At 36.0% G+C, this 412,018-nt stretch overlaps 4 long non-coding RNA genes across 4 annotated transcripts; 2 read left to right on the top strand and 2 right to left on the bottom strand.

Moving 5' to 3' along the window:
• Positions 1-34,372: 34,372 nt before the first annotated feature.
• Positions 34,373-314,497, bottom strand: LOC140685735 (uncharacterized). The gene is made up of 5 exons (XR_012059096.1): positions 313,383-314,497; positions 245,130-245,201; positions 179,499-179,763; positions 37,551-37,664; positions 34,373-34,450 (listed from the first exon to the last, which is right to left on the bottom strand). It is a non-coding gene; the product is annotated as an uncharacterized lncRNA (long non-coding RNA).
• Positions 153,350-288,351, top strand: LOC140685734 (uncharacterized). The gene is made up of 5 exons (XR_012059094.1): positions 153,350-153,392; positions 155,877-156,144; positions 283,077-283,161; positions 283,602-283,667; positions 288,247-288,351. It is a non-coding gene; the product is annotated as an uncharacterized lncRNA (long non-coding RNA).
• Positions 314,498-322,211: 7,714 nt separating the features above from the next.
• Positions 322,212-323,604, top strand: LOC140685739 (uncharacterized). Its single transcript, XR_012059108.1, has 2 exons — positions 322,212-322,329; positions 323,445-323,604. It is a non-coding gene; the product is annotated as an uncharacterized lncRNA (long non-coding RNA).
• A 9,961-nt stretch (positions 323,605-333,565) lies between these two features.
• LOC140700045 (uncharacterized) lies at positions 333,566-365,255 on the bottom strand. Its single transcript, XR_012078264.1, has 3 exons — positions 365,215-365,255; positions 335,445-335,509; positions 333,566-333,786 (listed from the first exon to the last, which is right to left on the bottom strand). It is a non-coding gene; the product is annotated as an uncharacterized lncRNA (long non-coding RNA).
• Positions 365,256-412,018: the final 46,763 nt, after the last annotated feature.

Genomic DNA, 412,018 nt, shown 5'->3' with positions numbered 1-412,018 from the left:
AGCGTGGCTGGAGGCTTCAGGCTGTGAATTATCCTTTTATACATAAATGGCAGGGAAGCATTACTTATGTGCCACCTCTGTCTTTGTGAGGTATCTGCACCTCGTCTTTCAAATTTTTCTCCTAACAGTTTTCCTTTCATAGGGACAATACCAAGAATTGCAAGCACCCTGGCAGGCTAATAATATGGGGCCATTTAAACCAATTTTCTGTCCATCATTTATTTCATGGATTGAGAAGAACCAGATTCTGCTTTAATAAAAATCATACTAAATGCTATGTGGCATCCCGGAGATCTTGGAATAGTAAACAGGCATTAGTGGAAAAACTGGTGATTTGAATCAAGTCTGTGGTTTGGTTAATCGTGTTGTACCAATGTCCACCTCTCAGTATTGACAAATGTACTATGTTTCTGCCAACGTTGACATTAGGGGAAACTGGATGAGTCTGTAAAGGGATTCTCTGCACTCTCTTTGCAATTTTTCTACAAATCTAAAATTATCCCAAAATAAAACAAAATGTTTAAAAAATTTCAGCCTCCCAATTGTATGCCTTTATCTTCAAAATTAAGAAATTTATTATACGTTCTGAACACAACATAACATTTTAACATCCTTAGAATTTTATTTTATTTCACAATTTTTCTGTCACTCATTAGTAGAGAATATTCACCAATGACACGCATTAAATATAGGAGAACCTTACATGGATATTATAAAGTCTCATAGAAAATACCCATAAGGGTTTTCTTCTCACGCCTGGGTTATGTCAGCTAAACATCTGCAACATCTTTGTTTCTCTTACTCAGTTTTCTTTTGTGTGCTATTCTAACAGCTCAGAAAATACATTAAATAACTGAACACAGATAATAGATTAAAAGTTTAAGATACGGGTTACATATGGAGGAAATTTTAGACAATATGAAAAATGTGTGAAAACATGAGTTCCAGAGAAAGAGCACTAGTAAATGAGGTCCCTGGCTGACAACATTGCTGCTTTTAGGTGTGCGCTCCCAGCATCTGTAGACATCACTGGTGCACGCCGAGAGGTTAGGAAGTTGTGGGACTGTGTAAATTGGCATTCACAACTTTATTTTGTCCTCCTACGAAAAATGTGTTTCCTGCTTGACCCAAGACGATGATGATGAGACTTTAGATTTTAACTGAGTCAGATATTTATTTTGATGCAAGAGATTTTGAGGTCCTTACAGCCCACCCCCTAGGCAGTCTCTCACTCCGGACTGAGCCTCTGTGGAAAACACTGAGTGACGGGTGTAGAGAGACCAAGCACTGGATTTTGTCCCTGGGAGAGAAATCTCTTCCTACTTTGTAGACTGTGACAAGACACAAAAAGATGGGAAAACTCCGACCATCTTCAGACATAACTAGCTTTCATGCTGTCAATAGACAAGAGGAGAAGGGTATTCTGCCGCGTGGAGGTCTTGGACGCAGCCGCCATTGTGTTAGGAACTCAACCCAATGACAGCTACATGTGTCTAATCTTTACTTCCACGTATTCTATTTCATGACCAAGAATATAAACTGGAATGACTGAGAAGAGAAATTATGAAGTCTGTCATTAATCTTAGTTATTCTTCCATTGGGAGCAAAGATTTTGAGTCAAAAAGAGCTGGATTTTATCCTAGCTCTGCCATTTGCTTTATGACCTTGAGCAAGTTATCTACCCATCTGAGCTTCAGTTCCTTGCTTGTAAATTGGAGATGACAGGAATGTGTATTTCATAGGATTTTTTTTTTTTGTGTGGGGTAATGAGAGTAAAGTGCCAAGGCCAGTATGTGGCACATACAAACCCATGAGAGCCCATTACATGTTGTCCCCATGCGCTTGGAGCTCTCCACAGCACAGCTGAGAAACATGAACGGCTTCATATGGGCACAGACACATGCGTGTGCACTTACAGACCATGTTCCCAGACTTTGGCCACGTATGGAGTTCGCATGCCTTTTCTGACTTTCTCTGAGACCATATTCGTACTCCTCCTCCTCCCACCTCCTTCCTCCTCTCTTCGCCAATACCTTCCTTTTCTCCTTTTTCTTCCTTTCTCTTCCTTCTCCCTTCTCCTCCCCAACACTTTTCTTCTCTCCTCCTCCCCTCTCTCATCTTCTCTTCTTTCTCCCATTCCTCCTCCCGGGGTTTTCAGACCTCTTAACAACAGGTACGATGGAGAATGTGCACACACACACAAAGGCAACTCAGGTTAAAATCCAGTGCTTCACTGCATTGTAGAAAATTCCAGACCTGCTTTCATTGTAAAAGCTGCCTAATGCTACATTAGAAGCGACCTTAGTCCTGAAGCAGCCTGCTGCCTGGAAGTAACACAGAAGCAAACAGGGATATCCTTCCTCCAGCCAAAAGGGCCATTCAGAGGAGGAGGATGTCATGTCAACACTGCAGATGGAAGAACCCACACAGTTCCTTCTACGGCCACATGCTGGGCAGTTTTCAGAAACAGAATGGTAGCTGGTTACTTTGATCTGGTTTTTATTTTCCCACATAACTAAGGGTGCCCATCTCAATCTTAGGGGAATGAGGCAGGTTTTCTGAAATATTCTTATCCTCTGATTATTATGAAAGCTTCCATCATCCTCATTTCATTTTCTGGTTAATTTTGGTTACAAAACAGACACCTTTCCCTCCCAACCTCCAAAGCTAAACCATAAAGGAGATTACAGAGTTAGGACAAGGTCATGAGAGGAGAACATCCCATGTATAGAAGGGGAAAGGCGAAGGAGGGCGCCTTTGTGGGTTGACCAGTTGACCCGTATCTGAAGGCATCTTTAGGACTATGCAGCTTTAACTTCTGGAGCGCTTTTAAAACCCCAGATCTATTCTGAGCTCACAAAACTCTGACACTTATGTATCAGAAAAATTCTTAGTTCAGAAGAACTCGATTTATTCTCCAGTCTCTATAGCTGATTGCATTGTGAGCGCTGGCTGTACGTTGTTGCCCCAGTGGTGGGTGTGTGGGTGTCTCTTAGGTCTTCAGGAAGCACGCACTGCATGTTTGATAAGGGCTGAGTGATGGTGTATGCCTGCTTCTTGGTGCACGTGTCACATTTTAAAAAATTATCAAGTGTTAGATGTAATATTGCTCTTTAAGATCCTTACAGGTAATACAAATAGAGAAACTGAGACTATTCAGGTGAGTAAAAATATAGACAACATATACTTGTAAAATACTTGACTTAACATCCAAGAAAACATGTGTTTTCAATAAGTGGGTGAGTGCAGAGGGAAAAAGTGCATGTTTAGCTGAGGTAGAGACAAGAGAGTAACTTGTCAGGAAGGGGGCACTTCCAATGCTAGAAAGTCGAGATGTGGGGAAAGTCCTCTGAGAAGAGAGAGCGTAGTGGCATGGATGGTGACTTGAGGGGGAGGCTCAAGTAGAGTGGGTACTCTGTCTAGACTGAGGGGGCTGATGGAACTACCTCTTGTTTGCTGGTAACACTTGTCAGACCCTCTTTGATGAATATCGTTTGGAGCCTAGATCCCCTTTAGATGAAATTCTGTCGCCCAGCCACTGGGAGAGCTGATCCCAGGTAGCCTTCAGCTGCCAGTCCCTTCAGGGACTTCCTCAGCTGCACAGAGCCACCGTGCCTAAGGTCTTTTCCAGTGTGGCCGGCACCACACCTAGTGACTGATCAAGGATCAGGTTTACAAGTCCAGTCCCTTTGGCCTTACCTGGGGGAATTCTGATGGCTTATTTTAGCTCTGAAACCTGCTATGGGGTCAGCTAAAGCTGCTGTCAGGTCTCTATCAAAGCTCAATTTCCTCCTGCCCAGTCCTGCTTCCGTCCCTACCTTTCCACAGGTGCTGATCCTAAGAGCACTCTCTAATAACTGTTCTACACTCTGACTCCATCTCACAGTCTACTTCTTGGAGAACCCACCTGTGACACCCTTTCAGTCTTCTATGTTATTTAATCTTCCTAATAACTCCCTGAGGTTGGTATTACTAGCTCTATTACACAGGTGAGAGGTTAAGACTTAGGTTAAATAACTCACCAGAAGTCAAGTCAAACACGCTGGCATCCACATTTTGGTCTGTTTAGCTACAGTATCCATGCTCTTTTCAGTATATCATGCTGCCTGCTGAAAGGGTTAGCAGTAGCCACACAGCTTCAGTCATGCACAGTAGAGACTGGGTAATTACTTGTGTGCCCACATTCAGTCAGTAGCTATTTACTAAATACTCACCAGTGTACCAGAAATTTTACAGTTATAAAAGGAAGAAACGTGAAATGTGAAATAGATTTGCTATTTAAACAAAAGATTTGTAGACACTGGAAAGATTCTTGTGTCTGCTCTGTAATGCCACTATACACGTCTAAGGTCAGCTCTGACAGCATCTTTGAAGATCAGCCTTTATCAGTCATATTTTCTGTAGGAATTATAGTGGCATATGAAAGTGAAACAAAAAAAAAGTGTTGTTTTGAAAGACTCAGTAAAGACATGTACTAAAAAAATTGCTGCCACATTAGTTATAACCAAAACAACTGTAAAATATCGGAAGAGGTTTTATATATCTAGGAAAGATGTGTACTTATATTGCTTCTCAAATATATAAAAGTTTTCACTTTAAAGAGCACAAATGGAAATCTTAGATGCTGCATTTTGATTATGATTCATTCTGGAAAGAAAAAGAATGGTCTCATACCAAAAAAAAAAAAAAAAAATTGGCCCGACATCAAAAGATTGTCAAACAAGTATACATTTATATGTTTTGAGTTAGAACAAAATATTTGAGGCATGTATGCATCATTTTTTTGTGATTCCCTACTTTAACCAACTTTTTTCTGTTGGCCACAGTTGCTGTTAAACTGAGTTTCTCCACTATGTTTATTAAGAACTTATATCCCCCAAATAGTATTTCTCATAAAGAATATATTCAATAAAAGTTTGTTATATGAGTGAATCATCCAAAAATATATGAGATGAAAATGATTTTATGAAACATATCGTGTAGAGTATATGCAAGTACCACGTGTAGATTTCTGTACAATTTCTAGTTTGCTTCATTGGGGGAAATATTCACCCGTTCTTCTGGAAGAAAAGATCACATCCGATCTTTCTTTGTCAGTGGCCTACTGAATGAACTTTGCTTTTTCACTCTTATTGTGTTTTTTAGAGAACCATTTAAAACAGTTATACAGTAAGGCAACACATTTAGAAAAACAACAGCTCAAATAACAGCAGAAACCTCCAAGTTACGAGCTAATGTTGATCAGAACCAAAACCAAAACAAGCTCTTAATCTCACACAAAACTGCAGCTATTTACCTTTTCCTGTAAATATACTTACCCTTAACCTGTAATTAACCGCTGCTTCACCCCGTCTTTTCTGTGTGACTTGTTGACTCCCAGATCTCTGGACAGTAATGACCTTCCTTTTATTGCAGGCTCATCATACTTTGCCATGTATGTGATATCTACTTTAAGAATCGCTCCCTTTTTTAACATGCAACTATGTAAAGAGAGTGTGCTCTCCTGGCTTGCCCTGGGTTTGTATTGATTCTCCACACATAGTGGAGTGAGAAAGCAAACGTGATGCCACAGAACTGGGTTAGTCTTGGTGACCAAGTGGCTTGGGTTAAAGTCATTAGTTGGAATTCCTTGCTAAGTCTTTATGTTGTCTGACTGTAGGCACCACAGAGGGCTGAAGATACGTGATTTTGTGCAGTAGCGAGAGACCCCACGTGCCTATTGACGTTATTAGAGAGAAGATGATTTCCTTAAAGCGAATCAACAGTTTTTGAGTTAATATGTGTCAGGTGCTGTCTCAGATGCTAGAAGGTATATGGAGACATGGAGACATGTGATCAAAGGACTCATAATTTAGTTGAAGATACAGAGGAGGGGCCCTGGCATTCCAGGATTGGCTGGGGAAGGGGCTGGGGGCTGAGGAGAAAAAGTTGAAAAAGCTGAATGTAGGAAATGTAGAAGCTCTTCAGAAAATAAGTAATAAATATTTTTGGTAAAGGTTCTTATAGAGGAAAGTAGATAAGATGATGCACTAAAGGAGGTTTTGGTCAGCTTAGACAGTTGAGGTATAGAGAATATTGGTTTACAGATGAAGGAGCTTTAGCTTCAAAGCACACATCTGGTTTTTTCAAATTGTGTCCATAGAACATAAATTTAGAAAGTTTTGAAGAGACATACTATTGGAGAGAGAGAGAAAAAAAAACAGTTCCAGAGGTAATTTCATTTGGCAAATATTAAGTATGGTTTTTTCTTTAGGAATTATTAGTCTTTAATATATTAATATGTATTATAAATTTCCAAGAGAGTGAAAGATATAGTATATAATGTTTTATAAACCTATGGAAATGAAAAGTAAGGCTCAAAGAATCAATGTCTGGAAGGACAAATTGATGTGACCTGGTGACTGATTAAATACATGAAGAAAGAGTATAAACAAAAGTCAAAGATGTTGAAGATGAGAGATTGTAAAAAAATCTTTTTGCTATCTTAGTGCTGTCATTTGTCGAGCTGCTATTACATGACAGGTACTGAGAATAAGGGACTGGGACTCAGAAATTTAAGTAATTTGTCTAGGGTCATATGGCTAATAGGTGGTTGTCACAATCGTGCAATCACAGTGTACTGAAATGATTGATGGAGAGACACTAAAGACATAAGTGAAAGGATGTAAAGTTCCTTTAATCACAAAGGATGTAGAAACTTATGGTACCAATTACACAAAGCAGGAGGCAGCACACAGCACTCCCAGATGGAAGTACAGGTGCAGCCAGTGCACGCTACACAGTGTGAGCTTTTGTTTTTTAAATCTATATGACTGTCTGCGAGTCACTGGTAAAAAATAATGCCTCCAAATTCTCGAGTGCTTATTGTGGAACCAGGTGAATAAAAGGTCAGTTTCCCAGAAACAGCATCTCATAAAAGGCACAAGCTGTAGGCCTATCCAAGGTCCATTCTTTCTGTTTTTTGGTCAGAGCAATGAATGTATTTATTTGTTTTTCAAATTGAAGTGTAGTTGGCTTAAAATGTGTTAGTTTATGGTGTACGGTGTAGTGATTCAGTTATACATGTATATATATTCTTTTTCATATTCTTTTCATTTAGGCTATTACAAGATGCTGAATAGAGTTCCCTGCGCTATATACAGTAGGACCTTGTTGTTTATCTGCTTTGTATATAGTAGTTTGTATCTGCTAATCCCAAACTCTTAATTTATCCTTCCTCCCTTTTCCCCTTTGGTAAATAAGTTTGTTGTCTATGTCTGTGAGTCTGTTTCTATTTTGCAAATAAGATCATTTGTGTCATTTTTTTAGATTCCACATATAAGTGATATCATATGGTATTTGTCTTTGACTTACTTCACTTAGCATGATAATATCTAGGTGCATTTGTTTTGCTGCAAATGGCATTATTTCATTCTTTTTAATGACCAAGTAGTATTCCGTTGAATATTTGTATATATATAATCTCACAACTTCTCAACTTCTTTATCTAGTCATCTATCCATGGACACTTAGGTTGCTTCCATGTCTTGGCTATTGTAAATAGTGCTGCTAGGAACATTGAGGTGCATGTATGTTTTCGAGTTAAAAGTTTTTTTCCAGCTATATGTCCAGAAATGGGATTGCTAGATCATAGGGTAAGTCTATTTTTAGTTTTTAAAGGCATCTCTGTACTATTTTCCATAATACCTGCACCAAAGTACATTCCCACCAACAGTGTAGAAGGGTACCCTTTTCTCCACACCCTCTCTAGCATTTATCTTTTGTGCACTTTTTAATGATGGCCATTCTGACTGGTGTGAGGTGATAACCTCATTGTAGTTTTGATTTGCATTTCTCTGATAATTAGCAATAATAAGCATCTTTTTCTGTGCCTATTGGTCATCTGTATGTCTTCATTGGAGAAAACAAAAAAAGCAAACACCCCAGTCAAAAAATGGGCAGAAAACCTAAACAGACATTTCTCCACTGACATTCATCCTTATACATAGTAATTGGTAGAGCCAGGATTTAACTCCAGGTCTACTTTGTTTCAGAGCCCCAACTTTCCTCCTATACTTTGTTGATTTTGTGTACAGATAGAAGAATGGTGAAGCCATGAGAACACCGCTGCCTGCCTGTATTCCCAGTCCAGGTCTGCTGGAGAACTTGACTTCCTTTGCTCCATAGCTTGGGCATCAAACTTAACTTTGTTTAAGCCCCTGTGGCTTAACTTACTTTTTTTAGGTCCTCCATGCAAAAGGAAATTAGTACTACATGTTTTAAGGGATTCACTGGGTATCAGATCCCTGGTGGGTTGTTTAAAGCAGAGATTACTCTCTGGTTGTACATCTTTGTCTTATGCCCCTAGGGCTGTGGTGTTATGACATGTACAACCTATACTTGGCCAGAACAGACCCTTCCAAAGGAAGATCATCAAGATAAGTTTTGACAGTCACACTTCTGAGTCCTGACATGTGCTTCCCCATTTAACCTCACAGCAGTGGGATGAGGGATGATAGGATATATACTCTCAGCATCCTCCTTTTTAAAAAATCTAAGTAACAGAAAGAGTAAGTAATTTTCTTGAGGTGACATACTTGGTAAATGGTAGAACTCAAAACCAGGGGGTGAAGCTTTGGACTCTGTGTTTTGAACTCTTAGCTGAGGTCGTCATGGCCATGAGAGGCACCTGCGGTGCAGGTGGTCATGGCCATGGGAGGCATGTTGCGGGACTCGTGTCTGATTCAGCTCATTTGCCACTTTCTGTCACTGCTGCTCTTACTTTTTCTGCCTCTTGGAAATCTTATGAGGCTAATTCTGCTGTCACTCCCAGCTTCACCTTGAGTTCTTTTTCTTTTCTTTAATGACATTTAACCTTGATGTTCTTCATTTGATGGCAAAGCCTACCTTCAGGGCTCCTTGCTTTGATAAACACTGATGGGTGTGAGGCAGTGTCCTCCCTTGCGCATTGTGATGCGCTTACCTTTTTTCTTCCTTTTTTTAAACCATGCACACGTTATCACAAATTTTAAAAAACAAATGTTATCTTTCTTTCTGTTGCAAAACTTAGACATGTTTTATTGGGAGGTGGAAGGATTTGGTAGACATTCAAAATTGTCCAACATCCTCTCTCTCTTAATGACTTTTATCATGAATATTTTCCTAATTCTCTAAATTGCATCTTCTTTTTTCCTCACAAAACCAACCTCTGTTGATCTCCTGCTATATGTAGGTACCATGCTAGGAGCATAAAGATAAATAACAGAATGTCCTGATCTTCAAGTGCTCAGTGTCTCAGAGGACACAGGTACATAAACAACCGGGACAATGTGAAAAATGTAATGCTAAAAGAGTGTTAACAGTACCCAGGGAATAAGGAGGAGCTAGAGAAAGGACATAGTATTCGATCTGGGGCTTTGGGACTTGAGCAGGAATTCACTAGTTGGGAAAGAGATCAAAGGGCAAGCGAGGCAGAGTGAGCTGTGCAGGCAAAGGCATGGGGTCCTGATAGGTGCACTGGAGGAATAAATTGACCCCTGGTATGCATAAAGCACAGAATGTATGTAGAAGGATGCAAAGAAGTGATCATAGACCAGCCTTATATGCCGTCGGGCTTACGTCTCCAGGCAATGGGAAGCCCCCTTTGCCAGGTTCAGTCTTTGTCGGAACACCTTCCCCACTCCAAGATCTTCCCTTAGTCACCGCTCAGTAGTCACGCTGGGCGGGCTCAGCAGGGAAAGCAGCTTCTGATTTCAAGAAAAAATTAGTTCCCTCACCTTTCAGTATGAAAAAAGCTCCTGGCCTTTACGAAACAAACGGGAAGTGGTTGAAGTAACATTTGCCAGGCCAGACGGGTTTCTCCACCAATTACGCTGCGTGGTTTTCAGAATCGCATGCAATACTGGTTTCCTGAAGACGAGGGATTATTTACTAAAGCCTTTTTCTAAGTGAGCCTCTCTAGGTGACCCTTGGAAACAGGCCATTTCATGTGCATTTGAAACATTAGTATAATCCTTGCCCTTCCCCAAATTATGAAGTGTCTAGGGATAAAACCACTCCTCCTCGCAGCCTGGGTACATTTTCTGTAAGGCTGATCATTTTCTTTTCAAATTTGTGAGTAAATGTTTCTGTGATTTTTTTTTCTCGGAACTTTATCTTGATCGTGTCTTTATGAATCCATTTCATTGCCTGCCCTGCTCATATCCCTTTTTAGGAAAACTCACCATACCACAGCCCTGGGGAAGCAGCATGGCCCCACGACCTCCTCCAGCTTCCCAGTCACTGGACGAACATTTGACCCAAAAACAGCTAGTCCCTTTGCTCATTAGTGATAAAGCAAACATCTCTTTTTGAGTTTCTTAATTAAGAGAACTCATGTCTGTAGACAGTAATGTAGACATTGATTCTTCTATCCACTCTTATGTTGGAATCATCTTCCTTAAATTTCCTCCATCCTAACTCTTTTATTCAACTGAGAACACACACACGCACTGTTGTGTTTTCCTGATATCTATTCATTAATTTAACAGATAGTTATTTCATGTTTCCAGTGTGTATGAGCTTATTGTCACAAACTCTGATCCTCCATGGCATGGTGTGGAGAATTTCTAAACAATCTCTGTAAAATGTATATCCCTTTTTTTTTTCCCGGAGTGGTGGTACGAGAACAGATTTAATACTTCCCATATCAACTTATATTTACCATGTTATGAATATGATGACTCCCTATTGTCTGTCTTAAACCAGGCATGATTGTTAGCTTTGTATCAGGACCAAATAGATGGTGCAGTGGGCTTCCTGCCAGATGGGAGGGACCTCTGCAACACACTCATGCAGGTGCACTGTACAGTCACTGACTTTTTTAAAGGACAAAATAATAATGACTAAAGGCAGTTGAAATGAGCATGGCCTGGAGGTGTGCCTTAATTTATTTTTCTTACAACATATATATATTTGTGTAATTCTAAGGAATTAGGTGAACCATAAAGCTGTTAATGCCTTAAGGCCTTTTATATAAACAAGGAATCACACAGGGGGAAGTCACGTCACGCCTTTCCTTGGTGTGCAAATACACGGATCACCGCAGCCGAAGCGCTTGTACGGCAGTTCACACCAGTTGTGCCTATGGTGTAGTCTTGTTCATTCCTCAGTTAGGGGCAGCTAAAGCTTGCTCTCTGTATCACTGGAAGGAGAAGCATAGAATACCATATTATACATGAGCACTCTGTAGTTTTAATTTTGCTAAATGGAAGCAAAAGCTGGAATGTTCCATTGAGCAACACCTCAAAGTTAGTTGTATCTGTGTTTTTGTTTTTGTTTTTTCCTGAGGGTGCATTTGGGGCATTTTAACCCCAACTTTCCAAATCTTTATCTTTTTTTTGGATTTGTGAGTTCTTTTCCTGTACTTCAGAGATTTGCCTTGTGGGGACATGCCAGGCCCTCAAGGTTCCACTGGGCTACGGCGTGAAGCCAGCGGACACGTCTGGAAGCTACCCGTGCGAGCTTGCCCTGTAGACGGCACCAATCGCGTGAGACAGAATGCAAGACCACATAATAGAGGGGATTAGCTGAGGACAAAAATTTCTTAGCTTTATTTATAGTATCATTGTGGAAGGATGAAAAGCTCTAAGTCAGCCTTGCCTGGGTGTGGACTTGCAATAATCCACTCAAAACTTTGATTGTTCCCTTGACTTTGCCTTGTAAAAGCTTCTGTGGCTGCTGTGGATTATTACTTCATAATGCTTGGACAAACATCAATTAACATACATCACAGCGTTTCCTTTTGTGTCCCTCCATGAGTGGAGGAGACCCAAAGACACAACGGGCTTGGAAACACTCGCATAGAGATTACAGGAGGCCAGGCTGTGCAGAGGACACAGGTGTGCTGTTCAATATGTGTTGAAAATATTGCATTTCCTCTGGAGCTTGGAGTAATTATCAAACCAGATCTCTAAAGAACAGCTTATTGGAAACCTTAGCTATTATAAGGACTATTTTTTTAAACCTGGGAAATTAGTTGTTGAAAATCAGATGAAGCCAGTGAATCTGGCTGTTGAAATCGGAGACCACAGAAGTTATATTCGTTTTCATAGTCACTTGAGAACTTTTAAATTTCTTTTCAAAATTTCTCAGGGAGTTTAAGATGGGATTTCTTTCAAACAATATGAATACTAGAAATATACTTAACATAAATGTATGAAAATATTTATATATAAAATAGTCGATGTCCAAGAAAAATATTCCCATAGCAAGTTACATAATAGAGTTTTAAATATGTGCCATTTCTTGCTGTTGGGTTTATTCTTGTAGAGATTTTTTTCTACTCATGATGTCAATACTGTATGCAGCCGGAACAAATTAATGGACAAACTATTGTCTTTACTGTCACTGATAGAAAATTGACAGCAGATTTTTGTCCACTCTGACAGCCTTACAGTAATGTCAGCTCTGAATACCTCTCGATGTGTGTTTATCTGATCATAATGAGTGTATTTATGTGGAAAGCCCTCAGAACATAGTAATGTTGGTAGTAAACACTGTAAATGATTTAAAATGTACAATGGAATAAATCAATCATTTTAAGGATTATTTTACGTATTATTACATAAGACCGAGGCCTACTCTCTGGGGAATTACATTAATAAGCTTCAATAATCGTACTAGGCCAATTTGCTGTAATTCACAAACTGTGTGGTCAGAGTGGTATTAAAGCACACCCGTTTTCTTAGACTGTCTTATAATTCAAACTGAAGGATTCTCTTTTGCATGAATTTCTTTTGCAAATATTTGTCTTCGCAAAAATTACACTAATATTCTAGTGCTAAGGAGGTAAATAACTGGTTTCTGCTCAACAAGAAGTAAGAAAACGCTCCTTTTTTAATATGAGTAGAACTTTCTGAAACACAGCATCATTTATTTGGACTGTGAAGCTAGGTAAGTTGTCAGACAGTCCATCTAGCGCACAGGAAGATCTCTTGGTGCTCCGGAGGGACAGAGCTGTAAACAGAGCTACCTGTGGTTTACGTTACAATAAAGATGGATCTGACTGGAGGAGACACCTGAGTGTGAGGTGGGATGGCATTGCCTCAGCATCTCCACATTCAGCTGACGTTCTTCAGCCCCTGGAATGGGAAACGTTTACACTGTGCCCTTCCTCGATCCTCAGCTGGCCGCCTGAGATACACAATCCAGGCAAAGGCCTCACCTGGGGCTGCTTGTGCCCCTCTGTGCCCTTTCCGCAGTTAAACATCCTCAGACTGGAGTTCTGCTTCTCTGTTATATACAGAGCTGCAGCCACAGGCGATCTCTTCCCATATGATCCTTTAAGTCGTTTAGCTTCTATTATCAGTGTGGATGCGATCCTGTTTCGTACAATCATTGAATCATTTCCGTATTGAGTACAACTGACCTTTAAGACATATGCTTCCAAACAGGCAAGAAACTGTCTTCTGTTTTTGGTTCTGTTGACGGTGCAAAGCTGTTTTGCTTACTCATGTAATTCAGCTGGAAGACTGGAACTCTGTGCCTTTCTGGAGCTCCAGCACAGCCTGCAAAGGAAGGGAATTTGGCATGGTGGGAAAAACATGGGCTTTGAAGAAGGAGAGACCTGGCTTCTAATGTTGTCTCTGCTGTGTCTACCCTAAGGTTGACAAGAAGGATTGGTGACAATGCATGATGTGTCCAACACCTTTCTGGGTGTTTGGCGGGAGCCCAATCAGAGGTAGCTGTCATGGAAAGATCATCCCATTTCTCCCAGTTCAGCTCCCGTTTGCAGTGGTAATTCCATTTAACTAGAAGTAGTAAGTGGCTTGATCTTCTCCCACTTACCTTATTTGACTGTGGACGTAGAAGGAGCAGAGTGGGAAGGGGACCATAAGGATGAGGAAAAACATGGGAGACCAGTGAGTTGGTGGCCACTCGTAGCCATTTATTTATAAGAAAGACTCTTCTGAGAGCCCTTGTTCTAGAGAAGTGCATTTAATTTAGCCAAACAGGCAGCTGTGTTTCTTGCCCATGTGTTAGTCTATCACATGGACAAAGGGCCACTGAGTATTTAAGCTTGGGTGAAACTTTCTTATGCTACTTTGAGGAAGGAGTCATGACCTGGTTAAATTTAAAGTTTAATCTATTTTGATTAAAAAAATTTTATTAAGAATATATTAAGTTCCAAGGCCTTTTTCCATCAACTTGCTTTTTTGGATTGCCTATCACATGACTGTATCATTTTTAGATACTAAATGAAAAGCATGTGGAACAGAGCAGAGAAATGCACTTCTGTCCATGTTACCATGGGTAACGTTGTCCATTATGAAATATGGGTTTTCTTGAAGGAGAACACACTACTTTAATTATTACATTGCAGTTTGGAAACATGAATATTTATACAATTAGAAACTTGGAGGCATTGCACAAATTCTTTCTTATTGGATTCTGACAGGAATTTTTCCCCCCAATCTGTTTTATAAATGCAGACCAAAAGACAAAATACTGTGGCAGACTTCATTGGTTCTAGAAAAAATGCCACAAAATTGGTCACATGAAATTAAATTGTTTGTTAGCACTGATCCCCAAAGTTGCTTGGATTGGTTTTTATTTTCAATTGAGTGGTGCTAGGTGATTTTGTTATTCATAACTTTTGTTTTCTTCACTTCTGTGTGACGAAAATAAAATCTCACAAAGGATATATGTGGCTTATTGGAATACTTGAACAGTGCACATAAGATTGTAAGTCAGGCCTTATGATAATCCCCTTTTTATCTGATTTTTTTTCGTATTTTCCCCTTTGGGTTCTAATTTTTTTGGTGCAAAGATAGATCTTTTTATATATTTTCAAGAATTAATTTGACTCATATGAAAATGACACCTCTCCTCTTCAGCTAAGACACACATGCATATACATACATAAGCACACACAACTAAAATTCAAGACATAAATCATTGTTAGAATTTTAAGAACTTGAGATGTCTCTATCTTGTCTTCATAAAGAATTGTGACTCTGATAAGTATTTCATTTTTAAATTTCCTGGATAAAAGTAGATGAAAGTTTTGATTCTCTGCTCATTTGATATGTTGTTATTTATTGATGTTAAAATAAATTTACTTGAGTTCTTGTAAAATAAGTTGCTGAACTTTGTATACATCGTTGCACCATGCTTTAAGATTTACAATGAATCTTAAGCACTCCTTTGTACACTATGTGAATAAAGCCCCAAATCATGGGTTCTTAAGGATAGTTTGGGGTGGTGAATCCGTAATGGAAAATAATCATTCTGCTTGAAAATGTTACTCAGGTCTATCAGTGGCTACAAATACTTTCGTCAGGTAAGATGTTCTGAATTCTGCTCATCCTCATTCAATCTGAGCTTTTATGTAGTTGTTTTGTTACTTGCCAGTATCAACAAGGGGGAAAGAGCCTAGGGTTTGGGGAGAAAGTTCATGCAATAATCCGGTTATCATATGTGGTTCAGTGAAGACTGATGAGCCTATTATTATTTCGAGGATCTGTGAGAGATGTGAGATGCAACCTCATTCTCTCGGTCTTCCCTCATCTGCCTCCAGTCAGGACTGCAACTGCTGGAGAGCCTGAAATGATAAGAGAAGGAATTTAGAGTTAAGCCACAGGCAACAACATAATCTGGCATGAGTGCCCTTAAAAACTGTGTCTTGCTGGGTGTATATCCCCCATATTATGGAAAATACGTGTCATCTGCACCAAATAGTTTTGCTATTGACTTAAGACATTAAAGACATGAAAGACCCTTTTGAGACTTCCTGTCTTAAACAAATATTTGAAAAGATTTCAGAAATAATAGATTCAAGTAATTGCTGGAGAGAGTGAGCGTAGCTGCGTGGAAGAGTCTTCACCCAGCTTTTATAACCAGGGAAACTTTTTTACAAGGACTTTTAAGGAGAGCCATGAAAAAAGAGATGGAAGAGGTTTTGCACTGAGACGTGGGAGGCCACCTGAGACACGGGGCGCTGGGGTAGAATGTATGTGGGGGTGGAGGGGAGGAGTCCTTTCTTAGGCTGCACTTGAAGCCTTCCTCCCTTACCTACACTCCTGGGATGCAGAACAGCTGCTCACCATCCATACCATTCCATCACTGAATCTGCCAACCTTTTCTGGGGATGAAATAATCCTGATTCCTTTAGCCTTTCATCATGGTGTCTGTGTTTTTTGTCTCTTTAATCATTTTCACTGAGTTTTTCTCCAGCTCTCCTTGTTACAGTTATGACTGGAAACTCCAGAGGGGGACACCGCTACTGGGTATAAAGGCAACATGACTGAAGCCACCTTTAAAGCACCCTCCCTTGGCAGGGCTAAATTACTGTGCTGTCTTCCTGTTTCTTACATGATGTGATCGCAGAAACTGGGTTTAGCAGAGGCATTGCCTAAAGAAACGGGAGACACTGATTTTAACTGATTTATTTTTCTGGAAGTAGAAGTTTTAATAGTAGTTTGTATTTGTCTCTCTTTAACTGCCCTCTGAATTTTTCCTAGGCTGTCTTTTTTTTTTATTTGTCCAGTCTTTATGGACAAATGGTTGTATTCTACTCATTTTAATTGGAGTTAAGTACAACAGTGGCTTCTGTTGGTGATGACATTCATTTATTCATTCATTCACGTGCTCAAGAAATATTTTTGAACTCACAGCATGTGAAAAAGCCATATTCTAGGTAGCACAGTTTAAGTGATGAACAAAGAGAGACGCAGTCTCCACTATGACATTATGAATAAAGACATCAATAAATAATTGCACAAGGGGTTTTATGGTTAAAAATTGAAGTATGTGACGTAAAGGAAGGAGACAAGACTGTATGTGAGTAAAGAAACTTACTCGGGATGATAAGGTTTCCCTCAAGAACGGAAAGGCACTTGAACTGAAATTTGAAGGGCAAGTTAAGATGAATTAATTGCACAAAGGAGCAAGTGTGTCAAAAACCATATTCCGTGTCGAGGGAAGACCATGTTCAAAGTATGAAGTATCTATCATACGGTCAACAGAATCGAATTTCCTTAAACTTGTGTCTCCTCGAGCCCCTTTGCGTTTGAGCTGCCTGTTTCCTTCACCTTACTATGAGGAGTCCCTCACTTGAGACTTTATACTGCATGCTGATCCTGTTAAGGGATTTGGATCTTTCCTGATTAAATAACAACATTTTATATTGTGTTATACCATCTTTAATTTCAGGCCTCAGTAAATTGACTCGTAAGATGAAATGGAGAATTCAGGACACGCTTACATTAACAGGCAATCTGTCCAGCTCAGGTGAAGGCAAGTGTGGCTGAAACTTTAGCTCTGTATTGTCTGTCTGGTGTCTTTTAACGGATATTTCTGGGACCTTGACATACGTAGCTAATCAAAAGAATTACTTAAAAAAATTCATTGTAATTTTTCAGAGCTCCGCTTTGGTATTCTTGAGTCAGAAACAGCTTTTAGCTTTCACCTCCAATCATAGACATCATTTAACATCTCACTGAGTCCTGTCTGTCTGTGTAGACAGGGGTTGTCACAGAAGTACACTGCTCTTTTTCCTGCTTCTGTAGGACATATGCTGAGGTTTCCCCAATTCCCCAAATTTCAAGAAAATTTCATTGGCTAGGACAGCCTCCATATAAAATGGCGCTAACCCTTTATGTTTGGCTGGCCAGATTCCCTGCTTCCGGCCCTCCTGCATACCCTCGTGGGTATGTAGTTCTGCTTTGATTTCTGGTATCTGCCTGATTAATGAAGGCTCCCCAAGCTCCTAACCTTTCCTTGAATTTTATTGTCCCTAAAATTTGACATACTTACCCTGTTGGCTCTTGCTTAAATATCTTGATCTTGAGCCCTAATTCACCGTCCTTGCACAGCTATTCTTTAAGTACAGAGTGAATGTTGCAGTCTCATGTGCTTTGGAACTATGGTCATTGTGATGGATATCAAGTCACCTGTAGGGGAAAATGCATGAGACACAAGGCAAACAGAAGAGGGTCGGAGTGCCTTTGCACCTGCTGTTCATTTCAAGTGCCTGTAATTCAAAATAACCAATATACCAAAGAGGCCTATTCTGGACTGGCATATCCTGGTTCCCCTCAATATGTATCTCTGTATGTCCATGTAAATGTTTTAACACTTTGGATTAGAAACTTCTAGTAATATTTCCCTTTGAGAGAACTTTTGTACAGAGGTAAATCACTTTTAGAGGTGGTATTATTTTTATTATTATTATTGTTGTTGTTGTTGTTATTATTATTATTATTATATAATTTAGCAAACTGACCTTAAACTCTTTTGTGGCCCCAAATGTTTTATTTATGGATCCATCCCTTTACAACTGAACATTTATTAGCTGAGAACCTAGGGTGTGTCAGGCACTGTGCTATGAGTTTTGTGATGAAAGCAGCATGGTTCTTGTCTTTGAGGAGCTAACATCCCGTTGTAGGGTACAGTAAGAAAATGATGATACAATACCAGAAACGCTACAATAGTTGTAAACCAGGCACTGTGGGAGCTAACTTTAAGCACTTTCATTGAAATCATGGATCAGAAATGGCATCCTGGAAACAAGTTTCCTATGTTTGTCACATCATATATACAGTCCTAGGCATATTCCAATGTTAAAATCAAAACTTAATCACATAAGTTGACATAAAGTCCTCTTCTGTGTAACCACTAAAATAGAAGTTGCTAGTACATTTATGGCTCTTTTTAAAATCGTCAAACGGTTTTATTTAACCAAAAAATTATGGTTATATTTTTTCATCAGCTGCCAACAAAGACCTCTGTTTGTTTCATGTTTCCAAGGAAGTTCATCTTGTTACTAAGTCTGTTTTGAGGATAAATTATGTGAATGGAATTCATCAAGCCCTAATTTTGTCCCTTCTACGTTCTACTCAAGCAAAAGCAGGATTCTCCTCCCTGGTCATCTGTGAAATCTAGTGTCTTGTTAGCTTTCTAATCCTGTCTCATTAACTCCCCTGTTACACAAAAATTATGAGCAACTGTAAATTTAAGACCTAGATAAGAAGGGAATCACATATTTTGACATTTGATTAAATATAGTTAACATTTATTGTATGATATTTTATTCTTGTATCATTTCACGTGTTAAACTTCGAGCACTTTCAAACCTTAGCAATACAATAAAGTATCACGTAACTTTATATACATAGTAGCTACTCAAATATTATTAGATATAGGAATACAAAAATGCACGGATGCATTTCATTAAAAATATGTCCTCCTAGAAGGCTTTCTAAACAAATCTGACATCAAGATAACGTGAGATAATGATGGAGTACTGGAGGAGGAATTCCCATGAGGGCTCTGCATGTTTGAACTTATGTAATTCTCCTAACAATGAGGTGAGTACTAGTCTTGTAACTTTTCTCTTTGCAAGTTCTCTAAAATACATGCTTTTCACTCTATTTTTGACTCAACTTGAGTATCAAATATTGAGAAAAACTACCCAAAACTTGGGAAAAAAAGATAATGACATGATTTTCATTATTAAGCTATGGTATGGTCCTAACATACTCACCCAAAACTCATCTGTCTTAAGAATGTAACTTTCCTTGACTTGCTGTTTACTGGTATCCATGGGAACATTTTACAGTTTTGTAAGCATAAATATTAGCTTGTAGAAAACAAAGAAAGTGCACTTTTATTTTTTTCGGGTAGTAATGCAAACGGTTTCAGCCCAGTAAAGAAGATAACCCGAAGTTTACAATTTCTGACTCTTAAGGAAAGTCATTTGTTTTTATTTTTGATGTTGTAATTTAGCAATCTCATTCCAGATTTCTTTTTTCTTTTACTGACTCTACATACATTTGTTAGTATGCTTTAGTGTAACGCACCAACAGGACAGACTGGCTTTGCATCCTGTTGATTTCCTTACTAATAAGCTCAGTAAAACTTTGACAATGCATTTCTACGAGAATTGTGTTGTTTCAAGATTTTCAAAATGATATGTTTGACAACAGTCTTATGATCCCTTTCTTGAATTATTGTAATAGTTTACCAAAAGGTTTCCTTCCCCATCATCCCTGCTGAAACTGTCAATCTTGCATCCCACTTTTAAACGAACTTTACAGCAAAATAAAATCATCAGCCTGCAGAAATGAGCCTGAACTCAGTGTGGAACTCAGGGTCCTCTTTATTAGTTTCTTAAGGCTGTCATAGCAAACTGCCACAAACCAGGTGGATTAAAACAACAAGAACGTATTCTTTCACGGTTCTGGAAGAAAAAGTCCAAAATCAAGGTGTCAGGAAGGCCATGCTTCCCCTTTGGGTTTTAGTAGAGAATCCATTCTCTGTCTCTTCCAACTTCTGGTAACTGTTGGCATTTCTTGATTTCTTGTTGCTGTGAAATTCCAGTTTCCACATCGGTCTTCATAGGGCTTCCTCCTCACCTCTGTACCTGTTCCTCTGCATCAGATAGCTTTCTGCCTCATATAAAGACCCTTGTCATCAGGTATAAGCCTCATCCGGATAATCCAGGATGATCTCCTTATCTCAAGATCCTTAACTCAATTAAGTTTGCAAAGACCTTTTTATTTTCCACAAATAGGTTACATTCACAGGTTCTGGGGATTAAGGTATAGACGTATCTTTTTGGGGGGGGGCTACCATTCAACGCACTACACCATCTGTGTCCAGCCCCGGCTCAGCCATCTGTCCTTACCTCCCAGCGCTTCTCGTAGTATTTATTTATTTCTTGACCCTACCCTAGCCCTAGTCCATGAACTCTGCTCGTTGCAGACAACATTGTTTGTGTTGTTCATTTCCGTTCTCTGCCTAGCATGTGCTCCCTTTCCTTTTCGCACGTCTGGTGTGCAAGCTTCCTTCCAGCCAGCTCCCCACCCAGCCCCATCCCCGCCTGATTCTGGCACCTTCCCTCTGTGCTCACATTGTACCCTGAACATATTCCTATTGCTTACTGAATTTTAGTGTCTTTGTCTCTCTGTGTGTTTGTGTCTCCTATAGATTTTTTTTTGTAGAGGTATGGACTCTGTCATCTTTGACTCTCCACAATTTCACTTGGTGCCAATAAATAATAGTCACTCACTAAGCGTGGTATATGAGTCAGTGAGTCTCTAATTCAAGATCTATTTGCTCTTAAAATTTAGCTAACAACTTTCATTTTGTAGACAATCTCTGAAACCCTAGTCTATTCTGAACAATCTAGCGTTTGGATTATAGGTTATTTTGGGTTCTGGCAGTGCCTCATCTCCCTTGCCTGTGCTTGCTTGGTTCACCTAAATTATACACCTTGAAGGGACAGAATTCATATCTTTTGTGGTGTATGTGTTGGGAATAAGAAAATCTCTTGCTAAAGACTTGTTAATGTGATTCCTGGTGGAAATATCTAGGATATAAATATATCTTGGGAGGAAAATAGCCTGGCTTAAACTTATCTTTTACATTTTTTCCCCTGATAGGGAATCAGACTCTGCTTCTCAGCAATTTCTTAGTGTTTCATAACTGAGATGAATTATGTTCATATGGAATTTCCAATTTGGGGTTTTAAAAAAAATGTTAGCTTGCACGAAATCAGTTTATAGAATTACATCTTACTTCCCCACCTTACGTCTTAATCACAACCACAGTATAAATAATCCACTGCTTCAAAACCTCCATTCACTCTTACATTTTATTCTTATTGACCTTGGCTTATGAAATTTGGATGGAAGAAATCATTAAATAGGAAAGGAATATTTGAACTTTGATTCCGTGTTTCAAAGTCTTGACTGAGACCTCAGCCACATGGAAGCATGATGTTAGTATATGCCTATTTTGGGGAAAGCACTAGTTTAAAATACAAAGGAATTGTACTGTATGATAACTTATTCTAAGAAACTTTATTTTCTGTCCTTAAGTATCATCTCGTGAATATGTGGGCAATAGAAAATTTTTGTTTTCTGTAGCCTTATGAAATTTTAGCATCAAAATCATTTAAAAAAATTCACCTGGTCTCAGGTGTCATTAGAAACTACCTTTGTGCCAGATGAACTGAAAAATTTGGCCCCAGATACAGTGGGGAATTATGGCCAAGTTTAGGCCAACTTGGTTATTTCTTTATTTTCAGTGGAAAGAACATAAAATTCGATGGATTCTTGCTCTCTGACCTAAAACCAACTAAAATTCAACAATTTGGTTATTTAATTTTTTGAGGTTTTATACGTTTTTTTAGCTATAAAATGTGAACCCAGGTCAGGAGTCTTATACTGAGGCCTCAATTTTAGCAATGAAAATATTTATAAACTAAAAGAAAATATGAGAATTCTACAAAAACTTGGTGACTGACCAGAAAACTTTAAATCTTAAACAACCAACTCAGAACATTTGTGAGAAGTGAGCATTTCATGAAATTTGCTCTCATTTTTTCTCTTTTTCCCGTAGTTCTAGCTGTAGACTTCTGCACGGGGTCTTCTATGCTGTGCTGCATTTTCTTGACAGGTTCTGTAGAGGAACTTCTCTTAATATTTTCCTTTGCCTTCAATGTATGGCCCTTCAATTCCAATCGCTCATTTTATTTTTTCAAAGCTCTTCTTTCATGGAGAACTTACCAGAATTTCTTAGAGGACTGAGTCATAGGACACAGTGAATGAACCCAGTAACAGTGCACTCTGAAGTTCTCCTCCCCGTTAACTTGTGAACACTGTTGTGACCACTGTCATTGCACAAGGACACAGCTGAGTGATGTGCCCCCACTGAAGGATGAGTTTCTCGTGTTTCGTGGAGATATGTCCTGAGAGGTGAGGAGGTGGCCTCTGCCCCTCACCTTGTCTAGACATGGTCTGGAGGCTCACAGTCACTTCCAATGCGTCTTCTCTCTGTTCTTCCCAGAAGTGTGCTGAGCCCTTATCTAAATAAAACCACCCGAGGTCTGCCTGGGTGTATCCCCAAGGCCCCTAAAGATCCTTCACGTGTAGCTTTTCTTTCTTCCTTTTCCTTTCTTTTCTTCTGTTGTCTTCACCTTTCTTTTCTTCTCTCTTTACTCCTGTGAGTGAAAATTTCCATGCGCCAGAGCGACACTGTCCTCATCTTGAAGAGAGGATAGAGGGAGACGATGTCTGTCACTCTGTTATGAAACAATGCCCCGTTTTCTGATGAACTGGAGAAAAATATCATTTGAAGTATTTTCTATCTCCTATTTTCTGTTCCTTTAAGCCTTATCTCCCACTATGCTGTTTTATATACTTTATGGTCTAGTCAGATTAGACTCTTAGCTATTCATTCATTCTTTCATTGAAAAAATATTTGTGTTCTAGATTCCAAAGACGTATCAATAAACAAAACAGACACGATCTGTGCTCTCAGGGACCTTGTTTCTGACGTGGATATGGGCATCTCCAGGTTTGCACGTTTGCTCATCTCTGGCAGTGCCTTCTCACCTGTCTGCCCAATCTCAACTTTGTTCAGTATTCTTTCAACAAGTGCCTGTATTTCAAAGCTGAATTCAGACAGTCCTTAACCCATAAAGTGCCTTCAAAAGTAGACTTGCTGTTAACATTTGCAAGGCTTAGGACTGAAGTATGAATGAGAGTCACATACCATTTGTCTAAATATTTAAAAGATAAACCTAGCTAAAAACCCAGATAACGTCAAAACTGAAAAATGTGTAAGACTGTGGTGTTGCTAATATCCAAGATGACTAAATGTGCTATTATGCAGATCTGGGTATTCTCTATTGATCAACTGACATTGTTCGGGTAAGTGATGAAATATAAACATAATTAATAAATTATTACGTGTTTATTTCTTAAATTTTTCTTGCCTTCATGTCAACAAAATCAGTAATGCTAAAATAAGATTTTCTAACCCTCGTTGTGTTATATTGGCAGTGTTCCCCACTTAAAAGCACTTCTTGCGTCACCATAGTGTCTAGACTTCTGGATTTTTAACTTCTAATTTGGAGAATTCTATTGAGGCTATCATAGCTGGAACTGTCAATAAAATTCTTAAAGCAGTATTTGATTCTAAATGACCATAAATTTTACACATCACATTGTACCATTCTAATAAAGTGACTTATGATAAAATATCCTCCCAGAAAATAGTTCCAAAGTATTTTAACTTCCTTGAATAAAATGCTAGCAATAATCTATCTCTCTTATCATCTTTTGAAGCAATATCTAAATCCATATGGTAATATAAACAACCGGTATCACAGGTCAGGTATATTACTTCTAGACCTACATATACCAAAAGTTAAGAAAAATTTGAAGTGTTTGATATTGCAAACTGTTCCTCAGCTTCCATGTGCACTGGTGACAAATATGCTAGTTTACTGAAATAGGACTGTGTCCAGATGCCACACCTGGATCATCTGGAGAAGAAAATGGGTGCTCAGCAACAGCTGGGGATAGAGCCTGCATTTTGCAAGAATCTATTGCATCCATGCTGAGAAGAACAAGACAAGTGGATGCATTTGCATCTTCTCTCACCTGGTGGATTCTGCTGCCCAGGTCTTCCCCACGTAACGAAGCACTATACCTCTGAAGTCCACCGCAGCACACAGATGCACTTGTCTTTTGTCTTGGGGACAAACAGCAAGAGATTTGAAGAAATGATGATTTGAGCTGAAAGAGGTTTGACATAAGAGCCAACGTTAAAAAGTACAGGTTGGGCTGGACCTGCTCTGTCTGCTGGATCCCAGGTGACAGGGCATCGTGTATTCTTTTATAAATTTAGTTCGTATGTTTATAATGAGCAGGGCTCCCTGCAGGTAGGTGTTCTTCTTACCCACGTGTAATACTTTCTAGAAGAAAGTGTTCTTTGGATAGGAGTAGTGTATAATTCTAAAATCTCTAAACACTTTGCCTTTTCCCCCCAAGGCCTGGAAAAATGTGATGAAAGCAGTAACAGTTTGCCCACATGTCATAACTCCTCGTAGAGGAAACAAGTTCTTTATGACCAATGAATTAAGCCTCATTTGTTTTTGAACCATCACCTGTGTCTAGCACAACAGATTCAAGATGGTACGACTCAAATTTATTTCAAAAAATATTGAATAGCTAAACTAAATAAGTAAAAGAAAAATACAACTAACTGTAATTCATAATCCTTGTGATTTTGTTTTGGTTTTGGTTTTGGTTAGGAGTACACCTTACATACATGTGACAGGGTAATTAACAAAACCAGTACCAGACCGAGGTCTGAGGCTGGAGAACACAGAGAATGATAGCGGTGTCACAGACTGAACTGTGGACTGTTCATTGCAGTGTGAGTGCAGGAGGGGTTATAGAAAGAAGAGTGGGAATCCATATAGTTTAAGGTCAAGTTGACAAATATTCATGGAAAGAAAGGCTCAGAGGGAAATAAAAGATATAGGGTTAAAATGTAAGACAGATTGGGGTCAGTGAAAGACTTTTTTCCTGTGATTCAGGAGTTATAATGCTAACATTTGCCTTTGTGATGATGCTCAGTATGTATCTATAAGTGTTCACCATGTGTCAAGCATTCTATTGAATGCTCTATACATACCAGCTTACTTATGTCTTAGTACTACAGGAGATTGTTATTACCATGAGCCTCTTCTTTGAAATAATATAAATGAGGCTTTGAGATGGTTACTTGCCAACATTTCATTGCTGGTAAGTAACAGAATCAGGAAGTAAACCCAGGTGTGTCTGACTGCATAGCTTGCTCTTAATCACCAAGGGCTTTCGAAGCCAGGAGATTGGATTCCAGGCCCTTGGCAGAAGGGAAAGAGAAATAAGAGAAGAAATACCACAGGGAATGGGAGAAGGAAAGGAAGCTTTACTAATTAGTCCACTTAACTTCTTAGTGGAAGAAATCACACCTGAATAGATTTAAAAACAAGAGAGGCTTTTAATGGGAGGATAAGCTATGAAATAATTAGACAAGCAAGACTGAATAAAGGCCACGATCTCCCATAACATTGGGCATCAGGGCCCAGAGCATGAAGCTTCGTTCTCTGTGCCTTAGCCGGGCTTCTCTCCACGGGCTGAGTTCATTCTTCTCTCTCTCTATAGAGTGGTTTTATCCATGTGGCTGGAATTCAGGTAGCCAAAGTTCCCAGAATTGTATAGTTTGTGATTTTAGCCAACAAAGGCACAATGACAAGGCTTTCTGAGACTCAAGTCCAGAAATTCAGGGCAAGGCTCTAACTGGCTCAGCCAAGGTTAATTGCTCTATCAGTTGGGAAACTTTTTGCTGTATGACAGAGAAAACCTAAATAACCCCTTATTGTATATTTTTCTCACATAACAGGAAATCTGGAGGGAGAGGGCTCGAGGGCTGGTTCAGCCCTGGATGATGTCAAGGGCGGACTATCTGGGATTTCTTCCCGCATTCCTCTCACCACAGCACAGTGGCCGCTATTACTCCAGTCTTCACGTCCTTACGGGCACCTGAAGCGGGAGGAAGGGGGCGGGAAAGAAGACTCTCCGTGTGACAGTCCCTGTTTGCCAGGAGGGAAAGGACTGCGCTTCAGCTTTAGTGGGGCCTCAACAAATGCAATCTGGGGATCTTCTTTCAGAAAAACAGAACAATATTAAAAATATAAACTTAGGCACAAGATCTTGGTTGGGGTCATCAGGAGAATGGAGCCCTAAGCTGAAGTTTCATTAGCTTCCAAGTAAATCAAGTCTCTCCTGCATTTCATCTCTTGTCTCCAAGGCTGAACTGAGTCACGTGCTCACTCCTGGCTGTGAGGAAAGCGAGTATCTGGAACTTGCAGCAGCCGACTTTGGAGAGAGGTACCTAAGACTATGGAAGAAGGGGAGAGGAACGGCTGTTGAATGAGGACCAGCTGGTGTCCACAGATGTCTGTCATTGGAATATTTATGCACAGCCAGAGGGGTAGAATCATACTGTAAAGTGTGGCTGTTTTTTTCAGTAACTATGTGGATAGGTGTAGTGGGATGAATATATCCCCCAATTTGTCTACCTTGCGTCTCAGAATATAACCTTCTTTGGAAATAGGGCCTTTGCAGATGTCATTAGTTAAGGACCTTGGGATGAATTACAATGGATTTGGGGTGGGCCCCAAGTCTGATGACTGGTGTCCTTCTAGAAGAGGAGACAGACACACAGAGAAGAAGGCTGTGTGGCGATGGAGGCGGAGTCTGGAGTTACGTTGCCACAAGCCAAGGAGTGCTTGAATCACCAGAAGCTGAAAGAGGCCAGGGAGGATTATCCCCTAGAGCCTTCAGAGAGTACATGACCCTGCTGACACCTTGGCTTCTGACCTTTAGCTTCTAGAATTACGAGAGAACACATTTCTCTTGTATTAAGCCACACAGCTTGTGGTTATGGCAGGCTTGGGAAACTAATACAGTGGTACAGAGGGTGGTTATCATGAGAAGGGGATGTGGCACTGGTGTTGATTGTAGAATTGGTCAAAGGAGTTTCCGAGCAGGCAGTCGCAGATACAGGATGAGAGCCAGGTTGGAGTATTGTGTTGACAGCGGGGCATAGGAATCTCAGTGCTAGGAAGAGCTAGTGTGAAGTCCAGGCAAGAGAGTAGAGATAATGACACAGGGGGACAGACACTCTCTCTTCCATCCAGATGAGCTTGTCCTTAAGCATGTCTGCTTCTTGCTGACTGTGTCCATAAATGCTCTACGTCAGAAATGTCCCTGTCCCCTCAGTCTTGCCTGACTCACTCACTTGCCTCATTCACTGCCATCGGTGTGGAGTGCTGTGTGTGTGTGTGTGTAGAGTGATATGTGTACAGTTGTCCATATCCATATTTAGACATTAAGTGATAGAGCAGCATCTCTGTCTGTGGTTTTCTTCTCTGGTAGAATATTCTTGAAGTTTTTTAAGAAGTGCTTAAGTGAGGTTGATGGCATGTAATGTCTATCTTGTGGATTATGAGGATAAGAAAAATGACTGATATTAAATCCTTGTTAAGTCTTCTGTATTTAAGTACAATGATTTAAAAATCTGTGATTTGGGAATGATGAGGTATTCCACATTTATTTACTTTAGACATAAAGGAAATCTGCTCTTCTGAACTACCAAAATTTCTAATTTTCTGCTCTTTTGATATGAATATACCTTAAGTGTACTGTACACCTCCATGGATTCTTAGACATTCTGTCTCTTTTCCTGGATGACTCAAGGTCCAGGTTATGAACATCCATTATTGTTCTGTGCTATATTGTGATGTTCTGGGACCCCTTTCCTAAAAGCCCTGGACTATCACATCGTGAACTGTTGTTCTGTTCTCTTGCTGTGAGCTGGCCAGCTGTGCTTCTGGTAGCTGCCAGCACACTTTCCTCTACTAGAACGGTGTCTTTCTTGAACGTGCTGTTTCTAATCCATCGTGGCCTGGGAATCCAAACAACACAGCTTGTTAGACTTGATCGTAATGTAAGAGTAAATGCCCCCAGGCAAGCATCTGTGTCCCTCCAGTGAGTTTCTTTGGGAATCTCTTCTTCGAGTTAGGTGCTACAAGTTTTAGTGCATGGATGGCCAGAGTAATATTTTCTTTGCTTCTGAACACTTGAATAGATCCAGCTGGCTCGTGAGGTGCTTGACAGCATCCAGCAAATTCTCAGTAGGAATTGTTTTTTCCCCTTTATGTTGCTTTCCATGCCCTAAGTTATTTTTAAGTATTATATGTGTGTTTTTGTTTCATTTTAGGATATCAATGGGATAATGTTAGCTGTAGAAATAATTCCTTACTTTTAAAACCTCCATCTTGGGGAGTTATGTCGGCCAAACTTTGGAGAATGATAATGTGTGGTTTATTTTGGGCTAGTTAAGGGTCCATGTTGTTAATGACTGACACACAGCCACCATATGTGTCAAAGCCGGGGTTAACCAGAAAGGAAAAACTGTATGAGAATAACCTGACTTTGCCAAGAGGTAATATTTTAGACATGCAACCAGTCCTCCATAACCATGATTTCCACATCTGCAGAGCCAACCAAGAGAACCTGTGGACACAGAGGTGTGCTGTGCTGCACCGTTGCACATAAGGCACCTGAGCATCCACGGATTCCTTTACCCATGGAGGTCCGGAACCAACGCCCCACAGACACTGACGGGCAGCTGGACTGTAGGTGACAGTAGCAGGAGTCGCAGGAGAAGAGCCAGTGTTTCCTAGGATGTCATACTCTTCATGAGTCGTGTTGCCAGAGGTCTTTGAATCTTGAGATGACGTTTAAGTTAAAATGACAAGAGTAGGAATTTTGAGGTCAGACTCAATAGTGTTTGGATAACAGTCATTTGATTTAAGAAAAGAGAGTCTTTAAGTGGACCCCATTCCTCTTAGGACTTTTTCCAACCATCCTACGCTTCTCAGCAGCATTACACACAGACTCTTGCTGTGAGAGAGTAAATGGTGAGGGGCATAGAACACTTATAAAAGTGGCAAGAGCCAAGTGTAAATAGTCACAGCCTTTAAAAATAATGCAGGTTTCAGAAAACGAGTGCCTCTATAAATCACTGGAAAACTGGATGGTGATTCTAACTGCAGATGGACTTTTAAACAAGTGGGTGAGTTTGTTGCTGCTTCCCTACTCCCAATTGGATACTAAAAAAAAAAAAAAAAGCCTCTTTCTCAATTTCCTGTTCTCAGGCCTTATTAAAATCATTCTGCTGCCCTGACCCCCGCCTCTGTTTCTTTCTTCTTTTCACATCTGTGTTTGCGTGGGGAGGATGTTACCCACAGTTCCCGGCCGTGAAGAATGCATGAAAGTCATGAGGAAGAGAGATGGTGACCCTGCTTCAGCGTGTGCGAGATGAGTGATGTGGAGAGAGAGAGAGGGAGATGGGGAGAGGGGGAGAGGGGGCAAGCAGTGGTGCAGGGTTATGAGTTGTACAGTTATTTCTAGCTTTGAATTGTGTCCAAATCTCATACATTCACAGACAGCCTCGCCAAAGCCCACAGCTGTCATGCATTTTCAACAGATTCCACAGGGCCTAGATGAGGTTTGAAGGCATTCCTTTGCTCTTACACATTAGCTAAAAGGAATTACCGTAACATCTGATATTGTGGAAGTGGGATATCTGCCATCCTGACCTTGCCCAAAGCGGTCCGGAAATAGGGGTCCAAGAATGTATTATCTCATACGGCCTCTCAAGGTCACCAGGGGCCCCTCGGTGGCGTTCCAACAAAACCCCGGCACCCAACACCCTCTGCATTTGGAGAAACTGTGCTGCTTTGTAAGGACCCAGTGGGCAGACACGTGTTCCCATTGCTATTTGGATGTTTGTCATCGGAAAGGCATGTTCCACTGGAGACATTCCCAGCTGTCAGTAATGTGCTGATACACCGCAGCCAATCACTGGAGGACGAGCCAAATAAACAGGATGTTCACAGTGTGTGTGATTGCATGAGTGTGTAGCAAAACTTCTGCCCATTTCACAGCCTCATGATGGGATTGACATGCATTGCTTAATCTGCGTCTGTCTGTTTAGGGTAGAAACACATAAACACCATGGAAACAACGTGTTAGAAAGTCCTTTCTTTGGCTATATGGGCTGTTGATACGATGGGACGAAATCTGTATAAATTGGGAATGAGCGTAGCTTTAATGTCACGAGTTTCCTTGCTGGGAAGTGCCTTCAAGTCCTCCAAACAGAGAGGAAGTGATCAGATCATCAGTGGCTACTGTGAGCTGGCGAAGGCGGCTGGGTCTAGAGGGCTGTTTTTACATACCACTGGAGTCGCTGTCATTCTTTGTGTGAGACATTCATTAGTTGAGTTATTTATATCAATGTAAAGAAACAAGTCAAAGTTATGTCATTGCCCTTTTTTTGTTTGGAAATGCTGCTACTGCTAACTGTTGGTGTCTAAACATTTTCCTGAAGCAGCAATTTGGGGAGGAGGTGTGTGTCGGGGGGGTTCCTTCAACATTCACATGCAGGGTAGGTTCTTTGAAAAATAACGTTAAGTATCCTGTTAGGTGTCAGACTTCTTACTCCCCTGGGTATGCAAGTCTCTTTTGCCCAAGTTGGTACATTTATTCACGATAATGACGGTAGCTGAACATTTATTGCAGATTTCCTATTTGCCAATACTGGGCTAAGTCTTTAACATAAGTGAACTCTTTTAATTCTCACAAAATGCATATAATGTTGATATTATTATAATTCTTCTTCTAAAGATAAGGAAATTGGGGTTCATGGAAGCTAGTAGGCTTGCCTAAGCAGATAGGGCTAGTAAGAGAGCGAGCTTGACGCCAGGTCTCAGTATCCACTGAGCCCTGAATGTATCCACTCCTCTGTGTTACTGTCGTGTGTCTCTGCTCTGTGTAAAATCTGATTCGTTCCAGCCTCTGACGTTACGCTCCATCGAAACATGACTTCTTGTATCTTCTTGAACAAGCTTCCATCAAGTACCTAGATAATTGTGGTGTTTAGGGTCTATTCATTTAGAACACTTCACCAACCCAGCAGGTTGAAGATTGAGAACCACGCCATGAAGCCATTTTTTTTCAGTTTTGATGTTTTCGTTATGGTTGTTACACGTGCTTTTCAAACTTACTGCCCAAGATGCACTGATTTAAGCCAAAATCAAGTGTCAAGATTCCATCTTCTAAAAATGTTGACACTTTCAATAGTTTTTATGTGATAAACATAGTGGGGAAAAAAAAGAAAGAGTTCTAAATGCACAAAATATGTGGGCTGCTTTTGGTTTATGAAATTTTTAAAGACTTGTACTGTGATACCTGGCAGGAGGCAGTACTACATAGTGGTTAGGGCACAGGCTCTGGCGTTTCATTACTTCCTATCTCTGTGACCTTGGGGAATTTAATTGATGTCTCTGTGCCCATTTTTTCCCTCATCTGTGCAGTAGGGTGTAGAGAAATAATACCTGTCCCCTAGGATTGCTGTTGGGATGTAATGAGAGAATACCTGTAAAACGTGTGCCCTGTAACGGGTATTCAGTAGTATGCACTGAAGTGCCTTTTGGCACTTTCCATCACCGATCTCTGTATTATTTTTCTCCTAGGTCCTCACTGCAGTCAGACACACTGGATTATATTTGTTAAGTGTTGCCTCCCTAAACTAGAACATAAGCTCTGTGAAACCAGATATGTTTTGTTCTCTGCTGTATCCTTATTACCTAGAAGAGCAGCTGATAGCACGCAGGTCTTCACAAATATCTGTTAAATAAATGAATATTAGTTATTATAATTACTACTATTATCGTCTGTTTCCGACTCAGATACGGTGCTTTAAAAAAATCCTCAAAATACTGTTGAGGTCTGCAGAGTTACCAAGAGGCTTACGATTTATTTGATTTGTGAGCATAGAATGTAATAGCTTATAGAAACATCAGAGCATCTTGAGTTTAACCTCTTCAAATTATAAAATAAGAGAACTTAAAATACCTTGAGGCCAGCGATATTAAGTGATGTTCCCTCAGTCAGGAATTACCTGGTGGCGGATTAAGAACTGGCATCAAGGTCTTTGACACTGATTGCAACAGTCTTTCTTCTGTGTCCCACTGACTTCTAATTCGGGTACCAACATGGCTCCCGCCCCTCAGTGGACCAGTCCTCACCCGGTTCCTATTCATTGTTGTGTTTTACACCAGACTTCTCATCACTTCTGGTTGGCTGGCCATTGCTGTCTTGCAGGTCTGTTGCAGTGATGGAGTTTCTTATTTGGATGATAAAACGCACTTCTGTCACAAGTCATTTACAAGGTGCCGGGGAGAGCTGTGCCTGTCCAGGCCATTTAGTGAGAAGTTGTGCACCTTTCATCAGCTCTACTTGGAGCCCTTCCCGGGATTTTGAGATCTCCAGGATGTTTCATTTGGGGAGAATATCAGAATAAATAAAAGCTATAAAGGCTATTACACTTCTGACTCCAGAGCTGTCTAGGGGGAAAAGACAGTATGAATTCATCCAACCAACATTTATTAAGTGATTACAATATGGTGAGCAATGTGTATGCATGTAGATGGAGTTCACAAAAAATTTTAAGTTGCACCTTTTCCTGAAGTTTACGATCTGGCTGAAAAATAAATTATCCAAAATAAGTCCTGCAGTACATAACACAGTAGTTAGAAAATGAAAAGGGAAGATGAAAATAAAAATTTGAGGGAGCTTAGAGGAAGAATGAAAATCACTTTCAAGGGATGCATTGGGATGTTCATGTAAAAGGCAGTATCTTAGCGAAACTACCATGGATCAGTAGTCTTCAAATTCCCTGCATCTTAGGTGAAATATATTTTAAAGTTGATTACTTAGGGTCTGTTTTAGTTTGTGACATTTTACATTCTCATGTATGCCACATAGTAGACATATATATGCAACATAGTGCAACCACCATAGCTTATTTCTCAAATAGAGGCTTTTATTGGAGGTATGATTATGTATTTTTTTTGCATAGCCACGATTATAAACATTTACTTGAGTTTATAAATGATAGTATGCTCCTAAAAGAAAAAAAAATTGTATCTTCCACATACATGTGTCCAACATTTGGAATCTCTATATGTAGCTAAAAATTAAACAGATCCTTTTTGAACATTGCTGATTTGATTCACATAACTGATTATGGTTAAAACACAAAAGATTTGTAAACCAAAGTCCGTTATGATATAGTATGGAGTAGTAAAAAATCCAGGAGCTGAACCCATGACTTTTATACTGAAAGTCCCAGAAAACATTTGCTATTGCCTCCACAGACCTTTTCCCCCCTTGGGGGTGTATCTTTCTACTTAAAATAGTCTACTGCATTTATTTTAATAGTGGATCTCTTTCCTGATCCTTGCTTTCAAAAGTAAATATAATGCTGGTTAAATAAGTATGTTTAGTTTTGTTAAATATTTTACAGTGCATTCAGTACTACATGGTAACTAGAAAATTGAAAGTTCTTCTTTTATTGAGGTATAATTGATATATGACATTCTCTTAGTTTCAGGTATAAAACATAGTGATTCTATATCTGTATATATTGCAAACTGATCACCACACTACTCTTGAAAGTTTTGATTAATTTTAATAATTAAACCATATATCATATTTTCCACTTATCAATCCAAAAATTTAAAAAATAAATCCAGTTTATAGAGGAGAGACAGGAATGTGATTTGCATCAGTTTAGTGCAGTGATGGCTCTTCACTGCCATTCTTCCCCGCTGTTTTGACTTTGCCTTGTCCCAGCTCAGCGGAGGAGCTGTCTGCTGTGGGGCTCTGTGCCCTTAGCATCCATGCCGTTGGCCCGTTGGTTTCCTGATTGTGGGCTGCTCTAGCTACCCATTCTGGCTGCTGGCTCCTAAAGCTACAACTGCAGCTTTAGCCTTTTGTTTCTCACATACAACATGCTGATAGATGTGCTCACTGAACATTTTAACCAGCACACTTACTCTGGCTTTTTCTGAAGCTGATGAAATTACCAAAACAAATTTAGGCTCCTCTGAAGAACAAAGGGAAGGCCAAACCAGAAAGATGGATCATACAGAGCCGCTATGGAAGACGTCTCCGAGCTCTCACAGAGCACAGGAAGAGCGGTGCTCAGTGGCTTTGGGGGGCCACGCTCTCTCATGCTGAGAATTGAATGAAAGCAGCTTACTCAAAGTCTGTGTACTAAGTCTTACCATAATTAGTTTTTACACTTGCATTGGATCTTAGATCAGATTAGCCATTGCTATTTGTGCAGACAAGTTGATCAAATTTTTGGAAACATCTTGGGACAGGTTTGCTGAGGTCATGAAAATATAACTATAACTAGAAGAATGCTTTATTGCCAGGTATTTATCGAGCTGTTATTATGTGAAGGAGACTTGTTTAAAGTGTAAATATTTATGCAAGACATAGTCCTTGCCCGCGGGACCTTGTGCGCAGTTGCTGAAACTGGTGTGGGGCCTTCCGATGGCTGAAGGAAGTCCAGGGTGTCATCTAAGTTAAGAGAATTTTTCCAGTGGTTGATCGAATATTAGATCTGAAAGGGCTCATCTGCTCCTCCCGTCTTAGTCTATGACTATAACTGTACATGTGACTTGCCTAAGGTCACTCAGAAAATTAGCATAAACTCAGATATAAACATACTTCTCTTTCCTCTATGTCTGGTTGTTTTTTCATGGTATGACATATATATTTATACTGATCTAAGCAGATCACATGCAGTTGAATTTCACTTGTATTAGTTTAGTGCTTATTTTTGATTGTTTTAAGACTAATGTGCTTAATCTGGTTTTCTTTGTGTTGTGTATTTTAAGCTACAGGAGAGAGGGCAAGGGGAAAGCTTGTCTATTTTGCACTTTCATTTGTTCATTTTTTAATTGGTACTAATTTGAAACTTTTCATTATATAAGTAATACATGCTAATTGAATAAAAGTAGAAAACACAGATAATGAAAAAGAAAATTAAATTCAATTATAATACAATTCCCCAGAGAAAACCACTATTTTTACATATGTTCATTGCAATTTAAAAAATGGCATCACATTTAACCTACTGTTTTATACTTCATTTTTCCATGTAGCTATTCCATGGGCATTCTTCATGTGAGTGTGTTTAGAATATCACTTTTATTGGGGCTGCAAAATAGTTTCTTATTTATCTTATATTTTGGACATTTTTTTCACTGATTTTCATTTCGTTGATTTTTGAACACTTTGAGAACAAATTTTCTTTGTTGTAAATATTTCTGAAATAAAGATTCATATAATTACACATTTATATGTAGTGTTCCCTTTACATTTTCAGAAGTAGAGTTCCTGGATCAAAGGGTGTAGATATATGTAAGGCTTTTGATACACAGTGGGCCCATCACCAACACTTTTTATTCTAATTTCAAAAGCTGTAGTTTATACTCATTGCTGCAGGACTTTAAAATGTGGCAAAGGGTGAATAGGTCTATTGAAAAAAAAAACAACTCTCCAGCGAGACATGTAGGGTTACAGTGGCTTAGCGTCCACACAGCAGGAGTATCATTTTCTGAAATATATGAACTAGGTGGCATCCATCACTGATGGTAAGTGTTCCAGAGAGAGGAGTTCTCCTCATTTCTATCCTTCAAGTAGGAGGATGCTGATCCTAAATTTAACAGTGGCCTCTGTCACATTTGCATACATCCTTATGAGAGATCTCTGCTAAATCTGGGGTATAAACTGCATTATGCTTCTATAAGAACTTGGACATCTTTAGCTGTCAACTAGAGAGCAAATATTGTTACCACCTAGAGGACACTGTGAGTCTCTTACTTCTTGTTTGAGTTTGCTCTCTGTGTGTGATTACTCACTGATATGAAAGTAAGAGTGAGCTATTATTTTTTAACTTGATTTACTAGAAGTAGGGAGATGTGTATAATGAAAATACTAAATTCAGTGAGCTTTGTATGCATCTTTTAAAAGTTAGAATATACTTTCTAACATAAAAATATTTTCAAAGAGAAAAATACACACACACATTTATTTTTTGCAATGATGATCTTTCGCATGTTGGTGCCTTATGGAGTATGAACTCTTTGGTTTTCTCGGATGAGGATTAGTTGAGCTAGTTTCAAGCATGTTGTTTTGAGATAATGTTTTGAGATAATGGTGTTTTGTGATAATAGTTGTGGAGAGTCTCTAGCATGATGTTTAAGTGTTGGAATGAACTCCTACCCCTGTTTCTGAAACAGTTTAAACATTCGAGGGAAAATATTACTGCATTTGTTTTATGCCATCTGTGATTTGAATTGTTCACATCAGAAATTCTAAAATATTTCCAAAGGTAAGATTTTTCAAAACTAAGTATTTTGTTATCTAAGTAAATGTTTATATAATTTGAGATTATATTATAACTCAATTCATAACGTTTTCAGTAAATACACATGCAGTTATTTTGCCATCTTTACTGAATAGCTCAAGTGTATGTTAATTCATTCTTTGAAATGGACAACTGTCATTTTCAGCCTCTATTTTTTGTTTGCAGGTCATGCTTATTTTGATTAGTGGATTCTGGGATAGTTCTAGGAAAACTGTTGGAATTTTTATTAGTGCTTTTTTGGGAAAATGTGGATTTTGTACTTCATAACTACACTCATGTTATACTAGTAAATATTATTATATCAGATGAGCTTAGTCTACTTTATTTTTTACTGAAGTATAGTCAGTTACAATGTGTCCGTTTCTGGTGTACAGCATAATGTTTCAGGCATACATATACATACATATATTCATTTTCATAGTCTTTCTCACTATTGGTTACTACAAGATATTGAATATAGTTCCCTGTGTTATAGAGAAGAAATTTGGGTTTTTATAACCTATTTTATATATAGTAAATAGAGAAGAGGATATAGTAGGACTGAGTACTTTGACGGAATGGAAAAAAGTGAGGGAGATTTTTTAAAAAAGCCTAGAGCATAGATGATGTCTGGCTCAGGGCTGACTCGGGTGCTGACTGCTGGAGCGTTCTGGGGCTCTCTAGGAAGGATGAGAGCCTTGAGCACCTGCCTGGGTGGGTGTGGGTTCACGTGAAGAGCCATGTTCCACTTAACCTTGATGTTCTCTGTCAGTCCAAATGTTTGCTCTGGATAACACCTTTCCTCTGCTTCATCACTTCCTTGTTCTCCTTCAAATGACAGTTCAGGACAATTTCTCTAACATCCAGTGACCTCCAAACCACCAACGTAATTCTGGATCCTCTTGACTACTCACCTCTTTGGTCATCATTGCAGCTCTTATTTTTATAGGTAGAATGTGTGTCTGGGCTGCTTCCCTTATTAAACCATAATCATGCAGCTGGGGCCAAGTCTAATCTAGACTGTGTTCCTGGAAACAAAATAATACAAGATACATAATAAAATGAAATAAGATATGCAAACAAAAGTTAGATATCTGAGCATTTCTAAGTAAATATAGGGGAATTTTATTCCAATTTCTTAGCCATTAAAGTTGAAAATATTTCTCCTAATTGGATTAAAGGAAGGAAAAAAAAAGGAGATGAGTCTGAGCATTGAGCTAGTATTGAAGATTTGCTTCATGCTGGACATCATACAGAACTTTTTTTTTTTACGAATTACCTCATACAGGCCTCATCACTGCCCATGTGAGAGATGCCATTAAGTTCATTTTAGAGATGAAGACATCAAGAGATTTTTTTTTTTTTCTGACAAGGCTCAGAGAGACTTGGTCTAGGACACCTAATTAGTAAGTATAAGTACTGGAACAAGAACACAGAAATGTATGGCAGGAAACATTCATCCTGTCAGCCAGTTCTAACATCCTCATATCCATTTTCTCCTGGCCTGATTCTAATAATGTAAAGTAATGCTTTAAAACCTCTTTTCTCATTTTAAACTTTCCAAGCTCTGGCTGGTGCTGAAAGTTGCTATTTCAGTAATGGGTGCTATTGTGAGGGTTGAGGATTTTTGGATGGATACTCCCACAGTAGGTTCTTTACTCATCTGACCTATAAGTAGAGGACATTGCCTTCTCCATCTGCAAAGGGCTCTGGGGATCCATGTGTTCTTTCAGGTCATTATAGGGCTTCTCTGCTTCTCACAAAAATATCCGACTGAAGACTGTTGTGAAAATAAGAGGAGCCAAAGGTCTTTCTTCTCAGTGTTGGGTTGAAAATATCACCTTATTATCATTGCCAATATTATTATGATATTATATTGTCTTTGTACACATGCCAGCTAATATGTTACTTGGTTATTGTATCTTATGTGAGGTAGTAGTGACTATTATAAATTAGATTCTTTTTTTTTTCAAATGAAGTATGACTCAGGTAGCCAATTCTAGTCAAGTAATGCCTAAATTGTAATATTTTACAATATTAAACATAATTTCCTACATAATTTCCATGGTATAGAACGTAATATCAAATGTTTTTGAAATGCAACCCCATGGAGAAAAATATTGACAGTTGCAGAAAGATATCACCAGAAACTGGGCCACATTAACCAACACAATAATTTCCTTCCAAATGCAAACATCCTTAACGTAAAAGAAAGGTTTTCTTCATAATGTTATAAACGTGTTCTTCCCTGCAGCAGGACTGATAATTAATACCACATATTCATGGTGAGAAATATATGGGTTTGGTCATAAATGTTCTCATGCATTTTAAACGTCACTAAAATGAATGGCCTTTATTATTTCAGAATGATAACTTGTTCCCCGACACTGCTACTTTGCAGGGGATGAAGACTGCATTGGCACGTAATGAAATATTACAGGAACACGCCGTGAGCATTTGTAAGACACACCCTTCGCTCTGAATCAATGCTGTAAGAGCAGCACATAAGGACACAAGGAATATGTTTGAGGAAATCCAACCCCTGCCCTTGCTTTCACTTACACTCTCATAAATCAGTCTAGGTGAATATCTTAAGCTCAGTTAGGAAAAGATTTAGAGGAAGACAATGCTCCTCTTTCTTTGACTTGCAGGACCAAGTGCTCTATTCATGGTTACCCCTGCTTTCTAGACATAGCTTTTTTTGGTTTGCTTTTCAGAAAATCTCCAAAGGCTTGACTTCTGTGGGCAGTTTTGTTCCACATTAAGAGAGAAGGACTTATATGTTTTCTTGCTCTGTGACACATTAAAACCATGTGAAGCCGACACAATAGGTGTGGATAAGAGCAATTGGTTTGTGTGAAGGGAAGAATTACCAACTGAGTAGAAAATTAAGACTAGGACTTCTGATTTCAGTTCTCACATATGAAGAGCTTGGAAGTGGTCCCTCCCTCCTGTCTTTACAACAAATAAGCTACATGCACTTAAAATGGATGACTTTCCTTGGACCCATCAGAGAACAGAGGTTACAGGGCCAACTCCCACTTTAGATTTTGGTGAGATGGGCAAATCCAGAGTCACAGCTGAGATCTGCTTACCTGGGGCAGAAGGAGCTGGTGCCATCAGAGGGTCAGGACCCTTAAATGGTAATTTTGAGGAAATGCTGGGGGCTGAGTATGAACCAGGGGGAGAGTGAGAAACTTGTGAGGCTTACTCTTTGATGGGGCTCCAGTGAGCTTTAAGTTCCAGGAACCCAACCACTCTCAGAATGAAGATCCAAGAAGGATCGTCTTGTGACTTTGGTGTGGAAAGGGAAAGAGTAATCATCACGAAATATTCCCACAGAGTTGTTCATAACAAAGGCATACGCTTGAGGAGGTAAGACTGTACCAGAGCCTTATCCCAGTTGGGGGAGGGTATCTTTACTCCAGCTAGTTTTCTAGTCTCACCTAAGGGGAAGAAAGGTGTACCATGAAGAAGTACTTGTGAAGGTCACAGCCCAGGGACCCAGACATACTAAAAACTTGAGATTTAATCATCAGATTCCATAATGCTTCCCTCCTCCCGCACTTTATCACCACACCAGCCAGGCTCCAATGTAGTGATGGTGGATTATGATGGAAAGAGCTGTAAGATGCAGGCTGTCTCCTAAGAAGAGTGCTTAGGGAAGCCCAGAGTCAACAGGGATGATTAAAAACAAGGATACAAGAGAAAACTGAATACTCTGGCACCTACATTTATAGCAAATATTAGTATGATGTGTCTGGCTTTCAAAAAAAATCACAAAGCACGCCAAAAAGCAAGAAAAGCACAGTCCAAAGAGACAAGCAAGAATCAGAATCAGCTTTAGATATGGGACAGAAGTTGGAATTATCAGAATTTAATATAAGTACGATTAAGAACTTAAAGACTAAAGGGAAAAGAAGACAACGTGCAAGAATAGATGAGTAATGTAAGTGAAGAGATGGAAACTATAAGAAAGAGTCAAAAGGAGATGTTAAAAATCAAAGACAGAAAGGAAGAGTGTCTTTGATGCCCTCCTCGGTAGACTGGGCATGCCTGAGGAGAGAGCTAGTGAGAATGCAGATAGGTCAATAGAAACTTACCAAGTTAGAAGGGAAAGGGAAACCCAGTATCAACAAAAACAAAAAAGGGTAAAGGGAAAAAAAATTCCAGAACATCCAAGAATTGTGAGCCAGTTGCAAAAGATGTAACATATACATAATTAGAATACCAGATAGAGAAGAAGCAGAAGAAATAGATGAGGTAATAACGGCTAAGAACTTTCCAAAATTAATCACAGACACTAAACCACAGATCTAAGAAGCTCAGCCTAAGAAGATGAATTACTGTACAGTCCCTCCAAAAAATAGCCAAGAAACTATACCTAGGTATATCATAATCAAGCTGCAGAAAATCAAAAACACAGAGAAAGTTCTTGAAAGAATCCAGAGGAAAAAATACACCTTACTTATATATGAACAAAGATAAGAATTATAGTGATCTTCTAATGAGAAACCATGCAAATAAGAAAAGAGTGGAGGGAGGTGTTTAAAGTTTTGAAAGAAAAACATCAACATATAATTCTATACGCAGTAAAATTACTCTTCAAGAGTAAAGAAGAAAAGATTTTCTCAGACAAACAAGACTTGAGGGACTTTTTCACCAGCAGAACTACCCTGACAGAAATGTGAAGCGAAGTTCTTCAGTGAGAAGGGAAATGATGTAGGTCAGAAACTCAGACCTACGTGAAGAAAGGAAGTGTGTCAAAGAAGCAATAAATAACGCAAAATGAAGTCTTTTGCTTTTCTTGGTTTTAATTGCACTAAAAGATAATTGTTGGTTTAAAGCAGTAATAGTAACAAAGTATCGGGTTATTGTGGCATATGGATAAGTGAAATGAGTAAATAAGCGAGTAAGAGACGAGGAGGAGGCATTAGGAATAACTGCATTACATGAAGCAGCACAGAGTTATGTGAGGTGGACTTAGATTGGTTAAAAATGCATTTTTGAAATTTCATCAACTATTGAAACTATTTTTAAAAGAAGTATAACATGCTAAAAGAGGAGACGAAATGGAATCATGAAATGCTCACCTGAAACTGGAAAGGCAGAAAAAGATAGGAATAAGAAGAAACAGAACAAATGCAATAATTAGAACAGTTGAACATGGTAGATACTGATTCAACTGTATCAATAATCACTTTAAATGCTTATATACATCAATTAAAAGGACCACTTGTTGGAGTGAATTAAAAAATAAATACGGAATTGTATCAGTGAAATAATGGTAGCTGCTCTGACAGGGAGTCCTTACAATTTCAGTGGCTTAACACAATACGAGTTTTCTTCTCACTCACGTAGAAGTTGATCAGGTTCCTAGGCCAGGTTAGGGACCAAGGTCGTCTGCACAGGGTCAGGGACCGAGGTCTTTCTATTGCATGGCTTCTTCTTCCCTAGTGCTTCATAAATTTTGCATCCGGGTGGTACAAAAGGGAAGGCGAGAGCAAAGGGTAGGAATTTATAGATGTGTAATTCACAAATTTTTCTACAAAACAACTTTGAGAATGACAACTTACTTATAGGATATTTAAATATTTTAAAGAGAAAGTATAAACCACTAGGGCTTAGAGAAAGATATCCTGTGAACATCAATTTAGGACACTCTTACATAAATATAAAGTATAATCTCTAAAATGAAAATGTAGCCTTTTGGATAAATTTGCCAAGGAAAACTTGAGATTTCAAGAAATGTAGGGGAAAAAAAGCACTTGAATTGTGTTTAAAAAATTATTTGGACAATTTCTGGAAGCCAGTTTAAATACATTGTTTTGTAAAAATTTTCGGCACAGAAAGTTTATTTTAAATGTTAAAAAAGTGGACCAATCTGGTGAATGTCTAAACCTAACTTGATTTAAATGGAAAATGCTGCTCAAAAATACTTACCTCTCTTCTAAGTTTATGACCCCTTGTTTCCATTCGGTTACCACATATTTCCATGTGAATGGTCTAGCAGATAATTAAACTCATATGTCCAAAATTTAAAAACAAAATAAAACATAAGCATCTCCACAAAAATAACTTAACAATATTGTAAAGAGAATAAAAATAATTCAATCAATTCATTAGATGTCAGGAAAGGAGAAGAGAAAATACAAACAAAAATGACACAACACAAAATGGTAGAGAGGATCCAAGTGGATAAATCATCTCAATAGATGTAAACTGATTAAACATATGATCAATTAAACAGAGATTTTAATTTTAATCTTTGATTTATGTACTTCTTTGTAAGAAGTAGAGTAAAACAATGACATAGAAAGGCTGAAAGTAAACACATGGAAAAGTATATTAGGGAAATACTATATTAGTAGAACTGAGACCCAAAATACATTACTAAAGAGGATCATTTTTAATGAGGAAGCTGCTATTTCCCAAGACTATTTAGCAGTTTCAACTTGTGAGTAACTAACAACACATCCTCAAACACAGGGGCCAAAACTGAAATAACTTGAAGTTGAGATGAAATTAACAAATCCACATAGAAGATTTTAACACAACTCTGTGAAGTACTGGTGTCAAGCATAGAGTTTAATACATATACAGACATATTGAATAATAAAATTAAAACGGTCTAATGTGTATTTACAAAATCCCTCCCCCAACAACTACAGAGTAGAGAGATCACTTTTCAAGCACACACAAAGCTTACATACAGATTGACCCTACAAAGTCAATCACAACCAATGTCAGTGAATCAGTATGACATTGTCTGACCATAGCCAATAACATTATATAATGATATATTTTGAACATATGGGTATAACTTATATATTATGAATTTTAAAGCAATATTCTCTAACATATTTAATGGATTTAATAATGATGATGTTTAGATGATGATGAAGGTGGCAGCCAGTTTCAGTAGAGTGTTCAGTGGGTCATGTGCTGTGACATGTGCATGCTATAAACTTCATAACACCCTTGGGTGGGTTCTATGCTATTCTTACTTTGCTGATGAGGAAACGAAAGCACAGATCTAGTGAAGGATGGAGCTAAGATGGAAAGCCCAGACAACCTGACTTCCGTTACTATGCTTTTAACCATGACAATATGAAGAAATAAAAACGAATGGTAGAACAAAGCATCAGTGAAACACTACATGTTAAAACTTGTGGAAGGCAGTTAAATGGTTTGTAGGGAGTTTTATCTTAAATTCATGTAACAGCGTAGAAGACACGTGGAAAATTAACATTCTTTCCATGCATTCAGCACCAAAAGGTAGAAAGAGAAAAGCACAGTACACTCAGGAAACAAACTCAGGATATAAACTCAGGACATAAAGAAGCCAGAACAAAAATATGAATTAAATGTAAATCAAAGAAACAAAGCCCTAAAATCTGTTTCTTTAGAAAGAAATTCCTCTGACAAAACTGATTTTCAAAAAGGTGATATAAATATTATGAATAAAAAAAGGAAGATGAGTATATGCAGAATGGAAATATTAAAATATTAAAAATTTTATATAAATACTTGGGTGAACTGGCCAATTTTCCAGAACACTGTATATTACCAAAATTGACAGAAAAGAAATTTTAAAAAACAAATTAATCTAAAACCATTGTCACTTAACTGGCAGTCAAGAACCTACCCACAAAACCAGACACTTTTTTAGTACAGGTTTTACTAAATCTTCATAGGAGAGAGGACATCTATTTGGGGCACACTTTCAAAAACTGAGGAACAGGGAAGTTTTCCAACTCACGAAATTCAGACAGAGATGGAGAGGAAGGAGTGTAATACGGCCCAATCCTTTTATAAGCATAGATGCAAACACTAAATAAAACATTAACGCAAATTAACACATATCATGTATTTCTATAAAATGTACAACATTTAATTTTCAAAGCATGCAGATGATCACTTTATAATTGACACACAAATTGTTTTCAGTAACAAAGTTGCATAATGATGAAAACATTGCCAAATATCTGTTTTCAAACTTTTGTCTTGATAGCAGGAATTATTTTCCAAAACAATCATTTGCTCACTTCTTATTAAAAGTGCTTTTACACTGGGACATATTAAGGGTGTGTGTGTGTGTGTTTAAATACTGCTAAGCAGGCATTTTTAATTATAGAAAAGTTCAAAAATTTGGAACCTTTTTTTTTTTTTTAGTAAGAAGAAAACATGTAACTAATCTTCAGATTCTCCAACTTTTAAAAAACTTTACTGTGAGATGACCAGTCTCTTTATGATACTTAAGATTTTCATGTCAATCCCCATTTTAGTACAAACTTTGGTAAATATTTTTCTATTCAATATAATACCATCATGAAATTTACTATAATATAATCCCTAAGTCCCTCTGACTCAAAGGCTTAATGATGGAGCCAGTTTCAATCTGTATATTAAATATTAGTCAACTTAGTTGCTTTCCTATTTTTTAAATTAAAAATGAATATAAAAGGTCCATCTTGTGACCCTCTGGAATGCAAGCACTGTGAATTGGAAACTGCTGCTCTGATAAGGTAGGGGAGTCAGAAATCTTTTGCCATCAGGTCTGGGCCAGAGTGGCTAGCTGTCAAGTGAGGTTTTAGGATGACACCCAGAGATGGGAGTGAGATATTTTACCTCTGTTTTCAGGAAACAGTTGCAGCCAGAAAGGTCAGCGCTGCCACTGTCTATGCCAAGCAAGCAACACTGCTTCAGTGTTCTGGTCTAATGATAAATTCTTAAAATGTATTTTGAAGTATTAGATGTTGAGGCTTTTTGAACTTGAAATGTTTCTAGACACAGAAATGTATTATGTTAATTCCAGCTAATTTAAACACCAATGATATATTCATTATGGAAGATATAACATATAGCATTAATTATAGGGCCACATTCCAAATAGGGAGGCTGAAACACTCTTAAGGAAATTGCGTTATTCAAGACCCTGAGATCTAGCTCAGTGCTAGGGAACACCATGGACTTTATACACACTGATAGAAATTTCAACTGTCTTAACATCAAACTCCTCACAGGACTTTTTAAAAGAAACATCTTTTTCTGTTTTAACAGTGGAGCTAGACTCCCTGAAAGTGAGTTATACATTAGAATGTCAGTTACTTTTATTTGTATTCATTAGTGCTGGTATTGCAAACAGTCTGTCCAAGTGGAAGAAAAGAAGAGACTAAAGTCCTTCAGTAACCCCTCTCATTAATTCTTTGTGCAAACAAACTCTAGTTTGGTATAAAGCAAGATAACCTAATGGACGTTTTGTAGAGGATGTGCAGCCACTTTGTTTACCAGTTAAGTTTTATCAAATAAGACGGATCAAGAAAAGCCAAGAGAAGTTTGCAGTTCTATAAATCTCAAGCTATATCTTGAACATTCCTGAAACACCCAATCTCCAGACTTCGGCTTTGAATAGATTTATAAGAGTCAAAGGTCACAGTTCTTGCAAACAGAGGAAACGGTACATAGAGTTTTTGTTTATTTTCTGTCTCTTAAAAAAATCAAATATGGCCGTCAAGGCCATAAAACACTGACACTCAACTACTAGCAGTAGCAGAAGTGGGGCCTGTGGGTGTTTTTGTCTCCTTGGTTACCATGTGTAACAAAAACAGATGCAGAATAGCTTTCAGGTTTCCTCTGTCTGGCTTTAACCAAGGTTTTAATACATTTGTTTTAAATAACAGGAATTCCATGAAACATCTGCAAAGAGAAAGCAAATCAAGTCAGTTGCCCACGAACTTAGGAATATGAACAAGATGGCATGTGGTTTGTAGAGCAGGAAGATTTTTTTTGGCTTCGGGTTGAAGGACATCCGTTTTAGTTCTAAGGTTTCTATTTATTAGGTCTTGGAATTTCGTGGAGACTTTTATTCCTCATCTGTAACATAACTGAGATCCCCTTTGTCTCAGTGTTACTAAGGCGATTACGGGAAACTACTAACAGGGAAACTTTCGTTTCCGTTTTCTTTCTTTTTGTTTTTTAAAGTTAAAGAATAATACAGATTTAAGGTCTCACAATGGTATTTTGTAGCTATGAGTTCTTCCATTTCCAGAGTTGCCTCAGCTGGCTGCCTGCTCTGGGCTGGCTCATCTGCTGGCTGGGGGAGACGGGAAAACCTAGGACAGTGGCGTCAGGACGAGCTACTATTGTTCTATTAGCAATACTGATCAGAATTAATTTTCTATTATCTTCAAATTTCACTTTAGAGGACGCTATACCAGGGGCGGCTGTGTCTTTCTATGGCCTTGTTGACTGGATGTATTTACAGTGGTCCTTGCACCACTACAAAGCATTTAGCTTTTCAAATGAATCGAAAATAGGAAATGAAAATATCATCTCTGTTCCATACGCAAAACAAATATGAATCATTCAACCACTCTGAATCCTTAAAAGTACGTATTTTGCTTTTTAACTTTTAAATTCTAAGCCCGTAGGGCAAATATCCTCTCTAATTCTTTCTAGTAAATTATTGATCCACAAATGCTGCTTGTGCATAATAGTTACATACAGCTAAATTGTTCCCGTACAGTAATTGATTTTAAGCTCATATAGCTAAATTTTTTTTTTAAGTCTGGAGGTTAGTATTTGCCAAAGCCTCTGTCTAGAGTTAATACAACTTTTGGTAATGGGTGAGTCATTGAAATGTCCTGCTTTATCTTTAAATCATCTCCAGTTGTCTCTTCCTCTTTTTAAGCTTTGTATATAGAAAGCTTCTGTTATTGGCAGCCTTAATTAGGAAACTCTAAGTGCCTTTAGTCCATATCCTTTGAGTCCTAGTTGGTTGCTAAGCAGTCAACTAGGAAAGACTGGGCTCTGATTGCAGACTGTTCCAGACTGCAAAATCCTGTCCATCCCGTTCAGAGACATGAACAGCTTTAGGACAGAGGTCCTCGAGCAGATTTCTAAGACTGCAGCCAAATGCTTAAAACAGTGGGACCTAGAATGACTTTAATCTTCCTGAACTAGAAGTTTCCTAGGATTAGACAGGCTCTTAAGCTGGAATACATAGCACAAAGTCCATCAATGATTAATTTCTCAAAGATTATCTCCTATACTGTTTTAGTTAGACGTCTTTCCAGGCAATCACATCCTGATTATGGGCCACCTCATTTGATATTGTCTCTTGCCAACTATAACATCTTAAAATAGAGCAATGCCTCTTGATTTCTGTAGCTTGAGTAATAAAAATTAATGTGTTTATATAAAACAACGGATTTGGCGTTTAACGGAATTTAAATAACATAATGGCATCAATCATCACCATATCTTCTTAGAGACTTAAGAAAATGGATGTTAAGTTTGGGGAAAGTCCTGAGTTTCTCAGAATTAACAAGCTTTACAAGAATGAGGGACCAACAAACGTAAGGACTATTTTATTCATAAGAAAGTTGCTAGTTGTTGGAGGGATACCTGGATCCCCAGGGAAGTCTTCCTAAAACAAGGATTTGTTCCCCAAAGGCGAGAGGTAGTTCTGACTGGTGGGGATTAACTTCTGGATTCAGAGCACATGCCACAAAGCTAAGGGAATTCTGGTTTCTGACCGAGAGACCAGCCCTTTAAGTGGCCGACAACAATTTTTGTTTTACGTGCCAAAGAATACAGAGCTGAATAAGGAATGGCTCTTGCTCTAAATAGTTTTTAAACTGTGTGAAGGTAGCAAGCATTAATCTTTCCCTTGGAAATTCCTTCTGGATACTCAGTCATGGTAATGGTGGAATGTATGGGGCAATTTTTTTACCATCATTTGGGTAATTCTTGTTGTGGGAACAGTCAGCCATGTATTTGGTTAGCTTCCTAAAGTCAGCATACAAAAGGATATCCATTCAGGACATTAAGAAAATTTGTTCTTTCCTCTGACCCAAGTCATCTTTCTAGGTCCAGGGAATATTTCAGTTTTACTATGAATTCCTACTTACCCTTTCGACTCTGTACTCCAGAAGCTTTGAAACACCTTTGTTATAGCATAGGTTAGTATTATAATTATTTATGCATGCGATTTTTCTTTCATTAGCCTCTGAACTCTGCAGGCATTGAGACCATGTTTTATTTGTCTTTGTTTATTTTGATAAGTTTCATTATATTGTCAAATATACATACAGAGTTGAATATTTGTAATAAAAAAAGAAAATTTTACTTTCTTTCCATCCAAGAAAAATTTTTAAGAGGAAACTACAATTTGTTAATCCTTGTTCCTTCTTCAAATGTGTAGTTATTGGCAGTTCATTAGGTGAGGGGCATTATCTTAGTGGGCGCGGTGTCAGATACAACTTCTTTTGTAAGAGTGGGTAGTATTGAGATGTTATAATGTAAGCACGTGCTCTTCCAGACTTTCCTAAATCAGGTAACTTATTCTAGAATTCTTGGTTTGGATAATAAAAGATAAATGTGTACCTTTGTATAGCAGCATTTGTTACTGCAATTTTGATTTCCTGATGGTTTTAGTGAGCCTTCCATGCAGGATTATAATTACTGGATAGTAATGATATGATAGTAATCACTGCTTTATGTAGGTCATTTTATTGACTTTGAGGTAGATGCAGTTTTGATTCTAATTTTATGAGTGAGGAGACTGTGAGAGATTAACTCATCAGCTGGTAGTAGAGCTGGTGAGCAGTCTGGCTGGCTGTGAGCCTGGCCCACTCTTTGCAAACAACGAGCTGTGTCCCTCTGCTTCTCTTCACCACTCGCCCTTTGTGCTGCTCTCATTGCTCCCCGTGTCCCCCAGTCGATGGACTGCAAGTGTTATTCTGACTTGCTGCAGAGGGGAGTGAAGGTCGCAGACGATCCGGGTACATGTGGAGTGCACCAGAGGTTATCATCACAGACCGTGTTTATTGCGGCGCTCAGCCAGGGGTTTTTGGCAGTTTTCAGGACCGTGGAGGCCTCCTCTCAACACAGGAGCCAGTGTAAATACACAACAAAGGGACCACACCTGAGGAGGGCCTTCTGTCTATTTGAGTGACCTTGTTCATGGCTCTGGGCCACTGGAGATCCTTCTCATCAGTCACATATTCCATTTCCCTTTCTGAAACTTCCTGTAAGCCTGTTTGAAGTTTTTCCCTCCCAGTAGTTTATAGGGTGATTAAGATTTCAAGTTCTCCAAAGATGAAGCTGATAGGTACTTTTTAAATGACATTGTCATCATAATTATATTTGCCGTGCTGATCAGAATTTTCTTTAAAAGAATTAGTTACCACGGTAGTCCTCACCCTACCTGCCAGTTATCCGAGGACAAGATAAATTCATGCTCATGCTTTGACAGTCACAGTCTATGAGACAAGAAGTGGATCAGGAATTAGGTTCCTGCTACACGATGTAGTAGGGCTTGTCTAGTTCAGCTGGAACAAAGATCTTCCCCTCTTGTTTCCACCATTGCATATCAGTCAGTGTATCAGTCAGTAAACATTTTGGGGTGCCACCAAGTGCCCATGCCTTGATGAATACAAGAGATGAGTGACAAGATCCACATACAGAAGGAATTTATTAAGAAAGGAGTCCAACAAACTTTGGGTCATCAACAGCTTGGAGGCACATTTTTGCTTTTGTAAACTGAATATGAAAAGATGACAGGGAATGATAGGCAGCTGAAGCCTGTGATGAGTGGTGGTGTGGGAAAAATGGAAGCTTGGCACGCTTTTCCTTGGTGGGCCTACAAAATGCAGATAGGCCTCACAGAATTGCGAGACTCAAATCCGAAATTTGGTTTTCAGCGAACACATGGCAGGGCTTGAGGATCTGAGATAATTAACAGAAATTAATCTCAAACCTGCTGACAACAGTTTGCAAAGAGGCTGCTGACACGAGTTGCTGCTATGGAAGACAAAGCTGACTTGTAATAAAACTGAAGTGCCCCTTTAAAAAGTACCGGTTAGGTAGAGATGAAACCGTTTTGCATGCTTCCCTTTCTTACGTATTTAACTTGGAAATTTACCTACCTTATTGTGTAACTTGATTTTATTTTTGACACATGAGAAGATGGATCAACTTTTCTGTATTGCAGCATTTTGGGGGGTTAAATAACATTTTCAATATGCAATTTCAGTTTAGCTGATTTATAATTACAGTTTTATTATTTTATAACAATGTGTTACTCTTAATATAATGTGCTCCTGTATTAAAGGCTGATGCGGTGCACAAATGTTGTTAAGCATGTAAACTGATGGCATAATTTGCCCTTGACCTTGGATCTTGGGGCTGCTAGAACTCTGAGGAGAGAGAGGTGGGTTTTTTTTTTTTTTCCGGCCACTTGGGACACTACGAAAGGCATTAATTTTAAAACTAGACTGGAGTAATTACCGTTACATTTATGTTAGAGGTTAACATTTGTGTTATTTCCTCTTATTGCCTGGCTTTACAGAATGTTATGCCCCACTGCTTTTATTAAATCCAGGTAATAGAGGAAATAACAGTGTTATTAACCTCTAACACTGATGAAAAATTAGTCTTAAGTAAAACATGGTTTAAAATCACAGCAATTGTGCTAGTCGTCTAGCTGGTTCCCCAACGAAGCACAGTAAGGCTTTGTGTACTCACTGCGTCCATATTTATTATTATAAAAATAAAGACAGAGTATAATATGAAATAAATCTCGGGGGGAATGGGGATTAGATTTTAATGCATACTATACTCTTACTAATAAATGTTACAGGTTTGCATGACATTAAACAAATAAGTACTCATTTTAAAAAGCACCACTTTTCTCTGCTTGAAAAAGCAACTAGTTTTGATAACTACTTTCACAGAAAGCACTTAGAAATTTAATATATAATATCACTGACCCTATCAGAAGTCTCCAGTACAATGCTTCTAAACAAGTATTTTTAAGCTGTGTATTACTGTAGAAAAGTTCTCTTTTCCATGCATGTTTGCTTTAAAACATTAATTTTTAAAGTGATTCTTGATATTTGAGTAGAGGGATATTTTGCTTCCCTGGTTATACTATATATATACAGAACATGGTTTTGTGGGGATGTTTATTCTATTTGAGATCACAAAGTAACCGTCTCAAATAATTTTATTATTTTTAGACAAATGTGAAAGTGTAGACTTAATAAATAAGGCTAAGGCAAAAATTTATTACAGAAAGATGCTCTTTACAGAAGAATTTGATACCAAGGTCTATTGTTTAGTTATAAAGTATGATTTATATGTTTTGATTCATAAGTATTTTATTTAAATTTAATATTAAAGCAACACACCCACTCTGTCAAGTACAGCGTATTTGTATCTATCAAAGTAACTTTAAAGGTTTTTTTTTAATTGTTTGTTTGATTTTTTAAATACACCCTTCTGCCTAACTTTTATTAGTGAATTGTCAAATTATTTGAAGGTAAATTATCTCTTGCAAAAAAAAAGCATATCTTTTAACTGTAGGTATATAGTTTTCTAAACTACACAATGTAATTTTAAAATAATGAAGTATTAAGAGGTTTCTTTTTAATTTGTTATTTTAGTTTAAATGAAGAATGAACATGATTGATTAGGACAGGCATCATTATTGAGAGGGATCATTTTGTTTTACCTCTTTATTCGAAGGATTATGTGGGAAAACATTAATGTATTTGAGAGCCTTTTTGTGCAGTAAACGAATTCATATATAGATAAGTGTTTTGTAACTATGCAAATATGAAATATTAGATAATAATACTATTCTCATGACTTATAGTGGAAAAGATATATAAACCTCATAGTATTCATAGCATTTCTGTAATATGTATTTGTCTAAAAGAAAACAAAAAGAAAAGTAAGCACTGTACTTCTTAACCTTTAGGTAAATACACATTCCAGTGGCATGAACAGTCAGTCCTAGGTTAAGACTCAGTAACACATTTACCTTTTAAATTAACAACCACTTCAGTGGTTAAATGAGTATTCCTAAGCCAAAACATTGGAAGCTTAGTTAGTATCCAAAACAAGTCTGTCATTAATGAACTTATTTCCCAACAAAAGGAAAAGGAGGCATCAAATGTGAACAGTGGATGTGCTCAGTTCCCTTATTCTAAACACATTAGTACACCGTATTTTCCCACTTAGAGAAGCTTTTGTGTACTGAGCATGTGGCTGTTTAAATGCCCCAGCGGGGCTTCCAGAGGCTGTGAAAAAAGGAAAAATTATTTGGAACAATTTGCATTCGTTCAAGGGCAACGTTAAGCATTTTACAGCTGGTTTGTGGCTATTCTTGTGCTGTGTAAGCTGTCTTTCATGTCAAAAGTCCTTTCCTGCTTACAGATCATCAGGAAGCATTCTGCTGCATGCTGTTTGCCCAAGTTCCTCCAGGGCTCTGGGCCTTTGATCAGGGATACCATTTGCAATCTGGTTAAAAATAGGAGGCTGCTGAGATAAGCCTGGGTCCTGGCAGTGAGGAACGGCCCTTTCCTTTTTCTTTTTCAGCTTTGTTCTCTTGTTTTTTAATATGGGAACCGATGATCCCAGCGCAGAAGAATCGTGTTCAGGAACGAGGGCACGCTTAGAGGTGTCAGAACTTTAAAGGGGAAGAAAATTTATTAAAGAGGTCCACTTCATGAACCCAGGCTCACTATTTCAGTGTTTAATTTTAAGAGAAGTGAGTCTGTTATTTCTCGGGTTACAACACAGCAGTACTTGCTTCTCTTACACTGAAGGTACACGGCTTGTCGCACTACTCCAAGTGTGGTTTTGAATATCTTTGAATATCTTTTTCCCCCCATTTTTTAAATTGAAGTAAAGTTGATTTATAATGTGGTATTAGTTTCTGGTGTACAGCATAGTGATTCAGTTATATATTTATACACACACACAAACACATTCTTTTTCATACTCTTTCTCATTGCAGGTTACTATGAGCCATTGAATATAGTCCCATGTGCTGTACAGTAGGACCTTGCCATTTATCTATTCTGTACATAGTAGTTTGTATCTGCCAATTCCGACTCCCAGTTTATCCCTCCCTGCCCCCTTTCCCTTCTGGTAACCATAAGTTTGTTTTCTATGTCCATGAGTTTCTTAATGTTTTGTAAATAAATTTGTGTCTTTTTTTTTTTTTTTTAGATTCCACATATAAGTGATCTTTATAGTGGAAAAAATTATGAGCAGGATTGTTGTTAGCAAACCTAACATAAAAGAGCAATAATATAATTGAAATTACAGTTTGATAATGATCATTATAAGGATAAAGCCAGAATAAAAATGACTCATCTTTTTATTTTCTACATCACTTATCATTTGTCAGTTCTTTCTTAAGTTTGGCTACTTGTTGAAAACAAAAGCATGAGGATTTATTATACATAGTTTCTTGTTTAGTTTCTCTAGGAATTTCAGTTAACATTACTCTGTGAATTTAAGATGCAGGGAGACGGTGACTTGTTCATTATTGTTTGCTTAAGCAACAAATCAAATGTGCCACAAGCCATGAAATTAGACACTTCTTTGGAAATGAAATATAATCTAGATGGTGAAAATATAATAAGTTTGACTACTAGAATATCAATATGATACTCAGGGTGAAATATTTAGTATGAAATGAAATGTACTAGAAGAGGTCTTGGGAATTTAATGAATTTTTCTGCTAGCAGGCAAGACCATTTATTTGTTCATTTACCCAAACGGAGATCTGTGCAAAGCCAAATCCTGTAATGTAAAGCAGGATATGAGAGTGCCTCAAAGAGGCTAAAAAAGATGTTTGTTTTAATGCCATGTCCATTTTTGGCAGTTTTAGAGCCTGTGTACATTTTGACGGGACAAGGAGGAATTAATCAAAGGAAGAATTGTGAGAATAAGTTTGGAGAATGGGGGTGGGGAGGTGAGATTTGAGGTGGAGAAATCAGTTTATACGAATTTCAGGATCAAGGAGACTTTGGAGGCTGCATGTGACGCAGGTGTGCTTGGTTGGAGCACCATGTGACAGCATGAGGGGTGGGGGTGGTGGGAGCTGGGCTGGGAGGGGAGGTGGGGGTGGAGTTTGCAGAGCTAGTGGGGGCCAGATCCTGGAAGATTATATGTGCTGTATCCATTGAACTATATTTATTAATGTTTCTTCTTTAATCATACCGTAATAACATTTGCTGCTGGGTTTGCTGTATTCATTCATATTTTAAAAAATTCCTATTTGCCCAAAAGCTGAAAACTTTGTAAGTTGTGTTTGTATTTGAATATCACTACGTGTGAATAGCTTACATTCCAGCAGACACAATCTTGAGGTTTAATTAGACGAATTTTACAAACAGTTTTATATAAAACAAATGTTTCAATCCATGTCTTTAGAATGGAGACAGTCATCTCTGAAAGGGGCTCCTTCCTAAAAGTCCAACTCAGAGGTTTTTTGGTCTTGGCGGTGTGATTACCACTGTTTTGAGTATCTTGCCCTGCAAAATATACACCATCTCACTTTGCAGTGTCCTAAGATGGGCATTTTATACCTCTGTCTAGGACTGGTCATGGAGTTAGGTGTACCAGGAAAAAGGATCTAATTTCACTGAAAAGATGGAATATACATTTGCACTAATGTCTGGAAAATCAACTTGTGCCTAAATTTTAAAGGACTGTAGGACGAATCAGTGAAATTTTTGCAATACGCTTTTACTGTATATTCTGGTAAAGTCATTTGGCCCCTTAGCCTCAGAAGGTTAATTGGATCTCTTGTAATGAGTGACTACACCCAGTCACACATGGTTTGGAAATTTATTTATTAATTTAAAAATTGTTATTTTTCAGGCAATAACATTGAGGTGCTTTTATTGAGTGGGATTGTTCTAAATTTGTTAGTTTTATGGCTCCTGTGATGAACATTATTAAAAACGAGCACTAAGAGCCAACTTAAATAAAAAAAAAACCTATGTTGCTTAAATATGTTTTTCATCTCTATGTCTAGCAAATAGCTTTTATGTAAATTTGAACCTGCTTTGAGCTTTTGGGGACAAGTATAATAGCACTGAGTCAGGTATTTGCCATGTACCAGAGGTGGCTACTGAGTGGGAATTTTGTTAGTTAAAGGAGTTACTCTTAATAACAAAAAAGTTGTAAGACAAGCAGGAGGAGGGGTGGGGAAGGCAAGGTTTGAACCTACTGTTTCATTAAGCAAAGGAGAAAAATATTTTGCAAATACAGTTCTGTATCTCATTTGCCTCTCCTATTTCCTTTTTCGCTTTCCAGTTTTGCTTTCTTCTTTCTCTTGTTATCCTTTGCTGTAAAAATAAATGTATTGCTTATTTTAGCACTTGATAAATGTCACATATATGTAATTTTCTTTAATGGAATAGCTTATTAGTTTTTCTTACGGCTTATTTCTTTCATAGAGACCCATCACATAGATGCCAGGAATTTATAATACCTTAAGTGGTACCTTCCCGAGGAAAAGAGAGAAAGGTATTATCATTACTACAACACATCCACGTACCATTAAGAGTTTCTTTTAAGGGATTAAATCTGCAGAGGAAGAAAGAAAGGGATCCTAAAAGCGGCTGCTGTATCAAACCCCACAGTTGTAGAAGAACAATCTGCAAGGATGTCTTTTGCTTTAATCATTTTGTCTCTTAGCTCTTCTCTTCTTTTAAGGATGTTCTCAGATTTTAGTGTACATGTGTGCTCTGGGGAATGGAGAGCTGTGGAGAAACTCAAATACTTCTACATAATAGGTCTACATAATAGTTATGGGAGAGAGAGCACATTTAGAAGATGGGAAACTTTTATGCTGGAAAGACCAGGCCTTTCAGATGTTTGAGAGATTGTTATATGGGACCATTTATGAAGACCATCCCAGAGATCTAGACCATGAAGGCTTGAACCGTATCAAGGGTAGGAAAACTTTGTGTAGACTTCTAGATGTAGACCCTGTGAGACTTTAAGGGGAAGGGTTGAGGACTTAAAATATCAAAATTTACAAGTACATAGTTCCTGGGAATGACAAGACAGTTCTCTGAAGGAAAATTCCATGTGGCTTTCTCAGAGAGTCCAATTCCTTTAAAAACAAAAATATAGCAACCCCCCCCCCAAATCTCAGATGCAACTTGATATGGAAGAAAGAATAATATGTATGCAGAATTTTCTCAAGGGGGAAAATGGTACCTAGAAGCTCCTGTGTCGGAGCAATTTCCTTTGAAATAGCTATATCAGATGTACTAAGAAACGGAAACCCTTTGGTCCTGGTAAATTTAGGAGACTTTGCAGCTATACGTTACAAGATATTATTAGGCAGAGATATCCCATGAGTAAAACTGCTGTAAACATTCAACACATAAAATACCTGGACATTAAGTATCCACAGATATTGTAGAATTCATGTATGAGAGAAACCTCATAAATGTAGCAGCCTAAGGTTAAAGTCAGATATTGGAGATCATCTCAGTGACCCAGGGAAGAAGTCTACATCTGTGATAGATTGTACTAAGGGCCTTAAAATGCATGGATTCTTGTTGCTACTTAGAAATTTAGTTGGTTTATGACTCAGGGAAAGGCTCTGAGATGATGTTAATATATCTGAAGAGGGGATGTCTGTCAGGAGGGGATTGGTCAGTAAAGGACTGGTAGATATGGGGGCTGTGGTTTGGCCGTATCAATCAGAGAGAGCATAGAGCATGAGGGAAATTCTTCCACCTATGGAGCAGCATACTTCTGGAAAGAGATACTTGTTACCATTAACATGAAAATATATGACTGCCTCCGTTTTATCCAGTTCTAGGATCATCTTCAGATTATAATTTGACTTCTGTGCACTTGCTACTTAAAAAAGAAAAACTACAGAAGATTTGAGTATCCTGTCTTTTTGGCAGTTTTATTTTTTACTCTATGTTACTCCAGTAAAAAAAAAATATCGATTATATACAGTCTCTTGTGAATTATATTAGTCTGAGGTTTTAATGTGTAGTTCAGACAGCTTTTGTCACTGGTATGATCACTGCACACAACATTATGAACCAGACCCAGGATTTTGATGCTTACCCTCTGAAGCTTCATCTGGGGCTAAATGACTCATTTGTGCAAGCTGAAAAATGTTGCCCCTTCCTCTGAGTAGACATAGCTTTGCACCAGGGAAGCTGGCTTGGTGAGCAAAGGGTAGGTTGGATCTCACCTCTTATTTTCCTCTTGATTGGTGCCTTTGGTCAGTGACAAGCCTGTGCAACCACATCAGTGGCTCTGATAGCACCAAGTTCCTTAGCAGTTGGCAAGCCTGATGGCATGCTACCCAGTTTGTGTGTATTTTTTGGAAGCATATTGTATGTATCTTTCAGATTCATATTCAATGCACAAAAATGGCAAATTAGGGGTGGTTATTTTCATTTTGGAAGTTTATGTGTTAAATAGGGCATGAAAATTATTTGTTTAAATAATTTCTCCCATTATTTAATTTAGAAAAAAGTTGAAGAACACATCTAATAGTTGAAATATATTTTACTTTAAAAAGTTTTTGTTTGTTGAGTCTCACAAAAAGTCACATAGATGACCTGTCTTAGCCACACCCCTCTCCTATTATCAGAATAGCTACAATCTGCAACGTCTACTCTTTTTTTCCTTAGATTTAGAAAGTTTTGAACACACATACACACAAATATTTATGGCAGATTGTACTATTGTTCCTAATATTCCTTTTCTCCTTACCCCAAAGAAGATAACGCATTCTTTTCCCATTGACGTGCAGCATGGTCGTCTGATTTGCTCAAGCCAAGGGATATGCCAAATCTGAGAAGTTCTTTCACTTCTGCCCCTCCACCCCATTCCCCTCAAGAAAAGCAGGTATGAGATGGGTGCTGCTCCTCCAACCTGGATTCTGGATTGAGAAAACAAATGAAGCAGACTCCATCAGCTCACAGCCTGCACCAGAGCCACAGCCAGCCTACAGTCCTCATTTAACATGAGTGAGAAATAACTGCCAGAGTTAGCTCTGAGATTTGGGGCTTGCTTGTTGCCACAGCAAAAACTATCTAATACGTGTTTTAATATTACTATCATAACAAGTATTGCTGTAATGTTCCCAACCCTCATTGCTGCTTTACACTTTTACACCACTGGCGGTTGTAAACTGCTCTCAAATGGACGACCTCATCTGATACTCACAGCTGCAATTAACAGTAGGTGCCTTAAGTTGACACTAAGAGAAGATCACGAATTCTCTCAAGGTCAAGGTGCTGGTAAGTGGTAGGACAGGACCCTTAGTTCAAGTTGTCATTTTTCTGGACCTTAGTTGACTAATCTCCAATCCACTTTACTAGCTTTTTAAGGGTTGCACACATCCCCATTGTCCATCATGCCAGCCCATGGTGACTCTGTCTGTACAGGTACTTCATCCATCCAAATTCCCTAACTGGCATTTCAAAGACCTTCCACCAAGATCAAGGGAAAAATAAAAACCCTCATCATATCCTCCACACAATTCTGAGTTGTCTGTGTGCTGCAGGTCTCTCTAGCCTCAAATTCTTACTTCATCGCCACCTCGATTGCTCCCTGGCCTCCGGCCACACTGGCTTCTTTTCAGTGTCCCGGGAGAAGTCATGCTTTCTTCCACTGCAGGGTTTTGTGTATATTATTCTTTTCTGCTAAAATGCCCCTTCTCACCCTACATTCATCCCCACCATCTACCATCCCCTTCCCCTCAAAATCTAGGTCACTCCTATCCTTTCTTTAAATCTCTGCTCTGTAGTCAATGGCAAGACCTCTTCTGACTTTCCAGATCTCACATTGAAGCCTAGACCCTGAAAGGACATTTCCTTCTGCCTCGACTGGGATTGATGTGGTTCAGTTTGTATAACGTCTCTAAACTCCATTCTTTTCCCTTTGTTATTATTTTATGAGCGGTTATTTATTTTACTCACCCTAGTACTTAGCACACTCTCTGGTACCTAATAGGTACTCCACAAACATTTCGTAAATCACTGAACATTCAGACACGACCCTAAACCCTAACTCAGCAGCAATTGGTGCAACTGAGCCGACACCAATGGGATGGGATTGTCAGGTTTTGATAAGGGGAGGGACTGCTGTGGGGAGTTGGAGACGGTGATGACAAGGGAGTTTGGTGGGAAGCAGCCAAGGGGCTGTTGGTGGCCGCTGCAGCATGCCAGGTAATAATCAGAGAGCCACTAGGAGGCAGCCCCCCGGGTGTGTCTAGCGGAGGCTCACCCCACTGAGGACGCACACGCCAAGGACTCACTCACTTCTCTCCAGCCGCTCAAGTCTTCAAACTTTCTTTCCAGTTTTTACAAAGCTGATGTTTCTAGACTTGCTTGCCAGTGAAGCTTAGAGATTTCCACGTGTTTTCCTCACCCTTTCATTTTCCTGAGTTGTGTTTTTCTCTGTAGATTTATTCCTTTTTTTCTTTTGCTTGAAGGAACAGCAACTTTGAAGCAAAGTAGAACAGAGGATGAAGTATACCCTCTGAATCTATGACTGGCCCACGGTGGGCCTAGTTTTGGAGCCAGGTTTGGATGCCCTCCTGGTATCTCTGTTAGTCTTTGGGGGATTTTCTCTCTCTTTCATTGGGCTGCTTCCTAATCTTATTTCGTAAACAGCAATATAAAATTTCCACTTAAAAAGAAAAACAAAGAAATAAAAAACTTCTTCCAGGTTTTCTGATAAAGATAGGTGTGTGTGTGTGTGTGTGTGTGTGTGTGGTGGGGGGTGCAGAATTGGCCTTACACCTTTGAAAATAATATGTTGATTTATGATGATTAAAAGGGAGAAGTAGAATGGAAACAGGAAAAAATAACACTGGTTTGCCTACGAGAGACTCAGATTAGAGGTAAGGATTCATTTTAAGAATGATGAGGGAGGTGTGAGTATTGATCTGGGTAGGAGCTACTGACTGTGAGCAGGACATCCAAGGAGGCTAACCAGGGAAACAGCTCAATGGGCGATACTTGGAAAACTAAGACCCCATTACAAAGCTGGGGGACTGCATCAGAATGCACTTGAACCCCGGCATGCACACATTTAAATCTCCCAACCCAGTTCCTCCCTTTTGGTCAAAGTGCACCCAAGTCATCCCCAGTGGAGAGTTCACATTGCATGGTCCAGAGTCTTGGAAGGTCCTCACTTATCTAAAGGTCTCCTCTGTTTGGGGAGCTCAGGGGCTGGCTAAGAAGGCTTAACATTTTTCTACTAAAAATGACACACACCCACTTTCTCCCCTTCCATGGCATGTGCAAATCTAGTTAGCTGAATGTAGCTTAGAGACAGTCCTACACTGCCACGATGGGTACAGGCACACGCTTAGTCATACAAAATAGCACCGTTAGCAAGTGTGTGTGCTAGCACATGCCATTAATTAATCAAGTGAATTCCTGTTTGTTCTAAGTCTCCACTGAGACCCCAACAATATGTGATTCCGTGAAACATTCTGCCACAAACTTGGTTCTGTCCCTTGTCTGTCCTCCCTTTGCTTGGCCAACCCCAGTTTAGGATCTCCTGACAGAGGGCCAGCACTCACATTGCAAAGTTTTCATTTTTGACCTGATATCTTTGATTTGCTCTGCTACTGTTCCTCTTTGTCTGATCTTTTCATCATCCCTTTATTCTTGTCTCTTCTCCTTCATATCTTAGTACCAGGCTCCTCGCCCACACACATCTGATCTACCCATCCTCACTGTCGGTTTCCAGGTTGGCCTCAGCCAGAATGTGATGGTACTATACTTCTTTACAACATACTTTTCATTGTAACATAAAATGTTACAGCAATTCAATGATATATATTCTTCTTTATTTAAGAATACTTGTGACACTGTAATTTTTTTTTCACATGGGTAGGTCTGCCCTCCATGATGTCTCCTTATCATCTTGCTGGTGAGTAGAGACGCCTGTCATTGAGATCTTCCCCATGCCTAAAGACTACCAGAATCAGGGCTTTTACATATGGGAATAGTAATAAAACCCTTCTGTGTGGCAGCCTGGGCTTTGAATAGGGACAGGAGGTGTATCAGGCTACAAGCCTTGTATGATCTCCTTGAAAATATAGAAGAAAGATGAGTTAAATAGGGTTTTCAGCATCACAGATTCTGTGTGTCTCTGTAATGTCCTGGCCAGTTAGCTCTGCCTATCCCTTGTGCTATGTCATCCCCAATGGATTATTCTGATTTCCCCTGAAAGTGAGAAAAAACAATTTTCTCTATTACTGGCATTAAAGGGTGGGGAAGCATCTTTATTTCTCTATTTCTGGCAATAAAGGGTCAGAAAAACTGCTTTCCTCTTTGGTCCTAATCAAAGGAATGGGAAGATTATTAATTTTAATATGAAATTATTTAACCATATAAAATAATTTTATATGATCCAGCAATTCCACTCTTGGGTATATACCTAAAATAATTGAAAGTAGGGACTCAAAGAAATATTTTTACACCATTGTTCATAGCAGCATTATTCGCAATGGCCAAAAGGTAGAAATGACCCACATGTCTATTGACAGATGAATGGATAAACAAAATGTGATATGTGAATTCAATGGAATTATTTTTCAGCTTTGAAAAGGAAGGAAACTCAGACACTTGCTAAAATAAGGATGAATCTTGAGGACGTTATGCTAAGTGAAATAAGCCAGTCACAAAAGGAAAAATCCTGCATAAGCCCACTTATACGAGGAACCTAAAACAGTCACATTCACAGTGATAGGAAGTAGAATGGCTGTCGGGGAGGGAGGGAGGCAGGGAGGACGAGTTATTGTTTAATGGATACAGCCTTTCAGTTTTGCAAGAGGAGAAGAGCTCTGTACATGGATGGTGGTAATGGTAGGACAACAATATGAATATGTTTAATGACATCTAACCGTACACTGAAAAATGGTTAAGATGATAAATTTCACATCATGTGTATTTTACACCTATTAAAATTTTTTTAGACGTCACCTCTAACATGTGAAACCAATTATAGGTTACCTACTATGTGCCAGATGTTGAACTAGGCACTTTACATACATTTATTACTGATAAATATTATTATTCTCGTTTTACAAGTGAAGAAGCAGAAGTTCACAGGAGTTAAAATAATTTCATGAGATCATGCAATAAAGCAGCAGAAATGAAATCTGAATGCAGGCCCGTGTAGTCTTAACTACGCCACACGTACTTGTGCACACAGACACACACGCAACCCCGCACACACATAGGATTCTGTATTTTCATCTCAGTGTATAATGTGTATTATCCTTCAGCTTAATTAATTGTGTTAATTACTATAAATACAAATGTTGAGGCTAACCACTTAATGAATATGGCAGAGTTAAGCCACGTAATCACCGTATGGTGTGTGCCATGGACCATTTCTCATTGCTGAAGGCATCTGAGAGGCAGAAGTACTGGGCAAACACAGCTTTACTGGTTGCTGAGGTAGCAGGGAATGAGACTGATTGTTTAGGCTTCAGGCTTTGCAATTACAAGCTGGCATTTCAGTAACGACAATTTAAAATTTAAGTTCCAAAAAGGCTTAAGACCAGGTCCATCCTCTGACCTTTTTTTCTCCCACAGTTTTGAGATTACTTTTAACATGTATTTGGTGGTGCTGCTAGAAGATTTTTCTAAGCATTTTGATTTTTTGTGTCCAAATCTGATTGAACTTGTTATGTGTTCATTGTGTAACAAGAACAGTCTGTCTGGTGTAGGCAGGAATTGGGTCCCCAGTACACAAAACAGCCTTGGCCCTGCTGGAGCATGTATTTGTAGCAGGCACAGAGGCAGGGTAATTGGCTACCTCCTGGTTGTAAGTGCAGGTATGTTAACTGCAGGCTTGAGAGGAACCTCCATTTTGGGTTGCAGTTTATTATTAGGTGAGGAAATTACTGGACACCTCCAGCTGCCATTAATCAGACACAGAGTCAGACTGGAGCCAAATGAGAAGCCTGTGGGTGGATTCTGCCCGGTGCTGTGGAAATACAAGAAGACAGAGACAAATGTTTTCCAGCCTAGCAGCACTAAACTCTGCCCTTTCACAGTCCTTAACATGCTTGTTCAAATTGATTTAGTTCATTTCCCCCCTCAACCTCACCATCCATTTTCCTTGAAGACGGACAGTTTTATGTGTTGCTACCATGTTATTATGTGTTGCTACTCTGCCGGTAGCTATAGTGTTTCAGCAACATTTACTTCCAGACGAAAAGGATAAGTGAGGAGGGGAGTGGAGAGAGAGGGAGGTGAGGTTGCGTCATTTTAATTCCTTTTTTATGGGGTGCAGAACATGCCCATCATGGCACTGACATTCTCTCTCCTCTCCCCACCCCCTCTTTTCTTTATTCCTTTTCTCTGTCAATGATTTCCATGAAAAAGCCCTGAATAACATTTCCCACTTGAGAAACACATCTGTCAGGTGATGTCAACGCCTGGCTTCCTCTTCTTCCTGTTGGGTTCAAAACGTGGCCTTCTCTCATGGTCCTGGAATGCTGACATGGTCGAGTGGCCAGAGCCAAACACAGGTAGGGTCAAGCTGAAAAAATCGACGGGGGCCTTCTGTCCTCAGCTTAGCTTTGGAGGGAATGGGAAGAATCTAGGAAGCGATTTATTGTCTCTGCTGCTGTGTAAATTCAGAAGAGGGGGATGGCGGAGAGGAAAAAAAAAAAAAACGAGACTGCAAACAGCCCTCTGTCAGCTGCAGAGACGTCAGTCAAGACATTCCAAGTGCTGGTCCAGTTGGAGACACTTGCCTCAGGATAAGCAGGAATTCAGATCTGACCCTCACCCTCAACGTTTTTGGAAGTGGATGAAAGTGTCTTATCTGAGCATGTAAGAATATTTCTGGCACTGAAGGCCACAGACGAAAATTCAGAGTTAAAATAAATACTCGGAGAAGGAGAGGAAACAGTGAGGTTAAAGGTCTGATCAGATACGCGCCTCTGAGCTCTCTGACTTCACCACACGCTCGCTTTATTCCATCCGGTTTCCGTGTACTAACGTTCGCCGCAGCAAACAGAAAGACTCTCTTCACTCTTCCTGCTTTTGTGTGGACGGGGAGAAGACGACAAGTCCGGTGATTTAGGTGGACAAATACAAATAAAATAAGCAAAATAAAGTTAGATAAGCCAGTTTGAAGTGTGTAACCAGATATGAGTATTTTCCACTCTTTCCCGTGCACCAGTATTTAGTTATGTATAGTGCCTGGGTCTGTGGACCAGTCATGATTATTACTCAGTAACAGAAAAGGTTTAAAATCATATCCTTAGAATGAATTTGCCATTTTATGAAGAAATAGAATCTGGGGAAGGACACTTAGTGAGATAGCCATATGCTTACACACACACGCACACTTTTTGTTTTTAAAGAAGAAAATGGTATTACTCCAGCACAGATTAAGCTTAAGGATCGGGGTCTCAGTCATCTCATGACTTTCCAGGTGAGTCCTCTCTGGGCAACTGGAGGTCACAGCGAGGACACTCTGAGTGGGTGCTGAGATAGTGTGTGTGGTAATCCTTATGCCATCAGCATGTAGATGACAGTCCCTTGTTTCCCTGCCGTTCTCAGGGTTTGCATGGTTGACTGTTCCTAATCAGAGATCACCTTGGTGACACACCGAGTTCCTCTGAAGCTGGGCACCGGTAGGCCCCCAGGGAAATGAAGCACGTGGCTACTTCAGCCAGACAGTCAGTCTCTGTTTGATGACTGTGCAATGACTGAGAAAGCCTTCTGACTTCACTCCTGTGCTCCGGCATTGTCATGGCTTTGGTGCTTGGAGCATCGATTCGGCACTGCCTTGTGAGATCCAGGTGGGCAAATGAATTACCCAGACTCTCTTTCTGCAACAACTGAGCTCCCTTTGATGGGATGCCACGCAAATACCACTTGATAACTCAAACTTTCTCAGGAAGAAGATCCAGCAGATCACAAAACTACTGTCAGAAATCTTTTCTCCTGACAGTACCTTTTAAGTTATTTAAAATCTCTTTTTAAAGGGCATGAGAACATATGTGCCCAAACGACTTATTCATTGAAAAAGTTACCTTTATTGTTTTGGAGAATGTGCTGCAGAAAGTTTTCATAGTACTACCGGGAAGCAGGAGATTTTATGACCATTTGTTCAGAATCCAAAGTTGGGATGTACGTTGTAAAACATTAGGACTGTCTTTCTGGGAACCACAGAACAGATGTTTATAATCAAGAATGTTCCAGAAAATTGGAATAAGTGATTGCCACAGTAATGGCTTAAATAATTAATATTTTAGTAGCTGTTAGTCATATTTTATCTGTGTCAATCTTTTCCCTCACACAGGAAAATAAAAATGAATCAGTAAAAACATTTTTACTTGGATCATCCAAGGAACTCTCTCAGGAGACAGAGGAGAATCCAGACAAAGAACTGATAAAACTGGTTGTCTTAATCTGCCACTTCCCTCATTCTGCCAGAAAGTTAGCAATCCAATGTGAGCATGATCAGCAGTGTGTAAAAAACCTATAATTAAGGACTCGATGTTTTCTCTACTGGCTTTATCTTTTAAATAAGAACACCTCTTCAACTGTAAACAACAGCTCTTGGTGGCTGTTTTTATTTGAATAAAATTGTGTTTAAAATTGTTAAAAATTACAAGGTTCTGTCCACATTAAATCATAATTTGTGTGTGTGTGTGTAGCTTTGTTATAAAATATTCCTTCAGAAGATTGGAATCTATTAATCATGTTTGTGGGATGCTAGTAAGTGGCCTTATGCTACCAAAGAAGGATTTGTGTTTCACAGGGGCAGATGGAGAATAATTGAAAGAGAAAACTAAATTTTATTCTCAAGTATAAATTATCATAATACAATATGCCTATCTCTTATATTCTTTCCACCTTCTATTATTTGCTGACGGGGTCAGGCTTGCCTTTCCTTGTTCCCTGTTTTCCAGCAAGGCACTGTTAAATATGGAAGGGAAACCACTGCTTTGACCATAGGAGGATGGCCCTGGCCTTCGCTTCGGTTCAGTGAATTCGGAGAGCTGCGTGTTAAGGGTGATGGGCTGCACTTTGAAGCCCTAATGGGCAAGATTTTCTGCTGCAGAGCAGGAGGCTTCAACTTGGTCGTATGGTAGTACAGTGTGAGAACAAAGGAAAGAGGATCACAGTGAAGATGCCACTGAGAAAGACCATGCAATCACCTGGACAATCAATCCTTTTTAGTTAAATACTTGTGACTGCATTTTGTTTGGACTACAAGCCAAGGGAAGTGATTTTGGAAGACGCTTGGTACAGATTCTCATCAGGTATATCAAACAGCCTTACACAGCATGAACACACTGTAAGAGTACAGATTACTTTCCAGAATTCCAGAAAACACAACCCAGTAAGAAATCTTAAATCATTCTATTCCACATCCTTCAAAATTGAGAGCAGGCAAACACAAGAGCTGGCCATCATGAGTCCATCTCATTACTTTATTCAAACTATGGCTCATTTGACTCTGTATCTCAGTTTTTATTTTTAATGAGAGAGCTTACATGCTTGCCTTTCTGTTCAGTTTCCTTTTTCTTTTTTAACATTTTTTATTGATTTATAATCATTTTACAATGTTGTGTCAAATTCCAGTGTTCAGCACAATTTTTCAGTCGTTCATGGACATATACACACTCATTGTCACATTTTTTTCTCTGTGATTTATCATAACATTTTCTGTATATTTCCCTGTGCTATACAGTGTAATCTTGTTTATCTATTCTACAATTTTGAAATCCCAGTCTGTCCCTTCCCACCTTCTACCCCCCTGGTAACCACAAGTCTGTATTCTCTGTCCATGAGTCTATTTCTGTCCTGTATTTATGCTTTGTTTTTGTTTGTTTGTTTGTTTTTGTTTTTTAGATTCCACATATGAGCGATCTCATATGGTATTTTTCTTTCTCTTTCTGGCTTACTTCACTTAGAATGACATTCTCTAGGAGCATCCATGTTGCTGCAAATGGCATTATGTTGTCAGTTTTTATGGCTGAGTAGTATTCCATTGTATAAATATACCACTTCTTCTTTATCCAGTCACCTGTTGATGGACATTTAGGTTGTTTCCATGTTTTGGCTATTGTAAATAGTGCTGCTATGAACATTGGGGTGCAGGTGTCATCCTGAAGTAGATTTCCTTCTGGGTACAAGCCCAGGAGTGGGATTCCTGGGTCATATGGTAAGTCTATTCCTAGTCTTTTGAGGAATCGCCACACTGTTTTCCATAGTGGCTGCACCAAACTGCATTCCCACCAGCAGTGTAGGAGGGTTCCCCTTTCTCCACAGCCTCTCCAGCATTTGTCATTTTTGGATTTTTGAATGACGGCCATTCTGACTGGTGTGAGGTGATACCGCATTGTAGTTTTGATTTGCATTTCTCTGATAATTAGTGATATTGAACATTTTTTCAGGTGCTTTTTGATCATTTGTATGTCTTCCTTGGAGAGTTGCTTGTTTAGGTCTTCTGCCCATTTTTGGATTGGGCTGTTTATTTTTTTCTTATTGAGTCGTATGAGCTGCTTATATATTTTGGAGATCAAGCCTTTGTCAGTTTCACTTGCAAAAATTTTCTCCCATTCCGTAGGTTTTCTTCTTGTTTTATTTCTGGTTTCCTTTGCTCTGCAGAAGCTTGTAAGTTTCATTAGGTCCCATTTGTTTATTCTTGCTTTTATTTCTTCCAGGAGAAAATTTTTGAAATGTATGTCAGATAATGTTTTGCCTATGTTTTCCTCTAGGAAGTTTATTGTATCTTGTCTTATGTTTAAGTCTTTAATCCATTTTGAATTGATTTTTGTATATGGTGTAAGGGTGTGTTCTAGCTTCATTGTTTTACATGCTGCTGTCCAGTTTTCCCAACACCATTTGCTGAAGAGACTGTCTTTATTCCATTGTATATTCTTGCCTCCTTTGTCGAAGATTAGTTGACCAAAGGTTTGTGGGTTCATTTCTGGGCTCTCTATTCTGTTCCATTGGTCCATATGTCTGTTTTGGTACCAATACCATGCTGTCTTGATGACTGTAGCTCTATAGTATTGTCTGAAGTCTGGGAGAGTTATTCCTCCAGCCTCTTTCTTTCTCTTCAGTAATGCTTTAGCAATTCTAGGTCTTTGATGGTTCCATATAAATTTTATTATGATTTGTTCTAGTTCTGTGAAATATGTCCTGGGTAATTGGATAGGGATTGCATTAAATCTGTAGATTGCCTTGGGCAGTGTGACCATTTTAACAATATTGATTCTTCCAATCCAAGAGCATGGAATATCTTTCTATTTTTTAAAGTCTTCTTTAATTTCCTTCATCAATGGTTTATAGTTTTCTGTGTATAATTCTTTCACCTCAGTTTCCTTTTTTTATCATCTTTCTCCCCCTAATCATTATAGTGACTATAGGTGTAGCTCCTTTCCAAGCCTCTTGGAAGGCCTCTTGTATATTGCAGTAGGATTTCTGGAAAGGCTGAGTTAGAAAGGGGGAGTTCTTTCAAATATTCTTTGACTTTACATCTGGCTGGGATTTAAATCCTGAACTCTTTATCAATAATTTGGAATAATGTCTCCATTCTAGACTACACAATTCAAGAATGAAAACTTGAGAGTTTAATGACAGAACAGTTTAATATATATATATATTAAATAATATATATATATATAATTTGTATATAATGATATATATGCAGTTATATATAATTATATGTAAATTATATATACCTATTACATATTAATGTGTATGTATAATTTACTTACACATATGCACTCACATTCCCTTAGTGTGTAAATGTATAATAAAGGAAACAAAGTGAAACAGATTTCCCTTGTGCTTAAAAGTTACTGTGTCGGATTTAGTATAATTCAACAAATATTTAAAGAACAACAGTATATACTAGGTGTTAGCAACAAAGAGAAAATACGATATATAGATTTTTGTCCTTAAGGTTCTTATGGTATAATTTAGGAGACTGAAAAGTAAACAGAATTTTATTGTGTGACAAGGTTAATGGCAGAAGCGCTGGGACAGCATCGTGTCCAGGCTGCTGTGCATTGCAGGTGCACAGACTGTGCTAGAGGGTTGGAAAATGTATAGAGAATTGTCAGAAGAAAATATGACCTAGAAGATTGCATTTTGACGTGAGCTTCTCTTTGTGGATGATCATCAGATTAAATACAATAACCTTAAAATCCTTCGTTGTTTTTCTTAATTATGTTCCTGACTAGATATAATATTTTTCCTTTCCAATTCTGATGTTTTGTCATCATGTGATTAAAGAAATTTGATGGAGCTTCTGATTTTGTAAGGTATGCAAGGTTTAGAGAATAAACAACACTCCTTTTATGCTCATTCTTATTTTTTTTGTTGTTGTTGACTTTAGTGAATTTCATAGAACTTGGCCCCATATATTTTTGAGACAGTTTCAGAAATTCTGTGAATAATTTAATGAATTATTACCATGGTACTCAACTTTGATGGAATGATCATTACATAAATTAGTGATTTCAAAACTGCTGAGTTTTGGTTAGGTCTACATTATGACAGTGTGAATTATGATGTGTTTTATCTTTTAGTTATCAAAACCATACTGGATTAGCCTGCAGGAATTCTGGCCAATTTTCATGATAACTGGACATGGCCGTATAATGCGCCATTCAGCTGCACAGCTGTATCGTCTGTATGTTTTCTGAGGGACGTGGCTTTCCTTGTAGGTTCGCATCAAGAAAATCTCCCTCCGTGAGTTTGATTTATAGCTCAGAAACACATAAGCATGTGCATACTAATGTTTACCATTAAAGCCAAATTATATATTTTATTATAAACATTGCATATTTTCTTTCTAAAATTCACATGCCAGGTTTTAAAGAACTACACGATAGTTTTATGGAAGTTTTTTTTTTTTACATCGTTCTTGTAGTGGATCCCTCATTTAGAAAATTCCATTTTCTTCTGATCATAGTTCAAAGAAAAATGCTCCTTAGTGGGTATTTAAAATAGGTGTCGAATTTTTTCATTATAAAGAGGCTGGGTGGCACAGTGGCTAAGTGTGTGAGTACTGAAGTCACAGGCTATGCGTATTCCTTTCCTGTTTTCATAATTGCCTGATGCAATAACATGAACACATCTGATACATACAGACTATGTTTTCTTTCATCCCTATCTGTGGGTTGAGATAGAACAACAGCAGGATGTCGAAATTACTCTAGCATGAATCCAGTCCCCAGTGAAGTTACCATTCTGGTTTAACTTGGAAACAAAATACGTATATATTAATAAGGACAAAGGATTCATTTGAGTCTTGACTGTACTGAGGCCACCTGAGTTTGTGACAGTAGGTAAAGTGACTATGAAGCTGTATGGAAGCTGTTTGCTGACAGGATTGATTCCTAGAGCTAAGATAGGTGTGTTAAGTGGAGAAGGGGTCCATAAGCCTTACAAAAACAAAATAAAACAAAACAACCCACCTCTTAGCCACGAACAGCCCAGGATATTCTATGAAGTGGAAAAGCCCTGCATCGACATAGTTCCAACATGGAGAGTATCTGTTCCACACTCATTGAAATATAATTTCTTCATCAAGCTTCAGCAGTGTGTAGTTCTTATGGTTTCAGAAGGGAGGCAAAGGAATGTTTCCAGATGTTTGAAAAATATCATTTGAGGCAGAACGTTTAGCAATCGAGTTTCTACTTTAGTTATGCTTACCTTTGAGGAAGTTCAGAAATTTCAACTTAAATAGTGGATGTAAAGTCCATCTTAAAATTCAATTTCAGGTGAGTATTACCTTCTTTTTAATTTCTTCAAAATTTTAACGGACTGGTGACATAGAAATACTCTCCTAAACCAGCTGGTATATTTTAGAGACAGTGCTGGACGCAGAGCAAGACGTTTCCTAAATATTCTCAAATTCTTGCTTCTGTATTATCATTATTCTTGGGAATTGTCATTATTTATATTCATCAGAAATAATGAATGGAAATGAAGATGAAATTAACACGATATTTTTATTCCTTATCAGATTGTCAGGATAATTTTTTGACAGAAATTTATGTAAATTAAATATCAATTACATTTTCAAGATTTTATACAGATGTTTACTATGACATAATAATTTCTGTAAATGGGAACAAGTTAAGTTTCCTGGGGTAAATACCAAGTAAAGTTTATATTAAATGCTGCCAAACTATTTTATGCATTTAGCAATATTATAGACAGCTGAAACCCAAATTTTGGTGTGCTAAATATCGCCTAAAGTTTATGATATCATTAGAACATAATCTGTAAACTACATAACTAAATTTCACCAATATTTCAAAGTTTTCAGGTGGATTAATTTAATGAATTTATGATTGTTATATTTATCTAGTTCAATTTTTAAATGTGGATAATTTACTGAAATGTAACTAATAGTTTTCGGTAACCTCTAATTCAGACGTTTTGGTATATACTTTCTCTCCCAATTGAGGAAATGACAGATGATTACTCCTCATTTGTGCAGAAAAACCCAAGCTGGAAAATTAACAGCACAGCTGGAAAGGCTAAAGAAGTTAGCATTTAAAAATGCTTGGATAGGCTCAAAATCTATCCCTAGATGCCAGAAGTAGCTCTTTTTGATATAATCAACCCAATTATGAAATTCAGAACTATTTAAATAAATGCTGGTGAAATACGTTTGTCCACACTGCAACTTGCACAGACTTTTTTTTTCTCACGATTGTCTCTCACCAGTCATCATTTGCTTCTGACAAAGTGCGTTTCTTATACTCTCTTTAAAAAGACAAGTTGCTAATTGACTGGCAAGGTAGCTGGCCCGGGTTAGAGCTCTGTTATTGAATTCCTGTAGTGGGAGTGAAAACAAAAATACTGATGGATACCCATGTTATGCCTACAATTAACAGAGTAAACATCTTAATAGGCATAGAAGACACAAACAGATGTTCTAACTGCATGTCTGTGAGAAACTGATGTTTACTAGCTCCACTCTGGCTTGGCCTCTGAGACCTCAGGAAGTTTCCCTCCCAGTGGGGATTTCAGTGATTTATTGATTTCAGTACAATGAATATTTCAGAAACTAGTAGGATTTTTAAGAGGTTAAATACATCCTTACAAAGGTTAGCATTAATTCATGCTTGAAGGGAATGCTTACTCTGCTTTAACCAGGGTAAGGCCACATTCCTGCCTAAGTGGGAAGGCACATGGACCAGGTAACGAAAGGGGTTTCTTAACAGAAAATGTGGAAATAAAACATTAGCACATTACTTTTTTCCCTAAACTGAACCAAAATGAGGCAGCTATGAATAATGGCAAACTCCTGAAAATTCCTGGTTGAAGCACTGATGAGCCTTGGTCAAAACAATAAAGACAGAGGCTTGTATTTGAGACGCTCAGAGATGAACAACGTAATAAAGCTCAGAAACTTGAAAGATTTTCAAATTCTTAAGAAATGCTCAATCTACTACTCACCTTCTATATTGAATTTACAGATATCTCCTGATGTATTTATTTGGCCAGTGTTTACCAGGAAGAGTCTAAAAAGAAATTGATGGGTGCTTTGTACTGTCATGCTTTCTTTCTTCTTAGTCATGCTTATGGATATGGATAAACTGATATTGAGGTGGGAAGCCCCATGAAAAAGACAGCAGGACCCCTAGGCAGGGCCACTACTCTCCTACCAGCACCATTTGGTTCCCTAGCCCAGTGGCATTATCTTGCTTTTTAACTCTGAAACGGCTTACTTCTAGGAAAGCAGAACTTACACCTAAGAGTCTATTGGTTCCTTGAGCTAACTCCTGATTGGCCCATTCATAATGCCTCATTTGCATGGAGCTCACTCCTGACTGGCCCATTTCTATCACTCCTGATTTGTCCATTTCTACAAAGCTCGTTCCTAATTAGTCAACTTTGTTACACCTTATTTGCCTATGATGTTGCAAAGTATAGACTGGCAGCCTATAAAAGCCTGTGTAAACCTACAGACGGGGTCCAGAGCTTGGAGTATTAACTCCTCTGGGCCTGCTGGCGTAATAAACCTGAGTTCTCCAACTCTCCGAGTGTTGCTTGGTCTCTCGCCTGGATCCAGATTGCTGTCACAACTGAGGTGTAACACTGAGCTGAAACACTGAGCTATAACACACTTCCCTGCAACAATATGCTATATAACAATATGCAACAATATCCTTGGTATTAATAACAATACTCAATACTTATCCAGAATCATGCCAAGTACTGTGTAAATGCTCCAAACAAATTATCTCATTAAAAGGATGCCATTACATCAGGTGAATAAGTATGAAATCATTGACAGACTATTATTTTGTAATAAATGCAAACAGTATTTTATCCTAGCTTTTCTTTTAAGTTGTGTTCAATTATTGGTTGTTTGCCCTAAGACCTGATTAAAATTTTTCTTCTTTAGACTAAAAACAATAGGAGAATTTTGTAATGGAACATGCTTTTGCTTGAGATTTTATGGCTGTAGACCAGCTCTGGCCACAAGTATCTGCTGGGCATCTGAGTGTGGCTGGTCTGAACTGAAAGACCAAGAATGCATAAAAGAGGTTAAAGTATTACTTTAATGTTTTTATATTGACTACATGTGAAATGGTAGTATTTTGACTGACTGGCTTAAGTAAAATATATCATTAAAATTAATTTGACCTGCTTTTTTTTTTTAACTTTTAAAAATGTGGCTACTAGAGACTTTAATTTTAATTACCAGATTATTTACCTGTTGAGCCCTGTACAGTTTTGCCAGTCTTGGACTCAGAATGCATACCACCAAGTTCATTTCCTGTTCTACACTGATTTTTGCATGGTATTTGCTTGTTATTGGCAACCATAGAAAACCCATCTTCACAAAATATGACATCATCAAAAAATGGAAGGTGTTCTAACATTGAAAGTGTGAATGACCTTGATCTAGCAGTTCTCATGGTGTCTAATACATGTTTTACTATAAATTCCTCAAACGTTTAAAGTATCCAGTGTCACCTCTGAATGTTACTTGTGGTTTCCCGGTATGCTTGGGCACACAGTTTGGGAACCATGAATATAGTCCAGTCAGAAACATGACAATTTTTAGTTCTGTACATATCTCGGTAGAATTATAACTTCAACAGTGTTATCAGAAAACATAATCTAATTCATCCTTAAACTCATTCATCCATCCATTTACTTAGCCATTAATGTAGTCATTCAGATTTTATTTAAAATGTGTAAAACACTGAACACTGGGTGCTGGTGATACAGACGTGAGAACACAGACCTGGAGTCTGCATTCTAGTGAACAGCAACAAAGAAACAGATTATCGACTCCAAGTGAACCAATGCACAAGGTACTTGCAAATCGTAATGGGGGCTGTGGAAGAAGCGACACCATCGAGCACAGCTGGGGTAGGAGTGGGGGATGCTACTTTAGACAAGGTGGGCAGAGAAGACCTCTCCAAAGTGGCATCTGAACGGACACCTAATGCAGGGCATAGCCAACTTGGGGCAGAATCTGAAAAGAGCATTCCGGAAGAAGCAACAGCAAAGACTTTAAGAGTGGAAATAACTCGGTGTCGAATAGCAGAAAGGAGACACTGTAGGTAAGGGGAAGGGTGATGTGAAAAGCTGGAGGGGTTCGCAGGAGCCAGATGGTGTGCTACAGTCATTAGCTTCCATTTTTGTTTTCCAAAAGCCAGGCTTAAGGCACCTAGGAAAATGCTTTGCATGTAACAGGTGCCCAGTAATGTAGATAGGCAAATACTGGGTGCCTAAAATGGATACAGGGTCCAGCTTAAAATATAAGATTAAGAAACCTGGGAAACAAAGAACTTTATGTCACTGCTCAGGCCAAAAATATGCCTAAGTCAGGTGTTTTGGCTTGCCTACTGAAAAATCAGAATTCTTTTTCTAGTTTTAAACTTCTCCTGCTCTGAGACTGACCTTTTTTGGCTACCACAAATAACTTCCCTCTTTGACCTTCAATTTCTACTCCAGGCTTAAAGTTATCACTCTTGGCAATCCAAGCAGCATGCCCTTCTGGTTTCTAGTTTCTACTGGAATTAAAACTGTTTCCATTTTTATATCTGCTTCTTCCTACTCATAGCTTTCTCGGTTTCTTTTTGATCGATTTGAACTTCTACTCTTTCAGTAATAGAGTTGTTTTATTCCAGGAAAGATAAGTGATCAATTATTTATATTCTCATCTGACTTACGTATATGAGGTTGTGGGGTTTGAGTGTCTCCATCTGGGGACCAGCCAAGACTGAGATCCTGCTGTTTAGGGCATTACCGTGATTCAGTGGTGGCCTCCAGGTACACTCTCAGGCAGCTCATTCCGGAGCTCATGAAACAGAAAGACAGACAGACTAAAAGAAGGTGCTCGTATCCCAAAATGTATTAAAGAATTGCAAATATACAATGATAGTAAAGGACAGGGGACTGAATAAACTAACACACTTGGAATAAATAGGGAGCAAGTAAATGGAAGGCCCATCCAACCAAGTCCAGCTTAGTCATGGTCACGTGCTCTGGCCTTCCCCATTGATGGCGTGGTTACAGAAACCAGGTGTGGTAGCCATACTGCCCTTAAGGTGTTCATGCCCTGATTCCCAGATGCTGCCAGTATATTATCTGACATGGCAAAAGGGATTTTTCAGACATGATTGTGTTAAGGACCTTGAGGTGGGGAGATTATTCTCGATCATCTAGATGAATCTAATCTAATCACATGTGTACTTAAACATTGGGGAAGATTTTCTGGCTACAGCAGAGACAGAAGTGAGGATGAATGTAGGGTCATAAAGGTGTGATGTTCATTGCTGACTCTGAAGACAAAGGAAGGGACCACTGGCTAAAGAGTGACCTACAAAGGGCAAGGAAATTGACTCTCCTCTAGAGCCTTCAGAAAGGAACACAGCCCAGCTGATACCTTGATTTTTGCCCAGTGAAATTCATATCCCACCTCCAGCCTACAGTACTGTAAGAGAATTAATTGTGTTGGTTTAAGCCACTAAGTTTGTGGCAGTTTGTTATGGCAGCAAAAGGAAACTAATATAGGACGTAAAGCAAGGGGCTTTGGCAGGTGAAAGGTGCTATATATTTATTTTTTTTTCAGGTGCTTTTCCATTATAGGTTATTACAAGAAATTGAATACAGTTCTCTGGGCTATACAGAAGATCCTTGTTGTTTATCTATTTTAGATATAGTAGTATGTATCTGCTAATTCCAGACTCCTAATTTATCCCTCTCCCCCTCCCCCCCCCGGTAACCACAGGTTTCTATGTGTATGAGTCTGTTTCTGTTTTGTAAATAAATTCATTGGTATCTTTTTTTAAGACTCTGCCTATAAGTGGTATCTTTATATCTGTCTCTGACTTACTTCACTTAGTATGATAATCTCTAGGTCCATCCATGTTGCTGCAAATGGCATTTAATTCTTTTTTATGATTAAGTAATATTCCATTGTACATATACACCATATAAATAAACAGTGCTTATATCTTTTCAAATTAGAGTTTTTGTCTTTTCTGAATATATGTCCAGGAGTGGGATTGTTGGATCATATGGTAAGCTATTTGTAGTTTTTTGAGGAACTTCCATATTGTTTTCCATAGTGGCTGTACCAATTTACATTCTTACCAACAGCATAGGAGGGTTCCCTTTTCTCCACACCCTCTCCAGAATTTAGTATTTGTTTCATTGTTTTTATCTGCCTTAAACACCATATGGCCCATCAATTCAACCCATCTTTAATATGCTTTACTGATTGACTTACTTTCTGATATTTCTTATGAGTTTAATCCATTCCATTTTTTCCTGACTTTGCTATAGAATAGCAAAATTGAACACTCCCAAACAATGCAGAAACCACATGTTAAAAATCCCACAAAAGGCCATCCTCACAGGTACAGATAAGTTGAATGTGTTCAGCTGGATCCCTTCTGTTGAACATGTACAAGGATGCCGTGTTACCTTGATGAGCCTCACCTTTGCCTCACATCCCCAATGGATCTGAGGAGGATGTCTTGGGAGTTTTCCAGCACTTCAGGCTAGACAGACTCAAATTCAATGTGTAGGTTTTCCCAGTTGAGAATTTGTAAATTCTCTGTTTACAGTCTGAAAGTGAAATACACTATTTAGTTATGCCAATACATTGGTGAGGGCTTTGTGGGCAAGGGCAGACTGTATCTCTAAACCTTGGTTGTGCATATAGCGTTCAGAGAAAAGAAGTCAGTTTGCACACATGCAGGATCACACATTCTGATCATTTAAGAGAAGTAAAGCAGTTTAAAAACTACATTTGGCTTTTGTTTCAAGTTTCAAATATGAAAAAATAAACAACAGATCATTATGTTTTCAAAGTAGCAGCAGATCAAGGAGGCTATTGTCTGCTTAACTAGTTCAGAAAAATGTGGCTTTTGATAAACTTTTGAACTCAAAATTAGAGACCAGTCTACTTTGTTTTCACCAACACTGCTAATAACTGATTGGGTTTGTTTTCACCTTTCCTCACTTGAAAGTCTTTTATGGTGGTTGAAGATGCACTGAAAGATGAGGGTTTTCCCTGATATGGAAAACCAGTTTATGTTCTCTTGAATCAAAATATTTATGGTAAAACAGATGAAGTCAGGTTCCTTGTCTCAGGAATCCTTGGTTAGTAACAAGCACAGCCTGTTTCTAAAGGGTAAGACTCACTTGTGTTAGCTGAATTTAGTTCATTGATTCCATGTTTTCATTTAGAAGGTTTTTTCCCCTTAATTTGTATTTGAAGAATGAAAAGGCATTATTAATATTTAGTTGTCTTAACAAGGTTTCATATCCTAATACAGAAAATGACTTAGGATCTCTTCAATTACACTGGAACTATTAAACAAGCCAATTTTTAAAAAAGTTAGTCTCTACCTAGATATTTTCTTAAAGAATTGATCAGTGGCCACTACAGTAAAATTATTTGCTTCAGGCTGAAAAAATTCAGTTAAATGACTCAATTTCATAGAAAGAAAGCAGTTTTTAAGCAAATGTTATATACTAAACGAACTGGATAAGTACTAATTTGATTCATGTTTGCTATGATCAGCCAAGTGGCCACTATTTGCTATTCTGTTACAATGAGGGTTTAACCTTGCATTTTCTGTTCATGTTGTCACCAGGTTGTAATTTTCTTGGAGATCGATCCTCCAAGAATTACATAAAGAAAATTTTAGTAATTAGTCCATGACGGTGTTTTAAGTGTCTTATGGTCCATTAGTTACACTTTGATGTTCAGCACCTATTAAATAAGCCAAGGTTTAGGCAGCAAGGAAGAAAGCAATGCTTTCTTACTGCTACTAAGAATTACCAAAGATGACAAAAATTTGTAATAAGGTTATTTAGTTGTAACGTAAAATCTGAAAAGTATTTTAAAATGTCATTTAAACACTTTTTATTAAGAGATGATATGAGAAATAAGAAGGAACAGATTGAATCTGAACTCATCGTGAAATCAGTGATGCACCGTGCCTGTGTGCCCACCCCAACTCCAAATAAACAACACTTGTAACCGAATACACAACACTTGTAACCAAATACAGTACAAATATCTCACGTCACTAAGTTAGAGACTAGACAAAAAATTTTTGGAGTATGAGAGCCTAAGTATTAGGCTTCAAATTTAGAATTCCAAAATCTAGAATTTATAGTGAGCTCTTTATTTAAAAAATAGTCAGAAAACTTCATCTTGCCTAGAGCAACTGTAGCTCAAACTGGATTGAGCAGAACTACACATAAGGGGCTGAAGATTGGGCTGGTACCTTGGGAAGAGTGAGGAACATTGCCAGCAGTCCACATGGCTGCCTCCTCTCACTTTAATTTGGGAAGATGAGGGAGGTGGAATGGGAACAAGGGGAACCAAGTCATAGAGCTTCTGCACTCTACTGTCCCTTGCATCTGTCCCGTGCTTCTAGTCCATGTTGTCTGGACCAATGCAGTAGCATCTTAAATCATCTCACTTTTACTCTCCCCATAATACATACAACACCAAACTCTTTTTCTGAGTGAAGCCCTAAAGATTACTTTTCTCCTGTTCCAAAAATATTTTCAGTAACTCTTTACCTTGTACTGTATTGATTTAAATAATAAATTGGCTTCTGGCATTTAAGGCTTCTGTAATAAGACTCCCCCCCCCAAGTTCCAGTCATTATACCCTTGAAGTGTGCTCTCCAGTCTTAGGTACATGAAGGGAATGACTTGGCAGAAGAACTCTCAACTATCATGAATGCATTGGAATTACCACTGACGTAACACAAGTGTGGGTTACATGATGTTATTAATATGAATTCTATGCTGTGCTATCTCATTTTACCATTTGTGCTTGTCTCACACATATGAGGCAAGATCCTCTATTTTGACTGTATATCATCTTGTTAGCTTTATGGGAGGGCTCCCAGGAGATCCACTGTAATTACAGAGCAGATAATTCTGGACTCCTGTTTCTTCCTCATATATTGAGTGGTCCCACAATGTCTTTAAAATCCAAACATCTGAGAGTGTCTTTACTGTAGAGACAGCTAGAATTTCCCCTCTAGAGAGAAAAGAGGGGTGGCCAGTAGCAGACGTGCGGAAGTCTTACTTCTTCTGAAAGAGCACTGAGTGTCTAAACGGGATCTTATCTGGCTTGATAAACAAGCGGCTTTCAGAACGGAAACTCCTCATGTTCCAGTATTGACGCTTTATGCCATGTGTCTTTGAGCAACTTTTGAATCTCTGTTCCAATATTTAAAAAAGTAAAAACAAAACAAAACAAAAGATAAAAAAAGCAACTGGGATTAAAGAGGTATTTAAATAAAAATATTTGGATACTCAACTGAAAATAACTTTGTCAATAGTTTTTTTTTTTTGAGCACTAACATCAGTCAGATCCAGAAACTGAGAAGTAGCATGGGGCGCAGGAATTTGTAATTTTGGCATCTATAAAGACAGATGTTGATGATTGAGCCCTCCCTAAAAAAAAGTTCTATAAAAAGATACTTTATGTAGATTCACAAATGCCTTATAATCATTTAATTCTAGTTCAAGATTTTTCTAGTTTGGGGGAAGTGGCATGGAAAATTTAGTAACAACCATGACTTAAGAATGGAGTTTATAGACGTGGATGTTTCTGCTTTGAAAATACAAGTATTACTTCTCTCATTCTGAAAATAGGTTGAAAATAGCTTTTAAATGTTATTTATCTGCTAGGGGCTGCCTGATACATAATACTTTCAAGTAAATACTCATGCTTTTTATAAAGAGTAATGATAAAGATGAGCCTCTTTGTGGATGTTTCCATTAGGGGTTTAGACACATATGCTCTTTTTTTTTTTTTAAACTAGCTGATCTTCCAGCAGGAATGTATTATTTAACATCTACTAGTACATGGTATATACTAGTAGTATTTTGTACAAAAGCAGGTGCTGTGAAGGATACAGAGAGATTTAAACCTGAACAAATACAATCTAGTAAAAATGGCATCTAAGCCCCAGTTCTCCAGAAAATAGAGCCTGTGGTGAAGCTAATGTGCTAATGTTTCCTTGGAGGATTATAATGCCAAGGGAAGTGAGGAGGGAAAAATGGATGTGAGTCAGAGATGGAGGAAAAGTAAATACAAATGTCACATTATTATGTTGGCCAGAGCTCAACAAGAAAAGACCGCATAAACAGGGTGTCTCTGGAGAAGCAGTATGGCGTGTTGTGCGCTGAAATAGTGGCCGAGGAAGGTATAGCTGAGAGAATATGCTGCCTCCTCATCCTTCCCCTCTCTCCCTCTCTTTCTGTCCCTTTTGAATTCCCTGCACTTTCAGGTACTGCTCCCTGGCCCTTCTGTGCAGCCCCCCAGATCAGTCAGCGTCTCCATGAGTGCTGATGCGTGGGACTGAGGTGTCGGGGAGTGTTTGGCTCCAACTGTCCAGGTGCCAAGGAGACCGCACTGCTGGAAGATAAGGTGATGCTGGGGAGAGGAGTCCAGGCTTTCAACGTGAGGAAGCAGGACAAGCAGCAGAGGCAAGCTGGGGCAGATGACAACGGTCCCATCTGGGGAGGTGCATAAACTGGGCCTCCAGGAAATAGCATTTTCTACTGGATGATGGTTAAAAAAAGTGCTTTAGGTGTTCAGAGAATTGAGAGATCCCTGGCTCTTTTGAAATTGTTTTTGAACCTTTATTTTAAGCAAGAGGAGGAAGCAAACATTGAAAGTATGCCTGCACTGTGCCAAGAGTAATTTGTTTTAAAAGAAAGTGGGAATAAACACCGGATATACAAACTTTGTAGTGGAGAATACAGTATATTCAAAGAGAAACTAAAAAACTTGGAAAGGAAGAATGAAGGGTCACATGGACGTGATTCTAAAATGGATTTAATCGCGTTTTAATATAGGTCTATAAAAATGGTTAGCCAAATAAAATAATTTGTCTTACATTTCATAGTTCTGGTGTCAAGAAAAGATCCTCTTCTATTACTTTGACAATCACTCTTATGACACATAAGAGAAAAATACAAAGTGGACCAAAAATAAATTCCTCATTTCAAGTATGATGGTGAACAGAAATAGCTAGCCTTTTTAAGGTTTCTGATTTATTTATTTACTTCTCTACATCATGGAAAACACTTTGGTTACTTTTTTTTAAAATTGTAATTTCAAAGAACTATATAAGAGAGCATTTGTAGAAAAAGATCCAGAGACCCAGGCAATGTTACAAGTAAATAATTAATAAAAATGATCCTAAACTATAAAAGTAAGGAACATCATAGGTCCATCTTTTCGTTTTAGGCTCACCTTTGTCTTCCCAGAAAATTTTGCATTTTATCCTCTAAAATAGTGCTTCTTGGAGGGTAATGCTTTGTTTGATATTGAAATATGTAGCAAAATCTGTATAAAAAGCATTTCGAAGGGCTAAACAGGAAGTCATTCAATCTTTAAAGGAAACTTGTAAAACTAGTTGCTGGTGCCAAAAGGAGTAGAAAAGCTGTGATTTTTGTTGGTTCTCTCTAGCCGAGTGGCCTTCAGGCTGAGGCGGGGTCGCGTGAGTGCGGAGCATGGCGGCAGCCTGCCGGCGTCTGTCTTGGGTAATGGCATAATGCTCTCTCTGCAGTGAGTTTCCAGTGATAATAATTGATCTAATTAGCTGCGGTTTCTGCCTCTTGGGGAATTCTGCTTTTTTGGACTTCGTATAAATCCTCTATAGGGTCACCTTTACCAAACTGGTAACTCAAGGTCAGGGTTCTTAACTACTTTTCTGCCTCCCTAATATCCCCATGAGTGATACTCCCTGGGGTGAAGGGGTGGCCCACCTGGGCTCCTTGGAGCTGACCTTAGAGTCTTGGAAGCACGTGCCTTACTTGACAAAGTTGCCTTGAGATAGTGGTGCGTTCCTTCCAAGGGTTCCTTCAACCCTTCTAATTGAGCATATTTGTTCTAAAAATCAAAGAAACTCTTCAAGATTGTGCAGCATGATCTTGGCCAATTCTGAGCATGAGAAGGTGAAATCTCTCTGACCCTTTCGAATGCACAAAGAAGGTCTGTGTGGAACCTCCATATTACTGAAGTAGGTTGTTTGTTGAAGAGTCTTTCATAGGACTTGTCTGGTTGTGTAATGTGATATCAGCATCTCAGCCAATTATCTTGCTGGCTGTTAGGTTCGGGATGACTGTGCCCTTCTCGGTATGGCTGTAGTTTCAGATCCTCTGTCAGCGGTACTTACAAAACGTCAGTGTAGCAAGTCTTACCTCAGTTTGGATAAGCAAGATATTTTGTGACCTCTAAAAACTCATTAACATTACTAATACTTGTTCCTTTAGGACAAAAATTCTCGACGTTATTTACTTTCACTAGCCATATAATGCCCGCAAGTCTGGATGTCCAATAGCCAATTTGCTACTACAAACTTTTGTTGGACATCTTATTTGATTCCACATTAGGTCCAGGCATATAAAGATAACTAAGTGAAAATTTAAAATGAGGCAGAAAAATCTACAGGAAGCAGAAAGAACCAAGTAAGATAAAGTCTTTTACAGTAAAGGCAACAAATTCAAGTCCCATCACTAGACTTTGAAGGCATTATATATTTTAACACAATAGTATCTGCACCTGGGTTCCCTAGAAAACTATAATTGTTTTAGGTATATTCTGTTTAAGAAGGCAGGGAACACAGGTATGTACATCTGGGTAACCTACCCAGGTGTATACATAAGATCTATGTACTTTTTTTGCATGTAAATTATAATTCAATTAAAAGGAGGTATAAAAGTATATATTATATTCAGAGTCATTAGAAAAACGGAGGCTCCTTTGGATAATCCCCCACCTATTCACCCATTTATTCAGAATATTTGTTACCCAGCGGTTCTGTGTAGCTCAGGGTTTCTGTGTTCTAATGTATAGTTTGCATTTAGCACAGCATTGAATTCCTCTTTGTTTCTCTCACTATTACCTTTGGTGAATAATTTAGCTTGTTAAGCATGATCATTAAGTACCTGCTCATTTAACTCATATTTTTTCAAACCTGCACAATATGTTCTCATCTTATATTAGTATCAGATTCTTCAGTCCCACGTGAGAGATTAAATGCTATAATTATAAAAATAACTTCAAGTGTGTCATGCTTTGGGGATTTTCTAGAACACTAGACGAGGCCAGAGCAATTTTCACAGTGGCCACAGATTTAGAACAGATATTCTGGTGCCCTACAAGCCCTGGCAGCCCCCAGGACGCCACACTCCAGGGTTACAGATCCCAATTTTGAACATTATGAAACTTCCTCCTCAGTAACAGACAAACTGATTCTGTGGTTAGAGAGCCTGTGCTTAGAAATAAGGCAGGCTAAAAATGTGAATTTATGCAGTTTGGAGAAAGCATAGAGATAATGTCAACTTTAATTCCTGTTTTTTTCCAAACACAGAGAATAGGCCAAAGGTCATGAGGGGAAATTAAAGAAAAATAGAAAACAGATGTTAGGAAGCTCAGTATAAGACTGGAAACATGAGCAGCAATGAATAGTATTAAAGAAAAAACAGACCACTGCTTAAAAAAAAACAAAACAAAAAATACCCCCAGAAAGTGAAGATCTTATGAAAGTTCTATTTTCATACTGATATATTTAAAATAGTTTGACTTTTTAATATTTTACTAAAGTGATTTGATTTCATTTTTCCCTTCCTTACATTTAGAGAGATAATTTGGGAGCAAAAGACAATCTTAAAACCCACCCATTACAAACTCTATCTGAAAAGATGATGCCTGAAAAAGCCTCATCTTAGCAACCAAAATTGCAGACATCCCTCCCCTCCCCACCCCCAGTATCAAACTTTAACCAAAAAAAGCTTTTCTTTTCTTTCAATTGACAGTGGTTGTTACTTTTCAAAAGACATTTGTTCTCAAATTATCTTTCCATTAGGACACTTGAATAGTTTCCTTGACATTAATAAGAGCTATGTAGATACACTATGGTGAGAAATAGAGACTTAGGCAGAAATTCATTTTAGATTACAAAATACACAGAATGCCTCTAAAATGAATTGTTGACTTTTTTGTTATATAGAGAGGATATATATGTTTTGACATGTTTTGACTTTTATATATTATCTTCAGCTAAAATAAAGGAAGATTTGTGAGATCAACAAAAATATATAAATGGGTGTATGATGTCTTAAAATCTTATGAACAAACACATCATGAACTTCTAGAGTCTGTCCTGAAACTTCTTCCTTTGTTATCTTTTAGGAAGTCAGGTAAGAGTCATAAGAATGAAAAAGAGCTATTGTAAGATGATTTCCAAGCAATTTCCAGAATTTAAAAGCATGCAAAAAATGAAGAGAAATTATTCAAAATACATATTCCTCAGCTTATCTTTTCACCCAAAATCCCCACTGATGCTTTTCTTTTGTCTCTATGTGTTTGTTTTGTTTAGTATTAACCAATTGGCTTAAATGTTGACAAAGGGGATTTGGCATGGACCTGTAGTAGGTATGTCCTTAAGAGGATGTAATTAAGGATCGTTGCTCGATGCATTACATTAGAGATGTAATTATGAAGTCAGAAGACTCAGCGCAACAGCCAAGGCATGGATGCCGAAAGTGGACTTGGAAACCTAGAAAGGAAAATGAATTCCTTCGTAGGAGGGACTTCACAGTCATCCCGGTCATGTGTGCTAAGGGCAATGACAGCAGTGGACCAAGGAAGAGACTGGGAGCCACCATGTCCAGACTCATCAGCCTCAAGCACATCACCGTCCTTTGTCCTCTCTTGCTCTCATCCTACCCTGCCAAATGCAATCCATAGTGTATCATTTTTATGTGCATTCTCATTTTCTTATGAGTAGACACATTAACGTGATGGGTTTAACCATAGTTCATCTTATTTATGAGCCTCTGGTTAAATGTTAATAGCCTGAAGTCAAATATCAAACACAAGAATTTAGAGCTAAAAATCTTGCAAGCCCTACCTACTAACTATCCAACAGGATCATGATCCAGACCGCCCTGTTTCTTTAGCTGTTTTAATTTTATCAACAGCAAACCACTTACCATGCTTATTAAATGCTAGGCACTGTCTGAAGTGCTTTTGATATGTTAATTCATTTAATTCTAAAGACAACCACATGAGACAGCTATTATTATTATCATCTCCATGTTAAATCTGAGAAATTTTAGGCACAGAGAAGTTAAGTACTTTGCCCAAGGTCACACAGCTAGTGAGTGGCAGAACGGGGTATGACTCTGGAATCTATGCTCTTAACCACCGTACCACTGCCTGAGGCTTTTCACAGTTGCCAGATAAAACATTTTATGATCATCTTTTATTATTGGAAGGGGTCAAAATTATTGGATTGGAAGTGTGCTTGAGTTGTTCATGTTGTACAGATAGTGATGGGGAGTTTTCACCCAACTGCAAGTCTGTTTCATGTGTTGACTATACTGCTTGCCCCAGGCCACACATCACTAGACATACTACCTAATATTACCCTGTAAATTCATCATTGTTCTGTCTGTAGTGTGAGTAACTCATAGCCTCAACATTAGCAAGATAAACTGATTCTTAATAAAACAAGACAAGATTAAGTTTGAAGACTAATTAAAAAGAAGGAAGCTGATCTCATATCTATTAAATTTCTAGTTTGGTCTGTTTGGAAAACGTCCAAAATGTTAATATACGTGTTTCACTGAAGAGTAATGAAAATTCAGGACTAGTGGGACATTCGGTGAGAGTGAAAAGAAAGGAGACACAAAATATGAAATCAAGAAGACTTTACAGAAAAATTCCTTTTGCCTCACATTATACAGAGCCTTCATACATAGGAAAAGGTTAACCTGAGATCCATCTTGCCCTGCATATCAGTAATCTTTATTATTAAGACACAACAACTTTATTTCATAATCATTTTCTTCCGGCCAACCAGCTGTGGTTACTCAAGGCAGATTAACTAGAACCTGATGGATTTCAGCCCCTGTTCAGCAATGCCAGCCAAATACTGTAATTACACAGGATGCAGGCTGAGATAATGTCGACCTTGTACTTAGAGATAGACCCAGATAAGTGAACTGTCAGATTTGCAGGCCAGGCTTTTCAATCACTGGTGCTGTATCTGTGAAGAGAAAGGGACGGGAAAGGAAAAAGAAAAAAACCAAAAAACAAAACCCATCATCATTTTATCTGTCCGGAAAGAAGGTATCTAATAAAGACTAAGCCTTCAAGAGATAGGAGTAGGTTCACAGGTTTAGAACTTAGAGAGCAGGGTGGAGGATGTGCTTCCCTGAGGTGCACGGAATCTGTGTCCTTTTGAGCCCACATGTTCTGCTGATCAGGCGTGAGAGAAAGCCTTTCTATTTGGCAGTTTGCACAGCACACTGCTGATGTTATGAAATTTACATTAGGTTGAAAAAACAGTCCTTGTCATACTTTATCCTTTTGGAGGAAATGGATTTCCTTAATAAGAGCACTGCTTTATTTCCCTCATGAATTCTGATAGGGAACACATTCCTGAATGGCGTTCTACCAAAGAGAGGGGCTGCGAGGGAATGGCTTATTATTCTAAAAATTTTAATGGCCCAGAAGCAAAATATCTTTGGTCCTTATATTCCAGACATAAATGCTTAAATTCAAATAACAAGTGCCAAGGCCTCTGAGATATAACTGTTGGAAATCAACCAAAGATGAGGGATCCAGCGGGTATTTGTTAATGGTTAATGACTAATACCCTAAATCGTTTGGTTATTATTAACTAGTACAAAATGGCTCACATCTAGGTCCTTGTAACCATATTAAACTATGCAGAAGTTCCCTTACTTTAATAAACTTTAAGTTAAATGTGAAAATATTTCACAAATATCAAGCATTGTTTCCTTTTAGTTTAGTGCTCCCTGGAGCTCTGCACATTGAGATGTTTGAGCCTTTGCTGATGGATATTCTTTTCCAAGGGGTGTCTCTGTGCCCATCCACTTTCTCCTGGTGAACTCTGCCTCACTTTTCAAAGCTTGTATCAGGACTCCCCCACATCTTTGCCATTTTCATTACCATATTCCTTTTTCTTTCTTCCAGTAATTAATTTCTCCTTCATAGTGTAATATCCCTGCATCAGTTACCATGTGTATCACACTATTATTATTATTGTTATTATTATTATTTAATAGGCCATTTCTCCAGCTAGAAGTCTTTAAGGACAAAGAGGCTTATCTGTCTTTGACCTCTAGCACAAAAGCACCAGGAGCACGGTAGGCATTTAATAAATGTTTGTTGACTGGGTGCATGCGCAAACGGTAAAACAATTCATTCTAAGGAAAGAGGTTAGTCTCTAGCATAGCTGCTGATTTTTTATTCTTTCAAAATATCGAAGAAGCAAGACAACGTTTTCTGATATGCAAAGCCAATCATAGACTAAGAGGCACCTGAAAGATGGCCTCGCTCTTGAGTATATTACAGCTCTTTTTCGCTGTTTTTCAATCCCTCTTCATAGAGAGGAGGAAAATTCCTCTCAGCAATCCGAAGAATTTGTAGAAGAAGCACTTCTATCTTGTCTCCCACCCTTTCATCACTCCCTCCACTGACTGTGGAAAATGGGAGGAAACACATCAGTGTTAGCTTACTGTTTTCTGGGTCCTCATGATATTTCTCCTGCTCTGCTTTTCACACTCCGGCAGCACAGCAAGGGAAGTCTGCGTCTTGTTCTTTGGGAGGGTGAGTATTTTTAATGCAGGGGTATTTATTAGGCCTGCAGAAGAATGCGGCCTGCTGGTAACAAAGCTGTTCTTCTTTATTGGTAACAAAGGTGCTATTGGACCTCCATTTGTCTGACTCCTGTGTCCATGTTTCCTAAGTATCCAAACTCAGATAGATAGTTATTGCTTTCCCCCCCCAAGTCACCCCACTACAATGTCTCTAGTTTTGCATGACCGGAATACTGGGGAATTATGAAATTTCAGTGAACTCTTATTATAAATACACTGAACTTAATTGATATTTAATATTTTAAAACACAGAATTAAGACAGAGATAGCAAATAATCTTAGTTCCTAAAAAATTATTTCAGAATCATTCAAAACACGTCTCTTTTCACAGGATGACATTAGACTTATAGAGATCTTAACTCTCATCTACTGCAAGTATTGACGACAGCCCACCTTCTGGCTGATTAGGCCACTTGGTTTCAGCTTGAATCTAGTAATGGGAAACCCACTAACTCTTGGGACTTCCTGTTTGGTTGTTGAGTAACTCCAGGAATTAGTACTTTATTTTATTAAACAAGAATTCAATTCTTTGTGAATTTTTCAAGTTCTTCTCTCTGGTAGAATAAAAGCAAATTTATTTCTATTTTTTCTGTGATAACCCTTTAGATTTTTAATGTATTTCTGTGGAATCAAGGACCATATGTCTTTTATCTTTATACCCCCTTCTCTGCTTAATATTAACAAAACAAACATCTTTTGAGCACCAGGCACCATGCTGGGTGTTGGTCATAGAAAAATGAATAAGACATGGTTTCTTTCCTCATAAAGCAAACATGTACATGTAAAGAAGTGCTTCCAAACCATTGTGTAAATTGCTGCAGTGAAAACATGTACAAAACGCAAAGGAACTTAAGAAAGGGGATATGTAATCCCGCATAGAAGAAGCTGTGACATAGTCACGGGAGAAAGGATATGTGCATGAGTCTTAAAAGAGAAATTTTCCAAGTAGAAAAAGAAGGGAAGTATTTTCCAGTCAGTGATATCAGCATGTGCAAAGGCACAGAGGAAAGAAAGACTGTGGCTCATGCAGTGAACATAAGTGTTCAAGGAGGCTAAAGCATGGATGAGTATGTGGAGAGTGGTAGATGAATCCAGAAATGAAGGTGCTCAAAGTATGAGTGGCATCCTGTACCAGCAAGGTATGGATGTTGACCTACAGGTGAAGGAAAGCCATTGTAAGATTTTGACTAGAGAAGTGGCTATGTGAGATATTTTAGAAGAACCACATAAGCTTTTTTACAATGGAAATGGGACAAAATTAAAAGCAGGAGGGCTATTTAGAAGGGTTTATTTGTTTCCTCTTTTAATTTTGCAATGGTCCAGTTGACTGCTGAATAAGAGTCAGTGAAAATAGAGAAAAGAGGAAATGATAGATTTGGATATTTAGCCTGTAAAATATATAGGATTTTGTAGCACAGGATGAAGATGGGGTGAGGGAGGGAGGAGATTTAGAAAGTAAGTTAAACTATAAACAGATTTGGTTCCTCTGGGGTGTTCAAATGAAAAAAAAATCCAGAATATAGCAGACATTATAGCAATGAATCTTGAGAGTGTGTGCTGAGGCTGATAGTATCAAGAATTGGAATTCTTCAACAGATGAGTAGTGCTCGAACCATGGGAAAGTGCAGTGCAAGACAATGCTATGATCAAGACCCTGGGGAACATTAACACTTCAGGGACTTCCAGCAAAGCAGACTTAGAAGGATTGCTCAGAGAGGGACGAGGTAAACCAAGAGAAAATAGTTATACAGGAGCTAAGAGAGAGGAGAGTTTTCTGGAAATAGGGATAATTCATCATTGTCAGAGGCCAAAGAAAGGTCATGTTAAACAAGGACTGGTAAACTTCTGGTGGATTTCTTGATTAAGCTATTATTGATGACCCTTACTCCAGAGTGATTTGAGCATGTTGAGATGGTAAAAAAGCAGATGCTGTTTTCCAGATAGGAGCTAGGAATTGTGTAAATAGATATATAAAAAAATGTAAATATTTGAGCTTCTTAAAGCCCTCTGTTTGTTCATTTGGTTTATTATTTTGCCTTATCACCTTTAAACAAAAAGTTAGGCTCAACAGATTTTAATACCAGACTTCATATTAAGATGGGAATATTTAAATCATATACGTACAGTAGGATCTACTTTGTGGATCTGTTTTCAACATCTTCTTTTATTGATTCTATGCAACTAGCTGAGATTTGCCACTGTCCCCCTCAAAACAGAGTCAGTGTGGCCCGCCTTGCTCACTTCACATGGGAGGAAGTGTGAAGACCATGATCAGCTTCCATCCTGCCCTATGGTTTGCTGGAACAGCCATTACTAGCCTCCCCCTGAAAGGTCTCAAAAGGAGTCCCAAAATATCTTTCCTGACATAAAAATTGTAACATGAAGTATTAGAGTGAAAGTTTCCAGTTGCCTGTAAAATTCTTTATGGAAAAATACTGGTAGAAATTATAGGGAAAAAATATGATGCTATCTAAGAAGTTTAAAATCTCAGTCTAGTAAACAAATGCTACTTTAAAAGCAAGAAATCAAAAAGAATTTAAAAAATTAAGGAATATCTACTCTCTACTTTTTCAAATTATTTGAGTGGAAGATACTGTCCATGGCTTGATAATGGTAATAGAATTTCTGTGAATTAACTACATTTGAAATAAATACTGATATTTGTTCAAATGGCTAAGTAATGCTCAATTTTACATGCTTATTTGGGGCTTTGTCAGTTGGGGAAAGAAAGAACAAGTTAAATTGCCAGGAAATTAAGTTGGGTTAAAAGTACCATAATTTAATTATCTAATCATTGTGCAGACTGATAGTCAAGAAAATGGTGTGCCATGTAAGATGTTTTGCCGGCTATTCTACAACTCAATTACAGCCATCTTTAAGGACTAAGAGAGATTGGCCAGAGTTATATTTAATTTCACTGCAACTTTGACTTGTACTTATTTTCAGCCCGGTTTGGTAGGAATTGGCTGGAGCTATTTCAATGCAAGTGATCCTTATTTTTCTTTTTTGACCCTGTGATCTCTTCTTGAAAATAAATCTTTTCAATGACAGGCTTATTTAGAGTTGGTCTCAAATATTTTCCCCATTGCCTTGCTCGTCAGTTGGAAACCTGCCTGAATGACCCTGGGGAATAAAAAGATTCTGACTCTATGACAAGATCACTCCTTTTTGGGAAATGTATTCTGGTAACCATAGTTTTGATTCCCTATTAAGCAGTTGATTTTGCCATTAAGTTATTTATCTCTTATGAGTAAATACTATTTTATTTTATAGAAAATCCCCAAAGTAGGGTTTCAATAGGACAGCTGTATATTTCTGAATTATGGAAATGAAATTTGGGGGTAAGCACTTGAGGTAAGCAGTATGGCACTGTGTAGCATCAGACACCAAGACTCCTCTGGTCTTGCTGTTCCTTCACCCTCAGCATTCTACTTCATGCTTCTACCTCATGTCTCAAGAGAGCTATTTTTGTTGCTGCCATCTTGTCAGCATTCCAGCCAGCAAGAAGTAGGAAAGGCTGAAGAAAGGCAGGCCCTTTCCTGCTAAGGATGTTTCCAGGAAACTACACATGGTGTTTTCACATTTACATTCTATTGGGTGAAACTTAACCACAGAACCACATCTAGCTGCAATGGAGTCTGGGAAATGTAGTCTTTATTCGAGGTGACCACATACCCAGCAAACCCTGAGGGTTATATAACTAAGGGGAAAAGGGGAGACTGAATCCTGCAGAACAGCCGGTAGTCTCTGCCAACTTTCTTCTTCCTGCTCAGCTTGTCACATGATCCCCTCCATTAAACCTCCGTTTATGATTCTCTGACTTCACCAAGGATTTTTGGCTATTAGCCATCCCTTTCCTTCAGTTGTTAGAAAGATGACTGTTATGTTCTTGTCTATATATTTATATTTCTGTTCCTGATGTTTTTCTCATCTACTTAAGGACAAGGGTCTCATGTATCCCCAACCCAGTGCACGATTACACATCCTACCGGAATTCAATAAAATCATGACTGAAAGTAAGATGTACAGAAATTGGAGATAAAAATAAATTTAGGTGAAATTATTCTTGCCAGAATAAGGTGGATTTAGAAGTGTCATAAAATCTATCATGCCTTCCTGGGAAGCTGTTCTGCTCCACTGAACAAGTCTGCTGTGTGATGGCCTGTGGAGCTCTCTTCTGTCAGAGGCACTGAGGTTTCCCACTCATCAGTGAGATCAGAACAGGTCCTTTGCAGCCTGGAAGGTGAGACCTAAGGGACAATGCCCTTGGATATAAAAACCGGGAGAGTGCTGGGAAATATCTGTTCACCACAGCAGCTCTGGAACACTGCCTTTGTGACTGAATTCATTCTTTCAACGTACTGGGGAGAGATGTGAGAATGAGAATGAATGTGAATGAGTTGGTAAATCTGGCTTGTACATTTAATAGACAGATAAATGGAGGAAGCCTGCACCTAAAGATAATGACATTGCTAAACAGAAATCACTTTTCTGGTCTCGCCATTCTCTACTGTTAAGCTCTTAATATTTATAAAGAGCTCAAAACTCCTGGAAACCTACACTTTAAAACATTTCTTTGTACATATATTTTTAGAAATATTTATTGACTGATATTTCCTATATCAAGCTATGATTGTTTTATGTACAAGTTAAAAGCCCATGTTTGTGGTAAACATTTCAATAATGGCCATTAATTAGTGCTGCAGGATAAAATACAGGATGCCCATCTTAAATTTGAAATCAGATAAAAAATGAGTTTTTTTAGTATATGTATGTCCTATGCAATATTTGGGACCTAATTATGCTAAAACATTATTTTTCTGAAATTCAGATTTAACTGGGTTTCCTGAATTTTGGTTTGCTAAATCTGGCAGCTCTCCCCTTAATGACTCAGGTCTCTCTCTGTCCCTGCCACTCTTTCACATGGCATTGTTGGTCCTCTTTCAAAGGTGGAGACTATTTCTCCACTCTGTTGAACAGAAGTCAGCTTTGTGACTTGCTTTGATTAACAAAATGCGGCAGAAGAGACATTGTGCAAATTGTGGCAGCGAGGTCTAGGCTTCTTCCGTGGGAATAAGCAACTGTCGCAGGACCATTTATTGAATGCACAGCCTTTTCTCACCCATTTTATTTATTTATTTATTTATTTATTTATTTATTTAATCTTTTCTTATTGAGTTATAGTCATTTTACAATGTTGTGTCAAATTCCTGTGTAGAGCACAATTTTTCAGTTATATATGAACATACATATATTCATTGTCACATTTTTTTTTGCTGTGGGTTTTCTCACCCATTTTAAATTACTTCTCTGTCAAAAATCAAGTGTTTTATAAATGCCCTGGTCTGTTTCTGGATTTTGAGTTAAATTCCATCATTTCGGCAATACTATATTGTCTTCAATGCTACAGATTTATCGTAAGACTCAATATCTAATAGAGCCAATGCCTCCTCGAGTCCCAGACAAGAGGGGCTCTGCTCAGAGTCCCATGCTTTAAAAGACTTACTTATCACAAACTCAAACACAAATGAATTTTATTTTGTTTCATCTTGATGTCTGTAAAATTGTTTTTGAAGGTTGACTAATCACTTGAGCAAAAGAGAATTATGGGAGGGATTCATGAACCAAAACAAGCCCCCAAGGAAGATAAGGGCCAAAAGCTACGTGTGGGAAGGAAAAACTATGCTTTGCTCTGAAAACCACAGAACAAGTGTCTCTTTTTGTTTAAAGTTGAGTGCTCTAAATCACTCAAAATGTGTCCAAGTGGACTGGGTTCCCCAGTTATCCATAGTATTTCTTCCCTTTTGCTTGGGAAGTAGTTACGAGAAGCATTAAGAACTGCCTGGAGAGGTTCAAGTGGGACTTGAGAAAGGAACCTGTCCACTTCGTGGTACAGAGCAGAAACTCTGTGGTCAGTTCCCCAAAGTTTGACCTCTAGAATCTTGTTCTAAAAAGTGCCTATAATTTGTTTCTATCAGACATAGTAAGACACACAGACATGGAAATGATTGTCCTGAAGGAGTAAGTTCATATTCACAGATCCTTTGAAACAAGAGGCATGCCATCATACATGGGGCCACATGGGGAAGAACCTGGGTTGGTCAGGAGGCAGAGGAACAAGGGGAAGCATGGACAAAAGCTTCAAGTAAGGTTTTCATGGATGCAATGGGCAAGGCAGGGTAAGCAGGCCAAACAGGTTTAGGATTGGCTGGTGTGACTATTTCCACAGAGTGTGTGACTATTTCTGGGGTGTAGGGATCACCCCTAGTTGCCTGATACCGGGCCCTGAGGTGATTCTAGGGCAGAGGGATAGTGGCTCAACCTATGAGAGTTTGATAAAGGAGGTAGTAGGAGAGTATGGACTCTGGATTGGTCAGTTTGCACATGAAAACCACACCTTAGGGAAGTCATTTGTTATCTCTAGGAATTAGCTAATCCTGGGAGGGGCAGCCTCTCCAGTATCTGCAAGGACCCAAATTTCACAGCATCATTAATTATAGGAAATTAAATAGAAGCATGATTAATACAAGTCTCTATCCTATTTTTTTTCCTCTCAACAAAATCTTACTCTTACAGCTGGAAGTCATATCTTTCACATTTTTTATACCTATAATGAGCTTCAAAAGATTGTTTTTGGAGTTAGAAACTGAACAGATAATTGATTTTGTCTAGCCTGAGTTTAGCCCTTCACATGAGGCATGTCTCAACCTGACTGGGTGGAGAATTTTAAGAATGATTATAAATAAAAAATTCAATGGATAATTAAAAATGAAGTAACTTTAAGCCATGATTCCAATAACAACTAATGAAAAATTATTCATTGCATGTTTATGGCTTTATTTATTGCTACTAAAGTGCAAGCTACATGCACAAAGGCAGAACCCATGCAAAAAATTCACCTGCAAATTGAATATGATGCTGACTGCAAGTTTATTTCATCAGGTCTTTGGGGGGGGCGGTAATTGTGTTTGTTTGTTTGTTTGTTTATTTATTTATTAACAGAGATACTAGGGATTGAACCCAGGACTTTGTGCATGCTAGGCAAGCACTTTACCACTGAGCTATACCCTCCCCCAGTGCAAGTTTAATATGGTACAGATAATTTTGTGTTTGGTATGCTTATAATTCTACATGACTCTAGAGCACATATCATTGGAAAATCCTAAAGGTTAAGGTTATTCAACAGAAAAAATTGAGAGTCATGATCAGATTCAATTTTTAGGACTGTCTTGAGGAGTAGAAGCTGGAATCATCTGAAGGCTTGTTCATTCAAATATTTGGTCTCTGGTTAGGGAGGACTGGAAAACCAAGACGGGCAACCAGAGTGCCTATTAATTGGTCTCTCCATGTGGCGTGGCTTCAGAACAGCGTGGTAGCCTCAGCGTGCTTGCTGGCTCAGAACTCCAAGTGCATGAGTTCTATCGAGGTAGAAACTATGGCATATCTAGTCTAACTCTTTCATTCACAGATAAAAAAACAGATCTAGTGATCGTAAGCAAATCCACATCTGTTAAAGAAACAAGACGGTTTTCTTACTTTCGTAAGTGGATGGATAAATATACCAAGTAATCCAACTAGGCAAAACTGCAGATGCCAGGGCTGGACAGAAGGACACAGGAACTGGTGGTCATGTTCAGGCAAGGTTCCAATTAGAAGGGCTGAGGAACCTGCTGAACAAGGTGGGTCGGAATAGTTCTGAGCAGAGTCGGCCACTGGGAGGGACCTGAAAAGAAGGAAGCCTTAGTGTGCAGGTTTGCTTCTGCTCTGTAATTCCTGTATGAGCCGTGTCACCTATGACAGCCTACTAAACTTAAAATACTTTAGATATTATGGAAAAATGAGTCATGTGAGGCAAGGAAGCACCACCCATCCAGAAAGGGGAAGTTTAGCTAAACAGACCAGAATCAGTACCCTCTAAGATGAGCAAGCCTAGTTTTATTTCAGCGAGATGTTAGCCCTAAGATTTTCTGGAGTGAAAAGTATGGTCTCCAGTAGTGCACAGAGGATAAATCTGAAAAGTACTTAAATCAGAAAAACGCACAGTTATCACTCCGTGATACGTGCCCACAGGCAGCAGCCCCTAACTTTGGAGCTGAGTTTTTGGGTTAGATGCCATCTCTTGTGAGGAGCAAGCTCAAGTTAGATGATGCTGCAGAGATGAAAACAGAAGTCTCAACCAAAGAACAAGTACGATAACTGACTTTTTATGACCAAGGTGAGTTTGGCTAAAAAATAAATGACACTATAAAGGTAATTTAAATCATAAGAGATTTGTATGTCATGCTAAACAGTAAAATTTGTCTGTCTCATAAACCACCTCTTATTTAGCGATGTAAGACGACAACCATTTTATGATGCTCATGAATTGTGTGGGTCAGGAATGTGGAAGGCTTGACTGCTCCATACCGCCTGGGGCCTCAGCTGGGAAGACTCAAAGGCAAGGCTGCTTTGAAATGATGAAATCTGGAAAGTGATGATGGAGAAAGGGGGGGAAAGTTTTATCTCTTTAGCCAAGAACATGTTATAGAAGAAAAAGAAAAATGTGAGAACCCGGGAGATGATCTTCACCTCATTTTCATCACTTTCCTTCTGTGGCCGGGTTGTAATATGAATGTATGTAGAAACGGGATGACCTTTTCTGACCTAGCCTTGCAAGTAATGCAGCTTATCGTGGGTCTCATTCTGTTGGTTCCAAGTGAGTGTGAAGCCCACCCTTATTTAATGAAGCAGTTCATAGACCCCACTTTTTGATCAGAGTAAAGGTCACGTTATAAATGAGAATGGAAGACAGGATCAATTTTTGGAAAATCCGATCTGCCACACTATATAATTCCTAGCTTTCGATGAGATTCAGCTACTCTGGTTCCATAATTTAATATGATTCAGGAATAGCTGAAATGGAATCTTAGCATTTACCTTCCTCACCTACTTTCAACTTTCTTCTCTGTGGCCCTTCATTTCCATTTTCTGTGGCTGTAAGACTAACAACCAAGTGGAATGCCAACCTTCATACTTAGAGAGCTGTGTGTGTGTGTGTGTGTGTGTGTATTCTGCTTTCCAGAGCTGCAGAAGGAAATGTATTGTTATAACTTTGAAGACTTTCTGCTGGATGCCCAGATGCTTGGGAAATTGAAGCTGCATATAAAAAGGATATTGCTCATCAAATCAACATGCTGAATTTACTTTGACAGAGAGTTTGATACTTAAGAAATATTTTCTCCCTTTAATTGCAAGTAATAATTCTGGCTTAGATTTCAGTGAAAACAGGAATCATAATAAACCACTTAAAGAAATCATGTACTTTTATGCTTCAGAATATGAAAAATGATTTCAGGATATGTAAAGTGATTTATTCAACCAATGTTTGTTGCATACCATCTTACCTTCAGATGGTACACTGAGTATTGGGTCCACAATGGTAAATCACACCTAAAATGATGCCTTTATTTTTGGATATATATATATATATATAAATATTTATTGATGTGTAGTCAGTTTACAATGTTGTGTCAATTTCTAGTGTTCAGCACAATGCTTCAGTCATACATGAACATACATATATTTGTTTTTATATTCTTTTTATCGTAAGTTACTACAAGATATTGAATATATTTCCCTGTGCTATACAGTATAAATTTGTTGCTTATCTATTTTATATATATTATAAAATGATGCCTTTTTAATGGAGCTTCTACTCTACTTGGATAGAAGATCTGGGAACGGGTACTGAGTGTCATGATATAAGTAAACATGTAAGTGACAAACAGTTACAAGTTGTGATAAGTAATGGGAAAAAGAAAAGGATTAGGAGCCCCACAAGAGAGAATTAAAAGAAAACTTCATTTAGATTAGATGAATCAGGGAAGAAACTGACATTTATTGATTTCTAATGATGATAAATCATAACTAGTGTGGCAAATTGGGAGGAAAAGTTTTTTTGGTGGGGGGAAGAACTTTTTCAGAGGCTCTGAGTCAGACAATACTTTGCTAGATTTTATTTTCTTTCTTTTCTTTTCTTTTCTTTTCTTTTCTTTTCTTTTCTTTCATTTTATTTTATTTCAGGAACTGTAAAAGGAAAAAATATTGATGAGTTTTAAGCAGAGGAGTGACATCCTCACATTTGCATTTTAAAAAATCTCTGGCTGCTGCCATACAGAAATGGATCAGAGCAGAACAAGAATGGAATTGGTTCTTACTAATATGCTACTGAGAATGAAAAAAAGAAAAACAAAAAAACAGGAAAACAATTTACCAGGAAGAAGAGAAAAAGGATCACAAATTTCCTAATTGCTTAGAAATCACTCAACCCATCATCTCGTCTGAGAAGTATAAATGATAGTATGGGTTGATACACAATATCACAGCCAGAAAATCCCCCATGCTACCTCTTCTTGCATACTTCCTGAGTTCTTACCTCCTGCCTTTGCACATACTGTTAATTATAACTCTGAGGAAAGCCCTCCTCCCTTTAATTGTTGAAATCTTAGCCATCCTTCAAGCTCGAAATTAAATGCTTCCTCCTTCAGGAAGAGCTGATGCCCCTAGCCAGATATTTCCTCTTTCCTGACTCCAGCTCTCTTGGGTTTACTTTTAAATGCTTCTCATGTCATTTTTGTACTGTGTGCAGGCCTAACTTTACTTGTGTAGTGCACTATTCTGGGTTCAATTCACTGTTAGAGACCCCAGTGCCTACACAGCCTGAAGGAGAGGTGGTATTCAATAAACATTGGATAAATGAATTAACATACAACTGAAATTTACATCCTGAAACAATCATAAAAGTACATGATTTTCTATTTTTTTAAAAACTGGATTAGTATGACTTTTTTTTTAATAAGCCATCTCCTACAATCAACTTCCGAGCATGTGTCTTCAACAGTCTCTATAAATATTTATTAAATTACACTTAAATTTAAATGACATTTTCAATTTAAGAGTGATTAACTAGGATTTACTCAATAATAGACATTTTTTATTCCTGCTATTCTAACAGAAAATTTGTATTGATAAAACTACATTACTTACTCACAAAAATAAAATCAATCTTAAACATTATTTTCTATTCTTAGATATCACTTAGCTAAGTAAATTGGTGAAATTGGTACCCTTTTATGAGTTAAAGTTATCATTCTATCACTCTCTTAATGCCTTTAATTCTGTTTTTATTTTTCAAATCTCCAGTTCAACTGAATCATTAGGGGGATTACTTGCAGTCTAGAGTAATGGAAGTATTGTATAATAATACTTGGTGTTTAGAATTAAATCAATACATGTTTAAGATACTAAAAAATTAAACATGGAAAATCAAGTAGTACTTGTACAATAGAAACAAATATTGTATTTAAAACAGAATAACATGTTTAATTCAGGAAGATGTAAAATTCACCTGCTTATAAGCACTTTAGATGGGCCACGAGGAGCTACAACAAAGCGACACATCCATAAGAATCTTATTCATGTCTGTTCAGGGTTTGTTTAGTATAATCCAAGCACACCAGAGCCTCTCATAGACACTGCCTTGAAGTCTACTGTTGTAATTATTATGAGTGTATCTTATAGTATACTTCCAGTACTATTTTCTTCCAAATTTAATACACTTATAAAGAAAGGAAATAGTGCTCATGTATGTTCAGTAATAAGTAAGCAAACGAATGACAAGCTTATTCAGATCTCTTAAGAATTTCTTCCTTCTGCATAAATACTGTTTGTAATAGGTATCCAGATCATAATGTCTACTTAGAGCCATTTCCACAGTTCAACTTTGTGATTTTATAATGGCTTAAACATAGCAGTACTCAATATGATATAAAAAGAAGCAGCTATTCAGTGGAATAAGGGTTGTAAAAAACCAATAAGTCACAGTGATTCAGATCTCTTCCTGGTTCCTTCATTCCCAATTATGTAATCTTGAGCCATTTTTTCTTCTGTAATAAAGTAAGAACACAACATTGGAAAACCTGTTTTCTTCTTTTGTCAGTAATCATGTTGATGGATCAGTTAGCCTTGTTTTGTTCTCGCCTCTTTCCATAGATTGCTTCCAAGTATAAGAAATGACAGAAGGAACATTCTACTGGATCACTAGCAATGCCTCAAGACTTATGTCAGTGAACTTATTTGGTGATTTACTTTAAAATTATGGTTATTATTCACTTTTATTTTTATCTAGACTAGTTTCAGATTAGTGTATTTGGAGGAAGGATTAAGTAGTTTATCTGCTTGCACCAGAAGTACATAAAGAGGACTCTTGGATAATATCAGGTAATAGATAATTAGCTTGGCACCTGACCAGAAGGAGGTCCAGGCGTGAGTATTTTATTACTTACTAACACAAGTGAGCATTCAGCTATTGGGTCAACTCGAATACCTGAAAAACAGCTACTCTGGCACATTTACAACCTGGTGAACAAATTTATGCAATTTTACATCCCTCTGCTGATTTACCTGGAAAGCCCATTATGTAAGATAATGAATTTAACAGCTGAAAATCAGTAAAGGCTTTTGCATGCTGTCATTTTGTATTATAAGGAAAGATCTGGCATTTTCACACTTAGGCATGTCCATCCTCACGTGATCTTTCTTTTGGATTGAACTCTTCCCTTGATTAGTTTTTCCTTGGATATTGTATATATTTAACCAGAGAATTTTAAACCTGAGTCTAGTGTATGTATTAGCCAGGTATTTTTGAATTTTCAGGTTAAAACAGTAATACACATACATAAAGTATTTCTTCTTTCCTGTATGTGAACTTTAAAAGATAGATGAAACTCTAATCAGCACATTCCTTCACATGGGGTAGGACTGAAGTCAGAGGTGAGGGTGCAGATGGAGTGATTCAGAAAAGCAGCAAGTAGAGGATCTTTTCTTCTTTCAATATCTTGTACTTTTTCTGGGATGATGAACTGGGTGACTCATTTAGACATTCTAAGACTCACCAGTAAATCTAAACTAGCTATACAAACACACTTATTGAGAAGGAGATAATTGAAACACACTGTAGAAAAGGAAAGAAACTAAGAGAAATTAAGTAATAAAATTTCCAGAAGCAAATAACAGCATACATCCATAGCAACTGAAAACCCTCATGTACAAGATGACAATTAAGAGTAGGAACATGGAAAAAAATTGAAACAGGCACTTTAAAACCCCTTTGAAAAGACAGGAAAGAAAAGAAAAAGGTGAGGACAAAAGAAGTGAAACAAAAAAATTGAAATTTTAAGACAGGCTCAAGTTACTTTGTTAAAGAGTGGCTTTGTTTGTACCATCTGTTAGCGGGACTGTTAACTCTGTGATTTTTTAGCTACCTTGTTGATATACAAAAAATAAAATGAGATTTAAAATCACTTCGATATCTTTTATATTAAAATAATCCCTGAATGTCATTCTTAATTTCTGTAATTTTTAAACCATTATAAAATAAGCATTCAGAGTGAGGGGTCAAGGAGACAAACTGCTGGATTTGAATCTTGGCTTTAATATTTACCACATTTCAAAATACTTAAGCCTGTATGTCCTAGTTTTCTCATCTGAAAAATGAGGGAAAAAATGGGGTATAATAATATCATATATCTCTTAGAATTACTATGAGCTTTAAATGAGTTAATACATATTAAGCTCTTGGAAAGTAGTGCTTACAACACAGTAAGTTTTATCTTAGATGTATTATTTTGGGATGAAATCTTGTAAGACAGTGTATATTATTGTTCCCATCTTCAGACTCAAATGAATCATTTCAGTTATTTATAAGAAATCTCAAAGAAATTGCAAGCTGTAAGGTATTTCCTTGATTTTTGTCATGTTTCTATTTTGAACTGAGGGGAAGATCACTTAAAAAATTATTTAAACTATGGAGATGATAAGACAACCAATTTGAGGAGTTTTGTTCATAAGTAGAAATGAAGGATATGATTTGGTATGGTTAGCATAAAATTTTTTATCTGTTAGTTCTTTGAGCTCAATTTTCTTTGCTTTAAATTTCTTTGCCCAAGAGTGGGAAATGCTGGGGATGAGTTTGATTAGAAACTGAAATAAATCTGCTTAAAATCTAAAATTCATGCTGGTTATCACATTCCTTCTAAGTCTAACGTGGCTTGAGGAGTGATACTGGGTGATTAGGACCGCTGGTTTATGAAAGCAGCTGGTGTGGGTTTAACAGTTTAAAACTGCACTGAGAGCAGAAACCAACATCACATATGTTTTAGCTTAATCACATATGAATTAGCTTAATCTCTTGATATGAGTTGAATTTATTTGGAAAGAGTTAATCAGAAGTTAAATCCATCCATGTATGCAACAGTGATTGGCCATAGCAGTAACTGACAAAGAAAAGTACACTACTGAGAATGACTGTTATATGAAGTTTTTGTTTCTGTAATTCTCCATGTGACTAGCAACAAAAATGTTCTGCTTTTTTCCCACAGCAATAGTAAAAAAAGGCACAATTGTTAATATTACTATCTTTGCTACCATTATTCCACCCAACCAACAACTACAACAATAATAGTCTTGGTTGCCTAAGTGACAAGCCCATGCTAAGTGCATTGAAAATACAATTTCACACAATCTTTACAAGAAATTTCTGAGGTAGTCACTAATAAGCCCATTTTGGGTGTGATAAAATTAAAAATCAGAGCTGTTAAGTTATTAAACAAAGTCATCCAAATAGTAAGTAACAGAGTTGGGAGTTAAGTCCCATCTTGTATGACTGCCAAGCACATGCACTTTCTATTGTACCAAAGAGTCCCCAAGTTTTGCATTTCACAGGTCTTCAAAATATCATTATGGAGATTGATCAAGGTGGCAGAGTAAAAAGGATGTGGAACCCATCTCCCTCCATAAACACATCAAAACTACATCTACATGTGAAGAAATTCTCACAGAAAACTAACTGGAGACTGGCAAAAACCAAGGCTGTAAGAAAGATCCTCACAGAATCAGGTAGGAAAGGAAGAGAAGTGATCAGGTCTGGGCCCGTGCCCCTGGAGGAGACATCAGATGGAAAGGGAAGAAACATGGGTGGAGATTTGCCCTGGGGATTGAGCAATATGAGCCACATATTGGTTGCTCCAGTCCTGGGGTTGACACAGGAAAGACAAGCAGACAAGCCCCCTTGGCTGGTTGGAAGGCCACTGGGACTAACAGGAGGGCTGTGGGAAGCTTTGACTCCAGTTGTGAGGAGTGCTTTAGTGCTGGCTTGCTCCTGAGGCAGGGTAGAGAGGGTAGATTGCAAACTGCCCAATTTCCCGTGACCACTCCAGTGCATGCCCCAGCCTGAGATGAGTGAATGCTCCAGTCTTGCTTGTTTTACATTGCAGCTCTGCACTGCACACTGAAGTCTGCAACAACCAGGAAGAGAGCTTGCCATGGGGTGCCAAGGCAACTCAGACCTGGGTTGGCTTTTGAGCACGGCAGGGGTGATCACCGCTGGCTCTTACACAGGCAGCACATCAGGGGCAGTCCCAATCTGTGCAGCTGATTGGATTAAAAAACAAGATCCATCTATACGCTGCTTATATAACACTCACTTCAGAGCTAAAGACACATATAGACTGAAAGCAAGGGGATGGAAAAAGATAGTTCACACAAACAGAAATGACAAGAAAGTGGGGGAAAATATATCAGGCAAAATAGACTTTAAAACAAAGTCTATAACAAAAGGCAAAGGGCATTATATAATAATAAAAGGATCAATACAAGAAGAGGATATGTTAACATATATGCACCCAGTGCAAGCACACCTAAATATATAAAGCAAATAATAACAGAACGTAAAGGGAGAAATTGACAATAGCACAATAATAGTAGAAGGGCCTTTAACACCCCACTTACATCAATGGTCAGATCATCCAGTAAGGCTACAGTGGTCTTAAATGACACAATAAGACCAGCTGGACTTAATAGATGGCTACAGGACATTCCATTTCAAAATAGCAGAATACACATTCTTTTCAAGTGCATATGGAACATACTCCAGGAGAGATCCCATGCAAGGTCACAAAGCAACTCTCAACAAATTTAAGAGGATAGAAATTATATCAAGCATTTTTTCCAACCACAATGGTATGAAACTAGAAATTAATTACAGAAAGAAAAATGGGAAAAGCACAAACATATGGAAACTAAACAATATGATACTAAAAAACCAATGGATCAGTGAAGAAATCAAAGAGGAAATCAGAAAATGTCTTGAGACAAGTGAAAATGAAAACACACCTTTCCAAAATCTACAGAATTTAGCAAAAATAGTTCTAAGAGGTAAGTCTATAGCAATACAGGCCTTTTTCAAGAAACAGAAAAATCCTCAAATAAACAACCTGACTTACCATCTAAAGGAATTAGGAAAAGAAGACCTAACAAAACTCAAATTCAGAGGAAGTAAGGAAATAATAAAGATCAAGGAAAGAGACTGGGTCATGTCATCCCGTCTCTCCCCGTGGAAAGAGGATGCCATACTGACATCAGGGTATTACAGTTCATGTTGCAGTTACGTATCCTTTAAAACTAATTTTAAAGTTACCTGATGATGATATGAATTTCCAAGTAGGTGTGCCTAATATCAAAAGTCATAATAGTAACCAAGTCATGGGCTGTCGTGAGGACTGTGTGAGCTAATCTATATGATGTGCTAAGCGGTGTGTGCCATAGTAAGCACTCAACAAACAGTAACTGTCATTATCATCATTGTTGTTGTTTTGGGGAGACTGGTTGGTTCCTTTACTTTGAGTATGTTGGTATCTTTGACAGCTTTAAAAAAATACAATATATGCATTGGTATTCTGGCTTTTAAAAAAGCCTTAAAATAGCATTTAATTTTTGTAATAGTGTATAGGCTTATGTTCTACATAACTCATTAAGATCTACCAAGACCTGGGTGTCATCATCGCAGACATTTCAGCAACACTGGGGGAAGATATAACAAACTCATATGAATAATAAATGCTATATGAAAAGGACATAATTAAATCCTCTACTGTGGCCTAAGGATTGTGTGGTGTTCAGAAGAGATAAATCTCAACTGAGGTTGAAAAATTCATGAAGATCTTAGTCATGGTAGTGTTAGAACACAAGTTTTTCTTTAAAGAAAAGGGTTTGTCTAGTGGAGGAGGAAAAATATAGGCATAAATACCTACACAGAAATAAGTGTGGTATATACTTGTGAAATATCTGTAACACTAACTGGTAAATCATCATTGATTCTTATGCTTTTTTAATTCTTTGCTTATAACAGGCACTAGGCAAAACTTTTTCCCATGAATGAGAACGTAATTTCCAAACAAATCCCAGATCATTGTTTCTGTCGGAGTCAATATTACTTTCTAAGTAAATGCTGAAACTAATGGCTTTATAATGATATTTTTACAGACTTTACTTATTTAAATAATCTCATGGCTATTAAATTACTACATTGGCTCTGGCAGATGAAAGTATCTGTGTTTTGCTTTACTAATTTGTTTATTTCAAAGGTTGCCTCTTCAAAAAAGAACAATGACCTTAGGGTGGGCGATCATGTCATCCTATTCTAAATAGGTCTATGTTTCTCAGGTATAAACTGCAAGGGCAGGGTTATGGATTTAAATGCAGAAAAAGTCATAATTCATTCTGAAATATCTAGGCTAGCATCCATTTGGGAAAAATATACAGGAAAAAACACATGGAAACATTTACAAAAGAGAGGAGTGCTTATACACAGGGTAGTGTACATAGGTACAGACAGATTTGCACCTACCTTTCTTTCTCCCCCTCCAACCTCTCCTTCTTCTCTTTGCTCCCTCCTCCCTCTTGTCTTTCTTCTTTGTGTCTAATCTAAGTTACTGTGATCTGAACATTTACTAGTTTTATTGTTGTAGATGTTAATCCCATAAAACATCCCCTAGTTAGATCTGAGAAGTCCTTAGGCTGTGGCATTATCTATACTCAAAAACAGACTTCCAACCAGCTATGCTCCTGCCATCTTGCTTGACCATCCTTCTAGGTAGCTAACTAACTAGTCCCTCTTGTGAGTCTGGCATTTGACTGGAAAACCTATCTTCCATCACCAGAGTGACCACCATCTCAGTTTTAGAGAAAGAAACACTGCTATCCCCTGGGGTAGTCCCCTTTTATGTAATTTCCCACACATTCAGACCAAATCTAATTTTTACCAGGGTCTAAGGAAGGTTAAGGGATAAAGAAAAGAAGCTATATTAGGACAGTAACTAATAGCTACTGCCCAGGTCCAGAGTCATGTCTGCTACCAAACTGTCTTCAAGTGAGAGAGGCAGATCAGCTCTCATGTTTGGGACTATTTCAAGAAAACAGGTGGCAAACTATTGGCTCCAGCATAGCCCAGGCCAATCTCAACCCAGTTTCTCTTCTATGGTTTCTAGACTCATATATTTAAAGTTTTACTTAATACACATGTTTGTATATCACTGGATTCCATACAGAATTTGAGTCCACTTTAAGCAATGGGCAATCTAAATCTAAATCTGGGCAATTTAAAGCAAAACAAAAATCAGGCTGGAGAAAACAATGATAGAAATAAGAAATGAATGAGAGCAATGGGAAAAATAGTGCACAGATATACGTTATAACTTCCTAAGGTTGAGCCACAAATTTGGCCATGAGCTTTCTGTTGGGCAAAGAAAAGTAGAAACATGATTGTAAGCAATTGAGGTCTTAAAGAGTTTACTTACATTTACTTGTGTGGATATTCCTAAAGAGAACACTGCATAATAGAGGAGCACATATGGAATGCAGGAAAGTATGTCTTTATTAACATGCTTAAAATACAGTTACCATTTCCCATCTCCTCCTGCCTCAACACTCTAGTCCTAGACTCCATCATTTCATACCTGGATTACACAGATTGCCTTCTAATTAGTCTCTGTTTGCCTACTCTTATAACTCATTATTAAATGGCAGCTTTTTAATAGTGTCTTTTTCAAAACTTTAATTATACCTCATCAGTTCTGTGATGGGAAACCTTTCCGACGGCTTGCCATTGTGAGAAGAATGAAATTTAAACTCTACCTTGCCTCAAATACTCTATGTGATCTGGCCCCGCTTACCTCTGCAGCACCATCTCCAACCCATCCCCCTCACCCACTCTGTTATGGCTGCACTGGGCTTTACTCAGTGGCTGGAACATACTAAACTTGCTTCTCCTAAAACACTAAGTTCCTGTATTGACACAGCATGCCCCCAAACCAAGGACATATACATCAGATTTTTATTATGATAGCACCCACATCTGGGCACCCAAACCTTCCAATTATCTACTGCAGCATAATCAACCACCCCCAAATTAATAGTTTAAAACAATAATCTTTTATTTAGCTCAAGAATATGCAATATGAGCAGGTTTTAGCAAGGAAAGTTTGTCATTATTCTATGAAGTATAAGCAGAAAAAAGGTGTGACAAAATTCAACAATTTTACAGTGAAAAATGTTCTTCCAACAATGAAAGGAGTTAAAGGAGCTTCCTTAGCTTGATAAAGGGAATCTGTGAAAAACAAAAACAAAAACAAAAAAACAACATCTAATACACACAATGTTGAAATAGTGAAAACTTTTCTCCAAGGATCAGGAAGAGGTGAAGGATGCCCATTCTCACCATTCCCATTCAACACTGCAGTAAATGTTCTAGAAAGTACAGAATGGAAAAAAAAATAAAGAACAGACATAAAATAGGAAAAGATGAAGTAGAATTATGTTATTTGCAGATGACATGACTGCTTACATAGAAACCCCTATGGAATCTACAAAAAAAGTGCTAGAACTAATAAGTGAATATAGAAAGTTCACAGGATACACATTCTAACACAAAAATCAATGATATTTTATATATTTGCAATCAAAAATTAGAAAATGAAAGCTTAAAACTATCATTTTCTGTAGCATCAGAAATTATACAATGCTCAAGAATAAATTTAATGTAAAATGTTGTGGCAGACACAACCTAAGTTAAACCCAATGCACTGTGCCCTGTATTATCTCCTCCCTTTGAGTGTGAGCAGAAACTAAGACTAGCTTCTAACCAATATAAGATGGCAAAAGTGATGAGAAGCCTTTCTCTTAATTAGGTCACTCTGTCTTGCCAGCATATACTGGAAAGATTCTCCTACTGGTCTTGGAGAAGTTAACAGCTATGTCATGAACTGCCTATGGAGAGGCCACATGGAAGGCAGCTAGAAGCAGCTTCTAAGACCTGATCTAGAATAGCCAGAACAAGTCTGATAAAGGAGACACAAAGTAAGAGTACTCACCCTATTTTATTTCAAGACCTGCTGTATACCTGTGTTAATCAATAGAGTGTGGTACTGGCATTGATATGGAGTAGAGGCCAGAAATAAACTACCAGATAGGTGGTCATTTGACTTTTGGGAAAAGGTACCAGATAAATAATAAATAACTAATAAAAAAAAGAATAGGACTTTAAACAAATGTTGCCAGAACAACTGTATATCAATATGGGAAAACTGCTGTCTAACTTCTTACCCCCCAGTTTTTTGAGGTGGTTAATAAATCTAAACATAAAATTCACAACCATAGAGCTTATAGACAAAAATGTAGAAGAGTATCTTTGTGACCTTGGGAAAGGCAAATATTTCTTCAACAAACAAACAAAGAACAAAAACCTACTAACTTTAAGAAAAAGATAAATTTAAAAATTATGCTCAACAAAAACATTGCTAAGAAAATCAACAGACATGCCACACATGGGAAGAATATTAACAGCACACATATCTGAATAAGTATGTCCACAATATGTTAATTATACCTACAAATCAACAAATAAAATAAGCCAATTTAAAATAATAATTCGTATAGAAGATACAATATTCCATAGCATAATTTTTGATTTATTAATTCTTAAAATTACCCAGTGACAGATATTGAGAAAAATTTGAATTTTGTAGTAGGTTTTAGAAAACGAAACAGTAATTTTTTTCTTGCTGTTATACTTCTTTGGGGGCAGTAGTCATGTGTGTTGGGGAAGGCCCATAGGAGATGAGGGAGAAATATTTTCAGTAGAATATTGTAATGCCAATTAATACAATTATATAACTTTATTTTACTGTGTAAAGACTTTTTGAAATGGATAAATTATCGGTTATTATAACTGAATACAATTTATATTTTCCTATTATTTATAAAATTAGAATAAATCATCAAAATACAAGATCGTGTCACTACATGCCCTAAATCAAAAACCCAAAGAATACTCCTCTGTTCTTTTAAAGGTTTAGTTGGTAATGTAGAAAGAAGCAAGAATTCTGGAAGATGATTTTAAATTCTTTTGATGATCTCAATTAGATAACAAAAGCTATTATTAATAAATACCAATTTCATTCCACAGACATGTCTTAGGGCTTGGTGTGGACTTCATTTATTTCAGAAAATCAGAATTTGAAATGGATACCAAGTCAAGCAACCAGATTTGGGAAATCTTTAAGATTAAGATTAAAGTTAATTTGTCATGCATGTTTCAATGTTAGTCCTAAATGGAAGCCAGACAAAGGACCCCAGTCTTCTGGCACCTCTCTGCTTGTTTTCTATTTACTGTGTCACGGGGCTCTTGGTAGAAGGACCTGTGACTTAGGCTATACTGTGGAAGAACATTTGGCACCCAGTGTTTGGCATGGTGCTCCATTACTGATCATCCTCAGATGAGCTCTGAACAGACTCACTCGTTACTGCAGCCCCAACATACAACCTAGAGCCTGGCACATATTAAGCACTTAATAAATACTTGTGGGATGACTGGCTGAAAAAATGCATATTAATAAATAGTAATAAAAGGTAGTGACTTTGAAAAGAAATTACAATTATATTACTATTAAAAAACAGATTTATTTGAATATTAGTTATTGTTAATGATTTGAGAGCTTTATTGCAGCTCTGCTACTGGCTTGCAGTATTATCTCACATAAGACACCAAAATTCAGACAAGAAAAGGAGCTATAGGTTTTTAAAAAAAAAAAAAATCTTTATTTTTCCATGCAGTTCTAAAAGTTTACAACTCTTTTCCCTCATTTGGCCTCCTTTTGGGAATTTTAATATGTATTACTTTAAAGGCTTATTTACTATGTCTTTAGACAGGTAAGAACTAAGTTAATGATCTTGTCATTTTACACGTATCAAAACAGAGAAATTAAATGACTTCACCAGGTTAATTATGGTAAAAAGGAACAAGACCAGACTTCAGAATGGACATAAAATTCGACAAGCATCTGATGTCGTTCTGTGGTTTTTCTAGCTTTCTGCTGTTTCTTCAGGAAAGGAGCATTTTCATAATTTTTTACTTAATAAAGTAATACATGCTCAATTCAGAAAACATAGGGAAAAAACACAAGTAAAAATGTATTTATACTTCGACCATACACAAATAATTAGTCTTAAGGATTTTACTATATCTTTTCTTAGCCTCTTTTTATCTTTGCATTTATTTATAAAATATAGGTATTTGAACATGAAACTTACTAATTTTGTTTACTTGACAATATGTCAGCAATGTCTTCATGTCATTTGATACTTAAAGATTAGTAAATAATTCTGATTTTAAAATAATTCAATTAATAATATTTAATTTTAGTAAATTATAAAGAATGTAACAATTCACTTAAGTATACCCTCTACTCTTGAACATTTAGTTTGCCTTTATGTTTGCATCTTTATGAATTATTGTTGCATTCGGAAACCGATTTCCCTCACATAAGAGATTATGTTTAAAACCTTGATACTGATTTGTAGATGTACATATTGGGAGTGTATCAAAGTTCCCCTCTTCAGCTATTGCATTTTGCCAAAATCTGATATTTATTTTTGGAAGGCCAGATTTCTGAATGCTTATCTCAGCATCATTTATGGTTTATCTGAACTTGGACATAAGCAGTGATCTTACAGGTTACAACTATATCTTCATGTTCTTTTTTGAAAAAAAAAATTGAGGGGGAGGTAATTATTTATTTATTTGTTTGTTTATTTTTAATGGAGGTACTGGGGATTGAACCCAGGACCCTGTGCATGCTACACACGCACTCTACCACTGATCTATACCCTCCCCTTCTTTTTTCTTTCTTGCTTGGAAAATTATTTATTGAGAAACTGGGCTAGGCACTGCCAAACAGAGAAATAATCACAAATATAACTCTTGCCTTGGTCAATCAACCGTTGACTGGTTATTTCTATCCGTTTCAATGAACTGGAGAAAATTTTGCCTAACTTCCCAAAATATTTGGAATTTTTATTAAAATCATATTCCATTAAGATTTAATGTACAGTATGGTGACTAAAGTAAATAATGCTGTATTGTATATTTGGAAGTTGCTGAGAGTGGATCTTAAAAGTTCTCATTATAGGAAAAAATATTGTACCTGTGCATGGTGATGCATGTTACCTACACTTATTGTGGTGATCATTTCACAATATATACAAATATTGAAATTATTATGTTGTATACCTGAAACTAACATGATGTTACATGTCAATTATACCTCAATAAAATATATGTACATGTGTTATTCAATAACAGGAAATATCCCCATCTATTCCTGAGCCTATTTACAACCACATTAAATATCACCTATAAACATCTATCTACATCTTATCTATAAATATGGAATTTCTGAATATAGTCAAGTCATTCAAGTCCTTTAGTAAGATGTTACTCTTTCCTCCTTATAGGTTTTATAAATAGACTGCTAATAATTCTCAAGTATACTGTCAATTACTCAGTGCTCACTAGACGCCAAACACTGTGCTGAGCATTTTACATGAATGATCTTATCTACTCCTCACAAAAACCATATAAAGAGGGCACAATCATTACCCTAGATACAGAAATGGGAAAACTGAGGCTTGAAGTGGCTTTTATATCTTTCCAAGGGCAATACACCTAGTAAGTGGTGGAAAATTTTGAAACCAACATTTGGAAATTTTTCAGTAATTTCTTAAAATTAAGTTTAACATATGTGGAGAAATCTGCAAAATAATAAATGTACAGCTCAATGAATTTCTACAGACATACTCAGGTAATGTCCATCCGATAAAGAGAGAGAATATTGCTGGCACCCCAGATGCCTCTCCCAGGTCCCCTTCCAGTCGTGAAGTCCCACTATTGCCTGATTTTGAACATCATGTAACTGGAGTCAGAGAGCATGCATACTTGTGTGTCTGTCTTCTTTTGCTCAACATTATATTTCTGCTTTGTTGTCGGGTTCAGCGATAGTTCTTTCCATTATATGTATAAACCACAGTTTGTTTGTTCTACCGTAGGTGGCATTTGGGTTGTTTTCAGTTTGGGGCTACTACAAACAATGTTGTTCTAAACATGCTTTTATGTCTCTTGGTGTACAGATTTCTGTAAGCTCCATGTTTAGGAGTGGAGTTGCTGGGAATGTGTATGTTCACCTTCACACATATTCCAGATTTCCAAAGTGATTTTACCATTTTCCACATCTATCTGTAATTTATGAGTTCCTGTTGCTCTGAACTTTTTCTCCTTGTGTTTTTAAACTAACAATTGCTGGTAGAATAGAAAACTAATTTTTCCTGTATTTTTTCATTATATGTATGCTGTTATGTACCTTTTATAATAAAAAAATGCTCTACAGCCTTAGTTATATCTCCATTTTTAATTTTGTGTATTTACACATTTCTATTACTGGGGTTTGACACGTAGCAAAATACATTTGGGGATTATTTATCATTCTGCTGTTTTGCAGTTTAAAAAAATCAGTATTTTCTTCATTCATCTTTATTATGTTTTATTTTCCTAACTTCATTAGCAGAATGCTTACTTTATTTTTATTGTATGGTAGTAAGTTTTCTCTACTGATGGACTGAGTAAGTTGAAGAGAAATCTGCTGGAGAGATTTTGATTATAAAATATTTTTCAGTTAAAAAAAGAGAGAGATGAATAAGGGATTAATTATCCTTTTCCTTTCCCAGGACATGACCATGTCTCCATGTGTGGATGGTAAGTGTGATTTTAATCTCACAACCAGGAGGGGATTTAGCCACAGGGAAAATTGCCGAGTAGAAGATTAAAGATAACTTGCTCTCTTCTGACATCACAGAATCACTGCATTTCTTTCATATTTCCTCTTATTTAAGACCAAGTAAAAAGAAATGTAAAATGTTTTCCCTGATTTTCATACTGTTTTGAATTCTATTTTCTGTTACTGGTCAGAGCATCCTAACTGATTCTCTACTTACTCTCCCTTTATTTACTTTTGTTTTCCTTGAATTAACAGGGACTGTGGGGTAGGATGAAGTAGCCTACTACTGCTGTCATTTTCCTTTTTTTCTCAAACCAGCTTTTGATTTGTGTAATTCTGTAATTTATTCTTCAGCTTGAAGTTGTACGAGTTATAATTTAAGGTCATAAACTTACATTGTTCTCTATTATAGCTTTTTAAAAATATAATCTATGATCTTGTGCCCAGTTTATTAAAGTATAATTAAATACTTTAAATATTAGTATTAAAGTATTATTTTCATATTATGTGATGGCTCAATTATTTTTCTTTCAAATATTGTTAAAATGTACATTCTAATATAATATCATGTCTTAATGTTAGTTCTAATACTCACTCCTATTGCTACACCATAACTTCCCCTTTCTTGTGTACAGAAATACCTTGAAATACTCCTTTCTTGAGTAGTTTGTCTGGCTTTTCTTTTCCAGGACAAATATATGGATGATACCTTTTCAGTTCTTTTTACACATGAAGCAGAACTTCAGTGAATATAGAACATGTGGCTGAAAGTTTGTTCCCCTGATGCGTTTGTAGTTATGTTTGCCCATTTCTTACAGCGTCTAATTCAGTAGAGAAGAAGTCCTACTTCAGTTGAATTGTTCCTCATAGTAGGTTACATTTCTTTCCAGCCTCTGGTCTTCTTACTTTTTCCGTCGGGGTACAGCTACATGTTGGTATTTTACCCCTCGGATGTTACCTCTTTAAATCTTTAGATTCAACTCTGTTTTTTTCTATTCATGCTTCTTTTCAATATTTTCTTCTGTTTTCTTTTAAAGAATGATTTATCAAATATGGATTCCAGCATGCCCTCCAATTTAATATCTTCTCTGTTGTTTATTTCATTTCCTTTTTATTTCGTCTGCAATCTGGTTGAGAGCTTCAGAGTGGCTCACCAGGCCTAACTTAATTTTCTACATTAATGAGTTTTCTCTGTATTCTTACAACTAGTATTATATTAGTTTTACAAAATTTATAATTTATAGTACTTTTTTCCTTTTCTTTTTCAGCTCATTTTTATTTTTTCCTGTTTGCCAGACCTTCTTTTTCTTATTCCTTTGAATACACTAACCACACACTGAAAAGAAGCATTAATAGAAAGTAATTTTTGAACTAATCTACAGATTTAAAGACATTACATAAAAAGAGTAAGACACCAACGTCTGGATACGCCCTGGTGAAAAGAGAGAGAAGACAATCTCTTTTCTGTCCTTTGTTTTGGAGCTAAGTTACTTGACTTTTGTGGAAAGAAATTTGATAGATTGCATTATTGTGCTCAATCTTTCACCCTTTCCTGCATCATTCCTTTGCCATGGCCTCATCACCACAGATGGCATGGACTTCCTCCATTTCGTCTCTAGGCTTAGCTAGGTGACCTACTTTGGCCAATGGTGTATGAGTGAAAGTCATAGTGTGTATTTCAAGACAAGGCCTTGAAGACCTCACATGTTTCTGCTTTTCCTCTTCCAACTCTGTGAGTGCCATGAGAAGAATATACCAGTGATATTCCTGGATAGCCTGCTGGTTCCCTGAGGAGGATAAAAGGAAGATGTAGACAGAGGCACTCCAGCTAAATAATAGACATACAGTGACAAAAAGAGCTTCCCAGTTGAGCCCGGCCTAGGCCAGTCAGATTGCAGTGTATTTGCAGATGCATGGACAATAAGAATATATGTAAGAATATTGCTAAGTAGGAATAGCTAACCAATACAATCATTTTTTAAAATTTCCTCCAATGAATCATTTAAAAAGTAACACAAGTAACAAATGTTGGCAAGGATATGGAGAAAAGGGAACCCTCACATACTGTAGGTGGAATGTAAATTGGTAAAACCACTGTGGAAAATAGTATGGAGGTTTCTCAAAAAACGAAAAATAGCACTACCATGTGACCCAGAAATTCCATTCCTGGGTATATATCCAAAAAACCAAAAACACTAATTCAAGAAGATATATGAACCCCAATGTTCATAGCAGCATTATTTATAACAGTCAAGGTATGGAAGCAACCTAAGTGTCCATCAACAGATATGAGTAAAGAAGATGTGGTATACACACACACACACACACACACACAGGAATACTACTCAGCCATTAGAAAGAACGAAATGTTGCCATTTGCAACAACATGGATGGCTTGGAGGGTGCTACGCTAAGTGAAATAAGTCAGACAGAGAAAGACAAATACTGTATGATATTATTTATACATGGAATCTAAAGAATACAACAAAAACCCCACTAGTGAATATAACAATAAAGAAATAGACATACAGATATAGAGAACAAACTGGTGGTTACCAATGGAGAGAGGTAAGGGGGGAGGGACAAAAGAAGTGTAGGCAATTAAGAGGTACAAACTATTATCTATAAAATAAATAAGCTACAAGGATATATTATACAACTCAGGGAATATAGCCAGTATTTTATAACTATAAATGGAGTATAACCTTTAAAAATTGTGAATCACTATGTTGTACACTTGTAACTTACATTGTACATCAACTATACTTCAATAAAAAAAATCCAAAAAAGTAATTCTTTCTGTGCTTCTTGCTTAATATTTTCTTCAGTGATCTTACTTTTAAAATGTGTTCCTTATTGCCTTGAAATCCTTACTGAAAAGAAGATTAATAGGTTTTTCCTAAATTATCTCCCTTTTAATGTAGATGAGGGTTCCTTTCTTAGATCTCAAGTGAGATTAGATGCTTTTGCAGCAACCTGGCAACCTGGAGGGAATGCAGAGCAAGCCAAGACCCCAATCAGTAGAACTTCACCACTGCACAGTGTCTTCTGCTTATCTGGCAAAGTTGCTCTGCTAGTAAGCAGAACCAGAGTGATGATATCTTCTACAGCCTCCTCTTCGTGCTTTCAGGGAAGACACTCTTTGGGTTTTTGTCTTGTGCTTGGACTCTTCAAAAGTAGATGCCCTATTTCTAACTGGCCTCATTACTGGTTCTGTTAGCTGCTCTCACCCGAGGGAACAGCCCTCAGCACAGCTGCCAGTCATCTTACTTGCTCCATCTTCGTGGAAGGGACTGGCTAGCTGCTCACAGATCTCACTTTGTCTTCCCCTTGGACATCCAGCTACTCTATATTTCTTAGGTTCCTTTGCCTGTGGCCATGTGTTTGATTTCTTGGGGACAGAATGTGGATAGAAGTGATGTTGTCACTTCTAAGTCTGGCCTGTAAAAACTTTCCATTCACAATTCCTCATTTTCTTCCCCCTTCTAACTGCTGGATGCAGAGGATTCTAGTGGCCTAAATAAGTATAGAACCACAAAATGGAAGGAGTCTTGGTCCCTGTATGGCTCTGAGCAAAGCTGCCCACTGAGCTGAAACAACCAGTGTGACTGCATAGGAGCGAGAAATAAACTACTGGGCAGTCACTGAGATTGGGGAGCTCATCTGTAACAGCGTCAGGTCACTTACCTTAACTAACTCAGACATCAGTAGCTTGAAGTGGAGTGTTGGAATAATAAAAATTCTAAAATTTTTAGGATTGGATTAGCAGTCAGATTCCAAAAATAAAGATGTCACAAATAGGATCACTTGAGAATGCTCTTAGCCATGGGAAAACATGTGGTAAAACTGATATCTGTGGATAACTTAGAAGACAGACCACATGCCTGACAGATAGTTATAGTAATGCCTATCGTTGGCAGCCTCTGGTGATTTGTGATAAAGAAAAATTGGCTGGGTTTCAAAGAAAGATGAAAGAAAATGGAGATGGTTCAGTGGTCAAGGATTGCTTCTGACCCACTGTAGTAAGAAACAAACTTTGAAAATTATTGAAAGAGGTTCAGTAAGATTTTTCAGTTAAACAAAGTGACTATGTGTTCTGTAAAGACTGAATGAAGGGAGGGCCAGAGGTTTACTGGCTACAGCAAGAAGTATCACTTACCCTAACTAATATGCCCAGGGTCCATGAGGTCTTTGAACACAATCATGCTTGAATTTAACTGAGATGTTTCCATCATCTTGATGCTGCTGCATCAAGGTAGCTCCCGTTACTTCTGTGTAATGCTCCTCGCACTTACCCACACTCTGATGCCACAATGAGTTCACGTTCCAATGTCTCTGGATTAACAACTGTTAAAAGAATGTAGGGGAAACAGAATGGGGCAGAGGAAGAAGTACAACTGTGATGCACCCATACGGCAGGGTGGGCTGGAGTCAGACTTTCCATCCCAACAATCTCCCTTCTGGGGCCAAAATGGCTGGGCCTTTGTTCCCTGTTGGGCTGAAAATCATGCCTTTGTGTTTCTCCCTCACTCAGTCGTCCCAGTGGGACTTCTTAAGTGTTCTTGAACCTAGAATTCATAAAGTGTCCATGAGAATCCAAAGAAAACCATTCAACTACTAAGCAAAACAAACTTCTACCTGGTGAAAAGAATCGGTCAACAAAGAAAACACAACTGACATTTTTGGGGGAAAAATTGCAATACATATTGTCTAATTTCCTTGATTTCTAAAGAGCTCAAACAAATGTCACCATTGCAATCAAAATCAGATCATTTAAATGAACAATGAACTGGGGTATACGTTCAACAAACTAATAAAGGACCATGAAAAAAGAAGGTCCCTAAAAATGTTAATAAGAATTATTTTCATTGTTTTTACTTTTGTGTCCCACATTGTGCACCAAAGATTTAACTCTGCACCTCAGATTGCTTTCTTTAAAATGTTCTTGCTTCCTTAATTTTTTTGAGCTGCTACTTTCACATTTTTGTTGCTGATTACAAAACAACTGAAGGATAAGAAACACATGTTTTCTGTATAACTGTTTTTAATTAAACTTTCAGTAAAACAGAGATGATTGTAATTACTCTTTCATTATCTTAAGAATCTTCTCAAGCTTCCTCAGTTTCTCAGATCACTCCTGGGCAGCAAACGAACTAGAAAGAGGAAGATTTATTAGCTAGTGGCTGGCTGGCTGATTAGCAGCTTGCCCTCTATCTGGAGGGAACTGTTTAAAGAACAGACTCTAAGTCTTTTATTTACAAAGAAACTTCCCCAATCTATTTGGCATTGCCTTATCTTCATATTCCAGCTCTGAAATCTCCATCCATAGGGTAAGGAGTGTGCACTCGTAAAGACTCAGGGATGGCCTTCAGGGGATCCAGTACTCCACAATTTTATGAAAAACTTGGTGCTCTTTTTTCTGTTCATTTCTTTCCCTCAGGGGAAAGGAATCTAATGCTTTCATCAGTTTCTTAAAGTTGTCTTTAACACTCACCCCGCCGACTCCAAAATATATTTAAGAAGCAGAACTTTGGCTCCAGACTCTGTTAATATCTTATAGGCCTTCGGGTCTTACCTAGGAAAATAAAGTCTCCATAGTGGGAATTCGGAAAGTTTTGGAAGAGTTTTTTTTCCTCCTTAACAGTAATTGGTGGAGTGTTATAGGCAGTAACTGGATGGGGTCCTGGAATAGTATGGCCATCCTGCAGTGAGAGGGATCCTCTACATAAAAAAGAATTCTCGTATGATCTGACTGACACTCAAAAGTCCCACTGGACGTTACTGTAAGTGAACAACACACTGTAATGATCTGAATCTCCATGTGTGTTTTGCATATATACATGAAAGAATTTTGTTTTTATTATACATTGAATACATGATGCATGTAACTGCATTTGTTTGTTATTGCTGCATAACAAATTGCCATACACTTAAGCAGCTCCCATCACAGATATTTATTATCTCCCAGTTTTTGCTGGGTCATGGGTCAATAGTCTGGGCATGATTAGCAGAATCCCCTGCTCAGGCTCTCACAAGCCAGCAGTTAAGATGTCGGCCCATCTAAAAACTAGATCCTCTTTTCAGCTCACGTGGTTGGTGGCAGAATTCACACCCATGCAGCTGTAGAAGTCATAGCCACTGACTTCCTCAAGGTCAGCAATAGACAATATCTCTGCTGCTTTCCATCTTTAGTTTCTAGACCCACTGAGAGGGCTCTCCTGATGAGGCCAGGCCCATTCAGGATATTTCTCTTTTGATGCACTCAAAATTAACTGATTAGGGATCTTTATAAAATTCTCTTCATCTTGGCCACCTGGTCAAACATAATCAACAAGACTGATGTCTCATCACCTTTGTTGTGATCTGTTGTTTAGAAGCAGGAAAGTCATTCACAGGTTCCATCCACTTTCAGGGAAGGGGACTGCACAGGGACACAACTTGGGTGTGTCTGCCGCAGCTACCACTGGATAAATCAGAAAAAGACTGAATTCTCGTTTTGTTTGGAACTTCACTAGTTTGCCGTTTTGAAGACTGCTATCAGGAGCAACAGCGCCTCCCTCTAGCAGCCTGCACTTACAGATGCTCCAGTCACCATGAGTCCAGAGCCCACACAGCGACTGCTTCACTATGTCTTCCAGAGTACACAACTTTATATCAACTTTACACAAACCATTCTCTCTTATTTTCTTTATATGATGCTTAACTTAATGCATTGTATAGACTTAAAAAATTGTGTGTAAGTAGTTTGTGTTTGCCTCTGAAGTTAATGTTTGAACAATAAGGCAGCATTACAAAATATCTGTTTAGAAATGAAAGGATACATCTAGTCAGGTTGAAATGCACTGTGATGAAGAGTTATAGTTTAAATGTTTTCAAGTGAATGAACTGAGACTTTCAGCCACAACCCTAATCCATTAGCATATAATCATTTATCAGATTAATCCGAAGGCATGGAAGGTCTGCCCTCGAATGAATTACATAAAATAGCTAAACTGTGAAACTGAGAAGAGAAGAGAGTATGCACAACAAGGTGAGGATGGCAGGAGTGCATGTTGATTACCAGGCAGCCAGGGGCTTCTCTGCCAGGCAAGATAGAGGAGTCTGGGAAGTGGACCCCGAATGTGGGATTTATAGGCACATATGGATCCCTTGCAAAAGACAAAATAGTGGACTTTGTTTTTTTGGCTTAGGGTGACTCCAATAAAAACAAACGAAGTCTACAGCATGCAATGTTGTACTTACTGAATATTTTGATAACCAACTTTGAAACTAAACAGATTATTTGCAAACTGATGCTAATGGACTGGGATTATTAAAAGGCTATATTCCCCACCCCCCTGCCCAAGAATAAAGACTCTGTCTTCTTCTTCCTTTCTCTCTCTCTCGCACCCCCTTTTCCATCTTTGGAAAAAAAAAAATCAGCAGAGCGTAGCCAACATGTTGACATTCAGACCACATCAGGTACAGCATAGTACTTGCATAATAGGACTGTCAGTGATTTCTCCAGTGGGCAGACAGTAACTACGGGTGCCTCTCTGAAAGAAGTAGTTCCTAATTACTACATTGGTTTAGTGCTCATCTCTGTCTGCCCAAAGTTTCAGGGAGCCCAAGGGAGTGGCTCTCTTTTGCTCTGTTGAGAAAGCCATGTTTCTGGACCATTGTGCTGTCTGCCTCACTTGTTGACAACACTGGATTTCCGTGGGGACAATCTTGGTTTTTTTACGTAGAGAAAGGGGTACAGTACTTGAGGAAGCAGTGGGTTCCTTAACTTCAGTATTAAAGGAAGGGCTGGGAAAGTTTCAAGGGTAAGAGAGAACACTGGGAATTTTCTGTCACAAATTCTCATATTTAACTTGAATACAACCTGAGCAAGGGTGACAAGATGTACTAAGCTTTAGGAATAGCCATTCATATCTCATTTCTTAAGACTTGGGTAGCTTATCAAAAAGTAATTAATGTGGAGTACAGAGAATACCTGATGGGTACAGAGAATGACCTACTGGGTAGAGGATTTTGCCTTGGAAGAGCCTTCTTAATGGGATTTTACATGTTTAAAAGGCTAACAACTTTTTACAAAACCATTCTAGTCATTTTCCAAACATAAGCTTAGGTACTCAATGTGAAAATTTACATTTATAAATTCACATTTATAAATATAAATGCTGAATTTAGGAAGGAGAATTCAAAGCAGCTGCACTGAAAATAGTTATTTTTGTTTATATGCAATTTTTATACTGAGAAGATGCATTGTAGCTGGCATGAATGTCTTAGCCCCCAACTTCTTCTAACAGCCTTTCTGAATGATTTTCTTTTTTCTCTGCTCCTTATCTTCCTAAGATGGATAATTTGGAAGGTAAAAAAGAGATGCATATGTTGCAGGGTACTTTCTATTGTACACTATGTTGATGGGGGATTTGGCCTGGTTTATGATCATTGCATGTGGTACTGAGCTTGTTTGCAGTTCTGTGTACAATCAATTGACCTATTATATCTACTAAGCATCTTTGGCAATAAGATAAATGATAAAAGATAGTCTATGTGAAGATATATTCAAAGATTGGAAAACTGATTGTGTGAATTAAGTCAGCAACAGTACTGGCAGAAACCAATGGGAATTAAGACGTGTGTGTGTGTGTGTGTGTACACATCTCACTTTCAAAACGTAAGAACTTCCCAGAGGCCACACACTCTTTGAAGCTCCTCAGAATACGGAAACTGAAGCAACGTCAGCATGGTTACCCATGACCCTCATGTATAAAAGAGACTTGTAACAGCAAGCACCCAGTCTGGCCTGTGGAGTTCAGATCTAGGTTAACTCACCAAAAGCCCGTTCACCAAATGACCAGGCTCCAATTCACATCTACTTTCTTAAGTGATCTGGCCCCTCGTCGCCTCTCCGAGCCCACTGCTCTACTCCCTCTCTCCCAGTCTCCTCAGACTCCTGACACACACCAGGAATCTTCTGTCTTTAAATACACTGCACTTTTGTTTTCCTTGCTTGAAATGCTCTTCCTCAAGATAGCTTCATTTGTATCTCCCTCACCTGCTTCATCTCTTTCCTAAAATGTCATTTTCTCAGGGAGAACTTCTTTGATGATTTTGTTTACATTTGCCACCCCTGACCCTACACTCTCTATTTCCTTCTATGCTGAAATTTTTCTCCTGAGCATTGTTGTCATTGTATCTAATGCCAATATAACCTATCTATGTATTTAACATCTATGTCCATTTGTCTGTTTATATCTATCTACATTTATCTACCTAGTTTATTGTGTGACTTCCTCAGAAGATTGGAAGATCCTTGAGGAGGTAGTTATTTACTTGCTCATTTGTATATAACCGGAGCCTAGAATAGTCCCTGGATCATAGTAAAATATCCAATTACCCTTCATTAAAGAAAGAAACTGCTAAAACATCTACTGGTAGCCTTGTATTCACTGGTTTCTTTGCTCACCATTGCTTTCCATGGTATAGGATTCTCAACTTTCCTTTTTCTTTTTCTCTCTCTTTGTCTCCCCTTTCAGAACCAATTCCTTTATTTAAGCAAAGCAGTTTAGGAATCATTTTTTTTTTTTTTTGGCTTGAGGATTCCCTTGGATTCTTACACCCAACTCCAAGAACGTTTTTCAAGTTTTTCTTCAAAGCAAAGATTGTGGTCTCCCTAAGAAAGATAAACCTTCTTTACTTTCTTTCAGAGTATGAAATATTAAATATAATTATCTAGTTAAGTAAGCAGAACCAAGTCAAACAATAATGAGAAGTAAAAATTACATTAATTTCCAGATTCCAGATTAGAACTCTAAATAAATTTCCTTTTTCCAAAAAGTCTCTTTGTGTATGTAGAAAAGCATGAGATAACCTTTCACAGCATTGTATTTCCTGGGAATAGCATCTAAAATGAGATCATGTTGAATAATATTAGCCATGATACTTTAAAATAGAACACTAGTGGAAGATATTTCAGGAGAGTATTGAGACCCATTCATAGAGACTAGATTATGCAAAAATGTTATTAGAATGATTTGAGGGAAGATAGGTAGCACGTAAGTGGATTTAACAAATGGTATTAAATTGTGAGGTGTTATAAACATCACACATGTCAGAGACTCGAGGCAAATGGATTTTAGAGAACCAGAATACATACGGGAATTTAATAATTCAACATGGACAAAATGGAGTTAAAACCAGAGGGATGAAAGTCATACAAAAGGCATCCATTTGAAAGTTAGTTCATAGAATATATTAGTTCCAGGGGAGTTTTAAAAATGATAACATCATAGTGAACTAAAAATGAATCTTCAGTGAAAGTGCTTCTTTAAAGGCTAAAATGCAGAGAATGCCACAGTGATTGTCAATCTTTTCAATGGGAATTGGGTGAGAAGATCTTATTTTACTGAACATGTTTTTCATAATTAAAATTATGTTTCTAGACTGCTATAAATGTATTTTCAGAAAAGATAAAAGAATGATAATTATTCCAGTGGCCTCAATTCTGTTCTTTTATTAGAGTTCTTTCTAAATGTCCTAATAACAAATTGGATTCAATTTTGGATCAGGATAAATGGTGGGAAGAACTACAAATTTAGACAGAAAGTTAGGCCATCTGAATTATATAAATCAATATTTATACATTAATCTGAAAACAATGGCAGGAACAATGTGCTTAGGGTAAACTTTGTCACACAGTAATTCTGGGTAAGAAGAACCTCTTCTTTATAGAAACCAAAACCACAAGAATTGCCAGTTCCAAATTCTATTTCTTTTGTGGCTAATACTGATCGAAGAAGTACAAGGAATGTAGAAAATGCTATTTCCTGAAGAGGATTATTTCTTTTTTTTTTTTTAAAGAAATATTTATTTTTTATGTAGATACATGTCTGAAAGATCAGAATAAAGAGTTTTAAAAAATGGATTATTAATAGAAAATTTGACTTTTTGCCTCTGATTTCAAAAAGAAGATGCAGATGAATGACACCAAAATACAGTATTGTTAAATTTAAGGATGTATTCTGTGGACATCTTTTAAAAGATTGTTCTTTACATATCTTTTCATATGACTTTCTAAGTGTGATGTTTTTCACACCACAATACACATAGGCTTGAATTTGCCTTCCTTCATACTTAACTAGAAATTTTTGTGTTCAACTAGTTAATATAATAGCATTAAAGGACACTGTTCTTTCTTCACCCCATGTGTAGGATGAAGTTAATGAATATTTAATTCAGGGCAGCACTCAAGAGGTCTTAGGTTCATTTAGAAAAGCCAGCATCTCATAACTGTATTACTATCTGGCGAATGTGCCTTATCACACTGTGTCTGCGTTTTTGCTGTTCGTTTCCTTGTGATAAAATTCCTGGGCAGAGCAAGTCTTCGGAAGTAAGCCCATGGGGCTGCCTGGCAAGTTTATTTTGGGAAGGAAATAATTAATTTAGAACTATTACTGCAAGAGTCCTTATCGAGCTCATTTCCTCATCTAATGCTTCACAAGCTAATATTACATGTTTAGGAGCAACTTCAAAGGACCAGAACTGTGCTTTGTAGGTTTTATTAATGTGAAATTTCTCTGAGGGCACCAAGTGTTTGCCATTAACATGACTACAATCCACCGACTTGCAAACATAGGTCATAAAAGCTGTACCAAAGACCTGCGCTGCTGTAGCCCACGACACTATTAATGCGGTTCTGTTATTGTTAAATTACAAGGGCTGTGGCTGAGGGTGTAAGTATTGCGTCCACAGTCTTGGTTTTCCTGCACTCCTTCTTCTCCATTATGGTTCGGTGGATTAAAAATAGTGATTTAGCCCAAGAACAATATAGTCAAAACAATGTACTGAGAGCATCCAGTCCACACCCAGGTAATAATAGGGGAATTGTTTTGGGGGGATTTTTTTTTTTTGCATGACACATTGAAATGTAGGCTCTTATCTATACAGAGAAACACTGAATGTTCCACAGTAGAACAGCAGAAAAGAAGACATTTAGGAATGCCATATAAGACACTTGAAAGAAAAAAAGAGTGCTAGCTTCAAGGAGAGAGCCCTGATCCTTCCCAAAATCTCAATTAGAAACATGAGTGACTATATACATCTGTCAAATCAAGATATCTTACTGCCCATTTCAAGACATGGCAGTGTAACTGCCTTTTGACTGTAAATTGGAGACTATTTTCCTCTGTTATATATTTGACTAGACTCTCAGAGCAGACTAATCTCTTTGTCTGCCAATAGTAAACCCCATTTGGACAGAAGGAGATCATTTAATTAAATGTGATCTTTACTTGTCTGATATAATTACCTACTTGAACACAATTTCTTTTCCATTTTAAACTACTACCATTGTGTTCTCTTACAATCACCTCAGGAGGGTTTTTTGTGCTGCTTTGTTTTTTTCTCATGCACTGATTAAACGAGTTCAGAAAAGTCGGGGAAGAGAAGCGCCCGTTCTCCGGCCGGCGGGGCTGCGGGGACACTCCCGCTGCAAATGAGCTGCAGCTGCTTGTGCTCCACAGCTCCGTTCCAATGGCCAGAGTGAGAAAACCAAAACATCCCCTGGAATTTGGCTAGCGCTTTAGGAAAAATAGGATAAAAATACGGAAATTAGAGGAAAATCATTAGCAGTTGTTTGGTTATTTCTCTGTGTCAATAGACTTTTGTTTAATATTTTAGATATTTGAGCAGTACTGTAAGAGCCTTTGTTTAGTTTCCTTCACATTAAAAATAGCAAGTTGAGCAGCCAACTTTTCAAAGTGAGGTTATAAATTAGGAAGAAAAGAGAGAAGAAAATGATATGGAACCTCTAAGTTAAATAAACCCTCTTATCCAATTTAAAGTTCGTAAAGGGAAGAGATACATTATAAGGGGAACTTTTTTCTGTCTTACAGTTAGCTATCAAAATACCTCTATAATTATTATTTGTTTAGAACTCAAAACCTTATTAAAAGGGGCATATTTTTAGAGGGGACTCTTCCTTCCAATTAAAACAAAAATTGCCAAACCCTAAAAAAAGATCTGACAGGAAAGCAATTTTTTTTTTTACAAATTATTATTTTAAATTCCCATACAGTCCTTTGAAGAAGGTGCTTTGGGAGAGTTGTCCTGAAACTCATGTGCCACAGAACTCTAGTATTTTATGAACCAGGTCAGGTTATTTTACTGTAAAAATCAAGTAAAGGGCAATAGTTGAATAGGAAATATCAAAAATGAACTTATGTTTTTCAATTTTTCAATACCTTTTCTCATTTCCCTACACTCAAATCTAACACAGTATTTGATTTAGCACAGACATACATTTAGTTTATTTAAGTTTGATAATTATTTGGTTTAATAAGTTCATTTTTTACGGTGTTCTATAAAATGGCTCACAACAGCCAGGTGCTCTCTCACCTGAATGCAACTAGGAAATGAGTGCATATGCCCACGTCCCACCCAGGCTATTTCTTGGGCTCTATTGTGTTTTAATCTCATGAGGTTTGTAAAGAAATAATAGCCTTAAATCACTAACTCTCAAATCCTTTAGGGGCAAGCAGAGACCAGTTTGAAAAGAACCACCACCCAAGAGCTCCAGTTTGATCCTAAATGTCCCCAATTCTTTCCTTCTTGAGTTTCCTTTAAATCTTCGTATCATTACCACTCATGAGCTCATCTTTCCTATATTTTAAAAAATTAACTTATCTTAAAGATGTAGCTATTTTTCAGAAACGCTTTTCCTCCGATTTTCTTATTCCTCTTCTCTTCTTTTTCTCTGTTTTTATCCCTGATTTTTTCTCTTAGAGCTAGTAAAATGCTTATAACTCTTATCCTTTCTTGTCACAGAATGACAGATTTATCCCCATCTAGTGCTTTCAGGGGTTCTGGATACAGGAGAGTTGATACCCAATTTCTACCAAATATGGAAATAACTAATATATTTTTTTAGAGGTGGGTATGAAGGTCATTTGCTAGATTTGAAAATGCATTGTAGGACACATTAGGCTGCTATAAACATTGCCTTCTTTGTAGGGAAAAAATTAGCCAAATATTGCCAGTTTGAACAGACTCATTAATTATAAAATCACACCAGCATTTATCAGAGATGCTCTACTGATTCCCATGTTTTTCACTTCAACAAATTCAGAAAATACAAATATCTATTTTGAAACAAGTATAGTTAGAATCCTCCCCATCCTAGCTTCCTGAGAAAACCACACTAAGAATAACGTCATTTTCGGTGTTTAATTCCCTGACGTGCCGTTTCACAATTGCATGTGGTTTTCCTAAAACTTCAGTTGTTTTCCGTTATTACCCTAAATAGATGGAAACTCATAACATCACTTGCTGATTTTAGTTAAAGTTTAGTACTAAATGTACTTGAGAAAAAAAGTGTATGTATTTTACAATGAGATAACTGTGAAAGCTTTGGCCCCATAGACTGGCATGTCTGATAATGCCACATTTCAGCAACTTCATGAGCAAAATCCAATTTTCTCTCCTGTGGTTTTGATGATTCATAGGTCCCTTCCTGCCTCTGGATCAAGATCATATTTTATCAAGAATCTTGTAATACCTTCCCTTGTTCAGTAGTGAATTGCTTCCTGCGATGTTCTGTTTCTTGATAACACCTGTACCAAGCCATTGAAGCAGTTTACAGAGCAATACTTGAAAAAAGATTCTTGTCTCTTCACCTGAATGGAAGGAACATTTCACCTAAACTGGAAAAACATTGCTTATAAAGCCAAACTTACTCTTAACCTCATCTACATATAATTTTGGTTATATTACTAAAATTAGTTACTATAGTGAAAAAATTTCATGTGCATATCACACTGAAAATTGAACCCTTGGCTCAAGATATCTTATTTCTATGTCATTTATCACAGTAGTTTCATGAGACCATATATTTCCTAAACTTGGAGGAAAAATAGTTTAAAATATTTTTATTGGTATACAATGTTTGCAGTGCCAGATTATAATGAATAACTTCATCTTTGAGAATGGTCAAAAATAAACTGTGAAAGTATGCCAGATCTATCCATCCATTCATCTATCCATTCATCCGTCCTGCCCACCCATCATCCATCCTTTATTCTCATATTCTCTATGTGAAGATATTTGAGACTGAGGACTGGGGGAGAGCATATCACATTTTCTGCAGAGCTGAAGAAAAGGCATGGAGGTTGGCATTAGACTGCAAAATGGAAGTTGGAACATAATTCTACATTGAAGGATGTGGTCATTAAAACTCAGGAAAGGGGAAACAGAATAAAACACATCATTTGTTGAAAGAAAGTCCACTTAAAAACAAGAATTACTGCAATTGTACGTTCACAAACATATGTGAAATGCATCACAAATGTACTCAATAATTACTTTCCTCCAGAAATAGCTAGTATGCAACACAGAAGCCCTCTGACATCAGCCCTCTGCTTTTCTAATAGGAAATAAATCTTTGTAACTGCTGAGAGATAAAGGAGGAATTATCAGAAGAGACTAAATATCCAAATCAAGGTCCATAGGATAAAAAATACATTAAAAATAAGAAGCTTCTCTGGTAAAAATAAAGAAAACAGATGGAAAAAGCAATCCACATTTTAAAATGACAGTAAGTTGAGACTGATTCAAGAAAGAAAAATACAGAATTTGGACTTAGAACTGGGTAAGAAATCTCTTGCTTTGTCTATGTTTGTACACTCAGGTAAATTATTTAAATGTATTCTAATGTATACATATATTTAATTGTCAAGTGGACCTAAATGTTTTCTCATGATTAAATGAGATAATGAATGAAAAATAATTAGGGTTTTGTCTGAAAAGGCACTCGATAGATATTAAATTTCTTCTTCTTCTTCTTCCTAATTCCCTGGAGCTTGTTTATTATTGCTTTAAAAATTTCTAAAATTGATTGCTGATGTTCATTCTTTCTTTTTAATCATGAAGGATTTTATAACTATGGCTTTGTCTTTAAAATCATCTCACTTTTGTTATGTTTTAGCTTTGGCTTAGTTTTGGTTCTGTCCTTTATTGCATTGTGGCCAGAGGAGAAGGACTGTGCAAATTCCACTTTAGGTCATTTATCTGAGATTACTTTTCTGCCCTCCATGTGCATTTGCTATCTGTGCATACACTGTTCGTATTCACCAGATTCTTGGCACTCTCTTATCTAATGTTTATGTTATTGACATTTATGAGTGTCCCTTAAGTTACATAACATACAGTATTTTTCAGTTTTTCTGAGGCCTAAATTTGTCATAAACTTAATGTCGTAAAACTAGAGGATCAGGAAATGGTAACTGGGAAGTAAATAGACCTAGTTGTCCAACAGAGTAGCTTAACTTCAACAGAGGCGGGAGCTTTCTGAGGGCTGTCGGGTACACCACAGATCTCATTAGGTGCAAATAATTACAAAATATTCTCAGTTGTGCAATAGTATAGTTTGTAAAAGAGATTATATTCTATAGGGCTTTCCCCCCTCAAGTTCGTAGAGTAAGAACACACTTGAAATTGTGTATGTCGAATAAATCTTATCAATTTATTATAGTTTTCTGAGTTTATAGTTTTTATTTGCTCTACAAGGGATAAAGATGCTTCAGACCTTTCTCAGAAATAGTACTACTGTCAATTTTTCCTTATTTTCAAATTCTTTTTGTCTTATGGGTAAAGACTTGTATGGTCCATAAATGCACATGTACAACATTTTGTTATTTGACACATTGCTTCCAGAGTCACATTTTTTGGAGGATTTTAACTCTTTAAGAATGTAAAATAACTCTTTTATTCTAGATTTTGGAAGTTGGCCTTAATTTCTTCTTTATCTGATTTAATACTGCCTCTTGGTTTTCTTGTTTTTATTTTTTTAACTTCATAAATATACTAGTATCTTTTTCTTGGTAACGATTTGTATTATTTTCAAGATATAGTTATTTTAAATAACTGATTGTTGGATTATGTTTTAAAGGGAAATCTGAGTGTTCTTTTTTAATTTTAAATTAAAACATTTAAAATGAGCAATGCATTCAAATGACACAAAATCTAAAATGTACACAGTGGTATATAGTGAAGAGCCTTCCTCCTAATATTACCGTCTGGATCCAGTTTTCCCTTGTTAAGACATGGTTATCAGTTTCTCTTGTTATCAATTTCCCATGTATCTTTCAAGAGATAATTTATGACTCTGTAAGCCAGTGTACAGACATACATTATTTTGCACACATGAATACACATGCACAGGCACACACATTATTCCTGCGTCTGGCCTTTTTCTTCCCTTAAAATTAACTTTATAGATTATTCCACATCAGTACATAATGAGTCTCTTCATTCTTTCATGGCTGCTTAGAATTCCATTTTGTATGCAGGCACAATTTATTCACCATTCCATAGATGTACACTTAGGTTCTTTTCAGTGTTTTGATATTACAATTTTGCAGTGAATAACCTTCTATATACCCTTCTTTCCATGTTACTAATGTATCTATAAAATCCTATAGCTGAAATTGCAAAGTCAAGGGGCATTTATAATTTCTTTGTCAGAGAATGTATGTTATTTTTTTCCATTCTTGAGTCAGTAATACACCACAAATTACAGAATTCAAAGGAAACAATAGGGTAGGCAGAGAAATTGCTCCTCCTCTCCCTCCCCTAAAGATGTCCACATCTCAAGAACCTTTGAATATGTAACCTTACATGGATAAAAGAACTTTGCAGGTGTGACTAAAGTTGAGGACCTTGAGACGAGGAGATCATTCTGGATCATTTGGATGAGCTTGATTTAATCATACAAAATCCTTGAACTAGAGAGTGTTTTCTGGCTGCAGTTAGTGAGAGACTTGAAGATAGATGGACAGTCAGAGAGATGAGATGTTGCTGTCTTTGAAAGCAGAGAAAGGGGACCACAAGCCAAGGAATACACGTGGCCTTTAGAAGCTTGAAAAGACAAGAAAATGGATTTCCCCCTGGAGCCTGCTGAAAGGTAATCAGCCCTCCTGACACCTTGCTTTTAACTCAGTGAGAAGTGAGACCTTCTCAGACTTCTGACCTACAATATTGTACGATAATAAACCTGTGCTGTTTTGGTCCCCCACATTGGTGGCAATTTGTTAAAGCAGCATAGAAAATTAAGAAAGGTGGAAAAGAGGAGTACTTCACATACTCCCTCTCCTAAATAAACAACTCGTTCCTCTCACTAGATGGAACTTCATCTCACTGTATGGGGCCCCCTTACATGTTTTCTGAGACACTCTAGACATTCATAAGCCTTTACATACCATGTGTCATGGGTTCATTTGTAAGTGTGAAATTAGGATGCATCTTACAATCAAGTGAAATTGAGTTCTTCTCAAGAGGACTTACATTCGCTTCTGCCAGTCACCTGAGGTGTTATCAACCTGAGACTACTTCAAATTAAATTACCGAGGTTAAAACTCTTTGGTTTTTTTGAACAACATCAGTGATGTGAATTCAGTCCACAAAGCCTGCATGAGTACTGGCTTGTGGTTCGAATTCCAGTAGGAGATGATTTTTCCCTTTCCAGATCGTGTCAAATTTGAGACATGCTAGTTTTCCTGCTATTTCTCTGCCTACTGGGTTTACTTTTCATTTACCCACTAGTGAGGATGTAGCAGTTTGGCTATAGCTGTATGTGTGTGTCATCAATTAGATTCTCAGTCTTGGTTGTTTATTCTTTCTCCTTATATGAATTGCAAATTGCAATGGATAGTCTCTTAGATTTGATGAAATGTACTGTGTAAGAATTTCATTCAGTGGGAAGATCTGTGTTTTCTTCTGTGCTGTAGTCTTTGATGATCAAAAGGTTTGTCAAGTTGTTGGTTAAAAGAGAGATAGCAGGCATCATTGCAACCATTCATATTAGTCTTTATTTTCCACTATTTAATCTCAGATTTAGGCCATCACCAATATGAACCTCATCATTGACAATGAGGACTGTTGACTTCCATGTGCTTGAATGTTGGCACACATGAAAAGAGCAGGGGGCTTTGCCATGAAATCTAGACTTGTTGCTCCCTTCAGAAATATCCAGGACATTCCCTTCCCTCACTTCTCTTCCTACTTTGGATTCATTATTTACTACTGCTCTTGTATTTCTGTTTTGTGTTCAATTTCATTTTGGCAGAGCATCCCACTGATGCTTCTGGAGAGAGGAAGGTGAGATCTTTCAAAGATAGTTTATGGCTCAAAATGTTGTTATTCTAATCTTCCTCTATTTGATTGCCATTTTGAATCAAATAGATCCTACTATAGGAATCCAAGTTGGAAGTAAATTTCCTTCTGTATTTTGAAAGCACTGCCACATTATTGCTAGTTCCTGATTGTTAATGGTAGAGCGTGGGGGCCATTTGGATTCCTGATCCTTTAAATGCGACCTGCTTTTTTGTTTGCTAGGTTTTTCTTTTTTTCTTTTTTCTCTGGAAGCTATTAAGTTCTTGTCTGCATTTCTGTACAATTTTACAGTGATATGCTTTTCTGTGGTCTGCTCTCAAATGTTGGGTTGGGCATGAAGTGGGCCCTTCTGTTTTAGAAACTCATATCATTCTATATTGTGATATTATCTTAAATTATTTTATTAATGATTTTCTCCCTCACATCACGATGTTTTTCTATATTCCTTTCCTCTCTTTCAACCCCTATTATTCAGGTGTTGAACCTGATTATGAATAGGGGAGTAAAATTGATTGGAAACATTCGACAAGTGGATGAGATTGCCAGCTTCAAACTTCATTGCAGGGTGAGCCGAGAGATAATGACAGTTTGCATCTAACAATTCTTCGTTTTTATTAAGTACAAAGGTATTTGTGCTTAGAATCCTCCTTTCCAGATAATTTCTATTTTGCTTTTTCTGGACATTAAAACTTAGGATTTCTTTAGGGATGCAGAAAGAGTAACCGCCTAAAGTCATGGAGTAGGAGAAGCTATCCGGGGCTTTAGGGCTGTAACTAGTCCTCGAATGTCTTTAATGTCTTAAAATGTCTTTCTTCCAACTTTCATCTTATTTTAACACTACATCCTTCACTCCAATTCTAAACTTACCTGATTCTACTGCATGCTGAAGCTTTTCAGAGGTTTTCCTCTTTAAATTGGTTTGTTTCTGAGCTCTCTCCAGTTCTGGCTTTAGTTCTCTCTGTCTTGAATCTGTTATATAAAGTGCCATTCAGTCATCTAATTTCTTGATTTGGAAACGTTCTTGTTTACTCTTTTTTCTTCATTCTTTCCATCCTTGTGGATTTATTTCTTAAAAAGCAAATCACTTTAAAAAAGTTTTATTCTTAAGAAGAAAAGAAATTAAATCCTTATACTTAATTTTATGTCAACTTGAAATTTGCTTTTTCTTTCTTTTAATGAATGGAATTTTAACAATTTACTTTCACTGTAGTGTGGCAGGCTGATAATGACCCCCAAAGTTATGGCCACATCCTAATATACTAAACACTTAATTTTTGTTCAGCTTTCAATTGGCAATAATGTGCCTTTAAGTAATATTTTCATGAAGGATTGGTGGCTAATGTAATTTTAAGTGCTCACATATTTCATAATGTCTTTTTGTTTTGTTATGAAATACAATTAATCATTAATAAAAAGCTTGGATTAAGATACTTTTCCCCCAAATTCTCTAAAACATTAGTCTATTGCCTTTGGCATTCTATATAATAGATAAGAAGTATGATAGCCTACTAATTCTTATTTCTTTATTGATAGATTATAATTTTAATTCCCTGGATGCTTGAGAATTTTTTACTTAATCTTCAAAATCCAAACATTTTGCTTTTTCCTCTGTAGTTTGGAGGGACTTTTAAATTTTGTCCTCCACGTCATTGATTCATTCAAGTTTTTACAAAGCAAATTTAGACTCCAATATTCATTTTATTTGAATACTGCATTTTTCAGCTTTATTGAGATATGATTGATATATAGCATTGTATAAATATAGACATATATGCATATGTATAACATAAATATAAATCAACATACAACATGTTGATTTGATTCACATATATTTCAGAATGATTACTACCTTAGTATTAGCTAACACCTGCATCATATCACATAATTATCACTTATTTTTTATGGTGAGAACGCTTAGGATTTACTCTCTTGGCAACTTTCAAGTGTATAATACAGTATCATTAGCCACAGTCACTATGCTATTTATTAAATCCCCAGAACTTATTTATCTTAGAGCTGAAAGTTTGTAATCCTTAACTAGCATCTCCCCTTTCCCTCCATCTTTCAGCCCCTTTCTAATCTCTGTTTCTATGAGTTAGGTTTTTTAAAATTCCATATGTAAGTGATATTATACAGTAGCCATCTTTCTCTGTGACTTATTTCACTCAGTGTAATGCCCTCAAGATTTATCCTTGTTACAAAGGCAGGATTTCATTTTTAGGGCAGAGTAATATTCCATCTTCTTTGTCCAGTCATCTGTTGATAGACACTTAATCTTCACAGCCTGGCTGTAGTAAATAATGCTGCAGTAAACACAGAGGTGTGCACCTGTGTCTTCTTTCCATTCCTTTGGATGTCTACCCAGAAATGGGGTTGCTGGATCATATGGTAGTTCTATTTTTAATTTTTTTGAGGAACCTCCATATCGTTTTCTGTAGTAGCTACACAATTTACTTCCCACCAACACAAGAGTTCCCTTTTCTCCACACCCTTACCAACACTTGTTATTTCTTATCTTTTTGATGACAGTCGTCATCCTAACAGGTGTAAGGTAATAGCTCATTATGGTTTTGACTTGCATTTTCCTGATGATTATAGTGTATTAAGCACCTTTTCATGTACCTGTTGGCCAACTGTATATCTTCTTTGGAAAAATGTTTTTTCAATACCTCTGTCCATTTTTTAATTGAATTCTTCAGGGGTTTTTGTTTGTTTCTTTGTTTGTTTTGCTATTTAGTTGTACAAGATTTTAAATCTATTTTAGATACTAACTCCTCATCAAATATTTGACTTGCAGATGTTTTCTCCCATTCCATAAGTTATCTCTGCATTTTGTTGATGGGTTTCTTTGCTGTGCAGAAGCTTTTTCTAGTCCCATTTATTTATTTTTGCTTTTGTTCCCCTTGCTTTTAGTGTCATATCTAAAAAATTATTGCCAAGACCAAGGTCAAAGAGTACACTCCTTGTGTTTTATTCTAGGAGTTTTATGGCTTCAGGTCTTATGTTCAAGTCTTTACTGCAGTTTTAGTAGATTTTTGTGTACAGTGTAAGATAGATGTCTAGTTTCATTCTTCCACATATGGATATCCAGTTTTCCCAATACTACTTGTTGAAAAGACTATCCTTTCCCATTTTTAAGTATTGCATTTTTTGTTCCTTTGCAAACTCTTCTCACCTCATTCTCTTTAATTTCTCTTAATTTCTTTTCATTCTCTTCTCACAGTATTTTCATTTCAATCTGTGCTTTCTATAAGTTTCATATTTTTGTCACATAGCAGTTATATTCTCTTGTTTCCAATTAGGATTGAATAAAATAGTCCAAAATTTTCTACTGCTTTTGGTTCCTCCAGTTGGTAATTTTCAGAGTTTTGCTAATCTTTTTAATGTCTTCTTCCCCTTTTCCACTTTTGTCCATTTTCCTCATGTACATATTTTATTTTTATTCTTTCACAAATAATATACACCAGTCTTAATTTGTCATCAAAGAGTAAGCTCTGTTCTTGGCCCCGTTCACTTTCTTTAGAGTCCTGCTTGTGTTATCTTTTACAAAGCTCAAATGGATGATATGCTACAAGTTCAGTTACCCATACTTATTGCATAACAATGGTTGTCAGATAGATTGAGGCTTCTGGTACCCTCACTGCTGTACTTTCTAACTCTGCACAAAGTTAGTGTTAAAAAAGCACAGTCATGTTACCAAACTCTTCTTTAATCTGTTCCTCTGGATAGCTCTCTAATGACAAGATCTGCACATCAGTGTCAACGTGCCATGCTCCTCTAACCCTGCCCAACCTCTTACCCTGTTACTCTTCGGGTTTTCAGCCTCTGATGGAAGAGATGTAAAGGAGGAGATATTCAAGGTGGTACGGGGTAGCAGTACTCCAGCAATCTCAAGAAGCAAGACACATTCTTGCATTTTTTGCTTAGTCCAGCTATTGCATATCTGATTCAAAGGATGAAAGATTTTCTACCTACTTTCAGTCATACGGGCTGAGTGGGCCATATTATTATTTTTCAGTTGAGTTCTATCAAGCTTATGAGTAGAAATTCCTCTTATAATCTAGTAACTATTTGGTTGCTAGTCCTAGGATTTGATTAATTCCATTAACTTCATAGTATACAAAGATAATTTAGTGAGAAGTTGGGAGATGTTTTACCAGGACCTGGCAAACAAATTCTATAATAAATTGGTAATTAGGCACCTTACATATGTATAAGTTAATAAAATTGATTACTTTCCCCTTGATTCTGTCACCACTTCCTGCCGTAACAGGAGCATATCCCTCGTGTTAGTTGGCATATGAGATATACTGGTATAGCATTAAAGTGAACCCCAGTTAGAAGGCTTGACAATATTCCAGAAATAAATAATGACACACAACGTGGTCTCAGATGTTCTCAGCCACTTTGCCCCAGTGCTAGAGAAACACTGAACTATAGAAAAATAGACTCTGAGGCACAGCCTTGTTTTATCAATATATAAACTGAGGTTAAAAGAGTTTAAAATAAAGATGGAAACAAGGTCTTTTAGCTAGTTTGAGATGGAAGATCTCGAAGTTAGAGCTCTTCACTGTCCATCTAATAGTCATCTCACAGTGCCGTGATGTTCTTTGTAGGGTGGAAAGCAGAGGAGGGAAAGCTCTACATGATGTTTCTTTGTAATTGAAGCAGAGACTTCTTAGCCATTAACTAACCCAGCATGGAATTCTCTTTTCAAGTGAATTAGTGATGACTATAGGATGACAGTCCAGAGCTTGAGACCTCTTCACTAAAATCTAAGGGCTTTAAACTCTCTTCCAGTGAGGACCACTTTAAGACAATTCAGGGACACCAGGTGCAGGTCTAAGAGAAAAATTATGGGGACTGAGCTAATGGACTCCATGTAGAGAGAAATGTTGAAAAATTATCTCATATCTTCTTTTCCCTTTAAGCCTGCCATCCAATTGACACATTCAGAGCATTGCAAATGACATCCTGCTTTGCTCAAAACACCATGAGTCTTCCAGTCTGACTCCTGTTCCTAAATTCCCAGTTGAACTTCAATACAGTGTTTGTGAAAGAAAGTCAGGGCTAGTTTATCCTGATTCACCTTTGAATAAACTTGAAAATTGCCAAAGCAAACTTAACGATAATTTTACTATAGATCAGTCATGGAGATTTGCTAAGGGGAGAGGTCTAAAAATTAGATGTGTCCAGCTTGACTTGTGGACTGGTTTGTTTGGTCATTGTGATCATCTGCCCATCACTTTCATGATTTGGAGATAAGAACTGATTCCTTTCTCAGGGGAGGAAAACATAAAAAGGGAAGCAATTAGATTGTATGATTTAGGGAAAGGGCATAGAATAAGTAATTACCAGAAAATAGAATTGAAAGACAACAGTTTTAGCTTTTTTGTTTATTTACTGTAACTTTAAGGCCATTTGACTTGAAAGGAAAGATTTGCAGATTTGAATGACCAAAAAATAAATTTGGCAAATACAATATTTAACTGAAGTCATTTAACTCATTCTCTTTTCCTCCACATATTCCAAGGCATCCAATTTCTTAAGGCCTTGCTTATAAAGCCATTCAGCAGTCTATGGATTATAACAGGCCAACTCTTGATGGCAGAAATACGCATTCTTACATTCATTTTAACAAACATGTATCTTGATGGAGTATCTCATCTTAAGGGCCATGCACTTTTCTCGGCATACAAATTTGGCTAATATATAGCTTCTTCCTCAACAAATTTATAGTCCAGCTGAGAAGACAACAGATGAAAAGATAATTATGATACATACAGAACTCTATCAGTTATAACTTCAATTGTACGGCACAGAAATCGGTTTAAGTGAAAAAGGCATTTTTTGGCTTATGTAAATGAAATGTTTCAAGGTATGTCTCCTTTTCATTGTGACACAAGTGCATTCACATGAGGTCACCATCTTTTGGCCCCACGAAGTAGTCCTGGCTTTGCCAGGCTCACATCATTATCATAGCAAGTTCACAGGGAAATAGAGACTTTGCTTTCCCTGTAGCGCAAACAGGAATTGAATATCATCATCTTGAATTGTTCTGATTTGTTTTGCAAATGTCTCCCTTAACCTTGAGTTTCAACTGGTGTACCCAAGCACACCGGGTACTGTAGTAGTGCTGGTATTCCTTGAATGAGTTGTACATGTGCTGAGGTATCAAATATCTTCTGCCTTAGAGTGCAGTCTGGCAGGACCTGGGTAGCCAGGGACCTGGGCTAGTCATCTCTGCCTGTCAGTAGCTTCATTTTTTATCTTAATGTGGCATGCTAATATTATCATTTTTTTTTGTAGCCAGCCTGTGGGTAAAGATTGGAAAGTGGTGATTTAACCAATTTTCATCACTAGAGAGATACAGTGCTCTTTGCTTAGCTCTATCCTTGAAACTGGATGATGTCAATTTTATGTGAATTCTATAGATGGAGCGTGGGGAAAGGGGTGTGATTCCTCAAGCACACATTTGAGAGGTTGTTAGCAGAATTAGGGAGTATGAAACAACAAATGGCCACTCAATGCAGTGGTAGAGATCTGGCTCTAGTTTCACTGTCAAGAAATTGGAGCTTTCTTGTGTTCTAGAAATAAAATACCACAGAGCTTAAGTTTGAACTGTTTCTCCAGGTATACACTGGCAAAGTATTTGTAAAACCACTGCCTTTTTACATTGCACTAATGAAATTTTAAGATAGTTTTTAAGAAAATACTAGTTATTTAACGCCATTTGCAGCAACATGGATGCTCCTAGAGAATGTCATTCTAAGTGAAGTAAGCCAGAAAGAGAAAGAAAAATACCATATGAGATCGCTCATATGTGGAATCTAAAGACTCATGGACAGAGAATACAGACTTGTGGTTACCAGGGGGGTAGAGGGTGGGAAGGGATAGACTGGGATTTCAAAATTGTAGAATAGATAAACAAGATTACACTGTATAGCACAGGGAAATATACAGAAAATGTTATGATAAATCACAGAGAAAAAAATGTGACAATGAGTGTGTATATGTCCATGAATGACTGAAAAATTGTGCTGAACACTGGAATTTGACACAACATTGTAAAATGATTATAAATCAATAAAAAATGTTAAAAAAGAAAATACCAGTTATTAACTTACAAAAAAAATCATTTTGCATTAGTTGAAAAAAAAGTAAGCATAAGATAAAGAGACAGAAGACTTGAGGTGGAATTTTTCAATGAAAGGTCACCCCCTAGGTGCAGTCCTCTGCTCCATGGGTGTGATAAATACCTAGTGATTTCTGAATTGCCATCATTTATAGGCCTGGGACATGCTTTTAACTCTCTGGGGGACTGCTAAGAAATTGGTTCCTTAGGATTATTGCAAATAAGAAGATCTGATTAGTCAATTATCCCTTTGTCTGGAAGAGGCCATTAAATTTGATGAAGGAAGCTGTCAATGCACTAAAAGGTATGACTGAGTGAAAGGTGAGAACAAATGCTGCCAAGTATGGTAAACATAGGACACACCTGACAAGACCCAGGACAAGCTGAGCAAATGGCTCATAAAGCTGATTTAACAGAAGGGCAGTCAAATCCTTCCTTTCAAGTGATTCGACTTTTTACTAAGCATTTATATAGAGACAGGGTCTACAGAGGAAGGTGGACTACATGTTTTTACCAGATTTTGCAGACATCAGTCTTGTTTAATCATTCTTTATTGTAGCACTAAATCTATTAAATTCTTATAGTCTTTTTCCCTTTACATAAATATTTTTCTTACTAAAATCAGATATTCACTCTCTCTCAACCACAAGAATTGTTATTGACAGGTACTCTTCTATACCCCTTTTAAAAGTCATGCAGAATTGGGTCTGTGTTGTAGTGAAGGTTGGCATAAGGTAACGATTTAGAAGTAATTACAAAGAGAAGGTGGCCCAAGGAAGACCCAACAGCTTCCCCCTCTACTGAGAAATTGTATAGCTACTGCTTTGTTGTTATAGCTGATTTCATCCCACAACCACTACAGTAATAGTCCTCATTAATACAAAGGCCTCCAAAGGGTTTGGGATTTATTTTGCTTTTAAATAAGCACCCAGACATTTAGATGCTTATTCAAAGTTTGTCTAAACCTCATTAGTCTGGAAAAATGCTGAAATTCGTGAATATTTTGTAGCTTCTTACAAGGTTTGCAGCTTTGAATTGCTCTGGAAGACAGTGAAACCAAACTTCTTGGTAACTTTTCACAGTAGTCTGATACTTTCTCATCATACTGTCCAATGAGACATCTACATGCCCATTGTTTTTTTAAGGCTGTGGTCAAATGTTGAGTTATGCCTTGTGGCTTGGCTATCATTGCGACTGGGCAAGGGCAGCTCTCTAATTTATACTTAGTAATGTAATGCTAGCTGCTGAAACAAATAAAGCCCAGATTCTTTGTGGCTTAACATCATAGAAATTCATTTCTCACTCATATCAGGTCTAAGTGGCAGCATGGGATCTTCTCCCTTCAGCATGTAGGGACCAGGCTTAGGAAACAGTTGGTGTTCACAGTCACTCCCAGCCTCAAATCCTGCCTGCAGGAAGGAGAACAAAGAAGTGCAGAATCTCATGGCAGAATTTTTAAAAATATCACTTTGGACAATTTCCACTCACTAGAACTGAGTCTCAGGGTCCTACCCCAAAGTAAAAGGTGTAGGAATATGTAGTTTCTTACTGGATGCAGGCTTCTCAAACACAATTGCACACAAGGAGAGAAAAAAGCATAGATATTTGGTGGGCAGTTAGCAGTCTCTCCACAACCTCAGCAGGACACAACTCTGCAGTTACAGGTGCTTATGACATATGTGTCTGAATGGCAAACTGCCTTGGAAATAAATCTTCCCCACCTGTCCTTGGACCTTTAGTTTAGGCAGCCAGAAAAAGTTCCTTCCAGAATTTTTTTATGCCCAAAGTTTAGGTACAGTGAAAAGAAAATCTTCAAATTCCCAATTGCTTCATGGTCTTAGGAATCCATACCACCTCTGAGAACATTCTGTCTTTTGTATTGACCAACCTACATGGCGATGACCACAGTCCCAGTCCACGAGATGGTCCACCCATAGTTTGGGAGGCCTTTTTGACTTTTCAGTGACCTGAGGTCTCCATGAATTCTAGCTCTTGGCTGGCATGTGCTGAAGATTCATGTTACAGAAATTTCTCTTGGCAAGCAAAACTAACACTGTAAATTTTAAAAACTGAAAAGGTTCCTATGGAATGAGATTTGTGGGATGTGTGTGTGTGTGTGTGTGTGTGTGTGTGATGTGACTGTTTTCAAAGCTCACTCAGTAATAAAACTAATATTATTAATAGTAGTAGCATGATCACTTATCCAGAGCCCTGTTCAAAGTGCACTGGAGGTATTAAATAATTTAATCCTCACAACCATACTGTGAAGAACCATTATTATCTCCGTTTTACAGATGAGAACACTGAGGTGCAGGGATTTGCCCAGTGTCAGATCCAGGAAGTGGGAGAGCCAGCATTCTGAATCCAGGAATCCAGCTCCAGAGCCCCGGCTATTCACCACCACGCTGGGCTTCCTTTCCCTCGGTTCGTATATTAAGCTGGTTAGATCAAACTCATTGTTACAGTAAACATTTGTTTTCTGTTTTATGAGAAAAAAAATAAGTATGCTAAGCTGGGGCCAATGATTAATAGAAGGCACTGATATTTTATTCTGGGTCCATAATTATGGTTTAAAGGATTTGGTGGTAATCTGGGACTGGAAGTTGCTAATCAGATATTTGGCTGGAGATAGGCAAGATGAAGTCAATATACAGTTGGGAAAGGTCAGCTAAAATATATGTGCATATACAATATCAACAAAACAACCATGGGCAGGATGCTATAACTCCTTAGAGCTAAAGTAAGGCTATGAGTACATGATTCTTATCCCTGCAGCACCAGACTTTATACCCATCGGATCCCAGCCTACTCATCCCATCTCTGCCCCTTTGTCCACACCTTACCAAGGAATATCTTCCTTTTGGAATGCCTGCTTTCCAATCTAGCTCCTTCACAAGCACTCTAGTCCATTTAGGTGTCTCTTTCTGTTGAACATTTTTCTGATTTATTTAGAAACTATTGTTCAGATGTTAGCTCCTAAAAATTATAAATGTTCATGTCATTTCTCTCAAACTAGCTTCTAAATGCATGGAGGGTAGGAATACATCTTTTATTTCCTTTTTATCTTCCTACTTTGTGGAGTGGAATACTTCATTCTTGTTAATGAAAACTGTGATTAAGTCTGTTTACAGAGAATCGTGTAGGGTGAAAAATCTTACCTGGGTTTGAACCCCATAAAGATGTTAATTTACCTATTAGTGCTTTCTAAAATTCTTCCTGGATTATGGTTTCCCTTGATTCAGTATTATCAGTGCCTTTCTCAGATGCCTGAACCTAGAAAAGCACTCTTGTCAGACCAAAAAGTTTTCTAGTCAAAGTGCTGCACCGCTGTTTACTTTGTTGACTAAAGAATGTTCTGATTCAACCATGAGGGCATCTCTAATTGTCACAGCTGTTAGAAGCAGAATAAATAAGATCAAGATGCTTGGACCTTCTGCAGGATCTTGGAGAGGGCAGGGTACAGCAGAACAGTGCCCGAGTGACCACATGTGTACTGGGGTGCTTGGGCAGCCCCTTCCACATGGCAAGTGGTGTGACCAAGTAGTCGCTACCAGCTTTGTCCCCGCTGCCCCAAACTTGGCATGAGATTCAAACCCTTGTTTAAAATTATAATAGCTTATCTTATTTAAATTTATTTTTTATACTTCCATTTCAGAATGTTATTTGACATGGAAAAGAGCTATACCTATATACTGTTTTTAGTCAAGCAAACGAACAATAAAAGAAGGTACAACACCCTGGAAAACATCTGTGAGTATTTTTTTCCTGCTGGGTGGTTATAGGACACCAATCCAACGTACTTATTACAGTGATTATCTAGAGAATGTTCTGGAAATACCATGCTGATGGCATCAACTGCTCATCTATTCATTAGGGCTTATCGGATAACAATTATTCTGGGAAAGCTGGGGCCTTATTTGGGGGATTCATCACTGACACATTTACAGCATCATTGGTTATCCACATCCTGAACCGCTGTCCTTCATTTTTGATAGCATGGGGTTCTGAAACAGGACTACTCATTGATCTATGCCACAATTTCTTAAGAAAAGTTCATCTTCTTCCACAAGTTTTTTATTTTTGTATTCAGAGTTAAAGGGCTATAAATACCAATATTGTTTATTTTTAGAAATTATTTCTGTGAGTATTTTGCATGTATATTTCCAAAATTATCTGTAATTCTGTAAATCATAAAGTTAAGTCAAGAGCTACTTGGGCAACAAAGGTTCAACGTGCTTAGAGCTCTAAGGTCGTGTTTTTTCCCAAAGGTTGGGCTTTTCCCACACATTCATTCATTCAACAAATATTCATCAAGTTCCTACCATGTGCTAGGAACTGTTCTAGGCACATGCGGTACATCATTGGAAAAGCAGAGGCCTCAGTCCTTGTTGGGTTGATTTGGTAGCAAGGAGAGATTGGCCATAAACAACAAGCTTTATCAATTGTAAACTGTGTGGGCTTCTAGAGGGTGATCTATGCTATGGGAAAAAAATGAGTAGAGCAGGAAAGAGAATCAAGAGTTTATTGCTGGGTGAGCAGTGTTACAATTTTAATAGGGGAGAGTGTTCTACACAGAGGAAACAGCAATGCAAAGGTTTTAAGCAGGAGCTTGCCTGGCAAGTTCAAAGGGCAGCAAGAAGGCCCTTGTGACTGATGGGGCCCACTGAGGAGAGAGGAGGTTGGAGAGGTAAGTAACAGGGAGGGTTGTGAAGGAGAGGGCAGCTCAGGAAGGGCCTTGTCAAGCACTGTGAGGACCTACCTCCCTGGCTCTAAGTGACATGGGCAGCCAAGGAAGTTCTCATATTAGCTTCCCACGGCTGCCTCGTGCAGGTGTGTAAAGTATCACTTTGTTTTATGGATGAAGAAATGAGATGCTGAAAGTTAAGGTAACATGCAAAATAATCTGCCCTCAATAATTTAATTTCTTATAGAACTTAAATGACGACATTTGTAGAAGGCCACTTTTGGACAGACGTTGTTCTCTGAGCCTACCACTTTTAACTTCCTTTTTAAAAATTTCCTTTTAATACTTACAAATAATCAAATAAAATAGATAATATGCTTCCTATTCAAAAAGTGAAAAAAAATGGAGGCTTAGAAATTGTGTGATGTTTAGAAAGTTTCACAGCTAGTGAACATAGATTCAAGGTTAAGTCTCTGAATCCTAATACAAAGTGTTTCGTAAAATTATATTAAAAATAGTTTAAAACTTTTGACTAAGAATCATTTCAAACCCAGAAAATAAGGCAAAATATAAAAGCATCCACAGTCCTCTTTAAGATTCAAAGTATATTAACCATTTTCCCTGTTTGTTATAGATCACATTTTTTACACATTATTTTTTTAATTTAGAAAGTAAAATATTTACAATTTTTTCCCATTTGATAGAGGTAAAATGCTATGTTGTTATATTAATTGGAATGTCTTTGATTATTAGTGAAGTTAAAAATGTTTAGGTGTTTTTATTAACCACTCAGCCTATTTTGTTAATTGCCTGTTTATATTCTTAACCTATTTCTCTATTATCTGTTCCTACTCACTTGAAGAGCTCTTTATATACTCTAGTTAATTTTCATTTATCTGTTCTAGTCCTTGCAAATATTTTCATGCAGTCTGTGCCTGCTATTTTCACCATTTATTAGGAAATATACAAAAAGTTGAATAAAATGTACATGTATACTTCAGTCACTCTTCTGATCACAAAGGAATACTTCACTTTTTTCTTAATTAGAATATATTACCTTTAGGTGTCAGATAAATAGCATTTATTATACTAAGAAATTTTCTAAAAGTGGATGTTACATATTATCAAATATATTTCCTGCTTTTATTGAGGTGATTAATATATTGATATGGTGAATTATACTAATTGATTTTTTAATGTTCCAACAATTTAGCATTCCTGGGATAAACCCAAGTTGCTAATTATTGTTTTAATAAATTTTTCTACTATTTTTTTTTAATTTGTTTGTTCAGTATTTTGCATCAATGTTCCTGAATGAGATGGCTAGTAATTTTCTCCTAACTTCCTTTTCAGATTTGTTAAATAAAATAATTTGGGGAATATCCTTCTGTTTCTGTTCTCTGGAAGTATTTGTGTAATATTGGAATTAGCTGATCCTTGTATGTTTGGTAAAACTTGCTGTTGAACCCAGCTGGACCTGGAATTTAATTTATGGGAAGATTTGTGACTGTTATCCATTTAAAATGGACATTCTGGTTGTTTGTTTCTTCATGAGTCATTTTGGTAAGTTATATATATTTTTTAGGGTTTAGTTTATTTTGTTGAAATTTTCCACTTTTTTGAACATGAATTTATTCATAATATCATCTCATCTCTTTAATGTGTACATCAATAATAATGATATTCATTTTTACATTACTATTATTGTTTTGTGCCTTCTCTGTTTCACTTGATCAATTTTATCAGAAGTTTGTCAATTTTATAAGTTATTTTTAAAAATCAACTTTTGGCTTTGTTGACCCTTTCTAGAGCATGCTTATTTTCTATTTCATTAGCTTTTGCTTTTTACTTCTTTATTATTTTTCCTTCTTATTTATTTAGTTGCATTTGTTATACTGGCCTTTTCTACCTCACTGAGATGGATAATTATTGTAATAATTTTCATTCTATTGCTTTTTTTTTTTAAACATATAGTAAGCTATCAGTTTTTCTTTAAGTCCTGCTTTGGGTGCGTCCCTAAGTCTGGCTAGTATTTCAGTTCAAAATTTTTCTAATTTTAATACACATTTTAGGATGAGTTAAAAAAGAAATGCATTTCCTAATTTCCAACATTAGGAATATGTCTAGGTTTGTTTATTTGTTTTCATTGATTTCTAAATTCTAGTCATAGAAAATGGCTTGTGTAATTTAAATTCTTTGAAATTTGTTGAACTTACTTTTTAACTCAGGATGTGGTCAGTTTTTATAAGTGTGCATATTGCAAAAGAACATGTATTCTAAGGTTGTTGAATGGAATAGTCTATAAAAATCTACTAGATAAAATTTTTAAAAAAGCTATTTGATTTTTCTATAACATTTTTTCTTTTTATTATGTCCTTATAAAGAAAAGCTTGTTAAATCTCCTACTCTGACTTTTGATTTGTATTTTTATTCTTCTAGTTTTATCAATATTTGTTTTTATTACATACAGTAAAGTTCAAAATTTTCTAACCTCAAACAAATTTTTATAATCTCTTGGTGATCTGTAATAGACATCTTTTCTCACTTTGAAGTGACCCTGTTGAAATACAGTAATGATTTTTTGCTGTGACATCTCTTTTTTTCCCCCTAATATTGCTGTATAGTCTCATTTTTGAGGGGGGTTAATATTTACAAGGTGTATCTATTTCAAACTTTTAAATTTTTATTCTTTATGCATCTCTATTCTTAATATGCATCATTAATTAAAGGTGTTTATTTGAGTTTTGCATTTTAATTTATCTTGTCTTTGCCTTTTAATTATAGCATATGGCTCACTTATATTTAATATAATTACTGATATTATATTTTACCATCTTTTTTGTGCTACTTATACAACCTGTTGTAGATTGCTTTTTCTCATTTTTTTCTGCTTGCTTTTGTGATTGTGTTATTTCTTGTTATAGCATTTTTTCTATCCTCTAGTTGAAATTTATAACTTTTTATTCTTTAGTGGCTAGGCTACAAATACATGACACTTCATTTATCAAATACAAAATTATTGAATACATTTTTTTCTCAGGGAGAGTTGGGATTAAAACCCAAGCAGCCTCCAGAGTCTATTCTTTTACCAGCTATTTCCATTTACATGGCAGATTGAGAAACTAAGGTCACATGATATACCTGACCTTGAACTCTGCTTCTCTGATGCCCTAAGTCAGGTACATTCCTTAGTAAACTAGAGCTTACCCCAGAAGTCTCACAGACTCATGAGAATAAAATCCATTACTCTGGGTATCAAGAGGTTCAAAATCTCTTATTTGATTCATTATAGAATTACTTCAGAACCCCATATGTTGTTTTTGTTTGAGCAAAATCTGAAATGTATTAAAAAAAATACCTACTGCTGTGTTGCCTCTTTGCTTTTCTCTTTTTAAATGTCCTATTGAGAAGTGCTGCAGAAATTTTGCCCTGACATGCGGGGGCCCAACTATTTCCTGCCACACTCAGCTTGGGGGACATAGCCTCTGGGTTATACTCTTTTGAAATTGTCCTGCTGAAGTGCATGTTTTGATTTTAGGATTTTTCCAGATGCTTCATAAGCAGGTCCCATGTGTTAAAATCTGTTGAAATTCAGCCTGTTTCCGAATGTGAGGCATCTAAGTAGTTCACAAATTTAGGGGAGTTAATCTATTAGCTGCTGAGAGGATTGCTATTTAATTTTATTTCATTCTATTGTTTACATATTGTATGCTTACTCTATGCTTTATTTTTTATTTTGTCTAGGTTTTTAAAAAAGTCTATATTTAACATTTTGAGCAATTTGATCTTTATTTTAATTATATTCTCTAGCTACTTAAATTGAATACACATTATAAATATAAAACAAATTAAGATAAGCAAATGTATGATGTGTTCACTTCTGACTGGAGCTTAAACCTATGCTAAGATTTTCTGCTTATTTTTAAATCTCAGAATCAGCATCACATAATGTTAGAATGTTGGAAAGAAATTTAGATGCCATGTTCACAGACTTTCTCACTTTCTGTGAGGAAACTGAGACCAAGAATGTTTAACTGATGAGCAATGGCTGCATTAGTCCTAGAACCCAAATTTCCTCATTTCCGTTATCACTCCCAGAAACACATGTTATATGTCTTAAACATAATGGTTTCAAACATTAATGAAGTATGATTCTAAAATATTGTGATGTTCATATAAATCTAAAATTTTACTCTTTGCTTAGGTATCCAAAATGTAATCTTGTTGTCTTAAAGTTTTTTTACTACCTAAAGCATTTGCCTGTCACTTTGATAGGCACCAGGAATTTAATGGTGTTAAAAACAGATGTGATCTCAGCCTTCAAACAATAACAAATCATAGAAATAGATGTGAAATTGCAACTGATATAAACATTCATCCCCTCTCCCCAACTCATTCCAGTCACCTTTTACAGATCTTTCAAACCTCAGCCTGAATTTCCTTTCTTGAGAGACCTTTTCAGACTAGATCAGGCATCTAGTCACCCACCCTCCTGTTACTGTACATGTTTTCACTCACTCTTATGGGAAGCCATATATATTTGAGGTGTGTGAACTAGACCACGGAGGGCCTTATAGGCCATAATAAGGACTTGAGTTTTTATCCTTACATCATTGAAAGCCTTTCAAAGGTTTTAATAATACCTATGCTTTAAAATAAAATTGCTTAGCGGCATTCTTGTTACAGCAGTAAGTACAGTTAAAGGGAGTCCAGTTAGAAAGCTGCCACAGTAGTCCTATGGGAGATGATGGTAGTTTATTCTGAGGAATCTCCCTGAAGAATGAAATGGATGAATTTGAGAGATATTTAAGTGTTAAATTGAAAGAACATGGGTAGAGAAACATTGTGGGTGTGGTAAATGGCAAAACAGTGACAATACATGCAAGTCTTCCCAGTAAGAAGCGGAGCCTTTCTTCACTGTGTTGAATGTGGACTGGCCTTGTGACTGGCTTTGGTCCATGGGGCACGAGCAAATAGAGGCTTAAAAAGCATTTGTCTATTGGGGGTATCTCTCACTGGGCTTAAAACTGCACTATGTGAACAATCAGGCTGGTCCGTTGGAGGACAAGAGAACCTGTAGCACGAGGGTCCAGTTGATCTAGCTGTGGTGGGCATGCTGACACCTTGGCATAACTCTCACCTTGAAAGATCATTACTACTTATAGTAAGTGGCATGATAGTCTCTGTCCCAGTCAGAAGTTGAAGAAACCAAAGGCACGAGAAGTTCTTACATTGCTTTATGGTGTACACATTCTTTATGCACATATTTAGTTCCATTATAACAAAAATAGTTTAAATCAACATGGGGGGTGGAGTGTGAACTTAAATAACTTTTTCCTTTAAAAGTGCCCGTATATTACTCAGTTTTGACACACACTATACTGGTCCCATCCAAGTTCAATATTCTATGATTATGTGATTTCGTTGGCTGTGAGTTTTGGTCTTACAGGAACCATTTCAAATTACTTCAATAGATGTTGTATAATCCCACTCTGGTAGGAAAGAGTTAGGCCCTTTATACACCGGAGACTGAGTTTATTAAACTCATCCACACCCTGTGGTGTGTTTTTATGCACACTCCCTTTGTCTTCTGAAGGAAGTTTCTGCATGTGGGAGAAGGGTGTGAAGGAAAACAAAATCCTGGACCCTGTCTGTATGATGATTACAACTGAGACACAAAAACATCTGCTGGGTTAAAGGCACCAGCTGTTGGCCATGCAGAGCGATCACACGCAATGCCGCTGGTCAGGAAATTAAGAAAACCATGGTGTCAGTGGATCAAACTGTGAAGAATCTTAGAGAGACTAAATATTGCTATCCACACTGACATTTGGCCAACACAAAGGACTTAAATAAAATATACTTATTTCAAGGCTATTTCCTTCTCATTCCTTCTCTTTTTATCACTGATTTTAGTCAAATAATTTCCAGTCATTCTCAGAAGGGAATGAGCTTATTGCTATGTAAAAACCCTGATAGGGAAGGAGGTCCTTTGTATCTTTAATTCACCTGTGTTTTTTTTAATAATTTCTGAAGAAGTTTTGCTGATATTTCACATCAGAAAACACTTTTGAAACTGATTTAGCTTTTAACTAATGGCTATTGATCATCCCATCCTACTTTCTTTACATCTGTAGCCCTGATGAATGACAACACAAAGCCTAAATTTTAAAAAAAAAGTATGCACCTATTTATTTTTAGCAGTTATCGATAGTATTTTTGTAAAATCAGTGGGCTACATTGTATTGACAAAATACTTATGTTCCTGAAGGATTTTCCTGCAATATGCCATCATGGTAAATCACATTTGATTGCTAACTCAGTCTAAACAAGTCTTATAATTCCCTGAAACATGGAAGGCTTAAATTTTGTAAAGCAAAGGAATGATTCTGAATTTATTTTTTGATGAATTATTTGTATTTAAGTACAAATAGCTAGAGCAAACCATTATACTTGAGCAAATACGCTTAGCTGTAAGCTTCTTAGATGCTCTGGAAAAAGCAAAAATACAATACATTACAGAACTAATTTTCTAATTAATCAAAAGTACTGTTTTTATGTGTCTTAAGAATTTGCGTAGAAACACTACACTCTGATGCTAATGTTTCCATCCCTTTGGAGGAGCATCCGTTAGTCCCTTAGCCCAACTCTACTCCTCCCAGGGAAGTGAAAGGGTTTATTTGATTGTCAGGTATCTGTCACTGGTGCACTGTTTCTTGGTGGAATGGGGCTGATCTATTAGATTCTTGTGAGTGAGGGCCTGGTATCTTATTTCTCCTTTTCTCTCCACCCAGTCCAGAGAGAGGCAATGACCTGGATAAGTTTGTTTGCTCTGCAAATTTCAAAATCTCCCTTGGGTAACTTTTCCAAGACCAAAGCAGTCAGGTTGCCTCACCAAGTGACCTCCTCCAGCTTAACATGCATAAGATGAGAGTTTAGGCTTTCCTCAGCCAACTCCTTTGTCTTATTTCACCAAAGGCACAGAATCTTGGTGGATGAGAAGGATGCCCTCTGTCAGGCCACCATCCCCCTACCCCCCATCTTGGCATATTTGTTTCTTTCACTGGGAACTTTGTGTAACAGAAGACAAGGTATGTTATTTTCAGACAAAAACACATATGAAGAGACACAGGATAGGTGAGGCTTTGGGCCTTGGATTTTAGTAGGAGACTCTGAGCAAGTTAGTGTACCATGTGTACCGTGGCCTATTGTGGAGTGTGGCTGGGTTTTCAGGTGGCTTTAGGATTTAGGCATAAGCCTTGTGAGATTTTCCTCTGAAATATCACTGCAGCTTATGGTAAGTGATACTTTTTCACAGGCAAATTTTACCTCGATATCTATAGAGGTGGTGGCCTTAAGTGAAGGAGCAGGTGTCAGTAAAGGCACAAGACTCTGCAAACATAGGTGGGTTTTTAGATCAAGGCATGGGATATATAAAGAGAGATTTCATGTACAGAAATTAAGGGGCAGAGCCACTGCGGGCTGTGTTTGCCATGTTTTTCAATAATGTCTGTGGGACACTTTCAGTGCCAGCTCTAGGCAGGAGGCACTGTTTACTGTTGCTTTGACTTGCCTTTGGAGCCAAGAGAGGGAACAGGGAAAGAATAACCTGGGATTCAGGAGGCCTATATGGACCCAAGAATCACTTCCTATTCCAAGGTCCCATATTGCTCTGGATTTGTGACTTACATGAGCTCTAATCATGTCATGAGATTTTTCAAGACCCAAGTAATGACTTCTCTCAAATAAGGGTGATAGATTTTGTGACTAACTCGATAAAAGGAGTAAGAGCCTTTATCATAATTTCATGATTCAATCCATTTTAGAGCTTTCTAGCAGCAAAATCTTCACTGACCACTGGAGCTTCTGGAGGACATTCCATGGAGTAGGGCTTGCTTGCTTTTAGGGGACAGGCTTCATGAAGATAGAAGCAAGAGAGCCCTGATCACAAGTTTTATCTTTAGTATTAAACTTTCTTTCACCTAAAATGACCGATACTCTGTCAGTAATTACGTGAGAGCATTAACTGTTTTTAAACATTAAACATAAATCATCAGATTTGGGTAAGCAAGATGCAAAATAAGATTAACAGCTTATAGATTTCCCCTTTAAAAAATATTCTTTTGGCCCCTTTATTCAGAAAGAGACCGACTGTTACATTACTGTTTCCAGACACAACTTGAATCTTGATTTACCATTTAGAGGGAGGTGTGTGTTAACATTTGGAACTGAATTTCTTTCTTTTGTGATGTGACTGAATTTATCCCACATCTGCAAACAATAACTTAATTAAGTCCCCAAAGTGCCTTTGGGTGAAAGAGGATGAGGCTTAATGAATTTTGAGGCATTGCAGAATAACAAAAGAATTTTCAGGCATTGTTCCCCAGCTACCAGGAGGGCCTTTCAGTGTACTGTGCTTTGAGGGGCCCTAACAATAGTGGTCCTATTCCAGTCCGGAGTTTCCAGTCCTGAGTTTCTTCAGCAGGGACACCAGAGCCAAAAGGCACTAATGACCTCTGCCATCTGGCTTGTCAACAACCAGCTTCAGCGAAGTGTTAAGAAAGGCAGGCGTTATTTATGTATTTTGGCTCTATTATTCATTTTGATATGTTTCCCCAGTGTTCCCACTGATTAGTCATCTGATCAAGAGCCTGCCTCTGACTTCTTGAGCACGTCATTTCTGTGACAGTTTTAACTTAAGATCATTTTGTAGTTCATTTGAGTAGAAGATTCTTTTCATGGGGAACAAATGATGTCTTTTCTGATATTTGGTGAGTTACTTAGAAATGAGCTTCTTAAAACATTTCATAAAGTTCCGCTGTTAGGTTAATGTTTGGATTTAAGATTGGAAATATGTGGAATCATGGGGAGTATAAAATGCTAGAGTGGCTTATTTATTTCATACTTTCTAAATTGTACTCAAGTTTTGGTGTGATCAGGATTGATGGTCGCTTCCTTCTAGATATCTACAAGTAGGCTGAGAATGCATCCTTCTTTGGAAAATTACAGTCTCATTCTTAGGGCTGAAATGAATCTAACTGGAAGGAAGGCAGTTTTTCTTAACACTACTCAATTTTTAAGAAATAGACTGATTCCAAGACTATCTTGGGCTCCTCCTAGATTTTCTTTGCTGGGTCCTTCTTTACTAAATTGCCTTTAAATCTGGAGTTTTTCAAGGAGTAGATCATCATTTCACATTTCACTATGAAGAAACAGAAGGACAGAGAAGGTAAGCTAATTGCCCAAGGTCACACAGCTATTAAGTGGAAGAAATGAGATTTGAATTCAGGATTCATGAGGGTCCAGAGCCTTTGATGGCATAATTTCCCATACTAGATCTTTTTGAAAGATTCTTATTCAGCCAAGTCTGAGTGGGGCTGGGGAATCTGGTTTTTTTTTTTTTTTTTTTTTTAACAATCAGCCCGAATGAGATGATTTTCCTCATCAGGAAAGTTTGGGAAGCTTACTTCAGTGAATAAATGTATAATGTCCAACTTGGATATAGCAGAAAATTTTAACAATTTTGGTTTTGCTTAGAAATGAGGATACATCTATGCAAACTTAATGTATGTTCTATTCTCAGTTCCAGATTCTCACACAGCTCTCTTCCTTACGGGTAAATTGGGAAAAGTTGTTATTCGTAACTATTCAGAAAAATAACCTGAGACTAATAAAAATGGCCTAATAGAAATTAGGCAGTAGGTCTGAAAAAAACTGGCCATGGGCAGGTTTGTAAGAAATCACTGAAAAAGAAACCAGCCAAGTTACAAGGATAGACATTTTCCCTTTGTTTAGAAGCTTCTTTGACCTGCTGGGCTGAGCCAAGAACAGGAAATATGAGTCTCTGTTTTCTTCCAGGACTCTCTTTGGCCCACTGGATATACAGGAAGTGGTAAAAGGCTGTATGGTGGCTCTGTAGGAACTGAAAGTCCTTGGGCAAATCAGTCAGACCTGACTCTCCACATCAGCAAGCCAGGATAATAATACTGGCTAAACTTATTTGAATCCCATCTGGATTTACTTACTGGCAAGTGTAAAGTGTTTTCAAAATACCAAATATTAAACAGGGCATCCAAGCAGCTTCAATTTCAGTGGCCCCATCCTTTCCCTCCCTGCACTTCAGTGTACATTGCTCAGAGTGATGGGATGCAGTAAAACCCCAAATTACTGGTCTCCCAAGCCCTTTCCTGACACTGTCCCCACATGCTGTTCCTGTTGGCCAAGAACTGCCTCCAGGCCACCTACTCTATTAATTTCCAACAGCAACTTTGCCAATCCTAAAGAAAATTTTGTTTTTGGATTTATTGATATCAGAATAAAAATATGAATACTCTGGAAATACAAAAAAAAAGTAATTGCTACTGAAAATTTCTCACTTTCCCAGTACACAGTTTTGGGAACTATTCCCCAGCCTCCAAAGCCTCGGCCTGTCAGACCATGCTAATTAGCATGCTTGAGAAATACGTGTGCCTCTCCTGTTTTAATCTTGTAGGCATTACACATCAGGCAACTGATCTTAGATCCCTCTTTGCACTGGCTGCTAGAAGACTCAGAGCTGCATGGGTGGCTTACATAGGGACTTGATACACACTTATTTGGCACAAATATCTCAATCCCAGCTTCATCTGTTATTTCCTGCTTTGCTTTTCCTTTTTCTCATTCAATTAATATTAACACTGTGTTTTAATGTGTCTGCCAGTTGCCTTAAACACTTCCAGGAATAAAAAGCATGGTCGAAGAAGAACTTACTTTAAAAAATTGCTTGGCAAATCCTTACATCCATCTTCCAGGACTCTGGATGCATAAAAATATTTAAAGACTATCTCTAGTTTTGTTACTGTGGGTATTTTTTCACCGTATACCACAGAAATCCTTACTTGTCCACTCTTTCTGAATAGTGTATCTGAGAAAAGTAACTTCATGCATCTGTAATAAACATCCTCAGATTTGGTCTTCTTGGCACATCTAAAACCTTTTACGTGGACTTTTTCATGTTGATGGGCTCAAAATATACTTGATTTCTATTCTCTGGGAGCACTTCTCCAAAGCAGAAGAGCAAAGGTAAAGAAACACTGAATTTAAAAAAAACAAATGAATACAGGTTGAGGAAAATTCTACTTTATGAAGTTCCTCCGTCTCATTGCCTCATTTTCAGAGCCTATTCATGACTTGGAAAAATTCATAACCTGGCAAAATAAAAGCATTCATTCTCCTCCAGGCTGTAAGCCAAATCAAACCATTCTTTTTAATTACAGGTGAATAATAACACCCTTAAATTTCTTACAAATAACGTCAGCGTCCTTTTGCTTTTTGACTGATGGAAGGTGATGAATGAAGACCTTTTAATTCGGCACAGCTGGATGTCTTTTGTTGCACTTCCTCTCAAAGGTTGCTGTGCAGATCTGGCCTATTTTGTCAGATGTGCTAAAAACAACCTGCCTGACTGGAGGTGGAAACAGCCTTCAAACAGAAGACATTTGCGTGATTGAATACCCTGTCGGGACGGCAGCTGTGGCCAGCAAGGTACGAAGTGGAAGATATGCCATTTGTTTGAGCGCATGTGCTTGTGTGTGCAAGTGTGTTTCGATTTGATGGTTCTCCCAGGACTAGAGAAGGCCCCTCCAGTCAGCCTTTGGAACTGGTGTGAAAGTGACTTTAGAACTGCTGCCAATTTTGAGGCTGTCTGTAAAATAGAGGGCTTACTGCCTGGACCAAAAGCCTTTGTTCCTGTTTGAATTTCGGAATGCCCAGTAAACCTAGCCTTCCTTGAGCAATTCAGAAGGTGTGTGAGCTGTAGGACTTGGTGACATCTCGATAAGGAGTTGACTTGCTGCAAGTTGCAGTTTATCCAACTACTTCCAGGACTGAACTCAATGCATTTCCCTGGGAACATGGGGAAAGATGCAGTGGCCACCCTTCACTATTGCCCCTGCTCACTGCAGGTTTAATTGAAATGAGTGATCTGTGACAGAATGCATCTGGACCTTATCTCAGTAGCGCTGATCTGTGTCTCCAGGGACATGGGTTCAATTGCCTGTAGTAGATAGCTCAGCACAGACTGCAGTTTCCTAGGGATGTATCTTCATGCATAGGAGCCAAGTCACAGGGCTGACAAACCAGATTCCCAAGCTAGAACAAAGCCTTGGACTGGCTAAATTCTTTCTTTTATGATAGACTAGGTACAAGATGTTTCTCAACCACCTTATGAAATAGATACTATCTCCATTTTACAGAGAAGAAAAAAAAGATAATAAGAGGCTTGGAAGAGAGCTGGTAGGACAGTACTGTGAATTTGGGAAGTGACAGATCCAGAGATTCACATCCAGGTCTTATTTGAAATCCTGTGCTCTTTGCTAAAATTGAGTTCGTTATCATTTTATCAGTGTGTCTAATAAAACTGATAGGTATCAATTGAAAAAGGAAGTACACATTGTACTTTCAGAAATGTATAATAATTGTGTACAAAAGGGTTTAATTTATTAAGATTTACTTAATATGCAAGCATAATTTGCTAGATTTTTGTGTGTACCTTCCTCCTTTACTCCTCCTAAATGAAGATAACCTAACAATGATTACTCAGATGATATTTTCACACCAGGAGAGAGAGAGGAGAAAGAAGACAGTTGATAGACTATTGAGATTCCCTTGTATGGAACTCTGGTTTCTTTCTAGTTGTCTTTGAATTTCTCATGTGGAACCACACAACATAATCAAATCACTCAGCAAACTCAGTGATTGATCATCAGCTAATAAGTACCTTGTATGATCCTAGAAAGTTTAACACTTTAAGTGTGAATATAAATGGATAATTTATATTATATATATATATATATATATAAATGGATAATTCTTTGTATGGAGGGACTGTCCTGCACAGTGTAAGACTTTCAGCAGCATCCTTGGCCTCTGTCCACTAGTTGTCAGCAGCATTCCCCCCACAGTTGCGAAAATAAAAACTATCTCTAGGTATTGCTAAATGTCTCCTGGGAGGCAAAATTGCCCTTGGTGGAGTACTACTGCTTTAAAAGATGTATGATGATATAAAACCAAAATTAAATTAATTTTGGATATGTATCTGTATCTACCTATCACTATAGATATAGCTATATATAGATATAGCTCTGTTTGTATATACATCCAAAAACAGCACAGAGAATATGGGGTGGTAAACTGAATGACACTGTTACAAGGTTTCTATATACTTTATATGAAGTAGTTCAATATTGACTTTACATAGTTGTAATAACTTAAAGATAGATACTGTAATTCCTAGAGCAACCACTAAAAAATTGCAAGGAAATATACTGAAGAGCCAGGAAAGAAATAAAAATGGAATATTAAAACTGATTAACTCAAAAGAAGACAGGAAAGAAGAAATGGATAAGCAACAACAACAAAATCATATGAGAAAAGGCACAAAATGGCAGACCTAACCATATCAATAGTTGCATTAAAGGTAAATGGACTATGTTTTCCAATTAAAAGACAGTGTTGATTTGTATAAAGCAGCAAGATCCAACTAAATGCTGTCACTAAAAGATACATTTTAACTAAAAAAGCACAAAAAGCTTGAAAGTATAAAGGATGAAAAATTATGTATCATGCAAGTACTATTTAAAATACAGCTGAATTGCTCTATGATAGTCACAAGGGTGAATACATCAGGAGGAATTAATTTCAATGTGTATATGCTTAAAAACTGAGTTTTGACAAAAATAAAGCAGTAACTGATAGATAAAAAGAGAGAGAGAGGCAAAAACCACAACTGCATTTGGAAAATGTAACACATCTGTCCCAGTAATTATAATAATTAAGCAAAAATAATCACAGTTAAGAAAAGAGAAAATATAAATAATACTATTGAATTAGTCAGGGTTCTCCAGAAAAGCAGAACCAATAGGTTATTCATTACAGGAATTGGCTCATATCGTTACAGAGATCAGGAAGTCCCATGATCTGCTATCACAAGCCAGAGAACTAATAAAGCTGGTCATGTAATTTGCCCAAGTACAAAGGCCTGAGAATGGGTAAGAGGGAAGTTGGGGGTGATGGTGGCTGATGGTGTAAGTTCCTGCCTGAGACAGAAAGCCTGAAAACCAGGAGCCCAGATATTTGAGGGCAGGAGAGAAGGTTATCTCAGCTCAAACAGAGAGAACAAATTCACCTTTCCTCCACCTTTTTGTTCTATTCAGATTCCGAAAGGATTGGATGATGCCCATCTGTATTGGTGAGGATGATTTTCTTTACTCAGTCTGCTGATTCAGCGCTAACCTCTTCCTGAGACATCTTCACAGACACACCCAGAATTAATGTTTTACCAGGTACTTGGGCATTCCTTAGCCCAATCAAGTTAACATATAAAAGTAACCATGAATCATTTTACCTCATAGACATTTACAGAACATATAATACAAGTACAGAATCCACATTCTTTAAAAGTGCACCTGAACTATGAACCAGCACAGATCACACTGGATAATAAAATAAGTCTCAATGAAGTTCAAAGGACTAGGCAGCACTGGTAATTAATTATATTCTGTGACTATATGGAATTAAATTGGAAATCAGTAAGATTTCTAGAAAAGTTCCAATATTTGAAAATTAATCAACTTCTGAATAACACATAGATCATAGAAGAAATCATTAATTAGAAAATATTTTAAACCAAATGCTGATGAACATACAACTTATCAAAATTGGTGGCATGCAGCTAATACAGTACTCAGAGGGAAATTTATACCTTTAAATGCTTATATTAGAAAGAAAGAGAGGCTTAATATTAATGACCTAATTTTCCACCTTAAGAAGCCATTGCGAATATCTTAATATTATCATAAGACTATTTTAAGAATTTAGAAAAAGGTAAAATTAAATTCATAGTTGGAAGAAATAATAAGCAGAAATCAAAGAAATAGAAAAGAGACATAATCAAAAATTTTTGCAAAACTAGGAGTTGGGATTTTTTAAAAGATATAATAAACTCTAGCAACATTGATGAAGATAAAGGAGAGAGAAATCACAAACTTCTGGTATTAGGATTGAAAAATAGAATATTACTCCAGATATTACAGAAACCAAAATGGTTTCAGACCTTATGAAAAACTTCATGTGAATGAATTTAGCATTATAGGTGAAATTGACAAAGTCCTTAAAAACAGACAACTGACTGACACACAAGACACAGATCTGATTCCAGGTGAGACAGGAAATACAAATGCCTTACATTCATCAGAAAAATTGAATTATACATCAGAAACTCCCACATAAAGAAAATTTTAGGCCCAGATGGTTTTCATGGTGAGTTCTCTCAAATTTAAGGAAGACATAATACCAATCTCACCTAATTTTTTCCCCAAAAATCGATAAAGCACACTTCCATATTTGTTTTATGAGGGCAGCATAACTGTGATATCTAACAAAGACATTGCAGGGAAAGAAAATTGTAGACCAACCTCCTTCATAAAAATCCTTAACAAAATCATAATAAAAGCATAATACATAATGACCAATTAGTTGTTCATTCTAGACCATGTTACTTGATGGAATCCGATTAAATTATTGCTTAGTCTTTTACTGTTTCAAATTCCCCAGTATCTGGTGGGGCCTTGTGAAACTTTGTCTTGCCAGTAATTCACTGTGTTATTCTCAGAGAACATTATAAATTTGGTCCATGATGGAACATCTTCTTGTATGAGGTCAAACTCAAGGAAAATTAAAATGTTTACTAGCTTCATTTTTTTCTATTCAAAATGAATACACCTTTAAAAAAAATTCACTCCAAGAGAATGTCTAATCTTCCACCATGCAGACTGTCTACTTTATTCAATAGAAAAATTCCAGTTAGAAAACTGGCGAGGCTTTCAAGCATTATAAAGTATTTTCAGCATTTTATTTGAGAATGAAAACGTGAACACAACTTCCTACTATTCATCCCTCTTATTCCTAAAGTGCTGTTCAGATGATGAAACAAATTCTCCTATTTTCTCCTTGAAGCTTCGTCTTGAGGCAGGTCTTATTTTTGTCCACAGTGTATGGCTGAAGAAAGTGAAATTCAGACAGGGTAAAGGAGGTTCACAGAGAGTTACAAAGAAGGTAAATGACATATTTGCCAAAGACCTACTATGTATTCAGAACTGCACTAGTCCCTGTAGAAGCAGGTATCAGTGAGAGGCCATGGAATCATGCTGTATTTCCTCTAAACCTTTGAAATTATTTTTCTAAAACCTAGTGTCTGACTGAACCATCATTCCTTTTCTTGTTTATTGATTCTAAGATCACATGGATCCCCTCTCTGCCCAGGGGAGACTATTACTCTAATAGTAATGACTGTTACTTTATTGAATCAGCCAGAACAGATCCAGATTTACAGTAACATGATTGTCAACAACAAAAGGAAAAACATGATTGTCAGATTCAAGGAGAAAATACAGTTAGTAAAAAATAAACGTGGAGCATTTAAAATCTTATAGCTCAAAGAAATCCAACTTCAATAATGCCAAGAACAATTTTTGAAACATAGCAGATTGTCAATAAATATGATTAAATTAATGACTGAGAACAACACTGAGACAACTTTTTGCCTGTCCAATTATAGATAGATAATATAAAGATAGGTGATAAAGAAATACATGGATAGACAGGTAGAAATAAAGATAGACAGAAATAGGCAGTATGACCCAGTGCTCTTGAGGATATGTTGAAATTGGCATTCTTGTTTGCTGCCCTTGGCATTGTAAATTCAAATACTCTTTTTAGAATGAATAAAAAAAGTGATAATGATGCTTTATCATTTGTTTTAAACTAGTAAGTTTATTGTGGGCAATATATCCAAAAGTAAGCATCCAAAATCAGGGGGAATTATATCACCTCATACCTATCAGAATGGCTATCATCGAAAAGAACACAAATAACAAATGTTGGCAAGGATGTGGAAAAAAGGGAACCCTTGTACACTGATGGTAGGAATGTAAATTGGTGTAGCCACTATGGAAAACAGTATGGAGGTTTCTCAAAAACGAAAAATAGAACTACCAAATGACCCAGCAATGCCACTCCTGAGTATACAAAGAAAACCAAAAGCACTGATACATGCATCCCAATGTTCCTAGCAGCATTATTTACAACAGCTGAGATATGAAAGCAACCTAAGTGTCCATCAACAGATGAATGCAAAAAGATGTGGTGTACAGATACGATAGAATGCTTACCCAGCCATAAGAAAAAGAATGAAATTTTGCTATTTGCAACAACATGAATGGACTTGGAGGATATTATGCTAAGTAAAACAAATCAGACAGAGAAAGACAAATACTACATGATACCACTTATATGCAGAATCTAAAAAATACAACAAGCTAGTGAATATAACCAAACAGAAACAGATTCATAGATACAGAAAACAAACTAGTAATTACCAGTGGGGTGAGGTTAGCGGGGAGGGGCAAGATAGCGATATGGGAGTAAGAGGTACAAACTATTATGTATAAAATAAATAAACTACAAGGATATATTGTACAGCCAAGCCCCCAAAATAGCCAATATTTTATAATAACTATAAATGGAGTATAACCTTTAAAAATTGTTAATCACTATGTTGTACACCTGAAACTTATAAAATATTGTACATTAACTATACCTCAATAAAAAGTCAAACAAATAAACAGACAGAAAAACATACACAAGCTTGCTTGAGGAGTATTTATATAGAACACAAATATATTAGGCTTATTCTCAATTATTTCTGTCACCAATTGTTCAGTATCCCTCTCTCCAATTTCCTAATTGTTTACCAAACTACTAGCCAATGACTTATGACTTAGTTTGGAACTGCGCCTTAGGCCATTTCTCTTCTTCTAGGGAAAAAGGACAGTGAAATGTAGTGTTTCTTTTGGGGGAGATTTCTCCCCTCCACTGTTTTTTAGGGCCGCACTGAGTAGACTACAACACAGTAACAGTTCACTTATTGTTGGTATGAACAATCTGTAAAGCAGACTTGTATTCTTCCCTTCTCAGTCAACTTGTCTTAGGGAGTTTTCTGTGAGAACGTAGATATGGATTGATGGGGAGTATAGTGTGTGTCGGGGGGTGGCTAGTAGTACAGCAAGAATCTGCCTGCTGGTAGCATGAGCCACTTGTTATGCAATTTACAGTTGATTTCAGAAAAAAAGACAATGAAATGCAGTGTTTCCTTTGGGGGAGATTTCTCCCCTCCACTGTCCTTTAGGGCCACCCTGAGCAGACAGCATATATTTCTACTTTCACTTTTTAAGGAAATACTTCTATGTTTGTCTTAGTTTTCAGCTGAACAGATCAGTTATCACTCACTTCTAGATGTATGGCTCAGATTACACAATCCCTGGTATTACATTTTATGCTTCTTGTCTATACTAGGGCTGAACATCAGGCCAAATGATTTTTGCCAAGGGAGAATACTTATTAGTTGATGGATTGTATTTGACTGAATATCCTGGGCCTCCATGGTGATTATCTGACCCGGATTTGCTACAGAATACATAAGACATGTGGTCTACTGCAGATAATTCAAATTTTGTTGTGTCAGATGTATTATAAAGGCCAAGTGTGTGGACCCCTTGTACTCAAGCCTAGAGCCAGTAGCAAGTTTTTTCCTTTTCTGAGTCCACTCATATCAGTAAATCAGTAAACACAGTAAATGCAGATGTGATACATGTTACCTCCAAAATTCAAAGATGGAACCAGTTTTTACACCTCTTTATTAGTGGTGGCAAGCAAAAGAGAAGGCAATTTGTCCTTCATTTCTTTGTTTTTTTAAATTCAATTTTTTTTAAATTGAGATATAACTGACACACAACATATAACATTGCATTCGTTTAAAGTGCACATCATAATGACCTGATACATGTATAGACTGCAATATGATTACCACATCTATCACCACTCATAGTTATAATTTTCTCCTTGTGATGAGAACTTTTAAGACATACTCTTTTAGCAACTTGTACATATATAATACAGTGTTGTTAATTATAATCAATGCTGCACATTACATTCCCAGGACTTATTTATCTTATAACTAGAAGTTTGTACCTTTTGACCATTTTCATTTTGAAGTTGAAATCTTGACATTTCCCCCCAAACTTCACCGAGGTTTCTATATTTTCAAGTGTGTTATATGTTATCAAGCCCACATCTGCCTTACTAGTCTGGAAGGAAATCTGTTGCTTTTATTTTTAGTAAAATCTATGAGATGTCATCAGTGTAATAGAGCCATCCTGTAGGATGCTGAGATGGTAAGGTCATGGCTTTTAACTGTTTTGATAATCTTCCTGTGTGCCCTGGCTGGCTGGGACTGGAGCCAACTTCTCGAATTTTCCCAGATTCTGTTCCCTCCCTCCGCTTCTTCTTCCTCCCTCTCTTCCTCCATCCCAATTTATTATCAACTTTTGTTGTCAACAGATGGGGTTTATGACAAATTATGTTGAATTTGGAAGAAGGTGCTTAACTCAAAATGCCTCTTTATACTTTTATTCTAAATAGGTCCGATTCACATTACTTGGAGAAAGGACTGCCTCAGCTAGAGACTTTGAGGCTGCTGGCTCCACCTCCCCAGTTTCCATATGGTCAAAACTGGTTCTGAAGTATGGATATTGTGCTTCAGTCACTCAACAGTCATTTTCTTAGGGAGTTCAGAGAGTGTCAATGTCTGAGTCTTTAAAGATAATACATCAGTCACCACAAATTTTGGGCTTCAGGTAAATATTAGAGCACGCGGGAATTTCTGGAATCTCGAGTTCAAGCACAGATTTAGTTACACCTACTGGCATTCTTAGTGTGCTTTTGACTAAAGGGAATCCTCTTGAGTGGAGGGTAGGCTGGCCTAACACCAGACTCAAAGGCTTCAGAGTGGTAAGACTACAGGACTCTAATCAAGCAGGTTACCCACAGGACTATCCACTATCCACACGGCCAGACAGAACTAGATGCTCACCAGTGACACTGATCTATGGACCGGATTAGTCGAGCTATCACTCCACAGACAGAAGAAGACACACGAAAACAGAAGACCTTCTGTTCCCTGTTTTTATGAGATCCCTTAGGAACCCTTCCCTTTTTCGACCCCACACTAGAGACTGGAGTACACAAAACTGTTTTTAAAAGTGAGGTACTATTTTGAGATACCACTCATTTGTGAACAGAAGCTTCTCCCATCCTTCCCATCTCCTACAAGTGAGTCAATGAGGCTGCATGGGAGTGCAAGATGCAGATTAGATTACTTAAAGAGAAACAAGCTACATTTCCTTTGCAAATAAGAGCAATTATGTATTACATTTGTGAACCTAATATACAACTGTCTCTTCTAGGTTAATGATATGCTGCATTCCTTTAATTCAATAAGTTAAATTTAGTCTTCTCTGAGTCCCTCCCCCACATTCCTAATTCAAAACTCAATTTCCATAATTAAACGAGAATTTTGAACTGAAACTATTAAAGGCCCAGGAATAGGTGTGAGTCTGTAAAACCTGGACCCTCCCACCTTTTCCCTGATTCCTTATGCTACTGAGTGTGCTTTCTTTATTGCTTTTCGGTCATTCGTCACGCAGCCTGCTCTACTCAGACTCCTGTCTGCTCATTCATTCCCTTGCCTACAGGTGTGCTCACAGCTGCTTTCACTGCTTCTCTATAAGCCACAGTTCCTAATGTCCAATCTCTGCAGACACAGCTGCAAGCTCTTATTGCAGGAGCTTACACACAATCTTGTCTTTGGTCTCTGCCCCTGCCTTCCCCCACAGTCTACTCCTATGCCCTTCGGTTTTTGAATCTCTGCCTCACTCAGCTTTGACTTCCTTTCACGTAAGGCTGAGTGTGGTCATCTTCTAGTTACCAGCTTTGGTTTCTGTAACTCAGAAGTTGTTAACCATTGGCTTCAACAGTGCTATCCCAGTGTACTACCAGTTTTAGGGGATAGAGGAGGTTGAAAGAAAAGCTTGACTTCTCTATCAGTTAGGAATTAAGTTTGGCCTAAACAATTAGGGTTTATTGTTCTCAGCTAGAACAAGACTAGTATGGTAGCTACCTAATGCTTTTTGGGATCCAGGCTCTTTTTATTTCTCTGTCATCCAGGGGTTATGAATCTTGTTCCTGTGGTTGCAAGATGGCTGATGTGCCTCTAGCATCATGCCCACATGCCATGCAGAGATAGGTAAGAAGGTGTAGCTGCTTCAGTCACAGCAGTTGCACTGTGTGAGCATTTCTGTCAGGGCACTTTGAACAACGGTTGTTATGGCTAAAAGAATAGAAAAACCACCAATTCAAGTCTAACTTTAATTTTACAGAAAAAGAAACAAAGAGACCAAGTGTAAATTAAGAAAATTGGCCAAAGGCCCAAACGATCATTGGAAGTGAAGCCTTGCTTTTATGTATTTTTCTTAGTATTTCTACCAGTCATCTTCTAACTCATCCTCAACAGATTGTTAAAACGTTATCACTATGACTGCTGTTTAAAGAAATGGGCCTATTAAGGGGCTGGAAATAAAAATTCACTCCCCGAATTTTAGTCCAATTAATTGCCACCTAGAAAGTGTTTAGTTAAAAAAAAAAACTTTTCACAACAGGCTCATTTTTGCAGATTGAGGTTTTTGTTTATGCAAAAAGATTACTATGAAATAATATGTATCTACATTTTATCTATTTCTCCAAGAACCCTTGCACATTCAGATTAGGGTATGTGATTTACCTATATAACAATGCAAAATTAAATGACCAGACACTGTGGTAAGCACCTGTGCTTTCTGCTCGTGAGAAACTTCTTTTGTTCCTGAGAGGGTACAGCACCAAATACCTGATTATATAATCAGAAAACATTTTTCTGAATTTTCACTAATTTTCTTCAGGATTTTGGGCTAAAGTGGTGAAGATTTTGTTATGAGGCACTTATAATAATGATGGCACTGGTAGGGGTATTTTCCTCCAAGAATAAAATAATTGCATTCACTATTTTAAAACCTGCATTGGCCAAAATCATTTCTGCTTAAAACCACAAAGATAAAGCTAGGAAGTGTGACATTTTCAATGCCCCACCAAAATCAGCTATAAAATCTTGTTTTGAATTTGATATATCTTATTATGATGAAATTCTTAATGGTTTTAATTTAGTTGGCTTATGATTTTAATTATATATTCATTTTTATAACAGCTTGAAACTGTTTAGAATTTTGTCAGGATGGCAAACAAGAATATGTGTATCCTTTAATAACATTTGCTCTGGATTCTTTGTTTATTATTTTTAATAACTTCTTGAAAATCTTAATCAGAAAGGAGTTATAGAACAAAGAACTCCAGCCTTGACCATAACATGAGGAACCGATTTTAGCACTCTGCAAATATGCTGAAGGATGAGACCAGCAAAAACAGGGTGGTGCTTCAACAGACTCCCTTCTCTAAAAACAACAGCTGGATGTGCCTGTTGCCATTGGTGGGGGAGGTTAAGGACAGAAGAAACATTTTTTTTTTCAGTGTTGGAAAGTGTTCAGTGAAATCATGATGTCACCAGGATATGTTTTGTCTGTGAGTATGATTTGCATAAATTCCTTCCCATGGAACTATGTAAAATGCAAAGGAATGTTTTATGGTACATTTTTGTGTCTATGGTGCCAATACTTTTAACAGTCGATGAAGGAGATGTTATGTACGAAGAATTTCTTTCTTCTCATTAAAATTCTCTCAAAGTAAGAAGTAACAAGAAAGAAAAGAAATAGGGCTTGCAAATACTACAACTTCACATTGTACTCATAGAAACACTGGGATTCTTTTGCATTCCTGATCATTGACTAATATTTTAACTTTGTACTACATACTTTTGGGAAGAGGATTCTCATTTTCTTTCATGTTTAAGGCTCGAGATATCTACTCATTTTATTATTCTTCCTGTTATAATTACCTCAGGCATATCGTCAAGTTCTTGTCTTTGAAAGATTTTAATCATCAAGCAAAATGTATTTGGGACACATATTTAGAGATTTGATATCAAGTAAAGAAATGTCTTGCTATAGAGCAGAGATATTCAAGTATCAAATGAAATGTCTGGTCACCAACAGCCGTTGAGTTTTTAGCATTCCACACAAGAATTTTAATTGCAAAAACACCATTTGAAGGTTGTGTACATGCTTCAAGTTGGCTCTTCGAGCCCCATGTAAATCAGAGGATATAAATAAAATGATGGGGAGAGGGGAGGAGGTAGGCGAAATGGGGAAGTATTGATGTGCCTGATATATACATCTCTGACCCCCTCAATACTTTAACAAACTTAATATTGAAAAATTTTTTATATTTATTGATGACCTTAATTTCTGATAATATGACTATGAACCAATACTCCACTGAAAACAAATAAAAATGCTGGGTGAAATATTTTTTTAAAAAATTCTTAAAAGAATCAAATAACCAAAAAACATAAGAGTTCTCAGGACAACTTCTAACCAAAAGCAGGAACCTAGAGCAGTAAGACAGTGACTGAAGCTACTTTTATGCTGAAAGTCTTCGCTGAATGAGGTGAACTTGACCTTCCAGAACGTGGTCTGCACTGAGACATAACAGGCTGAATTCAAGGCTCAGGTTCCACCTAGAATGGGGAGTCAGAAACAGCCCTGCCTGGAAGTGGAAGCAGCCTAAAGCTGTATCTTCAGGATGAGTTAAGAGGAATTAAACTACCCCCTTTCCTCTTTACTCCCAGAAGAATGCAAAGAAATGTACCTCAACCCTGAGCCAAGCTAGAGGGAAAAACAACTTCCTGAGACATTGTAACTATATGTCAACTCTCTTGTGGATCTGTGGCATCAACTAATACTAGCTGTGTTATTATACACAGCTTAAACTGTGAATTTAATTTTAAATGATTTTAATCATTAAAATTTAAATGATTTTTAATCATAAAAATCATTAAAATGGTAGAATCCTTTGAGCCTTACTCTGCTTATATCTTCTGTCAGAATACAATCATAGTATTTCTCCTTTCCTTCACTATGCTTACTCATTTTTTGGTTTACAAAGAACCACTAGTCCTAAAAGAATAAGACTGACTAAGGGTCTCATTATTTTCTCCTTAAGGAAAATAGAGGGACAAGAACAGATATCGGGAGGCCTTGGAATTTATAATACAGAAATTCAACTGATCTATGAAATAGGAGCTGTTAGATTGAACCATATAAAATTGCCATTTTTCCAAGGTCAACAACTATTCAGTGAACATCAGCAATTTCATATGGTTAAGCCTAATGTATTAGTTGAGTAAGCTGCTGTGTCAAAGGGACTTTAAATACAGGGGACCAAACACTATCATTTAATTCTCTCACAAGTAAGTCCAGATGTGATCAGCCTGTGATTGGTGGACTCTCTCATTCCCAACATGTCTTTCAATTTTGCTCTGATTTTCCCCATTTCCTAGCCATCAAGCAGAGAGAAAGATGAGGCCCAGGGCAAGCACCTTTTTCCAAAGAGAGAAAACACAGAAGTCAAGCACATGTCATTTGCTTATATCTCAATGGCCTGAAATTAGGCAAATATGGCCACCCTTAATTTCAAAGTTCATGTTCTCAGTAATTCTCTCATCTTGCATTCTCCCTTCTCAAGGTTTCTGTTCTTATTAATTTTTTGTTTGGTTAGAATCCTTTGTTTAGTAATTGCCTCCAATAAAGCACATCTCTTTTATATTTTTGATCTCTGCATATCCCCACGTATCTTTTTTTTGACACTGATAAATGATCAATTCTCTTCTTAATTCCTCTGTAGCAGATAAGGAGTTCAATGTTAAATGTATTTGTTTTTCCTCGCAAATAACCACTTCTGTTTGGAAGCTTATTAAGATGTCTACTTGGAATTCAGGAATTTTATCAGGATATATGTAGTATTAGTGTGTGCCTTACCTAACGAGCCCTTCCTGGAACTCAGTGAGCTCTTCTGGTCTGAAAATTCAAGTCTTTTCTCTGCTTAGAAAAATTTTTAATGTTACTGGTTTAATGATATCCTTTCTGGCATCTGTTGCTTTTCCTCTCACCGGGACTCCTACTTTCCCATTTTCAGTTTCCTTGCAGGATGATGGGTCCTATAGCTGGGATCTCCTAGAAACCCCTGGGAAACTGCACAGCATTCAAGATGGTAATTAGATCAAGCTGTGTTAGACTGTGCAGGCTGTGCACATGCTTGACAAGCTGTTTCAAGCCAGAGTACCGAGTACTGTCCTGTAGCAATCATATCAAGCACTGTGTACCTCAAGATTAATGAGGTACACTAGACTCAGGTGAAGAGGTCTCCAGCAGGTTTCCAGACAAGGCTCCATCCTGGAGCACTCTCGGCTTTTGTGTATCAGGCCAAACTTAGAAGAGGACAGGTATGCTCTCAAACTTGATTGACTTGGATACTATTCATTGCAAATGTGTAGGTTTTACTAAGCCTTTGGGGGCCAGGAGATTTGCATCTTTCTCAGAGAACATGCTGTGTACTCTGACTCTTCTGATGTTCTTCTGAATCCCCAGATGGACACAACTTGTTTGATTTACCCAAGAGGTTTTGACTCTGTGCCTATCTTTCCGTCAATTATACCACTTGCAGATGTTTATCAATAGAGTAGTTATGCCTTCCTGAATCTGTCATCCTATTCTTACGTATCTTTTTATAATTTTGTCACATATGCCTATTTCTTCTTCCATATTATTAGATCTCTCACCCACATGGTCATTCAATTTTATTGTAATTGTTCCCTCTTTAATTCATCACCAATTTTCTTTAAATTTCAAAATCACGTTGTTTTCTAAGTGCCAGAAAAGTTGTAATGTGCATGTGTGCATCTGTGTGTGTATTCACGTGTCGTCATTAACTTTTCTTAAGTGTTTTGTGTTTTTGTTATTATTTTATGGGCCAATTGTCTTCTCCTTCCTCCAACAGTTCAACTGTTCCTCCAACAGTGTGAGCCACCTATGCTGAGCCTTGTGCTTGTTCTCCCTCTAGCTGGCTCCTGTGCCGTCCCCTTAGTTGCACCACAATTGTTCTTCACCTGCTCAGCAGGCACAGTGCAGGAACCATAAGTGGCAGCCATCTTGTGGATGGTGGTACATGTGGCCACCTCTTGCATTGGGAGCAGGTGATGCATTGGTCAGGAATCAATTAGTATCCCATTGATATCCCATCAATTAGACATCCCTTGAGGATGTCTCTATGTTTCTTGCTAATCACAGGTGCAAGTGCTAGCATTCTCCTTGTCTCAACCAACCTGCCCAGACTCCAAACGAAAGCGTATGCAGAGGCACATATAGTAAAACTCTCCTGTGGGAGAATACTATGGCCCCTCTCATGGGGCACAGATCTCCTCAGAACACTCTTTCTGGGATTCACTCTGTTCTCATGCTCACCCCAGGCCCTCTCTGACTGGTACAAGGTGGAGGAAGTAGTGAGTTTGAATCCTTTATTAAGATACACAGACATAGAGAACAAAATTTTGGTTACCAAGGGAGAATTGGGGTGGGAAGGGATAAATTGGGAGTTCAAGATTTGCAGATACTAACTACTATATATATAAAATAGATAAATAAGAAGTTTATACTGTATAGCACAGGGAACTATATTCAATGTCTTATAGTAATCTATAATGAAAAAGAATATGAAAAAGAATATATGTATGTATATGTATCACTGAAACATTATGCTGTACACCAGAAATTGACACAACATTATAAAGTGACTATACTTCAATTGAAAAAAAGATACCACAGATTCTAAGATTTGTTCATGCTCACCAGCAGTGCTGTGCTAAACCACACTGAAACCACCTTGAGGCAAAAAGAAAATTCAGTAAGTCTACTCATGCCTTTATTAAAAATTTTGATATTTTGTTCATCATGGATTTTTTGTATTACTTTTGATTTTTTAAAATGCTGAATTAAGGTACTACTTATCTTAGTTACTTAGTTTTGGGGTACAACTTAACTTTTATACCTGAGGTGAGGGCCTCACCCACCTCATGCTAGTCCCAGACCTGCTCCAGGTCCTGCCTGCTTCTCTGGAAACCCACCAAGTTCAGGAGAAGAGACAGTGTTTGCATTGGAGCAGGGAGAGAAATGCAGGGGTTTTCAAGCATCATTTTGGAAAATATTGAGAGGTTTATTAAAAAGTACATAAAGGAAAAAATGTACATAATTTTTCATTTCATTCTTAATGTTCTCATTCATGTTGTTTTCAAATTTATATAAAATCAATTTAAGATGAATCTTGTGTATGGAAAACAATTAAACCATATAGACAGATAAAAATAAAAACCTTAAATTCTAATTCTTTTCCCTCACCCAAGCTTCCTTCCTAAGAGGTAAACATTTAACAGTTTTATATATGATTGATTACTCTCTTCAGTTTTGGAAATTTTTATTTGTAATATTTCTTTTAAGGCCTCTCTCTCCCCTGTTTTTTTCTTTTCCCTCTTTTGGGAACTCTTAATTGTTAGGTTTCTGGTCTCCTGAATTGAATTCTCTTGTTTGCTTTTTCGCCTTGTCCTTTTGCTCTTTGTTGTAAGGGAATTCCTCAAATGTATCTTCCAGCCCTTGAGTTTACTTTTACATTCTGGCAATTTTAATTTTAATTTCCATTAAGTCTTTTTCCCTGCTCCTTTTTCATAGCAACCTACTCCTATTTTATGAATCAGTAATCAAAATAAAATGTGTTACAAATAATAGTATGAACTGATATGGTTTGGGATATAAGGTAGGGCTTTCTTGGGAAAAATGACATTTGAGTGGAAATTAATCAATGCTAAGGAACTAATTGTAGAAATGAAGAACTACCTATTTAAGGGGAGGTGAGAGCAAGAGCAGTCCAGAAATAGGAATGTAGATTGAAGATTTGTCCATTCAAAGGGTTCTTCAATAGGCAACATATTTACAGATATGGTTTCAACTGAGCACATAGCTTTGGGTAACCCATAGGTTTCAAGTATAGCACTGTCACCCTTAGTGTCTCAATATTATTTTAGTTGTAATTTTATATACCTCATTGGCACTAGAGTTATTTAAGGACATTTTCAAGTCTGCATGTGTTGGCCTTTTTTTGTTGTTGGTAATATCTTATGTATAACTTAAAAAATTTTCCTGTATTATTTGAAAATACATATATTTTCAGCATTTTGGAATTAATTGAGTTTTTCCTATGAGAAAATAACACCTGTGAATGTACCATGAGACCTCAGTAAGTAGTTAATTCAACTTAGGGTGCTCTAAGTCCTATGAAGATTTATACATAAAGTTGCACAAGGCAACCTTATTTAAAGTCCCCATTACGATATTCATAGGTTTGTTTTACTTCATTTCTTAACATTTCTTTCAATGTTAACATTTCAACATTTTTAAACTTCATTTTGATTTTGTATATCTCTATGACATATTATTCTGCTCATAAACTTTCATAGCTGTTATCTCTTCTTATCAGTATTAGATAACCTTCTTTTTCCTGTTATGTATATTTTTTACCTTGAAATCTCTTTTGGCTGAATTGATTTTATAACCTTTGCCTTTGCCTAATAAATCTCTCTCAGGCTCGTGCTTTTAACTATCCTGTATAACTTTTAAGAAATTTGGGCTATAAAAAAATTAAGATTAGATTTTTTTTCACATGACATGAGAAACTTTATTATTTTAAATCCAGATTAATACACAAAGTTAAATTTGAAATTATGTATCTTCTAAGACCACTTTTAAAAACTGTGCCTTTAATTTTGTATTTAGACTTACAATTGTTTAGATTACTTATATGATTAATTGTTTTAAATTATATTTTGTCATCCATATTCTTCAGTTCTTAATTTTTATTCTTCTCTAGCCCTTTATATTTTCGAAGACCACCTGTGTCATGTATTTCATGACTCTTTATGTGTATATTGATGCAGATACAAAGGACACGCTGGTTATTGTCTTTTTTTTCTCAAAACTATGTTGCTCCTTTTGTTTTCCAATATTTACTGTTTTACAGAAGATATCTGAGATAGCCCATTCTTTTTACTTTATAATTAATATACTAGTTCTTCCTGGATTTTTCCATACTTTTATGTGTAGTCATATAAAAATGTGTCTGAGTTATATCTGTTTATAAATTTTTTCCTGGAGTCCATGGTAAACTCCTTTGTGTGTGTGTGTGTGTGTGTGTGTGTGTGTGTGTGTGTGTGTGTGTGTGTGTATGTCAAGACATTAAGACTATATTCTTCTTTGACTTATAATCCCAGGAACAGTATAGTGAGCACCCATTTAACCATTAGAAAGCTCAGTTTCCTCCTCTCCAGATGAGACTAATATAAACTAACTCAGAGGATTATTTTAAGAATTAAATGAGACAATTCAGCTAAAGTATTTAAAAGAGTGCCTGGCACCAAGTAACAGCACATATTAAAAGAGAATATTCTTCAGTTCAGATAAGCTTACCTTAATTGTTTTTTATTCCTTCTGTTCAAGTTATTCTTGTTTTTCCACTCAGAAATGGCTAGAATTCTAAGTTTTCTCTCCATTCTTCAGTCCTTTAGGTCTATCATCTCTCCCAATTCTTTTTTTAATATCTTGTCTTAACATTCTGGTAAACCCCAATTTTGCCTTCATTAATTTGTGGGGAATTATGTTCCACAAGAAGACAGTTTGAGAAACAGAAGTCTAGAGCATGCTTGCTTTATTGAAGTGGAACATGCTTCCCTTTCTTCCGCCTGCCCTGGTTGTCTGATACGCTGGATTGAAAAATGTCTGAAAAACTATATTATGTAACATACTCAATTATCAATACCATTCTAAGTCCACTTGCCAAAAGTGTTTTAGCTGATGTTCTAAACTGGTCTGAAGGTGTCACTTTGCTTGGAGTCCACTCTGAGGACCTGATGTCTGTGCCGGGGAAGCTGTGTTCTCTCTCATTAAACCAAGTCACATCTTCTTTGCTGCTTTTGGAGGGCGGAACTGTGGGTGCACGAAGGTCTCTTGTGTTTGCTGGAGCCATTGATGCCTGGACACTATGCTATTTTCCAAGCAGAAGTAGGGAAAAATGTCTCTTTCTCCATAATTGTAAATTGTCATACCTGTTCCATACAAGCATCATTTAATCTCTAAATGTTTTACAAGAGTTTCTAAGAAACCATTATTCATGGTTATGTCTCTGCTTTTACACATAGTCTCTGCTTCAGCTAAGATTTCAATGTAAGTTCATGGGGCAGCAGCCAGGACTGTCTCAGAATTGGTCTCCACTGACAACTGAGAGATCAGCCATGCTGGCTCAAGAGCCTGATTTTCTCTTCTCACAAGAGGAGTTTTTCTCTGTAAAGATTCCTTGGTCACACATGCAGAAGGACTGCTGGTGGCTCAGGCGGGCCTATCTCCTTGATCCTGGGTGGAGCCTCCCCTGACTTGCTCCACAGCACACACTTCCCTGCTCCCACAAGCGTGTTACCGAGACTTCCTCCCACGTGGGAAACACTGATATGTTTCCACAGTAGATTAACACCACAATCTTGGATGTTTTTATACGGACAAGGAAGAACATTCAAAGATGTGAAGTGACTTTCCTAATGTGTTAGTCACGTAGTTCGTAGTAACACATCTGGGACCAGAAGTTAACTTTTTAAACTCTAGATCTCACTTACAAAAAAAATTACAAACCACTCTGCTTCTTTGCTTCTTTTCTCTCGGCTAATAGTCTACTTAATCCATGAATACCCATATCTCACCCAGACATGGCTCTAAAAACTAGAATATTATAACAAAAATGGTATCTTTTTCTGGACCTAATAAATAAAATCAACACATTCAGGGTTTAGACTTTAAAAACTAAATTAACCCTAGGAGAACTTCAAAATAGATGATAAACTACAATAACTTATTTCTAAAAAGTTGCTACAAGTGTTAACAACAAAACTCTGGTGACAAATGACTACTACCCTTATGAAGGGATGGTCTTAAGACTCAACAAAAATAAAAAGTTTCTTGACCCACTACAGCGCCATTTATTAACAGATTTCTCACAGCAATATTAAGGTTAGTTGTGGGTGCACTCAGTGAAGGAATTGCTTCTTTGGTTCAGTGTCATTTTTATGGTAAATGTCTCATGCTATTCATTCACTGAATATTTTAGACAGCATTTTACTATTCCATAATCCTTCTCCATTCAGTTGTGTTTTAAGATACTTAGAAGGCAGTGACAACACAAATCTCATTCCTGTCTTGCAGTGAATATCTTTTCCGTTCTTTCCTTTCTATGCACAAAATTTCTTATGTAAATACAAGTGAGAGGAAGTAGGTATACCAAAGGGGTCCAATTCTGCTAGTCTGGGGCCTTTTGCAAAGGAAGGTTGCTCTCTCTGAAAACAGAATGTCTGGAAGACAAGAAGCCTTAGGTCAGGCCAGCTGCTGGGCAGACACGCAGGGAACAGCCTGACAGTTTTCCATCTCCACTGGCAACCAGAAAAGGCATTTCTTACCCAACTGCCCTCCCTTTGTTATAGCACTGTAAATGGCAGTGCAACTCTGCTTCCAATAATGGCTGAGACTCAAAAAACATACTCATACTTCAAAACAGAAATTATGCACCTAGGAATCTATGTTGAAAAAATAAATTTAAAAATTAAAAAAAATAATAGTGATAGTCAAAGCTTTCAGATAAATGACCAATTTGGTTGAAATGGTAGTTTGTCAACATTAATATTTAAAGTTAACACAAATCCAAGTCCCTGGCTACTACATTTTTATGCCATAGATATCTCTATGTTTGGAAGTGTCAAAGATTTATCTAAGGTAAAGATTAAATACCAGACAGGGAATCTAAACCCCCAAACAGGGAACCCAATTTTAACGTTTATGCTACCAACCAGTTTTCTCTTGTTAACTTCAAATGTATTTTAAATGTTGGTGGGTGTGTTAGTTTTCTAGGTCTGCCATAGCAAAATACCACAACCCGAGTGACTTAAACAACAGATTTTAATTTTTTCATAGTTCTGGAGGCTGGAAGTCCAAGATCAAGGTACCAGTAGGTTTGGTTTCTGCTGAGGCCACTCTCCTTGGGTTGCAGATGGCCACCTTCTCACTGTGTCTCCACATGGTCCTTCCTCTGTACATGCACATCCTTGCTATTTCTCTCTCTTATAAGGACACCAGTCATATGGGTTTGGGATCCACCCTTATGATCTCATTTAACCCTAATTACCTCTATAAAGGCTCCATCTTCAAATGCAGACACTTTAGGGTTCAGGGCTTCAATATTACTAATTTGGGAAAGAAATGATTCAGTCCATAACAGTGGGCTATTTTTGCTCACTGGCCTATCAGAAGAGAGAAATTTCACATGAAGCCAAAATTTCTACAGAGGTTATTTTTGCTTGGAGATATTTTACTGAGTTCTTCTGTCAAATGAAAATGTGAAAGGATCTTGCCTACTGACTGAGAGATAGATGCACATGTGTTTTTCCCTCCCATTGTCCTCTTTCACATAATTAAACAGTGAAAGAGATTCAGTGACACTTGGAATTTCCATTTGTAAATTTTGTACTTGAAATAAACCTTTTATCATTGCCTTACCTCACAGACCATAATTTTGAATCTCATAGCTTTATTCCTGTTTTTAGGTTTTGTTGGTTTAAATATTAAATTTATATTTCACATTAAAAAAAATCTTTTCTGGTTGTGGTACCCAGTCTCCAAGACAGCCCCCAGTGATGTCTGCCTCCTTGTTCCATGCTTGCATATAATCCTCCATATTAAATCAGGTTTGCTGTTATGTGACCAGTAAATTGCAGTGAAATTGACAGTGTGTGACTTCTGAAATTTGATCATAAAAGTCACTGCAGCTTTTGCTTTGGCCTTTTGGATTGCCTGCTCTTGCAGAAGCTAGCCACCATGCCACTAGCCAAACATATTCAGACAGGTAACAGAGAGGTAATTTCTTTGTGGAGAAATGGGGTCCCTCGTCCAAAAACCAGTACCAACTATCAGCTGTGACAGTCAGACACCCTGGAAATGGAACTTCTGGCCTCAGACAAGTTTTGAGAAGACTGCTGCTCCAACTGACATCTGACCACTATTGATAGACCCCCAGGCAAATCTCCTCACCCAAGCTCTTTACAAATTCCTGACCCACAGAAGCTGTGAGAAGAACAGATGGTTGCTTGTGACACTAAATTTGGGGTAATTTTCTGTATAACATTAGATAAGTGAAACAGGTTGAGTGTTGTAAATATAATTCAACTTCACAATTTTTTAAAGTTATGATCATTACTTTATTATTTTAAAATTTATTAAATGTTATTTCTCTGTGTTTAGGGCACTGGCTTTATTATATCCTGAGTATTTTCCCCTGTATTTTACTTTTCAATATGTCTGAAAATATTCTTTTCTCCCCTTCCTTTTCCCCTCTTTTGTCCCTCTTTCTCTCCTTTCTTTTTCTTTGTTCTCCTTCTTTTCTTTACTAATTCTTTTCTTTGCCCTATAAGTATTGATTTAATACCTATAATGATTAAAAATTTATTGCAACTCCTCCCATCAAGAGGTAGAGTCTGTTTCCCCATATCCTTAAATCTGAGCTGGCATTAAGGCTTGCTTTGACAGACAGAATGTTGTGGAAATGATATGCCAGTTCTGAGTCTAGCCTCTGAGAAGTCTTGTAGCTTCTATTTTTGCTCTCTTTGAGGTCACCATGTGAGGAAGCCAAGGCTAGCCTATTGGAAGACAGAATTGGAAGATGAACCATACCTGTTCAGACCCCTAGACCAACCAGCCCCAGACAACCCACAGCTGACTGCAGCTTCACAAGTGACCTCATTAATTAGCCAGAAACGACTTAAAAAAGAACTTTCCAACTGAGCCCATGGAATCACGGGAAAATAGAATGGTTGATTGTTCAAAACCCACCATGTTTGGTGATGATGTGCTCTGTAGTAATAGAAAACGAATACAATACCCATGGCAGTCATTGCTAGTATTCAACCCCAACATCCACTCTTTCTTCTTCCTGGGTAAAAGAACTTCCTTTTTTTTTTTTTTTCTGGGCACTGATTGCCACCTATAATAGAAGGTCTTGCAAGAACTGCCAGGAGCCATATCATTAGGGGAAGTTGTAGGAAAGATTCAGTAAGTCGTGTTGGTTGCCTGGAAGCATTTAGCAAAGTGCTATGGAGAGAAAGGAATTCAAGTCAGAGTGGCCACTCAGGATGTGTGATTTTGCTGGGGGGAGGCAGTATCTGACTCTGATGTCTAAATTGCCCAAGTGTTCTGTAATTTGACATCTTGTTAGGTAAAAAAATCCAACTGTTTTTGCACCCCAAATTAAAGCTGCTATAAACAGTGAGTGAAAAACTGAAGAGGCTATAAGCAATCTACTGGCAGAGATGAAATTAACTGTATTGCCTTTCTATGCAAAACCATTATTTCGGAAAGCCTCAAATCATTAGCAGTTATGTGGAGCAGCTAGGAGAATGAGAGGACAGTCCATTAAGTGAAAGACAAGAGACTTTGCATTTAAATTTCATTTCTAGAAAGACACTTGGCTGTGGTTATTCAAACATGAAACTGACTTGAAGCCAATTAAAAAGAAGTATAACGAACTTTAGAGAGAATTACAGTGCTGAACAAAACCAAACCAAACAGAAACAACAAATAAGCCTAGAGCCTGGCTGAGAGTAGCTGGACACCAAACTTAGAGCTGCAGGAAGGAGGTTTAAAGAGATGAGCAGCCTCTAGACCCCCAGCTTCACCCAGTTCACACCTCAGTTGTGAACAAGCAAGAATCTTTCTTAGGGCAGAGCCATCAGTTTCACGGACAGCTGGTAAAAGAGTGTATTAGTTTTCAATGCTGTATAACAAACTGCTGCAAACTTATTGACTTAAAAGCAAAACACATGTATTACTCACAGTTCCTGTGAGTCAGGTGACCAGGTGTGACCTAGCTGGTCCTTGGCTCCAAGTGTCCGAACAGGTAGGCTGGATTGCATCCTCATCTGGAGACTTGGCGAGAATCTGCTTCTGAGCTCCTTCAGATTGTTGGCAGAATTCATTTCTCTGTGGCTGCAAGACTAATGGTTTCAGTTTATTGCTGAAGCCAGTCCTCAGCTCCTAGAGGCTGCTCATGGTTCCTCGACATGTAGGCTTCTCCAAGTGGCCATTCATTTTATGACACCTTGCAGTGGAGAGAGAGAGAATAGAGGGAACAAATCAGTCTGCTAGCAAGAAGGAGTCTTATAGAATGTAATGTAGTTATGGGAGTGACATCCCATCACATTTGTCGTGTTCTTTCGGTTCAAAGTAAGTTGCGGATCTGACCCACACTCAAGGGGTGAGGATCATACAAAGGTGTGACCACCAGGAAGTGGGATCATAAGGGCCACTTTAAAGCCTATTTGCTATAGAAAAACTTTCCAGAGGAAGTAACCAGGGCTTCTAGGTGGGCTAAAGAAGGAGTTTAACTCCACCTTTAGGGGCTGGAGTCTTTGCTTTACTGCCTAGCCAAACTTAATGATTGTTATGGATCAGAAACTATTGCATCTACTACTTTACTGTATTTAGAGAGTAACTTTACTAAGATTATTTTGTTCTTTCTCCAGTGTTTTGTAGTGGGTATACTGGAGGCAGATAACTTGCATTTTAGTTTATAAATCATCGAACCACAAGAAGCACATTAGGACTAGCAATCTCAGAACTGGAGTTAAATGTAGTCACTCGATAGAATTTAGGGTCATTTCTTGAGCATGGAGAGGGTGTGTTCCATGGAGGGGAAGAATATAAATGTCTGTTTGAGTAGCCAAAGAGGCAGATTTTGTCAAAGAATATTAGTTCTATGCCATCAGACCCACTCTCATCACTCTATCCTTTCAAATTTTAGCTAGGCCCATGGAAATTTGTTATGAAGATGGTGAGTAGTCAATACAAGACATTAACCAGGGTTTCTAGATATCCTGCAAACACAGAACTGTGTTGTACAACAAAAAGTTGTCCTGTAACACTCATGGATTTCTTTTTTTTTTAAACTGTCTCCATTTTTATTAAAAATTGTATTGAAGTACTTATTCAATAGTATATTGAGGAAAGAACAATACATTGAAGAAAATTGAAGTTTTAAAACTTTAAAGGTGTAAATATTGAGGAGAATAAATACAACTTTACTCCAGATCATGTAATTCTCTAAACACTCATGGCTTTCAAATGTCTTCCCCCTATATTATATGAAATACTGTTTAGTTATCTGAGTCTAATCTCTATATGTGTATATGAAAAACGTGTTTACAGTTATCTGAGTCTAATCTCTAATCCTAGCTAAAAATAATCTTGAATATTTTTACACATTTTTGATATACTTTGTGTTATCCAGAAAAGCAACTATGGTATAAATTGAGATAAGAAATGTATTTTGAATGCACATAGAATATACATAAAGTCTAAGTAGATGTATATGTATTATAGAGATTGAATCTGTAATTAAAGACTTTCCTGCCAAAAAAATCCCAAATCTCTAGTTACAAATGGCTTGACAGGTTAATTCTAATATACATTTACAGAAAAAATAATAATAACCTCATTCAAACTTGTTGACAAAAAAAGGCAAGGGGAGGATATTTCTAATTCATTTCATTAAGCCAATATAAACCCAATACAGAGCAGGCAAGGACATTACAAAAAGGGAAAAAAGCACATCCCAATATCCCCCATGGACCCATATAGAAAAAAAATTTAAATTACATACTAATAAATCAGGTCCAGTTATATTAAAAGAGCAGAAGTACATCATGATGTACTTCATTTTATCCAGTGACTTGCTGATAAATATTTAACAACTGGCTCTCCAAATTAAAAAGGCATATATGGATATTATATATACATAGGCACACACAAGTTCATTATAAATTTACTGATATAAAGGATATTTACTATAAGATCTATAAATCTTAATAAAATATAAATTATTTTTACTGTTAATTCCATATAGTTAATTAGTCTCATTGATTTTATTGACTTTTACTGAACTATATTTGTCGACAACCTATGGTTGCAACAGATGAATAAGTGCAGTTTCAATATAAATGTTGGTTGATATTTTGGTTTACGTTAATGAGTAAGACAAAAGTGAAATAACAAAAGTGTAGTAGGACTTCACCCATTCATCAATAATATGAGCACCATTTTTTGCTGAATCAACTAATGGTTTTCAAATACTGGAAGTTAGTTTAATCAGTTTTGTCTTACACACAATATAATGGCTAGACACACACACTTTTAAGTGAAATCAGCATTATTAGCTTTTTCTTCCTCACTTTTATAAGGATAGATAATCAATAAAACAATAAATCAAGCTTTGATTTGTAATATTTGCTTATTGTCATGGTGCAAATACTTCCAGCATGAGCGTTTAAGCTATCAATGTGACATCACTGAGCAGGAGTAGGGAGGCATACCACTACATAGTATTTCCATCGTACAGATAAAATAGATAAAAATCACCTCAAGAGCACAGGTGATAGTAAAATGTAATAATTAGGAAGTGATGAGTTTTGAGTATTTAGTTCTTTTGCTTTTAATACATTCTCTTCTTAAGTTTATATAATTTAGTATTTAAAAATGTCTGTATTTAAAACTAGCTAGAAGAATTCTTGAAAATTGAACTATTGACTCTTAGGGGTTGGTACAATCTTATTCCAGCACAATACTGGTTTTATCCTAGGAATGCAAGATTGATATAACATTTTAAAATGAGCACTATAATACACAACATCAACAGGATAACAAAGAAAAAAATCACGTAGTCTTTTCAATAAGTGAGTAAAAATATTTGATACAATTCAATAGTCATTGATAACAAAAACTCTCAGCTATCTATAACTTTCAAAAGTAGCCTCATCAATGTGATAAATGGTATCTGCAAAAACCTTACAGCTAACATCACAGTCAGTGATGAAAATGGTGGTGAGATACAGGTAAGGCATGGGTAAGTCTGCAATAGTACTAACTGACCAGGGCAATAGGACGCAAGAGCAGAACAATGAGTGAGGTGATGGCAGTTATACAGAAACTGAAGTTACAGCAACACTTTGGAAGCCTCAAGCTTCATAAAATTAACATTTATGTGAAAGGAATGGACTTACAAGTCCTATGAGGTAGCAACAGAGACTTTCTTACACAACAAGACGCTGCTTAAGAGCTAGAGGCTCAGATGAGAATCATCTCAGACCGTGCAGTCAAGTTCCTGTACCAACCAAGAATCAACAGGTTGGCATTCCAGATTCTGCAACCGCAGCTAGTCTGAGACAGTGCGGCTTTTCTTTTGAGTCTGGTAGAATTACTGCATTGTTGGGAAGGTAACTCCAGGAAATTATAAAAAGCAAAAGTTAGCAAGAAGAATTACAGTGATGCAAAAGAAACTTAAATCCAGAATATTAAGTTTATATCTTCTTTCTATGTAATAACATTTCTGTGTTTTTTCTTCTAATTATAATGTATAATGCATTTAAGAGAAATGGATAGGCTAGATTTAAAGTTTTAATTGGATGTTTTGAAGGATTTTATTAAGTAGTTTTGCAGATAATGAGGAAATTTGTTAAATACATGAATTTTTATTTGTTAATTTTATAAATATTGTGGCTACTTAGAGGAATGCTGTTTGTTTAATGTTAAGAAAATGTTAATGTTTAAATAACAAAATAAATATATTATGCATTAAATAGGAGAGGTGGTGATAAATTTCCATATCAGTGTGTGACAATCCATTCAGACATCGACAATTCCATCGAAAATATAGACAAATGTTTAAATTCAAGGATGTTCATCCAGAATTATTCATAATAGTAAATATTATCTAACGATCTAATCTAGGACCCTAGGTGAGCAGATTAGCACTTATAATCATTGGATACTAATAAAATAATTTGTGGAAATGCTATACAAAATATTCAATATAAAGAAATATGTGAAAAGAACAAAGGAGAAAATACCTGTATATAATATTTAAAATTCTATTATAGATAGATGTTCAAATAAAATTTTATTTCTTAGTTTAAAGGCCAGCCAGCAAGAAAATATGATTTTTTTTGGTAAGAATCTGTCAAGTCATAGAATAGAATAGACTATAAAGATCTAATAGCACAAAATTTTCCATTTGTAGTTTTTAAAAGCCTGTGTTCATAAAAGAAGTCTGGAAATAAGTGAGAAGTGCAAAATTCATTTATTAGGAATATTTTTTAACTTGGAAATACTTGTTTATGGTACAAACTCCCCCAAACAAAATTTTCTCATAATTATATGTTACATGTGTACACGAACCTATGTATGTACATCTCTTTCTGCCCTGGTCATAAAACTCCATACATGTTCTTTCTTACTCTTGTTTGGGGGGACTTTGGGGCCACGTAGGTAAGCTAGTGACACAACCAGAAGGAAGGAGATGGATGCTAGAGTCATCACATAAAGAATATGACCAAAGGCTTGAATTCGAGGTGACCTAAGTGAGACATGAAACTCTGTCATGTTAAACCACTGAGACCTGCGTTTATTTTGTTACCCTAACAAAGCCTGGCCTATCTTAATACAGTGTCCTGATATGGAAAATAGTCATTGAATTGTGCTAATGGAAGACAGTGGAAGATGAAAATGACTGAGTTGTTACGTGGTGGAATGAAGTGAGGATCTCAAACATGAAAGATAATTGCTTTGATTGATTTTAATAAATCATATTTTTCTTTTTAAATTGCAAAAGACAAATTCACACTGAAGAAAAAAGGCATTAACAAAAATACTTAAATCATATTTATTCTTTCAGTCCAAAATAATTACTGTTAATATTTTTCATATGAGATTCTATTATTATGTGCTTGCATATGTATGTATATGCACTTATATATGTACTATATATAGTATATACCCTAGTATATATACGTGTGCTGTAGAAACTCCCCCAAACAAGATTTTCTCATAATTATGTGCATATGTACATAAACCTATGTATGTACAGTATACATATATACTACAGTATATACTGTATACAGTACATATACATACATATGCAAGCACATAGTAATAGGTCATATGAAAAATATTAACAGTAGTTATTTTGGACTGAAAGAATAAATATGATTTAAATATTTTTGTTAATGCCTTTTTTCTTCAGTGTTCCTATCCTATTGGCCAGAATTGTCATATAGCCCCAATATACCTGGAAGGGAGGCTCGGAAATGTAGCCTTCCTGTGTTCCCTGAAGGAGAAATGGGATCAGTGCATGCTTAGTTAGCTTTTGTCAAAGCTCCCCCTTCAGATGACTAAATAACACTTTCACGCTCCCTCCCATACCTAGAACATATATTGACCCTTTTTAAGAGGGACAACTCAAAGTACTACCCAGTTATTAAATCCAATATAAAGTTTGCAATATTCAGGTGTATTAGTACCAATAAGGGGTATGCATATATTTCAAGAGAAAGATTTATTTTAAGGAATTGGCTCACATGATTGTGGGGTTTGGTTAGTTTGAAATTTGATGCGGAAGTCCAAAGGGCTGGAGACTCAGGGAAGAGTTCAGTTTGAGTCCAAAGACAGTCTGCTGACAGAATTCTTCCTTGCTCAGGGGAGGTCAATCTTTGTTCTAGTAAGACCTTCAACTAGTTGAATGAGGTTCACCCACATTATGAAGGGTAATCTGTTTAACTCAAAATCCACTGATTTAAAAGCTAATCTCATTTAAAAAACACCATTACAGGAACATTTAGAAAAATGTTTTTGATTGAATACCTGGGCACTATGGCCTAGTCAAATTGACACATGAAATTAAGTATCATCTCAAGTAATAAACCATTCTGTTACAGAGTTTGGAGATGGTACCTCTCAGTGTAGTCCCTAGAAGTTAAAAGACAAGTTATTTAGCTCATTTCTGTGCTTTTTTGTCTTCAAGCCTCTCTCTTTTGACTTAGGGACAGCTACTGTAGCCTATCTGGAAACAAAACAAATGAGGAGAGCATACCCTTAATCTCATCTTTTCCTAGGTTCTGTTTATTCAATTGAGAAGTTTTTTTTACTGGACCATTATTGCCAATAGCATCCAAAGAACCCACTTTCCACCCCTTCAGGTTTAGAAGCAGCTAGATTTCTTCAAACTTGCAATGTTCCAAGTTCTTTTCCCTGAGATAATCACTTACAAACTAGACAATTTTTTTCTAAACTCATCCTTTTCCTGTAATAACTTGTTAAACACAGCCAATAATAGTCAAAACACAATAACATGGTATTTTCCAGGCTTTCCCCCTAGAGCTTTTCACTCGGCAGGCACATGGTCTGCCTCTCAAGTTATTGCACGAGACAGCTTATCCAAATATTTTGTCACTGTGCAACATAGATTGTCAACTGCTAAGCCCCTCATATCAGTTCCTTTGCTAATTCTACCTGTGAGCGAAGTCAGTGCCCTGTATTTTAGGTTTGTTACATCACTGCTGTAATTCAGGTGTCAATTTTTGGAATAGACACGATAGAATAGGCCATGCTGCAATAACAAACAAATCCCCCAATCTCCGTAGCTTAATACAATAAAGGTTTATTTCTTGCTCATTTCACAGTTTGAAGTGGCTTGGGAGGTTCTTTTTGGCAGCCCTCCTCTAAGCAGTGACTCCAGGCTTCTTCTATCTTGAAGTGTTGCCATCTTAAACATACAGTTTTCAAGGTTGCCACAGAATGAGAAGACAGAGTGCAACAGAGAGAGAGAGAGAGAGAGAAAGTGAAAGGTAGAGGTAGAGACAAAACTAAACTAAGGGTGAATGTGTAGTAAGTGCCCAAATACTTTAAAGACAGTGATGGACACATCCCCACCAGACCAACAGTGGGGCAGTCTGGTTGTTTAGCTATCCATCTCCACCATGCCTGAATGACAGTAACTTAGAGAGCCTTGACCAAATTATACAAAGAGATTTTGGGGAAAAGAACACTGTGCTGAAGCAAAGTGGGAATATCATAGCAGGAGAATTCTTTAAAAAGATCTGAGGAGACTGGCATTTTACTTCCTCACTGGCAGAGTAAGGAGACAGGGGAGCTGTGGGATCAGCCTGCAGGTTTTCAGTCTAGCAGGTTTAGGATGCATACACTGTGCTGGGACCAGGTAGAGGCTGGAAGACAGGACTCATTTTGAAAGAGTGACGGTTGCCAAAGGAGTCAGGGAAAGGCAGAGTACTGAGGGCCCCATTAGAAGGGAACACGGAGAAGAATCAGTGAAAGTATCCCATGAGAGAGCGCCAAAGAGAATTATTCCTTAGAAGTTGTTTATTTGCTTTAGTTAGGAAAGTGCATATAAAAGTGAAAAACTTATTAACAAGTCTAATTAGGTATTTTAAAACTTCTGCTTGAAATGATGACAACTGTGTATTTCCCTGGATTATACATGATCTTCAGGCTGACAGAATTTCTGGAAACTTTGCTTTTGTCTGGACTGAGTTGATCCATAAACTCATTCAAATATTGCATTATGAATTCACAACATTTATAAGTATATGATATCTGATGGCCTTCGATATCAGACAGAAAAATCTATCCCCCAAACTATAAGGTGGTTTTCTTAGCACCAGGATTACATTTCTTATTGTTTCATGGCATTCTCACAATAACAACAAAAAAAGAACAGCCCTTGAGTACATTAATCAGCAAAATTATTAGTCTGAATCACTGCAATCTGTTCACCTTAAGGTTTCTTACAGAGTCTATGGAATCTATAAACTTGTTTTATATACTTTCTGCTCTTTTTCATTTGCCACCATCCTTCTTTTAAGATAAACACAACAACAATAAAGGCATATAAAATTTGTGATGGACAGGTATTTTAACACCAACAGAGTAAAGCAATGATCCTGAATTAAAAAAAAAAACAACCAAACATACTAGCTTTTCTTTTTTCCCCTTCCTTCCCTTGCTTTCTTCTGTTTTCTCCCTTTTCTTTTGTGTTCCCTTCTTTTTCTCTATCTTCCTTCTTCCTTTCCTTCCTTATCTTCGCCTCCTCTTGGCTTCCTTTCCCCCTCTTTACCTATTCTTTTCCTTTCTTCCTATTTTTTCTTAAATGAGAACCTCCCCACCCCAACACAGTGTCAGCTGTACTGCTGGTCCTGGCACAAGCACGTCTACTAGGGCAGTATTGCTTGGGGAGGAGCCAGTGTTCTTCATGAACTGGATCTGCTACAGGGTCCCAGATACTGCAGTCTGCGGGTCCCAGTTACTGGAGGCTGCAGCTCCCAGGGCACAGGACGTTCTGGAGCACACCAGCAGTTCCCTGAATGGCCTGAGCCTGGTGGTGACTTCACAGTTTCAGAAAGAAATTGGGAGGAACTGTGCTGTCAACAACAGGAAGTTGGTGAAAAATGAAAGATGCCCTTGGGGAGTGAAATGAAGAGCAGATGGCTTTAATTGTTAGCCTTGCTGTGACAACTGACAAGAGAAATTCTGCTCTCTTGACATTTAAAAGATACCAGAAATACCAGTGACCACATTCCATGGCTTCTTGAAGGTTTCCATGTCAGGGGGTTCAAACTCCTCTTTATTTTTATTACTGAACAGTCCATAAAAACTGCAGGTGATAAGATTCCTGATGGACTAGCCCTCTAATAGTTTGATAAGTCACTGAAATGCACACAGTCTAAGGAAGTGGAGAGCCATAGGTGGAGGGAGGCGCTCAGGCAGGGAAGTGCTGAGGGATTTACTTGCTGCTGCAAGGGAAAGTGAGCCCACAGCTCACGTGGAGAACAAGATCCATCTCTGTAAGCCCATGAGATTTTTTCTTCCTATGGCTCTTTGTAGAAATCTAGTTTAAATTTTTGTTTGTCATACTGTGGACCAGCCCTCCTTTAAAAAAAAAAAAAGGTAAAAAGATTTCTACAGAAGCTCTGAAGAAATGAAGTAAAAGAGAAATAGATGTTAACTCAGATTTACGCTGCCTTATTTGCACAACTTCCGTGTAAGACCTAGAAGGCTGAAGTATGGAAGACGGCAAGTATAGCCCTAGGTAGAAGGCATGTTCAGAAACAGAAAAATAAATACCCTTAATACTGAGAATTAGTGATTCTATTACAGCAATATAGGATTATTGGATTGAAGGGTCCCTATGCATTCTCAGGATTAATAAATCTCTTTCTTCCCTAGTGATATGAAAATAAAAATATTTAACCATTACTGAAATATTATTTTAAAGGCTATTAAAGTAAGACTTTTGTGTGAAAAATAAGTATTTAGTTTTCAGGCAGATACTATGGTGCCTCTATGACAACCACAATAACCTAATTTTCAAATTTTTTTCATTGGGATTTGGTGTATAAATCTCCCAGCAACCCCAGTCCTAGGTGGGATAATGCTATAGCATCTTTTCTACATTGGCTCCCAAAGGGTCCCAGCAGAATGCAGTTCCAGTTACCCACACTGACAAATGGCTTGAAAATGAATGCTTTATTGGCCTCCCTCTCTTCCCTGTCTCAATTCTCCATTCCCCTACTTGTGTTTACTGACTTTATAGCCCACTGGGACTGGAATCTTTGTCTTCGGCCTGATTCGGGAAGAACCCAAAATAAAACACCTTCCCTGACATACACACCCCTTCCGAGCAGTGTTTTTCACTGTCTTTCCACATACCCTGTGAGATCATCGTCATCACACTCTATTTTAATCATTTGTTGATTTGTTCTCATTTTTTTATACCACTTTTTGAAGTCAAGAACTGTGATTTACTCTCCATATTTGGACCCAAATATAGACAGTACTTACAAATGTTGCTGAATGAATGCAAAGTTCTTCCAACTGTGTTGTGGTTCTGATCTACTTAGTCACAAGTCTTTGCATTTCTTTCATATCTCCTGCCCAAACTATCCACTTCCTACACCATCACCCCCAGCTCAGGCTCTTATAATTTTCTACATAAATTATTGCAATTGTTTCCTACCTGTTCTCTTAGACTCCAATGTCAGGTCTCTCTATTTTACACCACACTTCAACCACAGGACATCAATCATCGTGAAAATGCTGGTGTCACCTTGTCTCTTCCTTCCATAAAATCACTAGTAGTTCTCACCAGCTTTTTATGATAGCCTAGCATTTTGCTAAGGTTCTCATTTATTGCGTTTTCTCTCTATCTAGATAAATCTTATCTGTTGGAGATGTAGTGTCATAGTGGTTAACAGCACTAGAGGCAGACTGCCTGTTCAAATCTTAGATCTAATGCTGTGTTGGAGGGAAGATGGCCCCTAAAGGACAGCAGGTCCTAATCAATGGAACCTGTGAATGTTACCTTATATCATAGACTTTTTACAGAACTGATTAAATTTAAAAATCTTGAGGTGAGGAAATTATATTGGATTATCTGGCTGGGTCTTAAATGCCATCACAAACATCCTCCTAAGAGATGCAGAGGGAGATTAGATACATACACACAGACTAGAAAGTATTGTGAAAATGGAACAATGAGAGATTTGAAGATGTTGGCCTTGAAGACTGCAGTGCAGTGTCCACAAGCCAAGGAATGTTAGGATCCACCAGAAACTGAAAGAGTCATGGAAGAGATTCTCTGGAAGAATCTCTGGAAGGAACACTGCCCTGCGAACACGTCAATTTCAGCCAAGTGGTACATAAGTCAGACTTCTAGAACTGTGAGAGAAGACATTTTTTTTGTTTTAAGCCACCGGATTTGTGATAATTTGTTACATCAGCTACAGGAAGCTAAAGCATATCCTTTACAAGGTATAATCTTGGGCAACATTCTTTAAACTCTCTAAGTCTCAGTTTCCTCATCTATAAAATAGTTTGTTACCTCTCAAGGTTATCCAAAGACTGAATGATTTAATGCTTTCAAAATCCTTAGTAGTGTAACTAGCACATCCTGAACATCAATAAACATTACTTTTTTTCCAGAGTACTTTTAGTGTTTGTCTATTCATTTGATTCTCTGGTTTTTTTTTACATTTTTTATTGATTCATAATCATTTTACAGTGCTGTGTCAAATTCCAGTGTTCAGCACAATTTTTCAGTCATTCATGGACATATACACACTCATTGTCACATTTTTTTCTCTGTGATTTATCATAACATTTTGTGTATATTTCCCTGTGCTATACAGTGTAATCTTGTTTATCTATTCTACAATTTTGAAACCCCAGTCTATCCCTTCCCACCCTCTACCCGCCCCCCACCCCGGTAACCACAAGTCTGTATTCCCTGTCCATGAGTCTATTTCTGTCCTGTATTTATGCTTTGTTTTTGTTTGTTTGTTTGTTTTTGTTTTTTAGATTCCACATATGAGCGATCTCATATGGTATTTTTTTTTCTCTTTCTGGCTTACTTCACTTAGAATGACATTCTCTAGGAGTATCCATGTTGCTGCAAATTGGAAACAACCTAAATGTCCATCAACAGGTGACTGGATAAAGAAGATGTGGTATATTTATACAATGGAATACTACTCAGCCATAAAAACCGACAACATAATGCCATTTGCAGCAACATTGATTCTCTGTTTTGAAGAAGATAAAGACCTCTACATATACTTTAACAATGTATAATATTTCTTAGTATTGTATTATTAAACTTTAATACTTATTGAACAGCACTTATTTTTAAGACTAATTTCCAAGGATACAATGTAGAGTAAAATATGGTGACTGAATTCAATGGCTGTAATACCACAACCATTTTAAGTGACTTAGGGTAAAAGAAAAAAAAAACTTTACAAACTAATTTATTCCAGATTTCAGAACTTACTTAACTAATACATGGGATGTGTCTGCATATATATATTTTTTCTTTTTTCTCTAAGTATCAGTGAATTGATCAAATTTGTACATTTGAAATATTTTCATCCTTGCCCAAAGCAAATCAAATATTCTATTTAGTCTTCTTTAATATGTGGAAATTCTACAGTATAGAGGTATAAGGAAGCTCAAGCACCTCTATCAATTATCCTGCAATTTCCTGTTTAGTTGCCTGTGTCTACCAATGAAGGTGAACTTCAGGACTTCACACTGCTCTGTGCCCAGGGCATGGTGTACTTGCCAAGGGCATTTAATATTTATGTAAGGACAATGCTCTTCAGTACCTCTGGCTGGTACCTCTGTATAACTTCTCAGACCCTGGCCAAAGATACCAGTGGAAGATGCAGCTGTCCCAAGTAGACTTTAATAAACTTCATGCTTTCCTATTGATTGCTTGGTGGGCCTTCTGATACTACACACAAATTTTGAGGAAAGAGAAGTTGAGGATCCTAGCTCTGACATAGAAACACTACACCCCAGCATTCCTTAAGTTTAATGTTGGTGACTATCAGGAAAGCAAATATTTCACGCAAGGGTAAGCCCTCTAATTGCGTTTGTGTTGAATGCCTGCCAGATCCACGTAGAGGGTTCTATAGGCATTTTTCGGATCTCACCCTCTCGTCTGAGTCCATTTCAAAAGTGCCTGGGGGTGGAAGAAAAGGGAAGGAAAGTCGAAAGCACAGGAAGACAGGCAAGGGGGTCAAGGGAATGGAGGCAAGAAAAGGAACAAGTGAAACCCTCTTGGGAAGGGAAGCTATGTTTCATTTTAGTTGCTTGGTTTGGAAGGAAGCCTGTAGAATATTGAATAACATAAGAAAACACACTGCAGATCTCTCTTCTCAGTTTCTCTGAATGTATGTAGAATTGCATTAGTAAAACCCAAAATGAAAACTCTTGTGAAATTGTATTAATACTATATTTAATTACTTATAATTAGTAAAGTAAAATTCATTTAAAAAGCCATATAATTTCACCTTTGGGAAATGAAGTACTAAGTTTCTTTTAATTTGTTAGCAAAGATTGATTTAAGTTAGTTGTTTGCTAGTAATTTTTCTTTCTTACTTTTTGCCAGTATATTAGAGAAGGAATTGTAAAAACACATTTTCATAAAAAGAAAAAAGTGCAACAATATTGTTCATGTGTCTTTTAAGTTTCCACTACTATAAGAGAATAACAACATAAAATAAGTACTAAGAAAATAATTTACCCCATGGACAGTTTTAAATGAGGTCTCCAAGTCTTGCTTGATTAATAATTGGATTATTTGAACTTGGACATGATTATTTGCTAAGCTTCATTTTCCAGAGCCCAAACTGAGAGTAAAAATTACACCAATTTTACAATTTTTTTGTGAGTATTAAGTGTACATAACTTAGAGGGCAAATACATAGTAACTACTCAACAAATATTAGCATCATCCATTATCTTTGAATGCTTTCACCCTAACTAGGGAAGCAAACAGCAAAAGTAAAGATAAACAGCAAATATTGTAGATTTAGTTATCCGTGTGAATTATTTGCATAGCTGATGGACAAGCAACAGATTTTTGAGATAAATGTTTCATTTATTAATTCAATATTATTGAATAACTATTATATGCTGAGCACTGTTCTAGGAGATCAAGTTCCAGTAGAGTTAACATTTCAGTGCTGGAACACAGACAATGACCCCGTAAAAAATGAACGAACAATGTAATAACAGATGGTTTGATAAATGCAAAGAAGACAAAAGTAGGGTAAGGGAACATTTGGGAGAGGTATGTTGTAGTATGGGATAGCCAGATTTAGTAGAGGAAAAAAAAATCCAAGACTCTGAGTTAAATTTGATTTTCAAATAAACACCAAATATTTTAAATTATAAGTATGGCATAATGTACTAAAAATTATTTGTTGTTTAATTGGAAATTCAAATTTAACCGGGCATCCTATATTTTTATCTGGCAACCCTACAGAGGAGTGAGGTCTGAAGATGAGACTGATTTTTATTTTTCTTCCAGCTTTATGGAAGTATATATGACAAATAAAATTGCAATATGTTTAAAAGCGTACAATGTGATGATTTGATATATGTATACTTTGTGAAATAAGTCCCACAATCAAGTTAATTAATGTATAATTAACTCCATCACCTCACATAGTTCTCTTTTTGGGGAGGGGTGGGGGGAAGACCACTTAAGATCTCCTCTCTGAGCAAATTTCAAATATACAATATAGTGTTATAAACTACAGTCACCATGCTATATATGTGCTCCTCAGAACTTATTCATCTCATAAGTGAAAATTTATAGATATTTTCACACAGATGTGCCTTTTGCCCAGTTTTCAGTGGAGGGGTGGAGGGGTGCACTTCAGCTGTCATGATTTTCCCTTGCTCACATCTAAAAACACTGGCGTTCTGCCATGGTCATGCAAATCCAGTCCTGTTTTTCACTATAGCTGAAGTGTAAAGAAGATTTCCGTATTGTCAGGCAATAAACACAGAGCTTATGTCTGCCTATACTGAAAAATACAACATGCTATTGAAGGAAAAATCTATTAAACACTTTTTGAAAGTTTAATATAAAGATTTCTATGAATATTTTCCTTTTTAGTCAGGAGTAATGTAGTTTTATGGTGGTGGCCTAAACTAGAAATCACCACTGGTCACAACTGACTGTTGAAGGTACAATCTTTGGTATGTTCATGTTTCTCTTGTTTAAGAATTAAAATAACCTGTAGTGAAATGTATATAACATCAGCTTTGATTGAGTCTGGAACTCTCCATCCTTATCCTATAATCAACTCAGTTCATTACTCCATTGAATGCTGAAGTCCACGTAAACCAAATGCCAGAGAAGCCCTGGACAGGCCTACTACAAAGACTTGGAAAAGGCTGGATTTGTGTGATCATGGACTGAAATCTATGCTTCCGAATACTGGTGGAAAAGCCAGCTGCAGAGGTCTGGCAGGCTGGGATCAAATTTATACCTGCACAGCTTGAGAGTTTGAGTGGTTTTGTTTTGTTTTGTTCTTCTCTTTTAGGTTTCCAAGAGAAGTACTACAATATGAATGTCTTTGACTTGAGGAAATGCAAGCTGTTTCCTGCTGAACCTCTTCTAGGATATGGGCAGTGGGGAGAGGGAAAGAGAAGAGAAAGAGAAGAAAGTGAGTAGACAGGAGGAAGGGATGAAGAGGAGAGAGAGGAAAAGGAATGAGACAAGAGAAATAAAAAGTGGAAGGAAGGAGGAAGGAAGACATAAAGGGGAACAATAGCAAATTACACATATCTGCTCATTAAAATATTGAAAATAAGACCATTAACATTGCATTCAAATTGGAATTTCCTCTCATAGTAGAGGACAGGAGGACAACAGAGAGCAAAATAAGAAACCAAAAGTGGTGTCTAGGGCCAGGTGAGGGGAATTTCCAGGCAAACTTTAAATCCCAGTTTATTTTGCTGAATATAATTAATTCCCCTTAGGAATTCAAATGTTTTATTTCTGCAGTAGCTTTTAGAAACTACTTCACCATGTTACAGTCTTTTTTTGTTTTACTTTATTTTTGAATGACAGCAAATTCTGATGGATTTCTTTTTGAAAAGAATATAAGTTCATTGCCAATGTCTCATATCTACCCCACTTACATTCACATGTTCACTTTTTTAAAAATTATGAATTCTTCCTGCCTGTAATAGTCTTCTAATTATTTTCAAATCTCATCTTTGTCATCATTCATTACTGCCATCAACCTTATCATCATCATTCAGTCTTATTCTCAAAATTCCACTGGATGCAAGACACTGTGACAGGAGATAAGCCGTGAAGCTCTTTGACTGAGTGGTGACCCTACCACCATTTCCTCTCTCAAGATGGACTTTTACATTATGTTTCTCAGGATGACTGCTCAAAGACTGAATTGGTCAAATTGGTCAGTTGTCATTACTGTTAACATACAGAAACTGTCTTTTTTTCTCACACTAGAACCTAGGTTGGTTTCAAAATTCCTTATAGTATCACAGCTTAGTGACAGGAAAGCTTGTTTTCCAGCAGCCTCTGGCCTTCACTTACTTCTTTCACTCCCACCAATTTATCTCTGCAGTTTTAGGGAATATTGCCAAGTCCTCTCTAGATGGGGGTAAGCACTGTAAATCCCTAATTCCCAAACTAATCTTATAGCAGGGGACATGTTCTGGGCAGCCTTCCCATTCTGCTAACACCACACGTATTTTTTTTTTCTTCCTGAAGTGTGTTCTATATCTTGCATGCTTACTTATCCAAAAGTTAATTATCAAATTTACTGCATATTTTAAAAAATTCAGAACACCTGAACCTGGGACAGCACACATTATTTTTATTATATGAACTGAGAAATCAGCCTGAATTTTTATTTAACCAGTAGAGTCTAAGTTTCTTTAAAACTGGAGATCATCTGAAAGAGTTGGGTTTAATGTGCTCAAAGACAAACGAGTCCCTCTAGATCGTTCAGAAAATGTTGTGGACATGTGCCAACCTTCAGTTATTCAGAAATAGATGATACAGGGTTTTGCTTTCTTAGAATTCTCTTTTATGTCTAGGTGTTTTATTTTTGACCACTTGCTGCTGGGTAGTCTACATTAGAAAAATGGAGGAAAAGAAGGAAATATTCAAATGCCAGCATGTCACCATACGATGCATCAGCCAGTATTGGTAGAACAAAAACAAATTTCCACATAATTTGAACAAGAAGTATAAATTAAAGTAACATAATAAAAAGTTTCAAAGGCTGTTGAATTTTGATGGACTCCGAAAAATTGCAGTCTTATCACTGTATGTACATATATTTCACTGTTTTTATGCAGAAATAATTTTCTTCTTCACCCTTTGGATATACCTTATTTAAAATCCTTTGTGCTATGACCATACTATACTATTAGCATGCTATTACTAGAACTATGAAGTACTGATCAAGTTAGTTAATTATATAAATATGTTGTTAAATATAACAATTATTGTCATAATGACTATTTTCTGGTATCATCCAACAAGAATTTTAGAATTTTTGTTACTACTAATAATGATGGTTTGGTTTATAATTTAGAAATTTTATTTTAAGTGATATCTGGGAGGTAACAAGGCATAACACAATAATTTGGAAATGACATGGTACTCTGAGAATTAAACTTTAAATAATGGATTAGAGCAGAGCTATGTAAAGTCATTTCTTTTTCAAAAAAGAAGAACAAGAAGAATGCTTTCTAGGACAGAGGGGCTAGAGAGTAAACTGCCATCTCTAAATAAATGGGATGTCAATCAGAATGGTTTTGGTCAGCCATAGAAGGCTTGGGGGAAAAAAAGCTGTAGAGCCATAGAGACAGAGATGGCCATGCTTATCGGAAAAAGAATAATGCATTGTGAGACCAGTTTGGGTATATTGGTCATGCTGTTGTAAGGGAGCCATCTAGCATTCATTACACAGGGATGACACTCGTTATACTATGGGATCAAGGAATCACCACCTCCATCTTGTTCTGCTGTTTCTGATCACACTGTGACCAAACAACTTTGGGAAAATGAGGAGAGAGCCTGTGGCTGGATGGTGATATTTCTCATCACATGATTGAATCAGTCTTCTGCTTTTATACATCATTCTGTTTGAAAATGTCTTTCCAGGACTAAACATTGTGCAGTGACATTGTGCAGTTGAAGCTTAGCCTGTGCCTGTTGTGATGCAAATGATGACACACATTTGCGGACTGACAGTTTGCTCACTATTGCAAAAACAAAAAAAATTTGGTCACAAGTGATAAACCTTTTGAATTCTAAGGTAGACACCTACTCGGAGGCCTTTTGCCTGGTTGACAATAACAATTCAAGTATCAAGCCAATTCGGAAAAATCCCTGTAGGTAGTATTTTTCTTTTCACTCCTCTCAATTTCTTTCTTTTTCTTTCTTCCCTTTGTCTCGTATCTACACAGTATTCCACAACAAATTACTTTGTTAATAGACACTGTTCCTTGCCCACCAAAATTTTAAGAAAATGTATATTCTATATGCAAAACATAATAAATACTGGGTAGTCCTTCATAAAGAAGCATACGACCTAGAGCAAGGATTTCATTCCTGGAAATAATAAATAAATACTATTTCTCACATTCATTCACATACATATATATGCATTTATTTGCACCTAGTGAATGAAAGTCTGTGATTATCATTTATAACATTAAGATATAAAAATGCCAATATCAGTAATATACAAATAGTTATAAGAAATTATTAAAAACAAAAGTAAACAACTCAATAAGATGAAATATTGAGTTTGAACAGGTAATTTCCTAAGCACGTAAATACAGCCACTAACGCTTTGAAAATTTTCTAATTCGACTAAAAATCAAATAAATGCAGTAAAATTAAACAACAAAATATCATATTTTCCCCATCAGATTAGAAGAAAAAAATTAATACCCAGTAACGGTAAAAGTATAGTGAAATTAGCATGTTTATGATTCAAATATCAAAATGAATAATGTAGTTCTATTCTACAGACATGCAAAAATACTGAATGAAATAAAAGTAGGTTAGAAAATAGCCTGTACAATATAGATGCTTTATCATCACGAAGTTTCTGTCAGGTTTGGTATCCGTCAATCTATATACCTATAACACATATAAGATATAGATAAATATGCCTAGATTGGATATCAAGAGAAGTCTAGACAGATGTTTTCTCAAATTTATTTGTTTTTTCCCTTGGTGACTGAATTTTAGGTATTTTTATTTTCTTTTTTTAACTTGTCTATATTATGTTATATTTCTATACTGAACCCTTATTTTTTAAACTGTGACTTGAAATATAAAACAAAGGTAAATATGCATCCAGATACATGGGAGGAAAGTGGGGAACATGTGCTTATTCCAAAAAGAAACTGGGTCTGTGTAAGAGACTCAAACAGATTAATCTCTAGTTTAAAGTAACAGAATATCCTCACTTTCTTCAAAGAATGGTGTTGTATTTGCTATTTATTAATGACATGTGAATGTTTTCTTTCATGATGTCCTGTCTCTGGGAGGTATTTTAAAATCATCCTCTTTAGAGACAGAAACTTGTTAAACTTGAGTCAGCAGAAATTATTTTAAAATGCTTATAAAAGTTTAACATCTATTTTAAATAAACAAAACTGCATATGTTGAGATTAGACAAAGTTTTATTAGAAAATAAAATTCTGAGATTATGGCAATTTTTCTGGAGAATTTGTTGAAAATAAAGGTAAATAAAATGTCCAATCATGAATTATGAATTGAATTCAATTTTGGTAGAATGAATCACTTGTCTACAGATAATTGAAGAGAGAATTAACATGACTCAAACCAACCTCACAGAATTAGTCCTACACTTCCTGCCCCAACAGGAATCAGTATTTTGTGTGTCAGGTTAACCCTGTACTGAAAGTTACACACATCTTTTATTCCTTTCCTTTCTCAGTTAGTAGACTTTAACTGTCCAAAATCTTGAGCCACTGGAAACATTTCCTATTGTCAGACTATCTGTTAAGCTTCCTGGTTGCATTATTTCATCCCCACATGCTCTGAGGACCTTCTCAGAGCCTGTTTTCCTCAGTCAGCACTCAAAATGAACAGGTGCTACCCTTTTGCATCCTCTATGGGGAGTGGGCTAGAAGGAGCCAACTAATTGAAAAGCTCTACTGAGAAATTCACCCGGCCAGCAGCTGTGTGTGTACAGCAACCCAATGTAACTTGCAGTCCTGTCAGCAGGGTCCAGAAGGGTGTGGCAAAGGCCCACTTTCCCAGATGGTCTGCATTCTATGATGACACCATAACTGCATGACGCCTCTGCTCTGAAGATGTGACATTTGGTCTCTAGATAAATATCATTCCCAGAACTTTGAGAAAACTAAACTACTTTTATTGCATGGAATGTTTTTCTTATCTGTAGTTAGGCAAGAACAAAAGAGGCTTGACCATACTTTTTTAAAGTAGCACTCACTTAAACATCACTGTCAGAATAAACTGTTTTTAAATTGTATAATATCAAATATTGCTTTTACTTGTGTAAGTGCCATGGGGGAGGTGGGAAGCAAGAAGGAAGCAGGGTAGGAAACAGAAAGATAAAGAGAAAAAAAAGTATATGCTGAATGTCAGACATGTTCCTTTCCCTGCCCCGCCACCCCAAATCTTTATCAATACCATCCTTAAAATTCATTAAGGATTCCAAGGTAGGACAGTGATGGCTGAGACATTGTTTTGGATTTCCATACTCCTGTATTCATGCTTGTTGGTCTTTCTCAGATTATTGACCATGGTTCCCCATCAGCAGGGGATGATGCTGTCCCAGGGATGTCTCTGATATTGGTCAGAATTCTCTCATTCATATCAGAACTGGGCAATCGCCATGTAGCTGTGGAATATAAAACTCCTCATCAAGTTTATGAAAGTGTTACATTCATGTTCCAGCCTACATGACACATTGTATAGTTTAAATTGCCTTGTCTTCAAACTTCTTTACTTATTCAATATATATTTTCTGAATTCCTACCAAGTGTCAGGTTGCTGTGTGGGGATATAATGATCATTCTTAGTAGGATTAGTCCTTGTTCTCTTTTCTAACTTACCATAAAATCTCTCTCTTTTCAAATTCTGTTGCATTCTGACCAGATTATTTAAATTATGTTTTTTGGTTGATTTATATAAAGTATGCAACTTGCTTGTTCCAAATCTAGTTTTAATATCACCATGATAATTAATATCTTATTAGACATATAGGAAGTATTTCAGAAAACTATATTAAATTGAGAAAAGTTCTTAATTAGGTACCTTCATTGAAAATAGGTTTGTATGAAAAGTCTAAACAAGAAAAAGAATTAAAAATTGCCATATCATATATATCTAGTATTAATCCAAAATCTATTTCAGCAATATTTTGGGTATTGTCTTAAAAAACTGAGTACATATAAAGACTTATGTCTGTGGAAGTCAGACAGAGAGAAATGTAAAACTTGCCTAACCATCTTTTTTTTTTAATTTGTGCCTTATTAAAAGAAATCAGACAAGGGCTTTCCTTAGGGAGTTATATCACCTATTCTCAGACTATGCCTATTTTTATAGTATCAACATTTAGATTAAAAAGTGAGAATTGCACAGGTCCCTTGATAACATTTGGGTAACTGGTACACTCCGATCATGGACTAGACTTTTTCTCTGTCCTTAGATAACAGGCCTCAGGCTGGAACTAACTTAAACATACCTTGGGCCTGGTAGAGACTGGAGGAAATTCCCATGAAAATATACCTTTAAAGTCATCCCTCTTGAACTTGCATGAGAAGGAAAAAGAGATTTTTTTAGTTAGAAAAAATAATGCATGCATTTATAATCTAGTTTCTTCATATATAGCCCTTCAGGCAATAGAGGAAAACTAAATTTCACTGGAGTCACTTTAATAAGGCTTCTTAGCTATATATTTTGTTTCTAAACTTTCTGTTCTTTGGAAAATATGCTTTAAAATTTCTATGCAATGGAAACTTAATCTTGATAGTACCCTTGCCAAATTTATGGGAAATAACATATACATAAAACTATTGATGCCAAATTATGCTGTATTACAGGAAAATATAGTATTGCAAGTATTGTCTGCTTGCTTATAGCAAAAATGGTCTACACTTGCAAGACTATATCTTATGCTGGGCATAAGATACGTAAGATATATATTGTCACTTGCTATTGCCTGGTATTTTGAATTTTAAGACAACTTCAAAGTCTCAAATGAAAGATTTTTTTTTCTAAACTGTGCACTACCCAGAATATGACAAGAATTTTTTTTTTGAAAATTGTTGGGTGTTACATGAGCTAATTTTTTTCTCTAACTCCTTTTTACACGGTCCATTAAAAGTGATTTTTCTTTATTATTTTCTAGGTAGATATTTGGGTAGAAAACCACTTGGTAGTAAAAATTGTCAAAAATTTAGCAGGAAGAAAAAAAATATAAGTGAAATAAAAAGAGAAGGCAGAGGCCTGTTTAATTTTCAAATTTAATAATACTCCGTGGATAACTGAGGGTTGGCAGATATAATGTTTCTCGTCTAGCCCTGCCATTTAGAGAGAAGTATTTCATATCTACATTGACAAAGTACAAATGCTGTCCAGGGATGCTGCATGGAATTCATCTCTTTCCAGGACTTCAAAAGTACATAAATCCATAGTGTTTTGAATGGTTATGCTTATAGTGAATTTTTCTTTCCCTTTTCTTTCTGGAGGAGAGTTAGTCAATCCTTTCTTCATCCTTTACCTCCACTCTTGTCTAGATAAGAGTCAAAACAGAAATATGCAGCTAAGTAATTATCTGTGATCTCAGATGTTTAAAATCAAAAGGATAAAACATAAAAAATTAGAAAAAGAAAAAAGTGAGAAGTAGAAACACTTCATGATGAATAATAAATAAATTTTTCCTCACTGGAGAGGCTTTAAATGAAACATTTCTACCTAACAATTGTTAAAAAAATCATATTTAATTCAGTAAATATTAAACTCATAACATTCATTTAACAAGTAATGTTATGTATCTAGCATCATGCAGACTGAGTCTGTATTGCCCTCACACTGAGTTTAAACAAAATAAGCATCTTAGCTGTACCTAAGTTTAAGGTTGTTTAAAGAAAAAAAAATCCATTTTGTATATTGCTTTGGACAGCTGCTATCTGTAATAAAGAGCTCAATAATGTTAGTTTAAATATCTTATAAAATCAATTGTCTTGACTGTTTCATGTCTGTAAAATAAAATTACACTTTCAAATAAGCCAGAAGTTTTGCCTATAATGATCAGACTGTACGTACTCTGTATATGAATACTTTTCTTTTTAGTGTTTATATTGCATTTTAATATCACTGAATAAAAAATAGAAAATAGTTTTTAATAAAATTATATACTTAAAAACATAAAAGAAATGAATTAGTGTTAAACTATAAGCATTATATTGCAATAATTAAATTGAGAAACATGCCCATCCTCAATATTAGAATTCAAATAAGGTATAATGAGTATTTAACTTTCCAACACATTCATTTTTTTTTATGTTAACAGTAATTGGATTTTGGTTGCTTCAATACAACAAAGACCTGATGATATTCCATAATTCAAATGGAAAAAGTTCATGGAAAATATTTTAAGATACAGTTATGTCTTTTTTTCTTATTTTGTTTAGAAGAAAAATACTTCGGTTCAAAATCTGATTGACAAGTTAGATGTCTTTGAATAACTAAATATCCTAATATCACTTTCTTAATCAGCAAAATGAGGAGTATTTAAGGTGAACCTTTATCTTCTTGGTTCTGCCCATTCAGAACTCTCACAGATGAAGTAACTGTTCCCCACAAAGAGGAATTAAACATGCTGTGGTCTCTTATTGGGTATTTCCTTGAATTATACCAGCTTTTAGCAAGGCCTTGTTATTTGCAGTTTACTCTGAAAACAGTTATCTGAGTTTTCTCTTCCATCTATCCTCATGTTTTGTATTTTGGATTTAGTTTTTCTTTCATCCAGTGTAGTATTTACTTATACTTTAAATTTGTATTATGCTTTTTTTAATAGTGGAATTACATAATTTCTTTTCTGAATAATATTAAAGAATAATTTTTGAACAATAATATTGGCATTGAGAGAAATCACTGGTGCCAGAATCTGATTGGCAATTGGAAAACTGTATCTTCCAGCGCTACAGGACACTCACTCCGCCTGGTGCATAGGCCCCTCCTAATGGTGCTGTGCTACAAGTGCTTTTCATGTAGTGTTTTGGGTGCCAAGGCAACTTCTCACACAACAGTCTGGGGAGCAGCAGGTACAGTGCAGCAGCAGGTACTGTGCAGGCTTTTAGTCATCCTGTGATTGATTGTAATACTTAGAAATCAGCATCCTAACATTTGGTGCACAGCAGTTTACTCAAAATCTATTAGATTAATTGTACAGCCATCAAAACCTGGAAAGCTATGTGTAAAAACATGATATGAATGTAAGCAGCATAAAGCTATACTGTTCTCAGTCTTAATGAGTTTATAGGGGTAGCTTTAGACATTTAACAGCTTAATAACTTTGAAGAGGATTTTTAATAGAATTGTCTATTATGCTAAAGTGGGTAGTGCTAAAATCTAAAGAGGGATTACATATGAATGTATATATACCATATAATGGTTAAAACTTTTAGAATTTAGAGTTGATATTAAAAAAAAGAGGGTTGCTAAGCTTCAGGGAGAAAGAAGATGTGAATAATTGTGAAATCTTACAGAAAATGTTAGAACAAAATCATGTTTACCTTACTTTGTATGCTATGCAAAAGTAAATGATGTGAGTGAATATTGGCTTGTAGACCATCTTTATTCTGATAAGACCATGCCAAAATGTTGTCTACAGTATTGTAACCTCATTTTTTTTAAGGCAGCAGCCAGTTGGTGGGACAGCTGAGAAAAACTCTGAATAATTAAAGCTATGTGAAGGTACTGAAATATTAGACAAATTTCAAACAAATTTCTTCAGGAAATCAAATATGAATGGTCAGGCTTCACAAAAACCAGATCCCATTTTCCAGCAAAGAAACCATGACTGAAAATAGCAACAACACTTGGTACACCCTGTACAATTAAACACATATGCAAACTAACAGTGAAACTGCTGGCAAAACATGTTTTGTGTCTATGTCTAAATCCATCTCGTTTCTGGAAGAATGACTAGGGGAAGAAATAACTGATAAACCAAATATCTAATATGTAAACATATGATTTAAAATGTTTCTGCGTGCTGATTTATCAGAAAGGGTAGCAAGGAGGGGAGGGAAAGGTTAAGCTTTCTTTGTTTATAGTGGATTTAATATTACACAGTAAGAGGAAACAAAGGATATTCTTGGAGCATTCTGTTAAAAAAAACTTTTCAATGAGAATTCCAGAGCAGCCATGATGTTAAACAGATGTATTATTCTTCGGACTTAAAGTAAGAAGGTACAACAATTATTGTACATATACACAGAATACTTTGTTTTCATATTTTCCCGGTAAGTATATAGACATTGTTTTCCCAGTAAAAATATAGAAATAAAAGCACTATGGTAACACTACGTTTGAGATGATTGAGGAGTCAGCAGTTAAACTTTAAATCTTGAGTTCTGACTAAATTATTCTATTTAATGATTTTTTTAAAATGTCATTTTCAGAAATGACAATTCCTAATAAATTTTTTCATGGGTCAGACTGAAAGCAAATTTTTGTTATGTCTACTTAATCTCCTTTCAAAATCCATTTATTTCTCATGGGGATGGATATCCTATAGGACTCTTTTGGTTTCAACATTATCTCTGAATTAGCTAATTCATACAGCAAATTATAGCACTATAATTTCAAAATAAAATGAATATAGGAGTTCAGATACCTCTTGCAGATTCTGATTTAAATTCTTCTGGATATATATAAATATATACACACAGAAATGGAACAGCTGGATCATATGGCAGCTCTATTTTTACTTTTCTGAGGAATCTCTATACTGTTTTTGATAGCAGTTTTATAACAGGCATGAAAATGCATACTAGCCTGATTTTCCCCAAGCTATTTGGTTTAAGGAATTGTCATGTTTGCCCATTCTTTGCTTTAAGATTTGTTAAGTATATTGAACAAGCATACAATAGTTTTGATTTAGTAACTAGGCAAATTCCTTATTCCTCGTGTTGCCAAATTCCACCCCTCCCCCCACCACTGGAGGTGGAATATTTATTTTTTTAATTAAAAATTGCATTGAGGTATAGTTGATTTCCAATACTATAGAAGTTTCAGGTATACAACAGAGCAATTCACAATTTTAAAGGTTATACTCCATTTATAGTTACTATAAAATGTTGGCTGTATTCCCTGTGCTGTACAATACAGCCTTGTAGCTTATTTATTGTATACATAGTAGTTTGTATCTCTTAATTCTCTACCCATATCCTATCCCTTCCCCTTCCTCTTCTCTTTTCCCATCTGTAACCACTAGTTTGTTCTCTGTATCTGAGAGTCTGTTTATTTTTTGTTATATTCGTTAGTTTGCTTTTTTTTAGATTTCACATATAAGTAATACCACACAATATTTCTTTCTCTAACTTATTTCACGAAGCATAATACCCTCCAAGTCCACCTATGTTGTTGCAAATGGCAAAATTTCATTCCTTTTTATGGCTGAGTAGTACATTGTATATCTATACCATGTCTTCTTTATCCACTCATCTGTTGATGAGCACTGAAGTTGCTTCCGTATCTTGGCTATTGTAAATAATGCTGCTGTGAACAGCGGAGTGCATGTATTTTTTCAAATTATTGTTTTTGTTTTCTTTGGGTATATACGCAGGAGTGAAATTGCTAGATCATATGGTATTTTTAGTTTTCATTTTTTTGAGGAAGCTGTACAATGTTTTCCACAGTGGCTGCATCAATTTACATTCCCACCAACAGTGTACATGGATTCTCTTTTCTCCACATCCTTGCCAGCATTTGATATTTGTAGTCTTTTTGATGATAGCCTTTCTGACAAGTGTGAGGTGATATCTCATGGTGGTTTTGATTTGCACTCTCTGACGATTAACGATGTTGAGCATCTTTTCATGTGTCTGTTGGCCATCTGTATGTCTTCTTTGGAAAAATGTCTATTCAGGTCTTCTGCCCATTATTTAACCAGGTTGTCTTTTTGATGTTCAGTTGTATGAGCTGTTTATATATTTTGGATATTAACCCCTTATTGGTCATATCATTTGCAAATATTTTCTCCCTTTCAGTAGGTTGTCTTTACATTTCGTTGATGGTTTTCTTTGCTGTATAAAACCGTTTAAGTTTAATTAGGTCCCACTTGCTTATTTTTTGCTTTTGTTTCCTTTGCCTTAAGAGACAGATTCAAAAATACACTGGCAGCAGTTTATGCCAAAGTGTGTTCTGCCTATGTTTTCTTCTAGTTTAATGGTTTCCTGCCTTACATTTAGGTCTTTAATCCATTTTGAGTTTATTTTTATATATGGTATTAGAAAATGTTCTAAGTGTATTTTTTACATGTGGCTGTCCAGTTTTCCCAGCACCAGTTGTTGAAGAGATAATTTTTTCTTCATTGATTTGTGGTTTATCACATAACTAATATGGATAAGTAAACACAAGACCCAAGATCTCCAGCCATTGTGGTCGCCCTTTTCATACTTTTCACATTGTGATCTGAGGTTCCATTCAGCAGATTTTGAGAATGTTCCCCCCACTGCCGTAATTTTTCTCTGGAAGTGTTACATGTTCTATAAATCCAACTTGTTCCTGACTCCAGCTATGTCAAAGCTCTGCTGAGGCCCTTTCTTCTACCTATGAGCAACTTCTCCAGGAAGCTTCAATTTTCCCATACCATTCCACTGTGAACATGGATACAGATAAATCCTTCAATTCCTCAAGGCAAAAAACGAAAAACAGCTTGAAGGTGAATTGCTGTCTTCGTTTCTACAGAAAGAAATAATACTTTTCCACGTTCTTAAAAAAATATCAAAGTTCCTCGCGGATCTTTCCTTCCCATAATAAACTTCTTACAATATACATAATGTATATAGTTACACAGTAATACTGGCATTTTATTATCAATTTTTCCACCACCAGATTATTGCTAAAATCTTTGGCCAGATATATTTAATAGAACCATCTTCATTTTGGTTGTGCCTAAACATTTTGTTTCTTTTATTTTCCTTATTCTCTGATATCAACCAGTTATTTTGTCTGAGGAATCCCATGCTGATTCATGTGGTGCTGGTCACTTTCTTATACGAAGACCAACAAATACTGTAAGAAATTCTCAGTCTCTCCATCAGCAGTTGCTCAAATTTCAGCCTTTATGATACAGAGGTGACATCGACTACACTTTAATTCCTGTTGCTATTCTGTGCCCACTGAAGGCAGCCTGCAAGTTGAACTGCTGCAGTGCCTCTCAGAATGTGTACTCTACAGTGGTGCCCAATTTAACTACACAGACCTGAATGTTTTCTCCATAACAGAAGTCAGGGAAAAGAAGGAAAAAAGAGAAAAGTATCAAATTCCTCAGCTTGTGATTTCAAAAAAGTTTCAACAAGTAAAGATCCTATTTAGAAAACCTTATTGTGTGATGACTTCTTGATCCACGTTATCCAATTTCACCCTAAACGTGTGTGGTCTGAGGCTTTGTTCTCTGCCATTTTATAGTCACTATACAGGACCTACAATAATATCTGTCAACAGCAGCCTTTAATACAGAGGTAGGCAGCTAATAACTTTTTATATTAATTAGAGGCAAAGTAATCTTTGCAAAATAATTTTTAAATTTCAGATTTTAGCTGTCATGTTGGGACAAAAAAGTCCTTGAACTAAATATGTAACACTGGAAACACTACAGCTTTTCTTCTCAATGGTAAAAATAATTGAATATCCAAGCAATTGCTCTAATAAAGTTAAAACTGGTTTCCATTTATTCATTCTTTAAATAAAAGTTTATTGAGTATGTTTTATACAATGTCCAGCTGGGTTTTGTGGATACAAGAACCAGAACCAAGTCTTTCTTTTCAGAGACCTAATAGTCTAGTGGGGGGAAAAGGCTTAAAAACCAATTGTTATTATTTATAAGTACTCTACTGGAGCAGTTATTCTTACACAGGGATGCACAACAAATACTTATAGGCATTTCTTTTATCATTGTTTTTCAAAACACATGCGCATGGCTATGCCTTTCAGGTGTATGAGTTTTAAAAAGCATTACTTTGATTCTGACTTGCGCGTTTATTGGAGTCATAGGAAGATGATGCTAGCATTCAGCAGAGGGAATGATGAACTCAGGCTGGGAGGCAACATTTGGTCTAGCATAACTTTAATCTGGGTCTTGAGGATTATGTGGGAGTTCAGTAGGTAGAGAAAATGGAAACGGTACTAGGGTCAGAGAAATAGCAAATAAAAAGGCATAGAAGCATACTTATAAACAGAAGGAAGACATAACATTTAAAGATAACATGGCATGGCAATGACTTCTGAAAACCTGTCACAAACAAAAGTCCTTTGGACCTATGTTGATCAATCACAAAATAAAGTGTCCTTAGAAGTAAACATGTCAATAAGAATTTGAATCAAAGTCAATGACTGCGTCTGTGTAAGAGCAAATTTCATTTTCTGGCAAGTAGGGAACCACGGCATATGGTTGTGGGAAAGGATGACAGTATGAGAACTGGTTCCACCCTTTGAAAAAATGTTGTTTCAAAACATTTGTCCTCTAGACAGTATCCTCCTAAATGCATGTCATAAATGAAATTCTGCCTTTTCTTGATTAACATTCTTTCTAGTTCTAAATAAATCAGAAACCAAGTAGGAATAGGCATGTGAGGTCAACAAGTTTATAAGATAATAGGTCTTTATATGTGCCACACATTGTGCTAAGCACTTGTAAAACACTGTTTAACCTCACCACTATAGGACTTATTAGCTCCATATTACTGGTGAGAAAGCTATGAATTTGATAGTTGAATAGCTTGCCTAAGATAACTTGGTATTTAAACCCAAACAGACTCTAAATTCTGGCTTCTAAAGACTCTGATCTACAGTCTTATTTTATGGCATACATACACTTTTCTAATACATACTCAACTTATAACAAGGATGGTGGAAAACACTCATTAATGCCACATAACAAAGTACAGTGTATTGTGTTGTAATACAAAAAGCTGTCAAGCAATAACATGTTCAAGCATACATTAGTTTTGTCACCTTGAGAGTATAAAGAATTGATAACTTAGATGACATTAGTCAAATTTTGAATGAATTTTCTTCAAATTGAACTTTAAGATAAAATATGCTGTATACCAGGAGGACATTTTTGAATGAAACTTAAGAGGACAGACCAGCATAGCTCTTAAGCATTCACTCTTCATTCCCCAGGTAGGGAAACAGGATTAATGTCCTTTCTCAAATTTTTACAAGATCAGACCATTTTCTTTCATGACCATGTAAATCTTCCTGTACTATGCAGGCTCAAACATCAGCTATATTACTCTCTCATCCTTCTGGGATCTATGATTTCCTGACCCCTTCTCAGTCCTTCCCATTTACTGAAGGATTTGACATTATTTTCCTCTTCACCCCAAATTTTGTACATTGTCAAGGTGGCTTCAACCATTTATTGAATCAATCAATATTCTAACTTTTCATTTATGTGTCTCCTCTACTGTAATCTTGAAACCTGGACTCACAGGTCCAAATTCTCAATCTCAGCACTTCAACTTTCCAATCTTATCACTTCATTGAGAATGGAGTGACCACGTCGTCACTAGCCAACAGGTATTACTCTGTTCTCCTTAATTGGTTTGTTTGGCAACATCCTCATCTTCTGAAATGCTCTTTTCTATAAGCTTATATGAAACCACACTGTCCTTGCTTTTTTCCCCTTTAATCTTTCTGACTGATCCTTTTAAAATCCCTTTCATGAGCTCCTTGTCCTCTCCATTCTTTCAATGCCAGTGCTTTTCAGATTTTCATCCACAACCTCTTCCTAATGCAAATACATTTTATGCTTTTAAGCCCACTTTCTACCTGGATGACTCCAGCTTAGATTCATCTCCTGGACACTTTGGAGATGCATATATCCAGTCACCCACTAAACATTTTATTTTGGAGAAGTATTTTCAGGCAGAGAGAATCTGTGCAGAGGACAGAAGCAATAGTGGATTTAGAGAATCTGAGAATGTTTCATTTTGAGTAAACAGGAGAATGGCAAATGAGACTGGAAAGAAATGATAGCTATTATTCATGGAGATCTTTATAAAACATACTAAGAAGTGCGGATTTTATTTCAAGAGAAATATAGAGCTATTTAAATTTTCTAATCATGGGAATGACACTGTGATTGGAAAGATTTTTCTGAAAATAGGACAGAAAATTAATGATTAAAGAAAGCAGTGGAAAGTAACTAGTTGGGAAACTTTTATAGTAACCCAAGTGAGAATTGTGGGAGACTGAAGTAAAATAAAGTAAATGGAGATAAATGTTTAGTAAATGTTTACTAAAATTAATAATCTTTTGTTCAGTAAGTATTAGTATTTCCATTGATATGGAATGAACTCCTTTTATATTGAAATAAATTTAGTAGAATGCCTGAAAATCATTTCTGGGACTATGACCAGGGAAATATTTTAGGTCAATATATACAGTTGAAATTTATCAGTTATAAAGTGAAATGTGTCAAATTTATTACCTCTGGAAGCTTTACTTGATCCCAATAAAATTGACTGATAAATGAAGACATTTGAAAAACAAACAAGTAAAATAAAAGGAGCAAGACCAACAACAAAAACATGGATTATCTGTCAGTGCATTACCAAAAAAAAAAAAAGATCTTTTTCTATTGACTAAATTAACTGAAGTTGAGTTTAAATTTGCTGGTCTTATTTTTCAAATGAGTTTATGTGATATTTTTAATTATCTCAGTGTTAATTAAAATAATTTTTCCCCAGGAAACTTTTTCATTTACTTAACAAGATATGAAAAAATTATCAATAAACTTTGCTGTATTATTTTAATTTTGTACACACATTCCTATATGTTCTACTAGGTAAAATGTGTGGTTCAGAGGACTTTCAAGGCCATTTATACTATTTTTTAATTTTCAGTTTTACATTAAAAATATTTTTTTAGGGTGATCTGGCAGAAAAAATTTTGACATATTATGCTATTACCATTTTCTAGATTGAGATATTCTGAAGGTAATAAAACTTTGTATTAAATAACACTGTCATATAAATGTTCTTATTATTTTCTGAAACACTGTATATCATGAACAGGGAGAATATTTTCTCAGAATACAATGGTGAAAATCAGACTTTGGTTAAGTGATATACAGAGCTTTCAGGATGCTTATTCTACTGTACTGGTAGATCACAACCATGTGTAGTACACTGGTACAAAGTACCACAACCTGAGCAGCTTAAACCAGCACAGATGCATTCTCCTACAGGTCTGGAGGTCAGAAATCCTAAGTGGATTTCACTGGGCTGAAATCAAGGTATCAACAGTACCACGTTCCCTCCAGAGTCTCTGGGAGAAAACCTGTTTGCTTGCCTTTGCCAGCTTCCCCAGGACTCTGCATGTCTTGGATTATGGCCTCTTCTTTGTTCTTCAAAGCCAATGGCCTAGATTCTTCTCTTTCTGGCTCTGCTGACCTTGGTTTTCATCACAGAGCCTTCTATCTTCTGTCTATAGTCAAATCACCATTTAGCTCCATCTCATAAGGATAATTCTAAGGATTCTTTTTCAGATAATTCAAGATTTCAAGATTCTTAATTATACCTACACATCTCATTAGTCATGTGAGCTAATATTCACAGTTTCCAGAGATTAAGACCTGATTAACTTTGGGGCCATTATTAAACTTACACATATAATAATACTGCAATGACAGAATTAATTTTTTTCCTTGAGCATTTTATTTTCACCTTTCTCAGTGTTGGAAGCAGATGAGTTTTGTTTCATTTTATATCATTTTGGTATGATTATACCACCCAGATCCATTGTATTTTTGGTGCTGGGGCCTTGGATAAAGGAACAAGGCAGTAAAGTGCATGAGAAAAATGGTTCTCCAACAAGATTCTTTTCTATGTTGTTATCTTCACTTCTGTAACTTCCCACTAATGATATGTAAAATATAGTGAATTTGTTTTTCTTAGCTAGCAGATGAAGTAGAAAGATGGCAGCCCTGGTAACTGGAATTCATGTGCCCTAATGGGAAACAAAGAGGACTCTCTTCTCCCTTTTCCTAAGAGTACATGCTCTCCTCTCCTTTCTGGCTTTAATTAAGAGAACAGAATCATGTAAGACTCACAGAATCAATATTTATGGTGGAGGTGCCTGGAGGAAGGATGCTCTGATCATCCTATTATATGTGCTGATATTTTCTGATCTTTAAAAAAACCTAAGGCACATCGCTCAGATGGCATATTTTTAACCCTGGTGGCCTAAACCACAAATTCCAAATACTTAGTTACATTCCGCCTAGAGTATCCTTCCAAGTGTTCCAGAACTCATGGTGGTTTTTATTTCCTATCCTAAGCGGCTTGGTTGTTGTGCTATTGTTATTTAACATTCCTGAGAGCAGACAGATGTGCAATTTGAAAGAGGACTATGTATTTTCTATTGAATAAGCTAATAGTCTAAAATCTGGTTGCCATATTCCATTTCTAAAGTTGAATAAAAGAAATGCATGAAAGGAAACATAATAAAAGGAAACAGTGAAAGAAAATACATGACAAGGCATCTGTCCTGGTTAAAACCCAAACCAGCTAATGTGGAGAATAGGCCACATTGTGACTTTGGGTCTGGCTAATGTTCTTATGTGAGCAAAAACAATAAAACACTGTGCTTGTGTTGTAAATTGACAGGATTATTATCTTCTAATAAAATGACTTAAATATGTTTAAAGGAAGGATCACAGGAGGATGGGACATTTTTGTACAGCAACAGCATTTCATTTAAAATAACTATTGTACATTAGAACTCTCCATTCTTCCCATCCCCATTTCTTTCCAATCATGTTAAACAGCATTCACATTTCTTAACATTATAATTCACTCGTTGTTAGAATCAAAGAACTATTACCAAAAGACTACAGACTCAGAATATATTGGCAGCAAGGAGTCAATATAGTGATAATTAATTATTACAAGCCCCTAGGCTTTCTCTTCTATTTCAGTGGAAGGGCTCTCTCTCCTTTTAAGACAAATACTTTTGCTTGTACTTTGAAACTATACCCTCTGTCTTGTGCAATTCAACCTACAAATTGGTTCTCTCTGGTCTGACTTCAGGCTACTCTGACCTACTTGCTTTTTACTCTTGGTATATAAGCAGGTCAAGTCTCTTTTGTGTAGCATGATAACAATGTTTTTTAAAAGGGGTGAATATGTTTTTCTCTTTTGCATTTCCTTAGTAGGACTCTCCCCTAGTTCTGCCAGTCATCTGTTTGCCTTGAGGACGACTGAAATTGTGGAAGCTGGATTGCATTGAGTCAGACGCAGTAAAGATTCAGATTTTGATGCTCAGAATAAAATATGTGGGCTGACTATAAGACTGAAGTTTTGAAAGCCAGGCTTGGCTAGAAAAAAAATTCTATTTCTAAAACCCTCTAGCTTCCACTAATGTACTAAGGTATTATGTATTTGGCTTGTCATGCTAGATCATATCCATTTTCTATTTACCAAGAATAAAGAAAAGTCAGGATATGTCATGAACAAAGTCTGTCATAAATGTTGGTGGGGAAGCCTTCCCACTCCTATTGCTAGGTCTGGGTGGGTCAAATATACGATGAGGTCCTGATTGCCTCTCTTTAGACCGTGGTTCCAAATGCGATACATGTTATTAAGTGTGAAGAAAAGCCAAGAATGGAGCGAAGTTGTTACTTCCTGTTTGGAACCGTGGGAGGAGGCATGTATGCAGTTTCCTTTCACGTCAAAGACCCTCTGCAGTCTCCCTCCACTGGAAGTCAGCATGGGGGCGAGCAGGAGGCCTGAGAGACTCTTTTGCCCAACTCCATGGGGGCTACGTTTTCCTCGAGCCCAAAAACCACCTCAGGAAGGAAGAAGAGAATGCGAAGAATAGTTGTGATGAGAAACGGGACTTTCAATAGATTCTTTTTTTTTTTTTGAGAGTCAGAGCCCCGTTTTTTTCTGTTTAATTGAAGTACAGTCAGCTATAATGTGTCAATTTCTGTTGTACAACACAATGTCCCAGTTTTATTTATATATATACACACACACACACATAGATACATCTGTTTTCATATTCTTTTTCATTAAAAGTTATTACAAGATATTGAATATAGTTCCCTGTGCTATACAGAAGAAATCTGTTTTGATTCTTTATAGACAAGACTGATATAAAAAAAAAACTATTTAAACCACATAAGACTGATGTGCATTTTTCTAGCAAGTTTAGGTGTAAGTTCTTACCTCCACTAACCAGAGGAGTGAAACAGTGAGTATTTATCAGATATTTTTGAATGTGAAGTATGTGTGAAACACCCTTCTTGTATTTGGAGAGTTTGCCACATTCTGATTACAGCCTCTGCTAAAGTGAAGCCAGAATTTACTTCCTCAATCTTTCTTGTTACTGATGTGCAGACTCTTATAAGACGTGCTGAGGTAAGACTTTGATTCAGAAATAAACAGTGTCACAAACGTGGCAGTTCTAGCATCTGGCTTCTGACATCAGGCCCTGCTCTTTTTGGCACAAACTGTGGGTCTCCAGCAACATCAGTGTAAACCGCATCATCATGATCAATGCTGAGTATAGTGGTGTTTACGCTGGGGTAACTCTAGTTTGTAATTGGTTGCTGTTCCTTGGTGTGTGGCTTTTGTGCTTGACTCTGACTGAAGAGATTCTAGGAGCTCCCTGTCATGCTTTATTAGATTCCTTTTCTGGTTACACTAGTCATTGATCACTAAGAACCATAACCAACAACAGGTAAATGTATTGAGTGCTTACTCTGTTCTATATACCGGTTTAAGCACTTTGCATGTTTTATTTATCTTATGTAATCCCTCTCAACAATATTAATAAAGTAGATCCTATTATTATTTACATTTTACAGGTGAGACAATTTATGTAGAGAGTGATTCAATGACTTGCCCAAGGTTGTTTGTTAACCAGTGAGCAGTAGAGCTGAAATTCAAACTCAGTCAGCCTAGCCTCATAGCCCATGTTTTTATCTCTGTGCTTTAGACCTCATAACATATGTATAATCTTTCCATACATATCTTTATATACTATACATATCTATATCTTCATCTCTCTCTTCACATATATATGTATTATATATGTATATTTTGACCTCCTTATATAATGCATGAGTAAATAACTAGCTATGTATTTATCTTAATAAAATCCCCCACCTATCTCACTTCTGTTGATAAAGACTTCTCTACTTCCTAGCCCTGTCCTCGCTAGATGTGCGGAAAGCATGACTTAATTTCGCTTGTTCCATTTCATTCCCTTTCTTCCACTCTCAATCCACTGAAATACAGCTTCCTTTCCTATTGTTCCCTGAAATTGTTTCTGGTCAAGTTACTGAAACTCTTATCAGTAGTTTCTCTTTTAATCTTTATTCTTACTCTAGCTCTCTATAGCATTTGGTATATGACTCCTTACTTCTTTCTTGATTCTTTTGAATTATTTGGCTTCTGTGATATTTTTGTGACTGGGTTTTTATGCTAGAACTCTGACTATTGTTTCTCAGGGCCCTTTATGGGCTCCATTTCTTCTGACTTACCTTGTATACCATTTTAAATTCTCAGTCTTCCCTCAGTTTCCCTGGATGAACTTACAGACATTTTAGATGTAGAAACACTGATGAAACTCTAATATGTACATCAGCAAATACATTTATCCTAAGATCTATAATTATACATCATGCTGTCTGCTGGAAATCTCCCCTGATATATTCCAAAGATATTTCAAGTTCAAAGTTGTTATTCTCCAATTAAATTCATCTTCTCTTTCTTTCTCAAATTTCTCCTCCTCCTCCCTCCCCATTATTGGTTAATGAAAGAACCATCAACTCATTCAATCAAAAAGCCCACAAGTCATCTATTCCTTTCCTTTTCATCTTCATGTTCCACCTCCAATTAGCCATGAAGTACTAATTACATTACCTCCTTAATAGCTCGCTCCATCCCATCCTCACCACTTCTAACGGCCTTCTTTTTAATCCCTTGTAAGATAACTCTTTTACTTATCGTGTAACATCTTTCAGTTGCTCCCCATTACTCAGGATACAGTCTGAGCTTCTCAGTCAGTACTTATTTGATCTGACCTGTGCTTATCTGGATACTTTATTATCATACAATTCTCTGTCTACAGACCACATTCCATCTGACTGATTTATTTGCACTTTCCCCAGTACACGTGCTCTCTCATGCACCTGTTCGCATTTGCTATTAAATTCATGTGACACAGTTGGCTTACTCCCACTCATCCATGAAAACTCATCTCAGATTTTATGCTTTCCATGTCTTCCTGTGTACTCCTCTTAATGATAACAGTGTTAAGTCTGTGATATTCTCTCACTTACTAGACTCAAGCTTGTAAAAAAGATTTGCTGTATCTTTTGTCTCAGAATATTCAGGCCTCCTATGATGACTGGATTATTGTAGAGACTAAATATTATTTTGCAAATGAAATGCTATCAAAATTATACATGTTTATTTGAAAGTTGAGTGAACTAAAGCCCAAAAAGGTCAAGTAATTTGTCCACTGTCATACAGCTAGTAAATGACAAAAGATGTAATTCTTCATTATTCTTTAACTGACATTCTCAGAACTTAACAAAAAGTGTGAAATACAGAAGAGACTTAATATATACTCGAGTGAATTAATGAAAAAGGAAAGGAAAAAAATTTCATTTTCTGTAATAAAAATGTCAAAAATAGTGAATTCCAAAATAGTGCAGAGGAGGGAAGCTAAAATATATCATTTTTGTTTTAAAAGTGTTCTTATTAAATGGCAACATTTGAAGGAAATATTTTCATTGTGACTTTCTGCTTTTATAGGGAGCCAAATTTTATCTGTACCTTTTACTCTCTAAATGTACATGCAGTTGGTTATATTGAATAATATCAAATTAAAATTAAGTATACTAATAAATTTTATGTAAAAAAGTAAGTTAACATCTCCCAGATTTAAAGTAATATTTTGAATGCCTGAAGTCATTTTTAATGAGTGTCCTCCTAATTTAGTAAAACAGTAGAGTGGGAGGCAGAATTCAAAGATTGCCACTGTAATCTGTGTCCTCTGTTTTTAAACCCTGTATAATCCTCTCCCTGTGAGTGTGGGTGGGACCTGTGATTTGCTTTTAGCCAATAGAATATGGCAAAGGTAATGGGTCATCACTCCCATGATTTTACTGTGCTATATAAGACTTCCTTTAACAGGCTAGAGTAAGCCTCTTTTGCTGGCTTTGAAAAAGTAAGATGCCAAGTTATGAGAGGGTCGCCTGACAGGGAGCTTTGGTAGCCTCTAGTAGCTGAACAGCACCTAACCAGCAAGAAAACAGTGAACTCAATTCTCCAACCACAAAGAACTGAGTTCTGTCAACAATCAGTGGGAGCTCCAGATAGACCTCGAGCTTCAGAAAGACTGCAGCCCAGTCTGTACCTTGACTGTCTCAGAGAATCCAGTCAAAGTGTGTCTGAACTCCTCACCTATAACTATGAGATAATAAATATGTGTTGCTTTAAGCTGCTAAATTTGTGGTAATTTGTTATATTGTTTAAAACGAACATACTATAGGCCATTCTTCAACACATTTAGCATAACAAATTTATATTGTTATATAAACTTCAAAACTGCAAGAATAAACATGTTAATGAAAAGCAAAGTTTCAAAGCACTAAAGGAAAATCTAATGCTATCTGAATTATAATTCAAGTATCATGACAAACTGTTATGAGAAAAATGCATGATAATCCAATTAAGAATGAATAGTAAAGTCTTATATCAATTTTAACAAAATAGAGGAGAAAGGAAAACCCAACCATGTGCTTCCCTTGGGTTTACATCAATATTTACTCAAGTTTTCTATTTTAAAGTATTTTGTGACTACTACTATTTTGTAAACTATGGCAGGTCAACCTCTGTTTTATTTAGGAAAGTAAAACTCTGTCAAAAATACTTCAAAATTGTACAAAATAAGTAATAATTTTTAGTAAAAATTTCAAATAGTTCTAAGATTATAATCATTAAGTATCAATAATCTACTTCTCTGAAATAATTGTGTCTCATAAACTGGTGCTTTCCCAAGCCTTTTCTCTTCCTTCACAGAATATAAAACATGTGACTTTGTCACTATTGAAAATAACTTTTAACTCTTTTACTTTAAGTATTTTCACCTTAAATTTTAAGAATATAGCAGATAAAGCTTAAAGAAAACAAATGTTTAAACAATCAAAATTTTGGAAGTTTAATTCCTGATCTCCAAAACTAATGTTTGGGGGGAAAATACAAATGGCTTATACATGTTTTAGACTGTTATATTTCATTTTTCTGAAATTCAGCAAATGACAGAAACTTAATCTGGAAATTTGGTAGATAGCATCTGCCAGGGTTTATCACAACCTGGACAAGAGAATCAGACATTGTTAAAAGACATTGGACTTTGAGCACTCTATTTATTAAAAAAAAAAGTGAATTTAAATGCATAGCATTTGCTATTTTAAAACATATGAAACTCAAGTAACGACTTTTATGGCTGCCTACTTACCTCTCATTTGTAATTTGAAATATTAAAATTAAGAATCTGAAAAATACTTAAATGATACTTGAAAAACTTCCCTTCCGGTTGTGTGAAAAAGACAATAGGTTTATGTTACGGTAACATGTCCTATCGTAAGTCTTAGCAGAGACCTTATTTCCAAATTCTTAAGTGTGCCGAGTTTTAACGACATTGTCATTTTGTATTTGTGATAGGATGACTAGCTTTAGGTAGCTCACAGAAATTGTTATTCACTTCTTGCTTCATAACAGTCTGGGTACAATATGTACCAACAATTTTTTCTCTGTTTTCCTTCCTGAAGCTGATCTGATATTAAAGTACTGGCTTTAATAAGTTTCCACTTCAATCTAAAATAGATAATTTAAGAAATCCAGAAAGCAGAGGCTGCCAAAGCTCACTGTTTCCTAAAACCAGATTGCTATTTACTTCTTCCATTGTGAGGAAGCCCAGGCCTACAGAACCTGCCCCACCTCTTCCTCAGAGTAAATAGCTCTGTCTCGGATCCAGTGACAGAACGGGCTCCTTGTTAAAGGCTATCGTTCAGTTTCACTTCTTATTTTATTGTTTGGGGTTTTTTGTTTAAATTTTATTGCTTTCACATCTGGATGGCACAGCTTTCATGTGGTATTAAAAGTGTGTGTCCAAAAATGTGTCCCAGATGAACATCCTGTTTGTCTTTTGATTTCAAATTTCTGTTTAGTAAACCTTTGTGGTTTGGATATAGTGAAGAGTATTTTCAGCCAAACTCCCTATCCACTTTGTCAAAAATAATAACTCCCCTACCCATTCCTCTCTTACTCACCTTTCCTCTGCTAAATTAATATTGTCTATCACAGACATTCTTAGAAGAATTTAAGAACATTACCTCGTCTCTCAGTGATAAAAGCAATATCTAAAGCATTACTGTTCTGGAAGCTCTGTCTACAAAATGTTTGTTTTACATGCTATACTATTAGCAAATATGAAAGTGTTCCCATCAGGCCCTGGTAGAAAAATAACCAATTTTTGAATTATGAGATATTTGCTTTAGAGAAACATAAATAAGTGCTTTTTCAAAAACAGCTTAGCAACTGTATTTTTCTGTTTGAAACCAGAAAAGAAATATGGTTAAAATGTTTTTTAAGTCTTTCCTTCAAACTGGTCATAGAAATCCTATCAGTGATGAATAGATTTACTTGACATATTGCTTAAAATTATTTTTTAAAATAACTATTGTTTAAGCCAATTTTTTTTGAAGCAAAGAAATTTGGTTGTTCTTGGCATTTCTTAATTTCCTTACTTGGGGGTATGTTCTCCCCAAATCCACACATATAATTTTCATTGCCTTTAAAAGGGGTTATGAACACACATCTGAAGGGGAATTGACCACTGGGTTTTTGATGTTCTAAAGCCAACTAAAGCATGAACCTCTTGCTTCCTTTCTGATCCCAGCCCTTTTCAATGAGAACAATGCTTATGCAAGATTTCCTAGGGGGATTTTGTGGTTTGAGGTTTTAATAATCTAGGCTAAAATTCAAATAGGAACCACAGCTGCTTGGATAAGATTCTTAGACCTCTTTATTTGAACTGCAGTGAACTTACCAGAATTTTTAAATATTCTGAGCAATATCTGACATAAAAGAGTGACATCCGGTAGCTTTATTTCAGATACATAAGAATATCTATATACCTACAAATAGTATGAAATTAAAATAAAATGGCATGTATTTTCCTTAACAATTTGCAGATATGTGTAAAAACAGATTTGGCTCTTTTAAAAAGTAATAAGCATTACTGTTCTAAATCAATAAAAGAAAACTATTGAGAATACTTTATATTTTCTATCTCTTTGTTGAAACTCTCACTTCGTTCATGCATTGTTCTTCTGACCTTGGTGAGGATATTTGTTAGCATGAACTCTCTTATTAGGTAAATCACTTATCTCCACTTCAATAAAATCTGTTTCTGGAGATTTTGTTTGGAACATGTTCCTCTGTTTCCTCTTTTTCCTTGACTCTCTTTGTGGGTTTCTGCACATTAGATGAAAGAGACAGCCTTGACAAAGTGAGCTCAGGTAGGAGATGAACCTTGCTGATCAGCCTGGCCTGAGCGCCTAGTTGTCTCCCAAACTTTCATGATTGTACAAACCTCCTTCTTTGTTCTCAGTAGCTCCCAGTAGTTGAGGGTGTTCCAATACCCATCAGTGTCCTAAGGGGGAGGATCACAGTCAGCACCTAGCTGCAGACTGATTGGAAGTTGGACCCTCAGGTGCTGCTGGAAGTATGTGGTTAAGCCCCTTCCAGGAGGAAACTGAGATATGGGCATTTTTACCTGCTTCCCCAAGTGTATAGCTGCTAGAGGTTGCCCCTGTGCCCATTAAAAATTGTTTCTTTGTCTGCTACAGTCCTGTGGGGCTTGTGCATGCAGTCTCTCATTTGGTTCTTAGAGCCTGGTAATCCAAAGACTCATCCTTTGAGTGGCTGTTGCAAAAGCTAGGGCACCAGATCTGTGTACAAGCTCTTTCCAGGGAGCTACTGGTGACTTGGAGTGTGCTGGAAGGAGAACGCAAGAGTACAGTCTTCCAGCTGCCCTGGTCTCTGGGGACCATCTCAGCTAGCCTCTACTGCCTCATGATTTAGCAGCTTGACATCAGGTAGCTTTTAAATTATGCAAATAAACTCTTTTAGGAAGAGGAGGAGATGGGCAATTTCGCCTGCTCCCTCTACCTAAAGCCCTGAGGGGATAGCTGTGGCAAGTACTCTCACCACTTACGGATCACGTCTTGTTTACCATAGTCTTGTGGGTCTCAGGGACCAGAGCACCACTGGCTTTCGGAGCTAGGTGTTCTGGGAACCCTGCCCTCCACGGGGAGTCTTAAAAGTTGGGGCACCAGACGTGGGGTGCAAACTCTTCCATCCTCAGGGAGAAGCTGGGAGTTGAGAGTTCTCTCCTGATTGTATGGCACTGTGCAAGGAGTGGGGTTTATGTCAAGAGTGCACCTGGCCTTTCCTGCCTGTTTGGATGCAGGTATTCTCTCATTCGCCCAACATGAAAGAGTCACTCAGTTTCTAGATCTCTCTCAGAGAGGATTGCTCATGTGTGGCTGTACATTCAGTGCATCTGTGGGAGGAAGAGAACTCAGGTGCCTCTTACATCATCATCTTTATTCCATCTATTATTGCATTTCTTTCCTCTGCTTCCGTTCAGCCTAGGTACTCTTGAGAATACTTTAAAAATCAGATCTTTGGGACCACTGAAGTAGAACCTATTTATTTCCCAGAATGAAAAGCTATGTCTTCACTCTATTACCTGTATGGGGATACACTTTTTAAAATTGATTTTTGTATACTTCTCAAATAGATTGTGTTTAAAATGTAAGATCTACTGACAGGTCTGTTCATAAGATTCCTGAATCCCAAAATGGGATAAATAACAGCCTTTAAGTTTATTTAAATGAGGCCCCAATAGTCACATAAAGGGTAGAAATTTCACAGGGTTGTAATGTTATTTAAACATTTACTTAACCAATAAATGACCAAATAGTATGGGATTTTCAAGGACAGACTATAATGGAACAGAACATCTATAAATGATCCAGTACTAAATTTAGGTAAAGGACCAACTCCAAAAACGGGAAGCTTTTTGAGCTAGAAGACTTTTCAGCTTTGAGGATCATTTTGGGGACCAAGAGACCCAGTTTCTGGGGCTGCTGGCTGTTGGCACTTTTCTGGGCAAGCATAGCCAAAGAAAAATATCAGATTGGAAGGCCTCTGCTCTTGCTGGCATCAGTCCCATGGGCCCTTATGCACTATCTCACTTGCTGTCTCTTATCTCATTTGCTGTCTCTCATCTAATCCAGTAATTTTCAAAGTTCTCTACAGAATTCTGTGTATTTATGGAGTTGTATAATGGACCTTCAGAAGGAGAGAGGTGCTTCCTTTTGGAGGCTTGTATAATGGACCTTCAGAAGGAGAGAGGTGCTTCCTTTTGGAGGCCTTCTGGACATGTCCTTCAGCTTCTGCCAGAGCTGTTCAATATTTTATCTGCTTTGTACTAATATTCTGGTTAAGATTTAGTTTACACCAACATGCTAAATTTTTTTAAAAGGAAAAATGTAATCCCCAGCATTTCATAGGATATTTAAAGGTGTTTCAGTATATTACATGGATCCCATGAACTCTAACTCTTTGAATGTGAATGGTTAATGGATGGCTTGTGCTGCATTGGGCCAAGGCAAAGTCTTTGATGCAGCGCGAACAAAAGCTGTTTTCCAACATTTCAGAATTGGGTATTGACACTAAACTGAGAGCGTGTGTATGCTTAAGGAAAATTTAGTTGATAACAAGTACAGATGATAATAGCTTCTTGAAAAGAAATCAACTAACATACTAGAAGATTTACTGTGATGGCAGCTACATATAAAATCAAAGCATATTTTCTGTGACTTTGGCCTTATATAGGCCCTTTGCATGGAATTTCCTTCTCTCTGCTGGTCGGTTTATTGATGCTTACTTACCATTCAAGGCATAGATGGATCATTTACTGAGAATTCAACAAAGCACTTTTTGTAACAAAATATGAAATCAGTAGTCTCTGCTCCCTCTGAAATATCCTTCTTAGAATGGCAGGCAGTGATACTATCATTCTCACCATTCTCTAGTTTGTGAAACCAGAGACAAATGAGAAACAGCAATTTCCAGGAATTGGTCATCTCTGAGGGGTAATTTTGAAGCCTGAAAAAACTCTTGGCAGGAACACTCCATTCAAACTCCTGCACTAAAAGACTTCACCAAACTTTAACATGACTTCTAGCAGACTAAAGCCAAGCTCCTGGGAAGACTCAAGACTCCTTTTGAGTTTCTGCCTGAAAATACTCAGGACTGTCAAAGAATTTACTGTTCAAGCCAGCACTTAACCATAGGCCCTGACCTCCCTTTCTTACAGCACTTTCTAAAAAAGGCTTACAATTTCTAATTCTTCCTCTGTCCTTTTGAGAGGTATATGTACCTCCTACAACTCAGGGGTGCCTTTCTTAGGTTCCTGAAAGCCATTCCTTTGACATGTAAATCATCAGGAAAGATAGGGCCTAGTCTCTGGGGTGGATAGAATCTTAACTTTCATAATTGCCAGCTAGCTAATACAGCTGACTTAATCCAATTTACAACTTTCCTGACTCTGTTCGAGCCCTTGCTCACTCCCTCTACCTACCCACTTATTTTCCCTTTAAAATACCCAGTTACTTCTGTGCAAATTGGAATGGACCTCAGTTCTTTCCCTTACTGGTAGTGGTTACTGAATAAAATCTGATTTCACTATTTTAACTTTGACGGTTTTAAACCAGGAAACATCAAGCTGGTTCTTGAGGGAGATATGGAGAACAGCCTATGAGGAAACCAAAGCTTAGCACGGAGAAGCTTGGTTCTCAGCAGCTTGCAAGTATTGCTTGAGAGTAGCTCAGCAAGTGGTGGAGCTGATAACGCCATATGTGATGAGACTCCAAAGAATATATGACTTGGTTCAAAGACTAGACACACAGAATTAGAATCTTGAACTACAAAAGAAAGGAGGCCTGGTGGAAGGTAAGCTAATAACCAAGAATAAGTCATCACCCCACATCTATAAGAACTGATTACTTTGAGAATTATTGAGACAGTTTAGACATAATTTGTTCACTTGGACAAGAACTCAGGTCCCAGAGGGAACTGGAGACCTTAATCTCTAAGTAGCTCTGAAAGCATCAACCCTGGAAATCCTCTGTAAGGTAGGCTAGGTGAATTAAGTTACAGAATCCACCATTCAGTCAACATAAAGAGTAACATAATTGCATGGAAATCTCTGAAAAACAATAATGGACAAAGCTTAACAAAACAGCATTTTTAAATTTCTAAATCAGCAATATCTGCTGAGTAAAACAAAAAGAAAATGTCTCTTAGATATTATCCCATGTCCAATAGGTTAGAACTTGTCAATTCTACCTTAATTTTAGGCAAAAATAATTTATATTTTTGAAAAGTTTTTTTCTAGAGGTTTGCACCCAATATTGTACTTTTTAAAATAAATTGTGTCAGGATGAATTGGAGGAAATGTAATGTTAAACACCAGCTATGTGAAACATGGATAACATTTCTTTGATGGATAAATATTGCTGATGGGAGTTTACTGGATTGGTACTAAACATCCAATTTTACAGTTATTGCAATGGTTTGGAAAAGGAGGAGACAGTCACAAATTTTGTAGCAATAGCTAAGCTCTTCAGAGAAGCAAAATTTTGTGGCTTAGTTTCAGAACAATTTAACCAGACTATGTAAATAGGTAAAGTATAACTATGACCAGATACCTGAAGTAAGTGAGAATATTGTATTTTATTTATATATATAGTAATTATAATTCAAACTATAATATATTATTCAAAATTAAATATATTATTCAAATTAACTATCCACCAATATTATGGAAATACATGTTTTATTATATATTTTATACGTGTGACTATGTATATATATGTGTGTATATATATGTATATATATGAAAATTATAATTGAATGTTGCAAAGTGGAAAATAATTAGTTTACTTTGCCAAATCCATCATCTGTAAAGGGACATGATTAAGTACAAATAAACATTATGAACCTAAATGGGAAAAGTGATTCTCAGCCAGGACTCTGAAACTTATAAGAATGCTCAAGATAGAGAGTGGAGATGACCAATTCTGTACTTTAGGAAAGTCCAAGATTAAGTCATTAATTATCTCAGTTGCATATTGTACCTTTCAGTATTTCCTCTTTCTTGAAACTCTCCTCTTCCCTGTTCATTATGTGACAGTATTTGTTTGGTTCTTCTATTCGTTTGCAATCATTGGGACCCTTTGTTTTGCTGACTCCCTTTTTTTTGCTCTTTGCAAAGTGGGCTGTTCCCTCAGGTTCTATTTTCTATTTTCTTCTTCAACTACAAGCTTTTCTTTGACTATTTTATTTATTCAATACATTAAATCCATTAAAGTAAATGTATTCAAAGCTCTGGCACTGTTCCTAGCACATGGTGTGGGTCATTGGATGATAGAAACTACCATTCTCCCTCTGATATTTCTTCTACTATTACCATCATGACCACAGCAACTGTAGTCCAATAACCTGCTTATCTCCTAAATGTCTCAGATAGACAAAAGAAGGCAGAAGTGTTGTATTATATCTGTAATGTATAGGTCATTCCATCAATAAATACTATTGTTCACTAAGATATATTATCTCGTTTGCTTTTCAAAACAACCATACAAAGTATTTTAATTATTTTTGTAAATAAGAAAACAAAGGCCCAGGAAGATAAGTAACCTGTAGAAGATCGCATAGTTATTAACCTTTGAAGTCAGAATTAGAACTCATTCTTGTCTCAGAAACCCATATAAAATCCATATTCTTTCTACTGTACTGTGTTTTATAGACCAATTCTTATCTGCTCCCAAATTTTGTGTTAGGAAGATTTTAATGAGGATAGGGAAGGACATATATACCTATATGTTATCTTTCTAAATCAGTGATAAACTTGTTGTCCTAGATATTGAACCTGAAACTCAGGGGGAAATACTTTTTAGAAAGTATCTTTAAAGAGGATATTTAACGAGTGCCATTAGTAGAACATTGATTCTTTTTTTCAAGAGCTGATTATTTCTCAGACTAAATGCTGCTTGCTTTATTTATGCTATTCTATCTAATTTGGAATTTTCATGCCCGTTTGAAGGTTTGAATGGCTAAACTGAGGGAGTGCAGTAAATTATGCGGTTGTTTCTCACAAACTCCTTTCCACCTTCCACCTAGTTGGCCTCTGACTCACATTCCTTCAGTTCTTCCAGTGATATTGTAAACATCCAATCCCCTGGATTGAGTCCCTTGCTTTTGGAAATTACTATAGTATTTTCTCTTTCATAAAACTGGACTTCACTAATAAAGGAAGAAAACATCAACACTTTGTTAGTAAAAGATAAATCAAGTTGAAATCTAAACCCAAATTCTAACCTTGGTGAATATCAAGCTTAGACTTGTGCTAAATATGCCTTCATAACTTTTAATCTGTTTCCCTCAAGTCTTCTCAACCTAGTTAGACTTGCTTATTAGATATTTAAGTTCCAGGCACTAGGTCTCCAAGGGCAAAGAAATTTCTTGAAATACAGAAAAATTGTGCACTAGCCTCGGAATACTAATGGTTTGAGAAAATAAGGAGAAAAAATGGAAGGAGCAGAAGATCAATTATGTATATTAGGAACTCTCTCAATCAAAAATTTCCAATTTGTCATATTCAAAAATAAATTTAATTCATGACAAATAAAAATTTTGTAAGAGAAATAATCAAAATAGTTTACAACCTGTACTCCTCTATTTCCTGGCTTATATTTGTGACAGTCAAGAAAATTATCAGCAAGCTAATATGATGTTTTTGGTTTGTACAAAATTCTAGTCTCATTTTACTTGAAATAGTTTAAGTATAATTTTGACTACTATATTTCAGGAGATACATGATAGTGATACAAATTGTCTCCATAGGCAAATAGATTGGATAGATGGAGTTTAACATAAACAGATTAAAACACTAAAACTTCAGAAACAATGAAGAGTGAGCAAGATATAATTGAACATCACAAATTAACATGGTTTCTGTATTCAATAAATGTAGCTACTATTATTCTTTAAAAAGTAATAAAGAGCTAATACTAAACTATTCCCCAAACTGAAATACCAGGGTAAGAAGGTAACGTGAATACAGGCTTAACTGTGAAAAAAAAATTAAAGATTAAAAACTGTTGTTTAGGTTACTGATCTCAATGAATATAATATGTGTCTTAATATTTCTCCAAATGAACTTTATATTTTTATACAAGTTTGTGAACAAAAAATTAATATTCTAATAAAAGTAAATGTTCATGTGAGTTTTAGAAGAATAGATATTTATATGTTCCATATAATGAATCCATTTTCAAACTTCAAATATTTTAAGCTTTTACAGTAGAGCACATCCTGAGTATTGCCCTTTTAGTCCAGCTTCTTACTGCAGTTCTGCTAATGGCATTCACATACATATACAACTCACCTTCTTAGAAGCAGCCTGTTTTAACATGGAAAAAATGACCAAGAGTGGTCAAACTATAACTCTGTGAATGATCCAATTATCCCAATTAAATTTCACTGTTTCAAAGTCAAGTGATAGAAAATGGCTAAGGAGCTAAGGAGGGCAGTTGAGATGTTACAGCTTGTTCAATTTCAAACTTTCCATTAAGTGGAAAATAAAGACTCCATGCTTTTATTGCTTTTAAAAAATAAAAATGACATTTAATGATATTCTTGAGGAAGATTTGCAACTGCATGGAATCCCTTGGAAAATAAACTTTAATTGCTTATGCTGCACATATCTTTTTTAAAATTCAATATGAATTCAAATTTTTAAAATCCAGATAGGCAACACATGGCAAATCCGGGTAACCTCAGCCAATGAAACAAAAGTGTTTGCTTCTACCCTATTGAATGTGTTACTTGCTCCAAGTAACAACAGAAAACTAATAATTTTTTTAAGAAATAAAATATAAATAAGTAAAAAAAATTAAACAGGTGATAAATTCCATTAAAATTATTACTGTGTTCCTTAACATTTTATCATCAGTAATATTTGAAGGGAATTCTGGAACTGGATAAGTTTAATGTCCAGCTGAGATTATAGTCAAGTTTTAATTAACCATTCTGATTCTAGAAAGAACATGAATAAATCTGTCTTACAGAAAATTCATAAGCTTTATTTAACTTTATTTTCACCACTCTGTCTGCAAGATTTAACAAAGGCTGCTAAATGTAAAACTGGTGTGTTATCAGTAAATTCAGATGGGGTTCAGCAGGAATATAGGAATATATAAAATTTATATATAAATTTTAAAATAGAAGTACAGAGAAAATATGTGTTTTATGTCCAAATCCATTTGACAATATGGTATTGCTTTAATGCCATAAGAGTCCCTTCTCTGCACTTCTTTTATTCTCAGATAAATAGTATTTTATTACAGACAATAGTCTAATTTATAATTTTTTATACATTTTATGGTACAGTCATCATAAACACAGAAATTTCAATATACAATATTCAAACTAATAACAAGAAAATAAACACTGCAACTTATTTTTGGAAGATGTGGTTATTGCAGTACTATCTTTATAATTTCTTATCCAGAGCCCCAAAACATAGGTAACCCTAAAAATGTAGCAGAAGCATTTTGGCATATTGGTTTGTACAGAGATGTTTCCAAGGAGGCAAGGACCTGTTATTTGGTTGTCCTTTGGAAATGTTACCTTTCTGGAAATCTAGAAACAGCCATAATACAAGCAGAGTATAATGAGACACAGCCCAACTGGGAAAAATGTGTATTCTACCAGAAAAGGACCTCCAATTCCTGGCAGATGCAACTTCCCTTTAAAAGTTTCTGGCAATCACACTTTTAATTTCCAAGAGTTCTTTGTTGATTTCTGAGAGTTTTCTGTTCAACTCCTTTATTGATATATCATAGATTAAATGGCTTTTCATATATAGCTGATGATGTTAACTCTAGATTTTTTTTCAAAGTCTTTTCTACTTCTGCAGTTTCACTCTTTTTCCCTTTTGTCTATTTGTTTATTTTGGTTTCCATGTTGCAGGCCTTCCTCAAATAATATTTTGTTCTTCATTGATATTAAACAAGGAGCTCTAGAAAGGGACTGGATGCTGTGTGTCTGAGTGGGCTTGTGAATGGTTTTTTTTTTTTTTTAGTAGCATGATTAGACAGCAAGCTTACTTTTTCTTGGAAGATTTCCATATGTCAATATCTAGACATCATTTTTCTGAAACACTCATGTTTCTCCAGAGAAGAATCATCTCTTCGTCTGCCTGGAGTTGTTTTCCTCAACAGTTCACACTGTGAGAGAAGGGTTGAGGGAGGTGGATGGAGGTCCCAGCATCAATTTTAAAGACTTCATCATAATTTCCCTCTTGTTATTGTGGCACTTCACAGCCATTCGTCTGTGTTTGCTGTCCCTAAATTTGGAAAGTCCAGGTTCAATTTCTACAGGTAGTAGACTCATGATCTCCTGAGGTCACAGCTAGAGGAGAGGTCAAGGGTTTGTGTGTGCCTTGGGGTGGGGAGTGCCAAGAGAGAATGGTCCTGTAGCTTTCCACATTGAGGATTGTGATGTGTGTGTGTGTGAGAGAGAAGGGGGTGGGTAGCACTTGTTCCACACACAGATTTTTGAAGCAGTTCTCCTGTTTTCAAGTCTGCATCTTATTTTGTAGTCTTTGGCAGTTTATTACCTCCAAATACAGAGTTCTTTAGGAGAAAATTATCTCCCTTCTTTTTGATATTCCTTTCTGCAGGTCCTTAGTTTGTAACTTCTCCTCTTATAAGGTAATTGCCCTTCCACGTGCTTCCCATACTTCAAAAAATAGTTAAGTAGTTGAAATTGCTAGTCTATTTTTGGTCCCTCTCCTGCTTTCTTCTGTCTGTCTCCCTTGCTTCCTCACTTCCTCTCTCTCACTCTCTCCTCCTCCTTTTCTTCCTTCCCCCTTCCCTCTCTCTGCTAACTTAGTAGGATTTGAGAAGGGAAAAGTGATAAATGCACGTGGCTGCCTTGATGTTTAACCAGACACCCAGACTGAAGATTCCAGTATACTCCCTGCTCTACGCAGAAGAATTGGCTTCAGACTAGGCAGACCTGAGGCTAGAGGTTAAAGGACTGAATGATTATAGCTCAGCACCATGAATGCAATAGGGGCTGACATTTCCACTCAACTGCTTGATTAAATACTGCACTTTTATTTAAAAAAAATTTTTTTTTCTGTTTCAGTCATATCATTGATATAACTGTGGGTTTTCCATTTCTTTGGCAGTACATTTTCTGGTCTCTATGATTTAGTTGATTTCAGCTTCTATTTTAAATCTGTTGGTATTTATCATGTTAAAGAAACACAGAGGTAGACATATCCTTTCTGCAAACCCCATCCAGACTTTTCTCTGATTTACGCTGTTGACTTATCATTCTGGTAAGTCCTATTTCTTCAAGTACAAATACCTCTACGTTCCTTCTGTATGTTGTTCAAGGCTTTCCATTATGTGACCCCAACTAATCAACACCATTTTCTGTTATTCTTTAGACCTCTTGATCTGGCCAGGTGAATCTTCTGTATGTCCACCAAAACCAAAGTTCTCCTATCCCACACCATGTGATCCTGACCCTTCTTCTCCAGAACTCCTGTTCCCAGTTACAAGTGATGCCCCTGCCTGGCACCACACTCATGACTATCTTTGCCTTCCCTGGAATATTCACTCTCCATCTTTTAAAACTGTATCTCATCCTCAAGCTTCAACTCATTTCCTACTTTCTTGCACAACTTAAGCACTTCCTGCTTTTTGTCTTGTTTAATTTTTTCTTCAAAGTCATTCTCATCTTCCTGAAATGAATTCCAAACTCTGAGAACAGTGGCCATTTAAAAACTTCTCATAATACAGATCTTCTTTCTGAGTATGTACTAATTGATTAGCCTCAAAATGTTGTCTCTGCCTGTCACTTTTCAGTTAGTGGTTTCATAACTTAGCTTTATTTCCTGATGATATATTACACAAACTAGATGCTGAGAGGAAGTTTAAAAGTTTAGTTGGGTCAGGTGAGTGAGGGAGGAAGGTTTTTTTCTCTGCTTATGACACGTTATGGTGGTACATTTCAGAGTATAATGAAAAACCAGTTGGATTTACTCTTGCTTATTTTCATTTTTAAGTTTGTTCGTAAGAGAATAAATTAGCTACTGATATCATGTGCCCACTTTTGAATCCTTATTCCCATAAATTTTCTCAATTTCTTTTTTCATTTCTTTCCTGAGTGTTTGGAAGTTTAAAAAATTATTTTTTGATATCTTTGTAGAAATTCTATTTAAGTTGTTTTGTTTTGTGTTGTTTTGCACTTTCATTGGTATATTTAATAAAATACCATAAAGTAATTTTCTTAAAGTTTGTTCTTAGTTTATCCTGTGTTTAGTTAGACTAAGCGCCAAGCTATGTTTGGCAAACTTGAGAAGGTAACTGCTAATTAAGCAAAGTTTATTTAATGATAAAAAGCAAGCAAGAGCATTCCTTTAAACTAGGTGTGAGAAACTGATTCAAGCATGTTGAGTACTGCCAAAGTGTTGCAGAATCCTCAGTTAATGATTTAATTAGTAGCAAACTGTCATCAGCCTAAGTAAATGTCTTAACACCAGTTTCTTTTAGTCAGTCCCTAGTGACTTAGACCTATAACTTCTAAGTCATTAATGTTTTGCTGTTATTACAGTATGTTAACATAAGACTTCATTTGGTTGGTTTTAGAGTATCTATAAAAGTAAGCTCTTTCCCCCTCTTTTCTTCTCATTACCTAACCATCACTTTTTATGTGAGTTTCCTTGCCACTGGTGGGAAACTATAGTGCTTCACTTATAAAGATAAATATTACTGTAATGAGTTTTAGTATTTTGGCCACCCAACACCACGATTTAATTTGCAGATGAACCTCTCCTTGTTGAAAGTCATCTTAGTGGCACATGAAATCCATGTGCCTGCCCTCCCCTTCAAAAGCTGCTTTCAGATCCCTGGGCATTCTTTGTGCATTTCCCCATACTGGGAAGGCCAGGGACTCTGAACTTAAGCAGTGCAAAGCAAAGGCTGAAACAATGAGCTGGATTTCACCCATTCCTCAGGAAGACTGTCAAGCAAGCCTTGCTACCAAGACTGGTTCTGGACAGCTGAGAAGCTGTTCATCTTCAGCCTTCCCTGTAATCCTACGAGATCCCTCATGTCCTTCAAATGGAGTCACTCTTTGTAAAGTCAACCTAGAGTCATTTTTGTTCTTGCTGTTTACAAACAAAATAATATAGCTACAGAATAAAACTACATGATGCCTTTATCAATTAGAATTTTTTCCTTTTATTATTTAATATGTGTTAAGTACAAAAAAAAAAAACTACTAGAAACCCCTCTAATATTATGCCATATTGCCATGTGTCGGTGTCTGGAAAACCTGACTCAGGTGAATGTGAGAACTTCAGAATGCTAGAATACTCAGGAACAAGTAAAAGATGAGAGAGCATGAAAATAGAATCCTTCAAATGCAAATCAAAACTACAATGAGGTTACCAGCTCACATCAGTCAGAATGTCTATCATCAGAAAGTCCACAAATGATAAATGCTGGAGAGGGTGTGGAGAAAAGGGATCCCTCCTACACTGTTGGCGGGGATGTAGTTTGGTGCAGCCATTATAGAAAACAGTATGGAGATACCTCAAAAGACTAAAAACAGACTTACCCTATGATCCAACAATCCCACTCTTGGACATATATCTGGAGGGAACCTTCATTTAAAAAGATACATGAACCCCAGTGTTCACAGCAGCACTATTTACAGTATCCAAGACATAGAAACAACCTAAGTGTCCACTGACAGATGACTGGATAAAGAAGTTGTGGTATATATATGAAACTCAGTCATTAAAAAAGAATAAAATAATGCCATCTGCTGCAACATGGATGGATCTGGAGATTGTCATACTAAGTGAAGTAAGCCAGAAAGAGAAAGAAAAACATCATATGATATCACTTATATGTGGAATCTAAAAAAAGACACAAATAAGCTTATTTATAAAACAGAAACAGACTCACAGACATAGAAAACAAACTTGTGGTTGCCAGGGGGTAAAGGGTATGGGAAGGGATAAATTGGGACATTGAGATTTGCAGATACTAACTACTACATACAAAATGAACAATAATTTTATACTGTATAGCACAGGGAGCTATATTCAATATCTTGTAGTAACCTATAATGAAAAAGAATATGAAAAGGAATAAATGTATGTATATGTATGACTGAAACACTATGCTGTACACCAGAAATTGACACAACATTGTAAACTGACTATACTTCAATTGAAAAAAAAGAAAATAGAGTCTCACATTTGGAGGGTGAGAAAGTTATGAAATAGAAAAAGAAGGAATATGAAGGTACTTTATTTTTTTAATTAAATGCATATTACTTTGACAAGAACATATTCAGATTATTGATCATACATTTGTAGTGAATAGAAATGTAAATAAAAACACCATTTAATTAATGCAATTAAAGAGAGTCAGAAAAAGAAAAAACTAAAATTTTCTCCATATCTTTAGAAAAAATGGCATATATTTGATAGAGTTAAAAAATGTCCTTGATAGATAAAACAAACTATAGTCTGAGAAAAATCATATAATATAAAGGAAACTAAGAGATCATTAAATAGAGTATCTCCAAGTTGCTGATCATGTTTGATAGTACTTTAAATCCAATAGAGTTGATTGCTGGCTCAAGAAAACAGTATCACATACCAATAAAAGTGGTTTGGGTTATCTGTTTCTACTAAGCCTAACTGTCAGTCTGGACCACTTTTTACCTCCTCAGTGACCAAATGATAACATGTCATCACTTTGAACCCAAAGAATGTCTACTTCCACAACTCTATAATCCTTTCTCTTCTCTCATAGAACACTAAAGATTTTGAGAAAATAGATCTTCTGGTGGAGGAGGGAGAATCCACATCTAATTGGATCTCATTTTACAGATGAAATTAAGGGCTTACAGGAAATTATATTAGCAGCTTCTTTTGCTTAAAAAGAATTAATCTATAAAAAATGCCATAGAAACTAAGTCATTTGTATATGCCATAATTTTGCTGAAATTCTACCAAATGAGACATCTGAGTTTTAATTTAGATTTCAATACATTTTCCTAGAGACAACTATAGTGGCTTAAAGCAAGTTCAGTTGAACTTATAATTAAATTTTCTACTAACTGACTTCCTTCCATTTCTACCTTCTGTTTCTGGGCAAATCATAAAACCCAATTCAAGCTTGATTAAATTTCCATTCTTTTTTTGAACTGAACTTGGGTTTTTTTAGCTTTGAATTTTACTTTGAGTTTGTTTTAACCAGCATTTTGGAAAGGGAATTTCTCTCAGAAAAGTATGTTATCCATGTCCTCATAAAATTGTTTCTATACTTGGTACTTCATTGTTTTCTCTGTTTTAGATCCAAACCCAGTGAAAGATTTGCTGATGCATTTCACTTAGTTTTCAATGAAAAGAGGATAGTATGAATTTCTTTGGATTATATTTCCTGGAAATATATTTTCCATGTGTAGTCTGCCATTAGGAAAAATGAAACATCATCTAAAAGTATTATGATTAAAAGAAAAGGATGACAGATCTATCCTTAACATAAAATCAATCAGTCAAGTACTGCATAAACTCTTTGTTTTAATCAATACTAATCATAGTACTATTGCATACATGTCACTTTTTAAAAAAACAACACACGAGAGATATAAAAGGCACATCAGCTAAGGTGAAACAAAAAGTGAGAAATTCAGTTCAGTATGTCTTAGATTTTTTTCATACTGATCTTTGTGGTTATGATAATTGTAGATTTATGAGTAGGCATTCCACTGGGAAAAGTCTATGTGTAATGTTAAATATCCTTATATTTCAATAAAAAATTATGCATCACAGAGCTATTTCCTTGCCAAAAATGTTACAAACACATATAGCCATCCACACAAAAAAGCACTAATTTAGAACGTTTAAACAGGGTGGCTGGGTATAACTTGGATGAGTTGGAAGATAGCTGTTAACACAGAATAGAAGTCCTCAAACCTAAATGAATGTCTTTAGAAGGCAAAAGAGTGAAATGAACATGAGAGAAAGGAACTGTCAGTTGGTGAGATAATCTTTCCTATCAGTCAACTTATATTTTTCCCTCCTAGGTTTTTATTTGCTTGCTGAGTAGCCAGAGACAAAAGTTGTAGGCTTTTATTTGATTCAATGAAGGATCAAATCCAGAACATAAAAATTCAGGCAATTATAATTTCATTAATCTGTTTTATTTCAAATTTCTGTGTGAAATGGATTTTAGAGTCTTCTAACGTATAGTAAACATACCTATATCATTATATAGGTATACTAGTTGTTGCTTTTAGATGCACTGGTTCTTTTTTATAGCTCTATTTTATTTTTATTTTTAAAAATTTTTAAATTTTTATACAAATTTTAAAGATTGCTTTTCATTTACAGTTATTACAAAATATTGGTTCTATTCCTTGGTTTGTACACCACATCTTTGGGCTTATCTTACACCAAATAGTTTGTCTCCCACTTCCCCACCCCTCTATGCACTGATTCTTTGGTGATTCTTAACTGTGTATAAGTAGCTGCCCCTTTCAATCTGGTTGAAAGGATGCTTTCTATTTTCAGTCAAGATTGGCCTTTTTCTTGGAATATTTATGTGAAAACTAAGAAATACTTTGAGTAGCTTAAATGTAGTACAGGTTCAGACCAAAGATAAAGTTTGAATTTTATTACCAAGCAAAGAATTGACTTGCAGAAATAGGGAAGCAGGATGTAGATACAGACTTCTGCCTCGAAGGCTGGTACTTTTTTTTTTTTAATTTATTCATTGCTTTTAAAAAATGAAGAGAAAAAAGTAGCTGAATAACTTCTGGTTGGCTGGATGCCGGTATTATTTTTATTGGCAAGAGTCTCTGAGTGGCTGAAAGGTGGCCATTAACACTCTGACAGAAAGTGCTGACAGGGTGATTATAAGATTAACACCCTATGTTATATTAAGAGTGTCAAAACCTCACTCTTACCTGTCAGTGGAAAATAACAGCATGAGCGGAAACATTACAGAAACAGAACTATTTCTAATGTTAAAGCACCATGCTTTGGTGTGTATAAACTTTTTAAAATGCCCATGTTAGCTACTGAATTTAGTTGATGGTTGAAGGCATTCTTTTTTTAACTCAATAGGTGATTTTTAGGAGTGAAAGGATTATAAGAACTATATATTATAGTAGTTCTCCATTGAAATGGAAGTCTCATCTGATTCAGTCAGTATAAACTAATTATGAATATCAATTATTTTATAAACCAAAACTGTTTTTTAAAATAATTCTTTACCTTAATTATGAAGAAAATTTAACAAACAAGCTTTCCACATTGCTTCTATAATGCTTTGTAGCCCAAAGTTGAAAAATGCCTAATATTCTGGTCCAGAAATCACAAAAACAAGAAGTTTCCCTTCAACAAGATATTTCTTTGTTTGTTTGTTCATTCTTAATCAGAGGGGCTCAGAGAATTCTTCCTCTGCATCACACACAAGACTGTTAAATTTATGTAAATGTAAAATATCAGGATCAATTAAACCATAAAAACCTCTAGTACTTTCTTGTCCTGAAATGGCTTTTCAATGGGTTGAGCTGGTTATTCTTTTGACAGAGTTCTGCTTGGGAAAAATGTTAAAGTCAAGAGTTGCAGGACAAGGGATAGTTTGGGGACATGCTTAACCTGGAGGTGCTGAGTCAGAGAAGTGAGGGTGGAGTAGGGAAAATTATATACCCTAGACTACTAGGAAGGCTAACCAAGTCAGTCTCACTTGGGGTTCTAATAGATTTAGACACCATCCAGGAGTCCTGGGCTCAGCCTCAGTTTCCACTCTACCTTGCTCCAGAAGACCCATTCCATAGAATGAAGATCGATCGGTCCAGGATAGAGCCAAGAACTCCTGAAATCTCAGGGCTGATAGAGCTGTCCTCAGGGAGCAGGGGAAGGTGGATGGGAGGACAGGAACTCAGGCATGGCTGGGCCTAGCTTGACTTACAGCCTTAAAATATTTAGATATATGATACATCAACCTCCATGTGTAGTTTTTTTTTTTAACATTTTTTCTCCATGTGTAGTTTTGCCGTGTGTGTGCGCCTCATAAAGTTAGGGTTGGGCCTGACAGGAGACTATTCCTACCCTAATAGTTCTTTTTTCTCATCCATGTGAATAATTCTCAAATAGCTTTACATTATAAGTTCAATCGTTAAGTCATATATTTAATAGGTAGAATGTTTATTCATGATTTTTTTCATGAAGATTAATAATTTCTATTTCAATCATTGGGTTAGCCAAAAGAAAGTAATAGGCCCAAGGAAGCTCCTGAATTTGTGTTACTGGCTTGGTGACCAGAGAGAGTCCGAACCATTTTGTATAGACATCATACTCCACCAAAGGCAACCATTCCCATGATTTATGCCAAAATTCATCACAGAAACCTGGACATATGGTTTCCCAAACAAACAATAAAGAAGAGTGATTATGAAGGCAATAGTGGAAGAAGTCCTAGAGATTCAGAATCAGGACACTGAATTCCGGAGCCAACTCTGCCTTTAACTATAGCTCAGAATAAAACTTATATTCTCTCAGCATCGGTTTTCTCAGCTGTAAATTGAGAAAGTTAGAATATATATCTTTACGGCCCCTAGCAACCTCAGGACCTGAACAGGAGGAAGGTGAGTAGTACTCAGGTACTCTCACTCTGGTTCAGTGCAACACATTTTCTAAAAAAAAAAAAAATTATAAAATGTATCTTTAATAAATAATTCTGCTATGAAAACAATAACAGTTTTCAAACCACAGACTAGATAATACCAAAAGTCCATTCCAGCTTAAAAAAAACAAACAAACAAAACAAAAAAAACCCTATAGTTTTAATTATATGGAAAAACAGAAAGAGGTTTTGGGTAATCAGACCTAGATGAAACTCTTCGTCTTTGACATTAAGATAAAAAAATGATTAAAAAAAAATCTAACAAATTGCTTTAGGATGCTCATTTTGCCACATGATAGAATCCCAAACTGGCTGACATATATTTTAGCCCCTGGAATTCAGAAGGGCTGATTTTTCTCAATGCATATTCTCTGTTGGATTTGTCAGTATTTCAACTTGAATAAATCAGTTTGGTGAGGATGAACAGATGGCAGATTTTGGTCACTGAGGAATTGAAAGCCAAAGACGAGAAAATGACTTTTATGAAGATAAGGATGGGAAATTGCTGAGAGATTTTTAAAGAGAAGAGCAAAATGAACTGAATGAAAAGGAATGAAGGTAATATGAACAGGAGAGTATTCGGTTGATTGGAGAGCAGATATGCAGGAAGTATCGTAGGAAGGAAAGGTAAGGATAGTCCAGCTGTGAGATGACCAGGGCCCGGATTTGGCACATGGGACCAAGGGAGAGGGAGGACCTGTGTATAACTTGCCAAAGAAGACAAGTCAAGTATGTGTCAAAATGGGAAAGGAGCCAGCATCCCTAGGCGTCCCATCTACAGTCTCCATTCACTTGAACACAACTTCTCTTTTGGGAAAGTAACCTTTGTCCTTTATCCTAAGTACTTTCTAATCATCCACATCCCAATATAAGGTTACATTTTAATGGAAGTCAACTTGGAGACTTCTCCAGTGACATGAAACTGTTTTCTTTCACTCTGTGGTTTAACAGTTTCTCCACAGTAACAGGGCAGCCTTTTTATTACCAGAAACATGGACCTTATTTGTGGCCTTTAGCCATGGCAAAACTCCCACTAAAGCCAATGGGAGTTGTGGCTAAGTAAACCTTAGTGAATAATATTCATTTTTATAAGGTTTGGAATATGAAGCAATAAGAATTGGTATCTGCTTATTATGTGTTGCCTTTAGTTCCCATGAAAGCATTACCACAAATAGGATGTAGGATTATGGCTTCCTTTAGGTACACAATACAAATCTTGAAATCTTGAACAGAAACCATACATTCTTAAGGAAGGAAATACATGTAATTTTAACTAGCTCCTGATTGTTGACTTATAGATTCTCTTTTCTTTGTCCAGTTCAGTATATTGTTTCTAGAAAAAGAATCATTTTTTTCATTCTTTTACTACTCTTAACAAATTCTGAGCCCTATTCCTCTATGAAAAATAAGAAGTGGAGAGAATAGTGTCAGAAAAAAAGCAATATCATTTAGGGAATGATTCTGAAAAATATGATACAGTTTCTAAATAATTTTATAACAGTTTACACCAAATAATCAATAGTGCTGTTTGTATTGGAAATCATCTTACGAGCTGTGTGATCTAGTATGAAACAAAATCACAAAATAGGCACCAGCCAACTGAACACCATATCAGTAACTGATCACTCTATTATGGGCACCATGGCAGTATCCTTTCATACTAGACATTTGCACACTGCCCCTTCTCTTCATCCTCCTAATTTTGATATTACGTGGTCGACACTGGAGGGAAATCACTGTTTGTAATCCATTCATTGAACTCAACTAAGAGTACTACTTTAAATATTTTTTCTAGTTTGGATTAGCTTAGAAAATATGACATACATTCCACTTGACTGACTGAATCATTCACTCCCTGATGGAGTTACTTTGGCAAACTTAAAACATGAAGCACCAGGGACCACTTCTTTCTCCTGGAAATGCTATCTTTCTTTTTCCATGACTCAGATCTTTGCTGGTTAATTTCCTACATGTCTGACTACTCTTTTCCAGTATCCTTATCTCCTCTTCCTCAACCTTCTACAAAAACTTTGTTTCCCTGTTTACATTTACTTTCTTTGGGTGAACTTTGCCACATTCACATCGTTAAGCATCACCTGAACTACAGGTCCCAGGCTGACTGCCTGTTTTTGCAAGTTGAGTTTTATTGGAGTACAGTCACACTCACTCATTGTTGTGGCTGCTTTCTCACTGCAATGGCAGAGCTGAGTAGTTGTAGCAGAGAATGTGTGGCACACCACACCTAAAATGTTTACTGTGTGACCCTTCAACAGAAAGTTTGCCAACATGACCTAGAATGTAGCTGACTCTCCATAAAGTTGCAGCTGAAGTTTGAAAGTTTAACATGTTCAAAACCAAATTTATTTAATGCCATTTTAATCTACTTATTTTGTTTCAGTGAATACTTGAAAGGTGTTTTTATCTGCCTCTTCTTTCATAGTTCCCTTATCTAATTGGTCACAATAGTGCTTATCTCTCTCAAGGTCTGTTCTACCCGTTGATCGTACACATCTCGTACCTGAATATTTTAGTATCTAGTCTCATTTTCAGCATCTATTCCTCTAAATATATCACATACTCTGTTGCCAGTAATCTTAAATACTCATCTGTTCATGTGTTTATTATATTTCATTGGTATCTCCCATTACCTCATGACAAAGTCCAAATCCTTGGCATGTCATTCAAGCCCATTTACTGTATATTCCCATATCCTACTGCTATGTGCACTCTTATGTTTTCAAGACTCTATTTCCCAAGTGCTTAATATCCTTTCTGTCTCACGCATGTCTTTGTTTATTATTATCTCTCTGCTTCAAATGCTTTTTCAACTTTTCTTCTGTGTTCCTACTCTTTTTTTCAAGCTCAATTCAAATGTCAAAATTCTCAGTAAAGCAGTAAAGCTGTTCTCAGCAGGTAAAATTAAATGTTACTTCATTCTGCTCTTATCTGGCTTAGGATGCATGCAACTTTCCCCTAATCTCTAGCAAACTCTCAGAATAAACAGGGTGATTTTTTTTTTTCCCTGTTGAATCTATATGTGGTCTTAGAGTCGTTTTCAGGCAGTTACTAAGAATCAACTAAAGGTGTTCAGAGAGGTAACATCTGTGTCATAGCATGTGATAAATTTTGTATACTTTATGAACAGACAGTAACTTCTTCATATACTTATTCCAAGAACCCAGAACAGGAATAGGTCTTGAAAATCGTATAATCTGCTAAATTGATCTAAACTGATTTAAATTGAGATGGAAACACTAATGCAGTATTCCAAGTTAGGAAGAATCACTATAATTTCAGATATGATTTAAGATTACTTAAAGACAAATACCAAATCTTCTGATTTGAGTGAGGAAGGTAAGTCTGTCTGTTGACATGATGAACTTTATGTCCCCATAGTAATAAAATGATAACTATGATAATAATTACCATTCATGGATTTTCTAGTTATCAAGACTTTTATATTTTGTCTCATTTAATTCTAAAACAACTTTATTATCATCATCATGTTCATCATCATTCTCCTCTCATCATCTTATTTTATAGATGAAGAAACCAAATAAAGAGACCTTAATTGATTTCCTCTAGGTTAAACAAGTATTAAGTCTTGGGATTAAAAGTTATTTCTGCCTAACTCTAAAGGCTGGGTTCTTAAATAAAATATATTGGTCCTTTACTTAGATCTATATTGTATCTGTGAGGGAATACATGAATGGATTATTCTTCTTTTAAGCAGTACACAAAGAATGATTGCAATATGAAATACTTCCAGAAGTACGTTAGAGTTGGGCAGATTCGGAATGTCTTCTAGTCATCCAAGCATGGGCTTTTCAGCTGAATCTTTTTCAGTCTTTAGACACAGGATGATGTGCTAAGTGGTATCAGGTTCCTAAATGAACTGTCTTCACTGGGTTTTATTAGAAACATCCACTGAAGCTTGAGAATTAGGACAATGGTGTCATTTCAAAAAGATATTTTCTTTCCCTTCATCTTTCAACTTGCTTAATGTAAAAGCCATTTTCCTCATGCTGTTAATTATATTCATTGTCTTAAATCCCTGTTTGAGGCTATACCATCTACCTATAAGACAGACATTCTACTTTTCTAACCCCCACTGTTTCTGTCCTATATGTCCTATACTTAAGCTTACATTATGTATAATTCATTATTATATATTATGTCTTTTACTTCTCATTGAAGACTTTAATTCCTGTTTTCCTTTCAACTCAAACCTTTGCCATCATCATAGGAAATTTCAATATTCAAGTAAGCAACATATCCAACTCTTGGTTCATTTACTTCTCAGCCATAAGCTCTCAAAACCATAGCCAGGAAATTGTCATCACCTGAAGTTATTTCTCTCACAAAACCCATAAATCAGATGCCCAATATTGGCAGACAAATCTCCATGGTTGTCTCACATTTCTACACATTTTGAAAGTGAAGTATTGATTGCCCTTTGTTCTGAACTATCTTTAAAAGAATGAGTATATAGAAAATTGTTTCAATATTGTTTTGATAGAAATAGTCTCCCTCCAGGACAAGAAGCATGTTTGCTTACAATCTTGAAAGATATTGTCCTCTAGAGCAAAGGGCAGTTGTGTTTACCATCCAGTATAATAAAAATATCTTCTACCAAGTGCTCACTGACCATTATAAAAACTTTGTGTTACCTAAACTCAACTTTCCTCTCCTGTAATCAAGCCACTGAATGTGTGTCCGTGTGTGTCCACGTGGCCCTTTGTGTTGCCCTGTGGAATTAGATCCTGGAAAACTGTTACAAATTAATTATATGTATTCTGGCTAATTTTATTCCTGTGAGTAATCAATCATTATTCATCTACACACTAACGGTCTGTGTCTTCTATGTACATTCATAAAAGTATGGCACATAGGGTTAAATCTTGAATATTTCACAGTTCTTGACATCCGCTTTCTGCACAGAGTCTCTTGGATATTCTTCCATTTTGCATGCTAAACTTGCCTGCCTGCCATCTTACTCTTTTCTTTGGCCACTCAACTTGCCTCAAGTGCAAAAGCCCTCTCTTGTCTTTATTCATTTCTAGTCAATACTCTGAACCATGTTGCCATTCTTTTTCCATTAACTACACCGGAAAAGATTCTAGTTTTCATGATTCCAGGTATCTGCTTTCTTTTTTCCTAAATGTAGCCTGCTAAACACTTCAGGGTGAGGGATGAAGGGGGGAAATAAAATAGACAGAAGATCAGTATCAATATGACTTAATGATCAACAATGTCAAGTAGTCCCTCACTATTCTTCTAGTTATGTCTCTCTTACTTTGAGGGAATACTTTTTAAACTTGTCCCATTCCCTTCAACTTCAGCATTAGCCTCAACTTTCTTACTTCTTAGCAAATTATTATTTTTCCTATTTCATAAGAAAGAGAGTAGCTATCAAATGGGATCCACCTAAACTTTCCATCACCAAATGTATAAATACATGCTCTTTTTACACAAAATATCATTTATGAATATTTATCCTTCATAAGAACATAGAAGTCCTACATTTAATTTAAAACCTTAAACATATTTAGCTCAATAACTTGATTCCTGCTATTTATTAAATTTTGTCTCCTTAGCACAATAAACCTGTTGATCCAATAATGACTATTTTCTCTGCTTCCCTGAGTTGGAAATGAGTTACTGAGATACAGTGTTTCTGATACAACACTCTTGGAAGAGATGGACCTACTGGAAAGCTTAACTTGCTCTAAAATGTATAACCTGGCAGGATAAAAGGGGGATAAAAACTTTACAAAAGAGCCATAATGGGATGAGACTGCTGCAGTTGGCACTTTCTTCTTGTTTGAACAATGCCCTCCAATCCAACCCAACCCATGTGAATTTCTCTGAACAGAAGGTTGGCAAACAAAAACAAAAACAAAAACAAAAACAAAAACAAAAAAAACAGTGAGGTGAAGTCAAAACAACCAGAGAAAGAAGCCTGGACTGTTAACACATCCTGCACTGGAACCAGGGTGTAAAATAGGAGGCATGGGTAAGTGGTGCCACATCTTTTTTGACTGAAAAATTAAGTTAGTTCCCCATTTGTTAAACAATATGTACTTGATGTTATGAATGCTCTTGATTATATCTAGACACCTAAGTGAATTAGAGAGCCTTAAGAAAGGCTATTTTTAATCCCTTTAGAACCAATGTTGCCAAAACTCCATCTAAGGCAAATCTTGTCATGTGTGCTTTGGACCACATTGTGTTGTACCATTAAGCAATCTTGCATGTGGTGCTATCTTTTCTGAATCTCCACACTTCCCTCTGAAAACTTAGCATCTCAGTTTAAATGTACTCAAGACTATTCTGCACTGTTAGATCCTTTCAGTGGCCTCCTTTCAGTCTGTCTTTCTTGATCTCATTACACTTTTAAGATAGTGGACCACACATCTTTCTTAAATTTTCCTTAGCTTTTGTAAGCTGCATTTTCATATTTTTTTCTCCTACCTTTTTCTCTTTATTCCTTGTCTTGTTCTCTGGTACTTCCTCCTTGAATAACAGTTAAGTATTGGATTTCCTCAGGACTCATTTCTAGGTCCTTTTCTTTTTCCTTAAAAGACTGCCTCTAATTAGGTAATTATATCTACTTTGAGAACTCCAAAATGAGACTCTATACTAACAGCTCCAAAATCTTCATTTCTAGCATGGGGCTTCTCTTCCAATTTTCAGGACCACATATCCCAGAGCCTACAAATTTTCTCTGTATCACAAACAAAAATGTACAAATAGATCTCATAATTCACCACCTTAGCCTTTGCAACTTTCAAACACTAGTACATTTTTAGGTTTCTATCTCAAATTTTTCACCATAAATTAAATATCTGAAGAGGATGTAATTTTTAGAGTTTTATAGAGTGACATGTAAAAACATTACTGTTAATTTCTATTTGTAGCCATAAGGGAGTTAACAAATATCAGCTTACCTTTGAGCAAATAACTATAAATCTGGACAAAATATATGAAGCAACTGTTTTTAAGCATTGGACCCCAAATAAGTCAGGACTGTGATCCTTGAAAGCAAGGAAACATATGAAGTGACCTCCAAGCTCACCTTGGCTTTTTGCCTGGGGGCGTGTTCCAAGCCACAGCAGAGGTAATTGGAGCACAAAGAGTGGTGGTCCCTCTGGGCAAAGAAAAGAGTGAATGGTGTTTGAGTTTATTGAAATGACTGCAGTTATCATTAGACTTACCATTATAAATATAATAACATAAAATCAAACAAAAATAATATATTACACTATTCGATATATCATATTAAACATAAATAAAATATTATTGGAAATGCATTTTTACATGAGATAAAATATCTTTCTTCCAATTATCTATTTACCTACTGATGACTATCACCTATTGGATGAATCATTCTAATTCCTAGTTTTAAATCTCATAAGCAATAAATAATTTTAAAAAACCCTAATCCAAACAAATAAGTATATTGAACTAGAAGTCTTTTTTAAAACTTTCAGTGCCACTTATTTTAACTTATATTCTTAAAGTCACATAGTGATCAATCACAAAAATATTAATGATCTCTGAGCTGATAACTAGTGTGTGCAAATATAATTGATTTTTATACATTAATCTTATATCATCCATCTTTCTAATTTTCTTATTTTTTCTAATAATTTATCTGTAGTTTCCTTGGGTTTTCTATGTAAAGAATTATATCATCAGCTAATTATGCAAATTTATTTTCTCCTTTTCATTCCTTAGTTAATAATGCTCTTCTTCTGTCTTTTGCATTTTGAGCTCAAATACATATTGAATGAAAGTGAACACAGGAGTAACTTGTTCGCCTTAACTTTAAATGGAGTGCTTCTCAAATTTCCCCATTTGGGATCATAATCGCTGTAGGTTTTTCATAAATTATTTTATTAAGTTGAAGAAGTTGCCTCCTATTGCTAATTCATAAGGATTTATTTTAAATTTTAGGCATATGTTTACATTGTTATCAAAAGTTTTTCTGTATTAATTGATATGATGCAATCCATTAATGTTAACATGGAGCTATCTTTACATACCTGGGGCAAACTGAACTTAATCATAATGTATTTTTTTTTACTATGCTGCCATGTGGAAATTGGTGATATTTTGTTTAGGAATTTTTCACCTATAGTCATCAGGTAAATATGTCTGTAAAGTTCTTTTCTTGTATTATCATTTTCTGACGGTTTCAAAAATTATATGACTTCTTAGAATAACTTGAGGAGTGTTTCTTTTTTCACAGTCTATGAAAGAGTTTACATGTGTCAAAACATCAGACTACCATTCACTATCTTTAGTAGAAAAGCTTGATTTATGCCTTATTTAACTACAGAGAGCTACAGTGGCCAGATACAGTCACACTGGATGGAACAAATAGCTGATGATACATGGTTTTTGCAGGAAGATTTGGTTCTGGTTATGATGGATATAGGGACAGAAATGGGCAGATGTCAATGTTACAGAAGCATGGTCAGTGTTGGTTAGAGAGATGGGAGTGGGGTACTGGTCCTAGAAGCATAGCTTGGAGTAAGTCCATTGAAACTTAGCTGACTTTCATAATGTAAGGCTGTCACTGATTGGTTGGCTCTCAAAGGTGTGTTCATTCAGCTGTCACTGGTTAACTAAACAGGTTTAAAATCACCTCTTACACGAATTTTCTTACACTAACTTAGTGTTCTATAATTCAGTTCAATTCTGACACTAACTACCTGGAGTTAGCACAGATCACACAAGTTAGTGAGCACTGTCCCACAAAACTGCCACCACTTCAGATACCAGAAGAAAGTCCTAGCTTTTGGCTACCTGCACTTCTGGATGACTTTCTACAAATTCAGGAATTCCAGAACTCTTGCCCCTTCAGATCTGATAATTTTCTAGAAAACTCACAGAACTTGGGAAAGTGCTATACTGAAGATTACAGTTGTATTATAAAGGATAAGACTTAGGATTAGCTAAGCAAAGAGAGACACAGAACAAGGTTGGATTGGGAGAGGGGAGGTAAAGGACTTTCACACTCTCTTTCCTTCTGGAATCCAGGCACACCTCCCTCCCAAAACATCAAGATGTTTACCAATCTGGAAGTGCCCTGGACTACCTTGTTCAAGATTTTTTACTGAGGCCCCATTACATAGGTATGATTGATCAAGTTATTAGCACTTGATTAAATCAATCTCCAGCTCCCTTTTTCTCCCCCTAGATATTGGGAGGTGGGAATGAAAGGTCTGATCCTCTTATTATGTGTTTGGCCAGCCCCTCTGTTGAAACTTTCTGTGGGTCCACCATGAGTCACCGTGCTAGCTTAACTTCATTGCCAAAACAGGCTTGTTATGAGTAATAAAAAGCATTTCTGTCACTCAGGAAATTCCAAAGGTTTTTGAAGTTTTGTGCCAGGAATACAAAGCAAAGACCAAATATATATTTTGTATCATACCACCCATGGTAATAGAACATCAACAATTTCTTAGTAGTGTGGGAGCTTATAAAATTCTCAGGTCTCCCATTTCATTCTTAATCAACCAAAGCTGCTCATGAGTCCATCAGGGACTGTCCAGCTTTCCACCACTTTTAACAAAAGTGATTTTTCTTGAAAATGTGGTTTTGTTTGCAGAAGTCTGATCTTTCATTGAGCTTCAGTCAGCATGATTTTATCCTGTTCATGGTTCTGAATCACTTGTTGTATCATCTATTGGGACAAAGATTCTACAAAATGTAGAATAATCTAATACTCTGGACAACAGTTATCAGGTAACATTAGATGACAATGAGGAAACAGGTACAATTAAAATATTATAGAAAGGAATTGGAAGGCTCCCTGGAAGATTTCCCAGGCCTGATAAAGGAAATAAAGTTACAGATGAGGCATTAATTAGTCATATCTTTTGCTATCCTAGAAAATATTTCTTCTTGGTGTTCGTTTTCTAACAAGGTCAACGTGTCCCAAATATGATAGGTTGCCTCGTGGAAGAGTTTGTCAGATGCCAATTTGAACTGTCTAGTTTTATCTTAACCTGATGCATTTTACTACCTTATTGTACTTACTGTCTCTTTTCCAAATCTGGGGTCAAATCTTGAATATCTCCAAAGATTTGTTTTTCTCCTGCATGAAGAATCCTTGTTTAAAGACATTAGCCATTACAGGCTATGAAGATTAATGATCTGCTAACTTTTTTTTTTGTAGTTTCCCTATGAAGCACACTGTGTTATGTGTTTAACTCAAGACAATCCAGGACAAAACAAAAATACATGAGATTATACTTTGTACAAACAGTCAAACAAAACGGAAAGGAAATGATAAGCAAATTAACTGAAAAAAATATTTATTAAATACTGCAACAAAAACATCTAGTGACTTTATACAAAAGCCTATCTCTAATTTTCAACATATGATCTTCCTCCAAACTAAAAGGCCTAATTAAAACAAAGGCCATAAAGAAAGATAAAGGACATTTTATAATGATTAAAGGAGTAATACAAGATGAGGATATTACACTCATTAATATATGTGCACCCAATATAGGAGCACCTGAGTACATAAAACAATTACTAACAGAGATAAAGAGGGAAACTGATGGGAATACAAACATTGTCAGAGATTTTAACACCGCATTAACATTACTAGACAGATCTTCCAGACAGAAAATAAATAAGGCAACAGAGAAATTAAATGATACAATAGAAAAATTCGATTTGGTGGATATTTTCAGAGCATTACACCCCCAACAAATAGGATATACATTCTCTTCAAGTGTACATGGAACATTTTCTAGGACTGATCATGTATTTGGGCACAAAAGAAGCCTCAACAATTTTAAGAAGATAGAAATTATCTCAAGTGTCTTTACTGATCATAATGCCATGAAACTAGAAATCAACTACAGAGAAACAAAGGAGAAAAAAAGGAAAGCACAGAGATTAAACAACATGCTATTAAAAAAAAATCAATGGGCCAATGATGAAATCAAAGTTGAAATTAAAAAAAATACCTTGAGACAAATGAAAATGAAAGTACAACCAGAGAGAAGCAAGATGGTGGAGTAGAAGGACACTTGTAGCTCACCCTCTCCACAAATACAACAAAACTCACATCTACGGACCTACTCAGCTAACCAGAGCACCTGCCGAACTCCAACAGAACATCACTCTCTTCGAAAGACAAAGACGCCAAAAATCTGGTAGGAGAAAAGGAAAAAACAAAGAAGAAAAAGCAAAACAGTGCGGGACCAATCCTGCGGGGAAGGCAAAGGAGGACTGGCGCTCGTTCGCTGGGTCTCCCCTCTCCAACAGAGAGGCCAGTGGGACGAAGGGGGAGCCTCTGAGGCTCAGATCTGCCCCAAGCACCCTTTGACCAACAGAACTGAGTTAAACAGGCACAAAGAGTCCCTGTGACACCCAGCCCGAGGCGCGAGCTGGCAGCTGGGGGCTGGGACAGGCCACCCGAGCCGGGCAGAGGACTGGGGCGGCTGCACTGGGGCAGCCCCAGGGGACTGCAGGGGGCTGTGTGCCGTGGCTGGGAGGGGATAAGGAGCAGAACAACCTCGGTCCCCCATAAATTGCAAAAAAAGCAAAGCAACTGGGCTGGTTGCTCTGGGGGGAGGGGCGCCATAGCCTTTGTCTCCTCAGACCTGCGCCGCCATAACTGGCACTTCTCGCAAGAAGAGAGGCGGAGCTCATCCACAGCTGCCATCTCCTGTGCACAGCGCCCGGGTGGGGGTGGGGGCAGAGCCGAGCCCTGAATCCGCACCCGGGGGCTCCGCAACCTCCTAGAGAGGTCGGAGACTTGTTTACAGCCTGAGGCAGATAGGATCTTTCTACCCTGGCACCTCAGAGAACTTGCCCCACCAAGACAAACAAGGAGCTGAGATTTGGCACAGAGCAGGGGTGGGGCCGTTCCGCGGTCTTCCCCAAGCCCTTTGGAGCACCAACCTGAGGCGGAGTGAGCAGCTGCACAGAGCAGCGGAGCAACCGGCACCGGGAGAGGGTGGGTGGCAACCCGCTTTCCTGGCAGGAACACAGCACCTGACCACGGTGCTGGAGGGGGACGTGATCCACCCACCTGCCTCGCCCTAGCACAGCATCTGACAGTGGCATCAGGGGGCAGAGTGACTCACCCACCCACCAGGTAAGAGCTCAGCACCTGACCCAGGGTTAGAAGGGGGCACGATCTGCTAGCCGACAGCCTTTGGGAGCAGCAAAGATGAGGGCGCCAGCAGAGGGCCTCTGGAAACAGCAAGCTGAGTTCGACAAACAGGGCAAAGACACAAAGACCTCTCAAAAAAATCATTAAGAGCACAGCACCTCCAGAACTAGATAACTGATACTCCTTTAGCCACAGTGCCAGACAGAGATGAGCAATATGAAGAAGCAGAGGAACCACTCCTAATTAACAGATCAAGAGAAATCCCCTGAACGCATGATCAAGGAAATAGACATTGATGGCTTATTAGATCAGGATTTCAAAAAAGGAGTGACCAAAGTACTGAAGGAACTAAAAGGAAGTGTTTAGAGATATAAAATATGTCAAAAATGAAATAGAAGCTATAAAGAAGAACCAAGAATTAGTAAACTCATTTGCTGAGATGAGAGCTGACCTAAAAGCTGTACAAAGTAGGCTACATAATTCAGAGGAACGAATAAGTGACCTAGAAGACAGGACAACAGAAAGCACCCAATCAGAACAGCTGAGAGAAAAACAACTAAAAAACAATGAAAACAAATTAAGGGACCTATGGGATAATATAAAGCGTGCCAATCTACACATGATAGGGGTTTCAGAAGGGGAAGAAAGAACAAAGGGGATTGAAAAGGTCTTTGAAGAAATCATGACTGAAAACTTCCCAGACCTAAAGGAATCAGATATCCAAGTACAAGAGGCTCAGAGGGTCCCAAACAGGAAGAACCCAAACAGACCCACACCAAGATATATCATAATCAAGATGGCCAGAGTCAAGGATAAAGAAATGATCCTAAAGGCAGCAAGAGAAAAACAAAGAGTGAGTTACAAGGGAACACCCATAAGGCTCTCAGCTGATTTCTCTACACAAACACTACAGGCCAGAAGGGAGTGGCAAGATATATTCAAAGTCCTGAATGAAAAAAAGATGCAGCCTAGGATACTCTATTAAGCAAGGCTATCCTTTAGAATTGAAGGAGAGATAAAGAACTTCAGAGACAAGCAAAAACTAAAAGAGTTTAGCAACACTAAACCCATGCTGAAAGAAATATTGACAGGTCTAGTCTAAATAGAAAAGAAGCAGGATGCTACAAAAATGAGAAACTCATAACTGGAAAGGAGATAACTGCCATGAATTACAAAAAAGAATAAAGACAAAATTGTAAAAGAAGACATCTAAATCATTAAGAGTGGGAGAGGGAAGCAAGGAAAGCCACTGTGGAAAACAGTATTCCTCAAAAGACTAGGAATAGACTTACTATATGACCCAGGAATCCCGCTCCTGGGCATATATCCAGAAGGAACCCTACTTCAAAAAGACACCTGCGCTCCAATGTTCATAGCAGCACTATTTACAATAGCCAAGACATGGAAACAGACTAAATGTCCATCAACTGGATAAAGAAGAAGTGGTATATTTACACGGTGGAATACTATTCAGCCACAAAAATGACAACATAACGCCATTTGTAGCAACATGGATGTCCCTGGAGAATGTCATTCTAAGTGAAGTAAGCCAGAAAGAGAAAGAAAAATACCACATGAGATTGCTCATATGTGGAATCTAAAAATAAAATAAAATAAAATAAAGAACATAAATACAAAACAGAAACAGACTCATAGACATAGAATACAAACTTGTGGTTGCCAAGGCGGAGAGTGGTGGGAAGGGATGGACTGGGAGTTCAAAATTTGTAGATACTGACAGGCATATGTAGAATAGATAAACAGGATTGTACTATATAGCACAGGGAAGTGTGTGCAAGATCTTTTGGTGGCTCACAGAGAGGGAAGGTGTAGCAATGAATATATGTATGTTCATGTATGGCTGAAAAACTGTGCTCTGTACTGGAGTTTGACACGACATTGTAAAATGACTATAACTCAATAAAAAAATGTTAAAAAAAAAAAGGCCTAATTGGCATATGCCATGATTTAAGCCTGACTGCCTTACAATAAAAACCTATTGGTTATACATTGCAGTGTAAAAAACAAAAATAAGTTATCAACAAAAATGCTACAAATTAAGCGAGCGCTCATTTTTAATTAGGCTCATTTGGCAGCAAATTTGAAGGACAAATGGAATTTGGGCACAGGTATCTGGTTAACATGCTCATTTGTTTGAGCACCCTATAGAATGTTACAAAGTGAAAGGCTATGGGAGTCATGCATGGTCTCATTGGGAGAAGTAAACTGCTGCTCTGAAACGTAGGATTTTGGCTAAGAGTTTATTTTATGTTGTACTGGGCTGGGCATGGGGCAGAAGTGGGTTTTCTATTAGTTTCCTAAGTGTGTGTTTGTTGTTGTTGTTGTTGCTGTTGCTCACACAGGTAGGTGTAGGTCAATGTTACTTTTAGAAGCATGATCTGTAGTGAGTCTGCTGCCACCTAACTGATGCTTGAGACTCACTGGTTGGCTTTCACGTAAAGGTTGACTGAGTTGTCATTGATCAACTAGATATGGTTAAAGCCACTTCTGCTGTTTACTTGTTATCATGGTTAGAGAACAGTCAGTTTTATCCTAAGACTTTCAGATTTCCTAACATAGGAATTATCCATTATTTGAAAGTTTAATGAAATAGCTAATAAGACTATCTGTGCCTAAAGTTTTATTTTGGGAATATTTTTGTTTGATTATTACTTCAATTATTTAATAGTTCCAGGACTAATCAGGCTTTTGAATTCTTCTTAATTCTGATTTGATAAGTTACAGTTCTCAAAGCATTTGTCCATTTTAAATAAATTTTCAAAACTGATATTCTACATTGGTCCATGCATTGTTGAATCTGTTCCTCTGAGGGAGGAAGGAGGGTCTGGTGTTTCTTAATCTGCCATCTTGCTTATGTCACCCCTAATCTATTACATTTTTGATACTCAGATGTATCTTTGTTTTCTATTTTGTAATTTATGCTGTTATTTTTATTTTATTTTTCTTTATACTATATTTAGGTATATTTTGTTATTCATTTTCTACATTCATAAGTCGTACACTTAAATCATTAATTTACAGCCTTTCTGACTTTCTGACATACACACGTAAAAAGACTAATGTTCCCTTACGGCATGGCTTATGCAGCCCTATACATTTTGAGATGCGTTTTATTATCATATACTTCTAACTCTTTAAATTTTTTTGTTTTGATTTCTTTCTAACTCATGAGCTACTTGGCAATTTTAAAAAATTTCCAAGTATAAGAATTTTATTTATATTTTTTATTATTAACTTCTAAATTTATTGCTTTGTGGTCAGAGCACATGTTCTCTATCATATCTGGAAAACAGTAAAAAGAGTAGAAGAGAGATTTCAGTTCCAATTTCTACCAAAATGCTGAACCAGCAGGGAATACAGGATCCACCTCCCTCCCCCTTCATGCATTTCCAGTTAGATTATCCGATAACCCCAAGGGAATACGATTTCATAGGCACATAGAGAGGAGGGAGAGAGACATAAAGAGATAGAATTAAAGAGCACAACTATTTCAAAACTACAAATAAACTGGAATTCATATTTCAGTGGAAGCAGAAAGTAGAATAAATAACTAAATAATATAATTTAGCATAATAATTAGAAGAAATAAAGGAATTTATTTAAAATATGCAACACAGATAAGAAACCATAAGAACCAAGCAGAAATATTATGAGTGAAAGTTATAATAGATTAAATAAAGAATATAATAGGTTATGTAAATAAGTAATCCATGAAGTACCAAATTGAAGGTTTAGTTTAAAAAACATTCCAGAAGGAATCAGAAAAGGATAAACACATGGAAAACTTACAGAAGAATTAAGTGACACGTGGGAAAGAAGCATAAATGAAATATCCTATATAATATTCCTGGAAAATAAGAGATAAAAATTGAGAGGAGGAAATATTTGAGGAAATAATCAAGAGAGATTTCTCAGAATTAATTAAAAACAGAAAAAAAAATCTCAGACTGAAAGGGTCCATAGCATGGCAAAGAGGAAAGACAATGGGGAAAAACCCCCCACAAAACTATGCCTAGACACATTATAGTGAAATTTGAGAATATCAAAGAAAAAAATTCCAGAAGCTTAAAAGAGAGACAATAGCACATGGAAAGGAGTTAGAATACAGTTCAGATTAAAGCCAGGAAATTCAGAGCTTGCAGAAACCTTATATCTGTGTCTTCAGAGAAGTTTAGAACTACATTAATGGTAGAAGAAAGAGGAGGGGCTAAACTTTTTAGGAAATTTGGAAAAGAGAAGTCTGTATTCGTATCTTTAACCAGCAACTTAGCTAAAGTGTTAGCCCTTAAGATTGTTTTCACTTTAATAAATATATCCAACTACTAATATGACTTGTTGAGTTGGCCAAATCCTTCCAGTTTACCAGAGATTTCCATAGCTCCCTACTTTAGACTTAGCCAGTCCAACTGTCACATCTATTATTGTCTTCCTGACCTCTCATTTACATTTAAAGCTCTGTAAATGATTAAGATCTTGGAATCTGAAGTCAGATGCCTGAGTTCTAATCCAACCTTTGTCTCTCACCGATTGTGTAATTTTGGGCAAATAACTTAGCTCCCTTTATGCTTCAGTTTCAATATCTATAAAATGGGACAATTACAGTACAGTTGTTCCTTGGTATCCATGGGGGATTGGCTCCAGGACCCCCCTCAGATACCAAAATCAAGTTATTTACATAAAATGGCATAGTATTTGCATATAACTGACATCCATCCTCCAGGATATTTTAAATCCTCTCTAGATTACTTATAATACTTAATACAATCTAATGCTGTGTAAATAGTTGTGAATACAATGTAAATGGTTGCTGGCAGCCAGAAAATTGAAGTTTTGATTTTTGGAAATCTCTGGAAAATAAAAAAAAATTATTTTCAGTTGCATTTGGTTGAATCAGAGGATGCAGAACCCATGGATTTGCAGGGCTGACTGTACCTACTTCCTAGAGTTGTTGGAAAAAGGGGGTGTTCAATGCATGTGAAGCGTGTTAAACAATGCCTGGCATACAGTAAACAATTGCTATTGACAAATATTACTATTATTATTGATATTAAACAATTAGATGATGACAAAGTTGCCTATACTACTATTAAAAGAAACAATGGCTAAGACCAAAGACTCAGAGAATTTTGTTCCAAGGCCAAATAATGACATAAGGTCATGAGTGGTGGCCAAAATCAGTTCCAAACCAGCCACAGTGACATCATAGGATAATCTGGTCTCTGTCACAGCCTCAGAAAATTGTGCCACACTCCTTCATGTGGAGGTGAGCCCACCTCTTTTGTGGCTTCCTTCAGAGAGTGGCTCTCTCTCCTCTCCTCTTGTCCCAGAGTAAAGAGCTTCTGCACACTTACTGCTTCAAGTCCTTTCTCTGATATTCTCTCCTGTAAGTTTTATTCATCTCAGCCTCTCTGTACTGATGAAAACCAAGCAGAGCAGACATCTGCACAACCTCTTTGAACATACAATAAATTCACTTTCAAGTGAGTGGTAAAAGATTTAGCATGGTAAGAACAATATGGCACAAACTGAACTTTGAAATGTTTGAAATTTTGACTTCTGACCATCTTTCTCTTGTTTTTCATTATAGCCCTGTCAAGAGAGTGCCTGAGGGAAAAACAAAATCTGTTGAATCCTTAACTCTGGATTGTTACTTCAAACATTCTTCTATTGATAGATAAACCTGGTAGTGAATGTAGGTGGTGCCCTTAAGGACATCCAGAAATGGATTAAGTTTTTGTGTGCGAGAAGGAAAAATCATGCATGACTACTCTATTTTTAACTGAGCAACCAGATAAAATGAATGGTAATGCTATTTATTAAGATGGTATGAACTTGGGGAGGAACTGATCCGGGCCTGGATAATGATTCTCCTAAACTAATAAACAAATCCTTAATGTATTAACTTATTGAGTAACATGATAATGTAGTACACATCACTGGTAGTGGTATTAGTAAAGTTCCAAGAAATATTGAAAATAGAGCTGTACCTGAATGTACAGCTCTGCACTCCTAAATGAAAAAATAGCAAGTTAATTGATGTAAAATATCTCACTTACCACATTAAATGTCTATTTATGGTTTATAGTTTTATAGCACTAAAATTCTTTTCATTTTTATGATTTCATGAAGGTAAAGTATATTAACAGAACTTTCTAGTTTTCCCTTCTAATATGTATATAATTTTTTCCTTTATTGTTAGCACTTTTTGTGTCCTAGTAAACAGATTGTTGCCTACTACACGGTCTTTCTGAGATGATTAAAATGTTCTATCCTGCTCTGTCCAGTGTAGTAATTACTAGACATATGTACTGACTGATAACTTAAAATGTGACTAGTGTGAGCAAGGAACTGACTTTTTACATTGTAAACAGTTGATGACCAGTGGCTATTGTATTGGACTCTAAAAGCTTTATTGTTTTCCTTTTCACATTTACATCTTCTGTACACCTGGAATTGACTTTTGTGTGTGACATGAGGTTAATGTCAAGATACTTTTTCTCTTTATATTCAATTGCTGAAGTACATTTGAAAAAATAAGACCATGCTTTCCCACTTCACTGCAGGAAAAAAAAGTTGCCTTTGTCATAAAGCAGAGGACCTTAGTATGTGGGTTTTTATAGATTCGCTATTCTATTTCTACTAACACCTGTAGCACTTTGTACAATTAGTAAGCATTTTAAAAAGATAAATTTCACAGTAGTTTCCATTCTAAACAGCCAGTTCTTATCAGAGCACAGTCCATTTTGTCATGTCAATATTTCCTTGATCATTAAGGATAAAAATAAGAGAAAGTCTGAGATAACAGGCAATGTCATTAATAAAATGACATCATTCATGTCATTAATTAACATGTCATTAATAAAATGACATTCCTTGCTCAAGATCATAGAATTATTTTGGTATGGGGAAAGGAGGTATAAATACTGGGTGGAGAACACTATTAGTAAAGAACAGAGTTTGGAAGTTTTGAAAAGTTTTGATAACCTTGGAAATCCTCTTAAATTTGACATGGGTGTTATAGGTACCATTAGTTAGGAAACAGAAACAATTATTTCCTTAAATATAGAATTGAATGCTTTGAAAGTATTTAGTTGCAGTAGCATCTATTAGGAAAATGAAAGATTTAAACATTTTTAAATTGAAATCTCTGTGCATGTGAAAATTTGAAACAATACTCTCTACTAAGCTGAATCACACGAAAAAGGCAAGTAAATCCCTTAATTACTAGCCAAAGTAAAATTATTGACGTTCTGGACTCTGGCAAATCTTATGCCATTTTAGTTGTTTGCTGTTTTGGAGAGATGTGTGAGGAATTAGATTGTTTCTTTAAATAAAAGTGACTTTGGAAACAGAGCTTTTATTTTCACCTGATTTCTCTTTGGGGACAGACAGTATACTTGCATGAAGAAGTTTATGAACAAGATCCTGTATTTGGTGAGTAGTGAATAGAAATGGGGACAATGTTCATTCTACGAGTCAAGATCTACTATATAATTATTGATATATTCATTAATATTTTTCGTTTGTGATTCATAGAAATACCCTTTTAATAGGTACCATTAGAGTAAACATAAATAAGAAAATGACCATATTTTCTTTATAAATTAATTTCTGCTTTAACATATCTTGTTTATCATCAGTGTGGAGGTTTTATGTAATATTGCTCCTTAGCAAACAAAAACACAAAATTAAGTTGTAGTTCCATTTATTTAGGTCATGAGTATCATTTTGGGGAATACTTACTTGATTTAAAAATATAAGTAAAACTTTTTTTTAACTTTTGGTTAATGAACTATCATCATGGTTTCTGATTAAATTTCACCATTTGCTATGGCTTCCACCATAGACTAAAAATAACTCAAATTGTATCCATTTCTACAAAATACCACACAGGATGTGTATGCCTTTTTTCTTAGGTGTTTGAACATCCCATAGTAGGAAAATCACTGGAAGGAGGCAGGAGGCCTTGGTTTATCTTGTGGGGCCAGTATAAATTTGACACCAAAACACTTGAGTAAAGAAATGCCAATTTCATTTATTTACTTTTCTAAATCAAAATAAAATTTCTCTAAGCTTTTGTACCCATCTCACTGTCAGGTGATCTGATCTTAATCATAATCAGGGCCTACACAGTGCCAAAAACCTGTGACATGCTTGGTAAGGTCTAGAAAACTAATTTCTCTCTTTATTTTTTCCCTCTGGAAAAAATGAGTATAAGGGGATATCAGAATCTGATCTTTCCTTCTTCAGTTTTCACTGCAGTCTCTTCCCATAAGTTATCATATATCAATCTATGAGATAAATCTTCATATGAAAATTTTCATAGGAAATAGCCAAGAACTTGACTACTGACTCTCTTTATCTACTAGAAAAATACAAGAAAGTCCAGAGGGTGGAGAAAAGGAGGACTTGTGAGTGAGAAAACTCTGAACTGGATCCCTCTCTTGTCCAGGAAATCTTGAGAGCAATGAAAAGGCTGGCAAACTGTGTGGGGAAGCCTAGATGCAGGGGAGAGCTGCAAGCCCAGAGTTCATTCAATTTTGGGGGGCAAAGGATTCACAAGTGTTTCCTCTCTCCATAAGTGGGCCATGCAAAACGGAGGGGTCATTTGAGGTCTTATTCAACAGGGCCGTGGGGAAGAGAGCAGAAATCTTAGCAGAAAGACTGGATGCATGCTGACAGACACCCAGTGATGAGACAGGAATCCCAAGAAGGTGTCCCAGGCAGGGGACACAAGACCCATCTGCCAAAGAGAGCAGTATTCTGCTGAGGTCATATTAAGATCCTCAGGAAACTCCACCAAAAAGAATCCATTTTAGTATCTGCCAACCTCAGGAGATAGAAGCCTCTCAATGTGGAGTGAAAAGTATCCTCCTGCCCCTACCAACCTCTCCTCTTCCCGATCATTTTAGATTCTGGTTGGAGTGAAACAGCACATTGGAATATCAGAGAAGAGGAGTAGGCAACAATTGGAAGCAGAAAGCTCATGGTCCCTTCTTTGTTGGCAACTAGCTGAAGGCTGGTTTCAGCCACAAAAGATGAGACTGAATGGTAGGTTAGGTTTGGAGTGGCACCATTTACTGAACTGAGGCTGTCTTCATAACTTGTGACTATAAGGCATTCTATTAATTAAAAATTGGCAGAAAAGCTCTGCAACTGAAGTTTTCACTTTGGGGTAGGGGAGCATTGTTCTCCACTGAGAACAATGTTTAAGGATCAGAGGGAGACAAAAGTATAAGGGAATTGAGTGTACTGCGTATGCCGGTTACATGGATAGTAACTTTCTGCTGTTTTTATGATTATTTTTATCAAATAAGTTATCATATGCTAAAGGTTTAAAAATATATCAAGATCACTGTACATTTGCTACCATTTGGAGAGATCATTCATGCTCTTTGAAAATATTACTTCATTGAGCACCTATAATATATGAGGGATTGATATCAAGGGTTAATTTGTATAGAGCATAGACCACATGAGAGAAAGAAGAGGAAAGTAAGACTATAATAGCAAGTTTGAACAAGAATGGAAGGAACCTTAAGTAGGACACTTGATGTGCAGACCTCAGAAGTAACATGATCAGAACTGTGCTTTGGGAAGGTTACTCTGACAACAATTTGTAGAATTAACTGGAGCAAGGAAATGCTCAGAAAATTATATTTCAAGTTCACATTTAAATGTTACTTTTCTTTGAAATTTTTCCTGATTCTTTCCTCCAAGGAACAATTACTGATTTTTTCTTTTGTTGTCTAGTATTAGTGGTTTAACATTTTTTGCACTGTATTGCAATTAGGTGCTAACCAGTTTTCAATTGCAGGTTTTACAGAACTCTCTTTCTGTAAGAGTTTTGTCTTCAAAGAGGTTTGAAATGACATATACTAGATATGTCTGTTGAAGAATCCCCATGCATAATAAATGTTCTCAGTGTGCTCAGAAGTGCAGTTAAGAAACATATTCAACTAGTTTTAAATCAAAGTTATCCAAATTTATATAATAACTAAACTTTGTTTAGGCTTATCTATTTCCTCCCAGATTCTGAGATCTATGAGGACCAAGGCCATACTTCATTTAATCTATATACCAGCTAAAAGTGAAAAATTATAACCACAACTTAACTCAGAGTTGTGTTCTAGAGAAAGTAAATAGCATTAAAGGATAAGATGACATTGTTCATCAGAGGATCCTGGAAGGTTGGCATAGGCAAAAATGAATGTCAACCTGAGTTGGAACAAGATCTTGGGGAGAGCTGAATTGCTCTGTGCATTAACAGAGATATAGGTAATTGTGATTCCTAGTGACAATCCGTGAAGGGTGGTTGGAAGGATGGGTAAAAAACAAGTAGGGAAGTCAGAGCCCAAGTGGGCAGAAATAAAACAGGAAACTATTATGAAAAGGAATGTATTCTTTAAACATAATTATATGCTGTGATGTAAACCCTTCTATCTTTCTAAATCACCAGAAACATCTACAAAGTTCATTGTTATTGTTGGGACTGCTCTGTGAGTAAAAAAGGGGAAGGGAAAGGGAAAGGGAAAAACTCATTCCTTGCTTCTGAAAAGTCTGTTGAAAGTAACTAAAATAGTTTAGCATAAGATGGTCTGAGTCAGAGGTTAGCATGGGAAGTTAGCCCTACAAATTTGCACAGTATGTCTTGGGGAGAGAGTTGGCTTTTTTAGAGGACCCAGAATAGGACTTCAAGCTACTTTTATCCAACATATTTTATTTATTGACAGGCAAGTTGACTTTTGCTGACATCTGCTAACAGGAATGCTTAATATTTTACCTGGAGATATATATATATAGCAAATATATATATATATATATAATTTATATATTACATACACATGAATGTAAATGAAGATTTAAAATTTGGGGGAAAATCACATATCTGTTTAATAACTTGTACTTACACAATATATAAGTACATTCTCCTTGCAAAAATATTTTAAATATTTAAAAAATTAAAAAAACACTATAAGATATTTAAAAATTAAAAGTCTCCTCATATCACTACTCTAATCTTAGGTCACAGAAAAAGCTAGTTTACTTTCTCATTATTTCTGTGTATGTATTGAACCATATGAAATTTGTAGATTGAAGACAGCTGACCATTAGCAATTTTATGTGACTCAAACCAACATTATAATTTTGTAAATTAAGAGGTACACTATTCTACTCTACATATCTAATAGCATTTCAATTTTTCATCATTTGAATGTCTTTAAAAAACTTTCCATCATAGCTCATAAAGAATAATTCTTTTTAACTAATGAATGATATTCTGTGATACAGAATTAGACAGTCTCTCAATAATTAACTTTAGATTGTGCTACTTTTTTCACCATAACTTATTATACATACTTCCTTGAACAAATGAGTGTTTCCCTAAGGTAAATCCTAGAAGTAAATTGTCAGATCCATAAGAATTCACATTCTATTTCACCAGAGAGTGCCAAATGTCACCACTTATTTACCATCCCAGAAAAATGTGATGTACTTGTCCACAATATTAGTACTTGATATTTCCCCATTAAATTTTTTTGGTCATTTTTACAGTTAAACAGATCCTTAATTGATTTAACTTCTGTTCTCCTTATTATTACTGAGATTAAGCATTTATACTGGTTATTTGAAGTAATTCCTATATATTGTGCAGAAAAATATGATCTTTCCTTTACCTAAGAAATCCAAGACTTTTAAATATGAGAATTTCCTAAATATCCAAAACTCTCATGTGTAAAAAGGAAATAGCTCTTATATGTAATGTCTTTACTTTTACAGATGATTTAAGCTGTTAAATTCTTGGCAAGTGCTATTTTCAACCTTCTTCCCCCTCTCCAAATATGATCAGTTGTAATTTATTAACTCAATAAATATTTGAGGTTTTAAATGTGTTTCCTGAAAAAGATTTATTTCTCTTTTAAATAAAACATTTTCATTGTGGGCCAGAATATAATCTCTGACTTTCACATCTGCCAGTGTCCAGTTTAAAATGAACTTTATGAACTTTGAAGTTCCTAGAAATGTATCAGTGCGAGGCTGTATCACAAACCTTCTGTTTCAAACTTCTCACTTACACAGGTAGATTTTGCTTCTTTCTGAATTGGATGGGTATGCTAACTAGTTCTCCTTGGCCCCCAAATATTCCATCCCAAGTGCATCCTTTGCTAGTGCAAAGATAGGAGATTCACAGATTTTAATACCTGGGCTCATGTTTCAAAACTGGCCTGGGAAAATGGAGTAAGAGTGACCTTTAGTGGCCACTCTGAGTAATCACAAAGGGATGAAATCTGTCTCAGGGGGATAGATGGACAAGTCTATGTTTGCAGGACTACTTAAAGCAGAAATGTAAGTTAAAACTGACTATCCATGACACTTTTTATGTCATTCTGTTATAGCAGAAGATCAAAACCCTGGGAGTTCGGACTGAAGTGCATTTTTAATTGATAAATGGAAATCTCGTCACACCTAATAATGATAATTAGTAACTTCAATACCTGAATCCCCCACACAAATAGATTGGAAAAGTACCATTTAACTGAGGCAAAAAATCCTTTGCTTTCCAGAGACTGGTAAAAGTCACCTAGTAATCTTTTGAACTTCAGAACTAAGCCCCAGGAAGAAGAGTTACTTGTTAGCACCACTTTTGACCTTGGAAATCAGAGTTCTCTCTCATTTAAAATTAAAGTCAGTTTATTGATGAGAATTAAATGCTCAAAATGTACTTTCCCCTCTTTTATTAAGAGACATCAGTACCTCATTCTATAATTCCATTTTAAAATAGAAAGAATATCTCCATAATTAAGACATTGACTCATGTATACGTAGGTATTGCTTGCTTAATAACTTAGTTTCTCTTCAATGGAAGTACTCTCTAGTCAAAGATGTGTCAAAAGATAGACAAATTCCTGAAATATTCTTATAAAATCATGTTGCAGCCTTTTTTTTTTCAAATAAGGATTTTCAGTGTTACAAATAACCTACACATTCATATAAATGCTTTCAGAGAACAAACACTGTGCTTTGTTTTAACAAACTGCAATATTTATTACTCATGTTATTAAAATTACTTCTTTTTCAAAAAGAGTTTTTCTGGCCAAACCCATTGTTGTATTTGAAGAGAGACTTTTATAACAAAGAAAAAGCAGAAATAGGTAACACTTTAAAAAAGAATCAAGCTTTCTGAGTCAGCGTCTTTTAGACTGGCCTATTATAAAAAATGCATGACCCTTATAAAGCACAAAAGATAGGTAAAAGCAATGTGGCTTTTATCGAGATCGAGAATTAAGAAATATTTTTTTTACTCTTATTTGGCTTATCAGTTTGCTTCCAGATATTTGACAAATGAGGATACTAATTGAATTAAATGACATTTCTTTGAAATAATAATATACATTCTTATTATAAGTTTGACATAATTATAACTAAAAAAAGTGAGTGGATAATTGAAATCTATTTCAGATAGTTCCTTTAAGATATCTACATACATTATATATACACATATGCATGTATTTATACACATACATGTACACAAATATATTTATATATGTATATACAAATTCTGACTCAATGATTGTCCCATAATCTTTAACTATGAAGCAAATCTCCCCAAAGCTGAATAGCATAAAACAACTATTTTATTATGTTCATGATTTTGTGGATGAAGAATTTAGGCACAGCACAGCAGTGATGACTGTTCTCTTCTTCAGGATGTCTTGGATCTCAAATCGGGTAGCTCTAACTGCTGGAGATGATTAAGATGGCTTTACTAGCCATGTTGATTTTGTCTGTCAGCTGTTTCCTCCTTTCTCCGTATGGTGTCTCCATGTGGCTAGCTTGGGATGCCTTTTAGCATAGAAATATCAGACTGCTTATGTGGTGGTTTAGGATTCCAAAAAGTAATGTTCCAAGAGACACATCTGTCATCAAAGTATACTAAATTTATAGTGAGGGACACAGAATCAATCTCGTGACGGGAGGAATGTCAAGGAATTTTTGACCATATTTAATCTACTGCAAACATGAAATATTTAGGTCTTTCATAAATTTTAGCTACTCTACATAGCTGCAGGAATGCCACAGGCTTATTTATAATTTATAATTTATAATTTTATAATTTAAAAACTGGATAATAAACCAATTGGGTACTTCCATTATTAGCAGAAACATTAAGGCATTGTGATGATAGAATGCAATAAGATAAATCCATGGATAAATTTAAAAACTGTGACTGGTCTTAATGAATCTCTATATTTTCAAATTTCCATTTTCTCATTTTCTTCCCCCAGATCCCAGATGTTCCTGGACCAAGAATCGTTAGGTCATTCCCTGCCTTCCAGGAGCTTCAGAAACCGAAGGCCAAATACCAACTACCCACTTTCACTGTCATTTTTATGGCTGTTATCAAATATTTGCAGCCAATTAATTGAGCAAAAGCATTGGGAATATAGCAATCATATATGTTTCTTCACTTCCATAATAGGACTATTTGGGATTTGAGGACCCAAAGGAAAAATAGTAGTAGTAGTAGTAGTAGTAATAATAATACTAATAATACTCTTTTTTTCTCACCAAGTTTGGAATGACTTAAGAACGTAAACGTGAGAGTCAGGCGGATGAGATTAAAATGTCAGCTTTATTACTAATAAACTTAAGTTAAATATGTGACTAAGTTAAGCAATCGAATCAGCTTGCTCTTTTACATCCTCTTGAGTTGAACTAGTCCCCGGACTTCAGATCTTCTTGCCAAGCTTGTTGCATACCAGAAGCAATTGCTGCATGGACAAAGGACAGATCCCAAAAATAGGGAGGGGGCCTGAGCCACACATGCCCATTCTCTTCTCCCACATTCATCAAGTGGAAAATTTTGAGGAGTAAGGTTTCTTTCTATGTTATTATTGGCAACCAAAATCTAAAACAACAAACAAAATTTCCAAGTATCCATTTTCAAAGTTCTCTCTTCATAGCACACATTTGTTTTAAAAAGCAGTTAGGTCTTATTCACTGAAATGGAACGTATAGTCAAATGAATTCATAGCAGTGGTCAGAAAGTTTGGACCACAGGTCTTTTTTAAAGGGAAATGTATAGTTAATTTTCAGGTACTAGTATCTCACAAGATATAATTCAAGGCAAGAAACAATGAAAAGAGACAAATATGATCTTTGCATACTGGAAAAAGGAACAATATAGAATGAAGATATAATGGTTCATCATGATGACATATTTCATAATATAGCTTCAAAATATATAAAGTTACAACTAACAGAAATTCATGAAGACATTTCCAGAATATATAAAGAGCTCATACAACTTAATAACAAAAAAAAAAAAACCCGATCCAAAAATGGGCAGAAGACCTAAACAAGCATTTCTCCAATGAAGACATACAAATGGCCAAAAGGCACATGAAAAAATGCTCAGTATCACTAATTACCAGAGAAATGCAAATCAAAACTACAATGAAGTATCACCTCACACTGAGATATCACCTAAGTCAGAATGGCCATTACTCAAAAGTCCACAAATGATCAATGCTGGAGAGGCTGTGGAGAAAAGGGAACCCTCTTACACTGCGGGTGGGAATGTAGTTTGGTGCAGCCATTATGGAAAACACTATGGAGATTCCTCAAAAGACTAAAAATAGACTTATCATATGATCCAGCAATCCCACTCCTGGGCATATATCCAAAGGGAACCTTAATTCAAAAGGATACATGCACCCCAATGTTCATAGCAGCACTATTTACAATAGCCCAGACATGGAAACAACCTAAATGTCCATTGACAGATGACTGGATAAAGAAGCTGTGGTATATTTATACAATGGAATACTACTCAACTGTAAAAAAAGAATAAAATAACACCATTTTCAGCAACATGGATGGACCTGGAGAATGTCATTCTAAGTGAAGTAAGCCAGAAAGAGAAAGAAAAATACCATATGATATCACTTATATGTGGAATCTAAAAGAATAAAAAAAGACAAACAAACTTATTTATAAAACAGAAACAAACTCACAGACATAGAAAACAAACTTATGGTAGTGGGGGTGGGGAAGAGGGTTGGAAGGGATAAATTGGGACTATGAGATTTGCAGATACTAACTAATATATATATAAAATAATTAAACAAGTTCATACTGTATAGCACAGGGAACTATATTCAATATCTTGTAGTAACTATGGTGAAAAAGAATATGAGAACAAATATATGTATGTTCCTATATAACTGAAGCATTGTGATGTATACCAGAAATTGATACAACATTGTAAACTCACTATACTTCAATTAAAAAAAAAATATATATATATAAAAGAAATGTATGAAGAAATAGATATATTAACCATTGCGGTTAGAGATTTTTAATATAACTGTTCAATAGCTAAGAATATCAAGCAGGACAAAAAGAAAAATGGCAAACATGACAGGTATAAATAATGTAATGTGTAAGATTCAACTATTAGGTATTTATAAACCTCTAAACTTAATAAAGAAAGAATATACTTTTTATCATACATGAATAATTTGTAAAAATTGACCTCTTCTACTGTTCAAAGCAATATTGAATACATTCTAAGACAAATAGCTTATAAATCATGTTCTTTGGCCATAATAGAATAAAATTAGAATTTAATAACAGAAAGATAGTTAACAAAATTTCACTTTTCTGAAAACAAAAATCACATATACTTTAGATCAAAAGAGAAATAATATGGAAAATTGTGAAGTGCTTAGACCTGAAAGATAACATGTCTATGATAGCTAAATGATACTTAGAAGAAAACTTTTAGCTTTATAGGTGTACATATTTTTCAGGAAGTTAGAACTCAAAGAAATGACCAAAAATGGGTAATAATAAAGATTCTTATGAACAAGAATTTCTTAGTAAATCTGAATACTTAATTAAAGGGGATAAACTTGGAGAAAAATATAAAACACACAAAATGTAAAACAAGAAATAAAAGACTTAAACAAAACAGTGAGTATTAATGAAACTGAAGTTGTAATCATAGTCTTAGCCTCCCACAAACTTCTCAAAATCCAAATTGCTTTACCACAATTCCTCAAATTCTTCTCAAAATAGTTTAATTTACTCAGACTTTTAAAAAACAGTTATTTTTTACATTGTATATGTGTTTCTAGAAAATAAAAAGCTGCAAAAGCTGCCTGCTTATTCTATAGGGTAAGTATAATCTTGATCCCACAACTAGCAAGGAAAAAAAGAAAAGGAAGGATGTACTGAATAATTTGTCTTAGAAACATAGAAGCAAATATCCTAAACAAAATATTAACTAGGTAAGTCTAACAATGTATCACAAAATATACCATAATCAATTGGCATTTTTAATCCTGGGACTGAAAGGATGATGGATAGTAGGAACTCTTTCTGTGAAATACCTTCACTAAAAAACTGAGGGAGATAAATCATATGGGTGTCTTAAAAGACAGAAAAGTTAATTTGATTAAAGTCAAGTTTAATATATATTTACAACAAATAATTAGAAAATCTAGGAATAAAAATAAATTTTCCTCATTTTTGATAAGTTTTCATATAACAATGCACCAGTAAATATTGTATTTGTTGCTGAAACTTCAGATGTTTTTCCTTTAATGTTAGGCCTATCTATAAAACAAATATGTTGTCTATCATTGGAACTGTTTAACTTATGACTAGGTTTTGATCAACATCCAAATTTTTTTAAAAAGGAAACAAAATAACAGGTGTAAGTCTTGAAGGGAAAGATAATTTTATAATGTTCTTACATACGATTAACTATAAAGAAAAGCCAAAAAAATTAGAACAAGAAAATTCAGTGTGGTTTCTGGACACTAGATTGGCTGGAAAAAAGATCCAATTGTATTTATCTATTCCAGAAATAGGTAAGTGGAAAATATAAAACCTCGGAATTTACCTAATAAAAAACATGTAAGACTTCTATGAATTATTTTTTAATTTAAATAGAAAAGGGGGCAAATGATTTAAGTAGCAATTTACAGAGGAAGATTTACAAAAGATTAAAAAGTATATGAAATACAAACTCATTAGTAAATAACAAAACACGAATTAAGACAATTCAAGATATAAAATCATAAGTATAGATTATATCTTCTTACTTATACCATCAGTTTAGAAATATCTTAAAAAATGCAAATGCAAAGTACTAGTAACTATAAGGGGTTATAGGTTCCCTCCATGTATTGCTGCTAGAGGTATATCGACTTTCACTTCCCAGACAGCTATTCTGGAGAATAGTTGGGAATAAGATGCATATTCTATGACCCTCAAACTTGCTTCCAGATTTATATTCTAGATAATATAAAGATAATATGTACAAATGGTGATATGTACAAACATTTCTAGAAATGTCAGAAATAATTTGTGTATTCTTTACTAATAGAGCAGTTAAGTAAACCATGGTGAGTACACACTACAGATACTATAGCAGCACTTAGAAGTCTCAGGTTACATATACAAATAGAAACAAACATGCATAAACCTTAAAAGCATAGTGATGAGTAAAACAAGTAAGAAAAATAATAAGATATATGTATATTAATATTTATATAAGTTAAAATACATGAACACAAAACAGTAATACATATTTTATAGGAGTACTTACAAGAAAAAAACTCTACGCCATTAAAAGCATTAGAATAGTTCCTTATGGTAGATGGTAGGGCATGGAGATAAAAGGGTTAATAAGTAATAAAAAAGAGGGGACATCTATGGACCAATTACAATTGTGTCACAAACAGAGGAGTGTGACTAAGCCAAAACTATGACATCTAAGGGGAAAAAAGACTTTAGATAAGCAGTGAATCTTTATGTGTTTCAAAAAGAAGAGTTTTATTGCCACTTTTCATCTGATACAAAGTATTGTGGAACTGTGTTATTTTAAGTAACAGTGAAAATCTATTTAACAGGAGCCTTGTAAACTACAATACTGTGAAAGTGAAGACTGGGAAAAAGGACCGCTATCTACCTCTATGGGGTAGGGATCCCACACTCTTCCCTCAAATGTGATATATAATTAACTATGTGGCATACTTACAGAGTGAGGGCACCAGCCATCATATATTAAATGTTACAACACATTAGTAGTTTCTTATTATTCTGACACCCCAATGGATCATTTTGTGCACCCCTCTCACTTTGAAGACTACTATTCTAAATAAGCACCAGCTAATCTGATTAACTAATTCCAAAACTTTGACAAATGATTTTACATGTGTATGTGAATGCATATAATGATCTGCTGAAAATTTTATTAAATTTTTTAAAAATATACTAAAGAATAATTTGTATTACTTTATTTTGCAAATGCTACCTCAAGAATATGGAGCTGATAAAATTCAACATTCATTTATGATAAAAACTCTCACCAAAGTGGGTATAAAGGGAACGTATCTCAACATAATAAAAGCCATTTATGACAAACCCACAGCCAACATAATAGTCAACAGTAAAAAGCTGAAAGCCTCACTGCTAAATTCTGGAACAAGACAAGAATGCCCACTCTCATCACTTCTATTCAACATAGTATTGGAAGTCCCAGCCACAGAAATCAGATAAGAAAAAGAAATAGAAGGTATCTAAATTGGAAGAGAGTTAAAATTGTCTTTATTTGCAAATGGCATAATACTGTATATAGAAAACCCTAAAGACTCCATACAAAAATTATTAGAACTAATAAGTGAAGTCAGCAAGTTAGCAGGATACAAAATTAATATACAGAAATCTGTTGCATTTACACTAACAATGAAATATCAGAAAGAGAAAGTAAAAAAAAAATCCCATTTAAAATTGCATCAAAAAATACCTAGGAATAAATAACTAAAGAGGTAAAAGACCTATAAATATTGATAAAGGGAACTGAAGATGATTCTAAGAAATAGAAAGATATCTCATGCAATTGGATGGCCATACTATCCAAAGCAATCTATAGATTTATTGTGACTATCAAATTACCCAAGAAATTTTTCACAGAACTAGAACAAATAGTCCTAAAATCTCTATGGAACCACAAAAGACCCAGAATTGCCAAAGGAATCCTGAGGGGAGAGAACAAAGCGGAAAGCCTAACCCTCCCAGACGTCAGACAACACTACAAAGCTATAGTAATCTAAAGAGCATGGTGCTGGCACAAAAGGCATATAGATCAATAGCACATAATAAAGGAGCACAGAAATAAACCCACATGACTACAGTCATTAGAAATAAACCCACACACCTACAGCCAATTAATCTTTGACAAATGAAGCAAGACTATACAATGGTGAAAAAGCAGTCTTTTCAGCAAGTAGTGTTGGGAAAGCTGGACAGCCTTATGTAAATTAATGAAATTAGAACACATCCTCACACCATATACAAAAATAAACTCAAAACAGTTTAAAGACTTAAATATAAGACATTACACCATAAAACTCTTAGAAAAGAACATAGGAAAAACATTCTCTGACATAAATTGTAACAATATATTCTTAAATCAGTCTCCTAAGGCAAAAGAAATAAAAGCAAAACATAAACAAATGAGACAATCAAATTTAAAAGCTTTTTGCACAGTAAAGGAATAGTCAACAAAACAGAAAGACAACCTATAGATTGGGAGAAAATATCTGCAAACAACACAACTGACAAGAGGTTAATTTCCAAAATATAAAAACAGCTCATACAATTCAATATCAAAAAAACCCACAACACAATAAAAAAAAGTGGGCAGAAGATCTAAATAGATATTTCTCCAAACAAGACATGCAAGTGGCCAATAGGTACATGAAATGATGCTCAACATGGCTAATTATTAGAGAAATGCAAATCAAAACTACGATGTCTCACCTCAACATCAGTCAGAATGTCTATCATCAAAAAGTCTACAAATAATAAATGCTGGGGAGGGTATGGAGTAAAGGGAACCCCTCTATGCTGTTGATGTGAATATAAATTGATGAAGGCAGTATAGAAAACAGTATGGAGGGTCCTTAAAAAGGTAAAAATAGAGCTACTATATGATCCAGCAATCCCACTTCTGGGCATATATCTGGAAAAGATAAAAACTCTAATTTGGAAAGATACATGCACCCCAATGTTCATAATAGCACTATTTACAGTAGCCAAGACATGGAAGCAACCTAAGCATCCATTAACAGATGAATGGATAAAGAAGACGTGGTATACAAACACACACACACACACACACACACACACACACACACACACACACACAAAATATACATAATGTAATATTACTCAGCCATAAAAAGAATGAAATTCTGACATTCACAGCAACATGGATGAACATAGAGAATATCATACTAAATGAAGACAGAGAAAGACAAGTATTATATGATATCACTTACATGTGGAATCTATAATACAAATGAATTTATTTACAAAACAGAAATAGACTCATAGACATAGAAAACAAACTTATGGTTACCAAAGGATAAGAGGAGAGATAAATTAGGAATATGGGAACAAAAGATACACACTACTATATAAACAAAGATTTACTGTATGGCTCAGGGAACTATATTCAGTATTTTGTAATAATCCATAATAGAAAAGAATCTGAAATATATATACATATATCCGAATTACTTTGCTGTACACCCAAAACTAACACAATAAGTCAACTATTCTTCAATTAAAGAAAAGAATATGCAGCTATTAAGTGATTCAGAGATTTATAAGGTGTAAGAGTGAAAGTGTGTGTGAGAGGAAGAGCTTGAATAAATGACTGCAGGAACGGAGTGTCAAGTATGCCTGGAAGTGGATCCTGAGAGTGCTGAATCAAGGGGAGAAGAATATAAAGCCAGAAAATGGCCATTTCGTCAACCTAAGGGCAGTTTTCTAAAGCTGGCAAAGACCCCCAATGACAACGATTCATTGCCATAAATATCCTAATACATACAAAGATGGTTCCAGGAAGCTTGGAAAAAGTGATCACCCATATTCAATGAAGTAAAAATGCCAAAATTGCCATACCAAACTGTAGAAGAAAGAACTAAAAAGCTCAGAGAAGTGGTTATACTAGAAAGTGTCTACTACAATAGACCAATCTATCTGTTAGTTGACCATGTTCCTTGGATGCCATGGGGGAATCCTCAGTTTATCAAGTTAGTAATTGAATGTGTTGATGAGGAGGTCCTCAGTTCAGTACTGGTCTTCCAGGGCTGATAGTAGAAGAGGCTGTTACAAAACTGTGCTCCCTGACAGTAATGGGATAATGGGATCACAGAACACAAGGAGCCATGTGGCAGCACATAGCTAATTGGAAGCAACCTTAAAGGATGGAAAGGTTGCAAAGGTACCCAGGGAAGGCTAAATTACAGAAGTATATCATTAAAAGATCAAGAACGGATAGGACTGAGGTCATCCACCACTATAGAAAATCTTTGTCCAGTTTTTAGACCTGGGCTAGTTCTCAGACAGAGAAGAACTCCCCTCTTTCCTCCGTGGTAATCATAAGTTTGTTTTCTATGTCTATGAATCTGTTCCTGTTTTGTGAATAAATTCATTTGTATTATTTTTTAAATTCCACCTATCAACTGAAAGAGAAGCCAGACATCCATGTGGCAGGACCTACAACCAACCCCATGGCAAGTCTACACTGTAGTGACCTCAGTCCTTTTACAAAGAGACCTATGGCCATTTACTCAAGTAAATATACTTCAGACAAAGGGGGAATACTTAGCTTTTTTGAGAAATAACAGATACTAGATCTGAGTTGTTGATACCCTGTGTGGCTCCACTGGGTTGTCATTCATGGCAGCCGTATTAGAGAAGGGATGTATAAGTCAGGTAATAAATGAAATCTTTACTCAGGTCCATCTCACACTGGAACTGTTAGGTTGACAGAGGTAGCTGCTGGGTATTCCCTCGTTTCGGAATGTATCATTGGAATGGATGCACTTAGCTGTTGGCAGAACCCTTTCACTGGTCTGTTGACCTGTATAGTAAGAGATATTTTAATAGGAGAGGCCAAGTAGAAGCCCTTGGAGCAGTTCCTCTTCCCTTACCAAGATAATAAATCAAAACCAATACCTCATTCCAGAAGAGGATTCCAGAAACTAGTCTACCACCTTAAAAACTTAAAGGGTTCAAAGTCACAGGACTGAAAGGATCTTGACTGGTGTGGCCATTACTCAAGTGTAATACATTTGTCAAACCTCACTGACTTAAAATGTGTGCATTTTATTGTACGTTGAAGTTATATTAATAAAGTTTATTTTAAACAAAACAAAACAAAAACTAGCTCCATCAAATTTGGTCAGCTTGTGTGAAACAGAATTTCTCCCTTTCCAACACATCACATTGAATTGTTCTGTTCTGTTACAATACGTATTTGTTCAATGTGCTTCAAAAACTACTATACTTCGCAGAATTAAGTTATCTGGGGAAGCTGCCAGTATAGATGGAGAAGCTGTGGAGACAGTCCCAGGCTTAAAAATATCAAATTTATAGAAATTTACCTCTTGGACCAGGCTTTTAGTTTTAGTAGTGCTACTCTCAAGGAAATGCCCTCCAGTACCCACACCTAAAACGGAAAAGCACAAACCCAGGGTTTAAGGATTCAAGAAACAACTGTGGACTTCAATTCTGATTGCAAATGTCTATGGGAATTTATCTGTGCTAGTATTATTACTGAAATTGTTGTTGTTTAATGATCACACTACAAAGTTATGAACATTTAAACTGTTTGGTTCTATTACATACATAACCCATGGTAATTTTAGTGTAGGATTTTGTATTATGCAAAACTTTTAGGAGTATATATAGGGTTTGTAGCAGAAAAATCTGTTCTAAGATCTTTTTCAACACTTTTTTTTTCTCTTTCAGCATTTATATGTGGTTTTTCACTAGTGCTTTATTTTTAGTTTTATATTAGTAAGTTATTAATAAGTAGGTTACTTATAAAATCAAAGACATAGCTTTATATGTGCTAATAAATATTAAAGTTGCATAGATGAGCTAATAAAATCTACCTTTATCAGGATCTGGATATCAGAAGTCCTTCAAAACCAGTCGAAGAAAAATACCCTGTATAGATCACATGAGATTTTTAGATTTCTTTACACAGTGTCGTACAGAATATAGCTCTTTATAATGCATCAAAATTACTCATTTCTGTATTTTGCCTTTTATTAGGCTACTGTCTTCAAACTAATAGGATGATTTTAGAACATGACATTTTTAAAGTACAAAATGTAAATACATTTTAATACAATGAGTAAAGAATGTGGTATATTTGCATCTTCATCTTACTTATTAACGGGTGTTTTTCAAACAAATATGAATGGACTTAAAAAGCCACAGTTAGGTTTTATCCAAAATCTTTTCATATATAAATCATTTTATTTTGTAGACCTATTTTTTCCTACTTATCAATTGCATTATTCATTTGGGAATAAAGAATAGTTCTCTGCTAGTGATTTTTCTTTCTCATATTCTTTAATGATTGATTGACATGAACAAAAAACAGAGCCAGATGTTTTCTCTCTGCAGTTTCTTTCCCATGGTATAGCATGTTTTAACACAGGTCACAACTGAGACCTGCTGTGCTGCATAGTATTCCTTGACGACGATGTTCACCATTAATAAAATTGTAATTCTTCCTTATCTCAATACCTTTTTCTTCTCAGTGAACTTTTGAACTTTTGTCTAAAGAGGTGGGGCATGTAAATTGCCACTATCACACTGGTAGCATCTGGTCCTGAAAGTTCTCCAAAGAGAATAATATTGATGAAACCCAGCCTCCATGTCAAAACTCAGCACTAGTCCAAAACCTTTGCACAGACAGACACACTCATGTTTATTACTTCTTACTCGATATTTAAATGAGTAGTCTAAGACAAATTTTGGTGAAGTATCCATAATTTGAGAAAAGTAAAGACTTAAAATTATTCTGGCAGCTCCATCTTTCCTATCATTATTTTCACTCATCAGAATTAATATCCATTTTGAGCTCAACAAATGCTAGTTTTGTAAAGCTGCTTAATGAAGAGAACAAGTTTAAACTTTATTTCCTCCTTTAATGCAACCAGAGGTTATGTTTGTTTAGAAAGCTAACATCTATCCAGATTATACACTCTCATCAGTGCAAGACCAAAAATCACAGGCCCCAAACCACTCATTCCGTAACTCCCTCATTTTCTGACCTATGGTTGTTATTGTAGAAACTGGATCCATTAAGATATTGCCTCTGGTGTAGCCAGGGAATATTGTGGCACCTTGTGCAATAATTTGAAAACAGTGGCTTGAGAGAAATGGTATGCAAAGAAATACATCCCAGACCTTGACCTTTCTACGTTGTCACAGTGAATGTTTGGATGGGCTTGCTTCCAAAAAAATACAAGAAGTGTATCTGAGAGCTAGGTGAGGTTGGTAAAACATGCTTAGTAGCTAATGATGGCATCATGGGAGGCAGCGAGGAGTTTTACCTTTGGACTTAAGCATCAGGAACACCTGAAGTCAAATCCCACCTCATCTATTTAACATGTGACCTTGTGCAAAACATTATTCTCTTTAAAACTCACTGTCTCCATCCACAAAATGAGAAAAACAATAGTAACTGCTTCTTTAGGTTGTGCTGGCTCAGAGAAGATACTCAATAAGTAGATTTGTTGAATTAAGTGTTTGTTGAAAAGGTGTTTTAATAATTAAAGTATTTATTTAACCATATAATGTACATAAATGAACTAGCAAAGTGCCCAACACATATTAAATACCCTTTAATTGATGTTACTGATTTTATTTTTGCTGTTTTTCATGGAATTTTACTTGGTCCCAGAACAAAATGACCAAGGTGCAATGTGGATCTTGGTTCACAAACAACCAATGCTGTGAAATAGAAGTAGCTACTTACTGCTTTAATGCAGGGAATCAGGGTCTAAGAAAATATCTTCTTAGCCCATTCATAAGATGCCCCTCAAAGTCCAAAGTGGTTAGGTTTTGTTCTTCCTCCTTGCACAGTCAAACTGGAGGACAATGACTGGTCTACATGAGTTGATTTTAACCTGTGGTCTTTTAAAGTACACTTCACGGAGTGGAATATAAACTTCCATAGAGTGTCCACTTTGGTTGGTTAGAGAAAACTTTAGTATGAATAAGCATTTGCATGGTAGGTTTTCTGCTGACCCCACTGTAGATATATGGTGACTTGTACCTGTTAAACAAAATATTTAATGTATTCAGCTATTTCAAATATATTCAGTATTTTCAAATAATTTAAGACATTATTTTCAGAAAGGGCATCCAAAAGTTTAAGCCAAAATTTATAAATTCTAATTCAAAGTCTTAGAAAATAGATTAACTTGGCAAATTGCAAAGGCAAAATTCCCTTTGAGATTGTAGGAGATATATACTGAGTTCAGTCTTTAAATGAAAAAAATGACACTGAGATGAAATAAAAATAACAATGAGAATAATAATAATAGATTGAATTTTTGTAATAAGACATCTGATCAACCCAAGATTCAAATATTCAAATGCTTCTTTAAGAAATTTTTAATAGGAGGGTTCCCTTTTCTCCACAGCCTCTCCAGCATTTGTCATTTGTGGACTTTTGAATGATGGCCATTCTGGCTGGTGTGAGGTGATACCTCATCGTAGTTTTGATTTGCATTTCTCTGATAATTAGTGATATTGAGCATTTTTTCATGTGCCTATTGATCATTTGTATTTCTTCCTTGGAGAAATGCTTGTTTAAGTCTTCTGCCCATGTTTGGATTGGGTTGTTTATTTTTTTCTTATTAAGTCATATGAGCTGCTTATATATTCTGGAGACCAAGCCTTTGTCGGTTTCATCATCTGCAAAAATTTTCTCCCATTCTGTAGTTTGTCATTTTGTTTTACTTATGGTTTCCTATGCTGTGCAGAAACTTGTAAGTATAATTAGGTCCCATTTTCTTATTCTTGCTTTATTTCTATTGCTTGGGTAGATTGCCCTAGGAGAACATTTTTGAGAAGTATGTCAGATAATGTTTTGCCTATCTTTTCTTTTAGGAGGTTTATTGTATCTTGTCTTATGTTGAAGTCTTTGATCCATTTTGAGTTTATTTTTGTGTATGGTGTAAGGGAGTGTTCTAGCTTCATTGATTTTCATGCTGATGTTCAGTTTTCCCAACACCATTTGCTAAAGAGGCTGTCTTTATTCCATTGTATACTCTTGACTCCTTTGCCGAAGATTAGTTGACCAAAAGTTTGTGGGTTCATTTCTGGGCTCTCTATTCTGTTCCATTGGTCCATATGTCTGTTTTTGTATCAATACCATGATGTCTTGATGACTGTAGCTCTATAGTATTGTCTGAAGTCTGGGAGAGTTATTCCTCCAGCCTCTCACTTTTTCTTCACTAATGCTTTGGCTGTTCTAGGTCTTTTGTGGTTCCATATAATTTTTATTATGATTTGTTCTAGTTCTGTGAAATATGTCCTGGGTAATTGGGTAGGGATTGCATTAAATCTGTAGATTGCCTTGGGCAGTGTGACCATTTTAACAATATTGATTCTTCTAATCCAGGAGCATGGGATATCTTTCCATTTCTTAAAGTCTTCTTTAATTTCCTTCATCAACGGTTTATAGTTTTCCATGTATAATTCTTTCACCTCCTTGGTTAGATTTATTCCTAGGTATTTTATTACTTTGGGTGCTATTGTAAAGGGGATTGCTTCTTTAATTTCTTTTTCTGTTAATTCATCATTAGTGTAAAGAAATGCAACTGATTTTTGAACATTAATCTTGTAAACTGTTACCTTGTTTAATTCTTCAATTAGTTCTAGCAGCTTTTGTGTGGACCTTTTAGGGTTTTCTATATATAATATCATGTCATCTGCATATAATGACACTTTTACCTCTTCTTTTCCAATTTGGATCCCTTTTATTTCTCTCTCTTGCCTGATTGCTGTGGTTAGGACGTCCAAGACTATGATGAATAGGAGTGGTGATAGTGGGCAGCCTTTTCTTGTCCCAGATTTTAGTGGGAAGCTTTTGAGTTTTTCACCATTGAGTACTATGCTGGCTGTAGGTTTGTCACATTAGCTTTCATTATGTTGAGATATGTTCCCTCTATACTCACTTTGGTGAGAGTTTTTATCATAAATGGGTGTTGAATTTTATCAAATGTTTTTTCTGCATCTATTGATTGATAATGTGGTTTTGTCCTTTCTCTTGTTGATGTGATGGTAACACTCTAGATCCTTGGAGTGAAAAAGAAATTGATTCTCTTTCAGAAATTATACTCCAGCAGAAGAGACAAAATAAACAAACTCATACTTATAATATTATGAAATTACCACACTGTTAGGAACAGTAAAGTAGGCCCAGGGATGGAGAGTAATGCCGGAAGAGGGTATTTTAGATGGGATGGTTACGGAAGGCCTCTCTAAGGAAGGAATAATTCAGCAGAGGCCTGCAGGAAGTCAGAAAAGAAGCAACGGGAATGTTTAACAGAAGAGTGATTAACTACAGGAAAGAGAATTTCAAAAGCACTAACTTGGGGAAAAGTTGGCACACTTGAGAAACAAGAAGCTTTTAATATACTTAATGTTGACTGAGAAAAGGAGTAAATAAAGAAGAGACTGGAGGAATAGCCCTGGTGAAAGATTAAGACCTTATAAGCTATGGGAAAGCAACCTTTTTATTGAAGTGAGACAGAAGCCCCACAATGTTTTGAGTAAAAAAATCTAATATGGAATTTTAAATGATCCCTCTGTCATACGGAAGATTTACTGAAGGGTAGAGAGTAGGATAAAGGAGACCAATGAGGGAGTTCTTTTAGTGGCCTAGTAAGAAATGATGGATGTTTCTGATTAGAGCATATGGTTATGAAGATATATCACTGATAACTCCTATGTTTTATTTGATGGTATGCACTAAGATAGGGAAGTCTAGGACAAGAGCTTGTCTGAGGAGAGATTCAAGATTTTGAATTAAAACAGGTTTCGTGCTAGTACATGTATTACAATTAAAACAGGTTTTGTCCCATTACATGTATTACAGAAACAGTAGAGATAAGAAGTGGATAAGGATGTATGGAACCTTCATCCATTGTAAAGGATTCATTTAAATTATTAGGGAAAAGATGCATTACTTACAATTCAGAAGAACTTGCTAGTTAAAATTAAAGTATTATCTCTAACACATTTGTCATGACGAAGTAAATTATGGATCAAGCACACAAACATATAGAACCATAAAATACTTGAGAAAATATAGGTGATATTTTTAACCTGTGGTATATTGTCTGCAAAGAGGGCTGCTGCTGATTCGTCCCATGTCTCTATTTTTGCACACTTCTGCCACACAGAGCTAGAATCTCCTTCTCCTCCCTTTGAATCTGGGTTGGCCATGTGACTTTCTTTGGTTACAATAACAGGGCAGAATGAAGCTACGACTGTTCTGGATTTAAGTTTCTGATTTCTACCCTCTCAGTGTTCTGGGCATCATGTAAGAATACCAGTCACCTTGCAGGAGAGAACGGTCCTGCCAATACTCAAACATTCTAGCCACTCCATGAGGCAGCAGACATACGAATAAGACCATCTTGGATGTTCCAACCCCAACTGAGCTCCTAGTAGAATGTAATCAAACAGTTCCATGGAGGAAATGTGGAAGGGTTAATATGAATGCTGCACACACAGTGGACTTGGATTACAGTTTATGAACCCCAGCTTAGAGAACTCAAATCTTTTATAATTAGCTGCAAAAAAATCTGTCCTCTTCTATAGAGGGAGATGTTATCTTTATGATTTTGGAGAATAAGTGAAACTTCCTTCTGCTTGGGAGAGTTTCAAATTTCTATTTCCAAATCTGTTTACTATACAAACATTCTTGAAAAAATAGTCTGGGACAAAATCAGCCAGTGTCTCTGTTCACAAGATATGAGGCAACACAAAAGACCCATGAAGAATTACCTCCCAACAAACTCAGGATATGGAACTAAACTGTCCCACCTGTACCACCTCTGATACCTTCTCTCTCTGTGATCTTTTGTGAGTTTATGAATCTCTCTGTCCCTCAGTTCTTCATATGTAAAATAAATTTAATAACAGTAATAGTAAGAATTGAACTGGTCAAAGCATAAGAACAGTGCCAGGATCAAACTAAGCATTTAAAAATTATTATATTATAGCTATATAATGTAGCTATAATTGTGATACACTTATGCAGTTGAATCCTGTTTATCCATTATAGCATTACTATGGAATAATATCTCAGACGTATTTTATGTGAAAAAAAGCAAAGTGCAAAGCACTACAGAGGATACTATCATTTGTGTAAAATAAAAATAACAAATAAATATATGTATACACCAGCAGACCCACATACAGAGAGATGCTTATTGTATGTTCCTAGGCTGCCTCCAGAAGGATACTCAAGTACTGGTAATTGGATTGTCTCCAATGAGAAGAGTTCATGACTAGGTAAGAGGGTAGAAGGAAAACATATCTTTCTCTCTACACTCTTTAGTAACTTTTGAATATCATGTGACTGTATTAACTAATTCAAAAAAATTAATGATACTTGAAGTGAAAATGTGCCTGTTTATGAGGAAAACAATTATTTATAAGTTGAGATTTATGTTATTAATATAGGTATATGATAGTAAAACACTATTTTAATAATGCAGAGTTTTAAATTAGTTATATAAGTTTTGAATAAAGAAAATCTCCACATCAGGGAAATGCAAATCAAAACCATAATGAGATATCATCTCACACTTGTTAGAAAAGCTATTTTCAAAAAGACGTAACAAGTGTTGGGAAGGATGCGGGGAAAAGGGAACTCTCGTGCACTGTTGGTGGGATGGTAAACTGGTGCAGCCATTATGGAAAACGACATGGAGGTTCCTCAAAAAACTACAAATAGAACTACCATATGATCCAGCAATCCTGCTTCTGGGTATATATCTGAAGGAAATGAAATTATTATCTTAATGAAACATCTGCACTTCTCTACATAATATATATATATATGTGTATATATATATATATATGTGTGTGTGTGTGTGTGTATATATGTGTGGAATATAATTCAGCCATACAAAAAGAAGGAAAGCCTGTCATTTGTGATAATATGAATGAAACTTGAGGACATTATGCTAAGTGAGATAAGTCAGACAAGGAAGGACAAATACTGTATGATGTTGCTGGTATGTGTAATCTAAAAAAGCTGAACTCACACAAACAGCGAGTAGAATGGTGATTTCCAAGGGCTGAGGGGTCAGGGAAATGAGATGCCGGTCAAAGGTCAAAGCTTTCAGTTATAAGATGAATAAGTTCTGAGGATCTAATATCTAATGGGGAGTATGGTGACTATAGTTAACAGTACTATATTGTATAGTTGAAATTTGCTATGATAGTTAATATTGAATGTTCTCACAACAACAACATCAACAACAAAAGGTAATTAGGTTAGGTGACGGATGTGTCAACTGACCTTATTATGGTAATCAGTTTGCAATATATATGTGTATCAAATCATCATACTGTACATCTTAACCTTACACAATGTTATATTTCAATTATATCTCAATAAAGCCAGAAAAAAAGATGATCTTCAATATCAGTACAAGTAAAGAGTAGGATCATAACTAGGATTCTTTGTTGGGTAGTTTTAAATTGGACGAATCTGGCTGAATTGATTCAGTGATTTGGGGTTCTTGTGGATTTAACTCATCCCTTGAAATTTCAGTTTTGCTCTATTCCAGATGACAAAGTCCCTGTGCCAAACAAAGCCAGAATCTTTTTTTAAGGCTCTATTGAATTTTATGTGCACTTGTGAAGGGCTATGGTTTTTATCATCAAACCACAAAAAAAGCAGGATTAAGATATGTGGGCTTCCAGTGATGGTGAAAACTTCACATTAACTAAGGATGAAAGGCTCAACAGAGCTGAGCAAGTTCAGATTAGGTTTGGCAAATTTATTGTTATTTTCCAGAAAACTAGCCAAGTATCACACGGGGGACTACCCATCCTCTCTTCCTCCATCACCACATGTTTCCCTTTGCACCAATTGTGACATTAAGATTTTGGCAACTTTGCTCTGGATTTATGGGAATTGGAAAGAAGGCTAATAGGCAGCAAACTCTTGGGCTCTCTTTGTGGATATCCATTCCCAATGAAGTTCACATTTTGAAATATGCTATTGCTGATATCTGCCTCTTATATGAAATCTTACCCTTAAAATGTCCCAGATTTTCTGTGATATGACTTGCTCTCTGAAAAATACTGTCATTGTGAGATTGCTGAGAACCCTTAATACTGATATAATACTTTCCCCTAAATGGCAGTGCTTGTTCTGAAATATTACAAAAATATATTTTGTTATAAATAAGTTTTCAATAGACCAAGTATCATCCACAGGTCAGTCTTCATCTGCCATCCCACATGGTGACATCTATAGACACTGGCATTTGAAAACTTGAGTTTCAGATCTGGATTTTATTCCCTGTCCTGCTGTGCAAGCTTAGAAAATGACTTCACTTGTGTGAGCATCACTTCTAGAAGAAATAAGGCTTATAATAGAATACATATTCATGTCAGAGACCTAGCTGGATGGAAAAAAATGGCACATTCAATAGGGTTGATGAAAGAGAGTTTAACGAAAGGATTTATGGATGAGATTAAGGGAAACTAGCAAGGTAATGAAAAAGCCCAAGTCAGTGCCAGCAAGAATGCATTACTATCTTTACATCTCAATGGGTGAGAAAGGGAGTGGTTACCTGAAGTTTCAAGAACTACGTAAGTAGATAAAGGCTGCCCAGTTATTGATGATCTTTCTGTTTTACTTAATGCTCTTGCAACAATGTATTTTTTAAACAATTCTTGTCACTCTTTCTTTACCTGTTCTTACAGACCCATGTCTTCTAGTGGATATATTCCTGCCTTTGACATCAGGTTTCAGTATATGACTTGCTAATTAGCAACTTTAATAGCCAAGGTATGTATCTGCCAATTCTCTTTCCTTTCTGGCATATCCTAGGTAAGGGGTTGCTCCTTCAGCCTTGATTTGGAAGGAAAAGGTTAGGGAGTAGAGCCATATTTAACCCATGAAAGATATAAAATAGACAGAGACTAATCCTTTGTTGTTGTAATTTATCATTGCTGTTTCCTTAGTGTAACCTGCCTTATTCAGCTTATGAATTTAACAAATATTCTTAACAAAAATCTAAAGCTGATAAGCAGCTTTACTATCCTCCCAGATAACACAAGATACTGAGAATAGTTTATATGCTACTTTTGATTTTTACTTTATTCTACCTTTTTTTAATCCTCAAAAGAGAAATGATTATTTCACATCATCAGTATTTGTTTAAATTTACCCACATATTTAACATTTTATCTTCTCACTATTCTATTTTTTTCCACCTTGTATTCTAGGTTTGTTCTCCTGCTTCCTCAAGTACATTATCTCAATTCCAGAGTCTAGAAGTTCCTTTGGAGAAGGTCTGTGGTGATAAACTCGCACTATTTTTGTTTCTTTGAATATGCCTTTATGTCACGTTCATCTTAATAAACAGTTCCACAGTACACATAATTCCTGTTGCACAGTTATCTTCTCTTGTACATTTAAAATGTTTCAAAGTGGGTTTTATTGTTATTGTTGAGGAGTCACTCAGTTAGTGCAAATGTTGTTCCCAAGCAGCCGATTTCCTGTTTTTGCCCTGACTGCCTTTAAGTTCTGTTCTTTGTTTCTCTTCTGATATTTGATTATCATATGTTTGGGTTCACTTTATGTATTGTGTTTGGAGTCATTGTATTTCCTGACTTCGAGAATACAAGCCTTTCACAATTTTTGGAAAATTTTCAGTCATTAAGTCTAAATACTTTGCTTACCTAATCTTTTCAGTGTCTACTTCTGATACTCCAATAAGACATATATTGAACTTCTCACTCTCCATTCCATCTCTTTTAACAGATACTTAAAAATTTTATTTTAGAGGGAAAACAGTAGTAAATTTTTCCTTCTCATTTCCTAATCCTAATTACACGGAATGATAGTCATAGATGATAAATCTGTCAGATCACAGCTATCTGAGTTAGGGGCTAGACATATCTTTTTACATTCAGAATTGGTTTATAAAATTACTTTTCTGAAATTATTTATAAAACTTTTAGATCTGATTAATCTACTCAAGAGAGAGTAAGCTCATTGCAAAAATTTCACAGGAATAGCAAAGGAAACCATCAATAAAACAAAAAGCAACCTACTGAATGGGAGAAAATATTTACAAAAATCATGTATCTGATAAGGAGTTAATATCCAACATATATAAAGAGCTTAACAGCTCAATAGAAAAAAGGGGAAAAAAACCCAATCTGACTAAAAATGTGTAGAGGATCAAGAGATACAAATTACTATGCATAAAATAAATAAGCAACAAGGATATGCTGTACAGCACAGGGAAATATAATCATTACTTTGTAGTAACTTTAGACGGAGTATGATCTATTAAAAATATAGAATTACTATGTTGTATACCTGAAACTAATATAATATTATATCAACTGTATTTCAATTTTAAAAAGTAATTTATAATCTTCTGATTGTAAGACTGTCTAGTTGGTCTCTATAAAGGTGCTAATAAGAATATTACTTATTTTGAAACTTGTGGATCCTTCTGGAATAACATAAATTTTTCTGTCAGGTGTTAATGATTCAAATGAAACCCACTAGTTATACCCATCAAATCTTTAAATGGATTCTAGTATTCTTATGTTCACAGTTTGGACAATTAACTATTTGAAAATACTGTTTAATAGCACTTACCTCCCACTCCAATCTAGAAATGACACACAGTCATTTTAACAAAGGATTCTCTACCAAAAAAAAAATAATGGGCAGAAGATCTGAACAGACATTTTTCCAAGGAAGATGTACAGATAGCTAACAGGTACATGAAAGATGTTCAATATCACTAATCATCAGGGAAATGGAAATCGAAATCACTTCATACCTGTCAGAATGACTATTATCAAAAATATAAGAAATAGCAAGTGTTGGTGAGATGTGGAGAAAGGGGAACCTTTGTGCACTGTTGGTGGAAACGTAAATTACCGTAGCCACTATTGAAAACAGTATGGAGTTTCCTCAAAAAATCACAAATAAAACTACTATATGAACCAGAAATTCCACTTTGGGGTATTTGTCCAAAGAAAATGAAAACATTAACTTGAAAAGATATATGCATCCCCATGTTCACTGCAGCATTACTTACAATAGGCAAGATATGGAAACAACCTAAGTGTCCAATGAAGAGTGAATGGATAAAGAAAAAACTCATAGAGTATACATACGGGGAATACTATTCAGCCATAAAAAGAATGAAATCTCACCATTTGTGACAACATGGATGGACCTTAAAAGCATCATGTTAAATAAGTCAGATAGAGAAAGACAAATACTGTATGATCTCGATAAAACAAAACAAAACAAACTCCAAACTGGGCTCACAGATACAGAGAACAGCTTGGGATTGCCAGAGGCTGGGGGTGAGGAGTGGGTGAAACAGGTTAAGGGAGTCAAAAAGATTCTAACTTCCAGTTATAAAATAAATAAGTCATGAGGATTTAATATACTACATGGCAACTATTGTTATTAATACTGCACTGCATATTTGAATGTTGTTGAGAGTAGACCTTAAAAGTTTTTATCATAAGAAAAACATTCTGTAACTATAGATGATAACTAGACTTACTGTGCAGATCATTTCCAATATATGTAAATATCAAATCATTATGTTGTACACCTGAAATTAATAGTTTGTCAATTATATCTCAATTTTTAAAAATTCACAAGAATATTTGCCTTTGAATATTTTGATAAACCTAAATATTTGACATAACTTGTTTGCTATCTGTTAATTATGTCGTTTATAACTTCTGTATTTTGATCCATGTAATTTTTTGATTCTATATAATTTGTTTATTAGAAATGAGTTTATGATTAAAAATTCTTAGTGTGAATATATTTAAAATTTTGTTTTCTTAATTTTAGAATTATCCATTTTTTATTAGAAAACACACACACACACACACAATAACAAATGGGGAGAATACTGAGAATGGCATATAGTTCTTTCCAAAGAGAAAATACACCTGGCCTTGAAAAGCCACAGAATAATATTTTTAAAACATCAATTTACTCCTCTTAATAGGATAAATGTAATTTCTAAGTCATTTTTTTTCTAACGTAAACAAGGTTTTGGAATAGACTAAAATTCACGCCTCAAAAGATAATTATTGAATAAATACCTGGAGAACTTTCTGACCATAATTTCAGTAATGGAAAATAATTTCAGGCCTGAACATTATATTAGTGATGAAGATTTACTTAGGGAAATAAAGAATTTAAAGAGAGGAAACACATTTTCAAATGTATGAATTACTCCCCCTTTGAAGTTCAGGGCTTGACGAGGTTGATTTGGGATTTGACTGCTCAAAAGTAATGTAAAACCAATATGTGAGATGAAAGACATAAAAAATGTGACCTTCCTTATTCAAGGTACATTATATAGTCAAAGATAAGTTGCAAATGTTTATAGTATAATTTTAGTAAATGGGAAACAGTAAAGCAATTATGTAAAACTAAAAGAGTGTAGCATTTAAGAATCTAAGCTTTAAAATAAGATTTCCTAGATTCAAATCTCTGGTTCCACCACAGCTAATGCTGGTTGACTTTGGGCAGCTTTTCCTCTCTTTGCTTGTTTCTTGTGACTTGGAGATACTAGACTCTACCTCATATTTTTTTTTAATAAACAGATTTATTCTAAAATGCTTAATACAGTGACTGGCATGTAATAAGTGCTCAATGCATGTGAGATATTATTGCCATTTATTACTGCTATGATTATAATGGTTAAAAAAACACTTTCATTACATTGTCTTATTATCTTGCTCTTTTCTGAGGTTGATTATATATGAGTGTGTGTGTGTTAAGTTTTACTAAATTGTGCTTCAGAAAAGTCAATAAGCAGACTTATATTTTGAGGTCCAATTATAAACCAGTATTAAAAAGTCCATATCTCCTAGTGGTTAAGAAGACAGCTGACTCTTAAAAGTAGACTACCACTTCCTATCTGAGTGACCTACGGCAAGTTACTTAATCTGTGTGTCTACAGATGATTAGCTTCTAAAATAGACGCAGAAATTACATGGGTTGATTTTCCATGTCCTTACCTACCACTGCAAATGCCACCCAGTTATATTGCATTTAGTCATTTCTTTTTTTCCTTCTCTTCTTCTGCCTTCTTCCAAATTCAAGTGAACCACATACGCTGTATTTTTAAAAATAATGGTCTATTAACCTTAAATAGATCATAGACCTAAAGTAGTTTTGAAATGTTACCAATTAAATCTTTTCTTGTCTACATTTCTACATCAATTTTTAACTTTAATTTGAGATTTGGAAAATACACATGTAAATAAAATAGAACAAATTTCATTATTTGTTTAAAAATGTTTCTTTAAAGTGTATAGAAGTTCTTTAAACAGCAACTTGTCTATTGTGTTTTGCTCCAGAAAACATAAAATAATTTCAGCTAAAGGAGTTTTGAGGTGGCCTGTGAGTAAAAAACATACCATTAAAATATAATTTATCCATTGAAAACTACTGAGTAGCAGTAAACTCTTAAAACATTATACGCAATGACTAAAATTAGCTATCCTCTTCAATGAAAAAGTCATAAGAAAATGACTGAATTCTGATACACAAGTTAAGGAATACTTTTGTGTGTCAATTGCTACAAATGAAGTACCTATATGTGTAATAAACTGACCAAAAATCAAAGGAAATTTTAACTTGATATTCATATCCTATTGTATATTGATATTCATATTCATAGTCTATGAATATCAAGTTAAAATATATAATATATAAAATAATAATATTTTATAATATGTCTTAAGGTAAAATTAACTTTTTCCAAAAAGTCTATTTACTTAGATAATGAAGTATAATAGAAAATTTGACTATTTAAAACATGTTTTTACATATATTATTCATTCTGATTATTTTCATTGACAGATGGCAGATGAAGAACATGAGACTAAGATCAAGCACCTGCACATACAATTTCTGACTTTAAGCACTAGGTCTTCTGATTTTGACTTCACTATTCTGAACATCGAGAAGGTTCAATACTTTGAAATTTAGAAATTGTAAACCACTTTTGAAAGTCAACTGAATACAAACTTTTTTTTCTGGCTGTAGTGCATGAATAAACTTTTAGAATTTTTATATCCTGCAGTGTACAGCAATCGTAAACATCTCATGGGTACTTGAAGAGATGATGACTGATAACCTACTACATTACTTACTTATAGTCACTTACGGCAATCTTTGCTATGTTGAAAAGGGAAGGAGGGGAGGCTTTTGTTTGGAAAATAATATTAACAATGGCTAGCTGACTGTTTTACATGTAATATATAATGATGAAAGAAAAATAAAGAGTTTTAAGCCATGCTGAATAACTCAGAGATAAGGTCAGTGGGAAGCACTGAGGATTTACCTCTACATAGGCACATTTAAGACAGTAGGCCCTGTGAACACTATCTCTCTAACCAAAGGCAATAGGGAAGCTTGAAATGCAAATACAACCAAGTTTCTCAAGCAAAAGTGATTAATCGTTTAACCAAGTGCTGGCTTTGGTTCAGAAGTGGTTGGTTACAAGAGAGCTTGGTTTGGATCATTGCTGAGCCTTGAGTTGATTGTTGTATTGAGAGGATAGTCTCAGATTTGCCATCAAGATGTTTTTTGTTGATTCTGATTAGTTTTCCAGGAAGCAGTAGCTCTGGTTCCTTCTTAAAGGGCTCTGAATACTTGACCTCTACACCCTCTGGGCTAAAGGCCATTTAAGAGGCAAGCTTAAATACATAGACTCAAGGCTCAGTGGAAATGCTCCTTATCAATGAGAGAAAAATCCCCTGATTCTGTTTTATTCATTATTTGTCAAAAAAAGCATATGATACTGGACCATATGCCTTAATAATTTCATAAGGTTAGTCACAAATGTATAGACAAAGGACCTTTAACATAGTGAGAGTTGATAATTCCGGAGAGAAACAGGGCAAGCAAACTGTATAGAACTTAAAAGTATTTATATTTGAGAAAAGACAATGGGTCCAAATCCGAGTTATTACATTATTGAGAAAAATGCAAATGAAGATTGGATGACAATAAAATCATCTGTTTTCTTGTGCTTTTTTGGCCATGTTGCCACCAGAAGATTGTTTTCATATTAAAAACAAACAGTTAAATTATGGAGAGTTAGAGATCCTGCTACTTTGGCACAAGTGGCAATAATGGCAAACCTGTATATTTTGTTATACAGGTGAATATCTAATAGGGTAAAATTAAATGGTTGTATGAAAAATACACTATAACTATTAAAAAAATGTAATTCTGAGTGCATTAGGGAGACAGATGTGCAATTGTGTTTTGTCAGTTACTATAAGAACTTACTGTGGTTCAGTGAATCAAGTTGCATAAATAAATTTTACCCGTTGCTGGCTTTGATAAAAGCAAGCAAGCAAGCAAAAAAAAAAAAAAAAAAAACTCCCAAACAAATTTAAATACATAGTTTTTAGAGTAATTTCCCCTCTGTCCCATCCTGCTCAAGGATTTGAAAGATGATAACATTTAAGGAAACATTTCCAGTTTTTGTCTTTGGGAAAGGTCAGAGGTATAGAAATTTTTCTAAGAATGGATAGGGAGGGTCGGTTTGCCTCGGGCCATTGGAGTACACTTGATTAGAGGGGAAGGAAACCAACAACAAAATCAGTCTTTAGATAGCTTTCCTGGAGTGTTGACTCCCCATACTGATTGTCAATACCACCCTGCATACCATGGCCTGGATAGCAGAAACACCCCTTTCTTTCATTTTTCTTCCTTCCAAAGGCCAAACATGCTGTCTTTGGATAGATTTCAATCCTACTTTAATTCATTAAAAAGTGAAACAAAATCACCATTTACATCCTTGACAGCTGGCAGGTTTTATGTGTTCTCACTACTCTTGCCAAGTAGCAAAAGGTTTCATTCAACTCAGTCACGGATCCTTGGAGAGCTGCAAGTGTGGAGCCCATCAAAACACAATGCTAACAATGGCACAGGAGCTGCAGGCATGGGGGTATTATGCCAACCCACCGGTGTGTAGGAAGTCATCACTTTTTAAAACTTCAAAAAGGAACTACAACAAAAGGTTTGAGAGGGCTCAGATCACAGGGAGTTTCTGTGCCACTTGGGGTAGAAACATACCAAGATGTTATTGATTATCTTTAATATACATTATAGATATTTAAAGTAAGAAATGTATTTTTAAGAGAACATACATAGTAAAAGGAATATGGGAATTTAATTAGCTTCCATTAAAAAAACAGAGAACCGTGGAACTTGTAATGGGTGACTGAAAATAAAACAGAACTGGTAACAGCAGAATTTGGGGGATTTGAAATACATTTCCTTTGATTAAAAAAATACCTCTAATTTCCTATGAAGATGGAGGTGTGTTATGCACAGGATGGGGATAAAATAATGAATTATGACCTTCTTTATGTTATTTTTTTGCAGAAACAAAGAACTAAATTAAAACATATGCCCATAAGGGATTACTAGCTATAAATTAATTAATTATGGTAAAGTTTAGATTCTTCTTTCCAACTGTAATTACCTGTTGGCTTAGAGAAGATCTTGGTTAATTATGATGATCAATAGCCTTGCAGTCAGAGATAATACAAGAAAAAGGTAACTAAGTGTTAATTGCATTTCTCAGCCAAGATTAATTTACACAGATACTAAATAATACTGAAGGAGGCCATTAGCCTGGTGTTTAGAAATCTACTCGAACTCTGATTCTCTTAGTTCCTATCCCATTTTTGTTTGAGTAGATTGACTTTAAGCAAATTACTTAATCTAAGTGTCAAAATATTTATTTACAAATTGGAATAAAATAACGTATATACTTCATAGTGTGAAGATCAAATAAGATAAAGATACAGTGTTTAACCAAGCTACATTATTAGCACATTAGAAGCATTCAAAGATGTTAATTATAATTATTACCATAATCTAAGGTATACATTCAATTTACCAGTTTCCAGACGTATCACTTTAAATAATATATTCAAGTGCTATACTTATGAAGGAGGACTCTATCACCACCTTCGACCATGAAGGTCAAATGGATGCCGCTGCTCAGCTTTGTCCTTAGTGCTTTAAAGTATAATCAGAATTTTAATTTAGATCCCTATTTTTAGGTTTATACTTAAAACTTTTTGACAAAACAACAGGGGTTAGAAATAGACCTAGAATCAAATGGAGAGCATATGCTCTGCTTACCTTTTAATTTTTGTATTTATATTTTAACACCTAAAATAAATTGTTTTACTTAATTAGCATGCATATACATGTGTTTATGTACATATTCAGCCTTTGAGGAAAATATCACCACCATTATGAAGGGCATCAGGAAGGGATCTGTAGCTGCTTTCATAACTGAGTATCAATCCTGCCCAAATCAACATGTCTGGCTTTGTTAAATTAAATAATAACCAGGCATAAGAAACTATTTACCAATCTTTACTAAATTATAAAAAAAATAGCCGTTTTGTTAATCATGGACTGGTTCTTTTACTTGACTGGATTATTTTCATGTTGTTTCAGTTAGTTATTTTTATATACTTACTATTTTTTGATCTCTACTTTTTATCTCAGGTAGGAGAAATGGCTCAGATCTGCAACTCCAGCCCAGAAAGAAGACTAGTTTGGGCTCTAAAACTAAAAAGCCAGGGGAACTGACTTTTCTGGCGAAGTGAAATCACTATGGCATGTGTTCAGCTTTAAGTTGTTTCATTTATCAAGTCAACATATTCGTAAAACAACTTGCTTTTAGAAAACCATTTTGTTGCTTTTTGCCTGTGCAAGATCCTGTCTGTTGCAGATGTAATCCCAGGGCTAGTGTCTGCCACAAAATTAATTTGCAGAAAAACAATAGAGTGACTTCTGGTCACTATTCTTTTTGTGTTCTTATTTATCCTGATGTGGGAAGATGAGAGACATATTTTGTTTCCAACCAGACGTTACAGTGAGAAGTTTGGAATACATTTTTAGATAGCAGGCAAGACCAAGAAATCTTTATCTAGAGGTTTATAAGGCTTCTACTTTGTAAGTTCTGAAGTTTTTAGACTGGTACAAAATTACAAACTTCAACATATGTAAATATATTAGAAATGCCAAATCACAAAAGATGTCATAGCAATTTTGTCTTTGTGAATTGTTAAATTTCTTTAAAATTTAAGCTACAATTTTAAAGCCTATTGTTATGTAAGGCCTGCATGCTTCAAGCGGAAGACAACTGTCATGATGGAGGCTTTTGGTCCAAAAGAAAGATATTTCCAACATCTCAAAGGCAAAATATTTAAAGATGAAATCTTACTCTTAAAAAAAAAAATTAAAAAAACTCCCTCCTATAAGAGTACCATTTTTTGTAAGTTGTTAAAGTACAATTTTCCAAAATGTAAAACATGACACTCATACAAATAAAAAATAAACATATGTCAACAACTGTATTCAACTCATTAATTAATGAGAGAACCAGTCATAATTAGGGAACTGCTAAGACTAACTCAAAAAGCTTTGAGAAGCTGAGTATCTAAAAGAGTTTAATACAGGCCATTTTGAATAAGATCGTAAGGTTAGGTACAATGCTGGTTTAATCTCCTAAAGGGCAAAAAACAAAACAAAACAAAACAAAAACAAAACCCCATAATCTTTCAGGTTATCTTTTATTTTGAACAGAAATTATTCACATATCTACCAGATAAAAATCTGTAAGTTAACATGCAACTCCATTAAGTCTGAGACTTTAATCAGCCATAAACAAGGAATTGAGAAAAAGAATATATTCTTATAAGTACTTAAGTAATTGTTGAGTAGGAATGTGCTCATCTGCTGTTGAAAAGAAGTAGCACTTCCTTCTTTTTTTTTTTTTTTGCCTTATTTTCAACTCTTTATAATTCTTCTTAACAAAATAAAATCACGATTTTCCGTAGCTAGGAATATCGTATTTTTCTACTGTCACTCAGGTTGTACTGAATCTTATTGATCCTTTTTTCACAATATCTCCAGCATAATATTTCTAAAGCACACTGCATAAGACAAGGGGGATCCATGGGCAAATATACTTAGATAAAATAACATGTTCTTTTTTCCATAACCAATGAAGTTAAAATTGAATCTTGGATAAAATTAGAATTAGTGTGGAAGAGTGGACAGATATGTACAGTCTTAGAAAGAGCTACAATACAGATCAGGGACAACAAAAGGACTACCATATTGGAATGGAACTTTAGTTAGAGACAGCTAAGAGATTAAAGTTGTTTTTCTTTGTAAAAATACTCTATTTACTTGCCTTTAAATGTCTTTCTTTCTTTGACATTAGTGATAAAATGGATATAGAGATACTTATCATACTTGGAAATAAGAGATACTCTCCAACTCTAACTTCCTTATGAGCTGGAACTGAAATCAGAATAAAGTCTGGGGAGACAGAAAGGGACGTGTAAAAATGTCTCTGCTAATATTAATTTATGTGTGAGAATATGAATCTGTGTCCCCTAAGAGCTTTTCAGGTAACATTTAGGAGAAGGAATTCTGGGGACAAAAAACAATTACAATAAGTTCAGCACTTCCTTCAATATGTGTGAGCAATTATTTGCTGTATCTTGGACCCAAATGAGTTATTAATTTCAGAGTAGCGTTGTTATTAAATACAGATAATAATACTAATAATGAGCACTTGGTATGTGTGAGGATTTCTACCCACTCATTGGTTTTGACTGTTTTCTTGTATTTCAGCTTAGATTCATAAACCAGTCATGTGTAGCCATCTGATTCTTTTTTAAGAATGAAGTTCTAGTTAACAATGCTGTATGATATATAGGGAAGCTGTTAAGAGAGTAAATCCTGAGTTCTCATTACAAAGAGAATTTTTTTCTTTTATCCTTTTTTTCTTTTTATTTTATCTAGATGAGAAGATAAATGTTAGCTGAACCTACGGTGATAATCACTTTGCAATATATGAAAATCAAACCATCATGCTGTATGCCTCAAACTTATACAGTAATATATGTCAGCTATTTTTCAATAAAACTGGAAAAATGGATTTATCTTCCCACAGATTGCATATAAGTGTTGATGATTTTGCAACTGTTTGAGTTGGCTATTAATAATGCTTTTGGAACTCAGTTATGTCTCAAGAGTTCTATCCCTGGGAAAATGAACCAATCAAAGCTGAAAGTGCATGAAGAAAATAAAATGCTGAAACGTTAAGAGGATTTATTTCTAAATTTTGATATGTATTTCAAGCAGGAGAAGTGCTAGCAAACTCTTTTTTATTGACACTTTGTGTGATATATGTTTAACCCTTAAGGTAACATGTTCCTGTCCTGTTGGATGTTCTGGTTTTGTTAAAATTGGAAATCTGCTATGTCTTTAGAATCTTGTGATATATACCTTTTATTGCTTTGCTAGGGCTGCCATAATAAAGTATCACAGACAGGGTGAATTAAACAACAATAATTTATTTCTTATAGCTCTCAAGTCTAGAAGTCTGAGATCAAAATGCTAATAGGATTAGTTTCTTTTGCAGCCTCTCTCCTTGGCTTGAAGAGGGTTGTCCTTTCCTTGTGTCTTCACATGGTCTTCCTTCTCTATGTGTCTGTGTCTGTGTCCTAATTTCCTCTCCATATAAGGACACCAGTCATATCATATTAGGGCTACCCTAATGGCCTAATTTTAACTTAGTTACCTTTTTAAAGACATGTGAAATAACAGAAAATATATATATTGGTCTCTGCCCATGGGTCCTGGAAAAAGTCTCATGAAACCCTTTTCATTTCCTGAGTTAAAGAAATGTTTTTTGTTTTAATGAGGTGATTCAAGGCAAGCTCTTGGATGGCTCCTGAATAATCGCTAGTCACTGGAAAGGCCAAGCCATGATTAAAAACATGGGATTTTCAGGCCCACTCCCCATTCTCCTGAGAAGGGAGAAAGGCTAGAAATGGAATTAATGATCAATCATGCCTACGTGATAAAGATGCCATAAAAATCCCAAAAGTATGGGGTTTAGAGGGCTTCCAGGTGAGTGGCACACCCCAACTTCCTGGAGACAGAAGTTCCTGGGCTTAGGACCCTCCCAGACCTCACTCTATGTATCTCTTCATCTGGTTGTTCTTCTGTAACCTTTTATTACATTCTTTAATAAACTGATAAATATAAGTAACTGTTCCTCTGTGTTTTGTGAGCCATTTTAGTAAGTTAATCAAACCCAAATAGGGGGTCACAGGAACCTCTGGTTTGTAGCCAAGTTGGAAAGAAGTTGTGGGTAACCTAGAAACCTACTACTTTCTATTGGCATCTGAAGTGGGGGAGGGGAGAATCACGTGAGACCGAGCCCTTAACCTGTGGGATCTGATACTATTTCCAAGTAGATGGTGTCAGAATTGAGTTACATTATAGGACACTCCGCTGCTGTCAGAGAATTTTTAGTGGAGGAAAACCCCACACATCCGATGGCAGAATTGTTGGTGTGTGTTAGCAGTGTGAGAGTAAAGGAGAAACACAGGAGGAAGGACTGGATTTTTCTCTTCTCAGGAGGAAAAGGCTGGGTTTTTTTCTTTCTTACTCAAGGCACTATCTCTAAATATAGTCACATTCTGAGGCACTGGGATTTAGGACTCCAAAATATGAATTTGGGAGGGTACACTAATTCAGCCCATAACAGACCACAAATCTGCCTAATAAATTTCAATCTTAGTTGCAATTAAGTCAGATTTGGCAAAAAAAATAAGCTGATTTATATTTTCCAGTCATCTAAATGTTTAAATATGTATTGCATATGTGTTCCACATCACCTCTTCTCTTTCTCTGGTATGTATTAGTTTTAGTTGTCACTCCTTTGATTTCCCAAAGTGCTGTGTTTAGAATTTAGCCATTGAACTTGTACTAAAATTATTTTGAGTATTTTTGATCCTAATGTACTGAAACATAGAAATCAGCGAGTGAGAAATGTCAATCTTTTGGTTTGGTTTTTTTTTTTTTCGTTTTGTTTTGTTTTTTATTTTCATGGTGAGAGAAGATAGAGGATAATGAATTTCCAAGAGAAAACTAGAACTCTCACTCTAATAAATACACGGTAGGGAACCTGACCCTTTAAGAAGGTGTATGTATAAAACCTTAAGTGGTGTACCTGTGTGCTGAGGGGACTAAACTTTGCCAAGTATAAGAAATGAGATTATTTTATGTTTTAACCATTATCATCTTCAAAGTTGTAGAATGAAATCTCTCTTCTCTGTTGGATAACATTTTGGGCAGATTTGATAACTTCCTAGGAAATTTCAATAATCAAAATTTTTTTCTACTCCAATTTATAAGTCCAGTATTATATTTGATAAAATGATTTTGTCTCTCGTGTTGGCAGAAACAAAGGTTCTATAGTATCCCATATAATCTGAAGTTAGTCCCTGATGAATTAGTGATAACATTCTTTCCCCTCCCCTGCTGGCTAGTTCTAAATGAGAAGGAAGCAGGTCCTGCTCTTTCACTTCTCCTCCCTGCCCCCCCACCCTAGAGCATGGGCATATGTGTGCAAAGCACAAGTTAGTTACTTGCTACTTGTCTCCCTCTACCTCCTGCTAAATTTCTGTTTCCTTTTGTCTATAGGGTCAGGGAGAAAGGAGTTCAAAAAAGGGGCATGTCATTCATGTCTTTTCTGTTGCTGTGCCAAAACGCTGGATCTCTCAGAGGGAGGATGAATGAGTTCACGAACCAAATAAGAAACCCCTTCTCACACACATACACACACACCCACACACCCCCACACACACACCACAATTCCCAGACAAAGGACATCAGGCCTCAGCTAAATTTCTTTCAATTCCTGTCAGCATCTGCCCCTGCTGGTAGATCCATTTGTTCTTTCTTCTCAATTTCTTTTGCCCTAGCCAGCATCCTCATTGCGACTCAGGTATGATGGTGAAAATTCATCTATCTTCTGTAGTATTCACCTAATCCACAGCAAACTCATGCATTTTAGCCATGACAAATGGTGGGAGGGCACAGTATTCTGCTTCTGCCTCCTTTCTCCACCCTGAGATCATCCTAATCTTTCTATTCCTCTTCCGAGAGAGGTGTAGGGAAGATTATTAGTGATTCTTTTGGAGTACCCCCTCAGTTTGGTTTTGTGATCTCCCTAATAGGCTGAGTTATTTTTCCAAGATTTCTTATAGGTGATAGTCATATAAATGAAGAGAGGGGCTGGGGAGGTCTATATGCTGACTGGTGGCCCTGGAGGAGGGAAGTTATTTGTGGCTTTTCTTTGATTGCAGAATACTTGGAAAGTTTGTTCTCCAGTCTGCGACTGTAGTTTCTCATTCAGGGCACTCAACATGCTATTATATCAGTAACAGATTTATTCACGTAGGGTGCAACCATAGTGAGAATGGTTAGCCTCTAGACACTGAATTCTGACCAACTGCCTTGGGATTTCCTTGGAAATCTAATTTTTTAAAGAATGGAAAACAAAATTGAAGAGTGATAATTCAAAGTATATTTTCTCAATTCTTAGAAGTTCTAAACATAAGCTTCTTTGTATGGCAGATCTACACTGATTTTCATGGCTCATACTACTCTAAATTTACATCCCTGCTTCTTAAATGTAATTTACGTACTATTAAAAATCTCTCTCTCCATAGTTTTAATTTCTCCACATTTAGAATGACAAGAATTATTGTCTACCTATATCACAGTAGTTTTATAATCATAAAAGATAAAATGGGTTTATAATTATTTTATAAACTGCAAAATGCTGAGAAATATGAAATAGTAGTGTCTTTGTTTGATTTTTGTCTTTTGGCCCTACTTATTTCAAAACTCATTTATGCATAAAATTGATTCCACAAAGGAAAAGACAGGTTTTAGAAGAAAAAAAAAAAATCACCCAACCCATCTTGTTTCTCTTAGAACTGGAAACAGGAACAATGATGACCAACCACTCAGACCCTGAATAGGAGAAGAACTGACTCCTTTGTTATACCCTGAAGCCACGTGATATAAGTGAGGGGAGCAGCCACTAGCTTCCAAGCTGGAGCTGAGATTTGACCAGTAGGTTTTCTGTAGGAGGAAGTGGTTCAGAATAAAAAACTTGTATTTGGACAGTTCTTGGCCCCCTTCTCACCAGCACAGAATGTGATCTTGGTCAAGTTGCTTATATGTAAATGAGCATAATGACATTACTGCATTGGGTGGATGAAAACTTTTAACATGTTGCTGTGCAATAATGTCCACACTATAACCCATTATTAGCTCTTACTTTGTATTAGCATTATTTGAGATGTTTTACATGCATTATGTTATTTACGTACTTCTAAATGCTTTACATACATAACATGGATGGTGTGCTTGTGTGTACCATATCCTTTTTTAGCTAGATAGTAGTTAGCTGTCAGAAAGGCTAGCGAAAGCAAAATTTGTCTAATTCTCCATAAAACTTTCAATCAGGCAGTTGGAAAGCTTGGCAACATCAGGGCAGTAAGTAGAGAGCCAGAAGGGCTTAGACCACAGATTCAGGGCTTTCCCTCTGGACACATAATTACTGGCATCTGCAGGCAGTCTTTCGTGTGGGTTTCCTTGGACATATGCTGCATAACTGATCCCTTTTCAATATTATTCTACTGGACATAAGTTTGCTCATTTCATTCTCAGTATCTAGTTTCAAGACTGAAGAACCACGATCTCATGGCCAGAATGGAAGATATACTTGCTGCCTCTGAACGGATTATGTAAGAATGCCCCTTGATAAACTTCTTTTTAATCTTATATTCATAAGAGAGTTCTGCAGACCTAAAAATATGTTGTGAGAAAAAAAAGGGTTCTGTGGTCAATATAATTTGCAAAATACATTGGTGTATATAAATTAAACAACTCTTAACTAAAAGGCTCTTAGAGATCAGTTCTACTCTAACGTGCTTCCTAAATCTGCAAGAAGGAACAGTACTGGGTTCCCTTCTCACTTACATATAGTGTGATCTTGGTCAAGCTGCTTAGGGGGAAATTAGCATAGTGATACTACTATATTGGGTGGACTGAAAAACTCGTAATATGTTGGTACACAATATTATCCATATTATATATCCATGTTATAGAAAACATAGTGTGTGTCTATTTGCCCAGGAATACTTTTCAAGGAGATTCTCCTAGGATAATATTTCATGGATCATACTTTGGAAAACAAATATCTAAGTGTACCATCCTCATTTTTCAGTCAGAAAGATAGACCTGAAAGCAACTGGAGTCCTAATTTGAGTCTGCATGAAAATTGTCCCCTAATATTTCCCCTTCCTTCACCACATCAAAGTAAAACTCAAAGTCTCCTGTTTGAAACAAAACTGGCAGCTCCAACTTGAATAGGTGGATCAGTTCATATGATGTCCTTTTAGAGGAAACCACAATCTCTCATGCTCTCAATTTTTCCTTATCTTTCCACAGTGGTGAGAAAATCAGATTTCAATGCTTTGACTGATGTTTTATTTCTAAACTTAATATAGATGCTATCTACTCTGTAGACAGAGACCTTTTATTTACTCCCAAATTCATCCATCTGGCACCCAGCCACAAAATTCATTTGTAAAAACCTTCTATGAATCTAAGAAATAGAATCTCTTTTGAATGTCATTTGGTTTAGTTTAGCCAAATCAAAGATTAATGGTTGGGGGTGGGCAGTGGAGTAGAGCATTTCTAATAATTAGATCTCAACCAAGGGGTGCAGTTCTGCTTAAAGGGAGTATTTGGTCTGAATTAAGAATGTCTGCTACAAACAGCTCACCACAGCCCCCTGTCATTTTTGAATTTTGATAGCCCAGTCTGCTTCTATCTCTGGGTATAACTCCTCTTGGGTACTGTCTCGCCTTTTGTGCATGTGTTTGTCACATTCTTGACTTTGAGGGAGTAAGACTAACAGACCAGGAAACAAATCTTACATATAATTTATTTATTCCCCTTCTAATACTTTTTCTCAAAATGTTATCCAAATTATTCTGATACTGAGATGATATCAAAGATTCTTCATATAGGGAGAGTTCTCTTGAAAGGACAAAGATCCTTAAACTTCAGAGATTCACAGAAGTTTGCATCTAAGTCATGTGAATAATAAGCACCATATTCTGTTGCAGGAACTCTTTTTGGTTACTTTTTTGTATTATTCATTCATCACGGTATCTTGAGAGAAACATGTATCTGTGACTTGGACAGTATTTCTAAGTTGTGTTAAATCTGCTAGTTCAGCTTTACATGCCCAGGAAGAAGCTTCCCATATTGCCCTCTGATTGCCATCAATTCTGTTGATTTAATGGTTTTAGCATTCTTTCCTCACTCGGCTTTTCATTACATTTTGTTTCTAATTGCTGTCTTCAACTCCTCTTCCTTTACATTATCTTCAGACTTTAAATTTCCCTTCCTAGAATTCCTTTCCCAGACCTCTAGACTTGTGAGCCTACACAATCTGAGTTTAAGAACTAGAGATCACTTGTATAGTTCTGTTTGTTCAGAACAGAGAAGCTCCTTTATTTAAGTGCATGGTTCACATAAGGCATTTAATTGGTCATACTAAATTGTTCTTACTGCAATATAAATTAATATCATTAAGCTATAAAGTCTCACAAAATTTGCAGAAGATATAAAACTGGAGAAGTGTACATATTGTATATAGGTGCTTAACAAAATTTTTCTTATATAAGTTCTTGGTTCAGGGGATATTTGACAATTTCTAGGGACATTTTGGGTTGTCCAACTAGAGAGATGCCATTGGTATCTAGTACGTGGAGGGAGGCCAGGGATGCTGTTAAATATTCTACAGTGAAGAGAAACAATGCCTTACAGCAAAGTTCCATTCCCAAAATGTCAATAATACCTCTGTTGAGAAACTCTGATTTAGATAATGAGAGCACATTGTAAGTTCTCTAGCTAGTGGAACATTTGTTAACATATTACCTCTGTAAAATAAATATATCCAAAGGATGGGTGGAGAGCCATGGAAGAGCAGCCTGAATAACAGAGCGCATGAATCATACTATCAAATAAAGTATAACTGAAGTGCCCAAGATCATATTACAGAATAGCAAAGGTTATTAGGAACAAAGTAATCTTTCTTTTCACTTTTTATTCATATTCTCTTATGCAACCTTTGCTCTTTGACATGTCCTACTTTCTTCAGAATGTGATGGTTTTTTCTTTTGTCTATGACTCATTTGTTCTTAGACACCATTCTTTATTTAAATGCAGTTCCAACTGCAACCTCAAACCAATTGTATTGGCAGGTCTTTCCAATGCTTTTAGATAATCCATGGTACAGACAGCATATTTTCTTTTAAAGCCTCAAATCCTGGGTTGTAAAGTACCTATAAATGAATGTTTTCCTTGTGGTGGGAAAATGTCTTATTTAAAAATTGTTTAATAGCCTGCCACTGTCAAAGGATAACATTTAGACTCTCAGCCAAGATACTGGTGTTGATGCTAATTCCCTTCTGCTTTTTATAGCTCATGCATGACTCTCACGCACTCAATATTTTAGTTGTGTGCTACAGACCTTCCAGTGAAGCAATTCTTGGAAATAACATGATATCATGAGTCTGTTACAGCTATTAAGCCATGGCAGCTAGAGTGGAAATGAATACAACAAAAACAGTTTATATAGGAATATGTTTCTCAGTGGATCAGTTTCAATATTGCTCCCTGTGGTTGAATCACATTTAACCTAAAGGCCAATGTTTCAGCCATCATCTACATGGACATAAATAACGCAGTGATGACAGAAATTTTATTTCCTTCAGTTTTAGGTTTGATATAAGTGTATATCTGAAACTTACTTGACAATAAATAATGCTATAAGAGATGTTGGGAAGGCTAATATTATGTACCATTATCTCTCAGGAAGTCATTCTCATTCCTTGCTCTTCTCTTCTGGTGATTTCTATCCTTAAGGAACCTCCTGTCATTCTAGAATACAAGTTTTAGCATAAAATCTAAAGCTTGATTCTATAGTGACTGATGCAGCCATGCTGTTCTGCTCTCCAGATGACTTTGCAGTGCCCTCACATTCTGTCTTGCTCAAAGGCTTCAGGAATTCACACAGAACTATTGAAGCTATTGATGTCTCATGCAGACACCTGCCCTTTCCAATCCCTGTCCAGACAGTTGCCTAGTTATCTACTAAATTCTCACCATTCCTTCTACTGAAAACTTGGACCTTTTTTTTTTAACTTGGGTGGAATTCAGTTTATTTGGCTACAGAAATATAATTTTACACCAATATCTGCATTGATTATAGTGTAGTTTGGAGTGCCAGTAGGATAAAAAGGGGTTGGCAAGTGATGATAACAAAGAACATGTAACTTTTCAACAACGAGAGCTGATTGAGGCAGCATCCATGGACAGAAAGGCAGAGCATGTTTCTATTGCAATATTTTTTCTTACGTGAAGGAAAGAGAGAATGATAACAAAAATAAGTAGAAAAGCATTAACCTTACAACCTTACTTAAAAAAAGCACATTCTGAAGTCATATAACATCCGCCCAATAAAATATCATGCTAACAATGTACCCCTTACACACTGTTTTTATCATTAGCAGTAGTAAATCATAGAAATGGCTCTATCTGAATGGGACTGTGTTGATAATTGGCTGATTCATAGAAAAATTCAGCCAACTATAGTCATCCTTAAAAAAGACATATCTGTCTTAATTTTCGCTGTAAGCATAAAATATACATTTATCAACCTTTTGATGTAGAAGAGTTTTCTTTTTTCCCGAGTAGGAACCTCTTCTGTGTCATTCTTGAATCCTCTTCCTCCTCCAAACTATATTCTAATTGCTTCAGTTCCCCAAACTTGGGAGTAATTGTTAAATCCTGCCTCTCAGCAAAATTCTAAAATATAACATTCGACTGTGTCTCAACTCTTAATCTCTACCATGTTAGTGGATCTTCTAACTAGCTTAGATTCCTGGCTTTCATCTTTGCCCCTTTTTGTTTACCCAGCAGCTAACATGATTCTTTGAAAGGAGGCCAGATTTGTCCACTCTGCTCAAACTTTCCAATGGCTTTCACCTCATGCAGAAAAATATACAATTCCTTACCATGCTCTGCCAAATCGTATATGATCTGGACCTCTCTCTGGCTCTCTGACCTCACCTGCTCCTGCTCTCCCCTCTCTCCCTGCTCCCTAATCACATGGCCTCCCTAGGGTTTCCAAACCGACCCAACAAGCCCTCAGCTCACACCCTTCATACTTGCTGGCCCTCCAGGTGGGAAGCTGTGCCCTTTTAGGGCCACATGGCTGCTCTTCTCATCTCACATGCCATTTTCCCAGGTCTTCATCGAACACTGTAAACATTACTCCCTCTCACTGCACCCCAATTCAGATATCATCTCCCAATATAAACTGAGGGATGCCTCGTCTACCTTCCCCACTTAAGTTTTATGCGGCCAAGAATTTGGATGGTAATCACAATGCTCAATAAATGTTTGTTGAATGAACAAAATTCTGAATGAATGAACAAACTCATCATCATACATTTCTAATGTTACTTTTCTTAAAGTATAGTAAGAACTTGAAAGCAGTAGGAAAACAATCTGAATGAGGATTTTTCTTCTAGATTTTTGTAATTCCCCAGCCCCTCCACCACTATGCAATTTCTTAATGTTATCCAAGTAATTTTTTTTTACAGCTCCCACTAACATTTCTGGAAACAAAAATCAACTGACTCTTGCTAACCATGTATCTTGCCAGGTAGAAGCAGTAACATACAGGCATGACAGAAAGATCAAAACAAGTATTCAGTACACCTGTTAATTACATATATACCACATTTTTCCATATATAAATTTGTGTACACAACACAGATAAAAGACTAGGGTCATGTTTACAAACATTTAAATGTAAATTATCTTAAGTGATCATATTATGAACAAATTTTTGTTTGTTTTTTCCTTTGTGCTTTCAACACTTTTTCCCCCATAAATACAGTTAGCAAAACTAAATTAAAATAACAATTTTTTTGAAGCTTATGAGTTTTTCAAGACATTTACCTTCAGGTGCTCTAACAGAGAAACTTTGTAATCATGACCATTTTATCAACTTTTGTTCTCTTTTGAAAAAAAATTAATACTAGCAGAATATAAGAAATTAAGAGGAAGATGTTTACAGTAGTATATTCATCTTTGGTTTTTAAACTTTCATTAAAAATTAGAATCATGTTTGAAAACCTATTGATTTTTCACTATACTTTATTCAGAATAAGCTACTTTATACAACAACTTACTCACCTGTATTTGTCACTTTCTCATTTATTATTTACATTTGAATATTAGTGGGTCTAGATAAGAAACTTACCATCTGTCTGTGTGTATGTGTTCAATAGGAACCATGAAAGAAAAATTACAGTTTTTATATTCACAAATATGAAAGAGACAGAAGTAGGAAAAAATATAAGGGCATAACAAGAAAATAAACAAATGAACCAAATGTGTGTCTATAAAAATCAAAGTTGCTGCTAAATAAACATGAAAGCCTGATTTCTGAACACTCCAAAAGAGAATCCAGCATAAAAGAAGGGCTAAAGTTTATGATAGCAATTGGTGGTAAGCAAGATTTCAGGCTAGAACTGCAGCTATTGCTGGAACTCCTTCTGACTAAGCCTCCCTGTAATGAGTAAGTATTGGCAGAAAGGGACCATATGGTTTGACATCATTTCTGTATCAATTCTAAGCCACAGAATGAAAATGGAAGTCTTCTTTTAGCTATTGTGGAGACAAATAGGCTCCTGCAAGAATAGTGACTCTCATCAGGTGTTAACTGACCAAGCCAAGTTTCATCGAAGATTGTGTAGATGCTGCCTGCCACTGGTTCTCAGCAAGGACAGCTGAGCTCACTAAACAGGACAGCTGACTGTGTCTGCCAACTATATGACTGTGTTAGTAAATGTTGTTCTATAAACCAAGATAGATTTGCAACTAGAAGCAATACCACATGTTCTAGGGGCACAGTAAACTGCAGAAATATTGCTCACCTTAGGAACAAAGCTGTTTTCAATTAATCACTTTCTTCCTACATGGAACATTTAATTTTTTCCAAAGATTTAATATAGTAGTACTACTATCACTACTATTAACATTTTAAATGTACTAGATATGGACCAATGACTGTCATATTATTTTAAATATACTCCATTTAGCAGTTCAGTGAGTTAATTACCATTAGTATTCCCAGACCAAGATACTTAAGCTCAGAGCTTTTGAAAGTCTAGTGCAAGGACCCAGAGTAAGTAAATAGTGGAGCAGCGGAGATTCAAACCCAGGTAGCTTGGCCCAGAGTTCATGCCCTCAGGCCATGTGGCCCTGCAATATTAAATTATTTGACAGAGTGGGCTCTGGAATTAAGTTGCTAGGTTTCAAATATTGGCTAAAACTTTTACTGTGTAACCTGGACAAGTACTTAACCTCTCTGAACTTTGTTTCCTCAAACATAAAATCAGATTAAAATTACTAACTTGCTTCATATAGTTTTTTGTAATGATTAAACAAATTAATAAATTTAAAGTCCTTAGAAGAGCCCTTGACAGAAAATTAGCATTCACTAATCATTAGCTATTCCCCCTCCTCTCTCTCTCTCTCTCTCTCTCACACACACACACACACACACACACACACACACATACACATACAGAGTATCTATCCTTTAGCCTTTAAGCATGACATTGAGTGGATGGCCCAGTTAGTTCACTTTTATAATCTCTTCTAATCCTGGGATGATAGCACAACATGCTCTCATATCTATGTGTTTAGATGTCATTCTCTTTTCTTACTGATGGCATTAATCATCAATTTCATTTTTTTCCAGCTCTCTTGAGATACTTTTTATCCAAAGCCATGGAATTTATTCCTCTTTTTGTTGTTTTGCTTTGTTTTGTTTTACATTTTGAAATCTGTTTTTACAAACATTCATAAAATTTTTACTTTTCACCATAAAAATATTTTCATATAAGTGGACTTATATTCTCAAATAAATAAAATTTAAGCTCCTTGAGTTGGGACCACATGCTAAGCTGCCTCTCATTTCACTGAGCTATCCTGGTTCTGAGTGCACAGTTGTCACACAAAATATACTCATTAAAATTGATGATTTTGATGAAGAAATGACGGTTGATTTTCTTCTAGAACAGATTCTCACATTTTATGGCTCTTTGAAATAAAGAAAAAATATATACTTGGAGAAAAACTATAACATTAAATAATCTCTACTCATAAAAGGAATATTATAATTTTTCTTTATCTTTAAATTCAAAAGAGTAATTAAAAATATTAAAGGTGGTTAAGTCATTGACTTTTGTTTGGAATGGCTCCAATGATCATGTTGTAAAGGCTATTAATCCATGTCCATTAAAATCATTTTCTATGATTTTTCTTGGTAAATTTCAATATAAAACACACAGAGATTCCTGTTGCACCTAATGTATTATTTAGAAATAATTATATATTTATAGTTTATGCCTTTTTGAATTAATTAGATAGTGAACCATATCCTAATCAGTGATTCTCAGAGAATAATAGTAATCTGATTAAATTTAAACCTCAGTTGGCACAAAGATGTCTGATGGGAGTCACTTTTGGTAGTCTTTCTTTGACATCCTTTATGATTGTTTTCTACATGTCTATATTAGCCTACTGCAAACTAAAGTACTTATTTCCTTTTCTGTAAAGTACTTCACTTAGGTAGTGGGGTGAAAACTACACTTGTAGTTTGAAATAGATTTTTCAGCACCACACCAATTTAGTAGTAAAAAGCTAAGTAGAAAAAAAATGATTTTGACTTTATTAAGTTCTAATTTACAATTTTAAAAATTATGTTTACTCATCTCTAGACCATCAAAACAAAAAGCAATGTGATATAGAGGCATTTTTCATATATATTACTTTTCTTTTTTTAAAAGAACAAAGCTTGAGGAATAACTCTCCCAGACTTTAGGAAATACTACAGAGCTACAGTAATCAAAACAGCATGGTATGGGATAAAAACAGACATATGGATCAATGGAACAGAATAGAGAGCCCAGAAATAAATCCACAGAACTATGGTCAATTAATCTTTGACAAAGGAAGCAAGAATATACAATCAAGAAAAGATAGTCTCTTTAGCAAGCAGTGTGGGGAAAACTGGACAGCTGCATGTAAACCAATTAAGTTAGAACATTCCCTCATGCCATCCACAGAAATAAACTCAAAATGGCTTAAAGACTGAAATATAAGACAGGACACAATAAATCTCCTAGAAGAAAACAAAGGCAAAACACTATCTGACATAAATCTTAGCAATGTTCTCTTACAGCAGTCTACCAGGCAATAGAAATAAAAGCAAAAATAAACAAATGAGACCTAATAAACTTATAAGCTTATGCACAGCAAAGGAAACCATAAGTAAAACAAAATGACAACCTACAGAATGGGAGAAAATATATGCAAACGATGCTACTGACAAAGGCTTAATTTCCAGAATATATAAACAGCTCATATAACTTAATAAGAAAACAAACAACCCAATCCAAAAATGGGCAGAACCTAAACAATCAATTCTTCAACAAAGACATACAAACAGCCATTAGGCAAAAGAAAAAATGCTCAGTATTACTAATTGTCAGAGAAATGCAAGTCAAAACCACAACAAGGTACACCAGTCAGAATGGCCATCATTCAAAAGTCCACAAATGATAAATGCTGGAGAGGGTGTGGAGAAAAGGGAACCCTCCTACACTGCAGGTGGGAATGCAGTTTGGTGAAGCAGTTATGGAAAACAGTATGGAGATTCCTCAAAACTCTAAAAATAGACTTACCCTATGATCTAGCAATTCCACTCCTGGGCATATATCTGGAGGAAACTCTAATTCAAAAAGATACATGCTCCCCAGTGTTCATAGCAGCACTATATACAATAGCCAAGACATGGAAGCAACCTAAATGTTCATCAACAGATGACTAGATAAAGAAGTTGTGATATATTTACACAATGGAATACTACTCAGCCATAGAAAAGAATAAAATAATACCATTTGCAGCAACATGGATGGACCTAGAGATCATCATTCTTAGTGAAGTAAGCCAGAAAGAGAAAGAAAAATATCATATAATATCACTCATATGTGGAATCTAAAAAAGGAAAAAGAGGACACTAATGAACTCACCTACAAAATAGAAACAGACTCACAGACATAGTAAACAAACTTATGTTTAACAGGGGAAAGGGAGAGGGAAGGGATAAATTTGGGAGCTTGAGATTTGCAAATGTTAGTCACTATATATAAAAATAGATAAAAAAACTTTTCTTCTGTATAGTATAGGGAACTATGTTCGATAATTTGTAATAACCTTTAATGAAAAAGAATATGAAAAAAAATTTGTATGTATATGCATGATTGGGGTGTTCTTCTGTACACCAGAAATTGATACATTATAACTGACTATACTTCAATTAAAAAAAAGATATAAAAGGACACTTATTACTCTTACTTAGTTGCAAGATTACTCAGAAGCTCCTGAATAATTTATTAGTTCACATTTTTGTATCTATCCTGTTAATTATTTTTTAACAACTCTTTCCTATAATTATAATTACATGATTGTTAATGTTTTTAGTAAGTCAATAAAGTATCTAAGAATCATACTAAATTGTTCTTTTTTTTAAACATTTTTCTTATTTTCACTTTTAGGCTATTGTTTCATATTGAAGATTAAAATTTTCTTTTAATTTACTCAGTTTAAAGATAATAAATTTTATCTTTTTTCTATTACAGTCATTCATTTTTAAAAGAAACAAACCAAAACACATTGAGAAGTGTAAATGTCAAGACATAAAAGTAAACCTTCATTTGAAAATGTATGTTTTATTATATGGGGATATTTCAAATCTCCTTCAATATGTAAAAAGCAAAATAAAACATTAGATAGAATATATTTAAATTCATTCTTCAGTTAGCACCCAAGCTTTAGTGGAATATAAAAAGTTTCACTGAGTACAAAAACTTGTTAAATCATTTTCTTCCTGCCAAATATATACATGGCTTAGGGAAACCAATTTCACCAGATAGTGTGCTCATAAATTTTAAAGTTTTATTGGCACACTGCATGCTACCTATTCTACCAAAAGTCAATAAAAAAAATCTTAGGGTTTAACAGTAAGAGAAGTGACGCATGTGGAAAAATAAAGACTACAAAATGAAACCATTAATAAAATGAAAAGGCAACCTATTGAATGGGAGAAAATATTTGCAAATCATACATCCCGTATGTGGTTAAAATCCAAAATATATAAAGAACTCATACAACTCAATAGCAGAAAAAAAAGATTAAAAAGTGGGCAGAGAATCTGAATAGACATTTTTCCAAAAAAGACATACAGATGGCCCACATGTACATGAAAAGATGCTCAACATCACTAATCATCACAGAAATGCAAATAAAAACCTCAATTAAATACCACCTCATACCTGCCAGAATGCCTATCATCAAAAAGTCCATAAACAGCAAATGTTGGTGAGGATGTGGAGAAAAGGGAACACTTGTACACTTTTGGTAGGAATGTAAATTGGTGCAGCCACTGTGGAAAACAGTATGGAGGTTCCTCAAAAAACTAAAAACATCACTACCATATGACACAGCAATTCCACTCCTGGGTATGTGTATCCAAAAAAGCCAGAAATACTGATTCAAAAAGATACACGCACCTCAATGTTCACAGTAGCATTATTTACAATTGTCAAGACATGGAAACAAACTAAGTGTCTATCAACAGATGAATGGAAAAAGAAGATGTGGCATATATGTATTTATATATTTATATACAATGGAATACTACTCACCCATAAAAAAGAGTGAAATTTTGCCTTTTGGAGCAACATGGATGGACTTGGAGGTATAATGCTTAGTGAAATAAGTCAAACAGAGAAAGATAAATACTGTATTATATCGTTTATACATGGAATCTTAAAAACACAACAAACTAGTGAATATAACATAAAAGAATCAGACACAAATATAGAGAACAAACTAGTTGTTACCACTGGGGAGGGCAATAATGGGATGGGGGAGTGGGAGGTACAAACTATTGGGTATAAGATAGGCAGCTCAGGGAATATAGTCAATATTTTGTAGTAACTGTAAATGGAAAGTAACATTTAAAAATTGCATAAAAACAAAAAAATTTAAAAATCATTATGTTGTACACCTGAAATTAATATAATCTCTATGTCAATTATATCTCAATAGAAAAGGAATGCTAAAGGTATTCTGAGAAATTTCAATAAGTCACCGTTCATGTTAAAGAATAACCTTTATCTTCAAATCTAAAAGAAAACATTGCTTCTTGTTCCCTTTCTCTCTAAAATGGGGCCCTTCTCCTGAAAAATATTGTCTTTCTCTCCCCGACCCCAACATCCCCTTTTGCTACTAATTTTGTATGCAATTTGGTAGGGGACTGATGCCTGTGGAAGAAACATTAATCTCTTTTAACTTTCTTTTAGAAAAACACTCCTTACTCCAAGCACAACAAGAACTAGAAAGTATAACCTAAACACAGACAGGCCTCTTCATATGAGATTTCTCCGTCTTCCTTTTCAGACCAGCCCTATTCAAAAGATACTTTAAAATAATGAGAAAGCAGTTGGCAAAAAGAAGTATAATTCTTATGCCATAATGTCCAGTCAACTACCTCACTCTATTATAGTGTCATTGAAAAAAGGAAAATGGCTATTTTTGCACCCACTACAAGGAAGGAATCCTGAAAAAATACCAGAAACATTTGACTACCCACTCTTCAGCACTTGGGCAGCACTAGATCGTGGTGTAAAGACAATCTTCCAAAATGCAACAATGGAAACCTTGAACAATATCTTTGTGAAGTCAGGACCTCAGGAAGGCAGAGAAACAGAGCTTTCAAAGAAGAGTCTTCCTTTGGAAAGGAATGGTGTGCTTTATTTTTATCCACACACCTGCTGAAGGGGATCATGATGTTTATTTTCAGCCAACTCTCTTTTTCAACTTTTTGGTCCCATACCCATATTCAAGCAACCCTCTCTTAGAATAATTCTGTCAACCTGCTCTATACTCTCTTCCAAAGTTGTTACAGGTCAAGCTTGAATTTCCCCTTTTGAACTCTGTAATTCTTAAACAGTCATCTGGATGGTTTCCTAGCAGTAGCTAGGATTTGTTTGATTCATCTTCCTAGGCTCTTATTTCTCCAGTTGCTAAATTGTTTATTCTTTCAGTATGGCCCTGTGCATTGAGGATCATCACTTGTTTGATCAGTTCATTTCCCCCCAATAATATAAAAAATAACTTAGGCTGAAAAAAAGCAAAATGGCTTGCTACTTTTATACTCAAATCCTTTGATTCTGCACATAAACAGACCTACACCATTACTTTGAGGGAATCATGCTGTTGGGAGATTGAGTTAGACTCCTCTATTTATCATGTTCATTGTTTCTATTGTTTCCCTGTGTCACAGATATTTGAAAATGGAAACAAGAATGGTCTGAAATGGCTTCAATTGAACTTAGGATGTGCAAATCACTCAAAATCCTATCCTTTGCTGCAGAGTAAGAGCAAACTTCCTAAAGGATTATGTCAGAAGGGGATGGGAATTTCTGGACACTAGGGGAGATATCTGCACTTAAGAGAAAGAAAAATCATGTTCTGTTCCCACCCACCCCATGAGAGGTCCTCTGTAGCCCCGAGATGGCTTATGGATACTGTAGCTTGCCCAGAAATTTTCCTACTGTTGCTGTTACACCACAAGCACGAGCCAGGGCAGGGATTTCCATTTTCAATTCCAACCCCACAAAGACAGAATAAACATGTCATGCTAACAGCATAAATAGTTGATTCTTCGGCTGAAGGGTTTGCGGATTACTGTGGGTTTATCAACCTGAGATTTTTTGTAATAAAAACATAAAAACTAATTTGATATAGTTTTTGTTTAGTTTTCATATTCAAATAAAACTAGAGATGAAATACTACTTTGTTGAGGGTATAACTAAGGTAAATTACACTTTTACTTGATCTCCTCCTAATTGGAAGGCCTTAGGGTGTGTGTGTATATGTGTGTGTGTTTTCAGGATATAAGAAAGTAATATAATGTGGTGGTTGCTCAAAGAGGCTGATTTTATGTTTGTGTGAAAGTAAACTGAAGGAAATTATGAAATTCCTTTTCCAGGAGATTAGGGGTTGCATCTGCTGGGATCTTTATGACAAATTCTGCCTACAGGTAGAGCAGTGAATTTTGAAGATGTTTCATCGAAGTTTATATCCCCAAGAGTATGTAAAATTGAGTTTGGAAGTCAAAAGAAACAAGGATTCAAAAAGTATATTCCCTTCAAGTAAGTTAGGTTTCTGACCTTGAATTTCAGTTTCTTCATTGTAGTTAGTGCTAGAACAGATCAGTGATACTTAACATTTTCTGTTGTATAATACAACCTGGGGTTGGGGGGCATGGATTTTCTGAAGCCCATCCATTAACTCTCTGGGGTCCATGGTCACCGTTAAATTCTAGGATTAATGACTTCCAGGGTAGCATACAGTAGCTTGATTCCTCTATTTTAAACATTTTGAGAGTATTAAAAAATAAATAGGAGACATCTATTCTCAGGAAGCGACAATCTCATGTGGAAGACACAATGAGCACACATACGAAAAAGACCTAGGTATGCTTCATACGGTGGTCGTATCATGGGACGCAATGCGTACTGCACATATGAGGACACAGAACAGAGACATGGAGTCAGAGAGAGGAAAGCAATACAAGCAGATTCAAGTCAAGGAAAAACTGTTGGGTAGAGGCAAGAAAAGGAACGTGAACAGTCAAAAACTCTGACGAACCGTAAGTGATGTCAGGCACATTTTCTTTCTTTTTTTACTTACGGAAAACTTTGTTTAGTCTTCTTCTTAAAGCCATTTAGTTTAAACACGAATTGAGGTTAACACAGAAGAAAGAACATGAGACTTTCTGACAGGGTCAAAAAGACTCAGACAGACAGACAGACAGGAGGTCAGTCGGGCATTGGTCAGGGACTTACATGTCAGAGCTTCTCCATCTTGGAAGTGAGGCTGGCACAGATTCCGGTCAGTTCCTCAGTTTCCTTAGTCTTCTGCTTCTCCAGCGGGATGAGCATCCGCTCCTTCCCCAGGCTGGCCTGGAAGACCAAGGCCTCCACTCGGGCCTTCCGTTGATCGCGACTCGGGCCACCTCCTCGCTTGCCAGCTTGAGTGTCCCTTCTTGGGCCTCTGGTGCTTGGTATCTTTTCAATTCGTCTGTGTCATCCTCAACTCACGTCTTCAGTGAGTCTCGTTCCTACGCGCGCCTTCATCATCTCCTACTTGTTTCTCTAACCTAGTGAAGAGGTCAGAGAAAGATTTTGCCATGGAGTTCAGGTCTGCAGGAGGGTGGCCATTCTCTTTCAGACCCTTCTGGATCTCAGCCTTGGCCAAGTGCGGTCTCTGAGTCTCCTCCATCGCCTGGTGCGTGAACCCCTGCAGCCGGGCCGAGGGCCGGGATCTTCCGCGCATGCAGGTCCTTCAGGCAGAGCACACCACGCCGGCTCTTCAGCAACAGCGCCTCCTGCGGGGCGTCCACGTCCGCGCTCGGGTCCCCGGCTGTGCGGCGCGTCCGCAAATCCCCGCCCCGGGCACAGGGCAAGTGGACAAGGACCCTCGAACAGCGCCGACTTCTTGACGGAGGAAGTCCCAAACTGCTCCTCCAGAGAGTCCTCGTCTGCCGGAGCCGAGGACCTCAGCCAGGCTCGGAGGTGCGCCCCACTCAGGTCCCCTCAGCTCTGGCCCCGGCCGAGGGGGCGGCGCCCGCTGCGTTGCGTTCCTGCTCGCCCGGGACCCGCGAGTGACGTCCGCTGAGGCCGGAAGCGCCCGCTGCCTCACAGGTGAGTCCTCCGGGGCCGCTGGCCTGGTGCCTCGCTGCTCGGCCACCGCCCGGCCGGCCTGCTCCGGGGGCCCGGCCTCTCCGCCACCTCCGAACGGGTTACTTAGGGTCGTCCAGCTGGTCCCAGTCCAGGTTGTCGGACCCCGGGGAGGGGGCTGGGACTCTCACCCGCCTCCTTGGGGCCTTTCCCGGCTTTGCCTCAGGCTCGGGCTAGGAGGGAGATTCGAGGCCAGGTCTCTTTCCCAGCAGCCTCGGTGGTGGGGGCGGCCTTGTCACACAAGTCACATTCTGGCCTATGGGCTCACGCCTCAAAGCGTCGTCTAGTTGGCCATTGGCCTCTTCCTACAGAGGACGTGGGGACACAGACCCTCCAGGCTTCAGAGGGCGGGCGGGGCCGTGTTGTCAGGACCGGAAGTGACCTGGGGGCCAGCGGCCGTGCCAGGCAGGTGTGCGAGGGGCCCTTCTCTGCCACATTTTCTCTTCTGTTAAGGAAGAAGGAGAACACGTTCTTGAATGTCCTTGAAGATCCAGCCGAGGAGTTTAATTTAATTGCCTAGCAATGAGGTACAACTATTAACTGCAGGGTAAATTGCAAAGATGTGATGATAGGAAATACCTCTGGAGGAAATCCTGCATAGACAGGAAAAGAGTGAGGACAACATACTATGTAGAATGCTCCTTTAATAGTCAAGGGAAAAGCGCAGTCATGGCAGACTGAGCTGTAATTATGCCTGTGGAATTAGAAAAAAAAAACTACTGATCGAAAAATACTACTGCAAATACAAGGAGTGATGTGGTTATGCATCAGAGAAAATGAAAAGGTAAAAACCGAAATAATCCCAATGTGCCCATAATTTAAAAGGGAAAACCCTTAGAGGTGATGAGGACTTCAGATCCAATTGACCCACATGTGGCATGAGAGTCTAGCCTCAGCTTTTGAAGTGGGGAGGTCTGGAGTATTGATGTGTTAACAAGGTATTCCAATAGTGAAGTCTTGAAGCAAATGGGGCAGAAGTCAGATGATTCAAGTCAGATTCAAGAAATGTATGCCTATCAGAAAAGTGACTTTTTCTTACTTGACTTCCTTACTGCTTGGACATGTTCATTTAGAATTTACTTTAGTGCTTGAATTTTTGCCCTTTAAAACAGACATTATTTTTCTAGCATTAATGGCTGGTTATTTAGTCAGCTATTCATTCCTTTGAAAGTCTTGGACAAATAGATATGCTCATGGTAATTGGCATCCCTTCAATTTATAATATTTTGTAAAATAAAAATACATTAAGCTTTTTGCTTTTTAGTAAAAGCATTAAGGTATATAAAAAGTTACTAGGAGATTACCAGTCCTTAAAACCAGCTAGTTATTTTTCCATACTGATTTTTTTTCCACATAGATTGTAAACTGGGACAAATTCTTCCATATGATAGTTATGTCTAGTTTTTTTTTATTTACATTGAATATAGTTTTGGGACTAAAGGACACTCTTTAGGCAATGGTAATTCTATTCAAGTCTGTGTTGAAAATATTTACATACTATGAAAATATAAAATAAAATGCCTCTCAAAAACCTATTTCTCCATGACTTGAGAACAGTCATCAGAGCATTCTTGAGAGGAAAGGTTAGGGGTTGGTAGACGGATTACATGTGGTAATTCCAATAGGCAGAATTCCCTATGTGTTTAGATACTTTCCTTATACTATTCCAAGGAATTTTTGACATCTCCGTTTTTTGTAGTGCAGATCAATATTGAGTCCAAATTTTATTAAAAACTGCCAGGCAAATAAATTAGAACCACTCTCAGCTGCTTGAGCTTGCGGATTGAATTCAGACTCTGGTAAATGCATGTGTGTGTTGATAAACTCAGCTCAGTTTAAAATTACGGTCTTCCCTATGGTTTAGTTCCCTGAGACTCTATTCCCATATGCATCCTTCAGATTTTATAACTATATGTATATATATATATACATATAGTTACAAAATCTGGCAGTTATTTTTTGATACATAAACCTTCTCTTTCCAAGTTTGTCTTTGTAATTGGCCCTCAAGGCATTCTGGAAACTGTAGTTAAAAGACCTGGATGGGCATGGGTTTTTTATGTTGGCCAGAGATGCTGGTGGAAGTTTATGTATTAAACTGGCTACCAGATTTCAAAAGGGAGACCAGAATCCCAGAGTGTCAGAGGCCGAGTAATGGGGCAGAGACCTTAGTTACTGAGGCAGAGGGAAAGCTTATGTTGATAAGCTGCATGACTGGATGATAATCCAAATCTCTGACCTTGAGAGACACTTGGTGATAATACTCCATCACCAGCTCTCTAAGTCCACATCAGTGGTCCAAACTAACCTGTGTAAACACAAATCTAGGTCTCTCTTCCTTTTTTCATATCTTTCCTTAAATATTACCTTCTCTCCAAGACCATCTAGCCATCCTATTTCATGTGTACATACCCCTATCCAGATCTTTTTTTCTCTAAAGTACATGCTATATCCATCTCCCTTAAACAATAGGATCTCTTGGAAACACGGAAGTTGACTATTCCTGAGGATGGCCCTAAAGCAGGTCCAGCATTAGTGAGGTACTCTTGAAGGGCACACAATTTAAGGAGAGACTAAAAAAACAGTAATCAAGACAGAAAATATTTTAATGCAATAATTGAAAAACATCATTAATGTAAAATAATCCATGATGAATAAAATATCAATATTTTAAATAAAGACAGGATTCGTAATAATACTATACTGAGCCATATTAGAAATCTAGGCAAAAGGGAAAAACCAGTGGTATAGAGTTTTCACAATAGAGTGTGAGTTGCTGCACCTTCTTCCCGTATCATTAAGAAAGAAGCACAATGTTTGGAGAACATCTTTAGATTTTGGAGAAGACACACACCTATTTTGGGTGGATTTTTCTGACCCATTTACTGGAGTGCTGCCAAAGCTATGACCTTTCGGTCAAGCTCAGAGCAAGAGAAGTTTCCCTGCCTGGTTCTGGCTGTTCATCTATTTATTTCTGGGGAATTAATGTTACTAACAGTTCTGTGGCAGAAAAGGCTCCCCATGGAGTTTGCAGCAAACCCTGATAGAAGAATAGCAGCAGAGGCTCTGGGTTTTTGGAGCAAAGCCACTAATTTTCTGTCAAATGATTATTGTCTTCTCTCTACCTCTGAATTTTGGCAATGTGTGTCTCCCAATTTAGAGATATAAATGAAGTACACAGGCTTTTCCAGCCTTCTGTGCAACTAGGATTTGTGCATGTGAATTAGGACCTGTCAATCAGATATTCTCACCCCAGACTTTGATTTAGGATCTAATGATTGAAAGAAGTAGATACCATATACAATTGATTTTGCTATGGGAAGAGGGCTCCTTAGCTTCCAGGCCAACAGTAGCCAAAGTTCTGTTGGCAGTCCCAGGGTCTGCTCACTGATGGCAGCAGAGGTGGCTTCACTGAACAGTTCTGTATTGTGATGTCAATGCTGACTGCAGACAGAGCCTACAAACCTAGGTATCTTGTCTTCCTGGAAGCTGTGTGAGCTATCCAGTGCACTTTAATTTCTTTTCAGGTTAAATTATTTAGAAGGTTGTTTCTGTTACAAGTTTTGACTTACATACTAATGTATGGATCTTGCCAAATCAAGAGAAAATTCCAGTTTTAATCTTGAGTAAAGTAGTTTGGCCTATTAAGAGAAAAAATCTTTTCCCTTAAATAATCCTGGAAACTTACTAATGCATTTTTTAACTTATCTTCCTTCTTACCACACATAGTTACTTGGGCACATAGTGTGAATTACATAAATACTGTTGGCTGAATGAACAAGAATATGACTCATACTATTAAATAAATCACCCATTTTAATATATCCTAAATTCTTAACTTACCATCCATTCTATATAAACAAATAAGGAGTAGTGAGTATTTCAGCAAAGTTAGAGTGGCAGCCATCTATCTTTATAGCACTTTTGAGAAAGTAACCCGAGACAGGCTGGCCTGCATAAAGTAAGGGAAATATATCTGCTTGGAGAAGCAGGCTGTATTTTCAACTGTAGTCTGGAATCTAGGATACCTTTTCAAACAATAACCAAAGCTCTGCAGAGTTGAGCCTCTTCAAGAAATTCACAATTGCCCTATGGTTGACTAAAGTTCACTAGGTGTGAGGAAGATTTGCAAGCACCTGGGATGAAATTGAGGCCACATGTCCCTGCTTAGTCACAGATGCCCTTTCCGTCTACTAGGAATAGCCCTGTGGGCTTTCTTGATGACTGAATCTGCCTGGCCTGGCATTCCAAGAAGAGTGTGATTAAAAAGGATAGATGCCAAGAGGAATAAAGGATGCTGGCAGAGATGTTGGAGGCAAAGGCAAGGTGCTCAGTGGTGAGTGAATCCAGGTGTCTACTGCCTCAGTGGCATATGCATTTTGCAGTGAGTGAGGAAGTTGTTTGGGGAGTATCCTACCAACCTTAGTGAAGACAACCTGTATTGATTTGTTTGCTTCTTCATGTTTAGCTGTGGATTTCAATAGCAACACAACTTCAGAGGCTGTGGAAACTGGTTAGTGAAGCTGCCAATCAGGTGCACCAAGGGAAACAAAAGCACACAGACTAGTCAATAGAGAGTGTCATGCAGCTTATAAATGCATCTTCCCTTCAGCTTCCAGTTTGTTTCCAGGGGATGAAACACCATAGTGCCCTGTAACTAGTACCAGAGGTGAGTGCCCTCCTTCTTCCCGGCCTGGGCAAGAAGAAGATGAAGTTCTGTTAATTCAACAAATAACAGACTTTAGGTTTTAGATTAATAGAATCTATCCTCTAATAGGAAAGGCTCTTAGCCAACAGTTTTAAGAGCAAAGTGATAACTGTGAGGATAACACAACTGGCACATTCACAGGTGTGACAAGCATGATAAATGCATCTTCTTGGAAACTCGATCCCAAAATAGGCCCAGGGTGACTCTTGCCTGCCTCTGACAGGAAGGGCTTTTCCCTTACACCTATGCATGGCCAGCTTCAATCAGCAGTGGTTACTTTTGGTGATGTTTCTGCATTCACCAACCCACGCCACCCTGTCTCCTCAATGACAGATATCAGGTCAGCAGCATTCAGGACAATCATTGGAATTCAAAGCTGGCATCAGAGCTGAACCATCTCCTCCTGCATCATCTTACCCTTGCCAAGGCAATCAAATTAGTTCTGTTAACAGCTTGCCAAGTCAGCAAACCTAGTAAACTCTCTGTCTTAGAAAGGAAATGTAGACATTCGTATTGGTTCATATTGTTTTTCTCCCTTCAGTGTGATCTTGGGAACCTTGCCAAAGGGTCTGATGGCTGTCGTCTGATGATGCCATGTGAAGTCTTTAATAAGCTGACATTTCCTGTTGATGAGCTGCTGTGTCTGAAAGCCAAACCAAACAGTGTTTAGGCTCTTTGGATCCCAGACTCTGTTTTTGTCTCTTTCTCTTCCTTCTCCTGACCCAGTTGTCAGCTCTGCCCACCCTCTCTTTCTCCATCTCGCCTGTGTAGATGTGCAATACAGAGGTCAGATGGCAGGCACTGCCTTCCAACAAGACTGAACCTACTGAAAAAGCCTGGAGAGCAGAAAAGCCTGGGCTGTGTTGCTGGCTTTGTTTTGAGACACCAAGGGGAGCATTGGCTGGAAGTGTTTCCTGTGAGAGGGAGAGGCTGTTTTCTGAGAAGGCAAATGGAAGCTTGTCAGTTGGGTTAAAGGAGGAAGCAGGACGTTTTTTAAAGTTCTTGTGACTGTTAATTAAACCATATGAGTAAAGAATAAAAATGCTCAAGTCAAGAAAGTAAAAGTTAGGAGTAGGAAATCAGGAGTATTGCTCAACTGGCCTAAACCTGATTTGCAGTGTCTCTTACTGTATCTTACAGTCAATGGTAGATTATATCCTCAGACCTAAAAATGTGAGTCCTGTAGAAGATTTCAGAGTTTGATGTTGTTTCTTAAGATGCTGGGTTAATTCACACTGGCAAGGCTGCTGAATTGGCAGGTTGGTGACTGTTCACTGTCAGGGTGTCAAAGGACATGTCTAGAATCGGGCAGGCATGATCTACACTGAACTCTGTGGCCACCTAGTGCACGTGCCTCTAGGGTCTAGCTGTTAGTATCTTATGTGATGTTGTATTAACAGGAAAATGTTTTGCCCTATGTGTGGTAGGGGGAAGAATGAAGTGACATGTGAAATACAAGGAGAATCTAGGGTGTGATTTCCTTCCAATCATATTAGCTCTCACACAAGTGATTGCAGTAGTTTCTTATTGATCTGCCTGTAGTAAATCTTTCTCCTCTAAATCCATTCCACTCAATATCACTGGTTTATCTCAAATACAATCTTGATTGTATTTTCCTTCCAAGGGCACTTCTATCTTTTTATTAACTGCCTAGAAGTTACAATGTAGCTGCCTACAAGCTTAATACATCAGGGCATTAAATATTTGGCCTGAGCCGAACAAATAAATAAGACATATAAAACTTTTGCTATAAGGAAAATATTACCTAATTGGACTACAATAAAATTAAATAATTTCAATCATCAGAAAACAACATTCAAAGAGTGAAACAGCAAGCCACATAAAAAGAGGAGATGCTGGTAATTCATATTTCTGGAAAGGATTCGTATTCAAAATACATAAAGTTCTCCTAAAATTCAGTTTTAAGAAGCAGCCAATATAATAAGTACAAAAAGCAACAGTCATTGCACAGCAGAGGATATTCATTCCAATGGCCAGTAAACATATGAAAAAGACTCAAATTAAAAACTCAAAAGCTGCTACTAACCACCTATGAGAATAGCTAAGATGAAAATTGCAGACCAGGTAAGAGAGAACATGAAGCAATAGGAAATTCATTCACTGTAAATTGGTAAAGTCCACTTTTACCAATCCCTTATATGACTGTATTTCCAAGCTGAATACATGCATGTCTTATGACACAGCAATTTAGATACATAAACAATAGAAATTCATAAAAAGATTTATCAAAGACAACCCAAATGTCCATCAATAATAGAATGGATAAGGAATCATGGAATATTATACAATGGCCGTGAAAGTAAGAAAATTACTATTATATTTCAAACATGAATGGATCTCAAAAGCGTAAAAGTAAATTAAAGAAATTAGATGCAAGAAGTGTCTATGTTGTATGATTTCATATAGGTACATTTCAAAACCAGACAAAATAATCTATTGTGTTAGGATTCAGGTCAGTAGTTACTCTTAAAAAATGGGTTGGTTAGTGATTAAAAGAGCTCAAGGGGACTTTCTAAGGTTCTGATTATATTCTGTCTCACTGCTTGTTACATGGGAATGTTCACCCTGTTAAAATTCACTGAGTTTCATGCTTTTGATTGTTCATTCTTCTATTTATTTCTTTCAATAAGAAGCTGGAGGAAGTATCATTAAAAACATAAATAAATGAATATAGGCACACATTTTAATGAGACAGAACTTAATCAAGAAACCTAAACAAAACCAGTTTTGTTCTTACTTTTAGACTATATTTTCTTAGTACTTAATTCAACTTATATTATATGGTTTCATCCTAACTGATTCATTTCCTTACATGTATGTTACACTACAGACCTTTCAAGGGTCTTCCCATGATCTTCTGTCCTTTTCACCGTGTATTTTAAAATGGGAGAAGCACCCATTGAATGGCTAATAAATTACTTAAGCATGCTCGCTTCTTTTCTATACTATATTACCTAGAAAAGGAGGATTTTATAATGCATTAACATTTAGGTACCTACCTAGCATAATTATGACAATATGTATTCACAGGGATTTGCCACTAATTTATTCTCATTGATATTAAAAAGTGAATTATTATAAAAATAAAGAAATGTCTGTTCTTGAGTCATATATAACACAATATTACTGAACAAAATCAGAATATATATAATGGTACTTTTGTCACTATTTCTCTTTCCTCTGTATTAAAATAAGAAATGCCATGTAAATAATCTGTGTGGTGTGTTTATCAAGAAATAAAGAATGTAGAAAATTCAAGTCACTGTGTACAGAACACTCGTAAGAAATAACTACTATGAACTGGAGCTGATCAACTTGAGATTAGTAAGTGTGAAATCCTAAGTGTAAAAATTGAAAAAAAAATTGTACTTTTGTCTAAGATTGTTTAAGAGGAAGAAATCATTATATAGTTATACCCTTCTCAGGGAAAAAGTGAATTTCTGGGAATTGCCAATAACTCACCTTATCACAAAAAGATATTTATTGAATGAGAATATATTTATCTCTGTTGCTAATCATAAACTTTAAAAATGTAAAGAATTCAGCCTTAAAATTATTATATAAGCATGAAAAAGTCAGATATAAGTATGGAGACATTTTGAAGAAGAGTTAGCAACAGGTAAGGATCAAACATTACTTGTTGCAGAAATCGTGTTTCATTTGTAGAACTTTGTGAAACATTAATAATAAAATCTGAGACTCACCTGGCTTCAGTTTCAAGTAAACCTGAAACTCCGGGAGGTTCAACAAAAGTTTTGCCATGGTTCATGAACTTTCATCAAATGTGGGATGATTTTTTTTTTTTTGGTTTTTTTTGTATATGTGCTGCCGAAGTGAGCACTTTTTTTTTAGTTTTTTTTTAGTCAATAATTTCACCGTGTTTAGATTTCTTTAAAAATGGAAACTTGCAGATGAAAAACAAAGGACGCTAAAATGCAAACAATCTTAGGGTTACTTTTTATCAACATAAACTGGTGCATTTTTTTCCCGCTTTTTAAAGAAGTTTTTTGTCAATTTTGACAGAGCAAAAAATACCTTAGTTTGCTATTCTATCTTTTCTGCATAGGAAACTTAGCAGTATCAATATTACCTGTGATTCTGTTTTTCATGAAAAACCAATAGGAGTGAGCATAAGTGCACTTATATAGTAATAATAATAATAATACTGATCTATTGTTCAGTTACTATCTTAAATGCTATACAAGTACTGTATAATTTAATTCCTACTACAGTTCTCTGTGGTAGATCCTTTTATAGACAAAACTAAGGTTCAGGAAAAGGGAAAATAATTTGTCCAATCAAGCTGCTAATAAGTAGCAGAACAAAAATTTTAACCCAGAGAAAATAATTATAGAAACTAAACTCTTAGCTACTATAATATTGTGGCCGTCACTGCTAGCAACCTACCCAAAATCTATTCTCCCCTTCTTTTTTCTAAGATGTCAGCAGTGATGGTTGAGCAGCAAAATAGAAAGAGCCTGGACCGTTGATTACTTCATCGATCCTTATACCAACTAGTTCTTCCTGCTTCTGGATTTCTTGTTAACTGAGAAAAATAAATGCATTTGTTTATTAAAGCTCTATTGTAGCCATTTTAAATGGACTAATGATACTGCTTATTACATTGACCTACTGGAATTATAAGTGTAAAAAAGACAATCACTCAATATCCAACACATAATCTGAGTGTGTTCCTTGCTAAATCAGAGTTTTACTCTTAAGACACCATCTTTCTGAGAAACCAGAGAGCTGATCTTACATAGGGTCTTGGGAAACTTGGTATTCAAGGATTGAAGGACTTTAAGAAGCAGGAGTATTTAGGAATTGGTTGATTTTTTTTTTTTTGCTAAAAACTGGTTATTTAAGTGAAATATCACTGATTAGTTGACTTGTATAAATATATTCACGTAAGTGAGGCTGCAGCTAATTGGCTGGCTTCAGAAACAACTTGTTGTCATGGATTGGCTGTCTTTTAGAGGCATGGTTACAGAAGTGAGTTTTCACTTATTTGATGGAATATTTAAAAACTTGATTCTGATGGTCATGTATTGTTCTGGCAAAAACAGTTAATCTTTTCCATAAGAATAAGATTATTCCTCAGTAAGATTGGAAGAAGACCCACCTAGGAGTCACAATGATCCAGAGAGGGATTCCAAGTCCAGATTTTGGACAGCTTTATTCCTGTATTTTGAACTCATAATAAATATTAAGGGGTATTCATATTGTTTGTTTGATTTTTATTTGGTTTAGTTTGGTTTTTAGAATGTAACATACTCTTTCCCATTTTATACTACTGATGTAAAAAACCCTGCTGTTCTATATGTATAGATAACTGAAGTGTTGGGACCCTGGGGGAGGAAATATTTTTTAAATGTTTTTTAAAAAATTGAGTTTTAAACAATTGAATTAATTTTATTTAAAAAACCAGATATTTCTGAACCTCTAATCTATGTATTTTTTTAAAATCTCAAATGTAAAATGTGTTCATTAATTATTTAGTCTTGGAATAGAATCAATAAGGAACTGTTATATGCAATGTAAATGGAATTTTGAGATACTTATTTTAAGATAATTCAAAAGAGAAAGTAAATAAGTCATTAAAATTCAGCTTGATATACAGTTGTTTCTAAAGTAAGCATATATACTTACTTTCACTTCTATCAATATAGATGTAATAAGTATGTAATTGCACATTTTTTTTTAGAATAACTAAATTTTGTATACAAAGCCTAGAAGAGACAACTTTGCATGATAAACTTTAGTTTAGGATTTCAACTTATGGCTTATTTTGTTTCTGGAGGTTACTTTGGTATACTGCTTTTAGAAAAAGAATTTCAAATTGAGTAAAATCATTCTCTTTGAACTTTCAATAAAAGCAATTATGTAATATGATATATCAATTTCCTAGAATAATAAAGGAAGTAAAAAATTAAGTAAATAAAAAAATTAGAAGTTTTTTTTAAATAAAATGACAGTACTAAATACATTTAGAAGCTTCTGAAATAGAGATTTGATTGCTGATTAAACATTAGTGGTCTTTGTATGCAGCATGTTACTTTGATGCAGTATCCCACACTGCTTTTGAAGTTAAAGTTGACTTTTCGAGCAGTCCAAGCAATATAAGGCTGCCTACCTACTTTAGTCCTCTAAAATGAGTAAGTATATTTTGGGGTCATAATGTTCCATTGTCAGCCAACTTTGCTTCTACTTCAGATTGTGGAGAAAGAATCACTCATTAGTGACACTCTGTGAGAATAACAAAAATACAACATGTAGAAAAACGGAATACCAGCATCACTGGATTCTCTATGAATATCTTTGAGGAAGTTTGACAATTGGCGGGAATTAATCTGAAGAGGAAGAAAGTTGAGGTACTGACACACGTAATGCATTGATTGAAGGCATAGTTTTTTCTTGAAGTAGTCTGGTGTTCATAATAAAGATGTCCCAGGCTTGTACTATCTACATGGTACATAAAATTTGTCATAATTACAAAAATATTTTTAAGCACTTAATGATTTTGTTCAAATTTGGTTTTCTAAATAAGGTAGAAGCAAATAGCTGAAATATAGTGCATGCATGACTATCTTCATACAGATTTTTATACTTGAAAAAAATTACTAGTTAAAAAAAGAAATATTACTTTGATTTGGACTCACTCCCCTTTTTGGGCAGTATTCATAAATAGGAGGCATACAAGGACATATGTTCCATTTTAAAATCCTGTCCTATTTTCACTTACCTTTCAATTCCACCTAACAAATGGGAGTATTTAAGAATATTATATATAAATTTGAAAGACCTTAAATTTATTATTCAAAAAAATTCTTGTATTTTAAAAGATGACCGAACAAACTTTCACAATTTTAGAACACCAGACTCTTGTAACTACCTTCAGATTTGAGTTTGAAAACATGAACATTAGGTTAATAAGTGCATTACTGAAATTTTCTCTGCTGCCACAGAGATTTTAGACAGGAGGTATATTAAGTGGTTAATCAACAGTTCCTCAGTGGAGCCACTATAGAAATTCACAGCTGCCTGAACCTGAGTTCAGTAAGGTTTATAATAAGAAAATTATAGTTGTTTACTCAGGAAATGAAACTAGCCAAGTGGCAGGATAGCTCTCTAAAACAGATGCATCACTTCAGTCTGCTATTTATTGCATGTGTATTCTCATTTATCATGGCTTCCTAGCTCCTTTGTAGTTCAACACTGACAACTGTAAATCAACAGAAAAGATGAGACATAGTGAAGAACAGTTACTTAAATAAGTGGAAAGCATGCTTGGTATTGTGGTTATAAACAATTTGTATAGCATTTAGCAGGAAAATAGTACAGCCTCTGTGCCAAGAGTATATAACCAACAGCATTTTCAAAATCATAAAACCATTTAGTTATTTGTCATGAAAACATAGAAGGGTAATTAATGTATGGAAACTCTATCAGTTGCATTGTGCCTATTGCTAAGAAGGCTTTTTAAATGAAATTCCTTAATATTTAAAGCTGTTTCTCATTCATTCACTTAATCAATTCCTGATTCTGGTAGAAACTTTATTTTTTGCTGGCCAGTTCTATCACAGTGATCTCGGGTTCCATTTGGAACCCTACACTTGACTAGAGCATTCATCAAAGCGAAAAACATTCTGTTCTTGATACTGATCCAGTTGCTTAGCCTCTGCCCTAGAGGATTTGTATTAAATATAACAATGTTGTGCACTGTGAAATTTCTCCTAGTTTAAACAACACTTGAAGCATATCCTGTATGTAATACACCAAAGGTAAATGATGATCAATCATACGTTTTTGAAAACTGCAGTTCTGTCAGTCTTCAATTTAATCACAATCAGTATCTGCACTTCCTTTATTTTTACATAAGAGAAGCATTCTGAGCATACTGTTGGCTCAGGAAAACTGTAGGATATACTGTGTGGCTTATTTCTCAATTAAACATGTTGAGTCATTAATATCAGTCAAAACTAGAATAAAACTAAATAGTTTAAAATCCTGCAATAAAATGTCTTCCTTTTAAGTCCTGAGTTTTATAGCACTAAGATGAGACAGTCAGACTGTTGTTTTGACCTATCATGCACGTGTCGTCCTTCCAGGATTTTCCATGTTATTGGACAGGCTTTTTTATACTTTGTTTGAAAAATATAACATAAACTTTGCAATAACACATGTGAAATGAAATCAGTGCAAATACCGTCTATATAAACTTGACAAGTTCAATTCACAGAAAAGGCTGAAATGTCAACAAGGTCTTGGTCAGAAGGTTACAACACTTGCCTGCTATAATTACTATTATTATTTTATCTCTCTTGGCAACAGATTATGGTTTGTTTAAGCTAAATAATTCTTGAGGAGGCTGACGTTGAGATGATTTAGTGCATAATAGGGCTTGGCTTGTTAAACTACAAAGAATTAATCCCACTAGATTTCACAAATAGCACCTGCTCAAGCCTGCTAGAATTTAAGTCTACATGGAATGCGTTAGAGCAAAATTTGGCAGGACTGACAGACTGCATTATCAAAAATTCAGAATGTTTGCTCTAAAAGAAACCTGCTCTTTTTACCACTGAGTATTTGTTTGGAAATTAACCCTGAATTAGCCCATTTCAAATGACTGAGTAATTACAAAATAATTTTAAACATTGTGAGATATATAATGTGGTGTTAATTACTCTAAAAGAGTCTCTTAAAAATCTTTAAGAGGGACTCAGGACTCTTCTAGAGTATCTATGGATGGAACAAATGCATCATTGGGTATAAAGAAATATTAGTGAATCTAGATATAAGAAATTTTGTAGGTTTAGTAAGTAGTTTTCCCAAGTTCATGTAGTATATTGGCCTTTTCTTGGCTCAAACTCATGTCTTTTCTTATAAGGGCACTAATCCTGTCATGCTGGCTTCAGCCTCACAACTTCATCTAACTCTAACTGCTTCTCAGAGACCCCATGGCTAAATACCATCACACTGGGGGTTAGAGTTCGACATAAGAATTTGGTGGGACACAAACATTTAGTTCATAACAGTGCATATGTATATATTTGTTAGGAATGTAAAGATTAGAAATAACTAATTTAGCAATGATATAGGCTTTCAAAATATACTAATCTTCAGGGTGTTTAATAAAAAATCATAATGCTAGAGATTTTTATTATATCTTATATATTTCTTACTATATAAGTGTCATAATTTTTCTCTATAGTAAATATTGTTCTCCCTGAATCTCTGTCACTAACAAATATGCACAGTTGTTTTATAGGGCAAATGATCCAGTTGCTGTCAATTCTAGAATCAATGATTTTATTCTAAATATTGCATTTTGTGTAACTTATTCTTTGTTTCCTTTCTAGACTCAGAAAAAAAGCCAAGTGTTCACATTCAAGTATGGCAAATAATATCTTCATTTTTATTTTATTTTCTCCTTATGACAGAGAGGTTAGAAAGGTGTTGAAATCTTTGTTAGAGATTCTGTGTAAAGTATGAATTTTCTTTGGCACAAAGTGGAATTAGTATGTGAAAAAATATTGGAACTGAACACTTGTAGTATTTCAATCTGTTTTCTGGTGATTTAATGAGCCATATAGTAAATAGTTTAATTTTTATGTGATAGGGAAAAATTTTAGTGTTTTTAATGTTAAACAGAAAGATGACATGCTAATATGTAGTATAAAAAATCTTTTACTTGATAATGGACTTGCCATAATATATTTTGACTTGTTATCATAGCAGCAGCTTCTTTAGCTTGGTTTATATAAACATTTGGTTAGTTTAGTTCAGTCATTTGTTTTAGTATTTATACTTTATCTAATTCCATATATTTGAACTGGGGCACATATTTTAGGATATTATCAACTTGTGCATAAGAAATGTCGGGGGTTCCTGAAAAAAAGTAGCTCCACTATGAAAATATATCTTTGGAATATATTCCTTATAAGTAAGTACTATCAATCAGGAGATACCTTGGAACGTATAAATTCCACTTACTTATGCTATCAAAGAGCACTCTAATACATCTAGGAGAAGAAATAATTTAAATAAGACATTCCTGCTTTATGAGAAAAAGGTTAATTGAGATATAATCACATACCATAAAATTCACTATTTTAAAGTATATAATTCAGAGATTTTTAGTGTCTTTACAAACTTTTGCAACCATTGCTATTATTTACTTTTAGAACATTTTCATCACCCATAAATGAAACTCCATACTCATTATCAGTCACTCTCCATACCTCCTCCCCACCAGCCTCTGGCAACCACTAATCTACTCTGTGTCTCTATGAATTTGCCTTTGTGAATATTTCATACAAATGGAATCATACAATGTGTGTCCTTTTGTGTCTCACTTCTTTCATTTAGCACAATGTTTTTAAAGTTCACTTGTGGTTTAGCATATATCAGTACTTTATTCCTTTTTGTGGTTGAATGGTATTCCCTGTATCGATATACCACATTTGTTTATTCATTTCATTAGTTGATGGACATTGAGGAGGGTGCTATTTTGAATGATGCTGCTAGGAACATTTGTGTACAAGTTTTTGTGTAGCACTATGCTTTCAATTTTCTCAGGTATATAACTAGAATTGGAATTGCTGGGTCATATAATAACATGTTAAGCTTTCTCAAAGGAAGATCAAACTTCTCAAAAGTGGCGGCACTAAAGTGGTGGCATCACTGATTAGGCAGATTAGGCAGTTACAGAGCTTTATACCTCCATATGAGCAACTGATAAGCTGGTAAAAATAATTAGAATTAACTTGTTTAGAACTCTGCAATCCTCTCAAAAACTTGCCATAACCAGGGGAAAGCTTAATGATGAAAGGCATTGCTGCATTATACTAAGAGAGTGCTCTGGCATTTTAAGTTGCTGCTCATTGTCCCCACTCCCAGATTAGCAGTAGCTATGATAATGGCAGCCTGAAATCCTGGTGTGGGTTTCTGGTGCCTGAGGAAGCAATGTAGACTTATTCTCAAAGACTTGTGGCTATGGATTTCAACCTGTTCGGCAGATCCTCGAAGGACTAGTGCAAGGGCTTGCCATTGTTTTGCCTGATTTGGAGTTTTTGCCAGGTCTAGGGTGGCTTCTTTGGTGGTCTTTGCAGAAAACATATAAAAGAAAAAGCATTAGCCATGGCACCCTTGGGTTTGCAGTCAAGACACGCAATGGAGAGACCAAAAAGTCTAGGAGGCATGAGGTAGAGAAAGGATGTATGTGGGGGAATAAGAGCTTTGAAAAGCTCCTGCTTGTGTCAGATAATAAAGGAGGCAGTGTACATGCCCAGGACTGGACATATTCTCAGAAGAAGTATAAGAGAACCTTAATCTTTTACCTCTGGCTCACCTTCAGGCTCCACACAAGCACAAGTGAAGGCTAAGGTAGAGTTCTTAACAGTCTGGCTAAGAGTTAAAAGTGTATCCCAAAACAGAGCCCAAGTGTAAACTGAGGATTTCAGTGGTCACACATGACAAAGAATATAGGCTTTACAGAAATAATTTAGAAAAGTCACTAAAACAAACAAAAAAAAATGACCCACAGCAAGCAGCTACAACCCTGGGGAATGAGAATAATCTGATTTCCAGAGCAGTCACATTATAATACTCAAAATTTCCAGTTTTTAACAAAATAATTACAAGACATGCAAAGAAAGAAGAAAATACGGCCTATTCACAGGAAAAAAAAAGACATTCATAGAAACTTTACAAGTACCCTGGGTATTGAACTTACTAGACAGATCTTTAGATGAAGTATTTTAAATATGCTTTAAGCGCTAAATGAAAATATGGACAAAGAATGAAAGGAAGCCAGGAGAATAATACTTCATCAAGTAGAAAATATTAGTAAAAAGGTAGAAATTATTTTTTTTTTGAAAAAAGAGCCAAATAGGCATCTGGAGCCTAAATATGCTATAACTGAAATGAAAAATTCACTAGAGGATTGCAACAGCTGATTTCAGCAGAAAGAAAGAATTAATGAAATGAGGTTAGGTCAATTTGGATTATCCAGTCTGAGGAGCCAAAAGAGAAAAGAATGAAAATGAAGGAAAAATAATGAAGTCTGAGATTTATGGGATGGCATCAAGTGGACCAACCTGTGTATAATTGGAGTCCCAGGGGGTAAAGGAGAGAAAGGAGAAGAAAGAATGTTTGAAAAAAATATTGGTCAAAAACATCTCTTATGTGATGAAATATATAAATTTACACATACTAGAGCTCTAAGAACTCCAGGCAGGATAAATTCAAAGAGATCCTTACTGAGACACCTTATAGTTAAATTATCAAAAGTCAAAGTGGCTTCATTTTACTTCCCTACCAGCAGTGTATGAGTGTTCTGATTCCTCTATATACTCATGAACACTTGTTCATGTCTTTTTTATTATAGCCATCTAAGTGAGTGTAGGGTGGTATCTCACTTTTTAAAATTGTATTTCCTAATGGCTAATGATGCTGAACATTTTTTTCACGTACCTATTAAGAAAACTTCATAAATCAGCAACTGGAGCAAAACATATCAGCCTTTGATCCAGCTAATGTGAAGACAATTTGAGTAATATTCAATGAGACAGACTCATTTGGCCACCAAGTGCAGTCAAGGATAATTCTCACACCTGTCCTGCTGGTAAAACTGTACCTAAGGAACTCTGTCCTCATGTGAGGAAAAGTTGATGAAAAAAACTTACCCAGAACTTATGAAGAAATCCTACAGTAGAAAGGAAAAAAATAGCATCATTCAAAGATTCCAGGGGGATGTATATCTTTGGGAAAAAAATAGTAAAACATTTCAGAAACCTTTCTGCATTTTCAGTATGGCATGAGAGTACTTGCACTCTAAAAAGTAAGAATGGAAAACTGTAATCAGATAACCAGTTCAAATGAAAATGTAAAGAAAATGAAAAGAATTGATAAAGTTTAACATTTCAAGAATAACATAATTAACATTTCCACTTAAGGAAATAAAAAAGCCTGCATCGCAGTACGGGGAATTAGCAGGGTGGAAAACAAACATAAGAAACTCCCCTTGAATTAACTGGAGAATAACAAAGATGTGAAATGATAAGTTGGTGGAGATTGAGGAAAGAGACAGGAACCAACAATAAATTATAGGCATAGCTAAGAAAGAAACCTAAACAATCTTTTAAAAGACACAGTTCAGATGATATTAATAGATCTCTAGATCACTACTCCCCCACTCGGAGAATTTTAGTTCCTGGCTTACTATCATTCCTTTTAGTATTACTCCTCTGATTATTCTTGATTGTTGGAAATTGCAATTATCACATAGATGATAACTTTTCACACACTGGCCTCTTGGTTTCTTATCAGCTATCCAGTTCAATATGTGTAAATGATGATGTAAAATTACCTAAACCACACCACTTCTGTGACCTGTGATTTGGAACCTCACTCTCTGACTGCTTCCTGCCTTGCTCTAGGTCACTCCCTCTAATACTCATAGGCACAATTCTCAGGCTCCCCAGCAATTTACACTCCATAGACCTTATCGCATTTTCACTTCCCTCCACAGGTAATCATGTTCCTTCTTACTCAGTTTATGTTCCTGTTTTAATCATTGTAATCTCCCCTTCTATATTATCAACTCCTGACTTTACTAAACTTTGTCACATTTTCATGGCAAAATCCAGACCCTTATTAATTCTAACTCTGCCTACTTCATTAATACACCAGTACAATAGAATAGAATAATTAGTATAAAATGCAAAATCATACTGACTGGCTTCATTTTACATTTGTGGTGTAGAATTGGGCTGCTTATAGAGCTACCTTCCTGTCCTGGTCTTTTCATTCTTCCCGTTGGCCTGAGGACCATTTTACACCTTTCTTCTCAAACCTCCAATAGAGTATTACCATCCTCACTTTCAGCTAACTTTGATTCACATTTGACTGAAAAATAAAATTGATATAATCAGGAGGGATTCTCCACTTCTTCACACCAAACTGCATATGAGTATGCTCTGCCTCCCTCCTCTTACAGTATAGAAGCTATTACTGCTTTCATTTAAGTCTAACCTCCCACTTGTATAATAGATCCTAACTTCTCTCACCTGTTAGGTCCCTTTCCCAACAATGTTCCCATTTCTTATGCTAATTTTCTGCATCCTAATTTCCCCTCTACATTGAGTTATTCTCATCTGAATACAAATACACCATATTTTCCATCTTCAAAAGAAATTATTTAGTCCCAATAGCTTCTTCAAGCCACCACCCCGTTTATTTGCTTACTTTTACAGCAGTAGTCTTTGGAAGGGTTTTATATACTCATTTTCTCAATCTTTCACATTCTTTCTTAAGCCTACTCCAGTCAAAGTTTCAATTTATCACTCTGGCAAAACAACTAACGCTAAGGTCACCAATCACGGGATTGCTAAATCCAAGGGTCAATTCTGGGACCTTCTCATGCTTTACCTATTGGCAGCCATAGTTGATACCTTCTCCTTTATGAAGCCTTTCCTCATTGGCCTTCAATCTGTTACAAGTCCAAACTTATTCTGCTTGCTGCACAATAGGCCAGTAAATCAGGAGACGAAGTGTTGGTGCAAGAGATAGCAACTTTATTCAGAAAGCCAGCAAAGCAAGAAGATGGCAGACTAATGTCTGGGAGATCCATCTTCCCCAAGTCAGAATTCAGGCTCCTTTTATACTAAAAAGGGGAAGGGGTGTGGTTGGTTGCAAACTTCTTGGTATAGGAATTCTTTGTTCTTGAAATCCATTGTTCTTGCAGCTGTCCACATGGGTCAGTCATGTGTCCCTGTAAACCTCCAACAAAACAAATGTTATTTTCTATTATACAATTTATTATCTCTATATGGATGAAAAAGTGTTAATATCCTTAAAGGTTAGAGCCTTGAGAATAGGCTATCCTATGTATTTCAGGCTATAGACAACCTTCTTTTACAAAAGGTACAGTATCAGCAAGACTAGGCCTAGGAAACAGAGCACAGGGTTAAAGTCAAAGGGACAGATCCATATGGAGTCAGATTTGTTCTTTTCTATTACATGTTGTCTGTCTTCTTCTTAAGCTGCCCCTTCTCAATCCCTTCATCGGTAATTTCTCAACTACTTTACCTCTAAACAGTGGAGTGCTTTGGGACTCAATCTTTGAACTTCTTTAAAGTAATTTCAATCCAGTCTTCAAGCCTTGAACATGATCTGTATGTTGCCCAACCTTAAACTCCAAGCTGACTATCTCTTTATGGAAATCTAATGAGTAACCCAAATTTTCAAAACCAGTAAACTGGTTTATTTTCACTCAAAATCCACCTCTTCTTGCAGTCTGCCTCATATCCCATGCATTGCTCAGACAATGTAATAATATAATCAAATTTGGGCTTTAAAAAGATCACTCTGTTATCATCATAGATTAAAGAAGAGTAAGAGCAGATCTGAGGATATCAGTTACAAAGCTAAGGAAAGCATATAAAACCAATGAGAAAGAATATGTTATTCAAAAGAAAATGATTGGAAATGCTTTTTGAAACTAGATCCTCTCTTCACTATACAACAAAATACATCTCAAATATATTTAATAATAAAATGGAAAAATAAAATAATCAAAATTTTGTTCAAAATATACCTCAGCTAAGCAATGTAATTTTGTATTCATTTAAAAATTATATTAATAAGAATATTTAAAAACATAGAAAAGAAAATAATGTATTATCTAAAAATGAAAGATGCAAAATTGTATGTTGGCCATTTTGTATTAATTCAGTATTTTTATTTTTTTCTCTAAAAATACATCAAAATATACAAATTAAAAATTTGTCTCGAGGTAGAGTACTTTGGTTTTTTTAAAAAAAATTTTAACTATTCTTTGCCAAATTTTCTATTTTGAATTTGTATTAATTTTAAAAAAGAAAGTTTGCATTGTTCCTTGTAAGGAAAATGATTTTTTAGAGAAGGATTTTTTTAAGGCCAATTAAATGAAATATTAATAATAATGAGTAAATTCCCAGCATTACTGTAGTTGGGCCAATATTATGAGCAGGCTCTTCCTGTTTTAAATGGGACCAAGAGGAACTGAGGCAGACTCCTGTGGTGAGATGCTCAGGGAAGGTTTATAATCAGTGAATTAATGTGATTGGAAAATCTTGAATAGGATATCTGTTAACTTCGAATTTTCTTGAAGATAATGGGTTCCCTCAATGATTCTATGAATGAGAGTATGAACAAATGAACATCATTAGAAAAATAGACTTTTTCTTGCCTCCAGAAGGGCTGAATAAAACCAAAAGCAGCAACTGAAATTCATATTTCACTTGGAACAAAGGTCAGTATTCATTTCATTTTGGATTCATAAAAATTACAGACAGTTTATTTTTCAGAATGAGATAAGGAAAATTCTGGAGATTAGAAGACTGAGCATAGTTTAGGGGAAGGGTGGGGAGAAATTCAGTGGGTTTACTTCAGCTTACTCATTTCTGAAAGAATATTTCTTCTATACGATGCAACCTTCAAGGCACACTGCCTTCTGCATGTCCTGAAACATAAGGAACAAAATTGACAGATATAATTTAGCAGTCAATTATGATTAACAAATACTGGCAGACCAATTTTATTTTCTTATTTATGGGGGACTAAACCATAGTCGTTGGTCATTCCTTATTCAAATACAACTTTTGATTCTACCCACCATAAAGTTTCAACTAACTAGTAACACAGAGTTTTTTAAGATAGGGACTATGCATTATTACTCTCTAATCCATATTGTATCATTAGATTTTATAACATACCCTAGATTTCCACTCAGTACTCTGTAAAAATACCTTATTTTCCCTAAAAATAGAACGAAATCTACTACATTGTAATCTGTGCAAATTTACTTATCATTCTGTACATTCTAATTTACCCAGTTTCATCAAAAGTGAGCTGTTGGAAAACAAAGTAATAAGCCATCTACCCCAATAGCAATAATATTTATTAAGTGCACTTAGGAGAATTCCTGGTTCATATGTGTTCTGGTTACACTCTATCCCACTGCCCCAGGCCCAAGCCCTTCCAAGGAAACAAGACCAGATAGTTTAGGGAAAGTAAAACATCTTGGTGCAGCGACGGCCTGAGGAAAGTACTTCCTTTTCATCACACTCCCTATATCCATGATATACTCTCCTTCCTTTCCCTCCCTGCCCCTGCTTCCTACAGCAAAGAGTGTAAAGAATTTAGCACATTATGTACTGATTTTAAGTTAACATGTCTGTTTACAGATCTCATCATGGTGATAAGTATCTTGGAAATTAAAAGAGACGTTGCCAGACACAGTGGTTATCTTCTTCCCTCTCTCCAACCCCCGAAGTTGCCTCTAGTGCCAACAGTGTATCTTACCAGCACTTGTCTCTAACCGTAATACATGTCCTGACAGTTGCCATGAATGTTCGCTGTACATTTTCTGTGATCAGTCAGATGAATTAAAAAAAAAACAAACCTAATCTCAGGAATTCTGATTTCAAATTAAGACTAATAAAACAATCTCTAGAAATATAATTTAAACAACTTCAAACTGCTGAATATATTTTATTCCATGAAAGAAAATGTGTGGCCATAATTACTTAAATGTGCTCTAGTTGGAAATATTTTTTATCTTGAAATTCAGATCAGGATAACTTTAAATCAGGACCTTTGATCGGGAAAAGACTAGGCAATATTATCCATCCACGCATAATAGAATTCTCTAAAATTTAAAAGCAACTGCAAGAACACCACCACCACCAACAACAATATATGTATATATTAATGCAAGCCTCAATTCTAGGAACATGAAGAACTTTAGGCCAAAACATAAAATCAATACTTTAAAAAATGAAAGCAAACAAACAAAAAACAAAAGGGAAAAGAAAAATCCCCCAAACTTCTACAATTTGAAATAGTATTGACTTGGCCTTCCTTAAGTGCTGTCTTGACCTAAAGTACATCCTGTGACTCATATTGCAATTACTGTTACAGTCTTTCTGGTCCAAATTGCTGAGAGGAAGGGAAGTACTGCTATAGACATTTAAAGTGATTAAATAACCTTGTGTACAGAACCTTATAAGAGCTGTACCCTGAGAAAGATGCAGTGTTTCTCATTTCTTTGTTCCTGTTTCACTTTTATGATCCCTTCTTGGAAGGAAGGTACATTCTGTCTCTGTTTGAAAAAGGTCTAGGTAACAATAACATTGCCAGTGTTGAAAAGTGCATTGTAGTTGTTTTCCATATACTCACCATGAAGCTGGCTTATTTTTTAATGCAGTTGTACTAAGTCCTTACTCAAAATACTCTACATTAACTTCTCTTTGCAGCTATGTGGTAACAACTGATATATCCCTTATTTGCAAGAGATTCAACATTAGCAGGTTCAGCAATCACTTTCTAAGACTGTTCCATTAGGCCTGCCATTAGGAAGAAAGTAGTTTGGGGACTATCAGGTGGAATTTGAAGCTGCCCATAGTTGCAAGACCACAACAACCTTAAAATGCCTTTTGTGAAATGAGATGAAACATTCTGTGAGGTGAAAAGTTCAAAGATATTTTTCTAGCCATTTTCACTTTTGGAAAGCCCTCATAATCACTTAATTGACAGGTTACATGGCTTTTTCCACCCATTTTTCTTATTTTTATATCATAGGTGTACCTTGTTTTAAAAAATCTGACAGAAAATTGTCATGGAAAATGACAATAACAAGGAAAGATCTTTATTTTTATAAAAGAGTTCTGTATAGATATCATGCATTTAAATATTCAACCTCCAAAAGTTCAATTTATATGCAGCTGTTTAGCTGGGTGGTTTTTGCATTGGATCCTTGTAAACCGTAATCCTTTAATTTGGTCTCTTCCACAGCAGTAGCTTGTATTTAAATATTTTAAAGAAACATTTTCAAAATAATTTATTTCATTTCTTTTTCAAAGAACTCTTCTATTATTAGGAAACACTAATTATTCTCTTTTAAACATGATCTTGAATATTTTCCACAGATCTACTAGGTTTTTTCTAACTGATTTCATTAAGTCACCAAGTGGCTGTCCGATTATTTTATTGAGCAGTAATATGTGGTTTACCACTAATACAATGATCTTGGGAGTAGAGAAAAATATTTAGCCAGGAATACAGTGTTCCTTTTTTTTTTTTTTAGTAGTAGTTTACTTTGAACTGGAAGTTGGAAGAAATTGAGGAATCAGCAAAGTAAAAAATATAAATATACATGTTCTTCAGCAGTTTTTGTGACAACTCCCACAGCTTTCTTCAACATAGAAGCAGATTCTACAACTGCTGTTCTGTTTTCTTCTAAGCAGTTGTAGTTCAAGGAGAAGAGAAGCAGATCAAGGATGAGTTGCTGCTTCGCTCATGAAATTTTACAGGCTTTCCTAGACATAGGATATACACAATTTCCGTTTTGTCTGAATCTAAAGCAGTTTTGTCATAACCTTTGTTGACTGTGTAACAATAAAGAAGGCTTGAAAACCTTATTTATTTTTTTAACCAGTGTAAATGCACAAAATATAAACCAGTTTGAGTTTATTATTCAAAACAATTCTAAGACATATTTACACGATTTGTACTAGTAGAAATTCCTTGCCAACATCTCTGGGATTCTCCTAACCATTGGTAAGGCTTTTAATAGCAATTTTTAGGGGGAAACCGCACACAATTTTGCAGAATTTGTGCTGTCCCACAGAAACTATTCGTTAGATTCTGAGCCAGGCCACCCCTGGAATGTCCATTCCAGCATGAGAGGGCTAACATCAAGCATACTGAGTAAATAAAGGCTGGTTTGTTTGGTGTAATGGTAGGAAATTTCCTATCATTGTGGCCTTAACAAGGGTGAAATCTCAATATACTCAGTGTGCACAGACCTGGAAATACTATCTCCTCTTAAGAATGAGCTGGAGGTAGGCCAGTGTACATTGGGAGCAGTGTATGTTGAGAGAATTTCGTGAGTTTAGATAGAACAGGGGAGAGGGACTATAAACAATCATTGCTTTTATACATGCTGATGTAGGAAGTGATGATTCTTTAACCTCCAGAGCTGTGCATAAAAATAACTCTATTTGTGAGAAAATGAGGAGGATTTTGTTACACCTTGTATGTAATCAAAATGATCTTCCCCAAACATATTTGATGTTTATTATAGAAGACTCATGTAAGTTTTGATATTGGTAGGCATTGGACTCTCTGCCTTCCTTGGAACTTAGAGTTAACTGTTTAAACAAGAATCAGCAACTTCAAGTGTAGCTCTTAAGATTTAAATACGCTATTGGCCAGGTTGTGAAACTTAGCAGAGTTGTGCGTACTCTTCCCTTCTGCTTCTTATTTTGTTTTTCTTTTCCTTGTCACTGCTTTATATCATTCCATGTCCCAGCTTGTTAAGGGCTTCAGGCTAGTTGGTAGGTACTATGTACATTCTAAAGATTGATGTCTATTCACAGGAGCGTATCCAACAGTGCTCCAGAAAGATTGTAGTTTTCAGCAGCTGTCAGCTGCTATATATATATATATATATATTTTTTTTTTTTACTGTCTCAGTGGTAGACCTGAAAGCATTTATTTTTAATTGATTATTTCTTACTAATAACTAGGTTCATCTTAGAGGAGGCATTTTGTACTTTAAAATGATGTATGATGAACTTTGTTGTTAATTACTCATAGGAACTCTGGCCTCTTTCCTTTGATCATAGTGTATTTTCTGATGTTAGTGATAATAATAATAACTAATATTTACTGATTAACTCAATGCACCAGGCTCTTTTCTCAGTGCTTTATTTTTATTAATTATTTTAATCCTGTCATCAGTAGTACACATACTATCCCCTGTTTGCAATTGAGGAAATAGAAATACAGAGAGGCTAAGTAACTTGTCCAAGTTCATTCAGCTAGTAATTTATGAGTTTATGAAACTCATAAATAGTGCCCGATTACATCAAGAACATCTTAACATTGTCAGTTATTACAGCTTAGATTTGACTAAAATATTGGATTATGTGTTAGTACCAGGGAAAGACTATTATATTTGTAATAACAACAACAGCTAGTAATTATATATTTTCTGCCAGGTAACTTCTAAGTGCTTTATACATATTAACTAATTTAATCTTCACAACAGTCTAATGAGGTAGCTTCCATTAACATATCCAATTTACAATGAAGAAACAAGGCTCGGAGGAGTTGAATAACTTGCCCAAAGTCACAGAGCTCGTAAGTGGCAGAGCTGGAACTTAACCAGGCAATTTGCCTCAAGTCTATTGCTTTGACCACTATGTTATGTGTTTCTCAAAAGCCATAAGAGCTATATCCTTAGGTTAAATTAGGGCCTTTTCCCAAGCTTCTGTATTTACTTTTGTTAGCATTTTTTATAATGTTAGTGAGTATGTATTTTTATATTTCTAATTCTAACAAAGTCCTTGTCATCCATTAAGCAATTAATACCTATCTAAGTAAATAATATACGTGACATATATGATATAAAATTGTCAGAGTAATATTTAAGTATTGAGAAAAAGAGCACTGAAACTGGTACCACAGTGAATCATCTAAAATTCTTATCAAGGAAAGTTACTGAATGGCTATATTGGATTTTTCTAATGATCCATTTTCCAGTCAGTGGTCCTTTTCTTGCTTGCTATATCTGGATTTTGAATTCCTTTGGGCAGGAAATATTCAGGAATCCCACTGCCATTCTGAAATTTGTCTCAACCACAGATTCAGAAAATTAGTAGCATCCACCACAGGATGCTGAGACCAAATGGCAAGCTCAGAAGGAATCCCTTCTCCAGCAGGTTGTTTTTGCTTTCCTAATAAATACTTGTTCACTTCCTCTTGAAAAAGGAATAACTTTAAAAGCAGAAATTTGAAAATTTCATAAGATTTACAGGGTAAACTCTCTTCCATATAAATCACTTTAGCCTATAAGCAGTGAGCAAGCTTTAAAAAGGCCACTTTTAAAGACTCAAGCCTCTAGGATAGTTTAGATAAGGTTTGAGTAAGTGGCCAAATGTTCTGAACTAGAATTCCAAGCCTGTTAGTAATGATAATATTATTTAGCACTTAGATAATTCTTTTTGCAGGCAGTAACCATTAATCATTCATCTCCCCCCTGTGTACTATGCAAGTTTTAAAATAATCAGTTTATAGAGGCAAATGTTGAAGTTGAGAGGTGAAGAGTGTATTCAGGGTCATAACCTGGGTTTATTGCTTGAGCCAGAATCTGACATGTAGTTTTTCTGAGTCTTTATCCCTATCATATTCCACAAGCTACTACCTTAATTCTGTGCCAAGATTTTTTTGTTTAGTGTAACTATCTGAATACATGAAGTCAGTTTAACTCTGCTTATAATACTCATATTGTTTATGGGAGACAGTGGAAGGAGTTGAAAGACCTACAATGTTTTCCTTATTCAAATGTGTACTGGCTCTGGAATCGAGCAAATTTCCAAGTTTTCTTGAGCCTCAGTTTTCTTATCTGCAAAATGGGACTAATATGTTTCAGCTCACGGGGATTTCTGAGAGTTAAATATGATAATATGTATGGATAATTATTGATAGATGTCATTTTTGGAGTTTCCACTATATATAAGTCACTTCAGTTCAAATTCTCAACAGCCAATTTATTTTAATCTGATTTTATTGGTTTATTTATTTATTAATTCAACAGGTATTTTATTGGATGACTACTATGCATGTTGTCTCATAGAATAATAAGCAAGACAAACTTTCTGGTCTCCTGGAACACATAATCTTTGAGAAGGGGTTGTTTACAATAAACTAATAAATAAATATAAATGTGAGGTATAAATTCCATATAGGATAAATTGTGTGATAAATTCCTTGAAGAAAAATAAAGCCAGTAAGAGTAAATGGGAGTGATTTGGCCTGGATATTGTTTTATAGAGGGTGGTCAAAAAAGTTTACAGATAAACATGTTTGAGGAAAGGTATAAGAGAACTGTGGGAGATGGTCTTGGGATATTGTGGAGAGGGTACTTTCTAAGTAGAGAGACTAGCAAATGCAAGTCTCTCTGAAATAGAGTGCCAGCAATAGAGGTCAGATTCAAGATATATTTTGGCATGGCTGAGATATAATACAAATTCAATAGATAAGGTTGGAAATGAGGATATAGATTTAATATCATAATCTCCATTTTAAAGAACAAGTGTCTTAGAAATGTAACAGCAAAACCAAATTATAAAAACAAGATACAAATGCCTATCTAGTACTGTGTATTCAACTAGACCGATTTCCTCCAAAAATCATTATCTATGATGTTTATCCATCTCAACCCCATCTGCATAAGGTTCTCTGTTCAGAATTGGCTGGTAAGTCATAGAGTACTGAACTGTACTGTGGATAATGTAAGAAACAGAATCAAAGTATTAGGCAGTTTGGCCAGAGTTAAACATACACATAAAAAGAAAAGGTTTGTTTAGTCTTTTCAGTAAATCTCTGAGGTTACCTAATTCATTTTTTTTAACTCATAAATATCTTATCCCATATGGGGGTTGGGGAGAAGGGAGAAGAAATTCAAATACTTTAGGACAAACCTCTTAGAGAATGTTCCAAGAAGAACCACATACCTCAGGCTACTCAGATACAGAAGTATATTACAGTGAATATGCTACAAAAGAATTTGTTAAAGTAATTACCTTTACTGTTCAGTGATTTCCATAGCAACCACACAATGACTCATATACAAAATCAGGCTCTAATGAAAGGAACAGCCAGTTTACTGTGCCAGATTACCATATATCCCTGTTTTCTTTCTATGTAGGATTAAAGCCAGTTACTGTATATAACTGTTCTATGGACTATTTACTAAGCATTTCGTATTTCATTTAGTCCTCCCATCAGTCATTATTATCTCCATCATGTGGATTAGGAAAGATTAAGAGAGTTTAAGTAATTTGACCAGTATGACACCACAAGTAAATGTTAAAGTTTGGATTCCAGATCTGCAGTAATCCCAGTTTTTAATTTTTTCCAGTATTTTATGTTGATGAATGCCCCTCTGAGAAGAGGTTGTTCCTGATTATTTTAGTTTAAATATCACATTTTTCAAGTCACAGTGGAACTGTTTTTACAAAACAAGATCTAAGGAACAAAGGAACTAGAGGTCTTTGATGGTCATTTCTTTATTGTCTGTCATCACATTGACAGGTAACCTAGGCAATACATGTGGAATCCAGAGCCACTGCATGTGGTTGTTTCTCCTGTGTCCTGCATAGAGACATTTAGCCAGGTGGGAATGATGAGCTAAAACCCAGGGAGCATTCTGCTTACCATGCTTGTGTCTTGCCTAGGAACCTCCTTTAGGATACAGGAAAGGGAAGGGTATTTTGTCTAACTGATCTGCAGAAGGGGCACCTTTTTGCAGTGTTTCCCGTTTGTGCTGCAGGAAAGAACCTCTTTTTAGTTTGCACAGTGACCTGCCATTTTTAGTAGCAACTTCAGTATAACCTGATACTTTTTGCATATTAGCATCCTTAGGAGCATGGGATGTTGCACAGGTATGAATCCCCTTATTTGTAGGGACTTCATAAGACCAGAAAAAACTCATTGACAAACAGCAAAAAGGTAATAACAAAGTCCAGCAAAAGGGTAAAGACAAATTCTTAACATCTGAAGTTGTTACAAATAGACTTCATCATATACTAGGGAAAAAAACTCCTGCAGGTCCTGATACTACAGTTAATGAGACTTCCACTTTGTTTTACATGTTTTATATTGAGAAGCACTCAAAATTATTTTAAAATTTATTCTGTGTACCTAAATTGCTTTCAAGGGACCATTTAAATTAATAACTTGAGTTTTGGTGGAAACATTTTATATCAAATCACATTGATTAGAGGAATTCTTAATATGGAAAATAAGAGTAGGCTCTCTAGATAAAGATAGTCCATAGCTTATTATACTGGCTAACTTTTCTATTATTGAATGTCTATTAATTTTCAAAAAATAAACATAAAGAAATGTAAAATATAAAATTTGATTTGCAATTTAGTCTAGACTTTCATATCTTTAGAAATTACCAGAAATGCTTTCTGTTTAAATTATGGCCTTTTCTTCTTTGAGTTTTTATTGTTATTATTGTCTTTAATTTATTACAAAGCAGAAGAAATAAAGGGTTTGAGGAGATAAAATTTTGTAAAGAAAAGAATGTAGAGCATGAGTTACTTGCTTCTTCAAAATATATATATTTTTCTCATCAGATTACCAAATTTTATTTCCCTGAATTGAGCATTTAAGGCTGTTTTGAGGAGGAAATTATTCCTTTGGGTGACTCAAGCCTTTGATGTTCTCACCAGCCTTGGCCCACTGTATTGGAAAAAATTAGGACCACAACCTTGCTGAAGTTTGCTACAAATAACTGATCTTTTTCCTAGTGGTATTCTGTGACCTGTGCTGATTTTTTTAAGCTAAACAGTTATGGTACTGAAGATTTTAGGTAATTTCTGCTGACTCAAGTTCATGGTAATATAAATCATATGTCATCAAGCAGACATATAAGTAGAATTCATAGAGGAGGTCAAAATGATTTCAGATGCTTATGATAGGCATACTTCCACCATAGTCTCCAAAGCCCTCACTATTTGACAGACATTATGAACATTTACAGCTACACTTTTCCAGATCAACTGCCTTTGAATGATTTTCAGAACTCTGAGCCATTATTAAATGCCAAGGGAAGAAATTAAGCAAAGAAAAATTGGACAGACCCTCAGGAAAAGTTTCCTAATTGTGAAACTTATTAAAATGTGAAATAAATATCCACTTGGGGAGAGGATGGATGCCTACCTCTGAGGCTTTAAAAATAAGGCTAGAGCAACTCTTAGAAAAGAGAATTGAGGATAGAATTTATTACTGGCAAGGAAGTTTGATGACATAATGGGTCTTTTCCCTCTCTCATACTAATAATACTTCTTTGATGTTTTCATGTAAGTGGTAACTTAGTTTCAAAAGCAGGTATTTGAATGCAGGGAGTGGACTCAAGTTTCAATGAAACTTCACCAGAGAAAGTCAGAGATGAAGGCCACCATTGATTATATATTGTGCTTACTTTTATGTTTGACCATGGAAAACCATTGGACAGCCACCTAATGCATTTCCTGGCACACTCCAATTGTGCTTAGTCTTCTTTATCTGTATGTTTATCTTGCTCAATGTGTGCTACTGCTTGTCTGAAAAAGAAATATTTTTGTGTGCCTGTTAAAGCTAGCTGTGGTGTATGCAGCTCTACCCTTTGCATTTATACAAGGCTGCCAGCCTTCTGTTTTTTCCTGCTTGCTCTGTGTCCAGACCTATAAATCCAATGAAGCTGGGCTGAAGGAACATGTGAGCAGCTCTTTAGCATTAAGAATGTGATGGGAGAGATTGAGATAGATTTGAACTGTCACCATCAATCACAGCCAATGAAAAGGCAGCTTTCCAGGTGGTATAAGGCCCTCTATTTGCTGGTACCATTTTCCTCCTTTCATCAGGTATCTAATAAGAGAAAGTATGAAGGATTTGCACATGAAACATTCCCACAATGAGTCTCAAGTAGGTGAATAAAAATATTGTAAGTGGGATTTTATTGAATGTAAAGACCATCCTCTTGTTTTAAAAAATATTTATTTATTTATTTATATCTTAGCACTCTTTTTAAAAAAATAATGTCTTATAACAATTTAACTATACAGATGAGTGGAATGAATTCAAACAATTACATAATGTTGAGAGAGTCATAATATTATTTGAGAAGTGGTAAAATTTCTCATTTAAATGAGGGCCTAATATGTCAAGAATTCACATTGCTAGGGTAAAGCTCTACTAAAGAGTAAAGAATGTACATCAGTATTAACAGGGGGGAAAACAAAATTTAGAACAAAATCTTGATTAATCCCAAAGGAGCTACTATAGAAGAGAAAGAATGTAAAAAGTTGAGACAAGCAGAAAATATAATGTAAGACAGGAGACATAAATCCAAATATAAGAAAGATAATAATCTATGTAAATGAATTAAATATTCCAATTAAAAGACAAAACTTGTCTGTCCCACTTGTATCCTCAATTAAACCAGAAAACAGAACTAATAATACATTTTCCATTGTTTCTTACAAACATTTTTTTTTCTTTTAGTTTTCTATTTACTCTTTTCTTTCTGGAGATTTCCCACTACTGATGATGATGAGATTGATAGGAAATTGTCAAAAACACATGATATAAATCTCAGTACTCTTGAACCTTGTGGACCACCTTATTTGATCTCTTGTCTTAGACCAGCTGTACAGGGGTTCCTCAGCATTATTCATCGATCCCTTATCCTTTCTGAGTAACAAAATGAAATACTGTGAAGACAAGAACCTCAGTATACTTTGTCTTAATTATTCAATAATTGGAATTAGGATTTAGCAGACGCACTTTGGATATTTCTGATTAGTTAATGTAAAACTGACAGAAAGCTTTTATAATTGAATCACTTGTAAAGATGTATTATTGTTTGGCTTATTTTTTGATATCTGGGAGAATAACATGTGCATGTATTTCTACTGTCACTTGCAGCTCAACAGAAACCTGTAATATACATGAACATTTCCTGAAATTTATGAGATGAGAAACTGCTTATCTCATATTTCCTTCCTTAGCATTCCAGGATCAGAAGAACATATATCACAGAGCAATACAAATAACTGGTAGCACATAATACACACATTTATACAAAGAAATGAACAAATATTTTTATGGCAACAGTTTAAATATAACATGACTCTCTAGTTTGGACTATAGTGAAATATATAAAATTTGCTGTAAATTATCAGCTCTCCCAAATCTTTCTGTCATACCACTAAGAATTTCATAACATGAAGACCAAGATAGAAAATATGTCTTTTTCCTATGGACTAGGGTTACCCACCCTGAGGATAACTTTAAATCCAGATTACTTCAGACCCCTGTAGATCTGATCTGTCCTTGGGACAATAACCAGCCCAAATACTTTTTCTTCAAGGTTGAAGCTCAGGATAGAGATGTAAATCTATTCAGACACACCAAGGAACAAATAAGTCACATGGAAGAGATGGAGAATGGAGCTGCCAGAGGGACAAAATGGAAAGATAGATGCTGAGGAAAGGTGCAAAAAGGAAAAAATATAGACTGGTTAGGGCAGTGTGGACTTGTCAGACATGGAGGAGCTCTCAAGTTATAAATTGCTCAAAGAAATTATTGCAGTATCTTGACATAATACAAAAAGGAGCATATCTGTACTCAGGAAGACCCAAGTTGAAGTCCTGGCTCTATTTCTCACTGATAGTGGGACGTTGAGTAAGTTACTTCTCTACTTCAACTCTCCAATTCTGCATCTATGAATTTGAAAAAAATTGAGTTGGATATCCAAGTGCACTTCAGCTTTCAGTTTTAATCTTCAGTGCCATCCTGGTGGGTTGTAATTGAGGGTAGTTAAGTGTTACATAAGACCATTTGTGTTGGAGTGTACCCATTGGTATGAGTCTTATTCTCAGTAATTTCGTGAGAATGTAGTATTTGAATGGCACACTTGTGGGCCATGAGGATGAGATAGGATATGAGGCAAGATCCTGGTTTTCAAATAGGAACCTGAATGTTGTTTATTTGATTAAAATCCTGCTGCACACGAAGCATTAGCTTCATCACTATGCATAAAGTGATGAAGAACTAGCATATAGGAGAAGAACTGAATTAGAAAGAAATAGGCTTTGGACTGAGGGAAATACAGAAATGATCGGCTGATAATGCTTTCCAGGACTGTTTGTTTTGATTAAGCCAATAAAAATAATGGCAGTTATGAGAATCCTTCTGAGTTTAAAAAAATAGCTAAGTTTTCTCTTTGTGTATTATTATGTCATTTTGTTTCAGTTGATCTTCCAAACCAGGTAATGTTTCCAATATAATTAATTATAGTAAAAGGTAGAAATAGCATTAGTTCTCCTCACTCATTTTCCAAGCAAGATATTTCTTAACTATATGTACCTGTGTACTTATATGTACCTAAATTGGCAAGTTAAAATTTGTCTAAGAGACCGTATGTCCTAGCTTTCTGTCAGTAATTTTCAAATATACTGATTACCTCAGTTGGTTAGAACCTGGTATTTTAGAGCCTAGATTTGGTTCCAGGGAATTCTCACTAATTTCCCAACTGAAGCGCTGTGTACACTACCAGCCTGCCAGAGTGAGGACAAAATGTTATGAATGATCGTTCCACCAAAGAAGGAACAATGGTGTGTTTTCTAAGTTAGCTGTTACGAGAGATTTAGTCCAATGGACATAAGCTTGAAGAGACATGTTTTGATTATATTCTAGCTGTGGTTCTATAGCATCTTCTTTTAGAACTTGGCTCTGATGCAAAGTCTCGGTATAAGTTAAGATGGACGAACATAGGGCTTTTGTGAGATAAAACTTGACATTTGTTGTAGTGACATTGAGGTAGGATTTGTTACATTCCCTTTACAACTCATAGTCTCAACAATTCTTTTGAAAATTCTTCTGGCCTCCTTTCCTTAGTTAGAAACATTTTCCAGCTGGAAGATATATACGGTGACTTTTACATGTCATCCTGCTGGTTTCTAAACATAATGGTCAGGCTGATGTCTACGATATAGTTTATTTAGTCTTTTTCTTTGAATCTGTATCTTGTTTTGTGCCTGTCTTGTCTCCTAGCTCAGTGGAACAAAAAATGTCCTGGCCAGCTGCCGCCCTGTGAAACAGCTGCTTTCAGCTCTGGAAACCTGTAAAGTGGGAGTAGGCAGTAAAAATGGGGCTTCCTACTCCTAAGACTTGAACACTCCTTTGCTGTCAATAGGTCAAATGAGCTTTAATCAAGGAAAACCAAGTTGAATAACTTTTATTTTTTACATTCTTTATCTTTACTGACATTTCTGCCCCATATGATACTGTTGACCCAGCTCTCCTTAAGATTATTTTTCTCTAGCTCTTATAATTTTACTCTGCCTGACTTACTGATGATACTTTTTGTGGGTTCTCCTAACCAGTTCTCCTTAAAATGTGCTATTCTCTGCATTTTATTCTTCTTCTTTGGTATCTTATTTAGCTTCATGTTGTATATTTTAAGCCAGTGGTTCTCAAACTTTAAGGTAGTGGCTTTCAAATTTGGCTGCGTATTGGAATCATTTATGAGATTTTCTAAATACAGGTACCTGGGCTTCTGCTCTCAGAATTCGGAGTCAGTGTTTTCAGGGTGGAGACCAGCATCTGTTTTTTAAAAATACTTTATGGATGATTCTTAAGAGCTTTCAGTTTGAAAATCACTACCCTCATGAATCATCTATACTCCCAACCAAACAGTCCAGTGATTTCTGAGTCTTTATTCTGATCCTTGGTTTCTCACCTGAGCTTCAGACCCATACTTCAAATCTTCTAAGAAACATCCTCATGTAGATTATTCACAGTTATTTCAACTTCAGTATATTCAATCAAACTTATTATTCAACCATCCTTCCATTCACAGTCTATCTCTTCTTTTACTCTTAGTTCTGATAATGCCCCTTGGACCAAGGGGAAAACCTATTCATCCTCAGCTTTTTGCTTTCCACATTCTTGTTCTTTCCATCAATCTTCATGACATATCTGTGGTGGTTAATTTTACGTGTCAACGTGGCTGAATCACTGTGCCCAGTAAATGGTCAAACATTATTTTGGGTGTTTCTGTGATAGTGTTTTTGGAAGAGATTAACATTTAAATTTGTGTACTTTTTGTAAAGCAGACTGTCCTCCACAATGTAGGCGGGGCTCATCCAATCAGTTGAAGGCCTGAATAGAACAAAAAGAATGGGCTCCCCTTAGTAAGGGACAATTTTCTCAGCAGATAGCCTTTGGACTTGAACTGCAGCATCTGTTCATCCCTGGGTTTCTAGCATGCTGGTCTACCCTGCAGATTTTAGGCCTGCCAGCCTCTACAATTGCTTAAGCCAGTTCCTTAAAATGAACACACACACACACACACACACACACACACACACACACACACACACAATTATATAGTTATAACAGAACTAACTATTGGTTCTGTTTCTCTGGAGAACCCTAATACACAAAGTTCAGTTCTTTCTCTTAAATCTGTCTCTTCCTTTCATTTCCACTGTTTCTCCTTAGCTTTGGCTTCCATCAGCTTTTGCCTGGGATGACCCTAACTGGTGCGTCTCTGTTATCAGTCTTACTTCCATCCATCAGTTTTCCACACTGCCTTGAATGTGATTTTTCTAAATTAGTAAGTCTGTTTATATTATGTTTATGCTACTACTTAGAAACCTTGGATGTTTCACTGTTGTTTGCTGAAGCATTAAACTCTAAATCCTTTGCACACAAAGCATTTCACAACATTTTACATCTATGCTTAACCATCAGCTTTACTCAATTTCCAATTTCTCTCTTCCCATACTAACACACACACACACACACACACACACATACACACACACACACACACACTCTCTCTCTCTCTCTCTCTCTCTCTCTCCAGCCAGGAAACCATTCGCATCCCCTTATTCCATGCTTCTTCTCAACGACTATGTGCATATTTTTGCTTCTCCTTGGAATGCCCTTCCCTTATCTCCAGTTTATACAGTTAATTCTCTCTCATCTTTCAAACCTAGCACAAATATCACATTTCCTTGGAACTCCACCAGGCAGCAACTGGCTGTTTTATTTCTGGGTTCCTATAACACATCTAAGAGCATGATTGAACTCAATGGCTGCCATTCATTGAACATTTACTAAGAGTGAGGCAATACATTACCTCATTTAATCCTCATTATTATCCCCCTTTTAGGAAATAGTTTTGGTGTAGTATAGCAACTTGATCAAGATCGCAGAGCTGGAAGATAGCAGACACAGGATTTGAACAGCTCCAAAGTCTGTGTTTTAATCCCTGTTGCCTCTCCTCTCACTGTTTGCTGTCTCCACTGTGTGCTGCTTATAATTATTTATAGCATGTCTTCTGACTGAACTACAGGATTCCTCCTATACTACCAAATGTCTGGCAGAATAAATAGATAATTTTATTACTGGTTATCTGTGGTAGTATTGACAGGTTTCTGTAATCTCTGTGAGAGTTTTCATGTATTTAACTGTGCTTTATAAACTTTAAGAATTGTGGACAGAAGTGGATATTTGTGTGTTAAATTATATTTTATTTTTACTAACTTAAAATCAGAACATTTTAGAGATAAAAGGAAACTTTTCAGGGTCATTTAATATATTCACACATTGTATATATTTGTCAGCTAAAAAGTGGAAAACATAAAAGGATTGTTTAAAGACATAGCTAATAGATAGTAAATCAAAGTAAGAATACTTGAATTTTCTATATCTAGGTTATCTTCTAATTATAATTTTAGAAATATATTTACATTCCTTAAAGTATTTTGGGCCTCAGTAATATACTGCTCCAAATCTTAATGTTAAAAAGTACTCTATTGTATCATCTTGTATGTACATTTATTTTATTATACAACATCTGTAAGAAGAAAATAATTCAAAGCACTTACGCATCTTACTAAAATCTTCAGACTTGCCTTTTGGGATTTTTTTGTTGATTATCACTGTATGAAGGTGAAGGAAACTACCTGGTCATATGATACAAAAAATTAGAAATAGCTCATTTAAAATACACTTTTAGATAGCTAAGATCGGGCTTGTTGTTCAGTTTAAGATGTGTCATACTGCCTTTAAATTACAGTTCTGAAATTATGTATTCCTAATTTCGTAATGTTTACCATGTGGCTAACTGATAAGAAAACTATTCACACTTCCACTCAAGAGGTCAGCAACCTTCTATTACAAACCATCCCATTGCCACAGGTTGAGGGAAAGCCAAGCCTCCTGTCACTCTTCCAGGCCAGAATGCTCTAACCAAAGTAACTAATTCTTTCTTCAAGCTTTAAACTTTAGTCTGCTGTCCAATGAAAATCCATAAAAAATGTTTTCCTTCCAAAAATACCTGTCACAAGTATCAAATCATTCTGTTCATTTCCAGTGCTGGAATTCGGTTAATTTCCTGTAGTATCGATATTTACTCTGCAGAAGGTAGAGGAAGAAGATGGTGCTTGCTAAGTGAAGAAACCCCAATTGTAGAGCATTTCCCAGTTGACTGCAGCAATCTCTAGGCTTCAGGTATTTAAAAGAAATGAATAGACTGCCAAATCGAAAGCCCAAGAAACACATTTCTTCCACTTTTTTTTTTTCATTTAAAAACTAGAAGACATTCTTGAAGGATTTCTCTGGGCTCAACACAAAACCCAAGGGAAAATGCTGATACTGGAAATACTAGTTTTGCGTTTTTTCACCACATCATACATTATTTGGCACAATCTTTTCATTATCCGTCTTGCAACATATCAAAAAACATTACATTTTTCTTTAATTCCAAGCCAACCATTTTGCTCTTATGGGACACCGGTCATATGAAGGATTTAGCTGTATTTTATTTATATGTTCATTTATTTGGTTAAAATAAAAATTGAAAAGGGACTTCTGAGGTCTCTTTTCACAGCTGTGATTAGAGAAAAATGGAAATCCAAAGCAATAAAATTTGTAGAACTGTAAATCACATTCCATTTTCAGAGTCTGAAAATTGCAGAGATTAAGAAGCTTGGCAAAGAGACATTCATTACTCTTGCACATGGACATTTGTTTAGTTGGTCTACTTATGTTATCACAGAACTTGTGGGGGTGCCCTAATGAGTCACTCAGATGACTTTATGCTCACACATCACTTTGAGGAAGCAGAGGTTAACAACAACAGGTGTTACTGGTCTGAGATATTGTGCAGACTGAAAATGCAATCCTATTTCTTTGGAATCTTTGACTCACAAAAATATGTGAAAAACAGCCCCCAAATGGTTCTGTGCTCCAATTTGATTTTATTTTAGAATTGCTTATGTTACTAGGATTTATGAGTGTTGCTTCCCTGAAAGAATGGCGTATCTTTCAGCTCTCAGTGTGTACTTTAATGGAAATAGTATGCTCTTACGGAATAAAAACTTCTCTGAAGCCCTGCCTAAGACTACTATTTCAAACCAGAACCTCTATATTGTGTCTGGAAAATCACTAACAGAGAAACAGACAGAAAAAGAGCAAATCTGTTTTTTAAATTTTCTTACTGAAACTTCCTGTGTGACTTTCTTGCTAGGATTTTTATTCTTTGGTAGCTGTAGGATATCAGTGATTTGCATTTTGGAAAGTTATCCTGTGTGTTATTTATATACCATATCTCTGTTTCAGTTATGTGTTCAACAGCTGCATTCCACATAACCATTAAAGGAGCTGTCAAAAAGCAACACCTTCACAGATAAAGACCTATAAAACTGAAGTCAAAACTTAATTACCCAGTGAAAGCTGTCAGGTGGCTGATGTTTTGAAACAATCAATATTTCTAAATATTTGACATTCATAAGCCTACTATAATTTCATACAAAAGATGTACCTTTCAAATTAAATTTAAGTTAGGTAATTAAGTATGGCTGATACTCCCTGGATACAACACTGGAGAGGCAGGGTAGAAGCCTTGGGTTGTACTGGGTGGTATAACCTACAACATGCTTCAGCTATAGATAATAGACAGATAATAGAGTGTTCCTCAAAGATTTTGTTCATTATCCTTTGGTTTAAAATACTCACATCAAATGTACATTATTTTTAGACCAAGGCAAATTCTGCTTGTTTGGTACACTTACATCTATTTACCAAGACTCATAGAATCTTATGTATGTTACAGATCTCCCTGATAGTTACCCCAGTAAGTTATCAGCTATCTCTGTTCTTTCCAGGCATGAGAAATTCGCCAACTCATAAACCTGAACAGTCCTGTGAAGAATAACTTAAACTCAGAACCTGCTGTCACAGCAGGTTACATTTATGATATACAAGTCTAAAGAATATTTATTCACAATCTTATAAATGTTAATAATTAGTTGAATTAGGTATAGCTCTTTTTACATTATAATATTCTGTATTTCTCATATTTTGTAGAACATCATATAAAATTTATAATATTAAATTAAGTCCAATAAGGTAATTTGTACAAAATTATAGAATTATAGTTTAGAAATACAGTTGTTTTCCTTTTGCCCCCATATAACATGATTACTATACTAATATACAATAGTACTTACTACAGGAGGGGCAATTCAGAGTAAAATATACCATGTCACTATTCTGTTTTATAAATTATTTGTCTCCGGTTTTCTTACAGAAGGATGTTTGATGTAGATTCTTATTATTTTTGAATTTCATCTTACCCTCACCAAACATTTTGCGAAGAAAACTGGGAATTTTTGCTTCATGAAACTCCTTCCTTCCTCTTCTCTTTTTCTCTATTCCCAGCACCAAATAACCTTAATTTATCTTTGTTTTACTAAATAGATTCAAGGTTTCTTCTTCTCAGCTAGTAATAACAACAACAACAACAATTATCATCATGATGATTGAATGCATCCTGTGTATTAGTGTCTGTCATGTACTGGGAATCTAAGATACCTAAGTTTAATAAGTCAGAAACTTTCCCAAATTAATACCCAGTAAATCAGGGAATACACTTAACTGAGACAAAGGAAATAAGCACAGATTGCACTCTCCTTCAAACTGGAACAAAGGTGTTTCCTTTGTAACTTCCTTTTAGTTTGAAATTATTGAAGAAAATTGAAAGGGTGATATATAATTAAATGGTATAGTATTTTAATGTTTAAATGAATATTGCCATGATTTTTCTTTTTTTGGTGAAATAGTTGAGATATAGTATTATGTTTTTAAAATATACAGTTTTAGGTGCTACATAGTAATTTGACATTTGCAAGCATTATGAATTGTTCACAACAAGTCTAGTAACTATCTGTCCCATACAAAGTTATTGGAATATTATTAACTATATTCCTTATGCCGTATATTACATCCCTGCGTCTTATTTATTTTATAACTGGAGGATTATACTACTAATCCCATCCACCTGTTTCATCCCCTAACTCTCCTCCCCTGTGGCATCCACCTATTTATTCTCTGTATATGTGAGTCTATTTTTGTTTGGTTTTGTTTTGTTTTTTGGATTTCATGTACAAGTGAGATCATATAGTATTTGTCTTTCTCCATCTGACTTATTTCACTTGGCATAATACCATATCAATCCATCCAAGTTGTCACAAATGGCAAGATTTCATTTTTAATGGCTGAGTAATGTTCCATTGTAAACAAGCATGTCTGAAACTATTGGTTTGGTTCCAGTAAAAGCAAATATCTCAATAAAACAGGTCACACAGATTTTTTTGGTTTCCCAGTGTATATAAAAATTTATATTTCCACTATACTGTAACATATTAAGTGTGCAATAGCATCATGTCTAAAAAGATACATACCCTAATTAAAAATATTTTATTGCTAAAATATACTGACCATCATCTGAGCCTTCCATGAGTCATAATTTTGCAATAGTAGCATCAGAGTTCACTGGTCACAGATCACCATAACAGACATAATAACAATAATGAAAAAGTTTCTCACATTGTAAGAATTACCAAAACGTGACACAGAGACACAAAGTAATCAAATGTTGTTGGAAAAATGGTGGCTATAGACTTGCTTGACATAGGCTTGACACAAACCTTCAATTTGTAAACAAACAAACAAAAAAAACCGAAACAAAAAACTCAACATTATCTGCGAAGTGAAGTTAAAAGGAAGAGCAATAGAACAAGGTGTGCATGCGTATATTCCACCTCTTCTTTCTCCATTCATCTATTGATGGACATTGAGGATGTCCTCAGGATGGATACTTTCTTATCTTAGCTATTGTAAATAATGCTGCATTAAATATTGATGTGCATATATCTCTTCCAATTAGTGTTTTTTTTCTGATAAATACCCATAAGTGAAATTGATGGAGCTTATGGCAATTCTATTTTTAGTTTTTTGAGGAACCTCCACTGTTTTCCATAGTGGCTGCACCAATTCATAATCCATCAACAGTGTACAAGAGTTTCCTTTACTCCTTGCAAATATTTGTTATTTGTTGTCTTTTTGATGATAGCCATTCTGACAAGTGTGAGGTGGTATGTCATTGTGGTTCTGATACACATTTCCCTGATCATTAGTGATATGAAATATCTTTTCATGTATCTGTTGACCATCTGTATGTCTCCTTTGGAATAATGTGTATTGGGTTCTCTGCACATTTTTAATTGGATTGTTTGGGTTTTTAATATTGAGTTGTGTGAGTTCTTTACATATTTTGGATATTAACTGCTTAAGGGATAAGTCATTTGCAAATATCTTCTATTTAGTAGGCTGCTTTTTTGTATTGCTGGTAGTTTCCTTTGCTCTGCAAAAGCTTCTTAGTTTGATGCGGTCTCATATGTTTATTTTTGCTTTTGTTTCCTTTGCCTGAAGAAACAGTTCCAAAAAATATTGCTAACACCAATGCCAAAGAGTATACTTCTTATGTTTTCTTTTAGGAGTTTTATTGTTTCAGGTCTTATATTTAAGTCTTCAATCCATTTGAGCTTATTTTTGTATATGGTGTGAGAAAGTAGTCTAGTTTGATTCTTTTGCACATAGCTGTTGAGTTTTCCCAACACCATTTATTGTAGAGGCTGTCTTTTCCGCACTGTATATTCTTGCCTCCTTTCTTATAGATTGATTGATCATATAAGTGTGGGTTTATCCTGAGCTCTCTACTCTGTTCCATTGATCTATGTATCTGTTTTTGTGCTAGAACCATATGTTTTGATTACTGTAGCTTGGGGGTATAGTTTGAAATCAGGGACTGTGCTACCTCCAGCTTTGTTCTTTTTTCTCAAGATTGCTTTGGGATCTTTTGTGTTTCCATACAGATATTAAAATTATTTGTTCTAGCTATTTGAAAAATGCCATTGTTATTTTGATTGGGATTGTATTGACTATGTAGATTTCCTTGGATTGTATGATGATTTTAAAAGTATTAATTCTTTCAGTTTATGAGCATGATATCTTTCCATTGTTTGCGTCATCTTCAAATTTCATCAGTGTCTTAACAGTTACATTCCTTCTATATGTACTTTGTTGAGAGTTTTAATCATAAATAGATACTGAATTTTGCAAAAGCTGTTTCTATATCTATTGAGGTGAGATATATGATTTTTATTCTTCAATTTGTTAATATAGTGCATCGCATAGATTAACTTTCAGATATTGAACATCCCTTGGATAAATTGCATCCCTTGGTTAAACCCCCTTGATTATGTTTATGATCCTTTTAATGGATTATTGAATTTGGTTAGCTAATATTTCATTGAGGATTTTTGCATCTTCTTTTAAGTGATATTGGCCTGTAATTTTCCTTCTTTGTGGTATCTTTGTCTAGTTTTGGTATCAGGGTGATACAGGCCTCATAAGGTGAGTTTGGCAGTATTCCTTCCTCTTCATTAAAAAAAAATAATTTGGAAAGGGTAGATGTTAACTCTTCTTTTAAAGAACTGTTGTTTTGTAGAATTCATGTGTGAAGGCTGTCTGGTCCTGGACTTTCGTTTGTTGAGAGTTTTTTAAATTACTGATTAAGCTTTATTTTATTGCTGATAATTGGTTTATTCTTTATATTTTTTGTTTCTTCCTGATTCAGTCTTGGGGTTATGATTTCATTTATTGACATATATAACATACCTTAAGGGAAGCAGCTGCATAATTGTTTACTTTCTACAAGTCTAGAGAAAAGTATATGTATTCTGGTGAAAAAGAATTTTAACAGAAAGTTTTGCTTGAAGTGCAAGTGAAATTAAAATGTGATTGTTTTTTCATATGTAGTGAGTTTTCATATTTAGTGGTTCCCCAAAAGATTTGTCCATGTATTAATCCCTGGAATGTTCCAGGAAAAAATGTCATTGCATATGTGATTAATTTAAGGATCTTGAGCTGAGAAGATTATCCTGGTGGGCCCTAAACTAATGGCAAGTGTCCTTATAAGAGAAAAGTAGAGGGAGATTTGTGACAGATAGAAAATAAAATGACACAAACAAAGGGAAGCTCTGTGAAGGCAAAGGCAGAGCAGTGAGTGATGTGGACACAGTTGTGGTACCAACTGCTACCAGAAGATGGAAAAGGTGAAGAACAGATTCTCCCCTAGAACCTCCAAATGGAGTGCAGCCCTGATGACACCTTGATTTTGGACTTCTGGTCTCCAGGACTGTAAAATAATAAGTTTTTTTGTTTTTTAGCTATCAATTTGTGGTAACTGATTACAGCAGTCACAGAAAACTAATGTATCATATGAGCTCAATAATATAAGCATGTATTCATCAAACCCACTAAGTACAAAGTCCATGAGGGAAAGAACCACTGGGATTTTGTTGATTGCTGTATCTTGCACAGCTAGCTTTGTGAGGCAGTGTATCTGTGAGGCAGAGTATCTATGCACGTGGCTGATTTTAAAAAAAAAAGACTATATATTTCAATCTCCCTTGCTGCTGGATGTGCCCAAGGTACTATTTTTTGTCATAGAGGTAAAAACACATGTGAAGTGGTAACTACAGGACTGTGCCCTTGATAGGAGGGAGCATCATAATGGATGATCAGGAGCCGCCAACTCGTGTAAGAAGTGTATTTCTTTTGGTACAAGATGAAGTGAGATTGAGAACTGAGGTAATGCCTGGAAGAACAAGAGCATCAAAGTGAGGTGGGACTCCTGAATGCCTGTGTAGGCTTTTCTATAAAAGACAGTTTGAAAAGTACCACTGCTTTTTTTTCATATTGGGGCAGGGAGGAATTCTGTCACAACCAAACTTAGTTCTAACTAGTATACAAGATAACTGGCTCATAATATTTGTTGAATGAATTGAATGGGTTTATATAATTATTCAACATAAATATTTTATATCAGGTGACAATTTCTTGGCAAAAATGAGGAAACTTATTTACTTGAAATATTCATTGAATGAAATATTTTTGTACTCTGTCTCCCATTTACCTGCACATAAAAAGATAAGAAATTATCTATTTGTAAGAATTAAATGGAAGTATATACATTGTATTTATATTTTTCTACCTCCTAAATGTAAGCCTTGAAATATTTTATTGATTGCTTTTAAAGTATTCATTATAAATGCTTAAGAGCCAGGTACCAATCCTAATTCTTCATCTGTCATATTACTAGGTTGTACATTTTCACTGAAAAGAACTGTAATGATATCAATGCTTATCATTTCAACTCTAGAATTAAACTTTTCCTACATTAATTATCCATAAACCCATCTTGTCCTAGCATATTTGAAAAAGGAAGTACATTTGAAAGAAATTGCGTTAGATGATGTCTTATTGATGCATCTAAGTTAACTGTGACCTCCATAAAAATACTAGTTCTCTGGAATTTAATTTTTGTTTCCATACTCACATCTATACGCTGCTCAGTGAATGTCTGCTACATTGATTTGTATCTCTTGATGAACCCCTATAGAGATGTTTCTCAGCAGTATTGGGTAATTGTGCACATTCTGGAATTTAAGCAAATTCTGTATCCTGCAGTTAGCTCATCTTGTTGCCTTTATGGAATGGTGAGCTAATGTGTTCCTGACATATGATGTTTTACTCTAGATCTTCAAAGACCCATGAAAAATCTTCCTTTCTAATTATCTATTAAGACAATTTTGTTCCTATGGATGCCAGGAGTAAGAGAGCTAATTGACACAGACTAGTGAAGTTTTTGTAGGAAGGGCCAGGACATAAATCATCAAGCAACTTTCCCCCCCTTTCTTGCCTTCATTTCTCCCTATGTAAGACTCATAATCATCTTCTCAAAAATTCAGATCAGTTTTCTCTCAGAAGAATTTCGCAATCTGTGCAAGTAGAAGTAACCAGCTATCTTTTGTTTCACTACTGAACTTAGTAGTAGCACCATTTTTGTAAATTTTACTTTTGTGCGGGAAGTTGAAAAAAGAACATTCATGGGATTTCTGATATATGGTAGTCTCTAGAATCTACTAATATTCCTGAACCCCCCCCAATCCGTTTAACAGAGTCCTTAGTTCCTGATGAGGCAAATATAGCCACAGTATAGTTTCTAAATGCTGAAGGAATGAGGGAAATGGGAGCAGAGGTGCTTGAAGAGTGAAGATGAGGTGTGATGCAAAAAACCAAGGCTGCCCTTGCAGGTAGAATGGGTTGGCATTGTATTTCGTGAACATGTTGGGATGGCCAATTTCTGAGCAAGATTGGGGGTTAACTTTATACAAATACTAAGACACACACACACACACACACACACACACACACACACACACACACACACACACTGATGGCTCGAAATAATTGAATCTTCATAGAAAAATTGCCCTGGATGGATTCACTCATTGAAGATAGGGTTCACAAAAGAAGGAATCTCAACTTCTCCATCCAGGGCTTTTTAAAGAGGATAAAAATCATAATGCAGATTGAACACTTGCAGAACTTTAGAACCCTTTTTATCAGACTAGAGAACATTACAGTGAGGCATGCACTTCTTTTGCTCTCTATATTGGTTGAAGTTACTAGGTAGATATTAAGAATGGCGTTACTTAAAGTGTGGCCTTGAATCTGTGATTTATTCATTTTTAGATCTTTTTTTCACTTTTCCTGTATGCAATCAGTGTACTTGCCACTTTTTGAAATATATTAAGACAGTGTCCTTGTCTGATTTCAGCAATCTGTCTCACACAATTAGCTGTAATTTTTATTTCCCATTATAAAGCCATGGATTACTTTTCCACTTCAGTCTTTAACTGAACTGGACATTAAAAACTGACTCTTGTTGAGCCACACAAAGCAGTGTTGAGAGTTATTTTGCAGCAAAGCACTGGTGATGTTGACTTTATTTATTACTCAGCCACCTTAATGTAAAATTCAGCGTGGTCAGTGTCATAAAAATCAGGGCAAGAGCTGCAGACAGGCTGGTTGATTCACTCCTGACCACAAGAAATGGACATGCATTTTCAATTCCAACTAAGCATTTAACATCTGTGTGTTACGGCCTTTCCAAAAATCTGACAGAAATGTCATCAATGAAACTGAGAAGAAAATATTTCTGACAGACTTTTTCTTTGGCTTTCTTAGTATTCCATTTGCCAAATTTATGAAGAAAAAAAATCTTGCTCTCCTGTACTTTCCAGATATTTACTTAAAAAAATGAGAAAATCTGGGATCAGTGGCAGAAGATGGGATTGCAAAATGAGCTGCTGTAATAATCAGAACTAAGGAATAACATATTCTTGGCTACTACTATCGCCTAGGGTACTGACTTGGCTCTGAAATAATAAGAGAAGTGGAGTGAAGCATCTTTAACAATATCTAAAATTCCCTGAACTACTTGACAACTTAAAATGTCAAATATATATCTTTCAGGGCAAAAGTATAAGTAGTAAATATATATGTATTTTTAATTCAGGATACAGCATTGAAAAATTATTTTTCATCTTAATGAGATGGACCTGGTCCTTCTTAAAAAGGAAACTCTGGTTTCCTGTTATATACTATGTCTAGGCTCTTAGGGTAAAAGTTATTTATTACCTTAACCACATAACCACATACCTGCATTACCCTATAGTCCCTGCCGTCAGGCAGCTGCCACACAGCTATTAAGTTTCAGAGCTAGAATGTGAAACCAAGTCTTATTTAACTCCAGAGTCCTTCTGCATGATGAGTGCACTATTCTGATCCATAGGAAAAAGTGAAATGCATGTGCTGAGGTGTAACGTGAGCAGGGGATGATGCGTGTTGATCAATAAATAGCCTGTCAACTAGTCTTCTACGTATCCTCTGACACTCTTCCCACTCACCCACGCTCCTTTCAGTCCTTTCATTACACTGGAGCAAAGAGTAGGTGCATCAGATTATTTCACCTTTCTGTTTATTCATATTGTTTATTATGAAAAATACAACCATATCAAAAAAAAGGAACAATTATATAATTGTTCACAGGTATACAGCTTCCATATCTACCAACTCATGGTCAGTCTTCCCCCCAATATTATTCTGAAATGAATCACAAACAACATATTATTTATCTATAAACATTTCAAGTTGTATCTCTAAAATAAAGAACTTAAAAATAACTATAATAATATTAATATTAGACCAAATAAATGAACATTATTTCCTTAATCTTGTCAGTGTTCAAATTCCCCTGATTGTCTCATAGTTTATTTTCAAAAGTTGATTTGTTTGAGACAGGATTCAAGTAAGTTTCATATCTTCCTATTTTACTATTGGTTTATATGTCTTAAGACTCTTTTAATCTGAGGTTCCTTCTCAATCTCGCATATTCTTAATCCTCAACCCCCATTTATTGTTGAAGAAACTGGATGAGACTCGTTCCAAAGCCTGATTTTATTGCTTTCCCAAGTATTTCTTTGTTCCCACTACTTCCTGTAAATTTGTAGTAAGTGCTAAAAGGCTTGATCAGGTACAGATTTGACAAAACTATTTTAGAGTTGCACTCATGTATTACAATCAGGAGTTATATAATGTTTGATAGTCTCTCCTGTAGTGATGTTAACAGTCGTTTATAATCGCTGTTTGGACCATTAACTCATTAACACTTGCAGACAGTGATACTCTAATTCTCTCTGGTTTTTCTTCATTTATCAAGTGGTGTGTATGTGTGTATGGTGTCTTTATTACATAATATGCATATTACCATCAGGAATTACATAATGTTTGATTGTCTTTCCTATATTGTGTACATATAATGTATACACACACGTATATATAGTCTGTCTTTTACTGTAATATATTGGAGATCACTCATAGTATATAAAGATATTCCTTGTGATGTGATTCCTTAGTTTTATGTATCAACTTGACTGTGCTAAGGAACACCCAGATAACTGGTAAAACATTATTTCTGGGTGTATTTGTGCGGGTTTTTCCAGGAGAAATTAGCATTTGAATCCATAGACTGAGTAACGAAGATCAGTCTCACCCCAATGCAGTAGGCATGATCCAAACCCTTGAGGGCCCAAATAGAACAAAAAGAAAGAGAAAAGGTGAGTTTTCTCTCTTTATTCAAGCCAAGATATCTATAATCTCTTGCCGTCAGACATCAGTGGCTCCATTTGGTTCTCAGGCCTTTGGACTTGAACCTAATTACACCATCAGCTTTCCTGGTTCTCTAGCTTGCTGATGACAGCAGGTCATGGCATTTCTTGGCCCCCATAATATCATGAGCCAATTACTACAGTCAATCTCCTCTTGTGTGTATCTATATATATTCTATTGGCTCTGTTCTCTGGAGGACCCAAAATAACACATTCTTCATTTATTTTTCTAGCTGCATAGTATTCCATTATACGGAAATACCACAGTTCACTCAATCATTCCTTATCAATGAACATGTTGGTTATTTCCAGTCTTTAGCTATTTCAAATACTACAAAAGTCAATAGCCTTGTGCCGTCAGTTCATTATATCCTGGCCAGTGTGTCTTTGGGGGTGATATTCTTAGAGGTGAGATTTCTAAGTCAAGGAATAAATGCACATGTTTGATAATCTGAGAATAACTCCCTCTCACACACTGACACTCTTATCTTCAGTGGGTGTCTAATACCCCTTGGGGGTGGGAAATAAACCTTTAACATGAGTAAAAGATCCTGTGGTATCTTCTTTTAACTTGTTTTTCAGTTTCAGTGCCATTATGATCCCTCTCATTCTCTGCTCCAACCACACTGGACTTCTTCAGTTCCTCAAACTAATATATTATCTCTCTATAGAGTTCAGATTATAAAGCTCTCCCTGTCCTCCCCTTGTGCCTGGTTAACTGCTACTCATCAAACAGAGCTCAGCTTAAAGATCACTACTTCAAGGCAGCACCCTTTACCTAGAATCTTGGCTAAGTTCCCTTTTTATTCACTCTTATGAAACCACATTTCTTTCTTTCATATAACTCAAGTCAATTTTTAATTATATATAACCAATTTTGTGATTACCTACCTCCCAGTTTAAGCTTCATGAAGAACAGTAACTTTGCCTGATTTTCTTAGTGTTATATCCCCAGAAACTTTTCAGTCTAGAGTATATGGCACTTACTTAGTAAATATTTCTAAAATGAATAGTTATAGCATATGCTTGCATTTTAACACTGGTGATCTCATGTCATCAAAAGTGCTTTTGTACTACCATGATGCTAAAGTGTCAAAGTTCATAGGCTCAGTTCCTTACACTAATAATTCCACAAACATTTATTCTTTTAATTAATGTTTATTGAATAACTACCATAAATAATGGATACTGGAATTGCAGTGATTAGAACAATTTCTATTGTCAGGAAATTTACAATCTGTAGTGTGTAGTACAAAGAATAATGCAAACATTTGAAATGATTTGGAAATAAATGCTAGGTAAGTGCAGAGTACTCTGAGAGTACAAAGGAAATACATTCTACCCTGGGTGTGGTGGGCGGGGAGAGGGTAGGTGAGTACTGCTGAGTAAGTTCTAAACAATATGAAGGAACTAGCCAGGTAAAGAAGGTGAGGAAAAGTGTTGTAAACATGGGGTAGTAGAAAAGGCACGCTGTACTTTTGGAACAAAAGAGTAAGTGGTGTACCATTTATTATTTGAGATAAGAAATTTGAACTGAAAATTAAACAGGAGCTTTGTTCATCACACAGGAAGTTTAAAGTGATGGCTAATGAGCTTGGTATGAGAACTTGCACTCAACTATTCTAGAATATATGTATGTCTAAGGTCAAAAATATTAAATTATGACAGGAACAGACAACAAAATCTCAGCTGTCCCTGTGTCTTGTTCTTGCATTACTTTTACCATCCTCGTCTGATATAGCAGGGGGAAGAGATAAATAAACAAAGGATGGATTTAATAGTGGTGTAGTTTCAGGTCTAGACAGACTCCTTTCAAGAGACAGTAATAGGTCTCAACTTGAGAACAAGAATTGTGTCAAGTAGCATTATATGTCTTTCACTATAGTATATATAGTATGCACTATATATTTGTAGTGCATACAAAATTTAAAAATCATCTTCAACCTGTTAGAAGGCTCCATGGCCCATTTTTATTACCCTTACTTAAATTCTGATGGCAATAGAAGTGGTAAGATAGGGCAGAAATTTCTAATAGTGACCATATATCCTGTTGATAAGATGCTGAGAAAACAACAAATATAGTTTAGGTAGGAATACAAAAGAAAGTGAGAAATTTGGAAATAACTAGTAAAATTGCATATACCTTTACCATTTGATGCAGAAATCCTACCTCTAAGAATCCAGCAGCCATGAAGAGTCCCCATTAATCCTAGAACAACCAGATCAATCATTAGCCTGAAAAGGAAGATTTCTAACACTTTGAAGGATACAGCAAGAACACATATGATTTTAAATAAAGGAGTATAATGATCTTATTTGCTTTCTAGGAAAAATTCTTTGATAGCAGTATGGAAAAGAAATTGGAGAGGGTCAGTTTAGATCAGGGTCAACAAATATTTTTTCTGGAAAGGGCAAGTTAGTAAATATTTTTGACTTTGTATGACATATAGTCTCTATCCTAATTACTCAGCTGTGTTGTTGCAGCATGAACGCTGACATATACCATAAGTAAATGGTGGGTGTAGATGTGTTCTAATAAAACTTTATTTACACAAATAAGCAGTAGTCTAGATTTTGCCCATAAGCTGTAGTTTGCCACCCCTGGTTTAGAGGAAGGGACAGCAGTTAGGACATTCCTGAAATTCCTAGGTGAGAGAGTCTGGTGGCATAAACAATAGTAGTAGCCATGGTAATGAAGAGAAATGGCACACATAAGTGGCTGAATTAAATGAGTTGGTAATTTATTGATGTGGACTATAAGGGAGAGAAGGGAACCATGGATAACAGCCAGGTTTTTTATTTGGAAAATTTAGAAGATCATTGATGCCACTAGTCAGTGCAAGGAATGCGTTAGGAATAGTTTGTTTTGACACAAAGTATGATGAAGTCCATTTTGGACAAGTCAAATTTGAAATGTCTGTGGGACAGAAAAGTGGAGCTGTTTCTAGTGGGAAAATAGGCACATAGGTGTCTGCTCTGGAATAGATCTGAGCTGGAGAAAAAGATTGCAAATCATTTTTCTTTGAAATAATGAAACAAAATGAAAAGACAATTTACAGAATGTGAGAAAATATTTGCAAACAATGCAACTGGCAGGGGCTTAATTTCCAGAATATACAAACAGCTCCAACAACTCAATAACAAACAAAATAAACAACCCAATCAAGAAATAGGCAGAAGACTTAAACAAACATTTCTCTGATGAAGACATACAAATGGCTAATAGACATGTGAAAAAATGCTCAATATTGCTAACTACTAGAGAAATGCAAATCAAAACTACAATGAGGTTTCACCTCTCATCAGTCAGAATGACCATTAATAAAAAGTCCACAAACAATAAATGCTGGGGAGAGTGAGGAGAAAAGGGAGCCTCTTACATTGTTGGTGGGAATGTAGTTTGGTGCAGTCATTATGGAAAACAGTATGAAGATTCCTCACAAAAGTAAAAATACACTCATTCTATGATCCAGCAATCCCACTCCTGGGCATATATTTGGAAGAAACTCTAATTTGAAAAGATACATGCATCCCAGTGTTCACAACAGCACTATTTGCAATAGCCAAGACATAGAAGCAAACTAAATGTCCATTGATAGATGATTGGATAAAGAAGATGTGGTGTATATATATATATATATATATATATATATATATATATATACACACACACACACACACACACACACACACACACACACACACACAATGGACTACTACTCAGCCATAAAAAATAATAAAATAATGCCATTTGCAGCAACATGGATGGACCTTAATATTGTCATACTTAGTGAAGTAAGCCAGAAAGAGAAAGAAAAATACCATATGATATCACTCATATGGAATCTAAAAAAAAAGACAAATGAATTTATTTACAAGACAGAAACAGAATCACAGACATAGAAACCAAAACTGTGGTGACCAGAGGGGAAGGCAAGTGGAGGGATAAATTGGGAGTTTGGGATTTGCAGATTAACTACTACATATAAAATAGATAAACAGCAAGGTCCTACCGTATAGCATAGGGAACTATATTCAATACCTTGTAATAGCCAAGAATGAAAAAGAATATAAAAAGGAATATATATGTATAACTGAATCACTATGCTGTACACTGGAAATAAACACAGCATTGTAAACCGACTATACTTCAATAAAAGAAAGAAATTAAATGGGGTTACATATGACCAGCAGGGAAAAAAAGCTTGGGTTAAGAGCATCTGTTTGTGCTTCCATAGTACCTGGTACTTCACTCAATTTAGTACTCAATTATAATTGTCTTGGCTCCATGTAATTGTATTTTCTGTATTTACTATTAGATTGAAATCAACATAAGGAAGAAACTTTCTGTGTCTTATTTACTATAATTCAATCTACAATACTAATCTCACAGTGTTTTTGAATGAATAAATAGGAAGGGAAGTGGCAGGAAATTTAGAGTATTCTGCTCCATAAAAACAAAAAAGTAAGAGTTAACTGATTGCATCAGATGTTGTAGCTGAGAAAAGGAAGGTCAATTCTTCCCTTGATGTTAGCAATAAGGAGGTTATTAGTGACCACAGTGAGAACAGTTTTAGCTGGCAATATAGGGAATATGATTATTGTGTAAATAGGAGTGAATGGATGAAGTGAAAACTGAAGTATGTATTTTAATAGAGAAAACTCTTAATAAAAGATAGAAAAGAAGGCAGTAATTAAAAGTAGGCACACGGCTTTTTGTTGTTGTTATGGTTTATTTAATTGGTTTACTTTTTTTCTCTTGCTCCATTTTTAAAAACAGGAGAGACATGAAAAGAGTCAATAGAGTGAAAGCAAGGGCAAGCCTTCAAGGATCCAGAGCTTAGCAGATGACTTGGCTTGAATGACAAGGCAAAGGGATGTGTTGCCTAATGAGATGATCAGGAAGGAGGCACGGATAGACTTAGATGAGGATCATTTTATGGGTGGGGAATATAATTTTTCAAATTAGGAGTCTGTTTCTTCTTATTTCTAAAGAAAAGGCAAAATTCATTTCCAAAAGGGAGGCTAAATTTTAGGAAATAAGCACTGGAAAGTACCAAAGCACACTACTGAGTTTAATTTTGAATGATGCCCAAGACTTTGTGGTAGTGATATGTTTAATATTTGAGGAATAGATAATAAAGGCTTAGAAGTACATAGACTTAGGAGTTATTTTCGTTTTGCATTTGAATTTCATTCCTTCAGTTAGTAACTCTATGATCATGCATGGGTTATAAACTTTCTGAGTCTCAGTATCTTTTGCTGTAGTCTATCTCCCTCATTGGTTTATATGAAGGAATTAAATGAAATTACATAAATAAAGCACTTTAGACAGCACTTGACATGTAGGAGGTGCTGTGAAGTGCTCTTCCCTCAAAATGCCTCTAGAATGAAATTTTTCTAAAGTGGATGTGGTCATGGGTGCCGGGATTATTTTGGTTTAATTTCAACTTGAACATCAGCTCTTAGTTTAAAAGATGAAAGACAATGCAGAAGGATTTCAAAAGCCCAGAAAGGTCAGCACTTGGTTTTTAAAAATCCTAGAACTTATTTGAATCTAGTACTGCAAGATTGAGTAAGCTCTAAGGTCTTGTGATTCACTTAAGGCAACACAGAAATACTGAGAGACCTAAAATGTAAAAATTCTGTTTTGCAATTCTTGGAACATTCCATAAAGTCATTTCAGTTTCCTGGGAAAAGAAATATGCATGTGAACAAGAATCTTTAGCAATTGATTGCATTTATCAAAAAAAATCTGGTTCACGGAGAAACATCCCATTATTACTAGATCATTGCACAAGTCCTCTAAATATAAGTAAGTCTGCATCTGTTACAGGGAATGAGGCAGGTTTTCCAGTGACTCTGACCTGATGGTTTTCAGTGGGCTGGATATGGTGCACAACTGTAAGTGCATCATCCAAGTTTCCAGTTTGTCATTGACATTTTTGCCAAATACAAGATGTAATTGTGATAATTCATCAGCCTGTAACAATAGCCAGTAAACACATTATGACAATAAGAGGAAAAAATCTCACTTTTTATATCCACCCACTCAAAATAACTTGGATTTCTTGCGACCAACAGCATAACTTTATTTTGTTAAATTACAATTGTGATATAAAATTTATTTCATATAAGAGAATGTAAGATGTGATTCCACCAAGCTGTAGTATTTTTATTTGGAGAACATGAGAGGCATCCCACATGAGTGTGAAGAGAGTGGGCTTTGGAGACCGAAGACCTGCATTAGGGTCTTGACTTTGCACTATGCTAGCACTGTGATCTTGAGCAAGAAACTTGATGCTGTTTCCAAGTACTTTGTATCCTCATGAATTCACAAAATTGAGAAGAATGGGTTTCTTGACAATCTCAGGAAACATACTTGAAGTTTTGTGACAATCATAAAAATATGTCAGAGTACTTTGAGAAAAGTAAATGTTCCCATTTACTATTATTTGGAATGGGGTAGGAAATAATAAATTTAGAACTAATATATTAAAGGATAAAATATATTCTCTCTTAGATATTATATAATCATGAATGTTAGTGATCATGATTAAAAGTAGAACTTTTATATTATATTTAATAGAATTAATAAATATAAGCTTGTACCATTTTCAAAAGAAAATACTCTTTCAGAAAGTGATGGAAGATTTTAAACATTAATGGGTAATGTTTAAATAACAAATAATTTAAATAAAATGTGTGCTTACAGTTTACTTGGGTAAATTATATGCTAAGTATAATTAAAATTGCAGTTGAAGAAACCTAAGAAAATCTTCTTGGGTTGAATATATAACTGATAAATTTTTTTTTATTTCAGAAGGAGGCTTTTATAGTAATAAGGTTATATACCAAAATCTATTGCTATTTTTTAAACTCTTGCTTATTCTAATTACTTATATGCAGCTGTAGTCAAAGCTAATATTTTTTAAGTATGAAATGCAGATGAACCTTCAGGTTGCTTCAGGGTTATAATTCCTTACACATTCCACATTGATTAGATATAGAGGGGATGAAAACATTTTGCTTATAGAGGAGACTGGGCATTTTTAGCCAATCTATGAGCTAGTAGAAAATATCATTTTGCTAAGTAGGTATAATACAGCATGTATACCCTTGCCCCTTAATCCCAAAATAAAATTCTGAATTCTACTTATAGAACAAACAAATGCAGAACAAATAACACTGTTTAATATTCAAGATGGAAACCTGAGTACTTTATTTTACATGTCAAAGAAGAAAATCACAGACAAATTAAATGGTAGAAAATTACTTTGTTTTGTCATTTAAAATGTGTCCTGCAACACAATCCCGCAGACTGTGACAAGATTAGAGAGATCTATCTTCATTCTCTAAATGTAAAAGAAAGTCAGATAACATGTAACCAAATTTAAAGACAGTATTTGAGCTAGAAATTAATAATGTCAAATTCCTAGATTGCAGACACAAAAGGGAAAGTAAAAGCTAAACAATGAGAATTACTTAAAGCCAAATATCCCACAATATACTGAAATCAGATATACAAAGTATAGTCTTGAGCAGTGAGTGCTTCAGTCATGCACTAGTGTTAACAAATGTAAATTCTGGCTCTTGAACTGTGGAAGATAATAGTCCTGATTTAGAATTCAGTGTGCACATGTAGCCAAGAGATAATGCTTTTGCCCAATCTATAACCAGGAGCTAACCCCAGTGCCTATTTTCCATGACAGAGGAGTCAGAAAATCTTCACCCCATAGTGCCAAGATGCTATAAGAAACAGGAACAGAGCTTACCTTTTACTCAGGGAATGGCTGGAGAAAGAATTGCTCACCCAGGGAGAAACTGAAATTATAGCCAAGACTCGTCATGCCACGCAGCAACCTCAGCTAAGTAATTAACACCAATTACCGTAAAAACCCCACCTTCCCAAAGTGAAATATGTTGGATCTTGAAAGAGGCAATTGTAAAATCATCAATTATAGAAATACCTCCCTATTCCAGAGAACCTGTAAATCCCACTGTAAACTCTGAAGATGAGCTTAGTAAAAATGTATGATCAAGAGGACGGTAGATACAAAATGGCAGAATTCACACATGGAAATATATAGATAATAGAGACTCTGAAAGTAAATACCTACAAATTTTCATAACAATAAGTGAATGCATAGAGTTCATAAGGTAAAAGATGGACATTATGGAAAAATAGCAGGTGAGTTTGCAAAAGAATTAAAAATAAATGTACAAAAATGGAAAACATGGTCATTAAATACATGAAACATTAAAGTACAACAGAAGAGAGACTTGGAAGATAGGTCTGAAGAGCTGTCTCAAAATATAGCTTATATGGAAGGAAAATAAGAAGGAGAAGTTAGATTAAATAGAGAACAAAAATGTTTTGACCAATACACATTCCAAAAAGAGAGACATGGAAAAGAAGAGGCAGTATTTGAGGAAATAATGGCTCATGATACATGTCAAAAGGAATTCATGCATCCTTAGATTAAAAAAAAAAACTGAGGCCTGAACAAGATTAAAAAATTCAAATTACTACACTTAGATACCTCATAAAGATAGTAAATAATTGTTTCCAGGCATTCAAAAAAGAATGAATTGTCTCCACTCATGGTCACATGATAAAAAAATACTAAAGTGTGTATTTAAGCAAGAATGAATTAGAACTTGGAAGGAAGAAATAGAATATAAGAAGAAACATAAGCAAACAAATTGGTAAAAATAGATTTGTAAAGTAAGTAAGTATCAGAGGTGGAAAGAAAATAGTGACTGATGAACTTCTGGTTCAGAACGTGATGGGACAGCTGGTATTAAACTAGCAGTCCCTAAAACCAACTTTGCGGACATTAGCCCTCTTGACAGCCTTGCTTGTTCATGTCATGCCAAGCACAAAGACTCACTGGTGGTGGAATCAGCAATGTTTCTTGGCTGTAATAAGTTCTTGCTCATTCCTCTGGTCCAGTGTAGATCACTTTTGTTTCTATGAGGTAAAAATGGTTCTGACATAGGGAGAGAGGAAAAGCTTCCTTTCAGTTCCATTTACTCCCATAGGCCTAGGGTTTCACCTCTACTGTCCTAAAATCCTCTATTTTTGCTAAGCTGCATTGATGGGGCTTTGGTGGGGTGCTACATTTGGATGGGGTCCACACTCAGTCCCACCTCTTGGTGAGAACTCGCATTGCCCACAAAACTCTGCTGAAGACAGGGCATCTCTGAAGTAGACTCCCTTGCTTGAGGTTTCTTCACAGAGCTTTTCAAGCCCATGTAAATAAACAGAAGTAAGTCAATGAAAGCAAATTTACTGCTTAACTCAACTTGGCAATAGTCAAGCTTCAAAATCCAATGTACATTTGAGGAAATGGTGAGCCTCATACCCTTAACTACATAATCTAACCTATTGCAAAAGAAAAGGGACACCCATGGAAGGGCACAGAAAGCTGAAATGCAGTGGTATGTGAGAAAACTAAAAGCAGTGCAGTGTTACCTTGTAGCCAGCTATATAGGATAGGGAAGGTAGAAGATGAAACTGGAGAACTAGGCAGGGACCAGATAATAGAAGGCCTCATATATTATGTAAAGCCATCTGAACTGTATTGTCTAAATAATGCAGAACCATTAAAGCAGAGAGTACACAGTCAGATCTATACTTTAGCAGGTGTCTCCAGTTATGTGTAGATTATGGATTTAAAGACAGCATAAATAGCACATTCTAGGCAGGAGACTCTTTGCGGCACAAAGACGTATTCATTACCTGAGAGTTGGGATGGTTTTTATGGAAATAACAGGATTGAGAAACATTTAATATGTAAAACAATAGCATTTAATGATTGATCAGATGTAGGGTGTGGTGAAGGGAAGGAGAAGTTTAGAATGACCTCTGTGTTTCTGGCCTTGAGTATCTGGGTGCCTATGGAATATTCAAGAATAGCAGGAAGTTAAATATGTCAGTCTGAAGTCAAAGGAGAACGATCTCTGTGGATACATATTTAGTACCTTTATTACAAGACTAGATAAGATCATCCAAGAAGAACACAAAATACATGAAGAGTAGAGAGTCAAGGTTGGAACTCTATCCTCAAATCTAATTCTCTAATTCTAACACAGTAGCACCTCAGCACCCCTCCATTGTTCCCTTATTATTTCTAGAATCCCCAATGAGTGTTGCCATGCTCCGCATATTTTCTCAGGTTCTCAAGGCCACTGGTTACCTTTCAGCCAGTTGTCCATACTCCAGGCTCCGAGGTCACTTGAGCTGCTTTCTTATTCAGCTGCTCCAGGAAGCTATCTTTCTAGCCCAGTTTGCTCTGCCAACGCTCAGCTCCATTTCAGAAGCCCTAAGTAGTCTTCCTCATGGAAAAGAAAGGGCTGGTCAACCTTCACAAATGGAAAAAAAAATCTCAGGTTTACCAACACATACCCCAACACACATTTATTTTATTCTAAAGCTATTTAATATTAAGCACTGAAATATGAGCATTTGGACTACTTAAAAATCCGAGATCTCCTTAAAACAATGAGTACATTTTTACTGTATTTTCTGTAACCAAAGGGGCTTTCTGGCATATTTCATGAAACGAAACATTTATCCATTAAGCTGACTTGCAGCCTTTGAAATTTCTACTAAATTTGATTGAAGATACAGACATATATCTTCATATATCTCAAAATACATGAGTAAACAAAATAAAATTCTGGCGCACTTAAAACCTGGTGAGAGAATCACTGGGAGCAACAACCTTTATAAGGGGCAGATTGAGAGAAATCTCACAAAGAGATAAGGAAAGAAACAGTGAGACAGGTAGGAGAGGGACAGTGAAGAGAGAGCACCGTCAAGAAGCCAGGTTAGTAGAGGGCAACTTTCAGAAAGTGAAGAGAAAATGCCAAGTAGTTTGTGTGTGTGTGTGTGTGTGTGTGTGAGATGGCTGGTGAGAGGAGGGCAGGAGTAACAATGAATGAAAGTTAATCTTTCATTTCACTTCTGTGCAATATGACTACAGGAGTAATGTAATGGAGGCAATTCCATTTGCTAAGTATCTTCTTCTGTCAGAAGCTTTGTTCTCACTCCAGGTTGGATCATTCTCTCATGTCTGAAGGCCTGAGAAGACTTCAGAGGAACTCCAGAAGAACTAAACACCAAGAATGAAATAAAACTCTAAAAGAGAACATTTGGCTAGATTTTAGTTACAAGTTAACTTAGATTTAGGAAAAAAATATTTGGAAATTATCCTTCATATTCAAATATAAAGCACAGTATTTGGGTTTATATGTTAAGACTTTTGAACCATGGCTTATTTGCTACAATTCCATATTTCTTCAAGTAGAAATTTGTATACCCATAATGAAGTTTTCATCATCTCAGTAATTTATGAATCTAATCATTATTGTTCCTCAATGAAATATATTGACCTGTTGAGTACAGCAGGATAAATTTACAAACTAGTTTGATTGTCTTGTCAAATCTTGACTGCTTTTTAAAAAATTAATAAGCTTCATTTTTTAGAACAGTTTTAGGTTCACAGCAAAACTGAGAAGTACAGAATTCAAACATACTCACATCCCTTCCCACACTTAACTTCCCTCACTATAGAGCTCCCACACCAGAATAATATATTTGTTACAATTTAGCATACATGGACAAATTATTATCACCCAAAGCCCATAGTTTTTATTAGAGGCCATTCTTGGTGTTGTACCTCCTATGGGTGTTAACAAATGTATAATGACAGGTTTCCACTACTGCAGTAACATACAGAATAGATTCACTGCCCTAAAACTCCTCTGTATTCCGCCTATTCACCCCTTCCTCGTCCCTAACCTTTGGTAACCAGTGAGCTTTTAAATGTCTCCGTATATTGCATTTTATAGGCTGTCAAAGAGTTGCAATTATGTAGTATGTACCCTTTTCAGATTGACTTCTTTCACTTAGTAATATGCATTTAAGTTTCCTCCAGGTCTTTTCATGGCTTGATGGCTCATTTCTCTTTAGTGCTGAATAATATTCCACTGTGTGGATGTACCACAGTTTATTTATCCTTTTATTGTTTGAAGGGCATCTTGGTTGTTTCCAAGATTTTTCAGTCACGTAGAAAGCTGCTATAAATATCCCTGTGCAGGTTTTTGTATTGACGAAAGTTTCTAATTCATTTGAGTGAATACTGAGGTGCATGATTGCTAGATCATGTGATAAGAGTATGTTTAGTTTTGCTAAAAACTTCCAAGCTATCTTCCGAAGTGATAGTACCATTTTATATTCCCACCAGCAAAGAGTAAGACTTTCTGTTGCTCCACATTCTCACCAGCATTTGGTTTTGTCAGTATTTTAAACTTTGACCGTTCTAATAGGTGTATCGTGGTATCTCATTTTAATTTGCAGTTCCTTGATGCTATATGATGTTGAACTTCCTTTCATATGCTTATTTCCCATCTGTATATCTTCTTTTCTCTTGACCACTTCTGAAGTATCAATTAATAAGTCAATCTATTTAAATGAGATCTTTGAGGTTTTCACTTAAGATTGAGTATCAGACATATTTCATTAAAATTGCAGTCACTATAATAACAATTCATTGTTGCTATCTTAGCCTTCAATATCCTCAAAATCGAGAATATTTAATATCCTCCAAAATATAAAGGGTTATATGAATCACTCTTTTTATCTCTGTATCTCTGTCCATCCTAGATTGTTTAATGAGAAGCCCTTCCTTTTTATTTAAGAAAAAGTTAACATAGGAAGAAAGTTCAAAATACTACCAGATCTGGCTTTCTATCATATTCTTCTCAATAGAGCTGTGGAGGTGATGAGCAAAAATGTTCTGGATAACTGGCTAATTGGTTAGCTATTCATTTTAAAAGGTAATTTATTAAATATATTTATTGAGGGGGAATTTATATTCACAGAAAGAAACCCTGTAGAATACTCATTTCATGTATTCCTGGAAAGGATTGTTGAACTTGGCAAATATTTGCTATTTTTTTCTTTCTGATACTAACATGCATCCCTGCATCAGCCAAAGGCATTGAATGGTTAGACACTCCACTTGATACCTGAATTTATGTGTTTAAAACTATGTTTCCAGTTTCAATGTTTTAAATTAAATTAGGAATACAATGGGTAAAGTTTATTTCTCATTCCTAATTTGATTTAACTGTTTGTGGTGATAATAATAATAATATTCACCATGGCATTACTTTCAAAGAAAATAACTCCTCAAGTTCTTCCCATATTTCTCCAAAAGAAAAATCCCATAGATCCACATTACAGATTCAGTATAAAGTTCATCCTCAGCTCTGTCATTCATTAAAATACACATCTCATTTTTCAAAGTTGCATTTCATGAACAAATTTAACTTGTTTAAGAGCATGCCCAATTCTGTCATACACAGTCATTCTGTAGTATAGTCAATTTACATTAAAACATAAATCAATTTTAAGAGGATAACTAAAATTTCACTGTCATTAGAGGCAGATGGAAATTGAGGCAATTGAATCAAGGAGAAAGGAGACATTGATCTTGTGGCTGCACTGTCCGTTGTCTCCAATAACCCTTCTAACCCTGTTCCATTGGCTTTGAATAATCAAGCTTCAGGAGCATGAGATAATCTTGATTGAAATAAAGCCATTTAAATTGAATTATGGCAGTATTTACTCAGTGCCTATTAAGAATACTAGGAATGAATGGGTATAGATTTGTTTATTCCCACAAAAATACTTATTGAATATTGAGGAAACTATGCAAATTCACTGGTGGAAGATCACCAGTGATTAAAATGGGAAAGGATCCCTGTCTTGAACAAGTGCATCAGGTTTCCATCAAAGGAGCAGAACCACTAAGAGCGATATAGAGTAAGGGACTCAGTTTAGAGATTTGATCATGCGTGGACTCCTTAACAAACTCCCACCCTTATCTGTTTCTCACTGCCTGTAAACTGGGTTACATGTTGACCTGAGGAAGATGTTGGTACCATTGGCCATGGAGATGCACAAGTACCTGGCTCAGGACTTGAAAAGTTGAAGGCCTGGCTGCTACCTCATGTTAAGAAGATGAGCCAACAGATCAGCAACAACTCGAGTAGGAACAGCTACAACCGTGCTTGCTCCTATACTGATTTCCAGAGAGAAAATTACTTCTTTACTTCTGTATTATATATCTTACACAAATTTTTCTGGTGGCCACCTTAATCTGGACACACTCAGGGAAGGTGATTCTGGGAAATATGTTTCCAGCTTAGTTAGTGTCCCTGAGTACAAAGAGACTACAGTGATTATGTAGTTTGGGTGAGATGTTAATCACATAAGCACATAGCCATGTAAAAGTATGACTGGTACAAGCATAATGCAAAAGAGGTTCAAAGTGCTTTGAGATAAAAGGAGTTGACTAGTCAGGGAAGTTTTTTTTTTTCTAAGCTTGAATTCTCAACTGAAAGAGAAGAAAGCTTTTACTAAGCAAACTTAGAGATGAAGAAGCTTTTCAAAAACTGAGAAGAGCAGGTGCAAATGTCTAGTGAGAGGGTCCATAGCACCTGTCTGAATCTATAGGTGGAATTTAATCTGGACTTTCAACTATTAAGTCCTAAATCTATATATAGCTATATAACTACATTTAGTATATAACCAAATACAGTCACAGACATCTGTACATGAGACATAATTATAGATAAATACTTAAAAGATTGAAACCATTCAATTTCTAGACATAGAAAGGTAGATATATAGTACATACAATGAAAACAGCTCATCAGCTCATTTTCTAAATGTGTGTTATTTTAATTCAAGGTTATTTGTCAGTCCTTAACCTTTAGAAGCTTAAAATCAATCAAAAATAAGTCCATCAGAACAAAATAAATATATAATTATAAATTATTTCAATTCATTCATTTAAAATTATTTATTGCATGTCTACAAAGCCCCAGATTATTGTAGCCAGAGCTGAAATTGAGATATATTAAAATGTATAATAGGCAAGTTGACTCAAATAGAGTTTCAGCAGAAGGATGTATAAAAATAAACAACTATACTACAGTGAAGATATGTATAAAATGCCATTAGCATAGGAGTGGATTTTTCAGCAAGGGAGTAATATTAGGAGTGATTTAAAGAACAAATCATTTAGCAGCTGAACAAGCATTAAAGGAGTTTCAAGACAAATTGAAAAAGTACTGAGAAGTGAATGAGCACATCTATTGAGTCCAGAGTACTCTGCGCAGCCTGATTCTGTTTGAATAACAAGAGGGAATGGAGAGAGGTGTGCGCAGGAAGAGGACAGGATCAGATAGGAAAAGTTTATACATATGTTGAGAAATTAAAACTGTCCTAAAACTAAGAATGGATAATAAATTTTGACCAGGAAAAATAAATGATTAAAAGAAACTAAACTAATACTGAAGATAGATTGAAGATAGACAATACCAGTCTAGCAACATTCCTCCCCGGGTTCCTTCTTGATTTCTTACTCTCTAGTCTAATGCTATTTAAAAAAAAAAAAAAAAGTTGAATTGTCTTCCTGCCTCCCTCTCTCATTTTTCTAATCACCTCAGTTAAAGGCCACCTAGGCTAATTTGTGAGTATTAATATGTCTCGAATGTGTAGTATATAGGTCTAGTCCTCTTCATTTATTCAGCCTAATGCTAGGTAACAATATGGAAGAGAAAATTGAAAAAAATAGGAAGAAATAAAAGAAATAAGCAATAATATGAAGGGAAAATTAACTTAGATAACCAGGTGGGGGATTTTTAATATGTAACCTTCAGGATGAAAAAGAGACAGTCATGAGAGAAGTGAGGAAGATGGTATTCCAGAATGGGAAAAAAATTCATAGATATCTCATTCCAGGAACTAGAAGAATAATAGAATAGGTTATGAATTTAGGCAGGGCTTGAAAGTCAGCTAAAGAGTAAATCTAAGTAACTCAGTTGTACATGATTTTTAAAGTATCCCTGAAAGGTCATGAAAAAAATATGAAATACACTTTATATGTCCAGTTCAGGATCCTTTCTCTTACAGTAGATTGAACAAAGATCCAAAATTGTAAACAAAATAGAGCTAAATCAATGAGAGTTAAAAATTAGACTGTAAGTTTGCAAATAATATTCTGTGTTAGGTACAAGAGACAAAATGAATGGGGCCCTTTCCTGTCTTTTATAATGAGGCTCATGCCTAAAATTATTAAAGAAAATTGCTAGATGCTCTCCAAAATTGGACATTTTTTCAATGAGCCTGGGAAAGTGAGCCAAAATTAAAACCAATTATGGGCCTTCTAAAAAAACTACTGACTCACAATAAAAATAAGAGCAAAGTTCCTCTGATCTCTTAGAATTGAGAGCCAGTGGAGAGACATAGGTGGATGTTACAAACAGGATTACTGGAAGAAACAACTATCCACACATGCTAAGAAACAGAAGGGTGGTTATTCAAACTCTGCTCAGTGATTTCACTCAAAGGAACCATATTTTAAATATAAAGACTCAGTTGATAGAACAAAGGATAAAAATAAAGATTATTGGGAAAAAATAGTGCAGAAATAGACCAACACATAGAGTCTATTGAGTTTTTTCCAAAAGATGCCAAGACAATTGAAAGAGAAAGGATACTCTTTTTAACAAATGGTTCCAGAACAACTGAGTATCCATATGGAAAAAAGTATACTTCAACTCTCACTTCACAGCCTACACGAAAATTAGTTCAAAGTAGGTCACATTTCTAGGTGTAATAATTAAAACACTTAAACTTCAAGAAGAAAACATAGGAGAAAATATTCATGACAATGGAATAAGCAAACATTCATTTAGATCAGATTACTAAATATGTAAGAAAAACTTTGTAAATTGTACTTCATCAAAATGAATAATTTCTCTTCTTTTAAAGATACTGTTAAGAAAATGAGAATTCATACCATCAGAGGAAAAGAACTTGTATCAAGAATATATTTTAAAAATCATAATACTTACATATGAATATGTATAAAGATATGTAAAGAATCCTTACAGTTGATTTAAAAGGTAAATAGCCCAAAATTTTTTAAAGAAGGTAATTTATTTGAACAGGAACTTCACAAAAGAAGCCAAACAAATAGCCAAAATAAAAAGAAGCTTAATATCATTAATCAAGGAGTGACTAAAAGTACAATGAAATGCCACTATATACATTCTCACACGCAACACTTGTATAGAGTCAATAATTCCTCTGGATGTAGCCCCAAAATGGCTTTCCTTTTTTGTTCCCTCATTTCTGATTCTTCACAGATGGTAAAAAAATGAAAGGAAAAGGAATTTTTAATTCCTGGCAGGAGGCATGTTTACTCTGAATTTTAAACAGTAGGTATTTATATAATTATTTTAATAATATGGAAAGTCTCATTTACTTATTTGATGAAAACAACCAATTTTATTATTCTCATTGAAATTATTTGATTTCTTTAGATGGAAACTCAGTCCTTACTGAGTTCTTCTACAGCAAGCTGGATATATATTCTTTTAATTTCTATTTTTAGTTAATTGTTTTGAAAAATGCTACACCAAAATATTTGTAATGATTATAGCTAATTTCTAATTATTCACTGAAGATGAATATATGTATTAATTTTTAAAATAAAAACTAATCAAGTTAAGAAATCTATGCAATAGTAATTATGTGGAAGCAATCTTCAGTTTGTGCTGAAATTTTATTTTCTTTGCTAGAATTCTGCTGCCCTCTGCTGGTCACTACATCCTGTATTGGGAAGATGGAATCCATAGGTACTCCTTGCAAATACCAAGAGACACAGAATTTTCCCCATCCGTTGTCCTCAATTCTATGATGTATCTGTCCACTAAAGGAGAAACATGAATCCATATAGAGTTTGAATTTGATTGTAGCCTTTTAAATGTGAAGTGACCTAAGAAATTATATACCTTTCTCATTTTACTGAAGTCAAATTTAAGATTCCCAAAATCAAAATGACTTTATCAAATTACCAGTTAAACTCAATGAGTCAGTGTTGAACCCAGGTATACAATATAGAACTTGTCTTTATTTAAATGAAGCTTAGCCAGAATTCACCTCTACTGAACACAATATCACACATGCCCCAAATTATTTGTAAAAATGTGATAGCAGACAGTAATATGAAGAGTACTGAAATGTAGCAACATTTTTTGAGGTACCCTTAAACACTGCATACAAAAACTTCCTTCTCTCCCTCCCTCCTTCCTTCCTTCCTTCCATTCGTTCGTTCCTTCTATTTTTTTCTCCTTTCTCTCTCTCCTGCCCACTCCTTTCTCTTTCTTTCCCTCCCTGTCCCTATCTTCTTCCTTCCTTCCTTCCTTTTTTCTTATGACCATTGAAACACTACTGAAGACCCTGTTTATGACTGATGGGGACAGCAATGGATAAAGATAAAAAGACTGGGCTTTATCATTTGGTGTAAATTTTAATCCTATTTCTACCATTGATAAACCACGTGATTCTTAGGCAATTTATTTAGTCTTCCTAAACCTCAGTGGCTTCATCAGTAAATTAGAGATAAAAATAATGGCATGATGTCATGCAGAGATTGTGAGCATTAAATAAGATTGTGAACACTGAATTATATTCACTTAAGCAAGAAAATACTATAAACATAAAAAAAAAGAATTTGTGTAAGAATTTGAATTATGTATATAATGGGCTTAGAAAACGTGCAGGACATACTGAATTCAAAAAAATATAGATAATAATGTTGTCACTCCTACTACTATCTCGCAGTTTTATTCCAAGTAATTATACTTCTATTAATGTTAATTCATTATGAATTAATGAAATTATGAGTTAATTCATAATTAATGAATTGTGAGTTATTAGTTCATTATGGCTGGCCCAACCTTTGATATTTAGTATATTCCATAAAATTTCCCCCAAAACCAAGGTGAGATCTGTGAAATTTGTAAGGGATATGATTTTAGGATATTGAGAACTCCTTCCCCTTTTCCAGATTAAAATTAGTGCTTACATCAGTCATATCAAAGTGGATAAGTCTCAGTGTGCCTTTGGGTGAAATACTGACAATTACATTTTAATGCCAATTCTTGTTTAGTGGATGAGCAGACAAAGCTGTATTATTCTCTGCTAGTGTAGTGTAGACATGAATCAGGTAGTTTAAGGAAAGGTAGGGAAGGGGGTGATGGAACTGGGTACTGTGTTGCTGTGTTGGACATGCAGCTCAGGTCAAGACCGTGGGCTGTAGGTGTGCTCTTTGTTACTGGGATGTCATTACTTCTAAGCTCTTCGGGTGACAGAGCAAGGGAAATTGCGTTTACCAACTTGCTATATACACAATCTATAAATTTTCCACATGTAACCGTCTGTATCTGTATTAAACTAAAAATGAGTTCATGCTGATACCACAAACCCTAATCCATAACCACAGGGAATATTTTAGCTCTCCTTGCTTGCTTATTTGTAAACCACTCTAACAGTGAAAAATCTGACTCTCACCACCTGCCGTTTATGTACTTAGTTGTTCATTTTCAGTATACTGTATACCAGTACAAGAAACGTTAACCTGTACTCTCATGGGAAAAAAGAAACAAAACTTAATCAACTAGAGTAGAGTGTTTATGTCCTTGTCTTTTTGCTTTAATTTGTCTTAAGTATTAACAACTCCATTCATTTCCAAAGTTACTTAGGTAGGGTTTTCCTCCCATTCCCTTCAGTGAGATTTTTTTTCTCACACATTTGTAATATGGTTCTATTCTCTTGTCACCATCTGGATTCCATCCTGGGCTCCCCAAAACTTCTAAATGATTTCTTTTTTAATTTGCATACATTAAGGTTTAATCTTTATGCTATAAAGCTCTATGGGTTTTGATAAATGCATAGTGTCATATTTCCACCATTATGGTATTGTTCAGAATAATTTTATCACCTTAAATATCCATTGTGTTTCACCTATTCAACCCTCCCTGAGAAACCTTGGCAACCTCTGACCTTTACTTTCTCTGATTTTGCTTTTTCCAGAATGTTATATATTCAGACATACAGTAAAAAGCCTTTCCAGTCTTATTTCTTTCATTTAGCAATATGCATTTGAGGTACCTTCAAATCTGTTTTGTGGCTCGAAAGGCTATTTCTTTTTTTCACTGAATAATATTTCATTATGTGAATATACCACAGTTTGCTTATCCATTCATCTATTGAAGGCCATCTTGGTTAATCACATTTTTTGGTGATTATGAATAAAACTGCTAAAAAAATTCACTGGCTATGAATGAGACTTCCTGTTGCTTCACATCCTAATCAGTATTTGGTTTTGTCAGTTTCTCAGATTTTAGCCACTCTAATAGGTATGCAGAGGTTTTCCTTTGCAATTCTCTAGTGACCATTGATGTTAAACATTTTTGCATATGCTGTTCTATTATCTGTGTCTTCTTTAATGAGTTACCTGTTCAGATCCATTGCCCATTTTTAATTAGGTTGCTTTGTTTACTTATTAACATTTAAATATTATTTGTATATTTTGGATACAAGTCTTGTATCAAATATGTATTTTACATGTATTTTTTCCAGTCTGTGGCTTGTCTTCTCATTCTCTTAAAAAGTATTTTCATTCTCTTAACTGACTTACTCTTACAGAGCAGACATTTTTTTATTTTAGAAAATCCAAGTCATTTTTTTTTTCCTTTGTAGTTCATGCTTTTGAAGTTGTACCTAAAAACTCATTACCAAACACAAGGCTGTCTGGATCTTCTCCTTTGTTTTCTTCTAAAAGTTTTGGAGTTTTGCATTTTACATTTAGAATTGTGATTCATTTTGAGTTAATTTTTGTGAAAGGTCTGTTTCTGTTGTTTCTGTGTCTAGTTTTTTTTTCTTTTCTTTTTTCTTTTTTGGCATAGGGATGTCTTATTGTTCCAGCACTATTTGTTGAAAAGACTATCCTTTCTCCACTGAATTGCTTTGACTTCTTTGTCAAAGATCAGGTGCCTGTATTTGTGCATGTCTATTTCTGGGCTCTCTGTTCTGTTCTGTTTATATATATATATATGTCTATTCTTTTCCACTATCAGGAGCTGTTTTGATTACTGTAGCATTATAATAAGTCTTGAAATCAAGTAATGTGAGTCCTTCAAATTTGTTCTTTTTCTTCAATATTGTGTTGTCTCTTCTTGGTCTTTTGCCTTTCCATATAAAGGGTAGATTGCTGAGATTTTGACTGGGATTTTGTTGAATCTGTAGATCAAGTTAGCAAGAGGAACTGACATTTTAATAATATCTTCCAATCACAAACATGGAATATTTCTCCATTTATTTTGATCTTTAATTTATTTCATCAGAGATTTTATAGTTTTCCATGTATAAATTCTGTATGTATATTGTTAGATTTATGCATAAGTATTTTGGTGCCACTTTAAATGGCATTTTTTTTATTTCAAACTTTAATTGTTCCTTCATTTCTGCCTTCATTTTTCATAATGTCTTATTTTTTAATAAGATATTAAAGGTAGAGTGAATTCCTTCCTTTGTCACTTTGAGGACCTAAATATACTTTAAAAAATTTCAGTCTATTCTACATAATTATTTTTCTATGAGGTTAATTAATATTGTAGATTTTTTTTGACTACTTATTAGAATTCTACCTTTGAAGTGTTGGTTTGAAGGCTCATTTGACAGAGAAGTACTTTTGTTGGTTCATATTCTCCCTTTCTTCACCCTTCTGGATAGCAACTAGATCCTCAAATGAGAACCAGAACTATAATTAATGACATTTCAGTGCACCTGTTTGTAATTATATTGACAATGTCATCAACTCAGTGGGTGGTTTAATTCAGTTCTGTATCGAGAGGCTTCCCCTACCTCTTTAGGCTTACATCTTGCCGAAAACTGTGACTTTAGGTGGTAGTCAGAATCAGTTTCCTTAACTTGCTTTCATGAGGGGACTCAAGATGCTACTTCCATAGCTTTTGGATTCTCTGTCTAACCTTGGATCCAGTAACTCTGTCATGTGGAACACTAAGTTCTCATTGCCTCTAAGAGCTGAGTTGCCTTTTTTAACTTGTAGTTTAGCACCATACTTCATTTTGCATATTAGTTCTACTTCTTGTACAAGGACCCTTTTTTACCCCTGTTTTTATATATTGTCCTACTCTATTGATTGTCCTAATATCTTCCACTGAGTTTGAGCTTCTGCCATTCTACCTTTGAGTCAATTTCCAAATTTCAAGTCATTTTCCCTCTAATGCTTGTCTGTTTACTTCAGTTTTTTATTAAACAGATATTGCTCACAATATTAACAAATTAGGGTAGAGAATGTGTGTTGAAATGTATGACAAATATAGTGGCTTACATAATACAGAGTCTATTTTTCTCCTGTATAACAACCCTGAGGTAAACAAGAGGATCTAGGTGAGTAGGTGGCTCTGCCATCCTCAACATTTGACTTTCACTCAGAGTCCATGTATCATTGCACTGGCATGTCATCTCCCAGCCAGCAGAAAGTGGGAATAGGACTAGAAATGCAGTCTTCCAATTTCTCTGAGAACGAAAAGAACATGCTTTCTTATCTTGGTACTCAACAGTTCTGAGACCAAGCATATTTTCCTGTTTGTGCACTAAGCATTATTGGGACCGTAGAGAAATTAATCAACAAACTGCTTCAGAAAATAATTGTTCCTGAAAGATAAGATGGAAAACCAATCAAAATGCCTTACTCATGGAGATGAACAACTTTTTAGTCTAGAGTGGCTAATATCCTTGTCTTGGTTGTACCCACCAATCTAAAGTTATTCTGTCATCAACACTGCTTTATTTCAACTATTATTTTACCTTACAAGTTCTGTGTTAAAAATCACTCATCCTAGTCCTCAGAGTCTACAAATGTTTTTCCTTGGATTCTCCTTTCTGAGACACTTCTGTTCAGATGATGCTGTCTTTTGATGTAGTAGGTTTAATAAACTTAGCCTTACTTGATTAACAATTGTTTCTAGTGGTATTTTGGGGAAACTACTTTCCATATGATTAAGGACAAAAACTGCAAATGGCACAGATCATTTCTGCAAATTCCATTGGCCGTAAGTTTGTCATATCTCCTCATTTAGGTCAAAGTTGGGAATTGTAGTATTTGATTTTATAGATTTGTGTCCTGCTAAAAATATGTTATTATAGAAGAAGGAGAAATTGATACTGGGAGACTACTAGTAGTGTGGCATAGACCACATAGATCATATAAATATTCATATTTATCCTTCCCATCTATTCACCATTTCTGAGGGGAAGACTAAAAAAAATCTCTGGTCAGTTTATGCCGTATTATTTAGGTGATATTTAGACTTCTCCATCAGGTCTGGACAGCGATCTAACAATGTATAACAGACAATTACCAATAATCCTTGCCCTCTATATTCAGTAGTAGATAAGAAATAGGTTAGCTTCAAGCTCCCATTTTGAAAAGGACTAATGGAAAAAGCATAGTCATAACAATAATGAATGCCTGAGAAGCAGAAATTGTGAAGACTCTCTTTAAAGCCAGTAGAGAAATTTTTTTGTTGTTGTTGTTAACATCTGTTTCTACTCTCTGGGAAAAACTCCCTGTTCATTGTCCTCCATGAGAACTGGGGGACTCTTGCTTGTCTGTTATTGCCCTTGGCCTCATATGAAATTTGCACTGGGGAATATGCAGGCTTGAGGAGGTTCACAACCTCTTTTTGTAGGGAATAGATCAAGCATAAACCTTTGTAATATAGGCTCACAATGTCTTTGTCAATACAAGTATCTCAAAACTAATAGGCTTCCAGTCTATCTGCTCGTAGCCAGTTTCTTATGAATTAACTACAGCCAAGGATCTTGTCTAGTCATGGATCTTAAACTTGCCCAAATCCATTTTAGTTACTGGCCTCGGGAGTTGGCCCATCTCTTTCCCTCTATTTAATAGCAACTGCCTCGAGGCTACCTGAAACAATAGGGATTGGAAAGCAGCATTTCAGTCTAGTCCATGATCTGGCTAGCAGCTTCCATTGTCTGGCCAGGATTACTTGAGGCTCAGGTCTCAATCTTACCTCATTATGTTTAAGGTTTAGCAGTCTTGGCTTTCCAACCATGTACAAGTCAAAATTACTTGCCGCCCCTCACAGTTTATATAGATTGCGGGCTGCAGGCAGAGAGTCTCCCTTATCAGAATATATTTTCCATCACATCTGCTTGAAAGGCCTCTCATCAGAGTTTCTATCCTGTTACTTGTCTAAAAGCTACAAACCATCAGTCAACATACGCCAATATTGTACATCATTTTTGTGAGCTCACTAAAGTACGGGCTCTACTGACATTCGATTTTTCTTTCCAAATTATCTGAGGTAACAGTTTTAACAAATTTGGTTAATGGCCATAATACTACTAGAATAACTGGAATCAGCAATTTCTGTATTCATAATACTTGCTATTTGCCTGCTAAGCCAGTCACACACATTTATCCTTATATTATTTAAGCATCCTCCTTCTTACACAAATCTTGGCTTAAATTAGGCATCAACCACAATGACATTAAAAAAAGATAGATTTTTTATTTCCCTCTCATGTAGCAGTCCACATGTAGACAGTTGATTCAGGGTGGTTAGACATCGCTGCCAATATGCCTCAACAAAGGGCCTCTATTGATGGATTTAAGGCAGCTTCTCTGGTTCTCACCAACTCCCACCCAGTAGGAAAAGGAAAAAGAACAACAAAGGTACACATACAATTGTTCCAAGGCCAAGATTAAAAAGTAGTACTTATCTCTTTTGCTCGCATCCTATTGGCCAAAATTTAGCCACAGCTACAACTAGCCACAAGGAAGACGAGGAATTAATTTAGATTTTAGCAGTATAGCTGTGGGTAAGCTATAACTTGATTACCATGAAGAAAGGGAAAATAAATATTAAAGGTTAGCCAAGAGTGTTTCACAGGGAGGCACATGACATGTGTAAAATGCAGACCCTGGCACCAGGAAGCTCTGGGTTGCTGTCAGGCATCTCACTTAGATAAAGGAAAACTGTAAGGGTACTTCTCCACGAAATCTCCCTTCTAACAGGAAAACTTGTCTCACAGCCCTTCAATTAGGTTGGCAGTTGGCAAAAATATCACCTGATCTTGGCCTCTAGAAACCTTCACTGGATCAGGCTTACCTAGCTGGACCAATAAAATTACTTTTTTTAGGAATGGAGAAATAAAACAAATCTAACAAGGTGAGCCAAGCAAATTCTTTCTCCCATAATAGAAAATGTAGAGTATACAAGGGTATGATTATAGAGAGAAACTCATGTCTGTTGCTAGACCTGACCTAATGAAAGGGCCAAAAACAAGAGACCAACACTATGAAGAGAAGGTGAAGAACAGAGTAGCTGATGACCAGTCTCCAGTTTTCATGAGTCCTGACTGTATATTCTGGGATTTATTTCCATGAGATTCCTCCATATCATGCAATATTCTTTCTTCCTTGAACCATTTGAGTTTTTTTTTCCTTATCAGCAAATATTTTCTGATTCAAGAAGTATCAATACAATCTCAAGATCGCTCAGTCTAACGCAGAGAAATAGACAAATAAATACTGTAGTTCGGGTCCTCGACACAATGCCATCACAGAGGGAACATTTATCTCATTAGATCAGGGAAGCTTGGCCTTGAGTGTGAGTGAGATTCTATCAGTTGGAGTAGGAAAGACAAGAAGGCTGCAAGGTAGGGCAGAATTTTTCAGGTTAGAGCGTATTTATGCAGAAGAGAGTATTTCCATGTGTTTAGAGTTTTTATCTGTTCCATAAATGTCAGTAAACACTGAGAGGTCTCTCTTTTTAAAACTGAGAATTTGCCAAAGCGTGGGTTTCATATTTCTGTCCTGAGATGTTTAGTTACTGGAACTATTAGAAATGTCTTTATTAATAAACAGTGTAGTGACAGTGTGATGATGAAGGAAGGGCTACATGAAATATGTAAAGCTCAATAAGTACCCAGTCCTCCTTGTTTTATTTTGTTTTGTTTTATGTTATGGGGTATTCTACAGGAGAAAAAATGTCTTTTTTCCCCTAAAACATTCCTCTCTGAGTTTATTCTAGATATTCTGACCATTTTACTAGTTGCATAATTGTGTGGCAAATAATACATATATTTTAAAAAATCTATTCTATGATATAAGTGGCTTTATTTTCATTAATTAGGAAGAAGAGGAGGTTCATTTTGGAATAGAATGGCTTCTGCTTCAAACAGACAAATCTCATCATTAATTGGCAGGCTGTAGTCAATTAATATCCAATATGACAGACCAGGTGGCCAGATCCTGGGATAAGTTTCAAAAGAAAGTACACAAAGTAAATATGTACCTTCTCATCTGGCAGACAAGGATTTGGAAGATGTGCTGAATATTGGCTTATTGTTAGCCAGAAGATCATAGCTGTTTAGTGTACTGCATTAACTACAGTCGTGTTCAGTTTGATTGTCTTCAAAAGATGCAACTTGGAACATTAACATGATAAACTGCTGTGGAAATGGATAGGTTTGTTGCCTAAATACCAAAGAAAGTGTAAATATATTTCAACTTCAAAGTTTGCTTTCAAAAAGATATTCATTCTTAAGCTGGAAAGATACTGGTAGACCTTTCTTCTGAGCTTCAGGTTGATCGATGCACTAGCCTACTTGATATCTCCACTTGTCTCACTCACTTACCATGTTCAAAACTGCACTTTTGATCTTACTTAACCCACAGCTAATACAGTGTTTTCCTCATCTCAGTAAGTGGTTCTTCCTTGTACCTCAGTGCATAAGCCAAAAGTCTGAAAATAATCCTTGACATCAGCCTCTCTCTTGTATATATATCCATTCCATCTCCAAAGCCTGGCTATTCTACCTACAAAGCATTTGTCACATCTCTGCACTTCTTTTCCTTCTTTGTTGCCACCATTTTATTCTAAGCTTTACCTCTCTCCTGAATGACTGAAATAATTTCCCAATTCTTCCTACTTCCATTCTTGCCAGTCTTAATCTGATCTATACACAATTAAAAAAAAATTTACAAACAGTTTTCAGAATATCTTCAAGATATTTTTGGATCAATTTTATCTCTTATTCAAAGTCTTTGATTGTCATCTCATTACATTAAGATAAAAGACAAAATTATTTGCCCTGTGTGTTCTGTCCCTTGCTTGCTTCTCTAGATTCTTACTACACTGTCTCCCTTCTACTCAAGGGTGAACTTAGAGGTGGAGGAGATTGATGTGAATTTAAAAGCATTTCTTGAACAAATTGTTTACAACCAAAACTCCTTTGAAATTCACACCACCAGCCCTCATATCCTCAGCACCTCCCCATGTGGACATTCATAGACTTCCAGATCACTTTGCCTTGTTAACTGAGAATTTTGGCATTGGCTGAAAGACTTGTCTTTCTGTTCTTTTCTTGGGAAATAATGGATTTTCCAGACATTGTTTGTTTTCATATTTCTTGACTTCATGAACTCTGATAAATATTAAGGATCTTCCAATTTACTAACTTATATCCTAACTTGTACTAACTTGCTGTTTGATAAAATTTTATCATGCATTTCTTATGCATTAATTCTTAAATTTAAATATCCCCAGATTTCTTCCTGACATTTCATACCGTTCCTTCTTTTATTCCTGTTTTATTTATCTTATAAAGTTCTCCGATTTATGGTGCTTCCATTTCTTCTGTTTTATGATCCTCCTTGCTCACTAGCACTGAGTCCCATTTCAAAAAACTTAAAAAGCTTAAAAAACCTTTTACAGAGACCCTCGGTATTATAGTAGAAAAACAAAAATGTGGACACATACTTCTTCTCTGTCAAGCTTATGACTTTGGCAAGTTACTCAATAGTTGCTTATTCCAGAGTCTAGCTTCTTCTGTTCTCTGCTTGTACGGCTTACTGCAACTAGGAGAAAGTTGCCACTAAAAATGCTTGGTCTAAAACCTGAGTCAAACCATCCAGCACCTAACCCAACCTTGTCCAGTCAGTCCTTTCAGGGGCCATTCTATACATTCAATGTTTTCTTCAATTTCTCTGCTTTCTTTTATCTCTTGACTCTCATAGGTAATTTTCTTTTTACTTCTAGGGTCTTGCAAAAAATTTATATATAGTAGAGAATCATAAAGATATATTTAATTCAGCAGTTCTCAGCTCGGAGGGTAAATTAGAACCATCTGGGAGCTTTTAAAAATACTGATGTCAGGATTCTATCTTAGACCAAATAAATTGAACTCTGAGAATGGTGCTCTAATATGGGTATTTTAAAGAAACTCCCAAGTTTTAATGTGCAGCAAGAATTAATCCATTGAACCATCAAAACTGCATTAAAACTAGGGTCTTCTGATAATCGAAAATATCAGAATAAGTCAATAACAGTGGACAAATGGAGTTTGAATATCCACGTTATCCAGCTTAGACCGACCTTGTGATCCGCCACGTGCTGTAGGTGAATTAGCATGTTCTCCAGAGAGCAGCGGTGTTGCATACACAAATAAGAATTGATCATCAAAGTGATAGCTATAAACCTGCTGAGAAATGCCTTTTCTGTTCCTTCCCTGAGGCTTCAGGAAGCTACCTCTTCCTTGGATAAACCTGTTGAAGGTGGGCAGATTGGCTGGCAGCTTCTCTTAAATGTTGGTATTTGAACTTGGCCTAGGCAAGCACCTCTTGTAATTTACTTTACACTTGGCTGAAAGAAGATGATTTTATATTTGGGCTAGGGATGAAAGGAGCTTCTGTTTCCCTCTGGGGACCTATGAAGGATGAGAATATTTACTGTGTGTGGTTTTCCCCCCTTTCCTTGAAAAGAAATAAAACCACATTGTGCTGTTGCTTCACCTAGTTCAGGCGTGCAGAGCCAAGTAAGCTCCATTCCTCCTGTAGCAAGATGTGTTACAAAAAGCTTGATTTGTTTCTGATAACCCAGTGGTGGCATATACCTAATAACTGATTTTATTGTAATATTCCTGAGTGTAAAAGCATCATTGCTGCTTCACATCTTCAGCAAATAATTAAATCTTAGTTTACTGAGACTTCAGATAAGATAACTCAGCCGTTTTGTTTAAGTTATATGCCAATTAAAAAAAATCTCTAGTGCTTGGTAGATCTGTATACCAAATATCACAAAGAAATGTAGGAAACATAAAAAAAGAGGGTCAGTATTTAACAATCAATCTAGAATAAATTTTAAAGAAATTGCATAAAGGAAAGAAAGTCATCTTGCTTACCTAAGGAAACTTATCAACTTTTATTTTGACTTCTTGTACTGTTCCAAATAGCTAAAACAGGATTTTATAGAATTTTTCAAGAAGTGAGAAAATGGCCTTTTGGCTTTGTCATTGTTGTTGTTTAACATATCAGGTTACATTCTGAACCAGAAATGTTATAAACAATTTGGAAATGACTGAGAATAGTCATGTATAAGTAAAACCACAGGTAGAATATAATTCTATTGCTAGGAAAAGGCACCTTAACATATAAATTTTTGAAATATTTATTAAATATTCCCAATATTTTATTGTTATTTAATATTTTAAGTGAACCAATTCAGACTGTAAGCATTTCTCCATTATTTTATTGGTTGAATTATGTACACAATGTGCTAAGTATGATGCCTAGCACATAGTAGAAAACAAGAAAATATTTTGGATTGATTGTTTAATATCATTAATACCACCTAATTTTTACCTTATAATGTTCTCAATAGTAATTTTTATTTTGACTATACTTTGTATTTTAATTTTTACCTATAGTAAAACAAAATAGAAAAATGAAGACTAAATGAAATTTGTATGTTCATTATTAGCAATTAATTTCTGAATTTTTACTTCCCACACCTTTTACTTTCCTTTCCTACCTAGCAAAATTTTTATGAGCATAGGTTATAAAGTGGTAAGGGAGGTATATAAGTAAAAAGAGAAACTTAAAGAAAGAGAAAATAAATTAGAAAAGAAAAAAATATTTAAGTAAGGGCATGGAATGGTTATCTCTAACAAATGGAGGTATTTTATCTTAACAGAACTTTGATTAATTAAGAGTAGTTACACAATTCTTAATTAAGAGGAAATTTTTTTCTGTGACTTTCAATAAGTGATAATTATATGTTGAGGTTACCTACAGCATGCCGAGCACTTAGAAATTCTAAAGGAAGAGAAGAGTTGGGACCGCTATCTGGAGCATCAGCACTGAGTGTCAGCTTCTCTGTGTTGGTGTGTAGAGTTTATGTGTGATGTATGTGAATGAAGATGTGTGGGCTGTGCCCTGGTTCAAACTTGAGGATACCTATCTTCTTCTAGGATATAGGGTTATGCTCCATAGATTTGATGGAGTTTTCTTTGTTGGTTTGTTCATTTGTTTTAAGAAATTATGTATTTTACTTTTTACAAAATAACTAAAATCCCATATTTTTATCCTTCTTTGGAAACGTAGGGACAGAGCAAACTTAATTCACCCTTCCAAAGCCTGCAAATGCTCACTTTGGTACAATATATTTGGAATGTGAACTCAATTTAGTGTTCTGAAATGTGGATTTTTCTTTTCTTGGATTGTATGCAGAATCTCTTCTCCTATCGGAATTAAAACTATTCTTCTTTGCTGCCATATTGGAGGAAATCCAATCAAAACCACATGTTGATTTCAATATGAATTCCTCAGCTTAGAAATGAGTCAAGAAGTAGCAAGAAGAACTTGTGATTGAGATCTCAACAGAAATAATTTAAGTCTTTCAAAATCCATGCTAATAAAATGCTAATGTTCAATGAACACTTAAGGGTATTGCTGATGGCGTATTTCCACTTCATTGTAAAGTTGAGGAATTAGCTGAACAATTTCAAAGAAATATACATATATATTCCTCTTCTCTTTAGATGATTCATAGAGAAATACACTTTTCTACTAATTTATCCTTTCATTATGCTTGCTTCTAGCACGCTTATCTAAAAGCTGTGAGGTCCAGAGAGTTCATGCTATTTACTGTATAGGGTTTAGAATAATAATTTTGTCCTTAGTAATACCTATAATTAAACATAAATTATTAGAATTATCTAATGTTTGAGAAGAAAATAGAACAAAGTTTTGAAGATCTGCATTTAATTTCTCATCTGATATTCCCTCATAATTGGCTGTGAGGGCTTTCATAGTTTAATGCACATTTTCAGCCTTGACTTTAATATATTATCTATAAAACAAATAAGTGGATTAGAGGTTTATATCAAATCTCTTAAAGTATTATGTGATGTTACTAACTTTTGAGAAGACTCTTTCTTATTTAATTCTCTAATCACAGGGAATACAGTTTAAATGAAATGTGACTAGGCAGTTATTTTCCTTGTGCACAGAGAATAAGGATGATAAGGTTACCTTCACAAAGTTTAAAACTGAAATGATGTGTAATTTTAAAATGTCCGTATCACCTATAAGTGACTTAGAAGATGAAGTCTTGCTACTTAAAACATAAACCACTCCATTTCTAACTAAATTCATTCTGACTAAATGTCAATGAGATTTAAAGCCTACGAAACTCTGAATACTATTCCTACAATCAAAATAAAATAAAAATAAAATATCCTTGTTTCAAATAATTATCAGTTATTTATGTGATTAAGTTACAAAGATGGATAGTTATCATGAAAATTCCCAGGAGGCGGCAACACCTGAGCAAGTTACTTAAATTTGATACCCAGTGTTTTTAATATAAATTCTTCAGTCATCACTTTAAAGCTGCTTAGATCAGGTCTCTTTTTCATCTACAGTTCACAGAAATCAAAGAAAGAAGAGTCTGAAGCCATACCCTGGAAATTCCTGGTGGACTTTGAACATTTGTTTTCATACACTTTTACTGTTAATGTATAGCTCTGGGACAGATCCTACTAAGAGCATCTTTAGATTTAGGTTCACTTAAAAGTAATGTAGTTAGCTCCTTTCTTGTAGATTAATGCTTTAGATTTTGATCACATCTCTGTTAGACTGAGAGCTTGACCAAAAATGGGAAAATGTTAAAAAGAAACTATAATTCCCAAGTGGAGTTACTTCTACTGGACCTCACCAAGACTTAATACCTAGCATAATTGCAGTTTCAGCCTCTCAGGAGTGGAATTTTAAACCAGTCAGCTTGGAATTTCCTGGTCAGCATTAGTGAGGTAATATGCACAATACGACCCCCTGAACTTCTTCCTAAAGGAAGGTGACCTAGCCTAAAACAAATCTCTTTTCTTTTTGCTAATAACCCCCTTGTCCTGCCCCTATTTCTGTAAAAGCCTTCCTTTTTATACAGGTACTAGGGGGCTTTTTTATTTACTAGATGGTATGCTGCCTGATTCATAAATTATTGAATAAAAGCCAATTAGATCTTCAAATTTTTTCAGTTGAATTTTGTTCTTTTAAAAGCTTCCTGTGTTAAGACTTTAAGAATTGGACATAGACCCAAGAACTAGAAAAGCAATATGTTTGGATAGAATGGAGGGAGAGAAAATGAGTTGAATTTTGAAGTGACTAGATTTTATGTACCTAAACCAACATTTAATGGGTCTGCCCAGGTTGACTGGCTGGTGATTATTTGAAGGAGGTTTTCACAGAAAGTGGAGAAAAAAACCTAAAGATAGGTGTCATAAAGTCAAAGAAAGAAGAAATAATATTTTAAGTAGCAATGCATTAAAAAAAGTGTTAAATAAAAATTGAAAAATGACCACCATATTTAGCAATTAGGTTCTGGTTATTTTACTGGGAGGAATTCCAATGAAGTGAAGGAGGCAGGAAAAAAAACGTAGTATGCTGTGTAAATAAGATAAGAAGAGATGGAAACAAGAATTGTACATGGACTACTCATTCCATGAGATTGATTGTAAATGAGTTAAAGAATTTAGAAATAGAATTTGTCTAGTAAGAAGTTATTGGAAAGAAATTATAAGCAAAGGCATGAGTATAAACAGTGCTACAGAGATTGCTGGGTGGGGGACAGCTTTGCTGAAAGAGAAAGGAGCTGATACTCGGGGTTTAGTCCTTTTGGCGTAAATCTCAGTTTTGATGACAGCAGTTTCAGAAGGTTGCGTAGTTGTGAGTAAAACTTAGCTCTTTTAATGTCAGGATACCGAGTTTAAGTAATCAAAACCCTGATAAACACAAGAAACTATTTTGGCAAAATATAGAATCCTTATTTCCAGATGGATTACTTTAAAGGGTAAAGAAAAACCTTTCATAGTTTCTTATTACCAACAGCAGACCAATAGCCCAAGAAAACTTTGTTCTTTAAGCAGATAAAGAAAATTAAGTTATAATTGTACAGAAGTACGCTATTGATACTAAAGCTCATTCTTAACCCCCCCACAATAACAATTCAGTTTTAGCCAGCTTGATTATATACAAGATTCCTTCTCTTTTTTTTTTGTCTCTTTTCCCAACTTTCTACATCCATAGTTTGTTCTTCATTTTCTTCATTCCTATGCTGAAATGACCAAAAGTTTTAATTAAGGTAAAATTCCTCCCATTTCCCTTAACAAGAATGCATCTTCATGCCTCATACCTTTTCTCTGCCAAAAAAACACATCCTACTTCCCTTGCACAGAGATGTTTCCCTTTTAATTTCTAGTAGCTGTAATTCCATATGTTAATTAGAATTCTTAATGCTTAGGAACTGTAATTTATAGTGAAAACTAAGAAGTAAGCAACTGTGGACCATATGCCATATTACTATTTTTTTTAGATTGGCAAATTTATGAATACATTTCATAATTTCTAGAAACACGTGCTTCTTCACAGTGCAGTCTTTCAGTGTGGCACAAGACATGTTCACTTATGAACACAAATGTATCTTTAGTTTCTCTGCAATGGGAAGCTAAAAAAGCAACAGATGTTTTTAAATGATGTTCTTCAAATGAAAGAAATACACAAAGTAAAAAATACAGCAATGCAGGAAGAAATTAACATAAAAAGCGTTAATATATAGGTAAATATAAATGTGTGTTGATGTATAGAAAACAACAGTAATAATATCTTGGAAGATTTAAAAGTATATTTCTGTATGTAATTAAGGTACACGATGGCATGCATGTTTGGAGTTGCTGTTCTAAAACTTTTACACTATTCAGGAAAACGATAAAATTTTCAATCAACACCTATAGTCATTTCTATGGTAACTACTATAACAATAGACATATGATATAAAACTTTCATTAAAAAATGGAAAGATACAAGTACTCTGTCAATTCAAGAAAAGTAGAGACCTAGAAAGTACATAGTAAATAAGATAGTTACAATTCCAAAATATGTCACCAAATGTATTGATTTAGAATAAATTAAAATGGACTAGTTACTGTAGTTAAAAAGACCAAAAATACCTGACTGGATTAAAAGTTCTAACTAGGTAATAGACAGGTGGTGGTGTTACCCTCTGACGCAGGAATATAAAATGTGTAGAACAGGTAAAATGTAAGGAGAAAGAAAGGGTGAATATAAAAGTGTACTGAAAACACTTATAAGCAGAGTAAAACATCATAGTAGTTATATAATATCAGATAAAGTAGATTTTTTAACATTTTTTATTGATTTATAATCATTTTACAGTATTGTGTCAAAATTCCAGTGTTCAGCACAATTTTTCAGTCATTCATGGACATATACACACTCATTGTCACATTTTTTTCTCTGTGAGTTATCATAACATTTTGTGTATATTTCCCTGTGCTATACAGTGTAATCTTGTTTATCTATTCTACAATTTTGAAATCCCAGTCTATCCCTTCCCACCCTCTACCCCCCTGGTAACCACAAGTCTGTATTCTCTGTCCATGAGTCTATTTCTGTCCTGTATTTATGCTTTGTTTTTGTTTGTTTGTTTGTTTTTGTTTTTGTTTTTTAGATTCCACATATGAGCGATCTCATATGGTATTTTTCTTTCTCTTTCTGGCTTACTTCACTTAGAATGACATTCTCCAGGAGTAGATTTTAAGGCATAAGGCATTATTACATGAAAAGAACACCACCGTATGATGCTAATAAACTGGATTCATTGATTACGTATAACTATCCTAATTTTCTTGCACCTAATACATGGCCTTAAGATATAAAGTAAAGATAGATACACCTAGAAGGAGAATTATACAAATCCTAAATCAGAGATGACTGTTCTAATAAAACTCCCTCAGTAATTGATGGAACAATTAGACAAAATGTAATGGAAGATACAAAAGACTTGAGCAGCACAATGAACAAATTTGGACTAACATGTGTGATAAATATATAACTTTGACCACAGAGTACACATTTTTAGGTGCAGGAAACATTGAAAAATTGACCATATGTGAGGTCATAAAGCACATTGTAATACATTTTTAAAGTTGAAATCATGTAATACGTGTCCCCTGACCACAATTACATTATGCCAGAAAACAATAAAAGGAAGATAGAAGTCCCACCATTTTTTAAAAGTAAGAAATACATTTTAAATGACCCATATATACCAAAAAAGAAATCACTAAGGAAATTAGAAATTAACTTGAACTAAATGATATTTAAATATTATATTTCAATACTGTGTAATGCAACCAAAACCAAGTTTTTAATGGAGGTATATATTCTTAAATGTATATATTAGAAAAGAAGAAGGCTTATAATTGATGATCTAAGAATTAATCTCAAGAAACTAGAAAAGTAATAGCAACTTGAACCAGAAAAAGTAGAAAGAAGAAAATAAGATAAAAACAGAAAAAATACATTGGACAATGTATATACAATAGAGAAGATCAATGAAGCCAAGTCTTTTCTTTGAATAAACTAATAAAATTGGTGATATTGATCAAGTAATTTTAAAAAATGAATACAACTTACCAATGTCATGAATTTTTAAAAGTAACAGCCCTATACATCTTTACGATTACAAAAGATTATAAGGTGATATTATAAACAGTTTTATAGCAATGCATTTGAAAATTTAGATGATATGGCAAAGTTCCTAGAAAAGCACTTCTTATTACCACTTACTTTTCTAGCTACTGAGATTAAATTTGTAATAAAAAATTTCCCATAAGAAACCTTAAAGCTTTTTTTTTTCCACAGGGAGCCCTACTAAACATTTAAGAAAGAAAAATTGCCAGTTTTCCAGAGAATTTGTGTATATCTAGCATAATATAAATACCAAACCTGACATGGTATAATTAATTTGAACATTGTTACATAGTTAGTAAATAACTAAAGAAGGATTTTTTTTCTCAAGTTTTTCTGATTCCAAAATTCTTAATCTCTTTGCTGTACTGTCTCCCATAGACTATAGCCTGGATCCATGGCAGAATACATATATGTCCTGCTATTAAGTGTGACCTTATTTCCAGTGTGGTTTTATTTGGAAAGGGATAGAAGGCCAGTGAGTGGCTTCTCAAGATGGGCTGTAGAAGATTGTGAAAACCATCACAGAGGCCTTTATAGAAAGTACATGTGTTTAATTTCTCATTTTTCACAATTTAAAGTCAGGAGTGGCTAAAGTAGCTGTGCCCTTAAGTAGCAGCTTCAGTGTTTCCTACTAAGTAATTAGGACTTTCTTTCAACACTGAAACCCTTGTAATAATGAAACCATGCACCTGGGAAATGTTGAAGTGTAAGTGTAAGGGAGGGTTGTGGGAAGGGAAGTATTTCCTTGGAGTTTTTTTTTTTTTTTTTTTTTGCTCAAAAACTCTTATCTCAGGTACATTAACAGCAGGAATCGTTTATAATGAAAACTCTTCTCTATACATGTGTCCAGCTCCCATTCATATGTATCCATCAATCAACAGTTAGTCTCTTTAGGAGTAAGTACTCCTCTGGTCTGACTGGAGGGAGGCAAAGTAATGCTGCACTCTGTTGTTACACGTTCCAAATTCTGGAGTGCTGACATTGTTCAGATTTGATCATTTGCACTGACATAAGCGCTTTCAACTGGATGTAAACTTTTAAGCAGAAATAATGGATTTGAAGTGTGTTTTGTTTTTTTTTAAGCTGTTTCAAGTCTCTGTGTAGTGGGGAAGTGGAGGAGAGGAAAGAAAGTTACGAATGGATTAGAAGTTAACTTTGTCCTACCAGAAGGATGAGGAGTGGAAAGGCAAATGAGGTTAGTGAAGATAGTGGCTCTCTGAAAACATTTCACAAGTTATTACAAAAAAGAAAAAACAATTATTCACCAAAATCATAAAATGTATAGCCTCTGTTCATAATAGCTAAAATATTTCTTAAAGCCACGTAATGTTTCTCTTTGCAGCCTCATCTCCTGCAGCTACCTAAGATCTGTTTCATGCTTCACGTTCATGGATGCAGGCTGTTTCTAACCACCACATCACAGCTCACAGCGCTCTTTCCCTCTGAACCCCTTTTCTCTTTGCTCACCAGGCTAGTATTTGCTTATCCTCCAGGACCCATCTCAGATTGCTCAGCCTCTCCTGACTGCTTCAAGATGGGTTAGGTCTGATCCCTCTATTCTATATGTTACTGTTGCCCTTGCTCTAACCTCAGTGAGTTTAGTGTTCAGTTTAAGGATGTCTGCTTTCAAGATACTATCTTACTCATTTTTACAACTTCACTTCCTAGGACAGAGCTTTACACACACTATTCATTGAATATTTGTTAAGTCAGTGAATTACGAGTGATGAAAAGCAATTCATTCGCTTATATAGGCATTCACTTTCTCATCTGTAAAATGAAAAAATCAGACAACATCATTTCTAACTTTTCTGTCACCTATAAATTCCCATGTTTTTGAAGCTGGAGCTCTGGTGTGGGCTTTTCAGTTTAATATTGGAAGGAGGCTGTTAGCATGAAACCTCACATGAGAAAAACAGTAAAATAAAATAGGATGTGAGTTACAATTGTAGGCCTTACACTCACTGGAGACACCCACAAAAGGAGGCTTTACTAGGCATGCATGCTCTGAATGTTGTAGTCCTCCTGTATCCTGGTATCAGTGGTATATTTTTGGTATCTTTTAAATATATTTGGCTCTATATCTGTGATCCAGTTGGTCTTTAATGGAAAATAATGTCAAGGGAGGATTTTGTGGTCCCAGATTTCCTGTTTTATATTAGATTTTCTGGCTTTACATACAAATTTCATTATAAAACTGAAATTAAAAAAAATATAAAGATCAGAGAGTTCCTGAGGTTTTGTGTGGAAGCAAGAGATGCCTGTTGTCATAAGAGTTCATTAAATGTAACTACAACTGAAGACAAAAGATTTTTCAAAAGATTTTTATTTGTTTTTGTGAATATATGCCTACTGGGAAGATAGATCCATATTGAGATTCAAAATAGATTTGAATAGAACCCCTGAAAAGATTTCTGCAAAAATGAACTTATGTTTTAATACATTTCTCCACCAAAGGAATTGAGTTTCCTATAAACTCAGAGTTGTGAAACCAACTTTTCATGAAGCAAGAAGAGCTGTGCTTTTCACCTTAATTAAAAAATGAATGAGTATAAGAAAAACAGGTTGCTTTACCATGGTTGCTTCACCATGGTTACCTCAACAATACCTTCAGGGGATTGGTACCAGTAAAATCATGAGTTGGATGTTTGGTATCTGATGTTGCCAGCCAAAATGTCCTGCCTTGGGCAATGTTTAATAACTGTACCATCAATGCTCTGTTTCCCTTTTGTGGCAGGGAGGAAAAACAGTATGAAGATTATGAATTCTCCAATATGGCTATGATAATTATAATTATTCCCATGTAGATTCAGAGCAAGGAATATAGACAATTGAGCTGATGGATTCTCAGAAAAAGTGTAAAGATGGTGAAACGTGATGGGAAAGTAGGCATTTCGCTTCATTGATACGGTAATTAGAAGGGACTGCAGAAGGGATTCCAGGTGACGAGTCGTGTACCATCCGACTTCTATGTAGATCACCTGTCCAGAAACAGGCCAGTGAGTGTGCTGCATTTGGATTGCAGGCAAAGGATAGGGATTGAATTCTCAATTTGCTGGTCACATCTACAATTCAGCTCCATGCATTAGGTAACAGAAGCTCAATGAACTAGAACATTTTTTCAAATGAGGAAAAAGTGGCAGGGCAGCAATTAGTTATAAGGAGAATACTTTAATTTAATTTTCAGACTAAAGTTCCATATAGTTTACTTTTAAATTAGTAACCTTTGAAAACTTAAAAGAACTGTTCAACTAGATGCTGCAGACACTTCGGACATTTAAAGAAGCAGGTATTTTATCTTCCAGTTTGGCATTTCAAATAGAATACCTTGTTATTTAAAATATCAAAATGCCCAGTAAACCAAAATGGTAATTTCCTAAGGAGAAGACAGAAGCGGTCTATACCAGATTATTCATGTGAGCAGGCACAGAACTGCTTTTCTCAAACTGCTTTTCTCAGAAGTAAACAAAGGTTACCATGAAAAAGATCAAACACAGTCTTAGTCTGCTCAGGTTGCCATAACAAATTACTATAGACTTAGTAGCTGGAACAGCAAACATTTACTTTTCACAGCACTAGAGACTGGGAAGTTCAAGATCAAGGTTCAGGCAGATTCGATTCCGATGAGAACTCTCTTCCTGATGGCTGTCTTCACACTGTATCTTCACATGGCTGAGAAAAAGAGGGCTCTAGGTTTTCTCTTCATACAAGGACACTAATCCCATTATGGTAGTTCCACCCTCATGGCTCAGTTACACCCAAAAGGCCCCATCTCCAGCTGCTATCACATTGAGGGATTAGAATTTCAAAATATGAATTTTGGAGCAAAACAAACACAGTCTGTAAGAAGTATTTCATTTTATTATAGGTATCAAACATTCTAAAAAATGTATGCAAAGATTTTTTCAAATGAAGAACCTGTTTGATATATATGAAGAATACAAGCCAAAACTTGCATGAATCCTAAAATTCTCTGATATCTCAGCTCAATATAATTTACCTTATTAAATGCAGTAAGTAAGTATAACTCAAAACTGTAAACTGTTCATCCTGATCTTAATTAGAGTTAATGCCCACCAGTCTCCAAATGGTGGGAGGCATCTAGTTTCTCTCACTGAAAAAACATGCACATCAATCAGTCCTGCAGCCAGAGATTCACAGTGACACATTATGGACCTGTGGGCTCATCTCCAATATTCCATCTGTGAATGTGAAATCCTCAAAATACAAGGCTGCGCTGTGTTTCTGTAGCACCAAAGAAAGTTATTTATCTTCTGGGTTGGATGCCTGAACTGAACCTCCAGGATTCAGTATTGTTCTTCCACAGATGGAAGTGCCTTAACCATTCTCTGGTGTATCTTTCAACACATATTTTGGGCCTGAATGGCAAGCCCGAAGAAATTTTACAGGAGAGAAGAGTCTCAGCAGTTCCTTTTTTAATACTCACCCCAAGGTACTTTCCTGCTGAGAGTTATACAGTAATAGAAAATCATGAAAATTGTTTGCTCTTAAGTGTGGTGGTGGAAGGTGTGTAACTCCCCACCTGCCCCCCAAAAAAGCATCTCTCCTCCTGCCTAGGCCCCCAGGCTCGTTCCTATGTATTTACAAATCCCCGAAATGAAGGAGCAATGAATCCAGCTCATAAATCAGCCTCCACGAGGGAGAGCTATTAAAGGGGACCCAGACTGTTTGCTGACTGGAAACAGACAGGCTAAGGGAAACCTTAGGGTCAGAAATTGAAAACCGCAAAGAACCCCGGATGTCACGTAGACCAAACCATCCTGTTACAAACCATAAAAGTGGAGTTCAAAAAGGCTTGAGTGTATTTGAGACCACACAGATTGTAGCAGCAGAGACAGGTCTAGAACCCCCTCTTCCTGCCTTTTTTTGTGATGAGGTTTTTCCAGAGCTTTGTGCCAGAAGAAGAGTTTTACTTTTACCCAAAGATCTGTGTGTGGTCACAGATTTGGAGGAAGAGCAAATAGGTTCAATGTCGAGTGTTAATGCTTTGGTCTGTTGACGATTCTTTAAGCAATTATTTATTGAGTGTTTTACAGGTAGTTCCTTTTAGCTACTGCTTCACTAATTTTTAAAGTGTAACAGAAGTTTTGCCAAGAGTCATGTAGAGGACTGGGATTGGCGGCAGCAATTTATTTAAGCAATTTCATTGCTCTACAAATAAACTGAGAGCAAAGGTGAGATGTGTCAACGTTTTGAAGAACACACTAATATATATATATAAATATTTTGAAATACAATTGGCTTATGCAGTGTATTTACATAACAAGTATAATTAATTTTTTTTCATTTTGCTGTTTTTCTTTTAACATAGTAAGAGTGGACATCTGGCCAATATACTTATACTTTAAAATGGCAAAAGAATTAAGTAATTTAGTCACATTTCAAGTGGTTAACATTTATTTGTTATGGTAAATGTCAATTTCTTGATCTTACTCACTTGTAAATAATGTGAAACAGAGTGAAGGGTTGATTCTTATCTTAATCAAATGTATGAGAGTTAAAAACTAAAACCCCTTTATAAGGAGCATATACTGAGAGTACATAATGTCTTCTCATTAGGAAATGTGTCAAGAAACTCAAATTAGAAACTTGTCTAGCCCCAGAAACAACAAAGAATTAGAACAGGCTACTGTAATGCCTGTTTGTTTAGTTAAATGATGTATGTGAAAATGCTCAAGACTTGCAGACAAGGAAAATGGAGAAAAAGAATAGCAAGAAGTACACGTAGTTTGATGACTCTGGCATCAATTTAAAGCACACAAAGTAAAGGAAGTATTTGTTCACATCAGAAGAGGAATTCATCAGATACCACTCAGAGTGTTCTTACTCAGGAGAGACACTTTCCCACACTCACATCCTCTGACCTTCAACATGTGGCAAGCAAAACCCAATCTGGGAGGGTTGGTTAGCTTAAGCCTGCAGAACTTTGGACACTGAGCCAAAATAGCTAAAAGCTTTGCCCAGCTGGGCAGGAACATTTGTTAAGCAGACTTCCTTAGACTATTTCCTGATCTTTGTAGGAATTTTCTTTATTTTTCAGTGTCTGCTTACTGCAGTGTCTTTTACCAGATTATCAGAGACTTGACCCTTGCGTGTTATTTGCAGTGACTCAGGTCACTACTAAAATGGCTGACTGCCTGAAGGATGTCCTCTGACCACTTTACCTAAAATTACAATGCCACCCCCGCCAGTCACTCTTTATCTCTTGTCCTGATTTATTTTTGTATAATGCTTTTTATTATAAACATTATAGTATTTTTCCCCCCTTATTGTCTCTTTCTCCCTCTTTAGTGAATGTTCCACAAAAGCACCAACTTACTCTGTTTGGTGATCTAATAAGAAATTAACATGTAGAAGATTAATAATGAAAAATTCTGAATAAAGAAATGAATGTCACTAAAGAGAGACCTTGGAATGAATGTTTTAATAACTTTCAATGTTTCAATGCCCTTATATTGAAGTGAAAAATACTATTAAAAGTTAATAAATATAATCAAAATTATACTAATTCGCTACCTTATTTAAAAAGATCTGTGAAGTCTATATTATAACTCTAATTTTATGTGTTGAGAAAACCGAGGTTCAATTCTCATCCTACCACACTTACCACACTATTCAGAAATAAGTAAGATTTATAGTAGAATGTTATAGGACAAATACAGACAGTAATAAAGGTCCAAGTGAGAGGGTGGGATCACATCCTACCAAACGTATTATGCAGCAGGAATCACTAGAGAGTTGGAGAGAACAGAATAAGGCAGGATAACATTGGAGAGAACATTGGGAGTATTCAGGAAAGAGTAAATAGTCCAATTTGGTGGAAACAGCATGCATATTGATAAACAGTTATAGGTAAGAATGGAAAAGTAATTGACATCCACGTTAGAGGGCCCAAATGCCAACTTGACAAGGGTATACATAGCTATGGAAAAATAAGAGCCCTGCAAACTTTTAGACAGTGGAATAATACAACTCAAACTCCTCTTTAGAAGCATTTAGAAGATAAACAAAAGCAGCATATGCTTGATGGGTTGGAAAGGAAAAGTTTAGAAATAATCTAGAAGAGAGGGATTGGAAGTTAAAGGTCTCACATATTTCCCTTAATAAGTATGGGTTATACTGAGAGCAAGTCTTGATAATGGAGATTAACAATGAGGTCACCAATTGGGGAAGAATCCTACCTGGCTTCGGGAAAAATATGCTTAACCTAATTTACTTTGACACTTCTCTTACTCTAGCACCGGTTTCTTCTCATCTGGTTTCTGTATCTGAAATGTGCTACCTTGCACCCTCATAGTTAGAATGTTCAACACAGGCATGGGCCATCCTTTTAGAACTTGGCCATCCTTCCTGCATTGCAGCCCTTTCTTTACCTTAGCTGAGTCTTGGTACTCCTTCCTATCCCTGAGCTTTCTACATCGGTGCCCATGGAGGATGTGGATTTAGATGCAATCACTTCTGAGGAAGTTGGAGGTAGGTTAATTTAGTACTGAGAGTACATAGACCAGCTCATGGAACAGGAGTCTGTCTAATTATAGTTTATCAGTAATTACTAACTTATAAAAACTTCAGCATACATCAGAATCACGTGGAGGACTTAGAGGGCTTGTTGAAACACAGATTCCTGGGTGCCACCCCTATTGTTTCTGATCTTATTCAGTGATAAGGCTGATGCTGCTTATTTGGGGACCACATTTTGAGAACCATTGCTCTAACAGAAGACTGAATGCATCCTTGAAACTTGCTTTTATTGGTGTCTCTTAGATTTAGTAGCAGAGAGCTTTAAGGCATGTTTTGCTTTTCCGATGGCTATGGATGGTATGAATGGACAAATTGTCATCCAGAAGCTACACTGGATAAGAATTCTTGGTCTTTAGGAAATATATCCCTTTACTGTTCATACTTTCAAGAGATAATAGGATTAATTGTTATTTTCTTCTTAGTTAATATTTGAAAGTAAGAATGCACAAATTCATGAGTTAAAATTGTGATTATAAGTACATACTTGAAGTATTCTTAGATTAAAAGAAATTGTATTTTATGCAGGATAGCAATAAAAATGTTGGTTGAGGCTTTCTCACTATTTTGTATCTACTGTGAATCTAAGATGTCATTGGCATTCAAAGCTTACCTTTATTAATGAACAAAAGTGACTTTATTCATAACAGTCCCAAAGTTATTGGCTTCGTATTATAATGGTATGCACAACCACAATTAATTCATCTACTAATCACTCTTTCCTACTGTGTACAGTGGGACAGTTGACTCTTCAGACGGATTCTGACAACATTGGTTTTTGTATGTAAAGAGAAAAAAATTAGAGAAGAGAGCTGTTTATGTAGAGAAGCAATAATTAGATCTAAGTTGGAAAAAAAGATATACCTCAAATTTTGCAATACTACTTCATTTGCCAGCAAGGGGAAAAAACTCTCTATATGTCATACCACATCTAGGACAACTTTATATTAGATTATAAGCACTCTGTGTATTTTCAACATATTTTAATTAACAATTACACTTATTACTCAATCCTTTTTTCCATTTTTTTCTTCTTATAACTATTTTGATAGCAAATCCTTTAAATATTCCTGTAGATACTCAGAAAATTTTTATCTTTAGCAAGGGACTGCACTGAAAAGAAACCTTTTTAAGAGAGTAAGAAAGAGAGAAGTTCTATTTTGATTTTGACTGTTATCAAGCTACAGAAGTTCTCTTTTCCTCCTATGAGTTAGTCTCTTAACTATATTCAAGTGAAAGTGTGAACATGTATCACAAGGTAAGTCAATTATATAGCCATATCCAAAAAAGTGAAATAAGACCAATTCTTCACACCATAAGGAAAAATTAAATCAACATGGATTATAGACCTAAGAGCTAAAATTATAGCACTCCTAGATGAAAATACTGAAGAAAATTGTTGAGAATTCTTAGATACAACACAAAAACTAAAAGCCACAAAAGACAAAAAAAGATACATTAGATTGTATTAAAACTAAAGTTGCACTTCAAGAAACACAAATAAAAATGAAAATAAAAAGACAAAGCACAGATTGGGATAAAATATTTGCAAATCATATATCTGAAAAACAAGTTGTATCAGAATATATGAAGAATTCTTACAACTCGATAATAAGACAAACTACTGATTTAAAAATGAGCAAAGCTGGAATAGAAATTTCACCAGTGAAGATATATGGAAAGTTGACATGCATATGAAAAGTTGCTCAGCCTCATTAGTCACTATGGAAATGTTAATTAAAATCACGATCAGACCACTACATACACTTAGAATGGTCCTAATCAAAAAGGCAGACAATATCAAGAGTTAGCAAAGATGTGGAAAAACTGGTACTCTCATATATGTTGGATGACCATGTAAAATGACATAATCACTTGGCAGTTTGACAACTTTTTAAATAGTTAAACATAAACTTACCATTTAATCCAGCAATTCCATTCCTAAGAATCTACCGAAGAGAAATAAAATCATATGCATGAAAAGACTTGAAGGTGAATATTCATAGAAGCATTATTTGTAATATTTCCAAACTAGAAATGATCCAAATGCTCACCAACTGGTGAACAGATAAAATACTGTGTATTCCTATACTGTAATATTATTTTGCAATAAAGCAGAATGATACTAATACATGCTGTGACGTAAATAGATTTCAAATCATTATGATAAGTGAAGGAAGTCAGATTCAGAAAATCATATATTGTATGATTTCATTTTATGAAATATTCAAAAAATGAATTTATAAAGACAGAAAGCAGACAGTGATTAGAGCTGAGAGTGAAAGCTGAGATTGACTACATAGACGCTTAAGGAAAATTTTTTAGCATATGAAAAATTCTAACATTGAAATTTTGTGATGGTTGCACAATTCTAAAAATTTACTAAAAATTCATTGAATTGTATACCTACCATGAAAGAATTTTATGATATGTAAATTAGTCCCACTAAAACTAAAAATATATATATTGCAAGATCAATATAAAGTGCATGATTAACTATAATTTTTGTTTTGTTAACATAAACTCTGAATTAACATACTCTGTCAAGTGTTCAGCATAATCACATTAATGAAGAAGGAAATATGATTTTGTTTCTTTACATCACTGGCCATTAAAATAACCAAGTCAGTTAACCATATACTTCTTTAAGCTTTTTGTTTGTTCATTTGTTTGTGTTCTTGAGAAGTCTCAGTTATAGTGGCATAACTTCAACTGACATTAGTAATAAAAAGGGTAAAAGGTTATCTCCTGATTAACCGACTTCATATTCATCATATTCATCAGTTCAACTGTTTATTGTTATCCACTGTCTTAGTCCATTCAGGCTGCTTTTACAAAATACCACAGACTGGGCATCTTATAAACAACAGGAATGTGTTTCTCACAGTTCTGGAGGCTGGAAGTGTAGGATCAAGAAGTCAGCGTGGTTTGGTGAAATCCTTCTCCCAAGTCTCAGACTTCTCATTGTATCTTCACATGGTGAAGAGGGGTAGGGATCTCTGTGGGGTCTCTTTTAAAAGAGCACTAATCCCGTTCGGAAGGGCACCTGCTTCCTAACCGAGTCACCCCAAAGGCCTACCTCCAAATATCATCACACTATGGATTAGATTTTTAACATATGAATTTGGGGGTAAAACAAACATTCAGACCATAGCATCCACTATACACAGGCCACTTTAGAAACTGTGATCATACACATGTTTCTCAAATATGCTTCTTGGCCCACCTTAGTTGTATTTTTGTATATGTGAGTGTGATTATACTTAACTCAGATGGGAAATGTGGCTTCATTCATGATCTAAGACACTTAAAATGTCTGCTCCAACCATAAATGATAGACCATAGGACAAACAGTCCCTACATACCTTCCCCCACCATTAAATATTAAAAGTGAACTCACAGGCTAAATGGTAATGGGTGTCTTGAATGCGTAGTATAAACAGATCAATGAAATCACACCTGATTAGTTTCCAGTTCATTAGAGAGAGAAATATTTCCAGGATAGTTATTGGCAGCACAATAGTCACACATTACACATTTGAAATCTTTTGACCAATATGGAAGTGAAGAAATAGAGGAAAAAACAAATGCCAATGATTTGCTCATCCAATTAGTAAACATTCTTTTAGGTCCCTGACTCAGGCTCTTCTCACACTTGCAAAATGAAGACACTGATTTCCTTGGCTTTCATTTCAGTAACTTCAATTACACTACTCCTTTACTTTAGACTCTCTAATTAGGATATTAAATACCATCTACTGGCCAAATAACATTTTTTTCTAAATTGGTACACTTATCTCCAGTTGTTTCCCAGTGGCCAAAATGATGAATTGACAATGAATTATGTCATATCCTGAATCTATGTAATTCTTTTGCAGTTGTGTTAAATCTTTTGCTTTAACCAGCAAAATCAATCAACCAATCAGCTGACTAATCCCCCAAATCTATCATCATTTGCTAGTTTGAAATTAAAAGTATAAAGCATTTGGTCAGAATATCCTTACAAATGTAATTTGATAAACAGATATATACATATTATGTATGTATCATGTGTGTGTATTTATACACAAATATGTGTATCCCTTCCTCTGCATATATAGATGGGTATAGATATATTCATACCCTTGTGTGATCCTTTCCCCTAGAGTATAGATGGGAACACATGACTTACTTCTGACCAACAAATTAAGGCAAAAGTGATGGAATGTATGTGATTATACACACATGATTATGTGAATATGTCGTAGAAGATTGTAAACTGGAGTCTCATTTGGTGGCTTTGAGGAAGGGACGTTTCATGAATCAGGGAACTGCAGGTGGCCTCTAGTATCTGTGAGGGGTCTGCAGCCAACAGCCAGCAAGAAATTGAAATCTTCAGTCTTACAACCAAAAGGAAATTTATTCTGCCAACAACAGTTTGAACTTGGAAGCAAATCCTTCCCCAGTAGAACCACAGGTGAGATTCCAGGCACAACCAACACCTTGATTGCAACTTAGGCATAGCAATCAATGCCTTGTACTGCGGCTTGGAACCAGCGAAGGCATGCCCAGGCTCCTGACACGTGGAAACTTTGAGATAATAAATGTGTATGGTTTTAGTCTGTTAAATTTATGAGATGTTATAATGCAACAATTGGCAACTCATCCAAATTTTAGTGCCTGGAAGTGTGATCCTGCTGGAAGAAACTGAACTAAAAATTGGGGAATTTGTTTTGGAACAGATGCTGGGTGGAAGCTGGAAGGATTATTGAGGAGCATGACAGAGGAAGCCTAAAGAGCTGTAAGCAGACTATTAGTAGAAATCTGGACTTTAAAGATGTTGCCACTGAGAGCAGTTCAAAGATTTTCTCATCTGTGACGTCAGGATGAATACATTCCACTATTTTGTCACAAAATTAAAATTAAACCTCTGAGACTACTTATTATTAAAGTGTCCTTTTTTTCAAGCATGACTAAAAGTATTCCCTCTGGTTTAAGAATGACTGAGAAGGACCGCTTTCTGCCCCTGGGCAAGGCATCCCGCAGTGAATTGAAGTTAGGTTCTTGTCTACAAACTGAAGCACTAGTTAACCAAAACGGTGATTTTTCAGATGATGCTGGCAACTGATTTCTCTTTACAAATGAAAGCTGGGGCAGTAAGTGTTGAGGAAGCGTTGGTCAACCCCTATTCCTGCCCACTTAGCCTCCTTCACACTATTCCATGGCCTCGTGGCCCCTAAGGATGCTCCTTGGAAACAGATTAGCAACAAAATAGGGTAATCTTTAAACTACATGATCCAAAGTCAGGTAAAATGTCAGCTAACTCATTCATATATGGATGCAGAGGACAAATAGACACCCCCCCCTCCACGTGTGGCTTTTTTAATACCTAAGTCAAAAAGTTGTGAAAAAATTATGTTATCTGTTTACAAGTAGTTAATTCACCCCCAGCCTGGAGCAGCTTGAGGAAACAGTTTACAAAAGTTTGCAAATGATGTGTCTGAAGAGCAGTCATATCAAATGACGATTCAAAGTAGTTCTGAACCTCAGAGTTCTTAACCTTAAAAATCTGATCAATAATTCTGACAAAAAAACCTTTTTTTACGGTCTAGCAATATAAATCTTGTCATCACATTA

This window comes from Vicugna pacos, chromosome 2 (assembly GCF_048564905.1).
Source record: "Vicugna pacos chromosome 2, VicPac4, whole genome shotgun sequence".
Taxonomy (NCBI): Eukaryota; Metazoa; Chordata; class Mammalia; order Artiodactyla; family Camelidae; genus Vicugna; species Vicugna pacos.
The sequence above is the reverse complement of the archived record's forward strand: the minus strand, read 5'-3'. Positions and strand labels throughout refer to the sequence as shown.